The sequence below is a fragment of the Pinus tabuliformis genome, chromosome J, assembly GCF_031772625.1.
Source record: "Pinus tabuliformis cultivar Carrire ecotype Pingquan chromosome J, CPIR1, whole genome shotgun sequence".
In the NCBI taxonomy this organism is placed as follows: domain Eukaryota; kingdom Viridiplantae; phylum Streptophyta; class Pinopsida; order Pinales; family Pinaceae; genus Pinus; species Pinus tabuliformis.
The window spans coordinates 496,378,124-496,954,839 of NC_142295.1; the positions used below are offsets into that span (position 1 = coordinate 496,378,124).

General features: G+C 39.2%; 1 protein-coding gene across 2 annotated transcripts; it reads right to left on the minus strand.

Annotated features, from left to right (window-relative positions):
• Positions 1-54,326: 54,326 nt before the first annotated feature.
• Positions 54,327-368,741, minus strand: CJD1 (Chloroplast J-like domain 1). Of its 2 annotated transcripts, XM_089378011.1 has the most exons (10): positions 368,368-368,740; positions 299,566-299,662; positions 299,319-299,423; positions 238,120-238,197; positions 196,231-196,286; positions 138,541-138,598; positions 95,844-95,969; positions 95,425-95,520; positions 54,931-55,002; positions 54,327-54,805 (listed from the first exon to the last, which is right to left on the minus strand). In XM_089378011.1, exons 1-10 carry the CDS (start codon positions 368,526-368,528, stop codon positions 54,743-54,745), a joined length of 912 nt encoding a protein of 303 aa, XP_089234137.1. In that variant the 5' UTR covers positions 368,529-368,740; the 3' UTR covers positions 54,327-54,742. The 2 variants fall into 2 exon arrangements, with proteins under 2 accessions (XP_089234137.1, XP_089234138.1); XM_089378012.1 differs by lacking the exon at positions 95,844-95,969 and having other exon boundaries at positions 368,368-368,741.
• Positions 368,742-576,716: the final 207,975 nt, after the last annotated feature.

The following is a 576,716-nucleotide window of genomic DNA, read 5'->3' on the forward strand; positions in this document are numbered from 1 at the left end:
ACTTGGGCTCAGATGCAGCAAGCCTTTAACAACAAATACCGAGACTATTGTAGGTCAAAGGAAACGAAGGGAGAGATCTTTCGGATGACCATGGGAAGTGATGATTCTTTAGAAGACTATGAAGAAAGGTTCCAACTTAGTTATAAAAGGGCCAAGTGCACACTTGACCCCGAATCTTTGAAGCTGGTTCTGCTCCGAGGAGTCCCTAAAGACCTTCTAGATACCCTCCATTTGCTAGCTAGAGGAGACATCTACCAACTATCTTATGAGGACATAAAGACTGTGTTTAAAAACCACTCTAGGGCAGCCCGGAAAAGAGGTAGGGGGAATCCACTTTCAGCTAGTGCCACCTTCTCCAAGCATGAGTTTGCAAATCAGATGGAATACCTCAAAAGTGAGATGAGATAGACCATTGCCATGCAACTGGATACTTTCCAAATCCAACAGAAGAAAGAGGAAGCTGAGAAGGCTTTGGCCATCTTTTGTCCCAGATGTACAAGGAAGCATCCTAAGACCGAATGTCCATTGCACTCAGTGGAGGTATGTTTCGTTTGTGGGGAAGACCACCCCACAAACCAGTGCCCAACCTTACCCGAACTTAAAGCCATGTACCAAGGGGCTGAAGGAGCCACTGAACCACTCTACTTCCTCAACCAAAGGAGACCGCATGGATCCAGACCTTACCAGTAGGGGATGTAAGGGACATCCCAAACTTATTACAACCCCAACCAATCTGCTCACATCCCTTCTTGGGGCCCCCTGTTCATCCTTCCTATTCCGCACCTCCTCCTTGGTCTTATCCATCTCAATACCATACTCAACCTGCTACTCATTCGTTTCACTCTCATTTTCAGCCACAACCTCAGTGGAATGCACCTCAACCGGGGTGGAGGCCCCAATACAACTCTCCTCCCGCTATTTTGCCTCCACCGCTTGCTCAACCACAACCATTACCTCCTGCTCCTCCAAGACAACCCCAGATGCCTGCTCAACCGAACTCGAACCCCAACAATAGACAGGCCCAGTAGGTATACACTGGAGAGACGACATGCCCTACCTATGCTGTGGAGATTCAGGAGATCAACCTTCGATTTGGAAAGGTCCTTCCAGATCGCCAACCTCCTCCCCTGGAGGATGAGGAAGGGAAACAAGAAAGTGAACCCAAAGCCATTCCACCCTTTCCTGAGAGACTAACAGTAGCCATGCAACCAAACCCAGAGGAGACTGAACTTCTAGGAGAACTTAAACAGTTGTGTGTGAAAATCCCACTTCTCCAGGCCATAAAAGATGTACCAATCTACAACAAATTGATCAAGGAGAAGTGTTTCAGGCACCCAGGCAGGCGCAAGAGAGATGCCCTGACTATCAATGTCATAGGACAACTGTCCAATCTGATGTTGGGACAAATAATCTGTCCAAAATATTTGGATCCTGGGAGTCCTGTAGTTGATGTCCACATCAATGGCACCATAATCCCCCACACCCTGATCGATCTAGGGGCTGCCATTAATGTGATGACCAGGGACACTATGCTCAAACTCAACCTTCAGAGTTCCTTAAGAAAGACCTCGACAGTACTGCAGTTAGCAGACCGCTCCACCGTGACTCCCAAAGGGATTGTGGAGGATGTCCTGGTCTCTGTTGATTCTTGGGAGTACCCTGCGGACTTTTTGGTCCTTCAGCCAAAGGCAAAACTCACTGGATACCCCCTCATTTTGGGAAGGCCTTGGTTAGCTACTGCGGATGCTTACATCATTTGTCGCACTTGGAGCATGACCATCAAGAATGGGCCTATGTCCAAACAGCTAGTCCTATATCCTCCTGCCCAACCTCTGCTAGAACATGACTTACCTCTCTGGTTGGAGGAGGAAGATGAGGATGAAGTCTACTATGCACCAGTGTGCATAGTGGAAGCCACCCGGGGAGGTCCTCAAACCGAGGATGACCTAATTGAGAATTTGATTCAAAATCCACCTCCCAGTCTGCTGCCATTAAAGGAGTTGGTGGAAGGTACCCAAGCCAACGCTTTAGTGGACCTCTGTGTGGCTGATCCGACCTCTCCCAGAGTTAAGAATGTGGAATTTGGCCCTGAAAGAACCTTGAAGATCAGCTCATCCTTATCTCCCTCTCAGGAGAAGGAGCTGTGTAGCTTATTGAACCGCCATTTGGATGCTTTCGCTTGGAGCTATAAGGAGATGAAAGGAGTCCATCTATCGGTCTGTACCCATCACATTTACATTAAAGAGGATTGTAAACCAATCAGGCAGCCTCAGAGGAGAATGAATCCAGCCCTTAAGGACATTGTTAAAGAAGAATTGCAAAAGTTGTTGGATGCAGGATTCATCTACCCCATCTCGGATAGCAAATGGGTTTCTCCTCTGGTGCTTGTGCCCAAGAAAAATGGGAAGTGGAGAATCTGTGTAGATTATCGAGAACTTAACAAAGCCACTAAGAAGGACCATTTCCCTTTGCCTTTCATAGATCAAGTGCTAGATGGGCTAGCAGGGAAGAAGTTCTTTTCTTTCCTAAATGGGTTCAGTGGGTATAATCAGATCCAAATCAACCCGAAAGACCAAGATAATACCACTTTCACTTGTCCATGGGGTACCTTTGCCTACCGGGTCCTTCCCTTTGGGCTATGCAACGCTCCTGCCACTTTCTAGAGAGCAGTACTGAGCATGTTTGCTGAGCTGGTTCATTATTCAGTAGAAATCTATATGGATGACTTTACTCCTTATGGGTCCAAATTCCAAGAAGCATTGACTAACCTGGGAAAATTTTTAACCAAGTGTATTGAAATGAACCTGTCCCTCAGTCTTGAAAAATGTGAATTCCTGATGACTGAAGGGACCGTGCTAGGTCATACAATCTCTTAGCAAGGATTACAGGTGGATCCTAACAAAATTGCTATCATCCAAAAGGTTCCACCTCCTCAAAAGGTAAGAGATGTTCGGAGTTTTCTAGGCTTAGCAGGATACTATAGAAGATTCATTAAAGATTTTAGTAAGCTAGCCTCGCCATTGTTTGGTCTTTTGGGGAAAGATGTTGAGTTTAAATGGACTGACAACTGCCAAGAGGCTCTGGATGAGTTGAAAGATAAGCTGGTAACTGCCCCAATCCTAAGAGGTCCCAACTGGGCCCTACCTTTCCACATCCACACTGATGCCTCGAACAAAGCCATAGGGGCAGCCTTAGGACAAGTTGAAGAGAAGCTACCATATGCCATATACTTTGTCAGCAAAAACCTGTCCAAGGCAGAATTAAACTATATTGTGACCGAGAAAGAGCTCCTAGCTGTAGTCCATTCCCTAAACAAGTTCAGACACTACATCACTAGTTATCAAACATTTGTACACACTGATCATGCTGCAATAAGGTATTTGATGAATAAACCTGAGGTGAATGCTCGTATCATTAGATGGTTACTTTTATTGCAGCAATTTGACTTAACCATTGTTGACAAGCCAGGAAAGGAAAATGTTGTTGTTGATTTTCTGTCTAGATTAGATTTGCCTGCAGGTGAAGAAGGGACGGTGGATGACCAGATGCCAGATGAACACCTGTTTTCTATTTCAGTACTCTCTCCATGGTTTGCTAATATAGCAAACTACTTGGTCTCAGCACAGTTCCCTCCACACCTATCCTCAAAAGAGAAGAGCAGAATTGTGAGGAAAAGTGCCCCCTTTACTTGGATTGGGGGCAACTTGTTTAAACTCGGCCCAGATCAGATCCTAAGGCATTGTGTTAGGGAGGAGGAAGTTTTTGACATTCTCCTAACCTGTCACGATGGACCCTCTGGAGGCTACTTTGCAGCAAAAAGGACTGCCTTCAAAATTCTACAGGCAGGCTACTATTGGCCCACTCTTCATCAAGATGTCAGAAGATACATCAGCCAATGTGACCGATGTCAAAGGATGGGGAAACTGACTCCGAGGGATGAAATGCCCCTCCAACCTCAAGTGACTTTCAAGCCATTTGAGAAGTGGGGCATGGATTTTGTGGGTCCTATCAACCCTCCTTCAAAGCAAAAGTCTTACATCATTGTGTGCACAGACTACTTGACAAAGTGGGCAGAAATAAAGGAAATCAAGGCAGCGACAGAAGAAAAAGTGGCTGAGTTTTTAAGGGAAAATATCTTCTACAAGTTTGGTTACCCAAGAGAATTAGTCATAGATCAAGGAAGTCAGTTCACCTCTAACCTGATTGAAGACCTGCTCGCTCATCACAAGATCAAGCACAGAACTTCCACCCCTTATCATCCGCAAGCAAATGGGCAGGTGGAAGTCACTAATAGGGCTTTAGAAGAGATTTTGACTAAAGTGGTGAGCAGCAGCAGAAAGGATTGGGCAGATCGCTTGGTTGAGGCCACCTGGGCCTACAACACCACTTGGAAAACCACAACAGCTTTCACACCTTATGAGCTGGTCTACGGGAAGAAGGCTCTGTTGTCCATAGAGTTCGAGTACAACACATTAAGGTTGGTAGCTCAGCTGGACCTGGATCTCAGCCATGCGCAACAGGAAAGGTTACTACAGCTGAATGGATTAGATGAACAGAGAATGCAGGCCCTCCTCCACTCAGAAGTAGTTCAACTCCAGAGAAAGATATGGCATGACTGGCACCTTAACGAAAAGAAATTTCAGCCAGGAGATTGGGCGTTGTTATATGACTCAAGATACAAGGATTTCAAAGGGAAGCTGAGGACAAGGTGGCTGGGACCATATGCAGTGGAGAAATGAAATGACAATGGTTTAGTTCTTATCAGGACCATTAATGGAGAAGCCATCCCCATGCTCGTCAACGGGCATCGATTGAAAATCTACAGGAATCCCCTTCCAAGCAGGAGTTCATTGAAACTCTGAATAAATCAGTGCTGGTAGTGGAGCAGGGCCCTGTCTCAACTCCACCCACACCTTGATCATCAAAAAAAAAAGAGAGAAAAAAGAAAAAAACTGAAAAGAATAAAAAGATCCTTGGGTGAAAATCTCTTAGAGGCACCTGGAGCAGACAGTGAGGGTGAAAACCTCCTGGAAGCGCCCCCGCTGTCTCACCAAAAAAAAAAAAAAAAATCGGCTTAATTTCTGTTGAATAATTACATGTTGTAAGCAAGGCATTGTAGGTTAGGAGGGTCGCGCAAAAAAATGATAGAGGTTAGCAACAGGCTACAAGCATCCCTCACAGGAACTTCCTCCATGACCACTCCCCTTTCCTAGGATTTGATCACATTCGGGTTAAGATTTCACCTTCTACAGGAAGTTCTGGGCCTTCTACAAGAAGTTCCATGTCTTCTACAAGATGATCCTGTAGAACCTTCAAACAGGCCAAAATTGATCTTGAAGGGAATCCAAAGGTTGGAATTTGCCTGCTAGGCCTACAAACACCCCTGTTTCTGTCCATCACCGCATGTCATCCTATTTCATCTCTTTACACCTCCATTACATCCATCCTGTTATTTGTTCCTTCACAATCACACAAAAAAACCCTATTTTCCTCATACTGCCAGCAAAACCTTTTATTGACAAATTAAGAGAGTTTTTTTTTTTCACTTCCCATACCTGTCAATCTCCATCTGGACTCCTCATCAGTCGAACCCCTCGACAGCAGTATAGCCCTGCTCATGTTAGCTTGCATCCCAGGAGGAGAAGTAGCTATAGGACATCCTACAGGAATCCTGTAGCAGCCGATCCCTCTAGGAGACATACTCTGGAGACAAGGACAGCTGAAAACGACAAAGGAAACATGCAAAGGGCTCATCTCGAACGAGAAAATATCATCAGCAGCCGAAGCCAAGCAAAACCTATGCATGCAGCGGTAGCAAATGAAGGAATGGGTTCCAAAACCCATGCATGCAGCATCAACGAAGGAAGGAATGGGTTCTAACACCCGTGCATGAAGTAGCAGCGAACGAAGGAGTGGTTCCAAGACCCGAAATCTACATAACGCAGTCGTGACCATGCAGGTAAGTGTCTAAACTCATTCGTCAATTGCATAAACTATATTTTAAGAGCTGCATGCCTATGGAAATGGTTCGGATTGAATGGAATCGGTGGCCAGTCAACTGGCCACCCTCGGCCAGTTACATAGCCTCGTGGGATCCGAACGAGCCAGCTACATTCAAAATTGCCGACGAGGTGTGCAGCCAACACGTGTGGAGTGTCCATTCAGGAAGAAATCGTTGGGACTGGTAGTGGTGGCGGCGGTTAATGGCAGAGGGGAGGTGATGGCGGTCAGAAACATGCAGAGAAATTATGGCCGTGACATCGGATCAACGGTTCAGTCCGGCCACCTCATCCCCTCACCACGAATCACGCCACAGTTAATAGATGCTCGGCTGAAACTCACACCACCTTCTGTTCATTTTGCACTTGCAACGTCCTCGACTGAAGTACACGTCCTCCGCTTCCAAAAACTATTAACCAGTCGTCCTCCACCGGTTTTTCTACCTATTTTCGAGAATCTCCCGCGTATCGGGCTCGCTCAGAGGCACAAAGACATTCTACAGGAACCGGGGGGTCTTCTACAGGAAGGGTTCTACAGGAAACCCTACACAACTTTTCGGAGTAGAGAAGCCTGGGATTTTTCTTCATCGAATTTGGAGCTCCAAACGAGGTAGGCTCGAAAAACTCTTCTATGCATGGTATGATTTGAAAAGGTGGTGAATTGAATGGTATCAGATTGGGGAATTAGAGAAAAATCTTCCTGGGAATTGGAAGTAAAACGTTTGCCTGTGTGTTACACTGGGTTTCTCAATTGTTTCTGCATCAAGATTCTCCTCCACGTCCCTATTTTTAAAATTCTCCTATAGGGAAGATATGCAACTATGGGGGCCAGCCTGTGTATGAAAATTTTTGAATTTGCATATCTGTATGTGTGCTGAGAAGAAAATTGAGTTCTGTACTCTGTCTATTAAAACACAATTCTTCATTTCATAAACAGACAGTCGAGTTCTGGGCAACAGCAGTCTTGAAAACTAGGGAATAGTTGCTAATTAATAGTGGATACCCGAGAAATCCCTTCTTGAGTTCAGGGGGAAAACCATAAACAACATTCCTTTTTCTAATCAGAGCATAAAAAAGAGCACTCTCACCATGCCAGGGGGATTCATAAGGAAAGAACCCTCGGACCCCAGCAAATTGCACGAGCATCTGGAGGTGGTGGACCTTTTCACCCGAGCCAATTGGATGTCATTCTTTGACAAAATTCGGGGTCATGACGAGGAGATAATGGAGGAATTTTTAATGTCCCTGAGACCTCAATCAAAGACACAAGCCACAGTTAGTTTTAGGGGTTTGACCCTAGAACTTACCCCTGAGCTCATCAGTCATGTTACTGGTCTACCATTAGGGCTCCCTTGGAGCAAAGAAGAGAGGTCATTGGGCCAAGTTGCCAAGAAAACATTCTTCCTACCCAAGGAACATCCTGTAGAAGACAAAAATGGGGTTCGAAGAACCAGCTTGCCTCCTCTTTGGAGTGAGGTCAGTTTCCAAATTATGAAGTACATTACATGTGAAGGGAGGTTTAGCATTGTCTACAGTTATCATTTCAGGTTGTTGTGTGAACTACGACATGGAATTGATTTACCTCTAAACAAGAAACTGAGCCTCCCCTATTTTCTTCTTCAGTCACTAATTGAATGTGGTACAAAATAGAATGAAGGGATCTCAGATCAGTTGCCCCATCATGGGCTCATCAAGCTATTAGTGAAAGATGCCCTAGACACATACACTGTCCTCATATCTTGGGAAATCTTCCGAAACATGTCCCGAGATGACGATATTAGAATTATGGCTGAAGACATCACCTCATCTAGCAGTGAGGAGGGAGAACACACTGAAGAAGGTAAGAAAACCAATGATGAAGGAACACAGGACATTCTAGCACAAGGACAGAAAGAAAAAGGGGGAAAGGGCCAGATTGTTGAGCCTAAAACAGAGGAAGAAACAATAGCACAAACACCAAGGGAAAAGAGAATGCAGAGGAGAGCAGAGAAGGCAGAAAAACCCCAAATGAAGGTTGTCACAGCCAAAGCAGACACACAAAAAAAAAAGGGAAAGACACATCCTGAAATGGCCGCAATACAGACAGAAACAATTGACACAGGGACTTCTACAGGAAGCATGGAAAAAGGACAGCAAAAGGAGAAATCACCTGAAATATTGGCAAGGGAGGCAGCAGCTGTGCTTGCCGCCCTAAGCACACTTCCAAAACAAAAGGGGAAGTGAAAGAGGCAAACATCCATGTACTTTAAAGCAAGGAGGAGCACACGGATCAAAGTGGGCAGACCCTAGCCACAGTCAAATGAGCCAATTGTCATTGAGGACATAACACCTAAACCAAAAGAAGGGTCTCCTTCAAAAATATCCATCACCTATGAATGAGGAAGCCCAAAAACCTCCACATGGAGAGAGAGAATTAAGGTGATGGAATCAAAGACAACTCTACAGGAAGCTGAGAAATCTCTACAAGAAACTCGGGCTAAGCTAAAAGACACCAAGAAATTGGAGGAAAAGGCGGCCAAACAATCACAGGAAGAAGAAAAGATAGAGGAAATATTAGAACCAAGACCTCAGCCTAGCTTGGGCTCATACTATACCCTGTGAGAATCCGGGAAAATAATTCCCCAGAAATTTGCGGTGCCACTCTTCTTTACAATGGAAGAAGAAAGAATTAGGACTCACACTTGGATGAGGATTGCCAAGTCCAAGGGTGTGGCAGAGATAGGCCACCTGGAAGAACAACTCAAGGAGTCAAGGAAATAATTGGCCATGGTGAAGCATGTGGAAAGCAGTCAAAGGGCCAAACTACAGGAAGAGAATGAGCTGTTGAAACAGCAGCTACGGCTACAGGGACGTTATAAGGAAGACAGACCCTCCATTCTAGGAGAACAACAGCAACAGGAAAAGCCTCCAGCAGAGAAAGAAACCTCTGATGAACAGCAGAAAGTGGACGGGTTGCAGGCTGAGGTTGAGGCGCTAACAAAACAGCTACAGGATAAGGAGTCACAGGAAGCAGAGGAAATACAATCTCTAAAGCAACAGGTACAAGAGAAGGAATCCCAACTGGTGTGCATGGTCAGCTAGGCAGTAGAGGCCTTGCAGTGTAGGAAACCTGCCAAGTCATATGCCTTATATCTTAAAGATCAATGGTTGCAATTCCAGATTAACACCTTGGCTCAAAGGCGCACCATTCCATTTCAAAATTACCATCAATTCATGACTTTGTGTGACAGCAGCTCAGCAGAAGATAAGGCCAAGTTATCCGAATTCTATTTACACAACTTGGCCCTTCCAAACATGACTTTGTTGGACCCCAATGCTACATTGGGAGATGTGCAACTTATGGCCATGGCCTCTTGGTTAAATCATGAGGAAAAGAGGGCAGCAGAGATTCAGAATATTATGAACATAGAGCTAAGTGAACCACTCATGATCAGGGCAGAACCAAAAGATACATCAGCTTTAATATATGCCCATCAGCACCTGGACAGCAACCCTCAGGTTTTACCAAATTACATTGAACGACAAGCTCAAGCCATTGCTCACTTTGAGGACATGGAAAGACTGTTGGGGGGTAATTGTATTCATGCTTGCACAAAGAGGTGGAACACACCGTCCCACAGTCTGAAAATAAGAGAATACCATTCCCCAACCAGGATGAAGGAGGCCTTGGCAAGGGTACCCCTCTATAAACAGTCAATGCAAAATCTGCAGGCCAACTGGATTGGCCTAAAGTTCAGTCCTCCCTTGCTTTTAGGACTGCTGGAAGGAGTCAAAGAAGAAGAGGAACACAGGCAGTGGGAGGAAGTAGAAATAAAAGCATGATTTCATAACCGAGAAGAAAACATCACCTCGGAGGCCTGGGATGTGAGAGAGGCAGTCAAAGTAATCAAAGATGATGAGTTGGATTAGTTGCTCAGAGGATGAACAACCCATTTAGTAGGGGGGTGATGATGAGCCCCAAAAATGGGTAAGTTATTGGGCTCATTTTTCCTGTTGTTCTCCATAAATCCACTATTATTCATAGTTTATGCATGCTTTTGAGTATATTTATGTTAATTGGATGAATGAGAATAGTCACTTGACCATGAAGGCTAATACGTGTTTATCACAGATTTTTGGACAACTTTTGGACCAAGGTCAAGCATTTATGATCCATTTGACAGCCAAATACGAGGGAACAAGGCTGAGGATTCATAGGAAGGGTGTCTCTTGCACTAAATGGCCCTTCCTCGAGTTCTCCACCATCATCTCGAAGTTCAGCAACCCACCAAAGTTGATTTCCAATGGCAGCCGAGCAGATTTTGTGAAGTGGCTGAGTACTTGCAATTTTGAGCAGCCAAGCCCCTTGAATTAAGGAGGACTGTTGGAGGTCCTCGTAGTGCATAAGTAGGAAGGCTTCCAGCCTTCATAGTTTACTTTTGGAACATTTTGTATTGTGCACTTTAGGCTGCTCTGCCTTTCAACTCATTTTGGAGCTTCTGTTGTAAAACATTTTTTGTGACATGGTTATTTTCTGAATAATGGAAATCAATTTCTGTTCGCATCAACTCTGAGCTTCTTCTTAGGAGCTTGTAACTCTTGGGGTTGGGCCCAACCCAAGTGCCAGGTCTTCCTCTGTGTACTGTTATATGTTTTTGCTATCTTCATAAAATAATTTCTGCTAGTATATTAAGCTCTTGGTTGGTTACCTAGGTCATTTTTTATGATTAAAAAAGATTTTCATGTTTCAAAGTGATTTGATAGGTTGGTAACAAAAAAGATCTTTGAAAAAGGCCATCAAGCAACCCTGGATCTCACCTCTCCCTCCTCGGGACCATGAGCTGAGACCAAGGTGTCCTTGCTGCCCCAAAAACATTGTTTTTTCTTCTTCATGCAATTGCTAGTGTTAGTTTCTCAGTTGCAAAAGTTGATACCAAATGCGATTACATGCTTAGATCCATTCTTGCTTAGTTTTCATAGTTATTTTACATGCTTTTCTACCAACGAATTTTTGTTCATCATGGTTGCTGGTTCCTAAGTCAAAGTAGGTTAGAATAGTTAGATATTTGGTTTGCATGGTCTTTGTTTGGTTAGTTTCAAAAAATAGTGTGCAAAACACCTGTGATACCTCCCTGCCTACCCTTCCTCCATCAATGGAACCTGCTCCATCCCCTAACTTAGATTCTTGCCCTTCGTTTGCCACATTTTCTCACTTTGACCTAATTTCCATATTTTTGTGCAACATTGCTCTATCCATCCTTGAACAAATCCAGCCAGGCTCATCACTTCTCAGCTTCATTTGCCAGGCCCTAGACCCCTCCACATCCTCATCCAACCTCCATCTCCACTTTTCCGCCTTTCTCCCACCATCAACCCTTCAAAATCCCCTTTCGAAACATCCTATAGAACATCTTGTAGAACCCCTGCAGACTTCCTATAGAAGATCACGTGAGTTATTTTTCGAGGTCTAAACACTATGAAACTCTCTAGAAGGGTGTTAGGGGCCTCTTAGGCCCTCTTCTTACCTTCCCAACCTCTTGCAAGCGCCTACCCCATTTCCTTTCTCCAATCAACCTCTGCACAGTTAAAAACAGTTAAAGCACATGCACATATGATTTTTACAAAATTACTCAAAAATACAAAAAGATGTTCCTTTTCAAATTTCACTGCAGAAGTAGCTTAAACACATGAACTTTACCTCCCCAAGAGTCAATGGCATCCCTCTCTGTAGTTTCATCCTCTTTTTTGCACCAGTAGGGGTAGTCAGTAAAACTAGGGTTTGCTAGGGTTTGCATTTCCTTTTAGCTTTCAGCCTCTTTCTGCAAGTAGGTTAACTTCCTTTGAGTTACTTTTGTCCATCACAGTTAAAATCTTCTTCTAAGAGCTCATAGAAGTTGGCTTAAGCTCCTAGCGGACTTATGCCAGCTGATCCAGTGACAGCCTGCGGCAAGAGCTAGTACTTGTGCATATAGCATTGTCGCTTCCAAGTTTGTTACGAACTACCGGGTTGATAAAAGTAAAGAAGGGAGTCCCAAGAGTTGCAGCATTATTGCTGCAATACTGGAGCCCACCACATATCGAAATACAAGGTTTTCACCCTATATCGAGGTTGGAGCTTAATTGTTGTGGGTCTTTACAATTGTCCACAGTGCAGATTTAGCTGTTTGAAGGGATTTCGAACAAGAACTTGTTGAGAAAGTTTACCCTTCGTCGATTCAGCAGATACTTGTCTTCTCTCACAGTTCTAAATAGTTTTCCCAATCTTGAAGAGAGACACTGTAAACAGGAGAGGCTGTAAGAGGGGAAAACACATGGGAAAAATCCAGCAAAGCCAATTGGGGAGTGTATGTGAAAAAAAAGGGCGGAGGCCTCCTCAACGCATCCTGGAAAAATACAATTGTTGTGTTTGTTCTTCTTTTGCGTTTCCATTGGAATTTCGGACGAAGGTATGCTAATGTTGTCTCTTTTTAACTGCGTTTAATCTTCAATTACAATATTTGTGTAGGGATGCATAGGTGTTTGGAATGTCTGGTTTGTCTTTTTCATGAAATATTGTGTGTAGAGTGAATATTATTTAATACTGTCTCACTGTATTGCATTATATAGTAGGCTTGAAGTTATTTAAGATTTAGCAGCGAAGAAAAGTTAAACTCTTGTATTTGTTTCTTTCGCTATAAAAAAGGCAATATTTCGTTTATTTTTGAAAGGCTTGATTTTCCTTGTGAGTTAACGATGCAGTTTTTAGGTTAAAATTTCAATATTGTGTTCAACTCTCGGATGTGTTTTTCTCCTGTGAAAGGTGCGGTAATGTGTTTATTTGTGAGATGGGTTTTAGGTTAAAATTTCAATATTGTGTTCATTTGTGAAGGGTTAAAAAATTATCTTCTGCAACGATTGAGGTGGCTTTTGAAATTGACTGGGTGCATAGGCACTAATTATTTTTAAATTTAGGAAGGAAATAAATGTAAAGCCTAATCAAAATCTTGTGTAAATTTTATAACTACCTCGAGGTTTGGAGGGAAATCAATTGCCCACATTTCGCTTGGTAAATAATAATGTCAACATTGAGGAAAAGGGTTACACTTCACCATTTTATAAGCTTGTGGTTTTTCTATCTTCTCATGTTGGGAACACTAGTTAATAAAGGGCGATCCTACCGAACACATGAGCTTGATTGCTATATTGTTAGAAATTCTACCTACTACGTTCCAGTCTACCTAAAGTCGCAAAAAACCATTATGCATTCTATTTTTAATTGTTGGAATCTGGTTTCTAAATACCAATTCTGAATATCACCATGCAGCATGGCCCCATCACTTTGATACTCAAGAAACACTGCTCCCTGCCCGATGGGACCTACGCCTGCCAGACCCTCTGCCACTTCCTTTTGTGCCGCGCTCATTTCATGACCCAATCTAAAATTTGCTTGGGCTCTCTTGTTTTCTTGTCACTTTGCTTTGAAAGTGCTAGTTGAAGGACAAGTGATGTTTGTTTTCAGAAATATTATAACAGCGGTGCTCACTACAATTTGGGAATACTAAAAATAATAAAAAAGTGTGAAGGTTGATTCTAAATATGACATAAAAAAGAAAGGTGAGTGAAATTTCTTAGGATTCACTCTGGTTGTATTCACTAAATCACAAGAAGTGAATTCCCAAATATTTGAATGTGTTAATCTATATTTTTTATTCAACATCAAGTTTGAGCGCTACTAATTTATTGAAGTTAATTGATGCTTGGCCAACTCTAGCTTTGAAAGATATACTATGGAACATACAAAAATGAAGGTTCCCATATGCCTCACTCTTGGGAGGGGATTCTTTGAGAAGCATCATATGGAATTTTTTTATTAATTACTTCATTTGTTGGTTATCTTATGTTGTGTTTTTTTTAGCATATTTAAGCTTTGGACAACACATTTTAGAGGTAAAGTATTTATATCCTCAAACAATTTTGAGTTCCTAGCCAACCATACTACCCAAGCCAATGTCAAAAGGAAAGCTCTATATCTTTTGGTCTCCCTATTAATGTACCAAGTTTTGAGAGCCTACACTACAGTGTTCTAGTCCAAAGCATTTTTCAATCTTGTCATTCATCCTACCTCATTCCAAACTCACATTGTAAATTGGCAAAGGTTGAATTAGATGTGAGTTTATTTCTTCCCCTTTTTGCAAAGACAACACCATCTAAGTCCCATTACATTCCTCTTCTATGCCATATCCCAAGTTAAATCTTTGGTGTTAAAGAGTAGCAACATGAATATTTTGTTAGACACTTAAATTTCCAAACTTGTGTCCATCATTAGACATAGAGATTATTTCTCCCCTCAGTAGCTAAAGCTTTATATCCAATGCTTGGCATGTAGTCCCCAGTTGGATTTAATGATCACATAATTTTATCCTTATCATCTCTTACTCTTACGTAATAGGCTCTTAAGTTTTCACTATATCTATGCCAAGTAATTGCATACTCTTCCCTAAGACCAACCTCCCTCCAAGATAACCAACATTGTTGCCATGTTGTTTTCCTATTCCATTTATCAATTTGCTTGAGTGTATAGAAACCCCCATCTCTTAGATTGTGAATCAATTGAGGATGTAACCTATGGAAGCCCCTACTCTTGATTCATGGATCTATCCCAATTTGGATTTGTCTCCTTTTCTTACAGGTCACATGAACCAATGTTCATGAAATACCAAGTTTCATGGGCATGGTAGGGTATTATCATTGATTTGTCAAAGGGTTTTCGAAGATAACAAGCCCCGTTATCGAGCTCCAAAGAAAGATCAAGAAATTCATTTGGACTGAAAAATGTGAAGAGGCATTCCAAAGGTTAAAATTGTTATTAACGACAACACCAATTTTGAGGGTGTCGAATATGGAACAAGAATTTTTGGTTTGCACCACTGCCTCCAAGGAGGGGTTGGGTTGTGTGTTGATGCACTAAATATTTGGAGACACTACCCTCTAGGAAGGAAGTTTGATCTTAGCACTGACCATTGTGGGCTACAACAAATATTCACTCAAGACCACTTAAATGCAAGAAAAAGATGATGGTCTGAGCTAATTAGTGAATATGATTTTGATATCACTTACATAAAAGGAACGGTAAATAGGGTGGCTAATGCTTTAAGTAGGAGGCCTCAAATATTTTCAGTGATTCCATTAAAGACAAATTTGAGGGAGAAACTACTTCATTTACAATTTAAATACACTTGGTATTAGGAGGTTAGCAAAAGTTTGAGGGAGGATGAAATGAGGGTCCCAAAATATGAAGAACACTCCCTTGATAATGATGGGCTACTACGATTTCGGGGAAGGATATATGTACCACCAAATGAATATATACCCCAGTTAATCTTGAATGAAGCACATAGCGTAGTATACATGGCACACTTTGGTGTTAAGAAGATGAGTGCGGACTTGAAACCACTCTTATTTTGGAAAGGGATGAAGAAATACATCGTGAACTTGGTAGCAAGATGCTTAGAGTGTCAACGAGTAAAAGCTGAACACAGACATCCAACAAGGTTATTGTAACCCCATGAGATACCAAAATCTAAATGAGAAGTTATATCAATGGACTTCATTGTGGGACTACCAATGACCTCAAGAAGATATGATTCCATATTTGTAGTGGTGGACACGTTGACCAAGAGTGCCCATTTCATACCAGTTAAGACTACATATAAGGCACCATAAATAGCCAGAGTTTTTATTGCTGAGATTATGAGATTTCATGGAGTACCTAGGAAGATCATATCTAATAGGGGAGCAGTGTTTACATTAAGGTTTTCGACTAGTTTCCAAGAAGCCTTGGGAATCCAGTTGAATGTTAGCACTGCTTATCACCCTGAGACAGATGGGCAAACAAAAAGTACTAATCAAATCCCCGAAGACATGCTTCAGATATATGTGATGAACCAACAAAAGAGATGGGAGTTCTTACCTCTTGCGGAATTTGCTTACAATAATAGTTATCAGAGTTCCATCAAGATGGCGCCATTTGAATTCTTATACGAAAGACTTTGCAGAACACCTCTCAGTTGGGACCGACTAGAGGACCAAGTATTAATAGGACCAGAAGTAGTGCAAGATATGGAAGAACAAATGACTATGATTAGGGAGAGGCTAAAGGAAGCGCAAGATCGACAAAAGAGCTATGTTGATGCTCATTGGGTAGACCGAAGTTATGAATTGGGAGATAGGGTGTTCCTGAGAGTAAGGCCCCAAAATAAGCTCTATAAGATTTGGAATGGGAGAAAAAATTGTCTCCACAGTTTGTGGGACCTTTTGAAATCTTAGAAAGGAAAGGGTTGGTGGCATATATGCTTGCCTTACCTCCATCTTTAGCACGTATGCATGATGTGTTTCATATTTATGTTTTGCGTCATTATATTTCAGATCCTTCGCATGTTATTGACTTTGGTCATTTGCAGGTTTCAGACAAGGGAACAGTAATGGCCGAACCAGTTCGCATACTGGACCAACGAACTTTGTAGATTAGATGATGGTTAGTGGACCAAGTTAAGGTCTAATGGGACAATTATAGTCCTAGTTTAGCTACTTAGGAGGACGCTAAGGAGATGCGTCACCATTTTCCTTACATATTCCAAGGACTTCAAGACGAAGTCTATTATTAAGAGGGTGTGTATGTAATGCCTCGCTCTAGTTGACTGGCAGTGATATGAGATTAACATTTATTTAGCCCTAAGGCCCACACTTTATTATTTGAGGACCTTAGGTTGAGGATCCGAACACATGACTCTATTATTATTGGTTGTGATGTTTATGTATGATCTCCATTGATATTATGATGAAGATAGCATTAATGGTTATGCATGTTCTCTATTGATATTATGATGATTGTGGCATAAATGGTTATGTTTGTTATCTATTTGATGTTATGATGTTGATAGCTTTGATGAATATGCATGCTTCCATTGATGTTATGATGATGATAGCCATGATGGATGTGTCCCCCATGTTACCTACTTGCATTAGTTCTGGTTCACAATGAACAATGATGTGAATGACCAGGTGATGGTAATAATGCTATTATGACAATAACTAACACTGAGAAACCTTGTTACTGGTTATTATTGAGTATGGCAGAAAACCACCGGAGGCACTTGGACATGACGAGTTGATAACACCTGGTTTGATGAAAATTTATATTATTTTATCTTTGAAATTCTAAGTCGATTTTGAAACCTACAATATATGTTTATCTATATTCTAATGATATGTTAATAGTTGCAAGCACATAGTAGTTGCTTGGCCGAATGACTCACATATGGGTGATGGGGTTGTACAATTGGATGGAAATGCATGGGAGGGGTGGGACAGTGTCCCTGATCTCACCCACTAGCACTCCCGCCGTGACTTGGGCTAGAAAGGTTGAAACACCTTCACCTTGAAGATCACGATGTCATGAGGGCAGGTCCTAAAGTTAGTTTGCTCATGAGGATTTTACTGGGGGGCGTGCATCAAGGCAGATTCCTTGATCCCCGACACCATTAGTCTCACTATAGCAGGAAACATAAGAGATTATAGTGGTCTCTGTTGTTGCACCTATACTTTCCCCTCGTAGCCACTGAATGCTTGAAGGGCAATTGGCGTGGCACCCTTGGAACTTCAAGGGAATTTCTTGAAGGGCACGACCAACTTGGCACCCTTGGCATCACAAATAAATTGTTAGGTGTGGCACCCTTGGAACTTCAAGGGAAGTTCTTGAAGGGCACGACCAAACTTGGCACCCTTGGCATCACAAATAAATTGTTAGGCGTGGCACCCTTGGAACTTCAAGGGAAGTTCTTGAAGGGCACGACCAAACTTGGCACCCTTGGAATCATTAAAAATAAATAAATTAATAAATATAATCAAGAAATGAAAACTAGGTAAATTTACATCAAGGGTAAATGATGTTAGAAACCGAGGTAATTAAATCAAGAATAAAACTTGGGTTAAGAGGATCATGGGAAGAAATAAAATATTTTATCTTAAAAACTCTACCCTCCCCATGTTGGAAAATATTAGGTAGATTATGTAGTTTAATTAGGTAAAAAGGGGAAAGAGGGACATAAATGTAAGGATAAAGATTAATCCTAAAACTAGTTAAACCTAATTAAGAGAAGAGGAAGGTGAATTAAAATAAGGTTAATAAATTAAATTTTAGATAAATGTAGAGAACCTCCATGTGGCAACAACCAACATAAGAATATCCATCTAAGAGATAACTTGAGTTAAATTAGGGAGTAGATAGGGGATCAAATCTTGACTCATTAATTGACTTTAGTAATGAACACAAATTAAGAAATAAAAAGGGGATCAAGAGGCAACTAAGAGAAGAAATAGGAATCTTGTTGAGGTGAGGAAAATATTAGTTTTAAATTAAAATTTAAGTAAATAATTTTGGAGACCCTTGATAAGAAAGTGACACATGGGTGGGTGAATAATCAAACTATTGAATGACATTTCAAGTGTCACCTATGAGGACTCCTATAAAAGAAGGGGCAAGCCATGGGAAAGGACTTTTGGGGGGGGGCCCTATTGTTGGATGGATGAGACTATGTCAGAGTAGTGACTACAAACTATAGTGAGTCTGGTGAGGTAGAGGACTTTAAATAGGGGACTCTTGAGCCAAGGAGTGCTCTTCTCTACCAGCTATTACATTCCTCCATTGTACAACCCTATTGCAACTCGAGGGTTCGCGGGAAAAAAAAGTACCCAAGGAGTAGGCTGGGAGGTTAACCGGTGGGTCATTGCATTCAGATCAAGTACGTCGTCATTCACACTCGGAGGTGACCGACAACAAGGGAAGACAAGTAACGGAAAATCAAGTGGAATCTCGTCTTCTAGTGAGTGGTACATATGTGTTACAATATTGTTTTGTATGATTTCTTTATGGAATTAGTTAAATATATGTAAATTTTATGTGAAATGAAATTCAGGGATGTGTTAGATAGTGCTGAATAAATTTGAACTCCTAATGTTTTTTTCTTCTGGTTGTATTTTATTGTGAAAAATAAAAATAAAAAAATAAAAATAAAATATAGGGTTGGTCCCTATAGAAAGACATTGGTATGGTCTTCTAGCTTATAAGCTTACTTATTGATAAAGAGGGGCATGTATTTAGTATATATTAATGAATAGGCAAGCTAAGACCACTCAATGAAACAACAACATGCGCAACCCTCATCAAAATGTTACACATACTCCTGATTATTAGAAACGATGAGGGTTATGCATGCCATATTGATGCAATTACTGAATTATTTAAAGATAAATAGGTGAGTCATGTCTATAGAATGGGAAGCACTAATTATGGCAACAGCTTGACCCTTACCCCCATTATTTGTACTCCACAAGACGAATAAGTTATACTAAACTCTGGGAATTATTTTCTCATTTGGTTCTTATCATTTTAGCCTAAACTATTACAATCTATTGGTTATACTATTTATGTTTGATGTGTCTATGTATGTTCTAACAAATATGTCTCATAATTAGAAGACTCACCAACACTTGCCAGAACTTGGCAAGTCAACTCGACTTAACCAAGTGCTAGTTGAATTGACCATCCTCACCAAGACTCACTAAATGTGTAGCACTTATTAATTGTAGGGAAACTCGATGGTTTATTATCAAGCAATCAAGTTAGTGTGGAAGCCTGAGTTTGATCAGTGATCATGTTGATTATTGATTTGTAGTAGGCTAGTGGCCTAATAGCTTGAGTTGTGGCATTGTTTTTGGACTCTAGAGACCATTTAGAGCCTCATTTCTTATGTATTTTGTTGATGATATGTAGTGCACTTCATACCATTTTGATATATGCACCCTTCCATGGTATATAGATGATCAAAATTTGCATATTTTGTCCTAATGGTTTGGAATTGTGGTTTGTAATATTAAAATAATTATTTTGTCTTTTTTTCAATTCCAGTTTATTGACTCTAGTTTGATCTATTCTAGTTTGAATCTCAGTTAGATAGGCAGTCAATTTGAAACCCGGTTCCGGTTTTTAAATCTATGATTTGAGTACATGCATTCTAATTTCTAAGTAATGAGAATTCGTAGACCTTTTCCCCTATGTCTATGAAAATGGGTCTTCATGTGGTCTAATTATAAGTGAGATTATTATGCTATTAGATGCATAAAAGAAAGGGGGGGTGGAATTTCTACTTGAGGAAAAGTAGAGCTTCAAGATTATTTAGCAAGTCTAAAACCTAAAGACTTATGTAATGGCTAATAAGCTAAGAAATAGGACACATTCAATCAGGAGCCTATGTATGCATCCCATGTATTGGATATGAACAAGCTAGGACAAGTGTCCCACCTGTCCAACTCTAAAAAAATGTTCTTTCATTGGAAGTTGTCACTTTCAATTGTAGGGAAAGATCTCTCATCGTCTCTTCTTATGCAGGTGAACAAGAAAATAGAGATTTGAAGGCATTCCACGTGTTTTGTAAATGTTATAGATCCTGAAGAAAATGTTATAGATTGTGTTTACATTTCATTTTGCATTAGGAACGTGTAAAACAAGGCTACTTGGGAGTAGGAGCGGAAGTGGAAAGTGTGAGCGAGGAGTAACATTTTCAAAAGCTCCCAGGTCAAGAGCGAATTGGGAGTGAAGTTTGTATAATATATATTGATGCATATATGTCAAAAAAAGCGTGTAAAATGATGAATCATATATAAAAAGCATAAAAAAATGGATTGAACCATATAACATCAATCATCTAGAAGTTATAATCTTCATCAACCACATCCACAAGTTAGTAACATAAAACATATAGAGTCTCATGATTCATCAATCTTAAAGTTTCAAGCTTTCCAAATTCAATATATAACATTTATCACCAGTAATCACTAAAGTTATACTTGTAACCATTACATTTACCAAGTAAACAAACTATAACAAAGAATATCTAACAAGAAATGAAATGTTTCAAATTTCAATTTCCACGAAGCATCATATTCATAAATCATTATCAATGAGTTATTAATTGCCAACTTCAAACTTAAATTGTCATATATTGTTTACAAAAAAATCATAATAAATATGAAAGAGTCAATAATTATAAAAACTAATAGAAACTAAAAAAGACAAGTAAATCTATTATCTATTTCTTCCTCTTGCTGCCATGAGAAATGTCTAATTTCTGAGAAGCTCGTGTTGGTCTACTAGGAGTCTCCTCCTGCATAGCTGGATGACCATGTCCAAAACTAGAATCAAAAGGCACATGACCTCTACATGAGGATGTAGATGGAGGCAGTGACAACATAACTTGTGGAACTCGAGCACTTCCACTGGATGATGGGGGTGGAATGGTGGTGGTTGTTGTTGTCGTTGTTGCTTCATCCTCATCTTTCAAAATTTTTGTTTCTAATTCTTCTAGATGTAATGCTCCATCTTCCAAATTATCTTCCTTTGGGTTGTTGTCCCAAGTGATATATGATGTATCATCACGAGCCCGGTGACAATAATGTATCAACAACCTCAAGTTGTAGTGCACAAAAACCAAGCTTCCTACTCGGTTTTCATTGAGAATGTTTCTTCTCACATTATGGATGAAGTTATAGGTGCTCCAACACCTCTCCGCAAAAGAATCATTTACAACCTATGAAAGCACTTTTTTTTGCCAATTTTGCCAAAATCCCTTAGCCACCATACGTGTCCCACCGTGTGGCAACATCAAATTTGTCCCTATATTCCATTGCATGCAAAGAACCAAACACTCTAGTGCTAGTGAAGTATTTGCCTAATTCAAGATGCAATTTAGCACACTCCTCCCTATCAGGGACAAACTTTTCTAATGTTGTCATATACCCATTTTGTACCTCTGGATCTGTATGGCGTTTGGTCCTAACCCCACCCCTAGGTGCAGGTTTTCCCAACCAAGATGGAGAGTAGTATTTTGGCGTAAGGATATATGCCAAGGCATGTAGTGGAACATTAAGTTTATCCCATTGTGCACACGCAAAATTGTGAATAATATCATACAAGTTGGGATCTTTTTGTTGAACAATATATTTTATCTGCCCCAACATGTTATCCATCTGCTCATACACCTCCCCAATCATTGATGCATTTGCATCTTCAAAATGTATCATGTTATAAATGGACTTCGTCTATTGTAAAACATCCCTCACACGTGACCAAAACAGACCATCAAGAATGTTCTCCTCCATCTCTTCAAAACCTTCCCTGTCAAGTGCAGTTGGAGCCTTGTCTTTTAATACCTACCAATGTTGACTTAATCGTAACCATGCTAGACAATGATTCTCTTACCTTCAAAAGGCGCCTGAAGGTGAGGTAACAGTGAGCAAATCTAGTCTTTGCAATCTTCAACAACTCCAACCTTGAGTGACTGCAGAAAAGCCCATGGGTATTACTATGATTGGTAATAAATTTGATCATTCTCTTGCCTCACTTGTACAAATCACCAATCCATATGTATTAAGGTTGTTTGTTCTTAATAATACCATGCATCAAAAGGTTCATTATGTTAACCAAAACCCCCAAACCAATACATGTTGGGGTATTTATCCTCAATGATTACTCTCGTTGCCTTACAATTAAAAGTGTTGTCGCACAAAGTGTCTAGGCACTGCAACAACGCTCAGAGGAAGGGTTTTCACTCTAATCCTTACTCACTCCGTTCAGACTCTCTCCTAGGCAAGTCAAGGGGGGTAGTCCCTAAGGTGAATGGATGAAGATAGTTTGTAGAACACAGGCTCTAGGAGATTTTAAGAATGAACAACTTAATGGATTTAGAACAAGTCTTGGTCAATTGAGATGGATAGATTAAAACAAGACACAACCACAAGATAAAATTGATTATAGACCAGTGCCTTTATATTGAATTAATCATAGACTAAATAAAAACAAGTTATCCTGAGAAATTTATAGTGTGGCAAAGCGACGATCATGAACGACTAAATGTAAAATGCTCAAAACGTTAGGATGCAAGATAATCTGGCAAAATTATCTTTCTCCAACAATCAATATGATTTTTTAAAACATTTATCGCTCCTGACAATAGAGAAATCACAAAAATTAAGATTATGCACTTGACACCAAAGACACCAAGAAACTTTAGATTAGAATTTTAATTATTCCTTAGACAATTGGTTTAATGTGATAAATAAATAAGTAAAGCAAATCAAAGGGTTGATAAATTAAATTTTTAATGGGTCATACGCCACATTAAAATATTTAGTGTGAAAGCGCAAGTCCTTTAATTTACTTCATTCTAAATTCTAAAGTCATTTAAAAAAAAAAAAAAAAAAAAATAGATTTTTTTTTTTTTTAGAAATTTTTATGTTTTTTAATGTTTTTCAAATGAAAATAAAAAAATTCAAAGTCATAAGTTCAAAAAAAACAAATTTAAAAAGAAAATATAAAACAAAAGTAAAATCAAATCAAAATGAATAAAAAAAAAAGAAAATCCAAAAACAATAACCCAAACAAAAAAAATCGAAATATAAACTAAAATGAATTTGACCAAAGCAAAGAATAAAAATCAAACCTAAATCTAAATCTAAACTAAATCATAACAATAAATGAAAATAAAAATGAAAGTCGAGTGTGCTAACCTTAACCAACTAAAACATAAGAAGTAATAAAAAAAAAAAATCAAAATGTTTTTTAGAATGTTTGTGTACGCAAGCTTGGAAAGGGTTGTGACAACATATGGAGAGGAGCTTGGAGATGAAGGATGAGTAGCTGCAGGCTTGTAGGTTTGGACAGAGAGGCAAATGCATACATAGATGGCAGCGAGAGGAGGATGCGGATGGGATAAGGGAAGAGATAGGCATAGACAACAGAACGCGCGGAGGGAAAGTATGGAGTTGTGGGCGTTAACTTGCTGGTTTGCGATGGAAGGAAAGCAAGGGTCGCCAGCTGGCAGAAAAAAGAGGGAAATATGTGAGGGTTAAAATGGATGCTTGGACGCAGGCCAAGAGGGATGCAGAGATGAAGAGGAATGGAGCTACACGGATCTATAGGTCGAGGGAGAAGAAGCCACGTGGGGAGATGAGTGTTTGCAGTTCGATGGAGGGAAAGGCAACAGCAAAGTGATAAGGGTCGAAGGTGTAGAGGTTTGCAGAGAGGGACGAGGGTAGTAGGCAGCCACAAATGGAAATGCAAGGAGGAGGGTTTGGGCAGAGGAAAAAGAAATCTGAATCTTTTTTAGAAAAATTCCAAAATGCAGATAGTAAAAAAAAAATTCAAAAGTTTCTGAACGGAAAAAATCAACAGACAGAAAGGAAAATGGCATCCCAATAAAAACCTCAAAAATTTCCCAAAAATTTTTAATTAAGTTGATATATTCTTCTGCTTAAAATTTCATTGAAACCCTTATAAAATTTCCAGGATTTAAAATCTTTTAAACCCTCGAACCGTAAAAGACATTGATAATATCCCTACAAAAAATGATTTTGAGGCCATATCTTACCCTTCAGGGCCTAGATCCTGCTTCAAATCAAACTTCTCCTTTAGATCTGCAACCTATACCTGAAAAAAAAAACACCCAGAACCCAGATATACAAAAAAAAAACATCAGAAACCCAAATCAGAAAACTAAAAAAAATTACAGCTCTATGCACAAGAATGGTAGATCTATCATATCTAAGAAGTATGAGTCCAACTCCGCTTCCAAATATGACAATTTAAAGCTCTCAACAGCTAGATCTATCAGTTTCCCACACAAAAATTGAATTTTTTAAATTTTAAATGAAGTGCTTAACTTAAAACCTTTTGTGTATCGCACATAAAATATTATGATAAGCTCAGAACTAATTTAGCTATGATCTTCAGAAAAGACAGATCGGGAGTTGGTTGGTTCAACTAAAAACTTCCCCTAATGCCCGAGGATCTAAAAATCAAGATTTTCTTGCAAAACTCAATCCAACGATTAAAATAGAGCGAGAAAATGATAATAAAATTCAGACAAATAGAGATACCTACTATTACATTCAAAATTTAAATTATCATTTAAACCTCAGCAACTGAGTAAGATACCTGTACTCAAATCACTCTTCAGAAGCTATCATCAATGGTTTAAAAAAATTATACATGAAAACAACAGATCTCACAGTATTCCCATGAAGAGTAATACCAGCGAAATTTAACTCCAAAGTCTTTCTTTATTATTCAGGAAAAAATTATACAAGAGCTTTTTACTTAGCACACAACTCAGAGATCAGATGGATCGACTGAGAAATGACTTCATATTTAAAGATAAATCCTCCAACGGCTAGTTCAAGTGATATTCGTAAAAGCAATCTTGACCGTTGATGAAGATTAAAATTTCTTTTAATCTCATCTGTCGAAATATATAATTCTTGAGGAAATTCGAATTTATCAATTAAATGTATTTTAATTAACTCAAAAATTAAATTTTTGAGTTAATTTCTCCAAAATTTTGACTTTCACTTAACCCCAGGGATCAAAGGTTTAAAATTTATCAAAATAATTAATTTACCTTAGTTCCTAGAACTCTTAAAATTTAATTTTTAAAGACCGACGAATTTTTCCTTTGGAGAAATTAAATTTACTGAGAACCTAGAATTAATTAAATTTCTGAATTGGAATTTTAATTAATTTTTTGCCATAAAATTTAATTAATTAACCTATGAGGGGATAAATTGTTTTTCCAGCCCTCAAGACACTTTACATCATGATTTTCATATTTTTTTACATCACAAGGGGGAAAACCCATTTGTAATAGACTCTCACAGACTACCCATTTTTGCGACACAAATACAATCCAGTTGACCAAGTAATTTGTAATAAAATAACCTAACCAAATAGTTAGGATTATTCTCAAATCACTTTTACATAGAATCGATCTAGAACACTAGGACTCGCTTAAAATCCCAGTGACAAAATCCATTCCAGCTTTGAGGTAAAACTGAAAGAAAACTTTGCCAACCATCCGAAAATGGATCGGTGAGACAAAACCTCCCAGAATGTAGATCGTCATCAGAAAAGTAGGTTTAACTAAGATTTTACATTAATGACACGAATTTGTTGAAATTATTTACATCATATACATGTAGAATGGGTTTACATTATAACATGATGATCAAGTTGATGATGACCACTGAACAACACAGACACATCAATTAGGTGCTATCTCTTTTGCGAAAAAAATGGTGTACTGCTATGGGTCATTGACACGTAGTGGTCAACATCTAGCTCTACTTGGGGACACGTTTCTGCGTCGGACGAATGTGAGAATCCAAAATCTGCATCCATGCAACACACAAGATAACATAAGTAGCGTCCATCCAAAAAATCATCATACAATATTAAGCACGAGAAATATATAGAATCTTCATTTATTAACTATCCTAATAACATGAAAAACGTAAATCTGACATGACTACAAAATGAAATGTTGAAATGAAAGGGTGTAGGGTTAGGAATACAATACAAAGGATGCCCCATGACATCAGATACATTCAATGTAGTGCATGCTAAGCATTTGCCTACTTTCAGGCAAATTTATAGACTGCTTTTCAGATTTTCCATTTTCAATCATGCATATGGTAGGACTCTTCTCTCTTTGGAAAATAAGTCATTTAGATATGTCTTCCGCGGACTTTACCTGAAAACCTTGAAACTTATCCAAATTATTTAGAAAGTGAATAACACGTGTTTCATGCCTATGTTCAAATTTATCTGGGATAGAAGGTTTAAAAATGATATCTGTCTTAGTTTTATCTTCAATTAATTTATCAGACAACTGCATGGTAGAAGCAACAATAGCTAACTCATCAGCTAAGAATTTCTTCTCTCTTGGGATAGCTTCAAGATTGATGGCATCAAAATACTCCATGGTATCCCACACAACATTTTTATAATTTCTTAATCTCTAATTCTTACATGTAAATTTATTTTTTATTTGCATGATAACGAAATTTGAATCACCCTTGATACTTAGCGATCTAACTTTCAAAGCTTTTGCCAATTCAATACCCAACAACAAGGCTTCATATTCAACCACATTGTTGGTCGCTTCAAATTCTAACCGATAGGCAAATTTGAAAATATGACAAAGGGGAGATTTTAGGACAATTCCCGCACCTTTACCATGCCTAGATGCTACACCATCAAAGTATAAATGTCAAACCTTATCTTTTAAGTCACCCTTTTTTTTATCAACCTTGACCTCTACGGGAATGATCGAATTAGATAAAATAACATGAATCCCAGGGTTAGGTTGCTCACATATTATCTCATTATGGGGACTTTTAGGATCTTCAACATGGAATCTCCTTTCGGGCTATGTTTAATTGAAGAAATCCTTGACCAATAGGGGAATGAATCGTAGCATATGACCAATTCATTTGAATGCTTCCTCCTAAATCAGAGGCCCATTTCGTAGACAAAAGCATACCCCAAGCATCAAGCACGTCAACCACAACTATGTCCATGACAATCATGATATCAGGGTAGACAGACAGATGGACTTGTAAGTCCTTAATCAACCCATGAACTTCAATTTTCTTCGAATCCATGGCACATATGTTATAGTAAGGCCTAGATATCCTTAAGTTAAGTTGCTCCATGACTCTCTTAGTCATCACACAAGCGGAAGCACCAGAGTCAAGCATGCAGTTATATAACTAATAATTATTAACAAGCAAAGTAATGAAAAAAGGAGAATTATCTTTGTTATCGGATTCCATACTTTGCAAATACATGGGAACATCCTGGTAGAAAGCCTCATGACTTTCCTCTTGAGTTGCATTCACCTGAATACTGCCAATAGCACTTAGTAACTTGGCCTTCTAGGAGGGGATCTTCACTATTTCGATGATAGGAACCAAAACTTTAGAATTATTAAACCAACCTCCTAAATCAATATTCATACCAGAAGTTGATCCGGGGTTAAGATTTTGAGAATTAAATTGATTATCATTTTGACTTCTTCGCTGATAGGTTAGCTCCTTATCCTTAGCAATTTCAAGAACTCACTTAGGAGGAGGCTCTTCACTAAAAAGTTTAACCAAGACATCAGTTTCTTGACCAAAATTATTAATGCTATATGAAGATGTGAAAGATCTAATGGGTTGACTATTTTCCTTGACCTCTTCCCAATTCTCGTGTGATAAATGATATTCTTTACCAACCATGTTTATCTGATTATTTGTCTTAAGCATCTCATGATGTATGATTCTCTTGATAACAGGACAAGTAGCTTCTTCATGAAGCTCGTCACAGGCCCTATAGTAAGGCGGGGTATCCTCCACAAGATTATTAGTTTCGAGAGGATTGGGAGGCCTTTGCTCACTGGTTTGACCTTTTTTCTGCCAATTATTTCGATTATTATTATTATCCTGACCCCTAGGTTGATGATTTTTCATTTGAGCTCTTTCCATTTGAATCAACCTAGACTGTAATGTAGTTATCTCCTTAGCATGATCAACAATCATCCTAGCTTGATTTAACTCCATATTTCTAACTTCTTAAGAAATTTTTGCATATATTCTTCTTCAAATTCCTTTTCTTTTCCTTTAGGTTCTTTTAATTTAACATCAGAGCTATCAAACCCAGGAATTTCAAATTTTCCAAAAGCCTTCTTATCTTTTTCCAACGCTTCAGCTGTGATTTGACAAGCCTTGTAGTCACCAGACTTGGACCTTCTTAGTTCATAAGAAGTGTCAAGATTGAAAGCACCGAGATAGTATTCTAGAAGCATTTTCTCAGTTGGTTTATAACCAGTAGATATTTCTTTAATCATACCATTAAACCTTCTATTAAATTCTTCACATATCTCATTTTCTTTCTTTTTAATGACGCTAATGGCTTTTACTAGAAATCGATTTTCTTTCTTATCACAAAATTTCTCTCTAAAGTAATTAAGGAGGGAATCATATGAATCAATGCTATGATCAGGCCTATCCATAAACCAATCCATAGCATCTTGTTCAAGGGTCAAGACGAAGCATTTTATTTTCCCATCCTCATAATTTTGATCCTGGGAGAATTTAGCCCACCAAGTCTAGAAAGCATATAAATGATTTTTAATAGTGATTACATTATTTCCTTGGAAAGCAGGTAGCTTGTTTAAACCATTATTAGGAAGGTTATGGGGATAACCTTGGATGTTAGAAAAATTAAGAGGCCCATAGATATCCATGATCTCTGAAACGACAGGATTTAAGAAGAGTGAATGGATGTCACGGAGAGATTCCTGGTCGAGATTGTCAAGGAGTCTATGAAAAGACAAGCTTTGAGAGCCCTTTCAAGATACGGAGTTGGATTAGCCAAGCTACTTGGGTTCCTCCTAGTACACGCCCCTGTAGAAGATGAAGGAAGTGGAGTCGCCACCCGGATAGAAATCTAACTTAGACACAGAAGATGATTTAATGAAAATGAGATGAAGATAAATGAGTGAAGATGAAATGATCAAATGATGAAAAGAGATTGAGAGGACCAAGGACATAAAACTCTATCCCCGGCAACAACGCCAAAAATGTTGTCGCACAAAGTGTCTAGGCACCGCGACAACGTTCAGAGTAAGGGTTGTCACTCTAATCCTTACTTCGTTTAGATTCTCTCCTAAACAAGTCAAGGGGGGTAGCCCCTAAAGTGAATGGATGAAGATAGTTTCTAAAACACAGGCTCTAGGAGATTTTAAGGATGAACAACTTAATGGATTTAGAACAAGTCTTGGTCATTGAGATGGATAGATTAAAACAAGACACAACCACAAGATAAAATTGATTATAGACCAGTGCCTTTATATTGAATTAACCATAGACTAAATAAAAACAAATTATCTTGAGCAATTTATAATGTGGCAAAGTGACGATCATTAACCATTAAATGTAAAATGCTTAAAACTTTAACAAACAAGATAATCTAACAAAATTATCTTTCTTCAACAGTCAATATGATTTTTTAAAACATTTATCACTCTTGACAATAGAGAAATCACAAAACTGAAGATTTTGCATAATCTAGCAAAATTATCTTTCTCCAACAGTCAATGTGATTTTTTTAAACATTTATCGCTTTTGATAATAGAGAAATCACAAAAATTATGATTTTGCACTTGACAACAAGGACACGAAGGAACTTTAAATTAGAATTTTAATTATTCCTTAGGCAATTGCTTTATTGTAATAAATAAATAAGTAAAACAAATCAAAGGGTTAGTAAATTAAATTTTTAATGGGTCGTAGGTCACATTAAAATATTTAATGTGAAAGCACAAGTCCTTTAATTTACATAATTCTAAATTCTAAAGTTACTATATATATATATATATATTAGATTTTTATTTTTATTTTTTAAATTTTTAAATTTTAGAAATTTTTATGTTTTTTAATGTTTTTCCAAAAAAAAATCAAAGTCATAAGTTAAAAATAAAAATTTAAAAAAATGTAAAACAAAAGTAAAATCAAATCAAAATGAATAAAAAAAAAAAAGAAAATCCAAAAACAATAACCGAAACAAAACAAAAAATCTAAATCTAAACTAAAATGAATGTGACCAAAGCAAAGAATAAAAATCAAACCTAAATCTAAACTAACTTATAACAACACAAATGAAATAAAAAGGAAAGTCGAGTGTGCTAACCCTAACCAACTAAAACATAAGAAGTAATAAAAAAAAAACAAATTGAATTTTTTTTTTGGAATGTTTGTGTACACAAGTTTGGAAAAGGTTGCGACAGCGTATGGAGAGGAGCTTAGTGATGAAAGACGTGGAGTTGTGGGCTTGCAGGTTTGGACGGAGGGGCAAATGCATACGCAAATGGCAGCGAGAGGAGACTGCGGATGGGATAAGGGAGGAAATGGGCAGAGACAACAAAACACGCGGAGGGCAGATATGGAGTTATGGGCAGTAAATTGCAGGTTTGTGATGGAAATAAAGCAAGGGTCGCATGCTGGCAGAGGGAAGAGGGAAAGATGCGAGGGTTAAGATGGATGTTTAGACGCAGGCCAAGAGGGATGCAGAGATGAAGAGGAATGGAGCTACACAGATCTATAGGTCGAGGGAGAAGTCGTTGCATGGGGAGCTGAGTATTTGCAGTTCGATGGAGGGAAAGGCAACATCGAAGTGATGAGGGTCGAAGGTGGAGAGGTTTGCAGAGAGGGACGAGGGTAGCAAACAGTCGCAAATGCAAACGCGTGGAGGGGGGTTTGGGTAGAGGAAAAGGAAATCTGAATTTTTTTTATGAAAAACCCCAAAACACAGATAGCAAAATTTTTTTTTCGAAATTTTCAGGATTTAAAACTTTTTAAACCCTCGAACTATAAAATACCTTGATAATATCTTTGCAAAAAGTGATTTTGAGACCAGATCTTACCCTCCAGGGCCTAGATCTGGCTTCAAATCAAACTTCTCCTTCAGATCTGCAACCTGTACCTAGAAACAAAAACACCCAGAACACGAATATATATTAAAAAAAAAAAAAATCAAAAGCCCAAATCAGAAGACTAAAAAAAAAAAATTACAGATCTATGCACAAGAATGGTAGATTTCTCATATTTGAGAAGTATGAGTCCAACTCCGCTTCAGATCTGATAATCTAAGGCTCTCAACAGCTAGATCTATCAGTTTCTCACACAAAAATTGAATTTTTTAAATTTTAACAGATGTGCTTAACTTAAAACCCTTTGTGTATCACACATAAAATCTTATGATAGGCTTGGAGCTAATTTAGCTAGCATTTTCCGAAAACACAGATCGAAAGTTGGTTGGTTCAATTGAAAACTTCCCCTAGCGCCCGAGGATCTAAAAATCAAGGTTTTCCTACAAAATTCAATCCACCCATTAAAATAGAGCGAGAAAATGATAATAAAATTCAGACAAATAGAAATACCTGTTATTACATTCAAAATTTAAATTATCATTTAAACCCCAACGACTAAGCAAGATACATGTACTCAAGTCACTCTTCAGAAGCTATCATCAATGACTTAAAAAATTATGCATGAAAATAATACATCTTACAGTATTCCCATGAAGAGTAACACCAGCGAAATTTAACTCCAAATATTTTCTTTATTATCTAGGAAAAAATTACATGACCATTTTGCTTAGCACACAACTCAGAGATCGGATGGATCGACTGACAAATGACTTCCTATTTAAAGATAAATCTCCCAACGGCTAGTTCGAGTGATCCTCGTCAAAGCAATCTCAATCATTGATGAAGATTAAAATTTCTTTTAATCTCATCCATCAAAATATTTAATTCTTGAAGAAATTCGAATTTATCAATTAAATGCATTTTAATTAACTCAAAAATTAATTTTTTGAGTTAATTTCCCCAAAATTTTGACTTTGACTTAATTTCAATGATCAAAAGTTTAAATTTTATCAAAATAATTAATTTACCTTAGTCCCTAAGCCTCTTAAAATTTAATTTTTAAAGACCGACGAATTTTGTCTTTGGAAAATTTAAATTTACCTAGGACTTAGAATTAATTAAATTTATGACTTATGATTTTAATTCTTTTTTGCCAGAAAATTTAATTAATTAACCAATAAAAGTATAAATTATTTTTCCAACCCTCAAGACACTTTACATCATGATTTTCATATTTTTTTACATCACAAGGGGGAAAACCCATTTGTAATAGACCATCACACAAACTATCCATTTCTGCAACACAAATATAATCCAGCAGACCAAGCGATTTGTAATAAAATAACTTAACCAAATAGTTATGATTATTCTCAAATCACTTTTACATAGACTCAATCTAGAACACTACGACTTGCATAAAATCCCAGTGACAAAATCCATTACGGCTTTGGGGTAAGACTGAAGAAAAACTCTGTCGACTATCCGAGAATAGATCAGTGAAACAAAAAATCTCCCAGAATGTAAATCGTCATAAAAAAGTAGGTTTACCTAGACAATTACATACATGACACAGATATGCTGAGATTATTTACATCATATACATGCAGAATGGCTTTACATTATAACATGATGATCAAGATGATAATGATAGTTGAACAGCATGGACACATCGATCAGGCGCTATCTTTTTTGCAAAAAAATGGGGTGTACTGCTATGGGTCGTTGACATGTAGTGGTCAACAAGAAGCATTATCAATGATGACTTGGATGACATTGTATGGCCCAATACTTTCAATTGTTTGAAGTAAGGGTTTTGCAACATTGATGGTGGTCTCGAACTTTTTTGAGTAATCATAAGCTGACAGGAAGACTCTACCACTAACAGACACACCAAGAACACTTATCAATGGCATTCCTTTAATTTTTCCAGCCATCAGATATAATTGGTACCCCATAGTCATTCCAAGAATTTGTCAATTTACCTAAAGCATGTGTTATTTTGGTTTTTTCATAATCAAGTTCCACGGTTCTAGCCTTGTCATACCTAGGGCTCTTGTATCCTTTGGGGGCATCATTGATGGCACCAACCATTTCATGCCAATAAGGTGAGAAAAAAACCATTGAATGGTATCCCACATGCATAGAGAAACTGATAAATTTTTGCATCCACATCATCCCTACACCCTTGATCAAGGAAATTTGATATGGTTTTACGCCTTAAAGTGATGTATGTGCCTGTGCCTCCATATCCACTGCCATGGGTGGATGTTGATGGAGTTCTTAGTCTATGTGATTGTGGGCTAGTGGTGTAGTGTTCAAATTCACCCTTTGGTCTTTTAGATTTGTAATGGCATTCCTCCTCTTCCCTTATGTAGTTGGCTCTTTGTTGTTGTGACACACTTCCACAAGTTTTGATTCTTATTTGTTTATTTCCATCCCATGCCATTTAACCAAAGAGATGTTTTATAGCATGGGTGTATGAACCTGTGTAAGTGTTTTTGCAATGGAGGCATGTAAATTTAGTGGTTCTACCCCCTTTCCCTCTTGAAAGCCTAGTAGCATATTTTCACAAGGGGGTTTGGTCAACTTTGGTTTTTTTGCCCTCATCATCTCTACTCTTATTATCCTCCTCTTCCTCTTCGTATTCCCCCTCTCCAAGGTTTTCAAATCCACCACTACCCACTTCTTCATCACTCCTACTCCCCAGCATCATCATAACAAAAAAAGGGACCAACAGCAAGAGAATGTCAAGCCATATAGCCATTATGTTCGAATTTTTGAACTTTGGTGGAGTTATAACTTCTTGTCTACAATAAAATGGAGGAATGGGAATAAGTGAGAGGAGAACATCTTTCATTTTAACAATTAATATATAAAAACCACAAATGTTAAATTAGAGTCTAGACCCTACCTCTTTGGCTCTCCAATGGTGCCTTCAATCCCAAGCTCCAATCTCCCTTGCAAGCACTTCAAGCTCCTCAAACTCCCAACCAACCCTCTCAATCTTCCTCCTCAATCTTCCAAAAGCCCTCTCTTGCTCCCTTAAGATGCAAATGGTGCATTGTGGGAAGGGAGGAGGCCTTTTATTTCATTTGGCCCCTCCCCTCCCTCCAAAAAACTGGTCGCGCAATTTTCACCAATGGGGAGAGACTTTTTTAAGTCAAGAGTGATCCATAGTTTTAAAAATCAAAACCGGTGACCGAACCGATCCACCTATCAAACCAGGTTTCAAACCGGGTCTGATCAAATCTCAATGAACCAGTCACAAAAATACATGCAACAATTAGTTTTTAATGAAAACAGTTATTTTTAAGATTTAAAACCATGATTCCAAACCAATAAAGATAAACTATGTAAAGTTTGCTCCTTTATATACCAGGTAAAGTTGAATATATCGAATTGGCATCAAGTGCAATACATATCAGCAACATAATACATAATCAATTAGGCTCTAAATGGCCTCTCGAGTCCAAAAACAATGTTATAAGCTATGGGGTCACTGGCCTACTACAAGTCTACATATCAGTGATCAACATGATCTCTCCTCATCATGATCAAACTCATCACCACTACTAGACAAGGGATAATCAACATGAGCTACATAAATAATCTGACTGAGTGTTTGAGGACTTCTAAAACTCCTCTGCAACCTTAGCAGTAGTGGTAGTAGTAACAACAAAAATAGACATCAAAACTACAAATCACTGATCAACATGATCACTCATGAAACTCATCATTGATCCAACGCTATTAAAAAATAGGATCATCAGCAAGAGTGAATTGAACAAAGTTCTTTCTTCAGATTAATTACTCCAAAAAACTTGGAATATAAAGGTATCCATGAGGATACAAATAATATATATTAAATGTGTGAATAAGATTTATGATACATTGAGAGTGAGAGGCTTACTTATATACCAAGCAGGTGTCTCTTCATGGAGAGTCATGTCTCATTTAAACATGCTTCTTCAACCTAATTACCAATTCACTAATAATTATTTATGATTATTGTCATTTACATTATTTCTTATATATTTTATTCATAACATTACCTTCCTCTTTAAAAAGCTTTGTCCTCAAGGCTTGCTAATGAAAAAGGTTTTATCTCTTTTTCGGCTTCGAATGTCTTTCTGTCTCGAAATTGTCATTTTTGTCGATACATGTTGATATGATCCTCTAAGTGACAAATAAAACTATCACACTAAGAAAGGACCAGACCATATTAGATTAATCTTTTGTGGAATATTCTAATCATTGGAATTTTGTAACGACTTGTCATCATAGGACTGGATTAAGGTTACATCACTATTCTCAGGAACATTAGTTTGTTGTTTCTGTTCTGAATGGTCCCGATACGTAGCATGGTTGAGTTGTTTACTCTCATAATTCGGATGTCGATAGGGAACTTTTTTTGTTTGACTTTCCCTAATTAAGTGTGAGGAAATTTTTTGATTTACTTCAGGTGACGATGTTGTTGAATTGGTTACAGAACCTTCACTTGGATGTTTATCATCTGAACTGCAACATCTAAGTGCATCTTTTATTTAACTAGTTTGCATTCTTCTTGAGTTATGATATTCACGAGATCGATAATCGTTCCCTTATCTTCAACTTGGACTGTTACCACTGGAGATTTCGATACCTCTTCTTGCGTAAATTGTTCTAACTTGTCTTTTAATGCTTTCTTATCATCCTTGAGTTTCTTAATTTGAGTGAGTAGACTCTGATTATGGTTTCTCAGACGTAAAAGTTATTTTGTTTTTTATTCATCAACCTTATTTTCAATGTTTTGAGTTTTGATATTTTCATCTTTTAGATCTCTAATTTGTTCTATTATTTTTTATTAAGATTCTTTAAACGTAAAGTTTCCTCTTCTTTTTATGATAAGTGCTTCTTGAATTCTTTCTTTGTGACCTTAGTCTTCTTCACTTGTGCAAGTAATTTTTTGATGTGGTCCTTGAGGCGAGAGATTTTTTCATCATTTTCCATTACTTCTTTGTAATGCATATCCACAAGATTTTTATGTTCGTGTTGCAACGCTTTCTTGTTTTGCTGAAGTTTGGTTATTTTGCCTTTATCTTGATCTTCTAGCTGCAATTTCTTAGTACACTGGATTACATCATTTTGTAGGAGTGATAATGGGCTTTCAACTTGCAATACAAATTTTGTTTTCTTCATTTCCTTATTAAAATCAACTTGTCGTCACAACAATGTAAACTTTGAAACGGGAACTGATACTGTTACCCGTTTCGTAGAGATAGCAAAAAAATGACTCGATTTTCAAAAGTGGTGATGCAAAATACACATGTTTTTTTTAGAACATGGTTTTTGGAACTTTAATTTTTTTTCATGTTCAAGGATGAAATCAAGTTTTAGAATGGTAGTGATTTTCATGCCGATTTTAAAAAGTGAGTATTCTGCATCACACCTTTTTTTTAAAAGACCTATTTTTTGACTTTTAATTTTCTAGTGTGTGAAATGTGAAAAATTATTTTCTAAATTTGATAGTTTTTGAAGTCGTCATTTTATTCATATTTTCTTGTTCTCTATCTTAATTTTTTTTTTTTTAAGGGGGGTTTTTATTGTTTTGCGTTTTTAAATTAGAAAGTCGATAGTTTGAATTTTAGATAATCTACATATTTATACATCCTTAATTAATTTTTCAATCCACATGAAATAATTGTTTCTAAAAAACAACATTTTTTAACAATGGACATAAAAATAACCATTTTTAACATAAATATAACAAAAAAACTAAACGTTTTGATAATTTTTTGCTAGAATTAACATGTCAAAATCACAATTTTTATACAAAAATATTAACTAAAAATAGTCAAATAATAGTTTTTTTTATGAATTTCATGTCAAAAAAAAAATAATAACTTCTTTTTCAAAAAATAATAATTAACTTAAAAATCAATGCGAAAATCACAAATTACAAATATTGAACACATAACAACTTTAATTCATTGATTATTCTTTTCATGAAATGTCAGAGTCAAAACATTGCAAAGCTTGATTTCCAGGTATAACTTAAATTTAATCAACAATGTCACGTAATCCAAACTCTTCGTCCTCTAGAGTTTCATCATTGTCATCTTCCACAATATTTTCTGCTACCTTTTGCGCAATTTCCTCTTCTAATGGGTCTTTGATGTCTGCAAATCTCCCAATATATGTCTTTCCAAACATTCCATGTAATGGTGGTTGGGGTTCCTTTGCCTTTTTTGCCACACGTGATTCACTAAAGTCCCCTTTCATCAACCCAATTTCTTGCATTTCATCTGGAAGAAATTGAAGAGCATTAATTCTTTGCTGAATGAAATTTCATTGTAATGGATCTTTCTCAATTGCAATGCAATTTCTTCCTTTTTGAAGGCAGCATGCTAGTGTTGTACCTAATTATCAAGCACAAAAAAATAATGAAGTAAATTAGTACAATAACATATTAATTAAAAAAAATAACATATTGAAATTCAATTCCATGTGGCAAAACCTACCTGAGCCAGAAAATAAATCCAGAACCCAATCTCCTTCATTTGAACATATGTCTATAAGATAGTTAATCAATAATTGTGGTTTCTGATAAATGTTAATTATCTCTCATTTCGTTTCTTTGTCTTCATATGTTAGTTTTTTCACAACAGCATCATAAGTCAGTGTTTGGCTATGACTCTTTCTCTCCACCCGATTAAAAATCATAGACATATGGCTATCATCTTTTGCCCAACTATCAATATGAATGAACTCACAGTCATTTATAAATTGTTGATCTTCATTGTTAAGAAAATTTGACTTTTGCCTGTAACATAAAATAGTAAAAGTTCAATTAACTTGTATATAAATGAATTTTTCAACATTAATCAAATATACCTTTAAACATCTTACCATGTAAGCTGCATCCTTGAATTTGTTTTCCCCTTGAAGCTTGACAATACCATTGCCAATTGTGTGTCTGAATGAAATGTCACAAATCTCCATAATGGTGATGACGTCACTTCCATAAATCCCGCCACCACTATTAAAAGCTTGATAAGTATAAGGGTCACTATCATAGTAAATGTTTGGAATATTGAAACCATGGAGAATATCTGCAATAACCAGGGCATAATCCCTTTTTGGTACGAGTTTGGCAATGTCTTCACAGTCGCCTTGTATTACTTGATATTGAATAGTGTCTAGCCCATTCCAAATGAAATGATTAAGAGTTGGATCAAGTACAACATTCTTAATACGTTGCTTTCTCAGTCTTTCAATCTTTATTTTTTCAATAAAAGTCTTGAAACTGTCTGGTGCTCCATTATCTTCTTTCTTAATCTTTTACCAAACAAACAAATGTATGTGTAAGTTTTAAATTAAAAATAGTACACAGATGATTAAAATTGAATGTATAAATCAAATTACCTTTTTAAATGCAAGATAAAAAGCTTTTAATGTTGATGTAGAACTTGAATCTGGATAATTGCGTACAACATCATCCCAACTATCTTCATTCAATAGTTTAACCATTTGTTCCTGAATTTTCATGTAAACTTTGTGACTGCATAGATAAAGTAAGAAAAAGTTAATATAATGATATGTATAACAAATACTACCAATAACAACATGTTTTATTTAAAAGATAACTATAATCCTGGAAATAAGTAAAAATAATTCAGCAAACTTACTTTTGAAATTCTTCAGACATTTCTTCCAATGATAATTCCCCTGACCTCACACGAGATAATATTGTTTTGACAATTTTTTCATCTTTCACTCCTTGCATCACCCTCCAAGGCGTGATGGTCATATCATCTGGAAGTTGCTTCAGTTCAGGAGCTGATTTATTGTTGCTACATATCAATGGCTTAGACTTTTTGACCCTCTGGTTTTTAATGCCAATGTCCTCCCACATGCTAAAAATGTCATCAATCAAATTCCAAATATCTCCAGTTCTAAATGCCAATTGGAAAATGTTATCAATAACTCTGAATAAATCGCTATATCTGCTGTCTTTTCCACCTTTTGAATTAGTTTTCTCTTCAATTTGATAGCCTATTTCCATACAACATTCCTTTCGGAAATCTGCAGTAATATTTATCTTATCCCCACCACATTTTTCTAGGAATTCACTATGAATAAATCTAACCTTTTGGATCAAAGTCATAGACATCCTATATTCATTATCTGAATTATGATCCAATGCCACTAACTTTGCTTCTATTTCATTTAAACCAGCATAAATGACACATTTCATTGTTTCAAAACGTGGGTTATTAGGATATTCCTCCATCAATTGTCTTTGAGCTTCAATAGAATGGTTCCCCCCAAGCACATAATAATTGTATTCAAAACATTTTGACTTATCAAATGCTTCTTTGTTGGGAACTTGAAGTGGATCAACAAGAAGCACATAACTAACCACATGAGCATATGGATTATACCTCATCAATGTCTTCAAGTTGTGAACATGCAGATGATGTGGCTTTCTGATTTGATATTGGCATTGTCCTTCACTTGCCTTATAGGTTTGTCTGACATTTAACTGAAATGTACAACCACCATCAATTAAGTTTCTCTTTGTCAAATTCTGTCGAATGGCATTTTGTTTTGTTTTGATTATGCCATCATCTAAATCAGCTCCTGGTGTAATGATTTCTCTGCTTTCTTTTGAAGTTTCACTAGGTTCTTGACTGCTGGTAATGACTACTTCAAGATCTTCAACTCTACTTTTTTTCGTCATAACATTATCAAGAGATCTATTCTTGAGCATTGTTACTTTTGGTCTTTTACGACCTTCTTCAGTTCCAATGTCATCTTCAGTAATGGCAACATATGCTTCATTGTCAATTTCAACTTCATCGTCCTCAAAAGTAACTTGTTTACCCTTGCTAGATTTATCCACCAGAGGCCTTTTTTTCTGATTCTTTGGATGTAGTTTTGTAGCATCATCAATTACTACATTTTCGATGTTTTCCATATCTTCTTCTGACACTGAGTAAAAATGGCTGACAACTTTCATGATATCATGCTCTATGAAATGAATGCCTCCCAACCTAATTGAACAACTTCAACAAAATTCTACCAAACAAAATATCATATGTTAATATAAACAAAGTTAAAAAAATATAGCGAGACACTTTCAAAATGCAAAATAAAAATACAAATAACAATACTTACGATGTTTTGTGTCATCTCATTTACGATTTGTTTACACAACTTTGTAGATACCTCTCTCGTGTCATATAATGAATATGATAGTCGATATTTAATCCTTTCATGTGACTTGGAAGCTTTTGTAAGTACGTAAACAACTTCAGTGTTTGGTATCGAACACATATCTATGACTCTTCCCATCATCTCCAAATTTTCATTATTTTGGTGTATATCAATGTATAGATATATATTCACAGTCGTGCTCTCTCTTTCTTTCACATACCAGACTCTTGATGGAAATTTCACCTATTTTGAACTTTTCCAATCTGAGATTAGCTTCTTATCACTTGAAGCACTTGAAATATTTGTAGGCATGAGCTCAAGTGGAGTTCGTTCACCAATGTTTTTTGAAGATACACCTTTAAGACTCTATGGTCCAGAAAGATTCACAGAAATTTTCCTTGATGCCATTTTCCTAAAAAAAACACATAAATTAGTAAATAAAAAAACATATTAACTTAAATTAATAACAAAAATATACCATAAATTTTTTATTTGTATAATCAGAATTGCCCAGCCACCGCAAACGAGCAGGCGGGTCGATGGGCGAGCGGGAAGTCAGGTGAGAGATAATGAGGCTAAGTAGACATTTAGGCAAGTATGGGCGAGCCCCTACCCACGCGCCCCCCACAACCCCCTAAGCTTCTCCCCCCACCCCGCGCCGCTCCCCTTCCCTTCCCTCACCCCCTACCGTCCACCCACACCCCCGCCCCCAAAACCCCCTGCCCCCCATCCCCCACCCCCAAACCCCCTACACCCCCCCGCGGCTGCCCATTCCCACTGCGCCCACCACCCCCCACCCCATGCGGCCCCCCTCACCCCATCCGCCCCCCCACCATCGTCGCACCCTACTCCACCCCCCCTCCCAAACCTTATCCCCCCCCCTACACCCTACCCTTACCCCCCCTATTCCCCACCCACGCCCTACCCTTACCCCCCCTATTCCCCACCCACGCCCTACCCCATCCTCCCCCTCCCCTCCGCCCCCTACCCTACCCTACCCCCCTCATCTCCCCCCCGCCCCCTATCCTACCCGCCACCCATCCCGCGCAACCTACCCTCCCCCCATCCCCCCCCCCCCGCCCTACCCCTACCCCCCCCCAATTCCCCCCCCACGCCTCCACCCTACCCCCCCCATCCTACCCCTACCCCCCCCCCACGCCCCCTATCCTACCCCCCCCCATCACCCCACCCTACCCCCCCCCCCTGCGCCCTACCCCATTCCCCCCACCCCCGCCCCCTATCCTACCCCATCCCCACCCCACCCACCCGCTCGACCCCGCCCACCCGGCCCACCCGCCCGACCCCGCCCGACCCGACCCACCCGCCCTACCTGGCCCAGCCGCCCGACCCCGCCCAACCCCGCCCACCCGGCCGACCCCGCCCACCCTGCCCAGCCGCCCTACCCCGCCCACCCGCCCTACCTGCCCCGCCCACCCGCCCCACCCGGTCGACCCCGCCCACCCGGCCCACCTGCCCGACCCCTCGCGACCCGGCCCACCCGCCCTACCCGGCCCACCCCGCCGCCCCTCCCCCTCCGCCTCCCCATCCCCCTCCGCCGCCCCTCCCCGGCCCCCTCCGCCCGCGCAGGGCCACCCCCGAGCCGCCCCGCCCCACCCGACCGGCGGCGGGTCGATTCCGACCCGGCCCACCCGCCCTACCCGGCCCACCCCGCCGCCCCTCCCCCTCCGCCTCCCCATCCCCCTCCGCCGCCCCTCCTCGGCCCCCTCCGCCTCCCCCTCCGCCCGCGCAGGGCCACCCCCGGGCCGCCCCGCCCCAGCCGACCGGCGGCGGGTCGATTCTGGGAATCGACCCGCTGCCGGTCGGGCGGGGCGGGGCGGCCACCCCGGGAATTGACCCGCCGTCGGTCGGGCGGGGCGGGGCGGGGCGGCCCGGGGGTGGCCCTGCGCGGGCGGAGGGGGAGGGGGAGGGGGAGGGGCGGCGGGTGGGCGGGGGCGAGTGGGGATGGGGGGTAGGGCGGGTGGGCTGGGTAGGGGGGATAGGGCAGGTGGGCCGGGTGGGATGGGGTGGGATGGGGGGCGGGAATGGGTTTGGGCCGGGGGGGGGGGTAGGGTACGGGGCGTGGGGGGGGAATGGGGGGGGTAGGGGTAGGGTGCGGGGATGGGGGGGGGTTGGATAGGGGGCGTGGGGGGGGGACGGGGGGGGCTAGGGGTAGGGTGGGGGAATGGGGGGGTAGGGCTAGGGTAGGGGGGGGAGGGGCGGCTAGGTCTAGGGGCAGAAGGGGGGGGGTAAGAGTAGGTGGGGGTAGGGGTAGAAGGGGGTGGAGGGAGAGGGGGCACGGGGAAGGAGTTAGGGGGTGGGGCCCATGGGGCCGGCGTTAAGGAAGGGGGGGAGGAGTTGAGATTGGAGGGGAATGGGAGTTAGGGAGTGGGCTTATGGGGAGGAGAGTTGCGGAGTAGGGAAGGAAGAGTTGGGGAAAGGGTGCATGGGTGGGTGAGTTGGAAAAATTATTAATTTAAAAAAAAAATCTTCTTCAACGTAAAATTAATTTAATATGAAAATTTTGAAAAAAAAATTGAACTTACCTTTCAATTGCGATAATTCTTCGTTGAATATGTTGTTGATAGCAATATAGCTACTCCACAAATTCACGTCTTTCAACGAACTTCAGAAAACCTGGATGTGAGGTAAGTAATAGTGATAACGAAATTTAATAGATAAGTGAAAATACGAAGATGTTTTTCTGTACGATTAATGTGGGATAATTTGTTTTAAATTATTATAGAGCGAATATTGTAGAGTTATTTTACAATGGATTGAATGTGGGATTAATTTGTTTTAGAATATATTATAAAAATAAAAAAAAAAAAAAATTAGTTGTTTAGTAAATATTATATACTTTAACTATTAGAATAATTAATATAGAAGTTGTAGTTTACAATTTGAATTTCAGTGATTGATTTCATAAAAAAAATTAGTTTATGTTTTTCAATGAATTGTAGAATAAAATAATAAAGGGAAATAAATCTAACAAACTTTTGGAGGGAAATATTTTCGTGAAAATTTTTGGAGGGAAATATTTTCGCGAAAATTTTTGGAGGGAATAATTTTGGAGGGAATATTTCATTCTTTAAGCTATATAATATTCTTAGGAGACTCCATTTGTATCATTCAACATCTTCTGTTTGAAAGGGATGGATTGCTCTGATGGTGAAATTTCGGTTTATACACCATCAACATCTTCATCGCGTAACAACTCTATTCATATTGATGAATATAGCGGGAATTCTTCCACTATGAATAGAAAGTCAATTCTTCCACTTAGTCTCGATTCTAAGGACTATGAAAGCAGCGGTGATGAAGAGCATGATGGTGAAGTTCAAAAGAATGGAGTGTCACGATGTCCACTTAGTCCTAATTCTGAGGACTATGAGAGTAGCAGTTTTGAAGAGCGTGATGGTGAAGTTCAAAAAAATGGAGGGTCACAGTGTCCACTCAGTCCTAATTCTGAAGACTATGAGAGCAGCAGTTTTGACGTGCATGATGGCGAATTTCAAAATAATGGAGTGTCACGGTGTCCACTTAGTCCTAATTCTAAGGACTATGAGAGCAACGGTGATGAAGCGCGGGATGATGATTTTCAAAAGAATGGAGTGTCAAAGTGTCCAGTTAGTCCTGATTCTAAGGACTATGAGAGCAGCAGTGATGATGAGTGTGATAATGAATTTCAAAAGAATGGAGTGTCAAAGTGTCCAGTTAGTCCTAATTCTAAGGACTATGAGAGCAGCGATGATGAAGCGCGGGATGATGATTTTCAGAAGAATGGAGTGTCAAAGTGTCCAGTTAGTCCTGATTCTAAGGACTATGAGAGCAGCAGTGATGAAGCGCGGGATGATGATTTTCAGAAGAATGGAGTGTCAAAGTGTCCAGTTAGTCCTGATTCTAAGGACTATGAGAGCAGCAGTGATGAAGCGCGGGATGATGATTTTCAGAAGAATGGAGTGTCAAAGTGTCCAGTTAGTCCTGATTCTAAGGACTATGAGAGCAGCAGTGATGAAGCGCGGGATGATGATTTTCAAAAGATTGGAGTATCACAATGTCCTCTTAGTCCTGATTCTAAGGACTATGAGAGCAGCAGTGATGAAGCGTGGGATGATGATTTTCAAAAGATTGGAGTATCACAATGTCCTCTTAGTCCTAATTCTAAGGACTATGAGAGCAGCAGTGATGAAGCGCGGGATGATGATTTTCAAAAGATTGGAGTATCACAATGTCCTCTTAGTCCTGATTCTAAAGACTATGAGAGCAGCAGTGATGAAGCGCGGGATGATGATTTTCAAAAGATTGAAGTATCACAATCTCCTCTTAGTCCTGATTCTAAGGACTATGAGAGCAGCAGTGATGAAGAACAGGATGAGAGCAGCAGTGATGATCCAATGATGGAGATGTTGCCAAGAAATATTGTATCGAGGAGTAGGAGCAGACCTTTTCGTATCAATGCAAACTATTCTAGTTATACAAGGGGTAGAGCAGAATATCTGACGAGAAGAAGTTCTATCAGCGCTCTCATTTCAAATGAATGTTGCCAAAAAAATTGCTTGAAACGTATGGATTTCACATTTGCATTACAAAGCAAGAAGATATATTTGTCAATGAATAAAAGCATGCAAAACTCATATTTAGTTGGCTGCATGCAATCTACATTGTCAGGTTATGATTATCATATTAGGAATTTATTATTGTGTAGAAAAGCTTTCAAAATGTTTCATTCAATTGAGAATTTTCGTCTCTCGAGAATTCAAGAAAATTTGGAAAAGGATCCCACATTTTATTCAGAAGTACGTTATAAAAGACAGTTTGGGCCATTATCAAATACTGCAATGTCATGGATGAAAGATTTCTTTTCAAAGCATGGAGTGTATGCCAAATAGAGAGACAATACATATTCCAGATAATTTTTCAAGACGAGAAATCTACAACTTATACAAAGAATATGCAGAAAGTGCTGAGGGACAGGGCCAATTTATTACATATCAATATTTTGTGAAGATATGGAAGAAAAAATTCAATAATGTTCGTATTCCTAAGAAGACAAGGATGGGGATTTGCAGTACATGTGCTTCTCTTAAATAAAAAAGGGACAAATGTGAAGGCTCAGAAAGAGGTAAGTGTTCATAACTTTTACTTTCAAAATTGTATAGTTATCAACTATGAAAACATATTTCTTAATGAATTTCTTTTATGTTGTGTAGATTTAATTGTCAAAGAAATTCAGGAACATCGCGAACAACAAACAAATGAAAGGAAGAAGTTGTACAAGCATCGAAAGAAGTGTTATGATAATCCAAATAAATATTTGGGTTTGATAATTGATGGTATGGACCAGAAGAAAACACTTTTACCACATTTTGTTCGCACACCCAAAAATCTACAAGAGGAAAATTTTATTCAGTTTCACTTGGTCGGTTGTATGGTCTTCAATGGGAAAATGTTGCCAAGGGTGTACTTCATAGCTCCAAATATTCATAATGATGCAAATCTGACCATAACCATAATTCATGATGTGATTTCTCATTGGTCTGGTAATCTTCCTGAAGTTTTGTATCTACAATTGGACAACACTTGCCGTGAAAACAAAAATCAGGTTGTTTTTGGGTATCTGAACATGCTTGTTGAATTGAGAATTTTTCAAAAGGTAAAGGTTGGTTTCCTTCTTGTTGGGCACACTCATGACCATATTGATCAGATGTTCAATTGTTTTTCAGTCACATTGAGGAGGAAGGAAGTTGGGAGCTTGCCATCACTAATTGAATGTGCTTTTGAAGTGTTGGAAGAAACTGTTGACATGCGAAGGTTTATTCTAGGATCATATGGTGAGGGGAAATGCATTGAACAACTTAATGATATTAGCTTCCAACATCAATTTCGTATAAAAAAAAATTGATGGGAAAACACTAATATGGGGCAAGAAGTTTTCAACTACTACAGAATGGGTACCGTCATCAGGTTTGCAATTTTTGAAGTTCATTCTAGATCGTCCAATATTTGCATCAAAAATATTGTTATTACAATCAGTTGGTGAAGTTCAGAATGCACGCAGACAGAATAGACATATAAATTATTCTGATTGCCTAGAAGAAATTAAAAAATGTATTAGATATACATATGAGTACTTTGACATTGCTGATTCAGTTTGGTGGGAGTCATTTTTCAATAATCAAAGTGATATCATTTCAACAACAACCAATGAAGATATACCTTTGAAAAATCCATTTATTTGGCCACAAAATGTGTCGAATGAACAAGAGGAAGTAAACATTGTTGAACAACAACAAACTCAAGGTATTATTAATTCTTCACAGGCAATGGAAAGAGAGATGTATATTGGTTCCAGAAGATCTCGTGCACAACGTGAAGCCATGGAAGACCTTTATAGGGGTTCAGTACATGATATTAAGGAGGGTTGCATGATTGCAGTGCTAGCAGATGGAGATCCCAAAGGCTATCCATTTTGGGTTGCTAAAGTTATAAAGGTCTTTACAGAAAATGAGGATGTTACAAGTGTTGAAGTACATTGGTATGCCACAAATACACACCCATTCAATGGTGTGTATAAGCCAGAGATGGTAATTGACAAAAAAAATGGTGGAAAAAGAAAAAGAAAGGGTACAAATATAAATCGCCGCCGCACAGACATATTACAATTGGAGGATGTTGACATACTTGTTTATGACTTCAATTTAACAAAGAGAGGAGCTCTTCGCTTGAAGACGATAGAGATTCTGAAAAAGTTGTTACCAGAAGGAATAGTGTTGACATGGGAGTCTGCTGAAACCAGTCGTAGATCTAGAAGACTTTTGAACCCTGGAATGTTGGGCATGCATGTGGACTCAGATGGGGCACTAGTTGATGAAAGAGAAGAATATGGAACATCTTCGTCAGCATCCAGTCACTCATCTGAAGATGTGAATTGTGATGGTGTGCAAGAAAATATGAGTGATTTTGAATAATTGTTTAAGACAGATTATATAACTGATGTATGCATCATATCTTCAAATAAAATTAATGTTTTCCATATGTTGTTAAATGAGAAGTTATGAAGCATTTTTATGTTGTTGGATTATGTCTTAAGTTTGATAAATTTTATTGTTTAAATATCTACAATGCAATATCAAATTAGAGATATAATGTCTGTTTTATTCAGTATACAAATAAAGACTTTTGATTTCATTGAGTGATATACTTTGTTCATAATGTCATTTTTAATTTTATAGTTGAAAAATTTTCAATTTCTTTTGTATCTAGCATGGTGTGGTTGAAAACATGTTAAATTTATACTTAGGAAAGAAAAATGATATTCTACCGGAAACATTAATGTGTTTTTTCTTTAAAAATTAACTTTGTTTGAGACATAAAAAATTGGTTTTATTAACATTTTTTAAAAAGTTTGAAAATTGACCCTAAAAAAAAAACGTTATTCCAGTAGCATCACTTTCGTTTTGAAGCTATATTTTGCAAGAAAATTTCGTAGTCACCGCCATTTTTAAAACACGTTCAAAATTGGCACCTAAAAAAAAAAACATCGTTCCAGTATACACACTTTTCGTTTTTAGCACTGTTTTTGATGTTTTTTTGAGGTTTTTGGGCCAGAGTTCCCGTTTTGAGTTTATAGTTCCCGTTTCAAAGTTTACATTGTTTCACTTATATATTGCCATTTATTGTCCTATATCTCTTGCAATTGCTTCTTTTTGTGCATCACTTAGAATTTCGACTAAAGTAAAAGTTTTATAACATTTTGTGTAGACGACATTTTGATTTCTAAATGATTCCTGACAATTAGGGTACCCCTCTGAACAAAAATGACATATTGAGAAAAAACCCATATTTTTCTCCTTCGAAAGTATTAATTCTTAACAAATTCTGTCGTTTCAATTTTTCACTAGCTCTCTCTATATTCTTCTTCTTCTTCTTCTTCTTATTTATAAATACCCTTCTTTTTTTCTCTTTTTTTTTTAACTTTCTTTTTATTTAGATTAATATGTATAACTATATATATATATATATATGTGTGTGTGTGTGTGTGTGTGTGATACAACATGGGAGTCATACGATTATATATATAATCGTATGACTCCCATGTTGTATCACATATATATATATATATAATTTTATGATATAAACTTTATGTAACTTATGACCCAACTGATATGACTTTTGTCAACAATCGTGTGCCCCCTATAAAATAACGATCGGAGTTGACCCGACAGCATAGCATGATTGGGGTTCAAGCCTCGAAGACATATGCGGACAGTCGGAGTTACCCTGACAACACAACACACTTGGGGTTTCACGCCTTTGAAGACGTATGCGAACAGGGACTAGGGATAGCAGAAGGGAGAAAGAGACCGGGGCCAGTGACGTTGGGAGGGACAGCGGACAAGGCAAGGATGTGAGCACAGCAGCGAATGGGACAGCAGAAGCAGCGAAGTGGACGGGGGTGACGAAGGTGTAGACGGACAGATGCAGCAACAGAGCGGAGGTGTATACAGAGCGGCAACGAGGGTAGGGTGTCAGTGATGGCGGTTGTAGATCATGTTACGATGTTTGATGAGAAAAGTGGCAGTGAGACGGATAGCAGTGTGGATGGAGAAGTGGTTTGTGCTATGGCTTTGCCAGCCGAGGTTGTCTCGGTGACAGCCAAATAAGTGTATTTTTTTTTGTTAATTTAAATTTATAAATAGAAAGAAAAAACAAAAACAAAACAAACAAAAAAAAAATTAAAAAAAAAATTAAAAAAAAATAAAAAAATCTAATGGCCAAAGGCCTAACAGCAAGCTGGAGAAACTCAAAAACTAGTAGTGAAACTCTAGAATCATGAGGGCAACATAGTTGACTACAGGTTTATGGCCAAAAGCCCAAATCGAACGAAGCTCTAATACCAATGAAGCGAACAAAGTTCCTTCCTCAAATTAATTACTTCAGAAGACTTGGAATATAAAGATATCAATGAGGATACAAATAATATATATTAAGTGTGTGAATAAGATGATACAATGAGTGGGAGGCTTATGTATATACCAAGCAGGTGTCTCTTCATGGAGAGTCATGTATCATTTAGACATGTCTCTTCAACCTAATTACTAATAAACTAATAATTATTTATGATTATTGTCATTTACATTATTTCCTATATATTTTATTCATAACAAAGAAATGCATAAACATTCATCTCGCTCAAAGTCTTCAGACTTGGATTGCTTAACCTTATAATATGATAGAAATTGAAAAAGTTTAACATGCCTAACTAGTGATTTTGGTTTGAGTGAAAGGTACATTCTTGTTAAGGCCATGGTAGAGGAGTTCAACAATCAATACCACCAATATCAACAAAGTTCAAAAATCAATGCCACCAACATCAACAAAGTTCAAAAATCAATGCCACCAACATCAAAGTCCTTCAAGGGCTTCATTCTCTTGATCAAATGCCAATCTCATACCCTCATGCATGACAAAATTAAATGGAAACATTGCAAACCCCCAAACCATGAAATCCTGAAAACCATTAAGTCTGCTGAGTTTTGAGTGAACTCTAAAATTCTAATTTTTCTATAAGAAAACCAATGAGGTCGAAACCACTCTCAAACATCCTGAGTCATTTCATGGTAATGTTAAAAATTTAAGTAAAAAGATGAAAATGAAAAATAAAGAAATGTCACTTTTAATTTAAGAATTTTACATAACAATTGATTGCTAGTGTTGCTAGGGTTGATATGTGTGAGGCAAATGAGAGGGGAGACATGCTTTTCTTAGAGGAGTTGTTTTTGGATGGAAACAACCCTAAATTTCCCTCAAAACGACATCAAAACTCACAAAATTGCATTATGTGAGGTCTGTAGCTGGTCTGTCAATAAACCAACCAGTTTATGAGAGGGGAGACATGCTTTTCTTAGAGGAGTTGTTTTTGGATGGAAACAACCCTAAATTTCCCTCAAAACGACATCAAAACTCACAAAATTGCATTATGTGGGGTCTGTAGCTGGTCTGGCAATAAACCAACCGGTTTATGAAGGAACCAGCGGATTTATGGGAAAAACGAATAGTTCCTTCATAAATCGGTTGGTTTATGGCCAGTCAGACCAAAAAAATGGTGCACTGCTCAGAAAACCAGGCTTTTCAACTAGTTTGATGGCCAAGGCTACTGAACGGCTAGTTTGACTGGTTTCCGGTTTACACCGACCGGTTTTGAAACTATGGAGTGATAACTCCCCGACCGCTCCCGACTTAAAAAAGTTGCTCCAAGAGCGACGAGAGCGATCCCTCCCTGACCGCTCCCTTGTTTGCTTCGGACCCACTCCCGAGCAAAGCACGCTTCGAGAGCGGATTCAGGGGGGTGCTCCCCTGCAGCCTTGGTGTAAAATGTGTGTATGTGTAACGTGTCCCTAGTTTCCTATTTCCAAGGTCAATATGTATTGTGTCTGATACTCATATTTTTGTCTTGTGTCCTCATGTCATGTGAGTTTATTGATAGGCACAGTGTTAATTTTGGTATGTTCTATGCTTAAGAGCAATTTACTTCAATTTTCTTGTTAGCCCAATATCAATATCTAGTTTAGCAATCACATTAGCATGATAGTAAAATGCAAATAGAACATAAACATAAACAGTAGAAGACAAGCCAAGACAAGAGGACATAAGATGTGGCACTAGCCAGGGAAAAATCCCAATGTGAGGAAACCCTTGATCTGATTTAAAGTCAATACTAACTTGCCAAATAGGAGATCTGACATCAGAGATCTTAACCATGAAGATGACTCAATGAAATTACAGTTCTGGCACCAAGGGCTGAAGATTTCTATACAGCAGATGTTAGCCCTAAAACTGCTCCACCAATCACCTAGAGTACTGCAGCTTTCCTTCCACAAGACCCTCCTTCCTTCGCTGCATCACTGGTTATATCAAAGCTGCAAATCTGGCACCCTTTACATGCTCCAAGGACTGGTGTCTTTTCTCGGCAAACCTGGTCACTGGTTAGGGCACAAACTCCGTCTGCTACAGCACCCTATTCACACCCATCAGACCTCCTATTGACTGTGGCTTTCCTTCAAACAGTCCCTCCAACTATTCGCTGCCCTTTAACCTTCTCCTAGGCTTCAAAAACAAACCACACAACCTCTTGATCAGGCATAACAGACTGTGGTATTGTCTCCCTTCCTAGCTGTTGTCAAACGCTGGAATATAAGGCTAGAACCAACCCCTATACTCACCCAACAACCCACTATAGGGGCTCAGTCTACCTGCAATGTCTTCTGTGCAATCCGCTGCCCAAGACAGAGTTGAACCTTGCCACAAATGCCCTTACAAACAGCCCAGAAGTAGTCTCCTGTAATGTGGCCTTAATGCTGGTTCATTTGCACTTCAAAACAGTCATGAGAATGACCCTAACGTCCTTCCCTTCCTCGCTGAAGTTGCCCTAACCTGCGGCCCTAAAACAGAGACCCTTCTCCTTGCCTTAAGGCTCCTTCTGCTGCGGCTAGGGCTCCTTTTCTTGCTGTGGATTAGGGCCTCCTTTCACTGCAGCTAGGGCTCCTTAGATGACTGCGGCTAGGGCTCCTTAGATCTCTCTTTCCACCACGTCCTCCTTGTGAGAAGACATACCCAAACAAATGGAGAGAGAGATCATGAGATGATGTGCTCCTCAAATGACTTGAGGTCTCCTCTATTTAAATGCAACGTTGAGGTTGAGCTGGGGGTAAAAGTGCTTGTTTAGCTTGTTGGCCGACCTTGACAAATTGTCAATAATATGAATAAATTCATATCTCCATAAATACATGTTGGAATCGGATGATCTTTAGATCAATCCTACACCTCTCAAAGAGAGGAATCCAAGAAAAATATCAGATGCCATAAATAAGGTGGCCCACATGGAGTTTGGCCCTAGTTGCCAATTTTAACACAGGGAAATATTTTAATATCAAGGAACTATAGGGAGTGAATTCCAGGAGCGTTCTCCTGAGGTCACTCCAGATCTGCTCCTGGGCAGAGCACGCTTCAGGAGTGGATTTGGGGGGGGAGGGCCCCCCCGCAACCTCGGTGTAAAATGTGTCTGTGTAACGTGTCCCCAATTTCCTATTTCCAAGGTCAATGTGTACTGTGTATGATTCTCATATCTCTTTGTCCTATGTCCTCATGTCATGTGATTTCACTGATATGCATAGGGAAATATTTTGATGTCAAGGAACTATAGATCCTCATTAAGATTTTTTGCAGCCACTAAGTTAGAGCATCGAGCAAACTTTTGTGAATAAACATTCAAAAGGAGAGGAAAATGGATGATAATGGAATGACCAGAAGTTGGGACAAGTTTGTATAGAGAGCCAGGGCACAATTCCTTGAGTCAAAAGATGACCAAAATATCGAAAATGACGTGCAAAAAATCAAAACAAAAGGATGTGGATAATCAAGGGCACTGTGGCACATTTTTACAATCTGAAGATCTGACTGAATGTCAAGGAGAGCCAAGATGAAATGCTCATAACTTTCATCAAAGGTGTTCATTACAACATTCAAGGATGTAATTTACTGACCATATATTGGAAGACACTTATTATAAGGTCCTCAAAATGGAGCAAAATTTGCTTATTCAAGGAAACAAAAAGAGCTATTCCGTTGGGAGAACATAGAAAAATGCAGTTACATCACAAGCCTGTTAACATTTGACCCCAACTGGATGCCAGAATTGCACTAAAGGAAGTGCATAGAAACTTGTTTCTAAGCTAGTGGGGAAATTCCAGAATTAGTGCACTCAACCAAAGGTCCAAGATTTTTGTATTTGGAAGAATAATTTGTACATTCAGCCCATGGACTTAGATGTACAAGTTTTCATTTGTATCCAGAGTACATATATATGGAGAAACATGCACTCCAAATAAAGAAAATGTGGAAAAGGTATAATAACTTTCTATTAGAAAAGACGAATGAAAAGCATTATAAAATTAATTATGTATGTGTGCTTTCAGATTAATGACAAAGTAGAAGTTACCTCTGATAAAATAATGCAGACACCTAGCTAATCAGATATCTTAAATAAACATATCCACCCCCTTCCTCCACCCCAAATTCCAACCGAGTCACGCTCTTTTCTACTCCCTCCCTCCCTTCCCCAGCACCCCCTCCTCCCTCCCTCTCTAGGCTCCAATTGTTCCATGCTCATACATTTTCTGTGGTGGTTACTATCTAACATCACTAGAGCATAACAAAAGGTAGGACAACCTTACACAATTTCATATCAAATTAAGAATATTAATGCCATCAATAAATACATAGTAGCATAAAATTAGGTACCTGCACCCTCTAACCTTAAAACCTGGTTCAAAAGCACCTCAGAAGCAAATGATCTTATGCTGTGAAATTTTCAAGGTATTTGCTATTTAGCATGCATATAAATTTAAAAATAAGCTCAAAGTAAACAAATACCACCCATAGTAGAACTCGGTACAGAAATATTTGAACTAGGTGAATGCAGGCACCTCCTCAACACCTTAATGCAATCCTTTTCAACTTTTCCCATTTTACAACTAAAATACCCATAAAAGTGAAACGGCTTGGACTCAGGTATAAATATAGCAAGCTGAAGGAACATATTGCTAGATTGTGGCAGAAACTGTTTGGCAACTGGAAATTAGAAAATGTAAACAGATTGTGTCACAAAATGAGGATTTACTTTCTGATATTATACCTCCATTATCTGATTTTGGTGAGGAGAGAACAAACAATTGTGTTTAATTTGCTCACATTTGAAATGCAACTCAAGCATTTATAGCTCCATGTGCTCCACGTAGAAAGGCTACCCATGAATAGCTAAATTTCTTGTAGCATTCAAATAATTATAATGCATTTACTTCAAAACAATAAATATAAGCCTCACCAAAGATTAAAGACATAGATAAACATTCCTGAATGTGGCATCCCAGAATACAATATCCAAGGGGCATCCATACTCCTGATATACACATTCTGAAAATGAATTTACTAAAACAACCATCAAGAACTATCATAAGTCTTACAAAAATTGAATGGTTTTTGCACTGATAGACCAGCCAAAACTAGATGCCAACAAGATTTCAAACCTTCAACTTGACGCCAGCACATTGAATGCTATTTATACTCATGCTAAATTCTAATGCCTCAAGAATAAACAGAAGACAAGTGAACAGGCAAAGGAGCACTGTTGTTTCAGAAAGAACTTAGTTGCCTAACCTACATACATCATCACCTGTAATATGAACCCATGAAGAAAAGCGTGATTGCAGAAGCTATGGTCACAAATAGTTCCTGTAAATTTAATTCGATGAAGTTAAAATCTTAAATGCATTGCAAAAATCACCATAGCATAAAATGCTTTATAACCACAACCACATACATAAATTGCTGCAATCACAATTCAGGGAAGATCTTACCTGGCTATTGATAAGAGCACGTGGAATGGAAAGCCCAGCAAATTCAATTAGGTTGAGGAGCCCCGTGTAGGCCTGAAGTAAATATAAAATAAGCAAACTTCGTTTTGATAAATGTAGCATCAGATTGATGCTGTAAATAACCCAGGAGTATATGTCAAATTAGACTAAACTAAAGTATACATATCTGCGTATATACAGACCTCATGGGAATAGCATTTTGTAGACCCTATCAAGTCAATCACAATATCAAGGAAAAGAAGCCCAAAACAAAGTTACTAAGTTATAGATAAGGATTCAGATAGGAATACGTCAAATCTTTACACACTCTTTTTTATAATTTAAACATTTACATTAAAGGACAAAAGGCCACAACAGTAGCCACCACTAACACAGGAAGACTAAGTAAATATCATTGCATAAAAAATAAATGCCCTGGATCATGCATGCATAAAACCTGCCAGTGGCCAGACTACTAAAATATTTGCACAAGTCAAAATTAAGGCCCATCGAGGCATGAACAAAAGCACAAAGCCAAAAATAAAACCAAATCTTTAAGCATCGTCCAAGCTCACGGGAAAAAGCAGACGGATAGTCCTTGTTGTTATAAGGTGGGCCTCCTCACCGACCATTTTCAGGCTCCTGTACAGGAACATAAGTTTCCCAACCATCATCAGCTTGTGGCTGCTTATCACCCTCAAACATGGCCAGTGGAATAGTTGGTAGTTGAACTGAACATTCTAAGGACTGCAACTACTTTTGAGAAAATTTTGGATAGCATACAAATGGATATAGAAAATATAAAAATACATATGAAAATTATAGACGTAAACCAAATATCATGATGCATAAATATATTAGTAAAAATTTTGGAATTAAACCAAAAAGAGAGGAATTCCATTAATATGAGGACATCATAAGGAAACAATACATACAAAATGAGTGTCCCATCATGAATCTTTTCATCATCCAGGAGAATCATCCAAGGGAATTTTCTCCTGAATTTTCTATGTTTACTTTGTGCAGTTTTATTATGAGTTTAGAATTAGGATCAAGATTAGCAATAAAATGATGAAGATTGAGATACATCAGTAGGCATCTTCTTTGGGGGTTTGTCCATTTCACCCTAGGATGCAGCGACAAAGGACGTCTTTCATGCAAGATAAAAGAAGCAAGGAGCAAAATCCCCTTGTGCCATTGAAGGCTAATAATTTTACAGATGTTAGTTCTGTTGAAAAATCTAGGGCAAAGTAGTGTAAAGTGATTCTTCATTACTTGATAACATTTTGTGATGCACTTTGACAATTTATCTTCTTATTATTATTAGTGTGTGTGTTTCATCAAACTGCTACCAAAACAAAATAACAACAAAACAAAGTTTGGCTCTCTGCCAGGGACAAAACCTCTCCACTCTTGAGAGGAAAACCCTTGGTAAGTTTTCTCTTATTGAAGCTTCTTATTTGAACAACTGCCAAACCCTAGACCCTTGACTAGGATATCCTCCAAGCATAAGTCAAATCCTTCCTCTTTCTGCACTATAACTTCCGGCACATGGACCTTTGTCTTCCGACATTTTGTCCTTCTTCCGGCACTTTGTTCTTACTTCTATACTAGCAATTGTCCCAAAAGGTACAAAGAGAGGCCGATAGGATTATTAAATTGGAATTGTTGAATTTTTCTAGAAGAGTTAATTGGTTTGTGGAAAACCTTGTTTTCTTGGACTGGATCATTGTGCAATTACTTTTTTTTAGATGTTTTGTTTATATCTATATTACAAGGAACACATTGAATGTCTTATTTCATTTTAGAGTAAGTTAATTACCCAAAATCAAGAAACCTCTATAGATGGCCAAGCATATACGAAGAATACATCTCATTCATATGCAATACCAAATCCATTTTTTCTTTTCTCTGAGTAAAATTTCAAAAGCATGAACACATGCCATTTCTTATGCACAATAAACCCAACTTCTGAAATTTCAATGCTTGGATGCATCCCATTCATATGCTACAGTAAACCCATGAGCTTCCCCATCTCTGGGATCGCCTTCCTGTAGCTCTTCAGTATCTTGATACAGTCCTCGTTGCCCCAGTCATGCATGATCCACTGATGACATCGCACAAACAAATTGTATAGTCAAAACGTGCTCTCAGCTCATTCTAATTAAATTACATGACAACACAGCAAGTTCAAGACTTAAATTCATGAATATGGCATCCGCAGAGGGCACGGTTTCAAACATGTCTCCGCCCATGTGCTCCACACCTATTTACATACATTTATATGTATAAGATTGTTATGCATATATACCATTGATGAAGCAAAGGTGTTGTTAGTAACCTGGGAGATGGGGAGCAGTGGCCACAACATGAGGGAGGTCGTAGTTGATGCCTCTGATGGAAGGATAATGCTGCAGCATTGCCTCGATTGTCTCCTCTAAAAGCCCAACCTCTCGAGGTAAATCAGAGAATGGAAGTCAAATTTCGAAAAGCTCTTTACAGAGCTTCAAACCGACATTTCTGTGTTTTAGAATGCTTAATACTAATCAGTGCTTGCCAAAAGCCAGGGAAGAAGAACAGCAACAACAACTGGCAAACCAAAGAAACGATTAACTCTGAGGCCAAGAGTGACATAAAAGAATGGGAAAAAGCGGTAAAAATATCTTCAAGAGTGACATAAAAGAATGGGAAAAAGCAGTGAAAATATCTTACCATGCCACGGAGGGCACAACAGAACTCAGAGGTGAAAAGAAGGCAACTCAACTGATATTTGGAAAAAGCAGTGATACTTCAAATCCACTGTTGAAAGTGTCTCACCTGATCCAACGGAGCAGGGTAAAAGTGTTGACGATTAACTCCGATGCCAAGTGTGGTTCATTGTCAGGACAAGTTGCAGCCATGGTCTGATTCTTCAACTCGTCCTGACGATGAACCACACTTGCTAGTTCAAAAGGCATCCACAAATATATCATAATGTGATTTGGGCCGAAAAATTTTCTCATAACTAAATATAAACAATCTATATATTATATACCAATTAATTATAAAATATTACAAATTAATTAATGAAATATTAATTATCATTTAAATTCATTGATGGAAGAAGTGTGATTCAAGTTCAACGCAATACCAATTCATCAATATAAACATACTGAAATGTAAAGGGAGTTTCCCATAAATACATATTTCAAAAATAAAATAATATAAATAAATATTAATTAATTGAAAACATTAATAACCAAAACTCAACTTAATATCGTTTTTCATTCCTAATCTTTAATTAAGATAAGACTTTTCGTTCCTAATCTTAAAGACTAAGTCTAAGTTAGCTACTAACCCATCCCACCACCACTTGAAACGGATCTTAACTATGAGCGGATCTTCGCCTCAAAGAAATAAAATAGAACAGACATGCAAACTTACACCCCCGCTAAAAGATTGTGTCTGGAAGGGACTTGAACTCATGAAGCTCGGCTCTGCAATCTCATCTTTTCTCACGGCTCCGCCCCTGTGGAAATCGGATTGATTCCTCTTATTGTTGGAAGGCTTCACAGGTGTATGAAAGCTATTGAGATCACTCTCAAACATCTCCATGAACAAATCTTGTAACTGCTCAAAGCCCTCCGATCCACTCACCTGAAAAGGAAAAAGATTAACACAATAAGCACACAAACAGATCTTTTCTAGGATAGCAAGTCTACTGTCAGGATTCAGCCATTGATAAGTTTAAGATCCTGAGTGCTCTTATGACTCACTTGCCCCTTATTCTCATTCATCATTACCACCATTTCATCCAAAATTTCTCCCATTTCCTGTACATACATTCTTCTTCCAATGAATTTCCAGAGGCACCATTTATTTGTCTTTGAACAATAATAACAACAATACTCGACGCTGTGATACAAATGAGTGGGATCACCACTCACATCATCATCATCGTCTTCATAAACTCCTGCATCGTACATGAATCTCTTGTTCTCATCTGACAAAACTGAGAATCCAATCCATTCCATGCCGATTAGCCCTAGGTACCAAACTTTATCTACAACTATATCATTATTCCTTGTTTAATTGAGCCATGCAAAGATATAAAGAGTTACTGAACTTGAATAAGCCTCCTGGATCGATTGAAACTTCTTAGACTCCTCTGCTACCTTTGCATTCCTTGAGGCAGACCACCTATCCGAGTGCCATCTTTGCAACATGACTAGTCTTAGATAATTTCCCAATCAGAAATTCAATAGTAACAGCGTAAATCAATCAATCTAAATCTTCTAATAACTACTAAAAGAGCCTTAGAATTAGTTCTAATCAATCAATCCATGGAATTAGTTATATCCATGGCTTATGCTCGGCACATTCATGAATCCTCCAAAATAAAGAAGCACACAATCAATGATCTTTGTCAAATCCGAGCTGTTTTACAATGAGAAATCCCGTTTATAATCACAGCAGACAGAGATATTCAATCCCGAGACAAATTCTACAAAAGCAAGAAGAAACTAAAGGCAAAAAGGGCCAAAAAGCCATTGACAGAGTTATGAAGGACACCATTGCGAGCTTCTTGTAAGCAGCCCTAAGTTCTGAAGAAGTACAGTCGGATTTAACCCCCATTACTGAGTAAAAATCTTTAATTTCTCCATCAACCCCGGACATTATGTCTGGTTCAATTCGTAGAGAAATACAAAACTGCTATCCTCCACAAATATCCACCGCAATCACATTTGTTATGTCAACAAATTAATGGAATTAGGTCAAAAGAACATAACCAGTAACAAACCGACATTTCTGTGTTTTAGAATGCTTAATACTAATTAGTGCTTGCCAAAAGCCAGGGAAGAAGAACAGTGCTTGCCAAAAGCCAGGGAAGAAGAACAGTGCTTGCCAAAAGCCAAGGAAGAAGAAGAAGAACAACAACTAGCAGACCAAAGAAACGATTAACTCTGAGGCCAAAGTGACATAAAAGAATGGGAAAAAATAGTAAAAATATCTTGCCATGCCACGGAGCACACAGCAGAAAAGAAGGTAACTCAACCGATATTTGGAAAAAGCAGTCACACTTCAAATCAACAGTTGAAAGTGTCTCACCTAATCCAACGAATCACGGTAAAAGTGTTGACGATTGTTGATGCACAGGAAGGCCTATCGGCCTAATTAAGTAGGTCTGCTAGGAGAGATACTTTTACTTAGTGATATCCTTCACCTAAGGATACTCACTCCTTCTCTAGATCATCCAAGTTCCTTTTGGTGTATGGTACTAGGCTAACTATGACAGCACTGCAGCCTTAATCTTCGTACGTGTGAAGGTCCTAGCTGTAGATATATGGCTCCTTCTAACTTCGCTTGAGGTCCTTCTTTCTTCGCTTGGATAGGAGGCCTAGTAAGCCTATTTAGAAGCCCAAACGATGATGGATTTGAGACTGTTATATTACTGCTGTTGTGACCACAAAGGTGTCTCTTTTCCTCGCATGTGTGACTCTTTTTCACCCTAAAAATAGTCCCTTTGACTTCGACTTCGACTTCTTCTCCTTCACTGCACTAGAGGCTCCTCAAACTTGTCTTCTTTCCACCTTTTCTTGGTTATGCTTCTTTCCTAATTTCAGAGCTCAATGATGTGTTGTATGAGGAGTGGACAGCCTCTATAAATAGAGGTATGTCCCTCCTTTTCAGACCGACTTGATAATTTCATCATAATTCATCTTTTATTCGTTATGCAACTGCTTGGAGACTTTGTTGAGGCTAGGAGAGGATTTGACTTGACTTGGGGGTGTTCCCATGACCTTGTACATTGACATACATGATGTATCAAGCTCTCAAGGAGTCTCATCATAATTACATTTTAACTTTGACTTTCTAGAGGCAATTTAAAATGTGCTTGACCTATTTTCAATGAGCAAGAAACTCATTGACAAACTGTGTTGCACGGGTACCCGCACCCGGGGGTGGGGTTCTCGAACCCATCCTGGGTTCCCGCACCCAAGTATCGGATTCGGGTACGAGTTCTTCCCAGACGAACCCAGAAGAACCGGGTTCTTCCATGAAGAACCGGGTTCTTCAAAAAAAAAAATTGGGTTCTTTTCCTTTAACGGGTTCTTGGGTTCTTGGGTTCTTCGGGTGCTTGGGTTCTTGGGTTCTTCGGGTTCTTCGGGTTGGGTTCTTTGGGTTCTTCGGGTTCTTCGGGTTCTTCATAAAATAAACTATATTAAAAATTTAATTTTCAAATAATTTTTTTTTATTGAAATTTAAAAAATAACTTATAACAAAGGTAAAACTTATAACAAAACCTAAAAAATCCTAAATCAATTATTGTAAATCAATTTGGAATGAAACATTCTTCCACGGTCCTTACCATCAAAACCTGTGTTGCACAGGTACCCGCACCCGGTTTTTTAAGTTTTTTACAAGTCTTGTTTTTTAAGAATTCTTGTAAATCAATTTGGAATGAAACATTCATTCCCGAGCCAAATAACCATCAAATTATAAACTGTAAATGCACACATACAGGTTCAGACATTTTCGGTCAAATAGAAAGTAGGATTGAGACCAGCCATAAGCTATAATCAGCTGATGCTATTAAATGGCGAAGGGCTATTTTGGACAATGGCTAAATTAAGTATCAAAATCTGCCAATTTCTCACAGCATTCTGATAACATCATGTTAAGATTAAAACTAGGAAAATATGCCTAAATCATATATGGTCTCTACAGAATTGTACACCAAGTAATCTCTAAAAACTGCGAAGATGTTTTATGTTTAGATAATTAATATTCAGGCAGAGCTTTGCACTCAAAGACAAACTATCCCTCAAGCCATCAGATGGTTGATGTGCATTTTATTGGGAAACAAAGACTGATAAGCGTGTTTTGTGGAAGGGTAAGGCTGCCACTGTTTTTGGGATTGCTTTACCACAGAGCACACCATGCATGGGGCAGGTGGATGATTAGACATCAAGAAAATTCTAGACCACTATCAGGTTGAGAAGAATCTCCTATGAAAAAATTGTGTTTTTATATGGGAGAGACTAAACATTCAAAGCAAAGTTACAAGCTCAAGCTCCAGCCAGAATGAGCAATTTCAATAAGGAGAGAAGCTGTCTTGAAATTAGAGCAGGAGGCAGAAATGCTAACACTCCTTGGCTGTGTAGGAGGAAGGGTCTGTACCGTACGACCACAGCCTGATTCATTGATAGGCATCCTTGCAAATGAACCTAAGCTGCATAGTTATTTTAAAGCCTGTGTGTGACAAAATATGTCCCAAGTTTCACCAAAATAGCTGAGTCTAGAATTTATCCTAGTATGTATTTTGAATTTTCAGTTTTAGTAGTAGCCTTGAGCTCTCTCACATAGCTGTCACAGTGTCATGGTTACACGGAAAAGATTCAAAAGAACAGTTTTTTGGTGATAAATTTTGAAATTTCAATGTCAATGTTGAATGTTCAATGATGTAAATGTTTAAATGATTATCATTAAATTTTTCTTGTTTAAAGTTGAAAAAATATACAAATTCAAATTTCATATATATTATTAATTATATATTTATAATTTATAAAATTTAATTATTTAAATTTAATATTATTATATTACCCGACGAACCCACGCACCCTGTTTCCAAAAATGCCATCCCCGTCCCCGTCCACGTCCCCGTCCCCGTCCCCGTCCCCGCACCCACGTTTCCTGGCAACATAGTTGACAAATAATATAAAAATAATTTCTCTTTTCAAATATCAAAATTACATTTATGAAGACCTAGCCTAGTTACATTTCCTTCAACACTCCCTCTTAACTAGGGAGGTATTCATACAACATTATAAGGTGTTTGGCAATTTTCAATCTTGAAGAATTCACATAAGAGAAACCGGATTAGCAATCCATCTGTTATAGGATCATATCCATCAGCATTGTCATAGTGCAAGGCCTTGACTAACAGCTCCATCTTTTTACGAGACCATAAGCTACAATGCTGGCGAGACCAATGATTTATAGACACCTTTATCATTGTCTCTCAAGGTACATACCCACCCGGGTGTTCTCCGAATATGACCTTCTAGGACTATTCTTATCTTGGGTTCCCAGCCCTCAAAAAATATCGATCCTCTTGCCTACTCTTGTCTTGGATGCCCTACACATCCTCAAAGAGTATCGAATGCCAGATGATTACCTAATCCTCCCATTCTTTCTTCCCAAGTGAAGACAAGAATGTTGTGTCTATCTTGTGTCTACATTTCCATTCATGGCCTTCATCTAGACTTACGGCTGTTAGTCCTGGTCTAGTGCATGACCCATGAAATGGAAAACACAATTGTCGCTCCTTTGTAATCAAGGGTGATTCAAAACTCCCTCTTGATCAAGGACTTGTCAAAGCTCCCTCTTAACTGGGGACTCTTTCCTTCATCAACAACTTCTTCTTCATGGGTCCTTCAGCTGCTTGATCTCCTTCCTTTCTTGATGTCATGAAGTCTTTGTTCGAACTTCTTCTAGGTAGGGCACCATCCATCGATCACTTTCCTTCTTGGTTTGTCATGTCATTGCTTCGTGGAAAGTGACTATCAAGTTTTTCTTGTCATCTTGGCTACTCCTTTGTCATCTTGTCCATGTTTCGGAATACTCTTCTCATGGATGCTTCATTGTACTTGCTTGATTACATGTTTTGACCTAGTATTCCATCATGACTTCATCCTGATATTGCTTCAACATTGCCTTTTCTTTTGTTGGATGGCTTCTTCATCACGACATCTTTGTAGAGTAGAATTAGTTATCTGCACCTTTATATCTCCAAGGCCTTCATAGGTGTCAAGGGTCCTTCCTTCCTTTATCAGAGTTGTCCTTCCTTCTTTCGGGAGATATCTTTCAAGGCATTTTGTCAGAGTGATTCTTGGTGATCATAGTGTTCTTCACATGCTTGATCTCTTTCTTCATTTTCTTCTTCTCAGATAGATAGGTCAACCGTTTAATGCTTCTTGTGAGAGCATTCCTTCATTGCTTGCTTTCTGGACTTCTCAGCATTTCTTCTTGCTTCTTAGTCAGCAATCTTATGCTCCTTATGTGATTTGACCTTCATTGCATTGTGGTACATGTCTTCGAGCATGTTCTTGATGAAAGAGATTCTTTCATGCTTGATCATGTTATAGAACTATACCCATGACTTAATAACATACAAATGATAACATGACTTAAACTTTGATGCATACATACCTCATCTTGATTCTCCTTTGATCATCCTTTGGTGTGGCCCTTCTTGCTTCATCTTAGCTTGCCTGCATATCATTCTTTTCTTGAAACCCATGAATGGGATTCCCAATGAGACATCTGCTTTGGTCCATGAACCTTCTTTTGAAGATTCCATCATAGGATCTTAAAGATCCTTGCCTTGCAAATGTTTCCTTTCTTTTGATGATGTAGGTCTTCTAAGATTCTTATCATGATCAATTTTATTTCATCATGTATGAGGTCCTATACTAGGTATGCTTCTTCTACATGAATATCTTGAGTTATATCTACCATGCTCCTATATTCTAGAAGATATTTCTACTTATGCATTTTTGTTCTTATCATAAATGATACATCTACATGAGTATCTAGAACTCTATGTATATCATGCTGCTAGATTCTAGAGGATGTTTCTAGTCATGCAATTTTAATTTATTCTTGCATGCTCCTATTCTACTCAAAACTTTGAAAGAAGTCTAGAAGTAAAGAGTTTGACCTAGTCATAGTAGAGATTTGGAGGATCTTCCTTCTTTTGCTTCTTTCCTTCTTCTTTCATCTCTTGAGTTATGTGAGCTTCTTCCCTCTTTCTTTTGTTGTTGTTGTCTTTCTTGAGCTTAGAACAATTCTTTTTGTAGTGTCCATATTCTGGGCATCCAAAGCATTAGATCTTGGACATGTCTTTGTTGTTTGTTCTTCGTGGACCAAACTTGCCAAATTTACCCTTTCTTTTGGCCATGGTAGCAAATGCTTGCTCCTTTGATCCCACATCTTCTTTTGCCTTAAGTCTAGTTTCCTTTGTTCTGCATAGAGACCACATTTCACTAAGAGTGGTTGCTTCCTTCTTGGCATATATACTAGATGTGAAGTTTCCCCACTCCTCAAGTAGAGCATTGAGTACTACAGTTGTCATCTCTCTATCAGACATGACTTCCCCAAGCTCTTGAAGTTGATCTCTCATTTTAGAGATTTTCATGAAGTAGGGAGCTATTCCTTCCTTTGTTATCTTCATCTTGTATAATTCATTCCTCAGAGATATTACTTCTCCAGTTGTGGATATCGAGAATAGCTCTACTAGCTTATCATAAATTTCTTTTGATGTCTCAAACTTGGAGACATAAGGAATGAGAGAGTCTTTGATTGATTCTATTAGAATCCTTTGAGCTCTTGTCTCATTCTTATTGTACTAGGCTAAGGCTTGAGTCTATTCCTTAGCAGGGATAGCGATGTTCCCTTTGACATGCTCTAGGAGTTCATTCTCCTTGAGTAGTAGATCAATCCTCTTCTTCCATGCAAGAAAGTTATTGGTACCTACCAATTTATTGCTTTCCTTGCAAAAAGACATTGATGTATATTCAAAAAAGGACATGTACTTACTTGATAGATTTTGAGATGTAATGGATTTGCTTCCTCCTTAAAGGCTTGATGGCTTGTCTTCCCTAGATCTTGATGTTCTTCAAGTTGCCTTCTCCAAGTTGACTTGCTTGGTGATGATGTTTGCTTGAAGACTTGTAGCTTGATGTAGGTCCTGCTTCAATCTCCTTTTCTTTGTAAATGCCTTTATGTAAGGCTCTTCTTCTAGCTTTGAAGACCTCCTTGATGATTGAAGGATTGTATACCCTTCTTGTCCTTGAAGTGATTGAAACTTCTAGGCTTGATGTTTCAACTTTGTAGATGCTTCTTGATGACTGTTCTTGAGTTTCCCTTTCCTTGATGTGTCACCTTAGCTTTGATACCATGTTAAAAAATCTAGGGCAAAGTAGTGTAAAGTGATTCTTCGTTACTTGATAACAATTTGTGATGCACTTTGACAATTTATCTTCTTCTTCTTATTAGTGTGTGTGTTTCATCAAACTGCTACCAAAACAAAATAACAAGAACACAAAGTTTGGCTCTCTGCTAGGGACAAAACCTCTCCACTCTTGAGAGGAAAACCCTTGGTAAGTTTTCTCTTATTGAAGCTTCTTATTTGAACAACTGCCAAACCCTAGACCCTTGACTAGGATATCCTCCAAGCATAAGTCAAATCCTTCCTCTTTCTGCACTATAACTTCCAGCACATGGACCTTTGTCTTCCGACACTTTGTCCTTCCGGCACTTTGTTCTTCCTTCTATATTAAGTAGGTATGCTAGGAGAGATACTTTTACTTAGTGATATCCTTCACCTAAGGATACTCACTCCTTCTCTAGATCATCTGAGTTCCTTTTGATGTATGGTAGTAGGCTGAGTGTGACAGCACTGCAGCCTTAATCTTCGCACGTGTGAGGGTCCTAGCTGTAGATATATGGCTCCTTCTAACTTCGCTTGAGGTCCTTCTTTCTTCGCTTGGATAGGAGGCCTAGTAAGCCTATTTAGAAGCCCAAACGATGATGGATTTGAGACTGTTATATTACTATTATTGTGACCGTAGAGGTGACTTTGTTCCTCGCACATGTGACTATTTTTCACCCTAAAAACAGTCCCTTTGACTTCGGCTTTGACTTCTTCTCCTTCGTTGCACTAGAGGCTCCTCAAACTTGCCTTCTTTCCACCTTTTCTTGGTTATGCTTCTTCGCTGATTTCAGAGCTCAATGATGCGTTGTATGAGGAGTGGACAGCCTCTATAAATAGAGGTATGTCCCTCCTTTTCAGGCCAACTTGACTGTTCATTAGGCCGACTTGATAATTTCATCATAATTCATCTTTTATTTGTTATGCAGCTGCTTGGAGACTTCGTTGAGGCTAGGAGAGGATTTGACTTGACTTGGAGGTGTTCCCATGACCTTGTACATTGACATACATGATGTAACATGCCCTCAAAGGGTCTCATCATAATTACATTTTGACTTTGACTTTCTAGAGGCACTTTAAAATGTGCTTGACCTATTTTCAATGAGCAAGAAACTCATTGACAAATAATATAAAAATAATTTCTCTTTTCAAATATCAAAATTACATTTATGAAGACCTAGCCTAGTTACATTTCCTTCGACAAGTTCTACATCTGAATGATGCAGGGCTCGTCAAACACCTTGTAAGAAAGATGGAAATGGAATTTTGAAGGTCTGGCTAATGATGCTCAAGGTGATGAACAGGAGGAAAGTGTTGAGGTATCAAAGTGATGAGAATGGCAACCCTTTTTGCTAGCTATCAGTTTGAGTTTAATTCTAGACCACTACATTACTGGATCTGTGAGTCCAAGGGGCTGGATCCATGGATCAAAAACGGATTTGAGTCCAAATCCACCTAGGATCTACTATGTGTCAAAGTTGGTTTGAAACATTTTAAAATGTCATATTATTAAATACCTGTTTTGGGGCAAAGATATCTATACAAGTGACCGACATTGTGTTGTTGGATTATTAAATTTGTTTGGCCTCGATACCTTTGATTTGATTTGATTCGGAGAGATACCTTTGTTGTATTGCTAGAATGAAGACACCAACCAAGCATTTATTTACTCTAGGCAGCACCAAACATTGAGACATGCATATGCACCAAGATTGGTGTCTGACATTTGATTGCCCCGCAATCTGAACAGGCAATGTTTTCTTCATTCGGAAAACAATAGAAATTTCAGCATGATTTTGAAAAAATCCTGTGGAAATTTTTGAAAATCCAGATTACAGCTGTCAAACTTCGGGATTTCGGGTGCCATGGGTTCTTTATTGATAGTGCTAAAATGATTTAGATACTTCCGCAGTCAGATTTCTTTCTTTCTTAATTCCAACAGAAAATTAGTTGTCCAGTAAAATTGTGGTCTCATTAGAAAACAGTGGACAACAAGCATCTGGGGAAACAGCGGACAGCAGAACAGGGTTTGGAGGAAATAGTAGCGCAATGGTCAAGCAGGCAGCAGACTCAGGCATCCAGGTAGCATCTGAGAAACAGACAGCAGAAGCTCAGGTCGGACCCATGGGAAGTTCAGGTTCCAGCAGGAATCTCAGGTCGGATCCACATCTCCCTTTTTTTGTTTTTTAAGATTATTTGTTTATGTTCAGTGCCTGTGTTTCAAGGCAAGCAAAACAAAAACCTTCAAACCTGGGTCTCATAAACTGTTGTTAAGCGACTTGCAACCAACAAGGATATTGTTAAAATAACCTGGAATGGGGACAGGGGGGGCCAACACAGAAAACATAGGTTTTGGTGGAAACTATATACCCAGGAAATGTAGAATTACAAAAAAGTACTCCAAACAGGAGGGATATGGCAGGTGGTTATCAAATGCAAACACCAAGTTTAGCACTAAGGAGGCTTTTGGAGGAAGGCTGGTGCACACCTTGGAATCACAATACCCAAATCTCAAGAGGAGTTAGGGAGCCCTATTCCAAAATTATTGCAGAGAATCCAAGTGGGAATTGGAATCCCTGTCTCCCAGAATTGTCTCAAGCCAATGCTTTTGGCACAAATGGGAGACTGATTTATGTGAATGCAAAGCAACACAAAGGGATTTTACGGTGCAGGCAGGCCAAAAAGATGAGACAATCACAAAATAATAATAAATAATAATAAAAAACTCACTTGGATCTTACCAAAAACAGCGAAAAACAATACAACTGTCACTGCGAAAATGCATTGGTTAGGAGAAAAGCAAGGAAATCAAGTTGTGGGTGTTAGCAAAAATAAAGAGGTCATATCAAAACAAGATGAACCCAGGCCAAAGCAAGGTGAAATTGAAGCTATTCCAACAAACAGAGAAGAGAGCAGTAAGGACACATATAGCCCCACAACCTCTCCGTTGTTGTGGTCGTCGGAGCTCTATGTAAGCGAACTCATGAGCATGAAAAAAAGAATAGAGTATATTGAGTTAAAGGGGCAGCATGAAGATCTCAAATTAAAGAAATTTTGGAAACCAGTCAAAAGCTAGAAAGGGAAAATAGGGTTCTCAAAGAGCATGTAATAAGCTTACAAAACAGTATGGAAAGAGGGCAGCAAGAGTTGATCACACTGAAACAAGAGGTAGAGCAAACAAAGGCAGTAGAAAACAAAGACATAGGGACAGGTAAAATTGGCAAAGCAAATCAGATGGAAGAGTTCCAATCAACAATTGCAATCATAGAAATGAGAGAAAACAAACTAAAGCAACAAATAGAAGAAGCTAATACTTGGGCCCAAGATGTAAAGGAACCGTTAGTTGAGCAAAAAGTAACCATTGAAAGACAAATCAAGAGACAAATAAGAGAAGAAAAAGATAGGCAAGACAAGGTCACAAACTTCATTATCAAAGGCTTGAAAGACTATGGAGAAAAAGAAAGAACAGATATTCTAGCAAGGGATTTTCTGAAGCAAAAGTTGAACTGGAAAAGTTATATTCAACAAGCAAATAGGATTGGTAGAAAAGCAGAAAATGGAAGGAATAGGCACGTCAGAGTTTCAGTAACGAGCATATATGACAAGTTGGCTATCCTAAGGAATAGGGGGCTACTTAGAGGTGCCCATATTTACCTAGATGATAACTTGACACTTGAACAACAAGACGAGCAAAGGAGGGAATGGGAGAAAGTGAAATCAGCAAGAGAAGCAGGAAAATGGGCGTGGTTGAAAAATGGGAAATCCCAAGTCAACGAGCGCTTAACAAATAAAAAATAGGGATGTTGGCATCCCCAGGATTATCTAAACATGGTGAGTTGGAATTGTAGAGGCTACCCGTGGAGGAGAGGGACAGGATTGGGGCCCATAGCAGAAGGGAAAGACATCATTATCCTTACGGAAACCCAAGAGCATGAGGATTGCAGGGTTCCAGAATTCGAAGGGTACAATAAAATTTCAATGTGGAACGAAGAGACTAGTACAAAAAAAGGACATGGAGGGATCACCGTTCTAATAAGGGATGGGTGGGGTGGAATAGTGAAAGTGGAAAAAGTGGATCCAAATAAGCAATTTATATGGCTAAATATAAGAGACGAGAAAGTAACATTCAGGTTGGCAGTGTGTTACTTTGCCCCACAAAACTTGAAGTTCTACAAGAAGACAACGTTAGATAAAGAAGACCCTTATGCTGCTTTAAAAAGAGATATTTATGCTTTCAAGAGCTTAGGAGAAAAAGTTCTAACCGGTGATTTTAATGCCAAGACGACAAACAATCAGTGTACTTAGTTGGGAAGTGATGATAATTTGAACAACAATCCTCTTTGGTTAGAAGAAAATGAAGAGCATATGTGAAAAAGGACTTCTTAGGATGGGAATGGGAGTGTGCCACACTTTGGCGCTAAGTTGCTAGGCTTATGTAGCCTATACGATATGTTAATTTGCAATGACATGAAAGCTTGGCCGACATCCGGGGGCATCATGTGTAAAACATACAATGGTCAAAGTGTGGTGGACTATGTAATATGTTCTCAGAGCTTTGTTTGCAATTTGTTAGAGTTCAATATTGAGGAGTGTCCTATTGAGATGAATTATGACCATATGCTCTCTGTATCAAGTTGGGCATACACACAAGCGGGATACAGGAAGGGCAGACCCAACAAGGTCATAAGAAAGTGCATGCAATTGGAAAAATCCTCATAAATCAAGAAAACCAAGAGTTATTTGCTACTACTCTAAAACAACACTTTCAGTGGGAAAAAAACAAAACAAAAAACAAGGAAGACAATACAAAAATAGAATACATTAGCAACGATATGTTGATCCCTCTAATCCACAAAGCTTTAAAGGTGTGCAAAAGATCTCGGCCTAAGAAGAGGATCTCAAACACTTTTCCAACTAATCCTTGGTATGATGAAGAGTGCAAGGCTGCTAAAAGGTCCCTTAAGGAGAAGGAGACAAACAGGGAAAGCAGGAAAAAGTATAAAAATCTGATAAAAACAAAAAAAGAAATTTATGTAACTTCAAGGAGGAATGAATTAATCTCTTTGGGAAAGCACAATCCCAAAGGATTCTGGCGTGAACTACAGCAAAAGAGAAAGAAAATAGATAATAATATCTCAGATACTCATTGGTTGGAATATGCAAAGCTCCTCTATGAAAGAAAACAAGAGAAAAGTAGCCCCCCCATAATCAACACTACAACCAAGTTATTTTCAGTGGAGGATGTCAAGCGTGGTATAAAAAAGTTAGCAAGTGGTAAAGCCCAAGACATTGATGGGCTACATGTAGAATTTTTAAAATGGGGTGCTGAGATCTTGGCCCCAATCATCAAAAGGATCTTCAACAACATCACACAAGGCAATTTTCCAATTGAATGGACAACAAATGTTGCTATCCCTCTTTACAAAAGTGGAGACATCAATAATCCCTCTAATTATCGCACTATTATGGTCAATCCTCTTCTTGGAAAACTGTTTGGGAGCATGATGGAGTGTAGAATCAACAATTGGGCAGAAAAAGAAGGTAAAAGAGCAAAAGGACAAGCTGGTTTTAGGCCAAGGCACTCTACAATTGATCATTGCATCACTCTTAGGCACTTCATTGAAAAAGTATGGGACATTCAGGGGGGGAAAGCCTTTTGTTGCTTTGTTGATTTCAAAAAAGTGTTTGACACTGTTCCTCGAGATAAGCTTTGGAGAATAATGGAAGAGCTTGGAATCCAAAGTGAATATAGGGATGTTGTCCATAAGCTGTATGAGAAAGTTAGTGCTAAAATCAGAACTAAAGAGGGCTTTTCAGAATGCTTTGGTAGTGACATTGGGGTCAAGCAAGGGTGCCCCCTTTCCCCCACTCTATTTGGTTTATATATTGATAAGCTAGAAGAATGACTAAACAACACCAGTGGAGAGGGTATTCAACTAGCGGGTTATGTGGTGAAGCTACTTTTGTATCCTGATGATCTTATCCTAGTTGCAAAATCTCAAGGTTTGAGAGATCATTTGAAGGCCTTAGAGTTCTTTTGTCAAGAGGTTGGGATGCAAGTAAACACTAGCAAAACCAAAGTCATCATCTTCTCTTTAAAGTGGAAAAGGAAGCAGGTTAGCTTCATATTTGAGGATAAATCCTTGGAGATAATGGAAGAATACAAGTACCTAGGAATTGTTTTTCACAACAGGCTCAATTGGGAGACATGCATAACTAAAAGGATACAAGGGGGATGGAGAGCTTCTTACCTCCTTCAGAACAGATGCAGGAAAGCAGAATTGTGGGACTGGAAAACCAAGAAAACTCTTTTTGGAGTGTTGGTTACCTTGGTTGTCCTCTATGGATGTGAAGTTTGGGGGAGCAGCATGTCAAATCACAAGTGGAGACAACTAGAAAGAATTCAAAAGCACTTAATCATTAGTAACCTCAAAGTCAAGTCAACTATCCCATATGAGATCTTGCTAGCGGAGGCTGGAATGTTCCCAATGGAGGCTTCAACAATCATTCGTTTGTTAAGTTATTTAAAAAAGGTGGAAAGCATGGATGAACACCATTGGCCCAAGATGATTGTTACAGAGGAGCTAAAGCGTAGGAAGAAAACTTGGAGGAAGCAAAATGACAAGTGGATGAGCAAATGGGGAATAAATTGGCAAGACTGTCCTAACTCTAAAGAGGAGATAAAAAAGTGGGTACTTGAAAAATTCAGGACTGCCATGTGGGAGAAACAGGTTGGTAGAAAAAAATCGATATATGTCAAAAATTTCAACCCATCATAGTCGCATGATGAAAAGACTTATTTGAGTGCCACAATCAAGGGAAAGGCTAAAATTTTAATAGCGCAGCTGAGGACCGGATCTCACCATCTTAGGTGCGAAATAGGTAGATGGATAACTCCCAAGGAAGAGTGGGAAGAAAGAACTTGCATCTTTTGCAGGAAAGGAGCAGTTGAAACTGAATGGCACTTCATCATGGAATGTCTGGCTTATGAGGACATTCGTAATCAGTTTGAAAATAATCTGAAGGTGGACAATTTGAGCACACTATTTGAGGAAGCAAGGCTTCACAAAACTACGAATTTCTTGATCAAGATTCATGGCAAAAGGGTTGTTTTAGAGGGAAACTTGAGATTGTGATGTTTTTTTTGGTTTGGAGTATAGGTCCCTTAGACTGCTGGGTCTCATGGACGTCATTAAAATTCATTCAATTCAATTCAAACGCCTTTAATTTCTATTGCCGCTTCCCAAGTTCATCAATGAGTCGAGAGATCTTCCACTTGAGTCATTGGTCCCAGATGACACATCTAGAGTGAGTGAAGGGAGCACATGTAATATAATTTTCTTTAGAGAAAAGTTGAAAGATATCGAGGAAAAAAGAAAGTAGAGTAGTAGCTAAAGAATAAAGAGAAATCAAGTTACTGATTCAATGGTTTGACTCCACTTATTAATTATTAAATAGTTGAAACTTGAAACACCTCCCCAGTTATAATTATTAAATAGCTTAGGTCAAATTAATATTTAGTATATTAAATATTCTATTTAAATATTATATATTACAAATATATTTAAGTTATATATTTTAAAAAATTTAATTTTTATATAAGTTTATTTTAAAATTTATAAGAATATATATTTATATTGTTTGTACATGTCATTTCCTAACCATATCCAGATCCTAGTTTTTCAAAAAAATTGGTAGATCAATACCCAAATCTGAATCTAGATCTAGATCCAAATCCAGATCCAAATCCCAGTAACTTAGCTAACTTTGCTAGACTGTGAAGCTAGACCATGAATCTTTGATGATATTAGTACTTGGCATGATACACATATTATTTATTATTTTTTTGAATTGTGTGAATAAGTTTTCCTCTCACCATATTGACAAAGAGCATGATGGCACAAAGGAAGGCATTAGCTCAATGCAACAAGTTCTACAGGTTTTGTGCATTTATAAAATTTGTTTGGTGATTCTAATGTAAAGGGTCTTTGACAATCGATGTTGATGAGCAAATGGTTGAAGTTAATGTTGGATCTATAGAGAGCCCAAGACTTGTTAAAATTGGCCACGGTTACACTCATAAGAAAAAGAGCATTGTTAAAATTGGCCATGGTTACAGTCATAAAAAAAAAGAGGATTGAGGATTGTTGAAAATTGTAACTAGGTTCGGTCTTCATAATTGTATTTGAGTCATAATAAAATGTACTTATGAAAAAAAACGAAAAGAAATTTTATTATTATTATTATTATGACTTATTAAAGCATGGGTTTCATGTTTGGGTCATCATGTTTTAGGTCAAATTCCCAATTGAGGACTTCTAGGATTTATTCTAAGTCAATAGAGTCATTGTACCTTTAAAGAGACCCTTCTTGGGCTTTTGAATCATGTAAAAAGAATTATTTTGGAGTCAAAAATGAATTATGTCACCTCCACACCAAGTCGGCCGCAAGAAGATCAAGTCGACCTCAAGAAAGGTAATTCAACCTCCCCAAAAGCCTATATATTGAAGCAGTTCGATTCATTTGGAGGACAATCACTCACACAAGTTCGGTCTCCTAGAAGAAGTTGTCAAAAAGCGCGAAGTTGCAGTGGAAGAAGGAGAATTGAAGGATCAAAGGTTTTGGGTTATCTCTCTCTCAAACATGTGATTTTCTGGGCTACGACATCAAGGTCGAAGTTCTGTTATAGCATCAAGAAGTTCTATTATGGCATCAAGGTCGAAGTACGACATCAAGGTCGAAGTACGGCATCAAGGTCGAAGTGTTGCTTCAAGGTAGAAGTGTTACTTCAAGGTCGAAGAGCTAAGTGCTTGAAGGTCGAAGTTGTTTCATTAAGATCGAAGTTGCTAGGTCGAAGATAATATTGCATCGAAGTGTTGTTGTTGCTATTGCTGCATCTAGGTCGAAGACAGTACTAGTGATCATCTGCTGAAAAAGGAAAGGGTTGACTTGGTGTGGAAGAAGTCTGTGTCTATGTCAAGAGTCTTGGATTATCTGAGGAAAACTATTGAAGGAAGAATTGTTGACTGAGTTTTCCCCAAGATTGGGGTTTTTCCCCTGGTTGTCCGCCTACATCTGATGTCCCTAATCTTCATGATATTGTTTTGGTAATTGCTTGATGAACTATTATAAAAGAACATAAGAAAGTTAATAAGAACACAAGAATCTCACAAGTAATTATCAAGTATAAGAAAATATTTCTTCCTTTCCAATTTTCTAACAAGGACTTGAACAAGCAACAAATGGATGTTTTTGCATGCTCTTATGATGAACTTAAAACATGCAATACTAAGGTTATTAGACATTTTATCCCATGAAAAGAAAGGCCTAAAGTTTAAACATTTTTGGAAAGGAAGAGCCACATGAACCTTAAACTACACCCAAACATGGAAAGAGTTGCAAAATTTATTAGTGGCTAAAATCATTATTCCCATCCGACATTTACAACGGGTGGATAATGTTGTGCTTCTCTGAAAGAAAGACAGTGAGATCAGAATTTGTATTTATCTCCATAACTTGTCAACATTGAAGGATAACTATTTGTTGCCAAGTATGGACCACCTTTTGAAAATTGTTATACGTGTTGGGATGATGTCCATGTTAGATGGCTTTCTGGGGGTATAATCAGGTCTCAACTGCTACAAATGACAAATTTAAGACAACTTTCACTATTCCTTGGGGGCCATATGCGTATTTTTGCATGCCCTTCAGATAGGCTACTTTTAACTGTCAAGGCTACTTTTAAATGTCCAATTGATTGTGTCATTGCTAATTGTCCTAAAATTTTATAGTTGTTGACCAAAATGATATCACCATGTTTTCGAATCCCTCCAATTATAATCAATAATCCCTCCACTTATAGGACCATAATGATAAACCCCTTGTTTGCAAAGTTGTTTGGAAGCATGCTAGAAAATAAAATCAGCGAGCAAAAGAAAGAGATAAACGTGCTAAAGGGAAAGCAGGTTTTAGACCTAAACATTCCACAGTTGATCATGGTATAACTTTAAGGCACATCATTGAAAAAGTTTGGGAGAATAAGGAAGAATCCTTTTGTTGCTTTGTTGATATTACAAAAGCCTTTGACACACTTCCTAGGTATAAGATTTGGCACAAAATGGAGGAACTTGGGGTTCTTAGGCATTTGAGTTGTGCATAGGCTGTATGAAGAGGTGAAAGTCAAAAATAGAACTTCAGCTGACATTTCTGAAAGTTTTAGAAGTCATATCGAGGTCAAGCAAGGTTGCCCATTATCTCCTACCCTTTTTGGTCTATATATTGACAAGCTTGAAGAGTGGCTAAATTCGCCAGAGGGTGATGGTATCTATTTGGGGGAGTTTGTTATAAGGCTTCTTTTGTATGCGGATGACCTTATTTTGATTGCTAAATCTGCTCTTGGTTTGCAAGAGCACTTACTTTCCCTTGAGCATTTTTGTAGAAGGGTATGAAACTCAATATTTGCAAAACGAAAATAGTGGTTTTCTCTAACAAAAGAAAACATAACAAGCATAAGTTCTACTTTGAAGGCAGCATCTGGAAGAAGTTGCAGATTACAAATACCTCGAAATTGACTTCAACAAAAATCTAAGCTGGGACAATTGTAGAAAGAAAAGAACTTTGGGGGGTTGAAAAGCATTTTATGCTTTTCAAAATAGGTGTAGAGAGGCAGAATTATGGGACTAGAAGACCACTCAAACTATTTTTGGGCTTTTAGTGATTCTGGTGATTCTCTGCGGTTGTGAATTGTGGGCCAACAGTGCCTCTGACATGCAGTGGAAACAAATTGAGAAAATTCAGAAGCGCTTGATTACAAACAAATTTAAAATTAAAAGTGCAGTTCCTTATGATATCTTTTTAAGTGAATGGGGTTGCTCCTATTGAAGCAATAGCTATGGTGTGAATCATAAGATATTTAAAAAAAATTAAGCAAATGGAAGAGGAAAGATGGCCTAAGGTTGTCATTAATGACATATTGTGCAAAAGAAAGAAGGTTTGGATGCGGCAAAATAACAAATGGTTTAGTAAATGGGGTATTTGCTTGAACATGTGTCCCACAAATAGTAAAGAGATAAAAACTTTTGTTATGGATAAGTTCCACAAGCGTACATGGGATAAGGAGCTAGGGAGAAAGAAAAAGTACTATATAGAGAACCAAAATTCTTTTGGCTTAATTAAGGACTAATTCTCATCAACTCCGTTGTGAAACAGGGCGTTGGAAAAGACCAAAAGAAGTGTGGGAAAAAAAAAGTATGTATTTTTGCTCTTCCGAAAAAGTGAAAATAGAAAAGCATTTCATTTTAGAATGCGAGGCCTTCAAAGACAAGAGGGAAAATTATGCAAATATTATAGCAGCTATCTCTTGGGATAATTTATTTAGTGAGGAGTTTGTCGAGAAGCTGGGAGCGTTTATTGTGAAGCTTCACAGGAACAAGGTTGAATATAGGAATCAGATGGTGAAGCAATATATCCCATAGGCTATCTTTAGCCTCGTGGATGTTAAATAATTTCTTTTTCTTCTTATAAGTGCAAAGAAGAACATATTGACCATTTTAGGAAAGTCTTCAACAAGTGCGAGCCTTTGGTATCTTTCTCAACCCAAAAGAAAAATGTTTTGGCGAAAGAAGACTCTTGGGAATTTGGTTTCGAAAGATGGAAGAAAGATAGATCCAAAACAAATCCAACCCATTAAAGAGTCCCACTAGCACAAAATAGGAAGGCTATACAGCCTACCGTCTTTCTTTAGGCACATACATTTCTTGAGGAGAATTATTTCAAATTTTGTTGAACTCACTCATTCTATCTCAAACATGTTGAAAAATGGGAAGGATATTGCTAGGACTAATCAAATCAACTAAGCACTTGATGTTAATAAACAAGCTTTGTGTCAATCCCTGTTGATATTTGTGACTCCGACAAGCCTAAGTGTCTAGATGTGTAGAAGTCACCCAAAGCCTCCTTAGGACACTTCCTCAGGTATGAGTATGTCATGTCCCCATTTTTATTCTTCATCATAGTACAGCAGGGTGGATTTCCAGGACAGGGGATGGCCAAGTCAGTGGAGCAGGCTTATGTCATCAAGGGTCCCGATGGAGTTTTTGAGGAGTTTTTATGAGATTAGATGGTATTCGCTTGGCATATTCCATCATCAGCACAATTTGCCTTTTGTTCTGTTGCATTCCGACAACTTTTAAAAATGAGCATTATTATTGGGCATAACTTAATTAATTATGCTTGAGGTGGCATTCGGGGGAGATTAATTGATGGAACACCTCAGTGTAATAGCCCGTTGGAACCAGAACGAGAAGATCCACATGATGGGATTTTTGGATGTGAACTTCAGTGACCCGAGGAGACATGGTGGCCAATTTGCCCTTTTCCCGCATTAAAAAGAATATTTTAATTAAAATAAGAGGGGGAAAAGTGCTCCATGATTAAAATAATAATAAAATAGAAGGTTCTAGAGGGGTCCATCAGATCTATAAAAGAGGAGGAGGAGGCCATTGGAGGACATCGGGGGAGTTGATATTGTTTCTTGTATGAGAGGTTGAGAACGTGGTTCTCTACTCCATTGGTAGCCCCAGGACGAAAACCCTCGGGTGATTTAGAGAGATTGGGCGAGCACCCATCTCCCCTTGGTGGATTCATTCAGAATTCACAGGAGCTCTTATTGGTTGCATGTTCATTTTGAGGGCAGTTCTAGCGCCATAGCAGACCCCTTTTGAGGTCGGATCTAGTTTGCAGTAGTTGTTTGAGCTTCTCAACTATTTCCAGCTATTCCATATTGTTATGTACTCCTGTTTTTTGTTGATATAATAAAGCTGAGATTTCCTTTTGCTCATCATCATTATTTGCATGTTCTATGTTGTAAAATTTTACATGGCAATCTTCTATTTCTGAATGGAATTTTATTTGAAGTGAATGATAATTATAAGGGAAGGGTTTGTTCCAAATTTTCTTCGTTTGGGACATTACAGAGTAAGTTTCTATTGTAGCTTAGCCTAAGCCTAATTTAGCAAAAGCACATAAATAATTATGTTGGCTATTGTGCTAAAGAAACTTAGGAAAAATAAAGTATTTACTTTAGTGCTTATGTTTTAATCTCAATCGTTGATCTCAAGTGAGGCGAGATCTAATCTCAGTCGTCAATCACTTTGAAAACTATGGTTAGGGACTAAGTTACCTAGTTCATGTTTGTATTCAAATTCGACAACAATAAAATTCAGTAAACATAAGTCATATTAAAAATCTCTAATTAAATTCACCATTAAATTCAATATATATATATATATATATATATATATATATATGAAAGTGATATTTTTAATTATATAGCTTATAAAATTATTATTATATTATATAATTAACATTATATACACACACAATTTATTAAATTCAATAACTATTTAAAAAAAAAACATCTATAAATTTGTATTAAAAAAGGTATAAATATAATAATATAACTTGACTTTATAATAACAAAAGTAAATCTTGGAGGAAACAGATTTTACATTAATATATAATTTTATTAAAGACTATGTTATTGATAAAAATTACGAATCTATCGTAGGACTGTAAGCCCTCGTGCAAAGAAAATTGTCAATGATTTCATTAGGCCCAATCAATTTGCATCCCTATCTGATTTTTCTCCTCCAGAACCTGTACCCAGTCTCCCAAATGAAACAAACTGGGCCACAGGCAGCCCCAATAAACATCCTGATACCTACTCTCCTTGAGGGCCGCACATTACAAACTCTCCTACCTCAACCAATAGCCTGATCCATAACTCGTCCATGCACAAGAGCTAGTATGTAGCTAATCGACAATACAAAGTAGTTGTACAATGTGAGCACATTTTTGAAGTCAACTATTGCATCATTACAACAAATGACAACTCAGTTGGCAGGCTAATTAAATTGGTCGAGCCTCATCAAATTTGTGTGGTTGCTTATTAAATGCAATATATTTCATGTCTATTAACTGTTTGTCAAAATTCCCCAATGGTTGTAGCTTACATGGCTGCAAGCTCTCTGTAAAAATTTCCCAATGGTTGTAGCTGTTCATGTTCCTTAAGTGTTTGTAGAAATGCATCAATGAAGATAGCTTGTAGTTTTACATGTGTGTTATGTTCAATTTAAGAATTATTGGCATTATTTTGAGATAATGAAAAATGAGTTTATGTAATAATATACATATTGATAATCATTGAAGACATAATTAAGAATGTGAGATCATGCTTGGAAATGTCATTAAACATGATGGTTAATTATAGAGTTAATTTTTTACAAGATTTATAATGAATTGCTAGGAGTGAAGCCGGGCCAAATGTTTTGAGTAAGAGTTTGATTCGGAAATGTTGTAGATTGTTTGATAATAAATTGGAAGTTTGTCTTACTATCCAGAAATATTATTTCATATATGTCCAATAAACATAAACTATCTTAAGGTTGAGGGTTTACAATAGTGGTGCCAAGTAATTAAAAAATAAATACAAAAATCCTAAACCAAAAGCGGAGGTATAGTAGCGATTCATATTAAGGCATGATTTGAATTAAGTAGACAATGTTATGAATGGATTAAGTATTCTAAATTCCTAGTCTATTTATTAAGTGTTGTCTAGATTCTTCAATTAAGAGAGTTAATTCTAATGTTGACAAGTTTTTTGTAAGTCTTGAAATCTTCCTGAAGTTGTTGGTTAAGCATTATTGTGAAATTTATTGTTGGCCTCAAATAAATTTCAGATATGTATAAGGAAATCTTTAATGAAATAATCCTCTACACTTGTGGACACGTTGGTGCTTAGGGAATTGATCTTAAGGGAAATGTCATCTCTTATTCTTATGTTGATTTCTTCTTATTGTTTTGATAGAATGTCATTGGTCAATTGATAGACTAAGCTTAATAGTATTATAATTATCTCTAGGTCTGGTACGAATATATATATATATATATATTCCTATTTTGAGTCCTACTGTCTAATGGGATTTTTACTTCCATATAGTTTGTTGTTTGGTAACATGGGACCTTACACAAAGGATAGGGTTGTGAGCAGGCTTTATCCTTTAGTGTAGGAATTCTCTTAGCACAGCATTGGCATAATGATTAGGATACCTTGATCTAGTTTGATTCATCTAGAGCAAATGCCTCATCATATTGCTCCACCATTGATCTGGCAGTTGAAAACATTCATCTGACTTCATGACCCAAATGGTAGGCACTGGTTTTTGGACCCATCCCAAATATGTATCAATTTATATTTTGTTAAATTTGTCTGCTTGCTGATCTCACCTAATCTAATCAATAGATTGAAAACAGCATCTCAGGACAACCCTAGGAGTAGTTATTGAAATATGTAACTAGGTTTGGCCTTCATAATGACATATGTAATCATGATTTTATGTATAGATAATAAAGACAAAATAAATTTATTGTTGCCATTCTTGATGCATGGGTTTCATTCTCAAGGTTATTTGATTTATAGGTCAAGCACCCATTCAGTGCTTCTAGGGCTTGTCATTGAGTCAACAAGTTCTAAGAGTCATTGTAACATGTTGAAGACCCGTTTGGGCACCATGTATTATGTAAGAGAAAATTATTTGAGTCATAAAAGACCCTCCAAGACAAGTCAAACATGCTACAACAAGTTAGCCTTCAATGGAAATCAAGTCGACTCTCTAAGTGACAAGTCGGCCTTTTCGAAGGGTTGTTCGACCACCTTAAGAAGCCTATATATAAGGCAGACCTCAGCCTCATTTGGAGCATACACTTCAAGCAATAGAAGTTTGATAAAAGCAAAAGAAGACAAGGGATAACCAACAAGGAAGAAGAGAGACAAAAGGAAGGAAGAACGAAGGTTTAGAAGGTTATTTTGGAACAAAATCTCTCACACGTGTGACTGCAACTAGGGATTTCTGAAGTGAATAATTGCAGACCTCAAGAGGAGTAGAAATCAACATCCAAAGGATAATAAGAGCAAGTTGAATTTATAAGGAGAGAGATCCAAATTAGGAGAAGGAAAGAAGTCTCATAAATATGCCCTAAACTACCCACACGTGTGAGGTTGCAGAAAATTGAAGGACGACGAGAATTACAAGTCAAAATTGCAGTCAAGTTGCAGGTATGAAATCCTAGTCAAAGGAGAACTTGAAGCTACTACAAGGCAAATTTGACTTTGTCTTAGAGGGGTCTTGGTCAAGGGTCATAGGTCCTAGAACTCATCATTTGAAGTTCTATAAGAAGAGGAGTTCTTGTGGGTTTTCCTCTCAAGAGGAGAGGTTTTGGCCCTAGCAGATAACCTATATCTTGTATCCTCTTGTCTTATTGTTCTTTCATAGTTTGGTAGTTGTTTGATGATGAAAACATAATAATAATCAAGTGAAAGAAGAAAGCTAATTAAGTTAAACACATCACAAGCAATTATCAAAGCAAGAGAAATCACCCTAATCTAGTTGCCCTAGATTTTTCAAAATGGTATCAGAGCCTAAGGTGACTACAACAAGGAAAGGTAGCTTGAAGAAGATCATCCAATTGAATAAGGACACATAAGGGCCAAGCAAACTAAGAAGCATCAAAGGACCATCCATCGCATCACAAGGATCAAGGAGAAGAAGACCTTAAGGACCCTACCTCCACTCAATGAAAGAAGGACTACACATTTGAAGCATCTTGAAGCCCACTCATTCTACATTATCATCCAAGGAAGCAAGAAGAAGCATTGATATCATCAATCAAATCAAGGTGATCTCCCTCTCTTTGAAGAAAGGATCACATCTCAAGCATATTTGAAGAAAAATATATATAGAAGAAGTATTGTCATCTTTAAGGAAGCAAACACCATCACATCATCAAAATCAAGGAGGCATCAAGTTAAAGATATCATCATCAAAGGAGGATCTTCACTTGACAAGTAAGTATCTTTATATCTATGTCTAAATCTACTATTAAAATGACTTTATTCTGCAAGGAAAGCAATAGATTGATTCAGTCATCAAATTTCCGTGCATGGAAGAAGAGGATAGATTTGATCCTCATAGAAAATGAAGTTGTTGAATATGTAAAAGGCTCCATCTCGAAACCATCTCAAGAGCAAGCTCAAGCATTATAAAAATACATGAAAGGGGAAATAAGGGCTCAAAGAATCCTTATAGAATCAATCGAGGATTCCCTCTGTTGACATGATAACAATTTGTGAAACATTTATAAATTTTTAACTTGGCTTGATGTTACTTCATTATTAACATATGTGAGTCAGCTTCATCAAACTGCTATCAAAATAAAAGAGACAAGAACACAATTGTTTGGTTCTCTGCCAGGGCCAAAACATCTCCATGTTGGAGAGGAAAACCCATGCGTAAATTCTTCTTATAGAAATTCCATTGATGAATACCAAGACCACGACCCTTGACACACTCTGCCTCTCCAAGATCAAGAAATCAATCCTCCTTTCTTTCGTTGTTGAGATCATCCTCATTGTTGCACCACTGCATTATTGAGATCTTCATTATTGCTTCTTTATAGCATCTGCACCATGACTGCTCCTAGAGATGGCTATCGAGGTGATCTCTATACATTCTTTGATATCATGAACTTTAAGAACAAGATCAAGCCTTGTGTAACATCATGATCTGAGCCTTATCAATCTCATTGAGATTGTAACTATCATGACTATTGCTTCTGCCGAAAAGGTGTATTGTACTGATATATATATATATATATATATATATATATATATATATATATATATATATATATATATATATATATATTCAGTTTGAGATCACAGATCTGAATACTGTGCTTACTCAAGTATGCCGAGAATCACCATCATCATGGAACCCTATGACATTAACATGGTTCTACTAAGATAGCCTTCCAAGAGAGTAGATCCACCTAACCACTGTTGTTCATAATATCGAGGATGCTACAGGGATGCTTCCTTTAGGATCACCATCAAACTGAGACTGATATTGTAGGATGCCAATGTTGTTCCTTCGAAAAGAGTAGAGACATCTTTTATGCCACAACTGTCCATCCATCCACAGTTCTTTCCATTCCATCTATCCGAGACATAGGTTGACTGCAACTTATACCCATCCGAGGTGCAGTCAAACCCTTAGACCCCAAGGTGCCCTAATACAATTGCAGATCTACTTCTTATATATGCGAAAATTTCAGAGAGATGATGTAAAGTATGTTCCTTCTTAATTGCGGATCCCTGCACCTATACTCCACAAAAAATTTAGAGATAAAAACACAAGATTTGTTCCTCCCTTTATGCGAGATTTGTCCCTCCTGTATAGCATACTCCTCCACCTAACATTCATGCGGAATTTCAGAGAGGAAAGAGAAGTTCTTCTTGGTGTAATTGCGTTGACCCTTCATGGGTATTTATAGTAGTGAGCCATCTATATAAGCCAACGTATGTTTATGAACTGACATGTCTATTTTTCCAAGCTGACATGACTTGTATTTATTTACTTAATTCATTTTTGAGCCGGCATGAAGATCCTTTAATGTTTTGCTTCCAGACTTTGGAAGGCTTGCTTTTGAGGCATTGATCTTGGTCTTGGCGGGTTGTTGAAGACTTGTACATATTTACATGAACTCATGAGGAGTTTCTATATACATGACATGACTCTTTGACATATAAATAAATCATAAAGACATCAAGAAGAAGTCTTTTACCTAGTGACACTTTTTGCTCATGAAACCCATGCACCAAGATTACAAAAATAATTTATTCTCTTTTATTACATCAAATATAAAGATCATGCCATTATGAAGACCGACTTTAGTTACACTTTCTTCAACACTCCCTCTTAACTTGGAAGGTATTCATAATCGTACTTGGTCATTCTCAATCTGAAGAATTTCTCATAAGAAGAATCGAATTTGCAATCCATCTGTTATAGCATCATTTCAACCAACATTGTTTCCATTTAGCAAGGCCTTGACTAACAGCTCTATCTCTCACTTAGATCAAAGTGCACACAATGTTGGTGAGACCAATGGCTGATAGACATGCATCATCATTGCCTCTCTTAGGGTCATACCCACCAGGGTGTTCTCCAAGTATGCCCTACTAGGACTATTCTCACCTTGGGTTCCCAGCCCTCAAGAATATCGGTCCTCTTGCCCGCTCTTGTCTTGGATGCCTTACCACATCCTCAAAGAGTGTCGGATGCCATATGATTACACAATCCTCCATTCTTTCTTCCAAAATGAAGACAAGAATGCCTTTTCTAACTCTCCCTCTTAACCAAGGACGAGTTCCAAGTTTCTCTTTACTCAGAAACTTGCTCGAGATCCTTTACTCATAGAAACTTCCCAGAGCTCCCTCTTACCCAGGGACTCTATCATCAGTGCTTTATAGGGTCCTCTAGTTGACTGATGATTCAAGACTTTGATGTCATCAATTTCTTCACATGTAGGGTCAGCGATCCATTACTTTCCTTCGTCATGTCATTCCTTCTTTTCTGGAAAGTATCCTCCTTGGCTACATATCTGGGGCTTCCTTCATAAGCTCATTTGTCTTCACTTTCCTTCAACAGTGATTTCTCTGGATCACAAGGTACATAGTTGTGACATCCTTCACAACTCTTCTTTCCTTGATCCTACACACATACCCAAACTTTTCCAAGAGGTCAGACACCAAAAACAAATCACATATTACCTTTTGGTGATGGCCTTCTTCCAGTGACATCTTCTTGTAGGCATCATTCATCCTGCATACATGTTGACACATCTCCCAATGATTTATGTTGTCAAGGGTCCTCATCCTTTCAGACTTCCATCAGAGTCTTCACATCATTCCAGGAGGTTTCCTGGTCAAGTCTTCCTGATCCTCTGGATGTTGACTGCCCTCATCATGGTTGCATGTTTTACGATCTCTTTCATCCTCATGTCTTTCATTTCCAGGAGCTCTCAGAGTTCTTCAATTGTACTCAACTACCTCATACTTCATATGAGGACATATTATGTTGATTTCATCTAGTTGGACTTATGTCTTTCTGCATCCTTTCAGAGGAGGAGATCCTTTCCCTTTTGATCATGCTCGATCCATTTTATCTGCAACCATATACCATGACATTACAATATCAAATACAAATACAATCATACATACCTTATTTTTCTTTAGGTATCTTTCAGCAACTTCCTTGATTGAATGGTTCTTCAATCCCTTGATCTGCTTCATTCTTCATGTCATTGAACCACCATCTCATGAGATCCAAGAGTTGGAATTTCTGCTAAAACATTTTCTGCCTTTCCAGACTCGGAGATCCTCCGCTGAAATCTCTATCAGAGATCCTTTAGTATATCCCCATCTGGCAAATGTTTCCTTTGACCTGGATGAACTCTTCCTCTCCTGCAATGTACAACGAGATTCCCAAGAGCTATGTTCTTCATGATTTCATACGAGCTCTTACTTCCATGATGCCATGATGCATCTTCTTACTATGTTCATATCTGCAAGGACTTCTAATAGGATGCCTTTTGAGAGGGATACTATCTCATTCATAATGGAGATCTATTACTCCCTCTTTCCCTGATCCTTTCTTCAGCTTCCTCCATCCTTCCGGCGATATGAGTTTTTCTTCCATAGTATTGTTTTGTCTTATCAACCTTACCTTTACTTATCTGCACTTATATGTGACTCATCATTTCACCTTTCTCTATCTGACATAGAGACCATAGACTGCTGATTGAGGTAACCCTCTTTGTTCATGGACATTTGTTACCTTGCTTATCAATATCTATATCAATGATGATTATTTTCTCACCATTTTTCCCAGATCTCGTAACTGAGAGATCTCATGAAGATATTTCTTCATTCTTTGGCACCTTCTGTACTTCATTTCAGAGAGTATATCCTCCAGCATTTCATGTAACCTTCTTATGTCTCCTTTCTTACTTTATAGAACCTTAAGAGTTCTCATGTCTTCAAAGGAGACCTTGATGTACTGACTTCACTACTTCATAAGGATTTTTGTCAATCCTACTGCAAGACCTTTTGATGACCTATCTAACCCATAGATCTTCTTGCAATGATGAAGTCATTAAACCAAACTTGATTATAAAATAAAAGATACTTACTTGATACGTGAAGATGAGATCTTCACCTTGATTAAGGTAGATGCATTGATGCTTGGATAGGATCCTTGCTGAAGCTTATCTTCAAACCTTCAAAATGATTGACCTGAATATCTGATCCTTGCAGCATCGATTAGAGCTTGCTCACCATGATGTAACTTGGACGAGCAACTTGTCATGCCCCTACACTAGCGATACTCTTCCAACTGCAATATAGCGAGGTGCGGCACCACCAACCACTTTCTTTTCACCATTACTTATGATCGTGGACTACACCTAACATTCGTACTTAGTTTATTTTCTTCTTTACCAAGTATTATGTTTTCCTTTATACACAGTGAAAACCATAAACATTCACCATAAACAGCATTAACACATAAATGCACAACAGTATAAAGGGAGGGGCAACTCCCTATAATGAGTCTGCCCGAATAATCAATATATATATATATATATATATAAGTTCAATCTTGAGGAAACCCCAAATTTACACTTAGCCAATTTTACAACATCGGCAAACTTGGTTGCCCAGCTCGTCAGCACACCCAAACGGTCGCCGCACGTTCTGCCCAACTCTCCGTTTACCCCTAAACGCATTCGTTCAGCTCGTCGAATGAACCGTGCCGTTTTCCCAACTCGGGCGCCCTACCCTTGTCACCGTGAACGCCTACCCGGCACGTCCGCACGTCGGTCGCTTTCGTTCACAACCTATCGCCTTCATTCACAACCCGTCGCACTTCGTTTCGTTTCACCTCCATGTCATTTGCCCAACTCGGGCGCCCACCCATGTCACCGTGCACGCCTGCCCGACGCACCTCCACACACGCAAGTCGCACCTCACCGTTTCGCAACCCAACACTTCCACCGTTCAGCAGGCACACCTTCGTGTCACCCTGCACGAACCGCAGTTCAGCCTGAACCGGGCGTGCCCACCCGCGGGCTGCCCTGCACGAAGTCTCACCCGACTCGTTCACCTGGTCGTTCGGTGGGCGCACACACCGTGTCGCCTACCCAAACTCATCCACCCATTCACGCTTTGGTTCAACCTTCATTCTGCCCATCGTGTGGGCACATCTACACATCAATCTGCACCTCAACCGCAGAACTCACGAATGTTTGCTCACACTTTGACTTGTTGCTTTGACTAGAGGTTGCTCACCATGAGGTAACTGGAGAGTGCAGCATCTGATTTGAGTACTATCCATATGCTCTCGAATCAATTTGAAAGGTATTTAGACTAAGATAGTAACTATCACTGAGATGCTAAAGGTGTAGTTGTGAGATCTGAAAACTGTTGTTATTCAACAACCCTTACTGCTGTAGATTTGATGATATAGACTGCTTCTTGAATCTAGGTCTCGTCCTTTGATTGTAGATCCTTCAGCTAGATTGATGCCTTGACCTTTGAATGTCTCTTTTCTGCCCCTTTCCTTGACTGCTAAACCAAACCCTCTGATACCATGTTGAAGAATCTTAGGGCATGCATGTTAAGGTGATTCTTCTTTGACATGATAACAATTTGTGAAACATTTATACATTTTTATCTTAGCTTGATGTTACTTCATTATTAACATATGTGAGTTAGCTTCATCAAACTGCTATCAAAACAAAAGAGACAAGAACACAATTGTTTGGCTCTCTGCCAGGGCCAAAACCTCTCCCTCTTGGAGAGGAAAACCCATGCATAAATTCTTCTTATAGAAATTCCATTGACGAATACCAAGACCATGACCCTTGACACACTCTGCCTCTCCAAGACCAAGAAATCAATCCTCCTTTCTTTCGTTGTTGAGATCATCCTCATTGTTGCACCACTGCTTTACTGAGATCTTCATTATTGCTTCTTTATAGCATTTGCACCATGACTGCTCCTAGAGATGGCTATTGAGGTGATCTCTATACATTCTTCGATATCATGAACTTTAAGAACAAGATCAAGCCTTGTGTAACATCATGATCTGAGCCTTATCAATCTCATTGAGATTGTAACTATCATGACTATTGCTTCTGCTGAAAAGGTGTATTGTACTGATATATATATATATATTCAGTTTGAGATCACAGTTCTGAATACTGTGATTACTCAAGTATGCCGGGCATCACCATCATCATGGAACCCTATGACATTAACATGGTTCTACTAAGATAGCCTTCCGAGAGAGTAGATCCACCTAACCACTGTTGTTCATAATATCGAGGCTGCTACAGGGATGCTTCCTTTAGGATCACCATCAAACCGAGACTGAGATTGTAGGATGCCAATATTGTTCCTTCAAAAAGAGTAGAGACATCTTTTATGCTAAGACTGTCCATCCATCCACGGTTCTTTCCATTCCATCTATCCAAGACATAGGTTGACTGCACCTTATACCCATCCGAGGTGCAGTCAAACCCTTAGACCCTAAGGTGCCCTAATACAATTGTGGATCTGCTTCTTATATATGCGAAAATTTCAGAGAGATGATGTAAGGTTTGTTCCTTCTTAATTGCGGATCCTTGCACCTATACTCCACAAAAAATTTAGAGATAAAAACACGAGATCTGTTCCTCCCTTTATGCGAGATCTGTCCCTCCTGTATAGCATACTCCTGCACCTAACATTCATGCAGAATTTCAGAGAGGAATGCGAAGTTCTTCTTGGTGTAATTGCGCTGACCCTTCATGGGTATTTATAGTAGTGAGCCATCTATATAAGCCGACGTATGTTTATGAACCGACATGTCTATTTTTCCAAGTCGACATGACTTGTATTTATTTACTTAATTCATTTTTGAGCCGACATGAAGATCCTTTAATGTTTTGCTTGTAGACTTTGGAAGGCTTGCTTTTGAGGCATTGATCTTGGTCTTGGAGGGTTGTTGAAGACTTGTACATATTTACATGAACTCATGAGGAGTTTCTATATACATGACATGACTCTTTGACATGTAAATAAATCCTAAAGACATCAAGAAGAAGTCTTTTACCTAGTGACACTTCTTGCTCATGAAACCCATGCAGCAAGATTACAAAAATAATTTATTCTCTTTTATTACATCAAATATAAAGATCATGTGATTATGAAGACCAAACCTAGTTACACTTCCTTCAACACCCTCATCCCTTATGTTATTAAGTTGGAAAAATCAAAAGAAATCTATGAGAAGTTGATAGAATTGTTCTCTGTAAGCATTGCAGGAGAAGTTATATCTTTGAGAACCGAGCTATACAAGATGAAGGTATGAAAGGAAGATGGGATAGCGTCATATCTTATGAGGGTGTCTCAAATATGAGGCCAACTACAAGAGTTAGGGGAAATAATGTCCGACAAAGAAATGACCACTGTTGTGCTCAATGCACTACCTGATGAATGGGATAACTTTGTATCAAGTATCTATGGAAAAAAGGAAGCTACTCCATTCAGTGAACTTTGGTCATTGTGTAGGATTGAAGGATTGAAGGCAAAGAGCAATGTTGGATCAAACGAACAAGTTCAAGCATATGTTGTCGTGAGAAAAGGAAAGTTTGGTCCTCAAAGAAAAAAGAAGATCAATATGTCAAAGATACAATGCTATGAATGTAACGAATATGGACACTTTTAAAGGAATTGTCCCAAACTCAAGAAGGCCAACAAGAAGAAATGAAGCCCATGTCACTGAAGACGTGGAAGAACCTGAAAAGAATAAATCAAAGGAGGAAGTGAAAGATCTCTACTATCACTGAGATAATCTCCTTCACTTAGTTCTTTTCAGTTTTGTAAAAGATAGCTATCATGATAAGAAGCATCACCAGAATAATAGGATGCATTAACACTGAAATAGACATTAGAGGAAATTTCAGCCTAAAAGTGCCCATGAAATTTTCACGTTCATAATATGTAAACCAATCAAAATCCTTTAAATTTAAAAAGAGATACATGTAAATATTTTGGAGGGAAAATTTAAAAAAAAAAAAAACCACTATTTGTTTAATTGTATTTTTGGTTTATCTCCTTATAGGTTTACTCAAATTTCAAGTGTAGACACTCGTTGGATGCGGAATTAAATTTCGCATCCAACAAGTACCCATTATGCATACTTCTGATAAGACCCACATTGATAAAAAAATTAAAGATACATTAAAAAAACTTGTTCAAACATGTTTTCTTAATGTATCTTCAATTTTTATCAATGTGAGTCTTCTCAAAAGTATGCATAATGAGTACTCGTTAATGATCTTCTCAAACATGTTTTTCAATGTATCTTCAATTTTTATCAATGTTGCTCTTCTCAAAAGTATACATAATGGGTACTCGTTGGATGTGGAATTTAATTCCACATCCAACGAATGTTTACACTTGAAATTTGAGTAAACTTATAAGGAGGTAAGCCAAAAATACAATGGAAAAAAATAGTTTCTTATTTTCCCTCCAAAATTCATAACTCTTATTTTATTATTTTCCAATTATTTTATTATTTTTCCTTAGGAGGCCACTTTTAGGCTGAAATTTCCTCTAATGGATGACATCATCATAGAAGCATGGAAGTATAGTTGAAGTAAAAAGTCTACATGGTTGTAGCAATCATCATGGTAGAAAGAAAGTAGCTCATGGCGTCTCCATTGAAAGCATATAAGGATAACTAAAGTAGCAATCTATATGATTGGAGAATGTCATTTAGCATAATAGAAAATAAATAAATCATCATACATCATCATCATTAGGAAGGAGCATTTGCAGGATGAGGATAGTCAAGATCCTCCATTGGAATCTTCATCAGAAGGTTCACCTCTACTTGGCAGAAGCAAATGTCTCACTAATAGTCTATGGTCCACATTGTGTGGGATCCACTGGTAAGGTATGACGACGAAGATGTGCAGCATGCTGAGTTGTTTGAAGTACTTTCATCTTCAAGCAAGGAAAGAAAGTTGCTAGAAGGAAGTCTAGATAACCAAAAGAAGGAAGAAGTCATCATATGGTTGCAGATAGAATGGTTGAATGCTCTATCTCATGAGCATGACTGAAGAAGAAGGATCTCTTCCATTGGAGTGAAGCACGAAGGCATGTAGATAATGTGAAGAAAGGAAGAAGAGCTTGTGAAAGATGCAACCATTGTTACATAAGATAAGTGATCAACATCCAATAACTAGAAGAATTAGCTATGACATCTCCATGGAGAAGGTATGATAAAGTCTATAAAGGAAGGAGACCCTTGACATTGAATGTCTTGGAGATGGAGTCATTCATGTGCAGGATGTTGATATTGCATAAAGTTGATGTCATGACAAAAGGCCATCATAAAAAGGTAATTTTAATTTGATGTTCGTTTTTTATTTTTGAAATCATTTGGTTGGGTTGAAACAAGGCTACCAAAAGAGAGTTGTAGATGTCACCTACAACTAGTATTCATGTGATTGGATGGAAGATCCTGAAAGAAACATGACTTGGAAGAGGTAGTTGTATGAAGAAAAACCAGATGTGGACTAGAAGATCACTTTCCGATAAAGAGAAGGATGACATGACTATAGGTTCAACACTATGGTTTGTTAAAGGGAAAGTGATGGAGAAGATGGTCGATGCCCTACGATAAAGTGATGATGAAAAAGGATCCATGATGAAGAGATGAAGTTCATGACATTGGAAGAGGAGCCCTACAAGCGGCTAATAGTACCATGATCTCCACCAAAGAGCAGAGAGTTGTTGTTAAAAACAAGTAGTTAAGAGGGAACTTGGGCAAGTCCATGGTTAAGAGGGAGCTTGAGTATATTCTTTTTATAGGAATGAGTGCGTCCTCCCTAGTTGAGAGGAAGAGATAGACACATCATTCTTGTCTTCATGTTATGAAGAAAGAATGAAGGATTGGATAACCATCTGAGATTGATTATGATATTGTTTGAGGATGTGATAGGGCATCTAATAGGCAAGGGTAGTTGAAGAGGAAATTCCTTAAGGATGTGTTATTCCTTGACAGGAATTGTCCTAAAAGGACATACCCTTTCAACACCCAGGTGGGGTATGTGCCTGAAAGACAATGATGATGGTGTCTATCAGTCATTGGTCTCGCCGACATTGTGCTTTAATCTCGTGGAGAGATAGAGTTGTTAGTAAAGGCCTTCATATGTTACAATGTTGGTTGGTATGATGAGATGCACTGGTATAAGCTGATAAGATAGCTTACCAATTCGACTCTTCTTATGAGAATTCTTCAATTTGAGAATGTCCAAATACCTTGTATGGATTATGAATACCTCCCTAGTTAAGAGGGAGTGTTGAAATATGTAACTAGCTTTGGTCTTCATAATGACATATGTAATCATGATTTTATGTATTGATATTAAAGAGAAAAGAAATTTATTGTTGTCATTCTTGATGCATGGGTTTCATGCTCGAGGTTATTTGATTTATAGGGCAAGCACCCATTGAGTGCTTCTAGGGCTTGTCATTGAGTCAAAAAGTCATAAGAGTCATTGTAATATGTTGAAAACCTATTTGGGCACCATGTATTATGTAAGAGAAAATCATTTGAGTCATAAAAGACCCTCCAAGACAAGTCAAACATGCTACAAGAAGTCAGCCTTCAAGGGAAATCAAATCGGCTCTCTAAGTGACAAGTCGGCCTATTGGAAGGGTTGTTCGACCACCTTAAGAAACCTATATATAAGGCAGACCTCAGCCTCATTTGGAGCATACACTTCAAGAAATAAAAGTTCGATAAAAGCAAAAGAAGACAAGGGATAACCAGTGAGGAAGAGGAGAGACAAAAGGAAGGAAGAACGAAGGTTTAGAAGGCTGTTTTGGAACAAAATCTCTCACACGTGTGACTGCAACTAGGGTTTTCTGAAGTGAATAATTGCAGACCTCAAGAGGAGCCGAAATCAACATCCAAAAGATAATAAGAGCAAGTCAAATTCATAAGGAGAGAGATCCAAAGCAAGCGAAGGAAAGAAGCCTCATAAATCTGCCCTAAACTACCCACATGTGCAAGGTTGCAGAAAATTGAAGGAGGACAAGAATTACAGGTCAAAATTGCAGTCAAGTTGCAGGTCCGAAAACTTGGTCAAAGGAGAATTTGAAGCTACTACAAGGCAAGTTTGACTTGGGTTGACTTTGTTAAAAGGAAGTGCTTCAAGGAGAATTTTGACTTTGTCTTGGAGGGGTCTTGGTCAAGGGTCATAGTCTTGGAATTCATCATTTGAAGTTCTATAAGAAGATGAGTTCTTGTGGGTTTTCCTCTCAAGAGGAAAGGTTTTGGCCCTCGCTGATAGCCTATATCTTGTGTCCCCTTGTCTTATAGTTCTTTCATAGTTTGGTAGTTGTTTGATGATGAAAACATAATAATAATCAAGTGAAAGAAGAAAGCTAATTAGGTTAAATACATCACAAGAAGTTAACAAAGCAAGAGAAATCACCCTAATCTAGCTGCCCTAGATTTCTCAACAGTAGCAAACCCAAAGTGACAGTTCAGGGGGTGACAAGTCCTCTGTTCCTGAACTGCTCACCCAAAGGTCAATTAGGATGAAAATAGCACCAGTGTCCCCTCACCCTCAGGGGTCATCCAAGATAAAAAGGGGATGTTCCCTATTCTCTTCCATCCATTGGATATGGGGAAACACCAAAATTGTGTTCCCCCAAGGTAGAGGTGCATAATTGGTGAAGCATAATTATTATCAAATGTTGGATGGTTCAAATATAAGCTATGTCACAAGGTTCGGTGAACTTCAACCTTGAGGTTCGAAATTTGGCGAACCTAAAAAAAATCGAAGTTCGGCGAACCTCATGACCATTGACCAAGTTCATAGTCCAAGCTCATGACCTCATGTTGTGAGTCAAGCTAGTAATCTATCCTTGCAATTTCCAAGTTTATGATAGCATTTTTTATTTTCGTTGACGTTCATTTCTTACAATTTTATGCTATATTTCATTTTAAAGTTTATATATTTTTATATATAGAAAATGTATATAGACGAACCTAAGGCGAACCTCATCAAAAAATTCGAACTCAAGTAGAACCAAATCATTACCGAACCCGAACTCAAACCCAAACCATGTGACTTAGAATGTAAGAATGGAGGTCAGAAGTAGAAAGGCTGTCTCCAACTATTTGGCTGTACCACTGGACCCACTTCACACAGTAGCTATAAGCAACAAAAATGAAGAAAAGGATATCCATATGGCTTGAGTGTTCAATAGACTGATATAGCCTCCAAATTAGAAGAATTATTCTGTTCATATAATCTTATCCACAACAGTGGGATGATGGTATCAAAGACAGTATCATATTCCTTCAGTGTTACTGCTGAACATGTAAAAATTAACCTTGAATCTAATATACACTCTAGAAATTAGACAGCTGCCAGAGAAATAAAGATTTCCACTTGTTCCTTTCTCCCATACCATCTGTCCATGTTGCACATTTGTATGACATTGTACTTTATGATATTCTTTCAGTGAACTCCGCTAAAAAGCAAACATCACTTACCACTGACGAAACAGCGATGCAACTGAAGACGAGTGCAAGAGTACGCAATAAGCGCTTTCCGGTCTGAATCCCTCGGCTTTCATCTTCTCCATCCTCCTACACCCAAGCAGAAGCACGTAAATTTTTTATGAAAGTACATTTCACTTGGATGCAAACAATACACCAACCAGAATATATTCATTCTAGCATAAAATACCTCTAAAATAATAGCTTAATAAGGATGGTATCTATCTGATTCATATTCCACTAAGCTAAACAAAAAGAAAAAGAGAAAATCTTAGAAACTCTGTCAATCTGAAAATCTTTCAAAAGACACTATACAGGAAAAAAAACCTACATATTCCTGCTAGTCAAAAAAAGAAAAGTCTCAACAAAATCAAGATAATGAAATGCTATTTCTCCCAACAAGAGATACATACACTGAATGATGCCTTTACTGGTGCCTCAAAACCCTTTAACTTCTCAAAGATCCTATATATGTATCCGAAAATTAAAAACTCCATGGGTTTCCAATCTGCTGAACCAGCATAAACCATCCAACCCACCTGTAAGTGCAATCACAATTCTAACCATGAGTATCTATCATAGAAAAGCATCAAGCACAATTCTACCATATTAGGTTGAACACCAATTCAACCACAATTTAAAAAACTGAAGTTTTAGTTCTAACATCTTATTGAAAATGTAATCTCCCATCTTGGAATCCTCAAAAATAGGAATTTCAATTATTCTTGTTAAGAAATGAATCAAAATCAACATTATGGATGCTAAGAATGAGACGTCCAATAAGAAGAGAATATATTAACTTAGGCAAAGCTGCAAAATAACACTCATTAGGAAAACCAAATGCCGAAGGGAAAATGAAAAGGAAAAGCAAGCAGATATAAACAGCTCCTTTGAAATATAATAGGCCAGGTCCAAGCACTCTTCAGCTAACGCCCAACATCAATTCTCAAAATTCCATCAAATAGTCAATATAAAAGGTAGACCGTAGAACCAATAAATAAGGAAGTTAAAGCATTACCAAAATGTTTCTGGTGTTGAACAAACTTAAAATTCAGCCAAACAACTCAGTTTGGGCCATGAAGGCTTAAAAGTTAAAAATCAGCATTCTAGTCAAAAGTGAACCCTGGCCAAAACATTGGCATATAGCAAGCCTCCAGAAGATCAAATGAAGTTGACGCACACCAGATGGGCTTATTCAAGGTCTCTGTTCCCAGAAGAATGACTCTATATCAAGAGGCACAAGTGAGGGGTTTTGACATCACAAAGGCAGCAAAAGCACATGAAGGCTTAAAAGTTAAAAATCAGCATTCTAGTCAAAAGTGAACCCTGGCCAAAACATTGGCATATAGCAAGCCTCCAGAAGATCAAATGAAGTTGACGCACACCAGATGGGCTTATTCGAGGTCTCTGTTCCCAGAAGAATGACTCTATATCAAGAGGCACAAGTGAGGGGTTTTGACATCACAAAGGCAGCAAAAGCACATGAGTAAACACAATATCGGCAGACTCTAGCAATAATAAATTGATTTCTACAAATGGATTCATGTAGCAGCTGTGGATCCTGCTGCAGGTTCTCTCCAATATCAAAAGGATCAATCAACTGATACTCTTCTCTATACATTTGGATATATCTAGATTCTATACCAGAATACTTGACCGTACTAAACGGTAGTTGCACCACTCTAATATTAAATATTACATTTATAGCATCCATTAATAAGTTACAATATTATGTTGTGTCCTAAAATGGATAGAATCTAGGGGATCCTGCAATCCCTTGACAAGTTTGGACCCCTCCACCTCCAGATTGGATTAAGAAAAACCTTGATGGAGCCTCCAAGGCTCCCCTAGCAAGGCAGGACTAAGAGTGGCTAGAGACAATCAAGGAAATTTCTTAGTAGTCCTCCCTTGAAACTCAAAACACAAAACAAATAGTCAAGCAGAATTCATTGGACTTATTACAGCAAAGTTTTGCACTTCTTGAGATAAAGTCTGAAAGCTCAAGTGTGAAACCTAATACACCTCAGAGGGGGACCAATGTCACCTTAACAACCCTCTTTCTACTTCTGGCAAGCTCTCCTACAATTCAAGGGGGTTCTCCTTGGGATAGGATTGCCAGGGCTTGGTAGTTCCAAGATTTTGACTCAAAAGTTCCTATCAATCAATCTAAAGCTTAATATCAACCAATAGAGTCTCAAATAGGTCCCCAAACACACAAAATTAAGGAATTATTGGACCGGCTTGGAGAGGAAACCCTAACAAAACAATTTTAAAGATTACAAAGAAAAATGGGTGATGGAAAATAGAAGATCAGAGCCTTAGTTATGTGTGTGGGTGTGGGGGGAGAGTTGCGGGGGGGGGGGGGGGGGGGGAGCGGGTGGTGGTTGACGCATATAGAGTCAAGGAATCAAACAATTCTAGGGTTTCTTTGGAGTGATAACTAGATTCAAACAAGTTTGGGTAAATAAACTAACTCACCCTTGGATTTGAGATCTAGGGTAAACTATTAAGGGAAAGAAAAAGTTACCCCTATTCCTGAAATACTTGGAAGAAACGTTTAGCTCATCATGGGACAATGAAGCAAATACCAAATAAACCAACTTAACACATTAGCATTTGTCATGTGGAACATAATACGAAGATAAAGCAAATAAACTTACTTCTCCATGCATCATCCTTTATCCACCATAAACATCCATGAAAATAGATCACATCACATCACAGTTCCAGCCCAAAAAAGTAACTCAACCTATCCATCCATAGCCAAATTATAAGAGAGAAAAATACTAAAAATTGCAGACCTCCTAAGGAATATCTTCCCCCAAATCCAACCATAAGGAACGAAGAGGAAGTGCAACTCTATTTATAAAGTAGGTGCTCAACTTCCCTCATGATAAGATATTATTTTTCTAAACTAAAATCCCCTATTCTAGCTTATGGAGGGGCAAAAGGCCCTCTTCTCCAATAAATTAATCTACAAAACTAAGTTACCGGATCCAACACAGGGGGGTCCAGGATCCGCGAATCCAATCCGCATCCGGATCCACTTGGATCTGTCATGGAAATGGTCACGTGACAGATCTTGACTTGCAGGAAACGAATCCTGTGTTGAGGAAACAGATCTTCCACAGATTTCAACTTAATTGAAATGCGATTTTGAGTTGTAGGTCTTGGTTAATACAATGAAGTGTGGTCCTTGTTTGTTGCATTATTCCACGAGTTTGTCGGTCGCACCCTGCTTCCGACAGCAACAGAGCAACAGACGCAGGCGAAAGTAACACGATCCCACTCAGGTTTGTCGATGTCCACATCAACAGTTTTAATTTTAACATGTTATTCCTTTGGCAATGTAGCCTATTCCATTATTCTTGTGGTCCATCAGCTATTCCGCTAGAATTCGAAAACCATTTGATTATGTACCGCTAGATATCCAATGCTCAGATCATTCATTGCCTCGGATCATATATATATCATTCATGCCTTGATATCAATTTGATTAGGAAAGAAACTTAGAAATCAATTTGATTAGGATCATTCATTCCTTGCGACCGAGTGATGAGGGAAGAAGCTTAGAAATCCATCGTCAATAGAATGGCCCCTACGCAGAGTGCTTTTGGAAGTCGCCTTCCTCGGATAGCCAAGCTTGTGGGTGGCAAAACAAAAGGACTCCAACCAACAAGTCAATTTTGTTATGAAAACCCAATGTTGTGTATTTTAAATTTTTAATTAAATTATTTTTTATGTATTACTAAACGTGTCCACATGATAGCTCCAAATGGAATTGTGTTATACTTTGGATCTCTCCATTTAATCTTCCCAAATAAAGGATTGTATGTGGAGGCCCTACCGTGAGTCTCGGGAAACATCTGACGCAATCAACAAGTGGAAAGGAGTGCCTATGCGATACCTGACCCTTTACTTAGCATTCTTCCTATCTGTGGAAAATTTATCACTTAGCAATGTTACGTCGTGTGTTGTTTTTCCAGATGTGGTATACGATATATGGTGTCTGCTCTATGGTGCCCAAAGTGGCTAGGTTTTAATTTTTAATTTTGTGTATTCATAATAGTTTGAATTTTATATGTAGCCACGCACTATAGCCTACAACCTATAGAAATGGAACCATCACAACAGAGTGAAGGGGAAGACATTGAAACGGACCTGTTGTCACGCAGATTGACACGACAACGCTCAGACCGGGGGCTGTCACTCTGATCCCCGATCCCTCCGTTTAAGCCTGTCTCCCACGGCTAAGGGGGGTAGACCCTATGAGATAATGAAGATCAACTGCCAAACAGTTGGTTGGGAGACACGAGACACGATTAAGATAAGCACTAAAATGATTTGATTAGTTAGCAGACCAGTGCCTTGAGAGATTGTTATTAAAATGATTACTTGTTAAATGATAGAGAAAAATAAACCGTGACCAGCAATCATTTGTCATCAGCTAAATCACATGACCAAAACGATATCCAGCAACTGAAAACTTCGAAAAGATAAATGCTTAAAACCACCACGAGAATCGTAAATTATTAACCAGATATCAATTTCGTGTCTCGACTTGAAAATTTTAGATCTCAGCATGAAAGATAATAATTGAAAACAACTGAATCTGGCAAAAATAATTTTCCACGAAATTTTTATATTTTTTTCAAAAAAAATTTAAATGAAAAACTAGAAATTTTATTTTCATAACAAAATTTAGAACTATGTTAAAATTTAAACTAAAAATAAACAAATTAAAATCTAAAAAAAATAAAATCAAATTAAATTCTAAAATCTAAACAACGCAATGCATTTTTTATTTGATTTTTTTTTTATGGAACTAAAATGAAATACGAAATCTACATCTAACCTAACCTACGTAAAACATATATTACAAATTAAAGCATAAACTAAATCTACGCCTACACTACAGGATCAATTCGTTAACCTATGAAAAACGCTGGGCGATGGAATACCTACGCAAAAATAAACCCAAACAAAAATTGCAGGCATATGTATATCGAAATGAAAGAATGCTGAATGAATGAAGACGTAACCCCTGCGTAACCAGAACGCAATCAAGTGATCATAAACGTGCTATAGCTCACTAAGGCAGAAGACTGAAAACGAACGCATGCCCAGGACAACCTGCAACTATACACAGTCGAAAAGCGGCTTGAGGGTTACCTGACCGATCCTGGCGAGGAATGCGGTGATGGATCGATTCCTTGACTCAACGAAAGCTACCGAAATCTCGTCAGGGACAGTATGCCGCAGACAGAGAATCGGTTTGGAAACTTACCTGGCCCGAAAAGACTGTGCATACGCAGAGAAACGTATTGATGAAGAATGGCAGAAATAAACAATGAGAATCGATTTTACCTGAAGAAATCGAAACATTCTCTCGCTCGCTGAGCCTGGCCTTTGCCACCTTGCGGATGCGTGTGGTAGTTCTTTGAAACTTCTCACCCTAATCGTTGAACCGATACGTGATTATTCTCTTCAAGCCGTTCTCATCAGCGCTGATTACCTTGGGAAGCTGAAACTGTGAAGTGCACGGAGGACGGTACGATATCACATGGGCGACTGGCTCAGATTTTGAGAGTTTGGATGGCGGCATAAAAGATTTCGACATGCATATCAGCGTGTTTCCGAAAAATAAGAAATTTGTGTTTTTTTCTTTGCCTCTATTTGCAGACACGATGATTTTTTGACAGTCACGCGGAGCCGGCAGAGCGTTACAGGAGCAATGTAATAGATAAGAGGCCAGCGCTGCTGGATGATCTGCGGTTTGACAAAAATAGATGAACGCTGGCTGTTGATTTGCAGGCTTGCTGCTCCAAACTTTAATGATAAAACCCCAAAAATTCTTCAAATACCAGCACCTGCAAAAGAAAAACAAAACCCTAATGAAGACTGTATAAAGCAGAAATTTTAAACCCTAGATCAGAAAATTCTGAAACAACTGATTAATGTACAGATTTGGCCCCTTAACAGCCAGATTTGGCAATAAGCACGGAAAATATTTAAAGAACAGAAATTTCATATTGTCACTGTGAAAAACTTCAGAAAATCTCTCATGCAGATCAGAAAAATAAAACTGAATGATAGACCCAGGATCAAATCCAACTGGGCTCAGCAAAAAATGCTTGCGGGAGTTGGCTGGTTCAGCCGAGAACTTCCCCGAACGCCCACAAATTTCCTTCAGAAAATGTTTTCTGCACAGCTCAAAACAACCGTCAATAAAGAGGGCAAAAATGTTGCTAGATCTCAGAGAGTAATGGAGATACCTGCCATTACTTCAGAGACCCTAACAGCACCCAAACCCTAGCAAGTGAACAAGATACCTGTGCTCACAATACTCTTAAAAAAGCTATTATCAATGACTAAAAATAAAATATGCAGAAACTAAAACAATCTCACAGCATTTTAAGAGAGTAACACCAGCAAGATATGGACCCCAAAGTCTTCTTTTATTAACCAGAAACAGATTTACAAGAGAGCTTCTTCAGTCTTAGACTCACAGATCAGATGATCTGAACTGACCCCTAGCACCCTACTTAAAGGAAATGATCCCAACGGCTAGTTCGAGTGATCCATGTAGAAATGATCTCGACCGTTGATGAGGATCAAGACATCTCTTGATCTCATCCGTCGATTTATTCACTTAAAATATTATTATTTTATTAGTTAGGGTTTTTGCTTTATTTTTTTAATTTTTTATTATTTTTTATTTATTTCATTTTTTAATTTTATTATTTTATTATTTTTATTCATTTTTTTAATTTCTTAATTCATTTTAAAATGGATCATCGAACTAAGCCTTCGGAAACATCACCTAGGACCTAGGACTTAGGACTCATGAGGGGATTTAAAACATTTTTCGACCCTCAGGACACATTACATCATGACTTTTACAATTTACATCTTAAGGGAGAAAAACCCCTTTAACATAGACCCTCACAAATCACCCAGTTCTGCGACACAACTATAATCTAGCAGATCAACACACTAGGATTCTCCTAAAATTCCAATGACAAAATCCATCCCGGCTTTGGGGTCAGGTTTGAAGGAAAACTCTGCCGATCCATGGATCGGTGAGACGAAAAACCTTCCGGGACGTAGATTACCACTAGAAATTTAGGTCCACCTAGGCAATTCACATACACGACTCATATCTGCTAAGATTATTTACAATTAATACATGCAGACTGGGTTTACAATTAGATTGATCAAGCTGTTGATGACTGCTGGATGGCACGGACACGCTGATCAGGTGCTGCCCCTTTCTTGCAAAGAAAAAGGGGGTGTACTGCATGGGTAGTTGACCGGTAGAGGTCAACATCTGGCTCTACTTGGGGACACGTTGCTGCTTGCAGGAATGTGAGAATCCAGAATCTGCATCCATACAACACAAAAATAAGTAGCGTCCATCCAAAAATCAGCATATACATTAAGCACAGGAAAGAAAAAAAAAAGTTCTTCATTTATTAACTATCTAAAGCAGAAATGAAAATGCGAAAAAACAAAGAGTAGGGTTAGAAATACGATACAAAAGATGCCCCATGGCATCAGATGTGTTCAATAAAGTGCATACTGAGCATTTGCCTGCTTTCAGGCAAATCTGTTGGCTGCTTGTCGGATGTGCCATGTCCAATTTTGCATATGGTAGGACTTTTTCCTATCCGAAAATCAAGCTGCTCGCGACCGTCTGATGAGTCAAATCTTCTTCTTATTTTCTTTCTCTTGCGCTTTTTCTTTCTGGCAAGTCGAATTACTGATGACTTGGAACTTTCTGTTTCGAAACTATCAGATGAAATGTGTAAGATATGCGTGCTAAGTCTTTTTGTGTCTTGCATCTGATTTTTATCGTTTTTAAGCTTATCTGGATCACCTTCAATTAACCACCTAATGACCTCCTCATAATAAGATGGAACTTGTTGTGGCAAATGAGAAGGCTCCTGGTTTCTCTTATCATCTGACCATTGTTGAATCTTTTGAACTTGTATTCTAATGGCATCCATCTGACTAGAGCATTCATCCCTTATAGCACTGATTTGTATGGCATGGTGTTCTTGCATGTGTTTTATTACTTTATCATTATTTTCCTTTATGTCCATCAAGCAATGTTGCATGAAATTTATTTCTTCTTTATGATTCGTTTGCATGTCAGCCAACTGATTGTTATGATTGAACGTCATAGAGTCAATTTCCCTATCATGATCAGCTTTCATGGTCACCATATTTTCCTCTAAGACTGACATCTTGCTTTGCATGCTTCTAATTTCTGTTTCATATTTAATTTTCATGGCCTCAATTTCCTTAGCATGCTGATTTTGCATAATCTCTATCTCCCTATTACGTTTTTCAAGGTGGGTGCACAAAGTTCTCACGTCATTGACATAATTAGTTTGATTAGCCTCCATATTTTTTACCAGCATCATTAGATCTTGTATAATTTGCTTTTGCTCTTCCTTTTCATTGTCATTTGTCCCTGATTTTTCACTATCATGATCTTGGTCTGTGATATTTCTGGTGGATGACACATTCTGATGTTGAAAACTTTCTTCAACAGCTGGATTTTTTATAAGATTACTTTCTTTCTTTTGCACAATTTTAGAGGTAGAAGGCAAGCTGTTTGGACTATAATATCTATCTTTAAAAGCATTGAGAATGTCTTGTAAAGAAGTGAAAAAATCATTACGAAAATTATTAAACCAATTCAAGGCATCACCCTCTAAAGAATGGACAAATAGACGCATCTTGAAATCTTCATGATTATACTGAGGAAGTCTACAATATATGATCATTACACAAGTAAACATTGTTGGCATTATGATTCAAGTGTTGTCCTTGATGGCAACTCACTCAGAGGATGGTACAAGTGCTCAGAGGTTGGTACAAGTGATGGCATCTTAATCAGAAGACAGATCTCAGTACAGCATGCCAAGGAAGCTCATACACGCCGTTTCGTTAAGCCCAAGTCGCGTGTACACGCTAGTTCGATTCATAAAAAGCGCGTGTATGTGGAAAGGTTCCTTTGGTCCATGGTGGTTAGTCCTTGGAAGTTGTGCCTATGATTTCGGACCATTGTGTCTCGACGGGCGTGTCGATCCCTAGTTTTGAAGTTGATGGTATTGTGTTACTATGGTTTTGGCTCTTGGTATTGAGCTAGGCCTAAGACTATATAAGGAGAAGAAGATCATTAGGCAAAATCATCTTTCGACAAGGGCTTGAATATCTAAGAGTGAAAGAAATCTGATTTGCAGGTGCTGGGTTGCTTGATCTAAGCCAAGGAGAGATCACATTGGTTGATGGAAGACTAGATCTAAGGATAGATCGGGATCTAATGGTTTGAAATGCACTATCATGATATGGTTGATTATGCTTATTTCTAGATCTGCATATTGTCGCAATGCTATGTTCTGGGTCTAACTAATGTCTGGTACAGCTGCAAATTGAGAAAGTTTATTTTTAGATCTGTACGCAGGTTGGCTTCGGTAAAAGAGCGTGTATACGCGGGTTTGGCTCCTTGAAGTAGCGTATATCTTTTGAAGCTTGTTTTTGGGTTTACAGTGGGGTCTGACAGTTATTGCAGAGTTCTGTAGTCTGCTCTGTGTTCTGATAACTGGTGATTGACAGGGTTCAGTGGTTCAGTGATTCAGAGTTTGGTTGTTTTATGCTTCAATGATCTGTTGTGGAAATTGAATGAATTGTGGTCTTCAGATTGTAATGTTGTGCTTCAGGAATATTCAAGTCTGAAAATGTATGAAAGGTGATACCTGAAGAAAAGAAGATTGTAGGTCAGCACCTACGTACTAGTATCTTGGCTAGTACAAGAACAAAGGGGGTTGGAGCTCCCTTCCAAGGAAGTTTGGAGAACGAGAGAAGGTTGTAGCCTTCTGCAGGTTGTAGCCTGCGTACTGGTATAAGGCTGCACCAGTACAAAAGATTGTAAACTGAAGTTTCTTAAAGAAAGATAGAGATAACTTGCAGCAGGTGGTTTTCACCCACATTGGGTTTCCACCTTATATCTTGGTGTTCATGTGTGTGACTTTTGATCCGTTCTGTTATACTGCATCTGCTTACTGTTAATGTGCTGAATAATGTCCTGATGAACTTAACTGAAGAATAAGCTAACTAAGTTATGAGTTTTCTGCTTATACGCTGTTTTATTTAGTCACAGTAGCGTGTACACGCTGTTTTACTTAACTGAAGTAGCGTATATGTTTCTGAGCATTGAAAAGGTTTGATTGATCTGATAATACTGATTCACCCCCCCTCTCAGTATTATTTCCAACAATTGGTATCAAAGCAGGTCCTTCAGGGAAGCTTGATCGCTTGAAGGTAGATCATTCATCATGAGCAACTACGAGAAAGAAGCATCAATCAGGCCACCGGTTTTTGATGGAACAAATTTCAATTATTGGAAGGTAAGAGTTACTGCATATCTTCAATCTCTTGGTACAGAAGTTTAGAACATTGTAGAAACAGGCTATGCTTTTCCTTCAGTTACTCCTACAGATCCAGCTGAGAAAAAGACATATGAAACAAATGCAAAAGCAGTCAGTACTCTATTAGGAAGTATATCCCAAACAGAATTCATGAAGGTCATGCACTTCAAATCAGCAAAAGAGATATGGGACAAAATGATCACTAGCTATGAAGGAGATGAACAGGTAAAGGAAGCTAAACTTCAAACTCTCAGGATTCAATATGAGACTCTCAAGATGTATAATGATGAAAGTGTGGCAAATTATTTTCTTCGGGTAGACGAGATTGTTAATTGTATGAAAAATTTGGGTGAAGAAATAAAAGAGACTATAGTAGTTTCAAAGATTCTAAGATCATTATCCCCCAAGTTTGAATCTAAAGTATCTGCAATAGAAGAAAAGGAAAATCTCAAAGTTCTCACTATGTCTCAGTTACATGGAATTCTAACTGCTTATGAAATGAGAAAGGGAGGTCCATCAGACAGAAGGGAAGCTGCTTTTAAGGCATCAGGAAAAGAAGATTACTATGAGGCAAGCCATGTTCCAGAAGAAGAGGAAGAAGAATCAAATTTTGTTAGAAATCTTCAAAGGGGTGCTGGAAGGTTCAGAGGTAAGCTACCTTTCAAATGCTTTGCTTGTGGAAGAGTAGGTCATTATGCTGCAAAATGTCCTAATAAAGATAAAGGAAAAGAACCTGCTAGATGGAATAAGAAACAAAGTGCAAATAAGAAAAGCTACTACACCCATGAAGATAGTGATGGCTTATCAAACAGTGATGAAGATGAACAAGGTAATAAATATAAGCTATTAATGGCATTTGAAGATGATGATTATGAGGATGCTGTAGATGTGGATAATCTCTATAATGAAATTACTAGACTCAAGAGATGCATAGAAGAAAAGAGTGTGATCATTGATACTTTGCAATTTCAAATTGATGAAAAGGAAAAACATCTTGAAAAACTAGAAGGTGAAATTGTTGGTCTCAGAAAAGAAATTGAGAAAACAAAAGCTATTAATCTTAAGTTTGTCAAAGGATCTGAAACTTTGGATGAGATTATCAATGTGCAGCGGTCTCCTCTAAACAAGACAGGTTTGGGCTATAATGGAGAAACCTCTAAAGCATCCACCTCAAAAATTATCTTGATGCAGCAAGAAGAAATGAGCAGAAGAACAATGAAGATAATCAGGTAAAGCAGGGACGAATTACAAACAGAAACTATCAGGGACAATCTTTCTTAAGGGTGAACAAAAGCTACAACCAACCACAGGTAAAATCTTCTCAGTTTGGCACAAGAATAGATGAAAATAGAAATTACAATCAGTTGGCTGGTAGATTCAATAACCGCAGAAGCTTCTTCAATGGACAATGCTTTTCTTGCCATAACTTTGGTCACAAAGCAGCTCAATGTGTTGCATATAAAACAATCATGACTAGGGAAGCTCAAAAACAAAGAAGTATGACAGGGATTACAAAGAGGACCTATAACAACTTTTCGGTTCTTGAAAATGAAGTTGAATGTTCTATTTGCAATAATTTTGGTCATAAAGAATCTGAATGCAGGAGCAGGTTTCAGGAGAAAAAGGAACAAGCCACGAGCACCAAAAAATGGAGAATAAAAGAACCTCAGACAGAAAGATGTGGGATAGCGTTTTATGCAGAAGGACAGGAAAATCTATGGTACATTGACAGTGGATGTTCGAAACATATGACAGGTGATAAAGAAAAACTTGAATCTTATTCTACTTTAGAAAAGGGAAAGAAAGTTTCTTTTGGAAATGATACTCCTGCAACTATAAAAGGAAAAGGTATTGCTCCTTTGAAAGAAAAGGTCAAGGCTGGAAATGTTTTGTATGTTGATGGATTGAAGCATAATCTTCTAAGTGTCAGTCAGATGTGTGATCAAAAAACCGAGGTTATTTTCAGATCGAATGGATGTCTTGTTCGTGATCTTGATACAGGTAAAACAGTTCTCAAAGGCAAAAGAACTCCAAATAATCTGTACATATTTGAAGAAGGACAACAACAATGCTATCTTAGCAAGGATGAAGAGCACTGGTTATGGCATCGAAGGTTGGGACATCTAAGCTTCTCACAAATAAGAAAAGCATGCAAATATCAGGCAGTTCGCGATCTTCCAGATATCAAAATTCCAGACAACACTATATGCAAATCTTGTCAGTTTGGAAAGCAAACCAGAACTAACTTTCCAGAAAAGGAAGGATCAGCTAGCTTGCCTCTTGAGCTAGTCCATACAGATGTATGTGGTCCATTTAGGAAAAGGACACCTCGAGGAGAAGAATATCTGATATTATTCATTGATGATTTCTCAAGGTTTGTTTGGTTAGGGCTTATGAAGCACAAAGATGAAGCATTCGAAAAATTCAAATCCTTCAAAGCATTGGCTGAAAATGAATCAGGACACAAAATTAAGTGCCTCAGATCTGACAGAGGTGGGGAGTTCACATCAAATGAATTTTTCGATTTCTGCGATGAACATGGGATAAGAAGAGAATTCTCTACAGCTAGAACTCCTCAGCAAAATGGGGTTGTGGAAAGAATGAACAGAACTATCCAACAAATGGCTCGTGCTATGCTCGATGAATCAGGTACTCCTGCAACCTTCTGGGGTGAAGCTGCACATGCTGCTGTTATCATTCTTAACAAAACAAATGTCCGAGTAAACAGCACTCAAACACCTCATGAGCTTTGGAGTGGTAAAACTCCTTCCGTGAAGCATTTCAAAATCTTTGGGAGCAAATGTTATATTAAGAATACTGATGAGCAACTTGGCAAACTTGAACCTAGAGCAGATGAGGGCATTCTTCTTGGTTATTCTCCACATAGCAAAGCATACAAGTGCTACAATAAAAGACTTGGCAGAATTGTTGACAGTATTGATATAGTGGTTGATGAGAAGGGATATATTCCTAGGCAAGTTCATCATGAAGACATTGAAGAAGATGAAGGTTACTCTCAAAGGCGAAATGATGAAGAAGAAGAATCTCAAGAAGAACCAGAGGAGCAGACAAGAATAGAAGAGAAGACTCCATCCAGATATGTCCAAAAGAATCATCCAGAAACTCAGATTGTGGGGCAGAAAGAAGCAGGAGTACAAACAAGAAGGACACTTGCAGAAGCTTCAAGCTACTTGGCTCTACTCTCCTCCATTGAACCACAAAATGTGAAAGAAGCATGCAAAGATGAATGTTGGGTCAAAGCAATGGATGAAGAACTTGAGCAAATCGAAAGGAACAACACTTGGGAATTAGTTCCTAGACCAAAAGATAAGAATGTAATAGGAACAAAATGGGTCTTCAAGAATAAGTTAAATGAAAATGGAGAAGTAATTAGAAACAAGGCCAGACTTGTTTGTAAAGGGTATGCACAGCAAGAAGGAATAGATTTTGAAGAGACCTTTGCTCCTGTGGCAAGACTAGAGGCCATCCGAATGTTCCTTGCTCTCTCAAGCTTTCAAAACTTCAAGGTATTTCAAATGGACGTGAAATCAGCCTTCCTAAATGGAGACTTAGAAGAAGAAGTATATATTGAGCAGCCAGATGGGTTCATTCTTGGAAATGATCCAAACCTTGTATGCAGATTGAAAAAGGCACTCTATGGGCTCAAACAAGCTCCAAGGGCTTGGTACTATCGCTTGGACAAATATCTTCACCAACAAGGCTTTTCAAAAGGATCAGCAGATAGCAATCTCTATATAAAAGTTGAAAATAACAAATTGCTAATCCTTGTTGTTTATGTAGATGATATTATTTTTGGCAGCAATGAAGAGACCATGAGTCAAAACTTTGCCTTGGTTATGCAGAAAGAATTCGAAATGTCACTTCTTGGAGAATTGACATATTTTCTTGGATTGCAAATCCAACAAAATGAAGGAGGTATCTTCTTGTCTCAAACCAAATACCTCAAGCAGATCTTGAAGAAGTATGGCATGGAAGAGTCAAAACCAGTATGTACACCCATGGTTACAGGATGCAGCCTCAGTGCAAATGATGAATCAGCAGCAGTTCACCAACCCACTTATAGATCCATGATTGGGAGTTTGCTTTATTTGACAGGTACTCGACCAGATATTACACATGCAGTAGGAATGGTTGGAAGATTTCAAGCCAACCCAAAGGAAACTCATCTTCAGGCAGTCAAAAGAATCTTCAAATATCTTCAAGGGACCCAAAACTATGGCTTATGGTATCCTAGAAATACTGATCTCACTCTTCATGCTTACACAGATGCAGATTGGGCTGGAAGTGTGGATGATAGGAAAAGCACAAGTGGAGGTGCTTTCTTCATGGGTTCTAGATTAGTATCTTGGTTCAGCAAGAAACAAAGTTCGATTGCCTTATCTACAGCTGAAGCAGAATATGTGGCTGCAGCATCTTGTTGCACACAACTTCTTTGGATGATGCAGACCTTGCAGGACTTTCAAATCACTTGCACTCCACCTGTCTCTATCTTATGTGATAATACAAGTGCAATCAGCATTTCAAAGAATCCTGTCATGCACTCAAAGACCAAGCACATACCAATCAAGTACCATTTTCTTCGGGAACAAGTGCTTGAGCAGAAGGTCAAGTTGGAGTATGTTCCTTCTAAGGAGCAAGTTGCTGATATTCTCACAAAACCACTGCCCAGGGAAACTTTTGAATATCTCAGACAAAAGCTGGGAGTAGTTGATGCTTCATCCTGTTGTTGAAAATTGTTTGTTCTACAGAAAAGTTGGTATACGCAGGTTACGGAAGGGATATGAGCGTATACACGCGGATTTATGATGGGTAAGTCGCGTGTATGCTGGACGCTTGTTGCAGAAAGAATATCCGCGTACATACGCTGTTTTATACAGGATAAAACGCGTATATGAAGTTCTGAACAGCAAGGGAAAACTCTGAAGTTCTGAAAAGCAATAGGAATGTCAGAATTCTTCAGGCACAGTTTCAGGGAGTGCAACAGGCACAGGTTCAGGGGGAGCAGCTCAAAAGTCTCATAAAGCATTGTTGGCATTCAGATGTTTTGGTTGTTGGTTTCAGGAGAAGGAGCTCAGAAAGAAATTCTGGTTGCTGATCTAACAAGATGTTTATCAGATGTTGCTGGTGTCTTTCCTAAGTCTTGGTCTAGATCTGTTGTCTCTATGTCATGTATCTCTCTTGTCATATCTCTTTTATGGTGTCAAGGTCATGTAACGGCCTATGTTGGTTTCCCCACTATGCCTAGGATGAATGCTGTAATATAATTGGTTGTTTCTGATATGTCCCCTCTTGGTAGGGAGTATGGATGTATGTATTGAGTCTTTTGGTGATAGGAAGGTCCCTTATGGTGTATAAATCTTGGCTCTTGTTGAAGAACATCTTTTTCAGATCTGGCCTACTGTCAGGGGGAGCACGAGTCAGCACAGCCAAGCAGAGGTATCAGCATGTCCTAAGGGGGAGCACAGCCCTTTGCTCTTGATGTCAAAGGGGGAGAGTGACTTGGTGTGGTGGTTGCCATCAAGTCCAAAGGGGGAGATTGTTGGCATTATGATTCAAGTGTTGTCCTTGATGGCAACTCACTCAGAGGATGGTACAAGTGCTCAGAGGTTGGTACAAGTGATGGCATCTTAATCAGAAGACAGATCTCAGTACAGCATGCCAAGGAAGCTTATACACGCCGTTTCGTTAAGCCCAAGTCGCGTGTACACGCTAGTTCGATTCATAAAAAGCGCGTGTATGTGGAAAGGTTCCTTTGGTCCATGGTGGTTAGTCCTTGGAAGTTGTGCCTATGATTTCGGACCATTGTGTCTCGACGGGCGTGTCGATCCCTAGTTTTGAAGTTGATGGTATTGTGTTACTATGGTTTTGGCTCTTGGTATTGAGCTAGGCCTAAGACTATATAAGGAGAAGAAGATCATTAGGCAAAATCATCTTTCGACAAGGGCTTGAATATCTAAGAGTGAAAGAAATCTGATTTGCAGGTGCTGGGTTGCTTGATCTAAGCCAAGGAGAGATCACATTGGTTGATGGAAGACTAGATCTAAGGATAGATCGGGATCTAATGGTTTGAAATGCACTATCATGATATGGTTGATTATGCTTATTTCTAGATCTGCATATTGTCGCAATGCTATGTTCTGGGTCTAACTAATGTCTGGTACAGCTGCAAATTGAGAAAGTTTATTTTTAGATCTGTACGCAGGTTGGCTTCGGTAAAAGAGCGTGTATACGCGGGTTTGGCTCCTTGAAGTAGCGTATATCTTTTGAAGCTTGTTTTTGGGTTTACAGTGGGGTCTGACAGTTATTGCAGAGTTCTGTAGTCTGCTCTGTGTTCTGATAACTGGTGATTGACAGGGTTCAGTGGTTCAGTGATTCAGAGTTTGGTTGTTTTATGCTTCAATGATCTGTTGTGGAAATTGAATGAATTGTGGTCTTCAGATTGTAATGTTGTGCTTCAGGAATATTCAAGTCTGAAAATGTATGAAAGGTGATACCTGAAGAAAAGAAGATTGTAGGTCAGCACCTACGTACTAGTATCTTGGCTAGTACAAGAACAAAGGGGGTTGGAGCTCCCTTCCAAGGAAGTTTGGAGAACGAGAGAAGGTTGTAGCCTTCTGCAGGTTGTAGCCTGCGTACTGGTATAAGGCTGCACCAGTACAAAAGATTGTAAACTGAAGTTTCTTAAAGAAAGATAGAGATAACTTGCAGCAGGTGGTTTTCACCCACATTGGGTTTCCACCTTATATCTTGGTGTTCATGTGTGTGACTTTTGATCCGTTCTGTTATACTGCATCTGCTTACTGTTAATGTGCTGAATAATGTCCTGATGAACTTAACTGAAGAATAAGCTAACTAAGTTATGAGTTTTCTGCTTATACGCTGTTTTATTTAGTCACAGTAGCGTGTACACGCTGTTTTACTTAACTGAAGTAGCGTATATGTTTCTGAGCATTGAAAAGGTTTGATTGATCTGATAATACTGATTCACCCCCCCTCTCAGTATTATTTCCAACAAACATGTTTAAATGCTTTCTAACAGCGACCGAATCATCACCCGAGAACTTAAATAATTTACCAATGGCTTCTTTCGGAAGATCATGGAGATTATCAGTAAAATGACATGGTTTAAATGAATAATCCATGATGAACAATAAGGGATCAAATGGATGATAGAAAGAGATTTCTGCTCAAGAAAATTAAGAGATGAAAGAAGTGGAGTCGCCACTTGAACAATGAATCTGATTCTAGGATCCAAAAAGTAACCACAAGCAGATATGAGGAAAGCTTCTTGTCTGGGAAAAAAGAGAAAGTGGAGTCGCCACCCAAACAAGAAACAAACCGAAGAGATGCTACTGATATGGCGAAAAATAAGACAATAAAAGATCCAAATGATAACCCAAAAGGTTGAATTTGCCAGCTCAAAATGAGAGATGAGAAAGATGATAAGGTGAATGTCGATGAAACTTCGAGGAACAGAAAAACTCTATCCCCGGCAACGGCGCCAAAAAATGTTGTCGTGCAGATTGACACGACAACGCTTAGACCAGGGGCTGTCACTCTGATCCCCGATCCCTCCGTTTAAGCCTGTCTCCCGCGGCTAAGGGGGGTAGACCCTATGAGATAATGAAGATCAACTACCAAACAGTTGGTTGGGAGACACGAGACACGATTAAGATAAGCACTAAAATGATTTGATTAGTTAGCAGACCAGTGCCTTGAGAGATTGTTATTAAAATGATTACTTGTTAAATGATACAGAAAAATAAACCGTGACCAGCAATCATTTGTCATCAGCTAAATCACATGACCAAAACGATATCCAGCAACTGAAAACTTCGAAAAGATAAATGCTTAAAACCACCACGAGAATCGTAAATTATTAACCAGATATCAATTTCGTGTCTCGACTTGAAAATTTTAGATCTCAGCATGAAAGATAATAATTGAAAACAACTGAATCTGGCAAAAATAATTTTCCACGAAATTTTTATATTTTTTTCAAAAAAAATTTAAATGAAAAACTAGAAATTTTATTTTCATAACAAAATTTAGAACTATGTTAAAATTTAAACTAAAAATAAACAAATTAAAATCTAAAAAAAATAAAATCAAATTAAATTCTAAAATCTAAACAACGCAATGCATTTTTTATTTGATTTTTTTTTTATGGATCTAAAATGAAATACGAAATCTACATCTAACCTAACCTACGTAAAACATATATTACAAATTAAAGCATAAACTAAATCTACGCCTACACTACAGGATCAATTCGTTAACCTATGAAAAACGTTGGGCGATGGACTACCTATGCAAAAATAAACCCAAACAAAAATTGCAGGCATATGTATATCGAAATGAAAGAATGTTGAATGAATGAAGACGTAACCCCTGCGTAACCAGAACGCAATCAAGTGATCATAAACGTGTTATAGCTCACTAAGGCAGAAGACTGAAAACGAACGCATGCCCAGGACAACCTGCAACTATACACAGTCGAAAAGCGGCTTGAGGGTTACCTGACTGATCCTGGCGAGGAATGCGGTGATGGATCGATTCCTTGACTCAACGAAAGCTACCGAAATCTCGTCAGGGACAGTATGCCGCAGACAGAGAATCGGTTTGGAAACTTACCTGGCCCGAAAAGACTGTGCATACGCAGAGAAACGTATTGATGAAGAATGGCAGAAATAAACAATGAGAATCGATTTTACCTGAAGAAATCGAAACATTCTCTCGCTCGCTGAGCCTGGCCTTTGCCACCTTGCGGATGCGTGTGGTAGTTCTTTGAAACTTCTCACCCTGATCGTTGAACCGATACGTGATTATTCTCTTCAAGCCGTTCTCATCAGCGCTGATTACCTTGGGAAGCTGAAACTGTGAAGTGCACGGAGGACGGTACGATATCACATGGGCGACTGGCCTCAGATTTTGAGAGTTTGGATGGCGGCATAAAAGATTTCGACATGCATATCAGCGTGTTTCCGAAAAATAAGAAATTTGCGTTTTTTTCTTTGCCTCTATTTGCAGACATGATGATTTTTTGACAGTCACGCGGAGCCGGCAGAGCGTTACAAGAGCAATGTAATAGATAAGACGCCAGCGCTGCTGGATGATCTACGGTTTGACAAAAATAGATGAACGCTGGCTGTTGATTTGCAGGCTTGCTGCTCCAAACTTCAATGATAAAACCCCAAAAATTCTTCAAATACCAGCACCTGCGAAAGAAAAACAAAACCCTAATGAAGACTGTATAAAGCAGAAATTTTAAACCCTAGATCAGAAAATTCTGAAACAACTGATTAATGTACAGATTTGGCCCCTTAACAGCCAGATTCGGCAATAAGCACGGAAAATATTTAAAGAACAGAAATTTCAGATTGTCACTATGAAAAACTTCAGAAAATCTCTCATGCAGATCAGAAAAATAAAACTGAATGATAGACCCAAGATCAAATCCAACTGGGCTCAGCAAAAAATGCTTGCGGGAGTTGGCTGGTTCAGCCGAGAACTTCCCCGAACGCCCACAAATTTCCTTCAGAAAATGTTTTCTGCACAGCTCAAAACAACCGTCAATAAAGAGGGCAAAAATGCTGCTAGATCTCAGAGAGTAATGGAGATACCTGCCATTACTTCAGAGACCCTAACAGCACCCAAACCCTAGCAAGTGAACAAGATACCTGTGCTCACAATACTCTTAAAAAAGCTATTATCAATGACTGAAAATAAAATATGCAGAAACTAAAACAATCTCACAGCATTTTAAGAGAGTAACACCAGCAAGATATGGACCCCAAAGTCTTCTTTTATTAACCAGAAACAGATTTACAAGAGAGCTTCTTCAGTCTTAGACTCACAGATCAGATGATTTGAACTGACCCCTAGCACCCTACTTAAAGGAAATGATCCCAACGGCTAGTTCGAGTGATCCATGTAGAAATGATCTCGACCGTTGATGAGGATCAAGACATCTCTTGATCTCATCCGTCGATTTATTCACTTAAAATATTATTATTTTATTAGTTAGGGTTTTTGCTTTATTTTTTTAATTTTTTATTATTTTTTATTTATTTCATTTTTTAATTTTATTATTTTATTATTTTTATTCATTTTTTTAATTTCTTAATTCATTTTAAAATGGATCATCGAACTAAGCCTTCGGAAACATCACCTAGGACCTAGGACTTAGGACTCGTGAGGGGATTTAAAACATTTTTCGACCCTCAGGACACATTACATCATGACTTTTACAATTTACATCTTAAGGGAGAAAAACCCCTTTAACATAGACCCTCACAAATCACCCAGTTCTACGACACAACTATAATCTAGCAGATCAACACACTAGGATTCTCCTAAAATTCCAATGACAAAATCCATCCCGGCTTTGGGGTCAGGTTTGAAGGAAAACTCTGCCGATCCATGGATCGGTGAGACGAAAAACCTTCCGGGACGTAGATTACCACTAGAAATTTAGGTCCACCTAGGCAATTCACATACACGACTCATATCTGCTAAGATTATTTACAAATAATACATGCAGACTGGGTTTACAATTAGATTGATCAAGCTGCTGATGATTGCTGGATGGCACGGACACGCTGATCAGGTGCTGCCCCTTTCTTGCAAAGAAAAAGGGGGTGTACTGCATGGGTAGTTGACTGGTAGAGGTCAACAAGACCCAAAATCTCCTTTATGGCAATATGTGGAGATTATTGGAGAAAATCTCAAAGGTGGTTCATATAAATGGAAGTGCAATGAATGCCAAGATATCAAAAATGGCTCATATACCAGAGTCAAGGCCCATTTGACTGGACAAACAAACACAGGGGTGGAAGTATGCACCAACCCAAAAGATGCAAATGGCAAACCTGGCCAAGGTTTAAGTCATGGAAAAATTAAAGTCTATGCATCTTTGCAAGATGTTGCTGATAGGAAGCTTGCTAAGCAAAAACACCCTTTGCAAAGCTCTACAACTAGGCCTCCATTGCCATCTAAGCCTGCTGCCACAACTAATAAAAGGCCCACTCTAGGCTCTCTTGAAGCAGCTTTCAATAACCAGGGTAGAGATGCAGCTAATGAACATGTAGCTTATTGCATCTATGCAAATGGGCTAGCATTCAATTTGGTGTGTTCCCCTTATTGGCAATAAATGATTAAGGCAATTAATGAAGCGCAAAAAGGGTACAAGAGCTCTGGATGTGAAAAGGTCCACACTACTTTTTTGGCATTAGAGAGACAATCATTTGATAGATAGCTACAGTCAATCTAGGATACATGGACAGAAATAGGGGTGTATATCATTTATGATGGATGGAGAGACCAAAGAAACCACCCGTTAATTAATGTTATTGCAATATGCCACCTATTACCGCTCAATTTAGCAGGGGTCCAAGGAGGGGTTCCAAAGGGACTACTATTAGATCAAAGTGGCAACAATGGGACAACGAGTCACTATCACCTCAGTTGATGTCTCCTGATCTTTACGAACTTTCACCAATGGGAGGATACCGATATAAGGAAATCATTAGGAATGATGAAACAATGATATGATAGGTAGTGATTTCCTAGGCCCATTCACAAGAGGGACTCAAATAATAGGGCTTGCTTGTTTTAGAAGCAATGTGAAGGGCTCTCTAAGAAAGGTTCAAGGGAGGCTTAGACCTAGGGATTAGAGGTATTCCTTAATGAGGGATGCCCTATACGTAAGATTCCTTTAGAGGCAAGGTTTCAAAGTGGCCTTGTGAGATAAGGAATGATGGAGATATGGGACCACAAAGAAGCCCAAGAGGACCTAAGCCACGCGTAGGGTTTCGGGTGATCTTCAAACCAAAGGTCTAGGCCAAGCAAGGGAGAAAAAAGGATTGAAAATAAGTGAACTTCCTTTGAGTTTTCTAGCAAAATAGATCCCTTTGAAGGGCACTAACCTAGAAGGACCAAGAACCAAATGGTTTTGGAGTTAGGGCTTGGTGTATCTCACAAACTGACCGTGGGATTGACTTCAAATTTGGAGGGCATGTCGAGGACACCCCAATGCAGTTCCTGGCCAACTCGTTGAGCAAGATGATGGCTCTAATGGAATTTGTTGGATGACCTAGCTTGGTCGTCTAGGGTTAGGGCAAAAAAATTGTGGAAAGAAGGAAAATTTAGGGTGATCACCAAGGACTTGAGACCATTGCCTAGTCAATTGTGGAGAATGGCGGCAAAGTGATTTTGATTTAGGATTTTCACTCTTTCAAAGAGCCTTATTACAACTTTGCATGCCCTAGAGAAGCAGCTACAAGGTCACAACAAGGATTTACACTTCGATATGCAAATTTAATGGAGTTTTATGGTCAAACTTTCATAACCCACCCCTAGGAACATTCACTTCTTATTGCCAAGATGAATAACACATGCAACGAGCCGAGATCACATATGATTCATGAATTTAGATCAATATTAGGGCACAAGTAAAATCAAGACATAGCATTTCATACATTAGGCATTTAGCATAAAAAAATTCGCATGAAATAACACTTACATGACAAAAGAAGTATATCTATCCACTAGAGTTGCAAAAATGAAGCTCCAAGACAAGGTAGCAATTATCCAAACATCAAAATGCATCAAATAATTTCCAATTCGTCCAAAAATAGCAGGTCCGAGTTAAATTCTCCAAAGAGATACAAATCCAAGTGATGATGAAAGATCAAATGAGCCTCTCTTATATTTATATGATTCACCAAGGGATTCAAATGGCCTAATTGTGCCTAATAATGCCCCTACAATAAAAATAATGTGCAAAATAACATCCTTTTGGTGACAAGCCCACCAAATAGCTCCATAATATGAAAAATAAGCCTCTCAAGAGGGTCGAAATGATGATACAATAGTTAGCAAGGTCGTTCAAAGGCCCGGTGAAGTCCCTCATGTACCATAATGAATAGGAGGGCTCCAATAACAGTGATGAAGGGAGTGGCCCCTTTATCTCCAAGCAAATGACCTATGGTACTCCCAAATGGCTGTGGGGGCACAAAAGCATCCTCATGGGTCTCCAACTGAATCGAATAAGCATGTATCTCATCTACAAGAGCTGGAACAATGATGCAATCTCTCCCTTGTCTCCCATGGTGAGACAAAACCTTGTCTGGGCCCTGGATCAACTGCCAAGTGTGTGGTGCAAGTGTGTAGCCAGTTGGACAAGGTGGTCCAGGTGCATCATCATCATCAAATAAGTGGGACACGAGCAAGTAACAAATGGTGTTGAACGATCCCCTGGCATGGTTATCTACTCTTTGCTATAGTGGAAGCCCATGGCTCTCAACGCACACCCTACAAATGCCAATATGACCCTTTGGAGGGCTTGGACCCCGTATAGGGAGACCAAACCCCAAGATGAAGACCCACTTGCAATCCTGTATAAGATCCAATGCTTCTCCTCACCTTTCAATACAACAATTCATTAGTGCAATTGACAAAATAAGCTTACAAATCATGGAACCAAGTGGGCTCTTCGTAGTGGCATGCCCTTCTAGGTTTCAGAGTGTACAAGTGTCTCCAAGTTCAAGAGGGTGGTTAATCAAGGACCCTATTAGGTGGTTTCAACCTCTAAGGGAGTGATAGGTCCATGGTACATCCATCATATGGCAGGTGTGATGTGATATAATAATGGAACGGAGTGGGGCATCAGAGGAAAGCTCCAAGCCACATGCCATGGAACAAGGGTAGCTATGATGAGGGAAGCCACACTTGGGTGCATAGATGTATGAGGGAGCAATCGTGGTACATGAGTTACCTCGACCTTTGTTTTTTCCACCGTTCTTCATATGATTTTTTCCTTTTATTGATTTTTCTTTTATTACTGCTCGGGGGTCCAAGGGATGAGAGTGTGATGTGAATGATATAGCAGTGAATACACCGTTTAAGGTTAGGCAGTTCATCGCCCACCAAGGGTTGGGACAATCATGGGTTCCTCAATGATGCAGGGGGACCAATATAGGGGCCCTAGGAACCAGGGTGATGGCCATGATGATAGGGGTAGAGCTCATGTTGCCTTTTGCCCACGTGCTAAATTTGTATGTCCCAGCCATCTTTTGCATTTTATGGTACACTCCCTATTGAGAGTGGCCAAAATATGCTTTTTACTTTCTTTTTAGCTGCATCAACCTTCAGGGCGTCATTCCAAGCCCGACCCAAGGTGTGGACAAGGGGGAGGGGAGGCTAACTCCTTGTGGACCTAATGGACATGTGGACCCAGATGGGAAATATGTGAGCAGGGGAAATACGTTGAAAGTCCCATAAGAGAGATTATATCACTTAGATTTGATCTACACAAATTGAAGGTATCAAAGCATGAATGGATATCCTCATGTCTCTCAAAAGCATCTCAAATAAGATCTCAACTTCAAGATCTGGGAGAGATGATATCGGATAAAGAAATGATCTCCATTGTTCTAAATGCACTAACTGATGAACAAGGTAACCTCATATCAAATACCTATGAGGACAAGAAAGTTATCCCATTCAACAACTTGTGGTCTCTATGCAAGATAGAAGAAGACAGGTTGAGGGCAAAAAGTGTTGAAGAATCAAATGAGAAGATTCAAACATTTGCTAGAAGGAAAGGGAAATTTGGAAAATTTGGTCCTCGAAAAGGAAAGAAGAACATAGCAAAGATTCAATGCAGTGGATGTAAAGAATATGGGCATTACAGAAAAGATTGTCACGAGTTAAAGAAGGATAATAACAAGAAAGATAGAGAAGAATCCCTTATCACTGAAGAAGTGGAGGAAGCTGAAAAGAAGAAGTCCAAGAAAGAGGAAGTAAGAGATCTCCACTATTGAGATAGTCTTCCTCACATAAGTTCTTTTCAAGTTCCTAAGTCTTCTGTTGTAAGATATGGCTATCATGATTCACTAAGTAAAATAATGGGATGCATCAAGGCATCATAGAAGCATTGAAAGCAAGAGCTCGGGACATCATCATAGAGAAGCATGAAAGATGGTTAGAATATATGGAAGTCAAGGATATAGCTCTTGGGAATCTCATTGAAAACACAAGTGGAAAGGTCATCTAGTACAAGGTTCATCATACATCTATCAAAAGGAAACATCTGCTGATGGGGATACTTTAGATCCTCAAGATTCTCTGATGGAATCTTCATTGAAAGGTTCACCAATCATGAGGAGAAGCAAGTGTTTCATCAAGAATTCCAAACTTGTGGAATTCATGGGATGATGGTATGATGACATAAAAGTGAAGCAAATCAAGGGATTGAAGCTCTTTCAATCAAGGAAGTTGTTGCAGGAAGTCTGTGTCGATTTGTGGTAGCATCAGATGTGCTCTAGCCATGAAAATTGGTGGAGAGGCTAAAGCACATAAGATCTCCATGACCCAGAAATGGTTTCGGGAAATTCCACTCGTTTAGAGAGATGTTAAAATAATTAATATTTTTCATGGGATTCCTAAGTCTAAACTTAGGAAAATTAAAATAGTAATGGGTATTAATATAAAACTGGGTGAGAATGTTCTAAATGACATGGATCACGCCACATCTAATCTTATCCGTTGATTAGAGACTTAATCTCGATCGTTGAAGACTCAACAGGAAAAGTATAAGAGGAAGCTTGAGGGTCAGTTGGAGATACACCAAGATTGATCAGTCAATTCAATTTTCTAGAGCGGGGCTTGCTGAGAACATTCGAACAAGTGATCTGTTGCAGGAAGGGGCAATGAGTACATAGCAGAGAGGCAGAGATAGTGCCTGAGGGTCAGCGCAGTGACCAAAGAGGCTGACGTAGAGGCAGCTAGAGCTACGCAGAGGCAGCAGGAGCCACGCAGAGGCAGTTGGGGATTGCGCAGAGGCTGAGAGGCCTGCATGGGTGACGCAGAGGGCCAAAGAGCTGACGCAGAGAGTTAGAAGGCTGACACAGAGGGTTCAGGAGCTACGCTGAGGCTAGCAGGGCTAACGTAGAGCCAAGAGGAAGCACCGGAAGAATTTTCGTGGGGCAGACTAGAGCTGAGAGGCTGAATATCTATCTCCGAGAAGAGGTATTACTGTCGTGTAACAATCTCTGTTGGGTGAGCCATTTTGGCACCCTAGTTGTACTCAAGAATCTGCATAATATTAAAACTCTCCGAACCACTACACCGGTTTTCCCACATTGGGTTTTTTCGGGGACAATTGTCCAAAAATAACGATGCCCCTTGTGTGTTTGTTTCAGTGTTTCAGTTGATGATTTGTATATGAGTTAAGGCTGCATTTGTTGTTATTTCAGTATTTATATTTATAAATAACTTGTTAATGGAATAAACAAGTAGGAGAAATAAACCAAATAATGCAGTAGGGGTTTCTAACGTGTCAGACTTAGAAATTTCAACATGGTATCAGAGGGTTGCAAATCACAGGAGGACTGAAGGCATCAACGATATTGGAAATTTGTAGCAGTAGCAGTTGTCCCAAGAAACAGAGCTACTCCTAAGTAGAAGGCAACAGAGAAGGAGTGACATAGAGGCCCCGCGTCATCATTTCGAGCCAAAGAAAGGACCATCGCAGAGGCAGAGAGAGGCTCACGAAGGGCCACGTCATCCTACTCAGTCAAATAGGCTTGACACAGTTGGCGAGAGGAGTGATTCAACCTTTGCTGGGATTGTGCAAAGCTGGAAGGCTCAGTTTCTTCAGTTGCCAAGGGCTAGGGCGTTGTGGGCAGATTGTGGATTGAGAAGCTGATGGGGTGTTGTTTCTGTCGAAGCAGAACAGTACCTAACAGGACAGAACCAAGGTAGAGGGAATCGCTACCTTGACAGATTTCTAGCCAAGAAATCCAGATCCGAGTTGCAATTGCAAAGAGGATTAGAGAGGAGTGGTTCGACATTTGGCAGGAAGATTTCCAACAGGGAAATCAGGACTTAGAGGGAGATTTCTGAAAGGGAAGTCGAAATTCAAAGGGAGTCTAGAAGAGGAGTGGAGATGGTAGTAAACGGACTGAGGGATCAGGATAGGTTGGATGGGGCTTCCAACTTTGTCATCTGTAAGGCCAGGATCCTGGCAGTCCTAAATCGACATCGCATCAAGGGCTTCGCCTTGAGAACCGTGGCTATCCCAATCAACCCAGTTGATAATGAGAAATATGAGGATGCAATGGCGAGGGCAAAGTGCATAATCCTTGATGGGGTCAAGGATCATGTCGTACCACATATTGCTAAAAAGAACACAGCAAAGGAGATGTGGGATACTTTGACGACATTGTACCAGGGCACTTTCGTGCAGCGGAAGATGCTATTGGAGAATCAGCTGCAGACGTATCAGATGCAGAAGGGGGAGCAAATAAATCTATTCCTCCTCATATTGCAGGAGATTCGTGACCAACTTACTTCCATAGGGGCCACGCCGAATCAGGAGTGCATGGTGAGGACCGCCCCGAATGCAGTCTTTGAGGAGTGGGAGGCATTTGTCCAAGGCATTTTGGGCGGAGCTACTCTTCCAGGATGGGAAGAGATGTGGGCAACTCTTCGCCAAGAAGAGATCAGACGATTAACCAAGTCGGGGAGTAGTGGGAAGGGAAGTCGAATCAAGAAAGAGGAGGAGGAGGATGCGGCTCTAGCATCTGCAGGACAGCAAGGGAAGAGGAAGAAGGACACCTCCAAGGTGAAGTGCTTCCATTGTGGGGAGTTGGGTCATTATGCATCCTAGTGTCCCAGGAAGAAGAACAAGGGAGAGGCTTTTGACTCCAAGGCAGCTCCGGCTAAGGCGGAGAAAGAAGTCGAGACTGATGACGACTGTGCCATGAGTGCTCATGCACCTCTAGAGAAGAGGTGGGGAGACATAGAGCTGTAGTCGAGAGGACTACAGAAGGAGGGCAGGATCCTTGAGGTACGTAACCTCTTGGATCACATCTAGCTACGGGAGCCCTTAACGATAGTAGCAGGATGACAAATGTCGGGTAGAAGCAAGATGCGATGGAGTGACAAGGCAGTGCTAGAGTGCAGAGGTCTGTAGCAGCACAGTGAGGGTTGCAGCAGTGTGAGAGGCACATAGGTGTTTACAGCAGTGCAGAGGGAGCACAGGGCAGCAACAGAGGTAGCTCCAGCTTCAGGAGGTTTCTGAACTGACAAGGATGTCAGTATTTGGGTAGATCAGTTACTTACTTCTCGGTAACTGAGTTGCAGTGCAGCAGTTAGTAGTGGCAGTGCTATAGGCAGCATGTTGAGAGGGAGTTGCAGTACATATGTGGCAGTGACAGTGGCAGTGTCATGGGCAGCAGTGCAGCTGATGTGAGGCAGCCGACCAAACATCAACACAAGTATCGGTGCGGGAGGATCATTGTGATGTTTCAGTGGTGGAGCATTACTAGAGCACATTCCTCGCTAAGGGGGAGTGTCGATTTGTGGTAGCATTGGATGTGCTCTAGCCATGAAAATTGGTGGAGAGGCTAAGGCACATAAGATCTCCATGACCCAGACATGGTTTGGGGAAATTCCACCCGATTAGAGAGATATTAAAATAATTAATATTTTTCATGGGGTTCCTAAGTCTAAACCAGTGTTTTCAAAACTGTTTTTAAAAGCCGGTTACTGGTCTAACCGACCGGTTAGCAAGGTCGTCGGTCTAAACCGGCCAAAAAACCCAGTTGGAAAGGCCATTTTGCCATTTTTTTGCCCTAACCGGTGAAAACCGGCCAGTTTAGGACGGAACCGGCCGGTTTTAGGCACGCCCATCGTAACTTGCAAAAAGCGGATTTTTGACTGTGGTTTAGGGGTTTTGGGGGGAAACTAAGGGTGTTTTCCCTCCAAAAACACCCTCTCCAAGCTATAGGAGGCCCCTCTCACTCTCATTTGTCTCACACAACTGATTTGGAGTGTTTGTGAGCGTTTGTGAGTTTGTTTGTGAGCTTGGAGAGTGTTGAGTTTTTGCTGAAGTAGTCATCTTGGAGTTGGAGTTGGAGCTATTTTGGAGATAGTGTGTAGCTGTCAGTGGAGTTGCCATCTTCAAGAGGAGGCTAAGGAAGCTAGTTTGCATTTCCAGGTAAGGATTTGCACTTGAAAATTCCTCATTTGAGTCTGCTGTCCATGAATTATTTTTTTTATGTGTTATAAACTTCTCACTTCTATGATCTATCATGTATGCTATAAACTCTCTAGCTCTATGCTATCAAATTTTGTAGCTTGCATGTGCATTTGTTTTCCTACATTTATCTTTGGTTTTCCATGTTGCTTAGCTGCAATTTTTTTTTAAATGGCGGATTTCTTTGCAAATTGTTATTATTTCAAGCAAACATGGCTCCAAAAAGAAAGGGCAGTGCATGGGCTCATTGTGATGTAATTGATGGAAAAATGATATGCAAATTATGCCATAAATCTATTGGAGGTGGGGGTATTCTTAGGTTGAAACAACACTTCGTTGGGATAAGAGGCCAAGTAAAGCCATGCGATGCACCAAATGCACTGTTAGGTCCTATTAGGGCAGAATACATTTCCAAGCTTGAAAAATTTTATGAGGATAAGGCTAGGGAGAAGGCCATCCAAGATGACATTGCAAGGAAGAGGGAATTATTAGAAGCCATGAATGAGAGTGGGTATGATGATTATGAGATTCAAGACTCCTCTTCTATCCCTTCCACCAATGACCCTTTTCACTATGTTCATCCTTCTGTTGGCCAACCATCAAAAGGAACAAAGAGAAAAAACATCCAAAGTTATTTCTCATCTTCTACCAACATTGCCTCTTCTAATCCCACTTCCTCCCAGCCAAGTTCTCAACCCACTTTGGATCAACATTGGAAAAGACAATGCAAAGAAACTTCTCATCAATACATTGCTAGATGGTGATATGATTCAGATATCCCATTTAATGCTGCTCGCTCACCTTATTACCAAGCTATGTGGGACTCTGTTATAGCTGCAGGAAAGGGCTTCAAAGGCCCTAGTATGCATGACTTAAGGGGAGCTCTTTTGCAAAAAGAGATATCTTCCATTGATGAGTATTTGGTTGAGTTTAAAGATTCATGGCTCAAAACAGGTTGTTCCATTATGTTAGATGGATGGTCCGATGGAAACAACCGCACTATCATTATTTTCCTTGTTTCTTGCCCTCAAGGAACCATGTTTTTGAAATCAGTTGATGCATCTGATAAGGTAAAGGATGCAACCCTTCTATTTGAGCTTTTGGATAACGTTATTCAGGAAGTTGGGGAGCAGCATGTTGTGCAGGTCATCACTAATAATGCCTCAAACTCTGTTCATGCTGGAAAGATGGTTGAGACCAAATATAAGACCATATTTTGGACTCCATGTACTGCACATTGCATAGACCTCATGCTTGAGGATATAGGCAAAGTGGAGTGGGTAAAAAACACTGTAGAGCATGCCAAATGCATTACAAAATACATTTACAACCACTCATGGGTATTGAACCTAATGAGGAAACACACTAGGGGCAAAGACCTTGTTAGGCCTACAATTACGAGATTTGCAACTCACTTCCTCACGTTGCAATGTCTCAATGGTCAACATAAAAACTTGCAAAAAATGTTTTCCTCTGAAGAATGGTCTGAATCTCGGTGGGCTCGTAGACCAAATGGAAAAGACACCAAAAAGAAAGTGTTAGACACTTATTTTTGGAAAAGGTCTCTAGAGCTTGTGAAAATTACTGAGCCCCTTATTAAGGTGCTAAGGTTGGTGGAAGGGGAAAGATTGGCCATGGGCTACATTTATGAAGCTATGGATCAAGCAAAGGAGCAGATACGGGCAGCTTACAAGGACAGGTTAGCTAAATATGGCCGTATATGGGAGATCATTGATAACAGATGGAACAATCAACTCCATCGTCCTATACATGCAGTTGGGTATTTTTTGAACCCAAAGTATCACTATAAAAATCGGCTAGGAGATCTGCATGATGGGGAGGTCAGAGCTGGATTGATTGATTGCTTGGAGTGCATGGTCCCTAGCCATGTAGACCAGTTGGAAATACATAGACAGCTTACTGTTTTCAATATGGCAAGTGGTACTTTTAGCAAAAACTTGGCAAAGATGGCAAGAGATGTGGACCAACCAGGTAAGCAATTCCAATTTCCATTTTGTTTTTCTTTTCAAGTTAAAATTGTTTACGTTCTTTACAATTCAAATTATAAACTAAGTTACTAATTAATGTCTTTTTCTTTGCAGCACATTGGTGGGAGTCATTTGGTGGCCAGTGGCCTCAATTGCAAAGGTTTGCAATTAGAATCCTCAGTGAAACTTGCAGTGCTTCAGGTTGTGAGCGCAATTGGTCTGTTTTTGAGCGCATACACACGAAGAAGAGAAACCGTTTGGAACAAAAACAGTTAAATGATCTTGTTTTTGTGCAATACAACCTTCGACTGAGGAGGAACCAAATGATGAGCAAATCACCTGATCTAGATCCCATTGTGTTGGACGATATTGATCCAACATCAGAATGGGTGGAGGAGACTGAAGATCCTATGTTTGAGGCTGATTTTGATATCGACATGGCTTTAGCGGGGGATGAAGCAGATTATGTGGCGGCATCAGAACCATGATCAGTAGCGGCATCAAGGAAAGGCAAAGAACCAATGGAAGGCACTAGTCGTGTAGGTCGACAAACTCGTGCTTCCATTAGGTCCACTTCTATTGTCATTGGTGGCATTGATACTGAGGTTGCAGATTAGGCTGAGGCATCCTCAGACTCTGAACCAGATGATGTCTATGTAGCTCCTGATGATGATCCTGTGTCTAGTAGTGGTGATGAACTTGATGATTGATCATGTGTACACTATAGACATGTAGTAGGCCAATGGTCTCATAGCTTGCAGCATTGTTTTTGGACTTTATAGGCCATTTAGAGCCTCATTTCTTATGTATTTTGCTATTTTGTCGATGATATGTATTGTACTCTGTGCCATTTTGATATATTCACCTTTACATGGTATATAAATGAGCAAACTTTCCATATTTTGTCTCTATTGGCTTGGAATCATGGTTTTACATCTTAAAAATAGTTTTGTTTCATTAAAAATTAATTATTTAATGTATTTTTTTAAAACCGGTTCGTTTAGACCAAACCAGTCCCGGTTAGACCGGTTCCGGTCGGTAAACCGGTTCATTAGGTGGACCGGTCCGGTCACCGGTTCCAGTTTTAAAAACATTGGTCTAAACTTAGGAAAATTAAAATAGTAATGGGTATTAATATAAAATTGGGTGAGAATGTTCTAAATGACATGGATCAAGCCAAATCTAATCTTATCCGTTGATTAGAGACTTAATCTCAGTCGTTGAAGACTCAACAGGAAAAGTATAAGAGGAGGCTTGAGGGTCAGTTGGAGATACACCAAGATTGATCAGTCAGTTCAATTTTCTGGAGCGGGGCTTGCTGAGAAAATTCGAACAAGTGATCTGTTGCAGCGAGGGGCAGTGAGTACATAGCAAAGAGGCAGAGATAGTGCCTGAGGGTCAGCACAGTGACCAAAGAGGCTGACGTAGAGGCAACTAGAGCTACGTAGAGGCAGCAGGAGCCACGCAGAGGCAGCTGGGGACTGCACAGAGGCTGAGAGGCCTATGTGGGTGACGCAAAGGGCCAAAGAGCTGACACAGAGAGTCAAAAGACTGACGCAGAGGGTTTAGGAGCTACGTTGAGGCTAAGAGGGCTGATGCAAAGCCAAGAGGAAGCGCCAGAAGCATTTTCGAGGGGCAGACTAGAGCTGGAGGCTGAATATCTGTCTCCGAGAAGAGGGATTACTGCCATGTAACAATCTCTATTGGGTGAGCCATTTCGGCACCCTAGTTGTACTCAAGAATCTACATAATATTAAAATCCTCCGAACTGTTGCACTGGTTTTTCCGCATTGGGTTTTTCTGGGGATGATTGTCCAAAAATAACGGTGTCCCTTGAGTGTTTGTTTCAGTATTTTGGTTCATGATTTGTATATGAGTTAACGCTGCATTTGTGTTTATTTCAATATTTATATTTATAAATAACTTGTTAATGGAATAAACAAGTAGGAGAAATAAACTAGATAATGCAGTAGGGGTTTCTAACGTGTTAGAATTAGAAATTTCAACAGTCTGGCTAACCCAAAGGAAAAATGAGGTATGTATGCTTACATTTGATATTGTGAAAGTCATGTCATATGGTTGTAGATATCATGAACTAATGCTCTCTTAAGAGCATGATCAAAAGAAAGGATCTCCTCCCTCAAGGGGATGCAAGAATGCATGGGTCACACATTCACTAGATGAAATCAATATAATATGTCCTCATATGAAGCATGAGGTGGTTGACTACAATTGAGGAACTCTGATTGGAAGCTCCTAGGAATGAATTGTGTGAAGAAAGGAAGGAAGAGATCATGGAATATGCAACCACGGTAAAGGCAATCAACATCTGATAGACCAAGAAGATTTGACTAGGATATTTCCATGGAAGATATGAAAACTCTGATGGAGTCTGAAAAAGAAAGACACCCTTGACAATATATATCTTTGGGAGATGTGTCGATATGTATGCAAGATGCTGATGCGAACTTGAAGATGCAATGATGAAAGACCATCACAAAGGTAATGTTGATTTTAATGTTCATTCCTTTATTTTTAAACAAATATCTGGATGGGTTTATGTAGGGCTGCCAAGGGAAGATCTATGGATGTCTTCCACCACCGATGCACATGTAGTAGGATGAAAGATCCTTAAGTAAACATGGCATGAAGGAAGGCCAGATATGGACTGATGGATCACTTTTCGATGATGACATGGTTGACTCATGGATGAAAGTGATGGATGGTCGATGCCCTATGTAAAAGTCCCAAACATGAAGGCTCCTGATAACGAAAAGAAGTTCATGACATCGTGAGGAGTTCTTCAAGCAGCTGGTTGCCCCATCATCTCCACCTAAGGCGCTGCTATAGGTTACTAATTAAGAAGGAGCCTGGAAACAAGTTTCTTACTTAGAAGAAACTTGGAAATTCCTAAGACAAGAGGGAGCTTAGGTACATTCCTTCAGTAAGAATGAGTACATTCCTTTATTGGAGAAGATATGTCCTCCCTAATTAAGAGGGAGCGATAGACACATCATTCTTGTCTTCACTTGGGAAGACAAAATGGAGGATTGGGTAAACATCTCACATCTGATACTCTTTGAGGATGAGTTAGGGCATCCAACATAAGAGTAGTCGTAGAGGACCGATATTCTTTGAGGACTTGGAATCCAAGATAAGAATAGTCCTAGTGGAACACACCCTGAGAACCCGCGTGGGGTATGTTCCGAGAGAGACAATGTGCTCAGATCTCGTGGAGAAATAGAGTTGTTAGTCTTCTTATGAGAATTTCTTCAAATTGAGAATGACCAAGTACCATTATGAATACCTCCCTAGTTAAGAGCAGTGTTGCACGAAGCGCCCCCCCCCCCCACAGTTCCAAGCCCCGAAGCGCGTCCCGTACGAAAGCGCCTAGGAAGCTTGGCCGGAAGCGGCGCTTCTGAATTCGGAAGCGCCGCTTCGGCTTTTTTAGCCACTTCCTGGAAATTTGGAAGCCTTGTACGGAAGCGTCGCTTCCGAAGCGCCGAAGCGCGCTTCGGGTGTCGGAAGTGTGGTGCTTCGGAGGAGGAAGCGTACGCTTCCAGAAAAGCTTCCGGAAAAGCGTTTAGAAAATCGTTTTTTTTCAAAAAAAAAAATTAATTTTAGGTGAGTTTGCTTGTTGGGGGTGAGTCCACCTTGGGTTAGGGTGACAAATGAAGGCAAAAAAAAATATAAATATAGCAGATGCTCCCTCATGGTAATGTTAAATTCTTAAAGTAAAAGTGGCATTCTCCTTTATTTTTCATTTTCATCCTTTTACTTAAATTTTTAACATTACCATGAAATGACTCAGGATGTTTGAGAGTGGTTCCAGCCTCATTGGACTTCATATGGAGAAAATAGAATTTCATATCCTATTCAAAATTCAGCAGAATTAACAGTTTTCAGGAATTCATGATCAATGGGATTGTGGCATTTCATTAGATTATATCAAGTATGAAGGTATGCGATTAGCATTTAATCAAGAGCACCAAGACCTATATGTACCCTAGTGTTGGTGGTGTTAATTGTTGAACTCCTTTGTCACGCGGCACGCCCTTAGCAAAAAATTACCTTTCAATCAAGTCAAAATCATCGATCAAACATGTTAAGCTTTTTCTACCATATTTTAAGTCTTGAATTAGGTAGTTTGATCAAAATTGGGCAATGTTGACTAATATCCCTAGACAATCGAGGTAGAGGCAAAGGCTAGACAAGAGGAGAAGAATGTAGATCCTAGATCATTAATGTACAATGCATGTTATATCTATCTTGATTTATGCAAAAATATGCATGTTTTCATGTCTTCTACAATTAATTTGGTATTTGGGATGTTTGTTTTGAGTATAAATGCAAAAAAATATAAATATATATATATATAGCAGACGCTTCCGCGGACGCTTCGCTTCCTAGATTTTTGGAAAATGACGCTTCGGCGTCCCCGCTCCCAAAAAACGCTTCCGCTTCGTGCAACATTGGTTAAGAGGGAGTGTTGAACAGTGTAACTAGGTTCGATCTTCATAATGACGTGTAATTGTGATTTTATGTAATTGATGAAAAGAAGAAAAATAAAATTATTATTGTAATGCTTGTCTCATGGGTTTCATGAGCAAGGAATTTTATTTTAGTAATGGCTCCCATTGTGAGCCTTTAGGTTTTGTCATCTAGTCATAAAAGTCAAATTGAGTCAATGGCATGTATGAAGGGCCCTTCTTGGGCATGTTACATTTTGTATGAGTTATTAGATAAGTATAAATAGGCCTCCAAGACCAGCACAAGTATCTCCCTTCAAGTCGACTTCAAAATGAATAATATTATCTTTCCAAATGACACATCAGCGTAGCTAGATGACAAGTCGGCTTATTATGAGGCTGCAACCAATATAAATAGGGAAGCACATCCACATTTCTGAGTAGAATTTTGGTGAAGGAAGTCTGAAGTCAAAAAGTATGAAGGTCATCAAATAGAAGCCCTATAACCAACGAGGAGAAGGGAAGTAGTAGCAAGGTCTTTAGCTCTGTTTTTGGGACTGTTTTAAGGTGATCTACCTTCACACGTGCAAAGTAAAAGGATTGTTTTCCTAGTTCAGAAAGGGTTGAAGTTATTACAAACCTATTGGAAGGGTAAATCAAGGAGGAAGCAAGGGTATACTACTAGTCGAGTTAGCAAAGAAGAGATCTCCTACTAAAGCAAAGGAAAACAAGGCATAAGAGAAGATCTTATGCATGAGTTTGGGTTTCTGATTTTTGGGAGACTGAAATAAGCGAAAGTCTGAAGGAAGTCGAAGTCAAAGAGAAGTCGAGAAGGAAGGAGCAGAAGGTTGACTATCATTGACTAAAGGAGGCTTTGTGTCTTGGTCTTGGAGTGGCAAATAGGGCAAGGGTCTTGGTCTTGTTATTCGTCAATTGGAATCTCTATAAGAAGAAGAATTTATTCGAGTTTTCCTCTCAAAGTGTGAGAGGTTTTGGCCCTGGCTGATAGCCTATATTCTGCGTCTCTTGTCTCTTTATGGTTTATGCATTGGTAGTTGTTTGATGAAGAAGAACACTAGTAACCTAAGAAAAAGAAGATCCTAATCTAAAGAAATAAAAAGAACTCACAAGCAGTTACTAATAGAAGAGAAATCACTTAATTGCTATGCCCTAGATTTCTCAACAGCATCAGTAGATTTCTAGCACCTACTTGGTTTACATAGGGGGTAAATCTGGGAGAAGCTTCCGTAAAAGATAAGGTGCCATCCTCCATGTGAATCAATGGATACCCATTTGTCCCAGTTTGCAAGAAGCATTCCTAAGACATCCCTATCAAACACGGATTTCTGGGAACATCCTTTTGCCATTCCCAACATATAGCAGACACAAGGGTTGAATCTCCCACAGGATGCACACCTTACGACCATTCATTTATGACGTGGGGTGTAACGAACAAAGTTCGTATACGCAGCGGAGTAAGCTTCAAAATGTTGATTTGGGGTAGCATCGGATGTGCTCTAGCCACGAAAATTGGTGGAGAGGCTAAAGCATATGAGATCTCCAATACCCAGAAATGGTTTGGGCAGATTCTAAACAGTTTGGGAGATATTAAAATAATTAATATTTTTAATGGAGTCCCTAAGTCTAAACTTAGGGAAAATAAAATATTAATGTGAATTAATATAAAACTGTATTAGAAGGGTCCAAAAGTTATGGATCAAGCCAGAGTTAATCTTAGTCGTTGATTAAGGACTTAATCTCGGCCGTTGAATTTTCAACGAGAAAAGTATAAGAGGAGGCTTGAGGGTCACTTGGAGAACACACCAAATTGATCAAGAATTCAATTTTCTGGGGCAAGGCTTGCTGAGGAAATCAAAGGAGTGATCAGAGTTGCAGCTGAGGGGTAGTGAATACAGAAGCAGAGAGGTAGAGAGGGTACCAGGAGCATCAGTGCAGAAGTCGGGAGAGAGGGACGCAGAGCCAGCTAGAGGCCATGCAGAGCCAGTCAGGGCCCACGCATAAGCATCCAGGAGCTGCACAATGATAGAGAGAGCCAGCATGGGTGACACAGAGGCTCTAGAGGCTAACGCAGTGCCTCCAGAGGCTGACGCAGGGTGAGTTGGGGTGACGCTGGGCCAGAGAGGCTGATGCAGTCCCTAGAGGCAGACGCTGGAGATTTTGTGGGGTAGATTGGAGCTGAGAGTTGTGGGATTGTTCATCCGGGGTTTTAGCCGGAATATCTGTCTCCGACTGAGAGGTACTACTGCCAAGATCATTCTCTGTTGGGTGAGCCGGTTTGGCACCCAGATTGTATTCTGAAATTGCTTAATAATAAAACCCTCAGATAGCTGCACCAGTTTTCCCGCATTGGGTTTTTCCAGGGACATTAGTCCAAAAACAACGGTGTCACTTGTGTGCTTGTTTTTCCTTCAGTTGATGATCTGTAATGTGTTAAGCATGTACTTGTATTTATTTTCAGTATTTACATGGTAAATAACTTGTTAATTAAACATAACAAGTAGGCAGAAATAAATCAGAAAGTACATGAAGGATTTCTAACAGTTAGACTTAGAAATTCCAACACAAAATACTTCGAAGACAAAGACATCTATTGTAAGACAAGTAATGTATATTAAATATTATAAAAGAATTAATGTGATGATTACAATGAGGGTGAGGGCATGCTTATATACCTAGGCAGATTCCCTTTAACGAATGGTCATGTCCTTAGAGACATGCCTTTTCGTTATTAACTACTGGTCAATTAATCATTAATTATGGTTATTATTGTTTACGTTATTTTTATTATTTTCTATAAATTATATTCATAACATTGCCTTCCTCTTCAAAAAAGCTTTGTCCTCAAATCTTACTGATGAAAGGACTTGATCTCTTTTCCTGTTTCGAATATCTTCTTGTCTCAAAACTTTCATCTTCATTGATACAAGACGATATGATCCTCTGAGTGATAAACAAAATTGTCGGACTGAGAATGGATCTGACCATCCTAGATTAATCTTCTATGGAATCTTCCGATCACTGAAAATTTGTAATGAATTGTTATCATAGGACTAGATTCTGCAAACTTTAGTATTCCTTGGAACATAAATCTGTTGTTTCCGTTCTGAATGGTTCAAATATGTAGACTGACTTAGTTGTCTACTTTTGCGATTCAGATGTCGATAAGGCGTTCTTGCGGTTTGATTTTCTCTTATCATGAGCGTGGCAGTTTCTTGATTTCCTTCAGGCGTTGATGTTGTTGAGTTGGCTACTGAATCATCACTTGGAATGTCCATTGTTTGAACTACAACATCTACATATGTTTTAACTTCTATTGGTTTCTCATCTTCTTGAGTTGTGATATTGACTGGATCAGTATTTGTTCCTTTATCTTCAACTTGGACTGTTACCACTGGAAACTTCGATACTTCTTCTTGAGAAAGTTGTTCTAACTTGTCTTTTAGTGACTTTTTGTCACTTTTAAGCGTCTTTCTTTGCATAAGGAGGTTTTGATTATGATTTCTTAGATGTGAAAGTTCTTCGTTTTTTTAAATTTTGACTTTATCCTTAGTAGCCTTCTCCTCATCTTTTAAACTTTTGATTTGTTCTAATAAATTTTTCTTACAGTCCTTTAAAAGTAAATTTTCTTCTTCTCATTCTAATAAGTTCTTCTTGAATTCCTTCTTTCTGACTTTAGCCTTCTTGACTTGTGCAAGTACTTTTTCAACATGGTCTTTGAGTCGAGAAATATCTTAGTCCTTTTCCAATACTCCCTTGTAATGCATGTCAACAAGATCTTTATATTCTTGTTGTAATGCCTTCTTGTTTTGTCAAAGTTTGACTATTTTGTCTTTCTCTTGACCTTTCGGCTGCAATTTCTCGGTACACTTGATTACATCTTTTTGTAGGGGTGATGTGGAGCTTTTAACTTGCAATTTGGATTCCTCTTTCTTCATTTCCCTATTAAGATCTGCATGTCGTCGCCCAAATATTGTCATTAATTGTTCTATATCTCTTGCTATTGATTGTTTTTGTGCATCACTTAGAGATTCGAGTAAGGTAAAAGTTGTGTAACATTTTGTGCAAACAAAATATACCTTTGAACAAAAAAGACATTTTGAAAAGAAATCGTTGTTCTTTGTGGAAATCATCTTTTTGCTTTTCTTCACTACTTTTACTCTTATATATATATATATATATATATATATATATAGATATATTTCCTTTTTATACTATTTTTTTCTCTTAAACACTTTGTATTATATTTCCTCTTCTTTTTTTAATTCACTTTGAATAAGCTTTTTATTTTTATTGTATATATATCCCATTTAATATATGAAAACCTTCATTCAATACCCTTTTTTTTGGCTTTATAACTTATCTCCTTGTAAATTAATTCCCTTATTAAATTATATTAAGCCTTATTTTCCCTCAAATATATTAGTTAAATAACCATGTGAAGGGTAAATATTTCCAGGAATTCAATTATATATAACTACAATTTTTTTCTTATATACTAACTTTATAAAAAAACTTAGTTTATTCCCCAATAGACACAATCGATCAACGTTCCCTGAAATCGTAATATTTGATGGCCGTGGTTGACACGATACTAATTGCGGGTAGGGATAAAGCAAGGTCGACGACAATTTCTATGGTACACTAAAGACAGCAGACATCGAGATGTAGCAGTACTTTTTTTAATGTCGAATGGTAGGGGTAGTGTAGTGGAGACGTGGGAGTGTACAAGGATGCCAGAGGGTGGACAAGGAAAACGGTTCCAGACGGTGGCTAGCAGTGACGGAACCGCTAAGAGAGATTTGCAAGGGCAGATTTGTGGCAAGCCGGGCAGTTGCTAGTCGAAGCGGTCGCAGTGGTGGCACAAGATCAAGCCAATAGAAATCAGCGAATGGCAAGGTGCCGATTGGTTGGTTGGAGGGGCAGGCTAATGGCAGACAAGGAGGTGTCAAGAGTTGTCAGAAGATTGTGTCGCGGCAGACAATGATGTGGGATACCTGAACAGTGTGGTGGCGACCATGGCTCACAACGATTAGTCGTGACACTGGCAGGGGACAAGTCGTGAGTGACTATAGCAGGTGGTGCGATCAGTCTGTGTTGTTGTGGAAACTTGCAGGTTATGGTCGTGGGCATCAATTCGCACTGATGATGATAGCGTTGGTGTCTAATTTATAGCGGCGCGATCCAGGTGGCTGTCCCACTTTTTTTTAGTTTTTATTATTATTACTATTATTATTATTATTATTATTATTACTTTTAATATCATCCTTCTTTTACTATATTTTTTTATAATTTTTCTTAATAATATTTTTTTACTTATTTTATTTTTTTTATACAATTTTTTTTCTAATTCTTCAACTTTCTTTAAAAAAATATATTAAATATATTTTTCTATATATAAAATATATCTTTTTTCTTTGTATTTTGATTTTTTTCCCCTTTTTTGTCCTTGGGCTTTTTTTTTAAAGACTAAAGGCCTCTAATGAAATCGGCAAACGGAGAAACTCCAAAAACTTCTATAGCGAAACACTTCAATTTCACGACAACAAAGTTGACGCAAGGTTGATGGCCAAAGGCGGATCAGATTGGTTTTGTGCAGTGGTTGAGTGGCCAGAGGATCGAACGGCTCTGATACCAATGTAACGAACAAAGTTCGTATACGCAATGGAGTAAACTTCAAAATACTTCGAAGACAAAGTCATCCACTGTAGGACAAGTAACATATATTAAATATTATAAAAGAATTGATGTGATGATTACAATGAGGGTGAGACCCTGCTTATATACCTAGGCAAATGCCCTTTAACGAATGGTCATGTCCTTTGAGACATGCCTCTTCATTATTAACTACTAGTCAATTAATCATTAATTATGGTTATTATTGCTTACATTATTTTTATTATTTTCTATAAATTATATTTAGATGGGGTGGAGTGACGTACATGCAATCTCATTGTGGAGATCGAATTTCCATTTGTTCATGTGGTAATGATTATGGTAGGAGGGCCTCCAAGAGAGGTTTTGTTGGATAAATAAAAATTCCTACAGGCCTGAATTGCTTACTGCAGAGAAAATACCAGAATGAATGATCACATGGCCTTAGCACGTGATTGAATCTTGCTCTATGACATGAAGTTGCTTGTCTTCATGTCTTTCATGTTGCAGGCGTGGTTTCCAATAGTGGCTGATTTCAACTCGATATCTTGACTATCATAAATGGGTACTTTATTTATCTACTATCCAATATTCCAGAAGTTCTTATGAATAGTGCCAAAAACAAAGCTTACATCTTCTGGAACTGAGCTGAGACTCTCTTACAAGCATGGCTGTACTTAAAAAGATTTGAAAAGAAAATACAATAAATGACAATAAGTGGCATTGTTAGCTTTGATTAAGAAAAGCAATAAGTGATTGTAAGCTTTGGATCTCAATAATCTTTTAGCAGAGCACCTCCGATTACTTAAACTTGCACTTGCAAATATTTCTAAATTATTTTCTAGCAGGGAGTATATTATTATAACAAATGTATATTTTAGACACATTCCCAAACCTGAACTATGAAAATTAAAAGCAAAGCATGCTTATAAATAAATTCTTTTCCTTTTGCACTTCCGTGTATTTGAAGAAATGTGTCATCTCCTCCAATTTCTTTTTCATTCCTTTTAAAATCTTAGTAGCGATAATGCACAGATCACTTCCACTTCCCAAATATAATCCACCATTTTGTGTAAATGGAACTTGAGAATGTATCTTTTACATGCACATTATATATGTATTATGTGCCAATGAAGAGAGGAAAAGCCTTCCGTCAATCACTACTAAACCTCAAATCGTATAAACCATCTAATGGCGAGTACTATGAGTCTTCAGATAAAACACCTATCCACAACAGGAATTCTGAAGCTACTTATCATTTAATTTAACAGAGGTAGATATAAGTAATTGTATGGATAATAATCACACATCTAAGAGTTTAAAATACCATAGGAATTCCATAATTGCGTCTTTTATCTTCTCATCACTTCATTTCATGCTGGTCATAGGAAAACAGTTAACTCCAATACAATATAGTAAGATTCTTGTCTTAGATTAATAAACCCATGAAATGGGAGGTGCCTTGGAGAGCTTACAAATAATGTTGAGATTGCCAAGTTAATTAGTATGTCTCTTTTCCCAGACCATGCATACCTGGATCACCATCAAAGAAAACAATTCCATCAAGAAAACTGTTAAACTGGTACAGTTGGCCAAACAAAATACAATGCCTACATAGATGTTAAACCCATCCTTCCTCATTCCATCAAGATTCAACACACAGTGCCAAAAAGAGTCAGCAGGTTTGCTCTGCCATTATATGAATCGCAATGCCAAAAAGAGTCAGCAGGTTTCCTTTACAACTCTATGAACTGCAGTATCCTTTTAACATCTCCATAGAAAGCTAGTTATAAAAGCTTTTGAGAAGATATCTAAATAATTATGCACAAAATTACACAGCAGAAGAATCAGTCCAGAAAGTTGAAAAAAACCTTGCAAGCCTAAATGAAAAGATTAAGATTTAGAAATCTCTACAAATTCTTAAATGATCTCAAGGATATTCATATCAAACTCTTTCTGCTTCGAATTCCTATCAACGCAGCTACTGCCTGGTCATCCTCAGTTCAATTGTTCCTGACTGAAGGTCATCCCTTCGAACAACTATAAAAAATTGGGAGCAGGAAGCCTTGATATTGGATTGAAAGTTATCCATAGGAGGAGAGATAATCATGTGTCATCCTTTATGTTCAACATATATTTCAGCGTTCTAAACCTAGAAGACCATTGGCGCACTGACAAAAAATGCACATATGCATGTATCTTACCATATCAATTGCCACAAGCAAGTTTAACATATAATCATAGGAGATCACATCAACAGATCGAACAAAGACAAATAATCAGAATGTATATCAATAACATATACGACAGAAGCCACCCATCAGGTAATCACCAAAGGTATACAATACAGACAAAGTGGTTATATCCTCAAATTTGAACAGGGCGTTGGAAAATCGATTAGGGCAGCATTTAATTTCACTTTTCCTTCAAAGAGAGTTATTAACTTATTTGTGATATTATGTTCTTCATTATTATGTTTATGTTCTTATCATCAAATAAATGCCAAAACCATGAAGATCACAGTCATACAAGGAAGAACACACAATATAGGCTCCAAGCCAAGGAAAAATGATGACTCTACTTGTTTAAAGGGATTATGGAAATAAATGGGCTAGCAGCCTCTGCGAATGAAGATTCGGCAGAATAAGAGTGTGACCGACGCGAGATTGTCCGAGTACATGAGAGAGATGAGGAAGAGGTCTCGAGGAATGTACTTGCTTGTTTGGAATGGGATTGCTTTTTTAGTACCCGTCAAGTGTGGTGTTGGTCGATCCATTACCTCCATCTATGAAATGGTGGTGAATGCTTGGCCTTATCAGTCAGTTTAGTTGCCCCATTTCATTCAATACGCGGAATTCCGGAGGGAGAGACACGAGGGGGAGCTGACCTCACCCCCCCTACACCCTATGAAATGAAATAAAACAGCCGTTTTGGCTCCCAGCCCCATTACATAGGCGCCGCCCACTGATAGTAGTTTCCACGCAAGCAAGGTTCCCCTACCCTATAGTAGCGAGGGGAGGATAGGTATCGGTATAATAGAGAAAGAAATAGGGGCAATCGAATGAAAGGGTGGGTTACTCGATATCGCGTTACTATAACACACCTCTTCATCAACGTCGTTCTGATGGATGGGGAACTGGTGTAGCCTTCTCCCTGACACTATATTACTTTAATAACTCCCATCCTACTGCATAGTATCACAGCAAAACACAGAAAGAACTTCTCTTCTTATAGAATCGATTCAAAGGAGACTTCCAAGACTAAAAACCTAGATCAAGGCTACCACCAAGAACCAAGCCAGCTACCAATCATTCTTCTCTATCACAAGACAAGAGCAGTGAAACGATATTCTTCAAAAGCAAGACTCTTCTAGCCTTTTGGTTCCCCAAGAAGAATCTTCCACTATTCTTGCAACCTTCGGACTTTAGGTATGCACAAAAACCCTGTTGAGAAGTGTAACTAGGTTCAGTCTTCATAATGACATGTAATTGTGATTTTATGTAAAAGATGTAAAGATGAAAAATAAAATTATTGTAATGCTTGCGTCATGGATTTCATGAGCAAGAGATTTTATTTTTAGTTAAGGCTCCCATTGTGAGACCTTAGGGATATTGTCATCTAATCATAAAAGTCTAAAGAGTCATTGTCACCTACATACTGTGTCTATTATCTCCTTTATTGTTCATGCATTGGTAATTTTTTTGATGAAAAGAACACTATAATAACATAAGCAAGAGAAGATTATAATCAAGAAGTGAAAAATCTCTCACAAGCAATTATCAAAATATAGAAATCACTTAACTATTGATGCCCTAGATTTCTCAACATGGTATCAGAGCTAAGGTAACAAAGTCGAGAAGGGGCATCTAATCAAAGAGACACACAATGAACGAGTTTCAAGAAAGGGATCAAAGCGAGTCGAAGAATACCAAAGCAAAAGTTCAAGATCTACATCATACCGAAACCATACATTGAAGAAATCTACTTCAGCAAAAGTCTTGGAATCATCATCAAGGAGGAAGCAGAAAGAAAGACCAAAACCCTAGAAGTATTTCCTATATCATCACTCAACCATCATCTAAGGAGTGGAAGATTTTTTTTTAAAAGACTAAATAAGGCTAGATCGAACAACATTGTCATCATCTTCAAAAGGGTTTGTGAAGAAAGCTCTCTCTCATTAAAGCAAAGCTTTAACCTTTGAAGAACTCCATCAAAGTGATCTCTCTCTCAAAGCGATCAAGGATTACTCTTGTAGAAAAGAATCTATCAAGAAGTAGTCTCCTACTATCTATATCACTATCAAGTTAAAGGAGGAATCAAGTGGAGAAAGCAGCATCTAGTCAAGTAAGCATATGACTTCATCTGAATCTATCAAAATGTCTTTTTGCAAGGAGAGCAACAAATTAGTTGGGGCTTCAAATTTTCTTGCATGGAAGAAAAGAACAGACCTAAACCTTATTGAGAATGAAGTCATGGATCACATCAAGGGGTCAATAACCCAACCTCCCAAAGAAGATACTCAAGCACTTGCTAAATACATGAAAGGGGAAGTGAGGGCCTAGAGGATTCTCATAGAATCCATCAAAGACTCCCTCATCCCATATGTATCAAAATTAGACACTTCAAAAGATATATATGACAAATTGGTAGAGTTGTTTTCCGTAAGTACTGCAGGAGAAGTTATCTCTCTAAGGCAAGAACTCTACAAATTGAAGATTTCAAAGGAAGAAGGAATAGCCTCATATTTCATGAGGATTTCAGAAATAAGAGATCAACTTCAAGATCTAGGTGAAATAATGTCTGACAGAGAAATGACCATTGTAGTATTAAATGCACTACCAAAGGAATGGGGCAACTTCACTTCAAGTATTTATGGGAAGAAAGAAGCCACTCCTTTCCAGGATCTATGGTCATTGTGCAAGATTGAAGAAACTAGGTTGAAGGCAAAAACTGATGTAGGATCAAATGAGAAAAATCAAGCATATGCTGCTATGACAAAAAGAAAAGGAAAGTTTGGTAAATTTGGTCCTCAAAAGAAAAAGAAGAACATGGCTAAGGTTCAATGCTATGGATGTCAAGAATATGGGCACTATAGAAGAGATTGTCCTAAACTTAAAAGGGACAATAACAAGAGAAATAAGGAAGAAGCCCATATTACCGAAGAAGTGGAAGAACCTGAGACGAAGAAGCCTAAGGAGGAAGTGAGAGATCTCTACTATGATTGAGATAATCTCCTTCACTAAAAGTACTCTTCAATTGTGTAAATTATAGCTATCGAGATAGGAAGCATTGTAAATAAGATAGGATGCATCATATTAGAAAATGGCATCATGGTAGAAGCATTAGAAGTAAGAGCTCGTGACATAGGTAACATGAAGGATGTCTGGAACAAAATCTATGGCAGTCAACTATGTAGGATATAGCTCTTGGAAACCTCATTGAAAGCTCAAGTGATACTTATGAGAAAGGAAGAAGTCATCTAGGACAAGGCTCATCATACATCAGTCAAAAGGTAACATCTGCAGGATAGGATATGCAAGATCCTCAAGATTCTCTGATGGAATCTTCATTGTAAGGTTCACCGATCATGAGGGGAAGCAAGTGTTTCATCAAGAATTCCAAACTTGTGGAATTCATGGGATGATGGTATGATGACATAACAGTGAAGCAGATCGAGGGATTCAAAGGAGACTGCTACAAGAAGTCTGGATGACCCAAAGGAAAAATGAGGTATGTATGCTTACATTTGATATTGTAGAAGTCGTGTCATATGATTACAGATATCATGAACCAATGCTCTATCTTAAGAGCATGATCAAAAGAAAGGATCTCTTCCCTCAAAAGGGATGCAGGAATGCATGGGTCACATATTCACTAGATAAAATCAAATAATCTGTCCTCATATGAAGTACGAGGTGGTTGACTGCAATTGAGGAACTCTTATTGGAAGCTCCTAGGAATGAACTGTGTGAAGAAAGAAAGGAAGAGATAATGGAATATGCAACCATGGTAAAGGCAATCAACATCCGAAAGACCAAGAAAACTTGACTAGCATATCTTCATGGAAGATATGAAGACTATAATGGAGTCTGAAAAAGAAAGAGACCCTTGACAATATATATATCCTTGGGAGATGTGTCGATATGTATGCAGGATGTTGATGCAAACTAGAAGACATCATGATGAAAGACCATCACAAAGTTAATGTTGATTTTATGTGTTCATTTCTTATTTTTGAACAATATCTGGATGGGCTTATGAGCACTGCCTAGGGAAGAATTGTGGTTGTAGAAGGATGTAAGATCCTTTCGAAGAAGATAGCATGAAGAAGGCAGCATGACATGAAGCAAGGCCATATGTAGACTAATGAATCACATTCTGATGAAAGGAATGATGACATGACTGACTCATGGATGAAAGTGATGGATGGTCTGTGCCCTATGTAGAAGTCCCAAAAGATGAAGACCTCGTGATGAAGAAGAAATTCATGACATCGAAGGAAGCAGCTCTTCAAGCAGTCGGTTGTCTTTTCATCTCCCCTTGAGGAGTTGTTGTAGGTCCCTAATTAAGAGGGAGCCTAGAAACAAGGTTCTTACTTGGAAGAAACTTGGGAAATTCCTAAGTCAAGAGGGAGCTTACGTACATTCCTTTAGTGGAACAGATATCCTCCCTAATTAAGAGGGAAAGATAGACACATCATTCTTGTCTTCACTTGGGAAGATAGGTGGAGGATTGGGTAAACATCCAGCATCCAATGCATTTTGAGGATGAGATAGGGCATCCAAGATAAGAGTAGTCGTAGAGGATTGACATTCTTTGAGGACTGGGAATCCAAGATAACAATAGTCCTGATGGAACACACCCTAAGAACCAGGGTGGGGTATGTTCCAGGGGAGACAATGATAAGGTTGTCTATAAATCATTGGTCTCGCCAGCATTGAGCTCATACCTTGTGGAGATATAGAGCTATTAGTCAAGGCCTTGCTATGTGGCAATGTTGGTTAATATGATGCTATAGAGATGGGTTACTAATCCGATTCTTCTTTTGAGAAATTCTTCAGATTGAGAATGACCAAGTACCATTATGAATACCCCCCTAGTCAAGGAGGAGTGTTGAAAAGCGCAACTAGGTTTGGTCTTCATAATGACATGTAATTGTGATTTTATGTAAAATATATAAAGAAGAAAAATAAAATTGTTGTAATGCTTGCATCATGGATTTCATGAGCAAGAGATTTTATTTTTAGTTAAGGCTCCCATTGTGAGCCCTTAGGGATATTGTCATCTAGTCATAAAAGTCTAAAGAGTCATTGTCATGTATTTAAGGCATGTTACACATTGTAAGAAGACGAATTTGCTTTTGTAATTCACCCTCCAAGACCAAGTCACTAGTCCTCGCTCAAGTCAGCCTACAATGAAAGGATAATTCTAGAACGATGAAGTCGACTTACTCCAAGTGATCATGTTGGCCTAATAGTGATGGTCAAACCACTATATATAGCAGTGCTCGGCCTCATTTGGAGGACATCAATTCAGTTAAGAAAGTCTCTAACAACAAGTGCGAAAATCATACTAGAAGGAGCCACTAAAATCAACGAAGAACGAAGGAAGAAAAGCGAAGGAAGTGACATTATTGGTGGACTAGTCTTGGGCTATTCTACCCTCACACGTGCGAAGATTATAGACCTGAAGGAGGCCGAAAGTTGCAGTCATACAAGGGTGATCAAGTTTGAGTAAAGACTTCATTGAAGGAAGCCGAGTAGAAGAGAAAGGAGTCTCTCTCCTATAGGAGACTATTCAAGGATCAAAAGGTTCATCTAGGGTTTATGTTGAAAAGAAAAAGAGTTGCAAACCTACAAGAAGAGGCCGAAATTCTGAAGGAAGTCGAGAAGAGGAAGAAGAAGAGCAACGTTGATCTAAGGGTGAACAGGAGGTTTGTGACTTGATCTTGGAAGGGCTCTAGTGTCAAGGGTCTTTGTCATGGTCTTGGTATTCGTCAATTGAAGGATCTATAAGAAGAATTGGTTTGGGTTTTCCTCTCAAAGAGTGAGAGGTTTTGGCCCTGGCTAACAGCCTACATACTATGTCTCCTGTCTCCTTTATTGTTCATGCATTAGTAATTGTCTTGATGAAAAGAACACTATAATAACATAATCAAGAGAAGATTATAATCAAGAAGTGAAAAATCTCGCACAAGCAATTATCAAAACAGAGAAATCACTTAAGTATTGATGCCCTAGATTTCTCAACAAACCCTAAGTTTCTCGCATGTATGAGCTTAAGTAGGAAAATTTCAGATCTCCAATCCTTTCTAGGGCTTCTTCTTCTTCGCTAGCCTTTTCATGTTCTTCTAAGACTTTCACTCTCCTTTCTAACTGCAGATCGAATTCAAGAGATGTGTGTGTGAAATGTCTCCAAGGAGGTTGAAGTTCCTCCTTTGTATAGCCTTTCAAGAGGCTCCATTAACCCTTTCTACGCTAACTTATGTTGGGTTGGCCGACTTGGTTTTGGGAGCCTTCTAGACATTTCTTATTACAAAAATATTTTTTCTTCTTTTGATACAAATGCCCAAATGAGACTTTTACAATATGACGAGGACACTTTGATTCATGTAAACCTTAGGAGCATTCAATGGATGCTTGACCTAATGATAAATGGCTTGAGCATGAAACCCATTCTTTACATATATCATTTCCTTTTCTATCTTTACATATTTTTTCTTTCTTCATTTGATAGACACATAAGAATTACATCATCACATGAGTCAAATGACAATTATGAAGACCGAAACTAGTTACATTTTCCAACACTCCCTCTTAACTAGGGAAGTATTCATAATTGTCCAATTGGTACAAGGGCAGTACTCCCTTTGAAAAGTTCTCATAAGAAGAGTCAAATTGATAAGCCATTTGTAAGCATCAAAATTATGATCAACCAGCACTGTCTTTGAGGCCTTACTAAGAAGCTCTACTTCATTCAAGAGCATTATGCTAGGAGGCTTTACATGTGATATTGCACTACCTCTACAAGGCACATACCCCGTCAATATGTCCACAAGGTATGTCCTTTTAAGACTATTCTTATCTTGGATTTCCAATCCTGAATCCTCAAAGAATATCAATCCTCTTCAACCACTCTTATCTTGGACACCTGTCCTATCCTCGAAGAGTGCCAGTTCATTTCCTTTCTTGGATGTTCTATCCTCAAGAAAACAATAAATGCTTATTCAATCCTCCACCATTCTTTCTTCAAGGCCTTCACTTAGATATACGGTTGTTAGTCCTGGTAAAGTGCATGATACATGAAGAAAGAATGCAGATGTGATGTCCACCATCACTCCCTCTCAACCAAAGAGGATATCCCTATTCTCCTTTGAGAATAGATCCTTGCTCCTATTCAAGGAGACTACTTTATTCCCTCTCAATTCTTGTTAATTTATGGTATGTTCTATGCTTAGTGCAATTTACTTCGATTTCTTCTTATTAGCCACTATTTAGCAATCGCATAAACATAACGTAAAATGCTGATAGAACATTAATAGATCGACAGAAAACAAGCCAAGACAAGAGACACCAAATGTGGTGGCTAACCAGGGACAAACCCCAATGTGGGGAAACCCTTTGATCAATTCTTCTTTAGCCTTCAATAGTTCAGTAGAGACAAATAGTACAAATATATAAATCTGTAATTTTATGACAGCAGCAACAAACCCTAACCAGCAAAGTCAAATCTGGTCAAACAAGATGAAATTGACCTTCAATATGTTTGGTCAATTTCCCGGTCATCTAGTCCTCCAATAGCAAAAAGAAGCAGCCCATAAACAACCCCAAAAACACAGTCAAACTACAATCAACTAAAGTCAACCTGCTACCCCAAACTAGGGCAATCAACGCTGGTCAAACCAAAGGTTAGATTGCCTCAGTTTGCATGCCAAAAATTGTGGCATGCCTAGGAGAGGCTGCCACACCAAAACCGCACTCCTGAAAAGTCAACGCTTGGTCAACGTTGTCCAAAACGTCTTGTTGCATCTTTTGCATCCTCCTTCCTTGCCCTTCTACGTCCTTCTTCTTCCACATGTGAGCTTCTCTTGTGTGTAAACCCAATCAGCTAAGGAGAGAAAAATGTGTGAGAGATGAGATGAGTGAATAATGACTCAACCTCACTTCTATTTATATGATATGTTGGGCATGTGTGCCACACATTTAGTAGTTGGCCGACCTTGACAATTTGTCAAGTAAATACAAATAAATTCATATCTCCATAAATAATTGTTGGAATCGGATGATCATTAGATCAATCCTACCCCGCTCGACGAGAGGAATCAAGGAACAATATCAGCTGCCATAAATAAGATGACCCACATGGAGTTTGCCCCTAGTTGCCAATTTTAACACTCCCTCTCAACTAGGGAGAACTCCATCTGCTAATTCGTCTGACCGTCGGTACTATCTCTGCCATCAAATGCACTGCCCTGCACTGCTTGGCTCTACTCTGCTCTGTTGAACTATGAAGAAGAGGAAATGATCGAGTATGTATCATACCATCCTCCACTGACCCGAAGTTAGTCCCAGAGAGTGTGTCATACCACTCTCACTGATCCCAGATCAATAGAGGTCATCCTAGCATAGGGAGTATGGTAGATACAATGATGCGTCCATCGATAGTACTACTATGGTCCCTAACAACATTTCCCTGCTCATTGATCAAATGAGAGGTACTTCCCATGAGTCCCAGACTGCATGAGTAGGATGCCTCGACAAGAGAACTAATCATCCTGTCCCTAGGTCGCCGTGGGGTATAACAAGGGAAGGTTGAACATTTCACCCTGTACATAGCGCACCACTAGGGGAGGGTGAGTCGACCTGTGGTCGCATGTCGCTCCAAGAAGTACCCCAAGCCCCCCGGAGCTCCCAGAGCTCAATGTATGCATCATACACAACCCTCATAAGAAGGTCTCTCAACGACACCAAGTCATTCTCGAAAAGTCAAGAATTTGACATTTCCCAAGGGTTTCGTCAAAATGTTAGCGACCTACTCATCTGTACCGATATGTTGGAGCCTTATTGCTCCCCTCTACAACATATCCCGGATATAGTGGTACCTGATATTGATATCCTTGGAGCGATCATGAAATACGGGATTCTATGATAAACGAATCCCGCTCTGGTTGTCACACAGAATCATGGTAGTATCCAATGTAAATCCAAACAGCTCACTAAAGAGCTTCCGCAACCAGACCACCTCACAAGAGGCCATACTCGCAGCAATGTACTCTGCCTCAGCAGTGCTCAAAGCCACCGACTTCTACTTCCTACTCATCCAAGATATCGAGGCAGATCCCAAAGAGAAACATCACCCGGAAGTGCTCTTTCGGTCCACCACACTGCCAGCCCAATTAGCATTGGTATATCCATGTAGTCTCACATCTCTGGCAGTGTATCTCAACCCATGAGAGATTGTGCCACGAAGGTATCTCAACAGATTCTTGGCACCAATCCAATGTGTGTGTTGAGGCTCAACCATATGTTGACTCAATGTGTTGACTGCAAAATATATATTCGGACGGGAGTTCACCAAGAACATCAATGCTTTGATGAGTTGACGATACTCGGTAGCATTTTGTAAAATAGGTCCAGCAACACTACCTCTTAACTTCTTGAAGTCAAGCTCCATCGCGTTGAAGTTTCTAGTTTACTTAGTTTAGAAACACTTCATGCACTTTTTCTGATTTATTCCTACCTACTTGTTATTTTTCTTTCACAAGTTATTTACAAAGTAAATGCTGAATATAAACACCAATGCATGCTCAACATATTACAGATCAGCAACTAAAAGAAACAAGAACAAACACACCACATGACACCGTTATTTTTGGACCAATGTCCTCGGAAAAACACAATGCAGGAAAACCGGTGCAGCTATCTGAGGGTTTTCTTATCAGAGTACAATCTAGGTGCCGAAACTGGCCTACCCAATAGAGAATTTCCTTAGTAGCTATACCTCACAGTTTGAGAGAAATCTCCTGGCTAAAACCCCGGAAAATCCTTCCGGCAGCTCCTCAGCACAAAACTGCTCCTGCAACCCCAGCATCTGCCCAATCTAGACTGCGCCAGCCCCTGTCTGTCTCACGCTAGCCCTGCGTCAGCCTTTCTTGGCCTGCGTCAGCCCCAAGAGGCCCTGCATCAACTTTCTGGGCCTCTACATCAGACACACTGGCCTCTCTGGTGTTCTGCGCAACACTTGGCTACCTCTACGTGGCCCTGCGTGAGCCCTTGTTGGCTCTGCGTCACTCTCCCTGGCTATTGCACTGCTCTCCCAGCACAATCTCTGCCTTCTCTGTTTCTTTGTACTCAATTCCTCTTAGTTGCTCTCCTGATCACTGATTCTATCTCTCTTAGCAAACCCTGCTTTAGAGAATAGAATGACTGATCATCTGGTGTGCTCTCCAAGTGACCCTCAAGCCTCCTCTTATACTTTTCCTATTGACATCTCAACGGCCGAGATTAAGTCCCTAATCAACGACTAAGATTAGATCTCGCTTGATCCATGTCTTTTGGACCATTCTAACACAGTTTCATATTAATAAACATTAATATTTTATTTTCCCTAAGTTTAGACTTAGGGACTCCATTAAAAATATTAATTATTTAATATCTCTTGGTCTGTTTAGAATCTGCCCAAACCCTTTTTGGGTATTGGAGATCTCATGTGCCCCAACCTCTCCACCAAATTTCGTAGATAGTGCACATCCGATGCTACCCCAAATCAACACATCGGCGTAGTCACGAGCTTGCAGTCCACCATACCGAATCTCTCCAATACCTTCACCACATATTTTCCTTGAGATAGGAAAATCTCCCCTGGCTTTTGCCACACTTCTAGTCCTAGGAAATAGTGCATCAGTCCCAGGTCCTTCATCTCAAACTCAAAAGCCAACTCCCTCTTACATTTGTGAATGAGAGGGTCTACACCTGTCAGAAAGAGGTCGTCACCGTACAGCACCAGTATGAGAGGTTTGTCATCTTCAACCTTAAAGTAAAGGTTAGGGTCGGCTTCACTCCTAGTGAATCCCAACTTCATCAAGTAGTTATCGATTCTCTCATACCATGCTCGGGGTGCTTGCTTCAGCCCATAGAGGGCTTTCTTCAACCTGCACACATCAGATTCCCGAACATGAATCTCAAATCCTTCGGGTTGTTCCACATAGACTTCCTCTTTGATCGAACCGTACAAGAACGCGATCTTGACATCCATATGATGTAGGTTCCATCCTTGCCAAGCAGCAAGGGCTATGATCGAGTGGATGGTGGTATATCGGGCAACAGGTGCAAATATCTCGTGATAGTCTATACCTTCCTTTTGAGAGAAACCACGAGCGACAAAACGAGCCTTATACTTTTCAGTACTTCCATCAGCTCCATGCTTTATCTTGTAAAGCCATTTCGAAGTGACAATTGCTTTGTCCTGGGGTCTGGGGACCACATCCTAGACACCGTTCTTCATGATGGACTCATATTCCTCAGTCATAGTGTCCTTCCATACTTGATGCTTAACAGCTTCTGCGAACAATGAAGGCTCATTTTGAATGATCATGCTCATGATGGTCAAGTATCCCTGATACCTAACCAGCTTCTTACTTTCACGGAAAGTCCCTCTGGGTGCAATGTGTCCTTTGGCATCATCAAGTGTCCCCCTGAGCCATGAAGGCCTCTTCCTAGAAGAGGAAGGTTAGGATCCATAGGTTCTTCTACATCGAGCATCGTCTCATCTCCCTTTTCCTCTAGTTTCCTAGTGTCAGCTTCTCCAAATTTCCTTAGTATAGGAAGACTGTCAACTTTGCTAAGAACCATATCTTCGTCAAAGGTGACATCATGGCTAACCTCAACATCCCTTTGACCAGCCACATAGATTCCATAGCCCTTAGTATTTTCGCTATGGCCCACGAAGATTCCTTTCTTTCCAGATGCACCCAATCTATTCCTTTTCTCTTTCGACACATGAAAATATACAAGACTTCCAAAAAATCTAAAATGAGATACGTCAGGTTTCTTACCAGTGAACATTTCTTCAGGGGTCTTGGAACCCAATGTTTGATGCAGGCATCGATTTTGCACATATACGGCGATATTCGTAGCTTCATCCCATAGAAACTTTAGAAGCCTTTGATCATGGAGCATAGCACGAACAACTTCCACAATCGTATGATTCTTCCTTTCCGCCACACCATTCTACTCATGAGTATATGGTGTTGTAGTCTCCCTCTTAATGCCAGCCTCTTTGCAAAAGTCATGGAACTCATTGGATTCATACTCAGTCCCATTATCAGTCCTTAAGATCTTGATCTTCTTTTTGGTTTGATTCTCGATCAAGGCTTTGAATTGACGAAACCAGGAGAACACTTCATCCTTCTTTTTCAAGAAGTATATCCAAGTCTTGCGAGTAACCATACGTAAAAGTGAGGTAATATAAATATCCTCCCAAGGAATTCACAGGCATCATACCAGATATGTCAGAGTGAACCAAATGCAATATATTGGAGGTCTTGCTATGGCTTGAGGGGAATGGTCCCCTTTTGAGCTTTCCTTTGGCACATCCAGGACATACACCTTCTTGCTCTAATTTGAATTCAGGCATCTCGGTCACCATTTGTCTCACATCGGGTAGAGCTTTATAATGAAGGTGGGCAAACCTCCGGTGCCATAGTTCGGACTAAAGAGATGTGTCACAAGTCATAACACCCAACAGACTTCCTCCAACATGATATAATGAGTCAACACGAAACCCAAGAGTGAAAGCATCTTTGAAATTCTCTTTCCATACACGTACCTTGCCATCGATGAAGGCCACCTTGTAGCCTTTGTCTTCCATTGCCGAAAGGGACACCAGGTTCTTTTTGAGATCAGGTACATATAGGACTTCTTGCAAATTAATTGTATTACCCTGATTCAATTGTAGAGAGACATTCCCTATGCCCTTCACGGGATATTTGGAGTTGTCCCCGAGAACAATTTCCAAGTTGGTCTCCTTCTCTATTAGATAAGAGAGACCTTCTTTGTATCCAGTGAAGTGCCTTGAGGCACCACTATTAATAAGCCAATTTCCCAGCGAGTCCGAGGGAGCAGTAGTAGAGAGGGTTGCTGGTAGATAATATTCATCTTTCTTATTGTTAACAACGTTAGATTCATACCTAGATTTTTTTGCCTTCTTGGAGGGTTGACCATTTCCTTGATTTCCGTCATTCCTCTTTCCTTTGCCATTGAACCTGTCCTTCCTTTGATTGTTGTTGGAATTGCCTCGGGAGTGATTTTGATCATCGTCATGAGATGTGTCCTTTCTATCAGGGCACTCCCTTGCATAGTGACCAATTTTGTTGCAAATGTAACATCTACCTTTCCTTCCACCTTTCGATCCGGCCTTTCCCTTAGATTTTGCCCTGAAATTATTTTTCCTTTTAGCATGAGAGGAGAATGCAGTGGGATTGCCTCTAAGTGCAGTGATTTTGTTAAAACTGGCAACTAGGGCCAAACTCCATGTGGGTCATCTTATTAATGGAAGCTGATATTTTCCGGAACAGGCGGGAAAGCTGACGCAGAGGGCAAAAGCCGGAACTACCGGGAACAGTTAGAACTTCCAGGAATAGCCAAAACAGTCAGAACTGCCGGAACTGCCAGAACTGTCAGGAATAGCTAGAATTCCTAGAACTGCCAGAACTGTCAGGAACAGTCGGAACTACCAGGAACTATTCGAACAAATAGAGCATCTGTCTCCGAAGGAGAGCATCATGCAAGGGACAACTAACTAACATTGGGACAGTTGTATGGTACTTAGCAGCAAATACACCAAGCATGCAATGTTACAGCTAGCATGCAAGGGACAGCTAGCATGCAACAACAAGCATGCTAGGGACAACAAGCAAGCAAGATGCAGCCAACACATAGGTCAATATGGCAACATGGTGCAGCAATGGCACATAATGCAATACAGTGATGGGTACAGTCATGATCATAGTTGGGGAGAGCGCCTGAATCGCGCCGCCTGAGCGGCTCCGGAGCAGCTCGGGAGCGCGCTCCCAAAATCGCTCCTGGATGGGAGCGATTTTCGGGAGCGCGCTCCCTAAAAAAAAATTACGCTCCCTGCCCTGTTCGGGAGCATTTCGGGGAGCGATCGCTTCGTCGCTCTCGAAGCGATTTTTAACGCCGAGGAGCGATCGGGGAGCGATCGCTCCCCGATCACGGGCGATCGCTCCGGAGGTTTCAACGGGCGCCGGGAGCGATCCAGCGGAAAAAATTTCCGCGAACGCCAAAAAAAAAAAAAAAAAAAAAAAATTGGTTTTAAAAGCCCAATGGGCCTAAAAAATTTCCATTGTCACTTCATTGAGCAAGAGCAAGAGCAAAGGAGCGAGGAGCAAGTGCCGAGGAGCGAGGAGCAAGCCTGCAGAGGTAAGTAACTTAGTAATTTAGTTAGTTTAGTTAGTTAGGTAGTGATTTAGTTAATTTAATTTAGTTTATTGAGTTTAAAAATCATAAATTTAAATTAAATTAATAAATTAAATTAATTAATCCCAATAAATTAAATTAATTTGCAGATTCAAGAATCAAAACCCTACAAACATCAAACACCATGGACCTGGCTATATTTCTTGGCATTTTCCTCTTCCTGGTCCCTTTTATGGTTATTATGGTGCTGGAGAGTAGGAAACGGAGGGGCCAAACTGAAGAGGGGGATGAAGAAGCTGGAGAAAGTCAAATTGGTGAAAACCCCAGTGAGGAGGAGCTGGAGGAGGGTGAACATGACCCTCAAAAAACTAAACAAGACCAAACTCCATTGTGGAAATATGTTAACAGGGCTGAAACAAGGAGGGGGTGGAACCACTAAATTTCATTGCCCCCATTGCAACACTGATTACACAGGTTCATACACCCGTGCTAGAAGACACCTCTGCGGGAAAAGGCCATGGGATGGAGACAAACAAATAGGAATCAAAACTTGTACAGCGGTGTCAACGGCGGATAGAGCCAAATACATAAGGGAAGAGGAGGAAGCCCAACACAGATCAAAAAAATCAAGGGGTTTCTTTGAACCAAGCTCACAATCACAAAGAACTCCTTCAGCATCCTCCCAAGGCAGTGGATATGGAGGTACAGGGTCATCATCTTTAAGGCGTAGAACCATATCAGATTTCCTTGATGAGGAGTGTAGGAATGATGTGGATTCAAAGGTTTACAGGTTTCTCTATGCATGTGGGATACCATTCAATGTTCTTCGCTCACCTTATTGGCACGAAATGGTTTCTGCCATAAATGATGCCCCTAAAGGATACAAGAGCCCTGGGTATGACAAGGCAAGAACCGTTGGCCTTGATCATGAAAAAGCAAAAATATCACATTCTTTGAATAGAATGACAAGTTCTTGGACTGACCATGGGGTGTCCATTGTATCTGATGGATGGACAAATGTAAAAGGCAAGCCATTGATAAGTGTTCTTGTTGTGTCTGTTAGTGGTCCCATCTTTCTAGCTGCACATGATTACTCAGACAAGTTCAAGACCGCCATCAACATTGCAGAAGCATTACTTGAAACAAGCGTATTGGCCCATACAATGTCATCCAAGTCATCACTGATAATGCTCCTAATTGTAAGGCAGCGGGAGCAATTATTGAGGATAAATACCCCAACATATTTTGGTCTGGATGTTTGGTTCACACATTGAACCTTCTGTTGCATGATATTGTCAAGAACAAAAATGAACAATACCAATGGATTGGTGATTTGTACAAGAAAGGCAAACAAATGATAAAATTTATTACAAATCATAGCAATACCCATGGCCTCTTCCGCAGTCACTCGAGATTGGAGCTGTTGAAGATTGCGAAGACCAGATTTGGTAGCTATTACCTCACCTTCAGGCGCCTTTTGAAGGTAAGAGAGGCATTAGCTAGCATGGTATCAAGTCCACATTGGCAGGTATTAAAGGAAAGGGCTACAAATGTAGCTAACATGGCAGGTTTTGAAATGGTGGAGGAGGCCGCTCTTGATGGGCAGTTTTGGACAACTGTGAGGCAGGTATTGGATTTCACCAAGCCAATTTATCACATGATTCGGTTTGCAGATACAGACAAACCAGTGATTGGCGAGGTGTATGAGCAAATGGATACCATGTCGGGGGAAATAAAAGACATTGTTCATAATAGAGATCCCAACTTGTACAAACTGATTCATGATTGTGTGTGTGAACGGTGGAATAGGCTTAACCTTCCACTACATTGCTTGGCGTATATCCTTACGCCAAAATACTACTCTACATATTGGTTGGGCCAACCTGCAGCAGGGGGTGGGGTTAGGACCAAACCCCATTTAGATCCAAAGGTAACTAAAGGATATTTGGAAGCATTAGAAAAGTTGGTACCTGACAGGGAGGAATGTGCAGTTGTGCGCCTTGAAATAGGCAGATACTTCAGTGGCACTGGTTTGTATGGTAACTTCCATGCAATGGAAGACAAAGATAGATTTGATACTCTCACATGGTGGGAAACATATGGCGGGCATGGACTTTTGCCAAAATTGGCAAAAAAAGTTCTTTCACAGGTTGTAAATACTTCTTCTGCAGAGAGGTGTTGGAGCACCTACAGCTACATACATAATGTGAAAAGAAACAGACTCAATGAAAACCGAGCAGAAAGCCTAGTTTATGTGCACTACAACTTGAGGTTGTTGAGTCATTACTGTGATCGGGCTTATGAGGATCCCACATATAAAATTTGGGACAATCACCCAGAGGATGACAATTTGGAGGATGGCATTGTACATATTGAAGAACTGGAAGAGGAACTTGTAAGGGATGAAGATGAAGCAGCTGCAGCAACCATGCCACCTCCACCTCCACCTCCACCATCCAGTAGCAGTGCTCGAGGTCCGAGTCTTGTTCCTTTGCTGTCGCCACCTCCATCTACACCCTCACGTGGAGGTTCTAGTTCTGGTCGTCGGTCTGTGCGGGAGACTCCTAGAAGACCACCACGACCTGCTTATACTCCTGGAGACTCTCGTGGCAAGGGCCACATGTAGATTCTGATTTACAGTTTACTTGTCTTTTTTAGTTTCTATTAGACTTTAGTTTTCATAACTATTGAGTTTTGAGTCCTTGACTCTTGACTCTTGACTCTTTCATATCATAATGATATTTTTTGTAAACAATATATCACTGTGACAATGAAAATTTGAAGTTTGAAGTTGGGCCTTGGCAATTATAACTCATTGGTAATGATGTGAATTATGAATATGATGCTTCGTGAAAGACTAAAGTTGTTTCATTTCATTTCATTATTCATGTTTCATTTTATAAATTTATAACATTTCATATCATGTTAACAGTTAGAAGTTAGGATTTAGAAATATCTTAGATATTACTTCTTGTAATGGTTAAACTTAGCTTACAAGTACAACTTTGGTGATCAATGATGATAAATGTTATTGAATTTTCAATTTTGAAAGCTTGAAGTTGAAACTTTAAGATTGAATTTGACGAATCATGTGATTCATGAGACTCAATATGTTGCAGTTGTAATATGTATTTTACTAACTTGTGGACATGGTTGATGACGATTATAATTTCTAGATGATTGATGTGATATGGTTCAATGATCAATCTATGTTTTTTTATGTTTTTTATGTCTAATTCATCATTCTACATGTTTTTGTTGACATATATGTATCAAAAATTAAAAAATATAAAAAATATATATATTTTTAAAAAATCGCTCCCAGATTCGCTCCCAAACCGAGAGCTTCTGAAAATGGTCGCTCCCGCTCCCGCTCCTGCTCCCAAGCAACATGGGTCATGATTAATGAAGCGTGATGAGATGCAACATAGTGATGATGGGTGCAGCATGGTGCAGCGCAGTGAGGTGCAGCATGATGACAAAATGTAGCACAACGATAGGTGAAGGAGTCACCTTGGAGAATAAGTTGAAGTAGCATGTCTTCCACTGATCTCATGTATCATCTTCTTAGAGATGATCTATGCTCTTATCTAGATAAGTCAAAGTGTTGACTTCTGTTGTAAACGTACTATCTCTCTCTCTGCTGAACTATTGAAGAACATATAAGAAGAATTGATCAAGGGTTTCCCCACATTGGGCTTTGTCCCTAGCTAGCACCACATATTGTGTCCTCTTGTCTTGGCTTGTCTTCTGCGATTTATGTTTATGTTCTTCTGAAGTTTACTTTAATGCTAATGTGATTGCTAATCTGGAAAAGATACTGAGCTAACTGTGAAAATTGAAATAAATTGCTCTAAGCATAAAACATACCTAAAATTAACACATTTCCTACTCTTCCATTCTTGTTTCTTCTTGAATGCATCTCGCCATTTGTTCCTCAAATCCTGGGATTACATTATTGTTGAGAAGAGTCGTTCTAAATATATACCATTCAGATGGGAGCCCTCCGAGAGTTGTGATGGTCAGTTCCCTGTCAAGAACGACTTTCCCAACCGATAGGAGATCATTCTTGATCTCGGTGATCCTTAAGTAGGCTTGCATACTCTCATTTTTGCCCTTTTTAATTTCCTTCAGCTTATTTCTAAGGAATAAAACTTGATTTGCATCACTAACTTTATATAGGCTTACCAATCTATCATAGATTTCCTTGGAGGTGGTCTGTTCGGAAATGTAGGCCACCAGGCGCTTGTCGATAGAGTCCCGGATGATTTTCTTTGCTTTGATTTCTCCCGTGGTCCACTTGTTCCTAGCAGCAACGGATGCATTTGATGGAGGCTCAACGATTCTGCCTCTCACATGGTCCAACACTTCCTGCTCTTCCAATGTTAGATCGAGAGACATCTTCCATCCGTGATAGTCAGACTTCTCATGGAGCTTGTCTTCAGCGGGGAAGTGTGATGAGGACCCCATGAAGCTTTTAAGATTGCTTGAACAGCCTTCGGTGATTGCTCTTGTTCTTGCTCTTGCTTGGGCTTTGTCTTCACCTTAGCTCTGATACCATGTTAATTTATGGTATGTTCTATGCTTAGTGCAGTTTACTTTGATTTCTTCTTATTAGCCACTGTTTAGCAATCACATAAACATAAAGTAAAATGTTGATAGAACATTAATAGATCGACAGAAAACAAGCCAAGACAAGTGACACCAAATGTGGCAGCTACCCGGGGACAAACCCCAATGTGGGGAAACCCTTTGATCAATTCTTCTTTAGTCTTCAATAGTTCAGCAGAGAGAAATAGTACAAATACATAAATCTGTAATTTTATGACGACAGCAGCAAACCCTAACCAACAAAGTCAAATCTGGTCAAACAAGATGACCTTCAATATGTTTGGTCAATTTCCCGGTCATCTAGTCCTCCAATAGCAAGAAGAAGCAGCCCATAAACAACCCCAACAAAACAGTCAAACTGCAATCAACTGAAGTCAACCTGCTGCCCCAAACTAGGGCAGTCAACGCTGGTCAAACCAGAGGTCAGATTGCCTCAGTTTGCATGCCAAAAATTGTGGCCTGCCTAGGAGAGGCTGCCACACCAAAACCGCACTCCTGAAAAGTCAACACTTGGTCAACGCTATCCAAAACGTCTTGCTGCAGCTTCTGCGTCCTCCTCCTTCCCACGTGTGAGCTTCTCTTCCTTGTGTGTAAACTCAATCAGCTAAGGAGAGAAGAATGTGTGAGAGATGAGATGAGTGAATAATGACTCAAACTCACTTGTATTTATATGATATGTTTGGCATGTGTGCCACACATTTAGTCGCTGGCCGACATTGAAAATTTGTCAAGTAAATACAAATAAAGTCATATCTCCATAAATACTTGTCAGAATCAGATGATCGTTAGATCATTCCTACCCCTCTCGACGAGAGGAATCAAGGAAAAATATCAACTGCCATAAATAAGATGACCCACATGGAGTTTGGCCCTAGTTGCCAATTTTAACAAATCTAGAGGAGATTCCTAACTTATTTTTCTACTTGAGAAATCATAGCAACAAGCTTTCAAGCTTGTTTCTACACTTGTTTTGCATAGCTCCCTCTTTCCTTCACATCTCATTGTATTGAGTTTGCTTTCTTCCAGGTATCATAGAGCCATCTTCTTCCCTTAATCTTGCGACAGGTTCCGGGTCATTAATCTTGCATAACACTTTCATCTTGTCATCATTAGTGAAGGCTTTATATTGAGCCTTTCCAGACTTCAAGTTGATCATAGCTTCCTCATGAAAGTGATCTCCTTTGACCTTCAGGGTATCTTCTCACACTGCTACCTTTCAATCCCAAGATGAGAAAATCTTGACTTCATAGTTGCCAGGTACCACATATTGAGCTTCCCTCAACATTCTTCATACATTCCTTCCATACAATTGAACTTGAATTAACTGTCATCATGTGTTCTTGCAACATCTTTCCAGGTAGCAAAACAATATGTTAACCAGATAACCAATAATAATTATTAACATCAAACTTAACTCATCATGACAACTTTCTCAACAAAGCATCAATATCCTTATGATCCATCTCCACTAGAATTAGAGTGCCCAAGGATCGAACTTGATTACCAAGTTACCATTTTCTTCCGGAGATTATACTAGATGTTGATTGTTATTCTAGCGAGAAAGTCTCAATATTTCATCCATTCTAGAGGAAGTGAAATTCATCCTAGTAGCCATCATATAACCAAATGAAAGATTCATCATGCATAATTTATGGCCAACTTTTCTTACAGGATTATATGAATCCTACCAAAAGTTACTTTAAACATGCATCATAACCTTTCACACAATCATCTATATGTATTCCATAATGAGCCTGCAACTTGACTAACTGCATTCATTCATCCTTCCAAGAGTATTGTTTGCTGAATTTTCTAATTCTATCCGTTAGAAAATTAATCTATATTCTGTTGGTTTATTTCTTCTACTTGTTTAAATTTGAACAAGTTATTTAATACATTTAAATACCGAAATAAACACAATACAGTAACGACATCTACAGATCATCAACTAAAAGAAAATAAGCACACAAGTGACACCGTTATTTTTGGACCAATGTCCCCGGAAAAACCCAATGCGGGAAAACCAGTGCAGCTATTCAGAGGGTTATATTATTATGCAATTTATCTGAGTACAACTGGGTGCCTAAATAGGCTCACCCGACAAAGAATAATATACGGCAACAATACCTCTATATCCGGAAACAGGTATTCAGAAAACCTGTCCCACAGAAACCCTCTCTGGCACAACTGAAACTCAGCGCTGGCCAACTTGGCCTCAGCGTCAGCCTCCTGTTGACCTGCGTCAGCCCCAGGACTCTTTGTGTCAACCCTCTGAGGCACTGTGCAGCTTCTGGGAGCCTCTACGTCACTTCCTTTGCCCTCTGCGTGGATGACGGAGTCTCTCTGGGCTCTGCACTGCCTCTGTTGGGCTCTATGTAGCCTGGACTGACTGTTGCTCTGGCTCTCTCCGCTTCTGTGCTAGTCTCCCAGTATTGTCCCTGCCTCTCTGCCTTGTACTCACTGCCCCTCACTGTTGATCACTGATTCAACTTTGCTTACCAACCCCGCTCTAGCAAAATGAATGACTAATCACTTTGGTGTGTTCTCCAACTGACCCTCAAGCCTCTTCTTATACTTTTCTCGTTGGTCCTCCAACAGTCGAGATTAAATCAATAACCATCTGCTAAGATTAGATTTGGCTTGATCCATGACTTTTGGAACCTTCTAACCCAGTTTTATATTAATACCCATTAATATTTTATTTTTCCTAAGTTTAGACTTAGGAACTCTATTAAAAATATTAATTATTTTAACATCTCCCAAACCGGGTACAATCTGTCCAAACCATTTTTGAGTCTTGGAGATCTCATGTGCTTTAGCCTCTCCACCAATTTTCATGGCTAGAGCACATCCGATGCTACCCCAAATCAACATTCCCTATTCAAGCCAAATCAAGGAGTATGTGGTCCATGTCAACAGAGAAAGCAAACTAGAACCAACCACAAGACCAAGGAGTTTTTTACATCAAAGCCTTTGGAGATCATCCATGCTGATTTATGTGGACCAACTAGAACTCCGACACTCCAAGGAGAAAGAGAGAGGGAGAGAATCACATCACAAGAATTTGATGAATTCTGTAAAGTACATGGAATCGAAAGAGAACTCTCTACTGCCAGAACACCCAAGCAAAATGGGGTAGTTGAAAGAAGAAACCGAACAGTTCAAGAAATGGCAAGAACAATGTTAATAACAGCTGACTTGCAGCCAAAATTCTGGAGAGAAGCAGTCGAGACAGTTGTTTATACCTTGAATCAAACTCAACTAAGACCAAATCATGAGAAGACTCCTTATGAATTATGGAAAGGAAGACCTGCTTCAGTAAAATACTTCAAGATTTTTGGAAGCAATTGCTTCATAAAAATCAATGATGGCTCACCAGGAAAATTTGATTCTCGGATTAACGAAGGGATATTCCTTGGATATTCTACAAGGAACAAAGCCTACAAGTGCTACAATAATCGACTATGGAAAATAGTGGAAAGCATTGATGTGAAGATTGATGAAGACCTTCCAGAAAAAGAAATTGAAGAACATGAAGTTGACCCTCTCATTAAAGAAGAACCTGAAAAAGAAGAAAAAGATCAAGAAAAACACAAGGAAAAAGAACCATCTCAAACCCCTTCAAAGATGAAGTTTCTCCAAAAACATCATCCAGAAGAGCAAATTATTGGCAATATAGATGAAGGGATGCAAACCCGAAGAAGGATGACAAGTACACCAAAGAAAAATGATGTTGCTCTTCTATCCATGATAGAACCAGAAACATTTACTCAAGCAAGGATCCTCATTGGGTGAAAGCCATGGGAGAAGAAATGTCTCAAACCAAGAAGAATGAGACATGGGAGTTGATACCTCGTCCAAAGGATAAAAATATAATTGGAACCAATTGGATGTTCAAAAACAAAATGAATGAAGATGGACAAATCATCAGAAATAAGGCAAGGCTTGTTTGTAAAGGTTATTCACAAATTGAAGGAATTGACTTTGAAAAAACCTTTGCACTAGTAGCTCATGTGGAAGCTATAAGGATGTTCTTGGCATTTTCTTGCTCAAAAGGATTTAAAATCTATCAAATCAATGTAAAATCAGCATTTCTGAATGGGGAACTCAAGGAAGAAGTCTACATGGAGCAACCAGAAGGGTTTAATCTAGCAAAAGGAAAGGACTTTGTTTGTAAGTTGAAAAAGGCATTATATGGGTTGAAACAAGCTCCTAGAGCTTGGTACGCAAGATTGCATCACTATCTACAACACCAAGGCTTCAATAAGGGGGTGGCAGGAAGTAATCTACATAAAGACAAATGAGGATAAGTTACTAGTCACACTTGTCTATGTTGATGATCTGATTTTTGTTAGTAATAATGATGAGATGAGCCATGAGTTTGCTCAAAATATGTCAAAAGAGTCTAAGATGTCGATGATAGGAGAGTTTTCTTACTTCCTTGGACTACAAGTATCTCAAAACGCGGCAGGCATGTTCATATCTCAAGCCAAATATGTTAAAGACATGCTTAAAAGATATGGAATGGAAGACTGTGCACCCATGAGCACACCTATGACCACAGATTGCAAATTAAGCAAAGATGATGACTCTCCTCCGGTAGATGCAACTCATTACAGGTCAACAATTGGAGCCCTTCTATACTTAACTGCTACAAGACCCGACATTATGCAAGTAGTAGGAATGGTGGGAAGATTTCAATCAGCTCCTAAACAATCCCATTTGTTGGTTGCAAAAAGAATTCTCAGATGCCTGAAAGGAACCCTTGATTTCAGTCTTTGGTACCCTAAGAGCTCAACTCTTACTGTGCCTACATACATCGATGCTGATTAGGCCGGAAGTGTCGATGATCAAAAAAGTACTAGTGAAAATGCATTCTTCTTGGGAGATTGTCTAGTATCTTGGCTCAGCAAAAAACAAACATCCATATCACTATCTACAGTAAAAGCCGAGTATATAGCTGCCGCAAATTGTTGTACTCAAATATTATGGATGAAGGAAGCTCTGAAAGATGTCAACATAGGTACAAATCAACCAATCACCATCTATTGTGATAACACAAGTGCTATCAACCTCAGCAAAAATCCAGTGATGCACTCAGAGACCACACATATACCAATCAAGTATCATTCCCTTCATGAACAAGTAGCTAAACAAAACATCATCTTGGAATATATCAATACTAAGGAGCAAATAGCTAATATTTTCACAAAACCTCTTCCTCGAGAAGCATTTGAACATCTTTGTCAAAAGATGGGGGTTATTTTATAGCATCACATTAAGTTGATTCATAAACATATTGCATGAAAGGGGGAGCAGTGCGACAGGGGGAGTCCTTGTGCACTCCTTTGCCACTGATGTCAAAGAGGGAGAGAACAAGAATATTGCCATCAATGACAAAGGGGGAGATTTTTGATCTAGATTGTCATTGATGTCAATATGGCAATATTCTAGGATACTAAATGATGATATGAAGCCAAGGAGAAGCAGAGTAGATCCATGAAGAAACAAGAGCAAGAAGCCAAGGAGAAGCAGAGTAGATTCGTTTAGAAACAGGAGAAAGAAGCCAAGGAGCAAAGCCATCAGGGAAGCCATTGGAAGTCAAGAACAGGAGCAGTCAAAGAAGAGCTATCGGAAGAGGTCATTGGCCGGAACACATCGGCGGAGGTGCATAAACAATGTTAACGGAGGAGTTAACATGAAATATCGGAGAAATATCGGAGGAGTATTGCAGAGTATCAGAGGAGTTAACATCGGAGGAGCCATATCGGAAGTATCGCATGTAATATATGCCCAAGAAGAACCGATAGGAAGAAAACAGCGGAGGAGCATAAACAGAGTTATCAGAGGTTACAGGAAGATAAGCCACAGGAGAAACAGCGATATCAGAGGAGCATTGTGGAACCGATGGTCCCATTACAACACGCCCTAATTAATATCGCATCGCAAGTTATGAAGGCTTGTCACATTGAATCCCCCGACTGCGATATAAGGTGCGGACCCGATTGCTCCATTATAAACCGCCCTATTGTAATATCGCATCCGCGTGTATCGGAACCTTCACATCGCAAGTCTTAAAGGAATGTCACACTAAAACTGCGATTGCGATAATACATGCAGACCCAAACAAGTTATAGTAACAACCCTTAATATGACATTGCATCTGCCACATCGCAAGCCTCTTTAAAGCCTTGCCACATTGAAATCCACTGATTGCGATATGTACTACGGACCCGATCAGTTTATGGTAACAACTCTAATGAAATATCGCATCCATCGTATAACGCAAGTCTTGAAGAGATGTAACGATGGAAAACCATCGATTGCGATAAGGTTGTGGACTCAACGAGTTTATTAACAACTACTTAAGATCGTATTGCATCCGCTCCATCGGCAGTAGTGGAATCACTATGTTATGTGCAAACCTCCGAAAATTGCGATTGCGATTAAGGTGATGATGTGGCTGGTAGGACCACCCATTATATGTTTTTAACTATGTTGATATGTGAATATCGATGATGTTGATATCGGAGGACAGAGCACACTTGTAAAACCTCCTATTTTCATGAAAGTTGCGATTGCGAGATTAAAGGAATGACGTGGCATGTGGGATCTCCAATATGGGTATAACCTCTCTTGTGATGCGATTTCTGTGAATAATTAAGCCTGTGGATGAAAGGGCCTTGTTGATATAATTTTAATATGCAACATCTATTGTAATTCGACCTCCCTTCCAATGAACGTGTTGTTTGAGTATTGGTGAACTCGAAGAGACAGAGGAAGCCGAAGGTCGAGAAGCCGAAAGGTCCAGCGAAAAAGGAAGCCAAAAGTCAGACGTATCAGGCATCTATAACGGAAATCAAGGAAAGTTCACAATGCACGAACTGTAAGAAACAGAGGAAGTCGAAGGTCTGGCAGACGTGGAAGAAGCAGGAGGACAGAAGTAAGTCGTAGGTCCAATAGGGTTGGGAGCAGAGAACTACTACCAAACATATCCAGACAATATATAGCAGAGGGTTGGAGCCCTTGGGGTTGGTGCCTCAAAATTGGAAGGATTGGTGTCCTGGGAGTTGGTGCTCCTAAATCCAAGGTTGGTGCCTTGACAAGATAGGGTTGGTGCTCTGGAGGTTGGAGCCTCACAAAAAGTCCAAGTTGGTGCTTGGCAACTGGTTGAAGCCCTATATACATTGTACTTGATTTATTGTAAAGATTATATTAATAAAAGCATTTATTCATGTTATTCATTTTGTGTTCTAAATATAAATGATTTAACTGATAAAAATAACAATTGAAAAGAAATATTGATTCACCCCCCCCCCCTCAGCATTTCCAACACTCTAGAAAAATATCTCCCAATCCTCGGAGATTGCGTTAAGTGCGGTCCTCACCATCAATTCCTCATCCGACGTGGCCCCTATGGAAGTTAGTTGGTCACGGATTTCCTTCAACCGACGGAGGAAGACATCTATCTGCTCTCCCTTCTGCATCTGGTATGACCTTAGCTGATTCTCCAGGAGCATCTTCCTCTGCACGAATGTATGTTGGTACAATGTCTTCAAAGCGTCCCACATCTCCTTTATCGTTTCCTTCTCGGCAATATGTGGTACCACATGATCCTTGACCCCATCAAGGATGATGCACTTTGCCTTAGACATTGCCTCCTCGTACCTATCATTTGCTACCAGGTCAACTAAGATAGCCATCACTCTCAAGGCAAAGCCCTTGATACGATGTTTGTCTAGAATGGACAAGATCCTGGCCTTCCAAACCACAAAGTTGGACGCTCCGTCTAGCCTATCCTGATCTCTCAACCCATTCACAACCATCTTGCTACTCTTCTATCGACTCCTCCAAGTCTCTCTATTTCCCGCCTGGAAGTTCTTGGTTTGGCTCCTGCTGAGTTTCTCTACTTCCTGTCTGGAAGTTCTCTTCTGGACTCCCTCTAAGTCTCGATTTCCCTCCTGGAAATCCTTCTGCCAACTGTCAGGTTGCTCCTCTCCGATCGTTTGTGCAACTGCAACACTGATCCGAATTCCTTGGCTAGAAATCCACCTCGGCAGCAACTCCCTCCACCTTGGTCTTCCCTGTTAGGTACTATTCTGACCACAGTACCCCACCAGCTTCGCTCCACAAACTACCCACAGCCTCCTATGTCCCAACAACTAAAGGATTGAGCCTCTTGGCTCTGCGCAATCCCTACACTAGCAAATAGGCTCCCTCTGCCAACTGCATCAGCCCACCTGGCCTCTGCATGAGCCTGTTTCTGCCCTCCTCTACCCCTGCACTGCCTTTCTCTGGCCCAGACTGATGACACGGTCCCTCTGCGTCACTCCTTCCTCTGTTGCTTTCTGCAAGGATCAGTTCTATCACTCAGGACGTTGAATCTGCTGCAAATGCTCTGCTAAGTTGATGCCTTCAATTTTCCTGTGATCTGCAACCACGCTCTGATACCATGTTGAATTTCTCAGTCTATCCGTTAGAAAATTAATCTGTATTATGTTGGTTTATTTCTTCCACTTGTTTAAATTCAAACAAGTTATTTAATACATTTAAATACCAAAATAAAAACAATACAGTCACAACTCTACAGATCATCAACTGAAAGAAAACAAGCACACAAGTGACACCATTATTTTTGGACCATGTCCCCAGAAAAACCCAATGCAGGAAAACCGGTGCAGATATTCAAAGGGTTATATTATTATGCAATTTATCTAAGTACAATTGGGTGCCTAAATCGGCTCACCCAACAAAGAATAGTATACAGCAGCAATACCTCTATACTCGGAAACAGGTATTCAGAAAACTTATCCCACAGAAACCCTCTCTGGCACAACTGAATCTCAACGCTGGCCCTCCTAGCCTCTACGTCAGCCCCAGGACTCTCTGCATCAGCCCTCTGAGGCACTGCGCATCCTCTGGGAGCCTCTACGTCACTCCCTTTGCCCTCTGTGTGGATGACACAGACTCTCTGGGCTCTGCGCTGCCTCTGTTGGGCTCTATGTAGCCTGGAGCGACTGTTGCTCTGGCTCTCTCTGCTTCTGTGTTGGTCTCCCAGTATTGTCCCTGCCTCTCTGCCTCGTACTCACTGCCCCTTGTTGTTGATCACTGATTCAACTTTTCTTAGCAACCCCGCTCTAGAAAAATGAATGATTGATCACTCTGGTGTGTTCTCCAACTAACCCTCAAGCCTCTTTTTATACTTTTCTCGTGGGTCCTCCAACGGTCGAGATTAAATCTCTAATCAACGGCTAAGATTAGATTTGGCTTGATCCATGACTTTTCGAACCTTCTAACCCAGTTTTATATTAATACCCATTAATATTTTATTTTTCCTAAGTTTAGACTTAGGAACTCCATTAAAATTATTAATTATTTTAATATCTCCCAAACCGTGTACAATTTGTCCAAACCAATTTTGGGTCTTGGAGATCTCATGTGCTTTAGTCTCTCCACCAATTTTTATGGCTAGAGCACATTCGATGCTACCCCATACAATATGGAATATATAGTAATCCTTGTCATAATGCTTTTTCCAAGAACCTCCCAAAATGATGGATCTTATAGGATCTTGAGGATCCACCTTAGAAAATAACTACCTCTAAAATAATGTTAGACAAAGTATGGATGAACATCAAGCAAAATGGTCCCAAATTTCTCATCCTTGAAAGACTAGATGATTTTTACAAAGCAATTCAGTCAAGTAGACTCTAAATATGCTATTATTACATGCTTCTATCAATGATGCCATATTAAATCAGGATTCTTTCAGATGATGCATGCTTACTCCTTCAGGGTCCTTAACTTCCCTCCATCATGCTCATTATTAACACGCACAAGAATTGTTTTGCTTAGCCATCCTTCTCATTTTGCTTCCTTCATTATGTACCTGTAATATTCATTGCCAAGTACAACCAACCAAAATATACAAATACAAGAGCATGATGACAATCTAGGGTTTCCATGGTTTTCTTAAAGGGTATACTCCTAGGGTTCTTAGATACAAACCCTAAATTCCTTGATATTTCCTTTGGAAACATCAACCCTAGGGTTTTGATGTCATATCCTAGATTTCATCCAATTCCACCCTTGCTAAGGTTTACCATATACCCTAGATTATCTGCAAACCCTAGAAGTCAAGAGCTAGGGTTTCTATGAGGGAACAAATAGATTAGAGTAAGGGTTTTCTACTTAACTAGGGTTTTCTAATCCAAGTCCCATCTAGGGTTTATAATCCCTAGAAACCTACAAACCTTTAACAAAGTAAACCCTAGATTCAAATTACACAACAAAACCCTAAAGCTTTCCATGCAAACCCTTTAGCAAAACCTTACAAATGAACAGATAATACCTAGAGATCATACATACCTTCCTGCAACCTTACCTTATCCTTTCTTACAAAGGACTTCATTTGAAAGGGACTGCATCCCAAGGACAAAGTCTTGATCCCATAGCTGAAGTTGTACTTCCTTCGGAACTGCCTTCAAGAGAAGCTCCCAAAGATGTCAAGTCAAGATGCTCTTCAAGATGACTAACTACTACTCTTTAATTCTAGTTAGGATATGTTGTAGATGATATTACAGATCCTCAAAGTAGACTCCTACTACAAGTTCTTGCTTCCTGAATGACATACATCAATCCTTCCTTACTTCGCTATCCTTGATGATAGATCTAAAATGAAGTTTGTGCTATCATTCTGCAACTTCAGCCTTTTGGTTAGGGCTTATTACGGTCATTGTAAAATGTTGAGACTAAGCTTAAAATGCCTCTCCAATGTGCAGTCTTGTATCCTCTTTCTTTGTTGCCTTCAAGAACTGTTCTTAGACCGTTATAGGGCTCTCAAACACAAGATTACAGTGCACACTTTTCTTGACAAGGGAGATAGACCCTGCGGCCTAGGCTAGGCCTCTTCTAATATTCCATAACCCTTAGCCTAGAATGGGACTCTCTATCTCTCAGCAGATCTGGTCCCTTTGAAACTCGACCTAATTCCTAGGCCTAAATTGCACCATATTCTTCCTCGAGATCTTCGCTCTATCACAAGATATACCTTCCTCCAATCTGCACTCAATTGTTTCCAAACTACCCTCTTGTAGCCTTGTCTCAGGGCTTCGGTCATGTAGCTATTGTTGCCAAGTTCGGATCTGATCTTGAGTAGAAAGGGTGATGAAAACAGGGATGTTCTAGGCCTTAACTAACCCAACATTTTAGTGACCTTATCTCAAAGCCATCTGACCTTTTTGGCTGCTTTTACTGAGGTATTTCGGTTGCCATACTTCCCTTCTCAACTCGGATCTTCTTCAGCCCTCAAGGAGATCACAAATAGTCCCTACTTGTCTTGGAAACCCTTTTGAGTTCAAACAACAGTGATCTTCCAGCTGCCTATGACTTGACCTTAGCTTTGACACCATGTTGGAAAATCAATGAGGACAACATTTAATTTTACTTTTCCTTCAGAGATAGTTATTTGTGATATTATGTTCTTCTTCATTATTATGTTTATGTTTTTAACATCAAATATATGCCAAAACCATGAAGATCACAATCATACAAAGATGAACACCAGATATAGACTCCAAGCCAAGGAAAATCCCCTCCAAGGGGAAAACCCAAAAAAAACTTCTCTTCTTAAAGAATTGATTCAAAGGAGACTTCCAAGACCAACAACATAGACCAGGGCTACCACCAAGAACCAAGCTAGCCACCAATCATTCTTCTCCATCACAAGACAAGAGCAACGAAACGATATTCTTAAAAAGCAAGACTCTTCTAGCCTTTCAAATCCCCAAGAAGAATTTGCCACTATTCTTGCAACCTTCGAACCAAGGTATGCCCAGAAACCCTAGGTTTCTCACACGTGTGAGCTAAAGTAGGTATATTTCAGATCTCTGAACCTTTCTAGGGCTTCTTCTTCTTCGCTAGTATTTTCCTTGCTCTTTGTAGACTTTCGCTCTCCTTTCTAACTGTAGATCGAATTCAAGTGTGTGTGATATGTCTCCAAGAAGGTTGAAGTTCCTCCTTTATATAGCCTTTCAAGGGGCTCCATTAACCCTCTCTAGGCCGACTTGGTCTTGGAAGCCTTCTAGACATTTCCTATTACAAAAACATTTTTTCTTTTGATACAAATGCCCAAATGGGACTTTTACAATATGACAAGGACACTTTGATTCATGTAAACCCTAGGAGCATTCAATGGATGCTTGACCTAACGAAAAATGACTAGAGCATGAAACCCATGCTTTACATAAATCATTTCCTTTTTTATCTTTACATATATTTCCTTTCTTCATTTGATAGATACATAAGAATTACATCATGACATGAATCAAATGACAATTATGAAGACCAAAACTAGTTACATTTTCCAACACAGGGGGCACTTGATGAAGGCAAATCCTCCATGTATGAAGAGAGCAAACACAAAGAGACATTATGCTCAAAATTGAGTGATCTCATTACTAAGATTTTGATTTGGCTACAAATTGCTTCAAATCTTGCAAACTTGAATGAAAAAAGAATGAGATTTAGATATCTTGCAAACTTGAATGCAAAAAGATTGAGATTTAGATTTTTGTGCATAGAAATGTAGTACACATTCTCAACATAGACTACTCTACAGACCTCCTTAGATAGGCATACCCATATCACTAGATTCCTTCCATCTGCCTTGGATATTATGAGAGAGTTGGTTTTCTCCAAGCTCCTTCCAGGGTCACTTAGCTAGGCCCTCTCATCGTTGGGCACTCCCTAGAGTCTAAACAACATCATCAGGAAGTGCATTGTCTATCTTAGTGATTGATGTAGCAACAATGCTTCCCCACTGTCTTCTTTGACAACTCTTCCTAATGTTGTGTAATGGATTTCTTCTCTTTTAAGTTTATTGTTATGCAGTGGCTTTCTTCTCCAAATCTCAGCAGCATCTAGCATCTTTTAGACAACAAGACACACCACAGACTAGTTCTTCCACATCTTTTGGTTATTGACATATTAATAGTTTCTTCCTTGCGACCTCAATGTCAGAAGAGAGTCAATCACAAGTTTTTGGCTTATTGGAGGCGTGGGGGGCCTTCTCTTCATCCTTTGGTGACAATTTTGGGGCTCATTGAGGATCCAAGTTCCAACATGGGAGTAACTATCCTCTAGCTAAAATTCTCAACAGTGCTCTTTGTTACCCGTCATTTAGCATGAATCTTGTCCTAGTGTTGAAGACCCTATAGATGTAGGCTACGTTTGGAGGATGTTGACTTTGGAGCCAATACATTGCCACTTTGAAGAATATGTGTTTATGGAAGATCACCTTATGGGACCATTGGAGGATTGCTAAGATGCTTACTTTTATACTATGCATTATTTTTTAAGGCATCATAGTGTATATGTCACCTTTGGAGGCTTCATTTGCATAGAGCCATACATTCTCACATATTTCGAGACATGCCACATCATCCAACACATGGATTTGGAGAAGTTCCATGTTTTTTGACAGTTTTGTGTAGCATAATAAGCGCCTTGCACGTTGTTGGTTATTTTGAGCTATGGTGTGCTCATATGTGCCCTAACACAATTTTCGAGAGAGTTCCCACATCTTAGGGCACATATCTCTAAGGCTCTCACATTAAGAGGCACATTAGTTTGTTGGATGGCAGCATGGGTATTACAACACTTGGTTGCATTCATACTTGTCCTTGCACACAACACACTCCTATATTTCCCATGGTCTTGGAGTTGATGGTTTGGGCACATTGTTTGACATTGTGGCACAAGGTTTAATCATTTTATGTTTGTTTTGGAGAGTATAACACCCTTAATGCACACATTCGGGGAGGCTAGTGTGGTTGACTATGTCTTGGGTAGTGTTGTAAGACCCCCTCCCCCAACTCAAAGGCCAAAACCACGAACTATGCGGATCAATTGCTAAAACTGTAATTCGGATGAAAAAATACACTTCCTGCCTCTATGGGAACCATGATGGTTTTGTGCACGATTTTGCCATGGTTCACGAGCAGTTCTAGAGGAACACACACAGTGGTTGAATGGTGTTGTCAGTGATTCCAACTTCGGTTCTTGAACGCTCTTAATATATGTTGTAGGTTGTGTTGTCACCCAAATTGTACACCTTATGCGACAATGCTCAGGGCGGGTGTTGTCACTTTGATCCCTGCCCTCTCCGTTTAAGCTATCTCCTAAATGCAGGCTAAGGGGGGTAGTCCCTACGAATGAGATGATGAGAGACTCGTTGGGAACCAACAAGTCTAGGAGATACAACTGAATGGCCTAGCAACTTGAATTAAAATTAAGTGACAAGTAAGTTTATTAAGCAAAACAAGATTAGATTTTTTTAAGATATGAGTGATAGACCAATGCCTTAGAATTAATTACTTGCACAATAGAGATTAATACTTCAAGTTATTGGATGAACAGTTGCTGCAAGATGCAAAGTATATCCTAAATGAAGTGCAGGACCTAATCTAATGTGACATACAGGATCTTGGTAAATTTTAATTAGATGCCTAGTCTAGGTGAATCCTCCCTCTCAATTATTTTGAAGCTAGTCTCGAACGCAAGTTGTAGAGAGAAGTCCACAAGAAGGAGGCTAAGGCCTCATTAACAAAACCTCCCCTAGAATTCTAACCACCCAAGTGTCTTCATTCCTACAATGGATTGCACACAAGAGAACTACAAGGTCATTTGTTTTAACTTTGGATAAGGGTCTAGACTTCTCAAATTGTATGAAGAAGGTGGTCCTATCTCTCTTACAACCAAGCTTATGCTTGGAGGTAACTTTTAAATATGCACTTCTAACTTAGAATGAAGATGCAAATGATTGATTGCTTCAATGAGATCACAAATATATTAAATGCTCCAATATGACAATATTAAACCACTTGAAATCACTATGCTCAAAATGTTATCCTTTAACACAAGATTTTAAGATAACAATAGCAAATAAATGAAGCACTTAGAGAATATTTTATCTCAATGAAACAAGATTAGAAATACTTATTACTCAAGATGCTTATCAGATGTGTCACTTAGAATAATTCTCTTATACTTATGATGCAAGACCCTCAGGAACAAGAGGAACTTTAATGTTCTTTAGACATAATAGCAACAAGCACCGATAGAACAATGAGATTGCTAACAGTGAATCACAATGTATGAAGAGACTAACAAATGCACAATGCAATGATGCAAGAATGCAAAGATGCAAAGAGCTAGAAAGCAAGATGCACTAATTTATCCTCAAGACCAAAAGAGAGACCAATACACCAATGCTATTATCATTCAATGACCACAAGGAAGATGCACCAGACTTTAATACAAATCGTATCAGCCCACTTAATATTATGAAGACAGTCCCAATAATCACTTATAAACAAAGTAATAACAATTATGAATAATCCTTTACTTAATGAGAGCTAATCCTTTAGGTTATTAGGCTTATTAGGATTAATTTTTAGGATCTTCTTAAAGAGATTATGCCACTGCAATCTTTATATCAGACCTCTGAAAATTTAGATCAGACCTCAAGAAAGACACCAATGTGAGAGGACACAAGAACTACCACAATGATTAGCCTTAGAAGTTAATGTGTGATGATCTTGGGGTTTATTTCGGCCTAGATATTAAAGATCACACCATTGTTATGATTAACTTCAGGTCTGGTTATTAATGTGACAATCAAGAAAAGAGGAAAGGCTAGAGAGATTAGACCCTTCCTTTGATGGCAAAATTGGCTGGTTGAAGCACCAAAATAGTGATGTTTGAGCTCTCTAACACCTGCAACCACAAAGATTAGCCTTCAAACCCAATTAAAATGATAGACCAGATCTTCTAGTGTATGCGGCTAGGCCTATAAGGCCTCCAAATGCTAGCGGCCAAGATTGTAGGGCTAATGTGATGGATACAATGGTTTTCCAAGCCCACAAACTTGTTCCAAATTTGATCTCAAGCCTGCAAAACAAATTTGTTAGCCCTCAAACAAAAAAAAGGACAAATTACTAATGATAAACCACCACAAAACCCTTGCCAAATTTGTGATTGAGCCTGCAAAACACAAAGAGTTAGCTCCAAAATCAATTTGCAATCCAATTTCCAAGCTATCAAAGGTTGCGACTAGGTCTTTATGGCCTAATTAGGCCTGCGGCTTGGTCCTAGAGGCCTAATAGGCATCCGGCAAGGGCTTATAGGTGGCTGCGGCCAAGGCCTAATGCCCTCAAAACCCTTGCGGCCGCCTCCTACAAGCAAAAATTGATAAATTCAAGCATAAAAGTTACCCTGACCTCGACCACACCACCCAAAAAACCACTTCAGATGTTAAACACTTAAGAAAACCCCAATTGTTGCAGCAAATAGGCCCTCTAGGGTTAGCGGCTCCCTCGAAGAGGCTAGGCATTGAGATTTTGGCACTTCGGTCTTGTAGATTTGGGTGTCTAGGCCCTAGATCTACCCTCCTTGGCTGAACGCACTTCTCCAAAGGCTGCACGACCCTTCCAAAGGCTGAATACTGCCCAAACCTTAGTCGTCTAGGCTAGGTGAGGGCTAGAATCCTCACACTTAGAATTTCTCTTTGAAACTTTGATCCTTTGGCACCTGCAAGTCAAATAAATAGAGCCAAGCCCAAGATCTAGAAGAAATTCAAAACAAAACCCCAAAACCCCCAAATAATTATATACAAAATAGCAAATAATTACAAGGGTTAGAAAATAATTTACAAAATTATTCACAAATTATTTACATTATTCACAATTAAATTCAAGCTCCAATTAGCAAATAAATCTCAAAGTTATTTAATGTACTAGCCAAAACCCTGCACCACAAATCATTAGATAAGCTCAAAGTCCAAACAAGGTGTGATCACCTCAAAGTCCATGTACTTGGGGCTTGCCCAAGGGCTGAATCAACTGAAGATCTCTACAAACTCAAAAGATAGATTATTAGTTTCAAAGGGGTTCAATTCACACAGGAAAACAAGAGATCTAGAGACACCTGCTAGACCTATCAAGTTCAATGTATTTACTCTAGCCCAATATCTAAAGCTAGATATATGTGCTAGTAGATAATCCAACCACTGGCTATGAAACAATAATCTTCAACAATGAACACAATTAGAGCATTAAGACTATTCAACACATACCATGAATTATCAAGAGAGACACACCTTGAATTGAAACCCCAAAGACATTTGATTAATGCAGAAAACTATCCCAACAAAGCTTAGCTCAGTACATAAAAAAAAATCCATGTCATGTGAGGAGCAAAATGCTTCCTTGTATAGATAATGAGAGGGATCAACCCCTCAAAGTGGAAAATAATAGCTAGTAGCTTGATCCTCGTCTAAAAATTTCAACCCTTGATTGGCTAGCACAAACCTTCAAAATAATTCGATCTGCCTTGTTCATTGTGTCAAAGGGGTCAAATTTTGACTTTTGGACCATGGAGGACCTCCAAAAAATAGAATTATTGTTTCTTGTGCAAAATAATTAACTACTTGGTCCAAAAATTTCGATTTGTTGGGAAATAGTCTTCTCTAGCCAAACAAATATCTGAACTAGTCCATCCAGCCTTGGAAATGAGGCCTTTTATTCTTGAATTGAATTATTCCCTTTGAAAATAGCCTCAATAAAATTTTGAATAATTTTCCACTTGGAGGGTAATTAATATTTCCCTTCATTTTATTTTTTGCCAAAAATAAAATTATAAACTCAAGAGGGGATTAAATATTTTTTCCACCCTCTAAGTGTATCTAAAAATATTTTGGTAATGGTGTTCTAATTATGAGGAACCATTCACCAAAAATAATTCTAAACACACTTTTACATCAAGATATTACAATGATCAACCCTTAGAAGGGGAATTTCCAGATAGACACAACCTCCTAAGACTCAACCAAATTTTCTGACACAAGACACATGCTCTAGTATGATAAAAATTCATTGACTTTATAACATTAGGACTCACTTAAGACCTTGTCAATGAATTCCACCCTAGCTTTGCAGTATATCTGGGAGAAAAACTCTATCAATTAATCATGTTTAGAAACACAAGTAATTGGGGAGGTTAAAAAACCCCCTAGAGTGAAACCCTTTGAGGAGAATCATAGGCTTACCTAGGTGTTGTTACATGGCTTAATAATCATACTAGAATCATATTTATAATACAAAACCAGAATTTGGGATTACAATGATGATAATGCCTCAAAAATTTTATCCACTGCTTTATACTCTGCTTTTCAGAATTGTTGACATGTACATGGTCAACAGGTTGCATCAATTAGAATCTCCAAATAACAAGAAGCTTTGTAAAGCCCTAGATGCCCTGCAACTAATGAGGAATTTTGGTACGAAGATCAAGTTGTTTAGGCTCATGACCATCATCATTGGATAGTCTTCATCATGATAATTCCAATGGTATATATCACATCATGAGATTCTTCATGGTTTGGGAATTATGCCCAATCAGGATGCTACCCCCATCTTGTTGTCAAAGTCCCCAAAGCTAGATGATGTCGCAGCTCCACATTTGAACAAATGTTTGTTTAATTCAAGGAGTCAAAAAAGAATCTTTCGTTAAAGTATTTATTAAATTATAAAGTCAATCATGGGCATATTAGCTAATTTTATAAGGGATAAGTCGACCCTTATATCCATCTGGGATTTTGGCTACAAAAATTTAGTTTCAAATTTCAAATCTAATTGAGTCGACTCCCTCCTTGTAAAGTGGCAACTTGTAATTCTTATTTTCCTTAACCTTAATATTTGTTTGTGAAATTTATTAGTTATGTTCTTTAGTTAGATATTTTCATCAAACAAATATCAAGAAAAAAATAGCAACAAAAGAGGACACATAAAGTAGGCTCTTAGCCAGGGCAAAACCCCTCCAAGGGGAAAACCCATAAAACTTGTTTCTTCTTAGAACCTTCAAATGAGATACAAAGACCCAACCCTAGACCAAATCCTTCTCCAAGTACTAAGTCAGCCCTTCCAACAAGTCCTTCCTTGAACCTGCACCAACCAGCTACAACCTGCAACTTCGATCTAACAGCCTCAACCCTGCAACTCACATAGATACTTTAACCCTTCGTTCTATTACCTCAGTTCTGCACCTTTAGCCAGATACCTCAGTTTTGTACCTTCAGCATGTTTTGCACCTTTGGCTCAACTCTGTACCTTTAGCCTATTTTGCACCTTCAACTCAGTTTTCTACCTTGTGCTTGTTCTTCACCTTCAGCTCAATTCTATACCTTCGACCTCTTTTGTACCTTCACTAGAAACTTCAGATCTAATGATCAAATTTTGTCCTGGTTAAATGATTATTAAATGAGGTCGAACTACCCCTTTATATAGCCTTCGCAAGGGGTCGAATTCCCTCCTTTAGGCCTACTTGATGTTTCCAAGGTCGACTTGTACTTTAGGAGATTCTGGGACTTTCTAGACTCAAAAATAATTATTTTTTACAAATACAATTTGCTCGAAAGGGTCTAATAAACATGATGCTAACTCCTTTGACTTATGACAATAAATCCTAAGAACTAGCAAACCCTAGAAGCATGAAGAACATGCTTTTACCTAGAAGACCATCAATAAAGAGAATGAAACTCATGCTTTAATAATAATAACTTTTTCTTTTATTTTCTTGTTTGTTACAAAGGATACATATTGAAATGAGTACAACAACAATTATGAAGACCGAAACTAGTTACATTTTCAACACTCGCTCTTAACTAGGGAGGTATTCATATTTGTACAACTTGTACAACATCATATCTCAAACTAAAGAGTTATCACAAGAAGAGCCAAATTTATAAGCCATATTGTGAGCATCATCATCATGACCCACACTGTCTCTGAGGCCTAACTAGACAAGCTCTTCTTTAATTAAGAACATTATGCAGGGAGGCTTTATGTGTGATACCGCACTACCTCTATAAGGCACATACCCCATCCAGATGTCTACAAGGTATGCCCTTTTAGGACTATTCTTATCTTGGGTCTCCAATCCTAACTCCTCAAAGAATATCGATCCTCTTCAACTACTCTTATCTTGGATACCTATCCCATCCTCAAAGAGTATCGAAACCTTTCCTTTCTTGGATGTTAAATCCTCAAGGAAACCACAGATGCTTATCCAATCCTTCATCATTCTTTCTTCACTACCTGAAGAAGAAAATGCACATGTGATGTTCACCATCACTCCCTCTCAACCAAAGAGGACATCCCTATTCTCTTGGAGAATAGATCCCTGTGTTGAATTTCCACGACCTTGGGTCTAGGTTAGAGTCTTAAAATCACTGACTCTACCAAACCAAGAATCTCAACCATAAACTACTTTGCACAGCGGAAATATAAAGCAGTAAATCACATATGCACAAATATACACACTTTTTAACAAAATTGTACAACGTTGTACAATCACCGATCTTTGTTATATTAAACCAAATATGAATAATACAACAGTCTATGGTATACAAGAGACAATGACAAACTTCGTTGCAGTTCCTATGTTGTATCTTTTCCTACTTGTCCTTCGCTTCCATATTGCTCACTAGTAGTGCCTTAGTCCATGAAGGCCACTACACATCGAGACTCTAGGAGGGCTACCACCAAACAATGTTGCATGTCACTTTTTCTACATGTACACAGGCTCATAAATCTACTCTCTGGGTTGGCCAATTCCCGAGCTTCAATCTGCCTTCTAGTAGCCTCTTTCATCCATCAAAGAGCTACTCATAAGGCTACAAACTTCACCCAATCTTCAGCTATCTTCGTCACTTCAAGACTACTAGTCTAGGGCTACTTTGGGCATCCACACACTACCCTCCAACAGTGCAAAGATGCCCAATACTTCATTGTCGGTTCCGCTCCTAGGATGGCTCTTCACTTCCTCAGAAAGTCCTCCACATGGCACCAACAGGTTGCAATATCAAACTGATCCAAATTGACCCAAAAACACGGATCCAACACTCATCAACATTGTTGTCTAAGTCTGTGTTACTATTGTTATATCTATGACTGGTTAGGGCACATTTAGTTGTTGTAATAGCCCCCAATCAGCCACCAAAACAGCCCTCCTTGGCTGCGGCCTAGTCTTGGAGAAATGTTGGCACCCTTGGCTGTTGTCCTGGGCATAGACAACCCTTAAACAGCTCCACGTTGCCCTCCAAAGATGAGGTAGGGCTTGCGGCCCACCTATAGCAGCATATGTTGCCCTTCCTCCAAGATTTATGCACCCAAGAGCCCTTTACGCACGCTGAAATAGCCTTCTCTTGCCTCGGCCCTCTAGGGAGCTTCCTCGTCCTCCCTTCACAGCAACTCAATCCTCAAAATAACCCTAAAACAGACCTCAAAACCCATGTTGTCCTATCTCTTCCTTCTTGTGGCTAGGGCAGAGAAATTCTTCTCTCTCACGAGTCTTTCTCAAGTCTGAGTGTTGCACAAATGGATGCCTTAATGACTCCAATTCACCCTTTATTTATACACCAAAAAAGGGGTTTCACAAATTCATGAAGAGACACATCTATTGGACAATTTTACTTCAAGCCTACATGACTTGAATACCAATAATTAATTGTCAACTTCAAAAATTCATAACTTTGTTTCTAGAGCTCTGATTTGAATGGTCTTTGGAGGGTTGGAATCGGCTCACCAAGTTCTATCACCTCAAATTTTCCCAAGCTCAAATTCATCATGGTTTTGACCCAAATCCCAATGGGTGCAAAACCCCACACTTGGGTTCCAAGCCCCAAAGTGACCTTTGTGGCGCTTTGCCCTCCAAACCCTGAACCCTAGGGCTTGGAGTACCCCCCAAGCTACACAAATCAACACCTTGCTCCCATTCAACGAGACTCCTTTTGCTCCCTCTTAAAACCAGAGGAGATTCCAGACCTTTTTTTCAATAGTGGGAGGCAACACCACAATCCTTATGGCTTGTCTTCATGAGAGTATTAGATATTTGATCTTCATAGCTATATGGCTCCCTCTTTCCTTCGCATCTCTTGAGGTTGCTTCCTTTCGAGGTATCATGGAGCCATCTTCTCTCTTTAATCTTGTGACAAGATTCAGGTCATCTTTCTTGCTCATCACTTTCATCTTCAACATCACAGATAAAGGCATTGTATTGAGCCTTTCCAATCTTCAAGTGGATCATAGCTTCCTCATGAAAGTGATCTCCTTTGACCTTCAGGTTATCATCTCACACTACTACCTTCTAGTTCCAAGATGAACACATCTTTGACTTCATAGTTGCTAGGTACCAAGTATTGAGCTTTCCTCAATACTTTCCATCCATATAGTTGAACTTGCCTCAACTATCATCATGAATTCCTGCAACATCTTTTCAGGTAGCAAAATAATATGTTAACCAGATAACCAAACCATAAATAAAAGACTTACCGTACCATGTCACCCTTCTCGTTCCATCAACATCCTCATTGGCCATCTCCATTTGAACCTTACTTCATGCATCAAAGTGCCCAAGGATCGAACTTGATTACCAAGTTACAACTTTTTCTTTTCCAGGAGATTACACTGGATGTTAATTATTATCTTACCTATTCTAGAGAAAATCTTAATCTCTTATACATCCTAAAGTAAGTCAAATTCTATTATTTTCCAACATCATAAATACTCAAGCATAATTTTATAACCAACTTTTTTTTCACAAGCTTCTATATATATGAATCTTATCCAAACTTTTCTTTTAACATGCATTCTTAAGCTTTCATCCAGTCATCTAGCTGTATGCCCTGAAATGACCCTGCAACCCGACCTTATTGCATTCCTTCATCCCTTTACTAGTATTGATTCCACATTACATTGAATGTATACTACCCTTGTCATGATTCCTTTCCCAAGGACCTTTCACAATGATGGTCCTTCTAGGATCACGATGATCCATTTAGGCAATATGACAACTTCTAACCTAATGTTAGATAATACTTGGATGAACATTATGCAAAGATGGTCTATCTATCTATCTAGATGATATCTACAAAGCAACTTAATCATGCAAACTCTAAATATGACACTTCCATATGATTCTCTCTATGATGTTATACATAATCAAGATGACCAATGCATACTATCTGAAGGAAAGAACATTTTTTATAAAGAACCTAATAGTCAGTGAACCTTCTTTAGGAGTAAGGATCCTTCACTTCTTCCTTCTTTGCCTTCTTCTCAGATTCTCTAACTGCTTCGACTACATGAGCTTCACTCCTTTCTTTTCTCTTGTTGTTTTGTTGGTTTGGGCAGTCCCTCTTAAAGTGTCCAAACTCATTGCACTTGAAGCATTGAACCTTGGATATGTCTTTATTCTCAAACTTACCAAACTTTCCCTTCTTCTGCTTCTTGACTCGAGTTAGAAAGGCTTGAGATTGCTCATCTCATCCAATATCATCCTTGACCTTGATCCTTGATTCTTCCAATAAGCAAGGGCCCACAACTCATCAAAGGGAGTTGAATCCTTCTTGGAGTAGATGTTTGTTGCAATGTTGCTCCATTCTGGTGGCAATGCATCCAATACACAGATGGTTATTTCTGAATCAGTAATTGGTTCCCCAAGTAATTGCAAATGGTCTCTTAGTTGAGAGACTCTCATGAGAAAGGATGCCACATCCTCATCGTTTAATTTCTTCATTCTACAAATTCACTAGCTTGTCTTACATAGCCTTGGAGGTCTTCAAGTTTGCAACAAATGGAACAAGAGAATCCTTAATTGATTCAACTATGATCCTTTGAGCCCTTACTTCCCCTTTCTTGTACTTTTCTAGTTCTTGTGTCTTGTCTTTGCTTGGTTCAGTGATTTCCCCAATAACATATTCCATTACTTCTTGTTCTGTGAGTATCAAGTCAATTCTTTTCTTCCATGCTAGATAGTTTGATGCCCCAACGAGCTTATTGCTCTCCTTGCAGAAAGAACCCATATGACTTGTAGATTCAGACATGATGTAATAATATGATACTTACTTGAGACCAAGATTCTCCTTGATGATGTCTTCAATCTTCTTGATGCCTTCAAGATATTTGAAGAGACTTTCTTGAAAGATGTTCCCTAGGATTCCTCCAACAACAGCTTTTAAGAGTGATGAGTGATAACAATCCCTTGATGCTTTCTTCAAAGAGGTTTGCCAATGAGTCTTCAACTAGATCCCTTCAAGAGATAATCTTCCTTGTAGTCTTCTTCTTCAGGCTTTGAGAGTTTCCTTTTTCCTTCCCCTTGATAAGCAAATCCTTCTAGTGTCCTTCCAGCTGCCTTCCTTGTTCACCTTAGCTCTAATACCATGTTGGAAAATGTAAAGTGGTAGCTTGTAATTCTTATTTTCCTTAACCTTAATATTTTCTTATGAACTTTATTAGTCTTCTTTATGTTCTTTAATTAGATCTTTTCATCAAACAAATATCAAGAACGAAATAGCAACAATAGAGGACACAAAAATTCGGCTCTCAGTCAGGGGAAAACCCGAAAAACCCTTCCCTTCTTAGAATCTTCAAAAGAGATACAAAGACCCAACCCTAGACCGAGTCCTTCTCCAAGTACCAAGTCATCCCTTCCAACAACTCCTTCCTTGACCCTGCACCAACCAGCTACAACCTGCAACTTTGACCTGCCAGCCTCAACCCTGCAACTCGCATAGCTACTTTGACCCTTCAATCTATTACCTCAGTTTTGCACCTTCAGACTGTTCTACACCTTCAGCCTGTTACCTCAGTTTTGTATCTTCGGCTTGTTCTACACCTTCGGCTCAATTCTATACCTTCGGTTTGCCCTGCACCTTCGACTCAGCGCTGCACCTTCGGCTCAGTTTTGTACCTTCGTCTTGTTCTTCACCTTCAGCTCAGTTTTGTACCTTTGGCTTGTTTTGTACCTTAGCTAGAAACTTCAGATGTGATGATTGAATTTTGTCTTGGCTAAATGAGTGTTAAATGAAGTCGAACTGCTCCTTTATATAGACTTCTCAAGGGGTCAAATTCCCTGCTTTTAGCCGACTTGATATTTCCAAGGCCGACTTGTACTTTAGGAGATTCTAGGACTTTCTGGACTCAAAAATAATTCTTTTTTATAAATACATTTTGCCTGGAAGGGTCTTATAAAATGATGTTGACTCCTTTAACTCATGACAATAGATCCTAAGATCTAACAAACCCTAAAAACATGAAGAACATGCTTTTACCTAGAAAATCATCAATAAAGGGCACAAAACCCATGCTTTAATAAAAATAACTTTTTTTCTTTTCTTGTTTGTTACATAGGATACACATTGAAATGAGTACAACAACAATTATGAAGACCAAAACTAGTTACATTTTCAATAGGCTTACCTCTCTAGAGAGATCCTCGACCCCTATAAATTCAAGGCCGATTTGCATTCCAAATCATAACTTGAATGCACTACTAGATCTGTGATAATATGTGGCCTTTGAATTGTAATGACGATTTGAACGAGCAAGCCAAGTTTGGAGATAATTTTGGGTTTTTGAAGTCTATGTTTATTGGTTCTTCGCTGGACATTTAGGTATCTAATGCGCTAATCTTGAGTAATCTAATTGAGTGGTCTTCTATGGCCTGGGGATGTGATGCATATCTTGAGAAGAGGCATTGAGATTCTTTTATCTTTGGTTTGTCAAGGGATTCGTTGGGGTTCCCTGAGGTCATTCAACCTCCTTTGAGGGTAATCTGAGTTTTTCTTTTTCCTGAGGTTTAGTGTGCAGAATTTTGTGAGCTCTGAGGCAAGGTTTGGATCAATCTTGTGGCAACTATTCTCAAGTTTTATTTCATGGGTCTGGTAATTGTTGTAACATACTTCTTTGCCTGAAGAATAATATTAAACCACAAAGAAAAAATTTTAAAAAACTGGATTGCAAAAGAGCCTGTAGTTCTGTCTTTCCTTAAAGAAAGTATAAATATAGACGTTGAAGTGAAAATTCCTTGACAATAGAAATATATGTATAAATATCTTATTAAAAAATGAATAGATAGATGATGATTGTTTACAATGGGGTTCCTGGCTTATATACCGCCATGGGCACCCTTTGGGAAAGGGCATGATCTTATGATCGTGCCCTTTCATCTAATTAAACCTAAAATTAACTAATTTTTTACATAACATTGCCTTCCTCTCGAAAGAATGCTTTGTCCTCAAAGCATAAGTAACGACGGATGTTGTTGAAGAATGATTCATTCTCCCAGAAAGCATCTTCTTTGGGTAAGTCCTTCCACTTGATCAGATATTCCAAGATGATCAAGGTCTCACACTTTAAAAGGTCTTGGATTAATCTCTCAAGTTCCGTTTTTTGGTGATGTGGATATCGGTATGGCTTGATGTTGACAGGGTCTGACCCTGCCTTGACTTCTATTGTATGCTTAATTTCCCTATTAGGTGGCATCTCCATAGGTAGGTCTTGAAATACTTTTTCATGCTTCTGAATTAAATCTTGTATCTCTGGTGACTCTTCACTGGTCATATTTGCAGATAACATTTCTAATTGGTGACATTGTACTACATAAGCAGGTGCTCCTTTTCGACTCAGCTTCATCATCTGAGATGATGATACAACTTGATTTTCTGGTGCTTGGAATCCGTGTAGTTTGTACTTCTGACCTCCCCATTTGAATTTTATAAATTGTACTTGATGGTTGGCAGCATAAGTACCTAAAGTTCGTAGCCATTGGATACCTAAGACTACATCTACTCCTCCTAACGGTACCGTGAAGAATGGAGACTCTAAATTAAAGTCTTGAATCTGCAAATTGACCTTATGGCATTTCCCCACCTTTTCAATCTTCTTACCGTTAGCTACCATCACTTTCATGTTTGGTAAGGGAAATGAAAAAATATTGAGTCTCTTTGCCACGGTTGCATCTAAAAAATTGTGTGTGCTACCAGAGTCGATGAGAACCACTACATTGTTCTTCTTTATGTGTCCCTTTAACTTTAAGGTCTAAGGTTGTGATATACCTGTCATAGTAGATAGTGACACTTGCGAAATACTTCCGTCATCTAATTCTGGTGAGAATTCTGGGGCATCTTCTGTTTCTTCTATGTCATAATCTTCACTGTTTGAATCATTGGTTGCTTCACAATTATATAGGTTCTTTGGTTCTTTTCCTTTAGCACATCTATGTTTGGGGTCCCACTTCTCACCACAGCGTTTACATTTACCCTCTTTTATCCTTTGCATTTCCACATTAGATTTTTCATCTTCACGACGATGTGGTGGAACATATCTCGTATTATTTGAGTCCACATATTGGGGTATCCTTCGTCTTGAATATGTTTTTTCCGCTTTTGACCAAAATATTGGTTCGGATTTCTTTTCGGCTGTTTTTGCTTTTCGTCTTGCTACTTCTATTGATGTAATGTCATGCATCTCAAGTTCTGCTTGTAAATGGGTTTTGAGTCCTGAGACGTATGACTAAATTAGACGAGATTCTGATAACCCAGGTACTCGTGTTACTAAGGTCTCCCATTCTTGAGTGTATTCATCCACACTTCCTTTTTGTCGTAATTTGATGAGTTTTGAAAAGAACTCTTCTTCCTTTACACCTTGGAATCTTTTAAAGAATGCATCCTTAAATTTTCTCCAGCTAATGACATGTGTTGTCTTTTTCCACCACATATACCAATTATATGCTTCCCCTTCCATTTTCATGGATGTGTGCCTGAGCTTTTCGTCATCGTCATTGATGTCATATATCTCAAAGTATTCTTCTGCTTTATTTATCCATGCAACATTGTTTTTTTCGTTTCTATCGAGTTTAGGCATCTCAACTTTTGCCCTTCGCTAGTACGTTGCTAATGGTTGAGTGAAAAAGGGGTGTTGATTGGTAAAGGTATCCTAGAGTTGCTTGTTTGTAAGGGTTGTGTTACTCACTTCTTGGTGGGGTGTCGCTGATTTTTTTGGGGATTCAACTTTTTCATGAGAGTCTGTTGACTTTGTTGAATCTGATGAGATGTGTTCTTGATTCTCTTCATTTTCTTTTAGTAGTTGTTCGGGTGTACAATTCGCCTTTTTACACAGAATTTTCAGCATTGTTAAGACCTCTCTGATGTCTGCTTCTGTTTGGACATGTTGATTTTCCATCTTTATTTCTATTCGATTTGTCGTATCCTGAAGATTTTTTATTTGGTCAGCCTGTTTTTTGATATTGTCAGCCTGCCCCTCAAGCTTGATCTGGAATTCATTTAATCTTTTACTGACCTCATCGTGGTTGTTATTTATCTTATGCTTCGAGTCCAACAATTTTTTTTGGAAATCCGCCATTGTCATTGTCGACATTGAGCGGGTTTGCAGGGCGTGTATTTATCTGCCAGTTTAAAATTTTAATAATTTTTTTTTAAATTAATTTAATTATATATATATATATATAGATAGATAGATAGATATAGTTTTAAACTATATAATATTTATATATATAAATAAATTATGTATATCATATATAATATATAATATTTTTATATATACTAAATTAGATAAATCATATTGATATATGTAATATATGTTATATAATATATACTATTTAATATAGTTTAATTGTATATATTATAACTTATATAACAAAAATATCCAATTTAGAAATTTAATTGGACTGAAAAGGTACGACAGGAAGCCAATGGCCACGGTGATTGACTGATGGTGGACGTTGCAGAGTTTTAAGCACTGATCGGATGGCGGAATGTGGTAGGCGAAAGGTGCGTGAGTTGGAAGAATAGACAGCGAGTAGACAAAGGCAATGGCGTGAAAGGCAAGGACAGACAACGGGTAGACAAAGGCAATGGCGTGGAAGGCAGTCGATACCGAGGTCGAGACCTGGCTTGCGGTGGCGGCTACTGTAGCGCGTGGCCCAATAACGAGTTTAAAGAATTTCTTTTTAAAATAACAGCCTTCAGTTTGGTACGGTGTTCGATAAATTCATGAGATCGAACAAAAATGCTTGATTTCGATTAAAACCACCACAATTGATATCAAACTTCAGTTTCAAAATGTCGAAAGTTAAAAAATGAGTTCCCTCACGTCCGTTGCAGAGTTTGCAATTTGCAGGCAGAAGGACAGGATTTTGAAGATTGACGTCTCCGTAAAGTCCTCTCCTTCCCACGTCTTTACTGGAATGGCGTTTTGTGGTTGTGGATAGTCGCAGCGAGAGCAGTCCAGGCGGGAAGTGCGTAAACAGGGTGTCGGTAGTGAGTATGGCAGCGAAAGGTAAGTACAGTGATAGCAGTGGACAGATGCGTGAAACCAGCACAGGCGAGAGGATTCGACCGCTCTGATACCAATGAAGTGAAAATTCCTTGACAACAGAAATATATGTATAAATATCTTATTAAAAAATGAATAGACAGATGATGATTGTTTACAATGGGGTTCCTGGCTTATATACCACCATGGGCACCCTTTGGGAAAGGGCATGATCTTATGATCGTGCCCTTTCTTCTAATTAAACCTAAAATTAACTAATTTTTTACATAACAGATGTCCGTTGGATTGGCTCATTATGTGACTTCATGATCTGGTTCTGGATATGGTTGGAAAGTAACTTCAGCTTGAATTCCACTATTGGCAGTTTGAATTGTCAAGGGAGGGAGTTCAGAGGTTCTCTGGCTGCAATAATCTGTGTTCAATTGAACATCTATGACGTAGGCATCGCTTGAATTTAAAAATTTACAGTTGGCACACACTAATGTTCATAACATTAAATACCACAACTCCAGTGTCGTCAACAGACATTTGATGCCAATGAGTTACAGTTTTTGTGATTGGACAACAAACAGGTCCGATTTGTTGCTCAAATATGTGAAGTTTGATTAGCCTAAATCTAGATCACCCACATATGCGAGGGTCGAATTACAACAAGCTTGACTTATACACACCTAGATCGTAAGTCAAATGATAACAGGCCTGGTGTGCATCAAGATCGACAAGTCTGATGTGATAGGGTCAAGGCAGAGCTCTTCTATTTTGACTAAACTCTTCATTGCTAATGAAGTGTGAACCCTCCAACAATCAAGTGTGCATATGCAGACTAGAGACCAATTAAGCATGCATAGACTTTTCTTCTGAATGGTACGAATAGGAGCTGAGTGGACTGGTGAAACTTGAGCTTGCTAGAAGATCTGTGTATTGTCCATGAAATTGAAGATATTAATGTGCAAATCTGTGTGGGATACATTGTTGTTGAGGTTTGTAACTATTGACATTGTTTTGGCAGATGCACCCATGACTATGAGTTGCTATGTTGCTACTTATGAGCAGAATGTATGAATGAACAAGTCCTTGATGCTAACCATACATGTATGACGGAGTCCTTGTGACCTTGATAACCTATTGATAGCATATGATTGCTAATATCTTATTGCAGAAAAATTGTGTACTTAGTTCTTGTCTACCAGGGTTACAGTGCTTCTAATTTGGTTGTTAGTTCATTGTAGGATTGAGGTTCTGTAGCTATCACTTGACAGAACATATGTTCTAGGGCTTGAGTAGAGAAGCATATACATCTTGAGCAGAGCTATTTATAGAGGTTACAAATGGCAGTGCAACAGTGACATCAGCAGTGTTGTGTGCAATAAACCCAGTGTTTGATAGTGTTGGGAAAAGTTAGGGTTTGAGCAGAGATCTCATGATTTGACAAGTTGATGTTGATGTTAGTTCTGTCAGTAAAATATATTATAGTATTTACTTAGTTGTTGTGTGCACTTGATGAGGTTTGACAGTTTGATGAGCAAAGAGAGTGGCTAGTTGTTGATGTACTACAAAGTTCGTTGGACGGAATCCGAAGCAATGGAATCCATGATATTGATCTGCAGAGCAGAGATTTGATAGAGGAACATGTAACTTGAGTAGGAATAGGGTTTGTTGTTAATCTTGATATTGAGCAGTAGCATATCTTATTGTGACAGTACACTTGACAGATTCGTGCAACTAGCGTTTGATCTTTTGAACAATTATTATTGTTGTTGACAACCTCGTGCCAGTACTTGCAGATCAATAAAGTCAGCAGATTGTTTTGATATTATTTTGAGCACAGGTGGATCTAGTATGAAAATTGTGAAACGTTGTCCGTCTTACTGAGTTGAAGGTTGGATCCTTCAAGGCAAGTGGTAGCTTTGCTGATTAGGATGGCGAGGTAGTGCAAGGCAGGAGAGTGGAGTCTCCTTCTGGTTGAATCCTACAAATACCTTAGGGTGGCAGTGTGGTGCTAGCGCAGGTTGGGGCCTGCACACAGCATTGGAGCGTCCTTCCAGTTGGAGTTCGTAAACCAAGGCGTCGGAGCATCCTTCAAGTGGAGCCTGTAAACCAGGGGGTTGGAGCCTCCTTCAAATGGAGTTTAGAATCTTGGAAGTTGGAGCTTCCTGATTGATGTAAATTATTGAAGACAAATATTAAGAAGCGTTCAGTGGCTTTTCTCCCGAAAGGGTTTCCACCTAAAAGCTCTGCTGTATTGTCTTTATTGTTGTGCATTGTTGAATGGTGTTGATAATTGTTTTATGTTAATCTAATGCTAATAATAATTAATACTTTGTGAAGTTAAAATTAACTAACTGAAGAGAAATATTGATTCACCCCCCTCTTAGTATTTCCAACAACAGTTTCGTAACAACACAATTTTATTTTTTTCTCTATATAGGATTAAGGGTGGGACCTATGGTGAGTTTAGTGTGAGTGAGGATGAGATTAAACGGCCTCTTCCCCCTCTTTTTTCCTCATTCTTTCATCATTTGTTTGAGCTTGGGGAAGAGAGGAGCAGAGACCAAAGGAGATAGAAGGTTTTTGAGGGCATATTTGTGAGAGGTTGGAAGATAGAGTAAAGGAGAGCTTAGAGGAGTGAAGAAGAAAGAGCTTGGGGGAGATAACAGAGGTTTCCATCTACAACAACTTCTCAAGAGCTAAAGAGAAGTGCAAATCCCGAATCCCCATTTTCTTGTATTTCTTGTTTGTGTTTTTTTCCTCCTTTCCTACTCTTTCCCATTCCTTCTTCCTAATTTTATTGCAGCTTGTCCATCTAAGTTTTGAGAAAAATGGCGTTCTTTTGGCTTATTTTGTTTTTGGTTTTCATGATGCTAGTGGGGGATAGGCATCAAAGGGACGAAATGGATGGAGAGGATATTGATCACATTCATAGTAAACAATGTATGATAAAGAAGAAGGGTTTGAAGGGGAAGGGGATGTCAAGGACAATGACATGCAAGGGAGAAAAGGTTCATTGAGACCCCTGTGTAGATTTGCAACAAAATTTAAGGGAGGTAGAGCTGGTGAAACCTTCAAATTTATTTGCCCTCATGATTTTCATGGTGGAAAACCATATGGCAGTTCATATACCCATGTGAGGACGCATCTTTGTGGGGTAATGGAGAGTGATGACAGTAAGGGTGCCATAGGGATCTCAGATTTCCCTAAGGTACCAATGGAACAAAGGCAAAAATACATCAAAATAAAGGAGATTCAACAAAAAAAGACATAGAAACAAAAACTTTAGTCCCATGCAAGCCCTAGATTTGGTGGTGGTGGCCAGACAACTTTATTTCTTTTTAGAACTTCTAGAACCTCTAAATCTAGCAGAACAATAGCAAATTTCCTTGATATTGGTGGGAGGAGGATGTGGAAGTGGAGCGGCTTCTTTTTGCTTGTTGTATACCATTACTTGTGCTTCATTCCCCCTACTGGGATGATTTGGTTAAGGCCATCAACAAAGCCCCAAAATGATACAAGAGCCCTAACTATAAGAAAGCTAAAACTTTGTTATTAGACAGAGAAAAAGCAAAGATTCATATAGATTTGACACAGTTTACAGATGAGTGGGCAGATTGCGAGGTATCCATTATATCAGATGGTTGGACAAATGTTAGAAACCAACATTTGGTAAATGTTGTTGGTGTTTTTGCTAGTCATGCAGTATTTCTTGCAAGTAATTATTCTTCCTCCATCATTGCATCTTCTCGTAACATTGATATCTCCTTTTCAAACTAATTAATGATATTGGTCCTAATAATGTGGTTCAAGTAATCACTGATAATTAAACAAATTGCAAGGGAGCAGGAAAAATCATTGAGTGAACTCATCCACATATTGTTTGGTCTGGGTGCTTGGTGCACGCATTGAACCTTTTTATGCATGATGTTGTGAAGCATAAAGAATGTAGATAGATTAATCAGCTATACAAGAGAGGGAAGCAACTCATTAAATTTGTCATGGGGCATACAAGGGTCAATTATTGTTACGGCACTTCAAGTTGCAAGTGTTTAAGATTGCAAAAACTAGATTTGCAAGCTATTACCTCACCTTTCGGCGCACCCATTGAAGGTGAGGCAAGCTTTGGGTGCTATGGTGACGAGTGATTCGTGGGATGACAAGAGCAACAATAGAGATGGTGCTAATGTAGTGAAGGACACTGTTCTTGATAGTCACTTTTGGTCATAGGTAGTGTTATAAGAACTGGATTGGAACCGGCCAATCCGACTGGTTTGAGCCCGAAACTGGTCCGGTCAAGGTTTCGGAACCAGAAAGGTCGGTTTGGTACCGAACTGGCCGATTCTATAACGGAACCAGCTGGTTCGGTATTGAACCAGCCTATTTCATTTAACCAGCCAATTCGGAACCGGTTTGGTGCGGTTTGTACCTTCCCAAGTTAGTGTAAAAATTTGCCTATCTTTTTTTTCATTTTTTCATTTGGTTGGCCCACTTCGTCGTCAGCCTAATATTCAAGCCTATTGTTTACTTAAATTTTTAACATTACCATGAAATGACTCAGGATGTTTGAGAGTGGTTCTAACCTCATTAGAATTCATAAGGGGAAAGATGAATTTTAGATTTCACTCAAAATCCAACATACTTAATAATTTTCCAGGATTGCGGGAATTGCAACGTTTCCATTTGATTTTGTCATGTACTAGGGTAAGGAACTAGTATTTAATAAAGAGCACCAATCCCTCTATGTACTTTGATGTTAGTGGCATTGGTTGTCGAACTCCTCTATCATGACTCTACTAAAAATGTACCCATCACTCAAACAAAATCTTGACTTGACATGCTATGTTTTTTCTATCTTATTTTAATGCTTAGAGGGTTATATTGATGACAAAGATCCCAATATAGGCAATGATTTTGATGATATGTAGGTATTTGTTGTAGCATGATTTCTTTTGGATGCTAGAGCCCATTTGTTTATCTATTTTCGGTTCACGGATGGATTGCACTAAATGCTATTTTGGTTATGTTTACCCTTAAATGTTATATAAATGAGAGCTTTTGCTTATTTGTGTATAAATGGTTTGGATTCATATGGATGCACATGTATATATATGTTTTTCTTAAAAATTTGAATATTTTGTGTGGTTTTGGTCAACCGGTTTTTTGGTTCGGTTTTTTTACTGGTTCCGATCGGTTCCCGGTCCACACGATTTTTCGGTTCAATCACCGGTTCAGTTCTAATAACATTGGCATAGGTTACATATGTTTTGCAATTCACCAAGCCATTTTACCACACAATCAAGTTTGCATATTCAGATCAACCAATAATTGGGGAGGTGTATGAGCAGATGGATAGCACGCTGGGGCAAATTAAAGACATTATTGAGTCTAGAGTGGAATGTTCCCTACCGATTAATTGCCCAAGGGAGGACGACATAGCCTATCCAACCCCATAGGCTATAGTCATTAATAAAGGGGGAAACCCATTATCCAATGTGTTTGGGGCATCATTGGGTAAATTTTGGGGCAACTGGGGCAAAAAAAGCCCAAATTGGGGGCTGCACTTGTAACCCCACACATTAGATTAAGGAAGAAAGACCCTGGATGAGGAATCTATAAATAAAGGAGAGTGTGAATCATTAGATCATCATGGATTTGGATTGAATTATCTTTGCTTTCTTTGCGTTGAGGCTCTAAGGGTTTGATGACCCCTTTTTCCTTTGTCTAGTTTCAGTGGAGGTGATGCCACCCTAGCTAGTCTTTACTAATTTTGGTGGTGAAAGATTCCACCTTACTCAACCATCTTTTCTCATCATTTGTCTGGTACATTACTCTGAGGAATTCTCATCATTTGTCTAGTATGTTACTCTAAGGAATTCTCATCTGGTTTTGACATTCAAAAAAGGAATTCGTGGGTTGTTGGTTTATGTGTCATAAACTTTGGGTGGCAAAGCATTGAGGGAAATAGCAAGTTAGTTTCCAGGCAACGACTCCATTGCCAACCCAATTTGAGCACCACAGCTTTATTTGGAAGCAAACGGGGTCAGTGCAGGTATTCCTAGTGCAGCAGCCCTTAGGCTAAGTTACCAACGAATTATGTACTGGTTAGGGTCATCCTGCGACAGCAACATGGGGCCAAGCAAGAGCCCTCACCACCCTAACCATCATAACTCAGACTCCCGTTAAAGTGGTTTACAATGAAGCATTTGCAGTGGCTTACCTCCAAAGAAGAGTCTATCACCGCACTAGAGCTGAAGACAAAACTAACTGTGGGAGGCACCTTGGGGTAGTGAGGGTTCTCACAACAAATTTTAACTGCTGAGGAGGTTTGGAAGATCACAAAGGATGGATTAACATAGACTCCAGCAATGAGACATGAGAGCAACCAAATACACTGCAGGAAGCTACAACAAATCGGTCATCTCAGCTAGAGCATCCAGGGAGTAGCGGGACTAAGAAAGGTCATTGTTAAAGCTATTTCTCATATTACAAGCACCCTCTAACTTAGTTAGTGGTTCGGATTTATTGATTAGGGTATTATCCGTTATAGCAATCCTGATAAAATGCTAAACTTGATATTTAGAGGATTGCCACCGTTTTGATGCTATACAACCAGATTTACTGGTGTAATAGCCCCTGTTAATTTGAAATTAATGTGACTATTGATGTACTATAAGGTTTACTATTGACAGCATCAATGTGTATTCTATCTCTGCTTGAAATTGAAAGAATTCTGTAAAGATTAGTAGGAATTTATCTTGTGAAATTATAACCCTAAGGGCCTAAATTCCCTAGGAATACTACAACAGTGTCAGAGCTGGCTTATCCTGCCAACCTGTGAACATATGGGTTGATATCACTAACCCAAGATCTTCAAGGCTTCAATGGAGGATAGGAAGAAGCAACCTCTAGAGAAACCATGCAAACCATGGCTGCTCAGCGGTAGCAGCACCAGCAGCTGATGACTCGGCTTCTTGCCCCATTTGCGAATAATGCAAGTAGCAATTACCATGTTCCTATTCAGCCTAATACCCCCAAACAGACAAGCACTGGGACAGCCAGTCAGAAGACTCTGAGACCTTGGCTTCCTTAGTTCCTAGATGGGCGGAAAACAGGGAATTGTAGACCACCAGAACAGAACAAAGATACTTTGGATTATTGGAGGGAGTAGCAAATGCTATGAGAGGGTACTCGGGCAACCCTGACCTTTCAAGAATTCTATGACATTAAGTACGAAAGTAGGCCCAAAAATTATGGTAAGGGCTCACAGCAGAAAGCAGTCATAAGGTATTGGAATGATTTTTGGCCTAGCAGCAGAAAAGACAGATCAAATGATACTAAAGATAAGCCAAAAACAGAAAAATAGAATGCAGAGGTAGCATAATTAAGTAGGAAAGATGGCAAGGATCAAATACACGTGACTCCCAAGATTGATCAAGTGCCTGAATCAAAGGACAAAGTTGCCAAAGAGAGTTTAGTTGCAACTATGTATTGCTCCACCTCAACTAATGTTGCTTTACAATGCAACAATGAAATACAACAATGGACTGTTGACCTTCCTAACAGTACTTATGATGGACAGTCGACTAGGATGGGAGGAACGACAAGGGAACCCTTAGATTACCCCTGTATAGAAGAATCAACAACCAGAATTATTGTCAGAAGAGAAGAAACTTTTGGCACTGCCAAGATATAGTATTCAAGGGGATAGTGAACATGTCATTATTGAATATGATGTTGAAGATGCTATTATTCCTTTTCAACCCTCTTTGGCCTATATAGCTCCATGACTAGTCTGGAGTAAGATACCAACTGTGGGTTATGCATCTGAAATATTCAATCTTGGATGCCTTGCTTACCATTTGCTTGCTTGCAAACCTCTTCTCGAATGATTACAATTTCTCCCTTCTTTCAGGATGATACAAGATTACATGCTCTCTGTTTCCACGATCATATGCTTGAGAGAGATAACATGCAGAAGTCTGAGTTCTTGAAAGCTTTCTCAGGGATATGGAAAGACTTTGATGCTCGGGTTGACGATAAAAACTACAATTGCAACGATACAAGTAAATGCATTGCAATGTCTAGGAGAGTTGGTACATTGGCTAGATAAGCAAGCGACTCTAGAAATCTTACAAACCTTGCAAAGGTTTACTGTTGTTGTGAGAGATCGAATTGTGATTGAAGGAGGAGGTCAAATGCCTTATATATAGTGTTATGGCTGGCCTGAATGGGTGTCTCTCCAACTGTGGCCAACTTGACTTGAGAGAGGGCCGACTTGACAACTTTGGAGTCAAAAATTCAGAATTCAAAACTCAAAATTTTTCTTTTGAAACTGACATGAAAAAAATGTCTTATATTAATCATTATATATATTTTTCTTTTTGAAATTGACATGAAGAACATGCCTTACATATTTCAAGGGCTAAAATATTAATTATGAAGACCGACCATAACTACAAAATTCAACAAATTTGACAGCTATTATTTTCACAAAACAGACTCTCTTAGAACACACTATAGTCATCACCTTATGGAGAGAAAAAGAAAAACACAACATTTTCAAAACAAGCAAGGTAGGTTTTCTAAAGAATGCAATATGCAGATCATAAGTCAAGCCCATATGTCTGACCAAATCAACAGTTTACAGTTGCATTCTATTGATCCATTGTTAAGAGAAATAGCTTCAGGGAAATAAGAAATATAGAACAAATACCAGTACAAATATTATTTTATCGCAAAATGATCACTTGAGAAATAATGAAGTGACTTGCAGTACACCAATTCATCCACCAGTCACATAAAACTTTTATTCACCTCTAATATTTATTATTACCATATCCAGATGTCCACCCTTTCACATCCATACACGTGCAAAACAATTTCCTTATTCTATTTTTAGCCATTACAGTTGAAAGAAAAGTGAGGAAAGGATGACCTTGGACCCCAAGGGACTATTGGCTGCTTGTCAGCATATCGTATATCCTTTGAGACCTGCAGAAACAAATACTCATGAACCTATGCACCCTGTATACATAATAAATGGTGCAAAGCTGATAGAAATAATTCTAAGACAAACACTAGTGTTCCCTAGTGAGATTATATAAAACAAATACTAGTCTTCTACGGAGAGTTTATATAAGACAAACACTAGTCTTCCACACAGATTATAATCCATACTTCATCAAGAATCTTAGATAATGAATGCAAGGGGTATACTGCATAAATATATAAAGAAAAATTATCGACGAAATATGTATATATATATTCAAGTGAATAATTAAGGAGTTAAAAATGAGTGAGTTAAGAAGAAGTCAAGAAGAAGTGGATTTTACTCACAGAGAGAATATATAAACCCCTTGATCAAGTATTATTTTATCAACGAGCGCAAATGGAGTCTGATTCAGAAGTAAGGGAAGGGAAATTTTCCTACCAAAGTCTTTCAATTGCAGATTGTAGATTAATTATATTAAAAGGGAATACTCAAGGGAAGGAGATTAATATTGCTATCAGCACAAGTGTCGAGGAAAATTACGTCAATGTTAATTTGGCGAATCAACTATTAATTCCAAAGTCAAGCATAGGAGAAAGAAAAAATATTTTTGGCGACAAAGAATATGAAATTAATGATTTACAAGTAATAATTGACCATTATGAATACATCTCTCAATTTCGTGTCGTAACTATGTTTAACCCAAAAATTGACATCATTTTTGGTCAACCTTGGTTAAAAGAATTGGGTACATTCATGTTAAACTTAGAGAAAAAAAATTGATGTTTCCTTATAAGAAGATGATCACCTTCCAGGACATGACAATGAAGTCAGAACCGATAATGCCTTCATCAGAAGACTTTAAGGATATTTCGAAATTAATGTTTCAAGATAATAAAAAACTATACCAAAGAAGCAGAAAGAGTTTGAAGAAGTCATCTCTAGTAAAGACAGAAATTTCGCACCTCAGAGATCACAATGAAAAACTACTTGAACAAGTCAAGAAAGCTAAGGCCACAAAGAAGGAACTAAAGAAGCGCTTATCAGAAAAAGAAGAGGAAATATTACGTTTAAAGAAACTTAATCAAACATTAGTAGAACAAATCAAAAGGTTAAAAGATAAGAAAGATACTAAGAATAAAATCAACAATCCAGAAAGCGAAGAGCTTTTACTTCTAAGGAATCATAACCAAGCCCATCAATATCACAACTCAAGAAGAGGATAAATCAGTTGAAGTGAAGACATACTCAGAAGTTGCAGTCCAAATAATCAAGCAATTTATGAACCTGAAGGAAATCAAATACCCACAACAAATCAAGAAATCACCACCAACAAAATAGGGCGAGATAAAACCGCAAGAACTCCTTATTGACATCCAAATCACAAGAGTAGACAACTAAGTCGGTCTACATATTAAAACCAGTCAGAACGAAAGCAACAAATTTATGTTCCAAGAAATATCGAAGTTTGCATAATTCAGTCCTATGATAATAATTCATTACAAATTTTTAGTCACCAGAAAGTTCCACAGAAGATTAATTTAGGATGGTCAAATCCATTCTCAGTCCGACAATTTTGTTTATCACTCAAAGCATCATATCGACTGGTGTCAACGAAGATGAAAGTTCTAAGACGAGAAGATATTTGAAACAGGAAGAGAGATCAAGCCCTTTCATCAGTAAGCTTTGAGGACAAAGCTTTTTGGAGAGGAAGGCAATGTTATGAATAAAAAATATTAAAATAATATAAATAATGTAAAACAATAATAATAATAAATAATGATTAATTGTCACTACACTCGAAAAAAACGCTCTGCCGATGAACGCCTCGGCCGCAAGCACTGCAACAACCCTAATCCCTGCTCTCCTTAGCCCCTCTGAGCTCAAGCCGCCGGGCTCCATCTGATTGTCATCTATGGATAAGACCGCAGGAGGGGTGGGATCCTCCCCCCCTCCTCACCCAGGCTCGGTTTCTGACAATGTTCAGTCGGAAAAAACTCTGACCCCTCCTGGCAGACGCACTGACAATGATCAGGAAGCAAAAACGACAAATGATGAAGTGGATCCTTCAGTACCAGGCGAGACAAATGACAAAGAGAATAACGGGCATACAGAAGCTCCCTCGTCCCAGCCAAAGGCAACTTCAGCTACCTGCATCCCCAAAGCCGCAGAACGAATCAAAGTTGACCTTCCCAGTCACCGCATTAACAGTGAGATCCAGTTCATGCAGGATCATGCGCTCATTGGCAAATTTCTTGGATTTTGGCCCACTGAAAAGGCGCTGCAAGGATGGATAGCTTCGAAATGGAAGCCCAAAGGCCAAGTCACTCTACAGCTTGGACCCAAGGGCTTCTTCACAGCCATTTTCCATTGTGTGGAAGACAAATCGCGTATATTTGAAGGTGGTCCGTATTTCTTCAACTCCTCAGGACTATTTCTCCGAGACTGGAAACCCAGGTTCAACCCTGATAAAGAAGACTTCAGCTATGCTCCAGTCTGGATACGCATGTATTCCCTCCCTGTGGAATACTGGAGAGAAGAAACACTTGCAGATATTGGCAACAAACTGGGGGTCTTCATTAAAGTGGCTGAGGAAACCAAATCACGCAGATACACCTCATATGCCCGGATCTGCGTCCAGATGCACCTAACCAAAGCTCTAGCTGATTCGGTAAGTCTCTTTCATGATGATTTTGAATGGAATCAACCCTTAGATTATGAGCACATCCCTTTTCGCTGTCGCAAATGCCATGAACATGGCCATCTCTTCCGAGACTGCCCATTGAACTCCTCGTCCAAACCATCAGCAAATGATTCCAATAAAGACTCTGAAGGATTTATCAAAGTCCCGAACCGACGAAGACATGCAAAAAAAAACCCTGTAGCTTCAGAAAGCACTTTCAAATCTGATACTCAGAACAGATTTATTCTGCTTGCATCTCCGGATCCTCCGGATAAATCCAGTTCAGAACCTCAGGAGAACCCCTCCCTGGCCTCTTCCTCCCATGCCCCCTCCAGCCCTCGGAAGCCTTCCTTACTGGCCTCTAAAAGTCTTCTCACCGATCTTCCCTCTGATAATATCCCTGTTTCGAAAGTCAGCCCCCTTTCCTCATCCCAAGGCAAATCTGTCAAAGAACAGTCTCAACAGCCCTTAGCCATGGAATTAGATGCAGCTCTCGCCCTCAGTCTTCAGAACCTTTCAGAAGAAGAAGATCAGAGTACCCCTTCCATTATGGAAGAAGATCCGGTGCAAGTTAGTTTGGATGGTATAGATATCTTCAAACTAGAAACAGCATGCAAACAGAAGGAATACAATTCAATACCACCTTGGCAAATTGACAGACTTGAAGGCGTCCTGATGAAAGCACAGCGCAACAAAAGTCTAGGTATACAAGCTGGTAGTCCTTGGGATGGAAAAAAAATTCTCAAAGAGACAAAGAAAAGAGGGCGTAAGACAGATCTACAAAGGACAATCATAGTAGGAGAAATGCTTATGGAATCTGGTCGGTTCCCTAAGTTGACAAAGTTTTACAAACCCACACCACAGGTTCCCTCATGAAGTTAATCTCATGGAATGTGAGAGGGCTCAATAGCCCCTCAAAACATAGAATGATAAAAAACTTGATTCAGCAAGAAAAGCCTTCACTAGTCTTTCTTCAAGAAACAAAAAGCACTAGTACTGCTATAGAAAAAATTAGCAACAAGATCTGGTCAGGCAGCTGCTCTGTCTCAGTAGATGCCTCTGGAGCTTCAGGAGGGCTAACCATCCTATGGAATCCACAGGTTCTCACTCTATACGACTTCCATGCATCCCATCACCTCATTCAAGCATCCTTCCACCTCATAGGCACCAACATTCATGGGCACCTCTCAAATGTGTATTTCCCGCAGACTCTTCAGCAAAAAATAGAACTACTGGACACTCTCTCTTTTCTCAATGCAAACAGACAGTACCCTCTCTGGATTGGTGGGGGAGATTTCAATATCATCAAGACAATGGAGGAAAAAAAAGGAGGTAGAATCAGGCTAGATAATGATAGCCTCAGTCTCAAAGATTTCATTCTAAATAATCAATTAATGGATATTCAAACCTCCAACGGAGTCTTCACTTGGACCAACAAGCGCAGAGGTTCTCAAAACATCGCTTCCAGGTTGGACAGGTTCCTAATTTCGGACAATGCTATTCACTTGGGGGGGGACTTTCACGCCTCCATTCTGACCCAGGGAGGTTCTGATCATTGGCCAATAATGCTACAATGGTCTCGGCCTGGAACAAAAAGCAACAGACCATTCCGATTTGAAGCCTTTTGGCTTTCACATCCCAATTTTAGAACAGTGGTCAGAGATGCATGGCTATCATTCATCCCTCAGGAAGGAGCCAAGATGTATAAATTCCAACAGAAACTAAAAAATCTAAAACAAGTCCTCAAAGTTTGGAATCGAACCAAGTTTGGCAACATTTTCGAAGACCGTAAACTTCTGGAGCAGCAAATGAGTAAGCTGCAGCAGACTCTGATACTAGAAGGAAGAACAGAAGAGCAGGCACATCAGGAACAAACTCTGTGGAATCAAATTGAAGCCCGCAGGCAACAAGAGGAAATTCTCTGGCGTCAAAAGTCAAGAATTAGGTGGCTTAAGGAGGGGGAGAAGAATTCCAAATTCTTCCACAGAACAGCTATCCAAAGGAGAATGTACAACAACATAGCGTACATACACAACCAACTTGGGCAAGAATAGAAGTGCATGAAGACATGGAAAAGGAATTTAACGACCACTTTCAGGAAATTCTGAGAGAACCTCCAGGAAATAGAGATCAAGCAATCAGAAATATCAAGCAGCACATTCCCAAAATCATCACGGAGGATCACAATAACAAATTGCTCCAATCAATTTCACTCAAGGAAGTAGAAGAAGCGATGGCACAACTCAAGGATGGCAAGGCACCGGGGCCTGACGGTTTTACAGCAAACTTTTTTCATGAGTTTTGGGAGCTCATCAAGACAGAAGTATGGGAACTAGTGGAGGAATCAAGAGTCATGCACTGGATTCTTCCCTCCCTCAATACAACTTTCCTAGCGCTAGTTCCCAAAGGTGAAGAACCCAACAAGCCTGATAAATACAGACTGATTGCGCTGTGCAATGTCATCTACAAGCTGATCTCCAAAGTAATAGCGAACCGGCTCAAACCTCTCCTTCCTCTTCTAATATCTCCAGAGCAGACAGGCTACGTAGAAGGGCAGCAGATTATGGACGGCATCATCCTTTCAAATGAGGTAATCCACTCTCTAAAGCTTCTAAAGAAACCAGGTATGATCCTAAAATTGGACCTTTCCAAAGCGTTTGATAAACTTAGCTGGAATTATATTCAACAAATATTACTGGCTTTTGGTTTCAACTCCACTTGGACCAGATGGATCATGAATCTCATTTCATCTCCCAGCATCTCTGTCCTGCTCAATGGTTCCCCGTCATTGCCTTTCCGCCCCTCTCGTGGCATCAGGCAAGGGGACCCTCTATCACCGTTCCTCTTTGTCCTCATGGCAGAAGGGCTCAGTCGACTGCTCAAATCTGCCATCTCCGCCCATGCTCTAAAAGGCATTTCTCTCCATGGTCTTCCTCCCCAATCCCATCAGCAATTCGTCGATGATACCATGCTCTTTGGTCACCCTTCTTCACAAGAAGCCAAAGTGTTCAAATCCCTGCTCTCTCTTTTCTCTGAAGCTTCAGGTACCACCATCAATGCTTCAAAATCGCAGCTCTTCTTTTTCAACACTCCAGCCCACATTCAAAGAAACATTGCCCGTATTTTGGGGTTCTCCATTGCTAAGCTGCCTTCAAAATACTTAGGGGCTCCCTTGGCAGATTCTGCCATCAAACATGCTTCATGGAGAACTCTACTCGACAAACTCACTTCAAAGCTCTCGTCTTGGACTTTTCGATCCCTAAACATGGCTAGTAGACTAGTCTTGATCAAGTCGGTACTTCAGGCCATGCCACTGTATCTTTTTTCAATCCTTGCAGCGCCAAAATGGGTTCTCAAAGCAATTCGTAATCTGCAAAGAAATTTTCTGTGGGGCTCCTCTGGACCAAACAGGAAATGGGCTCTCGTCAACTGGAAAGAAGTTTGTCAAACAAAAGCAAATGGCGGGCTAGGCTTAAGGGATCCTCTCCACAGCAATAACACAATGGGCGCACGAATATGGTGGAACTGGCTCTCCAAACCAAATTCACCATGGGCGAGACTCTGGCAAGCAAAATACGCTCCGGGCAGTCATTGGCATGACCTCATCAGAATCAACACTACAACCCAAGGTTCTCCGATCTGGAATGCGGCAAAGCTTCATAGCGCCTTCGTTCAAGAGCACAGTTTCTGGGAAATTCACTCAGGCAAAGCTGCAAGGTTCTGGGAGGACTCTTGGCAGCAACTCCCAAAATTGGCGACCCTATTCCAAAAGCCAATATGGCAAGCCTCCATGAAACAGGCTAATCTCACACATGTGCATCAATTCTGGCGGCAGCACATGCATCAAGACTTTCAAATTTGGAAATCAGCAAGTACCTGGCAGGAGGATTGGCAAGGGGAAACATACAGTGAAATAGATCAGGAATTAAACCACAGAAGAATCAAATACTCAAATCAGCAGGACAAACTGCGTTGGGGACACACGCCAAAAGGAATTTTCACTACAAAGGAAGCCCATCAGCTGCGTTACTCTGCCCCCCAAACCAACTTGGATCAGCTATGGGAAAAGGTATGGCAACCGGGCATATGGCCCAAGGTCTCCACTTTTCTCTGGCTTTTAAGCAAGAAGCGCATACTCACATGGGACAACCTGCAAAAAAGGGGATTCATCGGCCCATCAAGATGCCCAAACTGCACTCTCCATTCTGAAACCATCAGTCATTTAATGGAGACTTGCCCGCTTGCAACTCAACTATGGAAAAGAATTGAGCAATGCAATAGAAGACTGGTTGATCGGATGGAAGACATCACAGACACCATTAGAAAATGGCCAAGAAACCCCTTCAAAAGCCTGCTACTGAACTACCTATGGTCCTTAATACCAGGCTTCCTCTACTGGATTCTTTGGAAGGAAAGAAATAGCAGAATCTTCAACAACACCAGTAGGCCTACAGATGCTCTGTGGTTCCTCCTGAAGCAAAATCTTCAAGAAACTCTGGCTATCAGAATTTGGCATGACAAGGACCTGCCAGACTCTCCTCAGGAAATCACCATTCTGAAAGCATGGAATCTGGACCTAACCTTTTTAGCCCAAGTCAAAGCCCGCCCTCCTGCTTGCACAGTTTCTCCCTCAATTTGGTCTCCTCCGGCATTCAATTACTTCAAACTAAATTTCGATGGGGCTGCCAAGGGCAATCCAGGGCCAGCGGGGTTTGGAGGAATATTCAGGGATCACAAAGGGGCCATATTGCACATTTACTATGGATCGATTGGTAACGACACAAACAATGCAGCCGAGCTGGAAGGACTATGGAAAGGGATATGTATTGCAGATCAAAATCACTTCTTCCCTTTAGAAGTCGAAGGAGACTCCCTCATCCTTATAGCTGCAGCAAACAGAATTCAAGCTGGAACCCCCGCAGACAAGATAGCATCGAGCTGGAGATTGCTCAGTAGATTGGAATCCCTGGAGGAAAAGCTAAGGAAAACCCAAAGTATTACCTTCAGGCATGTCCGAAGAACAGCCAACAAAGCGGCAGATAGATTAGCCAATCAGGGAGTAATCTGGCAACAGCCTTACTTTTCCGGATCACTTGAGACCGCAGATGATGAACAACTCATACAGGCATGCACTGCTCTGGTGCAAAATGATCTCTCACCCCCGGATGCGGGTGTATGACGGCAAGAAAGGCAGGCACGTGGGCACCTGTCCGAACGTGCCTGTCACGAGGAGCTGTACAAAGACAGCAAGCTGGGCTTGCACAGGGCTCTTAATGAGAAACATTAACTCTTCCACCAGCTTCCCGGGTTATTGTGCCAAGGTGAACCATATCTATTGCTTGCTCGCTGCTTCAATGTTCATTTCCGTTGTTACAGTCTCAAAGCCTCTCCCTCAGCGAGGCAGTGTTAAACTCCTTTCCTGGCTCTGTAGCACAACCTTGGGGCGGTGCCATGCAGCGTGAAAGGCAACGGATGTTAAGTCGGCGAGGAGGCTCAAGGGGACGCGCCATCTCGCAGCAGACCACCTCTCCGACGCGTTCCTTCATGGAGATGATTGATTCTGGGCGCAGTAGTCCTCCGGCCACAAGATCTGGTCGTGGCAGAAGTCGAGGGCGCGGGAGCAGGAACAATTGTGAGCATGAGGCTCACCCCACAGTACGATTTCGAATCCCCTGCACTCTCGCTCACGCAACCTTTATCGTTTCAGTCACAATTGAGCAATGCGAAGATTCCAGAGACCAGGATGACGCTCCTCCGGAAACGCCGGCCGTCCAAAGAATGGCAACTCCAACGGACAGTCAGCAACCGATTTTATGCAGCTCTGCACTGGCGAACCAAACTGTTTCTGCAGGTCCTAGCGAACCAGTGCCGAGAGAACCAACAGGCGTGGCGGCTCAGCATTCTGATTCGGAGGACTCGCTACAATATGGCTGCCGAGTAGTTGAGGAACCTTATACCACTGATGATGATTGATCACCTCCGGCTCTCTGCTAAAGGCAGTTTTGGTCGCAGGCATACTACTCTGTTCAGTTTCTTAACTCAAGCCCGTAACAGGTTTCCATATTGTATCTTGTTCTGTTCTAAGTCGGATGCAAAGTTGTCTCTAATTAGTTTTTGGGTACTTACTGTCTCTGTTCAGCTATGTAAATGTGTCGGGTCCTATAAGAGGCCACAGCAAAACTGGAGGTCCTCTGAGAACTATCAATGGAAAACTTGTGCAAATCGCCAACTTCTTGGCAAGACTCTCAAGGCCAAGGCCTTGCTGTAATTTTTTATCTTTTTGTATAATAATAGAAGTAGTCAAAAAAAATAAAAAAAAAAAAAAAAAATAAATAAATAAATAAAATAAATAAATAAATAAATAAAAATAAATAAATAAATAATGATTAATTAGTAACTAATTAATGAAAACGTATGTCCCTGAGGACATAACTGTTGGTGAAGAGGTACCTTCCTAGGGTATATAAGCAGGCCTCACCCTCATTGTAATCATCTCATAAATTCTTTTATACAATATACAATTACTTGTCCTATAATAGATGTTCTTATCTTTGATTGAAGATTACTCTGTTGCGTATACGAACCTTGTTCGTTACAGTGGAGAAAACCCACAAAAAAAGAGCTCGTGGGCAAAGTACCCAAGGTTTGGGGTTTTGACCCAAAGGAGTGGGCTTGCAACCCAAGATAATGAATTTTATATTCAAATTAATTGTTAAGTCGTTGAGTGGGCAACACTTTAATGGACCAAGGGGTTCCCTAAGTAACGTATGGACAACTATGTATTGGAAGCCAAAGGTGTTGTTAAGTTATGGTATGTTCTATGCTTATAACAGTTTACTTATTTTTCTTATTATATTCCACCGATTAGCAATCACATGTACATAAAGTAAAATGCAGATAGAACATTAAACAATCGACAGAAAACAAGCCAAGACAAGAGACACAAGATGTGGCGGCTAGCCAGGGACAAACCCCACAATGTGTGGGGAAACCCTTTGATCAAATCTTCTTTTATCTTCAATAATTTAGCAGAGAGAAATAGTACAATAAATCTGATTCATATCAGCAGTAGCAAACCCTAGATCAGTAGCATCAGCATTAGCGGCTTCATTATCAAACTAGGGCAGACCATATCTCACAAACCGACAGTCGGATTGACTTCATTCCACCAGCAAAAGTTTCGGCTTCCAGAGGAGGTTCAGATGAACCTACAGCGCAGTTCAGATGAGGAGATCTTCTAGGCCACGCAAGTCAATCTTTACTTCTGCAGTTGCAACTTCAGTTTCAGCAGTTTCCGGCTACAAACAAGGGCAGTCGATATCTTGCAAACCGTTCGTCGGATTGACTTCATTCCACCACCAAAAGTTGCGGCTTTCAAAGGAGGTTCAGATGAACCTACAGCGCAGTTCAGATGAGGAGATCTTCTAGGCCACGCAAGTCAATCTTTACTTCTGCAGTTGCAGCTTCCAGTTCAACAGCTTCCGGCTTCACATGTGTGAGAGAGAGAGACCCATTTCAGCGCAATAGAGAAGAGAGAGATGTGATGAGATGAGTGAGTCTAAATGAGGAAAAGTCCTCTTATATTTATACACAACGTTGGTGGGTGAATAGATGCGACTGTTGGGCTTCTGAGCCTACATGAGTTGTAGGTCGGCTTGATAATAATTCCATAATCAAAATAAATTCATATCTCCATGAATACTTATCGGAATCGGATGATCTTTATATCAATCCTACACCTCTCGACGAGAGGAATCTAATAAAAATATTATCAGCCATGAATAAGATGACCCACATGAAGTTTTGCCCTGGTTGCCAATTTTAACACTCCCTCTCAACCATGGAGAACTTCATCTACAATCTGTCTATCGGTCGTTACTATTCATCCATCAAATGCACTGCCTTGTACAGCCTGACCTTTTCCCTGCTCTGCTCTATTTTGCCTGTTCTGCTTTGTCTTGTTCTGCCCTGCACTGATCTGTACTGTTTTGTTCTGTTCTGCTCTGCTCTTGCATTGTTCTGTGAATCTGTTCTACTCTGCTTTTGTCCGAATTATGAAGAAGAAGAAATGATCGAGGATGTATCATACTGACTCAAAGTCAGTCTCAGAGTATGTACCACTGGTCCCAGACCAGTCTCAACCAACCCAAAGTCAGCGTCATAGTGAGTACAACTACAATGGTCCCAGACCAATATCATCCTCCACTGACTCAAAGTCAGTCTCAGAGTATGTACCACTGATCCCAAACCAGTCTCAACCGACCCGAAGTCAGCGTCATAGTATGGTACAACTCCTACCACTGGTCCCAGACCAGTATCATTGATCCCAGATCAATGGAGGTCATCCTAGCGTAGGGAGTACGGTAGTTACAACGATGCGTCCATCGGTACTACTATGGTCCCTAACTTCATTTCCCTGCTCATTGATCAGATGAGAGGTACTTCCCATGAGTCCCAGACTGCATGGGTAGGATGCCTCGACAAGAGAACTAATCAATCCTGTCCTCACAGGAGAACACATCAATCCTGCTACAATTGCCATGGAGAACACATCAATCTAGGCCTCACAGGAGAACACATCAATCCTGCTACAATCGCCATGGAGAACACATCAATCCAGGCCTCACAGGAGAACTAATCATCCTATTACACAGGAGAGCGAATCATCCTGTTCCACAAGAGAGCGAATCATCTTGTCCCACAAGAGAGCGAATCATCTTGTTCCAATGTGCACCACCAGGGGAGGGTGAGTCACCCTGTGGTCGTATGTTGCTCCAGTAATAACCGCAAGCCCTCAGAGCTCCCAGAGCTCAATGTATGCAACATGCAGGACCCTTGTACAAGGGTTTCTTACCGACTCCAAGTCGTTTCGGAAAATCACAGATTAGATCTTTCCTCCGGGCTTTGACAAGGTGTATCAACCTGTACATCATCTTAATGCGATGGAGCCTCCTTGCTCATCAACTTACCATATCCAAGATGATGTCTATCTGCTGGAGCAATCGACGAATACGGGATTCCTCAATAATCGAATCCCACCTCTGGTTGTTATAGAGAATCACAGTGGTATCCAATGTAAATCCAAACAGCTCACTGAAGAGCTTTCGCAACCAGACTACCTCACACGAGGTTATGCTAGCAACAATATATCCTGCTTCGGCGGTGCTCAAAGCCACCGACTTCTGCTTCCTGCTCATCCAGGATATCGAAGCAGATCCCAAGGTGAAACAGCACCCGGAAGTGCTCTTACGGTCCACCACACCGCCTGCCCAATCAACATTAGTATATCCAAGTAGTCTCACATCTCTGGCAGTGTATCTTAATCCATGAGAGATTGTGTCCAGAAGACATCTCAGAAGATACCTGGCATCAATCCAGTGAGGCTCAACCAAATATGAGCTCACAATGCTAACTGCAAAAAATATGTTCGGACGGAGGTTCACCAAGAACATCAATGCGAATGAGTTTATGAAACTCAGAGGCATTTCCCAAATCTGGTCCGACATCACTACCATATAACTTCTAAAAGTTAAGATCCTCGAGGTAGTCACAGGCTCGCAGTCCATCATACCAAATCTTTCCAATATCTTTACCACATATTTCCCTTGAGATAGGAAAATTTCCCTTGGCTTCTGCCATACTTCAAGTGCTAGGAAGTAGTGCATCAGGCCTAGGTCTTTCATTTCAAATTCAGAGGCCAGCTCCCTCTTACATTTGTGAATGATAGGGTCTGCACCTGTTAGAAAGAGGTCATCCACATACAATACCAGTATGAGAGGCTTGTCATCTTCAACCTTAAAGTAAAGGTTAGGATCGGTTTCACTCCTAGTGAATCCCAGCTTCATCAAGTAGCTATCGATCCTCTCATACCATGCTCGGGGTGCTTGCTTCAGCCCATAGAGAGCTTTCTTCAACCTGCATACATGAGATTTTCGATCATAAATCTCAAATCCTTCGGGTTGCCCCACGTAGACCTCTTCTTTGATCGAGCCATGCAAGAACGCAGTCTTGACATCCATCTGATGTAGGTTCCATCCTTGTGAAGCAGCAAGGGCTATGATCAAGCGGATGGTCGTATATCTGGCAACAGGTGCAAATATCATAGTCTATACCTCCCTTCTGGGATAAACCACGAGCAACAAAATGAACCTTATACTTTTCCATACTTCCATTTGCTACATGCTTTATCTTGTAAAGCCATTTTGAAGTAACAATTGTCTTGTCCAGGGTCTGGGAACTACTTCCCAAACATCATTATTTATGATAGACTCATATTCTTCGGTCATAGCATCCTTCCATACTTGATGCTTGACGGCATCTGAGAATGACGAAGGCTCATTTTGTATGATCGTGCTCATGATGGTCAGGGATCCCTGATACCTGTTAAGTTTCTTACTTTGATGGAAGGTTCCTCAAGGTGCAGCATGTCCTTCAGCATCATCAAGTATCCCCCTAAGCCATGAAGGCCTCTTCCTAGAAGAGGAAGGCTCATGTGGATGAGGATCAATCGGATCCATGGGTTCTTCTACGTCAAGCATTGATTCATCATCCTTTTCTTTCGGTTCCCTGGTGTCGGCTTCTTGAGAGCTCCTCAAAGTCGGAAGATTGATCACCTTGCTGAGAGCCATATCTTCGTCAAAGGTGACATCATGACTAATTATGACTTCCCTTTGACCGGCTACATAGATTCTATAGCCTTTAGTATTTTCACCATAGCTCACGAAAATTCCCTTCTTTCCAGATGCTCCCAATTTATTTCTTTTCTCTTTCGGCACATGAAAGTATACAGGGCTTCCAAAAATTTTAAAATGAGAAACATCAGGTTTCTTACCGGTGAAATTTTTTTCAGGAGTCTTGGAACCCAATGCTTGATGAGGGCTTCGATTTTGTACATATACGGCAGTGTTTGCAGCTTCAACCCATAGAAACTTAGGAAGACTTTGATCATGTAGCATGGCCCGGATAGCTTCCATAATTGTGCGGTTCTTCCTTTCCACCACACCATTCTGCTCAGGAGTATGTGGTGTAGTAGTCTCCCTCTTAATGCCAACCTCAGGTATGCCTGAGTGAACCAATTGTAATATATCAGAGGTCTTGCTTTGGCTTGAGGGGAATGGTCCCCTTTTGAGCTTTCCTTCAGCACATCCTGGACATACACCTTCATTCTCTATTCAGAATTCAGGCATCCCTATCACCATTTGTCTTACACCGAGTATAGCTTTATAATGAAGGGGGGAAACCTCTAATGCCAAAGTTCGGACTGAAGAGATGTGTCATAAGACATGACACCTAGCAGACTTCCATCGACCTGATATAATGAATCAACACTAAACCCAAGAGTAAAGGCATCTTTAACATTATTTTTCCATATACATACCTTGCCATCGTTGAAGGTTACCTTGTAGCCTTTGTCTTCCGTTCCCGAGATGGACACTAGGTTCTTTTTGAGGTCAGGTGCATTTAATACATCCTGGAATTTCTGGCCTTCTTGAATGCTTGTCTTCTTCCTTGATTCCCAGCTCTCCTCTTACCTTTGCTGTTGAATTTGTCATTCCTTTGATTGCCATCAGAGGGATTTTGATCATCGTCCTAGAGTGAGTCCTTTCTATCAGGGCATTCCCTTGCATAGTGACCTGCTTTATCATCGTCCTTTTCTTCCACCCTTAAATCCAGCCTTTCTTTTCGATTTAGACCCAGAATTATTTCTTTTCTTAGCATGAGAAGAAAAATTAGCAGGAGGACCTTTAGGCATGGGCATTTCTTGCACTTCTTCCCTTGTTTCTTCTTGAATGCATCTAGCCATTAATTCCTCCAAACTAGGAATTACATTATTGTTCAGAAGAGTAGTCCTGAACACATACCATTCAGATGGTAATCCTTCAAGAGTTGTGAGTGCCATTTCTCTGTCAGTAATAGTTTCCCCAATAGATAGGAGATCGTTCTTGATCTCGGTGATTCTTAAGAAGTATGCTTGCATACTTTCATCTTTACCCTTCTTGATTTCCCTCAGCTTATTTCAAAGAAACAAAACTTGATTTGCATCACTAACTTTAAATAAACTCACCAGTCTGTCGTAGATTTCCTTGGAGGTGTCTAGATCAGAGATGTAGGCCACCAAGCGCTTGTCGATAGAGTCCTGGATGATCTTCTTTGTTTTGACTTCTCCATTTTTCCATGTGTTCCAGGCAGCAGCAGATGCATTTGATGAAGGCTCAACAATATTGCCTCTTACATGGTCTAGCACTCCTTGATCTTCAAGGGTTAAATCGATAAACATCTTCCATCCGTGATAGTCAGCTTTCTCACGAAGCTTGTCTTCGGCAGGAAAGAGTGTTGAGGACCCCATAGTTCTTTTAGGATAGCCTTGCCAATCTTCTCTTCGATGATTGCTCTTGCTCTTTCTCGGGCTTTGTCTTCACCTCAGCTCCGATACCATGTTAAGTTATGGTATGTTCTATGCTTATAACAATTTACTTCTTTTTCTTATTATATTCCACCGATTAGCAATCACATGTACATAAAGTAAAGTGCAGATAGAACATTAAACGATCGACAGAAAACAAGCCAAGACAAGAGACACAAGATGTGGCGGCTAGCCAGGGACAAACCCCACAATGTGTGGGGAAACCCTTTGATCAAATCTTCTTTTATCTTCAATAATTCAGCAGAGAGAAATAGTACAATAAATCTGATTCATATCAGCAGTAGCAAACCCTAGATCAGTAGCATCAACATTAGCGGCTTCATTATCAAACTAGGGCAGACCATATCTCACAAACCGACAGTCGGATTGACTTCATTCCACCACCAAAAGTTTCGACTTCCAGAGGAGGTTCAGATGAACCTATAGCGCAGTTCAGATGAGGAGATCTTCTAGGCCACGCAAGTCAATCTTTACTTCTGCAGTTGCAGCTTTAGTTTCAGCAGTTTCCGACTTCAAACTAGGGCAGTCGATATCTTGCAAACCGTTCGTCGGATTGACTTCATTCCACCACCAAAAGTTGCGGCTTTCAAAGGAGGTTCAGATGAACCTACAGCGCAGTTCAGATGAGAAGATCTTCTAGGCCACGCAAGTCAATCTTTACTTCTGCAGTTGCAGCTTCAAGTTCAACAGCTTCCGGCTTCACATGTGTGAGAGAGAGAGACCCATTTCAGCGCAGTAGAGAAGAGAGAGATGTGATGAGATGAGTGAGTCTAAATGAGGAAAAGTCCTCTTATATTTATACACAACGTTGGTGGGTGAATAGATGCGACTGTTGGGCTTCTGAGCCTACATGAGTTGTAGGTCGGCTTGATAATAATTCCATAATCAAAATAAATTCATATCTCCATGAATACTTATCGGAATCGGATGATCTTTATATCAATCCTACACCTCTCGACGAGAGGAATCTAATAAAAATATTATCAGCCATGAATAAGATGACCCACATGAAGTTTTGCCCTGGTTGCCAATTTTAACAATTTTATATTCAAATTAATTGTTAAGTCGTTGAGTGGGCAACACTTTAATGGACCAAGGGGTTCCCTAAGTAACCTATGGACAACTATATATTGGAAGCCAAAGGAGAGGCTTAGACACAAGTGAGAAGGACTTCATTTGTGTGAAGACAACCCTAAAGGAGCCGAGTCAAGGAGTTCTTTCTATGGAAGGAGGGCGAGACAGCTAGGAAAGAGATTCGTTGATTTGTGGAGTAGGGCTGAGGAGATCTAGCCGCAGATCTTTGAAATTCCAGGAACCCTAGTCGAGTGGGAGCATAAGAGGATGAGGCCTGGTTAGGCCTAACCGAGGTCTGATCGAAGTGTTTTAGGTGGCCATGAGTACAACTAGGAGGAGGTCGCAGCCAGTAAAAGAGGGTCGAGGGTTTACATAGAGAGGGACGAGGGTTTGTTCAAGAGGGTTGAATGTCTATTTTGTGTTTTGTAGAGCAGTCGAGGGCAAGGAGGTTGGCCAAGTTTGTCTGAGGTTTGATATAGCAACACCCTATGTAAAGGGAGTCAAGGTTGCAAAAATAGGAGTTACTCGGAGACTTAAGGAGGCTAGTTAAGGCCAACCACAGCTTATAGCTCATATAAGCAAGGAACAAACCTAGTTGAGGTCTGCCAAGCTTAGAAAAGGAGGGCAGAGGAACTATAAGTCAAGGTCAAGGGCAGAAGGAGGTATCTTATGGTGGTTGAGGGCTGAAGAGCAGTTGGACAGTTGTCTAAAGGAATTGACCATGTGGACAAAGAAGACTGTATCAGAAGAGGAAGAGGGCTACAGCAAGGACAGCAAGTGGTATTAGAGATTGTGGGCTAAAGGAACCAGCCCAAGTGAGTAAGTATCTTGTTGGTTGTGATTTTATAAGCAAAGGAGAGTTGAGTGTATTTGTATGTGAGCAAATGAGGACCTACAAATATTGGCCTCAACCCTCAGTTATTGGTTGAAAGACTGGCTGTATATATTTCCATTGTACTGGGGTATATAAAGGGCCATGATCGATGGTAGAAGAGCCATAAGGTTTTCTTGTCAATGGATAAATAAGAAACATTTTTTGGGCCATAAAATATTGTATATTGTTATTCATCTCTTTGTTGTTATTTTCCGTTGTGCAAAGTTGTTTATTGTTGGGCATCTCTAGTGTGTTTTGTTCCTAGCTAGGGCATAGACTTGACCTAGGGTGCATGGAAATTCCAACACACCTTGGTGGTTATCCCCTACTCCTAGTCCAATGTGGCCTTCCCTAAGGCCTTTCTTTCCACTGTCCAAGAGGGGTACAAATAGGAGGCACGGATTGATGTTGTGTGTGCAATATTTTCTCACACACGCATCTTGGAGGGCACACTTGGTGAACTCTTTTAGGTAGAACTTGGAGCACATTCTCCCATTTTAAACATATTTTATTTTACTTTGCATGCATGCATTTTGGAGAACATTGTCTATATGGACCTATAACAACTTGACTTGGTTATTATGCCTATATTGGTAGCACACCGCCTCTTCAAGATGTGTGATGTACTTTTACTCCTACTTTTTTATGAGGGAAAGCTTTCTTAGAGAGGTTATTGTCCACATATGTTGACATGGTTAACCATTAATTGAGGAGGGATCTAACTACTCCATTTTTATATTATTTGTTTCACTTGTCATGGAGTTAGCTAGAGGAGAATAATTTTTTTATTCTAAGAAAGCAAAAACTCCTATAAAGAGGAGCTTTCTCTACATTTGATGGTCGTTGGGAATTTGGAGATTGGGAGCTCTCCCCTTGGGCTACATTATACATCATTTTGTCGAGCTTTACAGAAGATTGGAGGTGTTGCTCCTAGTCCATGTGCAACTTTATGTTTGCAATATTTTTCATATGTTGTTTATTTATTGCAGGGGACCCTTCTAGAATGCTATGAAGGCCTTGTAATTGTTGAGAAATCTAGGGGCAGCAAGTGTAGATGATTCCTTTTCCTTTGATAATTGTTTGTAATGTATTTTTACTTTGCTTAGTTAGCTTCTTCTTTCACTTATTATTATTAGTTTTTTTCCTCATCAAACAGCTATCAAACCATAAAGAACAATAAGACAACCAAGGCCAAAGCCTCTCCAACTTTGAGAGGAAAACCCACAAGAATTCTTCTTCTTATAGAATCTTCAATTGACAAATTCCAAGACCTAGACCCTTGACCAAAATCCCACCAAGACCAAGTCAATGCCTTTCCTTGATGAGTTTTTCTTTCACAAAGTCAACCTCAATCAAACTAGCTTTTCAGTAGCAGTAGCTTCTCCTTCGACCTCCTTTTGGGACTTACAATTTCTTGATTGCAATACGACCTAACTGTAGAAATCCTAGGCCACACGTGTGAGCAAGGACAAGGAGAAATAGTCCTCCTTTCTTCTTCGCTTGGTGAGATACCTCTTCTTCAACAACTCGGCCTTCAAAATGATCCCTTTGCCACCCAAGTTCCGACCTCTAGATTCGGTCTTCCTGCAGTAGTGAGAGCCCTAATTCTCCTTGCACATGTGAGATATTTTAGCCCAAAACATATCCAAACTTCTCAGTCTTCTTTCTCCTTTTCTTTGCTATCTAAGAGGCTTCTTATTCCTTCTTATTAACACTTCTTTCCTTGACTTCAATACTTGATTGATGGTGTTTTGAGTGAGGTCGAGTCCTCCTATATATGGGCTCCTCTCCCATGCTTTCAGGCCGACTTGACATCCTTCCTAGACCGACATGTCCTTTTGATAGGCCGACTTGTTTGTAGCACATTGACAAGGTCTTGGGGGGTCTTTTTGACTCTTTCTTTGACTCAAATAATTTTTCTTACAATATGTAACATGCCCAAATGGGTCATTCATACATGACAATGACTTTGTAGACTCAATGACAACCCCTAGGAGTTCACAATGAGAGCTAGACCTAAAAATAAATTTCCTTGAGCATGAAACCCGTGTCTGAATAACAACAATAATACATTTATTTTTCTCATTACATCAAATACATGAAAATCTTGATTACATATGTCATTATGAAGACCGAACCTAGTTACATATTTCAACACTCTCTTAACTAGGGAGGTATTCATAATCCACATAAGGTACTTGGACATTCTCAATGTGAAGAATTCTCATAAGAAGAGTCAGATTGGTAACCCATCTGCATAGCATCATATCAACAAGCATTTTCACATAGCAAGGCCTTGACTAACATCTCTATCTCTCCACAAGATCAGAGCACAATGTTGGTGAGACCAATGATTTATAGACACCATCATCATTAGCTCTCAAGGAACATACCCCACCCGAGTGTTCACCGGGTATGTCCTTATAGGACTATTCTTATCTTGGATTTCCAGTCCTCAAAGAATATCGGTCCTCTACGACTACTCTTATCTTGAATACCCTACCACGTCCTCAAAGAGTATCAGATGCCATATGCTTACCAAATCCTCCATTCTTTCTTCCCAAGTGAAGACAAGAATGATGTGTCTATCTCTCCCTCTCAACTAGGGAGGATATACCCATTCCTATGTGATCTGAATTGGGTCCATGAAGAATAATCAAAGCACCATGACTATATCAAATCAGGACAAAACTTCGAATTCAAGAGCACAGAGCGATCAGGAAGACCTCTGAACAGTGGCAGTTGGCAACCAGCGAGGAACGACGAGGACCTTGGTCAAAGCACGCTGACCGAGGCCCATGGAGACTGCGCAGGAGGCGAAACTAGCACCTAGGAAGCCTGGATCGAGAAAAGGAGGCAGTTTCTGATGCGCGATTAGCGCATCGTTGGGCAAAACCCCTCAAGAAGGAAAGCCCCGAAGCGCTCAGTTGCATGGAAGCCGGGAAAACCGTGGGGGAAAGCGCTAAAGGCTAAAGGCGGGACCTGCGCTCCAAAACCGGCGGTATTTATCGGGGGCACCCTTGGGCGGTAAGCGGAATTGAAGAAAAGTGAGCGATTCCATCAGTGCCCGACACGTGGCAAGCGGAGGAGAGAGAAAACCGCCGCTCATTGCGCGCTAACGGTCGAGCAAGTCAACCGCACGAAATGAGTGAATGGCGTCGGATCTGGGGGCTCCAAATCTAACAGCTGAGATCGCGCTCGATGGGGAAACCGGATTTAATAGGGGATTAAGCTGCGATGTATAAGGATTTGAGGTCCGATTTGACCGTTGAGATGGCGGATGACTCATTCCACAGTGTAACTGGAAGAACCAAACCGACGAGGAAAAGCTAGTGCAGTTCGTAGGAGGACAAGTGGCCACTCCCTGTGAGCCGTTGATGATGACGCAGAAGACAGGGAACTCCAAGCGAGCAACAACAGGTGATCCAACGAAGGAAGGAAGCGAAATCAAGCAGTCATGAGATTGATTGCCTTCAAAGCCATGAACAGACAGAACAGAACACACAAAGAACAAAGAACCAGAGAAAGAAGAAGACGAAGACAGAGAACGAAGAGACAATGAAGCAAAGAGCAGAAAGACAGAGAGTCGAGCTGACCTGCAGCATAAGGCAGCATCGAGCCATCCCTGAGAGGATTTGTCGGGGAACTGAGCACCACATTAGGCTCCTTCCATTGAAGACCAGAGAGGTCAAGAGTTGGTAAGGAAAAGAGTCTATGCACTCTAGTGGCTTGGGAAATCCAAGAACCACCCTGCCAAGCAATTCTGTTTCAGGAGACTTAGTTTGAGCTCCTCATTGTAATTCTCTGCTTTAAAGACACAATAAAAGAAGGCCACCACTAAAAGCTGGACCGGAGACGTAGCCCTGGAGGATAGGGTGAACTCCTTATTAATTGTTGTGTTCTTGTTTTGCTTACTGTGTTTCTCTGTTGTTTTCTATTTCCAGTGTCTATGTATTTTGCAATCTGATCGATCCGTTGCCTAAAATAACATAGACACACACCAGCACATGAGTATGTAATACCTTCATTCAATAATTAATTAAATAAGGTCACTCAAGGGTGATTTTCAGATCACTATGAAAGAATGTACCCATTCCTATAAAAGGAATGTACCCAAGCTCCCTCCTAATTAGGGCCCTCTCCAAGCTCCCTCCTAATCAGGGACTTGATTTCCAGTAGCAGCTCTTTGTTGTAGGACATGATACCTTCAGTTGCTTGAAGAGCTTTTGCTTCCGATGTCATGAATTTCAATTTTATCATTATGGAGCCTTCATCTTTTGGGACTTCTTTGTAGGGCATCGGCCATCCATCACGTCCATGAACAATGTCGGTCATGTCATCCTTTTCTTCATTGGAAAGTGGTCTTCTAATCCACATCTGGCTTTTCTTCATACAACTACTTCTTCCAAGTCATGTTTCCTTTAGGATCTTTCATCCAACCACATGAGTGTTACTTGTAGGTGACATCTACAACTCTCTTTTGGTAGCCCTGTATTAACCCATCCAGATGTTGTTCAAAAATAAAAAAGAATAGCAAATCAAAGTTACCTTTTGTGATGGCCCTTCATCATGACATCTACTTGTAGCAACATCAACATCCAGCTCACATATTGACACATCTCCAAAATATTAAATGTCAAGGCTCTCCTTTCTTTCTAGACTTTAGAGTCTTCATACCTTTTTCATGGAGATGTCATGGTCAATTCCCCTAGTCATAGGATGTTGATTTCCTCACGTTCATCGTTGCATCTTTCACGATCTCTCCTTTCTTTCTTCACATATTGCTCCCTAGGAACTTTCGTACATAGTTCCTTCATCTTTGTCAACCACCTCATATTCCATATGAGGACATATTATGTTGATTTCATCTAGTCAATATGTAAACCATGCTTTCATGCATCTTTCCAAAAGAAGAGAACCCTTTCCTTTGATCATACTCATGAGGTAGAGTATCTATCCCTGCTATCTGCAACTATATGATGACATAACTTAATTTAACAAACATATGCATACATACCTCTTGACTTCTTTTGGTCATCTAGACTTCCTTCAACAACTTCTTTTCCTTGATTGAAAGTATTCCAACCATCTCAACATGCTACATTTCTTTGCTATCATACCATCATTCTTTCAAACAGTGAATCCCATCCAAGGTGGAATTCTTAGAGAGACACTTGCTTCTTTCAAGAGATGAATCTTCTAATGAAGATTCCAACAGAGGATCTTGATTATCCTCATCCTACAAATGCTCCTTTCCAATGATGTACGATGAGTTCTATACTAGATGACTTTTTTCTACCCAGAAGTACTACTTATGCTTCTAACGAGTTCACCAAGAGCTACTTCCTTCTAATGATGACTGCCATAGGCTTCTACTTCAACTATCTTTCAAGATTTTGTTGATGATGTCATTAGCTTTTGCTTCATTCGTATGCTCTTATGATGCCATTTCCTAAAATGATACATCCTATCATGCTTCTAATGCTTCCTACCATGATAGCTATAATTTACAAGAACTCGATGGACAAGATTATCTCAATCATAGTAGAGATCTTTTACTTCCTCCTTTGATTTCTTATTTTTAGCTTCTTCCACATCTTCAGTGATATGGGATTCTTGTCGATTTGTGTAGCTTGGGAGGTACTCCAAGCCCTAGGGTTCAGGGTTTGGAGGACAAAGCGCCACAAGGGCAGCTTGTGGGCTTGGAACGTAAGTATGAGGTTTTGGCAGCCATCAAAATTTGGGACAAAACATTGATGGATTTACGACATGTGATGAATGAGGATGATATTGCTTGGAAAGACGATTCCAACGCAATGAAAATAGTCTGAATATGAGTTTTCATTAGAGAGATGAATTTTTTAAGTTGACTAGTAATTATTGGTTGTCAAGTAGGCCGACTTGAGAGCCAATGGATGTGTCACTTCAAATATGACGTTGAGCCCTTCTTTATGGTATATATAGAAGGTGATATGAGGGTGATAAAGGCATCCAATAAGCGGAACATAAAGGCAGCGTTGGAGAGCTAAGGAACTCGAATAAGGGTGCAGATTAGCTTATGTTTTGGACGCAGAAAGGAGGCAACTAGAGTGAGGAAAAGAAGCCATTGTGGAGCCTTCTAAGATCTGTTTTGAGGGTTGGTTGCTATTGCAAGAAGGCCGAGTGTGTTCAGGGCTAAACGTAGGTCAAAGGCAAGTCTGTTGGGCAGCAAACGAGGTAAGGAACTCTATTTTGGGGAGGGTTGTAGGTGACAGCAAGGACTGTGGTAGGCCACAGGCCTAACCACTTCAAAACAGGGACAACGTGGAAGTGTTTGGGGCTGTAAAGTGCCCAGAATAGCAGCACGAGTGGAGAGAAGCCTTCCTTGCCTAGGCCGCAGAAATTAAGGGTTGTTTGGGTGCTTGTTTAGGGCTGTTGCAGTGTACCTATGATGCCCTAACCAGTCACTATCACAACAACAGCGAAACAGACTTGGAGCAGCAGTTTGTGCCTTGTGTTGGCTCATGGTTTTGACCAGTGTTTGGATAGATTATAGTTGCAGCCTGTGGGAGCAAATTGAGAGGCTTATCTTGGTGATTGAGAGCCTCTTCTCAGAGTAGATCTCACAGTGAAGTATTGGGTGTCATAGAGTTGGTTGGAGGGCAGCGAGTTGGCTACCCAAAGTAGCCCTAGACGAGCTATCTTGAAGGACAAAGAGCAGCTGAAGGTTGGGTGAAGGATGGTGCCGAAGTGCAACACTTTGATGCACTAAAGTTGTTGCTAGCCTGGCAAATTGGAGCTCAGGAATTGGCCAACCCAGAGAGCAGTTGGTGAGCCTGTGATCATTGTAGCAAACATGACTTGCAGTAGTGATAGAAGGCAGCCCTCTTGAAGTCTTGATGTGTAGATGCCTTGATGGACTAAGGCACTACTAGTGAGCAATATAGGTGCGACGGACCGGCAGGACAAGATACAACATAGAAGCATTGCTGCCAAGTTTTTCATTGTATCTTGTAACCATAGTCTGTTGTATTTATCAGATTTGGATTAATATAACGAAGATTGGTGATTGTACATTATTGTACAATTTTGTTTACAACTGTGTATATTGTGCATATGTGATTTACTGCTTTATATTTCCGTTGTGCAAAGTAGTTTATGGTTGAGATACTTGGTTTGGTAGCCTCAGTGATTTTAAGACTCTAACCTAGACCCAAGGTCATGAAAATTTGACATGGTATCAAAGCGTGTCTGACCTACTTTGGAAGTGAGTAAATCAGAGTTGTGCACAGCAAAGTACAACGTGAGAGGGAGTTGGTCACATTGTGAGTGAAGGGTTCACTACAATGTCGAAGTTGCAGGCAGGTATCCAATATGAGGACAGATTGGATGGGTTGTCCAACTATAGTCCATGGAAGGAAAGGATCAAGTTGATCTTACAAGTCAACAAGATTTGGGATTTTGCCGAGAAAGAGATCAAGAAGCCACCGACCCTAAGGAGCTGAAAATATGGGAGGATTTGGATGCGAAGGTGAGACTAATCATCCTAGATGGTGTGAGGGATGCCCTAATACCTCATTTGTCCAGGAAGAACACGGCACATCAAATGTGGGTGTCTCTTCAAAATTTGTTCCAGAGTAAGAACGAGAACCGAGTATTGGTATTGCAGGATAACTTGAAGTTCACTAATATGTTAAAGGGTGAAAGCATGACCTCATATCTAACGAGATTGTCTTAGGTCAAAGATGAGCTTGCTTCCATCGGTGTGACTATCTCACATTGAGATACGGTAAGGATTGCCTTGAAAGAGTTCACCTAGGAATGGAGGCCCTTCATTAAAGGAATCATTGCCAAGGAGAAGTTGTCGGACTAGGATAGGCTACGCGATAACTTCATTCAAGAAGAGTTGCAAGATGAGGATCTTCAGCCGAAGCAGAACATTTCAGATGATGATGTGGAGCTTGCATCACGAATGAAGGGTAAGCAAAAGAAGGACTTGAGTAAAGTCAAGTGTTTCAAATGTGGCAAAATGGGTCATTTTTCGTCAAGATGTCCGAAGAAGAAGGGGGAAGATGATGAGAAAAGAAAAGGGAAGGAGGCCGCCATTATTTCCAATAAAGTAGAGATGGATGAGCTCGCTAGAAGATTGGAAGACGAAGAGGAGGATTTTGCTATGATTTCTCATTTCTCGCAAAGTACTATCAAAGAGGATGGATGGTATGTGGACAGTGATGCAACGAAGCATATGATAGGGTCACGGGATATTTTTGAGACTCTAGCTGGATGGGACTCGAAGTTGCGCATGGTATTGGGCGACAAGAATCAGTTGGAGATCCAAGGATCGGGTGTCGTGCCATTCAGAATGGAGACACGACGTATGATGTGAATCCAGAATGCACTGTTTGTACCAGGACTCAGATATAATGTGCTCTCTATCTCGATGATGGAGAAGAAGGGGTTTGAGGTTTTGTTCCAAGATGGGAAGGCAAGACTCAGGCTCAGAGGCTCTAAGTCCAATGGGATTGTACTCAAAGTTAGAGAGCATGGTCTCTAAAAGTTGACGGGCAAGCATGCAGATCATGGAAAGAAGCAGGTGGGGCAGGTGCAGGTTCCAGAGAAGCAGGTGAAGATGTAGGCTTCAGAGGAGAAGGTACAGGTTCCCGAGAAGAAGGTACACTTTCCCAAGAAGGTCCAAGTTCCAGAGACTTAGAGGGAGTTCAGTTCGAGAGGGAGCTTGCAAATTTAGAGGGAGACTTTGCAACCCAAGAAGAGCACGTGGTCAGTGGTGAGCAAGGGTGCTCCTACAACTACCAAGAAGGAATCATGGAAAGAGTGGAAGACGTTACAGGATAAGAAGAAGAAGCAGGATGCTTCCAGTAGCGGCAACGACACTTCCGAGAAGGGCATAGTTCACTATACAAGGATTGTTGTGATTGTGAGCGCCAAGAGTTGGGCAAGTGTTGCGAGCAGTGATGATGATGACGAGATACTTCCTAGTCTTGGAAGTACCTCCCTCGCTAAGAGGGAGTGTTGATTTGTGTAGCTTGGGAGGTACTCCAAGCCCTAGGGTTCAGGGTTTGGAGGACAAAGCGCCACAAGGGCAACTTGTGGGCTTGGAACCCAAGTATGGGGTTTTGGCACCCATCGAGATTTGGGACAAAACATTGATGGATTTATGACATGTGATGGATGAGGATGATAGTGCTTGGAAAGACGATTCCAACGTAACGAAAATCATATAAATCTGAGATATCGTTAGAGAGATATGAATTTTTGAAGTTGATTAGTAATTATTTGTTGTCAAGTAGGCAGACTTGAGAGCCAATGGATGTGTCACCTCAAATATGACGTTGAGCCCTTCTTTATGGTATATATAGAAGGTGATCCAATAAGTGCAACATAAAGGCAGTGTTGCAGAGCTAAGGAACTCGGATAAGGGTGCAGATTAACTTTTGTTTTGGATGCAGTTAGGAGGCAACTACAACGAGGAAAAGAAGGTAATGTGGAGCCTTCTCGGATCTATTTTGAGGGTTGGTTGTTATTGCAAGAAGGCCGAGTGTGCTCAGGGCTAAATGCAAGTCAAAGACAAGTCTGTTGGGCAACAAACAAGGTAAGGGACTCTATTTTGGAGAGGGTTGTAGGTGATAGCAAGGACTGTGTGATCCAGATTTAAACAGGAACGCAACAAATTACAGAGATAACCATATACACAAAGATGCAGCGGAAATAATACTTCATTTCATTAATGGAAAATACTGAAATATGCTTACAAACAGAAATGGCAATAAACTAGCTAGGGCGATGGTAGCTTATCTCTGAGAAGAGATGTGATGGCTACATGCCTCTGAACTGTGTTACAATGAGGCTCGAAGGCCTATTTATTGTTGAGAAACAATGGACAACCCTTAACATTCCAAAACCTAACCCTAGGAGATGAAACGCCAAACTGTGGGCCCCGTTTGGGTAAATTGGTACATCAACTTCCCGGGGTCGTAACTTTGGCATACGATCTCTGTTTGACGCGTACAATAGCTCGTTAGAAAGATCTATCCGAGCACTACCACTTTGGGAAGGGCAACATTGGTCCATGGACCCATGTTGCCCCCAGATTTCCCAAAAAAACGTCGTTTAGGGCCTCAAAACGGCTCCGGAAGTTCAGGACCCGAAAAACTGCTAAAAATAGTAAGTTGTGCTACAATTAAGGAAACTGAAAATGCTGAGAAAGACAATGGTGGGGGTCCAGGTGGACTTGGCAGGTGGCCACCAATATCCACCTGGATCATTCCTCCCCCCTTAGGAAGCAATGGTCCCCATTGCGTTGAGCTCCTCCATGAGATGAGGAAACTTCTGCTGAACTTGTTCCCTGGTGAGCCACTTGCCCTGCTGAAGGAGTTGGCCCGCTTTGACAACTCGATATAGTTGGATATTCTGTTGGCGAGTGTTCTTGATCTGTGTGTCCATGATCCGATCAGTTGCAGCTTGTTCCATGCAATCTGGATTTAATTCTGTGGGTTTGAGCTGTTCTGCAATGTCGGATGTGTCTAACAATGGTGGAAAGTATGGCCGAAGGCAGTCCACATTAAATACTGGGTGCAGGCCAAGGAATGGGGGAATGCTGAGCTCAAATGCATTGTCTCCCATAGCCTTAGTAATGGTGTAAGGACCATATCGGAGTGGTCTCAATTTTCGATAGGCTCCAGTAAGGCGTTCCTTTTGCAAATGCAACCAGACTTTGTCGCCCACCTGAAACTTGTGTGGCACCCGATGTTGATCATGTCGCTGCTTGTACTTGGCATTTGATTTCTCAAGAATGTCATGGACCTGCTGGCGAATATGTTGGATTCGCTCAATGAAGCTGGTGGCCTTATCTGTTTCGGACTGGACATGAGCTGAATTCATGTGAGTAGCTGCAAGTGGCATGGCCACATCAATGGGGCATAGTGGCTGGAATCCCAAACCCACCTGAAAAGGGCTATGGCCAGTGGAGCTGTGAAGAGCTCGGTTGTAGCTGTGCTGAACGTAGGGGAGGCTCTCGTCCCATGTGCGTGGATGCTTTGAGTTATACATGCGCAGAATGTGCACAATCATCCTATTGACAACCTCCGTCTGGCCATCAGTTTGAGGATGGAAGGCTGTGGACTTCGTGAGTTTGGTGTCCAGCATTGACCAGAGACTGGACCAAAAGGTGCTGAGGAACCGACTGTCCCGATCTGAGATGATAGACTGTGGGATCCCAAAGTGCACCCACACTCGTTCAAAGAAGAGTTTAGCAGTGGCTTCTGCTGTGATATTCTTCTTGCAGGCCATCATAATGGCCATCTTTGAGAACCTGTCGACGACCACAAAAACACAGTCATTTCCATGCTTAGTGGAAGGAAGGCCTGACATGTAATCCATGGAGATGGATTCCCAAGGTCGACTAGGGGTAGGCAACGGGGTATAGAGGCCTTGCTTCTTAATGGTCGGTTTGGCAATGGCACATGCAGTACATGATCGGATGTACTTCCCAACATCCTGTCGAAGATTCGGCCAATAGAAATAGTTTTGCAGTACTGCCACTGTTTTCTCGACCCCGAAATGCCCAGCAGCCCGACTGTAGTGTGCTTCCCAAATCATCTTGGCACGCTCGCTTGAAGGAACACAGAGGTGACCGAGGTGGCATAATAGGGCATCCTGGAGGTGAAAATCTGCAACTTGCCGACCCTCCAAGAGTGTCTGGTATGTGTGGCCGAATTCTGGGTCGCTTTTGTAGAGAAGTGGCCAATCAGAAGTCTCGTGCCCGCAAGAGTTGAGCACGGTGGTTAGCGCCATGATCGGTGGTCGACTGAGGCAATCTGCAACATTATTGGTGCTGCCCTTTTTATACTTGATATTCAAGTGAAACTGTTGCAGGTATGTAGACCACTTCTGATGGCGATCATTCTGCAATTTCCCTTGGGTCTGTATGAACTGCAGAGGTCGGTGGTCTGTGTGGATGACCGTTTCCTTCCCCAAAATGTAATGCTTCCATTGTCGACAGGCCTGTACAATGGAATACATCTCTTTATCATAAGTGGGGTACTTCCGGACTGTGTCTGAAAGTGTTTCACTGTGATATGCCACTGGATGTCCATGTTGAGTAAGGACTGCCCCAATAGCATAGTCAGAGGCATCTGTCTCGACCTCAAATGGTTGTTGTAAATCTGGTAACGCGAGCACTGGTGCCGTGCAGAGGCGATCCTTCAACTCCCTGAATGACTTCTGTTGAGATTCAGACCAAAAGAATTTTGCTTTCGCCCCGCCCTTGGTGACTTGACTCAAGGGCCAAGAAATATGAGAAAATCCCAACACAAACCTGCGGTAGAAGTTGGCAAGACCTAGAAAGCTGCGGAGCTCTGTTAGAGTGGTTGGAGAGGGCCAATCCCGAATGACTTGGACCTTGGCTGGATCGACATGCACCCCCTGTTCATCAATGATGTATCCCAGATACTGAACCTCGGTCATGCCAAAAGTGCATTTCTCCAAATTGGCACATAGCTTGTGTTGCCGCAGTGTTTGGAGAACCTGTCGGATGTGGTGGAGGTGCTCTTCCCAACTCTGGCTGAAGATCAGAATGTCATCCAAGTATACTACTACAAAGGAGTTGGTGAATGGCCGCAAGATGTCATCCATTAGCCTCATAAAGGTTGCAGGAGCATTCGTCAATCCGAAAGGCATGACCAACCATTCGAAGAGGCCCTCCTTGGATTTGAAGGCAGTCTTCCACACATCTGAGGGTTCAATTGGTACCTGGTGATATCCTGACTTCAGATCGATCTTGCTGAAATATTTCGCCCCCTTTAGTTGGTCTAGGAGGTCATCAATCCGCGGGATCGGGTACCTATTACGGACAGTGATCTTGTTCAGTGCCCGATAGTCAATACAGAGTCTCCACGTCCCATCCTTCTTCTGTACCAACACTATCGGGCTACCACAGGGCGAAGAACTCGGACGGATGTGACCTTTCTGCAGGAGCTCCTGAATCTGTCTCTTGATTTCATTGTTCTCCAGAACGGAGCGCCGATAAATTGGTCCATTGGGTAGCGGCGCACCTGGGGTCAGATCGATGGAGTGCTTGACTTGACAGTGCAGAGGAACCCCTGCCGGGGAGGTGAAAATGTCTTCGTACTCCTCCACAATCTTGTCCATCTGTAGCTGCCGTGCAGAGGAACCCCGTTTGGAGGCCGTGGCCACTGTCTTCTTCTTCCCTTGAGGGCGTATCATCAGGAAAACAAATTTCCTGGTTTTGGAAATGATCTTACTGCATTGTTTTGCAGTAATCAAAGAGATGGCGGCAGGTGGTGCTACCTCTGGTATCCTGAACAACTTATTTCCCAATGTAATAATAACAGCACGGGGCCTTGATTCATACACAGCATGTCGCTTCCACAAGTATGGTTGTCCTAGTAATACATCACAAACTTCAAGGGGAGCAATGTCACACAATACCTCATCCGTGAAGGGCTTGATGTTGTATGGAAGGCGACACTGCTGGCTCACGCGAAGATCTCGCCCTTGGTGAAGCCACCCAATGGTGTATGGTTGTGGATGTGCTGTGGTCGGTAAGCCCAACCGCTTCACGACCTCTGCCGAAATGAGGTTCTTTTGACTCCCGCTATCAACAATGAACTGTATCGGGGAGCCCTTTACCCACATCTGGGAGTGGAAGAGACGCTCCTCCTCCTCTGGATCTTCGGGTTCATTTTTCTGGATCTTTGCGGTAGCAACAGTGGCGCTGGGATCCGCATCAATGATATGCTTCCCTTTTTCATACCCCTTATCGGGTTCTGACTCAGAGTCGGAACATGCATCTGATTCTGAAACCTTTAGCTCAGCCACCAGTGACTGCTTGGCCCGACACTCACTTGTGTTGTGAGTGGAGCTCTTATGGAACTCGCACCATTTTCCAGTGTCCTTTCTCGGCTTCGCGGCGTTGCTCTTTGCTTGCAGCTTCGGCTGGTTGTCTTGGGCTGTCCCGCCTTGGCTTTGTCCTTTGTTCTGTGGTTTAGGGGCACCTTTCCCCTGCTTTGGATTCGCAGATCCAAAGTCTCGCTTCTTTTGTTTAAACTTCTGCTCGACCTTGACGGCATACCGGTATGCTGCGCCGAGCGAGGGGATGTTTAAGAACTGTATTTCTTCCTGGATGTACTTGTGCAGGCAGCCACGGTATTTGAGTATCAAATGTTGCTCCGAATCCTTGATACCCAACTTTGTGCGAAGGGTATGGAAAAGATTGGTGAACTCCGGCACGTCTTGGTCCCTTCCCTGCCGCAGCGTGGTCCACTTTATGTATTCATCCTCATAGCTTCCGACAGGGTAGTACTGCTCCTTGATGGCATCCCGGAACGAATCCCAGGTGGGTGCGGCTGAAAACAGTGAGCCAGTACTTTCATCCTTCTGCTCGCAGTAGGTTTCCCACCAGTCCTTGACGTGGGGGGCTGCTTTGAGAAGAGCAAAAACAATCTTTTCCCGACTCGAAAATTCATGAACAGAAAAATAACCCTCTAGCAGATTTAACCATTTATCTACGGCATCGGCGTCTATCTGACCCTCGAATATGGGGATTTCAAAATTAACTTGTACCTTAAAGGGTGTGGTGTTTCCAGAGGAGCTACTGGAAGCCGATGCGCCGCTTCTGGGTAGCCGCTGAAGGATCTGCGCAAAGCTGTCCATCATCGCGTTCCGTTGTCGCTCGAGCGCTTCTTCGAGCAAGATTTTGATGGGATCTCCTGCCCCCTCGTCTTTCTTCTCGTCCGCCATGGGAGGCCGTCGGGATTTGCGAGGCTGGTCTTGCAAAGGTTCAACCAGTTCAAGCCCTAACTCCTTATATCCCGACCTTGTTGGGGACATGCAAAGAAAAACAGAGAAAAAGCAGACCGCTCTGATACCACTGATCCAGATTTAAACAGGAACGCAACAAATTACAGAGATAACCATATACACAAAGATGCAGCGGAAATAATACTTCATTTCATTAATGGAAAATACTGAAATATGCTTACAAACAGAAATGGCAATAAACTAGCTAGGGCGATGGTAGCTTATCTCTGAGAAGAGATGTGATGGCTACATGCCTCTGAACTGTGTTACAATGAGGCTCGAAGGCCTATTTATTGTTGAGAAACAATGGACAACCCTTAACATTCCAAAACCTAACCCTAGGAGATGAAACGCCAAACTGTGGGCCCCGTTTGGGTAAATTGGTACATCAACTTCCCGGGGTCGTAACTTTGGCATACGATCTCTGTTTGACGCGTACAATAGCTCGTTAGAAAGATCTATCCGAGCACTACCACTTTGGGAAGGGCAACATTGGTCCATGGACCCATGTTGCCCCCAGATTTCCCAAAAAAACGTCGTTTAGGGCCTCAAAACGGCTCCGGAAGTTCAGGACCCGAAAAACTGCTAAAAATAGTAAGTTGTGCTACAATTAAGGAAACTGAAAATGCTGAGAAAGACAATGGTGGGGGTCCAGGTGGACTTGGCAGGTGGCCACCAATATCCACCTGGATCACTGTGGTAGGTTGCAGGCCTAACCACTTCAAAACAAGGACAGCTTGGAAGTGTTTGTGGTTGTAAAGTGCCCAAAATAGTAGCACGAGTGGAGAGAAGCCTTCCTTGCCTAGGCTGTAGAAATTAAGGGCTATTTGGGTCCTTGTTTAGGGTTGTTGCAGTGCACCTATGATGCTCTAACCAGTCACTGTCACAACAACAGCAAAACAAACATGGAGCAGCAGTTTGTGCCTTGTGTTGGGTCATGGTTTTGACCAGTGTTTGGATCAATTATAGTCACAGCCTGTAGGGGCAAATTGAGAAGCTTATCTTGGTGATTGGGAACCTCTTCTCGGAGCAGATTTCACAGTGAAGTATTGGGTGTCATAGAGCTGGTTGGAGGGCAGTGATTTGGCTACCCAAAGTAGCCCTAGACGAGCTATCTTGAAGGACAAAAAGCCGCTGAAGGTTGGGTGAAGGATGGTGCCGAAGTGCAACACTTTGATGGACTAAAGTTGTTGTTAGCCTGGCAGATTAGAGCTTGGGAATTGGCCAACCCAGAGAGCAGTTGATGAGCCCATGTTCATTGTAGCAGATGTCACTTGCAGCAGTGATAAGAGGCAGCCCTCTTGAAGTCTCGATATGTAGATGCCTTGATGAACTAAGGCACTACAAGTGAGCAGTACGGGTACGATGGACCAGCAGGACAAGATACGACATAGAAGTGTTGCAGCCAGGTTTGTCATTGTATCTTGTAACCATAGGCTGTTGTATTTATTAGATTTGGATTAATATAACGAAGATTGGTGATTGTACATTATTGTACAATTTTGTTTAAAACTGTGTATATTGTGCATATATGATTTACTGCTTTATATTTCCGTTGTGCAAAGTAGTTTATGGTTGAGATTCTTGGTTTGGTAGCGTTAGTTACTTTAAGACTCTAACCTAGACCCAAGGTCATGGAAATTTAACAATTCTTCTCTTCCTCTTTTGTTTTTTTCCTTCTTGAGTTTGGGGCAATCTCTCTTGTAGTGCCAATATTCTTGACATCCATAACATTGAACCTTTGCCATATTATTCTTCCTTTTCTGAGGACCAGACTTTCCAAACTTTCCTTTTCTCTTCACCATGGTAGCGAATGCTTGTGTTTCCTCGTTTGATCCTACACCATTTTTTGCCTTTAGCCCTTCAGTTTTGCACAATGACCACAGCTCATTGAACAGGGTAGCCTCCTTCTCTCCTTGTCGGACATTATTTCTCCCAACTCTTGTAGTCGATCCCTTATTTCAGACACCCTCATAAAGTATGAGGCTATTCCATCTTCCTTTGATATCTTCATCTTGTAGAGTTCTTGTCTTAACGATATTACTTCTACAGCAGTACTTACGAAGAACAATTCTACTAACTTCTCATATATCTCTTTTGATGTCTCCAACTTTAATACATATGGAATGAGGGGATCTTTGATGGATTCTATAAGAATTTTTTGAGCCCTTACTTCCCCTTTCATATACTTTGCATGAGCTTGACCTTCTTCCTTTGGAGGTTTAGTAATTGAGCCCTTGACATGATTAACAACTTCATTTTCTATGAGGATCAAATCAGTCCTCTTCATCCATGCAAAGAAGTTTGATGACCCAACCAACTTGTTGCTTTCCTTGCAAAAAGACATTTCGATAGATTCAGATGTGGACATAAGGATACTTGTGAAGATATTCTTTGATGACAATATCTTCAACTTATTACCTTCTTGGTTTTGATGATGATATTGATAGAGGAAGATGACTTCTTGATTAAGATGTCTTCCTTCAAAAGTGATCCTCAATTCGTTGGGAGGGAGATCCGCTTCAATGATTGATGATGATGACAATGCCTTTCTTCTTGCTTCCCTTGAATGTGTAGACTTCAATATGCTTTAAGTGAAGAATCCTTCTTTTAGTGAACTAGGGTTTTGAGGTCTCTTTTAGTAACTTCCTTCTTCAAGATTATGATGAAATCCTTGTCCTTGTGATGCCTTTGAGATAAGAGGTCCTTCTTGATGATTGATGCTCTTGATGATCTTGTAGCGCTTTGATCCTTGAGTGTCCTTCCTTAAGCTGCCCTTCCTTGATTTGTTACCTTAGCTCTAAAACCATGTTGATAAATCTAGGGGCAACAAGTGTAGGTGATTTCTCTTCCTTTGATAACTATTTGTGAAGTATTTTTACTTTCCTTATTTAGCTTCTTCTTTCACTTATTATTATTAGTGTTTTTCTTCATCAAGCAGCTATCAAACCATAAAGAATAATAGGACAAAGGACACAAGATATAGGCAATCAGTCAGGGCCAAAACCTCTCCAACTTTGAGAGGAAAACCCACAAGAATTCTTCTTCTTATAGAATCTTCAATTGACGAATTCCAAGACCTAGACCCTTGACCAAAACCCCTCCAAGACCAAATCAATGAATTTCCTTGATGAGTTTTTCCTTCACAAAGTCAACCTCAGCAAACTAGCTTTTCCGTAGCAGCAGCTTCTCCTTCGACCCCCCTTTTCGAACCTGCAATTTCTTGACTGCAATACAGTCTAACTACAGAAACCCTAGGCTACACGTGTGAGCAAGGACATGGAGAAATAGTCCTCCTTTCTTCTTTGCTTGGTGAGATACTTCTTCAACAACTCGGCCTTCAAAATGATCCCTTTGCCACCCAAGTTCGGACCTCTAGAGTGACTGTAATATTTGGTCTTCCTACAACAGTGAGAGCCCTAATTCTCCTCGCTCATGTGAGATATTTTAGCCCAAAACATATCCAAACTTCTCGGTCTTCTTTCCCCTTTTCTTCACTATCTAAGAGGCTTCTTATTCCTTCTTATTAACACTTCTTTCCTTGACTTCAATACTTGATCAATGGTGTTTTGAGTGAGGTCGAGTCCTCCTATATATGGGCTCCTCTCCCATGCTTTTCGGCCGACTTAACATCCTTCCTAGGCTGACATGTCCTTCTGATAGGCCGACTTGTTTGTAGCACATTGCCAAGGTCTTGGAAGGTCTTTTTGACTCTTTCTCTGACTCAAATAATTTTTCTTACAATATGTAACATGCCCAAATGGGTCATTCATACGTGACAATGACCTTGTAGACTATGACAAGCCCTAGGAGCTCACAATGAGAGCTAGACTTGAAAATAAATTTCCTTGAGCATGAAACCCATGTCTCAAGAACAACAATAATACATTTATTTTTCTCACTACATCAAATACATGAAAATCTTGATTACATATGTCATTATGAAGATTGAACCTAGTTACATATTTCAAGAGTAATGAACTACGTCATTCAGATAGTGTAATAAGAGGATTTAATCCCTCTTATATCTATTGTTGTTGTGTTAAGCTTGCACCTAATAAACCTAGTTGTTGCTAGAGTAAAATTACCTCACTTTCACAATAAATGCTTACAATTGCCAACCCTAGCCTTCCAATGGTAATTTTCTGCAATAGTTTAAGAATGGCAACCCCAGCCTTCCAAGGGTAATTTTCAGCAAGCTAAGGCTGACTTGTGGTATGTATAACAGCCACTGTTGCCTCACACATTCATGCATTCCCCCTCATAGATACATGCCTCTTTGACACCATTTTGGCCAAGATTTGGTAGGCATTGATCCTGGAGTTTTCCATCATCTTTTTCGTTTGCAGATTGTTCACTTTTCCACTATTGCTACAATATTTGTATTGCTTGGGCTTACTTTTCAATTAATCACCTTGAGCCTCCCCTCCATAGCCGTAGCAATCGTAATTAAGGAAACCCACTTGAGTTGGAGAAGAGACAAACAAATGAGAGAGAAAAGCCAAGTTACCAGGATTCGAATATGGATACGGATCCATCCAGATTCGCTAGATTTTTGAAAATCCAGGATCCGAATACGGCAAGGATACGTCAAGTACAAAAAAATTTAATGATATTTTTAAAAAATTTAAAAACCTTTTGAGTTGAAAAATCAAATCCATTTATAAATCACAACATTTAGAACCGAAACCATTAAATATATTATAGATATGAAGACTGAAACACTGAAATGATGCATCCTCCATCATACAAAAAGGATAATATCATAAATCATAATAGTAAGTACAAAAATGAGTGTCTCATCAATGATCACTCTACTAATATCTTAATGTGCAGTACGTTTAACTAAATATCCTCAAATGGATCTATATTCTCTTCAAATTAAAATTTATTATCAATACATAAAATTAAAACTTCGAAAATTTTATATAAGTGGGAGGACCTGCAGTTGATCACCAAGGGCTTATATAAAATTTATATGATTTTAAACATAAGTTTAATTTATAACTGTAACTAAGATTTATGTTTAAAATCTTAGTTTATAGACTTTTTGTATATTATAAGTTGGGAGTCTGTAAGCATCAAGCCCATATGTATCCAACTTCTCAATAGACTTGAATTGTATGCAAATTTGATACCAGCAGTTAATATAATTTGTTTTACAAAACTTCAACATAGAAGAAAAGGATCTTGAGGTCCCTTTCTTTTAGCAGAGGGAAAAACAAGAACATTTTTGTTGGCAAATAAGCAAGTCGAATCGCTATGTGCTGCAGGTAAAAAATAGAGGTTGTTGAATCTATTTGGGGGCTGGTGTGAAGAAGTGGTAGATTTACTCTTGGCAACCCCAGAGGAAATTCCACAGAATTCCACTTGAAATCTGCAGGATCCCTCTACCTAGCAGGGGATCCGTTTCCTTAGCCTACGATCCGTTTCCTGGAAGTGTGGATCCGCCATATTGCCATATTTTTCACGGATCTAGGCGAAACTGCGGATCCTGGACCTCCCTGTGCCGGATCCGGTAACATAGGAGAAAAGAGTTACTGAAATGACAGTGAGTAACCTTCCTAAGTTGCACAACACTAACTCTTTGATGCTTGGGACTTTACATCATATAAGGTGCTAGATTTTGTTGTGACCAGTGTTACTTGGGAGCGGGAGCGGAAGCGAAAACGGGAGCGGGAACAAAAGCGGAGAGCAGGAGCGACATTTTCAAAAGCTCCCGATTTGGGAGCGAATCCCAGAGCGATTTTTATATAATATATATATTTTTTATATTTTGATACATATATGTCAACAAAAACATGTAGAATGATGAATTAGATATAAAAAACATAAAAATACATAGATTGATCATTGAACCATATAACATCAATCATCTAGAAGTTATAATCTTCATCAACCACATCCACAATTGAGTCTCGTGAATCATGATTCATCGATCTTAAAGTTTCAACTTCAAGCTTTCAAAATTGAAAATTCAACATATAACATTTATCATCATTGATCACCAAAGTTGTACTTGTATGCTAAGCTTAACCATTACAAGAAATAATATCTAACTGTTAACAACTTAACATGAAATGAAATGTTATAAAATGAATTATGAGATGAAATGAAACAACTTTCACGAAGCATCATATTCATAATTAAGAATCATTACCAATGAGTTATAATTGCCAACTTCAAACTTCAAACTTTCATTGTCACAGTCATATATTGTTTACAAAAAATATCATTATGATATGAAAGAGTCAAGACTCAAGACTCAACAATTATGAAAACTAATAGAAACTAGAAAAGACAAGTAAACTGTAAACCTATTATTTACTACTGCATGTGGCCCTTGCCACAAGAGTCTAATCTATGAGCAGGTCTTGGTGGTCTTCTAGGAGTCTCCCGCACAGACCGACGACCAGAACAAGAAGGCACATGCCCTCCACGTGAGGGTGTAGATGGAGGAGGCGACAGCAAAGGAACAAGACTCGGAACTCAAGCACTACTACTGGATGGTGGATTGGCATGGCTGCTGCTTCATCTTCCTCCCTTATAAGTTCCTCTTCCAGTTCTTAAAGATGTATAGTGCCATCCTCCAAATTGTCATCCTCTGGGTGGTTGTCCCAAATTTTATATGTTGGATCCTCATAAGCTCGATCACAGTAATGACTCAACAACCTCAAGTTGTAGTGCACATAAACCAAGCTTTCTGCCCAGTTTTCATTGAGTCTGTTTCTTTTCACATTATGTATGAAGTTGTAGGTGCTCCAACACCTCTCTGCAGAAGAAGTATTTACAACCTGTGATAGAACTTTTTTTGCCAATTTTGGCAAAAGTCCATGGCCGCCATATGATTCCCACCATGTGAGAGCATCAAATCTGTCTCTGTCTTCCATTGCATGGAAGGTACCAAACAAACTAGTGTTACTGAAGTATCTGCCTATTTCAAGGCACACACTAGCACATTCCTCCCTGTCAGGTATCAACTTTTCTAATGCTTCCAAATATCCTTTAGATACCTCTTCATCTAGGTGGGGTTTGGTCCTAACCCCACCCCCTTGTGCAGGTTGGCCCAACCAAGATGTAGAGTAGTATTTTGGTGTAAGGATATACACCAAGCAATGTAGTGGAAGATTAAGTTTATTCCACCATACACACACAAAATCATGAATCAGTTTGTACAAGTTAGGATCATTGTTATGAACAATATCTTTTATTTGCCCCAACATGGTATCCATCTACTCATACACCTCACCAATCACTGGTTTATCTGTATCTGCGAACCGAATCATGTGATAAATGGGCTTGGTGAAATCCAATACTTGCCTCATACGTGCCCAAAACATACCATCGAGAGCGGCCTCTTCCACCAGTTCAAAACCTTTCCTGTCAGCTGCTGCATTTGTAGCCCTTTCCTTTAATACTTGCCAGTGTGGACTTGATACCATGCTAGCCAATGACTCTCTTACCTTCAAAAGGCGCCTGAAGGTGAGGTAATAGCTACCAAATCTAGTCCTCGCAATCTTCAACAACTCCAATCTTGAGTGACTACGGAAAAGGCCATGGGTATTGCTATGATTTGTAATAAATTTTATCATTTGTTTGCCTTTCTTGTACAAATCACCAATCCATTTGTATTGTTCATTTTTGTTCTTAACAACATCATGCATCAAAAGGTTCAATGTGTGAACCAAACACCCAGACCAAAATATGTTGGGGTATTTATCCTCAATAATTGCTCCTGCTGCCTTACAATTAGGAGCATTATCAGTGATGACTTGGATGACATTGTATAGCCCAATACGGTCAATTGTTTCAAGTAATGCTTCTGCAATGTTGATGTCGGTTTTGAACTTGTCTGAGTAAACATATGCTGAAAGAAAGATGGCACCACTAACAGACATAGCAAGAAAATTTATCAATGGCTTGCCTTTTACATTTGTCCATCCATCAGATACAATGGACACCCCATGGTCAGTCCAAGAACTTGTCATTCTATTCAAAGAATGTGATATTTTTGCTTTTTCATGATCAAGTCCAACGGTTCTTGCCTTGTCATACCCAGGGCTCTTGTATCCTTTAGGGGCATCATTTATGGCAAAAACCATTTCGTGCCAATAAGGTGAGCGAAGAACATTGAATGGTATCTTTTGAATCCACATCATTCCGACACCCTTCATCAAAGGAAATCTGATATGGTTCTACGCCTTAAACCTGGTCACCCTGTGCCTCCATATCCACTACCTTGGGAGGATGTTGAAGGAGTTCTTTGTGCTTGTAATTGTGAGCTTGGTTCAAAGAAACCCCTTGATTTTTTAGATTTGTATTGGGCTTCCTCCTCTTCCCTTATGTATTTGGCTCTATTTGTTGCTGACACACCTGCACAAGTTTTGATTCCTATTTGTTTATCTCCATCCCATGGCATTTTCCCGCAGAGGTGTTTTCTGGCACAGGTGTATGAACCTTTGTAATTATTGTTGGAATGGGGGCAATGAAATTTAGTGGTTCCACCCCCTTTCCTTGCTTCAAGCTTGTTAACATATTTCCACAATGGGGTTTGGTCTTATTTAGTTTTTTGAGTTGAATCATGTTCACCCTCCTCCAGCTCCTCCTCACCGGGGTTTTCATCAAATCCGCTTTGTCCCCCTTCTTCATCCCCTTCTTCATTTTGAACCCTCCTTTTCCTACTCTTCAGCACCATAATAACCAGAAAAGGAACCAAGAAGAAGAAAATGCCAAGAAATATAACCATGATGTTTGAAATTTGTAGTTTTGAATCTGCAAAATTTAATAAAATGGAATGGGAATGGCCCGATGGGAATGGGAAACTGAAATAGAAAAAAAATTATTTATTTATTTAGAAATTAGGAATAATTTAATAAACATTTAAAAAAAAAATGCTAAACATTCTATTCAACATTGTAGAGCGGCGAACCTACCTCAAATGCGTCCAATCTCCCCTTGCTCCTTGCTCTTTCCTTGCTCTCTCCTTGCTCCTTGCTCTCTCCTTGGCACCTTGCTCTCTCTCAGTCTCACTCTCTCCTTGCTCCTTAGTCCTCACTCTCACACTCTCAATCTCCCTCTCTCAAATCAGCCTCTCACTCAACTCTCAATGTCACAATGAACCCCTTATGCCCCTCCCTCCCCCAATTTATAAAAAAAAAAATCGATTTTTTGATGCTGAATTTATTTTTTTTTCCGCCGATTCGCTCCCGCCCTCCGCGCGCCTCACTCCGGGAGCGGATTTTATAACCCGGGAGTGGTCGGGACCGTTCGCTCCCTGACCGCTCCCGGAGCAACGGGAGCGATGCTCCCAAAATTGGCAGGGAGCGGAAAATTTTTTACCGGGAGCGCGCTCCCGACCCGCTCCCGCGCCGCTCCCTCCTGGAGCACGGATTGGGAGCGGGATCGGGGGGGGGGGGGCACTCCCCCACAACACTGGTTGTAACAAACCCCACTAGCTAACTGCTTCCCATAAGCTTAAATAGACACTTCCGAATAATTTCCATCACCATTACTCTATATAAAATGTTAGGTTACTGATGTAAATATTTGTAAATATCGATGCAGCAATAACAAATATTAGAATCCCATGGTTTTCTATTCAGCAAGTGTCAAAGTTTTATTCTGGCATTGTAGTCTATTGTGAAAGTCATAGTTTATGCACATTGTACTTCTATAATTCTACACACTTATAGATTATCAAGCTAGGGAGTAGGGAATATCTAAAGAAAAAATAAAGAAGTATGATAAAACTCATTCATAAATACTTCCTTTTTCTCTACTAGAGAAATTTAAAGCACCGTCTGTTGCATTGGTGGAGAAGGTAATATATTCAAATATTAAGTAGCAACAGCAAATGAAAAGAAAGTAATAACAAGAACAAAAAAGTATAAACGTTTTCATTACTTTTGACAAAGGAAGATCATCTGTCAAAAAGGGGCAACTACTAAAACAGCAAAAGCAAACCTCAATAGAACCAAATGTTACGCCTCGTTTGCGATTAGAAAGTTGGGCCATCATTATCTTATCATATGCTCTCTCCAGCTGCAAAAAGACATGCAAAACCAAGAAATTAGATTTCCCAGCATTTCTAGTAAATAACTAACATGTACATCTAAGCCTACTGGAGAAAGAAGTATTACACGAAGGAGGAGGATCAAAATAAGCAGGAGTACAAATATACAGCAGAAAGATGTATATAGAGAGTCTATAATGAATGTATGAATTCTTGTTACCACTTAAAGGTTCATAACTTCCCAAAAATAGCACTTCTAAGAATGAAACTTGAAAGTATCATATTTTCCTTCGCTAGGCTCCTTTTCTTTTAGATGGTGCCTACCAAGGTAATGAATGATAAGATGATACAATGCACCACCTGCTTAATATTTAAGAGCAACAAAGCAGTTATGTTTGCTGATAATAGGAACTATGCTGGTGTATAAAGCTGGTTGCATGCAATTTCAGCCAATTATCATCGTATTGTAAATCCTATCTGTCAGCAGTTCTGCTGATGTTCAGTGCCGAGTATTGTACAAATTGTTCTGTAAATTTGTAGAGTTGGTTGCTTTGTTTTAAAATTCAGTGCACTCAGACATTTCTGGAATTCATTTTCTTACAATTTAAAATGCCAAATTACTTGCACAGGTTGCCATACATATTTTTAACTACCCACACAATTTAGCCGGCATGCTACATACATCACATATAATTAATAGGAGAATTCCTCTTCAAGTAGTTGCCAGGAAAAAACCATTCCTTAACACAAAAAGGCCTGTTACCCACCTAAGTGGGTAACCCCTAGGAGAATTTTTTTTCCGTATTCTGATCAACCTGCCAGCCAGCAGCCCTATGATAATCTATAGATAGCTAGCCTCAAAGGCACCCCATCCAAGCTCCAGTCATTGCTTTATGACATCTAGCCTACTCATCAAATGAATGTGGGTCATCTATTGTATGGTAGATTAACCATTTTTGTAATCTAAGTTCTTTTATTTAATGCTTAAGGGCATTCTAGTATGGATCACAAGTTGAATTGAATGATAATCGCTTTTGGTTGTATTCTTGGTCCCATGTTTCACCTCGGTGGGTATCTCCTGTCCCTAGTCTAGTGTCACCTTCCTTGAGGCCTTTCTTTCCACTGTCCAGGACAGGCACCGGAGGCACTGATTGATGTTGCATGTTCATGATAATCCATACTTAACACTTTCCATCTGTCCCCTATATCCATGTAACCTAAGTCACCGGATTCGTCCCCTCCCCCCCCAACGTGTCATGAATCCAATGTGTTGGACACGACTCTCTGCTAGTGCTAACACGTGTCTGATTTGCTGCTGGTGAGTGTCCGAAGTTTGGGATTTGTGCCAAGAAGGAATCAGATTGGTGCCCAGAGAGAATCGCAATTTTTTGACACGTGTCCGCTGAAAAGTGACCCGACAGGCTTGATAAAAGCCAAAATTGGGCTGCATTTGTCCATTTGCATTCGTTGTTTGGGTGTTGTGCGACTGTGGGAGTGACACAAAAAGGAGATAGGAGTGTTTTGGATGATAGTGATACTCTTAAGGGGTCATCCTCCACACCAGCAGATGCATAGATTAGATTGGATACAAAGCAGGAGGATGCAGAAGAGAGAAGTGGCGGTATTGATGCTAATTTTGATGTTGATGAGCTATAGGCATACCCTTTAGCTTGCTGCCAGCAACCTATGAGATTCTTTCTTCCTGTTCTATGGTTCTGGGTTCTAGTGTCTACCTTGTTTTGTATTTGCTATTTGCCATTGGCATTCCTAGTCAGGAGTCCTCAGGACTCAATACCTATGCAATACATTTTGATTTTGATGACTTAATGAGAAAACTGCAGTTTATGGTTAATTTATTTTGTTTGTCCAATGTCAATTTATTGTATTCATTATTGATGTAGTAGTAAGTGCTAGTTGTAAACTTGTATCATTGACGAATCATGATTGTATGCATAATGTTACAATGTACATGTATGATCGAATGTGTATCATCATGAGAATTTGTGTACTATCTATTTAGTTTTTTTAAATATATATATATATAAAACGTATCCTACGTGTCATGTTCCGGGGGGTCTCCATGTCCCATGCCAGATCTTGCATTTGCGTGTCTGATGTCCTCGTGTCAGGTGGCTTAGCATGTAACATTTTCAAGTTGATTGTTACTTGTCGCCCACATTGGTTTCGTATTTTCCTCAATATTGAGTAGGGGCAGAGAAGTTTTGCCCTAAGAGGCTTATGCAACAAAAAGAAAAGAAAGAGAATGAGTCGTAATGATAAAATGCAAAACATTGGCTGGGATATAACAGAGTATGTGAACAAAAACCCAGCCTAAGCTTTGTCCCCTCATTAGCCCTCACCCAATTCCTGGCTAATGCATGAGCAATCAAAATGAAAGGAACTTTGAATATCACAACTGGAATGAGAAAACGCTTTATCTTTAAGGGGTAATCGATGCATAAATAAAAGCTTGTAACCCAAGTTATGCAAGAAAAAGAAAATCAATGAAGAAAAAGGTGCACAAGACACGTGATAAAAATAAGTCAAGGAATGTTAATTTGTAAGCTCAGGGACAAATTCCCTCCTTTGGACAGCCTTCCTCATCTAGAGAAGACCCTCTTTGCCCTTGGAAGAATTTAATTTGGTCAAGGAAAAATACTATTTTTAATGGAAAACCCACAATTACACAAAATTACAGGTCAACCTAAAGTCATAATTGGGTCCCCAAAGAAGCATATAAATACACATCAAGGCAACTTCAATTGGACATCATCATCAACACATCTTCTCTTATCTCTCCTCTTGTGATTAGTTCTTCCAGGCCTGCAATCAAGGAAGCTGAGCTCACATATGCGAAGGAAAGAAGGGCAATCTAAAATTTATGCATTGATGTTTGTTTGGGCACACTGTTGACCAAGTTTGACTTGGCATTTTGACTCAGTTTGACTTGGAAAATTTTGATCTTGGGAGGCCGAATTCTTTGATGAAGAAAGTGATTTCTAGGCTATTTGACTAGGGTTGACTGCAGACCCTTGAATGTAGTTCAACCACGAGTTTGACCGCAGATTCTCTCTCCTTTGACCAAGTTGTTTTTGGGGTTGTTTTGAATTGAATTTGACCAGCAAGGAAGGCCAAATTCTTTGACTATTGACCAAGTTGATTTGGAGTTGATTTGACTGGTTAGGGCATCTTTGACTATTGTTGACTTTGACCAAAAATTGCAAACTTGACTTTGGATCAGATTTGACTTTTGGACTCATTTCTCATTGGATATTGGTTAGTTGAATTGGTTGGTCAAACTTGTTGTCCTTTGACTCATTGATTGATTGGAATATTGTATCTCCCTACTAACATTTGATGACAATCTAATAGAAGAAGAATTTGAAAAGGTTTTTTCCTTGGTCTTTGACCAAATCTTATGTCTCTTGTCATTGATCTTGACTGTCTTCTATTGCATCTTGGATTTACTGTTCTATCTACAATTGCTCATTGTTATTGGAAGATTAAATTTGTTTAAAAGTGATTGCTAATTGAAGAAAGAATTGGGCTAGGTGATTGTACTAGGCATAGAACAATGGAAAATTAACATGGTATCAGAGCTAAGGGGAGGACAAGCCCAAGGAGGCAAGTGACAAGCAATCACCTTTGAAGGAATATATTTGAAAGAAACTACTTGGTCAAAATGTCTATCTCTTACTTCAAAGATACAGAGAAGTTGGTTGACTCATCAAATTTTGCTACTTGGAAGATCAGGTTGGAAGTGATATTAGATGAAAATGATGTTTTGGAATATGTGGAAGGAAAAGTGTCTAAACCACAAAAAAATGCTCTTGTTGCTGCCAAAACCAAGTACAAGAAAGGTGAGAACAAAGCTAAGAAAATGCTTATTGATTCATTGAAAGATCATTTACTCACTTAAATTGGAAAATTGAAGAAGTCTAGTGATATCTATAACAAGCTGGATGGGATGTATCAAGTAAATAATTTGAATCACATTCTTTCCTTGAAGAATCAACTCAAGGACATTAAGATGAACAAGGGGGAATTTGTGCAATCCTATGTCATGAGGATATCCCAACTAAGGGATCAATTACAGACTGTTGGAGAGCTTGTATCTGATAGAAAGCTAGTGTTGGTCACTCTTCAAGGCCTTCCTCCTGTTTGGGAAACCTTCATTACTACTATAAGCAGCAATGACAAATTTCTAACATTTGATGAATTGGTTGGCAAATGTACTCAAGCAGAATCTATGATGATCTCTAGCGGGAGGATTCAAAAGCATGAAGAAGGAGAGCCCCCTGCATTTGTTGCACAAGGCAAGAAGAAGAAAGGAAGAGGAAGACCATATGGTTCAAGAAAGCATGTCCCTGAACCAAAGGACTCCAATAGAAGATTAAGGAATATCGAATGCTATAATTGTCACAAGCATGGTCACTGCGCTCGAGACTATCCACAAAAGAATGATGCTCTAACTACAACAACAATCGTGGCTTCAACAACAACAAGTTTAATGATAGAAGAGGTGATTATCGAACAAGAAGAGATGATAGAAGACAAAGAGATGCTCCTGATGATCATGAAGAAGGCCATCGTCCTCAAAAGAAATCAAGAAATTCAAGGTACGGAAACAATGTTTTTGCTACTCAATTTGAATATATTCTTATTTCTACTCTTTCTAGTTCTTCTCCTTTGGATTCGTGTGATGGTTGGTAGATAGCAGGGCCTCTAAATATTTCTCTGGGTATTGTGAAGTCCTCCCAAATTTGGTTGAGAGGGAGACTAATCTAAAGATCATTCTTGGAGACAACTCGACCTATCCTATTAAGGGTTTTAGTTTTGTTAAATTTCATTTGGACTCTGGGGAATTTGTTCTTCTTCATGATGTTATGTATGTTCTGGGATTAAAGAAGAACCTAGTATCTATATCTGCCTTGGAAGACAAAGGGATGAGAGTAGCCTTCATAAGAGGAAAGGTCCTCACCTGGCCTATGGAATCTCGCATGAGGGATGCTTTCACCTTGGGATCTAGAATTGAAGGACTCTATAGAGTCAATGGAAGACCACTACAAGCATTGGTTCATGATAATAATCATCAAAGTGAGCTATGGCACCGAAGGTTGGCACATCTACATTATGAAGCCCTACCTAAAGTAAGAAAGATGGTTTCTGGGATGCCTGATGTTCAAGCTAGTCATGATGGAGTATGTCCAAGATGTGCCAATGGAAAGAAGTCAAGGGGACCATTCCCCTCTAGAAAAGTCAACACCAATGATATTCTTCAACACATTCATTTTGACCTATCTGTACCCATGCTCATGCACTACCCTGGTGGCTACATCTATTATATAATCTTTATTGATGACTTCGCCAGGAAAACCTACATATTCTATTTGAAGCATAAGGACGAAACATTTGACATGTTCAAAGACTTCAAGGCATTGATAGAGAATCAAACAGGGAAGAGAATCAAAGTTTTCAGGTCCAACAATGGTGGAGAATATACTTCAAATGAGTTTGTTGACCTTTGCAAGAAAGATGGAATCAAGAAAGGGACTATTGTACCGTATAATCCCGAACAAAATGGTGCAGTTGAAAGAAAGAATGGGTTCATCATGGAAGTTTCCCGAGCTATGCTGGATGATCAAAAATTGCCAAAGTTCCTTTGCGAAGAAGCTACTAATATAGCGGTCTATGTTCAAAATAGGATTCCTCATCAAGCCTTGGGTGACAAGACTCCCAAGGAAGCATTTACTGGTGTGAAGCCCGATGTTGGTCATTTAAGAGTCTTTGGCTGCCCTGTATACTTTCATGTGCTAAAGGACAAGAAAAACAAGCTAAAAGCCACCAAAAAGAAAGGTATGTTTGTTGGATATTGTGATAATTCTAAAGCTTTTAGAATATACATGCTTGGTCAAAGGACTATAGAGTTTAGCAGGGATGTGACATTCAATGAGGATGTTGCCCTTTGGAAAGCAAGGGATATCCCTCCTCCTCCTCCTATTGAGAAGAAGGGTGATGATGTGGAACTTCTAGAAGACCCTTTTGTGCCCGAGTCAAAAAAAAGATGTTGTTGATGATTCTATAGAACCCATGGACCCCTTAGATCCTCCTCCATGTGATCCCCCAGCTAAGTAAAGACCCCTTTGGCTTCATGATACTTTACAAGATTCTGAAAGACATGTCGTTGCCAGAGGTACCTTTAGAGAAACCAATCCATGCCCATACTAGAGGCATAGATGTTCCTTGTGAACACACGTCCAGATATATGTTTTGCAGTGAACACTTTGAGTCAATTCATGACTAAGCGTCTTCATGCACACTGGGTTGTTGCCAAGCATGTGCTAAGATATTTGCATGGGATGATTAACCTTTGTCTAAGATATATTGTCGAAGATGTACGACTTCATGGGTACACTGATGTTGACTCGGTCGGAAATGCTATTGACAGGAAGAGCACATTAGGGTGCTACTTTAGTTTGGGATCTGCCATGATACCTTAGATGAGACGGAAACAGAAGTTCGTTGGCCTTAGTACTGTCGAGGCTAGATATATTGCCGCTAGCATGGCAAGCTGCGAGGCTCTATGGTTGAGGAAGCTCTTTGGAGAGTTGTTTGAGCAGGTTTTGGATACGACAGTGATATATTGCAACAACAAGAGTGGCATTCGCTTAGCAGAGAATCCTGTGTTCCACGACAAGTCCAAGAATATTGAGAGGTATCACTACATTCAAAATATGGCGCAGAGAAGAGTAGCGAGACTTCATCACATTTCGACTAATGAGCAGATAGAAAATATACTCACCTAGGTTGTGCCAACAGGGAAGTTCTTGGTCTTTAAAGAGCAGCTTGGACTGTTGGATGTGACGCTCCCAGGTAAGGGTCTTGGCTGATTGAGGACACTGAGCAATGCTCATCCCCCTGTTTGATCTCATAGGGAGAGGAATTGAGCCAGAGAGCTCCTGGGGTTGAGGGAACTCTGGACAATAGGATAGTCTGTGATCCTTACCTTGCATGGTAAGTTGTATCCTACCTATTGTCGAGCAATAGGATAGTCTGTGATCCTTACCTTGTATGGTAAGTTGTATCCTGCCTATTGTCTCTCTTTGGTCTTGACAAAGTATACCCCAGTTAGCATCCTACCCACAAGATGGCTTGTTGGGATTGTTTCTCCCCATCTGGAAAATGGGTGAGCATACTTCAAATAGTTTGTGATCTATGTTGCAAGAAACGTGGTATAGAGGCCCGTTTCCGTACGAAAACGGGTACGAAACGCGGAAACGCGTTTGGTACCACGTTTGCCGAAACGGAAATGTGGCCAGTACCGCCGGAAACGCATTTCAGGGCCGTGTGACCCACGTTTCCTCATTAACTTGTGTTTTTTTTATTTTTTATTTTTTTAATTTACTTTTAGGGTATGTTAGTGACTTCTTGTTGCTTCTAGATGCGTGTCTAAAGTTATAAAAGTGAATTTTTGCCCTAGTTTTGATATGCAGTTCATCAGGAAGTTTGAGAGATATGCAGTTCATGGTAATGTTAAATTCTTAAAGTAAAAGTGATATTCTCTTTTATTTTTCATTTTCATCCTTTTACTTAAATTTTTAACATTACCATGAAATGACTCAGGATGTTTGAGAGTGGTTTCGCCCTCATTGGATTTCATATGGAGAAAGTAGAATTTTAGATCTCACTCAAAATCCAGCAGACTTATTTGTTTTTCAGGATTTCAGGATTGGAGGGATTGCAATGTTTCCATTGGATTTTATCATGTACTAGGGTATGGAACTTGTATTTAATCAAGAGAACCAAGCCCTTTATGCAGGGGAAACCCCCAATAATCAAGGTCATGTAGGTTACTAGGGTATGAAACGTGTATTTAATCAAGAGCACTAAGGTCGTTCGACTATGTAGGAGGAGACTCCCAATACAACAATGGTCCTTCTAAAGAATGGGATGTGGATGCAGAAAATCCTGATTTGGATCTCTCTCTTGCAGCCTTATAGTCTTTATTGTACTTGCAACCTCATATATTAATATAAATAAAGGCTAATTTTGTGATTTGGATATATAATAAAGGTTGCTTTTGGATATTCCGATATTTTTATTTTCATTATGTGATCATTCATGAGTAAATGTGATGTAAATTAAATCTTAATGTTTAAGTGTAATAAATTATAATGTATTATTTATGCTTTATGATTGCACATATATATATATATATATATATATATATATTTAAATATTTTCAATATATATATATATATTCGCGTTTCCCCGTTTCCAAAATTTGGGGAGGTCGCGTTTCGTATCGCTTCCCATTTCGGAAACTCATACCCGTTTCCCCGTTTCGTGCAACTTAGTTTGTGATCCTTGCCATTCATGGTAAGTGGTATCCTGCTCAAGTGAAGGGATGCAAGTGTTCTACCATTGACTCTTGAGCGTCAAGTTGGGAAGATCAACAGACAATAGGATAGAGTGTGATCCTTACCCTATTGTCTCTCGATATAGGGTGGTAGTCGGAACTCCCCTATGATGATTCTTCTTCCCTAGAATCGAGAGTGTTCAGCAGATGAGCAGAGATGAGACATGACTTGATGACGATGACGAGACTATTGACACAAGATTCATGATGTAGTAGAAAATTTCTCCCTAGCTGAGAGCGAATGTTAATTTGCCAACTCAGCGGCAAATTCCCACCTTTGGACAGCCTTTCTCATCCAACGAAGACCCTCTTTGCATTTGGAAGAATTTAAATTGGTCAAGGAAAAATACTATTTTTAATGGAAAACCACAAGTACACAAAAGTACAGGTCGGCCTAAAGTCATAATTGTTGAAGAATTTAGGGCAGTGAGGGTTAATGAGATTCTTCTTAGCTTGATAACCATTTGTGAGGTATTTTATCTTTAGCTTATTAGCACAATCTTTTCTTGATATCATTAGTGTGTGTATTTCTTACTTCATCAAATAGTTATCAAAACAAAGAGACAAGAACACACAATGTTGGCTTTCTGCCAAGGCCAAAACCTCTCCCTCTTGGAGAGGAAAACCCGCACAAAATTCTTCTTATAGAGATTCCAATTGACGAATACCAAGACCATGACCCTTAGACACCAATCCTCTTCTTATTGTTGAGATCATCATCATCATTGCTTCTTCACCGAGATCATCACCATAGTACCACAGAGATCCTTAGTTGCACCATTACTTGCTGCACCGAGGACTTGATTATGACCTCGTCTCCATTAAGAATGAAACCATGATTGCTACCTCACTGAGATCTTGACTATGTCTAGAATGCCGAGAATGTATAACTGTGAAATCACCATCATGTTGAGATTGTGATTGTCTAGAATGTCGAGAATGTATGTGCTATAGTGGGATCTGAGTTCACCTTCATTACCGAAACTATGACTATGATTTCATCCTTTATCGAGATCAGTACCAAGGAGGAGACCCTGTAGTTACTTGTTGTCATTATCACCAAGATCACAGAGATGTCCGAGATCCTGTACCCATCCGAAGTTTTGTACCTCTGTCCTCATCTGAAGTTGCAGAGAAGTCCGAGTTTCTGTGTTTCCTGTGGTGACCCCAGCAGGGTATTTATAGTTGTTTGTCCTCCATAATTAGCCGACATGTCAGAGTGAACCGATGTGTCTCTATTTGCAAGACGACATGACTTCTTTAGCTTATTTAATTCATTTGCAGGCCGACATGACTGTGTTTTACATCGTTTTGCTTGTTGCATTCTTCAAGAGGATTGTGCTTGTCTTGGAGGGTTGATCTAGACTCTAGGTTGACTCATATACATTACATATATGCTCAAGAAGAGCTCTTTGACTCTTTGACTTTCCTATAGCACTTCAACATGTGCTGGACCTATCTAATAAGCAAGAAACTCATTTTATAATTTTACAAAAATAATATTTCTTTTCTTTTACATGTACAAAGATCAAATTACATTTATGAAGACCGAACCTAGTTACACATTCTTCAACACTCCCTCTTAACTAGGGAGGTTTTCATAATGGTACTTGGTCATTCTCAATCTGAAGAATTTCTCATAAGAAGAATCGGATTGGTAACCCATCTTTATAACATCATAATAACCAACATTGTTTCCACGGCAAGGCCTCGACTGATAGCTATATCTCTCATTAGATCAGAGCATAATGTTGGTGAGACCGATGACTATAGACACCTTCATCATTGTCTCTCAAGGTACATACCCACTCGGGTGTTCATTGAGTATGACTTTCTAGGACTATTCTTACCTTGGGTTCCTAACCCTCAAAGAATATTGGTCCTCTTGCCTACTCTTATCTTGGATGCCCTACACATCCTCAAAGAGCATCGGATGCCAAATGATTACCCAATCCTCCATCCTTTCTTCCCAAATGAAGACAAGAATGTTGTGTCTGTCGCTCCCTCTCAATTACAAAGGATATGCCCATTCCTGTAAAGGAATGTACCCAAGTTCCCTCTGACCAGGAACTTGTCCAAGCTCCCTCTCAATTAGGGACTTGTCAGAGCTCCCTCTTAACTAGGGACTCTCCTTTTCATCAGCAACTTCTTCTTCGTGGGTCCTTCAGCTGCTTGATCAATTTCTTTCCTTGATGTCATGAAATTCAGTCGAGCTTCTTCCTTGTAGGGCATTAGCCATCCATCACTTTCCTTCTTGGTTCGTCATGTCATTCCTTTCTTCATGGAAAGTGGCCTTCTTGATACATATATGGAACCTTCGTCATATGGCTACTTCTTCCTCATCATGTTTCTTTCAGGGATTTCCATCCACCACATGAATGTTAGTTGTACTTGTACTTACAACTCTTGTTCCAGTAGCCCTGCATGAACTCATCCAGATATTATTCAAGAAATCAAAACATAACATTAAATCAAATAGTACCTTACAAGATGGCTCTTCATCATGACATCTTCCTATAGGTATCAGCATCCTGCATACATGTTGACACATCTCCCAAGGATATCCATTGTCAAGGGTCTTCATCTTTTCCATCAGAGTCTTCATATCTTTCCGGGAGATTTCCTAGTCAAGTCTTCTTGGTCTTTTGGATGTTGATTGCCTTCATCAGGGTTGCATATCTCACGATCTCTTCCTTCCTCACACATTCCATTCCCAAGAGCTTTTAATTAGAGTTTCTTAATTGTAGTCAACCACCTCATACTTCATATGAGGACATATTATGTTGATTTCATCTTAGTGTGACTTTATGCCCACCTGCATCCTTTCAGAGGAGGAGATCCCTTTCCCTTGATCATGCTTCTCAAGATAGGAGTAATGATCCATGTTACCTACAACCATATGACATAACATTAGAATATTAAATACAAGCATGCATACCTCATTTTACCTTTAGGTCATCTAGGCTTCTTCCAGCAGCTTCGTTGATTGAGAATATCTCCAATCCCTTGATCTGCTTCATTTCTCATGTCATCATACCATCATCTCATGAATTCCATAAGTTGGATTTCTTGATGAAACACTTGCTTCCTCTCTATATTAGTGAACCCTCCATTGAGGATTCCATCAAAGAATCTTGAGGATCTTGCATATCCCCATCTGGCAGATGTTTCCTTTTTTACTTGATGTATGATGAGCCTTGTCCTGGATGACTTCTTCCTTTCCTTTAATGTCCAATGAGGTTTCCAAGAGCTATATCCTTCATGTTTGATTGTCATGGATTTTTTCCTTCATGATTCCCATGGTGATGTCACGAGCTCTTGTTTCTAATGCTTCCATGATGCCACGATACATCTTATTATCATGGTCATATCTGTAACAAAAGATTTAGGAGCTTATGATAGGATCCTTTTGTGAGGGATATCATCTCAATCATAGTAGAGATTTGTTACTCCCTCTTTCCTTTGTCCTTTTCTTCAGCTTCCTCCATCCTTCCGGCGATATGAGTTTTCTTTCCATAATCTTTCCATAGCATTGAATCTTAGCTATACTATTTGAGGATCAAACTTCCCTTTCCTTTCTGCACATGTTTGAGTCCTTTAACCTTCAATACTTTTGCCATCAACTTTTCTCTATCTAGCATAGAGACCACAAATTGTTGAATGAGGTAACCTTCTTGTTCATGGACATTTGTTACCTTGCCTATCAGTTAGAACAATGATGATTATCTTCATCTCCCAATTGAGATCTTATGAAGATATTCCTTCATTCTTTGATACCTTCAATTAGGTCTAAGTGATATGACCTTCTTCACTGTATTTTAGAGAGTATATCTTCTAGCATTTCATATCTCTCTTTTATGTCACCTCTCCTACTACATAGGGATGAGAGGACCTAGGACTGATTTCATATGACTTCTCTTCCAGGGACTATATCTATCCTCCTTTCTTATGCAAGGAATCTTGATGACCCAACTGATTTATAGATCTCCTTGCAAACACGAAGTCATTTAACCAAACTTGATTATAGAATGAAAAGATACTTACTTGACATGTGAAGATGAAATCTTCACCTTGATTGCTTTGATGATGGTTGAAGAAGATGTATTAGTACTTCTTCTTGGATGACCTTCTTTTGAATGAGAGAATCTTTCCTCAATAGAAAAGGTTGCTCCTTTTGATAAGGATGATTTGCTACTTCTTCGGATGACCTTCTTCTAGGGCAAGGAGATGATCCTTTCTTGAAGATGACCATGCCTTATTGTCATCAATATGCTTTGCTTCTTTTGTAGTGTAGATCAGAATTGTTGCTCGGGTTTCAACCTGTTCCAAGATGAGGTGATCTTTGATTTTGAGGTCCTTTGAGTTACCTTTCTTTGTAGACATCTTGATGAGAGTATTGGTGGACTTTTGGTGATGGTGATGTGGAGACACAAGTTCTTACTGTTGTAGCTTAATTCTTGATTGTTGTACACTGATCCTTCAATCTTGACAAAGCTCTTCAACCTTGCTTTGATGCCCTTCTTGAAGGCTAATCCTTGTATGTCTCTTTTTGTTGCCCTTCCTTTGACTTCAACACCTTAGCTCTGATACCATGTTGAAGAATCTAGGGCAGTCAGAGTTAATGAGATTCTTCTTAGCATGATAACCATTTGTGAGGTATTTTATCTTTAGCTTATTAGCACAATATTTTCTTGATATCATTAGTGTGTGTATTTCTTACTTCATCAAATAGCTATCAAAACAAAGAGACAAGAACACACGATGTTGGCTTTCTGCCAGGGCCAAAACCTCTCCCTCTTGGAGAGGAAAACCCGCACAAAATTTTTCTTATAGAGATTCCAATTGACGAATACCAAGACCATGACCCTTGACCTATTAGGCCACTCCAAGACCAAGACACCAATCCTCTTCTTACTGTTGAGATCATCATCATCATTATTGCTTCACCGAGATCATCATCATAGTACCACAGAGGTCCTTAGTTGCACCATTGCCTGCTTCATCATCATGTCAATGAGGTCTTTCTACTTGGATGTGAGCTGCACCGAGGACTTGATCATGACCTTGTCTTCATTAAGAACGAGACCATGATTGCTACCTCACTGAGATCTTGATTGTGTCTAGAATGCTGAGAATGTATGCGCTATAGTGGGATCCGAATTCACCTTCATTACTGACACTATGACTGTGATTTCATCCTTTATCGAGATCAGTACCGAGGAGGAGACCCTGTAGTTACTTGTTGTCATTATCACCGAGATCAAAGAGATGTCTGAGATCCTGTACCCAAAGTTATGTACATTTGTCCTCATCCGAAGTTGCAGAGAAGTCTGAGTTTTTGTGTTTCCTGTGGTGACCCCAGCAAGGTATTTATAGTTGTTTGTCCTCCATAATTAGCCGACATGTCAGAGTGAATAGATGTGTCTCTATTTGCAAGCCGACATGACTTCTTTAGCTTATTTAATTCATTTGCAGACCAACATGACTGTGTTTTACATTGTTTTGCTTGCTGCATTCTTCAAGAGGATTGTGCTTGTCTTGGAGGGTTGATCTAGACTCTAGGTTGACTCATATACATTACATATATGCTCAAGAAGAGCTCTTTGACTCTTTGACTTTCCTATAGCACTTCAACATGTGCTGGACCTATGTAATGAGCAAGAAACTCATTTTATAATTTTACAAAAATAATATTTCTTTTCTTTTACAAGTACAAAGATCAAAATTACATTTATGAAGACCGAACCTAGTTACACTTTCTTCAACAATAATTGGGTCTCCAAAGAAGCATATAAATACACATCAAGGCAACCGCATTTGGACATCACATCAACTCATCTTCTCTTCTCTCTCCTCTTGTGATTGGTTCATACAGGGCTGCAATCAAGGAAGCCGAGCTCACACATGCAAAGGGAAGAAGGGCAATCTCAAACTTCTGCGTTCACTTTTTTTGGGCAAGACATTGACCAAGTTTGACTTGGCATTTTGACTCACTTTGACCTAGAAAATTTCGATCTTCGGAGGTCGAATACTTTGGTGAAGAAAGCAAATTTTTCTGGGTTGTTTGAATAGTGTTGACCACATACACTTGACTACAGTTTGACCACAGGTTTAACCGCAAATTCTCTCTCCTTCGACTGAGTTTTTTTGGGGTTGTTTTGATTTGACTTTGACCGAGAAGGAAGGAAGAATTCTTTGACTGCTAACCGAGTTGATTTGGAGCTGATTTGATTGTTGATCATTGACTGGGTAGGGCATCTTTGACTGTTGTTGACTTTTGGGCTCATTTCTCATTGGATATTGGTTAGTTGAATTAGTTGGTCAAAGTTGTCCTTTGACTCATTGATTGATTGGAATATTGAATCTCTTTGCTAAACATTTGATAACAATCTAATAGAACAAGAATTTGAAAGGGTTTTCCCCCTTGTTGGGTTTTTCCCTAGTCTTTGACCAAATCTTCTGTCTCTTGTCATTGATCTTGATTGTCTTCTATTGCACCTTGGATTTATTGTTCAATCTAAAATTGCTCATTCTTATTGGAAGATTAAATTTGTTTAAAAGTGATTGTTAATTGAAGAAAGAAATGGGCTAAGTGATTGTACTAAGCATAGAACAATGGAAAATTAACATGGTATCAGAGTTGAGGTGAAGACAAGCCCAAGGAGACAAGAGACAAGCAATCACCTTTGAAGGAATCTATTTGAAATAAACTACTTGGTCAAAATGTCTACCTCTTACTTCAAAGATACATAGAAGTTGGATGACTCATCAAATTTTGTTGATTCGAAGATCAAGTTGGAAGTGATATTAGATGAAAATGATGTTTTGGAATATGTGGAAGGAAAAGTGCTTAAGCCACCAGAAAATGCTCTTGTTGCTGCCAAGACCAAGTACAAGAAAGGTGAGATCAAAACCAAGAAAATACGTATTGATTCATTGAAAGATCATTTACTTACTAATGTTGGAAAATTGAAGAAGTCTAAGGATATCTATAACAAGTTGGTTGGGATGTATGAAGTAAACAATTTGAATCACATTCTTTCCTTGAAGAATCAACTCAAGGACATTAAGATGAACAAGGGGGAATTTGTGCAATCCTATGTCATGAGGATATCCCAACTAAGGGATCAATTGCAAACTGTTGGAGAGCCTATATATGATAAAGTGCTAGTGTTGGTCACTCTTCAAATCCTTCCTCTTGTTTGGGAAACCTTCATTACTACTATAAGCAATAATGACAAATTTTCGACATTTGATGAATTGGTTGGCAAATGTACTCAAGAAGAATCCAGGTTGATCTCTAGAGGGAGCATTCAAAAGCATGAAGAAGGAGAGCCCATCTTCGCTTGCACAGCAAGAGCAAGTTGCTCATCCCCACCACCACTCCCACATTGTCCATGAGTGATTGAACTCTCCCACAACCCGCTCTAATCAGAAACTCATTGTCTAGCAAGGATCCCCTAAAGGTGCTCCACTGCTTAGTGCAACCCCTTAGAGCTACCTTCAGTAGCTTTGAATCACTCAACTTTTCCCACAGCTAACAATCCATCACAAGTCTATTGGATCCTAGTGAAATATGAGGTCACAGTCTTTGATCTGTTCATTTGGATGTTGTTCGACTTCTCCCGCAACACCATTATCGTATTATGATTTTTACTCAAATAAATATTGGTTAAGGATACTCATATCTAATGCTCTTTGTGTTGGAAATACTGAGAAGGGAGGGGGTGTGAATCAGTGTTTTGTAGCAATCAACAACAATATTAATCTTTTTCAGAGAATTACTTAATCTTCAACAATATTATTATAATTCAGTGTCAGATAGCAAAACCAGTAAACAACACCATACAACAATGCAGAAAGATAGAGACAGTAGACACAAGATTTTTAGGTGGAAAACCCCCTCTGGGTCAAAAACCATCGAACGCTTCTTAGTAATTGTCTTCTCCCTTTTAAAAGAAAATAATTACATCAAGTTTTCAGCTACAATTGAAGGAGGCTCCAACCCCCTGATTTACAGGCTACAACCTGTAGGACGCTACTACACCCTAATAACCTGTTGCAATCGGAAGGACACCCCAACACCCTGTAATTCAAGCCACAACCTGACGAGTGCCCCAACACTTCGTTTACCCGTTGTTGTCAAAAGGATGCTTTGTTGCCCGGTAATTTATCAGCCCCAACTGAAAGGACGCTCCAATGCCCTGTGATTTATTAGCACCAACTAAAAAGACACCCTATGCAGGCTATTACATACCCTAGCACCACCCCTACCACCCTGAAGTGTTCTCAGACCACAAACCGAAGGTAACTCCAATCACCCTGAAGAGTCCGCAGACCACATTTCACAATTTTTAGACTGGATCCCCTTGTGCTCTAAATCAATATAAGAAAGTTGAATAGAAATTGTATTGTATATCCTGTCAAACCCTGGTAGCCATTGACCACACTGCACAATACTGCTCACTGCATATCAAACCCTGATTGTCAACGCTGCCAAATCAACTGACAACCGCACAATTTGATCATTGCTCATCACTGTACTAACTGCTACCACTAACCACTGCACATCTCTGCATGTCACCACTCACACAGGCCACTACAAATCATTGTTGAACCATTGCACTGCACATGAATAGTCTAATGCTCTCAAACACCGCCCACAGAGAGCTACAAACATATGTCTTATTGTTGATCACTAGTCATACATTGCTATCCATCTTTCTCGGCAATAAGTTGTACAACAAGGTTATTAATACTTGTCAAGCATCATGTCAAGGTGTCTGTGTGTCAAGTCAAGTCACTATAGGTATATAAGTCTATGTCAAAATAAGATCACTATAGGCTATAAGTCAACTTTAATAGGTCAAGCTTGAATATTATATTTCATAGATTAGTCAATTCAAATTACTGCTAAGTGTCTTATCATCTAAGGTCACAATATCATTGTTAAGTCATAAGATACATAATCATTGTCATATCATCAAGTCTCTATGTCAGATGTTAATATCACTGTCAAATCTATTTACATATCAATGTCCAATCCAAGTGTCAATTCACTATCAAGTCTTCATTACCATACCACCATTAATGAATTGTAATTATGAGGTCAATGTATTAGTCAAGTTCTATATGTCACTGTCAAGTCTATGTGTCAATATATATATATATATATATAACAAGGACTTTTATACAATGTATTTTCAAATCCCACTTAATATTTTCAATACTGTAGGTAAATGAATACTCACAGATATATAAACAATGATGTCTGCAATCACAATAGAATATGAAGTCAATGATTGGCTTAGTGCATTTGATCCTACCAAGGTTGTGAACTAAATGATTGGCTTAGTGTATTTGATCCTAACAAGGTTGTGAACTAAATGATTGGCTTAGTGCATTTGATCCTACCAACGTTGTGAAGTCAATGATTGGCTTAGTGCATTTTGATACTTGAAGTTGTTCAACGATATAACGAGATTGCGGTGGGAATTTTTGTCATATATAGACAACTGTACGATCATTGTTTAGTTTTGTAAGCTTATGTCAATCCTTCTCAGTGTTTATTCATACATAGGATCAATGATATCAAGTCATTACCACACATAGGTATCAATTCATCTACTATTGTACATGGAATTATTATCACTATGAAGAATTGTATCAGTGTCTCGTCAGACTTATGTTGTTTTGTCACTAGAATATCTATATCACGGTTGTACACCAAGGTCATTGTCACTTGTTCCCAGCTCTTAACCCTTCAAATAAGACCTTTCTATTTGCTACAGGACACGGCTGCCTAACGGATTAGAAGATAATCCTTCAACCTTAGTTTCAAACTACACATGAACAAGCCTGTAAGGCCGAGATCTATTGAGGTCTATTAGATGGAGGACCAAAGTTTTGTGGAGGAGGTCGAGGTCTTGCACTTACGGCCTAATGAGCCTACACCCAAATGAATCAAGGGGAAAACAAATTAACCCTAAACTAAAGACAAGACAAGTGGATCCTTCAAAAATAACAATAAACTCTAAACGCAGCATAGCACACTTAATTGCCACAGGTCCGAGAAAGATACAAGAGACAGATCTGAACTTACTTGAAGAATAAACAAGTTGTAATGTTCAGAAGTAGGAATACAAGTGATATAAAGCATACAATCAGTTCAACAATTATAAAACGAAATATATATTAAGCACCCATGGAAATGCTGGAAATAATGAACTACTGAGCCATTTTATTAATCCTTTGAGGGAAAAATACAATAGATAAAAGAGTGGTGCACCTGGGCTTGTCTCAATGGACAAGCATAACCAAACCTAGGTGAGAAATGACTGAACCAATGGTTGCCTCAACTGTTGCACCAATCTGCACTGCGCTGCCCAAAAAACTGCCCTTCCTACTAACTTCGAATGGTTGGAAACACCACTTCCCGTGCTCAGAAAATTATAATATTTGAGCTCCTGACTCCTTGGCCTAAACCCAGAAAAACCCACGAAGGAATTTAGTTGGTTTAGACTTCTGAAATTCGACCCCCAAGGAGCCCAACTTCAACTGCAACTGCAAAACTCGACCTGCTGGATTCTGCTTGTAAATCCTCCGGAAAATGTCCCAAAGTGTTGGGCTGACCCCTACTGCAAATTCCCTGACTTCCCGGATGAGCTTCCGGGCTGTAGCACCTGCTCCTAAGCCCCATGAAAACATTGGACTGGCCCTCTACGCTGTCCCCAAGCCCAGGAAATCGAACTGCTTGGTTGTTCGCTCTACTGGCCTGCTGTTGCTCTCCCAATCCTCTAACTCTCCCGGCAAATGACTGATCAATAGTGGCTCAACTCCTCCTGTGTATTCTTCAGATAGCCCAGAAATATGCACTCCTTGTTTGTGACTAAATGGTAGTGTTGTAACACACTCCCGGATCTCCTGAAATGCTGATGGAACTACCTTCCTAGGGCAGGCACAGAAGGTCCCCCGAAGGTAAGGTTAAATCTCCCGCTTGAGAGATTTGTGGCTAAACAATCGGTTGACTCGGCTAAACAGCAGAGCGAACAGTCAAGTAATTTCGATTTGCAAGGTGAATAAATGAATCCAAATGAGAGCTTCCTCCTCCCTTTATCTTCCCATGCCTTCCTTGCCTCGTATGGGCCCCTCCATCCAGCATTTTGAATTCCCTCCAAGCCATTTGAATGGCCTAGTTCGAATTCACATGTGGGTGGCCCCCACATTCCACTAGAAACCAAATAAAGTCGAATTTCCTCCTAAGTCCCTAAGTCGAAAATGTTGGGTTCTTTTCCTTAGCAAAAATTGTGCAAAATTGTGTAGCAACACCCTGTTACAAATGTATATGAGAAGGGACATGACACAAGTTTTCTTGAAGGCCATGAGATGTAAGTAACCTTTAGAACCTTCACTCTCCTTATTCAATCAACTTGTAATGAAAAATGAACCACCTATCCTGAAGGAAACCGAAACCTAACTCTGTTTGAAATTCACTCTTTGCTTTAGTCAACCGAAAATTTCAGAACTCAAATATAAGAAAATTCATTAAGATTTTTGTGTCATTATGAGTGCATTAGGTTTCTTTTTATGGTGTTTGATTAGGCATAGTTAGGGGCTCTTAAAAGTAGATGTTGGAGTACGTTTAAATTCTTTTAGTTATTAATTATTCAAATAATCATAATTAATTAATTATCTTAGGCCCTAAGCAAAGAGGTCATTAGCTTAATGGAGGAGGGATAAGGTTTAGGTAAGGAGTTTTGGATGCTAATTAGTTATATGCCCTTCCTAGGATGATTTTACCATAAAACATGACCAAGGAACCCATATGCTTGATATTAGATGCCCTTGACCAATGAAAGTATGTGATCTCACCACCCCTTGGGGTTTTAGCCCAAAAATTGGGGTCAATACTTCAAACTCAATTATCTCTCAAACCAGGAGGAACCACGTGGCATGCCACATACCACCAGAAACATCTTTTCGATGAGAATCTAATGACATGGATCTTCGAAACAAACTCAAAGATTTTCCACTTCAAAAACCCTCAACAAGGTCGGGGTATACCTCAGTCTAGGGAACCCAAGCCCTAGGACCTGGGTTTTCAACCATCAAACAATGGAGCTGCCAACTTGATGTAATCAGACAATTACTAGGAAGTGTTCATTACAATTTGACATCAACGACTGGTGTTTTTAGTCAAAGTCAAACACAGTCAACTCCAGGGGTTGACATCAATGACGACACCATCCAACACTTTTTCCTTCCCTATTATGTGACGAATTATATGATCCCTCACACCATCCTAGATCATACCAGCACTTTCACATCCTTCAGATTGTGCTCAGCAAGGATCCCCTTCACAAAGGTGGTCCATTGCTTAATACAACCCTTTAGAGCTCCTTTCACTAGCTCTAAATCACTCACAGCTTCTCCCACAGCTAAAAATTCATCACGAGTTTGTTGGATCCTAGTGAGATATGAGGTCACAGTCTCTGATTTGTTCATTTGGATGATGTTCAACTTCTCCCGTGGCACCATTATCCTATTTTGATTTTTACTTTGTAAAGAAAGGTTAAGGCTACCCATATTTGATGTTCTTTATCCTTACCTGTTATGTGATGAATTGTATGATCCCTCACACCATCCAAGATCATACCCATCGCTTTCACATCCTTCATATTGTGCTCGATTGCTTGGGCAGTGTCAGAAGGAACCCGGATCTATGTGTTTGCAAAATCCCACAAAACCATTCATTTTCAAAACAATAGTGATCCACTCCTTCCATGGACTAAAATTAGCAACCCCATCCAACATGTTTTCATATCTCAAGCTCATTAATGTCATTTCACAAATCGACCTTGGCTACAAATCGACCTAGCTCCAAAATAAAAATAAAAATATGTTATCGTAAAAAGCAACAACTTGCTATTGTGAAACTCTTGTGATCTCGTATCTCTCCCTCGAAGTTTCTATAGCTCTGATACCATGTTAAATTTCCAATACCAGTCCACATTTATTTATAGCTCAACAATTTTTATTCCATGAAAATTATTAAATAAAATTCAAAATTGCTAGAAAATAAAATCATTCGTATTTAATTTCTAAAATAAAATATTTGCAATGGAAAAATAAAATCAAAGATCAATCACATCACAACAGTAAGTATACACCCATTACAATTTTCCTTCATTAAAATCCTCAGGAAAATGTGGGCCTAGACCCATAGAGAAAAATACAATGTTGGATCCTGTAACTCGACATCCACAGGAAAACTCAACCCAAGGAATTTGGCCCACCAAAAAATCAGCCTCCTGAAGAATTCAACACTAGGAAAACCCATCCTCCACCACCAGCAAATTGGCCCACTCCTTTCTGCTCGTACAACGTCTATGCACTCAAGAAAAATTGGCCCACTGGAAGAATTGACCTCTCCACAACTCGGCTTCCCCTGTGCTTCAACTACTCAACCTCCTGGCTGTTGAATTTTGTCACTATGGTCAGTATTCATAATGCATATTTGGACCTTAATGTATTTATATTAATTATTGCTAAGCATATTTAAAATGCTAGAGTCAAAAGAAAAATGTATTTTGAGTCAAGTCCCATTTGGACTAAAAATTTGAAATTTTTGGCTCCAGGTTTGTCAAATCAGCCTCCCTCCAAGTCAAGTCGGCCCAGGCAATGTCATGGCCATTCGACCCAACTAGTTCATTATATAAGGGCAGCTCAACGTCCTCCTCAAGGTAACAATTCGCACTCTCTCAAGCAAGACAGTCTCTGGGCATCCTAGCGAAAGACAAGAAGGATAAGGAGGACGAAACTCATCTCTCTCTCTTCTCTAGCTCACATGTGTGGAAGGACTCTCTCTCTCTCTAGTTTGCATATTTTATGGGCAGTTTCTGTTGCACGGGGCGAAATTTCTGAGCAATTGCAAGAGGCCGAAATTCTAGGATTCTAGCAATTGTATGAGGGCCAAAATTCTGGGGCAAACCAGTAGAGTGAAGTGTTGGATCAGATTGGAAGGCTTGACTTCGAGGATTTGACCAGATTTGACCATAGATTTGTTGAAGGTCAATTTGACCCAATTGATGACTAGAAGGTCTAGGTGTGTCTCTTGTTGAATGGAAGAATTTCTCTATTGAAAAGGTTGTTAGGTTTTTCCCCTAAGTGGGTTTTCCCAAGGTAAATCTTGTGCTCTCTTTTTGCATTGTGATCTCTATTGTTCTACTATTCATGTATGGTTGAATTTCTTAAGTATAATTTCTTAATGATATATTGAAAAAAAACTAATAGAAGATCAACATCATTAGAAGTAATTATCAGTTTTCATAAATAGTGTGCTAGTATCTATTCCACTTGAAAAATCAACATGGTATCAAAGCTTTCGTGAAAAAAGAACATTGAGATCACTCTTGGAGAAACCCTACATTGAGATCACTATTGTTGAAGTCCTTGTTGATTTACATCCATGGCTCCTTCCCACATTTGCAGGTTGACGAAGGACTTGTATGGACTCAAGCAAGCTCCAAGACCTTGGTATGCTTGAATTGATAGTTTCCTGACGAGACTTGGATTTACCAAGACCGATATTGATCCAAACCTATATTTCAAGGTTGTGAAGAATGCATCTTTGATTCTATTGCTATATGTTGACAATTTGTTTCTGACAGGTGTTGAACCTCTCATCATTTAATGTAAGAGGCAATTAGCCTCTGAATTTGATATGAAGGATCTTGGCTTAATGCATTATTATTTGGGACTAGAAGTATGGCAGAAGCCTAGAGAAGTCTTCCTTGGTCAAGGAAAGTATGTTGTTGAGATACCTCAGAGATTTGGCATGATGGACTATAAATCCATGGCAACTCCCATGGTAACTAACTTAAAGAAGTTGAGAGGCTCCAAATCCAAGTTGGTAGATCCATCTATGTATCGGCGATTGATTGGCTCGTTGATGTATTTGGTTATACTAGGCCAGACATTTGCTTTGCAATGAACACATTGAGCAATTCCAGGTGGAACCGAGACATGAGCATAGGATTGCAGCGAAAAACATTTTGAGATATTTGTGTGGTATTGTGAACTATGGTGAGATATGTCGTAAACAATGATGTACAGCTTCAAGGATGTACAGATGTTGACTGGGTAGGGAGTGTTGATGACAGGAAGAGCACTTCAGGGGTATGCTTCAGTTTGGGCTCCGCTGTGATATCTTGGATGAGCAGGAAGCAAAGATCTATCACACTCAGCACTGTAGAAGCAGAATATATTGTAGCCAATGAAGCATGTACCAAAGCAGTGTGGCTTTGGAAGTTGTTTGTAGCACTGTTTGACCAAGAGTTGGAACCAACAGTGATATATTGTGATAATCAAAGTTGTGTGAAGCTTTCAGAGAATCTTGTGTTCCATGACAGGTCGAAGCATATTGAGATCAAGTACCACTACATCTGTGACATGGTGCAGAGGAGAGAAGTAAGGCTCGAGTACATCTCCACTGATTAGCAGGCAGTGATATTTTCACATAGTCGTTATCCAGAGAGAAGTTCATGTACTTCAAGGACAAGTTGGGGCTTGTGGAGATTATCGCTCTCGTTGAGAGGGAGTGCTGATGTGACAACAGTATGGATGGACAGTATGGATCTGAGAGGCCCTAAGAGCTCCCCAAATAGGGTTGATTGAGTGCCTTTCAGTGAAGAGACCCAGATTACTCCCCAGATAGGGTTGAATGTGGTCTCTCAACATCAAGACCCAGATTACTCCCCAGATAGGATTGAGTGAGGTTTTTCAGCATCGAGGCCCAAAGTGCTTCCCAAGAGGGTTGAGTAAGTGCATGTTAGTACTCCCCAAGAGGGTTGAGTTAGTATCTCAGCATTTTGGCCTAGTGAAGAGGCCTTTGGATTTAAGGACCAGATTACTGTGAGAGAATGTGTCTTGAGGGTTTCACCACGAGTCCAAGAGACTAGCCAAGATGATGGTGAACCTGACTAGTCTGTATAGCATGTGTCAGTAAGACTAGATTATGGTGACTAGTAGATGTTGATGATATGCCATGGGCTAGGTATCGACCAGGATATGGCAACTAGTAGATGTTGATTACATGATGAAGTTGGTTATGATGATGCATTGATATCACCTTAGAGAAAAATGTCAACAATGAGTACACCTATGACAGTCATTATGAATACCTCCCTAGTTAAGAGGAAGTGTTGAATTTTGTAACTATGGTCGGTCTTCATAATGTATATTTGGTCGTTGATGTATTTATATTAATTATTGTAAAGCATATTTTAAATGCTAGAGTCAAAAGAAAAATATATTTTGGGTCAAGTCCCATTTGGACTTTTGAAAGATGAAAATTTTAAATTTTTGGCTCCAAGTTTGTAAAGTCAGCCCAAGCAAAGTCACACCTGTTCAACCCCATCAATTAACTATATAAAGGCAGCTCGACCTCCTCTTCAAGGCACCAATTCGCACAATCTCAAGCAAGACAGTTTCTACACATCCTAGCTAAGTTAGACAAGAAGGACAAGGAAGACAAAAAAGGATGAAATCCATCTCTTTCTCATGTGGAAGGACTCCCTCTCTCTAGTTCATATATTTTCTGGGTAGTTTTTGTTGTAGGGGCTGAAATTTCTAGGCAATTGCAGGGGTCCAAAATTCTAGGATTCTGACAGTTGCAAGAGGGTCAAAATTCTAGGGCAGATCAGTAGTGCGAAGTGATGGATCAGATTGGAGGATTTGACCAGGTTTGACCATAGATTTGTTGAAGGCCAGTTTGACCTAGTTTATGACTAGAAGCTCTAGGTGTGTCTCTTGTTGAACAGAAAAATTTCTCTATTGAAAAAGGTTGTTGGGTTTTTCCGCTTAGTGGGTTTTCCCAGGGTAAATTTGTGCTCTCTTTCTGCATTTTGATCTCTATTGTTCTATTGTTCTTTGTATGGTTGAATTTCCAAAGTATAATTGCTTAATGATTTATTAGAAAAAAACACTAAAAGAAGATCAACATCATTACAAGTAACTATCAGTTTGTAGAAATATTGTGCTAATATTTATTGCACTTGAAAAATCAACACTAGAAATACTCCCGAAATTTCCCTACACCCTTCCTCCCTTCTCTTCAGTCTAGTTGAGCCTCTCACCCTACAGAAAATCACTTCCTACACTTGTATGTCTTCACCTCTCCCTTTTCCCTACACTCTTCCTCTGTTCTCTTCAGTCTAATTGAGCCTCTCGCTCTACAGAAAATCACTTCCTACACTTGTATGACTTCACCTCTCCCTTAGGCTTATTTTATAAATTCATTAAGCCAAATTCCTATCCCTAATCTCCTAAGTGATTTCCAGTTGAGATTAGATCTCGCCTCACTTGAGAGCAACAGTTAAGATCATATTTAAGTCATTTAATAATTAAATTATTTATTCTTAGTACTTTGGCTTAATAGTCCACAATAATTAATTGACTTTAATTATTTTACTTTTCCTAAGTTAGACTTAGGAAAGTTGTAAATCACTTACTCCATCAGGGAAGCACCTAAAAAGGCAATCAACCATCTTTTACATGAAAAGACACCAAGCTCATGTTGAATACCTTTTAGAGCTACAAAGAATTTCAACACAAGTATCATCATGGAAACTTACTATGGCATTCCTTGACCTTAAATCTCCAATAGATTGAAATCACTAGGGTTTTGATAGAGAGATTGTCTCTCTCATAACTCACTCCAATCAAGTCTTTTGCATTTAATAGCATAAAATATCTTAGATATCATATTCCTAGGTTTAGGCTTTGCATCTCTTAAATTGAAAAAGTAACATATCATTTTTTATGCAATTTTCAGCCACTATGTTAGGGTTGTCGTCTAGGGTTTTTTAGTTGTTTTATGCATTTTTAGCTATTGAAAAATTGTCGCAACCTTTTCCTTGTCTACTCATTCAATAGCCTTGCATATTTTATGTTTATCGTTAATTCGAGGTTGTTTTGTTATTGTTGTCATAAATTTTGCATGCTATAAATTTGCTTATTAAAAACCCTAATTTACAATAGCAATCATTAATTTTAAGGCAACATATGTTGGAGATCTATTTGAGCCTCTCTCCAAGACTATCCAACCAATCTAGATTTAGCCATAGGTCCTTTGAACTCGTTACCTTCTCTCCACTATAGCTTGATTTCAGTGAATATTGTCCTTGGGTGTTTACTTAGCGAAGTCCTTAGAGGGTAGTTAGCCTGGGAATTCTTGGATTACCTAATCTCCAAGACCTATTGGGGAAGCCTCCCTTGTGAGGATACTATCCATCCACAAAACAAGGGAACAGCTACTGAGGTGACAATGGTGATTGATCTCATTGTTGCCCTTAACCTAGAGTGCTTAGTTAGGCTTCCACTAAGTGGTTAGATTTTGTGGTAGCAAGGCCCACCCTTTACTTATTGGCATAGTAGGACAACAGAATTGAAGAGATTAGAAGAATTGAGCCAGTGTCCAGTTTTTGAGGTATCTATAATTTGTATTTGTGTGCACCTTGTAACCGCTCAAACTAGCAGGGGTCCTAGGAGGGGATCTTATAGAGCAATTACTAGGTCAAGTGGCAACAATGGAGCAATAGCCCACTGTCACCTCAGTTATAGCTCCCTGCTCTTTACGGAATTTCACCGATGGGAGGAGACCCGGTATAAGAGAAATCACAAGGATGAATAGATCAATGAATGGATGGAGGGTGATTCCTAGAGCCCATTCACAAAAGAGACTCAATTTTATGGCTTAATTGCTTTAGAAGCAAGGTGATGGGTTCTCTTAGAAGGGCTAAGAGGATGCCTAGACCTAGGGTTTGAGGGGTTTTGCTTTAAAATGAGTTCCCAAAATCAAGGAATCCTAGAAGACTAGGGTTTCTAAGTGATCTTTGTGAATTTGAAGTTATAAAGTAGTGGGACCACAAAGAAGCCCAAGTGGACTCGCACAAGGCCAAGGGTTTGGTTTGTAGCAACAAATTGATGGTCTTGACCAAGTTGGGAGGAGAACAGGATCAAGGGAATTGAATTTATCTTGGGAATTGAGTGCAATGATCCTAATGAAGCCACTAACCAAAGGACAACTAGGGAAGAGAACAATCCTGAAGCTAGGGCGTGGAATATCTCGAGATTCCACTGTGGGATCGACCTCAAATTTGTAGGACCTCTCAAGAAGACCCTGTTAAGTTATGGTATGTTCTATGCTTATAACAGTTTACTTCTTTTTCTTATTACATTCCACCGATTAGCAATCACATGTACATAAAGTAAAGTGCAGATAGAACATTAAACGATCGATAGAAAACAAGCCAAGACAAGAGATACAAGATGTGGCGGCTAGCCAGGGACAAACCCCACAATGTGTGGGGAAACCCTTTGATCAAATCTTCTTTTATCTTCAATAATTCAGCAGAGAGAAATAGTACAATAAATCTGATTCATATCAGCAGTATCAAACCCTAGATCAGTAGAATCAGCATTAGCGGCTTCATTATCAAACTAGGGCAGTCGATATCTTGCAAACCGTTTGTCAGATTAACTTCATTCCACCACCAAAAGTTGCGGCTTTCAAAGGAGGTTCAGATGAACCTACAGCGCAGTTCCACAGAGGAGATCTTCTAGGCCACGCAAGTCAATCTTTACTTCTGCAGTTGCAGCTTCAGTTTCAGCAGTTTCCGGCTTCAAACTAGGGCAGTCGATATCTTGCAAACCGTTCGTCGGATTGACTTCATTCCACCACCAAAAGTTGCGGCTTTCAAAGGAGGTTCAGATGAACCTACAGCGCAGTTCAGATGAGGAGATCTTCTAGGCCACGCAAGTCAATCTTTACTTCTGCAGTTGCAGCTTCAGTTTCAACAGCTTCCGGCTTCACATGTGTGAGAGAGAGAGACCCATTTCAGCGCAGTAGAGAAGAGACTCATATCTGCGCAGTAGAGAGAGAGAGATGTGATGAGATGAGTGAGTCTAAATGAGGACAAGTCCTCTTATATTTATACACAATGTTGGTGGGTGAATAGATGCGACTGTTGGGCTTCTGAGCCTACATGAGTTGTAGGTCGACTTGATAATAATTCCATAATCAAAATAAATTCATATCTCCATGAATACTTATCGGAATTGGATGATCTTTATATCAATCCTACACCTCTCGACGAGAGGAATCTAATAAAAATATTATTAGCCATGAATAAGATGACCCACATGAAGTTTTGCCCTGGTTGCCAATTTTAACACTCCCTCTCAACCATGGAGAACTTCATCTGCAATCTGTCTATTGGCCGTTACTATTCATCCATCAAATGCACTGCCTTGTACAACCTGACCCTTGCCCTGCTCTGCTCTATTTTGCCTGTTCTGCTTTGTCTTGTTCTGCCCTGCACTGATCTGTACTGTTTTGTTCTGTTCTGCTCTGCCCTTGCATTGTTCTGTTCTACTCTGCTTTTGTCCGAATTGTGAAGAAGAAGAAATGATCGAGGATGTATCATACTGACTCAAAGTCAGTCTCAGAGTATGTACCACTAGTCCCAGACCAGTCTCAACCAACCCAAAGTCAGCGTCATAGTGAGTACAACTCCAATGGTCCCAGACCAATATCATCCTCCACTGACTCAAAGTCAGTCTCAGAGTATGTACCACTGATCCCAGACCAGTCTCAATCGACCCGAAGTCAGCGTCATAGTATGGTACAACTCCTACCACTGGTCCCAGACCAGTATCATTGATCCCAGATCAATGGAGGTCATCCTAGCGTAGGGAGTACGGTAGTTACAACGATGCGTCCATCAGTACTACTATGGTCCCTAACTTCATTTCCCTGCTCATTGATCAGATGAGAGGTACTTCCCATGAGTCCCAGACTGCATGGGTAGGATGCCTCGACAAGAGAACTAATCAATCCTGTCCTCACAGGAGAACACATCAATCCTGCTACAATTGCCATGGAGAACACATCAATCCAGGCCTCACAGGAGAACACATCAATCCTACTACAATTTCCATGGAGAACACATCAATCCAGGCCTCACAGGAGAACACATCAATCCTGCTACAATTGCCATGGAGAACACATCAATCCAGGCTGCCATGGAGAACACATCAATCCAGGCCTCACAGGAGAACTAATCATCCTGCTACACAGGAGAGCGAATCATCCAGTTCCACAAGAGAGCGAATCATCTTGTCCCACAAGAGAGCGAATCATCTTGTTCTAGTGTGCACCACCAGGGGAGGGTGAGTCACCCTGTGGTCATATGTTGCTCCAGTAGTAACTGCAAGCCCTCAGAGCTCCCAGAGCTCAATGTATGCAACATACAGGACCCTTGTACAAAGGTTTCTTGCCGACTCCAAGTCGATTGGGAAAATCACAGATTAGATCTTTCCTCGGGGCTTTGACAAGGTGTATCAAACTGTACATCATCTTAATGTGATGGAGCTTCCTTGCTCATCGACTTACCATATCCCAGATGATGTCTATCTGCTAGAGCAATTGACAAATACGGGATTCCTCAATAATCGAATCCCACCTCTGGTTGTTACAGAGAATCACAGTGGTATCCAATGTAAATCCAAACAGCTCACTGAAGAGCTTTCGCAACCAGACTGCCTCACACGAGGTTATGCTAGCAACAATATATCCTGCTTCAACAGTGCTCAAAGCCACCGACTTCTGCTTCCTGCTCATCCAGGATATCGAAGCAGATCCCAAGATGAAACAGTACCCGGAAGTGCTCTTACGGTCCACCACACTGCTTGCCCAATCAACATCAGTCTATCCAAGTAGTCTCACATCTCCGGCAGTGTATCTTAATCCATGAGAGATTGTGTCCTGAAGACATCTCAGAAGATTCCTGGCATCAATCCAGTGAAGCTCAACCAAATATGAGCTCACAATGCTAACTGCAAAACATATGTTCGGACGGAGGTTCACCAAGAACATCAATGCGAATGAGTTTTTGAAACTCAGAGGCATTTCCCAAGTCTGGTCCGACATCACTACCATATAACTTCTAAAAGTTAAGATCCTCGAGGTAGTCACAAGCTTGCAGTCCATCATACCGAATCTTTCCAATATATTTACCACATATTTTCCTTGAGATAGGAAAATTTCCCTTGGCTTCTGCCACACTTCAAGTCCTTGGTCCTTCATTTCAAATTCAGAAGCCATCTCCCTCTTACATTTGTGAATGAGAGGGTTTGCACCTGTTAGAAAGAGGTCATCCATATACAACACCAATATGAGAGGCTTGTCATCTTCAACCTTAAAGTAAAGGTTAGGATCAGCTTCACTCCTAGTGAATCCCAGCTTCATCAAGTAGCTATTGATCCTCTCATACCATGCTCGGGGTGCTTTCTTCAGCCCATAGAGAGCCTTCTTCAACCTGCATACATGAGATTTTCAATCATAAATCTCAAATCCTTCAGGTTGCTCCACATAGACCTCTTCTTTGATAGAACCATGCAAGAACGCGGTATTAACATCCATCTGATGTAGGTTCCATCCTTGTGAAGCCACAAGGGCTATGATCAAGCGGATGGTCGTATATCTGGCAACAGGTGCAAATATCATAGTCTATACCTCACTTCTGGGATAAACCACGAGCAACAAAATGAACCTTATACTTTTCCATACTTCCATTTGCTGCATGCTTTATCTTGTAAAGCCATTTTGAAGTAACAATTGTCTTGACCAGGGTCTGGGAACTACTTCCCAGACATCATTCTCCATAATAGACTCATATTCTATGGTCATAGCATCCTTCCATAGTTAATGCTTGATGACATCTGAGAATGATGAAGGTTCATTTTGTACGATCATGCTCATGATGGTCAGGTATCCCTGATACCTGTTAAGTTTCTTACTTTGATGGAAGGTTCCTCAGCGTGCAGCATGTCCTTCAGCATCATCAAGTATCCCCCTAGGCCATGAAGGCCTCTTCCTAGAAGAGGAAGGCTCATGTGGATGAGGATCAATCGGATCCATGGGTTCTTCTACATCAGGCATTGATTTATCATCCTTTTCTTTCGGTTCCCTGGTGTCGGCTTCTTGAGAGCTACTCAAAGTCAGCAGATTGTCCACCTTGCTGAGAGCCATATCTTTGTCAAAGGTGACATCATGACTAATCACGACTTCCCTCTGACCGGTGGTGAACATTTCTTTGGGAGTTTAGGAACCCAATGCTTGATGAGGGCATCGATTTTGTACATATACGGCGGTGATTGTAGTTTCAGCCCATAGAAACTTTGGAAGTATTTGATCATGTAGCATGGCCCGGACAGCTTCCATCATCGTGTGGTTATTCCTTCCCACCACACCATTCTGCTCAGGAGTATGTGATGTAGTAGTCTCCCTCTTAATGCCAACCTCAGGTATGCCTGAGTAAACCAATTGTAATATATCGAAGGTCTTGCTTTGGCTTGAGGGGAATGGTCCCCTTTTGAGCTTTCCTTTGGCACATCCCAGACATACACCTTCTTTCTCTACTTGGAATTCGGGCATCCCTGTTACCATCTGACTTACATCGGGTAGAGCTTTGTAATGAAGGTGGGCAAACCTCCGATGCCAAAGTTCGGACTAAAGAGTTGTGTCACAAGACATGACACCTAGCGGACTTCCATCGACCTGATATAATGAATCAACACTAAACCCAAGAGTAAAGGCATCTTTAACATTATTTTTCCATATACATACCTTGCCATTGCTGAAGGTTACCTTGTAGCCTCTGTCTTCCATTGCCAAGATGGACACTAGGTTCCTTTTGAGGTCAGCTGCATTTAATACATCCTAGAATTTCTAGCCTTCTTGAATGCTTGTCCTCTTCCTTGATTCCTAGCTCTCCTCTTACCTTTGCTGTTGAATTTGTCATTCCTTTGATTACCATCAGAGGGATTTCGAGTTGCAACACCGCATACTGTACCATGCTTCTCTAATCATGATTATCATCATGCTGCCCATGTCCATAATTTTATCCATCATAATGCTGCTCAAACTAGTGTGCACCATCATCATGCTATCCTATATGTCCATGATCTCATGTTTCCCTTTATGTCCATGATCTCGTTCCTCGTGATGCTCATGATTTCATACATAGTGACTTGCTTTGTAACATCGTCATTTTCTTCTAGCCTTAGGTCCAGCCTTTCCTTTTGATTTAGTTCCGGAATTATTTCTTTTCTTTGCATGAGAAGAAAAGGCAGTTGGAGGACCTTTAGGCATGGGCATTTCTTGCATTTCTTCCCTTGTTTCTTCTTGAATGCATCTAGCCATTAATTCCTCGAAACCAAGAATTACATTATAGTTCAGAAGAGTAGCCCTGAACACATACCATTCAGATGGTAATCCTCCGAGAGTTGTGAGTGCCATTTCTCTGTCAGTAATGGTTTCCCCAATAGATAGGAGATCGTTCTTGATCTCGGTGATTCTTAAGAAGTATGCTTGCATACTTTCATCTTTACCCTTCTTGATTTCCCTCAACTTATTTCTAAGAAACAAAACTTGATTTGCATCATTAACTTTAAATAAACTCACCAGTCTGTCGTAGATTTCCTTGGAGGTGTCTAGATCAGAGATGTAGGCCACCAAGCGCTTGTCGATAGAGTCCCGGATGATCTTCTTTGTTTTGACTTCTCCATTTTTCCATTTGTTCCAGGCAACAGTAGATGCATTTGATGAAGGTTCAACAATATTGCCTCTTACATGGTCCAGCACTCCTTGATCTTCAAGGGTTAGATCGATAGACATCTTCCATCCGTGATAGTCAACTTTCTCACGGAGCTTGTCTTCAGCAGGAAAGAGTGTTGAGGACCCCATAGTTCTTTTAGGATAGCCTTGCCAATCTTCTCTTCAATGATTGCTCTTGCTCTTGCTCGGGTTTTGTCTTCACCTCAGCTCTGATACCATGTTAAGTTATGGTATGTTCTATGCTTATAACAGTTTACTTTTTTTTCTTATTACATTCCACCGATTAGCAATCACATGTACATAAAGTAAAGTGCAGATAGAACATTAAACGATCGATAGAAAACAAGCCAAGACAAGAGACACAAGATGTGGCGGCTAGCCAGGGACAAACCCCACAATGTGTGGGGAAACCCTTTGATCAAATCTTCTTTTATCTTCAATAATTCAGCAGAGAGAAATAGTACAATAAATCTGATTCATATCAGCAGTAGCAAACCCTAGATCAGTAGCATCAGCATTAGCGGCTTCATTATCAAACTAGGGCAGTCGATATCTTGCAAACCGTTCGTCGGATTGACTTCATTCCACCACCAAAAGTTGCGGCTTTCAAAGGAGGTTCAGATGAACCTACAGCGCAGTTCCACAGAGGAGATCTTCTAGGCCACGCAAGTCAATCTTTACTTCTGCAGTTGCAGCTTCAGTTTCAGCAGTTTCCGGCTTCAAACTAGGGCAATCGATATCTTGCAAACCATTCGTCGGATTGACTTCATTCCACCACCAAAAGTTGCGGCTTTCAAAGGAGGTTCAGATGAACCTACAGCGCAGTTCAGATGAGGAGATCTTCTAGGCCACGCAAGTCAATCTTTACTTCTGCAGTTGCAGCTTCAGTTTCAACAGCTTCTGGCTTCACATGTGTGAGAGAGAGAGACCCATTTCAGCGCAGTAGAGAAGAGACTCATTTCTGCGCAGTAGAGAGAGAGAGATGTGATGAGATGAGTGAGTCTAAATGAGGAAAAGTCCTCTTATATTTATACACAACGTTGGTGGGGGAATAGATGCGACTGTTGGGCTTCTGAGCCTACATGAGTTGTAGGTCGGCTTGATAATAATTCCATAATCAAAATAAATTCATATCTCCATGAATACTTATCGGAATTGGATGATCTTTATATTAATCCTACACCTCTCGACGAGAGGAATCTAATAAAAATATTATTAGCCATGAATAAGATGACCCACATGAAGTTTTGCCCTGGTTGCCAATTTTAACAGACCCCAGCGTAGTAGTGGACCAATTTTCATGGATTTTCAATGGATAAAAATGATTTTAAGATGATTCCCTAGGAGGCTTACTAGGCTAGGGCTTAGAAAGAGGAAGAGAAGATGAGAAGAATATTCTTTCGTGATCACCTTAGTACTAGACCAGTGCCTAGCCAATTGGGAGAATGGAGTCAAATGAAATCAATGTTTAGATAGGCTTAATTCCAACCAAGGAGTTCCCCAGCAACTTTTTATGGCCAAAGCAGCAACTAGGTTACAAAGAGAAATTCATACTTCTTTATATTGCAAACAATGACTTATCAAGGCAATTCATGAACATTCATGTACCTCTAGGACAATAATTCACCATACTTCAAATGATCATACGAAAAATCCCTCACAAAGACAAGCCCAGCAACTTCACATAAGATAAAGAGCAGCTACACCAGCTTCATGAACGAAAATATTCCATAGACAGTTTTAAGAGACAAAAATTACAAATAAGCATAAAAAGGTACACACAAGTATAGTGAAATTATTCCAATCATCAAGATGCAAATAAATCGAAGCTCCAAGACAAGAAATTAAGCTTTTCCAAACATCGAAATGCATGAGATCTCCAATTGATCTATCAAAGAGGCTAGGCGAAAAAATCAAGAAGAGATAGTCCAATCCAAAAGTGTGATGAGAGAAATGAATGAGCCTCTCATCTATTTATACAATCCATAAGGGGGTTCAAATAGCCTATTAGCCTAATAATGCCCCTTAATAATAAAATAATGTGCAAGAATAACAAAACTCAATGACAAGCCCACCAAGAAAGCTCCATAATACAAAGATAAGCCTCTAAAAAGGGCAAAATAATGGATACAAAGAATCATTGGCCATTGAGGAGGCCTACTGGAGTCCAAAGTGTGCCAATGAGAGATAATAGGCTCAAAACATAGGGATCAAGGGGGGGGGAACGGGGCCCGGGGGGGACGGGCCATGATACTCAAGGAAATCCAATGTGGTGTCCCCAAGTGGGTGCGGGGGCACAATGACATCCTCATGAGTCTCCAAGTGGATACATAATGCATGTGAACCATCTGTAAGGGCTAGGATGATGACATAAGCCCTCCCTTTTGTCTTCCGTGGTGAGACACATCCTCATCTAGGTCCTAGAACCTCTGCCAAGTGTGTGGTACAAGTATGAAGTCGGTTGGGCATGGTGATCCAAGTGCATCATCCTCATCCAAAAAAGTGGAACACGAGCAATCACTGAATGGTGTTGGGGATCCATGAAGTGCTCTCTGCTATGGTGGAGTCCCATGGCTCTCTACGCTCACCTTATAAGTGCCAATGTGGCCCTCTGGAAGGCTTGGACACTGTATAGGGAGACCAAACCCAAAATGGAGACCCACCTGCAATCCTTCATAAGATCCAATGCGTCCCCTTACCCTACAATACAACAAATCATTAGAGTAATCAAGTAAAAGAGCTTACAAATCATGGAATTAGATGGACACTTCATGGTGGCTTGCCCTTCCATAGTGGGCTTTGGCATGTACAAGTGTCTCTAAGCTCAATAAGGGGTCTAACCAAGGACACTATAAGATTGTTTCAGCCTTTGAAGGCAGTAACATGTCCATGGTACATCCCTCAAGTGGTAGGTGGCATGTGATATAAAGATGGAATGGATTGGGGATCAAGGGAAGGCTCCAAGCCACATGCCATGGTACAAGGGTAGCTATTATAGGGGAAGCCCACACTTGGGTATATGACTGTAGGAGAGAGAAATCGTGGTACATGAGTTACCCCAGCCTTTGTTTTTCCACCCTTCTTCATATTCGTTTTGCCTTTGATTGATTTTTTTCATAACTGCTCAAGGCTCCAGGGGATGAGAGCATGATGTGTAGGATAGAGCAGTAGATACCCCGTTTAAGGTGGGGCAGTTCATTGCCCACCAGGGGTTGGGACAATCATGGGTTCCTTAATGTGGATAGGGCTCATATAGGGGCCATAGGAACCAGGGTGATGGCCATAGATAAGGGGTAGAGCTCATGTTTGGATTTTGCCCATGTAATGTCCCTTCCTAAATTTATTTGGAACAGGATTAATCTCTACATTTTGGGGCCAATTTTGGAGGAGATGGGGCCCATTCGATTTTATTAGGAGACTTAGACTTTAGTAGCAAGTTATTTTGGTGTAGTTAAGTTATACGTGGGGGCCACCCACACTAGGAGAATATGCACTCCTTAGTTCGAATTGCATGAGAGGGGAAGTCGATGGTTAAATGAGGGACCCATGTTGGAGGGAAATGGAGGGAAAAGAGCCCCACGAAATCTATAAAAGGAAGGCAACACTCCTCATTTGATCATCTTTTGGCATATCGAATTTCTCTTTCGTTGCTCAAGTTGCTTAGTCGAGTCACTTGTTGTTTAGCAAGAGTTCCTCAAGCGGAGAGCTCACCCTTTCTTTGGGGAACTTCGAGTGCCACCCTAGAGAAGTTCATCTACATTCATTCGGAGGAGGTTTTCATTGTGATTTCCAGCAGTTGTAGCTAGTGTCTCCAGGTGGTGGGTATTCCTAGAGGACGCAGTGAGGAGAAGTCGAGTTGTGATTTTGACATCTTTCAGAGAAGCTCTAGCCGGGAGAAATTCCCGAAGAGAGGCTTATGTGTTTTGCTACATTTTGGGTGAGTTTTGGAACTGAGAGAGAGAGAGCTTCTATTCAGTGAGGTTTTCACACTTCCTAAGGCCAGCACAGAGGGAGAATATTGTGCGCACGTGGGAGGTGGAGTTTCAGCTATTGAGGTTGATCCTTGTCGAGGGAGACAAGGGAAACACTAGTGGAGGTAATTGTTGCTTTTCTGAAGCATTGGAGAAGGATTTTGTTGGTATATTTGCAATTCGTGAACTTCAGCAGTCTTGGAGGGCGTAGGGCCTCTTTGGGATCGATTTTGGGAGGTCGAAACCAAGCCAAACCAGTTTTGGGTTTTGGTGGGCTTGGTCAAGGAGCTTGGGGTTAATTTTGCAGCATTTTCTGAGCACCGGAGGTGGGGTTTCTAGCAGCCCTTTTCAGCCAGCAGTGTAGTTTTCTAGGCAGCGTAGAGCATCATTGGAGCAGTTATTAGCAGCATTTGAGATTATTGTTTTATCACCTGGGTTCTGTCACGCTTGCTTTGAAGCAAAGCCCAGGTGCCCTTCTTCATACTATTGTACTTGCTCCATTGGATTAATAAAATGGCTTGCTTCTAGAGTTTTTATGTGTATTTGTTGAATGTTTAAAATTTTGGTGTTGTATTTGTTTTTGTTTGACATATCACTGTTTATCCAAGTTTGGAACATTACAATGGTATAAAAGCATGATCTTGGCCCAGTTGTGGGTAACCAATAAGATCATCGGAGATTTGGGCATGTATACACAATGAGGGGTTACACCATAAACCACCCATGGCTCAAGGGAGATTCGGTATGCAGGAATTCTGGGGTGGAATCTGCTCGAACGATGAGAGCTTGGCTCAGTTGAGGAAGGTGTCAGACCAGATCAGACACTAGAGGTACACAAGCCGTGGGAGTATAGCCATCTACACCATGTGGGGAAAACCGACAGAATCAGGGCACCAGATCTCCTGAAAAGGAGCAGGCAGGCCAGGGACAGTTAGAGGGTGAGTCAAGGAGACGATTTTGTTGGTGGAGACCTGGTTTTAGACATCAGGGGCCTAAGGAGGAGGCCAAGGGTACGCAGGGTCATGAGGAGCACATCGATATACCCAGTGTAGCACAAGAGTCACCATTGTTGGAGACCTCTTTGATAGCACCAATTGACACCTTGACGGAGAAACTGGAGCATACACCCATAGAGCCATCTGATGATGTGGTGTCTGTCGTTGATGAGGTGCCATTTGTTGTTGAGGTATCCATTGATGAGGTGTCCAAGACCGTGTCCGGATTTTCAGGTGATGGCAGCCCACAGCAAATTAGGGAGGAGTCGGGAGACACATCCATTAGTGAGGTGTTGATGGGCACAGAGGCACCCAGATCCGTGACAGAGTTCTCAGACAACAGCTACCTACAACAGTATGGAGAGCACCTTGAGAAGCGTGAGCTAGATGAGGATGTTATGCTCGATGAGCTACTTGTGGAGGGACAACTCGAGACTCTTGTTGTGCCCATGGTAGAGGGGGATGGGCAATCATCTGTTGGACCTACCATCGACGGGGAGCAGATAGATGTGTAGGCAGCCAGCAAAGCTGCAGTCCTTCCAGATAGTAACTCTCTTCAGGCTTACGTAGATGGGGCCTGCAGTATTGTTAGGTTACCTCTGCACGTTGGAGGGAGATTGGCTAGGTTACCTAGACAAGTTGTATATGATGACCGGGCCAGTGAGACAAGGTGACATGAGTTGCATAGGGCGCAACACTCGCATGATGGACTTGCTATGTACTCGAGGACTCTTGCATTTGATCCCTCTCATGGGGTTGGGTGGCAAGAGATATTGAGTTGGTACCTGATAGGGCTGACTAGGTTTTTGGATACATCCATGATCGGGAGCATAGTTCAGCAGGGGTCGTGGTTTGCCAGAGGGGCTCGAGGGCTAGATCATCATTGGGACCCAAGTGGGACTCCCCACCACTCCATGGATTGGGTCGGTCATGGTATTAGCAGGATGGCAGATCCAATGATTGGACTCACCCCCATTCTCATATTCCCACCAGAGTTTTGGACAGCACCGTGTTGATTTGGGGTAGCATCAGATGTGCTCTAGGCCTCAAATTTTGCAGGAGGCTTGGGCACATGCATTCCAAAGAACCCAGAAACTGTTTTACGAAATTCTACCCAGAGACAATTTTATTAAATAATTAATATTTTTAATGGAGTTCCAAAGTCTAAACTTAGGAAAATTAAAATATTAATGGGTATTAATCTAATTGTGGGTGTAACTTCTAGAAAAAGACGGAGATCAAGTCAAAACGATTTGAGCCTTTGATTAGGAGTTAATCTAGGTCGTTGGTTGTCCAACAGGAAGATATAAGAAGGGGCTTGAGGGTCATTTGGAAAATACACCAAGAGAGATCAAGAAATCGATTTTCTGAAGTGAGAAGTTCTCAAGAGGAAAATTCGATTGAGGAGATTTCTTGCAGTTGAGGGGTAGGGATAGCTTCCGGAGAGAGAGATTTTCTCAGTCAGAGAATCATCAGCAGAGAGAGGCAGAGAGTGATCCAGTAGCCCAGACGCAGAGGTTAACGCAGGGCCACAAAGGGCCACACAGAGGTAGTGCAGAGGGTGAGAGAAAGTCCAAGATTTTGCTGAGGAGAGTCAGTTTCAAAAGTCGGGAGCCGAGGTGTGAGACCAGGAGGCTAAGAGCAGAGACTCCGGGCAGCAAATCGAAAAGCAAACTGAGTGACGCAGAGCCTGAGTGAGGACTGCGCAGAGCAGCATAGGGCCTGCCAGAGGCCATTCATTCAGTATCTGGATCAGCTGGGATTTTCTCAGTGATTGTGTGAGGTAATCTCACAAATCTTTTTGCCAGTATTTCTCTTTGTAGTTGAATAACCGAAGAGGTATTCAGAGATGTATTCAGAATTTTCTACTGCTTAATAATAATAAACCCTTAGAATTGTTGCACCGGTTTTCCCGCATTGGGTTTTTCCGGGGACATTTGTCCAAAAATAACGGTGTCTATTGTGTTGTATTTTCTTTCTTGCTCAGTATCTTGTTTCCGCTTATAATTTAATTAAGTGAAGGTTGCAGTAGTATTTACTTCAATATTTGTCATAGCACACAGTAAATAATTTGTATGGATTTACAAGTAGGATAAGTAACATCAGTTTGCTGCAGTAGGGGTTCCTATCGTGGAATTTTCACACACCCGTGACAGGTCGAGCAGACAGAGGAGTAGGCAGACTCCATGAGTTGTCTCAGCATGTTGGCCGTATGTGGGGGCATAGGATGATCAGTGTACCTTGGCAGGAGTTTGTCGGAGGAGGTGGCATTGGCAAGCCACCAGACAGTGCCTTGTATGGAGTTGGGGATTCCTCACACTTGTGTAGGGCACGGAGGACACCGAGGAGCAGAGCAGTAGTGGCATCACTACTAGTGCCTAGAGAGATTCACTTCTTGGGCCCCTCAAGGAGGATTTGGAGGGGAGATCCCCTCATCGGAGAGCATGGTGATGCGACGGTGGAGGTGATGATATAGGTCAGGTGCGGGCTGATGCATATGGACACAACTTTAGGCCATCACATCCAGGGATGGGTAGGAGCATCTAGTGGAGCAATGGTCTGCAAATGGGCATGGAGACGCATGGGGGTGTGTCGTAGTATGTTGGACTGCACAGTGGAGTGGGAGTGCCTCACATCGCATTGAGTACATGCAGGGAGTGACGGGTGCAGTGACACCGGTGGGACTTAGGATGGTACAGGACGGTATAGTCGTAGCCAAGAGTACCCAGTGGTGTATTGGGATAGGTTGCGGCATATAGTGGCATGTCGAGGAGTGCGGCGATATTGGGTGGTATGCAGTGGCAGATGATGCGGCACAACGTGCGCTTGGAGCGTTGCCTCCCAGGAGACTTATGGACAAGGGCACTACGTGTACCATTGGATGCAGCCCACCTAGGATCGATGAGGACACTGTTGAGCATCTGGGGACACCATGTTTAGTGGAGACAGGGCTTCGAGGGGGTTATCAACAGATTCGAGATAGAGAGGGGGGCGTCCATAGGATTACCCTTGAGCATTCTAGCGGACTCTTGATCATACCCATCCTCCTCCAGTGTTGTTTACAGTTGCAGAGTGTTTGTTTGTTGCCCCTTGACACTCTCTATTGAGGCAACAAGGCTTGGTATGCTCACCCTAGGCAGTTGGATGAGACACATCGTGTCATGAGCCGAGAGGAGACTCTCCAGTTGAGACACTTGGTAGGTGCACGAGTTGACGAATACAGGCTTAGGGATGGCTTGGTTGATTGTTGAGGTAGCATATGTTCCACCCTTGGGCTCACACTTTGGGAGGCGACCGAGAGGGAGTTGCGTTTTGTTTTTTCAATTGGACAGCTCGAGGCGTTGGGGGAGCATGAGGTGCAGGGGATGTTAGTGCTTGTCGACAGGATGATGCCAAGGCTTCTAGCAGTACCCAAGCACATCATCAGGAGCTGGAATAACAGAGCTTGCTGTGTGATTTGGCAAGCAAAGAGAAGTTGGTTATTTGCGACACAGGTTCTTGATGCTCAGTGTCTACCTATTGGATACCTACAAGAGACAAAGATGGGGCACGGAGGGGTCCCAACAGCTAGTAACATAACACAGCAGCAAGCAGAGAGGATTTGGGGTTGTGGACCTCCAGTATGATTATGGGATCCAGAATCCAATGGATTGGTGGGATACTCCACTCCTCAGTGAGCCTGGTTAGAATAATAGGCAAACTGATTCATTCACAGGCAGAGACATGGGGACTCACCAAATCCCTCACCGTAGGGCGAGGCAGATTGTTGCTTAGGATTGGGGCCAGCCATGGGGTGATAGGCGTTGGCACTATTGAGGAGCTTTGGCAAGTTGGGCCTAACCTTGATCATTGCATAGATTGTGGTCGAGAGTTATGCGAGAGGAGGTTATGGTACGAGCATGCTAGAAAATTAGTGACGACCAGAGTGTCACAAGGTCAACCGGATAGTTTCTTGCTACATTGGGCATGGGGCCCTAGCATCACAGTACTTAACAGTTCAGCTACCCATAGGGGTGAGTTGGTCTCTACAAGAGAGGGTCATCCAGATTTTCCACCGGGTTTCCGTGATTCGTTGATGGCGTGGGAGACTTCATCAACATGGCAGGATGGCCAGCAAGAGGATTTCAGGAGGATCTCATGCAAGAGAGGCTTCATTCACATGGGGATTGAGTTGTATCTTCAAAGGCCCACAATCAGAGTACATGGGATGGACTATTCATTAGGGCAGCTTCATGAGGATTTGGACGGAGTTTTACATCGTCAAGATGCTCTACTTATTGGCAGTAGACAGAGGGGTTCTAACGCCCCTATCTAGCAAGATAGTGAGTGGAGAAAGGGGTGCTTCACATTGATCAGGTTGGCTTGGGATCCTGGTATCGAGAGACTCCTTCACTATAGGATAGTACAACGATCAGGGACGATCCAATGGCATATTTGGGACCCTGGTGAAGTTTCCAGAGACAGTGGGGGATCCACAGTCAGAGAGAGCGCTTGTTCAAGCACTGCTTGAGGACAAGCAATTTTTGGTGCATTGGAGGAGCTTACCGAATGAGGATGCTACTTGGGAAGGAGAGCACATACTTGAGCATCCAACATTGAAGTTGCTTGGGGACAAGCAACATTTGGGAGGGGAGGACTGTAATGTCCCTTCCTAAATTAATTTGGAACAAGATTAATCTCTACATTTTGGGGCCAATTTTGGAGGAGATGGGGCCCATTCGATTTTATTAGGAGACTTAGACTTTAGTAGCAAGTTATTTTGGTTTGGTTAAGTTATACGTGGGGGCCACCCACACTAGGAAAATACACACTCCCTAGTTCGAATTGCATGAGAGGGGAAGTTGATGGTTAAGTGAGGGACCCACGATGGAGGGAAATGGAGGGAAAAGAGCTCCACGAAATCTATAAAAGGAAGGCAACACTCCTCATTTGATCATCTTTGGCATATCGAATTTCTCTTTGGTTGCTCGAGCTGCTTAGCTGAGTCACTTGTTGTTTAGCAAGAGTTCTTCAAGCAGAGAGCTCACCCTTTCTTCAGGGGACTTCGAGTGCCACCCTAGAGAGGTTCATCTACATTCTTTCAGAGGAGGTTTTCATTGTGATTTCTAGCAGTTGTATCTAGTGTCTCCAGGTGGTGTGTATTCCTAGAGGACGCAGTGAGGAGAGGTCGAGTTGTGATTTTGACATCTTTCAGAGGAGCTTTGGCCGGGAGAAATTCCGGAAGGGAGGCTTGGGTGTTTTGTTGCATTTTGGGTGAGTTTTGGAGCTGAGAGAGAGAGCTTCTATTCAGTGGGGTTTTCGCACTTCCTGGGCCAGCATAGAGGGAGAATATTGTGCACACGTGGGAGGTGGAGTTTCAGCTATTGAGGTTGATCCTTGTCGAGAGAGACAAGGGAAACACTAGTGGAGGTGATTGTTGCTTTTCTGGAGCATTGGAGGAGGATTTTGTTGGTATATTTGCAGGTCGTGAGCTTCAGCAGTCTTGGAGGGCGTAGGGCCTCTTGGGGGTCGATTTTGGGAGGTTGGAACCAGACCAAACCATTTCTGGGTTTTGGTGGGTTTTGGTCAAGGAGCTTGGGGTTAATTTTGCAGCATTTTCTGAGCACCAAAGGTGGGGTTTCTAGCAATCCCTTTTCAACCAGCAATGCAATTTTCTGGGCAGCGCAGAGCATCATTGGAGCAATTATTAGCAGCATTTGAGATTATTGTTTTATCACCTGGGTTCTGTCACGCTTGCCATTGAGGCAAGCCCAGGTGCACTTCTTCATACTATTGTACTTGCTCCATTGGATTAATAAAATGGCTCAATTGGTTCTTGCTTCTGGAGTTTTTATGTGTATTTGTTGAATGTTTAAAATTTCTGGTGTTGTATTTGTTTTTGTTTTACATATCACTATTTATCCAAGTTTGGAACATTACAGCCCACATGCTAAATTTGCATGTCCTGGCCATCTTTGGTATTGTGTGGTACATTTCCTATTGAGAGTAGCCAAATTATGTGTTTTCCTTTCCTTTTAACTGCATCAACCTCCGAGGCACCGTTCTAGGCCCGACCAAAAGTGTGGACAAAGGGAGGGGGAGGCTAACCCTTTGTGGACCTAGTGGACAAATGTGGACCCGAATGGGAAAAGTGATAAATGGGGTTAAAATGAGCGAAGGGGAGTGATGTATATGGTGTCGAGAAGCGTCCCACGCAACCAAAATCAAGGTTTCCCGTGTAGTGCCATCCCTAAGCTAATAGTTAGTAAAGGAGATCCCACGGGTCTAGGATACAAGGCTAACCATCAAATTGGGCAGAGGAGACAAGAGTACAGACCTAGCCCACTCTTTCCACTGAATGCCCCCATCAATCCATGCCCAAAAGTGTCCATGATAAGTAAGCAAAATTACTCAATTATACCAATGAAAAGCCATACCTTCGAGGTCCAGAGGTCCACCTTCAAACATTCAATCATAACAGATGGACAAGGGACCACATGGTTGGCTCAGGTGGCGAAGATATTCGCACATCGAGCTATCTGTTGGTTGCAAGGGGCTGCTAGCTGCCAGCTAAGGACCATCTAGGAGAAATTTTTCTCCTATGGATACTACCCACAGGTGGTGGGTAACACACCCATCTTGGCATTAATAGCATTTACAACTCTTTTTCACTTCCCATCAGCAAACAAACAAGTAAAGCATCATTTGACTACCATTAATGCATTGTTTACACTTTGGAGTTGTGTTTCATTCAAGGCATCTTGTGGGACGACTAATGTTCGCTTGTCTTCCCATATATTTATCAATACTGAATAGACTTACAAGTCTTGCTATGGCTTATGCTATTATCAGTGATTCTCGCATACCTGGAAAATAACATACTAAAGCAACTATTAACAACGAAACTATAGCTTTTAAAATAGATAGCCCTCATTTGCGGCTTTGTAGCAGAAGGTCATTGTGTTGTAATGCTGATATGGTGAGTTCCACCATCTCCAGTCATAAGGGATTGATCACAATGTTTTAAAAATTGGAATCAATCTTCAAACCAGCCAAATATTAAACCAGATTCTATGAATTAAAAAATACATAAAATAATTAATTTTAATAATTCTTAATGAAAAAATATATACCAATCCATTAGAGACTATGAACCTCAACTCTTCGTTATCATGGGTCCTATTACCCACCAAAATGGGTAACCCTATAGGAAGAAACTTTTTCTCCTTTCATAGACAGCCAGCCAGCAACCCTACACATTGCTTAGTGATGATGATATGCCACATTCTTCAGTTGGTGCACACCAATCATGCGCCTTTCACCATTCGACATTCCTCTTGAGTGAGAGTAGGCTACCACTGGACAAGTACATGATCCATTTTGTAATCAAGTGCTTTTACTTAATGTTTTGGGCATTCTAACATGGATAAAGGGGTGATCTGGATGATTGACCAACCTTGATTGTAACCATGTTCTCTTACCTTACCAAAAGGGTCAGTCCTTAGCCCTAGTCCAATGGGACCTCCTCAGCCTTAGGGTTATAGAAGGGGCACTACGTGCAAAACTTGGATTGAAATAGCATGTCCATTACCATTCCATACATAACATCTTTCACCATTCCTTGATACCACCTCCATCCTTCAGTTTAATTGTCGTTGGTTCATTGGGATTTGGCACTTATACACACACATCATTGAGTAGGGCCAAAAAACTTTTCCTTGGATGTTGATGTAGCTATAAGAATTAAAAAGCATAAGATGGCCACAACAAAAGAAAAAGAAAAGTTAAAATGCAAAAGATGGTCGGACATGATCAGTGCATGAGAAAAAGCCTAGCATGAGCTCTAACCCCCCTCATTAGCCATCACCCAGTTCCTGAGCACTTGATGTTTCATAACATCATAAGAAACCCTTGCATGTCCCAACCTTGATGAGCGAGAAACTGACTCATTTTAACGGGTAAAATAAATGTTATATCATAAAAATAAAGCTTTGATACTTGAGTTATGCACCATATAAAAAGCATTATCAAAACGAAGTAAAAGGCACACCAAAGGGGTGGAAAAAGCAAGCCAAGGAAAGGGGTAACACATGCCTCCACAATTGTTCCCTTCATTACATCTATACACTCACAATGTGCACCACCATCAGTTGGTCTCCTGGCCTTGGCACTTAGACATGAAGTCATTCCCCTTTGTTGCCACCTATTGTCACTAACACCTATGAATTGAACGAATGACCTTTGAAATGCCACCTATTCTCAGGGGTTAGAAGCAACTAATAGGGTTGATTACCTAGCAACCTCTACAAAGATAGGAAACATTTTTACGAAACTTGGTCTAGTTAGATATTTGAACATGATCCCAATTTGATATATGGTATGCCCTTAACAATTATGTATGGTCCACTTTGATGCATCTATGGTTATTGTCTCTAATCAGTTGTTGTTTTCACTTGAGTTTGAGATGGTTTTTTCAATTGGTTTTGCACAGAGCAGATAAGGCTTTTAGGGCACACTATTCCACTCTTACTCCACATGATCCTCAAGTTGTACTACACTTCCAAAGATCATGATGACCTTCCAAATGTAGCATTGCCCTTCTACATCAATGGGTCGGCCACTTTGATGATCTTAACAATTGATTAACACCTAAGAGCACCCTAAGATGCCAAAACGTCAATCCCATATTGCTTGGCATTGAGGATTCTTGATGATGTACCAAGCGAACCCAGCATGCCCCCATGTTGGCCTTGACACTACTTGATGGGCATGCCATGATATGGAGCTCAGATGATGATCATCATCCCCGGGATGATTACGAAGGGCTTGTATTACCTCATGGAGCCCCAACGTTGGAGAGAGAGTAATATACATTGTCTAGATGGCACCTATGGAGATGACGCGGGGCACCCAGAGCTTGCTTTTGGACTTATGGAGATGTTTTGAGGCTTGATTTCAGGACCCTTCCCCAAATTGAGGTTGATCATCATGTTTAGAGGCACATCTCGCCCTTGCATTACACTTTTGGAGCATTTTTACCCTAAAAGGGCATGACATCATGCTTAGAGAGGCCTTACGGCTCACACGTGTGTGCAAATATTGGCATATTTATTTTGTTGAGCTATTGGGTCAACTTGTAACCCATTTACTTTGTGTCTACTTAAAATTAAATTTGTTTAGGGGCCTTTAATTGGATTAATGGAAGTGACAGACCTTCTATGAAAGGAGGATCACTCCATTCATTTGTCCATCATCATCTTTGTGGATTTCGGCCCCCTTAGAGAGAGCTCGACTTATCCTTCGTATTTTGCTACTTGTGGAGATGTTATCTTTTGTGGGGCTATTGCTATTAGAGACTAGTTCTTGTATTTGAGACATCTTTTGGGGGTTGAAAGAAGGCATTTTCTTGGAAAATCTGAGATATTGCATATATTTTATGGTTTTACATGTAATGAAATGATGCTAGGTTTTTTCTATTGTTCCTTGTCTAAATGCAAATTTCTATTGGAAAGTCTTGGTGAATTATTGCATTGTAAGTCTATTTTCCTTGGAATCCTAAACGACCTCCTAGGGAGCTTTTCTTCTAGTAAATTTCTCACCTCATAAAAAGATGGTTAGGGTTTGAAAATGAAAATTAGGGTTTCCCCATTACTTCATGCATGAATTTGATATCTCTTAAGTTTAGCCCCTAAGACTCCATCACCCAAGTAGGGAAAGGCACTGGGATCCTTGTGATGGTCAAGACTCGTTAAAATCTTAATCATTTTCTCCTTTTCTAAATTTTTGGCCCCTCAAGGCAAGCAGCTAGGGCTAGGGAAAAGGCCAAATTTAATTAGGGCTTGAGGAATCACAACGTTGGAGCTGATTTAGCTTTTTTTCACCTTGATTAACATGATACACTGAAAATATAGCTTGCTTTATGGCGTAAATTGCCTCATTAGGGTTGATGACATCAACCCTAGGTAATTATTGCCCTAATAAAACCATAATCCTATACAAGGCTTCAACTTAGGGTTTTTCTAAAGGTTTACTATCTCCTACTATTCATAATATCTTTACGTAAACCTTCTCCTTATGTTTTCATGCCTACATATACTTTTTGTTGAGAGACATCTTGAAACCCTAAGTATCAAGCACTCTTTACTAGGCTCTATCCATGTTACATTGTTCCTCTTACATAAAGAATTGTGCCCTAATCCATATAAGTACCTTGCTTAGTCATTCATATATATCACCCTGAGCCAATTAACTTAGACCATCCTTTAGGTGATAAATTGGGAAGCCTCCCTCGTGGTGAAATTCCACTAAAGAACAGGAAGTGGAGTACTAAGGTAACTGTGGCAACCACATCAATGTTATATCTCGGTCTGGCTACTGCCTTGTGAGGCCTCTCACAAGGCTTGCTAGATTTTGAGGCAACAGGTCCACTTTAACATGGGAACCTTCAAACTCATCCAACACACACTGCTCTAGGGCTCTCTACTCTCTGGGTTCGAACCTGGGTCATTTGTATGCCAACACCTGATCTCAACCACCGGAACCTAACAGAGAGTAGTTTTCTTATTTAAGATGAACATCAAAGCTAAATATTTTGCTCCAAGGTTTAGCATGTTGATTTATGGTAGCATTGAATGTGCTCTAAGTCTCAAATTTTGCAGGGGCTTTGCGCACATGTATTCCAAAGAACCCATAAAGCGTTTTGGGAAATTCCACCCAAAGATAGTTTTATTAAAATAATTAATTTTTTTAATGGGACCCTAAGTCTCAACTTAGGAGATTAAAATAATTAATGGGTATTAATCTAACTGTGCATGTAACTTCTAGAAGAAGAAAAGGATCAAGTAAAAATGATCTTAGCCATTGATTAGCTTCTAATCTGGGTCATTGAATGTCAATGAGAAGATTATTTAAGGAGGCTTGAGGGTCATTTGGAAGACACACAGAGAGTTGATCAATCAGATCAAATTGTTGAAGCTAGAGGCAGCGCAATGATTTGTAGTAATCACGCAGAAGGGTAGAGGAAGTTTTGGTTGAAGGATCTTCTCCGGAGCCAAGAATACTCAGCAGAGAAGCAGAGAGACACACAAAGGAGGCAGCACAGAGGCCAGAGAGGGTGACGCAGAGCCAGGAAGGGATCACACAGGCCCCACGCAGAGTAGCGCAGAAGTCTGAATTTGCTGAGGAGACTGACGTTTCTGAGCTAGGAGAGCTGGAATCAGCTCCAGAAGGCAAATTGATTCCCAGCAGAGGTGACGCAGTGCCTTAGAGGCTAACACAGGCCCACGCAGGGGCAGCGAAGTAGTCGTCGGGTAACTCGTTGGTTCAACTGTCAAATCAGCCAGGACTTGCAGTGTAGAGTGAGGCAATCTCACTAATTTCTTCTATCGAGTGATATTCTCTGTACTAGATTGCTAGCAAGGTATCCAGAGATTGTATTCAGATATAACTTCAGCTTAATAATAAAAACCCTCAGATCTGCTGCACCAGTTTTCCCGCATTAGGTTTTTCCGCAGACGTTTTTCCAAAAACAACTGTGTCATTTTTGTTGTATCTTTATCTATTGTTCAGTTTCTTGTTTCGGCATATTATTTAAATGGTGTAGGCTACAGTGTATGTATTTCGATGTTTGTCGTAAGAAAGTGCAAATAACTTGTTCATGTAAGTCTAACTAGTAGGAGGAATATCATCAGTTGCTGCAGTAGGATTCCTGGGTTCAAGGATTTTCACATGGTATCAGAGGAATTCATGTGAAGCAAGAAGAACAGTGCCAAAGAACCCAATGCGGAGCAGAAAAGGAGATCGAAATAGCTGCAGGAGGCAGCAGTTCGAATCCCCAAAGGGGTTTGTGCAGTCCAAGCCAGGAGGGTTGAATTTTCGAGGTAGTCTCTCTCTGAGTGAGTCGACAGAGAGGAAGGGCTTCCAAATCGAAATTTTGTCATGGCAAAGGGAGAAATGTTGAGCCTCAGCGTGAGGTAGAGCTGGTGGGACGCATTTTTCCTACAGGCCGTTTTGTCGAGCAGAAAGATGTCAGAAGAGGGAAGAGAAGCACAATGAGGGAACTTTTTCCTCAGTAGACTTCCCACCAAGAAGTCTGTATTCTTATTAGCTGAGCAGCAGCAGTGAGAAGCAGAGAGGAGTAGTTTGACATTTTCGTGGCAGAGATGGCAACCAATGGGTTGAGAGATCAAGACAAGTTGGATGGAGCATCCAACTATGTCATCTGGAAGGCAAGGATGTCATTCCTTCTAGATAAACATTCTCTCAAGACCTATGTCGACAGCGTGGTGGCTGTGCCTGCAGATCAAGATCCGCTGAAGAAGTACCGAGCAGAAATGGCAAAGGCCAAGAGGATGATCCTCGATGGAGTAAAGGATCATGTAGTCTGCCACATTGCTAGCAGAGGGACTGTTAAGGAGATGTGGGATGCCTTGGCAATGCTATATCAAGGATCTTCCGAGCAGCGGAAGATGTACTTAGAACAGAAACCGTTATCTACACAGATGCAGAAAGGGCAGCGCATAGATTCGTTCCTCACGAAGCTTCGGGGGACCCGGGATGAGCTAGCAACTGTGGGGTCTACACCTCAAGGGTCTGAGTTGGTTAGACTAGCCCTCAATTCAATCTCAGATGAGTGGCAAGTCTTTGTCCAGAGTATCCTGGGCAAAGCGACTTTGCCAAATTGGGATGAGATGTGGGCAGCTCTTAAGCAAGAGGAGCTGAGGAGAGACCTAGTCAAGTGTAAGCTTGACGGAAGCAGCAGCAATGGGTCGAAGCCCAAGGAGGAGGAAGAGAATGCAGCCCTTGCATCCAAGGGGCAGCAGGAGCAACGGAGGCAAAAGAAAGACGTCACGAAGATCAAATGCTTCACGTGTGGTGAACTGTGAAATGGGTCACTACGCAACACAGTGTCCTCTCAGGAAAAAGGACAAAGATGAGAAGCATGATCTGAAGGTTGCACCCACAAAGATCAAGAAGGAGGAGTTTGCCATGACAGCCGAGATACCTCCAGGATGGGGGTGGGCTAATTTAGAGTTGTAGTTCAAAAGAGGTACAAATGGGCAGGATCCTTGAGGATCCCACCTCTCAGATCAATTCCTTGCTACGGGAGCCCAAATCAGAAATAGCAGGATGGACTAGTGTCAGTTGGTGCAGAGGAGTGTTGGAGCAATAGATGCAGTGGCCAGAACGCCAACTCTGAGTAGCGTAGTACAGAGTTGCAGTAGTACAGGGAGGCACAGTGTAGTAGCAGCAACAACGCAGTGGCTTCAGAGGGATAGCATGGTACTAGCAGCAATCAGATCTTCAGCATCGAGATGCATCTATATTGAACACTTGTTCAGTAATTTGGGATGTTTTTCCGTTGCTGGTGCAGTAGCAGCAGCATTTTGCAGTGTAAGGGCAATTGGCAATGGCAGTGCCAGCAACAGCACGGATGCAAAAATTGAGAGGGAGTTGCAGTATGGATGCAGTGTTGACAGTGGCAAGGTCAGTAGCAGTACAGATGTGGCATTTGCGCAAAAGTTGGTGGACAATTTGTTAGACATCAACGGCGCAGGAGGAGATGGTTCAGAATCACAGTAATGCTTCAGCAGGTTGCATTGCTAGAGCACACTCCTCGCTAAGAGGAAGTGTTGATTTCTGGTAGCATCGGATGTGCTCTAAGTCTCAAATTTTGCAGGGAGGCTTGGGCACATGTATTCCAAAGAACCCAGAAAACGTTTTGGGAAATTCCACCTAGAGACAGTTTTATTAAAATAGTTAATTATTTTTAATGGCACCCTAAGTCTAAACTTGTGAAATTAAAATAATTAATGGGTATTAATCTAACTGTGCGTGTAACTTCTAGAAGAAGATGAGGATCAAGAAAAAATGATCTTAGCCATTGATTAGCTTCTAATCTAGGTCGTTGAATGTCAACGAGAAGATTATTTAAGGAGGCTTGAGGGTCATTTGGAAGACACACAAAGAGTTGATCAGTCAGATCGAATTGCTAAAGCTAGAGGCAACGCGGTGATTTGTAGTGATCACGCAGAGAGGGGCAGAGGAAGTTTTGGCTGGAGGATCTTCTCCGGAGCCAAGAAGACTCAGCAAACGGGCAGAGAGACACACGGAGAAGGCAACGCAGACGCCAAAGAGGGTGACGCAGAGCCAGGAAGGGCTCACGCAGGCCCCACGCAGAGCAGCACAGAAGCCTTCAAGTAGAAGTCTGAATTTGCTGAGGAGGCTGACGTTTCTGAGCCGAGAGGGCTAGAATCAACTCCAGAAGGAAAATTGATTCCCAGTAGAGGTGACGCAGTGCCTTAGAGGCTGACGCAGGCCCACGCAGGGGCAGCGCAGAAGTAGCCGGGGAACTCATTGGTTCAGCTACCAGATCAACCGAGACTTGCAGTGTAGAGTGAGGTAATCTCACTAATTTCTTCTGTCGAGTGATATTCTCTGTACTGGATTGCCAGCAAGGCATCCAGAGGTTGTATTCAGAAATAACTTCAGCTTAATAATAAAAACCCTTAGATCTGTTGCATCGATTTTCCCGCATTGGGTTTTTCCGGGGACGTTTGTCCAAAAACAACTGTGTCATTTGTGTTGTATCTTTCTCTATTGTTTAGTTTCTTGTTTCAGCATATTATTTAAATGGTGTAGGCTGCAGTGTATGTATTTCGATGTTTGTCGTAGGAAACTGCAAATAACTTGTTCATGTAAATCTAACAAGTAGGAGAAATATCATCAGTTGTTGCAAGTAGGATTCCCAGGTTTAAGGAATTTTCCCATAGCAAGCCTTGAAACTAAAAGAGCTTTCTACACCCAACTCAACAGGAAATGTTGATTTTGCACAGCAATTTTATTAGTAGTTAGGGTAAAACAAGCCTTTTGCACCTTTATAAAAGATCACACATCGGACAGACATGTATCCATCAGTTATGAGCTTTTGCAAATTTAGACAGCCGAGTGTACATTACTGGAAGTGAAAATTACTGCAATTTGACAAGTATTCCTAAATTCACACATATTCATGCTTATTGTATTGTATAAAGTATAATGTATTCTGAAATAACATATCAGAGTCCAGAACTCCAGGACACAATAATGGCATTAGTTCTTGTTTAACAATAGGCCATTGAACAAATATGCATAATCTTCTACAATCATGTAGTGCACCCTGGAATGATTTGGCCAGTATCAAACTGGTACAAACCAGCCCTCGGTCTAGTTCATTAATTGGTTAGCTTCCGCACCCTGTCCAACCAGCGAGTTTGACCAGTTCCAGTTCAAAACAGGCTAGTTTTCAAAACATTGGATCAACCAATGAAAAATGAAAGCATAGCTTCCAATTCAATAATAGGTAGCAATGACGTAAAAAGGCCTGATTCTATAATGTCCCTTCCGAAATTAAATATTTACAGCCACAGGTTTATTTATTCTACAATTTCGACAATTTTGGAGGCCATGGGACCCATGTGATTTTTGGAAAAGACTTAGGAAGGAAAAAGAGGTTGAGATGTTTTGTTGGCATAGCGTGGGGGCCACCCACATGAGGAAATACGCACCACCTTAGAGGGAAGTTCGAATGACTAAGAAGGGAAAGTCGAATTGCAAGTTGGAGGTGGGCCCACATGGGAAAAGAGGCCCACAAATTATAAATAGAGGAGTCTCAACCTCATTTGGAATCTTTTGACATATTGAACTCAATTTTAGTTGCTCAAGTTGCTTAGTCGTGTTACTGTGTTGTTTAGCACACGAGTGTCTCTAAGCGGAGATCTCAACCCTTGCTTCGGTGGACTTTGAGTGCCAGCACTAGAAGGGAATTCTATTTCATCTCAGTTCATAGCAACAGCAGGGAGACGAGTTACAACAATTGTAAGTCGAGTACCAATAGCAGGAGGAGTAACAACAGCGCAGGGATTGCATAGTCACAGAGTGAGGCACTCCGGGAAGTTGGGGAGACAAGAGCATACTTCATCATTTTCAGGAGTATAGAGGGCAGCTACAGACAAGAGGGTCATCCTACATGCAGCTCTCATTTCATCACACACAAGACTGCGTCATCTCCTCCATTGACTGCATACTGATTAGAGTGAGACTCTTTGGGGCAGCACCATCAGGGGTAGTTTGGAGCTGGGACGTTGGGAGATCATTTGGAAGGCCATTTGAGGAGGATTTCTGGAGTTGGGAGAGCAGAGATTGACAGGATCAATCACAGCAACAGAATTCGAAATTGGAGGCCCAAGCTGTGAAGGGTCAATTTTTGAAGGTTGGAACCAAGGGAAACCCTTTCTGGGTTTTTCTGGGTTTTGGGCAAGGATCACACACCTAATTTTATAGAATTTTTTGGCCAGATCTAAGGGGTCAAAGAAGGGTCCCAACTCAGCCAACAACTAGAGGAGCTAAGGGGAATTTGGGGCAAAATTTCGAGGTCAACATTTGGCCAATTCCTTCATGGGTTATTCTGGGTATTTGGTGGAGAGGCTGGGGTTAATTTCCCGTAATTTTTTGAGCACCAGAGGTGGGGTTTCCAGCAGCATCTTTGCAGCAGACAACATAGTTTCACAAGGGCAGCGCAGGGCATCATTGCAGCAGTTATTTGTGCCATCTGGGCTTGACATATTACCACCTAGGCTTGATCACGCTTGCCATTGAGGCAAGCCCAGGTGCACCACTTCCACATTATTGTACTTTTCTCCCAGATTATAATAAAATGGCTCAGTTGTTGGTTATTCCTGGACTTTTTATGGGTGTGCACTGAATGTTTCAATTTTATGGTGTTGTTTTTATTGTTTGCTTTGCATAGCACTATTTTTCCTAGTTTGGAACATTACAGATTCTTTCCACTTAACAATGCATGAAGGTAAGAGTGAGAGACCATATTAAAACCACTTTGTAAAAGAACTGGCCCTTAAAAGTGCAACTATTTCCACCAATAATGTTAGCACCTTAAATAGACGAACTTCTGTAAGGACAAAATAGCACTATGTATTTTTCATGTGCTAAAAAATAGACTACACAAACTAGATAGTGAATAAAAAGGCATTTATATCAAGGGGTTGTGCAAACCTAAGTACAATGTGTTAACACCAGACAACCATAAAGCTTTGAAAGTTGGACCTCATTTCATAGAATGCACAAGACTTCGTCATCTGCAAGGTTATGTACTGCTCCTTGAGGAACTTCTTCCTACATATTTTTTTTTCACATTTTTACTGAAAATTGGGCACTTCAGCATCTCATTACTAAGACCATTTTAGATGTGAAAGGAGCTAACTCCCTCCTAGAGGATTTATTGTGTCATACTGCTAAAGAGTGAAGAGCCTCCTCAGTACTAAACTTCTAATATTTTTGGATAGTATGCATCATATAATATGGTTAAGATATGATAATATCAATAAGGCAATAAGTTGACTACACGACACTGTGATTGACCCCTCTCCCAGTATTGGTGAGCAGAGCTAACGTGTGCACCTTAGCACCTATCTGCATGGAGTTTAAACCTTTTCTAAAAATGCACATTATGGTTGGCTATCTGAGCCACTGGGTCAACTTTAATTCAAATTTACATGAAACAAGTATGGATCCTAGATGACTACAGGTTTTGGAAACACCACTTTCAAAATTTCAGGAAGCAAGGGGGGGCTGAGGGGTTGGGTGCAGGGTGAAGAAAGAGTAGTCTGTAACACCTAGTCCTTAGTTTCATATTTATGTGTCTAACAGTCATTGAAGATTGCAGATGTGACAGGGTACAGGTACAGAAAACCTTTCAGACTCTAGATATAATACGTAACATGTCTAGGTTTAAGTTTCATTTTAAAATGGTTTTTTAAATAACCTGATAGTGTTATATTCCCATATCCCAAAAAAGTGCTACACCTGGAGACAAAGATGTTCTACTGTCAGAAGCATTTTGCAAAATTTAGCATAACATAAAATAGAAATACAAACTTATATCCACATCAGCTTCTCCTTTTCAGCCCTCAGTATAGCAGCTGTAAGGAACTTAAGTGAGACTGATAGACACTATGCAAAGGTCAGCAAAAATAAACACATAATCCAAATTTGCATTAGATGAGTATATTATAATCTAATCAAATTGAAAATGAGCACACATGATATGTTGAAAATGTAGCGAGTAAAGGTCTTCTGCCTTGTGCCTTAGCTAGTGAAGACTTTGATTTGTCTCTCTAGCATGAGTGTGAACTTATGAGTTAGACTTCAGTTAGGATGAGCTTAATTCCAGTTCACTGGAATGATCATCAAGATAGCATGTGTAGAGTTGGAGCTTCAGTTAAGTGGAGTCTTCATCAATTTGACTACAAAACGAGGTGGTAGTTACAAGTTCAGTTAGAGCGAGTTAGTCTTCAATCTTGATTGAAGGAAGAACGAGTTAAGACTCCAAGTGTTGATTGGAGAGAGAAAGAGTATCACTCTCAGTTAACTCGCTATCAGAACTTGACTTCTAAAATTGAACTGGGCCTTCCTTGCATGCTCGAATTGGGTCTATAAAGAGGAGGATGAAGGCACATAATTTACACAAGTTTGTGAGATCATCTTTGATTGTGGAGAGCGCAGAATTGAGAGCTTGTGTCCTAAGAAATAGGAGATCACAAGTGCGCAAGGATTTAGGAGATTGTGTCCTACTAAATAGGAGCTGATTTGCACAAGGAAATAGGGATCTAGTGCGCTAGGAAATAGGGACCTAGTGCACAAGGAAATAGGCCCAAGTGCGCAAAGGAATAGGAGCTTCTAGTGCGCAAAGATCAAGGAGCAGGGATCAGGGATTGCAAGGGCAAGTCAAGGCTTCAGCAAGGGAACAGTTGTGTGCTAGAGGGTCGAGATCAAGCAGTGATCAAGGCAGGCCAAGATCAATTGTATCAGCTGAGATTAGTGAGAAGAAGCAGAACGCTTTCTTAGAGACAGATTGCTTTGTAATAGATCCAATTTCTCAAGAACAATCAATAAAATACCACAACAGAAAGCAGGTTTTCCCTTTTGGGTTTCCTGGGTAAACAAGCGTGTCAATTTGTGTGAATGTGTTTTTATCTCTCGATTATTTTCCGCTACTTATAAATTGTTAAGAAACTCTGTATCTTGGTGAAAGTAAATTTGGTTTCAGTTTTCAGTTGCCTTGTTTTGCTGCTGTCAAGGAAGTTAAGTGAGGGATAGATATCAGACACTGCAAAGGTCAGCAACAATAAACGCATAATCCAAATTTGTATTAGATGACTATATTATAATCTAATCAAATTGAAAATGATCACACATGATAGACATGCATATTCTATATGGAACTCTGGTACTCAATTGAAATCAGTGAAGCACCACTCTTATGAAACCCGTGGGTAAGAACAGGTCATAAGCCAGGACGAGTGAACCACATAGAACCCGCAGTCTTTACCCTTACCCTACGGGTTTTGTACAAGACCTGGCTACCCGCATCAAACCCGCGGGTAGCCTATTAAACTCCCATTGGACCCCTATAAGACCCTCCGGGCATCAAAACACCCAAACTGTCCAGAAATTTGAATTTTTTTTTTCTTTTTTGGAAATGAGGTGGAGGAAAAGGGAAATTGGAGGGGAAAAAAAGCTTTATAAGCACCTCTCTCCCTTCCATTTCTCATTCACTTGTCATTTGAGTGTTTGGCTAATTTGTGTGAGTGTTGAAACTTGAGAGTGAAGCTAAAGGAGCATGAAGGAGCTATTGGAGGAGGCTAAAGGAGGCTTCATCGGATCAGACTAAGATTCAGGTAGGCTTCATGAACCTAGTTAGAATGTTTTCCATGTATTTTTTTTTTTTTTTTTTATGTTTGCAAATATTTTTTTGTCTGGGAATGCCTGTGGCTAAGTTTCTCAACCACATAGCGGCCTTGAGTGGCTGAGAAACTCAGCCACACAACCAAAAAAAATTCAAAACCAAAAAAAAAAAAAATTATTTTCTTGTCTTTCTTCCAGATTTTGTTACCATGCCACCAAAGGGTTTCAAACAGTCTCATGATCCGACATGGGCACATGGTCAACGAATCATTCCTGGTAGTGACCACAATATAAAGTGCAATTATTGCAATGCCACAATGCATGCAGGGACAAATACCACCTATCCAGAATTCCTAGGCATGGTGTGGGATGTTGTCAAAGTTGCCCTGATGAAGTCACTACTGAAATGGTAGCTACTTTGTAATCCATTAAAGAAGCAAGTTCTAAGAGGGCAAGAAGGAAGGATGAGATTGTTGGGATAGGTAGATCTTCATCTCAGAGTGAAACACAGTTTCAAAGTCCAAGTATTGGTAACTCCTCTTCAACTGCTATGGCAAACAGGAGTATAACCTCTTCTTTCTTCAGTCCTCGTACAACTCCAGGATTTCAACCAACCTTGGACATTTTTAATGATTAGAAGAGGAAGGAAGCAGATATGGCAGTGAAGAGGTTTTGGTACCATAACAGTCTTTCATTCAACTATGCAAAGTCTTATTTTTATCAGCCCATGGTGGATGCCATTGCATGTGTTGGCCCTGGATACAAAGCCCCATCTTATAATGCACTTTGGGGGAAAGAGCTAGATGAGCAGCATGAGTGTGTCAAGGAACAATTGGAGAGCATTAAAAGCTCATGGAAATTTACAGGTTGTACACTTATGTCTGATGGGTGGACAAATCAAAGGGATAGAACAATAATAAATTATGTTGTAGCTTGCCCTAAAGGAACCATGTTCCTAAAATCCATTGATGCATCTGCAAATGTAAAAGATGCACATTTGATTTTTTTCATTGTTGGTTGATGTGGTGGAGGAAGTTGGGGTTGCAAATGTTGTCCAAGTAATCATGATCAATGCAGCGAATTATGTGGCAGCTGGAAGGTTGCTTTGTGCAAAATATCCCACCATTTTTTGGACTCCATGTGCTGCCCATTGCATAGACTTGATGCTAGAGGACATTGGGAAGTTGGAGTGGGTGGAAGACGTTGTGCAAGAATGAAAGCATATTACCAAGTATATTTATAATCATGCTTGGGTGTTGAACCTTATGAGGGAATTCACACAGGGTGAGCTTAGTCGGCCAACTGTCACATGGTTTGCAACAAACTTTCTTTCCCTCCAAGGCCTTTTGTATCAGTACCAAGCTTTGAGAAGAACGTTTTGTAGCCAGCAATGGGTATTTTGGAAAGATAGCACAAAACCGGAAGCAATCTCTGTGAAAACATCTGTCTTTGCTGATAGTTTGTGGGACAAAGTGACTAAGATTGTCAACTTCACTTAGCCCCTTGTGAAAGTCTTGAGATTGATAGATGGAGAGAAACCTGCAATGGGATATATTTATGAGAGCATGGACAAGGCCAAAGAGGCCATCAAGACTTTCTATAAGGGAACTGAATCTAAATATATCCCTATATGGCAAATTATTGATTCGAGGTGGGACAGGCAACTGCATTCACCATTGCATGCAGCAAGAGCATATCTCAATTCGAGCTTATTCTATAATGAGGGTTCTAGCATTCAAAGAGATCCCGAGGTGATGAGAGGTGTCATGATATGCATTGAGAAGATGTTCCCGGATGTTGATATTCAGGACAAAATCAACTTACAATGAAATATGTACAAGGAAGCATCTGGCATGTTTGGATTTAGCTCAAGCCAACATCTCAAGGACAAGAAAATGCCTTCTAAGTGCAAATTGTTAGAACTTAGCTTGTAAGTTTGCTAGTTCTCTTTTATATGTTTGGCATTGCAAACTGATAATCTTTGTTGTTATTTTTTTAACGCTCATTGGTGGATAGATTGTGGCATTGAGGCACCACAATTACAAGAATTCCCCATCAGAGTTCTGAGTCAACCCTGTAGTGCTTCTTCTTGTGAGCGCAATTGGTCAATGTTTGAGCACATCCACATCAAAAAGAGAAACAAGTTGGAGCATGAGAGGTTGGAGAAGTTGGTTTTCATCTACTACAACGTTCGAATGCTCACAAAACAAGTGCAACCAAAGGATACAAATCCAATTTTATTGGATACTATTGATTTAGAGTCTAATTGGGTTGTGGAGGAGGAGGCCCCTGATTTGAGTTGGCTTGATGAAGAGACTGAGGATCTCTCTAGTTTGCCATCTCAAATGGAGACTCCAAATACACCTGCCTCACAGTTGCTTCAGTCTTCCGATGTTACCACTAGCTCCACAAGGGCTTATTTTAGGCGTGGTCGTCCATGAGTGATGAGACTCAAGATTGTTATGAGACAATCATTTATCATTTATGACATATGTATTTGAATTTTGAACTCGCTGACATTTTTTATTTTAATTATGGAATCATGAGTCCTTTTCTTATTCAGTATCTAAATGTTTTGCTTACAAAAATCGAATATGTTATGTTGTACTTTTATAGATATGAGATGATGTTATGAATTATTGCATATATTGTGGTTTTTATAACTTATAAGGATTGGAATTGTCATTAGTTTCTTTTTTGTGCTTAAAATTTACCACATTTTAAGTTTTTTTTTGTATTTTGACAAGTCTTATACGGGTCTTATAAGGGTCGTTCCCGAGTCTTATACGAGTCGACGAGTTGATGCTGTGACGAGTCTTTTACAAGTACGAGTCGTGCAGCATTGATTGAAATTATAATGCAGCCAAATACTAGAATGAAGTGGGTATGTGGCCTAGAAACACACACAGAAGTTTAATATTAAAATGGTACCAAAGGGTAATACAAAGCTGCCAAAGTGCACACTGTAGGTATTCCACAGCTGGGGAGAAATTATCATCAAGTTGAGAACAAATACCAAACCATATTCCAAGGCTGGGGAGAAATTATCATCAAGTTGAGAACAAATAACAAACTAGAATAATTAAACATGAACATCTGAAAATACTCTGTAGCTTTCAAGGTGTCTACAGTGTACACAACATTGTCAGTCTACAACACAGTTTGTAATCAAGTCATCAACATTGCTAACTAAGAATAAAAAGACAATAGGAATCAAAAACACAATATGTATGCTTCAATTATAAGTTCAGTTGCAGCTTATCAGTTACCAAGACAACTTCAACATGTTTGAGAAATAGAAACTGGGATGATGAGACAAATTTGTCCTTCTGTAGAAGGGGAAAATCCACCTAGATAATGTACCTACTTGTGCCATAGCTGCCCCATCCCCTCTTTTTTCTGCATCTTTATATTTTCTTGTATAAGAAGCCTTGATCACATCAAACCTCTCTATTGGGTTAACACCAAGGACCTACATAAGAAGCATAACCAATAAGAAAATTACTGATAAAAAGGACTCAGCAAAGTGAACTGGTATAAATATGTACATAACACAAAACAGTTTATTTTTGCAAAATACTAAATACCATACAGAATTGTTACTGTAGAACTACCTTATATGGATTCTCATCATTACTTGCACTTGATCCCCCTGCAGAAGATGCAGCAGTACAAACTATCCTGAAGTTCCTTGGCAGCCGCCTGATAAACCTGTGTTATTCAAAATCACAACCAATCATTGATACATATTTCTTTAGCAATGCACTATATCATATGCATTCCGTTCTTGTTTTGGAACACACTATTACTAATCCCAGGGTGCCATTCAAGGTTCCATCATTGATGTTTAATAAAATGAATCTAAAAAGATTATTTCATCCATGCATGTTTTTCTGCTTCTACTTCTTATGTTCACTCTTTCATTCAGAAGCTTTCCTAAAGGTCTGAACTTATTTTCCTTCCCATTTGTAGATGCCCCTTTATAAATGACTCGTATAACAAAATAGATTTTACCACTTTGCATTGATGGGATAAAAATTGATTCTATATTTTTAACTAGACTCGAACAAATGCTCCTTTAGCATAACATTCCTTTGTACATTACTAGTTTGTCCCCAACAGTGAAAATTGACCCATCCAATTTTGAACACCATTGCTCTGTCACTATATATGATTAAGAAAATATATTTAATATCTATAGCCATTTTCAACCTCCCAAAAAGGAGGACCCTGAGCTCCTATGGAGCAGTTTTCTATTATGTCACAGGAACACATGCAGAATAAACAGAAATACTCGATAAAAAGGCCACTTGAGTGTGTGTCAAAAGCAGAATAATGCAGCTACACAAAGTTTATTCTTTAATCAAGAGATAATGGCACTTGGATATTATATCAAATAAAAACATGCAAAATAAAGTAGGAATTCTAGAAACATTAAAGAATGCAACCACACATACTTGGTGATCATGAGATAAAGCTAAACATTTTCCTTAATTAGGATATTGTTCATAGTCCTGGTTCTTGGAATTCTTTAGTGTTACACATATTCATGCTATTGGTGATTAATTCTGATCTAGCATCAATCAAGTTCAGTAACAGTCACAAAAAAAATTAGAAATTGAATACTTCTCAGTTAAAAAGTAAGCCAGGATTAACCTATTAAAAAAATGTTTATCTAATATCTTTTATATGATAGACCACAACTTCTATTGAAATATAGAGAGCACCTGGAAGGATTATCTTTTCAAAAGTAAAATTTGGCCCTCTAAGGACGGCATTAATGTAAGTGGACTCAATGGCACTAAAGCATGTGCCCACAGAATTATGATGAACAGTGTGAAACATCAGGCCAGTTACTCTTATAATGATGCAGTGACACAAATTCAGTAGCATTGCCCGTAAGTGTGGCGCTCTTATAGGATGTTTGCAACAGTTATAATTCCTTCTCCAATGGTGCAGGGTAATTGATTTGCAATGCAAATCTTAGCAGCATGACCTAGTTGATTGAGTACAGTTATATCGCAAGCTAACCCTATTACTATCTCCTGTTTTTATGTGTTTCAGATGCAGAAGGGAAAGATTATTAACATAGAAAACTAATTTTTCTTGTGTTTTGAATTAAAGTCTCATCTAGGAGAGAAGAAAAGCATGCTTGGATCGAAATTTCCCACAAAGGCTATCATATACATCCTACACTTGCCATTACACAAACAAACGCTTGATGTTTTCTCAGGCATCCTCTTTCACTACCATTAATGCATAAATATTCGCCCTATTTATCCTATATGGCTTATGATCATACAATTTTTCATTAAGTAAGCAATATTTATTATTAAGCTCATTAATATTCCTCTCATTCACAACCTTTTTATTGTTAAAATTTCGGGCCCTAGGTGAATAATGTCCTTGTGATCTCAATCAAACAGACCATAGCATAAATCACATAATAGCCAAAAATTAAATAGAGGAAACATAAAAACACAGTTCCACACATACTCAGGTAATTACTCCAAATCAGATTTTCATTCCTTCAAGAAACTTACAAGGAAGCTTGCACAAGCTGCCCACAAAGACACCACTATACAGTTACCAAAATCATCTTGAACTTGAACTTCTATAAGCTGCTTGAGTGGTATACCTGCTGAATAAAACAGAAACAGCAGTTCTCTGCTATACAGCACTGCTGTACAGACTGTATGGCTGCTGTATGACCCTATTATACGTATCTGTCCATATGACTGTACAGAGGTGTTTTGTACAACTGTACAAACCTATGAGCTGCCCAAAAGCCCCTCTTCACTGGCTGCCTGCACTCTCTCTTTCTCTCGGTCACTCAACTCGTTCAACTGCTCATGTGTATAAAAGCCTCTACCTTGACCTATCTTTATAATTTTTAGTAGAGAATCTATTTTTGAGATTACTCCTAATCTAAGTCATGCTTGAGATACATTTTTAGACTCAGCTGCTAAATATAAGACTTTCACCTTTTTACTAAAGTGAATTACAAAATAGAATTACTTTTCAAAAATATCTGGAACTACTTCTCGCACGTTCAAACTAAACCTCCGCAGAAGGTCCTGTCCTAGCTATAATTCTCAACATTTATTTAGCCATGAAAGAGGACTTCCCTAAGCTTTGGACAAAAGGTATTAAAGTCTAGAATACAAAATAAACACTAATTTGGGCCTAATTAATTTGGAAGGTGCACTAAAATCAAACCCATCAAACAAAAATTAAATAAAGTGAAAGAAATAGATCATGACATAATAAAAGCTCTTTAAACCTCATAATTTTGGGCTTAAAGGAGGAAGGAGAAGAGGACACTTTCAATCTAGTCCAGAAAGTGCTAGAAAAGAGGTTAAAAATCAAAACAACCTACCTCACAGAAGCAAAGAGACTTCGTAAAATAACGGAAAATAAAAACAGGTTGATCAAAATTAAGGTAAATTTTAAAACAAAAAATATGAGATACTAATCAAAACAAACAGTCTAAAAGGGGCACCAAAAAAATATAAATGGAGATTTCATCCCCAAACATCAAGTTGAATTGAGGAAGGAGGTTCCCGAGGTAAAAGAAGCTAGAAATGAAGGAAAATGGAGAATAACAAGAAATAGTAAAGCAATTATTAGGCATAAGAATTAAAAAGATAGTAATAATAATGACAAATAGAAATTTTGTTATGAATATAATTATTATATATAAAAATAATATAAAAAGTATTAATATTAATAATCATAGTAATAATTAATTAAATAATGATTAGTACACTGAAAAGGCATGTCTCTAAGGACATGACTATTCATGTAAGGGCACCTGCCTAGGTATATAAGCAGGCCCTCATTTGTAGCCATCTCATATCTCTTGTATTCAAACATTCTTATATAAATATATCACTCGTCCTGTGATGGACATTCTTATATTCCAGATACTCTGAATATTCCACTACACATATGAACCATGTTCATTACATTGGTATCAGAGTGAAGCGAACAAAGGTCCTTCTTCAGATTAATTACTCCAGAAGACTTGGAATATAAAGATATCCATGAGAATACAAATATTATATATTAAATGTATGAATAATGATTGATACAATGAGAGTGAGAGGCTTGCTTATATACCAAGCAGGTGTCTCTTCATGGAGAGTCGTATCCCATTAGACATGCCTCTTCAGTATTAATTACTACTTAACTAATCGTTATTACAATTATCCTCATTATTTATATTTATACTATTTATGTATATTTATTCGTATCATTGCCTTCCTCCTCAAAAAATCTTTGTCCTCAAAGTTTGTTGATGCAAAAGGCTTGATCTCTTTCGTAGTTTCGAATATCTTCTCATCTTGGCACTGTCATCTTCGTTGATACCAATTGATATGATCTTCTAAGTGACAAACAAAATTGTCGCACCAAGAAGGGATCAGACCATCCTAGATTAATCTTCAGTGGAATATTCCGATCACTAGAATTTTGTAACGACTTGTCATCATAGGACTAGATTGAGGTTACATCACTATTCTCTAGAACATCAATTTGTTGTTTCTATTCTGAATGGTCTCGATACGTAGCTTGGTTGAGTTGTCTACTCTCATGATTCGGATGTCGATAGGGAACCTTTTTGGTTTGACTTTCCCTTATTAGGTGTGTGGAATTTTTTTGATTTCCTTCTAGTACTACAGTTTTTGAGTTAGGTACATAATCTTCATTTGGAATTTTCATCATCTGGATTGTAACATGTGAATGTGTTTTTACTTTCACTAATTGATCCTCTTCTTGAGTTCTATTATTGACTAGTTCGGTATTAATTCCCTTATCTTCAACCTGGACTGTTACGTCTGGAGACTTCGATACTTCTTGAGTAAGTTGCTCTAACTTGTCTTTAAGTGACGTCTTATCACATTTAAGCTTCTTTATTTGTGTAAGGAGGTTTTGGTTATGACTCCTTAGACGTAGAACCTCTTTGCTTTTTGATTTATCAACCTTATTTTCAATGTTTTGACTTTTAAGTTTTTCATCTTTTAGATCTCTGATTTGTTCTAACAAATTTTTATTAAGGTTCTTTAAACATAAAGTTTCCTCTTTTTGTTCTGTAAGTGCTTTTTGAGTTCTTCCTTTGTGACCTTAGTCTTCCTCACTTGTGCAAGTAATTTTTCGACGTGGTCCTTGACACAAGAGATTTCTTCATCCTTTTCCATTACTTCCTTGTAATGCATATCCACAAGATTTTTATGTTCCTGTTGTAACGCTTTCTTGTTTTGCCGAAGTTTGGTTATTTTGCCTTACTCTTGATGTTCTAGCTACAATTTCTTGGAACACTGGACTACATCATTTTGTAGGAGTGATGATGGCCTTTCAACTTGCAATGTGGATTATGTTTTCTTCATTTCTTTATTAAAATCAGCTTGTCATCGCTTATATATTGCCATTAATTGTCCTACATCTCTTGCAATTAATTGTTTTTGCGCATCACTTAGAGATTCCATATTTTTTTCCTTTTTCTTCATTTCTTTTAACTTTTATGGAACCTTTTTAAAACGTTCTAGTCAAAATATCATAACCTCTTTTTTTCTTTTTTTTAATAATTAATAATTAATATTGTAGTTATATAAATATATTACTTATGATATAAAATTTATATAGTTATATAATCTAACAGCGAATTGAATCGACGATCGGTCGAGTCCTTTGACCGTAGCCCTGAAAAAAATGGCGGTTGTTTATTTGCTTGACAGAGCCCCACGTCGACGGATCAGCACCATCTTTGAATGTCGTGAGGCGTGGACTGCTTGGTGGCGGCGGCGGCAGTGATACAAAGAATTGGGTTGTTGTGCGGTCGATTCTCAAACAGCAGTTTGGGAAACACTTGTTTTGGTGTTGGATTTGACTGTCGAGGAGACAGAGCTAGGAACACGTGATTTAGCGCAGTAGGAAATAAGGTGTAGGCAGCTAGCCGACCCCTGCCTATGACAAATCAAGAGTGTTGTTCATAATATTAATTTGATTGTTGGGCTACTCTAGCTCACAGCGGCTATTGTTGTTTTGTCTCTGACCTGCTCATTTGTTTGAGGACACGACGACAGTGTCGAATGGTCGCAGTCAACAAGGACTGCGGCAACTACAGAGGGCACAGCGCGCTGAGCATATTGAGCGTTAGTGAACAACCGGTGGTTGAATGGGCAATGGTTCGTCGAATGCGATAAGTCTGGTAGTTGAGCGACGACAGACTGTTGTCGCTCAGCTATGTGACCCGAATGCTCGTCCATTTTTTTATTTATTTTTGTTTTCTATAATATATATATCTATATATATATATAACTTCTTCTTTTTTTATTGGTTTTTTTATAATTTTTTTTTCTAATAATCTATTTTTTATTTTTATTTTCAATTAATCTTTTTTTTTTATCTTGAACTCTTTTTTTATATTGTTTGAACCCCCCTTTTTTGTAACCTCTATTTTTTTTTAATGACCAAAGGCCTATGGCAAAATGGAGAACCTCCAAATTTTGTGCAGCAAAACGCTTTGATTATGACGGCAGTAAAATTGACTAAACCTTGATGGCCAAGGGTCTGGATCAAGAGCGTGACTCTATGCAGCGGTTAAGCAGCCTAGAGGACCGAACTTCTCTAATACTAAATGAAGCGAACAAAGTTCCTTCTTCAGATTAATTACTCCAGAAGACTTTGAATATAAAGATATCCATGAGGATACAAATATTATATATTAAATTCATGAATAATGATTGATACAATGAGTGAGAGGCTTGGTTATATACCAAGCAGGTGTCTCTTCATGGAGAGTCATGTCTCATTAAAGATGCCTCTTCAGTATTAATTACTACTTAACTAATCGTTGTTACAATTATCCTCATTATTTATACTTATATTATTTATATATATTTATTCGTAACACAGAGCCAATCTAATCCTCGTTAGCCATCAACTCTCTGTCAAGTTCGTTGTCATTGCGATTGAGGCTTTTAGCCACACAAAGTTTTCTTGGAGGTTCTCCATTCTCGTCTACATTCAGGCTTGTGGCCATTTAAAAGGGCAAAAAAAACATATATATATTACAATAAAAAGGGAAAAAATAATAATAAATAAAAGAAAATATATGTGTATATAATAGGTAAAAAAATATTATATATATATATATATTAAAATATATATATATATATATATATATATATATATTAAAATATATATATATATATATATATATATTAAAAAAATTAAAAATAAAATATGCATATATAACAAAAGACAAAAAACAACGACGACAAGTGTTGTTGCCTCTAACGGCCCCGACAAACCACTGCACTCTGGCGTCATCGCAGCACACAACCTCTACTCTAACCGTCCAGCCACACACTGTTTCTGTTGTCGCCACCACCCTGTCCATCGTGTTGCGACATCCTATTGCGTCGAATTTAGTGCCACTTCCAACCGACAACCATCCACGCCACCTTCCGCCCCCTCTATCTACCTCAGCCTCCGTCACCTTCTGCTCACCTTCACACACACCAATCGTCTCCATTCCAGCAAAACCGTTTTTCAGTCCATATATACTTATTCCATCTGCACTTATTCCTTACAGTCACCTTCAATTTGGCCTGTACGGTACACCAGTAGCTATTCAAAATTAATTGCTTTGATAAAAGAGAGATACTTATAAAAGAGTGTTAGTTGTGAAGATAATATTAAAATCCCTTCATTATAGTACAAGGAAAATTTGTGAAATCAATTTTATATATAAATAAAATGATTAAGTGAATATAAATGTACTTTTTAAAAGGGTATATCATAAAATAATACCTAATTCAAAGTACTAGGAAAAACATTGACTAAAGTTTTTGAAGGTATTTAACTCTTGAAGAGTGAATATCAAATTCAAAAATGACGAAAGAAAGATTCTCCTATAAAGGTGGCATGATCTCATGTTATGGATTATGTACATTAATGGGGACTATTAAAGGAAAATGTATTAATATCATTATCAACAACCACCATGAGGAAAATTACATCAATGTTAATTTAGCAAATCAATTATTAATTCCAAATCAAATATAATTGAGAATAACGAGGCCTCTTATTTCGAAGCAGAATACAAGATTAAAAATTTGAGGGTAATAATTGATGAATATGAGTGTATATCGCAATTTGGTGTAGCAATTGTTTAATAAAGAGATTGACATAATTTTTGGGTTAGCTTGGTTTTAAAGAATTGTGTACGTTCATTTTAAACATGGAGAAATAACTTATGATGTTTCCTTATAAGAAGAAGATGATCACATTCCAAGACATGACAATGAAGTTCGAATTGATATTGCCTTCATCAAAAGACTTTAAGGATATTTCGAAACTGATGCTTCAAGAGAATAAAAAACAATATCAAAGAAGTAGAAGGAGCTTGAAGAAGTCATATCCAATAAAAACGAAGAAAATTCTCGTTTGAAGGATCATAGTCAAAAACTACTTGCACAAGTCAGAAAGTGTAAAGCTACGAAGCACAAATTAGAACAAGAAAAGGAAGGTTTCGAGAAGAAACTCAACGAGAGTCTATTAGAGAAAGAAGAAGAAAATTTGTGCTTAAAAAACCTTAATCAAAAGTTATTAGAACAAATTAGAGATTTTAAAAATGAAAAGATTGAGCGTCAAAATGAAGTTGAATCGGAAATTGAAAAACTTTCACGTTTAAAAAATCATAATCAAAGTCCACTCACTCAAATTAAGAAACTTAAAAATGATAAGAAATAATTGAAAAACAAATTAGAAGAACTTATCACAAAAAAAGTATCAACATCTTCAGACGTGACAGTCCAACTTAGAGAAAAAGAACGAATACTGATCCAGTCAATATCACAACTCAAGAAGATGACAAACCAATTGAAGTAAAAACATATTCAGATGTTGTAGTTCAAACGATGAAAATTCTAAGTGAATATTTTGTAATCAACTCAATAACATCAATACTTGAAGTAAATCAGGAAATTTCCACACGCAAGATAAGGGGAAATCAACCCTTATCAACATCTAAATCACAAGAGAAGGCATCTCAATCAACCTGCATATCTATATCACTTAGAACAGAAACAACAAATTATGTTCCAAAAAATACTAATGTTTGCACAATCCAGTCTTATGATAACAATTTATCCCAACTATCAAATAATTGCAAGGTTCCACAGAAGATTGATTTAGGATAGTCAGATCCCTTCTCAATTCGACAATTTTGTTTATCACTCAGAGGATCCTATCATCTTGTATCATCGAAGATGATAACTCGAAGAATTATGAAAGGTGTGAAGAGACTACAAGACAAAGAAACAAATGTCACACCTTGTCAACAATAAGATTTGAGGACAAAAGCTTTTCTAAAGAGGAAGGCAATGTTCTGAATATAGTATATAAAAACAATATAAATAACGTAAATACTAAATATTAATAATCATAATACTAATTAATTAAATAATGATTAGTACTTTGAAGAGGCATGTTTCCAAAGACATGACCGTTCATGTAGGGGCACCTACCTAGGTATATAATCAAGCCCTCATTTGTAACCATCTCATATCTCATCTCATATCTCTTGTATTAACATTCTTATATAAATATATTACTTGTCCTAAGATGGAAATTCTTATATTCCAGATATTTTGAATACTTTGCATATACAAACCCTGTTCATTACAAAATTAAGCAAACTTAGGATTCTCACATGAAATTGTCCAGGATTTCCATGGACAAGGTCCTAAGTTGAGTTTGGATTTCTAAAGAAATTGTCATCATATTACTTGTGGAAACTTGGGAATATGATAAAGCTCATGTCGCTAACATGGATGGATTTAATATGTCGTCAATATGGAATAAAAGTCATCTAAAAGAGGCCATGGAGGAATAGTTTGCTTCATGAGAAAAGACCTTACACTCCATGTTATGATGCATAAAAAATACTATCTCAACTACTACATTTGATTTGAACCAATACAAGAAACTCTAATGATTCAATTAAAACTTAAAACAAATTTTGAAAAAAAGGAATCAGCGAAAAAACGACAAAGCTATAGAAAACATCATTTTTGGAAAATCAGTGAAAAAAATGGAAAAAATCAACAAACATAAAAAATACATAATATATATCTTTTTTCTAAACATATAAAGCAACAACAACATCAGATAAATTATTGGCACATGACTATGGAGAAAGCACTAATATATATATGGAGTGGATGCCAAATCAAAAATGATCCATCATAATCAATATTGAATCCTAAAGTTCGATAGTTGTTCAATTAAGGACTCAAAAATAGAGAACCAAACAAAATGACAAGACATATATAAATACATCTTGTTGACCTCTACTGGTCAACTACCCATGCAGTGCACCCCGTTTTTCTTGACAGAAAGAAGCAGCACCTGATCAGCATGTCCGTGCCATCCTGCCATCATCAGCAGCTTGATCATTTTTTGTTGTAAACCCAGTCTGCATGTATAAATTGTAAATAATCTTAGCAGACATGAGTCATGTATGTAGTTTGCCTAGGTGGACCTAACTTTCTAATGATGATCTGCGTCCCGGGAGGTTTTTCGTCTCACCGATCTACGATCGGCAGAGTTTTCCTTCAAACCTGACCCCAAAGCCGGGATGGATTTCGTCATCAGAACTTTAGGAGAATCTTATATGTTAATCTGCTAGATTATAGTTGTGTCGCAGAACTGGGTGTTTTGTGAGGGTCTGTATTAAATGGGTTTGTCCCTTAAGATGTAATTTTGTAAAAGTCATGATGTAATGTGTCCTGAGGGTCGAGAAATGTTTTAAATCCCCTCATGAGTCCTAAGTCCTAGGTCCTAGGTGATGTTTCCGAAAGCTTAGTTCAGTGATCCATTTTAAATGAATTAAAAAATTAAAAAATGAATAAAAATAATAAAATAATAAAAAATTAAAAATGAAGCAAAAACCCTAACTAATAAAATAATAATATTTTAAGTTAATAAATCGACGGATGAGATCAAGAGATGTCTTGATCCTCATCAACGGTCGAGATCATTTCTACATGGATCACTCGAACTAGCCGTTAGGATCATTTCCTTTATATAGGGTCTTAGGGGGTCATTTCAAATTATCTGATCTGTGAGTCTGTACTGAGAAAGCTCTCTTGTAATCTGATTTTCTGATTAATAAAAAGACTTTGGGGTTCAAAACTGGCTGGTGTTACTCTCTGGAATTGCTGTGAGATTTTCATTTTTCTGCATATTTCAGTTTTCAGCAGTTAATAATAGCTGGTTTTCAGAGTATTGTGAGTACAGGTATCTTGCTCACGTGCTAGGGTTTGAATGTTGTAGGGTTTCTGGAATAATGGCAGGTATCTCCATTATTCCTTGAAATCTAGCAGCATTTCTTGCCCTCTTTACTAATGTTTGCTTGAGGTGTGCAGGAGATCTTTAGGTAAAGGGTACAGGTGGGCGTTTGGGGAAGTTCTAGGCTGAACCAGCCGACTCCCACTAGCTTTTCTGTGCAGAGCCCAGCTGATTGTTCCCTGGGTTAATCATTAAGAGTTTCTTTTCTGTTTTACATTGAGAGATTTTCTTTCTGTTCACAGTGAAGTTCAAAATTTCTGATATACTGAAAACATTACTGCAATTATTGTCAAATCTGGCATTTCATGGGCCACAATTTGTACATTAGTCAGCTAGGGTTTCAAATTTTTTGTTCTATTCAGTTTTTTTTATTAGGGTTTTCAGTTTTTGTTTAAGGTGTATATCATTTCTTGAGTGATTCTGTCCATTGCAGATACAAGGTTATCCTTTCAGGGGCAGAGGTTTTTTCTGTAGCTTTCAAGTGCATGCAATCTGTCTTCTGTCTCCCGCCACAAGTAAAAACATTTTTCTGGAAACTCAGTGGCTATATTTCTTTGGATTTCAGCTACAACATCGAGCGTTACTGGGCGATCTATTTATCGGTATGCCGGCTGAGCAACTTCTGTGCTAGAGCTGTCAGCAGGGGAAGGCTAGAACCTGCAAAACTTTTCACCCTGCGTGCTATTCCATCTGCGTTTCCGCCAACCTGTACGTGCCCAGACATATCATAAAAATGACGCAATGCAGCGTGAAATAAACTCCAGGTTGATGGTAATTTTGATGGTAGCGTGGATCATTCAAACATTCAGTGCAGCGAATTGAAAGAAAGGATCAGCTGCCATAAAATTTTCGATTTTGCTTGCCCGTCGGCTATTCTTCTCAATCAAACACCAAGAGGGCCGATCCACAAACGCCGCCATTACCTGCAAACCACTTCGCCGCAAGGATCGCAGTAAAGTTTCCTCAGGGATCAGCATGTACTCTGTCCAGCAAGAGATCAACGGAATTTATCATTCTATGTGCAAACGTGCAGTCAGGAGAAAGGCTCAGCATATATAACTGGTTTTGTCGTGGGAGCTGGATGATCCCTTCGAGACCTGCGTACTCACTGGAACAATATTCCGCTATTGAACTCGCGTGGTTGCAGGGTTTCACGTTTCCAGCAAATCCTCAGATGCGTTCCGCGACTTTCTGTTGATGCGTTTTGGTGAGTTTCCATTCACAAGTTTCGGCATCACCGCAGGTAAAATCGTTCAGCAATTCTTGTTATTTTTCGATGCCTGCGATACTGTTGCTGTCGGCGGTGATTCGATGCACAGTAGTTCCTTTTTTTTTATATATAGATTTGTATATAGTTAACGTTTAGGTTGAGGTTCGATTTTGTGGTGAAGTCGTTTCGATCAAATGTGAAGGCGTGTTTGGTTCGAATATTTTGGATAGGCTAAGCGTTAGGCAATGTTTAGTGTAGTTCTTTTTTTTTTTTTATTTAGTCATTAGATTTTAGTTTAATTAGACTTTGGTTTAAATTTTTATTTTAAATTTTTTAGATTTTAAATTTTGTTTTGTATTTTAATTAATGTTTAGTTTAGTTTTAACTTAGATTTTAATTCTTTCTTTTAGTTTAAGCTAGGTTTTAGTTTATTTAGATATTAATATAGTTCTAAGAATTTTGCCTTTTTTATAAAAAATAAAAATAAAAATAAAAATTTGTATAGTTTTATTTTTAGATTTAATTTTATGTTCTAGATTTAATATTAATTCAGTTTTAGAACTTTAATTTTTTTTTTTTAGATTTTTTAATTTCCATAATATTGAAAAATAAAAAATTGAAAAAAGATTTAAAAAAAAAAATTGAAAACTAAAAATTTTGTGGGAAATTATTTTTGCAAGTCTCAGTTGCTTTCGCGATATATCTTTCATGCTGAGATCTGAAATTTTCAAGTCGAAACACGAAATATGATGTCTGGTTAACAATTCATGGTTCTCAGGCTTTCATCTCTTCAAAAATTTCCAGTTGCCAGGATATCATTTTTAGTCATGTGATTTAGCTGATGACAAATGATTACTGTTCACGGTTTATGTTTCTATACCATTTAAAAAGTAATCATTTAAACATTAACTCCACAAGGCACTGGTCTATTAAATCTCTAAATTCATCTAGTGCTTATCATATCGTGTGTCGTGTCTCCCACCCAACTGTTTGGCAGTTGGTCTTCATTATCTCGCAGGGTCTACCCCCCTTAGCCGCGGGAGACAGGGTTAAACGGAGGGATCGGGGATCAGAGTGACAGCCCCCGGTCTGAGCGTTGTCGTGTCAATCTGCGCGACAACACATCTCATCATAATCAGGTAGATGTACAATGATAACAAAACAAAACTAGTAACTAGTTAATGCCTTTTCCCCCTTTTATGAGAAAAGATGATGGGTTGTTTTCCAAGCCTGCCTCTAATAGCAGAAGGCCTTGGCACTGCAACAAGTATCTAATGGTGACCGGTGGGTGTGGAACTAGGCTCATTAGTCTCTCTAAAAGGTGGTATTGACACTGCCACATGCTCCTCCTCCTCCTCCCCCTCCTCCTCTTGTTGCTCCTATTGTTTTGTTTATCCCTCCTCTAACTATTCAGGTGCCTCCTCCATGATAGGTTGCTCAGAGTCCATCCTCCACTTAGACAATATGTCATGTCCCCATTTTTATTCTTCTTCATAGTACAACCAGGGTGGATTTCGAGGACAGGGGATGCCTAGGTCAGTGGAGCAGGTTTATGTCATCAGGGGTTCCGATAGAGTTTTGAGGAGTTTTTATGGGATTTAATGGCATTCGCTTGGCATATTCCATCATCAGCACAGTTTGCCTTTCGTTCCGTTGCATTGCGACAACTTTCAAAAATCAAGATTATTATTGGGCATAACTTAATTAGTTATGTTCAAGGTGGCATTCCGGGAAGATTAATTGATGGAACACCTCAGTGTAATAGCTCGTTGGAACCAGAATGAGAAGATCTACATGATGGGACTTTTGGATGGGAGTTTCAGTGACCTTAGGAGACATGGTGACCAATTTACCCTTTTCTCGCATTAAAAAGAATATTTTAATTAAAATAAAAGAGGGAAAGTGCTCCATGATTAAAATAATAATAAAATAGAAGATTCTAGAGGGGTCCATCAAATCTATAAAAGAGGAGGAGGCCATTGGAGGACATCTTGGTTTGGATATTGTTTCTTGTATGTGAGGTTGAAAACCCGGTTCTTGTATTGTTCTTGTAGCGCCAAGACGAAAACCCTCGGGTGATTTAGAGAGATTGCGCGAGCGCCCATCTCCCCTTGGTGGATCCATTCAGGGTTCACAGGTTGCAATGTATTGTTTTTCAGTTCGTTTTGGGAGGCCCATTGTGGCATTATTGAGGATCTGTTGAGGCCAACTATCTTAGCTATTTTTCCAGAATGTAAAACCCCAGTTCTTATATTATAATAAAGCTGAGATTTTTTCTTCTTATCATATTATCAAATTGCGCGAGCACCCATCTCCCCTTGGTGGATCCATTCAGGGTTCACAGGTTGCAGTGTATTGTTTTTTAGTTTGTTTTGGGAGGCCCATTGTGGCATTATTGAAGATCTGTTGAGGCCAACTATCTCAGCTATTTTTCTAGAATGTAAAACCCCACTTCTTATATTATAATAAAGCTGAGATTTTTTCTTCTTATCGTATTATCAAATTGCATGCATTTTATATGTTATATTTTACATGGCAATCCTTTGTTTATGAGTAGAAATTTTATGTGAAGGGAATGTTCCAAATTTTCTTGGTTTGGGACATTACAGTGGTATCAAAGTTGGTGTTCCTGCCAGCTAGAGAGTTTAATTACCAAATCATTCGACCAGATTTATTGCAGGAGCAGGAAGGAGGGTTTTCCTGAAGACAAAACCTAGTTGAAGCACAAATTTATCTTTGAATATTAATTGTTTGACAAATTTGTTGGCCCGTGAGTAAATAGTGTAATATTGGACAAAATCTTTACATTATTGTCTAATTCAATTAGGTGATGTTTTTTCAAAAGAATCACACACATAGTGCGCTGTTTAACGGGTGTCGTAGCTACACGTCGAAAGGGGTCGGATCCTCCCACTGAGTTTGTGGTGAAATTGAATGAGATTCACGGGCTCGTCCATGGTGGAAACTGTCGGGTAGCAGAGATCATAGTTGACAGCACCACATAAGAATTCCGCAGGGGACAAATGAATATGTTTTATTAATGAGATCGTGGGCAACTGTAATTGGTGCCAAGAATTTGTGGGGCCATAGCATTATTAAAGCAGAAGTAAATAAAAACATTGGCTGAGCATCTGATGTGGAGCCGCCGGTTTTTTTTTTTTTGGTTTCGAATTCTTCTACATCCATGACAATCCATGACAGCTGCATCTAATTTTGCACTGAATCATGGGAGCCGCTGAATTTCCCTAGCTGAATCCTCCTTCAAAGGCACACTTAATAATTTACAATTGTGAAGGAATATTGATTTGTTTTGAAAGGCCACGAAATTATTTGCATAGGACCCAGGTTATACCGTAAAGGGCCAGATAATTCAAATTGCTCGAAACTGGTGATGCATCTGCTGCGCGAAGTCTGGAGGAAATATCTCATCATCCTGAAGCCGCAATTGTCCTTCTGTGGGCTTTCCCTCATCGAATTTACCAAGAAGTCGTGGCCATTAATCGCTGAGACTGATTTTGGCGCCTTGGGGGCGGGCGCGAGGGGGGGGGGTCGAGGTATTTGATACAGTGTTCAAGTGGCAAATTACACATAACATGTGGATAGCATTGCCTGCATATATTATTTTTGTTTGGCGGTTGAACCATTGAACAAAGGCCGAGTCAAATTTCAAAGGCCAAACTTCATCGCTGGTGTTGAATCTTTTATTTTGCAGGAGCCCCGACAATTTTATAGAGTCAAATTCAGTAAAGAACCGACTGCTGCTGAAAAAGGGGCGAGGGCATCAATCATTGAAAAGACCATTGCATAAGGCACCATTGTTTCATTACTTTGAAAGTCGGGATGCCGGATACAGTCTCCATTTGCAGTTGAGACATTCGCAAACCAGGACGAAGTAATGTTGCCAAAACATCATATTGGCGCCTGATTAAGTGATCCCTCAAAGCTGAGTCTTTTGCATCCATGGTAAATATTGAAGGATAATTATCAGAGAGTCAAGTTCTGGCAGCATTAATTACTTGGTTCGAGCCTAGTTCATTTCTTCATTTTCCTGGGCACGATTTCCCCTTGATTGACAGAATGAAGAGCTTGATTTGATTGGAGAACAAATTCTGGGACAGAACTTCTTGTGTCATCTACAGCAAAATTTTGTCCCTATTATTGAAGCAGACATTGTCAGAGATTGGGGTCAAGTCTCTCCTGGGTGGTGGAAGCATTTCTAGATCAGAGTTTGTCCCTCATTCTGAGCTGCCTTGAGCATCAAAGAGTGCATATATCCCTTCTGCGTAGTGGTTGGAGTAAGCAGTAGAAAAGGGGATGAATTCCATGACAGATTGGACCTGGGACTGAGCATCTCATATCAGTAGCAGAGTACTGTGAATGCTGATCAACGAGAGTGATAGACCATTGTGCAAAGTTGTACCAATACCTTGTGCAAGGGAAGACTTATCATATCTAAGAGTTGAATTCGTTGGTTTCTGAAGATTGAAGACTTCATCATTTTCATCAAGGAAAAATAAGACAGATTACCTTAAGCTCGTGCTACTAGAAATTAAGAACCCTCTGCCATTTCCAGAATTGGGCCGAGTTCTTTCCTTTCTTGTAGCTGCTGATAAGGAGGTTGAATTGGAACCTACTCCTGCTGCTGAACACTACTGTGGATAAAATTGCCAGGTTCCTCTATTTGTTTACCATTGTTGTTTAGTTTGAATGAGTACTAACTGAATTTATATTTCCTGTTTGGTACCAGCACTATCTTTGTCTATAACCTACAAATTATACCTACAGCAATTGCCCACTAGTTCAGTACTTTGACAAATTTCTGAATTGTTCTGATTAGAGATTGGGGTTTTCCATATATGCCGCAAAATGTTATCAGCCTCTATGTATTGATGTCAAAGCCATTCCTAAATTAAGTCATAGTCTTGATTGAGTCAAGCCCTGTTGTGGTCATGAGTTGCCATTATCATTGCATGGTGTTGTAAATGTTGAGTTGAAGAGTCTGTCAGGCAAGTCATGTATGTGTGCAGCCACTTTATGTCTCTTTGATATAGTATTGTTGAGTCATTATAATGAGGAGGTTGATGTACTATTGTCATGTATGATTCAGTTGATGTACTTATCCTTATTAAACTAAAACATGGATCAAACCTTCCTAAACTCCCTTGATAAACTAGCAGCTGCAAAGATCAGACCCTTCTCAAAGGGGATCTGTGCCACTCTTCAGAGAGAACATCCAAGGGATGTGCAAAAGGGGCAGGAAATAGGACACAAAATCCTTACACTTGGGGCAGATTTAAAATGCATGAGGGTCACATGGAAAATCCTTTTCAAACTAGATGAACTAGGTGAACTCCTTTCCGGGATAGACCAGTTAGAGGGGACGAAGTTGTTGTGGGCTTTGAAACTGGTCATGCTAGCTTTAATACAACCCAAGCTCTTGGAGTACCCTTGTGAAGGGGTCACCCTTCCAGTTGCCTCTTGTCTTAGTAGCATCATGATGTTGACCGCCCCAATAGCTCCTTACAATGATGATGTTATGAGGAGAGTCTTCAAGCTGATGGTAGAAACCTTATGAGACTTGGATAATTCCGTAGGTCCTACATTTGGGAAGAAGCTTTAGGTTTTGCAAATTATGTATATGACTAGGACTTATGAGATAATGTTTGATCTCAAGTGTGATGATCTTATCTTGCAGATGTTCCAATGCTTCTTTAGCATTAGGAAACATCATCCTGACACAGTCATAGCACACATGCAGTCCATCTTATCATCATGCATGAGAGGCCGTGATGACATTTGCCGGGAGTTGCAATCTCGACTGTTGTTTGTTTGGAGGAGAGAGTAGTTGGTCTCACCTGTTGCTTATGAGCTAGCCGAAAGGTTAGTTGAGCAGAATATTGCGCTGTTTAGGAGACAGTTGACCAGGGAGGAGCTGCTCAGGTTTGGGGGATCATGCAGCAAGAATGAGATGAGGAGGAAGGGACTTTGCTTTGTCTGCAAGGGACCTTGGGGACCTGACCACTCATGCTTGAGTGACGCGGAGGAGATGATAGAGGTAGAGCAGGAGGAGATTCCTTCTGACTTTCAGGGTGAGGATTCTTCTTTGGATGAGTCCATGGATTCATACGATGATACCTCTGAGGAGCACGAGCAGTCATGTGGAGTTGATGATAGTAGCCCAGATGTGCATCCATGTGTGGTAGAGGAGTATGACGAGCAGCTGATTGTTCCCATGAGGGAAGGAGATCCAAAAGCAGATGAGTGACTAATGATTCAGCATAGAGAGCCCATAGAGGAGCATGAGTCAGATGATACACACAGTGTGCAGGATGGGCCATTTTTGGAGAGACAGCTAGTGGCTCATATCGAGCCCATGATGGAGGATGAGCAAACACCCTTAGGGCCAGCCATTGGAGTGGAGCAGACATATGTGCAGGCAGCCTCCAGGGAGGCCGTATTCGCAGACACATGTCTTCAGGAGATGCTGGAGTATGATAGGACAGTTTTGCAGGAGATTGGTGGACTGGAGGAGCACAGAGCTTCCTATCAGTCGAGGGAGGTGGCAGTGCATCCATCTTTGGGTTTACCCATTGATGAGGTGCAAATAGATGTAGTGGCAACCAGACAAGCTGCAACATTTTCAGGCAGCAGCCCTCTCTAGGAGTACATAGACGGGGCTTGCAGCACAGTTTGTCCACCTTTTCCCATTAGCAGGAGAGAGGCAGGATTTCTTGGACATATTTTGGTTGTCCAGGTAGAGCATCAAGAGTTGAGCATGGACCAGTTTCAACATAACAGATGTATCCCTCACACAGGTGTCCATGCATTGGATTGGCGAGAGATCGTGAGTTGGTACCCTATTGATGGAGTATCATTCTTAGTCAGGAGCAGTGTACTACAGGAGCCCTTAGAGGTGGGGGATATTACATGCTCCAGTCGGCAACAAAATGTGGGTTGGCCACTCATCAGTATCTCAGTGCAGCATCAGTATGGTGAGACTAACCTTGGGGTATGCCAAGGATTGGATTGGAGAGAGGTGATGAGTTGGTACATAGTTGGTAGGGCAGCATTCACAACCGGAGCTACAACACAACAGGAGCCATGTAGCATTAACGCTCCTTCTTGGTGGCATTGGGATCCAGGTGGATCTACTGGCAGCAGGTTGAGTCAGAGATGGACATGGGATCCAGGTATTGGAGGATCCAGTCATGTTTCGATAGCTTGGAGACATGACGTGGACCAGTGGTTTGTATGGGATCCGGGCATTGGGTCTCAGTGGCGTTGGGCCACCAGATTGGTCCACAAATTTGGATTGCTTGAGGGCAAGCAATCTTGGGGCGGGAGGACTGTCATGTCCCCATTTTTATTCTTCTTCATAGTACAACCAGGGTGGATTTCTAGGACAGGGGATGGCCAGGTCAGTGGAGCAGGTTTATGTCATCAGGGGTTCCGATGGAGTTTTGAGGAGTTTTTATGGGATTTGATGGCATTCGCTTGGCATATTCCATCATCAGCACAGTTTGCCTTTCGTTTCGTTGCATTCCGACAACTTTCAGAAATCAACATTATTATTGGGCATAACTTAATTAATTATGCTCGAGGTGGCATTCCAAGGAGATTAATTGATGGAACACCTCAGTGTAATTGCTCACTGGAACCGGAACAAGAAGATCTACATGATGGGACTTTTGGATGGAAGTTTCAGTGACCTGAGGAGACATGGTGGCCAATTTACCCTTTCCCTGAATTAAAAAGAATATTTTAATTAAAATAAAAGAGGGAAAAGTGCTCCAAGATTAAAATAATAGTAAAATAGAAGATTCTAGAGGGGTCCATCAGATCTATAAAAGAGGAGGAGGAGGCCATTGGAGGACATCTTGGTTTGGCTATTGTTTCTTGTATGTGAGGTTGAGAACCCAATTCTCTACTCCATTGGTAGCCCCAAGACGAAAACCCTCGGGTGATTTAGAGAGATTGGACGAGCACCCATCTCCCCTTGGTGGATCCATTCAGGGTTCACAGGTTGCAGTGTATTGTTTTTCAGTTTGTTTTGGGAGGCCCATTGTGGCATTATTGCAGATCTGTTGAGGCCAGCTATCTTAGCGATTTTTCCAGCATGTAAAACCCCAGTTCTTATATTATAATAAAGCTGAGATTGTTCCTGTTTATCGTATTATCAACTTGCATGCATTTTATATGTTATATTTTACATGGCAATCTTTTGTTTATGAGTAGAAATTTTATGTTAAGGGAATGTTCCAAATTTTCTTGGTTTGGGACATTACACAATACATCAATATTGTCTAAGGAAATGGCATCCACATCCTGTGTTGTGTCGATTTGCCTCATCCATAGTCAGAGGTTGTAATGGACATACATCAAGTCATTGAGACATGAGAACTTCAACCAATAAGAGGGTCATAAAAAAGATGAGTCTTGATGGTCATTGTATATTAGAGATTCATAAATTACAATAAATGTAATTGTTTTGTTCGAGCTCAAAGATCTAAATTGTTGCATTTCTTTGAGTGTATTTTTTTCAAATACACTCTAATTGCACTCACATTCCAAAGCACTAAAGGTTTGACTGAGGATTCTGATGGAAAATTTATATAAATTTGATGCCCTTGCACCACATCAAACATTTACAACAAACAAGAAAGAAAGTAAACTGAATTACATTTCATTAAAATTAAAAATAGAAAATAAAGAAAAACATAATTAAACTTTCAAATAAAACATAAGTGAAATTAAAAAATCTGAAGTTATAAATTTTAATGACTTATGTGGTCCTTCCACTAATAGCATCATCAAATCCAAACAATCCAGTACCCTCCCGATGCCTTTCTATCTCACAATTGATTGTAATGCGAACCTCAACAACAAGTATCACCCTATAAAGTCAAGTATGCAACCCTTCTATCTCCTCGCCATCAAAATCAAAGTTGCATTTGTTGGAAAATGTGGGGTTGAGGAAAAGTGTCGTTGCATGAATGGGTTGATGGAGCATCTCGGTCCACTGACAATCAATCAAATCCCACAACATCATTTGTCTATTATTCCCAGGGGTACCCTTGCCCACATAATAGGATTTGATAGTTTCTTTGGCCATATCCAAGGCCTCATATAGATAGCCCATTATAGGCTTCTCACCATCAACCAATCGTAGAACCTTTATTAAAGGTTCACTAACCGAGCTTCTTCCAGTCCTTCCCAAAAGTGGTCAGTGTACACCAATGTAGCAATGGATCTACCATCATCTCTCATGCTATATGTACATGCATGCACTCATCACAAACAAACATTTGCTTCAACTAAAATTGACATTGAAGAAAAGACTAAAGAGGAAGGAAATTGGTTGCAAAGCATGTGATTGCAAGACACCATGACTCCCTATTTCTTGTGCAGTTCCTCATGAGGCTAAGAATGAAAGTATGGTTATACATGAAATTAGGGATGCTCCTAGCATGATCAATCACTCCTTGATGAAGGAAAGTTTCACTATATCCTCAAGCATCAAATCAATACAATGCACAACACATGGAGTCCAAAATACTAAATGATGCCTGTCCATAAGCATCCAACTAGTAGCCACATAATTAGTCGCATTATCAATTATGATTTGCACCACATTGGGCAAACTGATCTCTTGGAGGAACCCATCCAATAACTCACATAGCAATGTTGCATATTTTACATGTGCAGATGCATCCACTGATTTGATAAACATAGTGCCCTTGGGACAATGTACCAAGAAATTTAAAAGGGTCCTACCCTTCCTATTTGTCCATCCATCAAATATGATTATGCATCTAGTAGCGCCTTTATACCATGGACCAACAACAACAATAGAATCACACATCGGCTACCCAAATGGATTGTTTTTTAGGATGTTGAGAGGTAAGTCACTCCAGAAAAGACACCTCCCCAAACCTTATCTACTTCTTGCTTCTCGCTTTTTTTATCACTAATTTGATGAAAGGTTGTGCTCCAACTCTGGTTTGTGGAACAAAAAAAAGATAAGAACCTCTCGGTAGGTGTAGTTGTGGAGCCCCTCCCACTACCCTCAATGGTAGATAGCCATGAAGCTTTAGCCACTTGTTCAGTCTTATTTGCAACTACCACTTCTTTCTTTATTTCATTTGCATTAATTGCATCATGCACATCTCTCATAATCTCTGGGCTAGATTCTTTACAAATCCCAACTTCTCTACTAGGGATTTTAGCTAGATGGAATTTCAACCTAAAAATTGCTCCTGTCATGTACTGTCCACATAATTTGCAATGTAGTTTTTGCTGGTTGTCACCTATATGTTCTCCATACTGCCACAATGAGTCCAAAGGTGTTAATTTTAGGTATGTTCTATGCTTAGAGCAATTTATTTCAATTTTCACAGTTAGCTCAATATCTTTTCCAGATTAGCAATCACATCAGCATTAAAGTAAATTGCAGATAGGACATAAACATAAATCGCAGAAGAGAAGCCAAGACAAGAGGACCCAAGATGTGGCGCTAGCTAGGGACAAACCCCAATGTGGGGAAATCCTTGATCAATTCTTCTTATATTTTCTTCAATAGTTCAGTAGAGAGAGAGAGAGATAGTACATTTATAATAGAAGTCAACACTTTGACTAATCTAGATAAGAGCATAGATCATCTCTAAGAAGATGATACATGAGATCAATTGAAGACACGCTGCTTCAACTGATTCTCCAAGGTGACTCCTTCACCTATCGTTGTGTTGCATTTCGTCATCATGCTGCACCTCACCGCGCTGCACCATGTTACACCCATCATCACTATGTTGCATCTCGTCATGCTTCATTAATCATGATTGTACCCATCACTGTACCGCATTATGTGCCATTGTTGCACCATGTTTCCATACTGACCTATGTGCTGGTTGCACCTTGCTTGCTTGTTGTCCCTAGCATGCTTGTTGTTGCATGCTAGTTGTCCCTTGCATGCTAGTTGTACCAATACATGCTTGCTGCACTAAGTATCATGTTGTTGTCCCAATATTAGTTTTGTTGTCTCTTGCATGCTTACTGTAACATTGCATGCTTGGTGTACTTGTTGCTTAGTACCATACAGTTGTCCCAATGTTAGTTAGTTGTCCCTTGCATGCAGCTCTCCTTCGGAGACAGATGCTTTGGCTATTCGGCAGTTCCCCACAGTTCTGGCAATTCCGGTTGTTCACGGCAGTTCCGGCAATTCCCGGCAGTTTCGGTAATTCCTGGCAGTTCCCGGCAGCTCCGACAGTTCCCGGCAGTTCCAACAATTCCTGGCAGTTCCGGCAATTCCCAGTTGTTCCAGCAGTTCCCGGTTGTTCCGGCTGTTCTCGGCAGTTCTGATAGTTCCCGACAGTTCCCGACAGTTCTGATTGTTCTGTCAGTTCCGACAGTTCCCGGCAGTTGTCCCTTGCATGCTAGTTGTACCAATACATGCTTGTTGCACTAAGTATCATGTTGTTGTCCCAATATTAGTTTGTTGTCCCTTGCATGCTTGGTGTACTTGTTGCTAAGTACCATACAGTTGTCCCAATGTTAGTTAGTTGTCCCTTGCATGCAGCTCTCCTTCGAAGACAGATGCTCCAGCTGTTCCAGCAGTTCCCGACAGTTCTGGTTGTTCCCGGAAATTCCGGCAGTTCCGGCAGTTTCGACAATTCCCAGCAGTTCCGCCAGTGCCGACAATTCCCGGCAGTTCCTGGTTGTTCCAGCAGTTTCGGTAGTTCCCGATTGTTCCAGCAATTCCGGCAGTTCCTGGCAATTCCCGGTTGTTCTGGCTGTTCCCGGCAATTCCGGCAGTTCCAACAGTTCCTCGTAGTTCCCGGCAATTCCGGTTGTTCCGGCAGTTCCGAGCTTCTGCCCTCTGCGATTAGGGCAATGTTATCCCTTAGGATCTCTCCTCCTACTAAAACCCAAAGACAACTAAAGAGGAAGAGATCCCAAGTGTGTTGAAATGACTTCAAGGCCACCTCTATTTATACTAAAACGTTGAGCACAAATGGGGTTTATTTGGTTGTTGGCCGATCTTGACGAATTGTCCCATAACACAGATAAATTCATATCTCCATGAATACTTATCGGAATCGGATGATCTTTAAACCAACCCTACACCTCTCGATGAGAGGGATCCAAGAAAAATATCAACTTCCATTAATAAGATGACCCACATAGAGTTTGACCCTAGTTGCCAATTTTAACACTCCCTCTCAACTATGGGAACTCCATCCACTGATCCATATGTCCAATTGTACTATCTCTGCCATCAGTGCCCTGCACTACTCTGCTCTGCTCTACTCTGCTCTGCTCTGCTTTGCTCTGCTCTGCTGAACCATGAAGAAGAAGAATTGATCGAGAATGTCTCATACCATTCTCTATTGACCCGAAGTCAGTTTCATCTGAAGAGAGTGTGTCACATCACTCTTACTGGCCCGAAGTCAGTTTTATTGATCCTAGATCAATATCACAAGAGAGTGTCTCAAACCACTCATATTGATCCCAGATCAATGGATGTCATCTTAGCATAGGGAGTACGGTAAATACATCGATGCATCCATCGATAGTACTACTATGGTCCCTAAGCCCATTTCCCTGCTCATTGATCAGATGAGAGGTACTTCCCATGAGTCCCAGACTGCATGGGTAGGATGCCTCGACAGGAGAACTAATCATCCTATCCACAGGAGAACGAATCATCCTGCCCCACAGTCGCCACTGGAGAACTAATCATCCCGGCCCACAAGGGAACTAATCATCCTGTTTCACAATTGCCACGGGAGAACTAATCATCCTGGCCCACAGGAGAACTGATCATCCTGTTCCACAGTTGCCACGGGAGAACTAATCATCCCAGCCCACAGGAGAACTAATCATCATGTTCCACAGTTGCCACGAGAGAACTAATCATCCCGGGCCACAGGAGAACTAATCATCCTGTTCCATAGTCGCCACGGGGTATCATAGGGGAAGGTTGAACCTGTCATCTTGTACATAGTGCACCACCAGGGAAGGGTGAGTCGCCTTGTGGTCGTATGTTGCTCCAATAAGTACCCCAAGCCCCCCAGAGCTCAATGCATGCAACATGTAGGACCCTTATAAGAAGGTCTCTCAACGACTCCAAATCGTTCGAGAAAGTCACAGATTTGATCTTTCCCCGGGGCTTTGACAAAATGTTTGCGACCTGTACATCAATCTCAATGTGATGGAGCCTCCTCGCTCGTCGACTTACCATATCCCAGATAAGGCAATATCTGATGTCTATCTGTTGGAGCAATCATCGAATACGGGATTCCTCAATAATTGAATCCCCCCTCTGGTTGTCATAGAGAATCACAACGATATTCATCATGTGTACAAACAACTCACTTAAGAGCTTCTGCAACCATGCAGCTTCACACGAGATCATACTCGTAGCTATGTATTCAGTCTCGGCGGTGCTTATAACAACTGACTTCTGCTTCCTACTTATCTATGATATCGAAGCAGAATCCAAAGAGAACTAGCATTGGGAAGTGCTCTAGTGATCCTCCACACTCCCTGCCCAGTAAGCATTTGAATAATCATGCAGTTTCATATTTCCGATAGTGTATCTCAAACCATGAGAGATTGTGCCCCGAAGATATCTCAGCAGATTCTTGGCACCAATCCAGTGAGGCTCAACCAAATATGAGCTCACCATGCTAACTGCAAAACATATGTTCGGACGGAAGTTCACCAAGAACATCAACGCGAATGATATTATGAAACTCAGAGGCATTTCCCAAATCTGGTCCGGCATCACTACCATATAACTTCTGAAAGTTAAGATCCTCGAGATAGTCACAGGCTTGCAGTTTATCATTCCACATCCGGAATCCAACTCCCTCTTACTTCTGCAAATGAGAGGGTCTGCACTTGTCAAAAATAGGTAGTCCTCCTAAGGTATCGGTATGAGAGGTCTATCATCCACAACCTTCAGGTAGTGGTTTGGATCGGTTTCACTCCTAGTGAATCTCAGCTTCATCAGACAACTATCAATCCTCTCATACTATGCCCGGGGTGTTTTGCTTCAAGCCATAGAGGGATTTCATCCACCTGTATACATGAGATTCCCGATCATGAATCTCAAACTCCTCGGGTTGTTCCAAACCTGTGGACCTGCTGCATGAGGGGAATGGTCCCCTTATAAGATTTTCCTTCGGTACATCTCAGACATGTACCTTCATGCTCTTCTTGAATTTAGGCATCCCTATCACCATCTAACTCACATCGGGTAGAGCCCCATAGGTAGACCTCCGGTGTTATAGATGCGATATGTCAATTGACATGATCCCCAATGGACCATCCTGCAACTTGATACAAATTGCCAACCCTAAACCCATGAGAAAAAGCATCTTTGAAAATTCTATTTTTTAACACGTACCTTTCCATCGATGAATGCCACCCTGAAACCTTTGACTTCCATTTCCGAGATGGACACCAGGTTCTTCTTGCGATTAGGTACATAAAAGAGATTCTTGTAAATGAATAGAGTTACCCTCATTCAATTGAGGGGTAACATTCCCTACACCCTTTCCGGGATAGGTGGCATCGACTCCAAGTATAATCCCACAGTTGTTTCTGTCTCTACCAAATTCGAGAGAGCACCCTTCTATCCAATGAGGTGCCTTGAAGCACTATGATCAATAAGCCAGATTCCCAAAGAATCTGAAGGAGAGGGCCAATACAAGATAACACTTCTTTATCTTATCAGAAACAACATTTGATTCTTCATACTTGGGGTTCCTTGCTTTCTCTGAAGAGTCGGTCGTTTCCTTGATGACCTGCATTACCTGTCATTCCTCTGATCATTGAAGATGTCCCTGGAATGATTGTTATCATCATCAAGTGATGTGTCCCTACCTCAGACAGTCCTTCGCATAACGGCCGAACTTATTACAACCAAGGCATCTGCCTATCCTTCCACCCTTAGATCTAGACTTCCCATTGAAGTGATCTTTAGGTAGGCCATCAGAAACTTCTATTACGCCATTCTGATAATATTCTCTGCTTCGACTTCACCCTTGGTGAATTTGAAGAGGGATGAGGAATCCATTGATCCTTTTTTTTTCTTTCCCAACTGTCTTCGGTGATTGCTCTTTCACTCTTGCTTGGGCATTGCCTTCACCTTAGCTCCGATACCATGTTAATTTTAGGTATGTTCTATGCTTAGAGCAATTTATTTCAATTTTCACAGTTAGCTCAATAGCTTTTCCAGATTAGCAATCACATCAGCATTAAAGTAAACTGCAGATAGAACATAAACATAAATCGCAGAAGACAAGCCAAGACAAGAGGACACAAGATGTGGCGCTAGCCAGGGACAAACCCCAATGTGGGGAAACCCTTGATCAATTCTTCTTATATCTTCTTCAATAGTTCAGCAGAGAGAGAGAGATAGTACGTTTACAACATAAGTCAACACTTTGACTTATCTAGATAAGAGCATAGATCATCTCTAAGAAGATGATACATGAAATCAGTTGAAGACATGTTGCTTCAACTGATTCTCCAAGGTGACTCCTTCACATATCGTTGTGCTGCATTTCGTCATCATGTTGCACCTCACCACGCTACACCATGTTGCACCCATCATCACTATGCCGCATCTCATCATGCTTCATTAATCATAAGTGTACCCATCTCTGTACTGCATTATGTGCCATTGTTGCACCATGTTTCCATATTGACCTATGTGCTGGTTGCACCTTGCTTGCTTGTTGTCCCTTGCTTGCTTGTTGTCCTTAGCATGCTCGTTGTTGCATGCTAGTTGTCCCTTGCATGCTAGTTTTACCAATACATGCTTGTTGCACTAAGTATCATGTTGTTGTCCCAATATTAGTTTGTTGTCCCTTGCATGCTTGCTGCAACATTGCATGCTTGGTGTACTTGCTGCTAAGTACCATACAGCTGTCCCAATGTTTGTTAGTTGTCCCTTGCATGTAGCTCTCCCTCGGAGACAGATGCTCCGATTGTTCAGGCAGTTCTGGCAGTTTCGGCTGTTCCAGCAGTTCCCAACTGTTCCGGTAGTTCCGACAGTTTCAGCCGTTCCCGGTAGTTCCAGCAGTTCCAACAGTTCCCGACAGTTCCTGGCAATTCCAATTGTTCTGACAGTTCCAGCTGTTCCCAACAGCTCCGGCAGTTCCCGACAGTTCCCAGCAATTCCAGTTGTTCCGGCAGTTCCAACAATTCCCAGCTTCTACCCTCTGCGATTAGGGCAATGTTATCCCTTAGGATCTCTCCTCCTACTAAAACCCAAAGACAAGTAGAGAGGAAGAGATCCCAAGTGTGTTGAAATGACTTCAAGGCCACCTCTATTTATACTAAAACGTTGAGCACAAGTGGGGTTTATTTGGTTGTTCGCCGACCTTGACGAATTGTCCCATAACACAAATAAATTCATATCTCCATGAATACTTATCAGAATCGGATGACATTTAGATCAATCCTATAGCTCTTGATGAGAGGGATCCAAGAAAAATAACACCTTCCATTAATAAGATGACCCGCATGGAGTTTGGCCCTAGTTGCCAATTTTAACAAAAGGCTTTGGCATATTTGCATGGAAGTGGACAACTTCAAAATTCAAACCTAAGGCACAACAAACACAAGAAAATGGCATTAAATCACCACTTAAAAAATAATAGCCTCTTGATTTAATACATCAATAATCAAAGATTTAGAAAATTATATTAGATCATTAATAACTAAAAACGACAATAGGAGGGTGAGAAAAAATTTGATTCAAGTTGGTTATAACATTTCATAGAATAAAAGGAAAAAAATTTACATTGTTTTATCTGTATGAAAAAATTATGAATAAAATATTCATAAAAAAATATTAATTAAATAATAATATTAATAATAAATTAAATACTCAAATTAATTAATAACTATTAATTATGAAAGGCAAGGGTCAAATGTTGTGACCATTCACCTTCGTGGCAGGTCAATGCCTGTATAGGCACACCGCACCGAAGGATTGTAATAATCATTCATTTTTTATCAAATACAATACAATTACTTATTAATTATTACATACAAATCTACAAATAAATCTACACACAATTACGCTCTTGCGTACTGGTTTCCTGTAATAGTGGTATCAGAGCCTCTTGATCCTCTAGCAAGTTGTTGCACAGTTCATTATCCCTTCCGCCATTCGCTCCCTGCTCCTCGACCTCAGCATTTTTTTGCCATGTTCGTTTGCACGTCATTCCACTGCTATTCCATCGTTGTCCAATTATCTGTGCCCTGTCCTTGCACCACTTTTCGCTCTCTCTCTTGTCGTCCACACTACTATCCCCCTGTCTCTCGTCTCCATTGTGTCGTGCTTCCGCCCCCTTACATCTGTCTTTGACTCCCATTGCCACTATTCGGACACACTTCCATCCGGTCCACTGACCTCTGGTCTATCTGCCGCTTGTCGCTACCAAAATCTTGTTTCTCGCTTGTCTCCTTGTTGACGTGCCCGTCACCCTCCACCCTCCGTTGATCTGTTGTATTCGTTGACCCTTTCACTCACCAGTTCCCAACCAGTCGCAAACCTAACCTCATGTCTATCAACGCCTATGCCCTATGTGTCGAACATAGCCCATCCACCGTTTTTTCAAGGTGCATTCTGTCTCCCACTCACATTGGTTCATAGCCACTGCATTATATATATATATATAGAGAGAGAGAGAGAGAGAGAGAGAGATTAAGTTATATGCTATATAAATCATTATATGGTTAATTTTTGTTATAAGTTTATAAATTAATTAATTAATAGCTATATAAATAGTTAATTATAAATTAAATTATTTAAAATAAAAATAAAAAATTGGTTCTATAAAGAAAAAGGGAAAAATGGTGAATAATGAAGAATTGCAAGTTGATATTAGTCGTTGCAGAGATGACATAAATGGCATGCGATATCGTCTTGGTAATTTAGAAAAAGCACAAACAGAATTTAATGAAGGCCAAAAGAAGTTAACATTAATGATGGAAAAGATACTACAAAGAGACAACAAATTTGACGAAACCACCAAAAGTCTTGATGACCATAACGAACGACCGAATCAATTAATGGAGAAGGTGGACATGCTTGCAATTCTAACCTTGCAAGGACCAGAATCAAGCTCGCAAAACAAAAATGTGCATGAACCTGTTGATCCGCCTGAGATATGATTCTCGGGTACGCAATGTTACACCAAGCATCCAGAAAAGGACTATCAACGGATTAAAAAGGAGCTTCCAAAATACGATAATAAAAGCCATAAAGGCGCTATTGTCTGGATTAATAAAATGGAAGCCATTTTTGAATCAAACTTGCCAATAGGTGAATGAGAGAAAATCATGACCACATCCAACAATTTGAAAGCAGAAACATATGACTGGTTCCTATGGTGGTCTAGCAAATGTGGCGTATGTTCCTTTCTTTGGAAGAATTTTGTGGATGCTTTGCTAAAAAGATTCTTTGATGAAGAAGAAGATGATGTCTACGACAAATTTGTTCATCTCAAGCAAAAAGGGTATGTAAGCAAATACACCCACGAATGGGAAGTATTGGCTACGAGACAAAGAGGATTTACTGATGAACGACTACTTAAAGCGTATAAATGTGGACTTAAAGATTATATTCGTGCAGAAATGAAATTGTACAAACCACAAACTATTGAAGAAGCTAGACATGCGGCAAGCCTTATTGAACAAAAACATAAATTCAACATGCCTTCATTCAAGGAGATGAAAATCAACAACAATACTCAGGTAAAATGGACACAAATAAATGTAGATATTATGGTGACAAATGGACATCGGGACATAGATGCCTTAACAAGAAATCATATACTTAAGTTAAGAAAGAGTTAGATAGCTCAAGTAATAAATCAGAAAGAAGGATAAAAAAAGAAAAATAATTGTCGCAAGTGCGAAAAAAATTGGATACCAAGACATAAGCGTGAAGACACGTCCTTACGCTATGATAAAATAGTAGATAGAAGGCAAGTTGAAGTACAAGAACCTGATGAAGAAATCACTATAAAGCATCATGCGGACTCAGATTCTAAAGAACCATCACACAAAGTATTAGCGACAATCTCATGTGTCCAACAAAATCATGATGAAGTAAGCAATTTTTCAAAAGACCAAAAACAACAAACGATTGGAAAATACCTTCCACCACACCTTTGGAAGCAAAGAACGCATTCTCCAAGAAGACAGAACACTAAGCTTACTACACCAACTGTAAAGACCATAACTGAAATAAGGTGATAAGCAGAACAGAAATACAGTAACTGTAAGGAATTTCGAACACCTACCTGAACTGCTGCCTGCTCCGATGTAGTTGATGACGCCGCGGTTATTCTGATCCAATTACCGGGAAACCAATTCCTCCCAGCCAATCCAGTAAGCTTCTCACCGAAGCTCACTGCCCCCGTGCCCAGAACCTCAGATCAATGTAAAGCTCCCTCTGGTTTGAACTCCTGATTTCCTGGTTCTCCTACCCTCCACTCTCCGTTTTTTTGTCCCCCTTCTCAGCCCTATCTCGGTGATTTTATAGTCAGGGCTAAGTGGTGGCCGCCCTGTACACCAACGACTCCACCGCTTGCTCTCGCAGTGACAGCTTCCTCCAGCTGTGAGTCATCCTCCCGTACAGACGTTTCTGCTTTGCTTAAGGTTTAGTTCTTTTTATGCGATGGTTTATATATATAAGATTGAAGGTATTATAATGTTTGATCATCATATATATATTAACACTATTATGTTATATGACATACTTTATATTACTTGATTATATTGATATGTACCTTATATATATATATATATATATATATATACTTTGTTTTATCTATATATATATATATTTTTTCTAATATATAAAGTTTATTTATGTTTGTTTTAATATAACTTTAGAACTTTAGATTAATTAATTAATTATTGATACAATACTAAATCTTTATTCTATTTTATAATTATCATTTTTATTGCTTTATTATTATATTTTAGTATTATTATATTTATACAGGGGGACATAATATGTGCAATTAAAGATGGGTCGTTACATACACTCCCCCTTCAGAAAACTTCGTCCCGAAGTTAGAGAGTTTTAAGTTTATGATTTTGATGGATAAATTTTACCCTATCCAAGTTCCCAAGCTATTCTAAAATCATCCTATCATTCTTAATCTCTTCCACTCCCATCCTATCCGTCCTCTACTGGAGTATGCCATGGCGTCAGTTTTACTGACCTAACCATTCATAAACTCCAAGGTGGCAGCGTCGATTATACCGACCTGATTCCCAGTAGGCATCCGGCAGTCATCATCACACGTCTAGGGGAGCGTGATTCACACAGTCCTCCCATGACCCCAGGGTTCGGAGGTTAAACGGTGGGCAACACCTCCACCCCTCCCAATAGAACTTAGGGCTAACACCCTATCATAGAATCACTTGGAGTTTTTAATTGTTCTGAGGTTCTGTCATCACGTGGTCATCCCGGTAATTGGATACTTGAATCTGCAATCATACACTCACTCATGCATTCGTAAAATGTGCATCAGCATATTCAAAATAACTCATGTATTATTCACATATGATACTACAGTATAACATATTTTTACCATTTTCTATGCATGTCTTTTGACTTCCATCTAAAATGTATTCACTTCCTGATTTCTATGCCATTGATCATATTGACATGTAAAAACAAAACAGATTTACAATATCTTAATTTCTATTAGAAGTAAAATCCTTTAACTGTCTTAACTTTCCTTCGACAACTATAATTTAATAAAATGAACCACATATATCGTTTTGGTATCCATGTACCAGCAGAAGTTAAACATATATTATGTCACAAAATTTCACGTTTATCTATAATCATTCAAAATGTTTTTGGGTCTCTGACTGCAATAGAGTAAAAATATATACTAAACATAGTTTAAAGTTCTTCAAAATTGACATAGTCTAGGGTATCTTTGACATATGTCCTCTGTATTTTCCCAAGTTGCTGATCCAGGACTGTACTTGTCCCAATGGACCCTAACTTGGTCCACCAGGCGGTTCCTCAGCTATCGAACCCTACGTCCCAGTATACGTAATGGTTCGACCATTACGATTCCATTGTTCCATACCTGAAGATCCCGCTATAGTAGGTTGATGCGCTGCTTGGTCGTTGCTGATTACTGCATGAATTCTATGATTATCTTGATTGTTTGATATTGGTCCCTCTCCAGTCCTATGCGACATATTCGACGAAGCTTCAGGGCAATCCCGTTGAAAATGCGGTCCCCCACATCCCCAACAATTTAGCGGCATTGATCCTCTTGACTCGGGACGTGAATTTCTAGAGAACGAGCTTCGTCCTCCCATGTTGATTTCTCTCGAATTTCTTCCTCTACTGGCAGTCCCTCAAGATGACCATGACCTAGCGTTTGATGATTCCGAGGCTATAGTGTTTACTGCCATAGGAGCTCTTGTTACTATATTTCTCGAGGTAGACTTGTTATCGTAAGGTGGCCTTGAGCTACCTCCGTTGATAAAGTTTCGAGGAGTCTTTCCAGGAAATCCTGATTGTAAAGGTTCTGCTAGCCCTATCTCTTTTTTGATTCCAAGGTGCTCTTCTGCATAACGACCACATTCAACCGCCTCGGCTACTGATGACGGTTTCCACATGCTTACCAAGGCTCTAATGCGAGGATTTAACCCAAATATGAAGCGTTCAGCTTGACGTTCGTCAGAATCTAAGTAGTGAATGTATTTTACAAGCTCCATAAACCTAATCTCGTACTCCTCCACCGTTTTATTTCCCTGAATTAATGTATGAAAGGCTCTCGCTCGCTGTTGTTGAAAGTATGGAGGTAAATACTTTGCGCGGAACCTTTCCTCAAATAGTTCCCAAGGGGCATTATCTGATGTAAGGTGTAGCTGCTTTTCCAGATTTCCCCACCAAATCAGGGCACTTTCCTTTAGTTGAAACACGGCAATTTTTGTTTTTGCCGAAGACGAATATTCTCTTAACCTAAAGCATCTGTTCATTCCTTCCAACTATGCTTCAGCGCGTTCACCTGCCCGACCTCCCGAGAATTTTGGGAGTCTGATTTTCTGAAGCTCCCTCGAAATGTCTTCTTTCGATCTTCTGGGCTCAAAATTCTTTGGTTCTGCTGAACTGGTGGCTACATGCTGAAATTCCTCTTTGGTTTTAGCCTTAGTTGATTCCTTTAATGTCTCCAATAAGGCTTCCAAAGAGTTCATTATCACAGTCAACTCTGGCGCTGGCGCGTTTGATGTTGACAATGGTCTTGGTGGTGACGAAAGTGATGGGGATGATGATGGCGACGGTGGCGGCATTAATGGTGATGATGCTGCCTGGTCACGTCGTCGTCGCTCATACGTCCTTACCATTGTAATGGTTCCTAAACACAAAACAAAATTTCCATAAAAATTTTGAGGTAGACAACCGAATTTAACGCATAATTTTCTTTTGCAACTTCACATTCATAAACGGGTATAGTTTTGCTATTTTTACCCGCTAGGAGGATCTTACTGGTACCGAGGTCAAGGAGGGTGGTCTCGCGACCTCCTTGTCCTAATGCAGGGTATTCTATCCTAATATGAATAATGCAGAAGTGTAGGGTTATTAGCTCCTAAGGTAAAACATCTAAAGTTTATTTACCAAATAACATCCACAATTGAAAAATGTTAAATGTCTCGTTCCAATGTACGTCGGTAACATACCCGCCATACCTCAACCAGCCTCCAGTGATTCGTTCACCTAAGCAGTGACAACGCGGAGTTCGATGATGGTGAAAACTATACTGCTTTGCGGCTCTCACTATGAGTCTGCCCAGGGCACTGGAAAAGATGCACGGTGGAATAAGTATTGCATTAGCAGTTGAATACTAAATGAGGGATGTTAAATCATGAAGGTAATGTATACGCGGGTTATTCTAAACGGGTGAGTGAGGACAATGGGCCATTCAGTTTCACCTTAGGTATACTTGGGATTAGTTTATTCAAAAACAGGGATTTCGAATTGAAGTACAGAAGCACAAAACTGCATGTATGACCTTATACAGTGCATAATTAGGAAACATTGTGTATACTTTACAGCACATGACACTAAGATTAAGGAATAGAAGTCATTTCCAAATACATCTAATCAGTAGATCATAAAACTCCAATTTGGTCTAGTACACACTTCTATGCCCTTTATATATGCAACATATATTCTTTTAAATTGTAAGAGCTGGGTTTCCAATTAATGGTAAGTTCACACTAAGAAATAATCATGTCTATAAATAGAAGTAAAATATCGAAGCCATCACAGTGATTCTTACAATACAAAACTGAGTCTTATTTTAAGAGAGTCTGGTACAAAGAATGAGGAGTAGGTACTTATCAGTTTTAGCAAAAGCAATTCACCTCAAGCAAAATAAGGATAATAAATGATGTCCCCAGAATCATTAACTTGGTTCCCAGGTATTTAATGAGATACCATGCCAGCAACTGCAGATATGGGTATCTGTGCTTTCAAATTTTTATAAAATAAATGATGAATCAAATCAAAGACAATCCAGAAATCACGCCCCATCTCTTCCCAATACATTAGTACTACCAAACCCTAACATCATATCAACACTGCTCAACAATACATGAAATTGACAAACCCTAGCAGCAACAAAATGCTCTCAATAATGTATTCTTTGGAGAACAGCTCAGCAACTATAATGCAGCCCCTAGAACTTCTAGCCATAAGCAAACCCTAAGTGTTGGTACTGCCAAACCCTAGCATCTTCAGTTAAGCCAAAACCATAGCAGCAACACACATCAATATTGCAATAGCAACAATATCATCAAGATGATCTAGTCACTGCATTGGCAACATATATCAACAAAATACAACCTTGTCGGCAATATAAACCTCTACTCAACACATGCATTAAACTATCAAACCCTAGCATTATACAACAGTTCCGCTCAATACATCAACAATTGCACATTTAGCATCTCTCATATGTATTCAAACACACTCAACCATACATGAGGTCATACTGACAACCACACTTAGTCACACAAACATTAGCACCAGCAGCTTGGATCTAACATATCATCATCCACAACACAAACTCATGAAATAATAGCTACAGCTCCTACAATAGAAACTCAGTTTTTTTTTTTTTTGCACTAAATAACATGTTCCTTGATATTATCTCCTGCAGACAACACTTCCAATATGACAAAATGTGGAATTTGCAGTTTTCTCATGTATCCCTATATTGATGTATTCACATGACTATGTTGCATGGTGTATGTATACTATGCCAATCAGTGAACGGTCTCTACGATATAGTTCAATCAATAAATAGTCAATAACATATCGCTGCCTACATATTCATATAGCAAGCAATCATGGGATAGTCAGTTATATATTTTCATACGTATACAAAGGTCCAATGTGTCAGTATGTATGTTCAGCCTACTCATCCCTTTTCACATCTTGGATATGTGTCAACCCCACATCTCAAATGTTGCCAAATATAACAGTGCTCCGCCAATTCCAATTACACGTTGTCAACAGTGTGCGTGGCACATCATCCAGCTTCCGCTACATGTAACTTTTAATTGTTTTATGATCATTTCGTGGTTAGGCAAAGCATAGGTGCATTCTTATTCGTCTTATTGGCACAGTTGTATCACTTCATTCATTGGCAACCACATGATCTAATTATTAATGCATTCACACGACACGTTACTCGGTTCATATATAAATGCGCAGTGTCAAATTGGGATAGACCTGCCAGATTGCACCACAGTCCTCGAATACCCAGATCATCGAAATCAAACGGCAATGGCAATTAATTTTGTCACTGGATTCTTTCAACATGTATTGCTTCCTCAAACCCGAAACGAAACCCATTGCGACGCTACTTGCTACACGAATAAACAAAAACGTCCTTTTCTGGCCCGTGGAGCGGATGAAGAGACAGCTTCCTTAATTGCAGCTAAAATTACCAAACGATTCGCGTTCGTAGAAGCTATTACAGAGGATTTAAATTTCTTATAACGAGAGCTTGGTGCATGGGGCAAAATCCGTGTGTAAGAAATAGTGTACTTAACCTAAGCTTTTACTCTCTGAGGTAAGCGACCCCGATTTTTGAACGGGTACAAAGACTCCAGATGAAGAAAACTTCTAAGAAGTCACCCGGCCTAAATTCTTTGGCACTTTAAATAAAATGTGCAGAAACTCTAGGCTGCCTTCTGAAGCTTTCTTAAGCCTCTGAAATCGGGCAGTGTATACTAAAACAAAAAACGCTGATGTACTCAAATTTACATCAGCCAAATTTGGATCATTTCAAATGCGGAATAAACGGAAAAACTTCGTATTGAATACCGAGGATTCAGAGTCCGTTCATTGAATCCGCCATTTCCACCGCATCGAATGAATATGAAGGGTGTCGGATAGGAGGTCACGGGTTTATGTAAGAACCAGAGACACAAAAATGGAAATCAACTAAATACCAAAACCAAGAACAGTAAAGAGCGTGGCATAAAATGAAGTGGCTGTGCAAAATCCCTTTTAACTATTCAAATGCATACGAAGGACGCAAATCCCACACTGGTGTTATGCAAAACCCTCGGTACAAGATACTGTTCTGTACCAACAGTGATGCGGAAGTTTTAAAATGCCAAAGCGAAATGGATAAGGCAACAACACAGCCGTCAAGTGCCTTGGTATTGGCATTGACTCGTTTCTTTACTGTTACGATGAAGTGAAGCTTACACAGACCACAACGCAGGCCCTATGAGGTCGAAAGGGTTTGAACTTGGCTCTGATACCATGTGTAAAGACCATAACTGAAATAAGGTGATAAGCAGAACAGAAATACAGTAACTGTAAGGAATTTCGAACACCTACCTGAACTGCTGCCTGCTCCGATGTAGTTGATGACGCCGCGGTTATTCTGATCCAATTACCGGGAAACCAATTCCTCCCAGCCAATCCAGTAAGCTTCTCACCGAAGCTCACTGCCCCCGTGCCCAGAACCTCAGATCAATGTAAAGCTCCCTCTGGTTTGAACTCCTGATTTCCTGGTTCTCCTACCCTCCACTCTCCGTTTTTCTGTCCCCCTTCTCAGCCCTATCTCGGTGATTTTATAGTCAGGGCTAAGCGGTGGCCGCCCTGTACACCAACGACTCCACCGCTTACTCTCGCGGTGACAGCTTCCTCCAGCTGTGAGTCATCCTCCCGTACAGACGTTTCTGCTTTGCTTAAGGTTTAGTTCTTTTTATGCGATGGTTTATATATATAAGATTGAAGGTATTATAACGTTTGATCATCATATATATATTAACACTATTATGTTATATGACATACTTTATATTACTTGATTATATTGATATGTACCTTATATATATATACTTTGTTTTATCTATATATATATATTTTTTCTAATATATAAAGTTTATTTATGTTTGTTTTAATATAATTTTAGAACTTTAGATTAATTAATTAATTATTGATACAATACTAAATCTTTATTCTATTTTATAATTATCATTTTTATTGCTTTATTATTATATTTTAGTATTATTATATTTATACAGGGGCACATAATATGTGCAATTAAAGATGGGTCGTTACACCAACAAACATGATGAGGAGATTACGCCCTAAAACCCTGAAGCTTAAAGGGACCATAAGAGGAAGAAATATCAATATACTTATGGATTCTTGTAGTATTCAGAATTGTATATACATCGATCTTGCTAAACAACTTGATCTTTGTGTATGCCCAATTAAGGACTTGACCATGACTGTCGCTACTGGGCAAAAGTTCGAAGAGATAGGAGAATGTCATAAGGTTTCAATCTAGATACAAGAACTAGAGCTACAAACAGATTTATTTGCCCTACCACTCAAAGAAATGGATATAGTGCTAGGTGCAGAATGGTTAATACAATTAGGAAGCTATACTACAAACCTTGAAGAACAGTTCATGGAGTTTAACTGGCAAGGACGACATTATAAATTATATGGTGTTAACACTTCCAGCTTCAAGGAAAGTGCAAATACACATGAGGACTTCACCAACTCACAAGGCACAAACAAAGTCAAAGTAAAAGATGTCATTCCATAGCAACATGTTCAACTAGAGAAAACCCTTCTTGTTATGCTTTGAGGACAAAGCATCTCTAAAGGGGGTGGCAATGTTATGAATAAAATATTCATAAAAAATATATTAAATAAATAATAATATTAATAATAAATTAAATATTTAAATTAATTAATGACTATTAATTATGAAGGGCAAGGGTCAAAAGTTGTGACCATTCACCTTCGTGGTTAGTCAACGCCTATATAGGCACACCGCCACGAAGGATTGTAATCACCATTCAGTTTTTATTCAATACAATACAATTACTTATTTACTATTACACACAATTACCCTCTTGCGTATTGGTTTCCTGTAACAGAAAATCATGGCAAAATGATAAGAAATAAAGACAAAATGGAAGCAAGCAAGCGACAAAAAACTATGGAAAAAAAAGCATTAAGATAGTAGGGTTTAGATATATACCTATCAATGGAAACTTCACCACAATTTTGGCAAATGAAGCTCAACCCTTGCAAAAATTCTTGACGGTGGATTTCTGACGGTAGCTTAGATTCCTCCAAAATCAACAAAGATTCCCACAAAGCCTCTCCAACAACTTAGAAAATAAATGAGTGACAAAAAAACAAATTGGGCTCTTTAATCTACCTTTCACACTGGCCTGGCGGTTTTTTATGTTAAGCGGCGATAAATCGGAGAAAAATATATATATATATATATATAAAATAAAAATAGAAAATGTGATTTTTTTAAATTTATTGCTAATTTTTTCAACACTAGTTAAAACTATTGGAGAATGTAACTAGTTTTGGTTTTCATAATTTGTACCATTATGTAAAAAGCAAAAGAAAAATTATTATTATTATTTTTCTAGACAAGCATGTTCTTCATGCTTCTAGGTTTTTGGGTCAAAGAGTCAAAGTCCTATTTGGACCGATTGTAAAGAAAAATGAAAAAAAAAATTAATATATAATTTTGGGTCAAAAACCCCTCTAGGTGCCAAGTCAGCCATGCCCCAATAGACATGTCTATTCGCACCCCTTTTGGGCAGTATAAATAGAGGGAAGATGGAGCTCATTTGGACACACACACTTGATGGATTGTGGTTTGAAATATCGCAGAAAGAGCAGAGAAGAAGTGAAGGGCCAAATTCTGTAAGAAAGGATTTCTTCTTGAGCTTGAGTTTATGGAAGTTTTGCCTTGGTACATATCTTGTTGTTGGTCTCTCGCTGAAGGATCTGTTGGAAAGAAAGAAGGCTTGAATGGGCGTCTAGAGGGTGGAAGTTTTTTGTGGTTATGGGTCTAGGATTTCTCATTTGATCTAATTCTATAAGAAGAGAATTTTCTAGGTTTTCCCCTTGGAGGGGTTTTGCCCTAGCTTGGAGCCTATATCTTGTGTTCTTTTGATTTTGTGATCTTCATGTTCATGTTATGGTAATTGTTTGATGAAAGAATTAAAATAAAGATTAATGAAGAAGTAAATTAAATTCACAAGCAATTAATATGGAAAGGAAAATCTAAATTAAATTACAGGCCTCGCAATTTTCCAACAAAAGGAATGGCCAAATTCCAACTAAATGACTGGCAACCATGGTCTTAGAAATAATGTGGTTGACAATATTACCTCATCCATCTCATTACTTAATCAAATTGCTACTATTTGTATTTGCATTAGTATCATAAATTTCAATTGAAGCTTTTCACTTGCAAATAGTGTACACTTTCAATACTTCTTTTACAAAGAAGAATTGATTGACTAATTCTTGGTATGCTAAGGATTGCAAGATTGCTAGAATAAGTACTAGGGATGACTAAGATAAATCTGTAAAAACTATCAAAACAAAAGAATATAGAACTCTAGTGAAAAGCAAGAAGGATTAATACATAAGCAAACATAATGAAGATTTGTTAAACCTCTCTAAAAGTGAACCCAAAAATTTTTGGATAAACATGTTAGTTTGTAAGGCTAAAGGGAATTGTAATATTGTGGTGGGCAATTGAAACTTGTACATAAAAAAGTTGTATGAATCGCCTAGTGCTTCAACTAGCAATCAATCCCTTCTCACAATGCAAGATATTTTCACTATAGAAGATAGTGAGACTAGTGTCAAGCACCTTGCAAAAGGAAAAGTTAAATACATTGAAGGTTATCAAATACAAATTCTAAAAATCAAATGTTCTATTCTTATTCCTCTCATTCACAACCCCTTTAATATCCCCATGAAGGAGGGATTCTCTTAGCCTTGGATAGAAAGTCTTATTGTTCCTATCTTTAAAAGCTATGACAAGAACCCTTCAAATTATAGGATTGTTACCCATCCATGTGGGTAACCCATAGGAGAAATTTTTTCTTCTATTATTTCAACTTGACAACCGACATCCTTACGGTGATCTACAGATAGCTAGACTCAAAGGCCTCTCATCCATAATCCAGTCACTGCCTTATTTCATCTAGCCTAGTCAATTGATCAAGGTGGGTCAATTATTATTATAAGGTACATTAACCATTTTGTATTCAAGTGCTTTCAATTAATGTTTGAAGGGCATTCTAGTATGGATCACAAATTGAAATGGATGATAGACTATTTTGATTTACTATTATTCCCATGCTTCACCATGGTGGTTATCACTTGATTCTAGTCCAGTGTAATCCTCCTTGAGGCCTTCCTTTCACTGTCTAGGAGGGCCAAAAATAGGAGGCTTTGATTAATGTTGTGTGTCCACGATAATCCATACTTAACGCTTTCCATCTCTCCCTTGTATCCACATCCCATCTTCAGGTTGATTGCCATATGTCACCAGTATTGGTTACCTATTTTCCTTATCCTTGAGTAGGGTATTGGAAACTTTGCCCTAAGAGGTTGATGTAATAGAAAGAAAAGAAAGGCATGAGCCATAATGTGAATAAAAATAAATAAATAAATAAAGCAAAAAAATTGGCAAGGATAAATGAAAGTGTGTGGATAGAAGCCTAGCTTGCGCTCTACACCCCTCATTAGCCCTCACCCATTTCCTAGCTAATGCATGAGCTCTCTAAATAAAGCAACTTTGATTATCCCAACCCTAATGACCAATGAAATGCCTCATCTTTAAGGGTTCAATGATGAATCATGAAAGTTTGCATCCCAAGCTATATCTCTAGAATAAAAATCAATGAAGAAAAAGACACACAAAGGGGGTGGTAAAATAGCCTAAAGAAAGGGGTAACTAAGGCCACACGATTGCTCCCTCTTCATATCATAACGCTCAAGGATGTTGGAATTTCATAGCTAGTACAAGATTGTGGCATCTTCCATGAAGTAAACCCCACACCATGTCAATGATCACTTGTGCTTGTTGATTGACTAGTCAACCTAGGAATTGTCTCTCCCTTTAGAGTTGCAAGCACCTAAGGGGGCCTTATGATAACCCTCCCATACCTAAGAATGGTAACTTGTTTACAAATCACAAGCTAGAAAGACATTTGAATATGATGCTTGTGTGAGTACTTTGACGCCTTTTGATGGCCCACTCTAATACTCTTGTTGATCATGTACATGTCAACAGTTCCACACCTTGATTGGCAACACCTTGACCATTTTTGCCAAGACCTCCACCTTCATATCCCATCTTGGAAAGCAACTTCATACCTATGCCCTTGGTATGTTGTTTGAACGTTGCAAAAGAGTTGTTATGCATATAAACGGAAGGAGTGGAACTTGAGATGCTAATTACCTCCTTAAACTTGTCATTCATCCTTTCAACTTTTGATGATGACGATGATGGCCAACTTGTAGATGACTCTAGCCACCCACTCTTATCCACTGGCATATGGTGTGCTTCTTGAAGATGTTTGCAAAATGTACATGCAACATCTTCCACATATGGTCCAAAACCACTATTTGAACCATGACCACATACTGGCCTCATTCTGGAGGTTTCCCTTGCTGGTGCAGGAGTTGAACTTTCTGCAACTTGCTCATCAAGAACTTGCTGCAATACAAAGCGCATGTGTCTCTTCTCCTCTTCAACTATCTCCAACATCCTTCTCAATTCTATGTTCTCCATTCGAAGAGCCAAATTTTGCTCCTCTAGCTCTTGGAGATTCTTTTTGCTGCCCATTCTTGCAACTTAGTCAACTGGTGCTCTGATACCAAACTGATTTGAAATTGGATTAGGTGATTTCTTCCTCTTTTCCAAAATCAAATAAAACAAAATTAGGACCGTGTCGACGCTTTGCAAGGTTAAAATGGGTCTTGAAACAACATGTTTTACAATGTCTCTTCAAATCATGAATTAGTATTCATATGTAACTTAACATAATGAACATAACAACACATAATCCATGCAGACATAAAGAAGAGCATGACAAAAGGTTTGTTGACGGAGTTCACCCCTCCTGGGCTACATCTCTGGGCTTGTCAACATGACTAGACCACTCATATATTCAGTATCAAATGAAGTACATAAATGTTTGTTGCAAGTAAATATGTGGCTAATACCCCTACAAGGTAATGTTCTCCTACAAAGAACTCTCACAAACAACAACAACTCAAATCATCTCCTACAAAGATGACACACTTCAACTGAAATGAGTTAAAAAGAGCATGCGCACACTTCAATTCCACATTGAATCACATAAACAAAACTTCATATTAAAAGAAGTTGAACCTGAGTTGAACCCTTCTGGTTACAACTACTGCAGTAGCCTTCTGGAAGTGAGAATACCCCTACAAGGTCTTCTCCATGCCCAAATACCTTCTAAAACTACTTCCAAACCTTGACTGATCCATACACCTTTAGTCTCAAACTTGCAAAAAGACTATGTAAATGTGCTCAAATCAGAAATTAGAGGTTACCAATGGATTCAAAACATCCAAAACCCCTAAACAACCTCTTTTTGAGCTCAATTTGGATAAAAACTCCAAAAGTTATGAGCTTCCAAGCTCTCTCATGAACTTGACTGTTAACCATCCTACAAATTCGCCCTTCTGGCTAACTGTCCTACAAATCCGCCCCAAAAATCGCTAACAAAGCGGCAATTCGCCCTCCGTCGGTGCATTTTGTTGGAACTTTAATTCAGCCTCTAACCCCTTGAGACCGAAAATTAGGGTCGTGTGGGCACATAGGGCCGAGGGTTGGGCCTTAATGCCCGCCCCGCCTGTTAAGCCCTTAGCACCGGGTGTGCGTTTATATAGGCGCCACGGGGCCAAGGGCCGGGCTAATCGCTCGCCCTTCCTGTCGAGCCCCTTTTCCTCTGGCACGCGGTCATTTTATGGTCCATCGGACATGGGGTTGGCCTGTTTCTTTGGCGCCTTTCGCAAGCGCCCCAAGCTTTCTCACCTCTGGTCATGTTGAGGCCATATGGTCTGGGCTGGGGCCATACCCTAGCGCCCTTCGCACTGGCGGCTAGACTTCTGCCTCCGATCACGTGAACCGTCGAGCAACCAAGGGCTGGTCCCTTTCCTTCGCATTAGCGCAGGGGTATGATGACTGTGGTTCAGTGGCGTTTAGTTGTGGGTGCCGGGACCTCGGGCCGGGGCTAAGCCCTACCCCTTGGCTCCCCTCCTGCAGTCTTGTGGGCGTGGGGTGGCTGGGGGCTAGGGCTTAGCCCTGGCCCCTTCCCCCAAATAACATTTGTGCAAATATGAAATATGTATGGTGGCAAGAACCACCACACGCCCTAGCAGTAAGGCGTGACATTGTTACTCGACCGATCCTGTGTTTGATCCCTATGGGGGGCAATTTGGCCCATAACAAATTTTAGTCGACCATTGGGAGGCCACGTGGTTGCCCACCATTGGCCCACGTGGCTCCCACTCGTTGGCCCACATTGTACAGTCAGCCTGCCCAGTGACCTTGCTTAGTCAGCGTACCTGCAAACTTTTTCCCTGTTTGGGAAAACGATTAGAACGCGATATCAGGAGCATACAATATCGATTTTGAGCGATTCAAGTTGCGTTGGATTCAAATTAGTGAGTTCCTCGATTTGGTGCCAGTTTCAAGAAGTTCTGGGCGCTTTCATTTTTTAGCTTAAAATTGATCACCTGATCAAATACCATCTATCCTGAGCTCTCTATAGGGCTTAGTCCAACCCATTTGTTATATATATATATATACAGACACATAACCAACTATCCCTCTTGAGCTTTGCCGAGACTTGGCCATGGCCTTTAAACCACCAGAAAGAACACCACGCTATCTCTTCTAAGCTTCATAATTTGTAACCCAGGGCCTACTACCCACCTTATTTTCCCACAATTCTCAAATTAAGTAACAGAGGGTTATCTACCTCCGCGCACATAGGCTATTTACTCTGACCTCAGGACTCGAGATGAACACTGGAGTGACCCACTCCTAATTATAGACTTAAGCAATCATCATATCTGTTATCAGTTAAGATTAATAATACAACCAATGAGAACAAACATCAACATATCAATTTTTTTAGTTTTATAACTTGTGCACAAAGACCTTCCCGTTCATTTTCATTGTGGCTGATTAGGCCATCTCCAACTCGTAAGAATTCAAAACATTATAAGCCTCTCAAGCCAACAATAAGTAGAAGAACACACCTAGGGTACCCGCAGGAAAACCCTTTATTACTTGGACAAGAGTTTTGCTATTCCTGAAGTCAACAGAAAACTAGATTTCATGTCATATTACAGGTAATGAATCAACACATTAATTGCACGTTAATACAAGCCTTAGGCCACACATGAAATCAACCATTTCATATCCATGCCTTTGAAAAACAACAATACTCATCCAGATAGGAACACCTCATTCCTCAACATTATAAGCCATGTGAAAACAAAGCATTAAACAAGCACAAAGCATTCAGACATGAGAGTCATGATCAGACACTTATCTTTGATAAATTGAGCTGGGCAACTAAGATTGAGACTTCAACTCTCCACCCAACCTTAGACACACTGCAACCAACTCTTTCTTGCAGTAGTCACACCCGAGCCAGATTCCAGAGTTTGAGGAGAAATGCTTAAGGGACAAACTGAAGCTACAAGCTAAAATAGGGACTCCAGAGGACCAACTACCTCCACCCACCGACTGAGTTCATTGTAGTCAATCTTCAATAGGGACTCCAGAGATTCACCGCCTTCTAGCAAATCAAGAGGCCAATAACTCTTCATGATGATGCTAAATCAAGGAATCTAGAGGTTCTCCACCTCCACCCTTAATGATACCAGGGAATCCAGAGACCTATGTTTCCACCCTGAATGAAGCAAGGGAATAAAAACATTGTTATCTCCACCCTCAATGAAGCAAGGGAATCCAAAGGCTTTACCTCCAACCTCAAATCAAGCTAAGGAAACCAAAGGCTAAACCTCCATCCTTTGAACAACAAGGGAATCCAGAGGCTATGCCCCCACCCTCTGGACAACAAGGGAATCTAGAGGCTGTGCCTCCACCCTCTGAACAACAAAGGAATCCAGAGGTTGTGCCCCCACCCTCTGAACAAGAAGGGAATCCAAAGCTCTCTGTAACAAAGAAACCAAGAAAACAAGCAAAGGGAAGCTAAAGAATTCTCCTACTAGGAATCCAAGGAGCAGGCCTCCACCCAAGATCTTAAGGGAATCTAGAAAAACCATCTCCATCGTCCAGAATTACAGGGAGTCCAGGGACCACTGTCCTCACCTTAGAGCTATTCTTCTACCTCCCAATGCTCAACCAAATATTCGCTCTTCTTTCCTGCACTCTATTAGTATCATAGAGTTATCTTCTCTCGTTCTTTCTTAGCTACTTACTCCTGCACTGTCTCTATTTTTCTCTCTTGTTTTTGAACTCCATCCTCCTTGCATACAAGTGCTCTCTTGCCACTACCCTCGTTCTCTAGTGCGTGGGTGTAATTCTCCCTGTGCGTTTGCGTTCTTGCTCCCAGTGCCTGTTGTGCTCTCTTGCCCCCAAGGATACTTGTCTCTTCCTCAGGTTGTTGCAACTGTCCTTGGTTGAGTGGGCAGAACATACTGTCGCCCTTTCCCTCTCATCCACGGTGGTTCTGTCTTGCATGTTGGTGGAATATGCTGTGTGTTAGCACTTCCCTCCACCCCACTTCCTGTTGGTTGACTTCTTTGTTTTCCCAACTGCCAATGTAGCCCATTCCTTATTCAATTTCGTCCTTTTTGTTTTGTGGGTTTATCCACAGCATGCATGGTTCTTTTGTCCTTCTCTCCAACTCAATTAATTTAGAAAACCAATCCCTTTAAAGTACATCAACCATCCTTTAATGGTTGTCATGAAACAATCAAACTTCCTTCTAATTCCAAGCAATCTCCTCCCCAGGGTCTGGAATTTGTGTCCCAATTGTCAACCCTCTTTAATTATGATCAAAATACATAGAATATTTACAATGAAGGGGGAATTGCCATGGGGCTATCACAATTGGAGTTTTTGAGGGCCAAATTCAAGCATCTTGAAGGCCAAGTCTATACCTGTTGAATCCGAACTGAAGGAGCTGAGTTTTAGTTCCGTTGAGGTTGACTTACAACCTTGTCTTGGGTGCCGAGCTGTGGTACAAAAGGAGGTCGAGTTCATCTTTGTTTAGGTTGAGTTACAGGCTTGTCTTGGAGGCCAAGTTGTGGTACAGAAAAGGGCCGAGTTCATGCTTGTTCTAGGCCGAGTTACACGCCCATCTAGTGTTGAAGAATGTAACTAGTGTTGGTCTTCATAATTGTATTTGAATCATAATGTAATGTATTTGTCAAAAGAAAAGAAAAATATTTTTTATTGTGAAAGAAAATTATTTATTAAGCATGGGTTTCATGCTCTATTATTTTATTTCTAGGTCAAAGCCTCCATTGTAGGCTTCTAGGGTTTATGTCAAGAGTCCTTGTCCATGTCATCATGTAATAGACCCTTCTTGGGCTTTGTCTATCAAGAAAGAAAAATTATTTTGATGAAAAATGAGTCATTTAGGCCTCCTCCACCAGGTCAGCCTATTTGGGAGCCAGAATCCACAATATAAAGGCAACAACTCGACCTCATTTGGAGCATAAGACAAGCAAGTTTAATCTGCAGTAGTTGGAGAAGAAAAAGGAGAGCGAAATACCTAAGGAGAAGGAGAAAACCCTAACAAAGAAGGAGACACTTGTCAAGCAAAAGGAAGTTGCTGGAGGGTCGAGATTTTAGATCTGCAATAAGGGCCAAAATTCTGGAAGTTGCGGGCTGAAATTCTGTGTTGTCGCTGGGTCGAAGCAGGTTGACAAGAAGAGACTACTAAAGTTTGCATAATCATCATGGAAGGTGTAATGCTACCACCCCACATTTACCCGCTTTTACAAGCCCTCCAGGGAAATGTGAAGCGGAGTGCCACTATGACATGACCCGACCTCTTAGTTCTAGTTAAGGAAGTGGGGTCTGTTACCCACCACGTGTGGGTAGTATGCATAGGAGATTTTTTTTCTCCTAGCTGGTCCTCAACCGGCAACCAGCAGTGCCTTCCAGCCACCAGATAGCTTGATGTGCCATTATCTACGCCACCTGAGCTAACCATATGGTCCCTCGCCCATTTATTATGATTGTATGTTTGAAGGTGGGCCTCCTAACCCTAAAGATATGGCTTTTCATTGGGGTAGTTGAGAGTAATTTTCCTTACTTGTCATGGGCAGTTTTGGGCATGGACTGGTGAGGGGATTTGGCGGAAAGAATGGGCTAGGTTTGTACTCTTGCCTCCACTGCCCGATTTTGTGGTTAGCCTTGTATCTTAGTCTCGTGGGATCTACTTTACTGGCCATTGGCTTTAGGGTTGATGCTACATGGGAAATCCCAATTTTGGTTGCGTGGTACAACTTCCAAACTGTTGAATTTCTAAGTCTATCTGTTAGAAATGTATTTTTTATTCTTCTAGTTTATTTCTTCTACTTGTTAAATTCGAACAAGTTATTTAAAACATATAAATAACGAAACAAACACAATACAGTCTCAACATCTACAGATCATCAGCTGAAATAAAACAAACACACAAGTGACACCATTATTTTTGGACAAATGTCCCTTGAAAAACCCAATGCGGGAAAACCGGTGCAGCTATTCTGAGGGTTTATTATTATGCAGTATTTCCTTGAGTACAACTGGGTGCCAAACTCGCTCACCCAACAGAGAAAAATAACTGGCAACAATACCTCTCTATTTGGAAATAGGTATTCAGAAAACCTGTCTTACGAAACCCTCTCCAACGACTCTAAAGCATTGCGTTGGCCCTTCTGGCCTCTGCGTTAGCCCTCTGAGGCACTATGCAGCCTCTGGGACCCTCTGCATCACTCCAACTACTCTCTTCGTGGATGATGCAGTCTCTCTGGGCTCTGCGTTGTCTCTACTGGGCTCTGCGTGGCCTGCTCTAGCTGCTACTTCTCGCTCTTTACCTCTGCACTAGTCTCTTGGCACTGTCTCAGCCTTTCTGTCTAGTACTCACTGCCATTCACTGTTGATCACCGATTCAACTTTGTTGAGCAACCCCGCTCTAGCAAATTGAATCACTGATCACTCTAGTGTATTCTCCAACTGACCCTCAAGCCTCCTCTTATACTTTTCCTGTTGGCCCTTCAACGACCAAAATTAAATCTCTAATCAACGACTAAGATTAGATTTGGCTTGATCCATGACTTTTGGAACCTTCTAACCTAGTTTTATATTAACACCCATTAATATTTTATTTTTCCTAAGTTTAGACTTAGGAACTCCATTAAAAATATTAATTATTTTAATATCTCCCAAACCGGGTACAATCTGTCCAAACCATTTCTGGATCTTGGAGATCTCATGTGCTTTAGCCTCTCCACCAATTTTCATGGCTGGAGCACATCCAATGCTACCCCAAATCAACACTCCCTCTTAGCTAGCACTGTGCTCTAGTAATACTCCTCACTAAGCATCACTTTGATTATTTGGCACCGGTACCTGTGCTGATGCTAGGCGTCCCCGTCCAACATCCTCTGCACTGTTGCACCCTGTACCACTGCCCATGGCCCTGCCACTGCCACTAGTGCATTCATATGGCAACTCCCTCTGCATACATGCTGTTGTTGGTCCATCCTCCCAACACTGCATCTGCACTGCAACTCAGTTACTGAGAAGTAAGTAACTGATCCACCCAACTTCTGACATCCTTGTTAGGCTAGAAACACTCCCGATGTTAAAGCTCCCTTTGTCGCTAACAAGTGCTCCCTCTATTGACCTCTGCGCTGCTGCAACAACTCCCTGCATCTCGCACCATTGCAAACCTCTCTATGCCATCCTGCACTGTTGCAACACTCCCGTGCCTCTCGCACTGTTGCAGCCTGCTAGCCTCGCGCTGTCCGGGGACTCTTGCACTATTGCACTCTCTGCCGCTTCATCCACATCCATCTCTATCGACATCTGCCAGTCCTGCTACTCTCTCTTCGGGGCTCCTGTAGTAAGGTATATTCCAAGAGGTTGGGTACCTCAAGGATCCTGCACCTCATCGCCTATAGTCCTCCTGACTACAGCTCGATGTCTCTCCACCTCTTCTCTAAAGGTACATGAGCACTCATGGCACAATCGTCATCCTCCTCGACTTCCTTCTCCACCTTCGCTGGCATTGCCTTAGAGTCAGACGCCTCTCCCTTGTTCTTCTTCCTCAAACACTGGTTCGCATAATGACACAGTTCCCCACAGTGGAAGCACTTGACATTGGAGAGGTCCTTCTTCTTCATCTTCTCCCGCTTTCCCGCAAATGCCAGAGTTGCATCCTCTTCCTCTTCCTTCTTGATCCGGACTCCTTTACTGCTACTTCCCGCCTTGCTCAACCGCCTGATCTCCTCTTGACAAAGAGCCACCCATAATTCTTCCCAATCTGGAAGATTTGCCCTACCGAGTATATTTTGGACAAATGTCTCCCACTCCTCGGAGACTACGTTAAGTGCGGTCCTTACCATCATCTCCCCATCCGGCGTGGCCTCTATGGAAGTTAGTTGGTCTCGGATCTCCTTCAACCGACCGAGGAAGTGATCTATCTGCTCCCCCTTTTGCATCTGGTATGACTGTAGTTGATTCTCAAGTAACATCTTCCTCTGCACGAAAGTATGCTGGTACAACATCTTCAAGGTGTACCACATTTCCTTTGTTGTCTCATTCTCGGCAATATGTTGGACCACATGATCCTTGACCCATCAAAGATGATGCATTTTGCCTTGGCCATTGCCTCCTCCTACTTCTCATTAGCTACCAGTCAACTAAGATAGCCATTGTTCTCAAGGCGAAGCCCTTGATGCAATGTCTATCTAGAATGGACAAGATCCTGGCCTTCCAAACCACAAAGTTGGATGCCCCATCCAACTTGTCTTGATCCCTTAGTCCATTCACGATCATCTCTCTGCTCTCCTGTCGACTCCTCCGAGTCTCTCTACTTCCCTCTGGAAGTTCTCCTTTCGACTCTTGTTGATTCTCTCTATTTCCCGCCTGGAAGTTTTTTGCTAGACTCCATTTGAGTCTTGATTTCTCTTCAATCGTCAAGTTGCACCTCTCCGATCTTCTGTGCACCCTCAACACTGATCCAGATTCGTTGGCTAGAAATCCGCCTTTGTAGCAACTCCCTCTGCCTTGGTTTTGCCCTGTTAGGTATTGTTCTGACCACAATACCCCACCAGCTTCGCTCCCGCAAACTGCCCACAGCTTCCTATGCCCCAACAACTGAAGGACTGAGCCTCTAGGCTCTGCGCAATCCCAACACTGGAAAAACAACTCCCTCAGTCAACTGCATCAACCCTCCTGGTCTCTGCGTGAGCCTCCTTCTGCCCTCCTCAGCCTCTGCATTGGCCTCTCTCTGGCCCAGTCTGATGACGCAGTCCCTTTCCGTCAACCCTTCCTCTGTCGCTTCTGCAAGGATCAACTTCTGTCACTTGGGACAACTGATTCTGCTGCAAATGCTCTGCTTAGTTGATGCCTTCAACTTTCCTGTGATTTGCAACCACGCTCTGATACCATGTTGAAATTTCTAAGTCTATCCGTTAGAAATTTATTCTGTATTCTTCTGGTTTATTTCTTCTACTTGTTAAATTCGAACAAGTTATTTAAAACATATAAATAAGGAAATAAACACAATACAGTCTCAACATCTACAGATCATCAGCTGAAATAAAACAAACACACAAGTGACACCGTTATGTTTGGACCTAGATAACCGGATTCGTCCTATAGGCGAATCCCGAATCCATCGTGTCCGACACGATTCTCTTGAGATTCGTGTCCAAAAACCATGACACGTCGTGTCCTATTTTGACACGTCGAATCCGACTGCGTGTCACGATTTTGGCAGTGTGTCCTATTTTCCAAGACTCGTTAGGCAGCAAAAGTGACCTGCACGGGTATGAAAAGGCCGCATTTGGTCATTATAGCCACGCATATTTTCATTTGGCAAGCGTTTTGGCAGCTTAATGATCAAGTCTAGGCCCTAGTATTGATATGCTATTCATGGTAATGTTAAATTATTAAAGTAAAAGGATGAAAATGAAGATTAAGGAGAATGCCACTTTTCCTTAAATTTTTAACATTACCATGAAATGACTCAGGATGTTTGAGAGTGGTTCCGGTCTCATGGATTTCATATGGAGAAAGTAGAATTTTAGATTTCATTCAAAATCCAGCAGACTTATCAGTTTTTCAGCATTTTAGGATTGGGGAATTGCAATGTTTCCATTGAATTTTGTCATGTATTAGGGTATGGAACTCGTATTTAATCAAGAGCACCAATCCCTCTATGTACCTTGATGTTAGTGACATTGGTTGTCGAACTCCTGTATCATGACCCTCCTAAAAATGTACGCATCACTCAAACAAAATCTTGACTTGACATGTTATGCTTGTTCTATCTTATGTTAATGCTTAAAGGGTGATATTAATGACAAAGATCCCTATACAGATACAGAGGTAATGACAAAGATACCTCTGGATATTAATGCTTAGAGGGTGATATTAATGACAAAGATCCTGATTTTCCAACAAGACTAAAAAATTAGACATTTCTCGTGGTGGCAAGAGGGCCAAGCATAAGAAATAGATAATAGATTGACATGTATTTGAATTTTGTATGTACTATGCATGCTAATAGCTATAAATGAAGATCTATATTTGAAATCAATAAATTTGTATCATTAATTAAAATTTGTGTAAGAAATATCTAATTTTTAATATATATATATATATATATATATATATATATATATTTTAATAAAATAATATATAACGAATCCTACGTGTCCTGTTCCAGGGGGTCAACGTGTCCGAATCCGACACCACGAATCCCGAATCCCCATGTCAGGTGACTTAGCTAGAGATACATCTATTATCCACTAGAAGATTTATTTTCCTAAAGCAAATAATTAATTTTTATGCCAATATGAAATAGCTGCATACTAACATAACTTGAAACAAGCATGAAAGAAACAATGACATGAGGAAATAAATAGAAGCATAATAGCGAGTCAAGAATTTACCACACATGCAAAGAGAAGAACACCATCACGCTTTACCCCAAAGACTGATGTATTATATTGCAAGTAGTAAATACAATCTCGCAGAATCTCCTCAAGCACAATAGCTTGTATTACATGTTATATATGAGAGCACATAGCCTCATTATATAGAGAGTTGGGAGCAAATCCCAAGGAAGAATGCATGTGAGAACTGAACTTGGAGCAAATCCCAAGGAAAGATAAGTCAAGTTCGATGTGGAGAAGATAGAGACACCAGAGCAAAATCAAATTCCATATGTGCACATCAAGGGAAATCGAATTCCATATATGGCATAGTAAACTCATCCATGAGTGAATCCAAGTACCGTGATAACTCCAGTCAACAAATGCAAACTCGAACTAAGTGATGCCACATATGTAGATGATCCCAAGATAGCTCTGCGTAGGTCCCCAGGAACTGCGTGATTCCTCCATGTGCAACTTGTAGTCTGGCCAAGTGAAACTCGTAATCCTCAAGAGTGGAGTGCTAAGAGTAGAAGAATCTGAGATAACTATGAGATGAGGCCCCACATAATCTTCAGTCCAAATATACCATAGAATATTCCTTCAGTGCATGAGCTTTTCTAATAAATTTGATTTTCCACATGTGCAACTACTGCTTTATCTCTAGGAAATTCGATTTTATGAAATAATGGTGTATTTATGATGCAGTGTGCTCAGTCATCTTCCACATGTCTGTTGACTCAACTCTTTGACTTAGGATAATTTCCAAGTCATTTCCACGTCATTCTATCACATGGAATAATTTATTTCTCTCTATTTTATTTAATTCTAGCCTAATTAAAAGCCACAATTTCCACTAAACTTAGGAAATGTGGGTTTTGAGGGTCCAAAACACATTATTAACCCCTCAAAGTGTGTCATAGTAGAAATTTGAGGGTGAGAGGTGTAATTTTTATTACTCATACCCCATACAACTTCTCTAGACTACACTTATTACAATTTAAATACAATTTTATTTGCAATTTTTAACCTGCGGGAAATCTAAAAAATTAAAAAATGACTACCTAGACCTAACCAAATTCCACGAAATTTTTGTGTGATCGAGTATGGTAATATACACCGACTCTAAACACTAAAATGTGTTAGGAACTCAACCTTCAAACCATCACCCGGCTTGGGGGAAAAAAGTGAGTGAAAAAACTCATAAAATTATCGCCTCTGAAAAAAAAAAAGGATAATCAACCAGATAAAAAAAACACTCAAAGGTGTACTCGTTTGTTGATCGAGTCCCAACATCCTAGGCCTATTACAGACTCAAAACTCATCATTACTAGTATCACTTATTACAATTCCCCGCAAGGTGTGGAATCTGGGTACAAGAAAGATGATGAAAAAATAGAAGTAGAGTTAAAAAACTTTGTTGACTGATGATATCTTATGGTACAAGTGTCCTCTGGATTATCCTTGGGCATGGAGTGTTGAAAATGGCAACAAGAAATTCTAGTTTAATTTGTCCTTGAATTAAACTGTGAATTAAAATCGAATTCTATTCTCATAGCAACTTGTAAATAGTTAATTAAGTTTATTAAACTTAATTAGCTTAGGAATTTCGAGTTGGAAGTCTTTCTGAAGTCATGTATATGTTCTCCCTATATTATAGGGGTCCAGGATGAGTTAAGTATGAGTGGTAATTAGTTAACTCAGTTTATTGAGTTAAGTCCAGTTAAATTAGTTCCAAACTGTTTGAGGAACTAATAGTGAGTTAACGGTCAGTTGATGCATTAATGCACTCAACTAGTGCTACTCCAGTTAACTGAATATTCCCTCATCAGAAACTCATGCATGTCGATTCTGAGAAAGACCCAGTTGAGACTAGAGTGCAGGGACAGTGTACTATTTGTTTTAGATTTTTCTGAGTTGCACTGATAGTGCATGCAATCAAGAACTGATCCTTGAAGGGATTGCGCAGTTTTGAGTGCACTGATTTCCCTTTAAGATGGGTTAATCAGCCATAGGAATTGCGCAAGGAAATAGGGACTTGGAGAGCTGGTGAATTGGCTAAGTATTGGCCTAGTGCTTGCTTGTGAGTTGGAGATTGATTTTACTGAGTGTTGGGATTGTTCTTGAGAGAACAAGCATTGTAATCTCATCTTGATTTTCCGATATATACAATACAGATAGTGGGGTTTTGAGCTGTGGCTTTCCCCGGATATTTATTGTGTTATGTGTATTTGATTCTCTTCCTCTATCAATTATTGTTTTGCTCGATCTTTATGTGCTTCCGCTGTAAAGAGTAGAAGTAGATTCTTGTCTCTTGCTTTAGTTCATTGCATGAGCTTGTGAATCTACAGGAAAATCTACATGGAGCCTTTCATATAATCATCAAGTGTCATCCTAGTGGTCAACACCTCCTTAGGCTAATTTAGGGGATTTCAACTTAGAAAATTATTATTTTATTGTGAGGGAAGTCAAGCACCTCCTCTATAAATAGAGATGCACTTCCTCTCATTTTCCCATGGAGTTTTGGGGAAGAAATCCCACAGCAATCTGAAACTTTTGCGATTTTTCCCATGTAAAAACTTGGCTTTGGATATTTCAAGTTGAGCAAATTATCTTGGGAAAGATATGTTTTGCATGGAGGAACTTTCTTTGGATAAAGTTTAAATGAAGTGATGCTTGGATGAATAATGTTATTTTATTCTGAGAGGTATTTTCCATTTTTCTATAATTTTTGAATTCAGGTTTTTGAGCCTTCCTAATAAATGCTACATCTCTTATGAACTCTATTTTCTTCATATGCAAAATTTGTCATCAAGTATCCATCAAGGAAACTAGATTGCATTCCTTGACCTTAAGTCTCCTAGTTTGGAAAGTCATATGGTTAGATTGAGAAGTTATCATTCTCTCTTTCCCTCTCCATCCAAGGTCTTCAAGTATTGACTCACTCCTTGCCCAACTCATATGCCTATAAATTTATTTATAAGCCAAGGCACTGATCCTTCATTCTCCATCACTTTATACTTTTCATAAATCATTAAATTCAAAGTAGCTTGTGTTTGGAATCTATTTGAGCATCTCCAAGGCCTATCTTGAGCCATAGGTTCTTCGACCTTGCTACTTCATTACACCTAGCACCTTATATTATTGAAGATTACTCTCAGGTGTCTATATGAAAAGATCCTTGGAGGGTATTTAACCTAAAAATCCTCAGGTTAATCTGAGACTTACCGAGGAATCCTCCTTTGTGGGGATAACATTTGCCCACAAAACAGCGAGGGAATTCACTACTATTGTGACAATTGTGGTGGATTCCATTGTTGTTGGGGAGCTAGTGAGGCCTAGCACTAGGGTGCTAGACTTTGCGGTAACAAAAACAAAGACCCCATCTGCTGGTACAAGCACCAACTCCTCATCCTCAACCTTCACCCAATCGCTGCAAGTTGATCTCTCAATATCACCCTTCACCCTTGTGTCTATGTCACTTGTGTGTGGCAATGAGTTTGTTTTTTGAAAGCATCTTGTAGGAAATATTCACACTAATATATGGTGTGATCAAGGCGTCATACGTATCCTTGGCACCTTCTTCATGATGTGAGGGAGCAAATAGTCCTTCACAAAATGCAAGATGATTCTCTTCACTTTGGCCACCTTATTATTGTGTTCAGCCAACAACATGTGATTCACTTTGGCCACCTTCTTATTGTGTTTGGCCAACAATGTGAATCAGTGGGCACTGTAGCATTGCTTTCTACAATAGTCCAAAGATCAAACTCCTCCATCCACCTTTGAAGCCTGCACTTCCAAGGTGTAAAGTTGGAAGAACCCTCCAATCGATCACACTCTTTGAGGCCAAGGTTAGTCATTTCTGTAACTTCTGAACACACCTCAAACAAACAAATCAGCCAAAAATTAAAAAAATCAACGAAATATCACAGGTGCAAAACAACACTCCAATCATTGGAGTTGCAAAGGCATCTCACCCACAACCCTTCACAAGTTCATATGCTTATCTCAGAGATGGGTCACTCAAATCTCTGAAGTCTTCTAGGCATCACACCCACTGAAATCCTCCAACAACTTCCTCTCACAGGCAGCAACCTCCTCTGTACACGAATCGTAGAAGATTTCAAATGCACAACTCTAATAAGATGTTAAAGTTTCTTATAACATGATACATAAATCTGCAATTACTATAAATCAAAATCCTAGATTATGAATCTGAAAAATCTAACACACCTATCAAAACCTTAAGACTACATTGCTTAAAAAATATGGACTGTAGATTTATAAATGCAGAAACCGCATTCTACAGAAAAATTAGAAGAGTAAATTGTAGATATTAATTCTACATAAAATCAATGGTCTGGAAATATGACAACCAGTGGAAAGTCTGCAGCACTCAATCACATCACCTTCTATTCACTGAAAACCATTGTTTTCAAAAACAGTCAGCTTGAAACCGAAACGATCGAGCCAGGCTGAGCTAGAGCCTGGTCAAGTCGGCTCGGTGGTCGAATCGGTTCGGTTGGTCAGGTTGCTACCGAGTCGGCCGAGTTGGTGACCGACTCGGCTGGCTCAGTGGCTGCGGCCGAAAAGCGCAAATTTTTTTTTTTTGGAAATTCAGGACCCCATACCCCATTCTATTCTGCCTTTGGGTTCTTTGGGGTCCATTTACCTCTCCCAAACCCTATAAAAGCTACCCAGCCCCTCTCATTTCCTCACAGCTATCTCATTGCATTTGAGTGAGAATTTGTGAGTTTGTGAAGAGTTGTGGAGTTTGTTTTTGGAGCAACAGTGAGGAGTCTTGGGCAAGCATTGGAGCAAGAGAGGAGCTTCTTGGGCAACCATTGGAGCAGCATCGAGGAGTTGGTTTGTTGGAGCAACTTTGGGGAGGGAGTTTGTGCCTAGAAGTATTTTTTTTCACTTCTAAAATGTTTTTGCTTATTTAATTTTTTGTGCAAATTTGGAAATTGAAAAGAGTGTTTTTTGTAAAAGAAATGAACATTGAAGCAATGTTATTTTTTTGTTTTCATTTTTAGAATTTTTCCTTTCATTTCCAAGTCAAAAAATGGCTCCTAGAGTGAAAGATGTTGCTTGGGCATATGCTGAAATGGTTGATAGTCAAATGCATTGCAAATTTTGCCATAGAAAAATTAAGGAGGGTCCTGGGGGCATTCATAGGTTGAAACAACACTTGGCAAGGATTAGAGGCCAAATTACTCCATGTGAATCACCACAAATTGGGGAGATTAGGAAGGAGTTGTTAAATAGCTTTGAGAAGTTTTGGGAAGAAAAAGTTAGGCAAAAAGAAATAGAGGCTAAAATTGGGAGGAAGGGGAGTATACAAAAAATGATGGCTACCAACCCCCATTTTGATTTTGAGGGCTCTTCTTCTATCCCTTGTACTGATGCATCCAACCCCTTCCACTATGTTCCTCCCTCTTTGGAGTCTATTCAAGGAAAGGGTAAGGGTAAAATGAAAAAGAAGGGTGATATGAATATCAAAAGTTATTTCAATGTCACACCCTCCTCCCCATCAGATGCACATGGTCCTAAAGCTAGTAGAACTTTGTAAGGCACTTTAGATGACCATTGGAAGAAAGAATTGAGGGAGACTGCTTGTGATCACATATCTAGATGGTGGTATGATGCTGATATCCCCTTCAATGCTTCCCGTTCACCATGTTATGAACCTATGTTTGATGCCATATTTGCTGCTGGAAAGGGCTTCAAAGGCCCTACTATGCATGTTAAACACACATGGGCAGCAAGAGAGATATCAAAGATAAAACATGCAGTACAATTTTATTAACAAATGGTTTACATTTATAGTACATGTAGTGACCGTTGGGTTTCACATCCCAAGGTCTCTTGGACTCCTTTTGTCCATTCGGCTTCCACACTAACCCATTTAGGATTAGGTGTCCAACATTCCCCCCCTTAATCCGAAGGGTTATGTATGAGTCCAATAAGAGAGCTGTAATACAAAATGTGCAAATATGCATGGCAGCACTAGGCTGAATGTGCTCTCTGAAATGTTGGTATAAAGGGCGGTGGTTTAAGGATGACCACCAACACTGGAACGCTTAGTGCTGTTCCCGGAACTCTTCCAAAACTGGCAAGAAGCTGAAGTCTTCTGCTAGAGGAAGTGATCCTATTGTTTTAAAGAGGGAAACCTTCAACCATAAAAGGGAGGTCTCACCCCGCATAAAAGGTAAAACTTCAACCTGAAAAGGGAAGTCTCAACCTGTGATAGTTTAAGGATGACCAACAACTCTGGAATGCTTAATGCAATTCCTGGAACTCTTCCAAAACTGGCAAGAAGCTGGAGTCTTCTGCTAGAGGAAGTGTTCTCAATTTTGTTCCTGGAATTCTTCCAAAACTGGCAAGAAGTTGAAGTCTTCTACTAGAGGAAGTGTCCCAGATTGCCAACTGAAGGCATGTTCAGGGGCATCTTTGTCTCTGGCTACAACTCTGAAACTGGTGTGGCAGGTTGTGGCTCAGGCTCGCTTGATGTGACTTTGAAGCTTGTAGATGACCATCATTTCCCCCCCTGTCAGATACAAGGTGAGATGATGGAGGAAACTCAACTGCAAGACTGTTCAATATTCTGGAACAAGTTCTGACATGTGTTTGGAATATCTTCTTGGCTGTTGATGCCCATTGCCAAGAAGCGATCCATCCAAGATGAATCTTTGTTCTTGCAGGACGTTTGTTTCTGAAGCATCTGTGTGAAGAATGACTGGTTTTATGACAGTGCTTACATGGATGAAGATCAAAACAATGATCTTTCAGATGGCCAACTCGGTCACAGTGTTGGCATTTCACGATCTGTTGTTTTTGTTGTTGTTGTTGTTGTTGTGGAAGAGGGGCAGAATCTGGAACAACTGGAGGTGAACTGTCATGAAGAGCAGGTGAACTGTCATGAATGAATCCAGCACTCTGAAACTGAATGGGCTTGGCGTAGTCTGGAATATGAAAGGACAAGTCCTTGTCATATCCAAGACCAGTTCTGTGCTTGTTGTGGACAAGTTGTTCCCAAGGTCTGATGATGGGCTTGGGAAGTGCAGACTGAGTTTCTACATCTGCATGCAAATCTGTTGTTGTATTAGGCACTGAATTTGCAACATTAATGTCTTGTTGTTTATGGGAGTCTGTTTCAATTTTCTGAACAGAAACAGGTTCAGAATGATGACTCCACTGTTGTAATTCTTCTTGCTGGAATTGAGATTCAAGCTGTAAAAAATCAATCTTTTCATGTACATCTTGTAAACAACTATGAATATCGGTGAGAAAATCTTTGCTGATTTTGACTGTATTATCTATAGTAGAGAGTATTAGATTGTCCAGTAACTCTAATATTTCATCAATTGGAACCATTTTTCTTCAGCAAAATTTTACTCCCTTTTGCGAAATGACTTTCTTGTCCAACAAATATCTTTGCCCAAATATGCTCCTTGTAGAGCTTTCAAAACCTTTAAAAGAATTCTAGCTCTCCTCTGCGAGGATCTCAAAACAATATCAATAAAGTGTAACAACCCATCTCAAAACGCGAGCAACATAGCAATATTAGCATGCATGTGAGGCATGCATATGATAGCTACATATGCATGCATCATATACATTGCACTAGTATATATATATATATATACATCGACTATATATCGACTATTCATGGAGAATGTCTAAATATAAGATAAACGAATTAATTATCAAAGGTGTAAATTAAATACCTAATTCTCGTTAATAGAAGAAATATACACTCAGTAAGAAATATAGTTGAGTTTATTCATATGTTTACATATATAACCCAAAATGTGTACTAATAAAACTAAACCCATAAACCTTATGATTAAACTTGACATTTTATAAAACATAAAATAATTTGTAATATTTAAAATCATCATGGTCTTATACTATTTAATAAATTAAAGTACCAACTGTCATAATTAATATGACACCATTCGATATGGTGAGGATCTGATTCAATTAAAGGCAGATATCATGACAAAGCAGCCACCGCCTAACAAAATCTTATCCTTCCATAAAGGCGGTGAACAGATGCGTAGAGAGGGAGGAACCTCTGCTATTTAAAGGGAGGAAGGAGGATTCCAAAGGGGGGTTTCTTTGCCTGTGGATGGGGAAGGTTGTATTTACTGTGAGTGGAAAAACTGAACCGGGTGCTGTTGAAGGAAGAAGGAGAGGAAATTTATCCATACTGCTTATAATTCGGAACTATTGAGCCTTACTTGTTTTGAAGTCTCTGGGCACGGGGGAACGGTATGCATCGGTTGAGAAGCATACTGGATTGAGTATCTAGGTATACTCGGTTTGGCTGGGTGGTTTTGGTCATTCGGTAACGAGAGAAGTTCTGCAGCATCCTCATCGCAACAGCCGTAGCAGATCAGGTAAGTACTCCATCAAATCAATTAAATACAGTTTCACAGTTTCAGCAATCTTTACAGTTTCACAGTTCAGTATATATATATACTAGTGCAATGTATATGATGCATGCATATGTAGCTATCATATGCATGCCTCACATGCATGCTAATATTGCTATGTTGCTCGCGTTTTGAGATGGGTTGTTACATAAAGACTCCAAACAATATCGCTATCAATTACTCTTGTTACTCAACCCTCCAATTGTTTGACACGCAAGGAAAGTCGATAAGCATAAAATGATACGACCAAGGAAATGGTTATTGAAAAGGCAATACCGATAACAGGTATTCCGATCAGTATAGACTGATTTTCTGTGGATTTCGATTTTGTATCCTTTATGAATTCTTAAGCCCTGATTTGACCACAAGATTGCAATGATGAATAAAGAAGATGAACAGAGGCAACAGCTTCTTCAATCTTATTACACAGGCAAATCTGAAATAGCTGCTGGAGAAATGTAGCCGATTGTTTATCCGAAGCTGGACGCCGAGGGTCCGACCACCTCTGAGGCTGTTATAACGCTCCACCTTCCACACATGGTTATAAACCGGTGGCAGAGGACTGGCGCTCAACTGTGTTATTCCTGTAGAGGACCAAGCGTTAACTGAATATGGAATCGACCTCCAAACTTCACTGCTCGAGCATGGGCACTTGCGAGACTAGTGACTTGAAAACCTCTCAACTGCAACGTTGTCATCCAGCGTGAATACCACAGCAAACATTACTTTTATGACGCCTCTGGAATAACACGTGTAGCAAGCGTTATACTTACTGATTTCGGCATAAGGTGGATCCTTGCATGTTGCTAATAATCATAGATATCGAAGTCATAATCTGCATCAACTAGCATTCAATAAACAGTTCATCGAGTTCATTAATATCCAGAGTCTTAAAAGCAAGCCTTTGAGTGGTGTACAGGCCAAATCGAAAACCTTCATATATCAAACCCGAGAGAGCATAGATCGAATTTTCTTTTGATCTTTCCTCTTAGACAAAATTCTGATGATCCAACGGTCTAATTGCCGCAAAGGATGTAACGCATCAACAACGTATGGGAGGAGGCGAGCACTGTGAATCTTTGAGCGTAGAGAGAGGAGCAGTGTGCAAACAACACAATGGCTCGTATAACAGTCTCAATGCAAACAACACAGTGGCTCGTATAACTTCTTTTTGATAATGGTAAGTGACGTATGGTGGTTGGTAAGCCTTATTTGGGAGGAGGCTACAATACCTATAACTTGCGTAGTAAAGACGCAATCAACCACAATATTTACATAGAAACCAAACCTTTATTCAATGCCCAAGAGCCTACCAACTAGTCTCAGAGCAGCCATAGAATCCACAGAAGCTACAGAATATTTCACCGCGTAGAGGAGTGGCAATGCAGAATATTTCACATGTACATAGAGAAAAGCTTGATTGTGAAGTCCATAAATAAGGAACCCCGTGCTTAAGGGCAAACTCAATCGTTGGAACAATAGACGAACCGGCTGAGCTTAGTCAAATTTCCGCGAAAGTGGATTCCATGAGCTACAAGATGCAAGAAGTCTAGTTCTCTTGCTAGCGCGCCAAATACCCCGTTGAAATGTCTTGGGATCAAATCTGTTCTCTCTCGTCAGATGTCACATGTCGGATGAAAGAAAAGGAATCATCAAAAGAACGCAACAGGCGAAGGTGTCAGTTTTTCAATGGCAGATCTCTCAGTTCTGCAAAATAGGTAGAATAGGCAGAAGCCTTTTGTTTTTCTTCATCGCAAAATACATATATGACAGACAGTGTCATGTGCGTTTCTCTGTTGGACCATGCAACTCTAACCAATAAGGCTTAGTGCCTGCTCTCTCAGTGAAGAATAAAACGCTCAAGTTCTGACAAGCAGTAGAAAATGGCAGAACTGCGTGGAAGCTTAACAGAATGGCATTTCTTTTCTTCCTCCTTTTTTTTTTAGCAGATTACTACAGAGGAATGACTGAGCAGACTCAGAATGGCAGGACAGAAAATGGCAGAGAGCAATTTTGAATTGATTTTCAAAACTATATGCAGCACAGGCCAACACTATTCAAGGGAATATGAATCGACTCTTCAAATCCTTGGCGAGCAGCAATGATATTTTATATCAGCGTTAGAGAATATTAATGGTTAGATGTAGTGTGGCAGAGTAATGCCTGGGTAGAAATATGACAGATATAGTTCTAAAATGCGTAGAGAGATAGACTTGATTTGCTCAGAAAAATTAAGAGAAACATGTTCAACAATTTGTTGGCAGAGATTCCAGCTAGAATTTAGCTGAGAAAATATTTATAAAATGCAGAATTGATGGCAGAAATGACCTGCAGAGAAAGGCCATAAAACAAGTGGCTCAAATTAATTATGCAGGGCAGGAATACGCCTGCTCTGATACCATGTTAAACACACATGGGCAGCAAGAGAGATATCAAAGATAAAACATGCAGTACAATTTTATTAACAAATGGTTTACATTTATAGTACATGTAGTGACCGTTGGGTTTCACATCCCAAGGTCTCTTGGACTCCTTTTGTCCATTCGGCTTCCACACTAACCCATTTAGGATTAGGTGTCCAACAATGCATAAGTTAAGGGTGTATCATTTGCAAAAAGAAATTTCCTCCATTAATTAATATTTGAAAGATTTCAAAAACTCACGGGCAAAAACAGGATGTACCATCATGTCAGATGGATGCACTGATCAAAGGAACCGTACCATCATAAACTTTCTTATCTTTTGCCCACAGGGAACCATGTTTCTAAAATCAGTTAATGCATCTCATAGGGTGAAAGATAAACAATTGTTGTTTCAGCTATTGGATGAGGTTGTTGAGGTGGTGGGGGTGGCTAATGTTGTTCAAGTCATCACAGATAATGCCTCTAACTATGTTCTTGCTAGTAAACTGTTAGAGGAAAAACACAAAACCATCTTTTGGACCCCATGTATTGCACATTGCATAGACCTCATGCTAGAGGATATTGGCAAATTAGATTGGGTCAAAAACACTGTAGATCATGCCAAAAGCATAACAAAATTTATCTACTACCATTCATGTATTTTGAGCCTGATGAGGAGACACACAAGGGGTAGAGATATTATTAGGCCTGCCATCACTAGATTTGCAACTCATTTTTTGACATTGCAATCTATGCTTTCACAACATAGAAACTTGCAAAAGATGTTTTCCAATGATGATTGGAATCAAAGCCAGTGGTCTCTCAAACAAGAAGGCAAAGATTTGAAAAAGAAAGTTAATGAAGAAATGTTTTGGAAAAAGGCAACAGAGATTGTGAAGGTCGCTGAGCCACTGGTTAAGGTGTTGCGGTTGGTGGATGGGGAAAGGTTGGCTATGGGCTTCATTTATGAGGCTATGGATCAAGCAAAGGAGCAAATAAAGAGAGCATACAAGGATAGAGTGGCTAAATATGGGCCCATTTGGACAATCATTGATGAAAGATGGAACAATCAACTCCATCGCCCTATACATGCAGCTGGGTATTTTTTGAACCCACGGTATCATTATAAAGCTCTGGAAGCGGGAGCTTTGGGTGGGGAGGTTAGAGATGGATTGATTAACTGCATTAATCGCATGATCCCATTGGAGTGTGATCAGCCGGAGATACACCGATAGGTCACAACCTTCAACAAAGCCACAAGTACCTTTGGGAAGAACCTAACAAAGATTGCAAGGGAAGCAGATGAGCCAGGTAAACAAAAATTTCATTTTTCAAATTCTTAATATTTATTTTGTTAAATTGTTTATAATTCAAAAGTTGGATATAATTTGTTGAGCTAACTCATTACACTACTATATTTTTTGCAGCACAATGGTGGGAGGCTTTTGGTAGCCATTTTCCTCAATTGCAGAAGTTTGCAATTCGTATTTTGAGTCAAACTTGTAGTGTTACTGGATTTGAGCGCAATTGGTTTGCCTTTGAGAGGATTCACACGAAGAAGAGAAATTGTTTGGATCAAAAACGTTAAATGATCTAGTCTATGTCCAATACAACCTCTAGCTCAGACGCAACTAATTGCTGAACAAAAGAGTTGATTTAGATCCCATTGTGTTGGAAGATATTGATCCAACATCAGATTGGGTAGTGGAGAGTCATCCAGTAGAGTTTGATTCTGATGAGGATCTTGATTTGGATTTACAGGTGGAGGCATCACTCGAACATATGTTTAGTTGAATGCAAATCCACTTGCACCAGCCTCAGGCCCAGCCCCAAGTCCTCAAGTTGCAGGCGCTTCCTCTGCTTAGCCACGACGAAAGCGCATATCTCATCTATCTCAACGTGCAACTGCTGCACAACCTGCTAGTGCTACCACTTCTACAGTTGCAGTTGGAGATGATGATGAGGAGGAGCCATGGGTTTCTCTGTTTCACTTTGGTTAGAGGTTGAGCCAGATGATGTTGGCTCCTCTAGCAGTAGCCAGTAGTACTGGTCAACAGTGACTAGTGATGTTTCACTGTCACAGTTTACTTTTGTTGTAGATGCCATTTCTAGCCTCCTTGGTTATGTGTTTTTGTTTTGATCTCTATATCATCATTCATGTATGTATTGGACAGTGCACTGGGTGCCATTTTGATATAATGGATATATTCATGAGCCTACTTTGATCATATGTTGTCTTCTCTCTATATTCTAAAGCTTTGTGTTTGGAAACATGAATGAAAATCTTTAAAATTATGTTTTTTTATAAATAAATAAATATTTAATGTATTTTTTACAATGACCGAGTCATTGAAATATTCATGAGCCTACTTTGATCATATGTTGTCTTCTCTCTATATTCTAAAGCTTTGTGCTTGGAAACATGAATGAAAATCTTTAAAATTATGTTTTTTTATAAATAAATAAATATTTAATGTATTTTTTACAACGACCGAGTCATTGAAATATTCATGAGCCTACTTTGATCATATGTTGTCTTCTCTCTATATTCTAAAGCTTTGTGCTTGGAAACATGAATGAAAATCTTTAAAATTATGTTTTTTTATAAATAAATAAATATTTAATGTATTTTTTACAACGACCAAGTCATTGAAATCAAACCGGCTGAGTCGATACCGAGTTGGAGTCGGAGTCAGAGCCGACCCTCTGCCATTTCCGAACCAGAGTCGGAGTTTTAAAACATTGCTGAAAACAACAATTACAAAGCAACATGCTGAAAACTTCATGTATGAATCTTGTAGTGGAGTGCCCTCAGTCTCTTTCATCTAACAGGAAAACCTGTGATTTACAAAACAGAAGACCATACCAGTGGCAAACGTAGGTTGAAGAGAGAAACCCTAACCTTAAATGTATGTGCCTCACTTGCGAAGAGTGCACCCTCATGCAAAGATAAGGAAACCTGGAATAGAAGGCCCACTAGGAGAAAAATTTGTTGCACGAATGCATGGACCTCTCTCCTTGGAATCTGCAGCTAGGACAAATCTGGAACTCCCTCTAACCAAGCATTATATCTAGATTATAACTGTATATAGATTCTAAACTAGTGATGAAAATAGCACTTTCTAAATAAGACGCATGCATGCATGAACCTCAACCACTACATATAATTAACTGATCCCCCTATCTAATGTTCCTTCCTCATAGCTACAATCGGCACAGGGAAATGGGCAGCATTGACTCTGCTCATCACTGCTAAGCTGGATCTATTCATCATTGCTGCAACTCTGCGAAAATGAGAATGCCTTGGAGCAACCAGAAGTTTCTAACAATACCAATCAAGTTCCATGTTGGAGCCACTGCATCATATAATAATGAAGCCTTCCAAGTACTTTTATTAATCCCATTTGCATTGGCCTATTCTCAAAAACAAGATGCTCATATAACCGTTCTTCTTCCTTCCTTTTGGAGCGTAACTACGCAAAAGAATTGCATTGCACTTCACCAACTAGTCCACAGTCAGACATAGCCCAACAGAAAGAGTAACATGTATAGGTGAAAATGCCAAAACATCAAATTGACAACGTAAAAGTTGTGAAGACTGTGCCTTTTGCAGGTTGGCCTCTAAGAATCTATATCTTGCACGGGAACAGACTACAGTGGCAGACAACTCGTGTAACTGGATGTCTAGAGTTCAACCCTTGTGAGCAGCGTACTTGCCAATTAGCTCCTTGCATAACGCAACTTACAAAGCCAAAGTCGTACATAGGACATACTGCATCTATAACCAACTTGACTGCTAGGAAATTCAGAGTTCAAACCTACTAACAGCCTGCACTTAAGGCTTAAATTAGAAAATTCGGAATTCAAACCTACCAACAGCCTGCAGTTAAGGCTTACTTGGGAATTCATAAAGCTAGAGTCCAAATCATGCTGTGACAATGATTCATTTCATGTAGAAATAGTCATATTAGAGTAGAACGAAATCCTCGAGGACTTTAATTACAAGCAAGGCAACCCACATATCTGTGACTTTAATCAAAGCAAGCAAAGCAACCCATAAATCACCAATGAGGGAGGATACAATGATCACAAATGTTAGTATCGGAGCGAGGGAGGATGCAATGAGATCAGCTAGGGCCAAAGCCAGCTTTCAGAATGGCAAAGCCTTTGGTGCGTTCAATACTTCAATGACCACCTTTCAAATCTTATAGACTCATATTCATACTTTGTTTAGAAACTATTAGTACAACGGGACAAGCCTCAAAGTCACTTATTTAAGTGAGTTTTGGCTGTAATAAAACCAAGAATGGACATAGACTGGACCTTGCATGCAGGATTTTTTTAATTTTCCCGTTCCTTTGAATTCATTAATATAACACAGACATTCCGAGGATAAGAAGCTTATTCTCATATAAAAATCTTATAAAAATCAAATCAATATATAGATTTACCTGGTACGTGAGGAAGCAAACATGACGGTACATGGATTTCGAACACGAAATGATAAATTGTTGAGAGAAGTGCAGTGTCCTCTGTTCAGAGTTGCCTTAAACCCTGCGACAGGGTTTTCGTATCCACCATTTGGCACAGTCGCCATTGACAATATTGCCATATTTTGCTATCCTTCTAACTTTCCTTCGGCCCACCTAGTAGAGAGCTTTCTACCCAATTTACTTCCAAATTCTAATTCACTGCAATTATCCGCTTAATTCGTTTGCGGTGAGATGGGATAAAGCTCCCCTCGCCCTGAGTTGAACTGTCGCAAACAGACAAATGGGGATCCATAAATTCATCTCATTCTATCACATGAAGAAATTGAATCTTTATATTATGTTCTTGTACATAAAAATTACATATCATTTTAGGTTAATGGGTCAATTTTATATCATTGGATGATGGAAGCGTATGTGGAAAAGTCAACATCTCTATTTCAGAGATCACTATAGAAATAGAGATTATTATAAGAGATTTTAACAGTTTGAGTGGGCCTAATGGTTAAGAGCATGTGTTTCTTCCTAAGAAGTCACACGTTCAAGCTCAAAGGGGGAAGAGTATGCCTTCGTAGACTAGCAGTCAAATCGTTGCGCGGAAGTGGGTCTCTTGTCACACAAACTCTTTTTGGGCTTCTAGTGATTCCAGTGATTCTATATGGTTGTGAACTATGGGCTAGCAGTACTTCCGACATGCAGTGGAGACAAATTGAGAAAATTCAGAAGCGTTTGATTACAAACAAATTTAAGATTAAAAGTGCAGTTCCTTATGATATCTTGTTAAGTGAAACAGGGACTGCTCCTATTGAAGCAATTGCTATGGTGCGAGCCATAAGGTATTTAAAAAAAATTGAGCAAATGGAAGAGGGTAGATGGCCTAAGGTTGTCTTTAATGATAGATTGTGCAAGAGCAAAAAAACTTGGATGCAGCAAAATAACAAATGGTTTAGTAAATGGGATATTTGCTTGAACGCGTGCCCCATAAACAGCAAAGAGATAAAAGCTTTTGTTATGGAAAAGTTCCACAAACGTACTTGGGAGAAGGAGCTAGGAAGAAAGAAAAATTACTATATTGAAGTGTTTAATCCCACTCATAATCATCAACCAAAAGCATACATAGAGGCCAATATCTCTTGGAGAGCCAAAATTTTTATTGCTCAGTTAAGGACTAATTCTCATCAACTCCGTTGTGAAACAGGGCGCTGGAAAAGGCCAAAGGAAGTGTGGAAGGAAAGGGTATGCATTTTTTGTTCTTCCGGAAAAGTGGAAACAGAAAAACATTTCATTTTAGAATGTGAGGCCTTCAAAGACAACAGGGAAAGTTATGCAGATACGCTGGCAGCTAGCTCTTGGGATAATCTATTTAACGAGGGGTTTGTCGAGAAGATGGGAGCATTTATTGTGAAGCTTCACAAAAAAAGGGTCGAATACATCAAGCAGATGAAGAAGCAATCTGTCCCATAGGCTATCTTAGCCTCGTGGACGTTAAAATAATTTCTTTCTTTCTTTCTCTGCCTCGCTGTGACCTTCAAATTGGATGATATGATGACTTTAGTTAAATGTGATTTAAAAGTCACTAATTCACTCATGGTGTAGAATCTATAATTGAAAATAAGAATAATGTTCTTTTTCCTGATGATGAACCTCGGTAGGGGTTCAAAATGTGTCGATCCAAAAAACTAATGTGATCTATCCAAAGAGTTTTGCTTGATAAGAAGAATGTTTTTGGGATATTGGGATGTTGTGTTTAATAATGTTTGTATTTAATTATCTAATTATTATTAAAATATTATTTAGGTATAAATTTAAAAAAAGTGTAATAGAAAAATAAAAAGTTAATTTTTATTGATAATTTTATTTATACAAAGGATAAATAAATATAATATAATGTTGATCATATGTAATTATATAATTTAAAAATAAAGAAAATATATAAACTTTTAATCTAATTTTTTATTTATTATGTTTTAATTATTATTTTACTTTATATAATATGCATGTGTTAAAAGGCTCTGAATGGGGCTTAAACATATCTTCATGTTCTCAAAAGCACTAGCGGTAAAAAGCAATTGGAGACTACTCACGATGCAAAATCTTTCAACAATGGTTGTCACTTGTAAATATATAGCCCCAACCCCTTTGGAGGAATGGATTAGACGAGTGGATAAACCTCATGCGAACATTTCATCTATTTGGAGGGCGGTACTAAACTCTTTTGATCTTATTGGAAATAGATTGGCTTGGAAAGTTAGGAATGGCAAGAGAGTGAGAGTTGGTTTTGACCCGTGGCTAGGGAGTGGTGCAGACCACATCCTCTCTCAGCCTCTTATTGTCTCTTTACGAGATAGAGGCATTTCAAAGTTAACAAATATTGTCAGCTAGGAAACCACCACAATTTGGAGAAAAGGATGGAAATCAACATAGGAGTTAGGGCTAGAGGTTGATTTCTTTGAGGCCTAGAATGGTTATTTGAATGCTCTGGAATAGTCACATTAGGGAAAGTTTGGATTTGTTCCCCCACTAGTCTTTACACCCCAAAGTTGGGTTATATAGTTATAAATGAGACAGGGTCCCTGAAGAGCCAAAGTGGTGGTGGAGTGATCAAGTGCTCAGTATTTAGCTCAAAAATCAAAGTTCTCAGAATGGCTTGAAACATGAGCAACCATGTTCATCTCAGAAAATGATCCTAACGCAACTCGTTTCACTGAAAAGCGAGTTCATATGAGAAAGTTATTATGTTTTTTCGCTTGTCAACAGTCCATACTGCTGACGTCGCAAGTGACTAGGCAAGGTCAATTTGGTCAACATGCAATCACAGTTTGACAATTGGCACACTTCTATTGGGTTTCAAGTGGTGATGTGGCATAGTGTGATTAGTCAGTTTTTGGACCAATGAGAGAATGCCATGTGGAAAGCTTGGAAGCCGCCACGAGGCACCTCCCAAAGACCTAGGCAGGGCTCGGCACAGTTGAACAAAATTTTGGTGGAAGTCGGGGTCGAACCCGCGACCTCTGGCATACAGTCCACAAGCCTTAATCGCCTCCACTTACATGTGTTACTTAACCATACAGTTCTTCATATATATTTAAAGTTTAATGCAGATGGAACGGGTGGTTAGGAGGGCTAGCCCACAGGCCAGCCCTCCACATGTGAACAAAAACGTGGTTATCGCAAATAGTTACCACAACCGCGCCACAAAACCTTCACCGCAATGGTTAGGCCACATGTGAACGCAGCTACGGTGACTGCAACAGTTATGTGACGGCGACTCCGGCATAGACATAACCCCAACAGTTAGCCATGTGAACAGATCCGATTGTTAATGTTATGGTCAAGGTTTTGGCGGAGGTTAGTTAACGCAGCAGTCTGCACTATGAAACCATGTCATGTGACCCTCCGACGAGACCGCCAACAGTTTCGGACTATGGTTAGCCTAATTTGCGAGATTAGCGCTAATCACTCTAGTTAAACCCGCTTAACATTTAATTAACCTGGAGTTTAAACTGGCGGTGGTTTAGAAGACTCCGACATTTTTGGCGCCATGCCCAAATTTAGCGGCCCTAACTGGAGTTTTCCAGATTTAGAGGAGCTTTTCAAGGGAAAAATTGTCTGAGTCATAGGGAGAGCAATTTTCAACCAAATTGAGCTCAGGAAAAGGTGTTCCTAGCTAATTTCGACATTCTAAACACATTGGTGCAGGTATCAAGAGCAGTAGAGCTTTGTAAAACAACATTTTTCCATAATTGAGCTAATACAGAGGCCCAAGCCATGGAAGTTGGACCAAGGAGATGTAGCCCAAGAGGGGTGAACTCCTTCATCAAAACTCTGTGTTATGTGTCTATCTGATGGTTTGTTGTACTTTTTACTGTTGTTATTCAACATTGTTCATTTAAGCTATTTTTCTCATGAATGTCATATTAAACTTAAGGAAATTTACCTGTTTACATGCACAAACAACTAAAGAAACCTCAGCACAAGAAGCAATAAGCAAGCACATATTTATAAATCTATAATTGATATTAGCACAGCAAAACTAACAATCAAAATCAGATCAAGTTGGTATCAGAGCAAAGGTTGATTTGCTTGACTGCTTGAGTTTTGTGCAATTAGGGTTTAAATGGTTGCAAAATTGTGATGCTTACAAGGTTAAAGTTGCAGAAAGGAGAAGGGAAATTGTTGGTTGCAACTCCTGAGGTAATGCCCAGAAGAAGGAGAGCTACAAGGCCACAATCTCCACCACCCAAAGTTCCAATTCCAACTGCACTTGAAACTCCTCAAGTTTTGCCTTCAACTGAGATTGAAGAGGTACAAGCAGTACCAGTTTCTGAGCCTGAATCCACAACCATTATGTCTGGAGAAAGAGAGCCTGAAGGTCCTTCTTTAGAAGAAGAATAATTCAAGAAATATTTCTACACTTTAACTGAGATGGTTAAAGTCCTCTATGAAGAGAGGAACACTAGAATGGTTGGAGAGAGTTCTAAACCTCCACATGGAGAAGGAAGCTAAGAGGATGAGAAAGATGAGTAGAAGGATTCAAAGGGTAATGATGGAAATCCAACTCCATCTCCACTATCTTCATAATCTTTGTCATCTTCATCATCTCACACATCATCATCTTCCACTACCACAACAGAAACTGTCCATACTCATTCAAAAACCCCAAAAGGAAAAACTCCCTTACTCAAATTGGACATTAAATTCGAACTTCACATGTACAATGGAGAGGTGAATGCAGAAAAGTTAGACAATTGGATTCAACAATTGGAGGTATACTGCATAATTCATAACCTTCAAGAAGATGATACAAAGATCTAGTTGGCTTCACTAAGGCTAGAAGGAGCTGCACTAGTTTGGTGGAAAGCAAATACTCAAGAGGAAATGTGAATCCATGGTAAGATATCGATTTCTTGGGTTGAATTTGTTTCTTCAATTAAAAGACAGTTTTATCCTTTACCCTATATGCAAAAAGCCATTATGAGTTGGCAGAATTTTAGGCAACTTAAAGGCCAAACAGTCCAAGATTATACACAAGAGTTTAGAAAGAGGGCTTTGTTGTTAGGAGTAAATTTGAATTACCAAGATACATTGTTGAAATATATTGGGGGTTTACATTCCCATTTGAAACATATTATCCTTATGTTCAATCCAAGCAATTTGGATGAGGTATGTGTGCATGCCACGCACCTTGAAGCAAGGGGAAAGAACATTCAAGAAGAGGGTAGTAAGAATAAGCCTTTCAAGGGTAAGGAGAAAGAGAAGGGTGGAAAAGGGAAAGGGAAGAAGAATGCAAGTGTGAATAAAGAAGGGGAGAAAACCATATGCCAACATTGTTCCAAAGCTGGGCATGATGAAGCCCACTGCTGGAAATTACATCCTGAATTAAGGCCTAAGAAACAAAATAATAAGGGAAAACAAAATATGACCGCTACCACACAACATGACCTTGGTTTAGATATGGTGATGAGACCAAGATTTCAGCCATGGTCAATGAAGGAAAAGAAACTGTTGCAAGCACTAGTTCCTCACACAGTCAAAACAACACTGCAAACGAAGAATCAAGAATAGAGTTGTTTCGTGTAAGAGTGATTTCAAATCATACAAAGATTGATGCATTATTCAATAGTGGGTCACAATCAAACTTGATTTCAAAAACTTGGTAAAAAAACTAAACCTTGGAACTATACCTCATCATAAGCCATATCCATTAGGTTGGATAGTTAACAATGCAAACTTACAGGTTACAAGGAAGTGTTTATTCAAGTTCGCCATTACTGAAAAGTTCATTGATGAAGTTGAGTTAGATGTAGTTCCACTTGACATCTCAAGAATCATTTTGGGTAGTCCTTATTTGTATGATAGGAAAGTAGTATTTTATCACCATGACAACAAATACATATTGCTCAAGAATGGGGTGGAGTACATTGTGAGAGCCCATCGCAAAAAGCTGAACATTTCTTTGGTTAATGCAGGGTAGATGAAGAGACTAGTAAATGCAAGTAAAAATTTTGTGTTTCTCATGATCAAGAAAAATAATGATATTGATTATAAATTCAAATCTGATTTGTTTAACATGGTAAGCAAGCATGGCGATATGTTTCAAGAACCAAAGGGGTTACCTCCCAAGAGGGGAATTCGGCATGAGATTCAGTTGCAACAGGATGTTCCACTTCCAAACATTGGCATGTATCGCATGTTGATAATGGAGAGCATGGAAATCAAAAATCAAATTCAAGAATTGTTGAATAAAGGTATCATACGCCCATCCACTTCGCCATGTGGTTCGCCCATTGTCTTGGTGCCAAAGAAGGATGGAACTTGGCGCATGTGTGTGGATTTTCGTGCACTGAACAAAATCACAGTAAAGAATCGTTATCCACTCCCAAGAATTGATGATTTGCTTGATCAGTTGAGGTATGCAAAGTATTTCACTAAGTTAGACTTGTGAAGTGGTTATCATCAAGTTAGAATAGCTAAAGAAGACATTTGGAAAACATATTTAAAACTAAACAAGGATTGTTTGACTAGCTTGTTATGCATTTCGGTCTTTCAAATGCTCTAGCTACATTCATGAGAGTAATGAATGATGTATTAAGACCATTTCTAGATGACTTTGTCATTGTGTACTTAGATGATATACTCATATTCAACAAGTCCAAAGATGAACATGTCATGCATGTAAACAAAGTATTAGATGTCTTTAGAAAAGAACAATTGTTTTTAAAGATGTCGAAATGTGAATTTGGCAAGACTTCTTTAGTGTATTTGGGACACATTGTTGGAGGAGGTGAGCTGAAGATTGACCCCTCTAAGGTTGAGGTCATTTTGAATTGGCCAAGCCCAATACAGTTACAGAGGTAAGAAGCTTTTTAGGGGCAGCACAATATTGGAGAAAGTTTATTGCTAATTTTTCTTCAATTGCAGCTCCATTACATGCATTGACAAGTGTCAAGAAAGTCTTCCACTGGGGAGATGTACAACAAAAATAATTTGATGCTTTGAAGCAAAAGATAAGTTCAACACCGGTATTAGCTCTCTCGGATCTTATACAACCATTCGAAATTCAAACGAACGCAAGTGATTATGCCATGGGAGCAGTTCTATTGCAGCATGGTAAGCACATTTCATTTCATTTTGAAATATTTAATGGAGCTGTAACTAACTATCCCAATTATGACAAAGAACTTTATGCGTTGGTACAAAATGTTAAGAAATGGAAGCACTATTTGATGGGGAGGGAGACCATCAACCATTGCAGTACTTACAGTCACAGTCAAAGTTGCAACAGTCACGACATTTCAGATGGATGGGTTTTCTACAACAATTTCATTTGGTTATCAGGTATAAAAATGGAATCTACAACAAGGTAGATGATATGCTTTCAAGGCCTATTGTAAATTCATCTATTATGCTCAAGCAAAATTATGTTTTACATGAAAGTTACATAGAACAATATGCAAATGATAGTGACTTTCAAGAAGTGTATGCCAATTTGAGTCAAGGAAACCAAATTGAAGAGTTGGATTATCATGTACATAATAGTTTGTTGTATCACTTGGGCAAGTTTTGTATTCCACGGGGAGAAAGAAACAATATCATAAGGGAAGTGCACACTTCATTGATTGTTGGACACTTTGGTGTCGGCAAGATAGTAGCGAATCTCCAAAGGTATTGTTATTGGCCACACATGTTTGATAATGTTTCTCGTTTCATAAGAGGATGTTTTTTGTGTGCTACAAGTAAGCCTAGCAATAGGAAAATTGGTTTATATACTCCGCTTCTGGTACCTTCACGTCCATGGGAGAGTATGTCAATGGATTTTGTAGGAGGTCTTCCATTGTTAAGGAAAGGTCATGATTACTTGTATGTAGTTATATATAGGTTGAGCAAGATGTGCATACTAACACCATGTAAAAAGAAAATTACAACTGAACAAACAACTCATCTTTTCTTCCAAAACATTTGGGTTCATTTTGGTCTTCCTACTTCTATTGTAAGTGATCAAGATTCTTAATTTGTTGGGAATTTTTGGTCAAATATGTGGGACATGATGGACACTAAGTTGAAGAAGAGCACAACCTTTCATCCACAAACAAATGGACAAACCGAGGTGGTAAACCGAACAGTCATTCATCTTTGTATAGGATATTGCAACAAACATCTTATGTTGTGGGATGAACAGTTGCATTACATACAACATGCATACAACAGAGCAAAGCATTCTTCCACAAACACATCGCCATTTGAGGCATGTTATCTGTAATTGCCAAGATCGCCATTGGACTTCATCTTTGGGAAAGATATTGCCATCGATGGTCACAGTGACGTCAATGAGGCAAGGAAGTTCATAAAGCAAATTCAGTTGATACATCATAAAGTGCAGGAACAATTTGAGAAAATTCAAAGCAGTTATAAGGCAAGGCATGACAAACACCAGGTTGATCACAAATTTCAAGTTAGCGACGAAGTTTGGTTATATATTAGCAAAGAGAGACTTCAAGGGGAAGGTAAAAAGCTTAAGTCAATCCATTATGGTCCTTTTAAAATTTTGGAAAAGATTGGTAACAATGCATTTAAGCTGGATTTGCCTCCTTATATGCAAATATATTTTGTTGTTAATGTTGAGAATTTGAGATTATTCGAGCCTCCTTTGATTGATGATCAAGGAGAGCATGTTCAGCTGCCATCAATAGATGATTTCTTGCTAGAATATCTAGATGAGCTTCAACAAGATCTCATACTTGACAGAAGAATCAGAACTTCGAAGAGAGGGGATGTCGAATACCTTAGAGTGGGACTTAAGGGACAAAAGCCTTCTCAATCCAAATGGTTGTAGATCGAGAAGGTGAGTTTTGGGGTCCAAAAGGCTTCTATTGGGGAGGAATGATCAGGCGCTCAGTATTTAGCTCAAAAATCAAAGTTCTCAGAATGGCAAACGATCGCGTCCGTCTTAGAAAAATGATCCTAACGCAACTCGTTTTGATGAAAACCGAGTTCGTATGAGAAAGTTATTATGTTTTGTTTGCTTTGCTAAATAGGCGGAATTTGCAAACAAAATGTTGAGTCACTGCATAATCAGCAGTTTGTACTACTGACGTGGCAAGTGACTAGGCAGGGTCAGTTTGGTCAACATGCAATCACAGTTTGACAAGTGGCGTACTTCTATTGGGTTTCAGGTGGTGATGTGGCATATTGGATTAGTCAATTTTTGGACCAATGAGAGAATGCCATGTGGCAAGCTCTGAGGTCACCACATGGCACCTCCCAAAGGCCTAGGCAGGGCTCGGCACAGTCGAAAATTTTTTTGGTGTAAGTCGGGGTCTAACCCGCGACCTCCGACATATAGTCCACAAGCCTTAACCGCCTCCACTTACGTGTGTTACTTAACCATACAGTTCTTCATATATATTTAAAGTTTAATGCAGATGGAACGAGCGGTTAGGAGGGCCAGTCCGCAGGCTTTCCCTCCACATGTGAACACAAACGTGGTTGCTGCAAATAGTTACCACAACCGCGCCATAAAAACTTCACCACAACGGTTAGGCCACATGTGAACACAACGACAGTGACTGCAACAGTTATGTGACGGCGGCTCCGGCGTAGACATGACCCCAACTATTAGCCATGTGAACGGATCCGACAATTAATGTTATTGTCAAGGTTTCGACGAAGGTTAGTTGACGTGACAGTCTGCACTATGAAACCACGTCATGTGACCCTCCAACGAGACTGCCAGTAGTTTCAAACTACGATTAACCTAATCCACGGGATTAGCGTTAATCACTCCAGTTAAACTCACTTAACATTTAATTAACCTGTAGTTTAAACTAGCGGTGGTTTAGCGGACTCTAACATTTTTGGCGCCAAGCCCAAATTTAGTGGCCCTAACTGGAGTTTTCTAGATTTAGAGGAGCTTTTCAAGGGAAAAAAATTTTGAGCCATAAGGAGAGCAATTTTCGATCAAATAGAGCTCAAGAAAAGGTGTTCCTAGCTAATTTCAACATGTTGAACACATTGGTGTAGGTATCAGGAGCAGTAGAGCTTTGTAAAACAACATTTTTCCATAATTTAGCTAATAGAGAAGCCCAAGCCATGGAAGTTGGACCAAGGAGATGTAGCCTAGGAGGGGTGAACTCCTTCATCAAAACTCTGTGTTAGTGCCTATCTGATGGTTTGCTATAATTTTTAATGTTGTTGTTCAACATTGTTCAGTTAAGCTATTTTGCTCATGAATGTCATATTAAACTTAAGGAAATTTACTTGTTTACAAGCACAAACAACTAAAGAAACCTTAGCACAAGAAACAATAAGCAAGCACATATTTATAAATATGTAATTGATATCAGCACAACAAAACTAACAATCAAAATCAGATCATGGAGGTCAGTTTGGAAATCAAAATGTCCAGCAAAAGCCAAAATATTCATATGGTGTCTAATGGAGAAAAAGGTCCCCACATGGGACATCCTCTAGAGACGCTACGACATAGGATCGGGATGGTGCTCTCTCTATAATGAGATGAAGAAACCAATTGTTGAGGAGGTAAATCCTCTCTGCGGACAGAGACGATCCCTACTAGCCCAGACCAGGTCTAGCAACAATCAAACAATGCTATCACGCAAGTTCCTAATTGCAAATTAAAGGTGGATGATGAGAACCTACTTGGATTCCAACGCTAATATTCGTAGAAGAGACGTCGCTCTCGTTCCTTTGCTTCGGCCGGTCACGATCCCCACGATCTCTGTGATTGGAAACCTGCACATGCAAAGAACAACACGAATACAAGCATAAAATCCAATAGATGCAATTATATATCAGTCAGAAAAGATATAACTCAACATCAATCATAGGAGAATGAGAGTGGAACCATAATGATAGTCATCTATTATTGATAAATAACAAAGAAGAATACAACCATAGTTCTGACGTCAAATCCTCCTTTGGCTGGGTAGTTAGTTACACAAGTCTTGCAAAGCTTGTTGGGATGGGAAACAAACCTCTCTCTCTTTGGTGACAAGAATATCCTCACTTAGATTTGGCCTTATGGGTGCAAAGAAGGCTCTTGCAGCTTCAAACTCTTGAACTCCTAGAATTCTCTATCACTATGCTGGAACTAGCTTGCTCAAGGCATAGAGACAATCTTTTATAGATAGAGAGGAAAGAGATAGGATCAACCACATTATTCATGGGATTGGCTTTATCACTAAGAAGCTTCCATGAAAGGTGGCAAACCACTTCCCTTCTATGGAGATTCGAAGCCAAACCATCCTAGCTCAACATAGATTCAGTTGGTGAATGGGTTAAGGAGAACCTTCGGAAGCTTGTTTGTTAAAAACTTTACTCAATTTGGTTGGTGCGAGTGCGACTCTGGGACAGAGCGCTAATGGCGCGCCCTCTTTAGAGGATTTCCCCCATTGGCGCGGGTAGTACACTGTGGACCCGCGCTAATGCAAAAAGAGTTGTTTTCATGGGTATTCTGCAGGAGATGTCTTCAGGGCATATGAAGCTCATACTTAGAGGAATATGATGCAAGTGGTTTCAGGTCATGTCACTTCTCACAGGTCCCGGAATGAGTCCTCCAGTGTGCGGGAGAGGGGTAACAGGGACGGTGACAAACGGTGACAAATTGCTGTGTAACAGATGCCCCCTAAAGCATGAGGCCCGAGGGAGAGAGAGGGGTGAAATGCTTTACAAGAACATGCGTAACTGAAAACACTGCCGCCGGAGAACCTGCGTAAAGAAGTACAACTGATATCTCAAGTACATGATATGTGGTATGGGCGCAGCCATCCATAACAGAGTACATAATAATCTAGATCCAAGGTATGGGCGCAGCCATCCAGTGAGGATCGATAAATAGACTCAGGCATGGTCGCAGCCATCCAGTGAATGAGTCATGTAAAGATCATAATAAGCCACAAATCGCAGCCTGGATTCCAACAAACAAAATCCAGGGTCTTGCGCTCCATCTCGACCCGAACAGAGTACAAGTTCAAGCATGTGAATACATGAGTTGAAGTCGAACATGCATGAACATCGTCTGATTACCAGCCAATAGTGAAAGTTGTTAACAGACGTGAGAGGTACCACCAATAATGACAATGGCCCTCAAGGTACTATAGGTACAATCTACGGCGTGCGAATGAGTGAGCTGGCGTCGAACACCCATAGAATCATTCGATCGGAGGCCAATGATGAAAACCTCTCGTCGAACACGAAGAACCTGCCATTGAGGCATGTAGGCTCCAAGGCACCGGAAGGGAGTCTCTAGATCAGCTTCCTGGATAATGAGCTGAAGTCGACAGGAAGTGACCTTGACCAAAGGTGGCCATAGTGTTTCCCACATCATTGACATGAGACAGAGGAAGAATGTTGTGGTGAATCAGAATTATGTGAGGTATCAGAGGGAGGTTGTAATTCTGCAGAGGTCAACTTCTCTTGAACATATCGGCGGCACGACAGTGGACTTGGCAGTATTTGACATCAAATGAGCAGAGGTCATGGTGACAAGGCAATGAGCAGATGAGAGGTCAAACAGGATAACCCAAACCCACGGAGGCTAGTGTAAAACAAGATGAGATGTTCCCACCCAGACACGAATGCAGACTAGTGCCATGTTCAAGAGCGACATACTGCCGACGCGATAATAATTATGGGTCCATTTTCCCCACCATTTCTGGTGAGTACCCCGATTATTTTTAACAAGCTTGACAGGGATAGCATATGCTTGTGAGGCGTCATTCCGACGGGATCCGATGTCATTAGGTTTTAACGAGTCTGACAAAAGGAAGAACTCGACGTCTTTTCATGTTTAGAGAGTTTGAAAAGACAATAAAAAAGTAAACTCTAGGGGGGTCCATTTTCGTAAAGTTGTGTCTCTCGGGCCCGAAAAAAGTATAAAACAATGCTCGAAAGAACCGCCCGATCATTACGATCGAGGAGTACTTTTCATGAGTAGTGATTCCGACCTGAATAAGTAAAAAAGCGATCAAAACCACGTCGCTTCGTAACCGTTAACGAACCTGAAACAACAAGGGTCCGACGATCTTTTCGTCTTTACACGGTCGGAAAAGGGTTTAAAGACGACCGCCTCTTATTTACATTTAACGAGTCAAGAGGAATAACTCGGCAATCTTTTCAAAGTAGACCTCCATTTTTATTCTCTTTAACGATCAAAAAGGGAAAATACTCGGCAATCTTTTCATATTTTAAGAGTCAGAAAAGAGCTTAAAGGTGATTCATCCTAGAGGAACGAGTGGTATAAAGGGTAGCAACTGGTTCCGGCAATGGTGGAACTGCTCAAAACATGTAATGGTCAAGAGGCTGGCTAATAAAACTACTCATCGCTGCAGTTCCTCAGGAAAGGAAAAACAACCAAGTGAAAGCATATGATCGGCCAAAGAGATGGTGGCGATGGAATGAAACAACCAAGGCTCATCTAACAGAATTTAGCAGATAAAAGGCAATGACGAGATGTAAATCAGGTATGGGTTCGTTTTTACACAAGCTTGAACCATGTAGAACTTTGCTGGATTCTGTTTCATGTTTACACAAGCTTGAAACGAAAAACTATGCTTGTTATAAGTTCGCATGCCCCCAGCATAATGACGCAAAACGAGGTACATGCCCCCCAAGCTTCATTGCATTCAACACAGTGGATGGAATGAAGGTTCACTTTCGAGATCTTGGAAAGACTCGACTTGGATTTTACGAGATCTTAATCAAAGACTCGATTGGGAAAAGGGGTTGTTTCATTTTTTAATGAGGTTGACACAGTAAAAGAACTATCCTCATAACCCTTGTTTCATTTTTTAACGAGCTTGACAGAAGACAAGGAATTGTGCTCCGGACCCCTAGTTTCATTGTTTTAAAGAGCTTGACACAGGGAAACGAACTATGCTCCAACCAGACCCAATTTCATTTTTTAAGGAGCTTGACATAGGAAAGCGAATTATGCTCCGAACGGACCTAGTTTCATTTTTTAAGGAGCTTGACATAGGAAAGTGAACTATGCTCCACCCGAACTTCATCATAATGAATAGAAAGTCGGGGCTTCCAAGATTGCCACTCCCGGTGGAAGGGAAACATCTTGGAAGTCAGGGCCCAATTCCCCCAGGACACTATGCAGGATGGCGGCATCACTGGATCCAGGCATGGGATAAGTGGCCACGTAGTTGATCTGTGGTGGGGTAGATGCAACTGGTGGATGAAAACTAGGAGGGGACGACAACGGCGTAGGAGGCATCGAGGGACTAACGAATGACACTTGATCGATAGTCACAATTCTTCCATCGTGCGGAAAGCAAACCACACGGAAAAGTGAAGAAACGAGGGCCCCCATGGCGTAAACATAGTCGCGACCAAGGAGAAGACTAAAGTCTAAAACACCTTGGGTAACCAAGACGTCTATATAGACAGTTTTGCCTCCCAAAGTAATAGGGAACTTCGGGAGAACTCCTAGAGATGGACAGGCTCCTCCGTCGAAGGCCAACAGATTCTGAGTGACTGGCCCAAGCTGCGGGGAACCTAAAGCTTGCCAAGTAGTGTACAGCATAAGACTGACAGATGCCCCTTCATCCAAAACAGTGCCAAGTATTGCCTTAACACAGGCATGTACTGTGATCTGGAAAGGCATATGGGATGGAAGGCGACCGACGATTAGGGGATTCCAATCAAAGGAAGCGACCAGACTACTTGGTGGGGGAATCGTATGATTGCCCCCATGTGCTAAAGGAACCAAAGGAGAACCTTCGGGAGCAGCTGGGTTAGGAGAGTCATTTCGGGACTCAGGAGAATCTGAAGAGACGAGAAGAACATGGGCGTGATGCTCGTCCGAAAAAGAGTGATTGACGGGTGGTGAACTCGAGTCGACACTCTTTCCGACCAATGGTTGGTCTGGAATAAGCTGGGCACAGCCAGGTTCGGGAAGAGGAGGCTGGACAAGAGAAGAGTATGAATCAATCTCTTTGTCAGCAGGGGAACAATTTGCGGCTACAGAGAGACGTTGATAACCAATGGGAAGTTGGGGTGAAGGAGCTGTAAGACTTTCCAAGACAACGGAGGCTTTATCCATGAGTGGACAAAAGTGAAGGGGATGATTGCCTTCACAAAGTCTACAGGGGATTCAAATCTTCCCTTTTCCCTTACCATTCCCAACTGATAAGGTAGCATCGCCGTGAGCTTCAGAGGACGATGAGGGGCGGGCCGGATTGCGAGACCATACTTCTAGTACCCTGGGAATGCCAGGACAATCGCGAAGAAGATGGTCCTCTTTGCATAATCGACAAGGAAACTTGACCTTCCGCGGAGGAGCGGAAGGTGGCCCGACTTCAGGTGTACTCGGGGTAGGAGCTGCACTTTTAGCCTCTCCCTTGGGAGCCTTCTTCTTCTTCGTCTTCTTCTTCTTAGCCACCTGGTTACTCGAATCTAGACTTTCACCAGGTGAAGTAGAAGATGAGGACGTAGAAGTGGGCGTAGAAGGGGAGAGATCCACCTTAGAATCAACATGATGTTGTTCAGGTGGAGGGACGGATTGACTAGACGGTGAGACGGCAGGGACCAAAGAGGTTGAGAACAACCAAACCGGCAACCCAACAGTTAACCCTGGGAGGGACAACGTCGCCATATAAGGAGCACCAACATTTCCAAAAGGAGCGAAATGACCAGGGTTCCCGTCAGAGGGGATCCCTGGGTTGGTGAACCCCGGAAAAGTTGCCATCGAGAACGAAAAGAAGCCTACTCAAGCTAACGCAAACAAGATCTAACCAGGTAAATGTGAACGCGGCCGAATAAATTTTAAGACAAAGGAACTGAACTTGACCTTTTCATGTTTTAAGAGTCGAGAAAAGGACAAAAAGGTGACTCTAGTCGCCTTCGAATGTTTTGTGAGCTCGAAGTGACAAGTGCTCAAGTGAGCCTTTTCTTTTAAGGAGTCCGAAAAGGATCAAAAGTGACTACTCTGGAGAAACTAGGCAAAGGGTTTACCAGACAACCCGTAAAACTGCATATACACCTTGGCAATCATATGAAAACCAAGGACTTTCCGTACAACAGTCAATCTTCCCGAATGCTGTGTTCGGTGCGTTACGGCTTGTAAGGCGACAGACACGGCTTCCTGTGGATAAAGGATGATAACCTAGTGGGGTCTCCCCATATACTCGACGGTACGTGGGAGCTCAAGTCCGTGCTAGACCACTTGTTGCGTCACAGAAGGAGGAATCACCCAACCTTAAGTGAAACAAAAGTGACTAGGTTTAACGACGCCGGAGCACGTCTCTAGCCTAGACCTCTAAATAGTGAGTGTTATGTTCTAATGCATTTTTAAGTTCATTTAGTTCATTTTACGGTTGATCTTGAATTAGGTTTCGATTTCCAGGTCCTACCGTATGTAATCTCTCACAATTCCCTAAATGCAAGCTATATGCCAAAAAGTATCATTTCGTTCGATGAACACTAACTACGAGAGAGTTGAGAACTTTTCAATCAAACAAAATGACCATAAACAATCAAGAACCACTCTAATGCAGCTAATGGCAATAAACGAAACTTTTTTTTTTTTAAGATCACTAATCAATGAAAAGCTCTAATTTCCATTAACTAATTCAACGCAAAAGAGACTGTTCGTTTTCTTTTCAATGGCAAAGTGCACTAAACAAATTTTGAGAGATAATAACACCGAGTAAAAGAGACAAATTTCACTCAATGAGAACACAATCAAATCCCCAAAACACCAAGACAGTCCTTCAAACCAAGAAGAAAACACAAAGACCTCTATGAGCTATGTGATCTAAGCCCAAACGAAGCCAAGCGAAATCCAAGCGGAAAAGAAGCAAATCACTTGAATAACAATAAAAAGCTTTGACAATTACTGAGCAAATGCAAAAGAGTAATCACAAAGTCGACTGGACGATCAAAGAACCCAAGACTCCTACGGAAGGCTCGATGCACAAAGCCACTAGATGCCCTAGGGCTGAAATGTGAAATCGATGGAAAGAGGCAAACACCCGAAGGACGGAGGTCTAAAACCAGTCAAACAAGGATCAATTACACACCAGTAATTGAAAAAGATGTAGCAAGATACAACTCCAAGCTCAGAGGGCTTGAAAACAAGCAAACTGGAAAAGTTGATAGGCCTGGCGCGACTCTTAGGCTGCAACTCGCACTTTTAAGGGATTGGCGCGGGTTGTCTTTGAGCAACATGCGCCAATTGGCGTGACTGTCAGGCAAAAAAGCGCGCTAATCAAGCTTGCTAGGTCAAAAATAAAAACAAGCAGTCCAGGGCTTGGTTAACAGTATCCAGGCAGACCAGGAAGCAAGAGACAGCAAGAAATCCAACCCAGAAAGCTATCTAAGCAATCAAACGAGAGAACCAAAGAGACAAGACTCCCCAGCGGAGTCGCCAAATTGTTGTGGAGGTAAATCCTCTCTGCGGACAGAGACGATCCCTACTAGCCCAGACCAGGTCTAGCAACAATCAAACAATGCTATCACGCAAGTTCCTAATTGAAAATTAAAGGTGGATGATGAGAACCTACTTGGATTCCAACGCTAATATTCATAGAAGAGACGTCGCTCTCGTTCCTTTGCTTCAGCCGGTCACGATCCCCACGATCTCCGTGATTGGACACCTGCACATGCAAAGAACAACATGAATACAAGCATAAAATCCAATAGATGCAATTATATATCAGTCAGAAAAGATATAACTCAACATCAATCATAGGACAATGAGAGTGGAACCATAATGATAGTCATCTATTATTGATAAATAACAAAGAAGAATACAACCATAGTTCTGACGTCAAATCCTCCTTTGGCTGGGTAGTCAGCTACACAAGTCTTGCAAAGCTTGTTGGGATGGGAAACAAGCCTCTCTCTCTTTGGTGACAAGAATCTCCTCACTTAGATTTGGCCTTATGGGTGCAAAGAAGGCTCTTGCAGCTTCAAACTCTTGAACTCCTGGAATTCTCTATCACTATGCTGGAACTAGCTTGCTCAAGGCATAGAGACAAGCTTTTATAGATAGAGAGGAAAGAGATAGGATCAACCACATTATTCATGGGATTGGCTTTATCACTAAGAAGCTTCCATGAAAGGTGGCAAACCACTTCCCTTCTATGGAGATTCGAAGCCAAACCATCCTAGCTCAACATAGATTCAGTTGGTGAATGGGTTAAGGAGAACCTTTGGAAGCTTGTTTGTTAAAAACTTTACTCAATTCGGTTGGCGCGAGTGCGACTCTTGGATAGAGCGCCAATGGCACGCCCTCTTTAGAGGATTTCCCCCATTGGCGCGAGCAGTACACTGTGGACCCGCGCTAATGCAAAAAGAGCTGTTTTCATGGGTATTCTGTAGGAGATGTCTTCAGGGCATATGAAGCTCATACTTAGAGGAATATGATGCAAGTGGTTTCAGGTCATGTCACTTCTCACAGGTCCCGGAATGAGTCCTCCAGTGTGCGGGAGAGGGGTAACAGGGATGGTGACAAACGGTGACAAATTGCTTTGTAACACCAATGATCATATGTTCAAGCAATGCCCTTTATTTAAGCAAGTGTGGGATGTTTGCATGTCATTGACATGTATCAACTGTATGTGGGAAGCAGAAAATATAGAAACAACATGGAAAGAATGGTACTTTGACCCACTTACTCATTCATATAGAGCTCTTTCACTAATCATTGTTTGGGGTGTCTTGCTGGCCTACAACAAAGCCATTTTTTAGGACAAATCTTTAGTACCTAACCGTATTGTAGTTGAAGTTATTATAATATTTGCCCATTTCCCTCAAGAAGAAACCACCCCCCATCCCAAAATTATAGTAGATGAAACCCCTAATCCCACAAAGTTGTGGGCATATTCCCATTTCCCTCAAGAAAAAACCATCCCCCCCAAAAAGAAAAGAAAAGAAAAAAATTATAGTAGATGAAACCCCTAATGCCAAAACATTTTGGGCATATTTCGATAGTGCTTCTAGTGACTCAGCTAACACGGGTGGTGGTGGTTTTGTACTATTCATGTCTACCACTCATTCATTTCATGCAGAAATGGGCTTTGGTTGAGGAACAAATAATCTAGCAAAATTATTGGCATGTAAAAACTTGTTGTTTTTTGCAAAAGAAAAAGGATGTTCCTAGCTTCAAGTTTATGGAGACCCAATGCTTGTCATAAATTAGTTAAATAGATCTCAAGCTTGCAGGAATCTACTCTTAATTCCTATTTTGAAATATTTATGGTGGATCAAAGACTCGTTTATTTTCATTGAATGTTCTCATGTATATAGGGAATAAAATGGGCTAGCAAACAGACTTTCAAAAGAAAGATTAAATATGGATTAGGGTATATGGCACATTCAAGATTAGTGTAAAGACTCTACACATGAATTCTATCACCAGTCTTCCATAGAACAAGTTGGTCAAAGCTTGTTTTTGTTTTATTTCCTTTCTCAATCTAATGCATATTTTTATATATAATATGTCAATGTTTATCGGATCATATATTCAGTTTTTCACGTCTTAAATGGGGTGGAAACATGTTTTATTTTGCTTTTTTGTTGATGTAGAAGTATATACTTTTGAGGGACCTCATGATGCAATCATATCTACTCTAGTTAACTTGCTTTGACAGTACTCAACAATAAGTTTCAAACTTGTTTTTTTCATTCTTGCAATGAATCGGGGGTGCATCTACAACATGTGATTTTGTATATTTTTCTAAAAGAATGAAAATTGCGATCCATATGGGGTGATTTACAAGGAGGAAGAGGGGGGCGGGTTGTTTCCATCCCACCTAGCCAATGGACTGGGGGACGTGGCAACACACCCTCAAAAATGTTTTAATGATGGTGTACTACAACAAAAGGGAGGTATGTATGGCCTATCATACCATGTGGATTATAGTAATGGTTGATTTGTTTCACATCTAGTCTATATGATAATTAGTGTTTCATGTGTGTGGTGGTAATGTGCAATAAGTTTTTACCCATGGCAGTCACCCTGCAACATTTAATAGAGTTGGTTTTGGTGGAGAGAGCTCTACAGGGTTGGAGGAGAGTGGAAAGCATAGTGGCTAAGGCATATTCAAGATGACGGTTAGATACCCAGCCTAACGAGGTCACAATTTTCGCAACTCACAAATTGTCTACAAGGTAGGAATTCCCTCTTATAGAGGAAGTAACTTCCATCCTTGCATTGTTGCATTGACTCAAAATTGGTATTGATCTCTTGCTCTCCATAATTTGTTTTTGTTTGTGGTTGCATCTCTCATGTAGGTTGGTCAATGCAAGGATAGTTATAATGATTAAGCTTTCGGTCTTCCTCCGTTCTTTTTATATTTTCAAACCTTCTCCCCTAGTCCCTCTCCCCTATACCATAATTGGTCTTGGCTTTCTCTCTCGACCTCCCATTGCAACAGTTGGCTTGGGGCCTCCTATATTCACATTTTTGTCACCTCGTTTTTCCTCTATCTAGATTTTTTTTACTTCAAATTCCATTTTCCACATGTGCTTGCAGTGAGTTTCCTTTTTTGTGCCTTTTGGTGATCGTTATCTTGGGGTGTGTTTGTTTTACTCCTCCTTCTCTTGTGCAGAATTCCCATTGTTTCCTCTTAGGAGGTACCTGTGGTTGTGTCTTTATCGGGACTAGCCCTCAACCGACGTGGCTCTTCCCTTGTCCTCTTTTCTTACTTAGTCTTCTCTAGCTTTTGCCTAATATTTTCTATTCCCTCAACCTATCCCCCATGCCTTATTAGAGGGCATGATTCCATAGGGGTGTTGCATATTAGTAGGAGTGGACCCAAAGGGGTAATACCCACATGCATCATTGGTTGGAGGAATTTGCATCACACTACTATGAACTCATGCCAAGTCATATTCAGGATGAACTTACATGTGCCAAACGAGAAGCTTCTACACAAAAACATCCCCTCTCTTACACGAAGATTCTCATTGAATGGGCATATTGTATTCTAGACACAGGTCGCACGAGAGGTCGCTTAAATCAATATATGCAAACAATGGATATTTATTAGTAGATGGAATTTCTTCTAGGATACAAACTCTTGGATAGAAACGAGCAACCAACAGATATTCTCCACTCCCTTGAGCACCTACACTAGCATTTGAGGGACCTAGATAAAAACATATCGATATTCCCCTCAATAATAAAAACATCTAAGGTATTTGAGGAGCCCATCCAGGTTGCAGTTTCTGACTCATATCACTCTGCCTAGTTACCTATCTTATCTAATTTTTGTGTTCCCTTTGTTGTAGACTCTTTACTGCAAAGTTGTTTTGGCTAGTATATCTATTTTGTTCTATTTACTTTTGGCTCACCCTGTACTTACCTGGCCCTCTCCTCCCTAAGGAAAGTTAATATTTTAATATGGTTAAGTCTTCATAGTAAGAGACTGATTTGAGATGTTTCAGTTTTTCTTGTACTCTCATGTTTTGAAGGCAATAAAATTTTCACCTCACAAAAAAAATGTAGCCATTAAATTAATTACTATTGAGGTTAAATTAGGTTAAGATTGGTGAAAGACTAATAAAGATAGGTTGTGAGTAAATTTTAGTTGACAAATGAAAATATACAACTGAAAAATCTTGGCTAATTCTAAACAACTTCAACCACAAGAAAACCATCATAATTTCTTGATATCCCGTATTTTAATGATGTTTTTTGTAGGAACTCCAAGCTTGAGTTTATAAACATTATAGTAGATGTTCAATTTCTTGTAGGTTTGCAATAGGAACTATATATTGACATTCTTCTTTTTCATGGTTGTCAAAACAAAGAGGTGGTATCTCAAAAGGCTAAATAAGATATCTTTTCCCCTATAGGACCATGTAACAATGTCAATAATGATATTATGTACTTCGTTACACTAGTGGTATGGTGAGATCATAGATCATGTATGAAATATTATTGGATTGTGTCTAAAACTTGACTTAAGACTAACAAGAGGGCCAAATATGGTTGTTTCACCACATACGAAACTAAAACAAAGGGAAATGATCTTATAAAGTATAGTAAAATGAATTAGAAGGACCATATGGATTTTGAGAGACAAACATTGACTCTCGACAAGAGGATGTTCTAATGGACCCCTCGAAGGTAACCTAACGACTAACTCTTTCTTTCAAACCAAAATAAAATAAAGTTCAAGCTAGGAATCAGAACAAGTAGAAAAAACAAGTTGGACTTTTAGCAATCGGCACAGTGCTTGACTTGGAATAATAAAATAAATTTTATTCTTGGAATCAAAATAAGTAAAAACAATAAGTTAGACTTTTAGTAGTTAGCACATTACTTTACTTGGCCTAAGATATTGGAATTAGAGACTTGGATATATATGGAGATTCAAAACTCACTATAGGTTGGCTTCAAGGATTAATAAACTCAATAAACATAACACATCAAGCAAGCATATAGGAAAACCTCTTTCACACACATCTACAAGGAGCCAGACCCTATAGTAGGTCATCTAGCAAAAGAGACAATGCACATAGCCCCAAAGATACCAGAGATAGACAACATAATGGAGGAAATCCCACAGTACATTTGAGACAAGTCTTTTGAGACATAGTAAGCTTGGAGATGAAATTGTTCCATATGAACAACCCTAAAAAAGTTATGAATTTTTTTTTATGGTTTTCTTATTTATGAAGTGAGGAGAACCATTCTCATTAATAATCCTCACTAGACACCTATTTGACCTTGAACTTGTATTGATGATTGGAAGCTCTTATCCTTACATACAACTATAGTGTGGAAGGTTAGAATTGAACATGTATTGAAATATGTTTTCTCAAGCTACTAATTGTCTATAATTGTTCTTTTTATAAATAAATTGAGTAAATTTTTTCAACTAAGAAAAAAATATAACTCTACTAGTTTTATTTATAAAAAAACACTTATATATGACTTAGTACCTTGAAAGCACATGTTTGGATACATATTTGTTGTAACATTTCATATTGTAGATGTAGACTACACACACACAAAGAGAATAATAATAATTGCATAATGATCTCAATTTGATTACTATATAAATTTTCACCCATCTTGATGCTTTCATAGTGGAAAATTTGAGGGAATTAACTTGGAAAAATAGTTTTTATCGATGGGACCCACTTTGGAGAAGTAGGGTTCAAAATTTTCTAGGGTCATTATGAGGCCTTGAATGACAATTTCTAGGGGTAGAAAATGCTTTCTTAAGTGTTGTACATGTTCTACACTCGAAGTCCTTTCCAATAGTGAAATAATCGCTTCAATCGGAGTTCAGATGCAAAAGTTACACCTCTCAGAAGTTTATCTATTGCAATTGGCCACCATAATTCAAGAGGATGCCACGTCAACCTTCGTTACTCAAGGGGAAGAAGTTATCCATGTAGGGGCTATGAAGAAGACTCCATAAGGGTCTTTGTAATTCATATTGATTGTTGAGTGTGTCAAATCCAACCCCTAGTTGGCTATCGAGTTGTGTTATAACCATGCCACCAGGAGGAAAAAAAAATTCCATTCTATTTTCTTGCATTTTGTTCCATAATAGAGCAAATTAGTCAAGTGTGGATATATACAGAGAGCATAATAGAGGGGGTTTGTGTTATGTAGCAACCCATGGGCCACAAGTCACAAACGACTCCATAGAGAGTACCTTCTCCTTTATACTTGCATCATTTACATTCAAAGCAAAAGAGAGCAAAGCAAACTCACCTTCCAATTTGTTTCTCCCATAAGGGTTTCCTAGAGCATATCTTGGCATTCGTTGTGGAATAGTGTGCGTTTTCATCTACACGTTCTCTATCTTTTGCATATTATCTATTGCATGCATAAATAACTAAACAATAATAACAAATCGAGAACCTAAAGGAATTAATCCTTCTTAGTGTAGATTTTCGGTTTATTTTAATAAATATATGTGATGAATTATCTAGTGAAATAATCATGATAGTTTATAGAACATATAACAAATTTCAATGCTCATTGTTACATTTCCTCTCTTAGCACAAGTAGTTCATATGGACGTGAGATAATCTTGTGAAGTGCAAGAAAAAAATGTAAGTATTAGAATTCAAAAAGAAAATAAAAAAGGAATGAATACACCATATTTGAACTTACTTTTTAAGGGGCATCTCCAATTCCATTGATCACATGTGTCCAATTATGCAAAGAGGGTTTTAAAATTAATTAGAAATGAATGTGGCTTGGGTGAATGTAGGAGGCTTGTATGTCATCTCTTCCATAAATTAAGATATACAAGTGTGAAATTTGGTTAGACTTAGATTAAGGCACATGACAATAAGGTAACTTTGATTAGTCAATCTATATCAATCACACATTATAAGAGTAAATCACTGCCATCAAATAGGGTAAGTATTGCGTGTGCCAAATTTTTCATTGATGCATTTGAATGATAAACATATTTATTATGGGTATGTGTGGATGCAAAGAAATGTAAACTTATACTTCCTAAGAAATTGATAAACATGTACTTATTAAGAAATTAAGGTGGATGATATCAATGTCCACCACTATATAGGTTAAGGACAATTTCATTTATAGGGGTCATTCCATGCATTCTAAACATGATAAAGGTGATTTTGACCAATAAATAAGGGCAAAATAACTTTCGAATAATTAGATGGTGTGACATTTAATATGTTAATTTTACAACGTGCCACTCTATAAGTAAAGAAATAATAATCCTGAGCCTACCAAGTGGCCACAAACCTTAGACCATGTCACTAAGAAATATTATTGAATGAGGTTGATAGATTCATTAGCAATAAACATAAACTAACATAACCCCAAGCCCTAACAACATATAATTATTGATGGCATAAATAAGGCTTCATGCGATAGTAATGGTAAAGGCTTGATCGAGTTAGGTTCGAGGTGATGAAAATGTCAAGGTAAGCAAATAATGTAGTAGAAAAATGAACCATGAACACCCCATAAATGACTTACATGTGCATTAAAAATCATTGGAATGAAAGAAAAAAATATGCATTAATATTAAAATTTGATATATACTCATCATAATATCATTCATAATATTGAAATCCAAATACACATAGTCATCATTCAATATGAACAATTTTTGGATCAAAATTTAGAATTTTGGAACCAATGTTAACACTTTTGGAATCAAGGTTAACATTTGATAATCTAAATTCTCACTTTCAAACACTCACGGAATTTGATTTTCACGCTTACAAATTTGTTAATCACAAATTTTGTATCCAAACTTTATCTTTTTAATGAAAACCTCCCCTAAGGGATGCCATGACATGTAATGCAACTCCACATGGATAATGGTTGGTTGGATATGCAAACTTCTTAAACAACATTGTTACTTTACCCCAAGCAACTACACAACACAATTGTGTGTGGTGCACATATAGGTAATAAAATGTTTGGGAATTAAAGATATAATTTGACAAAATTAATGGATCTAATGAGTCCTTGATTTAAAAAATAAATAAAGATGACTATTAGTTTGAAAAATAGGTACCATTTAACAAGAAAATAATAAAAATATATGTAAATGAAGAAGGCAAGAAATAGAGTTGCATGGTAACAAAGTCCTTGTCTACATTGGAAGGGAACTAAGTAGGGAATTTAATGCATCCACTAAGATTTTCTTTTTCACTTCATAAAGTTTTGTGTACCATTTTCTTTTTATTCTTTGTTATTTTCGGGAACTAAGTAGGTAAACCAATGTATCCATCAAAATATTTTTGATCTTATGAATTTTTTGGGTACCACTTTCTTTCTTTCTTTTTTCTTTTTTCAACTAAAAAAAAAAAACTTTTACCTTTAATAAGTTATTTCCCTTTTGGGTTTTGAGTCTCTAAAAAACTTCAAATCAAATCTAAATCAAAATATTCAAAAAAAAAAAAAAAACTTCTAAAATGCACATCAAAGTAAATTTTTCGCTTTTATTAAGTTGAAACTCCACTTTCTCTACTGTTGGAAGCATTAAGTATTCCTTGATGGTTTTTAGTTATTGAAAGAGTGCCTACACTTTGATTTATTTGAAAGTTGAAATCATCGTTAAAAATGTTTCACATAGTTCAACTTTGTTTTGATCATAGTGCAAAGTGAAATTATAACTTTGTCATAAGTAAAATTCTAGCCTCGCAAAATGTCACAACACTTCCTTGACAACTTTTAGTTCTTGGAGGAGTGCACTCTTTAACCCCACAAAACATCACAACTTTTCCCTAATGGATTTCAGTTATTGGATGAGTGTACTCTCTAATTCATTTGAAAGTCAAAATCATACTCTAAAAATGTTTCATGGAGTTAACATTTGGTTTTGATTGGTGGGGAAGGTAAAATGCTAACTCATTTGAAAGTGAAATTCTAATCTCTCGAAAATTCAAGAGTGCACCATTGAAATAAAAAAGTGAACGTGCACTTTGATGATCAAAGAAGAAAATTACTTTCATCAAAACCAAAAGTTGGAAATTCACTTTAAAAAAGTGTCTAAAGTTCTTTGATGAAAACAAATATATTTCTTATTATTAATAAAGAGCATCGAGGTTATCCACATATTTTCCATGGAGTTTGCATCTCACTTTTCCTTTTGCTTAAAATTTTTCTATACCCAATAAACTAATATTTCACTCGACCTCTGGAAATTTCCACACAGTGAAAAGTTAAGTTTGGGGTTCGTTTAAAGTACAATTCTTACTTGATAACCATTGAATTGCATTGTTTTGTAATTAATGTTTCACTAGTTAAGCAATTGAATAGTCTTGTTCAACATGAATGAGATCTTACTATAGGGAGAACCCCAAATATCTAATTGCATATTTATTTAAATAAATGGGTCAACCTTCCTCATAAAGCCCTAAATTGCCACATAACATGAGATAGAAGAAAAGGTAGTTATCATAACTACTTTTCAAAATTGTATTTAAAGGATGAAAATAAAAAATGACAAGGGTTTTTTTAACCCTTGGGGAGAGAAGAGGTTATTTTAATCTATGGAGAATCATTACTTAACTCTTACCTTTTATTATAATTTTTTATTTCTTGATGAAAGAAGCCAACACTAGCCAAAATTGTTGTTGGAGATTTTTGTCGTGCTTCAAATTTGCCATAGACTATTCTTAATATTTAATGGTGCATTGGAAGGTTGTAAAAATGAGTAATGATTTATTGTAGATTATTCTCATCAATTGGTGTTTGTCCTTAATCTTGCTTGCCTAGTATTTCTGCTAGCTTGGGTATGGAAATGTTACTTTCGATTGTGTTTGTAGGTTATACTCTCATCTTTTCTATGGTAATTTAGCATTTAATTCTGAATGAAACTTAACCATCATTAGATGGAATTGCTACAGGAGTTTTATGTTTTACCTTAAATTTGACAATTTCTATTCTTGATTTTCATTAGTGCAATGGAAGGCTACAAGAATGAGTAACTATTTACTTTATGGCATTCTTGTAAAATTAGTATTTATTCTTTCCTTCTCTCTTGTTTAATATTTCTACTGGTTTAAGTATGGAAATGTTGCTTTCAACTAATGTTTGTAGGGTATCTTCAACTTGTTTTTAGTAACTTGAGGTTTATGTGAGAATATCATGTGAACTATTTATAAATTATTATCTTGCATTTATTGTCATTGGTCACTATGTTCTCCTAGTTTTATTCAAATGTGTTAGATAGGATAGAAGCACATATATTACCTTTTCAATTGCAGGTTATTCTCAACTTCTTATGAGTTATCGTGGATTTAATGTTATATTTGACCTAACAAATTAGTTCCTTTTAACTCATGCAATTATTTTCATCATCTTGTATCTTCATTTCGTGCTTTAGTTAGTTTAGATGTTAACATTTGCATTTGCATATTAGTTAGCTACATCTCAAATTATTTCATTTGAAATCCTAAATGATGGACTAAGCCACAACCAAGAAACCCTAAATAGTAATGGATGCTTGACTAGAATCATAATGAACTTTCATATATCAAATGGAATTGGCTAATTGGGCCTCTCTTCCGAGGATAACCCCTAATATTGATGTTGAGAATTTCACCGTATTAACAAAATTTGTGCTAAAAGGAGGGAAGATGAACAAACTACCATTAAGTAAAGTTGCATTATTCCTTACATAGTTATTTTCATGGTTATGCTCCAAATATTTATAGGGGATCATGTTTTGACTCTTCTAGGAATTCAAGGTAATTTTCATTAATATAGTGATCTAACATCACTCAGTCCTTGATCTGAATTTGTATTTGTCAAAGATTGTTCATTATGATCTTACATTGTTTTTATAATTGTGTGTCCAATGTTTTTTTTTTTAGTCAACCACTTATTACTCCCGTAGCAGATTGTGTTGCTTACATAAATCATGTTCTCAGTGTTTTTTTGTTTGCATTCAAGGCATTAATTAATTTTACCATCATTTTCTTGAAATAATAATAGTGTTTGGTAATAATGAATGAAAGTACTTATTTAGTGATAGTTGAAATAATCCTCACAGGTTTTGATGGAACAAATATACCTTCAAACTTATTCCACTTTGATACATAAACCTTGTTTAAAATATTATTTTAGTGATTGATCCATAAATTGTCATAGATATTCCACTAGATAGTCCCTCACAACAACTATGATAAAATTATACTTAAAAACATGAAATCTATAATATGAGGGCTATTTTTCCTTATAATTATGGACTTATTAAGTTATTTTTCCATGCATACAATATGTAAAATACAAAAAATAGAGAACAGGAAATAATGCAATCACATGCAACCATAAGAACATAAGATATACCCTAGGAAACCCTTTCAAGAGAAAACCTAACTTGAAGGTGAGGCTACTTTTCTCTCTCTTTCCCTAAATATAAATTGATGCAAATATAGAAGTAAGACCTATGGCCCGTGGCTTGTTAGAGTGCACACCCCCCCCCCCCTCTCTACTCATCTATGGAACAAAATGCACTTGAATAGAATAGAACCGCTTTTCCTCCTAGTGGCCCCATTATAACACAACTTCATAGTCGATTAGTGGTTAGGTTTGACTCCAACTCTTAACAAAAGTAACAATATTGACTCTTTTAGAGTCTTCTTCATCATGATCATGTGAATAGCCCCTTTTATATGAATAATGGGGGTTGGCATGGCATCCTCTCAAATTATGGTGGTCAATTTTGATAAGTCAACTTTCACGAAGCATAAATTTCTCATACGAGCTCTGATTGAGGCAACTCTTGCATCATTGGGAAGGTATCAACATGTAGGTTGTGGTATCTACGCCCATAGTAATGTTAAGACCATAAAAGTAATCATTTAAGGCCTCAAAATGGATCCTGAAGTTTTTGACCTAAAATTTTCCAAACTAGGGTCGCTAGTAAAAATTGTCTTGTGCACTGATTCCTCCACCTTTTCCACTCTTAAAGCATATATATTGATGATAAATAAAATAATGATCACATTCAGATCAATGATGAAAGTGAATGAGGTTATGTTTTAAAATATGTACCTATATTGTTTTAATAAATGTTAGAAGATTACTAAAAGTGCTAAGCTTACTCTACGATAAAAACACTAAATTCATAAACTCTATTATTATTACACTTGAAAAAATCCAAACATTGCTACTCACTCTAATATTACAATACTTATCAATTAATATCACCTACGAAGACAAACATTGCATATAGATTTGTTCAAGTAGAATTGGATTCAAATTTGCATGATCATAAATTTTATAACTAAAAGATTAAGTAAGATTCATAACAGTGAGATCTCATTCTTGTTAGACAAGACTATTTAGCTACTTAATAGAAAAAACACCAATTGTAGAGTGACACCATTCAATAGTTATTAAGAATTTTACTTTTAGCAAACCTCAAATTTAACTTATAACTCCATGGAAATGTCAAAAGGTCAAGCAAAATATTAACTTATTAGAAATAGAAATGAAAGGAAACAAAGGTGTCAAACATACTTGCTACAATAATCCATGAGAGAAGAATGTGTACGAACTTAGAAATCAATAATTGCAATCAAAGAAAGAAAATATAACGCGTTAATAACAAGAGATCGTAGGGAAAACCCTTTAAAGAGAAACCCTTTATTCCAAAGTAAGCTAATTGAGTTCCTCAGTAACAAATAACGGTTTCAATACTTTTTTAGATCTATGCTTTTAACAGGAGTAATTAGCAACAGTCTCATTCTTTCTTAGCCTATGTCACACTACATCATGCACTCAAGACTACACTTGCCACCAAGGCCTCTATGGTCCAACATGAGGCATGTTAAAATGTGGTATCGTAAGCCATTAAATGGGCTCCATCACATGTAATACCATGAGTTACCCAATACCATGGGCCCATAACCTATGAACTATAAACCCATCATTGGTTGTCTCAAGGTTAACCTAACTACCATATGAAAAAGTCTATCTTGCCCCTCCCCCACACCCCCCCCCCCCCCCCCCCCCCCACCACCCACCACACACACCTTTAAACTCAACTTGGGATAAACACCTACACCCTTCAAAATTTACCAATTGATTTTCAAGGGATACAACATAACCTCTATCACTTATGACTACGTTTAGGCTTTATAACTATGAATCATTAACCAGGGGTATGAATACCTAATGTGTCTTACAATTATATGTCCATCTATATATGTGATGAAGTAGAAATCGATAAAATTGTCTATAATTGTATGCCCAAGCATGTGATTTTATGAAACATCAACCCATTTCATTGCCAACATCCGTCCTACTCTAAATACAATTACATAGACTAAGTACTTCTCAACCAAGTTCTTATAATATCTCTTTATGCTCAAGAAAATTAGGTAGGAAGCATGTACCTATTTATTTACCTGCATCCCTCTATGCTCCAAACGTAGCGAGTGAAATCAAATACTTGGTACGTCCATCTAAGTGTCATGATTTTCCATGCATGTTGTAACTCGAAGCCATATGCTTCAAGTCTACTCTCCATTTCAAGTCTTGTCATGCCTTCCATTTTCTTACAACAAGATCTCATTCGAAACAACCTCCCACTCAAATCAAGATTAGGTTAAAAAAAAATATTGTGCCTAATATCTTGGATCTGACGTGATCTAGCTTTGATGTTGAATGAAAGAAACCAAAGGTGAGAAATATGCTTCCTAAACTAATCCATGAGAGAAGAATGTGTAGAAACTTGCAAGAAAATAAATACAATCAAATGAGAGAACACAAAATAACTAATAACATGATATCCTATGGAAAACACTTCTAAGAGAGAAACCACACACTGCAAAGTAAGCTCAATGTATTCTTCAACAATGAATATGTAACAACCCCGGTGAAAATTCCATGTAATAAAAGTAAATAAAGTTAAAAATAATAACCACGGTTGATGGGACATTTATTCGAAGTTGAGTGATGGGAAAGACATCCTAGGGGGTGATCATTTGGTTTATTATAGCTAAGGAAATTGGCAAAGGCAATGGCTAAGGCTTTGGAAAGACAAAATGGCATTTGTGGCACATTTATTTATGAAAATAATGGAAATTAGGAGAAAAGGGAGGTGAAAGGTCACAGGTTGCATGTGAGGAGGAAATTGAAGGAAAATAATGGAAAATGAAGAAAATAGAGGCCTCATTCATAAAAAGGCTTATGAGGATCAGTTGATAACCTTTTTTTAGTTGAGTTTTAGAGCTCTCTCATTATTTTGTCTCTCTCTCTCTCACTCTTGGATACTTGGAATTTTCTTGGAGCATATTTTGCATTGGGTCAAGAAAGGCAAAGAAGGTAAGAGGAAGCAAAGATCAAGCAAGGAAAGGCAAGATCAAGCAACTACAACAAGATTCATTGCAAGTGTCGATTTTTATGTGTATTTTCCTTGCTAGATTTGGCATGCATGGTATTGCATGTGGTTCTTTGTTGGTGTGGCATGGATTTTTCCAGGTGTAACAGTGTTTTCGGCCTAGCCTTGTCATTTCTATATAGCCATGGTGAGATGGGGTTCTCATGTTTTGGTTGAGTTGGATTGCTGGATGGATTCGAAGCCGAGTGAGGTGTATCTCCAAAATGATAGAACACATGGCCTAGTAACCCTCAACTAGACTATGGGTTACAGTAAATCCAAATTTTGTGTTGCCTCAGATGGCCTAGGAATCCTTGATGGTGAATGGCCGGATATACAGTAAAGCTAAGAGGTGGCTTGCTCTCTGTTGAGCCTAGTTGTCCCGGTTTTGGGATATGCGGTAAAGCCTGGAGAGTGCGTCTCGGTTTAGGGCCTAGTGATCTGGGTTTGGATTGCGGTAAGCCTGAGAGACTAGGAGGCATGAACATTCCTGATGGTGTAGGTGGAGAAATCTGGTGACATCCATGCTTTTTTGGCCTAGTGATCGGGTGGAGATCATAGTAAAGCCTGTTATGATATGTTTATTGTGTTGGCCTAGTGATCCGGGATGGATCACGGTAAAGCTTGGTTTCTATTTATGAGGGTGAGGTGGTTTAGACTCGATATGCCCTAGTTGGTTCTTTTGGTTGAACCCCATATTCATGCTTGGAATATGGCATGGGGGTGAATGGCTGAAGAGAGATTTGGCTCAACCATTCTATGGTTGGGTGGAACATGGAAGTCCCATCCCAGGTTTGGTTTTTAAATCATTAATGAAAGGTTATTTCTCCTTGTATTGCTATGAGTATGTTGATGGATTATATGCGGCCTATATGGTTGTACTTTCATGAGTATTTATGTTGTTATTATGTTGGTTATATGTGTGCTTTATGACAACAACTATGTATGGCTCTCAGCATGTTTTTGCTTGTAAATGAACAGTTAATGTATCTAAGGCGTAATAGATGGCAACGCAAAATATGGCATAAGGGAAAAATGGTTCTTAGTGATTCTCATATAAGTACAAGATCCCTATGTTTAATTATGTTGGTTACACCTATAGATTACGTGCTTGCGACATGTTTGATGAAATGCATGTCATGGCTAGTAGGGATCTGATTAAGGTACTGTTTAACTTATTGCTTTTGCATCGTTGTTTCCTTGTTCTTTTACTGCTCCTAAATTATCATTCCATTATGGGCAGTGACCTGGGATATGGGCCTCAAAAAGTGGCTCAAATCTTGAGGATGCTGGCATAATATTGGTAAATTGGGTCTCTGGACACTGGTAGGCAAGCCTATGAGAGCGACTTTGGGTTTCTGGATGCTGTCATGCCCATAACATGAGCGCGATTGAGGTTTAAGATTTCCAAAACATCACTTGGACCCAAGGACAAGATGTTTGAGTGGTTGACATATCTCCTGAGGATTCTGTTGCTGATGTGGATAGGTTGGTTGATGTGTTCCGTCGATTCCACTTCCTTAAGGTCACATAGGAGGTCGAATCTAATCATAGTAGCCTCTTGTCGCATGTTTACCCCGATTGGTTGGTTACTTAGGTAGATGTGTGAGAAGGGTGTTACATAGTGGTATCAGAGCATGGTTCACCCCTCGGACTGGATGGGTAGTGTGTTTTGGTCATGCATGCATGTGAGTTGCATGTGTGTCTCCTACACTTGCATTCCATGTGCTTGTTTCATTTTCTTGATGATTTATTATGGTTGAGGTAAGGTTTTCATGGAGAATTTGATGTTGATTTTGTGGAATGCATCATCATGAGTATATGACTGGTTGCATATTGTTACATGTCGCTTACATGTTGATTTTATTTCACCTACTTACATCCTTGTATATCAAGTGCATTCTTGAATGTTTTGGTTACATGTATCAGTCTTGTGGGTTGATTACAAGAATTGATCGCTTATGCTCAACTACATGCATCTATGCATTTGTGTAGTTGATTAGGCATTGCTTATGCATGTGGCACTGTGTACAATGGAGTAATGGTTGTTGTCATGCATGAGGTCATAACATGCATTGTTGATATGGCCTTGCATTGATGACTGGACCCTAGATAGAATGATGTTTATGCATTGATGCACTTATTTGTTATATGTTTATATGTTATTATGTTTATGTTATACATGTATCACGTTGATTTTTTGATCTTGTAGACGAGGTATCCTCCCCAAATTATACTAAGGTATGTTGATTTATTGTGATTTGGTTTATCTGACATATTATGAATTGCAAGAAAGAGATCAAATGGATAGCAAGGTGGTAGACTACATATAATCTCCCTATGAATCAGATGGGCGTGTGGTGTGGGGCACTCTTCTGATTTGGTAGACACATTGAGAAGCCTGAAGGAAGAAATAAGGATTTGTAAGGCTAACATTGACAGGATCATACAGGCACAAGAGAAACAAGTAGAGGTTAATGCTATAATTCTTCAGATTTTGTTAGAATTTCAGTGACAAGGACCACTTCGGATTAGCCATTTACTTGAGGATAGAACTAATGGGGCATATGGCAGTAGGTCTCCTAGTAGACACAGTTCGGATAGATTTGACATGGTGAGAGATGGAAGGTTGTTGGACACTCTCGATAGGAAAGGCGATGGATACAGGCACTATTTTAGTTCTGGTTCTAATAGACATCATGATCGTCATCGTTATCACCCTTACAGGAGAAGTGATATGGGATACTTGCCTGATGTGTTTAAGAATGAAGCCACCTAATTTTGATGGAGATATGAAGAAGTCAAAAGATGCAGAGGCTTGGATACTTGGGATGAACAAATTCTTTGAGTTCCATAAGTACACGGATAACATGAAGGCCAGAGTAGTGATCTTCAACTTGAAAGGCAAAGCAAATATTTGGTGGGAAGATGTGAAGCGGGTCAAAGACATCATGTTGGATGATTTGAGTTGGCATGAGTTCAAGAGGCTTTTTAAGAAGAAGTACTTGTCAGAAAGGTACTACGATAGTAAGGCTAAAGAGTTCTATGAGCTAAAGATGGGATCAATGACAGATGAAGAGTACACGACCAAGTTTCTGGAGCTATTGAGGTATGCATCGTATCTTAATGATGAGAAGGCTAAATTTCAATGGGCTGTCATTGATTTGCCATTAGCATTTAGAGATTGGATTGAGTAAGATGAGCCTCGGTCACTTAAGGAAGTTATTAGGAACCTGAAGCATTGCTATGGACATTCAAAGCGTAGGAATGAATCTCAACAAGGATGGAAGGGAAAAGACAAAGATAAAGGTAAATGGAAGCCTAAAAGAAAAAGGCCTCAGAATGCAGATGAGAAGGAAAATATGGCACAACAAAAGAGGTTTAATGCAACTAGACAGTGAGCTCAAGAAGGTGATCTTGAGATAATTTGATGTGAAACCTTATTCAAGTCACCCATATTATCAGAAGACATTGACTGCAGTGAAGAAATGCTATTATTGGCCGAATATGAAGAGGGATGTAGCAAAATTTGTGGCTAGGTGTTTTAATTGTCAGCGTGTGAAGGCAGAGTGTAAACATCCAGGTGGACTGCTACAACCGATCGTGATTCTAGAGTGGAAATGGGAAGTCATTTCCACAGACTTCATCACATGGTTGCCAAGGATAGTGAGACATCACGATTCCATCATGGTTCTTGTGGACTGGTTGACAAAAGTTGCACACTTCATTCTAGTGAAGTCTACATTCTTAGCTAGCAATGTGGCATAGGTATTCATCATATATGTGGTGAGATTGCATAGTGTTTCAAAGAATATTGTGTCAGATAGGGATGTGAAGTTCACTTCCAAGTTTTGGAAAGAGTTATTTGCAGGTTTGGGCATAGAGTTGGCATTCAGCACAACTTATCATCCACAGGCAGATGGAAAGACAGAGAGGGTCAACAAGATATTGTTGGACATGTTGAGGATGTACGTGATGCATCAACAATGAAAGTGGGAAGATTATCTTCCACTGGTAGAGTTTTCTTATAACAATGGGTATCAGGAATCTTTGAGGATGATTCCATTTGAGGCATTGTATGGCCGGAGTTTCAATATTCCCATCAGTTGGAGCGATCCTGTTAATAGGGTGTTGATTGGACCGGATATGTTGGCAGACATGGAACAGGAAACGTAGGTGATAAAGAAGAATCTAAAGGCAGCATAGGATAGGCAAAAGAGCTATGCAGATCAGAACAAGTTGTTCAAGGAGTTCCAGGTTGGGGAACATGTGTACTTGTGCATCAAACCGAAGAAGAGCTCCTTGCGGATTGGATCATGTGCCAAGTTGGAACCACAGTTTTGTGGACCCTTTAGTATCATTAAGAGGATTGGACTAATAGCCTACCGACTTGCATTACCTCCGAGAGTGAAAGTCCATGATTTTTTCCATGTGTCATTGCTTAAGAAGTATATTAAATATGTTGATCATGTGATTCACTGGTCTATATTGCAGGTGGAACCAGATGGAGAATTCCAGCCGAAGCCTCAATGTATATTGCAGGAAAAGGTGCTCATGCTCCGGAACCGAGAAATCGAGCAAGTTAAAGTGCATTAGAAGCACTTTGAGCCCGATGAAGCTACATGGGAGATGACAGATCAGATGCAGGCTATGTATCCTTCCTTATTTGTTGGTTGAGCAAAGTAGTTTTGGTATATGTCTTGGTATATGTTTTGGTGATGTTTCTATATGTACATATGTATATGGATGTAAATACTGACATGATCTAAGTTAAAAATCTCCAATAAGCGATTTGGGTGTCATATCATTATTTTGTCAAGTTTTTACGATGTTGGTTTGCTTTTCAGTAGGATGATCATTGTAAATACTGCATCGAGCTATGTTATAAAGATCCATGGGCAGTGTATTTTCTTTTCAACGATTTTTCTAAGGCCTTGGTGTGGTATAACACTAAGGGTAGTGTTCCCCAAGGGGGAGGGTTCTATAACAACCCTGGTGAAAATTCCATGTAATAAAAGAAAATAATGTTAAAAATAATAACCACAGTTGTTGGGACACTTATTCCAAGCTGAGTGATGGGAAAGACATCATAGGGGGTGTTCATTTGGTTTATTATGGCTAAGGAAATTGGCAAAGGCAATGGTTAAGGATTTGGAAAGGCAAAGTGGAATTTGTGGCACATTTATTTATGAAAACAATGGAAATTAGGAGAAAAGGGAGGTGTAAGGTCACAAGTTTCATGTGAGGAGGAAATTGAAGGAAAATAATGGAAAATGAAGAAAATAGAGGCCTCATTCATAAAAAGGATTTTGAGGATCAATTGGTAACCTTTTGTCAGTTGAGTTTTGGACCTCTCTCATTATTCTCTCTCTCTCTCTCTTGGACACTTAGAGTTTTCTTGGAGCATTTTTGCATTGGATCAAGAAAGGAAAAGAAGGCAAGAGGAAGCAAAGATCAAGTAGGGAAAGGCAGGATCAAGTAGCTACAACAAGATTCATTGTAGGTATCGATTTGCATGTGTATTTTCCTTGATAGATTTGGCATGCATGGTATTGCATGTGGTTCTTTGCTGTTGTGGCATGGGTTTTTCCAGGTGTAATAATGTTTTTCAGCCTAGCCTTGCCATTTCTGGATAGTCATTGTGTGATGGGGTTCTAATGTTTTGGTTGAGCTAGATTTTTGGATGGATTTGAAGCTGAGTGAGGTGGATCTCCAAAATGATGGAACACATGACCTAGTAACCCTTGAACCAGATTGTGGGTTATGGTAAATCTGGATTTTGTGTTGCCACAGATGGCCTAGGAATCCTTGTCGGTGAATGGCAGGATATATGGTAAAGCCAAGAGGTTGTTTTCTCTACGTTAGGCCTAGTAATACCAGGTTTGGGATATGCGGTAAATACTGGAGAATGGGTCTCGGTTTAGGGCCTAGTGATCCGGGTTTGGATTGCGGTAAAGCCCGAGAGACTAGGAGGGAGGAAAATTCCTCACGGTGTAGGTGGAGAAATCAGTGGCATCCATGCTTGTTTGGCCTAGTGATCAGGTGGAGATCACGGTAAAGCCTGTTATGATATGTTTATTATGTTGGCCTAATGATTTGGGATGGATCACGGTAGAGCTTGGTTTCGATTAATGAGGGTGAGGTGGTTTAGCCTCGGTATGCCTTGGTTGGTTCTTTTGGTTGAGTCCCACATTCATGCTTGGAATATGGCACAGGGGTGAATGGCTGAAGAGAGATTTGACTCAGCCTTTCTATGGTCGGGTGAAATGTGGAAGTCCCATCCCGGGTTTGGTTTTTGCATCATTAATGAAAGGTTATTTCTCCTTGTATTTCTATGAGTATTCTGATGGATTCTATGTGGTACATATGGTTGTATTTTCATGAGTATTTCTATTGTTATTATGTTGGTTATATTTGTGTTTTATGACAACAGTTATGTATGGCTCTCAGAATGTTTTTGATTGTAAACGAATGGATAATGTATCTATGGCCTAATAGATGGTAATGCAACAAATGGCATGAGGTAACAATGGTTCTTATCGATTCTCATATAAGTACAATATCCCATGTTTAATTATGTTGGTTACACCTGTAGATTACATGCTTGCGACATGTTTGATGAAATGTCTGTCATGGCTTGTAGGGATCTGATTAAGGTCTTGTTTAACTTATTTCTTTTGCATCATTGTTTCCCTGTTCTTTTACTTCTCCTAAGTTATCATTCCATTCTCGACAATGACCTAGGCTCTGGGCCTAAAAAAGTGGCTCAAATCCTAGAGACGTTGGCATAACATTGGTAAATTAGGTCTCTGGACGCTAGCAAGCAAGCCTGTGAGAGCGACTTTGGGTTTTTGGACACTGTCATGCCTATAGCATGAGAGAGACTAAGGCTCAAGATGTCCAAAACATTAGTGGGACCCAGGGACAAGATGTCTAAGTGGTTGACATGTCTCCTAAGGGTTTAGTTGTTGATGTGGATAGGTTGGTTGATGCGTTTCGTCGATTCCACTTCCTTAAGGTCACATAGGAGGTCGAATCTAATCATAGTAGCCTCTCGTCACATGTTTACCCCAGTTGGTTGGTTACTTGGGTAGATGTGTGAGGAGGGTGTTACATAATAATGGTTACAATACATTTTTAGAGCTATCTTAGCATGAGTAATGAGCATTAAGCTCATTTTTTCTTGATCTACATCATGCTACATCATATACTCAAACTACATTGGCCACCAAGGTCTCTATGAACCAACATGAGGCATCTTAAAATAGAACATCCCATGCCATTAAATGTGAAAATACCATCATTTACCCAATATAACAAAATGTACCATGAACTATAAAACCATCATTGATTTTATCTAGGTTAACCTAACTAGACTAGATTGAGTCAATATCAACCCAATAAAAAAAATTAAGTAGAAGGAAAAGTGAAATGCAAACTCTATGGAAAGTTTGAGAGTAACCCTTATGCTCTTTGTTTATTTTTTTGACCTAAACTAAGGAAAATGTATCATATAAAGTTGTATCTATGCTAAATAATGGAATTATATGTTTATGTGGTCCAAAGTTTTTAAATAAAACTAACAACTCCCTATAAGCAAAAACAGAGCTACACATGTCTTCACATAATATGTTCTATAACTGCTTACAAATATATATTCTAAATTAAACACCTAATATCATAATAAGTTTGTAAAAAATGAATTAGTAAAAAACATGGTGGTTTATAGCATCTTCCATGGTGGTTTATAACATTTTCCAATCTCCATATCCTCTACTAGCAAATGAATAATGTCTTCTTCCTTGAAATCTCCTTGAGCTGATTTGATTGACATCTATTGATTAGAGGCCCTTGATTGAGTTCCTTTGCTCAAGTTGACTATTATCTTTCTTAACATACTACATTCAATTTCCAGTGTTGCAATTAGTTGTTTCTACTACATAAGTGTACCTAGAATTGAGCCAAATTGAAAGATGGCCCTGTGATTATTTTCATGAACCTTTGTGGTTCGAGAAGATTGAAATCTTGTCACACTAGATAGATTCTTCATAGTTTCAAAGAACTCTTTGAATTTATTGTCATTCTTGGAATCTAGAGTGACAAGACATAGGTAATGGTGCTAATCTAAAGCCACACTCCACCCATAAAACAATTGAAACAAAATAAAATCCCACAAATCCATAGGAACACCATTGAGATTTTAGAATTTTCATAGTTCCATAGGGCTAAAAATTTAGCAGTGCTTGAACTCGATAGAACTAAAAGGCCAAATATATGAAAGGAGTCCACACCACTAGAGAAGAAATACTCATTGTGATCAGGACCAACAAGACCAAGTGACTAAAAACAAATTAAAATTGAGAGAGAATAAATTCTAGAAAACCCAATGCACAAGAGTTTAACAACTAGAATTACAACACACATAGGACCTCTATAGAAACTCTAACCATCAAACCAAAGTTCTAATAGAACAAAAAAAGAATGGTTATGTCTCTTACTAAGTGGTTAACAAATAACTAAATTGGGCTCCCATCTCCTCTATTATGCTTTCCTTTTGATGATCAAATCATCCCACCTTTACCAAGATATCTTCCAACTAATGAGTCAATAAGTTACCTCTCCATGAATTCAAACAGATGAAGGGAGTGAGTTGATGTCATGAAATTAATCACCTTGTTATGTGATTATTGATAGGGGAATCATGACGTATGTTATATTAATGTAGTGGTATGTGTTGTTGGGTGCAGGGTTATATGGTTAAGAAATCACTTGAATGCTCAAACTTTCTTTGATCCTTAGCTCCCTTAACTTGAACCAAAGAGCTTATTGGTGATCGAGTCTTCTTTAGAGTTGATTTCCTTCAATATATAAAACAAAATATTATGAAATAAATACACCTTCATTCGAGAACGAGTGAGGATAGAAGCTAGTCTATTATTGACTAGAATAGATTTGGAAACCATCATTTTGACAATTGTGCTTGTCACTATGATCATAAATATTGGGTATGTGTTATATTCTTTGCACAACTTACATGTACCATGAACCAAGGGGGGGTTTAAAGGAGGCGTTGCGAGGTTTGGTGAAGCGCCCCGAAATAATTTTTTGGGTGGTTTTTGTGTGTGTCTATTTTTTGGCATTTTTTAGCCCAATTTTTTTCTTCTTCTAAAAATGGTGTTGTGGTGCATGGTGGTTTTTCTCGTGATTTTGTAGTTTCGGTTATGGAACAACGATTTGATTTGTAGTTCATATGTTACGGGAGGTATATTGTATTGTAATATACTGTACAAAAGATATAATGAAAAAAGCTTGTTGGTTTTCCTGTGTGTGCCATTATATCCTTTATGTTATTATTAAGAATCTATTTGTAGTGATTAATTGTATAGGGTTAAAACCTACACATAAAAATGGATTTTAGAATCAATAGTAATTTGTAGACCTTAAAGCAGGGCATATGCATCAGTTATGTTGATCAATTCCCTAGACCCCAAGAATAATTTATTTCAATATTTCTTAGGATTAATAATGATCACCCTTGCCACCAATCTCTCTCCCCCTCTAGCGACAAATTCCACCTCTCTACCTCCCCCCCATCAACGCCTCTCCTCCTTGTCAATCACACTCAGGAACGCCAAGTAGCAATCAGAAGGAACAACAAGCAGAAGGAACATCACAACAACAAAAGGAACAACACAACAACAGAAGGAACAACACAACAACAGAAGGAACAACACAACAACAAAAGGAACAACACAACAACAGAAGGAACAGCCGCAGCCAACAGAAGGAACAGCCGAAGCCAACAGAAGGAACAACAAGCAGAAGGAACAACACAACAATAGAAGGAACAACAAGCAGAAGGAACAACACAACAACAGAAGGAACATCAAGCAGAAGGAACAACCGCAGCCAACAGAAGGAACAACAAGCAGAAGGAACAACACAACAACAGAAGGAACAACAAGCAGCCCAAGGGGAAAAAGAAGGAAGCAAACCAAATGGAATTCAAGACAAGAAGAATCAGCCCTCTCAGGAGTAGTCAGTCTACAAACCATGAAAAAATACCAGAGAATCAATGTTATGTAAATTTTCTTTACTAGTAGGACAATATGTTAGACAATATTCAAGAATAGCTACAGAAATCTATGAATTTTTGAATATAAGCACAGGAGAAGGGATTGCGTTCCCAACACATTCTCACGGCTTAGTTTCCACTTATGCTACAGTTGATTGTAATAGGAGCTTGCTCCATCACAACTTTTGGTAATATATCCACTATCCGATCTTGTTAAAAAAAATAATGATCACCCTTGAATATTCAAGATACTCAAGATAGAGGGTTTGTGATTAGAAGCTTTCTATATTTTTTGTATCCTTCATTTTCAACCTCTATCCTATATCATGGTGCCCCCATTGTGGGGTTGGGGGGGTTGTGGGTCCTTTCATAACATGGTAGAAACCAAAATGCATGCATTAGAAAAGTATGTTGTAAAACACTCAGGTAGCCAAGACACCCTACAATAATCGTCATCTGAAAACAAACTCCCTAAGTCCTCGGTTGCAGCATCTGTAAATCAATCAGACCCTATTACCAATGGAGTGAATTCATGTCTGTCACAAATGACAAAAGTACCTATATTGGACATTCCTCTAGAGAAATTAGGGGCAATGATAAAGTAGATGGGGGAATATGCCATTATCTATAAATTTATTGGTATGTGGTTGATAGAGAAAAAACAAAACAAAAAAAACCTAATGACTTGGATTAGGAAAATCTAGGCACTCAACGGAGACCTAAAACTATAACTAGGTTCCGAAGGGGTTTTAATTGCTATCTTCAACAACATAAATGATAGAGACAAAATTTTCCATGGAGGCCATTCTTCTTGAACTCGGTGGGCCTCTTTATGAGACCCTAGACTCTAGAATTTAAACCAGAGAAAGAGGATTTCTCCTTAGCATTAGTATGGGTCAGACTATACTCCTTACCATTGTAACATTGGGACCATGAAATCCTTGTAGGGATACGAAGTGTGATTCAGAAATTTGTAATGATCTTTGACACCACTAAGCATGGTAGGTATACATCTTATGCTCATCTTTGTGCTTATGTGAACCTCTCACAACCACTTCTAGACAACATTATGCTAAGAAGTGAGAATGAAGTATGGAGATAGTCAATAGTCTAAAAATAAATCCCCTTTCACCACCACAAATGTCATGAACATGGGAACTTGTTTCAAGACTACCCAACAAACAAAACCTAGAAAAATGTTCAATATCTACATCTCAAGATGTGGAAGGGTTTACCAAAGTTGCACATAAGAGGAAAGCTGGCAAGGAAGGAATGGTGATTCCAACTTTTAACACACATTAAAATCACAATCAATTTGCAACTCTACAACAACTCTCAGATCCAGACACAACTCAAGAAATAGAGCACCCACACTCAGGATAACTAGGCCAAATGATTCAACCCCTTCATTAACCAGCAAAGGAACACCACCACCACATCAATGAGTAGAAACAACTATAAGACTTGGAAATGGAGGAGAATATCCAAGACCAATCAGATCCTTAAGAGATTAGAGCTATGGTGTTGTAGGACATCGACCTACAGACATTAACAGAAGAATGTCACAACAAAGATCTAGCAACCATCCCCTGCGACCAAGTTCAACTTATAGCCAGAGCTTACATCAAGAAGTTTGTGCCAAGCTCAAAGATCAGGTGATTCCCCTCTCCTCTCTTCCTCTTTCTCATATCACGGTACAAAGAGAAATGCTCCAAAAGGACAAGGAAACAATTGAAAAAAAAAGGAAGGAAAAATAATAGTCAACTTCTACAAGCCTTAGGTGACTTCCTACTTAATTAGAGGCAAGTCAAAACCATGCATGCCACCTTCCAACCCTTCTCCCATCATTCTCAATAAAATTCATCACTTGGAACATTCGAGGTCTGAACAATAAATCCAAGCACAGATTCCTAAAACATAAAATCAGTGCTAAAAATCTTGACATCCTCATGATTCAAGAAACAAAATGATCAGCTTCAACTCCACAAAACTATCTCAATATTATTTTGAGAAACAATGATTATATAGTCTAGGATACCCTAGGAGCCTCCAGAGGCCTAGCCATCATTTGGAACCCATCCATTGTCACCCTAAAAAATTCCTTCTCCATCCCAAGAATCCCTTTTACAAACTTCTAGCCTATTGACTCAACTACCCAATGTTATATCTCTAATTCCTACGACTTAACCCCCCCCTCCCACCCACCCAAAAAAAAAAAAAAAAAAAAAAAAAAACCAACTATGGATTTTAGGAGGTGACTTTAACATGATTAAAAATATCAAAGGAAAAAAGAAGGAATCTGATCCTTAGATGAAGAAAGTTAGCTCTTCAATGATTTCATAAACAATTCTCCTCTGGTGGATCTTAGCACTCAAAATGGCATTCATAATTGGAACCATAGAAGAGGAGGTAATGCTCAAATCGCTTCCAAGTTGGACATATTCCTAATTATAGAATATTTATTGATCTCGAACACCAATTTCAAGATCATTATCTTACCACGCCATGGTTCTAACCATTGGCATGTTCAACTATTAATGAATTAGATGAATAGCCCAAGGAAAAAACCCTTCAAATTCGAAGTCCTATGGATTGGGGACTTGGACTACTTATTTGAAATGGAAACCTGGTGGAGGGACTCGAATATATTTTCAAGAAAAATAATGTTTTGCTTTCAACAACAACTTACATTCCTCAAGAAAAAAATTAGGGAATGGAATACATCAATTTTGGTAACATTCACACAGACAAGACCATTTTAGAGATAGAAATGGATAATATACAATAAACAATAATTATAAATGGAAAAATGAAAGAAGTTAACCAAAAGGAGATAGCTACCTCCCTCGAACTATAATAATGCCTCAAGAAAAAGGAAACACTATGGAAGCAAAAATCAAGAATCCAATGGTTGAAAGAAGGGGAGAAAAATACTCATTTTTTCCATAAATCTATGATGAATCATCAACAAATTAACAAGAGCACATGGATTATAACAATCTCAAATCCTAAGGTTGAAAGTCATGAAGGCATTAATCAAGAGCTACTAAATCACTTTCAAACTCTTATGATTGAGCCCATCCCAGATAAAAGGCCAGGAATCAAGAAAATTACTACCATTATTCCCAAAATTGTCATTAGAGAGAAAAATGATCTATTACTCAAAGAAATAATGATGCAAGAGGTAGAGGTTGTTGTCATGGATATGCCCAAGGGAAAATCCCTAGTCTTGATGGTCTAACTGTTAAATTTTATACATCTTGTTGGTCGATTCTAAAGGAGGACATATCGCAAATTGTAGAAGACTTGCGACACTCATCTTATATACTCGACACCTTTGATGCAACATTCATCGCTCTCATCCCCAAATCCATAGGTATCAACTCCCCTTCAGATTATCACCCCATAGTCCTTTATAATGTTATCTACAAAATCATCTCTAAGGTCATTGTCAATAGATTCAAACCCATCCTTCCTCTACTTATATCTCTAGAGAAAATAGGTTACATGGAGGATAGACAAATCATGGACAACATAATCCTGGCTCACAAGCACATATAGTTTCTCAAAATGAGTAAAACCCCATGCATGCTAATCAAACTGAACATGCCCAAAGCCTTTGATAAACTGAGCTGGAAATATATTTTCCACACTCTCACAACCTTTGGGTTTGAAGAAAGATGGTTTCATTGGATCACAGCTCTTATAATAAAAACTTTCTTCTCCATTCTTGCCAATGACTCTCCCTCTTCCCCCTTCACCCCATTTAGAGGCATTAGACAAGGAAACCCCCTCTCCCCCTATATCTTTCTTTTGATGGTCGAAGGTCTTGGACGTGTTATTTTTGTTGCCCTTCAAGAAGGCACTCTAAAAGGTCTCCCTCTAAGATATGCCAATCACTCCTCCATACACCAACAATTCATAGGTGATACTCTTCTAATGGGCATCTCCTTAGTGAAAGAAGCCACTACCTTCAAACACATCCTTATACATTCTCGAATGCCTTTGGAACATCTATAAACCTAGCCAAATCTCAATTTTTTTTCTTCAATACCCTTCTTCCCATTTGTTGTAGCGGCTACAACCACCCTCCAAAATTTTTCCTTAGCTTTGTTTTGGGGCCTCTCTACCAACCTTTCACAATAGCATGTCTTGTCTTGTCAAGTACATAAGCTTCAGTGATTTTCTTGCGGAATGACAGCCTATCAATCAAAGCTTGTTGCATCCCCCTTAGGGGCTGTTTCATCAGACTTGGTCCAGCAAAAAACTGAGCACCTCCCTTAAGAAATTGCACAATTCTGGAGGGAAACCAACATTCCATCCAGAAATTGTGCAATTTTGGAGGGAAGCCAACCTTCCGTCCAGAAATTGCGCAATTCTGGAGGGAAACTAACCTTCTCTCCAGAAATTGCGCAATTCTTTTTGGCAGCCTGCTGGGCTCCAGAATTGCGCAAATTTTCCTGTCATTGTTCGCTGGAAAAATTGCACAATTCCTCCTAGCAGGACTGCTCAACCCAGAAATTGCGCAATCCTGGGCAGCAGTCAGCTGCTTTGCCTAGAAATTGTGCAATCCCTCTGGGCAGCGAGCCCAACTCCCTCCCAGAAATGCGAATTTTTTCCTCCCAACTGAGCAGACCATTGCATGTGCAGTTGAGTTGATCGGTTCCCTCCGAGACTGAGCAAAATTGTTTTGCATGCATGGTATGCTCCTCCCAAGGTAGCATGCAAAGGCATCCCTTGTTTCAAGTATCTATTTTTAGCAGTTGGAGGTTACATGCAAAGATTATTTCAGAAACCTCCCACCAAGTGTCGCTTTCCCTAGATTTGTGGCATGCGCATTGCAACCTTGATTTTATCAAAACTCATCAACCGGATGCTGCAGAGTTCATTCCTCAAATTGATTTTGTAGCTCTGACATCCCACTTTGCATCTAGGAGTCGTCGACACATTCAGCTCAGCTGTTGTGGGGTAAGCCTGCTTTTCATGTCTCGCGTTGCATTTGTGGCTCTTTTTATGTTTCGCTTCATATGAATGTTGTCTGCATGATTTGAGTGAGCGCTTACTATCGTTTTTGATACATACTAGCTTGTACTAGAATTGTTTCAGTTTTCATGTGCATCTCATTATTGTTGCATGCATGACACTGGTTTGCACGGACGGTCGCCATTGCGGCGACCCACTTCATGCTTCCCTTTTTCCAAATCCTACACTTGTTGTTTGCATGAATGATCATTCGTTCACGTTTGCACTCATCTCACCATGCATTCAGACTTCTCATGTTTTTAGTCGCCCGTCGGCCAGACTGGGCTGCCTTGGCCCGGACCGTGCCTTGGCCAGCTAGCACTGCACCATCAGTAGTAGCAGAAGGTAGCACACTTGCATGCGACGAATGCAAGAGGAAGGTTGTTGACAACATAGAGGCAGAACAAAGTTGCAAGCTTGAGTAGATCCACTTGTCATGAAAGCAACTTTGGAGATTGAGGCTATGAGGTGACGGCGCGAAAAGATAATCACACGAGAGCATAGAACGAAACATAGAAGGAGTTACATGTGCTGAAGCATCAACTCAAGGAAGAAAAAGAGTTGCATATATGAGAGAATGAGTTGCAGCAGGAACATGTGTAACAACAGGTGCAACATGCACTCACAGATGAAACTGCGCCTGTACAAGTTATAGATCCATCCCAACAGCTGGCACAGAGTAGACATGGTGAGCAGTGTTTTTGATCACATGCAAGGGAATTCATTAACATGCATGGCATTGTGTGCATGCATGCAATCTAACCCATTTGGCACACTCACCAAGGCAAAGATAAGAAGCAAGTCCGATTGGAGCTGAACTTGCAGTTGACAGTTGATGCACACAACCACCAGCACACAGTGGAAGATTAGCACAGACACTATGCATCAGTGTGTTTCCGGTTCGGCTGCACCCAAGAAGACCATGTGCATGTTAGTAGACGAGTTGGATGGAGGATCCACACCAATGCAATGGAGGCAAGAGTTTGCTTTAGCAAGATGTCACCATGGAGTGCATGCACACCATCAGAGACGACCAAGCTTGGCATCAACTCACCACCTTCACCATCACAAGAATGTCAAAGAGTTAGTCTCATCACAACGGATCGAGTGTTAGTGATGTCTTGCATGGCTTTCTCAAGCCATTTTGTCTCACATGGGCACATGTGCATTGTAATGCAACGTCTTGCCAAGTGGAAGTTCAAGTGTCGATAGTTCATATAGTAGATGAAGAGTCATCAAGGTAGATGAACTATCACAAAGGGGAATGTAAAGGGTCACCCCACCCTTTGCTATAAATAGAACCTCATAACTCATTGTAAAGGCTTTTATTCAGCCAAGCTTCCGATAAAACTATCTTAGAGAGAGCTTGGACAGTATTGTAACGCGCCTTGGCTTCTCCACTGCGCAGAGCTAGTATATCTCTTTGGAGGAGTAGGCGGTTGTGGTTGTAACATTCTGTTGTTGGAACTAATGGTTGGACATGGATGTATTTTATGACTAGAACTTACACTCTTAATATAACAAGAGCCAACACGTTTCATGCATATGTTGTATTGTATTTTAGCTATCTGTTTACTCTAAATGATATATGTATTTGTTTGCTTACGCATGCATGTATGGACTTTTCTGTGTATGTATGTATGAATCTTTATGAAACGTGATATTGGTTTAACCATCACTTTGTCTTGCTAGATAACTTTCCTTCAATGTTGTGATGCATCTTTGCTCGTGTGTTCCCTTCTTAACTCCGTGCTATCACAGGTTTCCAAGGGGCGCACTCATCTCAACCCCCATGTGTTTGAACCTCTCATGCACCTTCCTTGGCTTGCTACAACTGTCACACCCTTCCTACCAATATCTTACTTGCCTCTGTGCGAAATTGCGGTCAAGGCATTACCGTATGACCCACTGTTGAGACTCCTACACCAAACAGTCTGAGGTCTAATTGGGACTTCTTACTGGGGAGATCCCCTTACATTTTGGCGGGTCCAACAACATCAACATTTTGGTGCTAGAAGGAGGGTTAGATGACAAGCTGAGTCCTCGCATCTATTTTGAATCTCTACATATCTATCATGACTAACTACAAAGTTGCTCTTTCGAAGTGTATGTCTTATGGAAACGACTTCATAATCTTGGAAGAGCTCTCGAATAACTTGTCACATAAAGCATACGATGGTGGAGGCCACATAGCCTTGGTTAGGCATGCGGTTGACGTTGTAGGCTCATGCGAAAGACATGGAATATTTGAAGAATACATGACCTGTGCGTTGTTCATTTACATGCTTCGAGGGCACCCAATGCATTGTTGTGCCATGCTGCCTGAAAAATCTATTCATTCTCTTGCTCATTTGGTTGTAGATATAGATCGTGCTTTCAATCACTTTAACCATAAAGCACCCGATCAAGAAATTATGAAATAACGAAAAGCACTCGATGAATTTGTTGATTAGTTTTACACACGCCTTTGTAATCTTGCATACCGATTTCCCGAAGATGAAATTGATTGGAATTTCTTTATGGAAGATTTGAGTATCTTATTCGCATATCCGAACCCCACTCAGCACACTTCGGTGATGGAGCTACGCAATCACAGGCAGGCGCAGTTGCTGTTACAAGTGACTGTTCGCCTTCACCTCCTGAAACAGCTCCACCACCGCGGAGTGATGTGGGAGATCATGAACACACATCTGTTGAACTGTCACATCCTCCCTGTAGAAATTCCCACTGTAGATCAACAGATTATGAAATATACTAAAGCAAAATACAAGATCTACTTCTACAACAAACTTGCGGAAGCTTAATCGATTTTGAGCAAGATCAAATAGAACACATATAACTGAGAATGAGAAAGAAATCACACATGAACACAGAATAATACTCTGTGGAAAGCCTCAGATAAAAAACCCCGATCTCTGCATTATCATACAAGTGGAAATATGTCTAGATTACACAAAGAATCAGCTCACAAGCTATCCTGCTCTCTCTGCAATCCCTCTGCTACTCATAGGCAGTCAAAGGCTTCTCACAAACCTTCTCTCTGCCCTCCGAGCCTCCTATTTCCTTGTGCAGTTTCTCATGGGGTCAAATGTTGCCGCCTGTGTGAATTCACCTCTCACACAACACATTAAACTCAATAGTAACTGCGTAGTCCTAAAGGATATAATTCCTTCTGCATGGATGAGTTTCCTTTATAGGAAAAATCCTCCAACTGATAGTACATTGTCCCTCCATCTAATATCAACTGGGTCTCTGTCTGAACTGACATGCATGAGTTATTTATGAGAGAATATTCAGTTATCTGAAGTGTAGCAGTTACATGCATGCAAGCATTAACTAACTAAACTCACTATTAATTCAACAAACTATTTGAATTAATCTAACTGGAGTTGGCTTATTTAACTGCGCCAACTAATTACAACTCATCCTTATCTCTTTAACTAATGGATAAATTCCTCAATTAATGGATAAAATGTTGCATGTCCCCACATAGACTTCATGTTTGATTTTCTACAACTAATTAACTCAAGATGAATTAATTAATTATTTCACAAACAGTTGCTAAGATCAAATTTGAATTTTTACTTCTCTATTTTAGTTCAGGCACTAACTAAAATAGGAAGGTATCCTGAAATGCTATTTATAGCAATGCTATTTTTATCACTTCCATTTTTCATTCCTTGTTGTTATGTCCAACATTGGTACCCGAATTGCTATTTATAGCAGTGCAATTTTTAGCATTTCTTGTTGCCATTTTCAACACTCCCACCCCACCTGCTCTTGATATCTGCGCATATTTGGTTTGCAATCTTGTTGGTTGTCATGTGGATTCGTTACCTTAACCTCTGTCACCACTTTTTGTTGATCCTTCGGATTGTATTGTCTTGTGTTCTTCGATTCGGGACTCCTCGCCTACTGTAAACAACGATCAAGTTGTTGACGGAGTTGGTGTTATGTGGCCAACCTACACTATCATTCATGATGAGTGTGTGTGGGAATCTAAAGAAGAACCTACAGTGAAGGATGACTCCCTTCTAGCCGTGCCTCATCCGCTTTATCCTGACATCCTTTGTGATTTTGCCACTGCTGATTTCCCTTGTGAAAACCCATTTCCACATGTTTCTACTTCTGATCATTCACAGGACACATAGGTCTATCATCCAATGCAGAGAGGACACATATTCCTACGAAAATTTGTCCAATTTGTCATCTGTCATTTCTGAAAACACAGAGGGTGAACATCTTTGCTTCTCATTTAACCCTCTGCCCAATTCATCAAATCACGAGGATGCTAACAAACATCCTGAATTTTCTGATCTTGGTTGTCATGATCTCTCTACTTCTTCATCTGATCAAAGTATTGATTTAATCTTTGTTAATTTGTCTATGGCACTAGTCTACGATGATCTATCTGTCAACAAAGTTGAAACCCCGTGGATTGTCGAGGCACTTCAGCCCAAGCTGATGGTTATGCCAGGCCCTCGCTATCCTGAGGTTGGTTTCACTTCTGATCAGGAAATTGTTGAAACAATCAAGGCTCCTCATCACTCTCTGCTTTGCATTGAAGATCAACCAAACACCCAGATTTTGCTTCCTCCGCTCAAACTACACGATCCCATCACTCATGCGTTGGAGGAATCTTACACAACAAGCACACATGCACAACTTAAGTGGCCTACCTTTCTCATGTTTGCTTGCATGTCATAGTCAAGAGAATACATACACTCGACATCTGCATACAGTGTAGCATAGCACCATGGCAGCTCCACAGAGTGCATGTCATGCACTTTCACTCATCTTTGTTCTGTGGTTGCTTGTAAGTTGGGATTGTGTCTTTCTTCATCATTATATCTTTCATGCTTGCTGGTTTGCGCAATTGTGATGTTCGCAGACCGTGCCTTCACCAACATGGGTCAACCAATGCGTCGATGGCTGCATTGGAAATATCACTTCACGTCATTAGGCCCATGCACTGTTAGCTTAGGATTAGGAGTAGTGTTTTCTTTTGAGTTGTTTGCTTGCATGCATGTTTGCTTCTTTCTTTCTGTGTTTGTTTGCTTACTCGCTTTTCTTCCGCATTTGGTTCTACTTCTTGCTTTTCTTTTTGGTTTGTTTGTTTGTTATTGTTCATAGGTTAGTTTCACATGGACCGTGTGTGACTCTTGAAACAGGCTGGGTAAAGTACAAGAGGACTTGTACAACTATCAACATTTGGTTATCTGTTATCCGCTCTCTTATGTAATAACTTGTCTTCAGTCTTCAATGGAAAATATGTATTGTTCGAAGTGAAGTGAAAAAAACGCTTGCGTGCTTAGTATCACCTACTCTAGGTCAGCTCAGTCAAGTAGAGTAAGGTGAAAAATTAACAAACGTGTAAACTACTTCTTTGAAGGAACAATCAATAAGTCGGGCTTCTGAAATGAATAAGTGATATGCACGTGAAAGAAGATAAAGGCTTCATGCGTAGAGAGGTGATGTAAGTAACTCCGTCAGGGTATGACCAAGCTCGCTGGCAGCGGAGCGATGCTTGTGTTTCTGCTGCTCTGCCGAGGTACTATCTAGGCCTGCTGGCAACGGAGCAAAACTAGAGATGAAACTAAGGCTCTGACGACTATATTGCTTGTGCACCAATATACCCCTCAACCCCAATCGAAACAACTATGTTGACTTGGCTTGGAATGTGTGTCAATCGACCAAGAGCTTGGCCGATACTACATCTTAAAATCAAGCAAGTGTGGAAACCAAGACGAATTGAGAACTGAACAATACTTCCAGAGGTGTTAGACTTTCTTTTCACGAACAAGGTCCATCAGAGACCTGGATTTCTACCAGTGTGTTGCCAAGTGTTGTAAGCGGCTACAACCACCCTCGAAAATTTTGCCTTGGCTTTGTTTTGGAGCCTCCCTACCAACCTTTCACAGCAACATGTCTTGTCTCGTCAAGTACACAAGCTTCAAAGATTTTCTTGTAGAATGACAGCCTGTCCATCAACTCTTGTTGCATACCCCTCACAGGCTGCTTCAGTGGACTTGGTCCAGCTGCACGCTGAGAAGGTCCCTCAAGAAATTGCGCAATTCTGGAGGGCAACTAGCCTTCCCTCTAGAAATTTCGAAATTTTGTCTGGCAGCTTACTGGGCTCCATAATTGTGCAAATCTGCTTGTCACTGTTCACAAGAAAATTGTGCAATTCCTCCTAGCAGGACTGCTCATCCTAGAAATTGCGCAATCCTGGGCAGCAGTCAACTGCTCTGCCTAGAAATTGTGCAATCCCTCTGGGCAGCCAGCCCAACTCCCTCCCAAAAATGCGCATTTTTTTCCTTCCAATTGAGCAGACTATTACATGTGCAGTTGAGTTGATCGGTTCCCTCTGGGATCGAGCAAAACTATTTTGCATGCATGGGCTGCTCCTCCCAAGGCAACATGCAAAGGCATCCCTTGTTTTAGGGATCTATTTTTAGCAGCTGGAGGTTACATCTAAACATAATTTCAGAAACCTCCCACCAAGTGTTGCTTTCCCTAGATTTGTAGCATGGACGTCGCAACTTCGATTTTATCAAAACTCATCAACCGAACATTGCAGAGCTCATTCCTCACATTGATTTTGTAGCTCTGACATCCCACATTGCATCTAGGAGTTTTCGGCACATTCAGCTCAGCTGTTGTGGGGTAAGCTCACTTTTCATGTCCCACGTTGTGTTTCTAGCGCTTTTTGTGTTTCGCTTCGTATGAATGTTGTCTGCTTGATTTCAGTGAGCGCTTGCTGTTGTTTTGATACATACTAGCTTGTACTAGCACCGTTTCAGTTTTTGTTTGCACCTCACTATTGTCGCAAGCATGACACTGTTTTGCACGAACGGTCATCGTTGCAGCGAATCGCTTCACACACATGCATGCTTTCCCATTTTCTAAATCCTGTACTTGTTGTTTGCATGTATGATCATTCGCTCTTATTTGCACTCATCTCACCATGCATTCAAACTTCTCATGTTTTCAGCCGCCCGTCGGTCGGACTGGGCTGTCTTGGCCCGGATCATGCCTTTCCCAACTAGAACCACGCATTTCTGGAAGTGAAGGCTTTGCCTTCCCTCCAGAAATTGCACAAGTCTAGCTAAGTACTGACCTCCAGGCTTTGATTCCGCAATTCTTGGAGGCAGTCTCCTGCTGGCCCCAGAAATTGCGCAATGCAGTTTGCTGTTGCATGTCACTGTTGATTGAAATTGCGCATTACGCAATTTCAGTCCACAGCAGGCTAGGCTGTATTGTGCATTGCATATTTCTAGTAGTTAGTCAACCTCCTGACAGTTGGACTGTGCCTTGCGCAGTTTTGGCAGTCAGTCTCCCGACCTACTGGCGGGAATTGCGCAACCTTCATGATCAGTCACATAGGTATGTTGCAAGTCAGTTCTTAAGTTCATTTTGGTTTTCAACTGACATATTGCTTGCCATGAGTGTTTCCATGCCCACAAGTATCGCAGGTGTTCATCTGCCTCTCAACAACACAAGTACAATGGCCTTTAGGAGAGCAAAGTCAAAGGACATCGTTGAGACCACAACGTGGGTTGCAGCCAAGCAAGTGTCTATGAGCTTGCCTACCTATGAATACGTCAGTTGTTCGTAGACAAGGGAATCAATATAAGATGGCAGCAACATCACAACGATCAACATCACAACGAGCAACACCATCAGTAGCAGCAGAAGGCAGCACACCTGCATGCGGCGAATGCAAAAGGAAGGTTGTTAATAACACAAAGGCAGAAAAAAGTTACAAGCTCGAGCAGATCCACTTGTCATGAAAGAAAATTTGGATATTGAGACTATGAGGTGACGACGCGACAAGATGATTGCACGAGAGCAGAGAACGAAATAGAGAAGGAGTTGCATGTGCTTAAGCAACAACTCAAGGAAGAACGTGAGCTGCGTAGATGAGAGAATGTGTTGCAATAGGAATAGGTACAACAGTGGCCGCAACATGCACTCATGGATGAAACTGCGCCTGTACAAGTTATAGATTCGTGCCAGCTGCGGACATGGTGAGCAGTGTTGTTGCATGCAAGCGAATTCAACAACATGCATGTCATTGTGCGCACGCATGTGATCTAACCCATTTAGCACACTCACCGAGGCAAAGAAAGAAGCAATTCTGACTGGAGCTGAACATGTAGTTGACAGTAGATGGGCACGGCCACCAGCACACACTGGAAGATCAACACAGACACTATGCATCAGTGTGTTGCTGGTTCAGCCGCACCCAAGAAGACCATGCACATGTTAGCAGACAGGTTGGATGGAGGAGCCACACCAATGCACCGGGATGTAACGAAGGCAAGAGTTTGCTTCAACAAGATGTCACCATGGAGTGCATGCACACCATCATGGACGACCAAGCTTGGCATCAGCTCAACACCTTCACCATCACAAGCATGTCAAATAATTGGTCTCATCATAATGGACTGAGTGTCAGTGATGTCTTGCATGGCTTGCTCAAGCCATTTTGTCTAACATGGGCACATGTGCATTGTAATGTAACGTTTTTTCAAGTAGAAGTTCAAGTGTTGATAGTTGGATGTAAAGTCATAGAGTAGATGAAGAGTCATGAGGGTAGATGAACTGTCACAGAGGGGAATGTCAAGGGTCACCCCACCCTTTGCTATAAATAGAACCTCATAACTCATTGTAAAGGCTTTTGGTTAGCCAAGCTTCTGATAAGACTATCTTAGAGAGAGCTTGGACAGTAGTGTAATGTGCCTTGGCTTCTCCACTGCGCAGAGCTAGTATATCTCTTTGGAGGAGCAGGCGGTTGTGGCTGTAGCTTTCCGCTATCGGAACTAGTGGTTGGACATGGATGTATTGTATAATTGGAACTTACACTTCTTAATATAACAAGAGTCAGCACGTTTCATGCATATGTTGTATTATATTTTAGCTATTTGTTTACTCTAAATGATATATGTATTTGTTTGCTTACGCATGCATGTATGGACTTTTCTGTGTATGTATGTATGAATCTTTCTTAAACGTGTTGTTGGTTTAACCATCACTTTGGATTGCTAGCTAACTTTCCTTCCATGTTGTGATGCATCTTTGCTCGTGTGTTCCCTTCTTAACTTCGTGCTATCACAGGTTTCCAAGGGGCGGACTCATCTCAACACCCATGTGTTTGAACCTCTCATGCACCTTCATTGGCTTGTTGCAGCTGTCACACCCTTGCTACCAACAGAGACATCTTACTTGCCTCTGTCTGAAATCGCGGTGAAGGCATTATTGTACGACCCACTACTGTGACTCCTACACCAAATGGTCTGAGGTATAATTAGGAATTCTTACCGGGGAGATCCCCTTACATGTTGGCGGGTCCAACACTATTAACACCATCCAAACTCACATTTCTAGACTTCTTGGATTTCAAAAGAGTTCCCTTCTAGCCAAATACTTACCCCCCCCCCCCCCCCCGCCCCCCACCAACAACCCCCTAAGGCAAACCATATGGGAAAACCTCATGCAAAAATTTGAAGCTCATGTCTCCAATTGAACTTTCCGACTCTTAAATCTGGCAGGATGCTTTACCTTTCTTAAATAGAAAACAAAAATGGCATCAATTGCTTGGGACAAACTCTGTCAACCAAAGATAGTGGGAGGTCTAGAAATCAAGTATATTGAATTACTTAGTAAGGCTCTATGCACCAAAACTTGGTGGAGGTGACTCAAAAATCCTAAAGCCATTAAGTGTAAACTATGGAGATACAAATATACTCCCAATATCCAAGAATGACAACCCATCTGACTAACAGGGGACATTAAAGGATCACATATTTGGAATGTTGCATGGGAACTCACGAACCTCATCAAGTTCACTTCTTATGGGAGATAAAAAATGGTAAGAGTGCACTATTTTGGGAAGATTCATGGCATCAATGTCCCAAGTTATCACAATAAAATCAACTAAACTTCATTTAGAATTATCTCTTGGATCAAGGCCTCATTTACATGGTGCATTACTGGACCTCCTCCTCCTCCCACCTCTCTCAACAGTGTACTTGGATTGATTAGAATCATGGAGCAAACCAAGAACATTTCACAGAAAGAACTTCCTTAAAAAAACTGTTGCAAACCAAAAAATTCAAATTCAAGAAGAAGCTGACATCCTTCGTTGCGGACATTGACTATAAGGTAATTCCAATATCAGAGAATTTTTCAACCTCCTTTCCCCCTATTTCTCTAATGAAGACTATCGGATCTAGGAAAAATTGTGGTAGCTCAGGAACTGGCCCAAAATCTCTGTCTTTTTATGCCTCTTATTCTTGAACAAAACACTCACCTATGACAAGCTTCATTGTAGGGGATTTATTCGACCCTCCATTTGTTTGTTTTTCCTCTCTAACTCTAAATCCAATAATCATCTCGTCATCAAGTGTGCCTATATCACCTCATCTTGGGACAATCTTGAAATTTTATTCTACCAATTAGACTGTATCCCCACTAGCATCACCTCCACTTTCCTCTCTTGGATGACCTCCCAATTTATCAACCCCATCATCAATAAAGCCTGGAAATTTCTCGCTATATTTCTTCCCTATAACACTTGGAAAAATTGAAATAGGCAGTTCTTTAGAAATATATTCCCCCACACGAACAATCTTTGGCACCTCACTCTTAGCAACCTAAGGGAATCCATTCTCTCTATCTCATGGGTTGATAAAGACTGCGAATGTAACCTGACCAAAAAACACATTCTTTCCTTCTCTCACCAAATCCCCTTTACTTCCAACCTTTCCACTTAGTTCCCACCTCCACCAAATTTCATCAAAATTGATTTTGAGAGGCCCTCTAAAGGAAATTCAAGACTTGCTAGTTATGAGGGAGTCTTTCGAGACAAAAATGGTAAAATTATCCCCATATATGTTGGCTCCATAGGCCATGCTACCAACAATGTAGCAAAAATACGAGTGCTTGAACAAGGCCTTCATATTGCCATTAACAAGTTCTTCCACAAACTCATAATTGAGGGAGATTTGAAAACCATAATCAACATTTTTTGAAAAATCCAATCCATCTATGATCCATATAAAAAAATCAATAGTTGGAGATTGGAATCTTGCGTTCTCATATAGCAAGACTATTAATTCAAATTCCAACCCCTCACCTCTCTCATGTCCACCGAGATGCCAACAAAATGGCTGACCTTGTGGCCAATTATTGCCTCATTATAAAAAACTCATTGTTGGATAACAATTGGGATCATAACATCTTGGAATCTCTCTACTCTCAATGCTAACATCAAGTTGTTGCAAACCTATCCCCCCACAATGGGTTCCTAAAGGAAACGCCTCCCTGTCTACTTCATTAATATGATAGCCTATTATCCTTTCAACATGCTAGAAAATTGGCAAAGAAACAAAGAGTGAGTCACCTCACAGGTGGGAGATGATAGGAGAGATCATGCCAAAAAGTTGGCAAGGTACAAATTAGGTACTCAGTCACACAATTGATAGATATGTTGGATAATGGAAGAGGAAAAATATTACGCGAGAATGATAACATAAAATTATGATTGGAATAATGGAACTTACTCCCACTAGATGTTTGCAATCATGAAAACTCCTAGGAGTAGGCTAGAAGGATCTCCACACCTCAACACCACCACCTCCAAGTGTTGGGCAACAACATTATTTAACACAACAAACCCAGATCAATTGCATACTGTATCTCACCGATTTTGTTAATATCACACATCCCAAGCACCCCCAATTCCTTCATCAATACCATGTTGAGGGTTATGAGAGTGATATCCTTCATAGTTGGAGAATTCCAACAGAGTTGACCCATTTTGATTCCGCTCAACTTGGCTATCAATTATACTGTGTGGTAGGTAAGACTCCTAGTTTTCCATTTTGGTAGTTTCAGCGTTACATTATGTCTCTATGGTTCTATTTTTGGATTGTCAACATTTTTGTTCTCTATATCCTTCCTTTGAATCCCAATTATGTCTCAAATCCTTGTCATCCTGTAGTGTTTCTAACCTCCCCCCTCCTGCCTAACACTCCACATTTGCATCCAATTCACCTTTTTCACCCCTCTCATGACGTTTTTCCCCAAACCTTATCCCAATTTCCAGACTTTGGAAGCCACCCACTCTCAGCCTCATTGTTATGCAACCAACTCACAAAAATATAGATCAACGACTTAAAAATTGGATTTAAGAGATCTGTGGTTTATATCTTTTGACTTAGTTACCGGAGAATCCACAGTATGAACCATTTTTCTGTCAACGTTTCAAATCCCAACTGGGATCCATCATCAGGACTTATGAATGATGATATAAGAAGAGCTGATTTGAAGGAAATAAATAATTATGAGGAGCTCTTCTTGCTATCCTCACTCTAAATTTTTCGAGTAAAATGATTTCACTCCAAGTATCCCCTCCGTATAGGGACAAGATTCTGGATTTAAGTTATCTGTGGTTTATATCTTTTGACTTAGTTACTGGAGAATCCACAGTACGAACCATTTTTCTGTCAACGTTTCAAATCCCAACTGGGATCCATCATCAGGACTTATGAATGATGATAAAAGAAGAGCTGATTTGAAGGAAATAAATAATTATGAGGAGAAAATGAAGGTCCGCAGCTCTTCTTGCTATCCTCACTCTAAATTTTTCGAGTAAAATGATTTCACTCCAAGTATCCCCTCCGTATAGGGACAAGATTCTGGATTTAAGAGATCTGTGGTTTATATCTTTTGACTTAGTTACCGGAGAATCCACAGTACGAACCATTTTTCTGTCAACGTTTCAAATCCCAACTGGGATCCATCATCAGGACTTATGAATGATGATAAAAGAAGAGCTTATTTGAAGGAAATAAATAATTATGAGGAGAAAATGAAGGTCCGCAGCTCTTCTTGCTATCCTCACTCTAAATTTTTCGAGTAAAATGATTTCACTCCAAGTATCCCCTCCGTATAGGGACAAGATCGGAGAATCCACAATACGAACCATTTTTCTGTCAACGTTTCAAATCCCAACTGGAATCCATCATCAAGACTTATGAATGATGATAAAAGAAGAGCTGATTTGAAGGAAATAAATAATTATGAGGAGAAAATGAAGGTCTGCAGCTCTTCCTGCTATCCTCACTCTAAATTTTTCGAGTAAAATGATTTCACTCCAAGTATCCCCTCCGTATAGGGACAAGATCGGAGAATCCACAGTACGAACCATTTTTCTGTCAACGTTTCAAATCCCAACTGGGATCCATCATCAGGACTTATGAATGATGATAAAAGAAGAGCTGATTTGAAGGAAATAAATAATTATGAGGAGAAAATGAAGGTCCGCAGCTCTTCTTGCTATCCTCACTCTAAATTTTTCGAGTAAAATGATTTCACTCCAAGTATCCCCTCCGTATAGGGACAAGATCGGAGAATCCACAGTACGAACCATTTTTCTGTCAACGTTTCAAATCCCAACTGGGATCCATCATCAGGACTTATGAATGATGATAAAAGAAGAGCTGATTTGAAGGAAATAAATAATTATGAGGAGAAAATGAAGGTCCGCAGCTCTTCTTGCTATCCTCACTCTAAATTTTTCGAGTAAAATGATTTCACTCCAAGTATCCCCTCCGTATAGGGACAAGATCGGAGAATCCATAGTACGAACCATTTTTCTGTCAACGTTTCAAATCCCAACTGGGATCCATCATCAGGACTTATGAATGATGATAAAAGAAGAGCTGATTTGAAGGAAATAAATAATTGTGAGGAGAAAATGAAGGTCCGTAGCTCTTCTTGCTATCCTCACTCTAAATTTTTCGAGGGTGAAACCTCCCTTACATTACATAAATGAACAATTCTTGGATAATAAAAATGGCAATACCTCCTTTGTATATATAGGAGTCTAAGGGGTCACAATATAATCAGATCCTACATAACAACAATAATGTAAGGGCACAATCATAACAATAGTGGGGTACATTAGTATTATAGGGACCTAACATGCCCATCTCCTTCAAAAAAGTGTTGTCCTCAACGCTTGAGTAGTTCTTGATGTTTTTATATAAAATTGTCATCCTCCCATGTTGAATCTTCAATGGTAGGTACTTCCACTTAATGATATACTCGTAAATTGATCGATTCCATAGCTGTCGGGTTCTTATTTCCTTGATTGCTTCAAGATCAAATATGATCTTTTCGTCTTCATCAAGTTCTGGCAACACTAATTGGACTGGAAGCTTGTCATTGATAACCTTCTTTAAGCATGAAACATGGAAAATTGTGTGTACTCGGGAAGATGCAGGCAACTCCAATTTGTATTCCATAGTACAAATCTTTTGCAATGCCTTGTAAGTACCATAGTACTTATGTGATAATTATTATCCTTCTTAGTTTGTTTGAGAGACATTTGTTTGTATGGTTGTAGTTGTAAAAATACCCAGTCACCTACATCAAAACTTATTTCAATATGATGTTGATTTTCCTGTTGTTTCATTCGATTTTGCGCGAGAGTGAGGTTATCCTTTAAGAGTTGGAGAACTTGTTGTTAATGCTCGATGTGATCTTCCATAGCTTGAACCTTAGAATGTTTTCTTAAAGATGATGTGATGGATGGTGGATGATATCCATAAAGTGCCATAAATTGGGTCATTTTTGCTGCAATATGGAAATAAGTGTTATACCAACATTCAACTAGAGGTAACCACTTGACCCATTGTGTTTGTTTATCATATACAAAGCAACAAAGATATCCCTCCAAACATTTGTTCACAATCTCAGATTTCCCATGAGATTGAGGATGATAAGATGAGCTATTAGCTAATTGAGTACCAATACATGAAAAGGTTTTCGTCTAAAAATTTCCAGTGAAAATGGGATCTTTGTCACTTACTATAATCTTTGGATTTCCATGAAGCTTTTGAATTTTTTACATAAATGGAGTAGCAACTGTACTTGATTTAAAAAGATGAGATAATGCACAAAAGTGTGCATACTTGGTAAGTCTATCAACTACCACCATGATGACACTCTTTCCTTCAGACTTGGGTAAACCCGTGATAAAATCCATTGAGACCTCCTCCCAACGCTGACTTGGAATGGATAAAGGTTGTAACATACTCGATGCCTTAATTGTCTCAACTTTATTTTGTTGGCAAACCAAACATTCTACCACAAAATTTTGAATATCCGTTTTAAGGCCATCCCAAAAAAATTCCTTCTTGCCCCTCTGGTAAGTTTTTAAATATCCTGAGTGCCCTCCTAAGGGAGAGGTGTGAAATTCCAAAAGAATCCTTTGTTTGAGTTGGGAATTCTTACAAAGATATAAGTGATATTTGTAGCATAAGGAATCATTTTTCCAACTAAATGTGTCAGATGTATTGGGATCTTGCTGCAAATTTTGAATGAGTAACCACACCTCTTCATCATTCTTCCATTCATCCCTTTCTTCAGTTATCCACTTAAGTTGGATAATAGAAATGGCACAACGCAATGCTTCCACATCCTCATCCTTTCTTGAGAGTGCACCTGCAACAACATTTTGCTTCCCTTTTTTGTAGATGATTTCAAAGTCATAACCCAACATCTTTGTCACCCATTTTTTCTTCTCTTTTGAAGATAATATTTGTTCCAAAAAGTATTTAATACTATCATAATTTGTTTTTTACCTTGAAGTGTCTTCCCATTAGGTAAGCTTGCCATTACTTTAGTGCATGTAGTATTACCAACATTTCCTTCTCATAAATAGGTTTGTGTAAATAATTTCCTTTGATTGGATGACTTTCAAAAGAAATGGTCTTCCTTCTCGCATTATAATAGCACCAATTCCATTTCCTGAAGCATCACATTCCACAATAAAAGTTTTTGTGAAGTTTGGCGTAGGTAAGACCGGTGCTTGGCACATTGCCTCTTTAAGATGTTCAAAGGCCTTCGTTGCTTCTGGAGTCCAAGAAAATGCATCTTTCTCTAATAATTAATTTAGAGGTGTCATCATTCTCCCATAATTCTTAACAAACTCACATTAATACCCTGTCAACCCAAGAAATCCTCAAATATGCTTTATGGTTGTGGGGATTTTCCATTCCTTAATGGCTTTAATTTTGTTAGGGTTTACCTTAACACCCTCATGAGATACAATATGGCCCAAATATTCCACCTCTTGTACTCCAAAGAAACATTTGGAGGTTTTTGCATATAATTGTTTCCCCTCCAATAGTTTGAGCACCCTGTCAACATGTTGATCATGATCCTTCCAAGACTTGTTGTAGATTAGTATATCATCAAAAAACACTAACACAAATTTTCTAACGAAAGGTTTGAAAATGGAACTCATCAAACCTTGAAATGTGCAAGGTGCATTAGTAAGACCAAAAGGAATGACTAAAAATTCATAGTGACCCTCATGAGTTATGAATATTGTTTTCAGAATGTCTTGAGCCTTCATTCTAATTTGATGATATCCTAAACGAAGATCCATCTCGGTGAAGTAAATTGCTCCATGTAATTCATCCAACAATTCATCAATGACAGGAATTGGAGATTTGTTTTTAATAGTGAGCTTGTTGAGCTCCCTATAATCTAGACACGTACACCATGATCCACCCTTATTATGCACCAATACTACTGGAGCAAAGAAAGAACTTTGACTAGGTTGAATTATACCATCCTCTAGCATTTATGCAACCATACAGTCAATTTCAATCTTTTGGGCATAAGGATATATGTAAGTCCTGATGTTTGGAGGAACACTTCCTGGAATCAAGTGAATCACATGATCATGATCACAAATAGGTGGGAGGTCTTTGGGAGTCTGAAACACATTGGAATTATTGTCCAAGACCTTTTGGAGATCTAGAGAAATAGATGATTTTGATGTTTGAACCCCTAGTGAGCATAATTGTGCAATTATGCCCCGTTGTTCTTTCTTCAAAAGCTTTGTCATGCCATTAGAGTTGATTATCTTTCCTGGTTTCCTTGCGATACCCATTAATTCAACTTCCTTTCCTTCCCAAAAAAAATTCAAGAAAAGTTTTTTAAAATTGAAACCTATCGTCCCTAAAGATTGTAACCATTGGACTCATAGTACAACATCAGCACCACCCATTGGAATGGAAAGCATTAGACTATTTAATAGTCCTTGTGGTCATGGTTAAACCTTTCGTTATTTTCCCACCCAATGCGACATAGACATATCACTTAGCAACCCACATTAATTGCGCCCCCCCAGCCTTTCGACAATTAATGAGGGGGGGTCAACTATTTGTCACTTATGTACCTCACATTCCCCCCTGCCTAATCTTCTCCACTTGAGCACCATTCTATATTGGCGACTCATATAAATAGTGGGACGCCCCTACCTTCTCAGTGGTTAACAAAGCAGGGTGGGGGGGGTCCAAAATAAGTTTGATGTTGTACGTTAGCTAACAAACATATCTTAGTTTAGCACTCTTTATTAGTCTGCACCATATCATAGAAGAACCACAATGAAACTTGGTGCTAGACATTGCACGATGTAGGCTTCTTCATCTATGAATACCAAAATTAATGGCGTGCTTTTTGTCAACTCCACAACTACATGAAAACTGATCCCAACGACCCTCCAATGAGCATGTTTCCAAGATGGCATGGCATGCACTATGGTGCCACCTAACATCCACATTCTCCTTCCATCCATGTCTTGTTGACACCGTGGTGATATCACCCTACCATGTGGAATCCTTTGAAGGTGCCATATGTCTTCTAAAAAGTAACCCCATTAGCCATCTGAAACAACCATTTATGTTTGCCACATATCACGATGAAAGCATGCCACATCACTGTTATGGAAAACCCAATGTAGAACGACGTGAAAGTCCACATAGGGTAATAAGGATTTTCCTATCTTACGCCCTCTTTCATAATCTCTATAGATGGTAAACCAAATAAGATATGATGTGGAACCCCACATCAGGTAATGGGAATTTTTACATCCTGCACCCTACACCTTTCATCAACTCCACTCCTTTTGTCAATAGCACCTGTTCCCATAGATGGCTCATATGGCATTTGGTGCGACGAGAATTAACACTTAAGCAAGGTCATTAAGCAATTGAAAAAAAGCAAGATATTAATAGTAATTCTTGAGGGTTAATAAAACCCTCGGCCCTTTATAAATTTTCGAAATTCTCGTTTGGTAATTTTGAGGTTTATATGACCTCTACTTCAAATCCATTCAACTATGACACTCAGGCTTAATGTTTGACGACTTGACAAAACTTTCCTCATGGTCAAGTGTCACCCAAACATCAAAAATCCTACAGGGATGAAACCGTTGTCCCAACATAAGTCATTCAAGTCAATATGCACATTCAGTTACATGAAATGAATTCTTCGATGAAGCCTTCGAGAGTCTTTAAGGATTTGAATTCACAATGTTGTTCGAGCAAATCAAGTAAGGGACTTTAACTCTCCTTCCAACTGTATGCCAATTGCACTTCCATTCTTTCTTTCAATTAAACACCCCTACACCAGATTCAGAGCTTAGGGAGTGAAGTGTTCAAGGAAATTCACACCAGTCTAGTTAACAAATCACATGGGAATCCATAGCACACAATGCCTCCAACTGACACCTAGGAGTCTAAAGCACAAAATGTCTCCACCCAAAAGAATACTTTAGGGAGTCTAGAGCACACATTGCCTTCACTTGACACCCAGGAGCCTAGAGCACATAGTGTCTCCAACCAATTAAACAATACAAGAATCCTAAGTCCAAATTATCTGTTTAATTTAGATGATTGGAAACTGAGGAAGGGACTTCAACTCTCCTTTAAAATGTAGGCCAATTGCATTGCCATTTTTTCTTTAAATTAAACACCTCTAAGCCAGATTCAGAGCTTAGGGAATGAAGTGTTCAAGGGGAATTCACACCAGTCTAGTTAACAAATCACATGGGAATCCATAGCACAGAATGCTTCCAACTGACCCCAAGGAGTCCAAAGCACAAAATGTCTCCACCCAAAAAAAAATACTTTAGGGAGTCTAGAGCACACATTGCCTCCACTTGACACCCATGAGTCTAGAGAACATAGTGTCTCCAACCAATTAAACACTACAGGAATCCAGAGCCCATTTTATCTCCACCTGCTTCACCCTTCAGGAATCCAAGGTCCATAATGTCTCTACCTATTACACCCAAATGAATATAGAGAACGCAATGTCCCCACTTGATAAACTCCATGGGAATCTAAAGAACTTGGTATCCCACCTATTAAACCACACAGGAATCATGAGCACTATCTAGTGGCTCCACCTGATATTATTTTTTCTTTCATGAGCTTCCACCTTCGTTGTCTACTCTTTCTCTTCACATTCCTTGTCTATGCATTCTCTAAATGCCACCCTTGCTCGTCCTCATCTATTCTTTCTTTCCTTTTGTGCGTTGACTCCTCAATACATCTCTCTCATGGCAAAGTTGTATGAGCTCATCCCCTCAACTACATAACGAGTACTCCTTCAATGCTTGTACCAAATTGCTATTAATTCAACAAGGACATAGGTGGAAATTAAATGCAACTTTTGAGTTTGGTTTTTTCCCCAAGAAATTCCCGAGCAACTTATCTTCTCAAGCTCTGAATCTGTGTCCACTCCTCAGTGAAGTCATTTTTATATTTTTCACAATTCTTTATGATTGCACATGGCAATATTTACATGGGGTGGGAACCAAAAAGGGTTGTTCTTGGTGTTTTATACCCAAACACAAAATTTACTGTGAACTTTATTTACACAACTCTTTTTACATTTCTATTTACATTTGCATTTGCTTACCCAACAAACAAAAAATGGTGTGATACCTTCATTTGGTCAGCCATTTCCCAAGTGGCTTCATCTGGTCCAAAGTTCCTCCACTACACATTGACCTACTCGATTTTGGAGTGCGATCTACCTACAATCAAGAATGCAATATGGCTTTGGCTGGGATTCTCGCCCAAATTATACCTATATCAGAAATCAACATCATTATTAACATGATGCACATACATTTTAAATACAAAAATATGGAAAACATCATGTGCCTTCATTGTCAGTGGCAAGGTTAATCTGTAGGCCACTAGCCCCACAAAGTTTGGGTGCTAGTTGATGGTTGTCTTACATTTCCTACTATACATAACCTCAAAGGGTGTCTTTTACAATGGTCCTTAGTAACCATTGTTGTAGGCAATTTCTACCAAAGGAAGAAACTCTTCCCACATTTTAAGTTGATGCATGGCATACATTATGAGCATGTCCTCCAACACCCTATTAACTCTTTCAGTTTGTCCATCTATTTGAGGATGGTACATTGTGTTGAAAGCTAACTCTATCCCAAGACCAACAAAAAACACTTTCCAAAACTTCAAGGTAAATTTGGCATTCCGGTCTAAGATGATATTCTTGGGTATACCATGCAATTTAAATATCTCCTTCATAAAAATCTGAGCAATATCAATTGCCTTGTAAGTGGATTTAATAACTATGAAATGAACTACCTTGGTTAGCTTATCTACCATAACCATTATGGCATCATGCTACCTAGATGTCCTTAGCAGTCCAGTGATGAAGTCCATAGAAATGACTTCCCACTTCCATTTAGAAATGGTGATTGGATGTAACAATCCCATTGGATGTCTACATCCGACTTTCACTTGTTGGCACTCTAAGCATCTAACAATATATTCTACCACATAATTTTTCATGTCTGGCTAATAATATATATTTTTCATGGTTGTTATAATCTTCTGATAACCATGATGACCTGGATATGGTCTTTTATGAAATTGATCCAAGATGAGCTTCTTCAAGTCACACATGTTAACCCCCACAATGTCCTAGGCTGATGAGGAAATCGATGGAGGTAACCACAGGCCAAGCTTTCAGCTTGGTAGCTAGCCCTACCAATCCAGAGAGGGCTATCTCTATGGAATCACGGCCAAGAGATGACTGGATGATAAAGGATTTTAGGCTAGATAGCTAAGCTCAGGTAGGTTTTGGAAAATTTAGGGTTTTGTTGTTGGATAAGGGAGAAAAACTAGATAGCTATGGTAGAGGGTCAAGTGATTTTAGCAGCAAAGATATGAAGGAACAAGGTATCAACACTTTTGTGATGTAATGTGATAGGGACATTTCTGCTCCTCAAGTTATATTTTTTCTGCAAATGATTGAGGGCATTTTGATATCCCCTTTGATACTCTCCGGTCTGCATTGCCCATGAATCATCATTGGAAAGGACAAGCTGCTGATCACTTGGTGTTATTAATTCCTGAGAAAACTATTCTTCCTTAGTCAAAAGGTAGGTGATTCATCTTCCTCAAAGAAATGATTAGCCTCAACAATTTCTTCTTCATCATCTTCCGAGCCTTGTGTGTAGTTTTGATGAAATGGTGTTTTGATTTGTCCTTAAGGATCCTGATTTTTTTTTTTCTTTCTGCTTATTTCAAAACTATGATTGTTGCTGGCCCCTCAAAGAAATGATTAGCCTCAGCAATTTCTTCTTCATCATCTTTTGGGCCTTGTGTGTATTTTTGATGAAATGGTGTTTTGATTTGTCCTTGAGGATCCTGATTTTTTTGTTCTTTCTGCTTATTTCAAAACTATGATTGTTGTTGGCCCCTGTAGTTCAGATTCCTTATCGAAGGCTCCGCTTATCTATCAACAATAGTCATTTTGTCCATCATCCTTTCCATTGTTTTAATCAAAGTGTCAAACTTTACCTCAGAAGAAGAAGATGACTACTCCTTAATGGTGAATTTCTTCTCAGGTTTCTCAGTTTAGATTTTGGACTTTTTGATAAGCAAACTGGCTTCCACACTTACAACATTACACTGCATTTCTTCCAAAGTTGTAGGATCTCTCTCCCTAAGCTAATATGCCATGTCTGGATTGAAGGCATCAAGATAGTGGAGGAGGGCTAAACCAGGGGGAGGTTTGATGTCATTAGGAATGGAATTATAAACCAAATTGAACCGTGTTGTAAACTCCTACACTGACTCATTTGGGTTTCTTCTCCTTCCAGCGGGCCAAGAATAACTCTATCAACCGCTGGGAACTATTGATGGAATTGGCTGCCAAACTGCGAAACCATTTCTTCACATCTCCGGAAAAACTCTGAGCTATGATTCTCATCTTTGCATCCTCCTCATCAACCTCTTCAAGGTCAATAAAATCTATTAGTTTGTCAACATGTTGCTGAGTTGTAATCTCTGATGTTCCATCAAACAGAGGGAGTCTTTGACCATAGTTCTGAGGTAGGGAAGCAAGTTGACTAGGTAATAATAAAGGAGAAAACCATGCCATGACTACTGGAGGAGGAAGAAGATGTACTACAATGGGTTGTGTAGGTATTACAATAGGTTGTGTTGATGGAGATGATGACACTAGCGGAGATAGTGGTAAACTAACAACGACAGATGATGTAGTTGATGTGTTTGGAGATGAAGCAGTAGCCAGGTTTTCAAGCTAATATTGAATGTAAGATTTCTCAATAGTGATTTGAAGTTGGTCTGCTAAGCTTTGAAGTTTATCAAAATCTAACCACAACTCGTGATTAGTTTTGGAAAAGAGGATTTAGCAGAAGGAAGGTAGGAATCAAACCTAATAGGATAAAAAACCACTTTCGAAAGGGAAGACTTAGATTTAGATCGAAACAAAGATTGCTCAAACTGAATATCAAAACAAATATCTTCAACAGTCAATACTTGATCAGGTAGAGATGTAGTTTTTACCAATTTTCTAGGTTCACTTTCAGGAATAGGAGTTTTGGGTTTTTTAAGTAACTTCTCTGGATCATCAACAATAGTAGGTGGATTTGGGTTAGGATTTGACCTCGTGTATCTTTTAGGAGCCAAAGTTTTTACACCTTGAACTTGATGAGATTACTTAAATCAGCCTTCCTTTGGATACTGGAATCTGTCACCCACAAAACTAGTCTTGAAAGCACTAATAGAAATAACCCTAGGAATGATATAATAGTCATTTCCCCGGCAATGGCACCAAAATGTTATCCCCCACAATGTCCCAGGTTGAGAGGAATCAACGGAGGTAACCACAAACCAACATTTTAGTTTGGTAGCTAGCCCTACCAAACCAGAGAGGGCTCTCTTTATGGAATCACAACTAGTAGATGATTGAGATGTAAAGGATTTTAGCCTAGCTATCTAGCCTAAAATCCTTTACATCTAAGTCATCTTCTAGCTGTGATTCCATAGAGAGAGCCCTGTCTGGTTAGGTAGGGCTAGCTACCAAACTAAAATCTTGGTCTGTGGTTACCTACGTCGATTCCTCTCAGCCTAGGACATTGTGGGGGATAACAACACACACAAGGTATATACCACCTACCTTTGAATTCCAACTCTTCATCCTCTATGAGAGAACAATTCTAACCCAATGCCCATTTTGGCACCTACTACAAGTGTTCCCTCACTTGATGGTAATGCTCACCCTGTTGCATTGCCTTTTTAATCTTTTCCCCAGCGTTGACTACACAAGTATTGATGGTTGTCACATGGGCCACTTTTATCCTTCTACTGAGTGCATTGACTACTTTGTTTTCCTTGCCTTTGATGAACTTGATTTCAAAATCAAATTCACTAATCAGGGCTAGCCACCTTGTCTGTCATGTATTAATCTTGGGCTAATCAAATATATACCTGAACCCACCATGATCTGACATAGAGATAAGCTTTCTTCCCATTAAATAGTGCCTCCACATTTTTAATGCATGCATTATAGTTGTTAATCCCAAGTTGTGAGTGACATAATTTTTTTCATGCTCCTTCAACTTCCTTAATTTGTAACAAATTACCTACCCTCTTGCATGAGGACTCCACTGAGCCCTTCCTTGCAATCATTTGTACAAATTACAAAATATTTTTCCAGATGTGTTATCCTATATATTAGTGCATGTGTGAGCAAATGTTAGAATTGCTCATATATGGTTGTACATTCTGTTGTCCATTAAAATTTTATTCCTTTATTTTGCAATGCTGTGATTGGATGGCCAATCTTTGAGAAATTTCGAAGAAACCTCCACAATAACAGGACAATCCCAAGAAGGATTTGACTTTTTGTCACAATCTGAAGAGTAAGGTTATTCCATAATGGCTTTGATATTTTCTAGATCTACTACCACCCCTTCCTTGGAAATAATATGTCCCAATACTAAACTTGTGACTAGAAGAAATCACACTTGCTAAGTTTGGCATAGAGCTTGTGCTCTCTCAGTATTTATAACACTGCTACTAAGTGTTTTTCATGATCTTCCTTGGTTTTTTAGTAAACCAAGATGTCATTGGCAAAGACCAGGCCAACCTTGTCCAAATATCGATTGAGAACATTATTCATTAAACACATAAATGTTGTTGGAGCACTTTTTAGTCCAAATGACACAACCACAAATACATAGTGCCCATACTTGGTTCTAAATTTCATCTTGTGAATGTTCTCATCTTTGATTTGTACCTGATGGTACCCAAACCTCAAGTTGGTCTTTAAATATACGAAAACCCCTCTCAATTGATAAAAAAAGTCATCAATCCTTAGCAAAGGGTCTTTTTTCTTTACAATGACTTTATTCAATTACCTATAGTCAATACAAAGTCTCAAGGTGCTGTATTTTTCCTTTACAAATAATTGGTGCTCCCCAAGTTGATAGACTGGGTCTAATGTATCCCTTATCCAACATTTATTTTAATTGCAATTTTAATTCCACCAACTCTGGTGTACTCATGCAATATGGGGCTCTTGAAATTGAATTTCTTCCTCTCAATTGTTCCATTGATAAATCGATTTCTCTTCTTGGTAGAAATCTTGGGATTTATTTAGGAAACACATCCTCAAATTGCTTTAGAATCGAGTGCTCTTCCAAATTGTTGTTGTTAATTTCTAACTCACTAGTCACTTGGAAAGTGTACAATTCAAACCTTTCCTAGCTGCACCGCTTCATTTGCAACACTAATATTTGCTAAACTATCACCGATTTTATTTTTCCTTGCAACATCACTTTTTCCCCTTTGTCACTTAAACATTCAATTGATTTAATAGAGAAATCAATTTTGGTCTTGTGGTCTACTAGTTAATCCATGCCATCTAATACATGATATGAACCTAATAGTAACAAATTCAAGCGTGCATGTGTCGACATGTTGTTTATTACAACTCTACATGACCTCACCACATTTTTTATTTGTCTCTTAGTCCTCATTGCTAGTTACATCACAATTATTTTTCATGGGCTATCTTCTACGACGTACATTTCTTTGAGCTGTTGGGGCTAACATAACTAAAATTAGAACCTAGGTCTATTAAAATTGAAACTGATTGGTTATTGATCATACCTTCCATTTCAGTCACTGATGCTTGGTGATCAGCCTACTTGTTGTCCAACACAACATAGATTTGTGGCACATTTTGAGCCACATCATTCACTATCTTTTCCTCTTGTACATTATACAATCTTGGACCATTTCGTTGTTGCAGAAGACAATTTCTCTGTAAATTATTTTTGCCACAAGTCTAACACTCCATGGATCCTCCTTTTAACCTATAAACTTCCTCTTTTACATGCTTAGTGAATCAGTCCTTATCAGTAGTAGCGGATTTATGTTGAAACTCACCTTTGGTGGAAGTTTCAAACTTCACATTTCCTCTTCTTGGCTAATGCCCAATAGACTTATTTCTTTTCCCCTTAATTGGGTTTTCCCCTCGTTTTCCAATCAACCCTGAACTCAAAATTGTGCTTGGACTCTTCGTTGCAATACTTCATTTTCATGATGATATCTTCCAATGTTTTAGGCTCATCAAATTTTGTCTTGTCCCTGAATGCTTGTGGCACCCCACTGAGGTACCTCTATATCTTTACTTTCTCATCCTTGGTGTAAGGTAACATTGGAAGTGTTGGATACCACTAACATACATGGGATCTTCTCGATATAAGGTCCAAACTAGACCTCACATCATTTGGTGTAGGAGTCCGATCTCAAATATGGCTTGGCTATCGTATACTTAAAGATATGCCTTGGCTTTAGCTATTAGCACAAGAGAGAAGCACAAATGTCCTTTTGAATGAGCAAGCAAGTGTGCCTTGTGAATGTTCAATTGAAAATGTATTAAGGTTCTCTTAGTGCGACCGTGGGAAATAAAGTGAGCCTCTAAGAGATAAGTAATAGTACTACCTAATGGATACACACATAAATGAGAAAGACTCGTTCGACATCAAGATAAATAATTTACAAGGATGCGACAATCATTATAAATATTACAACGCATTTCTAACTGAAGTCATTGAAATATTTCAATTACTCTAGTACACGTGAAAGCAAACATGAACCATAAACATTCAAAGAATAGTCTTAGAAACATTCACAATTCATGTGTGAAAATGTGTTGGCCTGAAAGGCTTCAATATTAAGAAAAATCCCCAAGATACATAAATACAATGAACACCACTAGCTCCAATAGTGGAGCGTTAGAGCCACTACTTGCTCCCCAAAAGTACCAGCTATGTCTCTCTAATTCCTTATGGGAGAAGCTAAGGTTAAAATTCCTTTACACGAGGAACGAGGATCCTTTTATAACTTCAGGCATGGCCTTTCACATCCTCAAGACTCTTGAATTTCCATCTCCTAATGACCTTTGGACTTCTACAACCTTTGGAATTCCAAATGACTTTTGGAATTACATATGATTTTTGGTATTACATGTCTTTTGGACTTCCATGACTCTTTAGTTCATACATGACTCTTGGACTTCCACTTATTTGTCTTTAAAATCATTCAAACAATACATCATGGCTTCCACATCATCATGTGATGAGAACGTGACATGTCATTATCTTTGATGACTGGGACTAATAGTGACTGATGACATGGTTGCCACTAATCTTCGTTCTTCATGCAACTTCCATCGTTGATGTCTTTACCCTCCAAAGGGTCTTTGATCTATTGGAGTCTTTAGGGTGCTTTGATCATCAAGATTCAAGTGTGTTCTTTGTTCTCTCAACGCTTCCTTTGTTTATTCTCTTCACCCGATATTCCTAGTATGTGCTTGCCATGCTATTCTCAGAATACCTATATCTGCAATCACTCATGACAAGCAACCATTAGCTTGAAAATATCCTATTCTACCATGTTTTATGCATATTTGTTGTTCATGCCTTTTCAATGCACTCAAGAGGGACAAAATAAGCTTATGGGCACATAGGCACACATTGAAAGGTTGAAGTGATGAAGGGGAAAGTCTTTGGGGCTTCAGCATGTGCTCATGTGCTCAAGAGAGGGAGGCAGTTAAGGCAGGGTGCATGGCACAAGCCCAAAGGATGAATGGGAAGGCATCGAGCTTCCCAAGTGCACTGTGGACTCAAGGCAGAGATGGAGGGTGTAGGGCGCACTCCTGAAGGCTAAAAGATGAAGTCTTCAGGCCTTTGACGTGCGCTCAAGAGGCCCAAGAGGGCACATGGCACAAGTCTGAAGGCTGAGGGGAGAAGATTCATGCCTTTGGAGTGTGCTCATGCACTCAAAAGGTCTGGAGGGCAGATGGCACATTAGGGAAGGTTGAAGGGTGAATCTTGAGAACTTTAGGGTGTGTTCATGCGCTCAAGGAGGGCACACTTCTTTGAGTAGGAGTGCTCTCAAAGGAAGACTTTGTCTCTTGAAGGACATAGTTTGGAACAATGAAGGGGAAATGTCTTAAGGAGTGAATTGTGCGTTCTTGGAGGGCACATATTGCACTTCCAAACAATGAAGGATTCTTGATCAAAGCTTCAGAGTGTGTTCATGCTCTCTTGGCCTCAATGGGTTTGCTTTGAAACTACATATTTGTATAAGTCCGGGATATCGGGCGAGGGGTGAACATGATGAGTTTGGATGTAAAACCATGTGCAACACATACCAAATCATTGAGAAAACTTAGACTAGCTTGAACAATGATAATTATACATCAAAATTCCACTTTGTACACATTCCCCAAGTACAACAAGTGAAGTGTGTGCAATTCAAGGACACTTGAAACACATAGAATAACATGAGATGACACTTTATTATCAAATCAACACTAGATATGATGGTGATAATAGGGTCCAAAAATTCGAATGTAGTGAAAATTTGGATGATGTTGTAGCAACGAAAACAAGTACATACCTCAGCAACTCCAAAAATTTGTTGGTATTCATCAACTGTTAGCTTCCGTATTTTGTGCTCATAGAACTCCTTGACCTTGTTGTCATAATACCTCTCAGACATGTACCTTTCCCTGAAATACCTCTCGAATCACCTTGAGGACGACTCTTTCTCTTTGATATCTCTTACATTCCTCAAATCTTCCCACCAGATATTAGCCTTGATCTTCAGGTTTAAAATGGATACTCTTGCCTTCGTATTCTTAGAGTGATCATGAACCCTAAAATACTTCTTCATCCATAGCAACCATGTCTTTGTTTACTCATCCTTCCTCGCCTCTCCATCAAATATAAGGGGTTTTGTGTTCTTAAATTCTTTCGGCACTAAATCATTTTCCTTCCTTTTTTGTTGATAATGTCTTTTCGTTGCAACATTGGATAATTTCTCATGAATACCTCTCCTCTTCTCTCGGGTATTTAGTGAAATTCTACCTCTCTCTATGTCTTCACTTGTCTGCTTATGCATTTTCTTAGATTTGTTTCATTATGCACCATCAATCCTCAATTCCTTCTTCCAGGGTCTTGATGAACTCTACCTACGTTTATACTTCCCTAGGTAGCTGACACCTAGTTCATCCAATTTTTGTCTTTGCAGATCTGATAGGCTTTGCAGTAGACTAAATTATTTCTACCTACTTTTCCTTAGCTTTGACAATCTTTTCGTTGTTAGCCTTATAACTTCTTAGCTCAACCCTTAAACTTCTTAGGGTGTCCATCTATTCACAATTGTCTTATTCTCTTCTTTTCTCCACTAACTCTTCTTCCTAACCATGTTGGAATCTATTAGCATCGTACCGCACCATTATGTTGCTCACACATACACACATAAACATAATTGGTTGTTGTGTGTAATTTTAATTATGAACTATGTTTTGTGTCCAAGTGTTGACATTAGAATCGTCAAATGATAGAAATATGGAATTTTTTTAATTTATGTTAGTCAATTTCTAAATGGTATGCAAACTTGAAATTCGGTGTTTCATATAACCTCACATCCATATTGTTATTGTAAAATTGTCAAGGTGATGGGTAAATATATTTATTGTATATTGTTGGCCAACAATTGTGTGTGTGATAACACATAAGAAGACAAGAAGGAACAACAAAAAAGTAAAAGGGATGAGCTGCATAATGGTGTTGTATGACATTGATAGATTCCAACATGAGGTGGAGAAAATAAGAGAAGAATGCTCCTATGACTAGATGGACACCCTAAGAAGTTTAAGGGTTGAGCTAAGAAGTTGCCAATATAACAATGAAAAGATTGTCAAAGCTAAGGAAAAGTAGGAAGAAGTAAATGCAATCATATTGTAAAGCCTATCAGATTTGAAAAGACAGAAACTAGATGTTATATTACCACACTGTAACACTCCCTCCCACCCTCCCTTGGAATCCAGGGAAGTGGAAGGAGTTACTATTAACTAACCCAACCTTCATGGTTTCATTATGAAGATGGGTTCATACATTTCTTCTTGTCCAAAGTTATTAGAATTAAATTTGGATAACACCAATTCATCCACCTCGTTAGTAGCTTTCCAGCAATATAAATTTTTATCTTGATCTAACCTCTATATTGAGAGTTGGGCCTTTTTAAAATTTGATCATATGGAAGGGGCCATGTGGTAACCACTGATAGTCTCTGTGGTTGGGGTTAAACCTCTCACTATTTTCCTACCCAGTGTGACATAAGCAAATCACAACGAAAACTCACATTAATTACATGCCCCCCACCCTTCCAAAAGTTAACGAGGGGGGTCCATTATTTGTTAGTTATGTGATTAAATACAATGTAGTTCCCCCAACCAATCTTCTCCACATGGGCACCTCTCTAAATCAACAACTCACATATATTTAGATCCCCTTATATTCTCAACAGTTAACAAGAGGGGGGGAGGGGGGTTCCACAATACGTTTGATGTTGTATGTTAGCTAACAAAGAGATCTTTGTTTAGCATTGTCTGTTAGTTACGCTGATATCCTATAAGCATCACAATGCAACTTGGCACTAGAAAGAAGGTGCGATGAAGGCTTCTCCATTTATGGACACTAAACTTAATGTCACACTTTTGGTCAACTCTGCGGCTAATGCAAAAAACGATCACAAGGACCCTCCGATGAGCACGTTCCCAAGATGACATGGCATGAACCATGTGACATGGGGCATCCACGTCATCCTTTTGTCTATGTATTTCTGATGTCATGGTGATATCACCGTACCACATGGCATCCTCTTAAGGTGCCATATGTCATCCAAAAATTTGACCCCCACAACCATCTGAAATGGCCATTTATGCTTGCCCTGTGTCATGCTAACAACATGCCAAGTTAGCAATATTACCACATCATTGATCCATGTCCTTTGGTTTCTAACATGGCATTCACGTAGCCTTACTTGGCATACGTGGCTTCTGCGGCCTCAGCTTAAGCCAGGGTCCCACAAGGCTAAAAACTTTATGTTGATTTATGCTTTCACGTTAAATGACACCCCATGTATTCATTCCCTGGGATAGATATATTCCCATCCCGCCACCATGCTAAGACATATTAAGGCCTTATGGAAAACTTGATGTGGTTGGATGTGAAAGTCCACATCAGGTAATAGGAATTTTCTAGTCCCATGTCCTCTATCAACTCTGCGTTAATATCCACAGATGATAAACCCAATGTAGCGCGACGTGGAAGCCCAAGTCAGGTAATGGGAATTTTCTCGTCCTATCCCTTCTGTCAACTTTGTGACTTTTGTCAATAATAGTCATTCCCATAGATGGTTCATATGGAATTTCACACGATCCACATAGTGGGAATTGGCACTTAAGTAAGGTCATTAAGTGACCAAATTAACCAAGAGATTAGTAATAATTCCTGAGGGTTAATAAAGCCTTTGACCCTTTATAATTTTTCTGAATTCTATTTACAAAATTTTGAGCCTTATATGACCCCAACTTCAAACCTATTCCACTATGACATTGAAGATCGAAGTTCGATGACCTCACTAAACTTTTCTCATGGTCACGAGTCATCAGACATCAAAACTGTTATAGGGATGAAACCCATGTCCCAACACAAGTCATTAAGGCAATATGCACATTCAATTACATGAAATACTTTCATCAATTAGGCCTTCAAGAGTCTTTAAGGATCTGAATTCACGATGGTGTTCAAACATATTAGGCAATGTTAGTTCAGACCAAAATGGTCAAATCAACACAACAAGCATTCCACATAACCATATCAACATTACTGTAACTCAAGAATACATCAAAAACACATAGGCCTTCAAGCCCTTCAAACCATGAAATCATATACATGATGCATCTTAATAGAGATAGACAGGAGTATCAGCCTATTCCATTGACCATGATGGCATACACATTTACTACTATAATCAATATTAGACATTGTTTATCATTCATGGTGCAACATGAATGTTTACAAGTAAAATACTTATTTGTTTAGTTTAGATGATTGGAAACTGAGGAAGGGACTTCAACTCTCCTCCTAACCATAGGCCAACTGCATTGTTATTATTTATTGCATTTAACCACCCCTGAGCTAGATTCAAATGTTGAGGAGTGAATTGGTCAAGGGAAATTCACACAAATCTAGTTAACAAAACACATGGGAATGCAAATCACACATTGAATCCACATGACACCTAGGATTCCAGAGCACATAGTGTATCCACCCAAACAAACACTCCAGGGAATCTAGAGCACACATTTCCTGCACTTAACACCTAGAAGTCCACAACACACGATGTCTCTACCCAATCAAACACTACAAGAATCCAGAGCCTAGAGTATCTCAACCCGCTTCACACTTCAGGAATCTAGGGCCCATAGTGTCTCCACCTATTACACCCATAGGAATCCAAAGCACACCATGTCTGCACCTGATAAACTCCATGGGAATGTAGAGAACTTGGTCACCACCTGTAAAACCACACAAGAATCACAAGCATTATATAGTGGCTCCACCTAATATTATTATTATTTTCATGAGCTTACACCTTTGTTGTTTGTGCTTTCTCTTCACATTCCTTGATTATGCATTCTTTAAATGACTCTCTCGATCATCCTCATATGTTCTTTCTTTCCTTTTGTGTGTTGACTCCTCAACATGTCTCTCCCATTACAGGGTTGTATGAGCTTATCCCCTCAATTAGGCAGCCCATACTCCTTCAATGCGCGTACTAGCTTGTTGTTAATTCAACATAGAGATGGGTGGAAATTAAATGAAACTTTTGAGTTTGGTTATTACCCCAAGAATTTCTGAAAAAACCTCTCCTCTCGAGCTTTGAATCTGTGTCCACTCCTCAGTCTAGTCATTTTTATATTTTTCACAATTTTTACAATTGCACATGACAATATTTAGATGGGGGGGTAACCAAAAAGGGTTGTTACAAAATCTTGCTTCAACCTTCCTAAAAAGTCATAACCAATCCTCCCTTCTATAGTCATTAGGTTTCAGGTATAAACCTAAATACTTGAAATGGGAAACATTCAACAAGATAATCCTTGACTACAAAATAAATGTTTTTATATAAGGCTGAAGATTTTTTAGCACTAATATTCATGCTAGTTATTACTTTGAATCTATTCATAATCCATTTTAAAACAACAATATGCAATACCGATCCATGGATAGATACAAGATTATCATCGATGAAAAGAAGGCGAGAGATTTAAACTTGTATTGTAGGCATGGACCCTTTTAATTTTCCATAAGATATAGTCTTTTGAATCAACTTACTAAGAATCTTAGCGATCGGTAAAAAGAGGAGAGGAGATAGGGGACAACCTTGTCTCAATCCCCTCGAGGCCTTGAAGAAGGATGTCAATTGACCATTGATTAAGATAATATAGTTCCCCAATCCATAATATTGATTGACATGCCATAATAACTATTGCATAGGAGTCGATGCATTCGATCAAAACAAAAAAGATTCCAGTTATCGCAATGACGATAGAGTTGTCAAAGACCTATGAGAGAATAAATTGTTCCTTCATCAAAATATGTTTAATTCAGGCAATGTTCCCCAAGCCATAATATATCCATCTGAAAAAACATCAATTAGTGGTACCCAGTGGTCTAAGAATTTATGGGTATTAGGGTAACCATAGATTCTACACATCATAGCAGCTATATAACATAATGGTTCGACAAGGGAAGCAATAGCATACATACCCTTTTCCTCACGTTTGTGTTTGTTTGGATCTCTTCTCCATTCTTTGATGAGATTTGACTGATCCTCATGTTCACTCATGAATTTCTATACAAATTGCTTGTCGTATTTTTTATGGTGCGATGGTAGCAGATACATTTTGCTCAAATCATATTGGTAAATGACCCAACAACTGTTTGGTTTTGAGTTAAAAACACTCTCACTAAAATGTTCACACTATCAATGACCCATTTAATCATATCCGTATAAGGAAAGGTCTTTGTTCGGGCTACAATTTTCTGCAAGAAAGTCTTGGTGACATCACTCTAGGTAGACTCAGAGGTTGATGTGGAATCATCGGTCATAGATTTTCTTTCTGTTACCCTGGATTTTTCATCCTCAAAAATCTTGTACATAGCTTCCCATGAGGAGATTCTGGCGTCTTGAGTGCAAGTCTTATTAGAAAATAGCGCAAGCATTTCAATAGTCTCAGGTGGAGGAGGAATTCACTGTTGTTGAACTATGGGTTTCTTCTTAGCCTTAGCTGCCTTAGACATTTCCACTGAAATTTGTTTATCAGGGCTGGCCTGTGAAGGGAAAACATGGGAATAAGTGGAAACTTTCTTAACCAAAGAATTCCTTAGAGAGAATAACCAATTTCATATCAATTCATGTCTTTATGAGCAAAATCTAGTGACATCAAGCTGCAATAATCAAATCGTTTAGAACTTCAAAATCATAAATTCGTTACATTTGGCCATTAAATGATAAAACGTGGGTTCACATGGGTCTTTGTACATGTCATCATATCAGAGGATTATATCGGAGAAATCTTATGGTTGTATCTTTGAAACATGTGATATTCTTACCTTTCGATATGCTTTTATTATTAAAAACATAACAACTAAAAATATAAGCGAGAAGGGACATCGGAGGTCTTGTATCGGAGATTTGATATCGAGGGTTGAAAAGAGTGACAATCGATAGGAAGTTCCAATATGGATAGGAGGGGTTTATCAAAGGATCAGAGGATTGGGAATATCATAGTTTGGCAATATGAGGATATCAGAGTATTGGAGATGTAATATATCAAAGGATGGGCGAAAAGAGGTATCAGAAGATTGGAGGATTTGGATATTGGAGTATTTTGGGTGGTACTTATATGAAAAGTTTCGATATTTAGAAGCTCTGACATGCTACGTGGTAATGCTATGGGGTCGAGACTTTTATTATTATATTCACAAAGAAGCACTTTATTACTTTAGGCTTAGAATATTTGAAAACTTTAATTGGGGAGGGATTTATCGCAACTTATCCTATGGGACATGTTACAACATTTGAAATATTCCGATAAAGTTCTTCTGATAATGCATTTAAAACAAAAGCCTATGGGTAGCTTATTTATGAATATGTGTTATGAGCCTAAGCTCTGATATGAAAGCTCTGATAAGGGAATTCTCTCATTTAGTCATGTTTTTGTGACAAAAACTAAAATTGTCTTATTTTATTAAAACTAAGGGATTTTATCTAAATTCAAAAGGGTCCCCATTATTTATTAGTTCTACTATTAACCTTAATGGGGGGTTGTTGAGTAGTACAACAATTGGTGACATACTGGGAGAAGCAGTTATCTATGTAAACATAAATGAAATTTTAACTATTAAAGAAAAGACTTAGAAAGGTAAAAATAATTGAAGTTTTAATTGGTAAAGATTACTCTGAAGGAAAGAACTCATTATTTTGCAAACTACTTCACAACTTGTTATTGATGAAAATCTTTATTGTCTTTGTCAGTCATTTAGTCAGTTATAAAGATAAAGTTAAGAAATATAGAAGCCTAACTTTTGAACTTTTTGTCACTGGTAGAGCCACTACTATCGGTGAGCATTCATAGCCTCGACAGGGTTACCATTTAACCAAAATGTACCAGTATCCCATCCACTTATAATAATTTTTTGAGGTATTAATTTTTCTTTTAAAATCTTTGTTTTAAAGCTTACTTGAAAGCCATTGTCCTAGCTTGGTAACCAGATTATGACAATGCCATTCACAGGTTGTAATGATATTGAACAAGCCGGCTCATGATGAGACCTCTTGTCTTATAGTTATGTAACCATAAGTCATTATCCTGGTTTGGTGACCAGTGATGATAATGTCAATATCATTGGTTTCCCATGATCATGGTAAGTCGACTCATGATGAGACCTCTTATCTTTCAAGTTTTATATATTTTTGAATTACACTCTATTTATTTTTTTTAAATTAGTGGATGGGGAGGTATATTCACTCCTTAAGAGTAATGGATGACAATTGAAGCCAAAAGATGCTAAAACTTCAAAATAGTCTTTACTTTTTTAAAGGAAACTTTTCATGACCAATCATAGAACAACATGATTTTTTAAAGTGTCAAGTTGTGAATTATTTACAACTTAATGGATATAAAGATTTCAGAGATTTGTAACAGATGCAATACTAAACTTCAATGTTAAAATTCCTTTCTAACAATTCTCCTTCAATTAGTCTTATTTCATGTAAAAGATGAGAGATCCCAATATGAAGTCAAAAGTGCATTGTCTAATTATTATTAAGGTTGGAGACACCGTTATATACATGTGATTATTTACATATTTACAGAAGGATAAATATCCTTAAGAAAAATATTTTTTCAAAACTAGCCCATTAACAGGAAGAGCATCCCTCTTTCCCTGTAAATCTTGGAGGATAAAGGTTGATGGGCCTAGTTTCTCAATGATCTGAAATGGACCTAGCCATAACTTCTGGAACTTTGTGTGTTTTCCTTTTTCTTCGTGGGCTTTGTCCCATTTCAGAACTAAATCACCAATTTCAAAAATTTTGTTATTAACTGAACTTGCATCAAATGAAGATTTAACCAATTGTTGGTGATGGGCATGAACTTGTCTAGCTTTATCCCTTTCTTCTTCTAGCTTAAGAATTTGGGACATCCTTAATTGTAAAGCAGAAGAAGGTTTTTCTTCAATAGATTGCACTAGGGCTAGTGATGGAATAGCTAGATTAGGAGGTAGGATAACTTCTTTTCCATACACTAATTGAAAAGGAGAAGTGCCTATAGAGACCTTCTGAGTGATTTTGTCAGCCCATAAAGAAAAAACTAGAGCTTTGTGCCAATTTCTTTGATTTTGGTCAATTGTTCTTTTGATTATTCTAATGAGGTTTTTATTAGTAGACTCTGCTAAGCCATTTCCTTGAGGGTAATAATTTGTAGAATACTTGAGTTTAAAACCTCTTTTAAGAGAAAATTCAGTAATGGTATTTCTAGAAAAATAAGATGCATTATCAAACATAAGGGCATAAGGAAGACCAAACCTGGTAATAATAAATTGATCGATAAATTCAATAATGTTTTCAGAATTGGCCACCTTTAGGGGTATTTCTTCCACCCATTTGGTGAAATAATCCGTAGCAGTCAAGATGTATTTATGTTGCTTGGAAGAGTTAGGAACAATCTCACCTATTATGTCCAGTCCCCATTGCTCAAAAGGTTGCTCAATGTTAACTGGTTGCAAAGGAAAGGCTAGTTTCTTTTGTCTTTCTGAAGCTGTCCAGCGAACTTTGAACTTGTCCTGACGATGAACCACACTGGTTGGTTCGAAACGCGTCGACAAATGGTATTCCATGTGATTTTCGCCGAAGAATTTCTCCCAAACTTTGCATTTTCTGACATAAGCATGAGTGTCCTTGAATAGAGTCGGCCAATAGTATCCAGCACGCAGAATCTTATGAGTAGTGTTGTCTCCATGAGCTAGTCCATCATGTAGCTCCTGCAAGACTTTTTCTGCTTCAGATTTTTCTAGACATCTTAACAAAACAAAATCATAATTCCTCTTAAACAAGACATCATTGACAAGTTGATATTGATTAGCTTTAAGTATGAGAGCTCTTTTATTTTTGTAATTGAGTTCCAATGGAGCATAACCATTTTTCAAATAAAAAATTAAATCAACATATTGAGATTCAGAATTGGTGGGGCATACCTCTGTGATTTGAACATTATTACCTGAATCTTTAGTAGTTGAAATGTCATAAGCTCTAGTAAGTAATTTGTAAAAACCTTGACCCCTTACTATTTTAGCTGGTTTGATATCTAGGTCATACTCTTGCACGACAGTAACCCAATTTTCCCTTTTCTCTCCTAATTCTTTTTGGATAAGCAATTGTCTGACTGTAGGGAAAAGAACAATTACTTTTGTATGTGCTTTTAGGAGGAAAGATCTGAAATGTTTTATGGAATTAACGATTGCAAAGAATTGCTTCTCAACCTATGAATAATTTAGCTCATCTCTCCGTAAATTGGAACTAAGGAAATTGGAGCCTCTACTTGTTGTTCATTAGGTTGTGTCAATACTGCTGCATAGGATTGTTTGGAAGAAAAAGTATAAAGAACAAATTGTTTAGTAAAATGAGGAGTTGATAATGAAGAAGCATCTATTATAGCTTGCTTTATTGATAGAAATGTTTTTCTTTGGATCAATCCCCATTTGAAAATTTACTTCTTTTTTATCATAACTTGTAAGGGAAGTACAATTTGAGAGAAATTTGGGACAAAATTATTGAGAAATGGCAACAAGAAATTCCAGTTTAATTTGTCCTTGAATTAAACTGAGAATTAAAATCGAATTCTATTCTCATAGAAACTTGTAAATAGTTAATTAAGTTTAATTAACTTGATTATCTTAGTAATTTCGAGTTGGAAGTCTCTATGTAGTCATGTATATGTTCTCCCTAAGTTTTAGGGGTCCATTATAGGTTTAAATTGTGTTGGAAATTAGATCACTTAGTTTACTAAGTTAAGTTTAGTTAAATTAGTTCTAAATTATTTTTGGAACTGATAGAGGACTAACAGTTAGTTGGTGCACTAATGCATCCACTAGTGCTACTTGAGTTAACTAAAGATTTCCTCATGAGAAACTCATGCATGTCAGTTCAGAGAAAGACACAGTTCAGACCAGAGTGCAGGGATAGTGTACTATCAGTTGTATGATTTACTAAGTTGTATAGATGATGCCTACAATCAAGAACTTGACCTTTTTTGGATTGCATAGTTTTGGATGCACTGAATTCCCATTAATATGGGCTATTCAACCATAGGAATTGTGCAAGGAAATAGGGGCTTGGAGAGTAGCAGAAGAGGCTAGAGATTGGCTTGAGATTACTTGTGAGTAGGGAGATTGATCATACTAAGTGCTGGGATTGTTCTTGTGAGAACAAGCATTGTATTATCATCTTATATTTCTGATATATGCAATATAGATAGCGGGGTTTTGAGCAATGGCTTTCCCTAGATACATCTTGTGTTATGTGCCATTGATTTATCTTCTTCTTGTTCTTATTGTTTTCATCAATCTATTGGCTTCTGCTGGTTGAAAGTAGAAGTATATTCTCGTCCTGTGCTTTAGTAAATTGCATGAGCTTGTGAATCTACAATATTTTCTACAAAATCTTTTAACAAAATTATTTTGCGCAAGGAAGGATTGCATGGATTTCTTGTTGCATGGTAAGGGGATTTAAGATATCATCTTGATTTGATCTGGATCTATGCATATTCCTTCTTTATACATAATAAATCCTAGAAGCTTACCTTCGTTAAGAGCAAAAAATGACTTTTTAGGATTTAAGGAGATTCCAAATTTTCTACATCTTTCAAAGATTTGTTTTAAATCATGTAAATGATTACTCCTCTGTTTAGAATAAATTGTAATGTCATCTAAATACACTACAATTGTCTTATTAATCAAACCTCTGAAAGCAATATCCATGGCTCTTTGGAAAGTAGCTCCAACATTGATCAGCCCAAAAGGCATTTTTTGATAAGCACACGTCCCTCGCTTGGTTCTGCATGTGGTTTTTAGTCTCTCATCTTGATGTATAAGAATATGATTGTAACCTAAAAAACCATCTAAGAAAGACATTAGCTCAGAACCAGCAATAGATTGTAAAATTTGTTCCATTCGAGGCAAAGGAAAGTTATCCTTTTCACAAGCTTTGTTTAAGTTTCAAAAATCTATACAAATACGAATATATCCATTCTTCTTTCTTACTCGCAAAAGATTTGAAACCCATTTATAATGTCTGACTGGGAAAATGATTTTAGCTTTGAGAAGCTTATCCAGTTCAGTCTTAATCTGGGCTTCCAAGTTGGGGTGATTTTTCTAATCTTTTGTTGAATTGGTTTGACATCTAGCATCATAGGAATGGTGTGTTGAATGATGGATGTGTCATAAGTTTTAAGATCATCATAATTCCATGCAAATACATCCTTGTATCTTTTCAATAGATGAATGGAGATCTCTCTTCTGGTGAAAGTTCAAGGCCTAAATTGATGTTTTGAGGTTTATGATCAGATCCTAAGTTAATCAATTCAAATCTTAGAGTAGAAATTTGAAGCTTGCAATTAGTTACCTTTTTGAACCTATCTTTCATATCATATAAATCTTCCAATTTCACTATAGGTTTAGGTAAAGAGTTTTCCTCAGAAGATTTATTCAACTGCTTGTCATGCTCATCTTCATCAATAATCTGATCAGAGTAAGACCCTTCAGATGTCAGAAAACTTAAGATGTCATTGTCATCATTAAACACATGCCAATTAGTAATGTTGTCTGGAATGGAGGGGAGAAAAAATAATTCAATAGAAAATATGTCAAGAATGAAATCCTTAGGTGGAATGAGTTTGGAAGCAACATTTGCTAGGAGGTCAGCACTAGCATTATGTATTCTTGGGATAGGAGCTATATTGAATGCAGTAAAATGAGAAATGAGGCCTTGGATCAAAGACTGGTAATGCTTAAGGTGACTAGAAACACAATGGATGTTGTTTCTAACTTGCTTGATAACAATCTTTGAATCACCAAAAACTTTAAGGTATTTGATACCAATACTAATGGCTTTCTCTAAGCCATGTACCAATGCTTCATATTTAGCAACGTTATTGGTACAATCAAATTCCAATCTGCAAGCCAACATAGTTTTTTCTCCATAAGGGTTAACTAAGATGCAACCAACTCTTGCACCTTCATTAGATTTCGATCCATCAAAATAAAGAGTCCAAAATAAACTATCATGCTTATTTACAAGGTTTTATACAATATTAATACACTTAGATGACTCTGTTTAGGAAAAAATTTCAATTTGAGATGAAACAAAGTCAACTAAAAAGGGAATTTCTTGTGCAGCTTGAAAATTTCCAAAGAAAGATTCAAAAGAGTAACTTCCAAGAATGTTGTTTGTAAATACTACTGGTTTGTTTTCCTCACCAAATCAGTCATTGAATATTTCATGTGTTTCTCCCTGTCAACTTGAATTTGATTGGGTTTTCCATTGTAGGGAAGCCACATGTGCGACCAATCAGTTGCAAAGTAACCATGTAGTTTTTTAGACTAGTCTCTACTTAGAATAAGACCATAGAATTCAAGAATGTCTACAACTAATATATCTATTATTTGACAAACCTTTGAATTGGAAGATAATCTTATTAAAACATAATTCATCTCTCCCAAAACTTTGACTTTTATGCATTCTAATTGAACAATCTGAACAACATATTTCTATGGTGAAATATTTAATTTAAGACCACCGCATAAGGCATGACATTTTATGATGCACCAGAGTCTACTAGACAATTATGAACATTATTGTTAAAAATCTCGAAAGTCAATAAAAAGGGAGGAGTATGGGAATTTGATATATCTCCAATCAAAATGGCATCCGATGGGTCAATTTTATCTGAAGAGATATTAAGAGTTTTTCCTTTCCCTTTTGAGGCCTTTGCAGTGACAACAGTAGGCAATTGAGATGCAAGAACTGCATTCAATTCTTTAAGTAAAACCTTTTGTTGTTGTTTTAATTTGCTAACCTCATAAAGGGAAATGTTGGCTTTGACCTTTTTCATGTCTTCCACAATATTATACTCCATAGTATGAAAGATTATCAAAGTCTTAGATGAAGAAGGATATTTGGAAGTAGTTGGAACAGAATCTGAAGAAGGAGTAGAAGACTTCTTAACTGTACCTTTGTCTTTAGTAGGAGGAGCAAGGGATTTCTGTTTTTGATTTGCTGGAGAGGTATGGGAAAGTCCCTTACTTCTAGTACTTACTGGTAAGGCTTCTTCTTCTTCTTCATTTTCTGAGGTAGTTAGAATGAAATCCCATAAACCATGAGCTTCTGCTAATTCTTCTTCTTGGGATTCTTCAGCAGATAAGGTTGATTCTTCCTCTTCATCATCTTGGTCAGATTCTGCATTTGATATAATGGCAGGTGGTTGTGACTGTGATGGTTGATTCCTTTTGAAAGGTCGAAAGGACTTTTTAGAGGATTCATCTACTTGCTTCTTAATTTCTACCATTTCATTAAACATTGTCTTCAGAACCTTTTGTAATCCTTCCTAGTCGAAAGGACCTTTGGGGGATTTCTTCTTGGATGCATATTTAAAAGAGACCTTTTTGGTCTATTTTTCTTTCCTTGAGTGCAGTTTTCTTCTCAAGAGCAAGGATTCTCTTTTCCACAGATAGAGCTTCTTTCATGTTATCAAGCAATACCATTTTATTGGCTCTATCTATGAACATAGCAATGTTTGAGAAAGATAAAAAAATATACCATTCAATCTGTACACCAGTTACTGGTCTGGACGTGTCTGGGATTTTATTTAGTAATTTGTTGAATCTAGAATTAAAATATTCAATATTTTCATTTGGATTGGCCTTAAGATTTGATAAGTCATTAATCAAAGTGGCGGTTGTTCGGTCATTACCAAATTTCAACAAAAATTGCTCTTCGAACGTATCCTAATTTGTTATTGACCCAACAGGAAGAGAGAAATACCATGACCCTACAGATCCTTCAAATGTGTAGGGGAAAAGCCTGAAAACAAAATCTTCTTGTGTGACTCCATTCAGATTGATGGCTAACATGAAATTGTGAAGATGTTCCTCTACAAGGAGGCCATCATCAAGATTAAACTTAGGAAGCCACCTCATTGGATGTTTAGGAAGAGGGTGTAATGGGGGAGTTATTTGTACTGCCCCAGGGTTGTTCCATGGTCTATTTTCCATTCTGGGAATATTAGGAACATAGGAAGTTGTAGAAGATGTTGAGGCTGATGAAGATTGGGTAGTTGAAGATGCTGCTCCTGTAGTGCTACTGATTATAGTTGCACCAGATGATTGTGACTGAGGAATATGAATGGATGGGATGAGAGGTTGATAGGAGGAAGGTAAAGAGGTAGAGGAAGAAGCAGGACCAAGAGAACGTGTAAGAGGTGGACATGATGATAGCACCTCACCAGTAGAAGAGTGAGTCTCTAGGGTGCTTTTCTTTCTGCGATGAGTGGGTAATTGGAATTCAAAATGTTTAAATCTAAGTTTTTCACTTTGGGATCTAGTTAATACACAATAAGACTGTAAGGATGAAGAAACACTTCCTTCTGATATATTAGTTTGGGCAGATTTTTCTCCAGAAATGGAAATTTCTTCCAATTTTTTAATTCAAGTTTGAACTTCAGGGGTCTCTGTAGGTATTTGAATGGAAGTTTACCCAACTAAATTTCGGAGTGTGCTATGAGTTTTGGTGGCTATTTGAACAAAATCAGATCTTGGGTTAGGAGATTTGGAATGTGATCTGGAAGTCGGTGGTGATTTTGAGGGAGACTAACTCTTAGAATGAACTTTTAATTTAGTAGTGGATCTTCTTGCCATTCATAGTATGAAGGCCTTCCTTTTAGCGCCAAAATTTTGAAAGGCTCGAAATGTCTGCCTCAACATAAGGGAAAACCACCAGGTTGAGACCTTAGGGATAATCCTTTTCCATTTGGGATCGTAGCTTTGACTCGGTTTTATGGGACCAGTTTCCCTTAATATAAAATAAGAAAATGGATGAAGTAGGTAGATGTGAGACTTATGATGTGATTAAAACTAAGAATAAAAAGTATTTAAATTAACTATTTATCTATCCCAGGAAAGCTTGTTAATATATGTGACTTTAGAAAGATCTCACATTTAACATGACAATATAGATTATCAAGTCATTTATGAGGTTAAAACAAATAAATATAACTAATTTAATTAAATAGTTAATTAAATTAGTTGATGAAAATCATTGCACATATAAGATTTCGTTGTTCATGCATATACTTAAAAGATTTCAATCAAACACATCAATAGTGATAAATTCTCGATTGCTTGCAAAGAAACATATATGATAAACACAATTAAAATAACCATTCAACTCTTAAACACAATAATAATACACAGATAGTAGTACCTGATATATCTTGACTCTGCTCATGAGAGAAACAATAATGGTTCAACTTTCTATTAAGATCACTTCAAGTTACAATAGTGCAAACTAAAAGATTTCTTGCCAAAATTCAGAACCCCTTCTTCATATCAATGAAGGGGATTTATAGTTTCTAGTGAAAATACAAATATAGTAAAGTATCATAAAAGACTGGAGTGGTTTTAACAAACCACACTTAAAATAAAGTAAAAAGACAATAATAGATTTTAGTTGTAACAACTTGACTATGGCTGAGATGAAGGTTGCTCTCCCATATGTTGTCGAAGTTCACACATATCTATCATTGGTTTTAATTCGGGTGGATAATGAGGTTGTATGTGCATCCGTCCAGTGAATATTGCATCGCTGAGTGTTGGAAGCAGATGAGTGGTCGTGTTCGAGAGACACCTCAGCATTAGCCACTGACTATGAGGTTTAACTAAGAAATGACAATGGCATTCTAAGTCAACCTTTGACAGATTCTTGATGCTCTCAACCTTCTTCTTCAATAACTCTTGCCATGTTTTAGTTAACAATTTAACATCGGGCAAATTTTCCTCAGGGCAGTCTGGAATCAGGTTGGCCTGCAATAAACTATCACTGATAGATTCAATGAGATTGTTTGAAATATTCCTGGCAATGGAAATTGCCATTTCTTCATGCTTGAGTTTTATTTCCCACTCTCGAAAGACAATCTCTTTTTGTGACTCTTCAATTTTAGGGAGATCAACTGATCTCCCTTCAGTACTATCTTGCCATAATATATAATATGAAATTTTCTCCTCAACCTCCTTATAGTATGTCCTCAGATCAGACAACTGATTCACTAATGAATTTCTTGATTGACATAAGTCATGGATAGTGGCCAATTTTTGATAGAAAATAACTTGTTGTTGAGCAAGGAGAGTGTTTAGTTCTCCTGCTTCCTTCTTAAATTTAGCTATCTCAAGATTCACTTTTAACCTGGATTTTCAAATCAGGTTCATGTTGAATCTTTAAGTCATTAAAATTATTTTGAAGCTTTACAAGCTGTGCTTGCCACTGTTGAGCGATTATTTGTTTCTCATTCTCTAAACCCTGTTCTAGCTACATAATTATTTCATCTTTCTCCCTTAGGAGTTGTTGTATTTCAGAGGCTTTATCAATAGTAGCACTAGCATATGCTCCTGCAAATTGTGAGAGCCTCTCGAGATCCTCAGCAGGAGTAGCTTGAGCATCTTTCCAAATTACTTCAAAATAAGCATTACCAGGGACTAAGGTCTGGGTTTGTTCAATTTTCCTTCTTTTTCTCTGTTCGTTAACCACAAATCTATGTTTTGGACTATAAAACACATCAAGAGGAGGAATTTCCTCAATTTTCAAAATGACCTCAGAGGTCGGGAATACTAGGATGACTTCTAAATCATCAATGTCCAAAGCTTTATCGGAAGCGAGGTCTTCCCTATAACTTCAGGGGTCTGTGTAATCTTCTTCTGCAATGGAGTTTTCAGACTTTTAGGATCTGTTTATTTTGTGAATTGTTCCCATATTGCATCCATATTTTTGTCTGTCAGAGTTTCTTCTGCCTAAGAAGAAGAGGAAGTACCTATGTCTTTTATCTGAGATACATTAGGGACCTATGCTGTAATAGCCAAGACTTTATCCTGTTCTGTATTTTGTTGATGGAGCTTCAATAAATCCATAGGAACGTGAGTTATCCTTTTATTTATGTATTGATTAAACTGAGTCAATTCCTCATGAATTAACTATGTTGCTGCTTATTTCTCAACCTTTGCATAAATAGAAGCTAATTCAAATAAATCATCAAACTTGTCTGGCTCATGCGTGAATTGCCTAATTTTTTCCTATGCAGTGACATTCTTAGTAATATCATTAGGATCATATTGTCTATTGGGAATAGTTGGGAAATTTAAACATTGAATTTCTTCAATCTCAAGACTAGCATGCCTAAAATTGTCAAGAGCATAGACACCACATTGAATAGGAAAGGTAGGCCACATTGTCTTTTTAGCATCTTTCATAACCTTTGAAAGGTCATTCCCTATAGTTTGGTAGGCTATCTCTCGGGCTAAGAGTTTATCGGGAACATAAAGGGGAAACACATGAGGGTTTGCAAGACTACCGAAGATCCGGATATAAGTGAAGGATTCTTCTCCAAACCATCTTCCAATTGATAATAAATCATTGTTGGCTTCAAGTGAAAGTCTAGGAGCCTTCTCATCAAAGACACTTTGGTGGATGGGCAACATAACTCCATGGAAAATTTTATAGAAATGAGGCTGGAATTTAGATTCCTAAAGTATGTCATGATAGATATGGATAGGTGTAGGGTCCTCTATGGTCCATTTCCATCCCATAGATGTAAAATTGGAGGTGAAATAGATGGCATCCATTATATAGGCACTCATATAGAAAGGGGGAACAATGTTCTCATAAAACTTTGTTTTTTCCTATAATTCAGGATTTGGGTGCCTATACTATCAGACAATATAGTTCCCAATCCATAATATATCCATCTGAGGCAGCATCAATTAGTGGTACCCATTGGTCTGAGAATTTCTGGGTATTAGGGTAACCATAGATTCTACACATCATAGCAGCTATATAACATAATGGTCCGGCAAGGGAAGCAATAGCATACATACCCTTTTCCTCATGTTTATGTTTGTTGGAATCTCTTCTCCATTCTCTAATGAGCTATGACTGATCCTCATGGTAGCTGATACATTTTGCTTAAATCATTGTTGGTAAATGACCCACAATTGTCTGCTTTTGAGTTAGAAACACTCTCTCTAAAATATTCACAATATCAATGACCCATTTAACCATATCTGTATAAGGCAAGATCTTTGGCTGGGCTACAATTTTGTGTAAGAAATAATTGGTGACATAACTCCACGTAGACTCAGAGGTTGAGGTAGAATCATCAACCATGACTTTTCTTTATGTTACCCTAGGTTTTTCATCCTCAAAAAGCTTGTACATAACTTCCCATGAGGAGGTTTCGGCATCTGGAGTGCAGGTCGTATCAAAAAATAGCATAGGCATTTCAGTAGTCTCAAGGGGAGGAGGAACGAACTGTTGTTGAACTTAGGGTTTCATCTTAGTCTTAGCTTTCTTAGACATTTCCATTGAGATTTGCTTATCAGGGTTGGCCTGCGAAGGGAAAACATGAGAATAAGTGGAAAATATATTAACCAAAGGATTCCTTAGAGTGAATAACCAATTTCATATAAATTCATCTCTTTATGAGCAAAATCTTGTGACATTAAGCTGATTTAATCAAATAGTTTAGAACTTCAAAATCGTAAATTCATTACATTCGGTCATTAAATGATCAAACATGGGTTCACATGGGTCTTTGTACATGTCAGCATATCGGAGGATTATATCGGAGAAATCTTATGGTTGTATCTTTGAAACATGCGATATTCTTACCTTCTAATAGGCTTTTATTATTAAAATTGTAACCACTAAAAATATAAGCAGGAAGGGACATCAGAGGTTTGTATCGAAGATGTGATATCAGGGGTTGAAAAGAATGGCATCCGATAGGAAGTTCCGATATGGAAGTTATGGTATGGATAGGAGGGGTTGATTGAAGGATCGAAGGATTGGGAATATCGTAGATCAGTGATATGAGTATATTAGAGTATCAGAGATGTAACATATCAGAGGATTGGGGAAAAGAGATATCAGAGGATCAAGATATCGGAGTATTTTGAGTGGTACTTATATGAAAAGTTTTGATATTCAGAAGCTTCGATATGCTACATGGTAATCCTGTGGGGTCAGGCCTTTTATTATTATATTCACAAAGAAGCGTTTTATTATTTTAGGCTTAGAATATTTGAAAACTTCAATTGGGGAGGGATTTATCGCAACCTATCCTATCAGACATGTTACAACATGTGAAATATTCCGATAAATTTCTTTTTATAATGCATTTAAAACAAAAGTCTATGGGTGGCTTAATTTATGAATATGTGTTATGAGCCTAAGTTTTGATATGAAAGCTCTAATAAGGGAATTCTCTCATTTAGTCATGTTTTGGTGACAAAAACTAAAATTGTCTTATTTTATTAAAACTAAGGAATATTATCTAAATTCAAAAGGGTCCCCATTATTTATTAGTTCTACTATTAACCTTAATGGGGTGTTGTTGAGTAGTACAACAAAGCCAAACATCATGACAATCATAAAACTCATTCATAACCAACATATAAACATCAGATATGCTAAGCATAGAACAACCGTATAAGCCACATAACAATAACATATTTACCCATCATTACCATAGGAAATATATTTTATTGCAACAAGCAAAATGCAATCAAGTTTGTACTTTCACGTACCACCTGACCATAGACACGGCTGAGCCAAATCTCTCTTCATTTAGTCACCCCTGTGCCATATTCCAAGCATGAATGTGGTATCTGATGGAAAAATCCATCAAAACCGAACCAAGGCTTCCAGAAGCCAAACCACCTCAACCGATCAAACATTGATTCCACCTCACAGTCGGACATCATAAACCATCACTAGATTGGTCTTTGCCCAAGCCTTCCAGGACTAGTAACTCAACCCACAACTGTCGTCGGGCTTCCAGAGCGTTTTTCCAACCAAGGCTTCCAGGATTAGTAACTCAAACCACCATGGGATTCTAGAGTGTTTATCTAACCAAGGCTTCCAGGACTAGTAAATCAATAGAAGTTGTTACAGGGCTTCCAAAGCGTTTTTCCAACCAAGGCTTCCACGAACTAGTAACTCAACCCAAGCTAAAGGAAACATGAGAATTGGTGAAACCAACTAATATAGGAGATGATTTTGCACTGTAATGAATCCCAAACTGAACTGTACCTCGAACCTAATGAAATATTATTTTAGTTGCTTTCCAATGACTTTCATGTGGTTTTTGCATAAACCGAGCAACAAGGCCAACAACAAAGGAAAGGTTAGGACGAGTATGGGTCAGATACAAAAGTTTTCCAACAAGATGATGGTATAAGGTAGCATCAACTTCAGGGGAAGTACAAGTGACTGAAAGTTTAACTCCAGACTGAAAGGGAGAAGGGGTTGGCTTACAGTGTTCCATGTAAAATTGGCGTAGAATATCACATGCATTCTTGGACTGAGAAAGGAAAATACCTTCTTTGGATTGCAAGACTTGAAGACCAAGAAAATAATGCAAGTGTCCTAAGTTTTTCATTTCAAACTTCTTCTAAGACTAGACTTCACATGGTTTATAAGGTTGGGATCACTACCAGTAAGGATAAGATGATCAACATAAAGAACAAGAATGATAAGTACTTACCCACTTTCTTGGTGTAGATAGTGTTGTCAGAATGACACCTAGAAAAGCCAGTGTCTAAAAGAAAGCAATCCATTTTGGCATACCAAGCCCGAGGGGCTTGTTTGAGACCATAAAGAGATTTCTTAAGCCGACATACAAGGCTAGAGTATTTTTTGTATAAAGTCGGGAGGTTGTTCCATATAGATTTCTTCATGCAAGTCCCCATGCAAGAAGGTGGATTTAACATCCATCTGATGGAACTCCCATTTGAAAGAGGCAACCAGGGAAATAACAAGGCGGATAAAGTTCATTTTGGCAACAAGGGAGAAGGTTTCAATAAAGTCAATGCCTTCAACTTGTGTAAAAGCCTTAGCAACATGACGAGCTTTATGTTTATCAACTTTTCCATCTAGTCCAAACTTTGTTTTGTAAACCCATTTGCATCTAACAAGTTTTCGTCCCTTTGGAAGACGAACAAGGTCCCATGTATCATTTGCCAATAATGAACAATATTATTCATTCATAGTTGCGTCCCAATCTAGATGGCTTGAAGCTTTTACAAAGGTGTCAGTATCATAATTCGCTGAAACTTGAGCCAGTAAAGAAGAGGCTCTATCGAACTGAGAACGTGTATGGTGTTGATCTATAGGATCACCTGCAAGAGTACCTGCTGCATCCCGAGTAGCGCAGAATTGTCATCCTCGTTGTCATCATCTGAAGAAGGAATATTTTCAGAAGTAGAAGATATAGAGAGAGGTGGCACATTAGCCAAACTAGGCTCGTAGGCCAATATATTTTCATCAAACTTTACATCTCTTCTAATGATTATATTTTTGGATTTAGGTTGAAGAAGTCTATATCCTTTGACATCTTCAGAATATCCAACAAAAATACATTTTTCACTCTTAGGTTCTAAGGTTTTATGTTTCTCATCTTGAATATGGGCTTATGCTTCACTTCCAAAAACACAAAAGTGACTTACATCTCGTTTAATTGAGCTCCATGCTTCTTTTGGAGTGATATTCTTTAAAACTTTGAGTGATATTCTTTAAAACTTTAGTAGGAGTGCGATTTACTATGTAATTTGCACAGTTAATTTCTTATGGCCAAAGGTAAGACTAAGTCCTTTAGATTGAAGCATACAATTAGCTATTTTCTTTAAGGTACGATTCTTCCTTTCAGCTACACCATTTTGTTGTGGAGTATATGGAACAATATGTTGCAATTGAATGCCATGCTCAGTGCAAAAGTTGATGAATTTGTTGTTAACATATTCTCTGCCATTATCAGACCTTAGCTTAAGAATTTTATGTCCATGTTGTTTCTCAATAAATGCCTTAAAGGCCAAGAACATGCTAAATACTTCACTCTTGAGTTTTAAGAAGTATACCCAAGTGTGTCTGGAGAAATCATCAATGAAAGTTAAGAAATACTTGTAGCTAGAGAATGCAACAACTGGAAGTGGACAACATAAATCATTATGCACAAGCTGTAAAGGGCCTGAGGCATGTCAATAGACACGTTTTTCAAAACTACCTCGATGATGTTTTCGGAGTACACATTCAGAACAGACACCACCTCTGCAAGATACCATAGGAAGATGGTATCTAAGATCCAAATCAGAGGCCGACACATGGCAAGCCCAGAGGCCACCATGGGGCCCTGAATTAGGATATTAAAATTTGTTATGGGTTGAGCAGGGTCGAACTTGTGACCTCCCGCGGGCATGCCAGGCACCTTAACCAACTCGGCTATGCATTAGTTCTTAACTCTAACAGGTCGCCAGTTGTATTCATTTGTTAACGGTTTTCGGGTTTGGGGGTAACCGCCAGCGGTTCCGACCTGGTCACATGCCGCCGCCTCCGCTAATGGTTACTCCACCGCCAGCCAAACGTTAACCGCCGGGGGATCATGGTCACATGCGGAATTACCACTGACAGTTATGGTCAGCCAACAGTCAGGTTGGTGGAGCTACCAAATTTAGCGCCAAGTGCCAAATTTAACTCCAGTTTACTCTGGTTCTCCAGATTTGGTGGAGGAATACTAGGAGAAATTCATTAAATGAACTGAAGATGAAATTTTCAACCTAAGGGAGTGAAACAAGAGTCTACCTAGACTAATTTGGGCCTTCTGAAGCCATTGGAACAATCCAGAGAAGCTGAAGAAGCCATCTTCAAGGAGATTTTCATCTAGGGAGATTTTGGAGCTCAGGGCCACCAGGGGTTGGAGGCTGTTACAGGAGCTACCAGTACTCATTCTCAGCAAATAAATAGTCGTTCCTAATTGTAATGAACCTTATGAATCCAATGAAGGTGTTTTTAGAAGCATTTGGAGACTTCTAAAGGCTGATATGTTGAAGGGAAGTTTTAGGCAACCTAGAGCCAACCGTGGAGGAAGGCCTAGATCGGGGATGCAGTGCTCGTTTTGAGCAAATGAACAGTCATTTGTTGATGTTAGATATGTGCTGGAGATAGTAGCAAAGGTTTCAGAGACATTTGAAGCATTTTGAAGGAGTTTGTTCCATTAAGAATCTCAGGGAAGCTCAGTGCACCTACTAAAGGAATCAAGTCCAAGGGAGCTTAGATCTGCTTGCACAATGAGGACAGCCATGACAGGGATGTAGATGGTTTTCTAAGCCCATTGTTTTAGTTCAGTAACCTTTGGAGTTGAGTGTGGAACTTGTAAGAGAATTCAAGCCATAATCCCAAAGAGCAAAGTCAAGTTGACAAGAGCTCATGGAGATGTAGCCCACGAGATCGGGGTGAACTCCTTATTAAATTTGTTGTTATGTGTGATGTTTATTTGCTGCATTATATTTCTGATATATGTGTTTAATATCAGAAGAAACAAATCAAGTTAAAGCACTTAAACAAATGAAAACAAACAAACACATACACCTGTTTCAAGTACATAATTCTGCAATTGTCAAACATAAGTTAGATCATGTTTGTTTAAGCTTTGGAGTGGGAGGTTCTTGTAAGCATGACAAGTTGTTCAAACCCTCATTTCAGATCAGCTAGTTGGGGCAGTGAGGATGCTGCAATGAATGGATAGAGGGAGTAGGAGTGTGTGTGGATGCAGGGATAATGGTAATGGATGAGGTGAGGGGTTAGATCATGTCTAGAATGAATTTTGGGGACCTAACCAATCTACCATTTAGGGGATCCTGTTGAAAACAAAATCTTCACCTTAAATTGAAGCAATGAAGTAAAAAATCAATGGAATTCATGGAGGGATGCATGGTAAGGAGTGGAGGAGATGAATATACGTGAGGCAGGGTTCCCTTTGGATCTTCTCTTTGCTCCTTGATTGTCTTTCTCACCCACCTGCAAATAACAATTATGTCTTTTTTCACTTTTTTCTTTTATTATTATTATTATTATTATTTTGAAAAACACCTAGGTTGCCTCAAAGAGGTTTTCACCCTAGATATTTGCCCTGGGCATCTCATGGAAAGTTTTCACCCAGGGATCTTCTTATTCTTTTCATTTTTCTCATACTTGGGCCGCCTCACGAGGTTTTCAACCCAAAGATGGGACTCAAGTGCCTCATGGAGGTTTTCACCTGAATCCTTATTCTTTTTTCTCTTTTTCAGCAGCCTAATGAGGGAGGAGCTGGAACTTGCTCCACCGTCATCACTGTCTTATTGATATTATCAATGAACTATTGTTTTGATAAAGGCCTCTTGTACATTTTTAATATGTGTCCATTAACTAGTAATGGAATGGCTTCTTCATCTATAGTTATGATTTGCACTGAACCATTTTCGTGGCATCTTTCCACCACATAAGGTCCAAGCCATATTGTCCTTAGCTTTCCCTTGAAGTCTTTATACTTAGAATCATATAACAATGCCCAGTCTCTCTCTTGAAATTGCTTCTCCTTAATATGTTTGTCATGCCAGATTTTCCTCTAAAGCTAAACTATCTCTGTATGTAGGAGGGCTTGCATTCTGAATTCATCCAAGCCATTTGAATGGAACAATCTTTCTTTTTGTGCATGACTAAGATCCAAATCTAGTTGGGCTGTCGTCCTCAATGTGTTATATTCAAACTCAATGGACAACAAAGCCTTTTTCCCATAGACCATCTCATAGGGTGTAAATCCAGTGCTGGTCTTCCATGTTGTATTATAGGCTCAGGTGACCTCAACTAGTCTCTCTGCCCAATCCTTCGTGTTGCTGCTCACTACCTTGGTTAAGATGCTCTCTAGTGCCCTGTTGGTCACCTCCACTTGTCCATTAGCTTGTGGATGATAAGGAGTGGAGGTCCTATGCTTGATTTTGTGATGGCTAAGCAGTTCTTCAATCATGTTGGAGGTAAACTGGTTGCCTTGGTCTGTGACTAGCTCTCTAGGGTACCCAAATTTGTAGAATACATTCTCCCTTAGGAACTCAACCACCTTCTCTTCTGTTGCTGCCTTAATCGCCTTGGTTTCAGCCCACTTAGTCAAATAATCAGTGCACACAATAATGTGTTGCTTTCGCTTTGAAGTATGGTTGATAGGCCCAATGAAGTCCATGCCCCACTTGTCAAATGGCTCGAAAGTCACTAGAGGTTGTAGGGGAATTTCATCTCTTGGAGTAGGCTTTCCCCATCCTCTGGCACCGATCACACTGAATAATGTACTTTTTCACATCCTGATGAAGAGTAGGCCAATAATAGCCTGCTTGCAACACTTTGAACGTTGTCCTCTTTGTTGCAAAGAGGCCTCCACAAGGCCCATCATGATAGGCCAGAAGGATGTCAAAGACTTACTCTTCCCTTACACACCTTCTCAAGATTTGATCTCGGCCATGTTTGAACATATTGCCCCCAATCCAGTTGAAGGGGTCACTTTTCCTTACTATCTTGCTCTTTTCGTTGGAGGGCAAGTTTGGTGGGAACTGTGCTGATACCAAATAGTTTTCTATATCAGCAAACCATGGGGAGAGAACTGAAATAGCAAACAAATGCTCGTCTCGTAACTAGTCATCCACCATTCCTTCTTCACCTGCAAGAAGATTCATCCTAAATAGAAACTCTGCAACAACATTTTCCTTACCAAGCTTATCAACAATAGTTAGATCAAACTTCTGTAATAAAAGCAACCATCTTATAATTCTAGCATTCACATCTGATTTGTTCATTAAATATTTGATTGCAGCATGGTCAGTATGCACAAATGTTTGATAGCCTGTAATGTAATGCCTAAATTTGTTTAATGAATGCACAATAGCGAGGAGTTCCTTTTCGGTCACAGTATAATTTAGCTCAGCCTTTGATAGGTTCTTACTGGTGAAATAGATGGCATAGGGAAATTTCTCCTCTTCCTGATCTAACGCTCTCCTATGGCTTTGTGTGAGGCATCAGCATGAATATGAAAAGGGAGGGCCCATTTTGGGCCTCGAAGAATTGGTGCAGTGGTTAACTTACATTTTAGAATGTCTAAGGCCTCTTGACAACTCTTTGACCATATAAACTCATAATCTTTGGCCAACAACCAAACAAAGGAGAGGCCAACTTGTTGAAGTCCTTTATGAACCTTCGGTAGTATCCGGCTAACCCTAAGAAACTCCCAACATCTCTCTGCTTTTTGGAGGTGGGATACTTTGGATGATTGCTATTTTGTTTGGGTCCACCTGCAATCCTTGTTGAGATATTGAATGACCTAGCACAGTCCCTTCAGTAATTAAGAATTCACATTTTTCTGGACTGAGAGATAGATTCATTTCAATGCATTTGTGTAATACTTTGCCTAGGTTAGTCAGGGCTTCTTGGAAATCACAACCATAAGGTGTAAAATCATCCATATAAATTTCCACTGCATCATGTACTAATTCAGCAAAAATACTCAAGACTGCTCTCTGGAAGGTGGCAGGAGCATTGCATAGGCCAAAAGGAAGGACCCTATAGGCAAAAGTACCCCAAGGACAGGTGAATGTGGTCTTATCCTGGTCTTCTGGGCAGATTTGGATTTGGTTGTACCCATTGAATCCATCTAAGAATGAAAAAAACTTCTTCCCTGCCAAGCCATCTAGCACTTGGTCAATGAAGGGTAAGGGAAAATGATCCTTCTTTGTGGCTTTTTTCAACTCCCTATAATTGACACAAATCCTCCACTTACCATTTTTCTTGGGAACTAACACTAAAGGAGAGACCCACTCACTATCTAAGATAGGGTAAATGAATCCTGCATCTAGCAGTTTTTGCAGTTCTTCTTTGAATATGTCTTTAAGCGATGGATTCATCCTCCTTTGTGGTTTCCTGACTGGCTTACAACCTTCTTTGATGTATATGTGGTGAGTACACACTAAGGGGTGTACTATACACCCCCTTCATTTCCTTGTAACTCCAAGCGAAGGCTTCTAGGTTTTCTCTCAACATGTTGCATAACTTTTCCTCTTCTAAAGCAGAAAGAGATGGATTAATTTTCAAAGTTTTCTATGGGCCAAATTCTATGGTTTTGACATGGAGTGGGTTGGAATTGGACAAGCATATGTCAATTGGATGATTATTCTAGGTTTCCCTTACTTCTTCTTCTAATGGTAATGAACTAGGAGTTGGACTTTGGAGCAGGTGTTTAATTAAGTCATCCTCATCTTGCTGTCCTCCTCCTATGGTTGCTTCCAAAGCATAAAATGGGCAGAATAAACCTCATCTTCTTCCTCCTCCTCCAACCATAAAGGTAAATCATGCTCTAAGGTAGGTTGAGCAAGAGGGTATAGGACTAACTGTTTGGACATATGCCCATTCTTGCTGGTCATATTCCCAGCTTTGCAGCTAATGTAAGCATCAGTTGTGGCTAACCGTGGCCTCCCAAGGATGAGAGGGTAACCAGTAAGCTTAGCCTTAGGTTGGAGAACTAGAAAATCTGCAGGATACTCCCAAGAGTCAATGGAAACCATCACATCCTCCACAATTCCCTCAGGGGTGACTGTGGAACGGTCTGCAAGTTGCAGAATTCTTGTGGTCTTCCTCAATGACTCTTGGAGGTTGAGTTTGAGCATGGTGTCCTTGGTCATCACATTAATGGCAGCCCCAAGATCAATCAGAGTGTGTGGGACAATGGTTCCATTGATGTGCACATCTACTACAGGGTTTCTAGGGTCCAAATATTTTGGACATATTACCTGCCCCAACATTAAGTCAAATAGCTACCCAATGACATTAATGGTAGGGGCATCCCTTTTTCTTCTTCCTGGATGCTTGAAGCATTTATCCTTAATGAACTTATTGTAAATGGGAACATCTTTTATTGCCTGGAGAAGGGGGATCTTTACACATAGATTTTTGAATTCTCCCAGAAGTTTTGTTTATTCTGGGGTAGGCTGGAGTGGTTGGGCTAATCTCTCAGGAAAGGCTGGATTTACCTCAAGGTTGCTTTCCTCTGTTTCTTCCTCAACCTCCCTATATGGACAGGGAGGTTGGTTATCAGGGAGAATTCTCCCAGATCGTAGGTTGATCTCCTGGATTTCTATAGCATAAGCTAGGTATGATGTCTCTCCACTGTATACTTGTTGAGCCTGCCTATTGTTCAGGTTCGGATTTGGCTAGGTAGGCATCTAGGGTTGCTTAGGTGGAGCAGAGTGCAGGATTTGTAGTTGGGTAGGTGGTGGAGGCAATAGGGCTGGAACATTATTGAACTGGGGCCTCCACCCCTAGAGTGGGGTATTCCACTAATGTTGTGGTTGAACATAAGTTTGAAATGACTGGCTGGCTGGCTAGGATTGATACTAAGATGCATAGGACCAAGGAGGGGGTGTAGACCAAGAAGGATGAGCAGGGGGTCCCCAAGAAGGTATAGTTGTGGTTTGGTAGGGGTTGTAATATGCATGGAATTACCCTTGCATACCATGCTAGTATGGTCTAGGCCCAGGAGGTCTCCTTTGGTTGATGTAGCAAAGCTACTCAGTGACCCCTTCAACTCCTTGATATACAAATTCGACTATGGGTAAAGAAGGGCACTTGTCTATGGAGTGGTTTTATTCATAGACTGAGAAAATCTCAATACAGTTCAATGGACATCCGTTCCTAGGATGCCTCCTGGTGCATCTAGGACAAAAGATGGCCAAGGCTCTCTCTGCTTCCTCTTGCTTCCTTTTGATGTTCATGGTGTCCAATTACAAGGCAAGGGTTTGCAACATATCACTTTTGAAATCTTCCAGCATATTTCCAATTTCACCCTTGATGAATGAGTTGGAGGATGATGTACTGGCCATAAGTTGACTACCCCTACCCTTTTTCCTAGCTGCCCTAGAATGGGTTCTAAAGACAGTCTTGATATCCTCATAGGGTAATTGGTAGATATCTCCTCCTGCTAACATGTGCAAGGTATCCAAAAGATCTTCCCTTACTCCTCTAAGCAAGACCAACTTTCGTGACTCGGGGTCAAGTGTGCACCTGACCCTTTTGTAACTGAGTTGGAATCTTTCTTCATAGCCTTCTAGGGTTTCCTCCTGGCCTATGGTCATCCTGAAAATCTATTCTTTAGTATCCTTTGACCTACAATAGTCCCTATATTTGTTGTTAAAATCCTACTGCATCTGAGCCCAAGTTGTGATGCTATCTCCAAGTAAACCCATGAACTAGCGCAATGTTGCATCCTTGAGGGTAGATGGAAACAATTTTAACTTTTGCTTATCATCTGTATAGTCATAGGTTTAGCATATAACAACAAACTCAAATAGGGAAGTGTCAGGGTCCTCTGTGGTCAGGCCATGGAAATGAGGTAGAGCAGAGGGGCTTATATTCTTCATCTTAGTGTACCCATTGGTCTCCCTGATGGAGAAGGCACCCTCAATTCTCTCTCTATTTCCTCTGTGATTTTGGTTTTTAGCCATTGGTTTAGTAGGAATGGGTTCTTCCTCTTCTTCTTCCCCTATAGGTTCTTCAAATATGTAAGGTTGCTCACCTAAAGGTTCTTCTAGTTCACAGTCACCGAAGAAGAGAGAAGGTTGACTCTTGGATGCAATGGGGGTATTTGGAAAGAATTTCCCTAAATTGTCCCTATTCCTATGAGGCATGAAAGGAAATGTTTTTGGGTTGGTTTTTGGAAGATTTTTTTAGCAGGAAAGTACTTTGCAGAAATGAAATTGTTGATTGAATGAAAACTACTAATAAAAAGACTACTTGCTGAATTTAAATTCTACTTGCAGAATGGAAAGGAAAGTCGATAATGACAAATGAAAGAAAGGAAGCTACTAGATTACTTTTGCATAAATAAACTAATGGAAGAAAATTGAGGATAAGAAGTAGAAGAAAAGAAAGTTGGAGACTAGAAATAGAAGAAAGCAGTAACCACATTCTGCTTTGACACCTCCCCGACAACAGCGCGAAAAAGTGATGAGCCTAGGTATTGCAACAAGGATGTTGCAACTCCTGGGCTACCAACTTTACTTATCAACTCGAGGTTCGTACAAACTTGGAGGTGACAGTGCTATATGCACAAGTAAAAGTGAAGGCCCTGCCTGTTGTCACTATTCATCTGGCAAGCGACCCCAGGGGTTCCAAGCCAAACTGCTATAGGGTCAGAAAAAGCTTGATTCTTTGATGGAAGAAGAGCAAATCTATTCTAAGAGAGAGTGTTGGCATTATGATACAAGTGTTGTCCTTGATGGCAACTCACTCAGAGACAGGTACAGGTGATGGCAACTTAATCAGAGGACAGATCTTAGTACAGCAGGACAAGAAAGCGATATACGCAGGTTCAGTAAGGAAAATCAGCGTGTACATGCAGGTTGGCTTCAGTAAAAGCGCGTACATGTGAAAACGTACCTTTGGTCCGTGGCGGTTAGTCCTTGGAAGTTGTGCCTATGGTTTTGGACCATGGTGTCTCGACGGGCGTGTCGATCCCTAGTTTTGAAGTTGATGGTGTTGTGTTACTATGGTTTTGGACCGTGGTATTGTGAAGGGCCTAAGGCTATATAAGGAGAAGATCATTAGGCAAAGGAAGTAAAGCAAGGAGTGAGAGTGTGTGAGTGACGAATATCTGATGAGGTGAGAGATCCAAATGTTGGTTATGGGTTGGTGATCTGAACCAAGGTTTCACTCATGTGGAGGATGATGATGAACGATGGAACAGGATCTCAAGGCTTGGAAAGATTATCTTCATATGGTTTGACTGTGAATAGACTAGATCTATTGACGCATGTTTATTGTTATGATCTGGGTATGTTTTGATGTCTGATATAGCTGCAGAGTTTTAAGTTTGAATTTACAGATCTGTACGCGGGTTGTCTTTGGTAAAAGAGCGTATACACGTAGGTTGGGTTCGTCGAAGTAGCGTATACAATGTGAAGTATGAAGATGGAGTTGGATCTGGTTGTTGTTATGTTGTCTGTGTTCTTGACAAAGTTTCAGTGATTCAGTATTGGGTGATTCAGAGATTGATGATGCAGGTTGTACTACAATGTTGATTGTTTCATGGATCCAGTATGAAAATGTATGAAACGTGGTCCCGGGAAGATCGTAGGCCGACACCTACGTACTGGTAAACATATCAGCCAGTACAAGAGCGAGGGGGTTGTAGCTCCCTTCCAGAAGCAGCTGGAAAACGAGTAAAGGTTTAAGCATTCTGTAGGTAGGCACCTACGTACTAGTAAATGGATCGGCTAGTACAAGAGCTATGAGGGTTGTAGCCCTTTGCAGGTTGTAGCCTGCGTACTGGTAAAGGACTGCACCAGTACATTGTAAAAGAAGTTTCTTATTAAAGGAAGATAGAAACAAATTGCAGCAGGTGGTTTTCACCCACATTGGGTTTCCACCTTATATCATGGTGTTCATGTGTGTGGCCTTTGTGTGATGATCTGTTCTGTTATACTGCACCTGTTTACTGTTAATATGGTTAATAATGTTCTGATGCATTTACTGAAGATAAGCTAACTGAATCATAAGATTTCTGGATATACGCTAGTTGCTTTAGACACAGTAGCGTGTACACGCGGGTTCACTTAACTGAAGTAGCGTATATGTTTCTGAGTATGAAATTGGAAAAGTTTTATTGATCTGATAATACTGATTCACCCCCCCCCCCCCCCCTCTCAGTATTATTTCCAACAATTGGTATCAGAGCAGGTCCTTCAGAGAAGCTTGATCGCTTGAAGGAGATTCGTAGAACAATGGGGAAGAAAGCGCGTCAGAAGAAGAAAACAGCTCAAAGGAACAATGACAACCTGTCGTTGAGTGGAAGCAAGAATTCAGATCCTGAATCACCTCAGAATGAAGATGGACAAGCAAATGAAGCATCAGATCAAACCATAGATCAGCAAGATCTACCTAGCAAAAGGGAGAATTCCCTCAAAGAAGAAATCATCAGATTAGAAGATCAGTTGGAATGTGCCTCCAGAATTCGACAAATGCTGCTAGCGCTGAATAAAGAGCAAGAAAACGAGATCCTCAAACTAAGGCATCAGATGGATGAAAGAAGGAAAGCTGAAGAGACCTTGAAGAAGCAATGTCTGGAAAAAGAAGAACAACATCAAGTTGAGGTAAAAATCTTGAAAAGTAAATTAGAAGAAAAAGATAAACTATTACGATTTCAAGATAGTACTAAGATCTTGGATGATATTCTTAGTAGTCAAAGGTCCCCTGCTATCAAAACTGGTCTTGGTTTTCATGAGTCTATTGAAGGTGAATCTGGTTCACAAAGTAAGACAAGAAACTCTAATGCAAAATCTGAAAGGCTCTACAAGGAGATGAAAGGACAACCCCATCAACAACCAAGGAAAGAGACTCCTCAAAGAAAATCTTTTACTCCTCCCATGAATAATGTTGAATGCCATGTATGTCATAATCTTGGACACGTTGCAGCCATATGTAGACGAAGAAGGTTTCAAGACCATGATGCAGAAAGATCATCATATTCAAGGTACTTTAATGGATATTGCTCTTCTTGCAATATGTTTGGCCACAAAGCTGCTGATTGCTATAAGAGGAATATGAAACATGTAAGATGCTATGCATGTAACAAGTTTGGACATAAAGCAAGAGATTGCAGGAACAAAGCTCATGATAAGAAGAAATCATCAACATGCTTGAAGATATGGAAGAAGAAGGAAGTTCAGTCAGAAAAATATGGCACAGCACAGGGTACTCAGCACAGCACAGACATAACAGACTCAGGGGGAGCTGAAGGTGTAAAACTTCAGTGTTCTAATTCTCATACGCAAGTTTCATGAAGGAAAGCCGCGTATATACGCGAGTTTCACACTGCAAAGTCGCATATATGTCAGTTTGTGAAAAAGCAGTGGGGACAGACTCAGAAAAGGGGTCTGATATGATCCAGTCTAGTATATGCTCTATTGGTTAACAGTTACAGTCTGCTGAGGATGTCTGGAAATGTCTTGATACTTATGGCACAGGCTCAGGGGGAGCATATACTTCAAATAATGCATTGTTGGCATTATGGTTAGAAGTTGTTGATAAAGTCTATGAAGCTAAATGATACATCTTGCTGTTTGATCAAAGGAATGGTATTGCAGGCTGATGCTTATGGTACAGATCATGATGCTGCTGGTGGTTTTCATAAGTCTTGGTCTAGATATTTCATCACTATGTCATGTATCTCTTTTGTGATATCTCTTTTATGATGTCAAGGTCATGTAACGGCCTATGTTGGTTTCCCCACTATGCCTGGGATGAATGATGTAATGTTCATGTCTTATCATGAGTAAACTCTTAATGTATCTCCACATGGTTAGGTGGATGAGTCAATATTGGTATATCCCCACTAGGTTGGGTAATGAATGTATGTATTGAGTCTTTTGGTGATAGGAAGGTCTTCTATGATGTATAAGTCTTTGTTCTTCTTGAAGAACATCTTTTGCAGATCTTGCCTACAGTCAAGGGGAGCATGAACAACACAATTCAGCAAGAGCAGGATGGATAGATTGGTACACTTTGGCATACACAAAGGGGGAGCACATTTGGAGATTTCAGCAGGTACTCAGGGGGAGTATGGACAGCAGAAGGTATACCAAAGAAGAGAATATCTTGGTCTGCCCTTTGCCCTTGATGTCAAAGGGGGAGAGTGACTTGGTGTGGTGGTTGCCATCAAGTCCAAAGGGGGAGATTGTTGGCATTATGATACAAGTGTTGTCCTTGATGGAAACTCACTCAGAGACAGGTACAGGTGATGGCAACTTAATCAGAGGACAGATCTTAGTACAGCAGGACAAGAAAGCGATATACGCAGGTTCAGTAAGGAAAATCAGCGTGTACACGCAGGTTGGCTTCAGTAAAAGTGCGTACATGTGAAAACGTACCTTTGGTCCGTGGCGGTTAGTCCTTGGAAGTTGTGCCTATGGTTTTGGACCATGGTGTCTCGACGGGCGTGTCGATCCCTAGTTTTGAAGTTGATGGTGTTGTGTTACTATGGTTTTGGACCGTGGTATTGTGAAGGGCCTAAGGCTATATAAGGAGAAGATCATTAGGCAAAGGAAGTAAAGCAAGGAGTGAGAGTGTGTGAGTGACGAATATCTGATGAGGTGAGAGATCCAAATGCTGGTTATGGGTTGGTGATCTGAACCAAGGTTTCACTCATGTGGAGGATGATGATGAACGATGGAACGGGATCTCAAGGCTTGGAAAGATTATCTTCATATGGTTTGACTGTGAATAGACTAGATCTATTGACGCATGTTTATTGTTATGATCTGGGTATGTTTTGATGTCTGATATAGCTGCAGAGTTTTAAGTTTGAATTTACAGATCTGTACGCGGGTTGTCTTTGGTAAAAGAGCGTATACACGCAGGTTGGGTTCGTCGAAGTAGCGTATACAATGTGAAGTATGAAGATGGAGTTGGATCTGGTTGTTGTTATGTTGTCTGTGTTCTTGACAGAGTTTCAGTGATTCAGTATTGGGTGATTCAGAGATTGATGATGCAGGTTGTACTACAATGGTGATTGTTTCATGGATCCAGTATGAAAATGTATGAAACGTGATCCCGGGAAGATCGTAGGCTGGCACCTACGTACTGGTAAACATATCAGCCAGTACAAGAGCGAGGGGGTCGTAGCTCCCTTCCAGAAGCAGCTGGAAAACGAGTAAAGGTTTAAGCATTCTGTAGGTAGGCACCTACGTACTAGTAAATGGATCGGCTAGTACAAGAGCTATGAGGGTTGTAGCTCTTTGCAGGTTGTAGCCTACGTACTGGCAAAGGACTGCACTAGTACATTGTAAAAGAAGTTTCTTATTAAAGGAAGATAGAAACAAATTGCAGCAGGTGGTTTTCACCCACATTGGGTTTCCACCTTATATCATGGTGTTCATGTGTGTGGCCTTTGTGTGATGATCTGTTCTGTTATACTGCACCTGTTTACTGTTAATATGGTTAATAATGTTCTGATGCATTTACTGAAGATAAGCTAACTGAATCATAAGATTTCTGGATATACGCTAGTTGCTTTAGACACAGTAGCGTGTACACGCGGGTTCACTTAAATGAAGTAGCGTATATGTTTCTGAGTATGGAATTGGAAAAGTTTTATTGATCTGATAATACTGATTCACCCCCCCCCCCTCTTAGTATTATTTCCAACAGAGAGCTACTCTACTACAGTATTGAAGAAAACAACATGTAATGTTAACTCACACTATAACCTTATTAACCAATTAAACATCTATGTTAAGCAGAATTTCTAAATGAATCACTAACTTAATGCTGCTATCTAAGTTGCAAAAGTAAAGAGCATCAAAACCAAACGAAGGTGTAAGCAAGGAAACTAAGCTTAATCTATTTTCAAGCGGAAAAGAAACCGGAGATTGAAATCAGTGAAAGGAGGACGTAATGGAGCAGCAGTGCATAGGAACTGTTGGAACGATTAACAAACGGAAGATGAGCGGTGGAGATCTTATCGCGGGAGCTTAAGTGAATAAATGGATAGATCAATCAACAAATAGGATGAACAAAAAATGAGCGGAAAAGATCTTATCGCGGGGAATTGAGTTAATACATGGACGGACAAGATTAACAGAAAATGGACAGCGGAGATCTTATCATGGGGAATTGAGTTAATAGATGGACGGAAAGGATTAATGGAAAATGGATGACAAAGATCTTATCACTGGGAATTGAGTTAATAGATGGACGGACAGGATTAACAGAAAATGGACGACAAAGATCTTATCGTGGGAAAAAAAAACATGTGGAATGGTGGAGCGGTCTTCGAAGGCGATAAGCAGTTTCTCGCGCACCCTCAAAGCTATAAGTGGAATTCTGAAATTTCACGTGATTAGCCTAACTAGGCAACACGTAGCATGGGAAAACCACTTTTCTCACGTGCTCTCGGTCGGATAATGGTCGTGCAAGAATCTGCACAAGATTGTGCGATAGCCGTTGGATCAAGCGAGGTTGATCAACGATGGAGATTGGCCAAGCTAATTAGCGAGCGGGTGAAGCGATAGCCGTCAGATCAGGCGAGACAGATTGACGGTGGAGATTTGGAGTGCTTAAAGTAGGTGGAAGACTTCACGTGCGATGGTCATTGGATAAACTAAATTTGAATCAGACTGTGATTGGTTAGGTTTGTTGTGGATCGGACGGTAAGGGAATTATGCGTGAAGAAAGTGTTGAAGGAGATTTCAATTAAAACAATAGAAACTAGTGTGGGTGAGGGTGGACCGAGAGTGATGGAAAAATATGAGAGTGAAACGGAACTAGTAACTGCATCAAACAACAAACTCCAGAGCTCATGCAAGAACTAGAAACCTGTGTTTTTGGGGTTGCTGAAGGGTCTCTTCCTCAAGTCATGGTCCCAGAGGGAGGAGGTGAGGACAAGACACCTGTGGACAACCTTATGGTGATATTTTTCTCCTAGCTACCCTGCTTATTGAAAGAAGGCACAAATAGAAGTAAACTAAAGCACAATCGATCTACTCTACACTACTGTAATGGGAATGTAGCTACATAAGCAAATGAACAGTTAAACCATAACTCTATGCTATATTGTTGTAATGAAAACGAAACTACTTAAGCAAATGAACAATTAAACCATGAATCATCTACTCTATACTGCTGTAATGGAAATGCAGCTACTTAAGCAAATGAACAATTAAACCATGAATCATCTATGATATAATGTTGTAATGGAAATGCAGCTACTTGAGCAAATGAACAGGAAACCTGGAATCTATGCTAGCATACATGTACAATAAAGAGGAGCTTTGGCTGCTAGGGTTGGGCCCTAACCCAAGAGCTTCAACCCTCTGAGTTAACTCAGTGCTGGCTCAAAACGAAACTCATTCTTATTATCAAAACCATGGATTACATAACAAACTGTCACAAGTCTTACAGCTCAGAAATAAAGTAGAGTTTTACAATAAAAATCTGAATCCTACTGAGGTCCTAAGCCTCTCTACTTATACATCTGAAGTCTCCAACGACTTCCTTCAAATTAGGGAGGCTTGGCTCCCAACTCAAGATAAACTAGTTTCTGTCACTTTCACTTGCTCGGCTGCCTTCTAGTCCTCATGATTTGGTTGTTTGCACTCCGAGCTAATGGAGGAATATTCGAATGGAAGTGTAGTAAACGAGGAGGATTTACCTCCTATAATTCCTATCCCTTGTCCCATTCGAGTTTTTACCAAGGTCTTTGCCACAGTTCCTTGCTTTTATCCTTTATTCCTGCATTTTTCCTTGCTTTTATCCTTTATTCCTGCATTAAATTCACATTAGACCACAAAGCAAAATATCCAACTCTAACTCATCTCATAAACAAAATATGATCAAAAGTATGCAATAAGTTGTGTGAATAGTTGGTTTGACTAAGCTAGGAGGTGAATTAAGGCCCATATAATCACCCAATGATGAGGCTCATCACATTCTTTAAACAAATTTAGGCACTATATCAATGGGTACCAAACTTTTGTTCATGTTGATCATTATTATTATAACAGTTTGATTTGACTATTATTAACAAACAGGGGAAAGAAAATGTGTTTACAGATTTTTTGTCCAGGTTAACCTTGCTTGCAGGTGATGAAGAGGTGGTGAATGATCAACTACCAGATGAGAACCTCTTTTCCATCTTAGTGCTTTCTCTTGGTTTGTTCACATATAAAACTACTTGGTTGTTGGGAGGTTCCCTCCTAATCTATCATCTAGGGAGAAAAGCAAGATTGTAAGAAAAAGCTCTCCTTTCGGTTGGATTGGGGGAAATATTTTTAGATTGGAACTAGAACAAATCTTAAGGAGATGTGCAGGAGAAGAGGAAGTCGTTGACATCTTCTCAACATGTCATGGTGGGCCTTTTAGAGGTCAATTTGCTGCAAAAAGGACAACCTTTAAATTTTTACAGGTTGGTTACTATTGGCCCACGTTACATCAATATGCAAGGAGATATACCACTAGATATGATCAATGCCAAAGGATGGGAAAACCCACACCCAGAGATGAAATTCCCCTACAACCTCAAGTGTCCTTAGAGTCATTTGACAAGTGGGGCATGGATTTCATTGGGCTAATTGATCCACCATCGAGACAAAAAAAAAGTACATCATTGTGCCCGTTGATTACTTAACAAAGTGCGCCGAGAAAAAGGCAGTCAAAGCAACAATTGAGCAAAAAGTGGCAGATTTTTTAAGAGAAAACATCTTATACAAGTTTGGGTATCCAAGGGAGGCAGTCATTGATCAAGGAGTGCAATTCACATCCAATTTGATTGAAGATCTCCTGAGGCAACACCATACCAAGCACAAGACATACACTGGCTATCACCCTCAATCAAATGGGAAAGTAGAGGTCATAAATAGAGCATTGGAGAGCATCCTCACCAAGGTTGTTAGCAACAATAGGAAATATTTGGCATAGAGACTAGTAGAGGCCACTTGGGCCTACAATACCACTTGGAAAACCACCATTGGATTCACTCAGTATGATCTGGTCTATGGGAAGAAAGCTCTACTTTCTATTGAGTTTGAATATAACACTTTGAGAATGGCAACTCAATTGGACCTAGATGTCACCACAGCATAGCAAGAAAGGTTGCTCCAACTGAATGGCTTAGATGAGTTCATAATGCAAGCTCTCTTAAACACTGAAGTCATACAACTGCAGGAAGTTCTCACATGAAAAGAATATCATGGAAAATACTTTTCAAGAAGGGGATTGGGCCCTATTATATGATTCTAGGTTCAAATATTTTAAAGGGAAGCTAATGACAAGATGGTTGGGTCCATACCTAGTAGAAAAGTGTCATGAAAATGGATTTGTCCAAATCAGAACCATTGATGAGGAAGGAATTCCCTTACTTGTAAATGGCTATAGGCTGAAGCTATATAGAATTACTCTGTCCTAGGAAGAATTTATCAGTTCAATCAGCAAAGAATTAAATGTGATTGGGAATTTCATAGCTTCCAGTCCATGACATTCCTAGAAATTTGAAAAAAATAAAATAACAATAAAAATTCCTGGATGAAAACCTCTATGAGGCATTTAAGGCCAACACCAGGGTTGAAAACCTCTTTGAGGCAGCCAAGGAGCAAAAAAAAAAGGAAAATAATAAAATAATAAAGATCCCTAGATGAAAACCTCCCTTAAGGCACCTAGCCTGAGTGTCTCAAGCAAAAAGAGAAAAAAAATAAAAATAAAAAACAGAAGAAAAGGAGAACAAGGAAGAAACTTATATGATGTTTTCTAACCTTTTTGTTTTGCATAATTGTTCATAGTGGCAGATTTCATGGCTACAGGCTAAAAACTACAAGCTACCATCCATTCCTCCATCCATACACCTCATATCCATCCTATCCATTCATATTACTATCTCTCTCCACCATCCCATCATCAAGAAACCTAAATTTCACCTCCTCTTTGTGATGCTACAAAAAATACTTGTATTGCTACAGGAGGATCCTATAATGCTACAAGAGGAGCCTGTGGAGCTACAGGAGGGAGATCTAAGGAGGAAAACAGTCCAAAAGACCATCCTAACTCTGAGAAATGATAAAGAGGGTCCTCCTATGACTTTTCCATCATCCATCCATCACCCATCCACTCCATTTCACCAAAAATTTGCTCAAATTCTCCACTTTGTCCTACCTTAAGAAAAAACAAATAGAAGCTATAATTTTCTATTTCTATAGTGTCTACACTAATCCTCCATGACTCTAACCCTATCCTCATAGGTTATCACCATCTCCCTCATGCAAACAGGATACTTCAAGGGGAGATCGAAAGACTGCTACACGAAGAAACTCCTCTTGTAGTAGCCCGTGCAACCACAATAACAATCAATGGTATTATTTTTTCCACCACCAAAAGGGATGTTGAAGCTTTGATTGCAACTATGAAGAGACAACTCATTCTTAGGGAGGCTTTCCACCAGCAACAACAACTTGGATATTAGAAGAGGCACCTACAAACACACAACAAAACAACAGACAAGGTATCATCAAGAAAGAAGACATGCAGGGGAAATAACTCAAAGAGGTCATCTCCCTTTATCATAATGATATATGGTCTAGCTCCAACATGCAAACCTCTGCAACAATTTGATCCATGGGCAGGCTCAAGTGTGGCAACCCTAGCCTCCTCCCTCTGCATAGAAATGACAAAATGTGTTTTGAGCGAGAAAAGGTGTTTTAATAAGCTGGAGGTGGCCAGTGAACTTGGCCACCCTCGACTAGTAAACTCAAGTGTGAGTTAAGTCACCCATGCAACATGGAAATGTCAACTCAAAACGAAGTGGTGTCCTCTAAGAGTGGGGTGATAATCATGAGGAGGGAGAAATGATTACAGTTAGTGGGAACAATGGTCCAGAAGAGGAAACTCATGTTAATGCCAAATCAATAGACTGCTCCGAGGTTTTAACCAAAAGAGGACATTATGTGTTCATTGAAATTCATTTCCACCATCACTCATTGCAAAAACAGGTAGAGGAAGGATGAGCTAATGCATCGAGCAACCTAGAATGCCACTTAGGAGCTTCGAACCCTGTCTGCATGTGCTACATGAGAAAGCTATAGGTAGGCATGCAATTGCTACAAGAGGGCTAAGAGGAGCAATAGGAGGAGCTGGGAGGAGAAAAAGGAATCACAGTGGCTCAATATTGTCTCAAAAACTTCATGCACACCCATAATTTCTCTGACAATAAGTGACACCCTCCTTTGTTTCTACACCCAATTGCATGAGAAGTCTGCTTGAAATTAAGAGCCTATAGCAATCCCATTGGTTAGTAGGAGGCCTTTTGGATTTTTTTTGTGGTTAAGAGGAGATAAAATAGTTTGGTTAATATCAATTGGATCACCCTTCTTCCTCACTACTACCAAGAACTTCACCATTGTTTCACCACTGGGACTGTTTGAATTTTTTCTTAATTACACACCTACATAGCATCAAGGAGTAATAAAGAATGAATTGGGGGAGGATTTAACAGAATGGAACCCTTAGACACCAAGAGAATTCACCAACACCCTCCTATAGTTGACATCTTCAGAAGACACTAGTGGTTGGGTTTCTTTGAGTTTCTAAAGGGGTATGATGATGATCTTGCCCATGAATTTTCCATGGCATTACACTCTCAAGAGGAAGACAGTGCTACAGCTGTTGTCAGAGGGTTGGCCATCTCTCTCAATCCTGAAACCATCAGCAGAGTGACCACCTTGCCTTTAGGAATTAGGTGGATCAAAGAAGACAAACAAGTAAGTGTCACAACTAGGAAAAACTTCTTCCTTTCAAAAGAGAAGCATGTAGAAGACAAGAATGGAGCGAGAAGAGAAAGTATGCTTCACCCTTGGGATGAGGTAGCTTACCATATCCTTAAATATATATATCTTGTGAAGGGAGATTAAGTGTGGTTTATCCCTAATAATTTAGGCTACTCCATGAGATGAGATTCAAGGTAGAATTACCCCTTTCTCAAAGATTTAGTTTCCCTCATTTCCTCCTACAGTCAATCATGGAGATGAGTCAAAAGGTAAGGGAGGGAAAACACAAACATTTAGCTCACCATGGCATCATCAAGTTGATAGTGGTGAATGCTCTGAACCACTTTAGAATCCATGTCATACGGAACAAATTTGTGGACATAGATAGGGAGACTTCCATAGAAACACAAACCCTCACACCAAGAGAGACTCCAACCTCTAGTATTGGAGGAAGAGAAGGAAAAACAAGGGAAGAAGAAGGAGCAAAGACAAAGGAGGAAGAGGTAGCAAGAAAGAATAAGAAGAAAGAAAAATAGAGGAAAAAGAGGCAGTAGAGGCAGAGGAAGGAGAAGTTGAGATGAAAGGAGAAGAGAAGGAAAAGAAAGGAGAAGAAAGAATAAGCCTCAAGGAGACTTCTCCACCCTAAGGAGCAAAAGACAATGAACAATAAATAACTGCAAACTTAGCTACATTGGGAGCTCTTATCAAGCCCGAAATGAAGCAATCAAGACCAAGTCAAGTGTATTTCAGAACTAGGAAGAGCTCTAGAATTAGACAAGGGAAACCACAAATTCCTACAAAGGTTCCTATAAGAATTGATGAGTCACTAAGAAAAAAGGAAGAAATAAGACCCAATGAAGGAAAAATTGAGGATATCACTCCTCCTGAAACAAAAACCAAGTCACCTGTAGTACCCATGAGCAGGCCTACCACTAGGTCTGTAACCTTCAAGAAGCTAAGGATACAATCTGCCTTTGAGGAATAAGAAAAGGAGAAGCTACAGGAGGATCAGGGTTTGCTACAGGAGAGACATTGTTTGCTACAAGAGGGGCAGAGTCTATTAGAGGTAGGACAAGGGAAGCTACAAGAGGATCAAGGTTTGCTACAAGAGGGGCAAAGTCTGTTACATGTAGGACAAGGGAAGCTATATGAGGAAAAGAAAGAGTTACAAAAGGAAGCCACCACCTGAAATACTATTGGAAATGACCTACAAGAGCTCCAAGAAACTAGCCGACACCCTGTCTTGAGATTCTACTACAAATTCATTGAAAGAGGAAGGATTATCCTTGAAAATTTTTCAATCCCACACCTTTATGAGTTGCAGATAGAGAGAGGTAGAACCCATAGGTGGATGCAAATTGCTAAATCTAAGAATGTAGAGGATGTAGGCCTCATGGAAGAAAAGGTCATTGAAATGGGCAAAGAGTTAAGTGATTTGAGAATGAGAGAGTCTATGATGAAGGAGAAACTACAGGCAAAAAACATGAGGTTGAGAGAGAGGCCACATGAGAAAGAAACACAACTTACCACCACAACAAGTCTCTCCATGGAAGCACTGCAATGTAGACAACCATCAAAGTCTTATGCCCTCTTTCTCAAAGAATAATGGTTGCAGTTCCAAATCAAAACTTTGGCACAATATGGATCTCTAGCTTTTTAGAACTACAAGTAGTTCATTGAATTTTGCAACCAAACTAATACGAAAGACAGGGAAATTCTGACTGAATTTTATATGCACAACCTCACTTTGACAAATATGAATTTTTGGGATCCAAATTCAAAATTTGGAGAGACGCAGTTGATGGCTTTAAAATTCTGGATGACTCATGAGGAGACAAGAGCTGATGAGGTGAAAAAGGTAATGGCAAAGGAGGAGAAGGAACCATTGTATATCAGGGCAGAGCTAGTGAGCCCAAAGGCTATCATTAGCAATCATAGCCTCATCTCCAATGATGCTTCTTTAGCACCCAAATACATTGCTACCCAGGAGCAAGCCATTCTACACTTTGAAGACACATTTAGGATGTTGGGAACATAAAGTTTGCAAGCTTTCCAGAGGATATGGCATGCCTTACCCCACAACCTACAGATCAGAGAATATCACTCTCCTGAAAGGCTAAGGAATGCCCTAGAGAGAACACCATTATACAAGAGGATCATGCAGAGGATGAAAATCAGGTGGATAGGACTCAAACTCAGTCCACCCTTGCTGCTAGGCTTACAAGAAGGAAGAGATGAAGAAGAATAGTAGAAACAGTGGACAAATATAGAGAAGAATGCAGGTTTTTACCCCCAAGAGGGAACACCATCTGAGGAGCCTTGGGATGTCAGGGAGGCCACCAGGGCCATGAAAGAGCTGCACATGGATGATTGAGTTGTTCAGAGGATAAGAAACATCTTCAGTAGGGGGTGATGATGAGTCCCATCAATAGGTACATTTTGAATGTGCCATCCTCCAACCTTAAAACTATCATTCTCTTACATTAATTCATATTTTTTGTTATATTATCCTAAGTAAGAGGAGAAAAAGGTGTTTGTCATAGTATGTGGCCTAATGTGGTTTAATTGCAAGAAAATGAAGCATTTTTTAGGCTATTACTATGCAGGGGCTTGATGGAGACAACTAGGAGAGAATCTAAAACTATAAGAAGAGCTCATTAAGATTCAAAGTTTTTTGTTTTTTGTTTTTTTGTTTTTTGTTTTTAATCAACTAGATGTAACTATTGAGCTTCAAGCTTGACATTGTTACTTTAAACTTTTATGTGATGTATTAGACCTGCACTTTTTGATAATGAGAAGTTGGATTTTAAGCTCCATCTGAGTTAGTTTTATAGGGATGAGACCTTGGGTTTGGACCCAACCAAGAGGCTTTGGTCCCTCTTCTTGTACTTATGTTTCTTCTCGATTCCAAGTAGTTCATAGTTTCTTTCATTTTAGTAGAGATTAATCTATAAAATCCTATGGTGGTAGCCTCTACATGACCTCTATTGTGGAAGAATGAGTGGAAGGATTCACAACCACAGTCCAAAAATATTATGTTTATGATTTCTTGGAATTAGGTTAGTGTTAGTTGTCATGTTTTACATTTGTTTTCTATTGCTTAGAAGTTCATTTAGTGATTAGGTCAGTGTTATTTTATAAATTAGATGTTATTTAAATTCAACTCATTTTTTCCATCATAAGTTATTTCATTTTGTTAATGATAAATGGATGCATGCATGTGATTAATTGCAGGGTTGGTTGATCTATAGGGAAGGGAACCTTTACCACTTCCATCTCGAGCTGCTTCACCTTCTCTTTCAACTTCCAAATTCTATCCCAAAACCCAGTTTTATAAGTCATTTTCCTAATATACAAACAACACTCATCCTATTGCAAGGCAGGCCTCTAAGAGGTATTGAGCTTGGCTAGTGGCACAAACCAACCTCCCTCCATTTGCTTCAACTTCCATCCACCTTTCCATACCCTCAAGACATCATCTTCACCTTCAAAACCCACTCGGATGCCCTCCTGTGGCATTACAGGCCTCCCATAGCAATCGCCTGTAGAAAACCTGTAACATCATTTTCTGATGCAAAAAAATTTACTTTTCCTGCTATGTTCACTTCCGCGAACATGAAATATTAAGAATCACGAACGATGGTATCTTTTCCAACAGTCACAAAACTAATAATCCACAATTTTGGGTTAATTCAATGATCCAAAGTTTATTGCATTGGATTGATATGTCAATCACAAAACATGTTTCCATGCTTCCTTTGAAATCAAGTAATCATATCACACTCCACATAGAATTATTAGATTCACAATTATGCATGAACTCTCATTCATTAAACTAGCTTTATACATGCATATGCTCAAAGGAATTTATTCTCTTTATTCACTCTCTATGGTCTGATTTCACATTCATTTGGCCATTCCCTTTGCCCGTAGGCTTACAACGATTAAATACAAAGTTAGAATAAAAGTATATTTTTTACATCCATAAATCACTCTTGATTTATTTGCTAAAGCTCTCATAATTTATTCCATAAATCTCTCATGCTTTTCAAGGTAAATTAGCTTTTGCCTTATGGATAAATCTTTCCTATCCATAATTTTTTCTAAAACTATTCTATAATAATTAAAAGAACTAAGAATATTTACTATTAAGTAATTACAATTCCTTTACAATATAATAATTAAAATAACTAAGAATATTTACAATTAAGGAAATATATTTCCTTTACAATATTGAATCCTCGTTTGCAACTTTATCTTCAAAAAGTTGGATGACTTGGATCTCGAAAAAGCTTGATGACTTGGAAGTTCTAATGCTCCTGCATCAAGATCCTAAGATAGAAAAAAATGGCATGGTCTTCTACACATGAGTTGTTGTTACTCACGTCCTCATGGATCCCATACATAGTTTTGTTGTTGATCATCGGCTTTGTCATGCTGTTGTACTATTCCTTCTTGAATTCCACTGTAATGTTTTCACCATGTTGTTGCTCACTATCTCAAGTGAAATTTTTATAGCCAAGAAAACAAACAAAATATATAGTCATCCAAGCATACTATCATCCCCATTCCATACTTGTAAATTTGATTTTTAATCTTTGTGTCTCACTTCAATCTGATTGAGCTTTGTCTCCAAGCTGCCAGCATACTCTTCCTCCTTTGACTTTGTTGCATCCTCATTCACAACAAATTTTGCAAATTGTTCACCCTCAGTTTTTGTTCCACTTGGATCAATTTGAAAACTGATAATCACTTCAGCTGCATTTGCATGCACACAATTAATGTGAAGACTGAAAGGTGTCTCTACCTTTGGCTCATCATTAGTTGTGAGCATCCCATTCAACTATTTCTCCTTCTCTCTATTGAGAACAAAATTTGAACTTTGTTCTCATCTATCTTCCTCTTTGTTCATGACAACTTCAAAGGGTTGTTCATCATCAATAACACCTGCAACCATAAACATATCATTAGAAAAAAAACATAAGGCTTTGTAGCCTCATTCGATGTCTCAAACATCAAATCTCCATCAGCATTGCTATCTACTCCATGGATTTCTCCTTGCTCACATTCACCTCTATGAATTGTCTCCTCACACTTGGTAGCTTTGAGTTATTCCTTCAACCTGTGTCTTAGTTGATGTCTCTGCTTCTTTCCCCATAACCCTTTTATGTCTTAGGTAACTTAACCCTTTTCCTCAGATTCCACCAATACTTATGGTTCTCCTCATTTTGTTGTAGCAACTATGTAAGCATATTAAACTGTGCTTTTATCTACACAAGTTCCCTATCATATTCTTCATCACTAATTTTCCTTATGCCAACTGCTTTGGCATCTCTGTGGCTTCCCTATAAATTCTTCAAATGAATTCCCATATTCATCTTCATCTTCCTCTTTCCTAAGCTTCCCACTTCTCACGGTGACCTGCAAATCACCTCTATAGTAGTAGACCTCTTTCTTCCTACACACGCCTCACCAAGCTTCCCACTTGTACTTGGTCTTTTGGCATTCTCGATTCCCTCCTTTGGAACCCCTTTTGAGCACTCCTTTCTCTTAAAGTTTCTGCAATTACTCTTCTTATTCCATCACAACTGTGGTAGTTGTTAGAATTCTCACCACATCCTCCTTCTCAATTGCTGCTACTTGTCATTAATATCCACACACACACACACACACAAAAACAAAAACAAAAAAAAATTAGCTGCCACTCTCTTAATCTCTTTCTCATTTTTCCTCCATATATTTACACAAAATTCTTCTTTTGTCTCTAGATCTCCTTCTATGATACCACTTGATGCAAGAAAAATTACTTTTCCTACAATGTTCACTTCCATGAACCTGCAATCTTAAGAATCACGAACAATGATATATTTTCTAACAGTCACAAAACTAATAATCCACAATTTTGTGCTAATTCAATGATCCAAAGTTTATTGGATTGTATTGATATGTCAATCACAAAACATGTTTTCATGATTTCTTTGAAATCAAATAATCAAATCACAATTCACATAGAATTCTTAGATTCACAATTATGCATGAACTCTCATTCATTAAACTAGCTTTGTACATGCATATGTTAAAAGGCATTCATTCTCTCTATTCACTCTCTATGGTCTGATTTCACATTCATTTGGCCATTCGCATTTCCCGTAGGCTTACAATGATTAAATACAAAGTTAGAATAAAAGTATATTTTTTTACATCCATAAATCACTCTTGATTTATTCCCTAAAGCTCTCATGATTTATTCCATAAAGCTCTCATGCTTTTCAAGGTAAATTAGCTTTTGCCTTATCGACAAATCTTTCCTATCCATAGTTTTTTCTAAAACTATACTATAGTAATTAAAAGAACTAAGAGTATTTACTATTAAGGAATTACAATTCATTTACAATATAATAATTAAAATAACTAAGAATATTTACAATTAAGGAATTAAAATTCCTTTACAATATTGAATCCTCGTTTACAGCTTTATCTTCAAAAATCTTGATGACTTGGATCTCCAAAAAGCTTGAGGACTTGGAACCTCTAATGCTCCTGCGTCACTTTGATTCATCAATTTTGATCCCGACTACAACTTTGAATTAGTCTAGAAGAATGATGACCCCTAGTTGTGATTTTATGATCAGGGGAAGCTCTTAGGCCACTCTAACCATTCGTTTTCTTCACTGCAAAAACATAGTAGAGTTAGTTCTTTTTATCACAAGTATGATGAAAGTAGGTTAATGATTTACAAGCAAGTGTGAACTAGTTAGATGGTACATGCAATTATGATTGATAGTTTGATGAATTAGCAAGACAAAATAGTTTACTTTCTGCAAGTAGATTTGCTAGTTTGATAGATTTTGCAAGATAAAATATCTTTCTTTCTGCAAGTAGATTAGCATTTTTCCTTTCTTGAGTTGATTAGTTAGCATTCACAAGTTGATTCAATGGCATTTCCACTTTCATAGATAGAAGTAATTTCCAATTGTGCCTTTATCAACAAGCTTTCATTCTAATTCAGTAGGAAGAATGGTCTCTTAGCACTTTTTATCTAATGTAGTAACTAAGGGTGGCATTAGTGGAATCCTATCTACTGTGCATATAGCACTGTCACCTCGAAGCTTGTATGAACCTGAGTTGATAATTTGAGTTGGGGAACCCTTGGTAGTTGCAACATTCTTGGTGCAATACTAGGGCTCACCACCATGCAGAGGCACATGCCCCTCGAGCTTCGTTTTATCTGCCTACGTAGACTACAAGTTACTAATAGGCGAATGAAATGAAGGTTCATTTATGATATCAAACGAAATACTTGACTTAATTATAGGGGAATTTGTTTTATTTTTTAACAATTTTAACACAAAACTATGCTCGTGATTCTGTTTCATATTTATGTGACCTTGAAACGAAAATAACCATGCTCAAACTTTGTTTCATTTTTTAGTGAGGTTGCTACAGTAAGGAACCATCCTCAATGACTTGTTTTATTTTTTTAACGAGTTTTACATAGTTAAAGAACTATCCTCATAATAATCGTTATCATGGCTTCCAACCGAAAGAAACACATGTCAAGGGACACGCCTCAATCATGGCTTCCAAGAGGTCTCCCTCAGACGAAAGAGTAGTTCTCTGGAAAAAAACACATGTGAAGGAAATCAATAGGGGTAAGGAAATTAGGTTTAAATGCCCCAATAGGATTTACCATGTTAGTTATTGGATCTGAGTCAGAAGAGGTCGAGCAAACAGTGAGATGCTCACCTACATCAATAAACGGATGCATGGGATAAGTTGCCACATGATTAACCCATGGTGGGCAAGATACTACTTGCATATAAGGAACATTTAGGGGTTCCAGATAACTGGTAGTTGAATCAGGACCAACGAAGGAAAGTTGGTCAATCGTCACAATGTTTCCATTGTGAGGGAAATATACCATTTGAAAGAGTGTGGACACAACTTTCATGGCATAAACATAGTCTTGCCCAAGGAGAAAGTTGAAATCCAAGGGGCCTTGGACTACCATAAGATCAATACAAACAGTTTTACCTTCCAAGGTAATATGGAACTTAGGAAGAATCCATAAAGGTTCACTAACGGTTCTGATAGAAGCTAATATATTCTCTGTAACAGACAAAAGCTTAGGGGAACCCAAAGCTTGCCAAGCGGTTGAGGATAAAATACTAACAGAAGCACCTTCATCAACATTTGTGTGACCCATATTCTTACCATAAGCCTTAACATTTATTTGGAAAGGGGTGGAAGAAGGAAGATGAGGCTCTGTCAATCTACTCCAATCAAAGGAAATGACCTCAGTACTTGGAGGGGGGTCTGCAGAAACAGGTAGAATGCCCCCATGTGTAGAAAAATTTAAAGCAACAAGAAGAACCTAAGGGGTATTTACTTCACTCTCTAAGGATAGAGTGGGATCTACCGAAGATGGAATCGATTCGACCACTCGATCAGCTAATGGTTCATCAACCCTAGTGATGTGTATTTCACTCTTCAATGGAAGAGTGGGATTGACTGTACTTGGAATTAGATCAATCACCTTGTCAACTAACTGTAGGTTGGGGGAAAGCATACGGTAACCAATTGGAAGTTATTGTTGATAAACAATAAGGTATTCCAACAATTTTTAGGTTTCATCCATGTGAGGTCAAATATGAGTTTTATGACTCCCTTCGTACAACCTACAAAGATACCTAACATTACCCTTTTTCCCTGGAATCTGACAATCACTAGTTGAAGGATCAACAATAATTCGATGAGAATTTTTAGACCACACCTCTAATACCTTTTGAATATCAGGACAATTAATAAGAAGGTGGTCACCCTTACAAATCTTGCAAGGGAATTTAGACGTGACGTATTTTGGATGATACTCAATATTTCTACACTCATAGTAATAGTTGGTTGGTTTACTTTTTTCTTAACTTGCTTCTTCTTATTCTTCTCCTTCCATTTCTTCTTCTTCTTAGTCACTTGGTTATTAGCATCAAGGCTTTTAGCAAGCGAGGAGGAAGAAAGAGAGGAAGCCATTTTGGGTGAAGAAGGTAAAGGGTCAACAAACGGTTGGTCTTATTGAGATGGAGAACTTGGTTGAGGTGAAGAACATGGTTGAGGGGGAACAAATTTGGTATTTGGGACTAAAGAAGTTGAAAACAACCACACTGGTAAACCTATCGTGAATCCAAGAAGTGACAACGTAGACATATAAGGAGGATCGACATTTCCAAAGCCAGGAAAAAGACTAGGATTCCCAATAAAATGGGTTCCTTTATTGGTAAAGTATGGAATTTTTGTCATTAGATTCAATTTTAATAGATTTAATTAAGACTTTTTAACAATATTTCCAATCCAAATTCATAATCCACACCTAGGTCTGTAAAAAGTAAAACAAGCTAAAAACACACGCTAAAAAATCTGAGTCAAACCATACAAACAACATTTTCACAACGAAATCACTAGTTGGTGATGAAACCCAACGTCGCAGAGATCAATGTGAAAAGTGGATAGAGATAGAGTAGGTGGAATCAGTTACGTTGACAACCTGCTTAATGGCCATGATCTGGTGCAAGTAACTTCACTTATGCCATCTCGAGTGAAGAATACCCTCCAAAAAGGTCTAAGTGAGTCTAATCAACATTTGCTCCAGGTACAAGGACTCCCCCCCCCCCCCCACCACCTTCAGTAAAATCCCTAAGATAATGGTCTCTAAGGTTACCACATACAACAACTTAACCTAGGGGGACAGTCGCAGATCGGATGTACACGCAAGGGCAGAGTAACAAAGCTCAATCCCCTTGAAGGTTCCTCAACATGATCAATCTGAGGTTTATCCTTCAAGTGACTCCCAAGCACCTTTCGGCACCATTTGTAATGTGTGAAAATCGTGCTACCGTAACCAATGAAGTGGGGTCGATCACTTCACTAGGTCCGATATGATCTCATGCTTAACTCCCTTGTAAGAGGAGCTTCCCAGAGTCAAATTGTAATAGATGGATTTACTCCCTACGACAAGATTCTAGAGTTTGTTTGTAGATTTTGGAAAGTTAACTCACTTCCCTATTCCAAAGCCCTAATGTCTGATCTAATGTAGGTGTAATGAGCCCTAGAAATATAAAAATTCTAATTTATTTTATTAGCGTTGTTTTTAAGTTGTTGTTTACTCAGTAGGTTGATGGATGTGAAACCGATGGTGTTATAACTTGACTCGAAGTTAAATGAAATCCAGCATGATAAGTAAATCTTTTCACTTCGATGAATTGTAACTAAAGTAAGGAAATAGGTTTCGTTTACTTTTCAACAATGCAAGAATCAACGGATCATTTTCAAAATGTAAGTCAAAGAGAATGCAGAATACACGATTCTTTGCCCCCCTCATCCATGAGGGGATTTTTTTTTTTTTTTAATGGAACCTAATATCCTTAAAATCCAAGCTACAAAATGCAAAATTTAAACCTTAACAACTTCTGGCATACACAAAATCAAACAATTAATTCCTCCTTCAACGGACACGAACCATATTTTCAACTTGATTTAATGAATTAAGAAATAGGGTAAGCAGAAAAATTTGTTGTCTTATAAAAAGGAATAACCACTACTCGCTTGGACAAAAACAACAAACTTCAAATCACAAGTGGTGCCTTGAAAAACCCTAACCTTTTACCAATATTAATGATCATTTCAATCACGAAAACAAAGTACTTAATCTAGCCTTTTGACAGAAGAAGGACAAACTCAAGTTATCTCAACAATGACCTCGTGAATATATTTAAAATATCAAATTACAATGTACTCATGTAGAGGAACATGCCCCCTGATCTTTGATTGATCTACTTAAGTAGACTACATGTTACTAATAAGCGGATGAAATGAAGGTTCATTTACGCGATCAGATGAAAGACTCAACTTAATTAGAGGGGAATTTGTTTCATTTTTTAACGAGCTTGATAGAGAGCTATGCTAGTGAATCTGTTTCATATGTATGTGAGCTTGAAACAAAAATAACCATGCTCGGACTTTGTTTCATTTTTTAGTGAGGTTTTTGCAGTACGGAACCATTGTTAGCGACCTGTTTCATTTTTTTAATGAGGTTGACATAGCCAAAGAATTATCCTCATAGTAATCTTAATCATGGCTTGCAACCTAAAGAAACACATGTCAAGAGACACGCCTCGATCATGGATTCCAAGAGGTCTTCCTCAAACAGAAGAGTAGTTCACTAGAAAGAACACATGTGAAGGGAATCAATAGGGATAAGGAAATTAGGTTCAAATTCCCCATAAGATTTACCATGTCAGTTACCGGATTTGAGTCAGAAGAGGTCAAGCATGTAGTGAGAGGCTCACCTACATCGGTAATTGAATGCATGGGACAAGTTGTCACATAATTAACCCGTGGCGGGGCAGATACCACTTGCATATAAAGAACATTCACCGCTTTCGGGTAGTTTCTAGTCGAATCAGGACCAAGGAAGGAAATTTGGTCAATAGTCACAATGTTTCCATTGTGAGGGAAAGACATCATTCGAAAGAGTGTGGACACGATAACTTTCATGGCATAGAAATGGTCTTGCCCAAGGAACAAGTTGAAATCCAAGGGGACTTGGATTACCATAAGATCAAAATAGACAGTTTTACCTTCCAAGGTAATAGGCAACTTAAAAAGAATCACTAAAGGTTCGCTAACATTTTTGTTAAAATCTAATAGATTCTGTGTAACAAACACAAGTTGAGGGGAACCCAAAGCTTGCCAAGCAGTTAAGGAAAAAAAAAATACTAACAGAAGCACCTTCGTCTAAATTTTTGCATCACACATTCTTACCATAAGCGTTAACAATGATTTGAAAATGGGTGGAAGAAGGAAGATGAGGCTCTGTCAGTGTACTCCAATCAAAGGAAATGACCTCGGTACTTAGAGGGGGTTCTGTAGAAATAGGTAGAATGCCTCCATGTGTAGAGGAATATGAAGTAACAAGAAGAAACTGAGCGATATTTACTTCACTCTCTAAGGGGAGAGTGGGATCGACCGAAGATGGAATTGATTTGACCACTTGATCAAATAATGTTTCATCAACCATACTGGTATGTATTTCCCTCTCAAATGGAAGAGTGGGATTGCCTATACTTGGAATTAGATCAATCACCCTGTCAACTAACGGTAGGTTGGGGGAAAGCATACAGTAACCAGTTGGAAGTTGTTATTGAGAAACAGTAAGGTTTTCCAACAATTTTTAGGCTTCATCCATGTGAGGGAAAATATGATTTTGATGACTCCCTTCGCACAACCTACAAGGATACCTAACTTTACCCTTTTTCCCTGGAACCTGAAAATCACTAGTTGATGTATCAAAAATAAGTTGATGAGAATTTTTAGACCACACCTGTAATACCTTTTGAATATCAGAACAATTAATAAGAATGTGGTCACCCTTACAAAGCTTGCAAGGGAATTTGGGCTTGTGACATATTTTGGACAACTCCTGAATATTTTCTATACTCAGACTAATAGTTGGTTCGTTGACTTCTTTCTTACCTTGCTTCTTCTTCTTCTTCTTCTTCCCTTTTTTCTTCTTCTTAGTCACCTGGTTACTAGCATCAAGGCTTTTACCAAGCGAGGAGGAAGAAAGAGAAGAAGCCATTTTAGGTGAAGAAGGTAAAGTTTCAACAAACGTTTTGTCTTGTTGAGATGGAGAACTTGGTTGAGGTGAAGAAAATGGTTGAGGGGGAACAATTTGGGTATTTGGACTAAAGAAGTTGAAAACAACCACACCGGTAAACCTATCGTGAATCCAGGAAGTGACAACGTAGCCATACAAGGAGGACCGACATTTCCAAATCAACGAAAAGGACTAGGATTCCCGCTAAAAGGGGTTTCTTTATTGCTAAAGTCTGAAATTGTTGCCATTAGATTCAATTTTAATAGATTTAATTAAATATTAACAATCCAAATTCACAATCCACACCTAAGTTCTATAAAAATTAAAATAAGCGAATAACACACGTTAATAAATCTAAGGAGTCAAACCATACAAACAACCTTTTCACAGTGAAATCACTAGTTGGTGTTAAAACCAAACATTGCAAAGATCAATGTGAAAAGTGGCTAGGAACAGAGTAGGTGGGATTAGTTACTCTGATAACCTACTTAATGGCCACTATCTGGTGAAAGTAACTTCACTTATGCCATATTGAGTGAAGAATACCCTCCAAAAAGGTCCAAGTGAGTCTAATCAACGTCTGCTCCAAGTACAACAGGGATTTGGGATTTCCACCCCACCATCAACTTGGGTAAAATCCCTAAGATAATGGTCTCTAAGGTTACTGAATATAACAACCTAACCTGGGGACACGATTTCATATTAGACATACACGCAAGGGCAGAGTAACAAACCTCGATCCTTTTGAAGGTTCCTCAACATGATCAATCTGAGGTTTATCCTTCAAGCGGCTCCCAAGCACCTTTCGAAACCATTTGTATTGCGTGCAAATCGCGCTACCATAACCAATTAAGTGGGGTCGATCAATTCTCTAGGTCCAATATGATCCTGTGCTTAACTCCCTTGTAAGAGGAGCTTCCCAAAGTCAAACTGTAATAGATGGATTTACTCCCTACTGTAAGATTCTAGTGTTTGTTTGTAGCTTTGGAAAGTTAACTCACTTCCCTATTCCAAAGCCCTACTATCTGATCTAATGTAGGTGTAATGAGCCCTAGAAATATAAAAATTCTAATTTATTTTATTAGCGTTGTTTTTAAGTTGTTGTTTACTTAGTAGGTTGATGGATGTGAAATCGGTGGTGTTATAACCTGACTCAAAGTTAAATGCAATCGAGCATGATAATGTAATCTTTTCACTTCGATGAATTGTAACTAAAGTAAGGAAATATGTTTCATTTACTTTTCAAAAATGCAAGAATCAATGGATCATTTTCAAAATGCAAATCAAAGAGAATGCATAATACATGATTCTTGGCCCCCCTCGGCAATGAAGGGTTTTTTTTTTTTTAAATGGAACCGAATTTCCTTAAAATTTTAGCTACAAAATGAAAAATTTAAACCTTAACAACTCCTGGCATACCCAAAACCAAAAAATTAATTCCTCCTTCAACTGAAACAATCCATAATTTCAACTTGATGCAATGAATTACGAATTATTGTAAGCATAAAATTTTGTTGTCTTTTAAAAAGGAATAACCACTATTCACTTGGACAAAAACAACAAACTTCAAATCATGAGTGGTGCCTTGAAAACCCCTAACTTTTTACCAATACTAATGATCCTTTACAATCACGAAAACAAAGTACTTAATTTGGTCTTTTGACAGAAGGACAAAGTCAAGCTATATCAACAATGATCGACCCTTCTTTTCATTAATCAACAATTCACTAGATAAAACCCTGAACCCTAATTTGCGAAGATAAAGAATTCTTCAAGAAGGCAACTCAAAATGTTGAATCAAAATTATTTTCTAGAATTTAAATAGATCCAAGTATAGCCCAAAAGAAAAAAACCAGGGCCCAACAAATAAAAACGTTATTTTTTCAAAAATGTATGAGGTTTGCGCAGGTAGCTAGTTCAGTTCAGTGCACAACTACATTGTTGCTAAAGTAACAATGCGAAAATATGCACTCTGTTGCTAAAGAAAAAATGCGCAAGCCTAGAAAACTTAAAAAAACAAAAAACAAAAAACAAAAAACAAAAACAAAAACAAACAAACAAACTAACTAACTAACTAACAAAAAAAAACAAAAAACAACAACAACAAGGCCAAAAATCCAGAATTTTAAACCTTCAGTCATATCAGGTTACAAAAAGCAATCAAATGTCATGGGAGAAGATAATGAAAACAAATAGTTCTCCCACTATGTTAGCGAATTTATTATGGGGACAAACTTGTAGACAAGAGCGATCTCCCTAGTTTCAATGGTTAAATCTAGTAACAAACAAACGAACTTGTAAATCTTTCCCTAAGTTCATTCCTTTCGAATAATAAGCAAGCGTGTTGGAGTATGAAATCTATACCTTTCAAACGAAATGCCTGATGAAGATCCTTGCTATGGTTTGATGCAACTCCTCAATACTCAAAATTCAAACCTGCAAACATGGTAACAATAAAAGATCAAATGCATATGATAGAGAAATGATTTAATAAAACCATACTAGTAATCAAGGAAATTAGTACCTAATATCATTATCAATGGAAAATGGAAGTAAATACACAATACATCAACTCCATTGAACAATATGGTGGAAAAGAAACACTTTTTTGTATTAATATTGAGTAAGAAGAAACAATACAACCTTGCCTTGATGATGTAATCCTCCTCCCAAAAGTCTCCAATCCTCCCCTTAGGTGACAAGCTTTCTAGCCCTCTTCTAACAACATAAGTTTACATTCAAAATTCCTCCCTAGCCCTCTGGTCTTTGTTGAATTTATAGGCCAAGAGGAGGAGGTTTGAGATCCTCTTCTCAAGGGATGATATCGTCAAAAGGATGGATTAGGGTTCCACAAATTGAGGGAGTTTTCTAGAGGGATTAGGCCCAAGTATGTAGAACCTCAAGGTTTTATGTTGGGAAATATTCCTCCAATAAGGATTCTATAAATCACTTCTTACTTTTACTCACGTTAAGATATTTGTGCAATTCATAGTGGAAGACAAAGGACGGATTTGTGCAAGCCATAATGGTAAAAACTTGCGCACATAATGGCTATGAAATAACGCAAGTGCTTAAAAGTATATTTTGAGCAATATTATATAGGATTATTGCAAACTTTGGGATTGTTTTGCTTCTAACATTGCAAGGAAATGCTTGGAACACTCCATCGGATAACGAGAGATCCGAATTGGTGATCATTTGCCTAATGGTGACAAAATGACATGTAACAGATTGCCCCCCCAAAGTGCAATTTTAGAAATATGTTTGAGGAATGAAGCACTTTATCATGCCAAAGTTTGGATTAGAGACCATGGTTGGAGACCTGAGACAATCAATCAAGGGTTATAATACAATATCTTCATATAATCATCACTGAGGTAGGCATTCCCATACTTAGAGTAAAATTATCTTGAAGAATCAGTATGGAAATGTATAAAGATCCATAACAACAGTAGACATAGCGCAACCCTGAATATGGATCCATCTTTTCAATCATGAATGTCTTGAAACTCCACGCAACCTGGATGGATGAAACTAGATCCAGGGTCTTGATCTTCATCTCTATTGATCCATAGTATGAATCTAACCATGTGAGTGAATGTTTTGAATTCAAGCATGGTAGAAACCATCTGATTACTGGTCAATGATGTGAACCGTTAACAGGTGCGACAGAAACCACCAATAATGACAATGGTCCTCAAGGTACCCCAGTACAATCTATGAAGTGTGATCATATTATTGAAGTCGAACACTCATAGAATCAATCAATCGAAGGTCAATGATGAAAACTAGTCATCGAAAGCGAGAAACTTGCCATTAAGGCATTTAGGCTCCAAGGTACTAAAGGAGGTTTCTAGATCAACTTCCTAGATAATGAGTTGAAGTCGATAGGAAGCGATTTGACTGACTCAGGGATGGTTGACGCGATCGAAGCCTATTAATTGCAGGGTAATTTTAACTGAGGTTGAACTTCTCTTGAATATATCAACGACACGACATTTTGGCTTTGCATCATTTGGCTCAAAAATAAGACCCAAAACCAATTGAAGACTTTCAATGGGATATGATCAGCTGAGAGACAAATGGATTTCCCAACCCAGACATAAAGGTGATAGAGGGTCATGTTCAAGAGGGACATATTGCCTTTTAAAATATAGAAACAAACGTTTCTTTCCAATTCTCCCCTCCATTACTGGCAAGTACCTCTTTATTTTTTAGTGAGCTTGAGGAGGATAACATATGTTTGTCTTGTAAGCTCATCCTTCGAAGTATTTTTAACGAACCCTGGGAAGGAGTAGTTCGGTCTTGTCATGATTAACAATTCCTACATTGTTTATATTTAATGAGTCAAGAGAAAAACATAAGTAAACTCTGAAATGTCCTTTTCATAAATTTAGTCTCGGGTGCCCAGAAAAGGATAAAATGATGCAGGAGAGAACTCTTTTGACCATGATTAGTCAAAGTATAGCTTTTTCGTAAATAGTCCACATGATCTATAAAAGGGGTAAACTTATGTCAAGTAGACCTTTTTTCATTTTCTTTAATGAGTTCGAAGCAAACAAGCATACTTGACAATATTTTCACATTTTGAGAGTCAGAAAAGAGCTTAAAGGTAACTCCAGGGTTTCACTTTTTTGTAATTTTTAAGAGCTCGAAAAAAGTGATAAAAATTTACTCATTGCCAAAATGATCTTTTTTCGTAATTAAACTTGTGAACTACACATTTAAACTCAACAAAATCATCATAACTTCTCAAGAAATAGTAAAAAACATTAAAATTTTGAATTTTTAGAAGCTAAGGCAAAAAATATTATTAAAATAAACCTATTTTTCTTATAAAAGTTCAAAAAGTAAAATTTATTTACCATTTGTGTTTTTTACCATTGGGAGCTTTTGAGAGTGCATTTTCACCCTAAACTTCAGAACGAGATTGTGATCAAACTAGTGGACCATTTCACAAACTGTTTTCTCCAGGTAAGAGATCATTCCATTCTCTTCATTTTGATAGATTCTATTATGTATTTCACCGATAATTTAGTGTTTTTAAAGATTTTTTTATTAATAAAAAATGCGCCCTCATGATGCACAGTTCCTATTCATAAGAATTGTGCAAGCCGACCCTTTTTGCATTGTTGAAAATCACGATTTGCACAGTAATATGAAGGGAGAACCACAAAAATCCACGTTGTCCCTAACAAAGGACAGTGCAAGGCACTGAGGGTTTTCAAAAAAATAATAAAAACGCATAAACTTTTTGCAAAACTTCCCATATTATTTTTCTAATCATTTTCCATCATTGTTTTCAGGATTTTGAAGTGCAAAAATGGAATAGAGAGAGAGAAAACATGAGACTCAAGATCTAGAGGCTTTAAATGACCCAGCAACATTACAGGCTTTGAGAAATTGTGGTCTGTTGAAATATTTTATGATTCTGGGCATGAAAGATGAAGTGGATTTACTGACATGGTTGTCCAAGAACAATGTTTTCTGATTGGAGATCAGAGGCTCACCATAGATGTCGATGATATTTATTTTCTGACTGGGCTTTCACGTCGTAGGACCAACATTTCATTGTTTGGGAGCACACCAGGTGGTGAAACAATAGAGTCTTATCTAGACGAGCATTGTTTTCCCAGGTCAAAACTCAGTAATGGAAGAATCTATATTTAAACCTTTGAGAGACTTCCATTGAGGACCATCACATTTACTCTTGCCCAACTATGTGGATGTGTTGCACTCCACGTAGTCACAAAAGCCCAAATGCAAATATCACTAGAGTGCATGCAAAATACAATTTTAAACTGGTGTGAAGCACTTGTTGTCAACATACAAGGGCAACTCACTAGAGCAAAGAGTGGTAACATGTATATGGTATGACTCTTTGCTATCTTTGCTAGACAATATACTGGGTCTATAAGTCGTTTGTTATGACTAGTGGGTCGTGCTATAGTTTGCTATCATGATCATCATGCTTAGCTGCTAGTCATAGGGATAGATTTTGTTTTTTGATCTATCAACATGTTCGGATAATAAATGTCATGAGGCCTCATACGTTTTGAATGGAATTTTTGTTAACTCAAACTTTTGACAGACATTATGATTAATGGAGGCTACTTCTATTTTCTCAGCTTATTTTGTACAATGTATGAATTATTATTGTTTTATTTTTACAAATGTTGTAAATGTCGATTTAGTACATAATTTTCCAATGCATCTGTTAATGTATTTAAATGACTTTGAATATGTCAGTATTCAATGTAATCAAATTATCTTTCCAAGAGACGGACCCACAAAAACATTCGTAACATTGTAGAACTTCTTACTGAATAAACAAGATTTAAATGTAACACTATGAGTTGAGAATCCATTATAACGATTAAACAACGGAATCCATTCGTTGTTCGACCAAGGTATATTCCATGCATGCTTACTAACTCATCAGTGGGCGAATCAATGGCCCAAGTTGTAGAAGACAAATTTTGAGTAATACGACTAGTGCCATCAGCGTAGCCAATGTAAGTTTGACGGAGCGTCGACATTTGCAAACCAAGTGTAACACAAGATAAACATGAGAAGTGGAAATGAGTTTACAAAAATAAGTAAAATTGTTGCACATGTAAAATATCAATTTATAGTGTACCCATGCAGAGGAACATGCTCCCTGAGTTTCGTTTGGTCTACCTAAGTAGACTACAAGTTACTAATAGGCGGATGAAATGAAGGTTCATTTATGAGATTATATGAAAGACTCAACTTAATTAGAGGGGAATTTGTTTCATTTTTTAACAAGCTTGACATTGAACTATTCTCGTGAATATGTTTCATATTTATGCGATAAAATGAAAATAACCATGCTCGGACTTTGCTTCATTTTTTAGTGAGGTTGCCATAGTAAGGAACCATCCGCGGCAACTTGTTTCATTTTTTTAATGGGGTTGACATAGCCAACGAACTATCCTCAAATCTTGATCATGGCTTCCAACCGGAAGAAACACATGTCAAGAGACACGCCTCGATTATGGCTTCCAGCTGGAAGAAACACATGTCATGAGACACGCCTTAATCATGGATTCCAAGAGTTCTTCCTCAATCGGAAGAGTAGTTCTTTGGAAAGAACGCATGCGAAGGGAATCAATAAGGGTAAGGAAATCATATTAAAATTCCCCCATAGAATTTACCATGTCAGTTACTGAATTTGAGTTAGAGGAGGTTCAACAAGCAATGAGAGGCTCACCTACATTGCTAATTGAATGCATGGGACAAGTTGCCACATAATTAGCTCATGGTGGGGTAGATACCACTTGAATATAAGGAACATTTAAGGGTGTTAGATAGCTGGTAGTCAAATCAGGACCAACAAAGTAAAGCTTGTCAATAGTCACAATGTTTCCATTGTGAGGGAAAGACATCATTCGAAAGAGTGGGCACAACAACTTTCATGTCATCGACATAGTCTCGCCCAAGGAGCAAGTTGAAATCCAAGGGGCCTTGGACTACCATAAGATCAATACATACAATTTTACATTCCAAGGTAATAGGCAACTTAAGAAGAATCCCTAAAGGTTCACTAACGATTATGTTTTGTGTAACATACACAAGCTTAGGGGAACCCAAAGCTTGCCAAGCGGTTAAGGATAAAATACTAGCCAACGCACCCTCATCTACATTTGTGCGACGCACATTCTTACCATAAGTCTTAACAATGATTTGGAAAGGAGTGGAAGAAGGAAGACGAGGCTTCGTCAGTCTACTCCAATCAAATGAAATGACCTCAATACTTAGAGGGGGTTTTGTAGAAACACGTAGAATGCCCCCATGTGTAGAAGAATATGAAGTAACAAGAAGAACTTGAGCGGTATTTACTTCACTCTCTAATGGGAGAGCGTGATCGACCGAAGATGGAATTGATTCGATCCCTCGATCAACTAATGGTTCATCAACCCTAGTGATATGTATTTCTCTCTCCAATGGAAGAGTGGGATTGAATGTACTTAGAATTAGATCAATCACCCCAACAACTGATGCCTCAACTGACAGTAGGTTGGGGGAAAGCATACGCTTACCAGTTGGAAGTTATTTTTGAGAAACAATAAGGTTTTCCAACAATTTTGAGGCTTCATCCATGTGAGGGAAATGACTGGTTTTATGACTCCCTTCACACAACCTACAAGGATACCTAACTTTACCATTTTTTCCTTGGAACATAACAATCACTAGTTGATGGGTCAACAATGAGTTGATGAGAATTTTTAGACCACGCCTCTAATACATTTTTAATATCATGACAATTAATAAGAATGTGGTTGCCCTTACAAAGCTTGCAAGGGAATTTGTGCTTGTGACATATTTTGGATGACTTCTCAATATTTTCTATACCCATAGTAAAAGTTGGTTGGTTGACTTCTTTTTTACCTTGCGTCTTCTTCTTCTTATTCTTCCATTTCTTCTTCTTCTTAGTCACCTAGTTACTAGCATAAAGGTTTTTACCAAGCGAGGAGGAAGAAAGAGAGGAAGCCATTTTGGGTGAAGAAGGTAAAGGGTCAACAAACGATTGGTCTTGTTGAGACAGAGAACTTAGTTGAGGTAAATAACATGGTTGAGGGGGGGAATTTGGCTATTTGGGACTAAATAAGTTGAAAACAACCACATTGGTAAACCTATCGTGAATCCAAGAGGTGACAACGTAGCCATATAAGGAGGAATGACATTTCCAAAGCCAGGAAAAGGACCAAGATTCTCGTTAAAAGAGGTTTCTTTATTGGTAAAGTCTAAAATTGTTGCCATTAGATTCAATTTTAATAGATTTAATTAAGAATTTTAACAATATTAACAATCCAAATTCACAATCCACACCTAAGGTCTGTAAAAAGTAAAACAAGTGAATAACACACGCTAATAAATCTAAGCCAAACCATATAAACAACCTTTCCACAGTGAAATCACTAGTTGTTGATGAAACCCAACGTCGCAGAGATCAATTTAAAAAGTGGCTAGAGATAGAGTAGGTGGAATCAGTTACGCTAACAACCTGCTCAAACTGTAATATATGGATTTATTCCCTATAGCAAGATTCTAGTGTTTGTTTCCAGCTTTGGAAAGTTAACTCACTTCCCTATTCCAAAGCCCTACTATCTGATCTAATGTAGGTGTAATGAGCCTAAGAAATATAAAAATTATAATTTATTTTATTAGCGTTGTTTTTAAGTTGTTGTTTACTCAGTAGGTTGATGGATGTGAAACTGGTGGTGTTATAACCTGGCTCAAAGTTAAATGTAATCGAGCATGGTAATGTAATATTTTCACTTCGATGAATTGTATCTAAAGTAAGGAAAGAGGTTCCATTTACTTTTCAACAATGTAATAATTAATGGATCATTTTCAAAATGCAAGTCAAAGAGAATGAATAATACATGATTCTTGTCCCCCCTCGTGGCCGAGGGGGATTTTTTTTTTTTTTTTTTTGAAAAATGGAACCTAATTTCCTTAAAATCCAAGCTACAAGATGCAAAACTTAAACCTTAACAGCTTTTGGCATACCCAAAATCAAACAATTAATTCCTCCTTCAACAAACACAAGCCACAATCTCAACTTGATGTAATGAATTATGAATTAATGTAAGCTAAAAAATTTGTTGTCTTATAAAAAGGAATAACCACTATTCACTTGGACAAAAACAACAAACTTCAAATAATCAATGGTGCCTTGAAAAACCCTAACTTTTTGCCGATACTAATGATATTTTGCAATCACAAAAACAAAGTACTTAATCTGGTCTTTTGACAGAAGAAGGACAGACTCAAACCATCTCAACAATGATTGATCCTTCTTTTGATTAATTATCAATTCACCATATCAAACCTGGAAACATATTTTGCAAAGATAAATAATTCTTCAAGAAGGCAACTCAAAACATTGAATCAAAATAGGGAAGACTTTTCTAGAATGTAAACATATCCAAGAAAGTACCCAAAAAAAATAATTGGACCCAACAAATGAAAACCCTAATTTTTCAAAAAATTATGAGACTTGTGTAGGTAACTAGTTCAGTTCAGTGTGCAACCACACTGTTGCTAAAGAAAAAATGTGCAAGGCGAGAAAACTTAAAAAAAAATAAGGCCAAAAATCCAGAACTTTAAGCTTTCAGTGGCCAAAATACAGTCAGATCAGGTTACAAAAAGAAATCAAAGGTCCCAGGAGAACATGATGAAGAAACAAACAAACAAACTAGTAACTATTTCCCTGAGTTCATTCTTATTGAATCATAAGCAAGAGCGTTGGAATATGAAATCCATACCTTTCAAACAAAATGCTTGATGAAGATCCTTGCTATGGTTTGATGCAGCTCCTCAATAATCAGAATTCAGACCTGCAAACATGGTAACAACAAAGGATCAAAGGCATATGATAGATAAATGATTTAATAAAACCCATACTACTGATCAAGGAAACTAGTACTGAATATCATTATCAATGGAAAAATGGAAGTAAATACATAGTACATCAACTCCATCAAACAATACAGTGAAAAATAAATAATCTTTTGTATTAATATTGAGTAAGTAGAAAAAATACAACTTTTCCTTGAAGATGTAAGCCTCCTCCCAAAAGTCTCCAATCCTCCCCTGAGGTGACAAGATTTCCAACTCTATTCCAACAACATAAGTTTACGTTCATAAGTCCTCCTTAGCCCTCTAGTCTGTTTTGGATTTATAGGCTAAGACGAGGAGGTTGAGATCCTCTTCTCAAGGGATGAGATCCTCAAAAGGAGGGATTAGGGTTCAAGAAAGGGAGGGAGTTTGCTCCATGAACAAAGGGATGAGGCCAAAGTATGTAGAAGCTCGAGGCTTTCAATTGGGAAATATTCCTCCAACAAGGCTTCTAGAAATCACTTTTTATTTTTACTCACGTTAAGAGATTTGTGCAATCCATAGTGGAAGATAGAGCGCAGATTTGCGTAGGACATAATGGTAAAAATTGCGGTTGCGCAGATAATGGCTAGGAAATAGCACAAGTGCTTAAAAGTAGGTTTTGAGCAATATAATCCATAATTCTTGCACACTTTGGGATTGTTTTGCTTCTAACATTGTAGGGGAATGCTTGGAACACTTCATCAGATAGCAAGAGATCCATATTGGCAGTCATTTTCCTAATGGTGACAAAATGACATGTAACACCAAGGGTTGGCATAGCTACCAAGAGTTTTTGAACGGGAGGGAGAAACTACTGAATTGGGAACACTTATGGTTCGATTTGGTACAGGAGGAAATAAGACGGAATACCAGAGATGGGGCTTCATATAAGGGTGAGGATGAAGAAAACTTTGCATTGGTTGGAAAGGGAAAGAAGGGAAAATGGAACAAATCTCAAACCAAATCAAAATCCAGCCAAGGGGGAAAGAAGAAAGATTTGTCCAAAATTAAATGCTTCAATTGCCATGAATTCGTGCCCTATTCCATGAAGTGTCCACACAAAAATTCGAGTAAGAAGACCTCAGGAGGAGCAGCAGGTGAAGCTTTGGCTTCATAGTTCAAGCTTGATTTTACCCTTATCGCATGCATGACAAGCACAATGATGGGGAGCGTGTGGTACTTGGACTCACGTGCATTGTTCCACATGACAATTTGTAGAGAGTTTTTCAGTGACCTGGGGGAGAAATAATATTAGATGCACATCGAGATGGGGGACAACGGAAGGTACAGTGCAACTGGGGTTGGTATAATCACCTTTCAAACAAATTCAGGATCCCCTCTCAGACTCAAGGATGTCATGTTCGTTCCGAGCCTAAAGAAAATTCTCATCTCTGTTGGAGTTATGGAAGACCTTGGTTATGATGTGATCTTCAAAAAAGGAAAATCACTCTTGAGACACATAGCCACAGGACAGGTGAGGCATATCGGGGTTCGTGTGAAGAACCTGTGTAAGCTAGATGTGGAATATTGAGTTGCATTAAGCACTAAGGCAGAGAAAGTGCAGGAATGCGATGTCAGTGAACTTTGGCACATAATACTTGGCCATTTTCATCATGGCACCTTGAAGATTATGCAACAAATAACCATTGGCATCCCTAAAGGCAACGAGATGTATGCAAAGGATGTACCTTGGGGAAGTACACAAAATCCACATTCCATGATCGAGACAAAAAAGCACATGCAATCTTGGAAAGGATCCACTCTGATGTCTGTGGACCTTTCTCGACAACCTCCATTACCATACATAAATATTTTGTCATTTTTATTGATGACTTCCCATAGAAGTTTTGGATCTTCTTCATGAGAAATAAATATGAGACATTCTATAAGGTAGTAGAATTCAAGGCACTGGTTGAGAAAGAAATCAGTAAGAAGGTGAAGGCTCTCAGAAGTGATAATGGAGGTGAGTACTTGTCAAATGAATTAAAAAATTTATGTTTGAAAGAAGGCATTCGACGAGAGTTGACAACACCCCATAATCCACAACAAAATGGGGTGGCTGAGAGAAATAACCATAGCGTTGTGGGAGATTCATTGGCTATGTTGCATGATCAAGCCCTACCACTGCATTTGTGGCAGAGGCATGCAACACAACAATGTATTTGTAGAACGAGAGTCCTCATCAGATTCTAGGCATGATTACTCATGAGGAGGCTTTCTCGGGGTGAAAACCAGATGTGTCGCACTTCAGGAATTTTTAGGCTCTGTTTACTGCCATGTCTCTAAAGAATCAAGGAAGAAGCTTGAGCTGACAACATAATTGGAGGTATTTGTGGGTTACACAGAAACTCCTCATAGCTATCGTGTGTACTTGTTATCCCTTAGAATGACAATTTTGCGAAGGGATGTAAAATTTGATGAGGAGAAAGCGATGATGTGCTCTCTTGAGAGGGAGCTTCAAATCCCACTGGAAGAGGAGCTTTTAGTTCCAAAGGAGGAGCCACAAGAAGTTTTGGAGCAGCCATAAATTGAGGAGCAGAGAGTGGAGATTGTAAGAACCCATAATTTAAATATACAACTAATTAGTTCAATTATGTGATTTATAATCAACACATAGCTATTCAGGAATTTAGACTTCTGTGATCCATAACAATGTTTAGAAAATCTTCGGCAAAATCACATAACCAATCTTTTGTCGACGCATTTCGAACCAACCAGTGTGGTTCATCGTCAGGACAAGTTGAAGAACCAATCCGGCTTAGCTTGATTAAATAGAGTGTGCAGAGACTCCAACGGCTATAATGCCAACGGCTAATTTTGACCAAAAAATCCTAGTCAAACCACTAATTAGTTATTAACATCCTTAGAAATAGCTAAAACAGGAAATAACGGAATTCATTTGCTAATTTCAAAAACAAATAGATATAATTCATTATTATTAGCCCAAATATCCATATTTAATATTTTTTAATTTATAATGGTCATTAATAAATTATATAAAAGAAAAATTATTCAATATTTATTAATTAATATATTTATAATTCTTAAATACCATTAATATATTGGTCTGATTATTCTCGTCGCTCTTATTAATCTTATTCAATAATAATTTGTTAAAATTTTTATATTTACTTAATAGAAATCATTTTTATAGTTTTATTTTATTTTAAAATTATCATCATATATATTTTTTATTCTTAAAATTGGCCTATAATTAATTGTTGAGCCCTTTCTAATATCCATATTTAATATTATTAAATTATAATGGTCATTAATAAATTTTATTATTATTCCAATTAAATACAAATAAATGGTAATAACTTACTATTATTCTTAGAATTTAGTTACATTAGGTAATTGTGTATTTATTAATTAATGGTCCAATGGTAAATATATCATTTTTATTTATTATTATAATGGTCCATTCGGAATTAAATTAATGAGTTATATATAACAATATATGTTTATTAATTAATCTATATTTACCTAATAGTTTATAAATAGAAATTTTTGTTAGATCATTATTATTCTTAGAATCTAGTTACATTAGGTAAATACCATAATTGGGGGTAGTTAAAGCATAACTCATAATCTTGGTATATCATATATTTATTTATAATACTTTAAACCTAATGGTCAAATAATTCATTAAAAATCAATATTAATTCACTATTTATTTATTCCAATAAAAGTTAAAATATATTATTACTTATAAGGTTTTTAAAAAAGGGGGTTTTTTAGACATAAGTTAACGGGAATTTCAATTCTAAAGTTATAGTAAAATATAAATGCATAAATAATTGAAATTAAGGAAACATAAATCTGATTATAATATACCCAATAGTATCATAAACGGGATAAGCCCGAAATATAATAATAACTTATTAATAACTCAAACACTCCATAATGAAAGGACTAATCCGCCAAAAGCAAAACTAAAGGAAAGGGAAGACAGAAACCCTAAGACCTAACAAGAGGGGAATGAGGAGGCTCGGAGGACAAGGCTGGGACCCAGCAACTGCTAATCTTCCAGCCATCATCCCTATTAAGATTATTCGGCCTTTTCTCAATCTCCAGGGCCTCTCTAAATTTGCGATGGTGAAACTGCGCAACTTTGGCAATGACTTGAGTCTCCTCTATACATACATGATGCATAGTCTTCCCCGCATGCTCAGCCAGGGCTGAGGACTTGGTCCTACCATGTCTTAAGTCAGCCGAATGCTCGCTAATCCGTTGATTGATAGAGCGACCAGTCTCACCAATATACGGGGTCCCACAGGAACAAGGAATGACATAGACGCCCTTCATGTCCTTAGGGTCAATCGGGTCTTTCACAGACCTGAGGGAGCCGCGAATAGTGTTGAGAGGTCTAAAAGTTGCGGGCACATCATACTTCCTCAGAATCCTTGCAATCCTGTCCGTGGTCCCTTGGATGTAAGGAAGGTTCACACCCAAGATATGATCTTTAGGAACCCTTCGGATTGAAGGCTCCTTCTTGGCCTTGAGGAAGGCTTTTTGACCGAGGTGCCTATTGTAACCATTCTTCTCGAAGACTTCTAGGAGACGAGCCTTCTCCGCTTCTAGGCTCTCCTCATCCGAAATTCTTACAGCACGGGTGGCAAGCGTGCTAAGAACCCCTAACTTATGAGCTGGGAAATGATGCGAAGAAGCATGTAAGTATTGCTCAGTATGCGTCTTCTTCCTGAACACCTGATGAGAAAAGGAACCATCCACCTTCTTAGAGATGAGAACATCCAAGAATGGAAGACAACCATTATCTTCTTTTTCCATTATCTTCTTCGCATCATTTCCCAGCTCAGAAGTTAGGGGTTCTTAGCACGCTTGCCACCCGTGCTGTAAGAATTTCGGATGAGGAGAGCCTAGAAGCGGAGAAGGCTCATCTCCTAGAAGTCTTCGAGAAGAATGGTTACAATAGGCACCTCGGTCAAAAAGCCTTCCTCAAGGCCAAGAAGGAGCCTTCAATCCGAAGGGTTCCTAAAGATCATATCTTGGGTGTGAACCTTCCTTACATCCAAGGGACCACAGACAGGATTGCAAGGATTCTGAGGAAGTATGATGTGCCCGCAACTTTTAGACCTCTCAACACTATTCGTGGCTCCCTCAGGTCTGTGAAAGACCCGATTGACCCTAAGGACATGAAGGGCGTCTATGTCATTCCTTGTTCCTGTGGGACCCCGTATATTGGTGAGACTGGTCGCTCTATCAATCAACGGATTAGCGAGCATTCGGCTGACTTAAGACATGGTAGGACCAAGTCCTCAGCCCTGGCTGAGCATGCGGGGAAGACTATGCATCATGTATGTATAGAGGAGACTCAAGTCATTGCCAAAGTTGCGCAGTTTCACCATCGCAAATTTAGAGAGGCCCTGGAGATTGAGAAAAGGCCGAATAATCTTAATAGGGATGATGGCTGGAAGATTAGCAGTTGCTGGGTCCCAGCCTTGTCCTCCGAGCCTCCTCATTCCCCTCTTGTTAGGTCTTAGGGTTTCTGTCTTCCCTTTCCTTTAGTTTTGCTTTTGGTGGATTAGTCCTTTCATTATGGAGTGTTTGAGTTATTAATAAGTTATTATTATATTTCGGGCTTATCCCGTTTATGATACTATTGGGTATATTATAATCAGATTTATGTTTCCTTAATTTCAATTATTTATGCATTTATATTTTACTATAACCTTAGAATTGAAATTCCCGTTAACTTATGTCTAAAAAACCCCCTTTTTTAAAAACCTTATAAGTAATAATATATTTTAACTTTTATTGGAATAAATAAATAGTGAATTAATATTGATTTTTAATGAATTATTTGACCATTAGGTTTAAAGTATTATAAATAAATATATGATATACCAAGATTATGAGTTATGCTTTAACTACCCCCAATTATGGTATTTACCTAATGTAACTAGATTCTAAGAATAATAATGATCTAACAAAAATTACTATTTATAAACTATTAGGTAAATATAGATTAATTAATAAACATATATTGTTATATATAACTCATTAATTTAATTCCGAATGGACCATTATAATAATAAATAAAAATGATATATTTACCATTGGACCATTAATTAATAAATACGCAATTACCTAATGTAACTAAATTCTAAGAATAATAGTAAGTTATTACCATTTATTTGTATTTAATTGGAATAATAATAAAATTTATTAATGACCATTATAATTTAATAATATTAAATATGGATATTAGAAAGGGCTCAACAATTAATTATAGGCCAATTTTAAGAATAAAAAATATATATGATGATAATTTTAAAATAAAATAAAACTATAAAAATGATTTCTATTAAGTAAATATAAAAATTTTAACAAATTATTATTGAATAAGATTAATAAGAGCGACGAGAATAATCATACCAATATATTAATGGTATTTAAGAATTATAAATATATTAATTAATAAATATTGAATAATTTTTCTTTTATATAATTTATTAATGACCATTATAAATTAAAAAATATTTGGGCTAATAATAATGAATTATATCTATTTGTTTTTGAAATTAGCAAATGAATTCCGTTATTTCCTGTTTTAGCTATTTCTAAGGATGTTAATAACTAATTAGTGGTTTGACTAGGATTTTTTGGTCAAAATTAGCCGTTGGAGTCTCTGCACACTCTATTTAATCAAGCTAAGCCGGATTGGTTCTTCAACTTGTCCTGACGATGAACCACACTGGTTGGTTCGAAACGCGTCGACAAAAGATTGGTTATGTGATTTTGCCGAAGATTTTCTAAACATAGCTATTCAACTGATTAGCGTATAATTTTGAAAATATGAGTAGAGACAATTTACCTATAGTGATGATATTCCTTACTTGTGATTTCAGAATTGAACGTTATTTGAATCCCGCTAACTGCAACAAAGTTTTGGGGACAACTCTCCACCCAACCGTAGGCTCAGTTGCACATAATCTTTCTACAACTGGCCACCCTTGAGATCTCAATCAACGTACAACTGCTAGGGAATCCTTTGTCCCCCAACACTTTTCTCCTAAGGGAATGGATAAAGAAATAATGAATCTCATCTTCCTCATCGTCCATTAAATAGACCAAACAATGGAAAGGGGTCTGCATGCACACATTCAATGTGTCAACATGCAACTTTTATTTATTTATTTGAAGTTTTACTTAATTTAACTCTTTCTTATTTTATTCATTTTACTTTTTGTTAACTTTACTTATTTTTACTATTTTTATAGTTTACTTTTATATATATATATATATATATATATATATATATATATATATATATATAACTCCAGTTTATTATTTACTATTTTATTTATTTATTATTATTATATTCTCTTCATTATTTATTTACTATTATTATATTTTCTTTATTTTTTACTATTTATTTACCATTATTATATTTTCTTTATTGTTTATTATTTATTTACTTATATTTTAATATTATATTATATTATTTATTATTACTAGGGGACATTACATACTCCTCTCTTTAAGGAACTTCGTCCCGAAGTTAATTTGAATAATTTAACTTTTTTTTGTTTAGTTATTTATTACTTCACGTTTGCCCTTCACCCTCTACTAAACTAGTATAACCAACAAGCATTGAAAGTTTTCACTTCACCAGGGAAAACGCAAGGAATCTCTGTCATTTTTCCCTTTCGGAACCAGGCATAAAGCCTCATCAGTCTGTGCCATAGCCCAAGGCTCGCGCCCGACTCAAAACTCATCTGCCCCAAGGCAAGCAAGTACTCCAAGCATCTCGAAAGGCTAACCCATTCCTTCCACACTCACTAAGGTGCACAACCCCATGCATCGAAGTCCTTACACCCCCACTAGACTTTGGCATCCCAATCCAATATCAGACACTTGGCCTCCTCAAGATGGTCCCATAGCCACTCAAGAGCTATCCATCAAGAGCTATACAAGACAAAGGAATCATCGTCATATGTAGTGTTGATTGAGTTTGTCCCTAGCCCATATGGTGTTACATATTCTCCCTCACAGTTATGGGCTTCCACGAGATCATCAAATAAACCGGCCCTCTTGGCCCATTTGTGGATTTCTTGTTAATCACCACATCTCAACATACATCCAATTAATTAGTTATAATTATAACATCATAGAAGATAACCCACATGCCAACTCTTGCATGTCATCATAAGAACATAACATCATTGTTATCACAAAATTTTGAGTGTCGTAAATCTACATACAATTACCACCTGCTTCACATCATAATATCCTCCTAAGTTATAACATCAACATATCAACATCAAAGACACATCATCACATAGTAAATGAACCACATGTCAATATACCTCATATCATAATATCATAATTATGAGAATCATAGATAAGAAATCTAGACTAGTTGACACATTTGAGAAAATAAATCTGGAATAGATGTCATTATTTGTTTCATGTTCATCAATTTGTCATGCTATGTTCCTTCATCCCTTCATTGTACCATTCATCCCTTTTTGAGATGTAACATCATCGAAACAAAGTTAAACGCTAATTTTAAATGTGGACACGTGGATTGTTTCATATTCAATTATGTAATATCCAAGTAACAAATCCCAAGCATTACCTTGAGTTAATATTTGTGCATGTTGTTTTTATCGAGATAAAAAAGCTTAGTAGCCATGTGGATCTTAATTGATATTTCTAGGCCCTTCACCAAAAGGGGGTTAACGAACCACTACGCTTGTATACCCATGAGTCCATTAAACTCTACTCAAATATTTAAACTCTATTCAAATATTTAAGCTCTGCATTTATTATGCCAATTTAGCATTTTGCATTACAAAGTACCATGATTAAGAAGGTTAATCTTCAACATCATTATTCATTAAACTTTTCTTTACCATAGTTGATATCCCCTTACACTAAGTCAACATGCCATGATTTTTATAACATACACACTTATATATTAAGGCCCTTAAATCCTTTTTTTTTTTTTTTTTGCTTAAATGAATTCCTCTTTTATTAGCTCACTTAAAGAACAACTTCATTATAACCTACAAAATAATAACTCACTACTCTACACTCATTAATAATTTGTATCTACATATACCATCTATTTTCACTTATTATTGCATTTTAATACGTGAGTTTTTCTTAAGTGTTACATTTTTTATAGAGTTCAAGCTTTTGTGATCCATATCAAGTTTGAGAGAGATTCGTCGGCGAAAATCACATGGAATACCATTTGTCGACGCGTTTCGAACCAACTAGTGTGGTTCATCGTCAAGACAAGTTGTTGAAACAGATCTAGCTCAGCATGCTAAATAGTTTGAGCGGAGCCTCCAACACCTAACTTGACCAACGGCTAGTTTGACTCTAGGACCGGGGTCAAAATTATTATATTAGTTTAATTAGTATAAAAATAAATAAATTATTATTAAGGGTATTTGGTTCAAGAAATAATTATTAAAAATTATAAGTTAATTAATAATTTAAAAGGAAATTTAGTTAAATAAATGACCTTATAATATATGAATAAGTTAAATGCCTAAATAAAAATATATAAAGTAATATATAAAATAATTTTATTTAAAAGTATTATTAAAAATTATAGGTTAATTAATAAATAAAAGGAAAATAAGTTGTATAAAGGACCTTATAATATTTGAATATAATAAAGAAAATCAAAGGATGTTATGTTAGTTAGGAAATTAGTTAAAAATATAAGTTGATTAGAATTTGAAAGGAAAAATTAGTTTTTTTTTTTTTTCCACTGGAAAAATCGTAATCTTTCATTGATTAGAAAAATTACATGTTGTAGATGCATTTGCATATGCAAAAGTTCTTCCACTACACATGTGGGTATCTGTAGGTTCCATATCTGTCTATCAAAAAACAAAAATCATCTCGCAGGATGTTTTACATCGCCATATATACATATTGCCACACAGGGCTGTCAGTTATAATATTTATCAGCTATATACAAAAATAGTTCAAAAATATCAGTTCTTGTTTGTTCATGGGCTGGCTGCCCTATAATATTGTGCATCTATGTATGGGCGGTGATAGTACTGATATGCATTTGCGCCCCGCTGCTCCTGAATCATCCACTCGCCTCTGGGAAGTACCGTAGCCTCCTTGGATAGTTGGTCGGCACTGTTGTTGTGTTCCCTGTAGATATGATTGCAAGAGATGTTATTAAACTGTGCCTTCAGTAAATTTATTTCATCCAGTATACTGCTGAGTGTGTGCGAGTGGCAAGCAGAAATATTATTGAACCAATCAATGACAATCTTTGAATCCCCAAATATGTTTAAATGCAAGCAGTTATGGCTCAATGCAAAATGAATGAGATGGCGGAGTGTGATGATCTCTGCAAAGTTGTTTGAACCAACGCCCAGACCCAGCTTTGCTTTATAGAAGTGTTGTTCGTTAATGAAGAGGAGAAAGCCCCCTCCACATCCCTGCTGTTGGGCTGCACCATCGAAATATGCCCATGGGCAGCTGTGATCGATTTGAGGGGGATCCCGGGGACGGCGGACCTTAGGCTGCGGTGGCTCAGGTATGTCATTGAAGACAGCAATAATCTTAGCAGTAAGATGCGGCCACTGAACCATTTTGTCCTCGAATGTCAAACGGTTTCGGGCCAACCATAGGTACCAGCATATAATGATGGGCAGGCTCTGTAGCTTTGAGTTTCTATGCTGGTTATACCACGACTCCCATGTTTGATTTATGTCGATCCCCTCCCATTTACCGGAGAATTGTATAGCTGGTGTGATGGCTTGCCATAGCTGTGCTAGGACAGTGCATTGTAAGAATAAGTGTGTGCACGATTCAGTAGACTGCTTACACAGGATGCACCAAGACGGTCCATGTATCGCACGCCTCATGAGGTATTCCCCAGTGGGAGCCACCCCTTTTAGGATACACCAAAAAAATAATTTCTGTCTTGGTGGAGCAGTTAACTTCCAGATGGAGTTCCACCAGAAAGATATCAAATCCGGAGCCTTATGTGCGATCAGAGATAGGTATCCCGCTTTTGGGGTGTATGTGCCATGCTCGGAGGGATACCATATGAGCTCATCAGGTCCCTGCTTGATCCTGATGTGCGATTCAGATAAGGCGTTTATATAAGACTGCCAATCTTGGTGCCAGAGAGGTGGAATGTTGATCTGTTGTGCCGATTTCCATTGTTGATTGAAGATGGTGGTGTGCTGTGGATCCGCTATGTCAGCAATGTGAGAGATCCCTTGAGAGTGCAGGTGTCGAACGAGGGCTTCAGGCAATATGTGCCTTCCACCGCTACCGTTCCAAGGGTCCAGCCCGATCCTAGCCTGAGTGCCATCGTTTATTTTCCATATCAGGTTATCTCTGATGAGTGGAATAGCATGGAGAAGTGCTTTCCAAACAGATGATATCCCAGCTTTGGGCCAGGATGGGAGCCGGATCCAATCCATTATTTGATGAGGCCAAATATATTTGTGATATACAATTTGGGTCCATAGATTGTCCCCAGTGATTAGTGTCCATCCCATCTTTGCAGCCAGGGCCTGTGCAAATGAAGGGAGATCTTTGAGGCCCCAGCCTCCCCACTTCTTTGGGATGGCAATCCTCTTCCATCCAATCCATGCAAAGATGCGCTTTTCTATTGACCCATTCCATAGGTACCTATTGCAGGTCTGCTGCAGTCTGGATAGGATGCTGCGAGGGATCCATGCCAAGGCCATCCAGAAGACCGGAGTAGCTTCCAAGACAGATTTGATCAGGACGAGTCTTCCTGCTCGTGATAGGTATCTATGGCTCCAGATGTTGAGCTTTTTCTCCAGTTTGACCACTAGCCAGATCCAGTCTGCTACTTTAGGGCTAATAGGCTTGATCCAATAACCCAAGTATTTAAGGCCCTGATCCAAGGGGTGTATGCTGTAAGGGAATAGCTGTAGAGCCATCTGGGATTCATGGACAGTGGTTCTGGAGAGAATGATGGATGATTTTGAGTGGTTGGCCTGCATCCCAGTGGCAGAGGAGAAGAGGGAGATGATATTGGAGAAAGTGCGGGAGTCCCGGGTGCTTCCATCCAGGAATATCATAACGTCATCTACAAAAAGGAGGTGGGTGAGGAAGCAGTCCACTGATATCTTGAGGCCACTAATGTCTCCATTCCTCTTAGCAGATGCAATAAGCCTACTGAGACTATCCATGACAATAAGGAAGAGGAGGGGGGACAATGGGCACCCCTGTCTGAGACCCCTCTCCGAATGGAAGAACTGGGATGCAGAGCCATTAATCAGCACACTGAAGGAGGGGGTGGTGATGCAGGCCATGATCCAAGTGATAAATCTGTGAGGGAAGCCCAGATGAATAAGGAGCATCTTGATATAGAGCCAGCTTACCCTATCAAATGCTTTAGCCAAGTCAATTTTTAAGATGATGGCTTTGTGGTGCTTTGTCCAAATAGAGTGAAAGGCCTCATGTGCTGCCCCTATAGCTTCATGAATCTGGCGATGTTCCAGGAATGCGAACTGTTGAGGGGCAATGTGTCGGGACAAAATGGGGCGAATTCGATTTGCAATGATTTTTGAGATGATCTTGTAGAGTACATTGCAGAGAGAGATAGGACGGTATTCATCAAAAGAGGAAGGGGAGTCAGTTTTAGGGATCAGGGCAATGAAGGTGGAATTGATTGCATTATACATGGATCCTGACATCCTACATTCCTCAACCACCCTTAGAAGATCCTGGCTGATCATCTCATAAAATGCAATGTAGAATTCGATGGTCCATCCATCCGGACCAGGGCTGCGCTCCTTCTTAAACCATTTGATGGTGGATTCCAGTTCCTCAGGGGTCACAGGATCGAATAGGGACTCTGCTTCCTCCTCGTTAACAAACCTAGGAAAGTGTCCAGCAATGTTGATAATGTCAGCAAGGTTGTTACCTGGAGGTTGCTTGTAAAGGTTCCTGAAGTGTGATGATCCCATCTGAGATAGCTTATTGAAAGTATCAGCCATTCCACCATCAGCCATAGGGAGGTTCCATATTGTGTTGCTGACCTTTCTGCCCTTGGCATAATTGTGAAAGAAGCGAGAGTTTTCATCTCCTGCCTTAAGCCAGGTTGCTCTACTGCGCAGTCTGATAGATTCTTCCCTCTCCCTAAGAATCTTTTGCTTCTGATTTTCCAGCTCCACAAGGTGTGCTTTTTCGGCCTCCGATGTGAAACCCAAACCTCTTTCGTCAGTGAGAGAGGTTAGCTCAGCTTCAATGTTCATGAGAGTAGTGTTTTCCAGTCGGTACTTGTTCCTAGCCCATTCGATAGTGAGATCCTTGAGTTGTGACAGATTCATACAGAAGCCTTTAGCCAGAGAATCGGCTCTGTCTATTGGGTTGTGAGGCCAGAAGTCCTTAACAAGTTTGATGTAGGAAGGATCCTCAAGCCATCCATGATTGAACTTGTAAGGGGCTTTTGGCTTTTTATGGGGGCCATTTATTTCCAGGTATATAGGATGGTGATCTGATATACCACCTGAGCCCACCCATTGTTTGTAGTGATGAAGTCTTTGAAGCAGGGGTCCTTTCATCATGAATCTGTCAAGTCTACGGGCCAGAGCAGCTTCACCGATCCTTCTGTTCCGCCAGGTGGGGAGGGGTTTGATCATGGGGACATCACTCAGATCATGTCGCTCCAAGAGATCGGTCATGTAGGCAGTGATCGAGTCGATTTGTGCTGTGGCACCCCAAGATTCCCCGTAACCCAATGAAAAATTAAGATCCCCCCCTATGATCAAGTTCTCTGATGAAAAAATGTTAAGCCCCAGTAGGTGATTCCAGAAAGCTTCACGCTGGTGACACGGGCCATATATATTGATTACCCTGAGGTTGATACCCAGGTCTGCAGAAAATAGGTCGAAACCCAGAAAGCCCGGTCCTCCCCAAGTGCCTAGGGCCCTAATGGTAACAGGATTGTATCCAATTGCTAAGCCACCCGATCTTCCAGAGGAGTCCATTGCCGAAAATTTCCAACCAGGTATGATCGATGATAGTGTGGCCGAAATGGAGTCCTCGGGGCCAAGCGTTTCTTGTAGCATGATAATATCGACAGGAGATGTTTCAACCAGTCTCTTAAGGGCTAGTTTCTTTGAGGCACTAGCCAGGCCTCTGCAATTGAAAGAGAGGCACCTCATGGGGGAAGATGGCCAGGGGTGTTCTTTGCTCTAAGTACCCCATCGATAGTAGATTGACGCCCAATGGCCACCTCTGCCCCCGCCCGCCTGATGGCTTTAGTAAGATCAGATTTTCGCCCTCGAGAAGGCAGCGAGGTCAGACCAGATGTTAAGATACCCAGGCCGGCGATGTTGGATTGTGGTCCCTGGGAGTGTGGGCGAGGGCGAAGGAAATATGAATGCTTTGAGCCCCTGGAAGATGAGGGGGAGGATGCAGGTGATGAGGGCGGATGTAATAGTAGGGGCAATGACCAAGGGGGAGGGCATTGAACAAAATGCAGCTGTCATAGATGGAGAAGATGATGAAGTCATAGAGTAATCAGACAATGAAGGATTGAGAGATTTACCCGGAGGTGCTGCAGAAGCGATTGCGGAGGCCGCCCGAGATCTGGTGACTGGAGCTGTAGCACGACCAAGAGGAACACCTGGTGCCTGAGGGGTTGCATGCGAGGGAGTGCTTGCGGTCGGAACTTGTTGTGCAACCGGAGAGGTAGGTCTCGGCATATAGGCATTGGGTGCTGGAGCCTCATCTTTCCTCTGATTTAGCGGACAATCTTTGAAGATGTGCCCTACCCTATGGCACCGCCGGCATCTGAAGGGGACGCCTTCGTAATCAAGAATCTGGACCCGAGTGTATTTGCCCCAATGTAGAGTGATCTTTTCTTCTAATCCTTCGCGAGTGTCTAGGTGTACCAGGATCCGAGCTAGCGTTCTATTTCTGGATTCCACGAAAGTTCGATCATAATCGAGATAAGTCCCCAGAGCGTTCCCAATTCGGATGAAAGTTTCTTCGTTCCAATATTGGAGGGGAAGTCCAGGGAGGCGCACCCATAATGGCCCAGCCCCAATCTGTTCGCGCTCGGGATCAAACAGAGGGCTCCATCGCTTGAGCAACACTGGTGCCATTTCTATGTGCCAGAATTTGGCCAAGACAAGATCCGTATAATTGTCCTTTGCGAAGTGGAGGGAAAACCAGCCGCGAGGGAGGACCTGAACTTCAGGGAGTTCCTTCAGAATCCCACCCCAAATCTCCTTCACCCACTGAGTAAGCCGGGTCGCAGAATAAGCACGCCCTCGGACATGCCCCACAAGGATAGAATTTGCCATATTAGCGGCCTCTTCAGCGGCCATGTTCTCACCGAACCAAATAGAGATGTCCCTGGAAGTAGATTTGACGCACTTTGTTCTTTTTTCCCCCGTGCGCGGCGCAGAGGGATGATTTACCAAGGGGTCCGGGGAGCAGTCCTGAGGGTTCGACCTGGAAGAGCTGACCTTGACTGCGGGGGTTTCAAAACATCCCGAAGGAGAGTGGAGAAGCGCTGCAAAACCAGTGGACGATGGAATAGGAGGGCCAGAAGAGGATGGAGCCGGAAAGGATGAGTTCTGAGGCCGCGAATCAAAGGGTGGCGATGGGGGAATGACAGAAGATAAAAAACGGAGGGTACCCGGAGAAAGGGGGGGTAGATCTAGCCCAGCAGAGTCAGATTGGATGGTGCCTTCAGGAGCGCTGGATGGAGGGGGGACCGGGATCGAGACCGCCGGAGAGGGATGCGGTTCAGTAAGCAGAGGTCCGGAGGCTGCAGACGACGAAGCAAAATTAGGGCGGTCGAAAATTACCTGGGAGGATAGCGGGTCTTCGGAGAAATCAATGGCTTCTTCCGTGTCCATACTATCACCGACAGTAACCGGATCCATGGTGAAAACGACGGTTGTTGCCTGAAAAGTCGGGCCAGGTAAGCAATCGAGACAGGAGCTGGGAGCGGACTTCAGGCTGGAGAGGTAGGGTTAGACTGCCTTAACCGGAACCCTCACGGTTATCGACAGTGCGCGCCGATGTCTGTTGCCCTAACCCAAACCTACGCGGTTGGCCGCAGAGCGCTTCCGCTCCATCCTCCAAATTATTAGAACTCCCGGTAAGTCCAGAACTTCGAAAGGAAAAAATTAGTTATATAAAGGACCTTATAATATAAAATATATATATAAATAATTGGAATGGGTGCCAATTTATATATATAAATAATTGAAAAGGGTGCCAATATATAAGTATTATCAAAAAATATAAGCTAATTGGTATTAAAATGGAAAAATAGTCACAAAGGACCTTAAAATACCAGAAGAAATAGGCTGCTAGAAATAATAAATATGAGAAAATTAAATAAATAAGTAAAAAAAAAAATGATGAGATCACATAAAGGACTTTAAAAATAAATCAATAAATAAATCTGCGAATAAAAACTAATAAATAAATAAACAAAAATTAAAATAAAATAAAAAGTGAAAAATAAATAAATAAAATCAATATAAAAATAAATTAGTTAATATTAAATAAATATAATAATATCAGTGAAAAAAAAAAAAAAAAAATATATATATATATATATATATATATATAAATGAATAAGTAAAAATAAAGATAAAAGTAAAAAAACCCAAAGAGGACGGAAAAACGACTAGGAAGAGAGGGCAGGGACCCAACACCTACTGACTTTCCAACCATCCTCTCTATTGAGATTGCTTGGTCTCTTTTCAATCTCAAGCGCTTCCCTAAATTTTCGATGATGGAAATGCGAAACCTTAGCAATAACACTGGCCTCTTCAATACAAACATGATGATTGGTTTTCTCAGCATGTTCAGCTAAAGCGGAAGACTTAGCTCTCCTATGCTTAAGATCCGCTGCGTGCTCGCTAATCCTTTGATTAATGGAGCGACCGGTCTCCCCAATATAGGGGGTTCCATAGGAACAAGGGATCATATAAACGCCCTTCATATCCTTAGAGTCGATAGGATCCTTCACTGATCTGAGGGACATACGAATGGCGTTCAGGGGCCTAAAGGTCACAGGGATACTATGCTTCCTGAGAATCCTTCCAATTCTATCAGTGGTCCCCTGAACATACGGAAGATGGACACCTGGAATTCGATCTTTCGGTTCCCTTTTAGTCAGAGAATTCTTGGAAGCTTTAAGGAAAGCCCTTTGACCCATGTATCTACTATAACCATTCTATTAAAATTGGCAACCAGGGCAAAACTTCATGTGGGTCATCTTATTCACGGCTGATAATATTTTTATTAGATTCCTCTCATCGAGAGGTGTAGGATTGATATAAATATCATCCGATTCCGATAAGTATTCATGGAGATATGAATTTATTTTGATTATGGAATTATTATCAAGCCGACCTACAACTCATGTAGGCTCAGAAGCCCAACAGTCGCATCTATTCACCCACCAACGTTGTTTATAAATATAAGAGGACTTTTCCTCATTTGGACTCACTCATATCATCACATCTCTCTCTCTCTCTATTGCGCAAAAATGAGTCTCTTCTCTACTGCGCTGAAATGGGTCTCTCTCACACATGTGAAGCCGGAAGCTGTTGAATTTGAAGCTGCAACTACAGAAGTAAAGATTAACTTGCGTGGCCTAGAAGATCTCCTCTTTGGAACTGCGTTGTAGGTTCATCTGAACCTCCTCTGAAAGCTGCAACTTTTGGTGGTGGAATGAAGTCAATCCGACGAACGGTTTGCAAGATATCGACTGCCCTAGTTTGAAGCCGGAAACTGCTGAAATTGACGCTGCAACTGCAGAAGTAAAGATTGACCTGCGCAGCCTAGAAGATCTCCTCTTTGGAACTGCACTGTAGGTTCATCTGAACCTCTTATGAAATCCGCAACTTTTGGTGGTGGAATGAAGTCAATCCGACGAACGGTTTGCAAGATATCGACTGCCCTAGTTTGAAGCCGGAAACTGCTGAAATTGACGCTGCAACTGCAGAAGTAAAGATTGACCTGCGTAGCCTAAAAGATCTCCTCTTTGGAACTGTGTTGTAGGTTCATCTGAACCTCTTCTGAAATCCGCAACTTTTGGTGGTGGAATGAAGTCAATCCGATGAACGGTTTGCAAGATATCAACTGCCCTAGTTTGAAGCCGGAAACTGTTGAAACTGAAGCTGCAACTGCAGAAGTAAAGATTGACTTGCGTGGCCTAGAAGATATCCTCTTTGGAACTGTGCTGTAGGTTCATCTGAACCTCCTCTGAAAGCCGAAACTTTTGGTGGTGGAATGAAGTCAATCCGATGAACGGTTTGCAAGATATCGACTGCCCTAGTTTGAAGCCGGAAACTGCTGAAACTGAAGCTGCAACTGCAGAAGTAAAGATTGACTTGCGTGGCCTAGAAGATCTCCTCATCTGAACTTCGCTGTAGGTTCATCTGAACCTCCTCTGGAAGCCAAAACTTTTGGTGGTGGAATGAAGTCAATCTGACGGTCGGTTTGTGAGATATGGTCTGCCCTAGTTTGATAATGAAGCCGCTAATGCTGATGCTATTGATCTAGGGTTTGCTACTGCTGATATGAATCAGATTTATTGTACTATTTCTCTCTGCTGAATTATTGAATATAAAAGAAGATTTGATCAAAGGGTTTCCCCACACATTGTGGGGTTTGTCCCTGGCTAGCCGCTACATCTTGTGTCTCTTGTCTTGGCTTGTTTTCTGTCGATCGTTTAATGTTCTATCTGCACTTTACTTTATGTACATGTGATTGCTAATCGGTGGAATATAATAAGAAAAAGAAGTAAACTGTTATAAGCATAGAACATACCATAACTTAACATGGTATCAGAGCTGAGGTGAAGACAAAGCCTGAGCAAGAGCAAGAGCAATCACCGAAGAGAAGATTGGTAAGGCTATCCTAAAAGAACTATGGGGTCCTCAACACTCTTTCCTACCAAAGACAAGCTCCGTGAGAAAGATGACTATCACGCATGGAAGATATCTATCAATCTAACCCTAGAAGATCCAGGAGTGCTGGACCATGCAAGAGGCAATATTGTTGAGCCTCCATCAAATGCATCCGTTGTTGCACGGAACAAATGGAAAATCGAAGAAGTCAAAATAGAAGATCATCCGGGACTCTATCAACAAGCACTTGGTGGCCTACATCTCTGAACTGGACACCTCCAAGGAAATCTACGATACACTGGGAAATGGCACTCACGACTCTTGGAGGATTACCATCTGAATGGTACATGTTTAGGACTACTCTTCTGAACTATAATGTAATTCCTGGTTTCGAGGAATTAATGGCTAGATGCATTCAAGAAGAAACAAGGGAAGAAGAGCAAGAAATGCCCATGCCTAAAGGTCCTCCTACTGCCTTTTCTTCTCAATCAAAAGGAAAGGCTAGACCTAAGGGTGGAAGAAAAGGACGATGTTACATCTACGATAAAGCAGGTCACTATGCAAGGGAGTGCCCTCATAGAAAGGACTCACATCAGGACGATGATCAAAATCCCTCTGATGGCAAATCAAAGGAATGACAAATTCAACAGCAAAGGTAAGAGGAGAGCTGGGGATCGAGGAAGAGGACAACCATTCAAGAAGGCTAGAAAGTCCGGATGTACCTGACCTCAAAAAGAACCTAGTGCCTATCTCGGCAATGGAAGACAAAGGCTACAAGGTAACCTTCAGCAATGGCAAGGTATGTTTATGGAAAAATAATGTTAAAGATGCCTTTACTCTTGGGTAGAGTGTTGATTCATTATATCAGGTCGATGGAAGTCTGCTAGATGTCATGTCTTATGACACATCTCTTTAGTCCGAACTTTGGCATTAGAGGTTTGCCCCCCTTCATTATAAAGCTATACTCGGTGTAAGACAAATGGTGACAGGGATGCCCGAATTCTGAGTAGAGAAAGAAGGTGTATGTCCAGGATGTTGCAAAGGAAATCTCAAAAGGGGACCATTCCCCTCAAGCCAAACCAAGACCTCTGATATATTACAATTGGTTCACTCAGGCATACCTGAGGTTGGCATTAAGAGGGAGACTACTACACCACATACTCCTGAGCAGAATGGTGTGGTGGGAAGGAAGAACCGCGCGATGATGGAAGCTATCCGGGCCATGCTACATGATCAAAGACTTCCGAAGTTTCTATGGGCTGAAACTACAATCACCGCCATATATGTACAAAATCGATGCCCTCATCAAGCATTGGGTTCCTAAACTCCTGAAGAAATGTTCACCACCGGTCAAAGGGAAGTCGTGATTAGTCATAATGTCACCTTTGACAAAGATATGGCTCTCAGCAAGGTGAACAATCTTCCAACTTTGAGGAGCTCTCAAGAAGCCGACACCAGGGAACCGAAAGAAAAGGATGATGAATCAATGCCTGATGTAGAAGAACCCATGGATCTGATTGATCCTCCTCCACATGAACCTTCCTCTTCTAGGAAGAGGCCTTCATGGCTTAGGGGGATACTTGATGATGCTGAAGGACATGCTGCACCCTGAGGAACCTTCCGTCAAAGTAAGAAACTTAACAGGTATCAGGGATACCTGACCATCATGAGCACGATCATTCAAAATGAGCCTTCATCATTCTCAGATGTCGTCAAGCATTAACTATGGAAGGATGTTATGACCATAAAATATGAGCCTATTATGGAGAATGATGTCAGGGAAGTAGTTCCCAGACCCTGGACAAGACAATTGTTACTTCAAAATGGCTTTACAAGATAAAGCATGCAGCAAATGGAAGTATGGAAAAGTATAAGGTTCATTTTGTTGCTCGTGGTTTATCCCAGAAGGAAGGTATAGACTATGATATTTGCACATGTTGCTAGATATACAACCATCCGCTTGATCATAGCCCTTGTGGCTTCACAAGGATGGAACCTACATCAGATGGATGTCAAGACCGCGTTCTTGCATGGTTCTATCAAAGAAGAGGTCTATGTGGAGCAACCTGAAGGATTTGAGATTTATGATTGAAAATCTCATGTATGCAGGTTGAAGAAGGCTCTCTATGGGCTAAAGCAAGCACCCCGAGTATGGTATGAGAGGATCGATAGCTACTTGATGAAGCTACGATTCACTAGGAGTGAAGCCGATCCTAACCTTTACTTTAAGGTTGAAGATGACAAGCCTCTCATACTGGTGTTGTATGTGGATGACCTCTTTCTAACAGGTGCAGACCCTCTCATTCAAAAATGTAAGAGGGAGCTGGCTTCTGAATTTGAAATGAAGGATCAAGGACTTGAAGTATGGCAGAAGCCAAGGGAAATTTTCCTATCTCAAGGAAAATATGTGGTAAATATATTGGAAAGATTTGGTATGTTGGACTGCAAGCCTGTGACTACCTCGAGGATCTTAACTTTTAGAAGTTATATGGTAGTGATGTCAGACCAGACTTGGGAAATGCCTCTGAGTTTCAAAAACTCATTCGCATTGATGTTCTTGGTGAACCTCCGTCCAAACATATGTTTTGCAGTTAGCATTGTGAGCTCATATTTGGTTGAGCCTCACTGGATTGATGCCAGGAATCTTCTGAGATGTCTTCAGGACACAATCTCTCATGGATTAAGATACACTGCCGGAGATGTGAGACTACTTGGATATACTGATGTTGATTGGGCAGGCAGTGTGGTGGACCATAAGAGCACTTCTGGGTGCTGTTTCACCTTGGGATCTGCTTCGATATCCTGGATGAGCAGGAAGCAGAAGTCGGTGGCTTTGAGCACCGCCGAAGCAGGATATATTGTTGCTAGCATAACCTCGTGTGAGGTAGTCTGGTTGCGAAAGCTCTTCAGTGAGCTGTTTGGATTTACATTGGATACCACTGTGATTCTCTATAACAACTAGAGGTGGGATTCGATTATTGAGGAATCCCGTATTCGTCGATTGCTCCAGCAGATAGACATCATCTTGGATATGGTAAGTTGATGAGAAAGGAGGCTCCATCGCATTAAGATGATGTACAGGTTGATACACCTTGTCAAAGCCCCGAGGAAAGATCTAATCTGTGATTTTCCCAAACGACTTGGAGTCGGTAAGAAACCCTTGTACAAGGGTCCTACATGTTGCATACATTGAGCTCTGGGAGTTCTGAGGGCTTGCGGTTATTACTGGAGCAACATACGACCACAGGGTGACTCACCCTCCCCTGGTGGTACGCACTGGAACAAGATGATTCGCTCTCTTGTGGGACAAGATGATTCGCTCTCTTGTGGAACAGGATGATTCGCTCTCCTGTGTAGCAGGATGATTAGTTATCCTGTGAGGCCTGGATTGATGTGCATACGACCATAGGGTGACTCACCCTCCCCTGGTGGTGCGCACTGGAACAAGATGATTCGCTCTCTTGTGGGACAAGATGATTCGCTCTCTTGTGGAACAGGATGATTCGCTCTCCTGTGTAGTAGGATGATTAGTTCTCCTGTGAGGCCTGGATTGATGTGTTCTCCATGGCAGCCTAGATTGATGTGTTCTCCATGGCAATTGTAGCAGGATTGATGTGTTCTCCTGTGAGGCCTGGATTGATGTGTTCTCCATGGCAATTGTAGCAGGATTGATGTGTTCTCCTGTGAGGACAGGATTGATTAGTTCTCCTGTCGAGGCATCCTACCCATGCAGTCTGGGACTCATGGGAAGTACCTCTCATCTGATCAATGAGCAGGGAAATGAAGTTAGGGACCATAGTACTATCGATGGACGCATCGTTGTAACTATCGTACTCCCTACGCTAGGATGACCTCCATTGATCTGGGATCAATGATACTGGTCTGGGACCAGTGGTGGGAGTGGTACTTACTATGAAGCTGACTTCGGGTCGGCTGAGACTGGTCTGGGACCAGTGGTACGCAATCTAGGACTGACTTTGAGTCAGTGGAGGATGATACTGGTCTAGGACCAGTGGAGTTGTACTCACTATGACGCTGACTTCGGGTTGGTTGAGACTGGTCTGGGACCAGTGGTACATACTCTGAGACTGACTTTGAGTCAGTATGATACATCCTCGATCATTTCTTCTTCTTCATAATTCGGACAAAAGCAGAGCAGAATAGAACAATGCAAATGCAGAGTAGAACAGAACAAAACAGTACAGATCAGTGCAAGGTAGAAAAAGACAAAGCAGAACAGGAAAAATAGAGCAGAGTAGGGCAAGGGTCAGGCTGTACAAGGCAGTGCATTTGATGGATGAATAGTAACGACCGATAGACAGATTGCAAATGAAGTTCTCCATGGTTGAGAGGGAGTGTTAAAATTGGCAACCAGGGCAAAACTTCATGTGGGTCATCTTATTCATGGCTGATAATATTTTTATTAGATTCCTCTCGTCGAGAGGTGTAGGATTGATATAAATATCATCCAATTCCGATAAGTATTCATGGAGATATGAATTTATTTTGATTATGGAATTATTATCAAGCCGACCTACAACTCATGTAGGCTCAGAAGCCCAACAGTCGCATCTATTCACCCACCAACGTTGTGTATAAATATAAGAGGACTTTTCCTCATTTGGACTCACTCATATCATCACATCTCTCTCTCTCTCTACTGCGCAGAAATGAGTCTCTTCTCTATTGCACTGAAATGGGTCTCTCTCTCACACATGTGAAGCCGGAAGCTGTTGAATTTGAAGCTGCAACTACAGAAGTAAAGATTGACTTGCGTGGCCTAGAATATCTCCTCTTTGGAAATGTGTTGTAGGTTCATCTGAACCTCCTCTGAAAGCTGCAACTTTTGGTGGTGGAATGAAGTCAATCCGACGAACGGTTTGCAAGATATCGACTACCCTAGTTTGAAGCCGGAAACTGCTGAAATTGATGTTGCAACTGCAGAAGTAAAGATTGACCTGCGCAGCCTAGAATATCTCCTCTTTGGAACTGCAATGTAGGTTCATCTGAACCTCTTCTGAAATCCGCAACTTTTGGTGGTGGAATGAAGTCAATCCGACGAACGGTTTGCAAGATATCGACTGCCCTAGTTTGAAGCCGGAAACTGCTGAAATTGACGCTGCAACTGCAGAAGTAAAGATTGACCTGCGCAGCCTAGAAGATCTCCTCTTTGGAACTGTGTTGTTGGTTCATCTGAACCTATTTTGAAATCCGCAACTTTTGGTGGTGGAATGAAGTCAATCCGATGAACGGTTTGCAAGATATCGACTGCCCTAGTTTGAAGCCGGAAACTGCTGAAACTGAAGCTGCAACTGCAGAAGTAAAGATTGACTTATGTGGCCTAGAAGATCTCCTCTTTGGAACTGTGTTGTAGGTTCATCTGAACCTCCTCTGAAAGCCGAAACTTTTGGTGGTGGAATGAAGTCAATCCGATGAACGGTTTGCAAGATATCGACTGCCCTAATTTGAAGCCGGAAACTGCTGAAACTGAAGCTGCAACTGCAGAAGTAAAGATTGACTTGCGTGGCCTAGAAGATCTCCTCATCTGAACTGCGTTGTAGGTTCATCTGAACCTCCTCTGGAAGCCAAAACTTTTGGTGGTGGAATGAAGTCAATCTGACGGTCGGTTTGTGAGATATGGTCTGCCCTAGTTTGATAATGAAGCCGCTAATGCTGATGCTGTTGATCTAGGGTTTGTTACTGCTGATATGAATCAGATTTATTGTACTATTTCTCTCTGCTGAATTATTGGAGATAAAAGAAGATTTGATCAAAGGGTTTCCCCACACATTATGGGGTTTGTCCCTGGCTAGCCGCCACATCTTGTGTCTCTTGTCTTGGCTTGTTTTATGTCGATCGTTTAATGTTCTATCTGTACTTTACTTTATGTACATGTGATTGCTAATCGGTGGAATATAATAAGAAAAAGAAGTAAATTGTTATAAGCATAGAACATACCATAACTTAACCATTCTCCACAAAGACATCAAGCAGATGGGATTTTTCTTTCTCAAAGCTCTTCTTGTCCGAGATCCTCAGGGCCCGAGTAGCAAGGGTATTGAGAACACCCATCTTTTGAGCCGGGAAATGGTGGGAACTGGCATGAAGATATTGCTTCGTATGAGTTTTCTTTCGAAAAACTCGATGGGCGAGGGAACCATCATCATTCTTAGAAATAAGAATATTAAGGAATGGAAGGCATCCATCAACTTCCTGCTCCTTCGTGAACTTAATGGCTGAGGATTGCTTATTGAGATGATCAAAGAAGAGATCAAGCTCATCCTGGCCATGAGACCAGATGACATTGGTGTCATCCACAAACCTCCTCCACAGCTTAGGTAGGAGCCGGGAAGAGTTCAGAGCCCTGGACTCAAAATCTTCCATGAACAGATTAGCAACAACACGGGAAAGGGGTGAGCCCATCGCAACCCCACAGGTTTGCTCGAAGAACTCTCCCTCAAAACTGAAGAAGGTGGAAGTGAGACAGATCTCAACCAACCTGGCCGTGTCAGGATCTGTTAGGCGGTTGATCACATCCATGGCCTCATTAATAGGGATGCAAGTGAACAGGGAGACAACATCAAAACTAACAAGAATGTCCCCAGGATCAAGCTTAATGTCCTTGAGTTCTTCAATAAAGGAAGCAGAGTCTTTTACGAAGGACTCCGTACGACCAACTAAGGGCTTAAGCTTTAACGCAAGGAACTTCGCAAGAAGGTAGGTAGGACCTCCAATGGTGTTGACGATGGGCCTTAAGGGGGCTCCTTCCTTGTTACATTTTTTCACAATATTAATACATTTATGGTTTTAATGTTCTTATCTTAAAAGTAATATGGGTCATTCGGTGAAATCAGGTCAGTTGGCCACCGAATCACATTATAAGTCATCCAAAATATAAATAGTTTGAGTCTTTTTAGCCAAAACTTATAAGAATGATATTCTAGAAACCAACTAATAAAAATCAAACTGTAAACATAAATGTTATCCGACATAAACAACCAAAATTAAGCCAAAATTAACAATCATAGCTTTGACCCACTAATCATCCCACGATTCCACCGAAGCAGGACCTTTAGCACTTGATCCTGGTAATTCAGTTTGCGACAGACATGGGATATGCCGCTCGAAGCGGCCCAGACGGGAATTTTGATTCTGCAACTAATGTTGGATAAGCTGGAGCTCACCGTTGTGTTGGTGATCGTAGCCATTGCTTTGGCCACTATGCACTTCATTAACCAGTAAAGATGAATGGATTGTTTGAACAAGGTGAGATGACTACGCATGTACCCAGGGTCCATGACTAGTTCTTGCTAGTCTTCGACTGGCGGTTTAAGCTCAGCTTGCGAATTCAACTCTGCCTCTTAGTTCGCAATTAATTGTTTCACCCGCGTCGGGGTCCCTTCGCAGTAAGCCTTGATTGTGGCCTGAAGATTCTCAGAATTTGTTTTTCAACCCATCTGCTATGCAGTCCCCCTTTGCATATTCCCCTGTCGTGCATTCCCCTATCGCGCAGTCTCCCGCCGCTTAGTCCTCCGCTGCTCAATCCAACCAGAAGATGGATCTACATCTTTTGCTTTATCTTCCTGGTGTCTTCTGCCTCTTCTGCTTCGACCTAAGGCTCCACTGTGAGGCTAAGACTTCACCATATCTACCAAGGTCGAGCCCCCTTTCTTCACCCTTCTCCCACTTTCCCGCACTTGTGACCCAACCCACTATGTAGAGGCCAGAAGTAAAGACAACATAGGTGGACCTGGAATATAAGTTGTACAAAGAACCACCCGAAAAACAAGCATTAACTTAATGAATGGTTGGAAAAACAAATGCAATGTCAAAAAGCACTACGTCCCTTCAAAATTCTAACCCTCTCGAGGTGGGAGGTATCACCAGAATAAGAACGGTGTCCCCCCATACCCCCTTGAGCCTTGAGTCCATAGACTTGGCCCTGATTATTTCCAAAACCCCTGCTCTGCACAGGGCTTGCCCCAACAATTCAAGCTTATATCAGGAAACCCAATTATCAACATGCAAAAAACTGGAAACGAGTAAACATGCCCATGCGAGAAAGAATATTGCCAAAAAATATAGAAATCAACATTACATAATTGAGAAGGCATGTATTTCCAGTCACAGAAATTGCTAATTTAACCAGTGTTTCCTTTCCCCTCCGGGCGCGAAATTTATCCCGAGTAGCCACCCCCCACCCAAGATACAAAGATAGCCATATAACATACCAAATTTTATACGCCAACCTTGAGCAGAGACAGGGAGCAGCTGGGTATTCCTGTCATGTTCCCGACACCGCGAACCTGTAACCAACAAACTTAGGCTCCTTAAGAAGCTGAGGACCCGAGTTTATATGCCGGATATATGGTCTTAACTCCACCTTCGCTCCCACTACCTGTAGGCGCCAAGGATTACCAACCTTCACGTCATGGATCTGCCAAGATCTGCAATGTTGCATATTATCATAGTGAATACGCGTGTGAGGGCATGGGGGATACCACCCACCATCCCAAAACAATAAAAGCTTTGTCATGTCAATCAAGCCCAAGCAGGCCTCCAGCTGTCTCACACCCCGATCGAGAGTATATATATATATATATATAGATATATAAATATTAATATAATATAATTCATTTTTCTATAAAGTATAATACAAAAATTACATTAAAATAAAAACTAAATTCTTTACTTTCACAAGATTCAAATAAATTGATTTACATTCAAATACTTTATTAACTCAAAATGACATACTTAAAAATATTATAAATAATAATATTAATATAATTAAATATTACAACATAATTTTAATAAATAATATGATAAAATAATAATTAACCAATCTCAACATAATATCTTATTATTAAAAAAAAAATTAAAAATTACCACATTTATTCAATTAATAAATTATATAATTATAATAATATAAAAATACTCAATATTAAAAACTTATTAAAATCTTCAAATTTCATTAAATAATCACTTTTTCTTAAGTTTTACATGACATTTGCTTAAAAAAAAAGTTATAATTATTTTTCAACATGTTTTTAGCACTCTAATTTAGAATAAATCCAAATTAAGTGACAACTCAACGAAAAATTAAGTGACAACTCAATTTATAAAAAAATATCACTTAAATATTAGGTAACATCACTCAATATGTTTGTCTCATTGGAAAAAAGTAATTTATAATAACACAATGCCAAAAAATTATAATATAAAGTATATACTCTATATTTACCAAAATTACTATACATTATAGTATACTATACTTGTACATTAGATTATTAGTATAAATAAAATATCGTATATCATAATTGGGTTATGTGCAAAGTTATTATAATTGGTTATGAAGTTTTGTCAATTTTTATTTTTATTTTTAAACAATCAACAAATTTTTATATTGTATTTTATATATTAAAATATATAAATATATCAAAATTTTAAAATAAATTTAATATTTAATCAAATAAATATAAAAAATAAAATAAAGTCTTATATGGCATAATTTTGAAATAAAAGATCGTATAGTGTATATTATTAACTTCTAATTAAATAACATAATTGTGAGTACTTAAAAAATAATAATAATTACTTTATTTTATAAAATAAAAAAGTGTGTACAATGTGTATTGACAACATGGTACAATGCTCAATATCATAACGTACTCACAATTTGACACCAAATTATCACCAAAAAAATATAGTTAAAGGTAGTCATAACAACAAAACTTATGTTGCAAAACATAAAAGAAAAACAAAAAGTAAAAATAATAACATTAAAATTTAAATCTTGATTGACTACCAAAGAAGACTTGGAACTTGTGAAAGAATTAGAATATTGAAAGTTTGTTCTCCCAAACTTGTGGAAATTATTTTTATTTATTCCGAAAACAATTTTATAAATCTATCATGATCCTAAAGAATAGTGAAACATAAAACTTATATTTAATTATATACGAATATTCTTCAAAATTTTATTTATTTTTATATTTTAAATTTAATAAGGAAAGAGAAATTGGTTATAAAATTATTTAACTAAAACTTTATGTCAAGGCTCATAGGCTTCAAAGTTGCAATTTGGTTTCGATACCATATGTAACAACCCACAATTTAAATATACAAGATCAATTATGTTATTTATAATCAACACACAACTATTCAACTAATTAGCATAGAATTTTGAAAAATATGAGCATTGTCAACTTACATGTAGCGATGATAGTCCTTACTTGTGATTCCAGAGTTGAACGTTATTTGAATCTCGCTAACCGCAACAAATGTTTTGGGACGACTCTCCACCCAACTGTAATTCAACTGCACATAATATTTCTACCACTGGTTACACTTAAGCCCTCAATCAATGTACTACTCCTAAGGAATCATTTATCTCACAACACTTTTCTCCCAAGAGAATAGATGAAGGAATGATGAATCTCATCTTCCTCATCGTCCACTAAATAGACCAAACAATGGAAAGGGGTTCGCATGCACACATTCCATGTATCAACATTCAACTTTTATTTCTTTATTTTGAGTTTTACTTAATTTAATATATCTCTTAATTTAACTATTTTTTTTTTTTTTTATTCATTTTTACTTTTTGTTAATTTTATTTATTTTTACTATTTTTATAGTTTACTTATTTATATATATATATATATATATATAACTCCAATTTATTATTTACTATTTTATTTATTTATTATTAATATATTTTATTCATTATTCATTATTTATTATTTATTTACTGTTATTATATTTTCTTCATTTTTTACTATTTATTAACCATTATTATCTTTTCTTTATTGTTTATTATTTATTTACTTATATTTTAATATTATATTATATTATATTATATTATATTATTTATTATTATTATTAGGGAACATTAGAGAGATATCCACTCAAATAGGACCATCCAAAGAAGGTAGAAAAATGACCGAGAAAGTTGATATACTTGTGCGGGATGCGAGGGAGAATGTGGGAGCTCCTTCAAATTTGCGTAGCCAAAGAAGGTCACCTGATCGATGCACTGGCTACATGCCTCTAATGTCTGAGCTTGTAGAGACTAAGCCATCCTCTTTCGAGGAAACAATAGAGCAACCTATATGGGTTGATGCAATGGTGGAGGAATATGAATTCATTGTAAAAAAGAGTGCTTCGGAAGTGGTCCCAAGACTTGCAGATAAATCAACTGTGGGTTCGATATGGATCTTCAAGGTTAAGCAAGCTATATACAAAATCATAGAGAAATATAAGGCCAAATTTGTGGCAAAGGGATACTCTCAAGTTGAAGGAATGGACTATGAGGAAACCTTTACTCCTGTAGCAAGGTACTCATCCATTAGATCAATTCTTGCTTTGGCTGTGCAGATGGAGTAGAAGATCGACTAGATCGATGTAAAAACAACATTTCTCAATGGGTTTATTGAGTAGGAGGTGTACATCGAGCAACCAGGATCGATATCTATCTCACTGACATAAGCTTCACCAAAAGTGAAGTGGATGCAAACCTCTACACATCTTGGTATAAGGTAAATTTCTTATTATTGTCTTATATGTTTATGATTTGATTTTAAACAGTGGTGAGCAACTGATCAGATCTTGCAACAGAATTTTCAAGGAAGGACATGGGTCTCATGCACTACTTCCTCAAGTTGGAAGTATCGCAAGGCAATGGGGAACTATTTGCGTCTCAAGGAAAGTATGCAAATGAGATGTTACAAAGATTTCACATGGAGAGTTGTCAGTCCATGGAGAAATCTCTAACGACCTATTAGAGGAAACAGGATGCCACTTCAGGTGAAGAAGTGGATGCTACCATTTATCGGCAACTAGTGGGTTCACTGATGTATATTGTGAACACACAACTAGATATGTGTTATGCAATCGACCAGTTAAGGAAAGCTATGGTTAGGCCAACCAAATTATTTTGGAAGCAAACTAAACATGTTTTACAGTACCTCAAAGGCACTACCCATTTGGACAATGGTACAGACAAGAAGAGGGAGTGAAGTTGTGTTACTTCACAAATGCAAATTGGGCGAGGAGTCCATCAAACCGAAATAGTACATCAGGTGGAAATTTCAGTGTTGGGTTCACAGCGGTTTCCTAGTACAACAGGAAGCAAAGATTTGTGGCGCTCAACTTGGCAGAAACAAAATAGATGGCTACAAGTCAAGCAACATGTGAGGCGATCTAGATGAGAAAAATACTTGTGTGACTGTTTGGTCAGATGATGGAACCAACTATGATAATTAAAGTTGCATTAAGCTCTCTAAGAATCATGTATTTCACGATCAATCCAAGCATATATATATCTGGTATTACCATTTACAGGACTGTGTGCAGAGCCGGATAATGTTGCTACAATACATTTTGACGGAGAAACAAGATGTTGACATTTTTACAAAGGCATGGTCAGGAGGGAAGTTCAAGTTCCATAGGTGCATGATAGGGGTGGTTGATAATCCCTTTCTTGCTGAGAGGGAGTGTTTGAAAATGTAGCAAGAAATTCTCAATTTGATTTTTCCTTGATTAAATTGAAAAAAAATTGAATTTCCACATAAACAGACAATTGGATGTGGTTAACTGAGGTGACATGGCTCTTGTGACTTAGTTAGCTTAGTAAATTCAAGTTAAAGGAGTTACAATTCAGTTAAGCATGTGTGATTACTAAACTAAATTGTAGCAATCAATGTCAGTTATTTCAAGTTGTTTTAAGTTAAACTATATGTAACTGTTGGAGGAACTAATGGAAGGTCAGTTGTGTAGTGGGACTTCAGTCTAACTCATTGATCATCCATATAACTGATCAATTAACCCAAAATAGATTGTGCATGCCAAGAATTCGAGTTCCCCATCTGTAGTAGAGATTCCAAGGCAATGTAACATCAGTTGTAGACTAGTCTTAAGTGTATAGGTGTTGCATGCAGTCAGATGATTAACCTCTGGAATTGCGCAATCATTTTGGAGGAAAATCATAAATAATAAGGGCCTAATTTCCTCAAGAATTGCGTAAGGAAATAAGGGCTCAATGATCTAAAATTGGATTAGGTGATTTCTTCCTCTTTTCTAAAATCAAATAAAACAAAACTTATGACCGTGTCAATGCTTTGCAAGTTTAAAAATGGGTCTTCAAACAACAGGTTTATTCAATGTCTCTTCAAACATGAATTAGTACTCATATGTAACTAAACATAATGAACATAACACACATAATCCATGAAGACCTAAAGAAGAGGAAGACAAAGATCTATTAACGGACTTCACCCCTCCTGGGCTACATCTCTAGGCCCTACAAGTGGTTATTACCCATACAAGGTAATTTTCTCCTACAAAGAACTCTCACAATAACAATAACTCAAAACATCTCCTTCAAAGATGACATACTTCAACTGAAATGAGCTAAAAACATCATGTACATGCTTCAATTCCACATTGAAACATATAATCAAAACTTCATGATAAGAGAAGTTGAACTTGAGTCGAACCCTGCTAGTTACAGCTGCGTCAGTAGCCTTGTGGAAGTGAGAATACCCCTACAAGGTCTTCTCCATGCCCAAATACCTCCAATAATTGCTTCCAAATCCTTGCTAATCCATACTCCTTTAGTCTCAAACCTGCAAAAATACCCTATAGATGTGTTCAAATAAGAAATTAGAGGTTACCAATGGATTCAGAACATTCAAAAACCCCTAAGAAACCTCTTTCTAAGCTCAATTTGGATAAAAGCTCAACAAGTTATGAGCTTCCAAGCTCTCTCATGAACTTCACTGTTATCTATCCTACAATTCGACCAAAACCTGGTTTGAGCACCCCAAACCCGAAACCGACGCACAATTTTGGCCTACAATCATGCCCAATGGGTGAAATTTTCAGACACTCTAAATTTCCTTTAACCTCCACTTTCCAAAAGTTGTGGTTGCATGGGGGACACGTGCCAAGGGGTTGGGGCTAACCGCTCGCCACCGTAGGCCAAGCCCCCAAAAACTCGGCATTTGGTCGCATCGTGGCATTTTGGGACCCTCGAAACCTGAGGCTATGGCCAAAAACTGCGTGCATACCCTTTCCTAGAGGTCTCAGTCATGTGATGCCGCATGTGGCCTGGGGCTGGCCCCGCTGCTTAACGCCTTCCGCGTAGCCCTTGTAGCTCTGCGCATGTGGTCATATAAGGGTCCAATGGACCATGGGCTAGCTCCCCGTTAGAACACCTTTGCACTTCACGCCCAAAACCTTCACCATGGGTTATATGTGGTAACAATGATCGTGTTCTAGGGCCCCTTAACTTCGTCCTGCTCTACATTGTTAGCATCGAGTTATTTGAACCTTGATCCAATGGCATTGTAATGTTGTGGGTGTCGAGCCTTTGGGTTGAGGCTAAACCCTAGCCCTTGGATCCACCACCATGGTCCTGTGGTGTGGGGTGGTCAGGGGCTAGGGCTTAGCCCTGGCCCCTTCCCCCAATAATATTTGTACTAAACTTCAAATATGGGTTTTGACCCATTGTTAATAAGAAACATTGTGCGGTCATGTGGTAGGTCATGGGAATTGTGGGCACGAGATCTCGTGTTTGAATCTTGTGGGCGTAGCTTGACCCTTGACCATAAAATTTTAACATGCCACCCAGAGGCCATGTGGCAGCCATTCATTGCCCCACGTGGCTTCCATCCACTTAAAATATAGTCATCCACCAAATAATAATAATAAAATTTATGAACCAATCAAAATCTAGTATTTTTGGACCAATCTGGAATGGTTAAGTGGCAACCTACCACTGGCCCAAAAATGTATAGTCAATGTGTCAATCTGCAAATTTTTTTACCTATTTGGGAAAACGGTCAGCGAACGATAACTTGAGCTCCCAATGTTAGATTGAGGTGAAATGAATGTCGTTGGATTCAAAATGACAGACAGTACGATTTGGCGTCGATTTCAAAAAGTTTTGGGAACTTTCGTTTTCGAGCATAAAATTGATCACTTGATTACACCTCCCCACTAGGAACTTTTGGACTCCAAAAATTTACTTCCCTAGTCAATATAAAGAGGTTGGAACTCAAAAACACCCAAAAACTCAATCCAAACTAAAAATTTTCAATTAGTGCCCTTCAAGCCCCAATCAAGGCACTTCGCTTATCATCCTCATGAAGACTTGTTGTCCTATTAAGAATTGAGCCAACATTCGTATCGTTGTTGCAGGAACAAAATACGTTGAGTGGAATCTGAACATTCTTTTTAAGCTCATCTTTGCATGGATCCAAAAACACATCATCTTTAAGTTTAAATAGTTGAAGACAAACTTGACTCCATCTTGGAAATCATAAACAAAATAAATTTGCTTTAACGTCTTTAAACTCAGCTTGTACATGAAAAGTACATTGTTGCAAAATTTTCCCTAATATGATTGACCTTGCCTACAATACATAGCCATCTTATATAATCTTAAAAACAAAGATTCAATTCACACGAGTTTCAAATCGAATACTTGTATCAGTGAACATATGACGATTTGTAGACAACTTTGAATGAAAATATTGTACATTCACAAAAGTCCTTGAACATGTGGGCTTATAACAAGCCAATACATACATTAATGAAAACATCTACTTGTTGAACATAGTGACAATAATGTTCACTTTACAAAAGTACCTAAACAGGTAATGACAACAAGCATTGTAAAACAACTTTACAATAAGTGTACCCAAACTTTGCCTCTCCTAGGCTTGTGGGTTCTCTTCTTGCATCTTCTTGTCTTGAAGGTCGCTTAGGATTGTGGAGAGTCCTCTTTGCCACCTTTTGTTTCCCTTGCATTATGCAACATAATCTCTTTACCTTTCTTTGAACGAAGTTCCAGATGCAACTTCCAACATCGTTCAGTGTCATGTCCATGCACTTTGCAATGAGCACAGAAAAAATTCTTCTTGTTTGCTGACATAGAAGTTCTCTCATGTGAAAGAAAGTCATTATGCTTGATGCCCAAATTTTGGTTCATTCGTTTAACCATTATCATATGTTGCTCACATACAACCACGCAATGGTCAAAATCATCACAAAATGTACAAGGGTACTGATTCCACAAGTATTCAAAATTTCCATGCATTGGAAAACACTCTTGAGAGTTATACCTGTCTCTAGAGTTGTTGCTTTGACGGTTGTCACAAGGTGGTGACATCTCATGCTTAGATGTTTGATGTACCTCAAGATGTTTGGAGCACTTTCCAAACTCCTTTCGACTATATCTCAATCCCTGATACTTTGGTCTTTCCTCAACCATAATCAGATTGGTAATACCTTGACCATTTTTGCCAAGACCTCCACCTTCATATTCCATCTTGGAAAGCAACTTCATACCTATGCCCTTGGTATGTTGTTCGAACGCTGCAAAAGAGTTGTTATGCATGAAAACAAAAGGAGTGGAACTTGAGATACTAATTACCTCTTTAAACTTGTCATGTATCCTTTCAACTTTTGATGATGACGATGATGGCCAACTTGTAGATGACTCTAGCCACCCACTCTTATCCACTAGCATATGGTGTGCTTCTTGAATATGTTTACAAAATGTACACGCAACATCTTCCACATATGGTCCAAAACCACTATTTGAACCATGACCACACATTGGCCTCATTCTGAAGGTTTCCCCTCCTGGTGTCGGAGTAGAGCTTTTTGCAACTTGCTCATCAAGAACTTATTGCAATACAAAGTGCATGTGTCTCTTCTCCCCTTAAGCTATCTCCAACATCCTTCTCAATTCTATGTTCTCCATCCGAGAAGCCAAATTCTTCTCCTCTAGCTCTTGGAGATTCTTTTTGCTGCCCATCTTGCAACTTGGTCAACTGGTGCTTGGATACCAAACTGGTCTGAAATTGGATTGGGTGATTTCTTCCTCTTTTCCAAAATCAAATAAAATGAAACTTAGGATCATGTCAACACTTTGCAAGTTTAAAAATGGGTCTTGAAACAACAAGTTTATTCAATGTCTATTCAAATATGAATTAGTCTTCATATGTAGCTGAACATAATGAACATAACACACATAATCCATGAAGGCATAAATAAGAGCAAGACAAAGGTTTGTTGACAGAGTTCACCCCTCTTGGGCTACATCTTCGAGTCTCTCAACATGACTAGACCATTCATATATTCGGTATCAAAATGAAGTACATAAACATTTGTTGCACGTAAATAAGTGGTTATTACCCCTACAAGGTAATGTTCTCCTACAAATAACTCTCACAACAATAATGACTCAAAACATCTCCCTCAAAGATGACATACTTCAAATAAAATGAGCTAAAAACATCATTTAAATGCTTCAATTCCACATTGAAACATATAATGAAAACTTCATGATAAGAGAAGTTGAACCTGAGCTAAACCCTACTCGTTACAATTGCTACAGTAGCCTTTTGGAAGTGAGAATACCCCTACAAGGTCTTCTCCATGCCCAAATACCTCTTAGAACTGCTTCCAAATCTTGACTAATCCATACCCCTTTAGTCTCATACCTACAAAAATACTTTGTAAGTGTGCTCAAATCATAAATTAGAGGTTACCAATGGATTCAGAACATCAAAAAACCCTAATCAGCCTCTTTCTGAGCTCAATTTGGATAAAAACTCAAAATGTAATGAGCTTCCAAGCCCTCTCATGAACTTGTCTGTTATCCATCCTACAATTCGACTCAAACCTGGCTTGAGCTCCCCAAACCTGAAACCAGTGCACAATTTCGGCCTATAATCATGCCCGACAGGTGAAATTGTCGGACACTTTAAATGTCCTCTAACCCTCACTTTCTGAAAATTATGGTTGCATGGGGGCCACGTGCCTAAGGGTTGGGGCTAATCGCCCACCCCCATCAGCTGGGCCCCCAACAACTTGACACCTCATCGCATCGCGGCGTTTTGGGACTCCCAAAACCCGGTGCTAGGGCCAACAACTACACGCACACCTTCTCCAGGAGATCTCGGTCACATGATGACACGTGGCCCGAGTCTAGCCCCGCTACTTAACGCCTTCCGCCTAGCCTTTGTAGCTTTGTGCCTGTGGTTGTATAAGGGTCCAAAGTACCATGGGTTGGCTCCCCGTCAAAGCACCTTTGCACTTCGCACCCAAAATCTTCACCATGGGTTATATGTGGCGGCAATGACCGTGGGCTAGGGTCCTTAACTCCGCCCCACTCCAAATTGTTAGTGTCGGGTTATTTGAACCTTCCAGTGGCATTGTGGGTGATGATATTGTGGGCCGGGGCTAAGCCCTAGTCCTGGGCTCCCCTGCCATGGTCCTATGGTGTGGGGTGGTTGAGGGCTAGGGCTTAACCCTGGCCCCTTCCCCCAATAATATTTGCGCTAAACTTCAAATATGGGTTTTGAACCATTTATAATAAGAAACATTATGCAATCATGTGGTAGGTCATTGGACTTATGGGCATGAGGTCTCGTGTTTGAATCCTATGGGGGTAGGTTGACCTTTGACAATAAAATTTTAACATGTTACCCAGAGGCCACGTGGTAGCCATTCATTGGCCCACATGGCTTCCACCCATTGGTCCATTTAAAACACAGTCAGGCACCAAATAATAATAATAATAAATATATGAACTAATTAAAATCCAGCATTTTTGGACCAATTCGGTGTGGCAAAGTGACAGCCTGCCACTATCCCAAAATGTAGAGTCAACCTATCAATCTGCAATATTTTTTACATGTTTGGGAAAACAGTCGGTGAACGATAACTTGAGCTTCAAGTGTCGGATTGAGGTGAAACGTACGTCGTTGGATTCAGAACGATGGGCACTTTGATTTGGCACCGGTTTTAACAAGTTCTGGGCACTTTCATTTTCAAGCATGAAATTGATCACCTTATCACTCAAGTAGAGGCAAAATTTGACCAAGTTTAGGTCAAAGCTTCTAAGTGAACAGAGAGATAGGTTATTCACTTGTAGGTTGAGCTCAGATTGAGCTATAAATTGTAATACATCTATATTCATCATATTAATGCAAGAAGGCAAAGGAGTTTTCATCATATTACTTTCGCCTGGAAAAATATTGTGTGCATGTGTTTTATTTCTTATTGCGTGTTTGTGATTCATGTTCTAAATTGTGAATTGAATTTCGTAGAGAAGTATATTAGGATTGTATCTTGTGATTTAGATCAAAATTTCATGAGCAGTTGTAATTCTACATCGTAATTCCTACACCTGTGTCTCAATCTTATGGCTTTCTCTGTGTGTTTCTGGTGAAACAACGTTGAAAAAGGTGGCAGCCGAGTCATATCTCAAAAGACAAGCTCCACGTTGTCCTTGTGAGGCTCAACCACCACCCCCTCTCCTACTCCTCCCCCTCTATCTCAGTGGCATAAATAAATCAGGGTTAGACTTCTAACAATTGCGATGAATCCCTCTACTTGCAAAAGAACAAAAGACCAAACTAGACCCAACACCAACATGACCAGGGAACAAAGAGGTTAAATCGTGACAATAAGCTTTTGACCTCGAGTCTACATATGACCTAATAATTTAAATAAAAGGAGAGACTACCTCATCCACAATATTTTCTCCATTAACCATTGAATCCAAGAATGATAAACTTAGGACCAACGAGATACAAAGCCTAAAGGAGCACAACCACCCACCAACTTTAATAGACCAGAGCTTATCCCTCTAAAAACCATACTAAACACCACAAAGCACCAAAGATTGTATTTGAACGAGATTCACAATTCCAAACTTATGACTTCAACAAGGACCATTGACTAATATTCAAAAGCAAATTGACACCAAACCCCAAACAAATACTACCACCCAAGATTTGGTGAAACATAGAGTTTCATAACCTAAGATTCTCAGAACAAACACAATTGATCACCAAAACAAATAGACCAAGAGAAGCAGATATAAAACTCGAGAATTCGCTCCATGTAAAAGGCTTAGCATCTCCCAAGGCCCTCCTACAAAGCAAACCTCTAACAGTCGAGCACAAAGTCGAAAGTCTAGGAAGTTTGACGTCTTTAGGCTTGGCTTGCACAAATGTGCACGTCTGCCTACCAAGTTTTCAAAACCATACTCCAGCTACAACACGATGGGGATTACACACCCAATCAATGCCAAGAAGCAAAACCAGGAGGCTGAGGCCCCTTCCTCGACTCCTCTCCATTCAACATCAACTAACGTCTCGCCCAACCAAGCCATTTAATGGCCACACTCCACCACATGTTAAATTGCATGCACATGCATGTGAAGGGAGGTCGTTCCCTGCCCCCATTAATGCTTGATGGAACTATGGAGTGGCGGGCACATCCTCAGAGGGCCCCATTAAATCAACTTTAACACCCCCATCGAGGGGTTAAAAAACTACATGTTAAAGTCTATTCACCAAATTATTTATTTTAAAAACTTGAATTTAAACATATAACATTACCAATAATTACTAACATCTAAATTATTCAATTCTATTTCTACTTATAAATGCATAAAACAACCACTCTTACTCTTTTCTTTAGAATTTAAACCGTGCATAAGTAATGCATTATCACAAATTTTAAATATCTTATATTTATTTTAACTTTTCATTTTAAATTACCTACAACTATTATATCAACATATTTATAATAGATTGATATAAAGAACTTTGCTACTAATTTTACTTTTAATTAAACATATTACAAAGTTGGCCCTTTTCATCCATTCATAATAATTATAAGAGAAATCAATATTTTTGAGTTAAATTTGATGATTATTATTTTAAATTAATAAAATTGGAAAAGATAAAATATTAACATCATACCATCTAAAATATAAATCTATTTTTCCATTTAAAAATAAAAAATAAAAAATATATATATATATATATATATATATATAAACTTATTAAAAATTGCTTTATGAAATTTAAAAATACAAATCCAAAAATAACTATGAAAAGTAAATAAAAATGTAAATTACTCCATGACTTGCTCTCACATAGAAGAGAAAGAACAAATCGATCTTAGGCAATTGCGGGCAGTGGAGACGTTGTTGTTGATGGTGGCATTGGCCATAGTAATTCTCAAAAGTAAATGGAATAATGGAGTATGATTGAAGAAAGAAATAAATTATTTTAACGTCTAAGAGGCTAAAGAGAGTGTATCTCTAGATATGAAAAGCCTCTCAATGCTTAAGTTAGACAAATGTGAGTTATTCATTATTCCATGGGTAAATATTTTTAGAATATATATATATATATATATATATATATATATATATATATATATAATGTGATATTTAACATAAGTACTAATAAACCTATGGGGACGTCTAGAGAGGTGATTAGAATATTTGAGGGAGAACCAAAAGGTCCTTCTATTCGAACATGACCTGTATATATTCATGATATTTTATACAACGTCAAGAGATTTAATTTCAAGCTCTACATTTATGGCATTAGGAAAAAATGACAATGATACAACTTTATACTCCAGACTTCAGCCAGTGACAAGACCCCTAGAGAGATCAACATCATCAATAGTGCAAAATAATTGATCCCTTCAACAATGGACTCCTCATCTCATGAGCTTTTTCGCTTGAGGACATGGTCTCTTGCGACATAAGGATATCAAGAATAATCACTTGTTAGAGGCTGTCACACGGAATGAGTCGATCTTGCGGACAAGATAGACCTTCCTAGAATCTAACGATATCTAGTGACAAGCAAGCCAATCAAAAACTATCTTTCTCTAAATATGCATTTATAAACAAAGGCAAACAAGTGTTTAGGCCTACCTTGGGTCCAATGCAAGTTTGTGGAAGCCTCGCTCCTTTGATCCAAATGAGCTCCCTTGTTGCGAATCTGCAAACACAAACAAGCAAACAAATTAAATAGCACCTGAAAAGCCAATATCATAAAGCATACTTAACATGATGATCAAGGAATTCATGAAACAAATGACATAAGACAATTTGTTGAGAAAAATGAATCTGATTGTATTAATTCAAATCAAAGAAGAACTTTACAACCTGTGCCTTGATGCTGTACAAGCTCCTCCCAGGGTCCAACAAGAAGTCTCCTCTACTTTGACAAGTTTCACTCTCTTCCCAATGAAGCCAAAAAGGTATGTGATCTCTCCTCTCAAGCTTAACTAGGAAGTCTCAATTCCACCAACATTTACCCTCAAAAATGTTCAGCTTCTAACCTCCCTAGCAACCAGCCCAATGCCTTAATTTATAGTGCAATGGAGGGAAGTTACTAGGTCCTCCTTCCAAGGGATAAAGACCTCCTTCAAAGGGATAGCTCCTCTCATCAAGGGATTAGCTCCTTCTCTTTTGGGATGCATGAACCACCTAAGAGCGACCAATCCACGTCAAAATTCCTTCTAGAATCATCTATAATTAACCCAAAGTAAGATTTTTAGAATAAACTTGCGCATTTTTTACTTTCACAGGGGTCTACACCCACTCCTTTAAGGACAGAGCGGGCAGGTCTGCAGTTTTTGTGAACAAGGGGTGTGGGACCGCAGGCAACAGTGAGAGAAAGTGCAGAACCAGAGCTTTGTTGATTTTCAATGTCTTTCTCTCATTTTCAAAGCTTGACTTGAAGAGCTGAGGTCTGAGACTTGCTTAGGAGGATAGTATAAGTGATGATAGACCCATACTGACTGCAAATAGTCATGGTGACGATATTTTTGTGTAACAGATTGCCCCCTAAAGTGAAAAGTCTGTAGTAGATGAGGATTTCATTTATCATTTAGGAAGAGTGAAGTACTTTATCATTTCGAGGATCATCTTGTGGAGAGCTCGGTCGGAACCTGTAAAAAACATTCAATGCAAAATATATATATGAGATCATATCATCGCTGAGGTAGGCATTCCCATTCTCAGATCAAAACTGACTAGACAACTAACTACTGCTCTGATATAGGAATGATCTTGTAATACATCACAAGTATAGACACATGTAGACACAGTATGGACGCAACCATCTGTTTATGAATAGTCCACAATATAATGAATACAAAATTCTTCGCAGCCTGGATTGCGGAAACTAGATCCAGGGTCTTCATTTCTACTTCCCGAAACAGAACGATTATATCCATGCGAATGAATGTGTTGAAGTCGAACATGGTAGAAACCACTTGATTACCAGTCAATGATGTAAATTGTTAACAAGTGTGAGAGAAACCACCAGTAATGTCAATGGCTCTCAAAGTACCCAGTACAATCCATGAGATGTGAATAGATGTGTTGATGTCGAACATGTCACGGAATCCTTTGATCGAAGGTCAATGATGCAACCTATCGTCAAAGGCGAGAAACCTGCCATTGAGGCATGCAGATCCCAAGGTACTGACGATTTCTAGATCATCTTTCTAGATAATGAGCTGAAGTTGATAGAAAGCGATCCGTCGTAGGCAAGCCAACAACATGAAATCATAGATCAAGTTGAAGAAATTTAGTTGCAAGGACTGAATCAGGGATGGTCAAGATGGATGACAGATATTTTGCAGATGAATGGCTTATTGGCAGTGACCTCTTGAACACATAACGACACAACAGATGGTTTGGTGACAATTGACCCAAAGTTAATACCCAGAAACCGGCTGAAGACTTTCAATGTGGTTTGATCAACTGTTAGGCAAAGGATTTCCCAACCCAGGTGAATAAAAGTGTCGTGTTCAAGAGTGGTTACAAAGTATGACAAACAGGCTCATTTTTCTCTCTTTTCCCCCACCATTTTTGGCAAGTACCTCTTTATTTGTGACAAGCTTGAGGAGGATAACATTTGCTTGATTATAAGCTCATCCTTCGGATGAGTCCAACTTAGTTTAAATTCAAACCCTAAGAAGGAGTGGTTCGTTCCTGTTTGTAATTAAACAGGTCCTTTACTGTTAAATTTTAACGAGCCCAGTATAGGAGAAACTCGGCTTTTTTCAATTTTAGAGAGTCTGAAAAAACTTAAGAAGACTCCAGGGTTGACCTTTTTTCGTAAATTTGTGTCGCCCAAGCCCTAAAAAGTGTAAAATAATACTTGAGATAATACTTGTGTCTAATGCTCCTGCATCACTTTCCTTCATTAGTTTTGATCCCCACTACAACTTTGACTTAGTCTAGATGAATGATGACCCCTAGTTGTGATTTTATGATCAGGGGAAGCTCCTAGGCCACTCCAACCATTCCTTTTCTTCACTGCAAAAACATAGTAGAGTTAGTTTTTTTATCACAAGTATGATGCAAGTAGGTTAATGATTTACAAGCAAGTGTGAACTAGGTAGATGGTACATGCAATTCTGATTGATAGTTTGATGAATTATGCAAGACAAAATAGTTTACTTTCTGCAAGTAGATTTGGTAGTTTGATGGATTTTGCAAGATAAAATAGCTTTCTTTCTGCAAGTAGATTAGCCTTTTTCCTTTCATGAGTTGATTAGTTAGCATTTACAAGTTGAGTCAATGGCATTTCCACTTTCATAGCTAGAAGTAATTTCCAATTGTACCTTTATCAACAAGCTTTCATTCTAATTCAGTAGGAAGAATGGTCTCTAAGCACTTTTTATCTAATGTCATAACTAAGGGTGGCATGAGTGGAATCCTATCTACTGTGCATATAGCACTGTCACCTCGAAGCTTATATGAACCCGGGTTGATAATTTGAGTTGGGGAACCCTTTGGAGTTGCAACATTCTTGGTGCAATACTAGGGCTCACCACCATGCAGAGGCACATGCCCCTCGAGCTTCGTTTTATCAACCTAAGTAGACTACAAGTTACTAATAGGCGAATGAAATGAAGGTTCATTTATGATATCAAACGAAATACTTAACTTAATTATAGGGGAATTTTTAATTTTTTAACAATTTTAGCACAAAACTATGCTCGTGATTCTGTTTCATATTTATGCGACCTTGAAATGAAAATAACCATGCTTAGACTTTGTTTCATTTTTTAGTGAGGTTGCTACAGTAAGGAACCATCCTCAACGACTTGTTTTATTTTTTTAACGAGTTTTACATAGTTAAAGAACTATCCTTATAATAATCGTTATCATGGCTTCCAACCGAAAGAAACACATGTCAAGGGACACGCCTCAATCATGGCTTCCAAGAGGTCTTCCTCAGATGAAAGAGTAGTTCATTGGAAAAAACACATGTGAAGGAAATCAATAGGGGTAAGGAAATTAGGTTTAAATGCCCCCATAGGATTTACCATGTTAGTTATTGGATCTGAGTCAGAAGAGGTCAAGCAAACAGTGAGATGCTCACCTACATCAATAACTGGATGCATGGGATAAGTTGCCACATGATTAACACACGGTGGGGAAGATACTACTTGCATATAAGGAACATTTAGGGGTTCTAGATAACTGGTAGTTGAATCAAGACCAACGAAGGAAAGTTGGTCAATCATCACAATGTTTCCATTGTGAGGGAAATATACCATTCGAAATAGTGTGGACACAACTTTCATGGCATAAACATAGTCTCGCCCAAGGAGAAAGTTGAAATCGAAGGGGCCTTGGACTACCATAATATCAATACAAACAGTTTTACTTCCAAGGTAATATGGAGCTTAGGAAGAATCCATAAAGGTTCACTAACAGTTCTGATAGAAGCTAATATATTCTCTGTAACAGATACAAGCTGAGGGGAACCCAAATCTTGCCAAGCGGTTGAGGATAAAATACTAACAGAAGCACCTTCATCAACATTTGTGTGACCCATATTCTTACCATAAGCCTTAACAATTATTTGGAAAGGGGTGGAAGAAGGAAGATGAGGCTCTGTCAATCTACTCCAATCAAAGGAAATGACCTCGGTACTTAGAGGGGGTTCTATAGAAACAAGTAGAATGCCCCCATGTGTAGAAAAATCTAAAGCAACAAGAAGAACTTGAGAAATATTTACTTCACTCTCTAAGGATAGAACGATACCTACGAAGATGGAATCGATTCGACCACTCGATCAGCTAATGGTTCATCAACCCTAGTGATATGTATTTCCCTCTCCAATGGAAGAGTGGGATTGATTGTACTTGGAATTAGATCAATCACCCCGTTAACTAATGGTGGGTTGGGGGAAAGCATACAGTAACCAATTGGAAGTTATTGTTGAGAAAAAATAAGTTATTCCAACAATTTTTAGGCTTCATCCATGTGAGGTCAAATATGAGTTTGATGACTCCCTTCGTACAACCTACAAAGATACCTAACATTACCCTTTTTCCCTAGAACCTGACAATCACTAGTTGAAGTATCAACAATAAGTTGATGAGAATTTTTAGACCACACCTCTAATACCTTTTGAATATCAGAAAATTAATAAGAAGGTGGTCACCCTTACAAATATTGCAAGGGAATTTAGGCTTGTGACGTATTTTGGATGATACTCAATATTTCTACACTCGTAGTAATAGTTGGTTGGTTTACTTCTTTCTTAACTTGATTCCTCTTATTCTTCTCCTTCCATTTCTTCTTCTTCTTCTTAGTCACTTGGTTACTAGCATCAAGGCTTTTAGCAAGTGAGGAGGAAGAAAGAGAGTAAGCCATTTCGGGTGAAGAAGGTAAAGGGTTAACAAACGGTTGGTCTTGTTGAGATGGAGAACTCGGTTGAGGTGAAGAACATGGTTGAGGTGGAACAAATTTGGTATTTGGGACTAAATAAGTTGAAAACAACCACACTGGTAAACCTATCGTGAATCCAGGAAGTGACAACGTAGACATATAAGGAGGACCGACATTTCCAAATCCAAGAAAAAGACTAGGATTCTCGTTAAAATGGGTTTCTTTATTGGTAAAGTATGGAATTTTTGCCACTAGATTCAATTTTAATAGATTTAATTAAGAATTTTTAACAATATTTCCAATCCAAATTCATAATCCACACCTAGGTCTGTAAAAAGTAAAACAAGCTAAAAACACACGCTAAAAAATCTAAGGAGTCAAACCATACAAACAACCTTTTCACAATGAAATCACTAGTTGGTGATGAAACCCAACGTCGCAAAGATCAATGTGAAAAGTGGATAGAGATAGAGTAGGTGGAATCAGTTACGTTGACAACCTGCTTAATGGCCATGATCTGGTGCAAGTAACTTCACTTATGCCATCTCGAGTGAAGAATACCCTCCAAAAAGGTCTAAGTGAGTCTAATCAACATTTTCTCTAGGTACAACAGGGACTCCCCCCCCCCCCCCCCCCCCCCCCACCACCTTGGGTAAAATCCCTAAGATAATGGTCTCTAAGGTTACCACATACAACAACTTAACCTAGGGGAACAGTCGCAGATCAGATGTACACGCAAGGGCATAGTAACAAAACCCAATCCCCTTGAAGTTTTCTACACATGATCAATCTGAGGTTTATCCTTCAAGTGACTCCCAAGCACCTTTCAGCACCATTTGTAATGTGTGCAAATCGCGCTACTGTAACCAATGAAGTGGGGTCGATCACTTCACTGGGTCTGATATGATCTCGTGCTTAAATCCCTTGTAAGAGGAGCTTCCCAAAGTCAAATTTTAATAGATGGATTTACTCCCTACCACAAGATTCTAGTGTTTGTTTGTAGCTTTTGGAAAGTTAACTCACTTCCCTATTCCAAAGCCCTACTATCTGATCTAATGTAGGTGTAATGAGCCCTAGAAATATAAAAATTATAATTTATTTTATTATTGTTGTTTTTAAGCTGTTGTTTACTCAGTAGGTTGATGGATGTGAAACTGATGGTGTTATAACCTGACTCAAAGTTAAATGCAATCAAAAATGATAAGTAAATCTTTTCACTTCGATGAATTGCAATTAAAGTAAGGAAATAGGTTTCATTTACTTTTCAACAATGCAAGAATCAATGGATCATTTTCAAAATGTAAGTCAAAGAGAATGCAGAATACACGATTCTTTGCCCCCCTCATCCATGAGGGGATTTTTTTTTTGAAAATTGGAACCTAATTTCCTTAAAATCCAAGCTACAAAATGCAAAATTTAAACCTTAACAACTTCTGGCGTACACAAAATCAAACAATTAATTCCTCCTTCAACAGACACGAGCAATAATTTCAACTTGATTTAATGAATTAAGAAATACTGTAAGCAGAAAAATTTGTTGTCTTATAAAAAGGAATAACCACTACTCACTTGGACAAAAACAACAAACTTCAAATCACGATTGGTGCCTTGAAAAACCCTAACCTTTTACCAATATTAATGATCCTTTCAATCACGAAAACAAAGTACTTAATCTGGTCTTTTGACAGAAGAAGGACAAACTCAAGTTATCTCAACAATTACCTCGTGAATCTATTTAAAATATCAAATTATAATGTACTCTTGCAAAGGAACATGCCCCCGATCTTTGATTGATCTGCTTAAGTAGACTACATGTTACTAATAGGCGGATGAAATGAAGGTTCATTTACGAGATCAGATGAAAGACTCGACTTAATTAGAGGGGAATTTGTTTCATTTTTTAACGATCTTGATAGAGAGCTATGCTAGTGAATCTATTTCATATGTATGCAAGCTTGAAACAAAAATAACCATGCTCGGACTTTGTTTCATTTTTTAGTGAGGTTGTTACAGTAAGGAACCATTGTTAGCGACCTGTTTCATTTTTTTAATGAGGTTGACATAGCCAAAGAATTATCCTCATAATAATCATGATCATGGCTTGCAACTGAAAGAAACGCATGTCAAGAGACACGCCTTGATCATGGATTCCAAGAGATCTTCCTCAAACAGAAGAGTAGTTCACTAGAAAGAACGCATGTGAAGGGAATCAATAGGGATAAGGAAATTAGGTTCAAATTCCCCCATAAGATTTACCATGTCCCGGATTTGAGTCAGAAGAGGTCAAGCAAGTAGTGAGAGGCTCACGTACATCGGTAATTGAATGCATGGGACAAGTTGTCACATAACTAGCCCGTGGCGGGGCACATACCACTTGCATATAAGGAACATTTACCGCTTTCAGATAGCTGCTAGTCGAATTAGGACCAAGGAAGGAAATTTGGTCTGTAGTCACAATGTTTCAATTGTGAGGGAAAGACATCATCCAAAAGAGTGTGGACACGATAACTTTCATGGCATAGAAATAGTCTCGCCCAAGGAACAAGTTGAAATACAAGGGGACTTGGATTACCATAAGATCAAAACAGACAGTTTTACCTTCCAAGGTAATAGGCAACTTAAAAAGAATCCCTAAAGGTTCACTAACATTTTTGTTAAAATCTAATAGATTCTGTGTAACAGACACAAGTTGAGGGGAACCCAAAGCTTGCCAAGCAGTTAAGGAAAAAATACTAACAGAACCACCTTCGTCTAAATTTTTGCGTCGCACATTCTTACCATAAGCGTTAACAATGATTTGAAAATGGGTGGAATAAGGAAGATGAGGCTCTGTCAGTCTACTCCAATCAAAGGAAATGACCTTAGTACATAGAGGGGGTTCTATAGAAGCAAGTAGAATGCCTCCATGTGTAGAGGAATATGAAGTAACAAGAAGAAACTGAGCGATATTTACTTCACTCTCTAAGGGGAGAGTGGGATCGACCAAAGATGGAATCGATTTGACCACTTGATCAAATAATGTTTCATCAACCATAGTGATATGTATTTCACTCTCCAGTGGAAGAGTGGGATTCACTGTACTTGGAATTAGATCAATCACCCTGTCAACTAACGGTAGGTTGGGGGAAAGCATAAAGTAACTAGTTGGAAGTTGTTATTGAGAAACAGTAAGGTTTTCCAACAATTTTTAGGCTTCATCCATGTGAGGGAAAACATGATTTTGATGACTCCCTTCGCATAACCTACAAGGATACCTAACTTTACCCTTTTTCCTTGGAACCTGAAAATCACTAGTTGATGGATCAACAATAAGTTGATGAGAATTTTTAGACCACACCTCTAATACCTTTTGAATATCAAAACAATTAATAAGAAGGTGGTCATCCTTACAAAGCTTACAAGGGAATTTGGGCTTGTGACGTATTTTGGACGAATCCTCAATATTTTCTATACTCAGACTAATAGTTGGATGGTTGACTTCTTTCTTACCTTGCTTCTTCTTCTTATTCTTCTTCCCTTTCTTCTTCTTCTTAGTCACCTAGTTACTAGCATCAAGGCTTTTACCAAGCGAGGAGGAAGAAAGAGAAGAAGCTATTTTAGGTGAAGAAGGTAAAGTTTCAACAAACGTTTTGTCTTGTTGAGATGGAGAACTTGGTTGAGGTGAAGAAAATGGTTGAGGGGGAACAATTTGGGTATTTGGGACTAAAGAAGTTGAAAACAACCACACCGGTAGATCTATCGTGAATCTAGGAAGTGACAACGTAGCCATACAAGGAGGACCGACATTTCCAAATCAACGAAAAGGACTAGGATTCCCGCTAAAAGGGGTTTCTTTATTTCTAAAGTCTGAAATTGTTGCCATTAGATTCAATTTTAATAGATTTAATTAAATATTAACAATCCAAATTCACAATCCACACCTAAGTTCTATAAAAATTAAAATAAGCAAATAACACACGTTAATACAAACAACCTTTTCACAGCGAAATCATTAGTTTGTGATAAAACCAAACATTGCAAAGATCAATGTGAAAAGTGGCTAGGAATAGAGTAGGTGGGATTAGTTACTCTGATAACCTACTTAATGGCCATTATCTGGTGAAATTAACTTCACTTATGCCATATTGAGTGAAGAATACCCTCCAAAAAGATCCAAGTGAGTCTAATCAACGTCTGCTCCAAGTACAGTAGGGATTTCCACCCCACCATCAACTTGGGTAAAATCCCTAAGATAATGGTCTCTAAGGTTACTGAATACAACAACCTAATCTAGGGACATGATTTCATATCAAATGTACACGCAAGGGCAGAGTAATAAACCTCGATCCTTTTGAAGGTTCCTCAACATGATCAATCTGAGGTTTATCATTCAAGCAGCTCCCAAGCACCTTTCGACACCGTTTGTAATACGTGAAAATCGTGCTACTGTAACCAATTAAGTGGGCTCGATCACTTCTCTAGGTCCAATATGATCCTGTGCTTAACTCCCTTGTAAGAGGAGCATGCCAAAGTCAAACTGTAATAGATGGATTTACTCCCTACTGTAAGATTCTAGTGTTTGTTTGTAGCTTTGGAAAGTTAATGCACTTCACTATTCCAAAGCCCTACTATCTGATCTAATGTGGGTGTAATGAGCCCTAAAAATATAAAAATTCTAATATATTTTATTAGCGTTGTTTTTAAGTTGTTGTTTACTTAGAAGGTTGATGGATGTGAAATCGGTGGTGTTATAACCTGACACAAAGTTAAATGCAATCAACCATGATAATGTAATCTTTTCACTTCGATGAATTGTAACTAAAGTAAGGAAAGATGTTTCTTTTACTTTTCAAAAATGCAAGAATCAATGGATCATTTTCAAAATGCAAGTCAAATAGAATGCATAATACATGATTCTTTGCCCCCCTCGATGATGAAGGGTTTTTTTTTTTTTGAAAAATGGAACCGAATTTCCTTAAAATCTAAGCTACAAAATGAAAAATTTAAACCTTAACAACTTGTGGCATACCCAAAATCAAAAAATAAAATCCTCCTTCAACTGGCACAAGCCATAATTTCAACATGATGTAATGAATTACGAATTACTGTAAGCATAAAATTTTGGTGTCTTATAAAAAGGAATAACCACTATTCACTTGGACAAAAACAACAAACTTCAAATCATGAGTGGTGTCTTGAAAACCCCTAACTTTTTACCAATACTAATGATCCTTTACAATCACGAAAACAAAGTACTTAATCTGGTCTTTTGACAGAAGGACAAAGTCAAGCTATCTCAACAATGATCGATCCTTCTTTTCATTAATCAACAATTCAAGAGATAAACCTTGAACCCTAATTTGCGAAGATAAAGAATTCTTCAAGAAGGCAAATCAAAACGTTGAATCAAAATACTTTTCTAGAATTTAAATAGATCCAAGTATAGCAAAAAAAAAAATCAAGGCCCAGCAAATAAAAACGTTATTTTTTAAAAAAATTATGATATTTGCGTAGGTAACTAGTTCAGTTCAGTGCACAACTACATTGTTGCTAAAGTAACAATGCGAAAATATGCACTTTGTTGCTAAAGAAAAAATGCGCAAGCCTAGAAAACTTAATAAAAAAAAAAACAACAACAACAACAACAAACAAACAAACAAACAAAAACATAAACAAAAAAAAAAAACAAAACAAACAAACAACAACAACAACAACAAGGCCAAAAATCCAGAATTTTAAGCCTTCAGTGGCCAAAATACAGTCAAATCAGGTTACAAAAAGCAATCAAATGTCACGGGAGAAGATAATGAAAACAAATAGTTCTCCCACTATGTTATCGAATTTATTATGGGGACAAATCACTCTTGCGGACAAGAGCGATCTCCCTAGTTTCAATGGTTAAATCTAGTAACAAACAAACAAACTTGTAAATCTTTCCCTAAGTTCATTCCTTTTGAATAACAAGCAATCGTGTTGGAGTATGAAATCTATACCTTTCAAACGAAATGCCTAATGAAGATCCTTGCTATGGTTTGATGCAACTCCTCAATACTCAAAATTCAAACCTGCAAACATGGTAACAACAAAAGATCAAATGCATATTATAGAGAAATGATTTAATAAAACCCATACTAGTAATCAAGGGAATTAGTACTTAATATCATTATCAATGGAAAAATGGAAGTAAATACACAATACATCAACTCCATTGAACAATATAGTGGAAAAGAAACACTTTTTTGTATTAATATTGAGTAAGAAGAAATAATACAACCTTGCCTTGATGATGTAATCCTCCTCCCAAAAGTCTCCAATCCTCCCCTTAGGTGACAAGCTTTCTAGCCCTATTCTAACAACATAAGTTTACATTCAAAATTCCTCCCTAGCCCTCTGGTCTGTGTTGAATTTATAGGCCAAGAGGAGGAGGTTTGAGATCCTCTTCTCAAGGGATGATATCCTCAAAAGGATGGATTAGGGTTCCACAAATTGAGGGAGTTTGCTAGAGGTATTAGGCCCAAGTATGTAGACGCTTGAGGTTTTATGTTAGGAAATATTCCTCCAATAAGGCTTCTATAAATCACTTCTTACTTTTACTCACGTTAAGAGATTTGTGTAATTCATAGTGGAAGACAAAGGGTAGATTTGTGCAGGCCATAATGGTAAAAATTTGCGCACATAATGGCTATGAAACAACGCAAGTGCTTAAAAGTATATTTTGAGCAATATTATCTAGAATTCTTGCAAACTTTGGGATTGTTTTGCTTCTAACATTGCAGGGGAATGCTTGGAACACTTCATCGGATAACGAGAGATCCAAATTGGCGATCATTTGCCTAATGGTGACAAAATGACATGTAAGACATTGCCCCCCCTAAAGTGCAATGTTAGAAAATATGTTTGAGGAATGAAGCACTTTATCATGCCAAAGTTTGGATTAGAGACCATGGTTGGAGACCTGAAACAATCAATCAAGGGTTATAATACAATATCTTCATATAATCATCACTTAGGTAGGCATTCCCATACTTAGAGTAAAATTATATTAAAGAATCAGTATGGAAATGTATAAATATCCATAACAACAGTAGACATAGCGCAACCATGAATATGGATTTATCTTTTCAATCATGAATGTCTTGAAACTCCACGCAACCTGGATGGATGAAACTAGATCCAAGGTCTTGATATTCATATCTATCGATCCATAGTATGAATCTAACCATGTGAGTGAATGTTTTGAATCCAAGCATGGTAGAAACCATCTGATTACTAGTCAATGATGTGAACCGTTAATAGGTGCGACAGAAACCACCAATAATGACAATGGTCCTCAAGGTACCCCAGTACAATCTATGGAGTGTGATCATATTTATTGAAGTCGAACACGCATAGAATCAATCGATCGAAGTTCAATGATGAAAACTAGTCTTCGAAAGCGAGAAACTTGCCATTAAGGCATTCAGGCTCCAAGGTACTAAAGGAGGTTTCTAGATCAACTTCCTAGAAAATGAGTTGAAGTCGATAGGAAGTGATTTTTCGTAGGAGGGCCTACAACATGAAACTCATGTTCAGTTTTGAAGAACAAATTTGAAGTGATTCAACACTGACTCAGGGATGATTGACGCGATCAAAGCCTATTAACTACAGGGTAATTTTAACTGAGGTTGAACTTCTCTTGAATATATCGATGACATGACATTTTGGCTTTGCATCATTTGACTCAAAAATAAGACCCAAAACCAATTGAAGACTTTCAATGGGATATGATCAGCTGAGAGACAAATGGATTTCCCAACCCAGACATAAAGGTGACAGAGTGTCATGTTCAAGAGGGACATACTACCTTTTAAAATATAGAAACAAACGTTTCTTTCCAATTTTCCCCTCCATTACTAGCAAGTACCTCTTTATTTTTTAGTGAGCTTGAGGAGGATAACATATGTTTGTCTTGTAAGCTCATCCTTCGAAGTATTTTTAACGAACCCTAGGAAGGAGTAGTTCGGTCTTGTCATGGTTAACGAGTCCTACATTGTTTATATTTAATGAGTCTAGCAAAGGGGTAACCCAATGTCGTTTTTATATTTAAAGAGTTTTAAAAAGACCCGAAAAGAAAACTCATACAGTTCTTTCATCGTAAATTTTTAACAAGCCTAGAGAAAGTAAAGCTCGGTGTTTTTCATTTTTAGGGAGTCAGGGAAAAAAATAAGTAAACTCTGAAATGTCCTTTTCATAAATTTAGTCTCAGGTGCCCGGAAAAGGATAAAATGATGCAAGAGAGAACTCTTTTGACCATGATTAATCAAAGTATACCTTTTTCGTAAATAGTCCACATGATCCGTAAAAGGGGTAAACTTATATCAAGTAGACATTTTTTCGTTTTCTTTAACGAGTTCGAAGCAAACAAGCATACTCGACAACGTTTTCACATTTTGAGTGTCAGAAAAGAGCTTAAAGGTAACTCTAGGGTTTCACTTTTTTCGTAATTTTTAGGAGCTTGAAAAAAGTGATAAAATTTTACTCATTGCCAAAATAATATTTTTTCGTAATTAAACTTGTGAACTACACATTTAAACTCAACAAAATCATCATTACTTCTCAAGAAATAGTAAAAAACGTTAAAATTTTGAATTTCTAGAAACTAAGTCAACAAATATTATTAAAATAAACCTATTTTTCCTATAAAAGTTCAAAAAGTAAAATTTCTTTACCATTTGTGTTTTTTACCATTGGGAGCTTTTGAGAGTGCATTTTCACCCTAAACTTCAGAACGAGATTGTGATCAAACTAGTGGACCATTTCACAAACTGTTTTCTCCAAGTAAGAGATCATTCCATTCTCCTCATTTTGATAGCTCTTATTATGTATTTCATCGATAATTTAGTGTTTTTAAAGATTTTTTTATTAATAAAAATGCGCCCTCAAGATGCACAGTTCCTATTCATAAGAATTGTGCAAGCCGGCCCTTTTTGCATCGTTGAAAATCACGATTTGCACAGTAATATGAAGGGAGAACCGCAAAAATCCATGTTGTCCCTAACAAAGGATAGTGCAAGGCACTGAGGGTTTTCAAAAAATAATAAAAATGCATAAACTTTTTGCAAAACTTCCCATATTATTTTTCTAATCATTTCCATCATTGTTTTTAGGATTTTGAAGTGCAAAAATAGAATAGAGAGAGAGAAAACATGAGGCTCAAGATCTAGAGGCTTTAAATGACCCAGCAACATTACAGGCTTTGAGAAATTGTGGTCTGCGGAAATATTTTATGATTTCAGGCATGAAAGATGAAGTGGATTTACTGGCATGGTTGTCCAAGAACAGTGTTTTCTAATTGGAGATTAGAGGCTCACCATAGATGTCGATGATATTTATTTTCTGACTGGGCCTTCACGTCGTAGAACCAACATTTCATTGTTTGGGAGCACACTAGGTGGTGGAACAACAGAGTCTTATCTAGACGAGCATTGTTTTCCCAGGTAAAAACTCAGTAATGCAAGAATCTATATTAAAACCATTGAGAGACTTCCATTGAGGACCATCACATTTACTGTTGCCCGATTATGTGGAAGTGTTGCACTCCACGTAGTCACAAAAGCCCAAATGCAAATATCACTAGAGTGCATGCAAACTACAATTTTAAGCTGGTGTGAAGCACTTGTTGTCAACATACAAGGGAAACCCACTAGAGCAAAGAGTGGTAACATGTATATTGTATGACCCTTTGCTATCTTTGCTAGACAATACACTAGATCGATAAGTCGTTTGTTACGACTAGTGGCTCGTGCTATAGTTTTCTATCATGATCATCGTGCTTAGCTGCTAGTCATAGGGATAGCTTTTGTTTTTTGATCTATCAACATGTTCGGACAATAAATGTCACGAGGCCTCATACGTTTTGAATGGAATTTTTGTTAACTCAAACTTTTGACAGACATTATGATTAATGGAGGCTACTTCTATTTTCTCATCTTATTTTGTACAATGTATGAATGATTATTGTTTGCTTTTTACAAATGTTGTAAATGTTGATTTAATACATAATTTTCCAATGCATCTGTTAATGTATTTAAATGACTTCAAATATGTCAGTATTCAATGTAATCAAATTATCTTTCCAAGAGACGGACCCACAAAAACATCCGTAACATTGTAGAACTTCTTACTGAATAAACAAGATTTAAATGTAACACTATGAGTTGAGAATCCATTATAATGATTAAACAACGGAAGCCATTCGTTGTTCGACCAAGGTATATTCCATGCATGCTTACTAACTCATCAGTGGGCGAATAAATGGCCCAAGTTGTAGAAGACAAATTTTGAGTACTACGACTAGTGCCATCAGCGTAGCCAATGTAAGTTTGAGGGAGCGTCGACATCTGCAAACCAAGTGTAACACAAGATAAGCAAGAGAAGTAGAAAGGAGTTTACAAAAATAAGTAAAATTTTGCACATGTAAAATATCAATTTATATTGTACCCATGTAGAGGAACATGCCCCATGAGTTTTGTTTGATCTGCCTAAGTAGACTAAAAGTTACTAATAGGTGGATGAAATGAAGGTTCATTTATGAGATTATATGAAAGACTCGACTTAATTAGACGGGAATTTGTTTTATTTTTTAACAAGCTTGACATTGAACTATTCTCGTGAATATGTTTCATATTCATGCAATAAAACAAAAATAACCATGCCCGGACTTTGTTTCATTTTTTAGTGAGGTTGCTACAGTAAGGAACCATCCGCAACGACTTGTTTCATTTTTTTTAACGGGGTTTGATTTGGTACAGGAGGAAATAAGATGGAATACTAGAGATGGGGCTTCATCTAAGGGTGAGGATGAAGAAAACTTTGCATTGGTTAGAAGGGGAAGGAAGGGAAAAGGGAACAAATCTCAAACCAAATCAAAATCCAGCGAAGGGGGAAAGAAGAAAGATTTGTCCAAAATTAAATGCTTTAATTGCCATGAATTCGTGCACTATGCCACGAAGTGTCCACACAAAAATTCGAGTAAGAAGACCTCGGGAGGAGCAGCAGGTGAAGCTTTGGCTTCACAGTTCAAGCTTGATTTTACCCTTATCACATGCATGACAAGCACAATGATGGGGAGCGTGTGGTACTTGGACTCACATGCATTGTGCCACATGACAATTTGTAGAGAGTTTTTCAGTGACTTGGGGGAGAAATATTTGCATATGCGCATCGAGATGGGGGATGACGGAAGGTACAGTGCAATTGGGGTTGGTATAATCACCTTTCAGAAAAATTCAGGATCCCCTCTCAGACTCAAGGATGTCATGTTTGTTCCAAGCCTAAAGAAAATTCTCATCTCTGTTGGAGTTATGGAAGACCTTGGTTATGATGTGATCTTCAACAAAGGAAAATCATTCTTGAGACACATAGCCACAGGACAGGTGAGGCATATCGGGGTTCGTGTGAAGAACCTGTGTAAGCTAGATGTGGAATATTGAGTTGCATTAAGCACTAAGGCAGAGAAAGTGCAGGAATGCGATGTCGGTGATCTTTGGCACATAATACTTGGCCATTTTCATCATGGCACCTTGAATATTATGCAACAAATAACCGTTGGCATCCCTAAAGGAGCATTTGAGCAACGAGATGTATGCAAAGGATGTACCTTGGGGAAGTACACAAAATCCACATTCCATGATCGAGACAAAAAAGCACATGCAATCTTGGAAAGTATCCACTTTGATGTCTGTGGACCTTTCTTGACAACCTCCATTACCATACATAAATATTTTGTCATTTTTATTGATGACTTCCCATAGAAGTTTTGGATCTTCTTCATGCGAAATAAATATGAGACATTCTACAAGGTTCTAGAATTCAAGGCACTAGTTGAGAAAGAAATCAGTAAGAAGGTGAAGGCTCTCAGGAGTGATAATGGAGGTGAATACTTGTCAAATGAATTTAAAAATTTATGTGTGAAAGAAGGCATTCGACGAGAGTTGACAGCAACCCATAATCCACAACAAAATGGGGTGGCTGAGAGAAATAATTGTAGCGTTGTGGGAGATTCAAGGGCTATGTTGCATGATCAAGCCCTGCCACTGCATTTGTGGCAAAGGCATGCAACACAACAATGTATTTGTAGAACGAGAGCCCTCATCAGATTCTAGGCATGATTACACATGAGGAGGCTTTCTCGGGGCGAAAACTAGATGTGTCGCACTTCGGGATTTTTTAGACTCTGTTTACTGCCATGTCTCCAAAGAATCAAGGAAGAAGCTTGAGCTGACAACATAATTGGAGGTATTTGTGGGTTACAAGAAACTCCTCATAGATATCGCGTGTACTTGTCATCCCTTAGAATGACAATTTTGCGAAGGGATGTAAAATTTGATGAGGAGAAAGCAATGATGTGCTCTCTTGAGAGGGAGCTTCAAATCCCACTGGAAGAGGAGCTTTTAGTTCCAAAGGAGGAGCCCTAAGAAGTTGTGGAGCAGCCATAAATTGAGGAGCAGAGAATGGAGACTGTAAGAACCCAAAATTTAATATACAATTAATTAGATCAATTATGTGATTTATAATCAACACACAGTTATTCAACTAATTAGCGTATAATTTTGAAAATATGAGCAGAGACAACTTACTTGTAGCGATGATATTCCTTAGTTGTGATTTCAGAGTTGAACGTTATTTGAATCTCGCTAACTGCAACAATGTTTTGGGGACAACTCTCCACCCAACCATAGGCTCAGTGGCACATAATCTTTCTACAATTGGCCACCCTCGACATCTCAATCAACATACAACTGCTAGGGAATCCTTTGTCTTCCAACACTTTTCTCCCAAGAGAATGGATGAAGAAATAATGAATCTCATCTTCCTCATCGTCCATTAAATAGACCAAACAATGGAAAAGGGTCTGCATACACACATTCCATGTGTCAACATGCAACTTTTATTTATTTATTTGAAGTTTTACTTAATTTAATATATCTCTTAATTTAACTCTTTCTTATTTTATTCCTTTTACTTTTTGTTAACTTTACTTATTTTTACTATTTTTATAGTTTATATATATATATATATATATATAACTACAGTTTATTATTTACTATTTTATTTATTTATTATGAATATATTCTCTTCATTATTTATTTACTATTATTATATTTTCTTTATTTTTTATTATTTATTTACCGTTATTATATTTCCTTATTGTTTATTATTTATTTACTTATATTTCAATATTATATTATTTATTATTACTAGGGGACATTACATACTCCCCTCTTTAAGGAATTTCGTCTTGAAGTTAATTTGAATAATTTAACATTTTATTTTATTTAATTATTTATTACTTCACGTTTGCCTACACCCTCTGCTAAATTAGTATAACCAACAAGCATTGAAAGTTTTCACTTCACGAAGGAAATCCCAAGGAATCTCTATCATTTTTCCCTTTCGGAACTAGGCATAAAGCCTCATCGGTCTGTGCCATAGTCCAAGGCTCGTGCCCGACTGAGAACTCATCTGCCCCAAGGCAAGCACCCAGCTCAGTACTCCAAGCATCTCGAAAGGCTGACCCACTCCTTCCACACTCACTAAGGTGCACAACTCCATGCATCGAAGTCCTTACACCCCCACTAGACTTTGGCATCCCAATCCAACATCAGACACTTGGCCTCCTCAGGATGGTCCCATAGCCACTCAAGAGCTATCCATCAAGAGCTATACATGACAAAGGAATCACCGGCATATGTAGTGTTGATTGAGTTTGTCCCCAGCCCATATGGTGTTACATATTCTCCCTCACAGGTATGGGCTTCCACGAGATCATCAAGTCAACCAGCCCTCTTGGCCCATTTGTGGATTTCTTGATAATCACCACATCTCAACATACATCCAATTAATTAGTTATAATTATAACATCATAGAAAATAACCCACATGCCAACTCTTGCATGTCGCCATAAGAACATAACATTATTGTTATCACAAAATTCTGAGTGTCGTAAATCTACATACAATTACCACCTGCTTCACATCATAATATCCTCCTAAGTTATAACATCAACATATCAACATCAAAGACACATCATCACATAATAAATGAACCACATGTCAATATACCTCATATCATAATATCATAATTATAAGAATCATAGATAAGAAATCTAGACTAGTTGACATATTTGAGAAAACAAATCTGAAATAGATGTCATTATTTGTTTCATGTTCATCAATTTGTCATACTATGTTCCTTCATCCCTTCATTGTACTATTCATCCCTTTTTGAGATGTAACATCATCGAAACAAAGTTAAACGCTAATTTTAAATGTGGACACATAGATTGTTTCATTTTCAATTATGTAATATCCAACTAACAAATCCCAAGCATTACCTTGAGTTAATATTTGTGCATGTTGTTTTTATCGAGATAAAAAAGCTTAGTAGCCACATGGATCTTAATTGATATTTCTAAGTCCTTCACCAAAAGGGGGTTAACGAACAACTACGCTTGTATACCCATGAGTCCATTAAACTCTACTCAAATATTTAAACTCTATTCAAATATTTAAGCTCTGCATTTATTATGCCAATTTAGCATTTTACATTACAAAGTACCATGATTAAGAAGGTTAATCTTCAACATCATTATTCATTAAACTTTTCTTTGCCATAGTTGATATCCCCTTATACTAAGTCAACATGCCATGAATCTTATAACATACACACTTATATATTAAGGCCCTTAAATCCATTTTATTTTATTTTTGTTTAAATGAATTCCTCTTTTATAAGCTCACTTAAAGACAACTTCATTATAACCTACAAAATAATAACTCACTACTCTACACTCATTAATAATTTGTATCTGCATATACCATCTATTTTCACTTATTATTGCATTTCAATACATGAGTTTTTCTTAAGTGTTACATTTTTTCACAATATTAATATATTTATGGTTTAATCTTCTTATCTTAAAAGTAATACGGTCATTCAGTGACCTCAACTTGCCCAATGGGAAATCAGGTCAGTTGGCCACCGAATCACATTATAAGTCATCCAAAATATAAATAGTTTGAGTCTTTTTAGCCAAAACTTATAAGAATGATAGTCTAGAAACCAACTAATAAAAATCAGACTGAAAACATAAATGCTACCCGACATAAACAACCAAAAATAAGCTAAAATTAACAGTCATAGCTTCGACCCACTAATCATCCCACAATTCCACCGGAGCAGGACCTTTAGCACTTGATCCTGGTAATTCAGTTTGCGACAAACATGGGAAATGCTGCTCGATGTGGCCCAGATGGGCATTTTGATTCTGCAACTGACGTTGGATAAGCTGGAGCTCGTCGTTGTGTTGGTGGTCATAGTCATTGCTTTGGCCACTATGCACTTCATTAACCAGTAAAGATGAATGGATTGTCTGAACAAGGAGAGATAATCGCGCATGTACCCAGGGTCCATGACTAGTTCCCCCTAGTCTTCGACTGGCGGTTTAAGATCAGCTTGCGAATTCAACTCTGCCTCTCAGTTCGCAATTAATTGTTTCACCCGTGTCAGGGTCCCTTCACAGTAAGCCTTGATTGTGGCCTGAAGATTCTCAGAATTTGTTTTTCAACCCATCTGCTACGCAGTCCCCCTTTGCATATTCCCCTGTCGTGCATTCCCCTATCGCGCAGTCTCCCGCCGCTTAGTCCTCTGCTGCTCAGTCCAACCGGAAGATGGATCTACATCTTTTCCTTTATCTTCCTGGTGTCTTCTGCCTCTTCCGCCTCGACCTGAGGCTCCACTGTGAGGCTGAGACTTCACCATATCTGCCAAGGTCGAGCCCCCTTTCTTCACCCTTCTCCCACTTTCCCGCGCTTGTGACCCAACCCACTGTACAAAGGCCAGAAGTAAAGATAACATAGGTGGACCTGGAATATAAGTTGTATAAAGAACCACCCAAAAAACAAGCATTAACTTAATGAATGGTCGGAAAACACTACGTCCCTTCAAAATTCCACCACCTGAGCCAACAAGCATATATAATTAATAACCCTATGGAGGTGGGAGGTATCACCAGAATAAGAACGGTGTCCCCCATACCCCCCTAAGCCTTGAGTCCATAGACTTGGCCCTGATTATTTTCCAAAACCCCGCTCTGCACAGGGCTTGCCCTGACAATTCAAGCTTAAATCAGGTAACCGAATTATCAACATGCAGAGAAAACATCACAATAAAAAATTGGAAACCAGTAAACATGCCCATGCGAGAAAGAATATTGCCAAAAAATATAGAAATCAACATTACATAATTGAGAAGGCCTATATTTCCAGTCACAGAAATTGCTAATTTAACCAGTGTTTCCTTTCCCCTCCAGGCGCGAAGTTTATCCTGAGTAGCCGCCCCCCACCCAAGATACAAAGATAGCATTATAACATACCAGACTTTATACGCCAACCTCGAGCAGAGACAGGCAGCAGCTGGGTATTCCTCTCATGTTCCCGACACCGCGAACCTGTAACCAACAAACTTAGGCTCCTTAAGAAGCTGAGGACCCGAGTTTATACGCCGGATATATGGTCTTAACTCCACCTTCGCTCCCACTACCTATAGGCGCCAAGGATTACCAACTTTCACGTCGTGGATCTGCCAAGATCTGCAATGTTGCATATTATCACAATGAATACGCGTGTGAGGGCGTGGGGGATACCACCCACCATCCCAAAACAATAAAAACTTTATCATGTCAATCAAGCCCAAGCGGGCCTCCAGCTGTCTCACACCCCGATCGAGAGTATATATATATAGATATTAATTTAATATAATTCATTTTTCTATAAAGTATAATACAAAAATTACATTAAAAATAAAACTAAATTCTATTCAAATAAATTGATTTACACTCAAATACTTTATTAACTCAAAATGACACACTTAAAAATATTATAAATAATAATATTCATATAATTAAATATTACAACATAATTTTAATAAATAATATGATAAAAAATAATTAACCAATCTCAACATAATATCTTATCATTAAAAAAAAAATTAGCACATTTATTCCATTAATAAATTATATAATTATAATAATATAAAAATAATCCATATTAAAAACTTATTAAAATTTTCAAATTTCATTAAATAATCACTTTTTCAATAAATCCAAGTTAAGTGACAACTCAACGAAAAATTGAGTGACAATTCAATTTATAAAAAAAATCACTTAAATATTAGGTAACATCACTAAATATGTTTGTCTCATTGGAAAAAATAATTTATAATAACACAATTCCAAAAAATTATAATATAAAGTATATACTATATATTTACCAAAATTACTATACATTATAGTATATTATACTTGTACATTAGATTATTAGTATAATTAAAATATCGTATATCATAATTGGGTTATGTGCAAAGTTATTATAATTGGTTATGAAGTTTTGTCAATTTTTTTATTTTTATTTTTAAACAATCAACAAATTTTTATATTGTATTTCATATATTAAAATATATAAATATATCAAAATCTTAAAATAAATTTAATATTTAATCAAATAAATATAAAAAGTAAAATAAAATCTTATATGGCATAATTTTGAAATAAAAGATCGTATAGTGTATATTATTAACTTCTAATTAAATAACATTATTGTGAGCACTTTAAAAAACAATAACTATTAAAATAAGAAAGTGTGTTTCTGTTGGATATATTTATTATTTTAACTGTGGAGAGTCTTACCCTTCATATATGGAGAAATATGAGCACTTGTGAGTCGTCAAAAGAGTTTATTAACTATTTTAACACTAATTTCGAAGTATTTCCCATAAATCAACAATAAGCAACAGGAACCTTCGAAACATTAAAATAAGAAATTCAATATAAGAAGTCTTAAGTGCACAAAAGATAACATTACAATGTGTATTGACAACATGGTACAATGCTCAATATCATAAAGTACTCACAATTTGACACCAAATTATCACAAAAAATATAGTTAAAGGTAGTCATAACAACAAAACTTATGTTGCAAAAACAAAAGAGTAAAACTAATAACATTAAAATTTAAATTTTGATTGACTACCAAAGAAGCGACTCATAAATTGTGAAAGAATTAGAATATTGAAAGTTTGTTCTCTCAAATTTGTGGAAAATATTCTTATTCCGAAAACAATTTTATAAATCTATCATGGTCCTAAAGAATAGTGAAACATAAAACTTATATTTAATTACATAGGAATATTCTTCACAATTTTATTTATTTTTATATTTTAAATTTAATAAGGAAAGAGAAATTGGTTATAAAATTATTTAATCAATTAAATAAAAATCATAGAGACTTTTGACAAGGTTAATAGTCCACTTTGCATATAGATCTTAACTAAAATTTTATGTCAAGGCTCATAGGCTTCAGAGTTGCAACTTGGTTCCGATACCATATGTAACAACCCACAATTTAAATATACAACTAATTAGATCAATTATGTTATTTATAATCAACACACAACTATTCAACTAATTAGCATACAATTTTGAAAAATATGAGCATTGTCAACTTACATGTAGCGATGATATTCCTTACTTGCAATTCCAGAGTTGAACGTTATTTGAATCTCGCTAACCGCAACAAATTTTTTGGGACGACTCTCCACCCAAGTGTAATTCAACTACACATAATATTTCTACCACTGGTCACCCTCAAGCCCTCAATCAACGTACTACTCCTAATGAATCATTTATCTCACAACACTTTTCTCCCAAGAGAATGGATGAGGAAATGATGAATCTCATCTTCCTCATTGTCCACTAAATAGACCAAACAATGGAAAGGGGTCCGTATGCACACATTCCATGTGTCAACATTCAACTTTTATTTCTTTATTTTGAGTTTTACTTAATTTAATATATCTCTTAATTTAACTATTTTTTTATTTTATTCCTTTTTATTTTTTGTTCACTTTACTTATTTTTACTATTTTTATAGTTTACTTTTATTTATATATATATATATATATAACTCCAATTTATTATTTACAATTTTATTTATTTATTATTTATATATTTTATTCATTATTTATTATTTATTATTTATTCACTGTTATTATATTTTCTTTATTTTTTACTATTTATTAACCATTATTATCTTTTCTTTATTGTTTATTATTTATTTACTTATATTTTAATATTATATTATATTATATGATATTATTTATTATTATTATTAGGGGACATTACAGAGATATCCACTCAAATAGGACCATCCAAAGAGGCAGAAAAATGACCAAGAAAGTTGATATACTTGTGCAGGATGTGAGGGAGAATGTGGGAGCTCCTTCAAATTTGCGTAGCCAAAGAAGGTCACCTGATCGATGCACTGGCTACATGGCTCTAATGTCTGAGCTTGTAGAGACTAAGCCATCCTCTTTCGAGGAAACAATAGAGCAACCTATATGGGTTGATGCAATGGTGGAGGAATATGAATTCATTGTAAAAAAGAGTGCTTGGGAAGTGGTCCCAAGACTCGCAGATGCAGATAAATCAACTGTGGGTTCGATATGGATCTTCAAGGTTAAGCAAGCTATAGACAAAAGCATAGAGAAATATAAGGCCAAATTTGTGGCAAAGGGATACTCTCAAGTTGAAGGAATGGACTATGAGGAGACCTTTACTCCTGTAGCAAGGTACTCATCCATTAGATCAATTCTTGCTCTGGCTGTGCAGATGGAGTGGAAGATTGACTAGATCGATGTAAAAACAACATTTCTCAATGGGTTTATTGAGTAGGAGGTGTACATTGAGCAACCAAAAGGTTTTGAGACATTTGAACAGGAATCTCATATGTGCATACTCAAGTGAGAAATGTACGATCTCAATCAAGCAACCCCGTGCTTAGTACACCAGGATCGATATCTATCTCGCTGACATAGGCTTCACCAAAAGTGAAGTGGATGCAAACCTCTATCACATCTTGGTATAAGGTAAATTTCTTATTATTGTCTTATATGTTTATGATTTGATTTTAAACAGTGGTGAGAAACTAATCAGATCTTGCAATGGAATTTTGAAGGAAGGACATGGGTCTCATGCACTACTTCCTCGAGTTGGAAGTATCACAAAGCAATGGGGAACTATTTGTGTCTCAAGGAAAGTATGCAAATGAGATGCTACAAAGATTTCACATGGAGAGTTTTCAGTCCATGGAGACGCCTCTAGCGACCTATTGGAGGAAGGAGGATGCCACTTCAGGTGACGAAGTGGATGCTACCATTTATCGACAGCTAGTGGGTTCACTTATGTATCTTGTGAACACACAACTAGATATGTGCTATGCAATCGACCAGTTAAGGAAAGCTATGGTTAGGCCAACCAAATTATTTTGGAAGCAAACTAAACATGTTTTACAAAACCTCAAAGGCACTACCTAGTTTGGACTATGGACAGGAAGAGGGAGTGAAGTTGTGTTACTTCACAGATGCAGATTGGGCGGGGAGACCATCAAACCGAAATAGTACATCAGGTGGAATTTTCAGCGTTGGGTTCGCAGTGGTTTCCTAGTACAACAGGAAGCAAAGATTTGTGGCGCTCAGCTCGGTAGAAACAAAATACATGGCTACAAGTCAAGCAACATGTGAGGCGATCTAGATGAGAAAAATACTTGTGTGACTGTTTGGTCAGATGATGGAACCAACTGTGATAATTAAAGTTGCATTAAGCTCTCTAAGAATCATGTATTTCACGATCGATCCAAGCATATAGATATCTGGTATTACCATTTACAGGACTGTGTGCAGAGGCGGATAATGTTGCTACAATACATTTTGACAGAGAAACAAGATGTTGACATTTTGACAAAGGCATGGTCAAGAGGGAAGTTCAAGTTCCATAGGTGCATGATAGGGGTGGTTGATAATCCATTTCTTACTGAGAGGGAGTGTTTGAAAATGTAGCAAGAAATTCTTAATTTGATTTTTCCTTGATTAAATTGAATTTCCACATAAACAGACAATTGGATGTGGTTAATTGAGGTGACATGGCTCTGTGACTTAGTTAGCTTAGTAAATTCGAGCAAAAAAAGTTACAATTCAGTTAAGCATGTGTGATTACTAAACTAAATTGTAGCAATCAATGTCAGTTATTTCAAGTTGTTTTCAGTTAAACTATATGTAATTGTTGGAGGAACTAATGGAAGGTTAGTTGTGCAGTGGGACTTCAATCTAACTCATTGATCATCCAGATAACTGATCAATTAACCCAAAATAGATTGTGCATGCCAAGAATTCAAGTTCCCCATCTGTAGTGGAGATTCCAAGGCAGTGTAACATCAGTTGTAGACTAGTCTTAAGTGTATAGGTGTTGTATGCAGTCAGATGATTAACCTCTGGAATTGCGCAATCATTTTGGAGGAAAATCATAAATAATAAGGGCCTAATTTCCTCAAGAATTGCATAAGGAAATAAGGGCTCAATGATCTGAAATTGTATTAGGTGATTTCTTCCTCTTTTCTAAAATCAAATAAAACAAAACTTATGACAGTGTCAATGCTTTGCAAGTTTAAAAATGGGTCTTCAAACAACAGGTTTATTCAATGTCTCTTCAAACATGAATTAGTACTCATATGTAACTGAACATAATGAACATAACACACATAATCCATGAAGGCCTAAAGAAGAGCAAGACAAAGATCTATTAACGGAGTTCACCCCTCCTGAGCTACATCTCTAGGCCCTACAAGTGGTTATTACCCATACAAGGTAATTTTCTCCTACAAAGAACTCTCACAATAACAATAACTCAAAACATCTCCTTCAAAGATGACATACTTCAACTGAAATGAGCTAAAAAAATCATGCACATGCTTCAATTCCACATTGAAACATATAATAAAAACTTCATGATAAGAGAAGTTGAACTTGAGTCGAACCCTGCTGGTTACAGCGGCTGCAGTAGCCTTATGGAAGTGAGAATACCCCTACAAGGTCTTCTCCATGCCCAAATACCTCCAATAATTGCTTCCAAATCCTTACTAATCCATACTCCTTTAGTCTCAAGCCTGCAAAAATACCCTATAGATGTGTTCAAATAAGAAAGTAAAGGTTACCAATGGATTCATAACAAATAAAAACCCCTAAGAAACCTCTTTCTGAGCTCAATTTGGACAAAAACTCAAAAAGTTATGAGCTTCCAAGCTCTCGCATGAACTTCACTGTTATCCATCCTACAATTCAACCAAAACCTGCTTTGAGCGCCCCAAACCCGAAACTGACGCACAATTTTGGCCTACAATCATGCCCAATGGGTGAAATTTTCAGACACTTTAAATTTTCCTTTAACCCCCACTTTCCGAAAGTTGTGGTTGCATGGGGGACACGTGCCAAGGGGTTGGGGCCGCCCGCCACCATAGGCCAAACCCCCAACAACTCAGCATTTGGTCGCATCGTGGCGTTTTGGGACCCTCGAAACCCGAGGCTATGGCCAACAACTGTGTGCGTACCCTTTCCTAGAGGTCTCAGTGATGTGATGCCGCATGTGGCCTGGGGCTGGCCCCGCTGCTTAACGCCTTCCGCGTAGCCCTTGTAGATTTGTGCTTGTGGTCGTATAAGGGTCCAAAGGACCGTGGGCTAGCTCCCCGTTAGAACACCTTTGCACTTTGCGCCCAAAACCTTCGCCATGGGTTATATGTGGTAGCGATGACCGTGTTCTAGGGCCCCTTAACTTCGTCTTGCTCTAAACTGTTAGCATCGAGTTATTTGAACCTTGATCCAATGGCGTTGTAATGTTGTGGGTGCCAAGACTTTGGGATGGGGCTAAACCCTAGCCCTTGGATCCCCCGCCATGGTCCTGTGGTGTGGGGTGGTCGGGGGCTAGGGCTTAGCCCTGGCCCCTTCCCCCAATAATATTTGTGTTAAACTTCAAATATGGGTTTTGACCCATTGTTAATAAGAAACATTGTGCGGTCATGTGGTAGGTCATTGGAATTGTGGGCACGAGATCTCGTGTTTGAATCTTGTGGGGGTAGCTTGACCCTTGACCATAAAATTTTAACATGCCACCCAGAGGCCATGTGGCAGCCATTCATTGCCCCACGTGGCTTCCACCCATTGGTCCACTTAAAATACAGTCATCCACCAAATAATAATAATAAAATTTATGAACCAATCAAAATCTAGTATTTTTGGACCAATCTGGAATGGCTAAGTGGCAACCTACCACTGGCCCAAAAATGTATAGTCAATGTGTCAATCTGCAATTTTTTTTACCTATTTAGGAAAACGGTCAGCGAACGATAACTTGAGCTCCCAGTGTTAGATTGAGGTGAAATGAATGTCGTTGGATTCAAAACGACAAACACTACGATTTGGTGTCGGTTTCAAAAAGTTTTGGGCACT

What these genes read in the sequence shown, in the direction of transcription:
- CJD1 (XM_089378011.1), bottom strand. Translation starts at nt 368,528, where the DNA reads ATGGCAATATTGTCAATGGCGACTGTGCCAAATGGTGGATACGAAAAC. An exon ending in TTTGCTTCCTCACGTACCAG is followed by an intron (nt 299,663 to 368,367) that starts GTAAATCTATAT and finishes TGAATAACACAG; the next exon opens with GTTTATCAGGCGGCTGCCAA. An exon ending in GTGCTCTTATCAATAGCCAG is followed by an intron (nt 54,806 to 54,930) that starts GTAAGATCTTCC and finishes TTAAATTTACAG; the next exon opens with GAACTATTTGTGACCATAGC.